Raw genomic sequence first — 461,664 nt, 5'->3', positions numbered from 1 at the left:
AAACTGCATTTATAATCAGCCTGGCCTAAGCCTTTCTTTTTGTCCATTTCTTGCGTGAATAGCAAGATTTGCTAACTTCATGGGTTGCCCGTAATTGGTAGCTCAGGGAAGTAACTCTTCTTAACAAATTGGTATTAAAAATTTATTATAGATTATGCGTGCAAGTACATATAGTACAAGTCTGGGAAATAGCATTTGAGAATCCATTCTGTGAAAACCTGATCTTATTTTTAAAATGTGCTGAATGGCAATATTCTAAAATTCCACAAGATGGAGACGTTACTCCATGAAGGAAACATTTTTCTTCCTTCTCTCTTTTTTTTTTTTTTTGTTTATTTTTTATTTATTTTCAGCATAACAGTACTCATTATTTTTGCACCACACCCAGTGCTCCATGCAATCCGTGCCCTCTGTAATACCCACCACCTGGTACCCCGACCTCCCACCCCCCCGCCCCTTCAAACCCCTCAGATTGTTCTTCAGAGTCCATAGTCTCTCATGGTTCACCTCGTTCTCTTTTATGCTAGTGCCCTGCGTTCGTTCACTCAACCATTTATTGAGCACCTTCTGTGTACCAGCCATCTGGGTAAATGGCAGGAATATGGCATGAAATGGTTTCTGCTCTCAAAGAGAAAAAGAGTAGAGAAGGAGACAGACAAATTAATTAAAAATTTTAAATTGTACTAACGTTCAGGCAAAAATGAACAGTGCTATCAAAGAAGCGGAAGGACTCCTAATTTACATTGTAGTCATGGAAGAACTTCCTGAGATGCTGTATAGCATAGAGGCCAAGAGTGAAATTCAGGAGCCAGCAGTCTAGGTTTGAAGACTTAATAGCTGTGGTTTTGGGCAACTTGCTTAACCTCTTTGGGCTTCCTTTTTTGCATGTATATGATAGGGATAATAATTTTTTTAAAAAACTGGTTATTACGAGTACTAAAAAAGGTCAATGTGTGTAGAGTGCTTAGAAGAGTGCCCTCCACTGGGCGCCTGGGTGGCGCCTTTGGCTTTGGCTCAGGTCATGATCCCAGCGTCCTTGGATAGAGCTTTGCATCAAGCCCCTCATGGGGCTCTCTGCTCAGCAGGGAGCCTGTTTACCCCTCTCTCTGCCTGCCTCTCTGCCTACTTGTGATCTCTGTGTCAAATAAATAAATAAATAAAATCTTAAAAAAAAAAAAAAAAAGAATAGTGCCCTCCACATAATAAAAGAAAGTGATACTTAAACATCCTAATATTGCTTCCATTGTAAATCCAGCGTTTTAAGGGAAAATAATAAACAAACAAAAAAACTCTCACAAATCTCACACTATTTTTATTACGTGAACTATGATCAGATGAGGAAAATAATTAGAAAGGAAATGTAAGGAGAAGTTTATGTCATCCTAGTAAAAAGTCTAGAGAATATTTCCAAATTTCCAGTTTATTTCAAACATTCAACATGTTTCTAACTTAAAAAAAAAAAGAAAGAAAGAAAGAAACTCAGAAAAATTGAGAAAAGAAAGCTACTTTTCAAAATTTTTTAAAAATTTTGTTACACTAACAGGTATTGTAATAATTAATACTAATACACCAGAAGTATTTCCCATCTTTTAATTGTGTCTGAGCTTGTGTTCCTTGGGATTTTACATGTGGTAATTCTTCAAGGTCTGAGTTAAAAATCTTTCAGAGGGGTGTCTGATTGGCACAATTGGTAGAATATGTGACTCTTGATCTCCCAGTCATGAGTTTGAGCTCCATTGTGTTTACTTAAAAGTAAGGGTTTACTTAAAAAATAAATAAAACAAATAAACAAAATCTTCCAGAAGAAAAATACGTGGATGTATTTCCTCCAGTTACCTGAGAGACATACCAATTCTGGGCCAATTTAAACTGAATCTCTGGGTCAAAGTTTTTTAAAAATAGAGAAGTAGTAAAATGACACTAGATAGATTTGGACGAGCTTCCGGCCTTACCATCTCAATCTGCAGATCAGTTATTTCTCTGCTTTACTTAGAGTTCTGCCCTTCTTGGGTTTTAGCTTTGTATTTTTTAGATCTTACCTCTCACCTGTTGGGAGTCCCAGACTTCTATCGCCCAGAATACATAATCCATTAAAATACACACTACACCACCAGGAATCAGCAGACATCACTATGGTAAACTTTGGTTTTAATGCTTCACCTACTCTTTTAGAATGTTTGATTGTTTGATTGACATTTCTGTCCTACAAGGAGTTCTTTGACTTTTACCAGTTTATTTTTTTAAATTTTTACCAGTTTAGTCACGAATGTTTTTTTTTTCCTTTTTTTTTTCCAATTTATTTATTTTCAGAAAAACAGTATTCATTATTTTTTTCACCACACCCAGTGCTCCATGCAAGCTGTGCCCTCTATAATACCCACCACCTGGTACCCCAACCTCCCACCCCCCCACCACTTCAAACCCCTCAGATTGTTTTTCAGAGTCCATAGTCTCTCATGGTTCATCTCCCCTTCCAATTTACCCAAAAGCACATACCCTCCCCAATGTCCATAACCCTACCCCCCTTCTCCCAACCCCCCTCCCCCCAGCAACCCACAGTTTGTTTCGTGAGATTAAGAGTCACTTATGGTTTGTCTCCCTCCCTATCCCATCTTGTTTCATGGATTCTTCTCCTACCCACTTAAGCCCCCATGAATGTTTTAAAAAAAGTATTTGTTGGGCGCCTGGGTGGCTCAGTGGGTTAAGCCGCTGCCTTCGGCTCAGGTCATGATCTTGGGGTCCTGGGATCGAGTCCCGCATCGCGCTCTCTGCTCAGCAGGGAGCCTGCTTCCTTCTCTCTCTCTCTGCCTGCCTCTCCATCTACTTGTGATTTCTCTCTGTCAAATAAATTTTTTAAAAAAAAGTATTTGCTACACATCCCAAATGTTTAGAAATGTGTGTTGCCCTAGAAGTGGTTTCTTATTCAGCCTAATATTGCTAAAAACAAGCAAAGGAAACTCAAATAACAGTAGACATACATTCAAATATGTCATGTGATTATTTTATTAAGTTTGCACAAATAATAGTGATTTTTCTCTTGAAAATGCAGAGGTTGTATAGAAAAATAAAATTTATTCAAACTACCTTTGTGTATTGACTAAAACAAAGTCTAGAACCTACCACACTGAAGAAATTCTGAGCTTCTCACATGAATGGAAGCAATTTGTAAAAAAGGAAAGAACCAGAAAATAATACAAGATCAGAAATGGGATGCAAGTGGTGCTAATTGGAGTTAATGGGCTTAGAAAAAAAGGACATGCTAATTAAGAGGATATTCCACTTGAAGTTCGGTGGTTCTAAATTGAACAAGTGCAGTGGCTGCACCTGAGAATTCCCTGGGGAGCTTTAAACCTACTGTCCTACTCCTAGAGATTCTGATGTAATTGGTCGGGGTGTAATTTGGGGAGCTGCAGACTTTAATTCAGACAGCTTCCATGAGAAAGTCTTAATACGAGGCTTAAATCAACAAGAAACTCTGAAAAATACCTATTTCTCCACAGTGTCCTAAAGAACTAGTAGAAATAGCTTGCTTACAGACCGGGATAGAAGCAAAATTGAAATAACCTGTAAGGTCCAGGTTAAAACATCAGAAAGCCATCTTAAAGGTGATTAAACTGTGAATTCCTGAAAGAGACTAAATTACTAGAATATGTAAATACAAAACCTATAACTTCCAAATTTATATATAGACTGTTCTCCCACTTCTCACATGGCAATAACGTTGATTGCTTGTGGAGTAAATACCAATCAGACACTGTGAGGAAGGGAGATAAGCAGTAAAACTGGGAATCCTAAGGGTATGATTTTTGGAGAAAATCAAGGGCATCTTTCCTGCTTTGGTGTAGGGTAGAGGATGCAGGCCTAGTGAGGTTGAATTTGTGTTCCTGTCTTCTTTTTGCATTTCCCCATTGCCTCTTTCCCTAATTCTCTCTCCTCATTTTCATTTCATTTGCTTTTCTAGTCTTCCCTTTCTGCTTACATTTAATCACTATGAAAATAGCTCTGATGCATAATACATAATGTAAAATTTTATTTTTAATAAACTCGTAATCCTCCATGGAAAGACTTCTTTTATGATAAAGGGGATATTACACTTACCTGTAGTTCTCAGGTTAATAAAATGGCCATTAAAGTGACTCATAGGTGTCCTTAAGTGTAATTTTTATTATATATTATACAATCTTTTCAGCATGAATTTCTAAATAAATATATTTCAGGATTCCATCTCATTCTTTTCTAAGGTAAGACCAATTTACACAGATCACATCTACACTGCACATTTTGATGGTGTGCACAGCCTTGGTTATGTCAATGGCAATCCTAAAGGACAAGGACACATAGATATTCCTCCCTTGTATCACCTCACTGGCAAAGGCAAAGCGAGAGTGTTTCTTTTGGTTCAACAATGTCATGAGTATCTCATCATCTCCCAGACTCCAAACATGATGGAAAATCTCTGGAGGATATGACTTGGTTTGAACCATTTTCGAAGGCAAGAGACACATTGTTGAAGTGTAGGTGTTTTAATCAGTTCAGGCTGCTACAACCAAATACAAAGATAACAGAAGTGGTTTTCTCACAGTTCTGGATACTGAAAGTCCAGGGCCAGAATGCCAGCATGTTTGGCTTCTGATTATAGACCTCTTCTGGGCTGCAGAGTGCTAATTTCTAGTTGTATCCTCACATAGCAGAAAGAGAGAGAGCTTAAGCACTCTGGGGCCCCTTTCATAAGGGCATTAACCCCATTCATGAGCTCTCTATGATCTAATTTCCTCCCAAAAGCCCCCACCTCCAAATACGGTCACATTGAAGTTTAGGATTTCAACATATGGGTTTGTAGGGAACACATTCAGTCCATAAGAGAAGGTAACATGTCCCCTATTCAATATGAAAATTACATGGCTCAGCCCAACACAGCAGGCCAGGCAGCTAATCTAGAGGCAGACGGGTTTGAACTTCAGAGCCACCATTTTCTAGCACTTTGAACTTAGACAAAAGTAACTTTTTACAACCTCAGTTTTTCTTTCCTAAAGTTGAATTCATAAAGATGCCTCTATCACAGCTTGTGGCAAGAATTATATATGTAGTGCTTAGTATCACACTTGGTATTTAAAAAGCATCCAATAATTGATAGATATGATTAATCTTCCTCTGAGGTATATTTAACATAGAAAACCCTAGAATCAATGGGAAGTCTAGCGGTTTGAGACAAAAACAAGTTGCAATATTCAGATTTACTATTATTTTTGATGAGCAAGTTTTCTCAAATCTTGGATAGTTGAATGCTATTCCCTCTCCTTAAAGCACTTTTATCCATTTCTTCTCTTGAAGAGTTTCTACGTACTCTTCAGACGGCTTAAATGACACTTCCTCATTTTCTGACTCTAATAAGACCATGAATTTTGTTTTCCCTGAGATTTTGACAGAGAGATGGATATTTGACAGAGAGATGGAGAGACAGCACAAGCAAGGGGAGCAGCAGGCTCTCCCAGGACCCTGGAATCATGACCTGAGCCGAAGGCAGATGCTTAACCAACTGAGCCACCCAGGTGCCTCGAGGATCCTGAATTTTCTTATTACTCCACTTACTTGAGCATGCTTGAGCATGACTCTGTAATTACCTGTCTTCCACACTAGATGTAAGTTCCGTAGAGTCAGAGATCATTTCTACTACTATTGATTCTGCATATCCTGCAGATGACAATTGAAGACTTCTCAAGCATTCCTTTCCTAAATCTTTACGGCAGGTTTTTGAGAGAGTTAATCATCTTATCTAGTTCTATCAATCGCTGATAGAGAAGTGTTCAAGTCTCCAAATAAAATTGTGGTTTTGTCTATTTTTCTTCTCAGTTCTATCAGTTTTTGCTTCATATATTTGTTGTCTGGTATACACACATTTAAGATGACTAGTTCTTAGGAGATTAACCTTTTTATCTTTATGTAATGTCCTTCTCTGTCCTTGGTGATTTGCTTTGTTCCATAATTTGTCTAATATTAAGATAGGCGCCCCAAATTTCTTTTAGTTAATGTTTGCATTTTATCTTTTATCCTTTTATTTTCAAACTACTTATATAATTACATTTGAAATTACTGTATTGTATTAAATTGTAATATTATACATTCATGTATTATATATAGATATAATCTTTATAACATATAATAATTATAATTAATTACATACTTTATATAATTTCTTAATATATTATTATATTGTATGTTATACATATATCTTATCAAAGTCAACTGATATTGACATTTTGAGTGAATTGTAGAAGCTTTATCTCTTTTATGTTCCTTTACCCTTCTCCATTTATAATATAATAAATATTTTCTCTATATTAACTGAGAACCACACTAAAAAGTATTATAATTTTTCCTTCAAACATCAAACAAAACTCAAGAGGAGAAAGAAATGTATTATGCTTACCTATAAGTTTATCTCTGTTCCTTCTGACTTCTTGGTCTTCCAAAAGTCCCTTTTTTTCACTTCCTTTTGGTTTCAAGAACTTCCTTTAGCCCTTCTTTTAGGGTAGGTCTGCTGGTAACAAATTCTCTTTGTCTTCCTACATCTATAAATGTCTTTAATTCCCCTTCAATAATGTGTCATTTCTCTTTGACTACTTTCAGGATCAAATCTGTCTTTGGTTTTCAGAAGACGGACTATGATATGCTTTGCATGAATTTCTTTGGGTTTAATCCATCTGAGTTTTGGTCAGCTTTTTCAACTTATAGTTTTATGGTTTTTTGTAGATTTTTGCCAAATGCTGGAAATTTTCAGTCATTATTTTTTTTTTTTTAATACTTTTCAGCCTTCCTGCCAACTCTCTTCTTCTGGGACTTGAATGATAGAAATGTCTATCTGATCTTTACTGTCTGACAGGTCCCTAAGGTTCTGTTCATTTCTTCCCAGGCTATTTTTTCTTTGTTGTTGAGATTGCATAGCTTTTATTGTTTAATTTCACTGATTCTTCCTTCTGTCTTCTCCATTTTTCTCTTGGGCCTATCCATCGAGTTTTTATTCTTTTGGTTGTATTTTTGGGGGAGGGGTTCTAAATTTTTCATTTAGTTCTTCTTTATATTTATATTTATATATATTTCATTCAACTAATATTTCATTTAGTTCTTATTTATATTTATTTATATATATTTTTAATCTTCTTATTTCTTTTCTGAAACTATTTTTTTGCATTTGTTTCAAGAGTATATGTAACTGCTTGTTGAAGGATTTTTATGTCAGATGCCTCAAAATTCCTGTCAGATAATTTGACACATGTCATCTCAGTGTTGGCATTTGTTGATTGTCTCACTTAGTATGAGATCTCCCTGGTTCTTGGTAAGACATGATTTTCACTTAAAACTTGGACATTTTGTTTGTTGTGTTATAAGACTCAGGAGTTTATTTAAATTTTGAATTTTAGAAGGCCTCCTCTGACACTGGGGTGGAAGTGGAAGTCCAGGCTTTCCACTCAGCCTCATAGGACACTGGGGGAAGGGGCATGGAAAAGGAAGGGAAAGGACTTATTACAACTGGGTGGGAGTAGACGATTAGGTTCCCCAGTAGGCCTCTGTTAATTCCATCCCGAATGAGGAGTGCTCCATATGTGGCCTCCATTGACATCTGCTGAGAGGGCTTGAAAAAGGATTGCTATTATTGAGAAGTCATGAAAGTCTTCACTCTCTGCTAAGCCTCATCTGATACCACCCAGCAAGGATGGGGAGGAACACCTCATTAACACTCCAGGCTCCCCACTTGGTCTCAACTGACACTGTGTGGAAGGAGAGGTGCTTATTACACCCTACAGGGATGGAAGTCCTTGTCCACTCCAACCTTCTGTGATGCCTCCCAGGTGCAAAGAAGCTGGGGAGGGTATACATTTTTTACAATGTGGCAAAAGTGGAAATCTAGGCTCTTCATTCAGCCTTTGATGGCCAGGGTAAAGGTGGGGTTATAGTTTCTTTGTAGAGAGCATATTGTCTAACTGTCTCGCTTGACTGCCCCTTTCCTCATCCTTCAATAGAGAGCAGGCTTTCGGGGAGGGCATTTTTTTGGTCTGTGCCCATTGGATTTTGGAGTTGTTGGCTTTTCTTGTGTCCAATTTTGGATATATAAAGCAGAGCAAAACAAAACCAGAATTCATAATAGTGAATTCTGGGGGGACCCAGGTCCTTAGCTGGTCTGTCTTATCTCCACCTTAAAGAATCTTCTTATGATTGTTTATACGTAATATTCAAAGCTTAGGTTTTAGTTAGCAGAGAGACTAGGGAAAAATACACCTACTTCATCTTCCCGGAAGTAGAAGCCTGACTACACTCTTAATGATCTTTTTACAAATGGACATGTATAGTGTGTATTGTCATTGTCTTACCTAGCTCCCTTTAATTAGGTAATTTACCCAGTCCCCAGTGACCTGGATAACTCACAGCTGCCTCTTTCTCCAGGAATTGCCCTGGGGCAAAGAGGAGCTGTCCAACTCTGTCCTGTACACCCCCCACAGTGCTTCCTGCCAGGGCCAGAGTTGTGCCAATGTTGCACAATTGTGCTCTAAGGCTCCCACCATGAGAATGCAGCTAGTCTGCAGCTGAGACCACACTCAGGATATTTACATTTTCTGATTTGTCCATCTTTCCTTTTATGGTTAACACTGTTGGAATATTTGCTATCTCCCATCCCTCCTCTCACCTCCCCACAAACTTTAACTCGTTTAATCATCTCTGATTCTTATCTTTTACTCTTTCCATTTTAAAATTTTGTTACTGTGATGTCAAGGTAGGCAGAGCTAATTTCAACTCACTTCAGCTCTGAGCCTCAATGATGTCATCAGAAAAGTGGCAGTAGTGCACCTGCCTCACAGATCAGTGGAGCCTCTGCAAGGACACACACTTACAGACACTGGCATAGTGAAATCTAATGAGAAATCTAATGAGAAGCCATAGACAGTAGCAATTTTTTATCTGCATTTCCAGAGAATAGGTGGGTGGGGCAGGGATGGGTAAACTAGGTGAAGGGGATTAAGAGTACACTTATCAGGAGAAGCACTGAGTAATGTAGAGAATTGTTGAATCACTACACTGTCTACCTGAAACTAATATAGCACCGTATGTTAATTATACTGGAATTAAAAATAAATAAATAAATAAATAATTTTTGAAATTATACATCATTTTCTCTTTGTAAATACTACTTACAAGCCAGCCAGGAATTGTCTGCCCTCCTTTGGTCCATGGACCCTCCATCTTACTAGGAGGGGTAACCAGGTCACCCTTCTTGACCTGGTTCAGTTCAGGGCACATCTCACTCCTTTCAACTACACTCTCCATGTCTTTCCCTTACCTTTCTCTGCCACACTTTGGTTCCTCTTGCCATCGGACTCTATATCCTTTTCTTGCTCTCCTGTGGAACAATGCTCAAATCTTAGGTGAGACACTCTCACAGACCAAGTATGAATTAGAAAGTGGGAAGAGGGTTGAGGGGGATGTGCAGAGAAATAGTGAAAGTTCGTCTTGTAGAATAAAAGTCCACAGGTGGACTGAGAGACTTGGAGAGAAAGAAAGGGAGTCAGAGAACAAATTATTTTAACCAATTTCTACAATGTATGATCCTCTAAGCAAAGAGACAAAATATGTAAAACATAAATTGATAGAATCAAAAGGAGAAACAAAAATATCCACCAATATACTGAGAAACTTTATTACAACTCTCTAAAAAACTGATAGATTAAACAAGCAAAACAATCAGGCTATAAAAGTTCTAAGTAATATAATGAACGACATATAAATGTATACATATATTCTATTTATAATAATATGTATATTTTATGTATGTATTATAATATTTATATTTTATTATAAATATATAATATATATCATATTATATATATGATATGTAATTTAGAATGCAAATAATAAGAAAACACTTGTTTGTTTTAAGTTTTCATTTACATTCTAGTTAACACATAGTGTAATATTTGTTTAAGGAACAGAATTTAGTGACTCGCCACTTACATATAACACCAGTGCTCATCACAAGTGCCTTCCTTAATACCCATCATCCATTTAACCCATCCCACACCCACCTCCCTCCATCAACCCTCAGTTTGTTCTCTATAGTTAAAAGTCTGTTTTATGGCTTGCCTCTCTCTCTGTTTTTTCTCCTATGTTCATCTGTTTTGTTTCTTAAAATCTACATATGAGTGAAATCATATGGTACTTGTCTTTATCTGACTTATTTCACTTAGCACAATACACTCTAGTTCCATCCATGTCATTGCAAATGGCAAGATTTTGTTATTTTTTTTAAAGATTTTATTTATTTATTTGAGAGACAGAGATCACAAGTAGGCAGAGAAGCAGGCAGAGGGAGAGGAGGAAGCAGGCTCCCTGCTGAGCAGAAAGCCTGATGCGGGGCTCTATCCCAGGACCCTGGGATCATGACCTGAGCCGAAGGCAGAGGCTTAAACCGACTGAGCCACCCAGGCGCCCCAAGATTTTGTTATTTTTTTATGGCTGAGTAATATTCGTGTGTGTGTGTGTGTGTGTGTGTGTGTGTGTATCACAACTTCTTTATACATTCATTGGTTGATAGGCATTTGGGATTTTTGAATAATTTGGTTATTGTTGATAATGCTGCTATAAACATTGGGTTGCATGTGTTTCTCCAAATCAGTATTTTTGTATCCTTTGGGTAAGTAACTAGAAGTACACTTTGATTTCAAACATGCATGTAACATGTAAATTTATCATAATTGTCTATAAACTAAAGGAAAAAGTAAGCTCAACAAATACCAAGGAAAACTTATCACACTGACCTTGCTCCCTGACTGTAATGCTATAAAATAAGAAGTAAAGGGGAAAAATCTTTTCTTTCTCCTCCCAAAAAACCTTAATATATTTGGAAAGTAAACCATACTTTTTAAAGTCATTGTTTAAAGGAAAAGCCACAGTGGAAAATACAAGACACTTGTATTTAGAACATTGATCTATGCTGAAAGCAGAATGTGTGGAATGAGGCTAAAGTGATACCCAAGCTAAAGATTTAGCCTTAAATGTATATCATAGAAAAGAAGGAAGGTTCTAAATTTAGATGACCAACCTAAGATTTGGAGAAAGAACAGCAAAATAAGCTCAAAGAAATGAAAAGGAGTCATGGTAGAGGTAAGGAGAAATTAATAAAGCAAAAAAAAAAAAAAAAAGAAAAAAAGAAGAAGAAGTAGAAGAAAAAAGAAAGAAAGAAACAACAGAGATCAACCTATCACAAAATAGTTCTTTGAGGGGCACCTGGGTGGCTCAGTGGGTTAAAGCCTCTGCTTTCGGCTCAGTTCATGATCCCAGGAGGGTCCTGGATCAAGCCCCACATCAGACTCTCTGCTCAGCGGGGAGCCTGCTTCCCCCACTTGTGATCTCGGTCTGTCAAATAAATAAATAAAATATTTTTTAAAAAAACAAAATAGTCTTTGAAAAGAATGATAAAGTAAACAAGATTTTCAAGTAAAAAAAGAGAATAGAAAATAGAAAAAAAAGGAACAATTTAATTAATTAAAAGGGAGAATACTTGCAGAGTTTATTAGTAATAAATATTTTTTCTATTTAAAAAGAAGTTACATTTCAGAGAAGTTCTGGAACTTGCTCAAGTACACACCTTTGAATTCAAACACTGGGCATACATTCTGATCAAAATTCCGCCCGTATTTTTTTTATTAAATTTATTTATTTTTTTAATAAACCTATAATGTATTTTTATCCCCAGGGGTACAGGCCTGTGAATCGCCAGGTTTACATATTTCACAGCACTCATCGTAGCACATACCCTCCCCAATGCCCATATCCCCACCACCCTCTCCCGTCCCCCCTCCCCCCAGAAACCCTCAATCTGTTTTTTGAGATTGAGTCTTTAATGGTTTGTCTGCCTCCCAATCCCGCCTTCTTTCATTTTTTTCTTTCCCTACTCCCCAACCCCCCCCATTGCATCTCCACTTCTTCATATCAGGGAGATCATATGATAGTTGTCTTTCTCTGATTGACTTATTTCACTAAGCATAATACCCTCTAGTTCCATCCACATCGTCGCAAATGGCAAGATTTCATTTCTTTTGATGGCTGCATAGTATTCCATTGTGTATATATACCACATCTTCTTTATCCATTCATCTGTTGATGGACATCTAGGTTCTTTCCATAATTTGGCTATTGCGGACATTGCTGCTATAAACATTCGGGTACACGTGCCCCTTTGGAGCACCACATTTGTGTCTTTAGGATATATACCCAGTAGTGCAATCGCTGGGTGATAGGGTAGCTCTATTTTCAGTTTTTTGAAGAACCTCCACACGGTTTTCCAGAGTGGTTGCACCAGCTTGCATTCCCAACAGTGTAGGAAGATTCCCCTCTCTCCACATCCTCACCAGCATCTGTCATTTCTTGACTTGTTAATTTTAGCCATTCTGACTGGTGTGAGGTGGTATCTCATTGTGGTTTTGATTGGTATTTCCCTGATGCCGATTGATGTGGAGCATTTTTTCATGTGTCTGTTGGCCATCTGGATGTCTTCTTTGCAGAAATGTCTGTTCATTCCACTGGTATTTTTTAAAAAGCCGGAGCAAATAATCCTAAAATTTGTATGGAATCAGAAGAGACCCTGAATTGCTAAGGAAATGTTGAAAAACAAAAATAAAACCGGTGGCATCACGTTACCTGATTTCAAGCTTTACTACAAAGCTGTGATCACCAAGACAGCATGGTACTGGCATAAAAACAGACACATAGACCAGTGGAACAGAGTGGAGAGCTCAGATATGGACCCTCAACTCTGTGGTCAAATAATCTTCAACAAAACAGGAAAAAATATACAGTGGAAAAAAGACAGTCTCTTCAATAAATGGTGCTGGGAAAACTAGACAGCTATATGTAGAAGAATGAAACTCGACCATTCTCTTACACTGTACACAAGGATAAACTCGAAATAGATAAAAGATCTCAATGTGAGACAGGAATCCATCAGAATCCTAGAGGAGAACATAGGCAGTAACCTCTTTGATATCAGCCACAGCAACTTCTTTCAAGATATGTCTCCAAAGGCAAAGGAAACAAAAGCAAAAATGAACTTTTGGGACTTCATCAAAATCAAAAGCTTCTGCACAGCAAAGGAAACAGTCAACAAAACAAAGAGGCAACCCATAGAATGGGAGAAGATATTTGCAAATGACAGCACAGACCAAAGGTTGATATCCAGGATCTATAAAGAGCTCCTCAAACTCAACACACACAAAACAGATAATCATATTTAAAAAATGGGCCAAGACACAATGGAGACACTTCTAAACGAAGACATACAAATGGCTATCAGACACATGAAAAAATGTTCATCATCACTAGCCATCAGGGAGATTCAAATTAAAACCACATTGAGATATCACCTTACACCAGTTAGAATGGCCAAAATTAGCAAGACAGGAAACAACCTGTGTTGGAGAGGATGTGGAGAAAGGGGAACCCTCTTACACTGTTAGTGGGAATGCAAGTTGGTGCAGCCACTTTGGAGAACACTGTGGAGATTCCTCAAGATTTAAAAATAGAGCTTCCCTATGACCCTGCCATTGCACTACTGGGTATTTACCCCAAAGATACAGATGTCGTGAAAAGAAGGGCCATCTGTACCCCAATGTTTATAGCAGCAATGGCCACGGTCGCCAAACTATGGAAAGAACCAAGATGCCCTTCAATGGACAAATGGATAAGGAAGATGTGGTCCATATACACTATGGAGTATCTTGCCTCCATCAGAAAGGATGAATACCCAACTTTTGTAGCAACATGGACAGGATTGGAAGAGATTATGTTGAGTGAAATAAGTCAAGCAGAAAGAGTCAATTACCATACAGTTTCACTTATTTGTGGAGCATAACAAATAACATGGAGGACATGGGGAGATGGAGAGGAGAAGGGAGTTGAGGGAAATCGGAAGGGGAGGTGAACCATGAGAGACTATGGACTCTGAAAAACAACTTGAGGGTCTTGAAGGGGGTGGTGGGAGGTTGGGGGAAAAAGGTGGTGGGTATTAGGGAGGGCACGGATTGCATGGAGCACTGGGTGTGGTGCAAAAACAATGAATACTGTTACGCTCAAAAGGAAAAAAAAAAAAACACTGGGCATCGTTTCATGAGACCATTTGGGATAAAGTGGTAAACTTGTACATACTTAGAATCCTGAGATTTTCTCTAAACAATATCCAAATTTAAATAATAGAGAAGGAAGCTGGTGTTATCTGAAAGATTTTTGGAGGTGGAGCAGTAACCTTGAATAAAAACACTTACACATATCTCCTGGGGACTTTTTGTGGGCTAGATTCTGTGCTTCGTACTTCACTACTATAAGTCCTGCCTTGTTTGTCTTCCACTCTGGCTCTCCACTACAAAGTAGGTTCCAAAAGGACAAAGTCTTGTGTATTTTGTTCATTGACGTACTCCCATTGCCTAGAACAGTGTTTAGCAAGTAGCAGATGCTCTATAAATATTTGTTAAATGAGTGAATGTAGATTACTCTGAGGCAGTTGTTACCCCAGTTTTATCTGAGTCTTAACTAGTTGACATGACTTGTTTAGAATCACTCAACAAGGAGGTGATTGGATCTACTGGAGTCCAGAGATTTTAACTACTATATTCTTCTGCCTCTCTTTGTATATAGAAAGCATTTGGAGAGGCAGTGGGAGTGGCTAAGCCCCTGGGTGTGTACAGGGGCATTGCAGAGGACAAAGTTAGAGATTTTTAGGGCCAGTGATAAAGGGCTTAAATCTTTAGTTGAGACATACAAGGGTGAAACTGACTCAATATTATATACAAAGATTTTAGCCTTTATACCTCTTTGGGTATTATGGTGTCTTCCATTCTGGATCTAAAAAACTGCCTATTTAGTCATCCCTGTTCACCATTCCACACTTGTCTCCATCCAGCAAATAAAATCACTCCCTTACCACAACCAGTGACCTAGTCTTCACCACACCTCGTGTTCAGGAACTTCAATCCAGTCCATTCCCAAAAATCTTAGTGAGACATATCAGTGACCCACTGGCTCTTCCATCTCATCTTTCCTTTGTTCAAGAACCCACAATGGTTCCAGGATTTCAAGACTGACACTTCTGAACATCTCCATTCCTATTTATATTATTTTTCCCACATATATATGTATATATATGTATATATATATATATGCAGGCCTGTAATGAGTGCTAGGCATAAGAAGATGAACAAGACATTATCCCTGCCTTATGAACAATGTTAGTTTGTACGTTGAGAGGAAAGAAAGAGGAGAATAAATTTGAGGTTGGGAGAGACATTCACCCCCCTCATTTCCTGACCTTTTCAGGCATTTTTTTGTTTTGTTTTGTTTTGGTTTGGTTTTTAAAAGATTTTATTTATTTAATACAGAGAGAGAGAGAGATCACAAGTAGGCAGAGAGGCAGGCAGGGAGGGGGGGAAGCAGACTCCCTGCTGAGCAGAGAGTCCAATGTGGGGTTCCATCCCAGGACACTGAGATCATGACCTAAGCTGAAGGCAGAGGCTTACCCCACTGAGCCACCCAGGCACCTCCAGGCATTTTTATATAAAAGATATTGCTCAGTGGTGCATATTGTGATCCCTGCATCTCCTCAATGTGACTCATGGTGATCCAAAGTAATTTCATGGTGATTCCATAGTGATTTATGTTGATGGTCCATGCTAACCCATTACTAGTGACTGTGTGGTGATTCATTGGGATCTATGATGATTCATTGTTATCTGACTGATGATGTTCCATGACAACAATGAAAATATCATCCTCTACCTTTGCATTTTATTCTGGGACAAGTGTAATTTTTAGATTCATGATATCAGCTACATGATGTCATGGTAAAAAGATAATGTGTTGTGGCTATTTTCAATAAGATGAGTAATTCTCATGAGTAATTCTTATGCTTAATTCTGTTTGCTCTGGATGGTAAAGATGGAGATGATATGTACAGATGGCATGTAACTCTTTTGCCTTAGAGGGGTTAGAGAGTGGAAAGTTGGAGTTAGACTGATGAGCAATTAACTTTAAAATAAAACAAAATTTCTCATATTTGATGTTAAAATGAACAAAATGGCTACAAAATTTAATAGGAACTATGATACAAATATTGTAGGAAAACAAAAACACATAGACACACTCTACAGACACAAGCCATTTAGAAAAATCAAATGTTTTTGTGTTTGGAAAGAGGTATATTCACACAGACACACACAAACAAAACAGTTGTATTCCATTACGTGCTAAGAAAGGAAAGTTTAGTGTCATATATATGAGTGCCTATAACAAGGAAATCCATCAGGAAAGGCTTCTGTGATGAGGTATTTGAACTGAAACCTGAAAGATTAGTAGAAATTCATTAGAAGGTATTGGAAGTGAAAAGAACATTCCAGTGTGAGCAAAGGCTCTGGTTTTAAAGCGACCTTGAAGAATTCTAGAAAACTTAAGCAAAGTCAACACGTTGGAGAGTGGTGGGAGAAACTGGCGAAAGATAACATGAGAAGTAGAAAAGGGCCAGATCACGCACAGCTTTACAAGTCCTGGGGCTTGATTTTTATTCTCTGGACATTGGAAAACCACTGTAGAGTGGAAGAAAAACACATTACAGTTTATGTTTTTAAAAGATGGCTCTGGGTCTTATGTGGGGGAAAAAAGAAAGGAATGTAAAGGAGCAAAAGCAGAAGGAAGGAAATGGATTGTATAACTATTGGCATCCTCCATTCAAGAAGTATTGGTGATTTTTGGTAACAGTGAAAATTTTGTAACAGATGAAAATTATGCAACTATGTAGTGCATCTATACTGAAGGCAGATTGCTTATTTAGTCAATGTAGGCTGTAAGAAAAAGAGAAAGGTTGAGAATAATTTTTTTAAAAAATCTGGAACCCTTTAGCATAATTCAGCTGACCACGCCATTTTGATCTTATCATGTCTGCAACGCTGTTACATTTTTTTAAATTTTTATTTATTTATTTATTTGCAAGAGGTGGAGAGGGGAAAAGCGAGAGGGAGAGAGAAACTTAAGCAGAGATTCTGCACAGAGTGGAAGCCCAACTTAGGCTCGATCTCAAGACCCTGAGGTCACGACCTGAATCAAATACCAAGAATCAGATGCTTAACCAACTGAGCTACCCACGTGCCCCTGAGCTGTTACATTTTACATTAACTTGCTTACATTTAAACATTTCTGTGTCTATAAAGTCCAGAAAAATAGCATAAATGAGTAAAGTGCAATGAGTGGGGACCATGAAAATTCCTTATTCTTTTCTTCCTTGGATATTGCAACCAACTGTTAACCCATAATAGCTATTCACATCTTCTGGTACAGTAAAAGTACTCCAAAATTTTACCTAGGCCCACTGTCATCCAAAACACAGAGTGTCGATTATGGTGTGATTAAGAGGGTAGAATGGTATGAGCGATACAGAATGAGAGATGTACTACAGATACTAGACTTTATTGTGTGATATTTTGAAGACTGTTCTTACCTCTGCTTCTCATGGTGGGTTTGAAGTCACTGCAGGTCAGCAGGGCTGGCAGTTGGGAAAGATGTCTGGATGTGGTACAGGGAAAATTGAGGATAAACTGGAACTTGGCCAAGACACAATGGAGCCCATAAGTACAAACAAAAAATCTCATCTGTCTCTTACTGCCTCCTCCTCTTGATGGCAAAACTAGCCAAAAAACTGTATCCATTTTAATCCACCATTGAGACTATATTTCTTTTCATCCTTGCAGTTAAGTATGGCATGTGACTAAGTAAAAACCAATGAGCACTTTGATGTTCATAATGCATCGACATGAGGATTTTTCCCCCTATCTTCTCTTGGGGTTTCTTAGGCTTCCAGAATCTAAGTACTGAATCCATTCTGGAAAATTATTAGATATTATATTTAAAATACTGCTCAATTAAACTTTGTCTCTCTCCTTCAGCTCTCCATTTAGAAGTATATTATACTTTCCCAGACTATTCTCCCTGTATCTTAATCTCTCCTCCCTCCCTCTCTAGGAAAAGGATATTTCCAGCAGCTGGGATGATATAGTAGGGTCTTGGAATTTTCTCTTTCCATAAACTATCCTGTGTCCTTTAAGAAAAATTTTTAGTAAACTGTTTAGACTTGAAAATCTTGAGTTATTCAGTTATTCACGGTCATCTTTAAACACTGATTTAAGGTTTTCCTAAAGTATTCCGTTGTCCCCTAAATTTTGGTTGATGGAAGCCCATCCATCTTTTTCATAAATGAGAGAAAGGAAAAAGATTACATTAATCTCAGCAGTTATTCAACAAATTGTTTGCTTTCTAAGTTACCTTCTCAAAGAGGTCTTTCTTTACCACCCTTTCTAAATTTCATCCACTGCTCAGCAATCTATTTTCCCTTCCTCTGCTTTCCTCTCTTCATAATGCCTATAACTCTCTGAAATTGTTACCTGAAACTGTATTGCCAAACAGACAAAGCACAGGAAAAGGAAGGATTTTACTTGCAACAGGGAAGAACACTGGGGATATTGCCCAAAGCAGTGTGTCTCCTTGAACAACAAAATTGGGGAAGGTTTTGTTGTTGTTGTTGTTATTGTTTTCCCCATCTTTATAAGAGTATTTATTGTTTCATTTAAATTCAATTAACATATATTATTAATTTCAGGGGTAGAGTTCAGTGATTCATCATATAATACCCAGTGCTCATTACATCAAGCGGGCTCCATAATGTCCATCACCCAGTTACCCCATCTCCCAACCCAACTCCCCTCTAGCAACCCTCTGTTTCCTATAGTGAAGTGTCTCATATGGTTTGTTTCCCTCTCTGATTTCATCTTACTTTATTTTCCCTCCCTTCCCCTATGGTCCTCTGTTTTGTTTCTTAAATGCCACATATGAATGAAATCATATGATACTTGTCTGTCTCTGATTCCATTATTTTGCTTAGCATAATACCCTCTAGTTCCATCCATGTCATTGCAAATGGTAAGATTTCAAAGTTTTTTTGATGGCTGATGTAATATTCCATTGTATATATACCACATCTTTTTTAAATCTATTCATCTGTCAATGGACATCTCAGCACTTTCCGTAGTTTGGCTATTGTGTTCATTGTTACTATAAACATTGGGGTGCATGTACCCATTTGAACACTATGTTTCTTTTCTTTTTTTTTTTCCAATTTATTTATTTTCAGAAAAACAGTATTCATTATTTTTTCACCACACCCAGTGCTCCATGCAAGCCGTGCCCTCTATAATACCCACCACCTGGTACCCCAACCTCCCACTCCCCCGCCACTTCAAACCCCTCAGACTGTTTTTCAGAGTCCATAGTCTCTCATGGTTCACCTCCCCTTCCAATTTACCCAAATTCCCTACTCCTCTCTAACGCCCCTTGTCCTCCATGCTATTTGTTATGCTCCACAAATAAGTGAAACCATATGATAATTGACTCTCTCTGCTTGACTTATTTCACTCAGCATAATCTCTTCCAGTCCCATCCATGTTGCTACAAAAGTTGGGTATTCATCCTTTCTGATGGAGGCATAATACTCCATAGTGTATATGGACCACATCTTCCTTACCCATTCATCCATTGAAGGGCATCTTGGTTCTTTCCATAGTTTGGCGACTGTGGTCATTGCTGCTATAAACATTGGGGTACAGATGGCCCTTCTTTTCACGACATCTGTGTCTTTGGGGTAAATACCCAGGTGAACACTATGTTTCTATCTTTTGGATCAATACCTAGTAGTGCGATTGCTGGGTTGTAGGGTAGCCCTATTTTTAGCTTTTTGAGGAAACTTCATACTGCTTTTCAGATCAATACTATCTTGCACTGTACACCACTTTCCAGTGTATACCAGCTTGCATTTCCACAAACAGTGTATGGAGGTTCCCCTTTATCCACCTCCTCACCAATGTTTTTTGTCTCCTAACTTATTAATTTTAGCTATTCTGACTGGTGTGAGGTGGTATCTCATTGTGGTTTTTATTTACATTTTCCTGATGACAAGTGATGTGGGACATTTTTTTCTGTTGCCTTTTTCTGTATGTCTTCTTTGGAGAAATATCTGTTCATGTCTTCTGCCCATTTCTTGACAAGATTATTTGTTTTGGGGGGCGTTTTAAGTTTAAAGTTTTAGCTTTAAGAGTCAAGGTCCTAGTTGATTGAAGTCACAAGGGCCAGCAAGAGTCAGCATCATCAATTCTCAGTCTGCACATAGTCCTGTGTTTGAGTGTTCAAAGGGATTTAAATCCTGCAGAAACAAAAACAACTCAAGAATGTGTGTTAAATTGATCTTTAGGTATTTTTTAAATTGCATGTGGTTAACATACAGTGCAATATTGGCTTCTAGAGTAGAATTCAGTGATTTATCACTTAGAATACCCAGTGCTCATCACAAGTGTTTTCCTTAATACTCATCATTCATTAGCCTACCCCCCACCGACCTCCCTCCATCAACTCTCAGTTTATTCTCTGTTGTTCAGAGTTTCTCACAGCTTTTTTTTCCTCCTTTTTCTCTTTTTCCCCTCCCATATATTTATTTGTTTTCTTTCTTAAATTCCACACAGGAGTGAAATCAAATGGTATTGTTTTTCTGACTTTTTTATTTAGCATAATACACTCTAGCTCCATCCATGTCATTGCAAACGGTAAAATTTCATTTTTTTAAGACTAAGTAATATTCCATTGCAAATACATACCACCTCTTTATCCATTCATCAGTGGAAGGACACTTGGGCTCTATCTTTGTTTTTGAAACAGCACTATTAGTTTTATCATCGATTTACTATCTCTGATATGGTTAGGCTATTTCTCAGCCTAACCAACTCAAAATAACTTGTTTTTGCATTCCTCTTTTTCCCTTAAATCCTTAACTACTGAGTTTTTTGCACTTCTTTGCAATTCTAACACCCCCTAGGAAGTTCGGTAAGAAGTGTGCTTGGGCAAGGAGCGCCTAGGGCACAGATTATGGAAATAGCTGGGGGACTAAAATGACTTCTCCAATCCCCAAATCTTTCTCTTATCTTTCTTTTTCCTAAGACCCCCTAACTCTTTCTGCTTACAAAATGTATTATTTGTTTACATTTTTATAGAACGATCCCCTTACCAGAATGTAAGCTTAATGAGGGCAGGAACTTAGCCATCTTCTCTGTTTATTTCCAGCATTTTGTGCAATGTGTGACACATAGTAGACACTCAAAATATTTGTGGAATAGATGAATGACAAGTATGTCAAGAATTTTGCTGCATTCTGAAATATAGTAATGAAAGAAAGACATGGTCTCCTCTCTTTCATATCTTAATTCATCCCTCCCTCTTCTTTGAAATTTTTCAGTTTTGTTATTTGCTTTGGAAAATAGAGGTTTAGTCTCAGGAAGCCTTTATTGAATGTGCTATATTCTTTGAGAGGTAAATATTAACTGCTCATAGAAAGGACATCAATTGTATCATTTGAGAAGGATTCTTAAACTTTGAATCTCCTGGAGTTTGATATGTTTGATCCTACTCTCTCTTCAGTCTGATTTTCCTTCTTCTTCCTCCCTGGCATGAGGAAGGGAATTACTATGAAGACCTTTAAGAAGGCTCCATCAAGTGAGAAGGGGGTAATCAATCAATTAATAAGAGCTATTATTTATTATTTTATCTGTCTCCTTCCAGACCTACTCTCTTCGTGGGGCATCAAGCGCTCCTCTGAGGTAGCCACTACTTTAATTATTCTGTTTAATTGTTTGGTAACATTAATTGTTTTTTTTTAAAGGTTTGTTATTTAAATTCAATTTAATTAACATATACTATATTATCAGTTTCAGAGGTAGAATTCAGTTATTCATCAGTTGCATACAACTTTAACCTAAGAACCACTCTGAGAGGTAAGCAACTTGCCCCATGGAGCCTAGATGCGTACATTCTGGCCCTTTTCTATATTTTCACTTTCTTTTTCCTTCTTTATCTGCAGCCCCCCCCAACTTATTAATTTTGGGTAATTTTGATTCCTGGAGGAAATGCCAAAATTCTTTTTTACATCTTTGCCTTCTATTATTTCTCTGTGCTTGAACAAGGACCTGTCAAGTAAGACTTGACAGGGAAGAGTCTTAGATCTCTGCCAGCCCAAGAAGAGAAAGAGCAGGAATAAAGCCTTCTTGGGACTGAGGAAGAATGAGCCATTCAGATTTTCCAAAACAGGACCTACTCAGGGGATAAGGTTGTAACCCCAGGTACCAGACAATTTCACATTCTCTCAACACATGCTTTGTGCTTCCACCCCTGCCAACCATTTTCCTCTTGCTAACTTCTGAAACTTCTTACTAACTTGCTAACTTTCTGAAAAAATTTTGCCATGATTCTGTAGGGCATCAGCACCCAGCACATCCTTTTCCCCTCAGTGCTATAGCACAACCCTAAAGTCCTACTTCTACATAGATTGGCCTCTGTCTGCAGTGGAAATATCTGTATTTTTCCTACCTGGCCAAGAAAGGGGGGCAGAGCAAAGGAAGAAGGAGCTGTCTGAGGGCAGAGCTTGGATGGTCCCAGCTCCAGGTCCATTCAAGATAAAGCCCAGAGAGAGCCAGGCAGACTGGAAATGGGAGAGAAGTGGAAAAATAGGAGAAATTTTGAGTGTGGTGTTTGGATAAATTGTGAGATTTCTCTGTACTGTGTTCTTATTAGAACATCTGTCAATTGTTTTCCCTTTTCCTAAATCTTTTCCTTCCTATTGTCCATTGTTTCTTTTTTGTGCTTTACTTAAGGTGTGTTTCTTTTGTCATATGGTGAGTTTCCATCTTCTTTCTTCATTAGGATGCAGAATGTGAATCTTGTCTTTTGTTTCTAGATCTATGGTTAGGCTAAGACCTATGCTCTCTGGGCTAGCTGATGGGAGGGGTGGGAAGGGTCAGGTCAATAATACTATATTACATATTTTAAAAGTTGCTATGAGAGTAAATCTTAAAGTTGTCACCACAAGAACAAAATTGTAACTATTTATGGTGATAGATATTAACTAGATTTAATATGCAATATGTACAAATATCAAATCATTATTTCATAAACCTGAAGCTAATATTATAGGTCAATGATAACTCAATAAAAAATAAATAAATTGGGGAGGGAATTAATGATAGATGGGTGAATAAAAAAATAAGCGGATGAATGAATAAGACTTCCATTTAAGGAAGATGGTGGTGGGGTGGGTAGATTAAACACCACAGAGAAAACAAATTAAGGGTTAATAAAAACATCAGCCAGAGTGATTATATATATATATATAGCTAAACGAGCTGCAGTTCAGAAAGTTAAGGAAGATAACAACAGTTGAAAAACTGTAAAGAATAGAATGAAGTCCAATATAAATCTAATGAAAATTCCCAAAGAGGCTAGTAGAGATAGAGGAAGAAAGACAATATGCAAAGAGATCATTGAAAAAAAAGGGACTAGGCAAAGAGATAATGGCTCAGAACTCTCCATACTTGAAGAAATTTAATGTGTTTAGATTGAAAACTTATAGCAAGACATGGACAATATAAATAAAAACAAATCTTACCTAGGCACTGAGAGGTAAACACATAGACTATGGACAAAGCACAAATCTTTTAAAAGCAACTAGAGAGTAGAGAAAGATCACCTATAAAGGAATAAAAATTTGACTGCCTGTGGACTTCTCAAATAAATGAGTTTAAACTCACCTAACTTATCATGCAGGATTGACGATGATATTTTCAGTCCAAGAACATTTGAAAATGTTTACAATTAATAGACCACCACTAAAAAAATTACTAATGACTGTACTTCAGGAAGAATAAAACTGTGTCCAAGAGAACAATGGAGGATGAAAGAAGCAATGGTGACCAAAGAACATGATAAACATGTGGGTAAATCTGAATAGGTATTTATGACCAAAAATAATGATGACTACTTTCAGGGGCAATAAAAAATTTTTGGCCAAAAATAGCAAAAATAACATGAAAGATTGAAGGTATGGGATTCATTGTCAAAAATCGAAAGAGCATCATATTTGGGAGCCATACAGAGAAACGGATTAATTTTGAATTTTTAAAATCAAGTATGTATGTGAATGAATTAATGGTTACTTTAAGCCTTGCATGTAATTACATACCATTTTAATAAGGGGGGAGGGAAGAAAGTAACCATGTCAACAGAAGGCAGGAAAAATGAAAAAACAAAAACAAAAAAACACAAAGATAAGGAAGCAGAAACCAGTCCAAACATGTTACACAGCATGATCCTATCAAATGTAAGCAGATTTAGTCCACATTAAAATTCTCAGATTCAGATTGCTGTATTAAAGAGATACAACTGTCCCTTTAAACAAGGAAATAAGGAAGTATAAAAGAAAAGAGATGGTGGTATTAAAAGAACCAGGCTCAGGTCATGGCCTCGGGGTCCTGGGATCGAGCCCCACATCAGGCTCTCTGCTCAGCAGGGAGCCTGCTTCCTCCTCCCTCTCTCTCTGCCTGCCTTTCTGCCTACTTGTGATCTCTCTCTGTCAAATAAATAATAAAATCTTTAAAAAAAAATTTTTTTAATAAATAAATAAATAATAAAAGAACCCAGGAGTCAAAGTAGAGAGTTTAAATATAAAAAGAATAATGACTATTTCCAGCAACAGTTATATTAGTCTCTAAGCACACTATTATTGAATGAATAAATGACTAAATAAATGAATGAGAGGTGGACCTTAGAGTTATATGGGTGGTGCAAGGGTCTGATTGTATCAAAAATTACATTTAATTTCATCATGAGGACACACTAAAAAAATTCAGTTTCCAGAGAGAGCATCAAGCCGGCTTGAAAATGGGCTCTCCAAAGGAATTCATGATAGGTAAGCAAGGGAATGGAAGGAAGAACAAACACTAGGATCCAGAATGTGGGGTTTAACTGGTTCAGAAGGATTCAAAAGATCAAAGGAGAAAGATTAAAGGATGCAAATCCCTCAGCCCCATTCCCATTGGAGGGAGATAACAGAGAGAAGGTTGTAAATTGAGAGCAGAAGTCAGATCAGGAGGTCTGATGACCTCATGAAGTCAGTGGGTGAATGTAAGATTCCTGTGACCGAGGGTATCTGCTTTCCCAGGGCTCCCATCCTTTCCTGAGCTAGGCTGGCCTGGCTTTTGCAAATCCTCATGAGAATATCCATCACAACAAGCTCCATCATGACAGCAATTTTGGTGTTTTGTTCACTACAGAATCACCAGACTTAGACAATGACCACTTGTAGGAGACAGGTAATAAATATTTGCTGAGTATATGCAGTGCCCTGCTAGCACATCTTTTTTGTGCTCTCCATAGCCCTGACCTGGGAAAACACCTGAATCCTTTTGAAACATACACTTCTTTGTTTAATACACTAGTTTAAGCTATAGATTCTCTGTGCCTTTCCAGTAACAGTGGGCAGGGGTTTAAACGGTGGATATGGGAGTTGGGAAGACCCGATTCACTCCCAGTTATGCTGCTTTAGCTGGTAAAACTTTAAGACCCTAATTCTCTCCATTTATAAGAAGATGTTAACAATTGTATTTTACCCCCATGTGTTTGTTTAGAATTCAATGAATCACACATATGAAGCACTTAAACTTCGATACACAGAAAGCATCTCCAAATGTTATTACCATTTTTATGACATTATATTGAATAACAGTCTAATGTTATTATTGCATGTTACTGCCTAATTGTATTACTGCATTTACTCTGAGGATTATATTAAAGAACTGATGCTTAGCTAAGTTTAATTTCCCTTCAATTAAATGTCAGTCTTCAGCCCATCCTCTATTATTGCTTTTCAAACATTTAGTGCCAAACTCTTTACATTCTCAAAAATTATTGAGGACTCCAAAGAGCTTTCGTTGCTGTAGGTTATATCTACAGACATTTACCCCTTTAGAAATTAAATTGAGAAATTAAAAAATATTAATTTCAGAATAAAATGATAAGCAAATTACAAGTTATATTTTCCACAAAAAAAAAGTAAGAAGAATGTTATTGTTTTACATTATAGTAACTTTGGCTTAATAGAAGACAGAATTCTCTTCTGCTTTTTTCTCTTTTTTGAAATATAGTTCACATACAATGTTATATTAGTTTTAGGTATACAACATAGTGATTCAACAATTCTATGCATTGCTTATTGCTCCCTGCAATAAGTGTAGTCACCATACAATGTTATTACAATGTAATTGACTATATTCCCTATGCTGTACTTTTCATGTTCATGAAGTTTATACTTCTTAATTTCCTTCACCCTTTTTGCCTATCCCCCCACCCACTTCCCCTCTGGCAACCACCAACTCTCTGATGCTTTTGCATTTACCTTTTATGACATATTGCTTTGTTGAAACTAACTCTATGTACATCATTTTGAAATCTGGCTTTATGCAGTTATGTTAGAAAAGAAAGAAGTATTCTAAAAATCTTGGTAATTATTGTGGATATTCTTCGAAACTACCAGACAATCTCAACAAGTGGTAAGTGGTAAATTTTTTTAAAAAATAGTTACTATGTGATACTTGAAATTGTATCATTGAAGTTTGCATAATCTATCATATTAAAATCCATTGGTCTGCACTGTCATTTGAATGGATCTGTTACCCATGCATGTTTTTGTAACAGCACATACTGTTAATTTGTAAAATATTGGCTTACAAATAATCAGAGTTATGAAGTTCTTCTATTTTATATGTATGTATCTTTTTTTTTTGAAAGAGAGAGAGAGAGAGTAGTGGGGGGGGCAGAACAAGAGGAAGAGGATCTTTCATTTATTATTTTTTTAGTGTTCCAAGATTCATTGTTTATGTACCACACCCAGTGCTCCATACAATATATTCCCTCCTTAATACCCACCCCCAGGTTCAACTAAGCCCCTACTCCATCCCCTCCAAAACCCTCAGAGTCCACAGTCTCTCATGCTTCATCTCCTTCTCTGATTAGGGGAAATCAGAGGGGGAGAGGGAAAGAATCTTAAACAGGCTTGTGCCCACTGCAGAACCCCATGCAGAGCTCCATCTAATGACCTGATCCAGATCAAGAGTCAGACACTTAATGGATTAAACCACCCAGACACCCCAAATATAAGGTTGTTTTTTGTTTGGGGGGAGGGGCAGAAGGAGAGGAAAAAGTCTTAAGCAGGTCTCCATGCCCATTCCTGAGATCACAACCATGTGAGCTGCAGCTCACAAGCCTGAGATCATGACTTGATCTGAAATCAAGAGTCAGATGTTTAACTGACTGAGCCACCCAGGTGGCTTCTTCACCCAGGTGAAGTTCTTTTAAATGTATCCCACTGTACATTTGTGATAAAATGGCAGTTAAAAAGAAAAGTTAATATTTGTTTATTTAATTTATTAATAAATTAATTAAATAAGTAAAATAAAGATTATTTAATAAATTGAATATTTAATATTTAATAAAATCATAATATTATTATATTGTTTGATCTTGGGAACCCCCTGAAAAGATCTCAGGGATGCCCACAAGCCTTCAGAACACACTGGGAACTGTTGCCCTAGGTTATCCAACCTTTCATAGTAACTGCCTCTCTCTTACTCCATCTCTCCCTCCTCCCCTCCTTCCCTCTCTTGTAAACCCTTTCCAAGCAAAAGCAAAATTAATCTGTATTCTCTTCCCACTGACACATCACCTCCTCATAGCCAATTGTTTCCAAAGGTGAAATAAAGGGACAATAAAGCAGGAATGGCAAAATAAATGGGTAAATAAAATCGTAATTGCTTTTTTTTTTTAAGATTTTTTATTTATTTATTTGACAGAGAGTAGAGAGATCACAAGTAGGCAGAGAGGCAGGCAGGGAGAGGGGGTGGGGGGAGAAGCAGGCTCCCTGCTGAGCAGAGAACCCGATGTGGTGCTCGATCCCAGGACCTTGGGATCATGACCTGAGCTGAAGGCAGAGGCTTTAACCCACTGAGCCACTCAGGTGCCCCCGTAATTTGGAGGTTGGGGTACCAGGTGGTGGGTATTATAGAGGGCACGGCTTGCATGGAGCACTGGGTGTTGTGAAAAAATAATGAATAATGTTTTTCTGAAAATAAATAAATTGGAAAAAAAAAAAAGAAAAGAAAAGCACAGAGTACTAAGAAAGAGCTAAGGGAATACCATGAGGATGTTTAGAGAAATCAGCTTCTACATGTTCTTGTTGTTTAAACTGAGAAAAGACAGGCAGTGGGTTATGAGTTGGTGTTAAGTAGGAGATAATGGTGGAGATGAGCAGGTATAAACACCTGGAAACAGGCAGCTCATGACTTACTCAAAGAGTTGGAGGAAACCTAAGGTGTCCAGAACACAGCAAAGAAGAGGGGGGAACTCAGCAGGTACCATTTTCAAGGCCAAGACAAGAATACCAATGGAGACCTACATAACATATATCTAAGTATTTAAAAATTGTAAATTGAACTGTCAAACTGTTAAGTAAAATATGGTCTACTTGCCCACCTTGACAGATATATCTTTCTGGAAGTTGAGATTCAAATTCTGAATTCTTGAGTTCTCTGAAATTCCACAGAACATGGCAGTGGAAGGCGAGCTAGCCCCACCCCCTCCACCCTTATACTCCATCCTGCACCTCTTTCTGCATGTCTAGGTCCAGGCTCTGTTGATACCCCTTGGGCCAAGGATGGGTGCACATTGACAGCATGTTCTCCCCTAAGGGGAATGAATTCAGGGAAGGGGCTGTGCAGGCTCAAGGCCATGTGTTAGAAAATCACATGGTCCTTAGTACATGGAGTTTGATTTAGAAGTGGGCACATATTTTAGATGGTCATGACACTTTTGAATTGCAGACTCTATGCCCAATGGGGGAGCACATACAAAAAAACAAAAGAGAGGCCCATTTAGAGGCTTGCTAAGTCTTATTTACAGAGCAGTAATATCCGCATCATCTGGGAGCTTGTTAGAAATGCAGGATCTGGGGCACCTGGGTGGCTCAGTGGGTTAAGCTGCTGCCTTCGGCTCAGGTCATGATCTCAGGGTCCCGGGATCGAGTCCCGCATCGGGCTCTCTGCTCAGCAGGGAGCCTGCTTCCTCCTCTCTCTCTCTGCCTGCCTCTCTGCCTACTTGTGATCTCTCTCTCTGTCAAATAAATAAATAAAATCTTAAAAAAAAAAAAGAAAGAAAGAAATGCAGGATCTTAAGCCTTACCCCATATCTGTTGAATCAGAATCTGTATTTTAACAAGATCCCTGGGTGATTTGTATGCCTATGAAAGTTTGAGAGGTGCAGAATTCAATGAAGGAACTCAAGACAAGGGCTGTTTTTTGTTTTGTTTTGTTTTGATTTTTTTACCAGAACTACAAGAGGCACTGCCCATTCCTTAAGTCTCCCTAGGCCAGGCCACTGAGGATGTGGGATTTGTTCCACCTGTACTGGGGAGTCGTAGAAGAGTTCTAGCAGTACAGTTACATAGTCTGAACTACTTTTCTAAATAATAGCAATTCCCATTTCTTGAGCATTCCATTGCAACAAGCTTTGTAGTTTACAGATGAACTTTTAGTGACTCTTCACCACAGCCTTATGAGATAGAGGTTATTATTATTTTTCAGTTGGGGAAACAGGCTTAGGCACGTGGAGTCATTTATCTTTAAATTCACAGAGGTAGTATGTGAGTGGGATTGAGCCCAGTGGCCTTCAATATACTGCATCCCAAGAAATGAATGAGCTCATTACTTTCTACTCCCTGATTAACTCTATTCCACAAACTTAACAATGCAGCCCTCTGGTGCCCAGATGAACAGAGGAAGCCCTGTTCCCAGACCTACCCTTTTTATCTACATGAATGATTACAGCACTGACATAGTGCAAGCAAAGTACATACAGCACTGATAGTGCAAGCAAAGTTAATCACCCTTCCTTCCAGCCTGACCCCCTTTCCTGGGGGCCCACAGCAGTCCTTGAAGTAGGGATAGTTCCAACAGCCAAAAGAATCCCAAGTGCTTCTGGCTCAAGCTGAATCCCATTGTCCAGGATGAATTAACTAATAACACACAAAAATAGGATGCATTAATCTGGGTCCTCTAAGAAGCACAGGTCAGGTAGGGTTAAACCTGCGAGGATTTTATTAAGGGAAATGTCTGTGGGATAAAATGGGGAAAGTTGGAAGAGCTGTCAGACCACAACACAAATCTGACCCTAGTGAAGGAGAAGGGAAGACTGGGTAGAAGCATCATAGACCACCCACCATGCAGTATAAATTGAGTAATGTTGTTGGTGAAATCTGAGAAAGCTTTATGTATTGTACCAATGTCATTTTCCTGGTATTGATAGTGTACTGCCATTATGCAAGTGTCACCATTGGGAGAGGTTGGATGAAAGATAAACAGGACTACCTTGTACATGTTTTGGTTGTTATTGTTGTTGTTTGCAACTTCTGTGCTCCTGAAATAATTTCAAAATTAAAAATTAAAAAAAAAACACTAGAAAATATGATAATTTTTTTCTTTCAGTATTTGTATGTATTTCGAATAACTTAAGAAGAGAAAATTAAATTATTATATTTAACCAGATATTTACCATTTCTGTGGCCCCTCCTTCATTCCTGAAGTTCCAATGTTCCCTTTGTACCATTTCCCTTCAGTCTGAAGAACTTCCTTTAACAGGACTACCGGCCAGAGTCTCATATTTCCCTTGATCTGAGAAGGTCCTCATTTTAACCTTGTTCTTTTTTTTTTTTTAAGATTTTATTTATTTATTTTTCAGGGGGAGAGAGAGAGAGAGAACATTCAAGCGCACAATCAGGCAGAGGGAGAAGCAGGCTCCCTGTTGAGCAAGGAAACTGACATAGGACATGATCTCAGGACTCTGGGATCAAGGCCTGAGCCGAAGGCAGACACTTAACTGACTGAGCCACCCAGGCATCCCTAAAATAAATTTTTATGTAAAATATTCAATACTGTGAAGAATACGGCAAAAATTTGAAGTTCTTCTTCAAACTCAAGTCCCATACTCTTCCCTAGAGAGTACTGTTAAACTACAGCACAAAAGTGTTTGAAGGACTTTTCTGTACAGTTTATTGTGTTGTTCAAACCTTTTTCATAATTGCCCCTTCAGAGACATCTGTAGTACAAACACATCTGTAGTACTTTTCTGTGATATACAATGTAGAGGTAGAATCTCCTGGGGTTAACCTCATTTGTAAGAGATTGTCAGCACAAACCCAAGCCCCTTGAAAACATTGTTTCCTGGGGAATGAATTACTTCATCAGTATCCCTTTTCTCATATAGGTTTTCCTTCTCAGATGTCAGCACTCCTGATAAACAGAATGGCCTCCAAAATCCCCAAGCAGACCCTTTCATCAACATGAATGATTCCAGCATGAACTTGATACTACCAGATACAGGTGGTCCCAGTAACTATAATCCTCCTTTGCCCTCCCTCCTCCACAGTTTCTCACTTCACGGGGCCTATAGCTATATTTTACATTTGTTTTAAAACAGCCACCAGCGTGGCTCAGTCCATTAAGCATCTGCCTTAGGCTCAAGTCATGATCTTGAGGTCTTGGGATCTAGCCCTGCATTGGGCTCCCCACTGAACAGGGAGTCTACTTCTCCCTCTCCCTCTATTCCTCCTCAACCCCACTCATGTGCGCTCTCTCTCTCAAATAAATAAATAAAATCTTTAAAATATATGTGTGTGTGTGTGTGTGTGTGTGTAAAATGCAGCCACTCATTGTTATTCTTCTTTTCAAAAACCTATTCAAAAACATCTCCATTGTGTAAGAGAAAGTTATAAATTTCATAATCAAGGTCAAGTGCCTTTAGCTCACACTTGACTAAATTAGGATAGATAATCCAAAAACACAAGATACAGAACAAGTGGGGATGTTTTTCTAGGAGAGGGACCAATGCAGAAAAGGACTGAAAGCCCCCTTTCTAAAACAGAGTATGACTCTGACATCAATTCTTATGGGTGAGAAAAACCATGTCAAGAAATTCTCCAGCCACCAGATGGGCGTCTTACAATTCATTCTCTACCCAAACACAGTCTCACTCAGATTCCACAAATTAAGGGCTCAACCTCACAAGACTGCCCCTACTTCAGATGCCAGTCAAAAGTCCAGGTTGTCACCGCTCCTTTGAACAACTGACTCCAAGTCAGAGGTTCCTATGACTACCTCTTGGAATTCAATTAATTTGCTAGAGTGGTTCCCAGAACTCAGGAAACCAGTTGACTCACAAGATTATTACCACTTAATTACAAAGGATATTAAAGGATACAAATTAATAGCCAGATGACAAGATATATAGGGCAAGGTTCCAAACAAAGGAGCTTCTGTCTGCTTGGAATCTGTATGGGCCTGGCTCAGCATCAGGTTATTGCATCTGGTTCACCAACCTGGAGGCTATCCAAATGTTATACTTTTGGTTTTTATGGACACCTCATTACATAGGCATGATTGATCAAAACATTGCCCATAGGTTATTAATTCAACCTCCAAATCCTCTCCCATCTTCCCAGATCAAGGGTAGGCTGAAACTTCTAACCCTCTAAGCAGGATTGGCTCCAATGTCAAGCACACCTGCCTCCATTTTAGGTGATTTCCAACAGGTACCTTATTAACATAAATTCAATTATGGTTGAAAGGGGCATTTATAAATATCAAGACACCCATTTTACCCTTATGACTGCAGAAATTTCAAGAACTGAGGACAAGAGACCAAATAACTATAACAAAAGATGTTCCCATCACTCTTATCAATTAGGAAATTCCAAGGGCTTGGGGATGTGGGAGCCAGGAACCATGGGCAAAGGCTAAAATATATATTTATTATAAATCACAATATCACACAGGAATATTGTGGTCCACCATTGTGGGCAAATGTGAAAGAAACTCATTTATAGAGTGGTAGTATATTAATATATAGAGACTTCTTTTTCCTAAGTTGTATCTTACTGAATTCTGAAATCTGTATTTGTTGTTTTTTTTTTAAATTTTAAATTTTAAATTTTTTTCTTTTTTTTTTCCCCCAATTTATTTATTTTCAGAAAAACAGTATTCATTATTTTTTCACCACATCCAGTGCTCCATGCAAGCTGTGCCCTCTATAATACCCACCACCTGGTACCCCAACCTCCCACCCTCCCGCCACTTCAAACCCCTCAGATTGTTTTTCAGAGTCCATAGTCTCTCATGGTTCATCTCCCCTTCCAATTTACCCAAAAGCACATACCCTCCCCAATGTCCATAACCCTACCTCCCTTCTCCCAACCCCCCTCCCCCCAGCAACCCACAGTTTGTTTCGTGAGATTAAGAGTCACTTATGGTTTGTCTCCCTCCCTATCCCATCTTGTTTCATGGATTCTTCTCCTACCCACTTAAGCCCCCATGTTGCATCACCACTCCCTCATATCAGGGAGATCATATGATAGTTGTCTTTCTCCGCTTGACTTATTTCGCTAAGCATGATACGCTCTAGTTCCATCCACGATGTTGCAAATGGCAAGATTTCATTTCTTTTGATGGCTGCATAGTATTCCATTGTGTATATATACCACTTCTTCTTTATCCATTCATCTGTTGATGGACATCTAGGTTCTTTCCATAGTTTGGCTATTGTGGACATTGCTGCTATAAACATTCGGGTGCACGTGCCCCTTCGGGTCACTACGTTTGTATCTTTAGGGGAAATACCCAGTAGTGCAATTGCTGGGTCATAGGGCAGTTCTATTTTCAACATTTTGAGGAACCTCCATGCTGTTTTCCAGAGTGGTTGCACCAGCTTGCATTCCCACCAACCAGTGTAGGAGGGTTCCCCTTTCTCCGCATCCTCGCCAGCATCTGTCATTTCCTGACTTGTTGATTTTAGCCATTCTGACTGGTGTGAGGTGATATCTCATTGTGGTTTTGATTTGTATTTCCCTGATGCCGAGTGATATGGAGCACTTTTTCATGTGTCTGTTGGCCATCTGGATGTCTTCTTTGCAGAAATATCTGTTCATGTCCTCTGCCCATTTCTTGATTGGATTATTTGTTCTTTGGGTGTTGAGTTTGCTAAGTTCTTTATAGATTTTGGACACTAGTCCTTTATCTGATATGTTGTTTGCAAATATCTTCTCCCATTCTGTCAGTTGTCTTTTGGTTTTGTTAACTGTTTCCTTTTCTGTGTAAAAGCTTTTGATCTTGATAAAATCCCAATAGTTCATTTTTGCCCTTGCTTCCCTTGCCTTTGGCGATGTTCCTAGGAAGATGTTGCTGTGGCTGAGGTAGAAGAAGTAGCTGCCTGTGTTCTCCTCAAGGATTTTGATGGATTCCTTTCTCACATTGAGGTCCTTCATCCACTTTGAGTCTATTTTTGTGTGTGGTGTAAGGAAATGGTCCAATTTCATTTTTCTTCATGTGGCTGTCCAATTTTCCCAACACCATTTATTGAAGAGGCTGTCTTTTTTCCATTGGACATTCTTTCCTGCTTTGTCAAAGATTAGTTGACCATAGAGTTGAGGGTCTATTTCTGGGCTCTCCATTCTGTTCCATTGATCTATGTGTCTGTGTTTGTGCCAGTACCATGCTTTCTTGATGATGATAGCTTTGTAATAGAGCTTGAAGTCCGGAATTGTGATGCCACCAACTTTGGCTTTCTTTTTCAATATCCCTTTGGCTATTTGAGGTCTTCTCTGGTTCCATATAAATTTTAAAATTGTTTGTTCCATTTCTTTGAAAAAGATGGATGGTACTTTGATAGGAATTGCATTAAATGTGTAGATTGCTTTAGGTAGCATAGACATTTTCACAATATTTATTCTTCCAATCCAGGAGCATGGAACATTTTTCCATTTCTTTGTGTCTTCCTCAATTTCTTTCATGAGTACTTTATAGTTTTCTGAGTATAGATTCTTAGCCTCTTTGGTTAGGTTTATTCCTAGGTATCTTATGGTTTGGGGTGCAATTGTAAATGGGATTGACTCCTTAATTTCTCTTTCTTCTGTCTTGTTGTTGGTGTAGAGAAATGCAACTGATTTCTGTGCATTTATTTTATATCCTGACACTATACTGAATTCCTGTATAAGTTCTAGCAGTTTTGGAGTGGAGTCATTTGGGTTTTCCACATAGAGTATCATATCATCTGCGAAGAGTGATAATTTGACTTCTTCTTTGCCGATTTGGATGCCTTTAATTTCCTTTTGTTGCCTGATTGCTGAGGCTAGGACTTCTGTACTATGTTGAATAGCAGTGGTGATAATGGACATCCCTGCCATGTTCCTGACCTTAGCAGAAAAGCTTTCAGTTTTTCTCCATTGAGAATGATATTTGCAGTGAGTTTTTCATAGATGGCTTTGATAATAATGAGGTATGTGCCCTCTATCCCTACACTTTGAAGGGTTTTGATCAGGAAGGGATGCTGTACTTTGTCAAATGCTTTTTCAGCATCTATTGAGAGTATCATATGGTTCTTGTTCTTTCTTTTATTGATGTGTTGTATCACATTGATTGATTTGTGGATGTTGAACCAACCTTGCAGCCCTGGAATAAATCCCACTTGGTCCTGGTGAATAATCCTTTCAATGTACTGTTGAATCCTATTGGCTAGTATTTTGGTGAGAATTTTTGCAGCTGTGTTCATCAAGGATATTGGTCTATAGCTCTCTTTTTTGATGGGATCCTTGTCTGGTTTGGGGATCAAGGTGATGCTGGCCTCATAAAATGAGTTTGGAAGTTTTCCTTCCATTTCTATTTTTTGGAACAGTTTCAGGAGAATAGGAATTAGTTCTTCTTTAAATGTTTGGTAGAATTCCCCCGGGAAGCCGTCTGGTCCTGGGCTTTTGTTTGTTTGGAGATTTTTAATGACTGTTTCAATCTCCTTACTGGTTATGGGTCTGTTCAGGCTTTCTATTTATTCCTGGTTCAGTTGTGGTAGTTTATATGTTTCTAGGAATGCATCCATTTCTTCCAGATTTTCAAATTTGTTGGTGTAGTTTTGCTCATAGTATGTTCTTATAATAGTTTGTATTTCTTTGGTGTTAGTTGTGATCTCTCCTCTTTCATTCATGATTTTATATATTTGGATACTTTCTCTTTTCTTTTTGATAAGTCTGGCCAGGGGTTTATCAATTTTATTAATTCTTTCAAAGAACCAGCTCCTAGTTTCATTAATTTGTTCTATTGTTTCTTTGGTTTCTATTTCATTGATTTCTGCTCTGATCTTTACGATTTCTCTTCTCCTGCTGGGCTTAGGGTTTCTTTCTTGTTCTTTCTCCAGCTCCTTTAGGTGTAGGGTTAGGTTGTGTACCTGAGACCTTTCTTGTTTCTTGAGAAAGGCCTGTACCGCTGTATATTTTCCTCTCAGGACTGCCTTTGTTGTGTCCCATAGATTTTGAACCATTGTGTTTTCATTATCATTTGTTTCCATGATTTTTTTCAATTCTTCTTTAATTTCCCAGTTGACCCATTCATTCTTTAGAAGGATGCTGTTTAGTCTCCATGTATTTGGGTTCTTTCCAAACTTCCTCTTGTGGTTGAGTTCTAGCTTCAGAGCATTGTGGTCTGAAAATATGCAGGGAATGATCCCAATCTTTTGATACCGGTTGAGTCCTGATTTAGGACTGAGGATGTGATCTATTCTGGAGAATGTTCCATGTGTACTAGAGAAGAATGTGTATTCTGTTGCTTTGGGATGAAATGTTCTGAATATATCTGTGATGTCCACCTGGTCCAGTGTGTCGTTTAAGGCCTTTATTTCCTTGTTGATCTTTTGCTTGGATGATCTGTCCATTTCAGTGAGGGGAGTATTAAAGTCCCCTACTATTATTGTATTATTGTTGATGTGTTTCTTTGATTTTGTTATTAATTGGTTTATGTAGTTGGCTGCTCCTATGTTGGGGGCATAGATATTTAAAATTGTTAGAGCTTCTTGTTGGACAGACCCTTTGAGTATGATATAGTGTCCTTCCTCAGCTCTTATTATAGTCTTTGGCTTAAAATCTAATTGATCTGATATCAGGATTGTCACTCCTGCTTTCTTCTGATGTCCATTAGCATGGTAAATTCTTTTCCACCCCCTCACTTTAAATCTGGAGGTGTCTTCGGGCTTAAAATGAGTTTCTTGTAGGCAACATATAGATGGGTTTTGTTTTTTTATCCATTCTGATATCCTGTGTCTTTTGATTGGGGCATTTAGCCCATTAACATTCAGGGTAACTATTGAGAGATATGAATTTAGTGCCATTGTATTGCCTGCAATGTGACTGTTACTGTATATTGTCTCTGTTCTTTTCTGATCCACCACTTGTAGGCACTCTCTTTGCTTAGAGGATCCCTTTCAATATTTCCTGTAGAGCTGGTTTGTTGTTTGCAAATTCTTTCAGTTTTTGTTTGTCCTGGAAGCTTTTAATCTCTCCTTCTATTTTCAATGATAGCCTAGCTGGATATAGTATTCTTGGCTGCATGTTTTTCTCATTTAGTGCTCTGAATATATTATGCCAGCTCTTTCTGGCCTGCCAGGTCTCTGTGGATAAGTCTGCTGCCAATCTAATATTTTTACCATTGTATGTTACAGACTTCTTTTCCCGGGCTGCTTTCAGGATTTTCTCTTTTTCACTGAGGCTTGTAAATTTTACTATTAGGTGACGGGGTGTGGGCCTATTCTTATTGATTTTGAGGGGCGTTCTCTGAACCTCCTGAGTTTCGATGCTTGTTCCCTTTGCCATGTCGGGGAAATTCTCCCTAATAATTCTCTCCAGTATACCTTCTGCTCCCCTCTCTCTTTCTTCTTCTTCTGGAATCCCAATTATTCTAATGTTGTTTCGTCTTATGGTGTCACTTAACTCTCTAATTCTCCCCTTGTGGTTCAGTAGCTGTTTGTCCCTCTTTTGCTCAGCTTCTTTATTCTCTGTCATTTGGTCTTCTATATCGCTAATTCTTTCTTCTGCTTCATTTATCCTAGCAGTGAGAGCCTCCATTTTTGATTGCACCTCATTAATAGCTTTTTTGATTTCAACTTGGTTAGATTTTAATTCTTTTATTTCTCCAGAAAGTGCTTTTATATCTCCTGAGAGGGTTTCTCTAATATCTTCCATGCCTTTTTCGAGCCTGGCTAGAACCTTGAGAATTGTCATTCTGAACTCTAGATCTGACATATTACCAATGTCTGTATTGATTAGGTCCCTAGCCTTCGGTACTGCCTCTTGTTCTTTTTTTTGCGGTGAATTTTTCTGCCTTGTCATTTTGTCCAGATAGTAGTATATGAAGGAGCAGTAAAATACTAAAAGGGTGGCAACAACCCCAGGAAAATATGCTTTAACCAAATCAGAAGAGATCCCAAATCATGAGGGGGGAGAAAGGGGATAAAAAGAGGTTCAGAAAGAAAGAAAGAAAAAGGAAAAAAAGAAAAGAAAAGAAAAGAATTTTAAAAAGAAAACAAATAAAGAAAAGTATAAAAAAGAAAAAATATATATATTAGATAAACTAGTTAAAAAAAGAAAAGGGTAAAAGTTAAAAAAAATTTTAGCAGAAGAAGAGAAAAAAATGAAAAAGGAAAATAAATTAAATTAACTGCAAGACTAAAAAATCACAGGGAGTAAGCCATGAGTTCCGTGCTTTGCTTTCTCCTCCTCTGGAATTCTGCTGCTCTCCTTGGTATTGAAACTGAACTCCTTGGTAGGTGAACTTGGTCTTGGCTGGATTTCTTGTTGATCTTCTGGTGGAGGGGCCTGTTATAGTGATTCTCAAGTGTCTTTGCCCCAGGCGGAATTGCACTGCCCTTACCAGGGGCCTGGCTGAGTAATCCGCTCGGGTTTGCTTTCAGGAGCTTTTTTTCCCTGAGCACTTTCCGTAGAGTTCTGGAGGACAGGAATATAAATGGCGGCCTCCTGGTCTCCGGCCCAGAGGAGCCGAGAGCCCAGGGCCCCACTCCTTAGTGCGCCCTCAGAGAACAGCGCCCAGTAACTCCCGTCTGCCCGACCTCCGCGCTCCGAGCTCACCGAGCCTGCGACCGGTTCAAGGTAACCCCGAGCTGTGAGCCTACTGTCGCCTCTGTCTCTGTAGCCAGCTTCCTCGTTCTAATACCTATAAGCTCTGCGACACTCAGACACCCCCAATCCTTCTGTGACCCTGCGGGACCTGAGGCCATGCTGACCCCGTGTGGGCTTTGCCGCAGTTTAGCCTCTGGAGCGATGTCCCTCAGTGGAACAGACTTTTAAAAGTCCTGATTTTGTGTTCCGTTGTTCCGCCGCTTGCTGGGAGCCGTCCCCCGGGATCTATCTTCCCGTCGCTTTGGATTCACTTCTCCACCAGTCCTACCTTTCAGAAAATGGTTGTTTTTCTGTTTCTAGAATTGCTGTACTTCTTCTCTTCGATCTGCTGATGGATTTGCAGGTTTTTGCAATCTTTAGATAAGCTATCTAGCTGATCTCCTGCTAGCTGAAGTAGTCTCAGCCTGCTACTTCTCCGCCATCTTGACTCCTCTCCCCTGTATTTGTTTTTATTCAGTAATGTATCCTAAAGATTTTTTTGTATTCATAATATCTACCTTTTAAAAAATATGACTGTACAAAAATTATTTGAGTTTCTATATACAATGAACAATATGAAAAGAAAATTAAGGAAAATAATTCCACTTACAATAGCATCAAAAAGGATAAAATACTAAGGAATAAACTTAACCAAGGAAGCAAAAGACTTGTAAACTAAAAAGTACAAAATGTTGCTGAAAGAGATTAGAGTACATAAAAACATGGAAAGAAATCCTGTGAGCATGGGTTAAAAGGCTTCATATTGTTAAGATATCGATACTACCCAAACAAACCTACAAATTTAATGCAATCCCTATCAAAAGTCCAAGGTATGTTTTGCAGAAATACAAAAATCCATCCTAAAACTCATCTGGACTCTCAAGAGACCATAAATAGCCAATACAATTTTGAAAAAGAACCAAGTTGAAGGACAAAGTCTCAGAATCCCTGATTTCTTTCTTTCTCTTTTTTATCCCAAGTTTTTATTTAAATTCAAGTTAGTTAACATATAGTGTAGTATGGGTTTCAGGAGTAGAATTTTGTGATTCATCACTTACTTATAACACCCAGGGTTCATAACAACAAGTGCTATCCTTAATGCATATCACCCATTTAGTCCATTCCCCCTCCACCTCCCCTCCACCAAACTTCAGTTCATTCGCTATAGTTGAGTCTCCTATGATTTGCCTCCCTATGTTTTTGTCTTACTTTATTTTTCCTTCCCTTCCCCTATGTTCATCTTAAATTTCTTAAATTCCACATAAGAGTGAAATCGTACAGCTTCAAAACAAAATACAATGATCAAAACAGTGTGGTACTGACATAAAGACAGATATACCCCAATAAAAAAGAATAGAAAGCCTAGAAATTTGGTCTCACACGTATATGGTCAGCTGATTTTTGACAAGAATGCCAAGACTACTGACTGGGGAAAGCACAGTCTCTTCGATAAATGATGCTGGGAAAAGTGGATACCCATTTGCAAAAGAATGAATGTGGGACCCTTACCTTACCATATATAAAAATTAACTCAAAATGGATCAAAGATCTATATGTAAGAAGTAAAACTATAATGAAAACTAAATGAAAAACTGTGAACCAAATGACAGAATCAAAGTAAAAGGGCAATCTATGGAATTGGTGAAAATATTTGCAAATCATATCTCTAGTAAGAGGTTAATATCCAGAATATGTAAAGAACTCCTACAACTCAACAACAACAATAGCAACAACAGCAAAATCTGATAATAAAGGAACATTTCTCCAAAAAGATATATTAATGGCCAACAAGCAAATGAAAAGTATTCTCAACATAGCTAATCATTAGGCAAATGCAAATCAAAACCACAAGATACCACCTCATACCAATTAGGATGGCAACTATCAAAAAACAAAGAGAAAATAACAAATGCTGACAAGGATGTGGAGAAATTGGAAACTTTGTATACTGTAGGTGGGAATGTAAAATGGCACAGCCACTATAGGAAACAGTATGATTATATCTCAAAAATTAAAAATAGAATTACCATATGATCCAGAAATTCTACCCAAAAGAATTGAAAATGGGGTTACAAAGAGCTATTTGCACACCCATGTTCATAGCAGAATTATCCACAATAGCCAAAAAGTAGAAGCAACCCAAGTTTCCATCAGTAGATAAGTGGATTTTTTAAAATGTGGTATATACATATAATGAAATATTATTTAGTCTTAGAAAGAAGGAAATTCTGATACATGCTATAACATGGATGAAATGTGAAGACATTATGCTACATGAAATATACCAGTCACAAAAATACAAATGCTATATGATTTCACTTATATGAAGTATATAGAGTAGTCAGATTCATACAAACAGAATATAGAATAATGGCTGTCAAGAACTGGGGGAGGGACAAATGGGGAGTTGTTATCTAATGGTTCCAAGTTTCAGTTTTATAAGATGAAAATAGTCTGGAGATTGGTTTCACCACAGTATGAATGTATTTAACACTCTGTACACTAAAAAATTATTATGATAGGAAATTTTATATTATGTATATTTCACCACAATTTAAAAAATGTAAATGATTGGGTACTATTCAAAGTTATGGATATACAGAAGAATATTTCACCAGTCTTCTATTGATGAAGATTTTTAATTCTTGGTGGTAAATTTCTGGGCTTAATAGTATAAAATATATTAAAATGAAAGCTATTACTAAATTTCTTTTCAAATGTTGTACCACTTTACACTTCCACTAATAATAAATAATGGCATGCATTCCCTCACTTATCAATAAAGCATGACACATAGTTAAAAGTTTTGCCAGTCTTTTTGGAGAAAAATTAATTCATTATTGTGTTAATTTACACATTATGAGTCACTCAGTAAAGTTGAGCATTTGTCACCATTTTAAACATTTTTACTTTTCTTTCTAGACATTATTTTTTCATAAATTTGACCCAAATTTATAAAGGAATTTGTGTTTTTTTTCTCATTATTTTTGAACAACTTTTTTTTTTTTAGAAAGGGAAGATAGCTGGAGAAAGGCAAAGAGGAAGAGAGAGAATCTTAAGCAGGCTCCACATCCAACATGTAGCCCAACTCAGGACTTGATCTCAGAACCCTGAGATCATGACCTCAGCTGAAATCAAGAGTCGGTCGCTTAACCTGCTGAGCCACCCAGGAGGCATTTTTTTTTTAATAGGTATATGAATCCTTCCATATATATTACAACTCTCTCTAGTCTGGTGCAATTTATTTTAACCATTTAAGGTTTTTGTTCTTTTATTATTTCAGTATAAACCTTAAGAAATAAACTTGAATCTGTCTGTAATTGCTTTCAAGTTTCATGAGTTAGAATGTAATTTAATTTCTTGTGGTCAATTGTTCTATTCCTATTGCCTGGAAATGCCATCTTTCCATCTATGTTAGTGTTTTTTCTCTATACTCTATTCTGTTGTCATGCTAAATTGGATTTTTTTGGCATCAATACTGCTTTATTCCATATATTACATATTTAGAGTATGTTAAATGACCATCTAGCCCATTCTGCTTCCTTTTAAAAATAAAAATTAAAAGAAATTTCTCAGATACCTTTAGATAATTTTTTTTTAAGATTTTATTTACTTATTTGACAGAGATCACAACTAGGCAGAGAGGCAGGCATTGAGAGAGAGGGAAGCAGGCTCCCCACAGAGCAGACAGCCCAATACAGGGCTCGATCCCAGGACCCTGAGATCAGGGTCCAAGTCAAAGGCAGAGGACCAACACACTGAGCCACCCAGACATCCCTCTTTAGATATTTCTGTTCTCAATTTTGAAACCATCTTATCAAGTTCCATAAAAATTTTTTTCTTTTTTTCTTTTTAAAGATTTTATTTATTTATTTGACAGAGAGAGAAATCACAAGTACACAGAGAGGCAGGCAGAGAGAGAGAGAGGAGGAAGCAGGCTCCCTGCTAAGCAGAGAGCCCAATGCAGGACTCGATCCCAGAACCCTGGGATCATGACCTAAGTCGAAGGCAGAGGCTTTAACCCACTGAGCCACCCAGGCGCCCCTCCATAAAAATTTCTATTAAGATGTTGATTAGGGGGTGCCTGGGTGGCTCAGTTGGTTAAGGAACCGACTCTCCATTTTGGCTCAGGTCTGTGATCTCAGGATTGTGGGATCCAGCCCATGAGGAGCTCCACACTCAGCAGGGAGTCTGCTTGAAATTTTCTCTCCCTTTCCTCTGCCCCTCCCCCTGCCCCCTAAAATAAATAAATATTAAAAAAGAAAAAAAATATGTTGATTAGGGACCTTTCCTGCGTATGCCCCAAGCCAGCAGTTCTCCACTCACGCTGGCATCCAGTGAGGTATGCCACACACTGGTGCCAATGGAACAGACCTGGGCAGCCATGTTGGCCAGGCTAGGACTGGGGCTGCTGCTTCTGGCACTGCTCCTGCCCACCCAGATTTATTCAAATCAAACAACTGTTGTAACACTTTCAAGTAACTCCTCCCAGAATATCTGGACTGCCCCAAATCCAGCTAATACCACTACCATAGCAACTGGTGGTACTCTTCAGTCAACAGCTAGTCTCTTTGTGATCTCATTCACCCTTCTATATCTCTACTTTTAAGAGACTCAGGACAAGAAACATCTATACTTCCCCATCTTCTAATCCCAATCCAAACGGCATCTAGATATCCAGTGTGATAAGGAAAACACAAGTCTTCACTGAATCTGCTAATTCTACTCCTTATTTTATTGACACAGAAAATGTTGAGGAACCCAAATTCGATTGGTTTGGAGAACATGTGAAGGGTCTACTGTCTAGATGATGAGTGTCTATTAAATCTACCATAGTTTCATGTACACAATTAAGAGACAACATCCAAGATTAGTTAAGACATGATTTCTTTAATTGTGGCTTAAAAAAGTATGGACACATTGGGCCCCTGGGTGGTTCAATCAGTGAAGCATTTGCCTTCAGCTCAGGTCATGATCCCAGGATCCTGGGATGGAGTCCCACATCGGGCTCTCTGCTCAGCGGGGAGTCTGCTTTGCCTTCTCACTCTCCCTCTGTGTTCTCCCTCCTTCTCTCTCAAATAAATAAAAATCTTCCAAAAGAAAAAACCTTTGACATGTAAAATTCTACCTTGAAAATGAGAATAGAGTTCACCTTACCTAGATGTAAAGGATGGGATATAAACAGATTCAGTTTTCATTTGGTTCATTAAATCTTTAAAACCATAAAACAGATAACACAAAAAGCTTCCATGATTCTATTTATACATATATTAGAAGGAACTTCCAGGTGTTACTGTAAATCCTCAGTGTGTTGTTTCAGCAGTCCTAGCTTAATAACCTATGTACTCTAGATAAAATTTTACATTGTTAAGCTATCACTGTTTCTTAGGACTGAAGTCTTTCTTCGGAGGCTTTGGATTTAACATAGCACTTGATTTTTTTATTTTTATTTTTTTATTTTATTTTTAAAAAGATTTTATTTATTTATTTGTGTGAGAGAAAGAGAGGGAGAACACAAGCAGGCAGAGCGGCAGGCAAAGGCAGAGAGAAGCAGGCTCCCCACTGAGCAAGGAGCCCGATGTGGGACTCGATCCCAGGACCCTGGGATAATGACCTGAGCTGAAGGCAGTGGCTTAACCAACTGAGCCACCCAGGTGTCCCTTGGTTTTTTATATAGTAATTGATATGTGCCAGGGCAATGATGGATTGGAATCTATACCAGACTGAAGCATTATGAGTAGATTTTGCTTATATACTTATCACATATTCTTACTCAACTAGAGTGCGAGATTCATTTAGCTAAACTGAGAGTAGAACCACATTGACCTCAGCTAATTTCAAAATGCTCTTTATTTCCACAAATGTTAAATACTTTTCACAGTTTAAAAAACTATCTGTTTTGGGGCACCTATGTGGTTCAGTTGGTTAAGGGTCTGCCTTCAGCTCAGGTCATGAACCCATGGTCCCAAGATCTAGCCCCACATTAGGCTTCCTGCTCAGCTAGAGCCCATTTCTCCCTCTCCTCCCCACTTGTGCTCTCTTACTACCCCTCTCTCTCTCTCTTGCTCAAATAAATAAAATATTTTTAAAGAATAAAAATGAAAAATTGTCTGTTTTGAATGTAAAGTTGACAAATCTTGAAATTAAAAAGGCAAAATACGTATAGGAGTCAAAATTGTAAATAAAATATTTGGGAAGTTAAGACTAGAAGCTTACCTTAAATTCAAAAAATCTTTTATATTCTTTCTGCAAATACTTTAAAAACAAACAAACAAACAAAAACCTGATTCAGAATTGTCATATTTGGACACTTTCTGTTAGTATTTTTAGATAGTTAGAACCCAGTCCTAAGCCTAAAGTGGGCTTGAGTCGGAAAAGTAAATACTTTCACAACTGCCTAGATACATAGAAAGCTTTTTAAAACTAGACATTCTCAGTCTTTTGTTAAACATGGCCATACACTGACGCTTAGATGTTCCAATATTTAATATAGCCACAGTAATCTTGATAACCAAAGTCATTTTTTCCCATCTTTAGGAACCTATACTGGAACAACCATATTCAGCAAATCTCTAGCTACTGTGTGTGTGAATGAACATTCTATTGGATTTTATTCCTGAATGCTATACACCTATTTTGGATTGTATATTGTGTTTGTGTATTTATGCTTGGGTTCATTGTAATTTCTCATGTTTTGGAATTGACTTGCTTTGAACACAAACTGTAAATAAAAAGAAATGGTTGAAAGAACAAAAAAGGATGTTGATTAGGATTAAACTGAAGTTGTACAGTTATTTGGAAGGGGAGATTAACATTTTTCTAGTATTTAGTAATTTATCTCAAGAATATAATATGCTTTCCTTTTTTAATTTCAATTTTTTAATTAAATTTTAGTTAACATACAGTGTAACATTAGTTTCGGAAGTAGAATTTACTGACTCATCACTTATATATAACACCCATCATCCATGGCAACAAGTGCCCTTCTTAATTCCCATCAACCATTTAACTCATCCCTCCGCCCACCCCCCCTCCAGCAAAACCTCAGTATTTTTCTCTATAGTTAAGAGTTTGTTTTCTGGTTTGCCTCTCTCTCTCTTCTTCCCCCTATGTTCATCTGTTTCGCATTCTGTATATTTTCAGGATCTTATATATAGGATCTTTTAAAATGCAATGTTGACATTTCATTTCTTATTTACTTTAAAACACATTTAATGGTTGCATCTTAATCTTATATTCTTCCAGCATACTGAAATGGCTTAAACAATGTTTTTTTTCCAGTGGATTTTTCAAAATGTACTTTTTCTTTTTTACAAATGACACTTTTGTTTTTTGTTATACTACTTATTTTTTATTCATATTTTGTTCCATTTGCTAAGTACAACAGTACAATGTTGCACAGTACCTATGTTAGAGGACATTTTTGCCTTTATTTATTTTAATAGCTATGCTCTTACTGTCTTTTCATAAGTATTTATCCTTTTTGAAGCAGAGCTCTTTCGGTCAACGAAATACCTTCTATTCATACCTTGACCAAAGTTTTATCAGAAATGACTGTTGGAATGCAAGTTGGCGCAGCCACTTTGGAAAATAGTGTGGAGGTTCCTCGAAAAATCAAAATAGAGCTAACCTATGATCCAGCAATTGTACTACTGGGTATTTACCCCAAAGATACAGATGTAGTGAAAAGAAGGGCCATATGCACCCCAGTCTTCATAGTAGCATTGTCCATAATAGCCAAACTCTGGAAAGAGCCCAGATGCCCTTCAACAGACAAATGGATAAAGAAGATGTGGTCCATAGGTACAGTGGACTATTACTCAGCCATAAGAAAGGAAGAATCCCAGTTTTTGCATCAACATGGATGGGACTGGAGGAGATTATGCTAAGTGAAATAAGTCAAGCAGAGAAAGTCAGTTATCATATGGTCTCACTTACTTGCAGAATATAAGGAAGAGCATGGAGGACATTAAGAGAAGGAAGTGAAAAATGAAGGAGGGGAGAAATCGGAGGAGGAGAACAACCATGAGAAACTGTAGACTCTGAGAAACAAATTAAGGGTTTTAGAGGGGAGGCATGTGGGGTGATGGGTTGGCCCAATGACGGGTATTAAGGAGGGCACAGATTGCATGGAACACTGGGTGTTACACGTAAACGGTGAATCTTGGAACACTACACCAAAAACTAATGACGTACTGTACGGTGACTAAAATAACATAATAAAAATAATTTTAAAATATCAACAGCACCATTTACTACTAATAAAAATAAGACTACCAAATCCTTTCAAAAAAAGAAAGAAAAGAAATGACTAATTTTTAAAATTTTCTGTCATGTTTTGATCATGAAAATTTTCTGTTAATGTAGCTGATTATCTTAATAAAATCCTATTCTTTAAAATACAGAAAAGAGGGGCACCTGGGTGGCTCAGTGGGTTAAGCTTCTGCCTTTGGCTCAGGTCATGATCTCAGGGTCCTGGGATGGAGCCCCACATCAGGCTTTCTGCTCAGTGGGGGGCCTGCTTCCCCCTCTCTGCCTGCCTGTCTACTTGTGATCTCTCTGTCAAATAAATAAATAAAATTTTTTTAAAAAATAGAGAAAAGAACAATGAATACTGTAACAAATGCCCATAAGGTCACTGCAAAACAAAACAAAACCAAAAAATCCCCTTTTAACATATTAACACATTTTTCCAGGTGCTTTTTCCAACTTTATGCTCCAAGTAAATCACACAAGAAATATCTCTGTTCACAGATGGCATGATTTTATATATAGAAAATCCTAAGGAATCCATTAAAAAAAACTATTAGAACTAATAAAGAAGCTCAGCAAAGTTTCAGGACACAAGATCAACATGTAAAATTTTTATAATTTTCCATTGCTAGTTGCTCACCTCAAATAAGCTTACCTACATAGACATATATGCATGGAAGAATCTGGGGAAAAGGGAATTCAGTGTTTGTTAACTTCTCTAGAATTCAGTACCTGTTTTCAGGACACAGGTGCATATATTCAAATTACAACATTGGTGAACACTTGGTATGTGCTGGGCACCATTCCTGTGCTTTCCATGTATTAAAGCATTAATGTGTTAGCTTATCAACACATAGTCACAGAGAGTATTATCATTCCCTTTTCACAACTGAGAAAACTGAGGTAGAGAGTAGTTAAGTAACTTGGTCACATACATAGATTAGCAAAGCCAAGATTATGTATTTTCTTTCCTCAAAAGAGAGCTGAAAGAGTTTCTTTGAAGAGGAGGTAAAGAAGAGCACCAGGCTCAGAGCTACAAGAACCGAGTCAGGTGCTTGGGTGGTGCAGTCGGTTAAGCCTGAGACTGTTGGTTTCCACGCAGGTTGCAATGTCAGGGTTCTGAGACCTGGTACCGGTATTGGCTCTGTGCTCAGCAGGGAATCTGCTTGGAAGTCTGTCTCTCCCTCTGCCTGCCCTCCACTCTCTCTCCCTGTCTCTTTTTCTCTCTCTCCCTGTCTCTGAAATAAATAAATCTTAAGAAGGAAAGAAAGAAAGAAAGAAAGAAAAGATAAATAACTGAGTCTTTCCTCTCGCTCCTCCCTTAGCTAGCTGTGTGACTTTGGATGGACAATTTATTTCTCTAAAACTCTGGCTCTTCATCTATTGAAAGAAAAAAAAAAAAGGAAGTTGGACTAAGTGAAAGCTAAGGCTCCCACTAGCTCTTATTCTCTTACACCGGACTTATGTTGTGCCTGATTTCTGATTTACAAACCTTTCCTCTTTCCCAGACACGAGGGGAAAGAAGAGAGCCAGGAGAGGACAGCCACTTACTTGTCATGACAAGAAATAGGAGAAACAGAAACAGGACCGCATGTCGCTTGCACAAGTTGCTGCTTCAGCCAGTGATGGGTTTAGGTGAAAAGCATGGTTATAATTAGAGCGGCCTGAATGCTCCACCAGCCACAGTGAGCACAGCTGGATCTGCTGACTGCACGCACACGAGTCTGAGAGGCCACTCTGGCCTTGAAAATGATCCTTTTTAAATGGATTTTTCCCCCTTCCTCAAGGGAGAGAAAGCCTATTGATATAAAAGCTCACTTCCCTTCCGGCTTCCTCCTGCTAAACGCTGCCCCAATGGAGACCAAGTGTTGATAAATAAGGGGGAAAGAAAAAAAAATCGTAAGCTGAGCCTGGTCACATTGCCCCCTTGTGATATAGTTTTATTTTTAACTTCGAAACACTTGAACTATTTCTGCTGAAGTTTTCTCTGCTTCCCCTGCTTCCTCAACAGAACTCTGTCCTCTGCTGCAGCAGATGCACCCTAGCCACTTCCTGCGATCCCAGCCACACAGTCAAGGGACACAGGTGCAGCAGATGCTGACTCAGCCCGTGCAATCAAGGTAAGCTTTTTAAAGGGGAACAGGTGAACCAAGGGGGCGTTTGGAGTGGTGAACATGGAGATAGAGGCTGGGCTGTGCATCACCTTTTTGCTCTGAGCAAGAAGATGGTTAAGCAAGTTAGTTACCTATGGTGGGGAAAGCGGTTGGCTCTGAGAAAAAGACCCAGCCATATGGAAACTCTTGTTTTAAATCTAAAATGTTGGAGCAGGAAAAAATTACCTGCTTTCAGGCAGCTTACATTCTTTCTTTTACAACCAACAGAATGGGGCTATGTGAGAACTCTAAAGTTACACAGTAGTAATGGGGGCTTGGGGAGGGCAGAGGAGATGGTGAGGAGATAGGTGGAAGGGCTAGAAGCCAGGATTTCTATTTTTTAAACTCCAAATGCTGTGATTTTTCATGGATATACATTGACTGTGTTAACTGCAAGTCATTCTTGCGTGCACACCATTTTATGTACCTTAAATTCCAACCCCTGTGTCACGCTTCTGGTTAACGGGGCACAGTTATATTCATTGCATGCACTGTTTACACTTAGTCTGTAGAGCATAAGATCTGTTTTTCTCTAACAATATTCCCTAAATGCAGTTCTCTCCTTCCCAAATCTCTGGACTCCAAAATTCACCCAGAGAATAGAAGTGCAAATATTTTACAAATTGAAAAACTTACACAGGCTTTTGCATGCAAACCAAAAATTATTATAGGCCTGAAGCTTGTACATCCAGAGGGAAAAAAAGAAAATGATTAATGATACTTGAGGTATTGAAAGCTTTAAAATGTAGGTTATTTCTAGTTTTTAAAATAACTGCATAGTGTTGCATGCACAAATAAATTGTCAGGGATAAGTGAGCAGTATTTATTTTCTTGTTTTCCTCTGGGCCTCGCTTTAATGTTTATAGTTCAGCTAAGGACATCCTAGGAAGTAGCCTATGCAGCAAAAGGGATTCTGTACACTCTGAACTTTGCGGTCTACAGGCTAAAGCCACCAATGCCAAGTAAAAGGAGACCTACCCAGATACCCTAACTCCTGGATTCCTTCCTTCCTGCCTCTATAACCTCCACAGACATATCCCATAACTGTGCTGTGGATGTCTAGGTTATACTTATGCTGGTTTGCTAGGCACAGTGCATTAAATTAACTTCATTTAATTTTGTCAGGGTTTCCATGGCACCAAGGTCTTCAAGGTATATGCTGGGATGCTGTCCTAGTGAGACTGGGGCATGTTGATAAAGGAGAGCCAAGCAGACAGGCTGACTCACAGCTACCCCTAGATAATCTGGCTAATTAGCACTTTCTTGGCCAATACAAAATATTAATTTAAAATACTGATACTAATAACAGAAGCACCATATATGAGAATTAACTAGGATATAATGAAAATGCTGGAATCATTGCCTAGAAGCCCAAGATTATGGACCCAGATGTGGAAATTATCATCAGCCAACTGCTTATATTAAAATCTCGAGCAAAGGGATTGTTTTGGTATTTTACTTTTTGCATTTTCTTTCCTTAGAACTAAATATCATCATAGCAGGGGAACAATTTAACAATATATAATTAAAGTAACTAATTAATTGGCTGGGAAACAGATTAAGAGCTAAAGAATATCTCTGATCTTTAACTTTTGACCTTGTCACTTCCACTGAAGTTAAAGCTCAGGAATAAATAATTATCACCAGGGCCAACCACATGAGGAGGCAAAATAGTTAGTTGCTGACATCATGTGAAGGTTGCTGAAAGGGTCCCTTGCCTAAAAATATCTCCCTGACATCAACCCTGTTTGCCTACTAATTTTAAAATTATAGTAAAGAATGTTAAAGCTATTATCTGTTAATCCCATTCTCTTTTGCTTGTGTCAGTGATTTAAATATATTTGCTATATGCCTTCTCATGACCTTGTTGGCCGGTGACACTCAGGCTCCACCTCTTCCTCATTCTTCCAGGCTCTGCCCTATTTTGCCCTTGGTACCATCTAAGCTGCCCCCCATGCCCTTGGCCACCACCCCTACACAGGTAGTTCTGTGTGGCATGTGGTTTCCAAAGAATTCTCACTATTACATTAAGGTGAGAAGCAAAGGCAAGACACTTTACCTCTCTGCGCCTCAGTTTCTCTTGCAGTAAATGAAGAGGTTAAACTAGACACTTTCCTTTCAAAGGGAGGTCCTTTGACCATCAACTTTGCCTGGAGCATGTTATGGATGGGAAGACTCTCAGACCACACTCCCATTCTGCCCGATTAGAATCTGCATTTTAAAAAGATTGCCCAGGTGATTCCTATATATACGTTGAAGATTCAGGAGCTCCAGAGCAGAGGATCTGTGGTTATGCACCTGATCCAGACTTCTGATTAATGACTGCAAGCGTTTCGAACAAGTACTATAACCTCCTGAAAACAATTCTGGCAGCTGAGTGTCTATTATAAGTTGAACCCGAAGAAGTCTTTTCCATTCAGTTAATGCTCCATTCACCTAATAACATTGAAAACATTTCACTTTCTTCCTTAAAAAAAAAAAAAAAAACAAGCCCCAGGGGGTTGCCTAGGTGGTTCAGTGGGTTAAGGTTTGGAGTCCTGATTTCTACTCAGGTCATGATATCAGGGTCATAGGATTGAGCCCCACGTCCAGGTCCAGCTCATGCTGAGCATGAAGCCTACTTGAGATTCTCTCTCTCCTTCTCCCTCTACCCACCCAACCACACTTGAATTCATGTGCTTTCTCTCTATATATAAAGAAAAAAAAAAAAGCCCCAAGTTAGCATTCATTTGACATCATTACACTTTCCTCCTAAATTTGTTTCAAACTGGTCTCACAGCTCCCTCAAAATGCTTCTTTCTTTAGCGTTCTATTCAGTTTCATTCATTTCAATGCTATTGAATAAACATTCAGTGCTAGGAGCACCTTAGATATACTCACTCTCTCTGTCTCTCAGAAACTATTTTGTACATTCTTTGGGGAGCATTTTTGTTCTCCCTTGATATTCCAGTCAGAGCTCTTTTCCTGCCTGAACACACTCTCCTGGCCGGGTAATTTCTGCTTCATTTATGGCCTTCATCCCTGAGCACACCAGCCCAGCAACTTCCCTTTGGAGGAACTGATTCTGCAGCCCATCACAAAAAAGAAGCCAATTTCAACCGACACCTTCTTTTTTTTTTTCCTCTTAATGAACAGAATAATGTATGTAGGGAAACAATAAAAATGACAAACCTGCACCTAGGGAACAAAGATGCCTCAATCTGCCTCTGTGGCATCTGAAGGATCCTCCAGCCTGGATGCAGTACTATTTGAGTTCCTAGGAGCTGAAGGAATGAATGTGGTGAATACAAGGTGCCCAAGTGGGGTGAGTTCAGGGGGACTCACACTCTTAAAGGAGTAATAATTTTCTTAAATGGGGTTTGAAGATTATTAACCTGGCAGTGGAATATAAGATACATTGGAGTGAGGGAGAACTGGACATGGAAAGGCCAGCCAAAACCTGCATGAGTGATGCAATGGGAAGACAAAAAGACCTGGACGTGGAGGTGACCATGAGAATGACCTTCCTCTTAGGGGAAGGATGAACAACTGAGTGACCCTTTCCCTACTTTATCTCATTTGTCATAATCCTATGGGTTGTTATGAACTGCACTTTATGGATGAATAAATTAGCTCTAGGGAGATTAACTTGTCAAAAATTACATAGCTAACACATGAGAGTGTTCGTTAGTTTACTTTATATTGGGAGAGTCAGATAAGGTCTCTTATGGAGGTAATATATCAGCTGAAATCTGAAGAGCAAGAAGGAGCCCGTAACACAAAAAGGAAGGGGTGAATTTTGGTAGAAAGAACAAGCATAAAGGCCCTACACAGGAATAAGTGACAATGCTGGAGCAAAGTGCTCAAGGGTAAGGTGAGGTAGAGGAGGCCAGCAGTGGACCACATCGGAGGGGACACTCATGCAGGGCCTTGTGGACCAAGATAAGGAGTCAGAGTTTATTCCTTGTGATGGGAATCCACTGGAGATTCTAAGTGGGAATAGTGACCTAGTGTTAAAATTGTTGAACTCTTTCTCAAACTCCACATATGACTGGAATCATAGGGCATTTGTCTTTCTCTGACTGACTTATTTTGCTTAGTGTAATACAATCTAGCTCCATCCACATATTTCATATGGCAGGATTTCATTTTTTGATGACTGAGTAATATTCCATTGTGTATATATATTTATCACATCTTCTTTACCCAATTATAAGTTGATGGACATTTGAGCTCTAAAGGAGAAAAAAAAAAAAGGAGAGAAGGAAACAAGCCGTAAGAGACTCTTAATGTTAGAGAATAAGCCGAGGGTTGATGGTGGGAAGTGGATAGAAGATGGCCTAGATAGATGGGTGATGGGTATTAAAGAGGGCACTTGTTTTGATGAGCACTGGGTGTTGTATATAAATGACGAATCACTGAACTCTACTCCTGAAACCAATATTGCACTGTATGTTAACTAAAAATTTTTTTTTTAAAGTTGTTGAAATCACTCCTTCTTCTGGTGAATATAGATTACGGAGCACCAGATGGGAGGGGTGAGACTAATTATAGTCTTTTGCACCAGAGTGGATAAGGAATGATGGTGCTTGGACCCAGGCAGTGGTGGTAGAGATGGAAAGAAATGGACAGAAGTGCCCAATGCCCTTTGGGGACTTTCCCCAAGGCCTTCCTACCTAACTTATTCCAATGTAGGGCCCTGTGCTAGTTCTTTTGTGATTGGGAGCACAAAATCGACCAGCTTTTAGCTCAGTGGTTCTTAAACTTGAGTTTATGACAGCATCAGTTGGATGTAGTTGTTCTGATTCAATAGCTCTGATTTGGTAGGGCCCAATAATTTATATTTCTAACCAGTTCCTGGGTAATACTGACATTGTGGGTCAGGTTACCACACTTTAAAGGCCATTGTTCTAGCTGACTCTCCTTTTCATATTAACTTACTCCTTTCTGAGTGATCAACACAGCACCACAACCTGCATCAAATGTTCCTCCTTTGCCAGGTTCTTAATTATCCTCTATTTCTGTAAAGAAATATCCATCCTTTAAAGTCATGTACCTGGTCTTTCCATCTATTCATATTCCACTTAAACTGCATCCAGTGCAACCAGTAAAATCTAGATCTATGTAGATTTTTTTAAAATGCTGAAGTCTAAACTATATTATTTTGACTGCTATCTCCTCCATTCAGGGAAGCTTTAAGACATATTTTGGGGAGAGTGTTTTACAGTGTTTTGACCATAGACTTGGTTGAAGTTTATTTTTAAGAGGAGGGGATGTATTGCCTTTTCAGACAGGAAGTAAGAATTTAAAGATGAACATAGGAGCAAAGAAACTAAAGGAGGAAATAGCACCTGGATAAAAATATATGGTTTCAGGCATAGAATTTTGTCAACTTTTTCCACAGTGAAGAATTTCTATAATGTACATGCTTTAATTTAATAGATTTTCCAGTTTAAACTTCAGAATATGTATTATATTATAGATTTTAATCCTAAAAACTTTACTATCATATGGGTACTACCTCCAACGAAAAGCCATGGGACCTGGATACTTTTCATATTTCCTCTATCCAGATGGGGCACAATATGGGATGTGGCCCAGAGGAGAACAAACAAACAAAAAAAATCATCATGGGGATGAAGGTGCTTTCTATTAATTTCCTATGAATGAAGAATATCTAGCTCCTCTATAATCTGGAAATATTATAGATGTATATACCTTTCTGTGCCCAGCTGGAGGAAGAGAAGCTCTCCTCTGAGGGCTCTAGTCACGGGCTTGCTTTCTTCCCAAATCACAGGGATAGACCACATGTCTCTGTGGGTCTCTGAGGGATGCAGCATGATATACCAAAGAGTACAGGGTTTTAAACCAGATAAACTTAGGCATCTTTGTGTTCCATTGTAAATGGAAAGGGTAATACCCAGGTCTCATGGCCATCATGAGGATTAAATGAGATGTTATGTAAAGAACACGGTAGGAACTAAAATCTTACTACTCTTTCTCCCTGACATCCAAAATGTATAAAAATCACTCAATCTAGGACAGTCAGACAAACACTGTGGAGGATAAGGATCCAGTCCTTACACTGAAGTGGAGATTAGGAGAACAAGGCATCCTGTGTCACAAGATAACTGTAATTTGATCATCTTGGAGCAAGACCAAGTGGCTACAACCTAATATGATCAACCAAGTATCTATGTTTGTGTGGGACTAAGAGGTTTCCTGGGATCTGGAACTTTCAGAACTAAAACTAAGAGAGTCCCAGGCAAACCAGAACGATGGCCATACTGCTTACTCAGCAATAATTAGACAATAAAGAATTTGGATTGTCCTTTATCTCAGTGGGAACAAATTCCTGTAGATATACAACAGAAGGTTCAGATATGAGTCTTTATGCCTCCAAAGAGTGGTCTCCACTTACCGTGTCTTTCTGCTCAGCACATGTCCTCTCACAAAGTCACTTATTTGATGTAGCTCCAGAGCCTGGCAGAAGATCTTTAAATAGCATCATTAAAAACAAAACAAACATAAACAGCATCTTTGTTGCCTATGTGCATTGTTTTTCTTTTCTCTTAAAGGAATATTGTCAGATAACTTCGAAGACGTGGAGAGCAACAGGGCTCCACCACAAATGTTTCCAACTTCAATAGCACTGTTCACAAGAACCTTTCTTTGTAATGCTGAAGGATAAGAACTGATTGGTCTTCGAGTTCTTCGCCACTGTCCCTCCAGCCAGACATATCCCTGCAGCTGGGACAGAGTTCTCTCTACACAAACAGAATACACAGAACAAGCTAGACCTGCTTTTCCCTTCCCAGAAACTATCTCAACTTTGTGGCAGAACCAGGCTGGCAAATAAGAAGTTGGACTTTCCTGCTGCTGGTAGCTTCTTTCATGTAGCCGTACTCTATTTGCAACCTAACTCTTCTTTCTCACTTAAAACCCAGTGCAGGGGGATGCCTGGGTGGCTCAGTGGATTAAGGCCTCTGCCTTTGGCTCAGGGCATGATCTCAGGGTCCTGGGATCGAGCCCCAAATTGGGCTCTCTGCTTAGCAGGGAGCCTGCTTCCCCTCTCTCTCTGCCTGCCTGTTTGTGATATCTCTCTCTCTCTCTCTGTGAAATAAATAAATAAATAAAATATTTAAAACAAAACAAAACCAGTAGGGGAGTCTGAATCATCCAGAATCCATCTTTACTCATGAGTGTCTTTTATGCATAGAAAGCAGATGAGCACATTCTCCCAGCCAGGGTACAGGCCCTGCTAATATTGGAACATGTGTTTAATGGCTTTCCTCTCCCCTCTAAGCAAATACCACATTTTGAATGGCAAGTGTCCCATTGCACAACTAAAATGCCACATTTGTTCTGACAAGAGCTCTTTGGGGAACCGCCATGAGCAATGGCATTGTTAGCATTGTTCTTAATCTTGAGGCAGCATTCAAGGTTATTGCTCACCCTTTCCATTACATCAGGACACATGGTCCTGACTCTTCACTCTCTGGTCTCTCCTTCTCTGGCTTTACTTCTCCTTACTGTCCTAGTGGTCATATTTAGCTATGTACTTCATGGCTCAGATGCCTATTCCATGTTCTTCTTTCCCCATTTATGGCTTCCTCTCTCACTTTTAAGTGACTGATTCTCAAATCTGCATCTTCCCATTCTACCCACCTCTTTCCATCCACATGATCTGTCATCACCTTAAGCAAACTTGTATTAAACTTATGGGGCTCATCTCCCCCCTAAAAAACCGATTCCTTCTTCCGACTTCTATTTTTCTCAGAACTAAATGATTCAAAATCTTGGCATTGAATCTGACTCCTCTTTTTTTTTTTGCTATATCCAGCTGGAAACAAAAATTCTGTGATTCCCTTGCGATGCCTGCCCTCGGCCTCATCCTGTATAGCTCCACTACCATCAGTCCAACCCCCGCAGCTTCATTGCATTCTCCACGAAGCAGTTTCTTGCTCTGTCCTTCCATGCCATCACTCCACAGTATTAAATGGTCCTTTACTGAGCACCAAATAATTCCATATGTGTTAGCCTCATATTTATAAATTTTCACAGCAAGTCCTCAGTGGACTTTTCCCCCCACGTGTGATCAATCTGGGATATAGCAGAAGCCTAACTGAATGTTCAGTTTTATGTTAGAAGGTCCAGGAGCTAGACTCCTGCGTCCGAAAGACGTCATCTTTCCCTATCTTATTCCTCCGTCTCAGTCCTGCCCTCACAGCCCTCCCCTCTGCTCAATTCCCTCTCTGGATTTAACACCTTCATTTATCTTTTCCTGGGCCCTGAATCTGCTTGTTGTTCTCACTTGTAACTTCTTACTTGCCTCCTGATTCAAGCTCTTAGGGATATAGGACTATCTGCCACAATCCCTCTTTCACACTCAGTAGTTCCAGTGCGTAAGAATCAGATGGGTAATGTGTTAAGGACGTGAATTCCAGACGTCCCTCATTTAACCCAGAGACGCAGTCAGCCTAGCAGTGCTGTCGGATACAACTTTCTATGCAGATGGAAATGCTCTATGCGTGTTGTCCAATAGAGTAGCTACTAACCATATGTGACACCTGAAACTTGAAAGGTAGCTAGTATGACCAAGAAACTGAATTATTAGTTTTATTCCATTTTTATTAAATTTAAATAGCCATAGTGGCTGCCATTTTTATAGTGCAGATTTATAGATTTAACACACATGACAGCTGATTCTACTGAGCACAGGTGTTTAAGAACTACTTAAATAAGCAGTCCAGGTGATGTTTATTCTCCCTTACTAGCACACTGCAGATAGTCAGCAAATGTTTGTTGAAGGAATGGATGAACAAACGAATACAAGAACAAATCAGAATATGATTTCCTTGAGACATAAGGCTGTCTCTTCTGGAAAAAATAGTTGAGGGGACTTTTCCAAATTGAAAGAGTTTAAGAAGACTTACCAACCAAATGTAATAAATTGGCATTAAATGTATTCTGGCTCAAAAGTTAAATTTTTTTTTAAAATATAAAAGACTCATATGGATTTAGGAAGGACAAGATGGCGGGGAAGTAGGAGGAGGCTCCGTTTCAACCTGTACCCTAAAGTGAGCTGATTACCTACCAAAGAACTCCCATCACCCATGAAATCAGCCTGAGATCAGGATTATACACGTCTGGATCTCTACAGGGGCAGAAGACGCCAGTGGGCAGGTAAAGCAGAGTGGGAACGTCAGACTGATATCGGAAGATAAACAAAAGGGGGAGGGAGCCACCAGAGGCAACCGATTGGAAAGTAATACCCCTAATACAAGAGGGCCCTGCATCTGGGGACCAGCATTAACTTGGAGACTGGTTGAAAGCACTCCAAAAGAGCAAAGGATCGCGGGGGGAATGTTGTGGGAATCGGAGTGGCTAGGGACAGGGGCTTAAGTCCCTGGACCAGGACAGCCTCCCCTGGCACTGAGCCAGAGAGAGTGCATCGGAGAAACCAGGTCTTGGTCCCTGAGCCGCCAGCGCGCCCAAGAACGCATGGGGTCCAGCTCCTGTGAGGGGCTGGGAGCCTCACCAGAGCACCGAGCCGTGATAACAGAGCCTGAGACCCGCATGCTCCTCACCCTCCCCTGAGAGAGGTGCTCGAAGGCCTAGCCTTGTGCTCTCCCACCGAGCCACTGTATCAGAGCCTAAGATGCACTCGCGACCTACACTCTACCCTGAGAGAGGTGCGTGCAAGCCTGGCGCTCTTAGACCCAGAAAGACCAGGCACTCCCAGCCCGGGCCAGCGGGTAAATCTCAGTGTGCAATCGCTGCTTGGAACCTCTCTGGCAGTCTGGAGCTGCCCAGACAGCATCCGCTGCCATGGTTTTGGGTACAAGCAGAAGATCCTGCATCGCCAGGGTCCGCGACTCAGAACCTGCTCTGCCAGTGGCCAAGGGGGAATTTATATGGCCTCTGCAGCACCCACAGGAGAGCAGACTGAGGCTTCTCTCTGAAAAGGAGGTCAGGGTGCAGTTTGCTTTCCTCTAAACCTACAAAAACCATCAAAAGCGGTCAAGGCGAGAGGGAAAAAAAAAAAAAAAAAAGTGAACGTAAAAAACTCCAGAGAACAAAAGCCTGAAAAAATCGGTTTCTTCAGAGCCCACCCCCTTGAGGGGGGCAGGAGGACTTAACTCAGGGAACATCATTGACTGAAAACCCACCTGGCAGGCCCCTCCCCAAGAAAACTAACCAGGAAAGAAAAAAAAAAGACTACAAGAGAACAACCACCACTACTTCATAGGACAATCTTTATTTTTAACTCATTCCCACTGGTTCAATTTTAACTCGTTCCCATTCTGGTTCTTTATTTATTTATTTATTTATTTATTTATTTATTTATTTATATAGATAATTTTTTAACCTATTTACCATCCCAGAGAGATGTCCAGTACATCAAATTCCATAATAACCTTCTAACCTGAACTTTTTGATACATACACCTGTGTTTTTCTTTTCCATTTCTATTTTTAATTTTTTTTTAAATTTTAGTTTAGTTTAGTTTATTCCTTTTTTATTTTTATTTTCTAATATTCATATAGAGTTAAACTTCAAGGTAATCCCCTTTCCCCAATCAATGCTACCCCTATAGGTAAACCAATTTTTAATCCCCCTTTATCTTAGGAAAGTTGAGTCCTTTAACAAAGATATCAAGATACATACAGGAAGAATCAAAACAACCTTCCTCACCCACACTGAGAATTTATAACCACTCTCCCATCTTTTTCTTTCGCCAGTGTTTCTGTTTTTGTGTTTGTCCTGATAGTATATAAATCTTACACTTGGGGTTCTTTTTGACGAGGTTCTTCCTTTATTTGCTTATATATTTATTTTTTCTATGTCATATACTTTTATCAGTCTTTTTGTTTGTCTGGTTTTGTTTGTATACTTCATAAATCTTACCTTGGGGCCCATTTGGGCTGAACCTTCTCTTTTATCTTCCCCACCCCCCTTTTTTTTTCCTGTATCTCTCTCTCTCTTTTTTTCTTTTTCTTTTCTTTTTTCTCTCATTTGGGTGGGGAATCCTGATTGCTCAGAAGCGTTCCAGGGAACACCTTGACTGCACCATGGTCGATACATCCATCTACATCCGTTCAGTCATCTCTCACCAAAATGACTAGGAGGAGGAATGCCCAACAGAAGGAAAATACAGAGGATGGGCCTTCTGCAACAGAGCTAATGGCTATCAACATAGACAATATGTCGGAAAGAAAATTCAGGCTAACAATTATCCAGGCAATAGCTAGGTTGGAGAAAGCCATGGATGACCAAACAGAATTGATTAGGGTAGAACTGAAAGCTACTAGGGATGAGGTTCACAATGCTCTCAATGAGTTCCAATCTAATCTAAATTCTCTCAAAGCTAGGATAACTGAGACAGAGGATAGAATTAGTGATCTGGAGGACAAACAGATAGAGAGAAAGGATCAGGAGGAAGCCTGGAACAAACAGCTTAGAAGCCATGAAAACAGAATCAGAGAAATAAATGATGCCATGAAACGTTCCAATGTCAGAATTATTGGAATCCCTGAAGGGGAGGAGAAAGAAAGAAGTCTAGAAGATATAGTGGAACAAGTTCTTCATGATAATTTTCACAATCTCGCAAATGGAACCAGCGTTCATGTGCTAAAGGCTGAACGGTCTCCACCCAAGATTATAGATTCCAAAAAAACATCAAGGCACCTGATAGTCAAATTGAGGAATCATAATTGTAGATACAATCTCTTGAAAGCTGCTAGGACAAAGAGGCTCCTTACTTAACAGAGGAAAGCCCATCAGAATAACATCAGACCTGTCCACAGAGACCTGGCAAGCCAGAAAGGGCTGGCAAGATATATTCAGGGCACTAAATGAGAAGAACGTGCAGCCAAGAATACTTTATCCAGCAAGACTGACATTCAAAATGGATGGAGAGATAAAGAGTTTCCCAGACTGGCAAGGCTTAAAAGACTATGCAACCACCAAGCTGACACTGCAGAAAATATTAAGGGGGGTTCTATAAAAGAGGAAAAATCCCAAGAATAGCATTGAACAGAAATATAGAGACAATCTACAGAAAGAAAGACTTCAAAGGTAACACGATGTCAATAAAAACGTATCTATCAATAATCACTCTCAATGTGAATGACCTAAACGTGCCCATAAAACGACAGGGCCCATCCATATGTTGTCTACAAGAGACCTATTTTGAACCTAAAGATACACCCAGACTGAAAGTGAAAGGATGGAGAAGCATCTTTCATGCCAATGGGCCTCAAAAGAAGGCTGGGGTAGCGATTCTCATATCAGATAAATTAGATTTTAAACTAAAGACTGTAGTCAGAGATACAGAAGGACACTACATCATTCTTAAAGGGACTATCCACCAAGATGACCTAACAATTGTAAATATCTATACTCACAATATGGGAGCAGCCAATTACATAAGAAAACTGTTAATCAAGATAAAGAGTCATATTGATATGAATACATTAATAATAGGAGATCTTAACACACCCCTCTCAGAAATAGACAGATCATCAAAGCAGAAAATCAATAAAGAAACAAGAGCATTGAATGACACATTGGACCAGATGGACCTCATAGATATATACAGAACATTCCACCCTTAAACAATAGAATACTCATTCTTCTCTAGTGCACATGGAACCTTCTCAAGAATAGACCACCTACTGGGTCACAAATCAGGACTCAACCGATACCAAAAGACTGAGATTATTCCCTGCATATTCTCAGATCACAATGCTTTGAAACTGGAGCTCAATCACAAGGAAAAGTTCCGAAGGAACTCAAACACCTGGAAGCTAAAGGCCACCTTGCTTAAGAATGCTTGGATCAACCAGGAGATCAAAGAAGAACTGAAACAATTCATGGAAACCAATGAGAATGAAGACACTTCGGTCCAAAACCTATGGGATACAGCAAAGGCGGTCCTAAGGGGGAAATATATAGCCATCCAAGCCTCCCTCAAAAAAATTGAAAAATCCAGAACACAGCAGCTGTCTCTACACCTTAAAGAACTGGAGAATCAGCAACAAATCAAACCAACCCCACACATAAGACGGGAAATAATCAAGAATAGAGCAGAGATCAATGAGGTAGAAACCAGAGATATAGAACATATCAATGAAACTAGAAGCTGGTTTTTTGAAAGAATTGAAAAGATCTATAAACCATTGGCCACACTAATCCAAAAGAAAAGAGAGAAAGCCCAAATTCATAAAATTATGAATGAAAAGGGAGAGATCACAACGAACACCAAGGAAGTAGAAACAATCATCAGAAGTTATTACGAACAGTTATATGCCAATAAGCTTAGCAACCTAGATGAAATGGATGCATTCCTGGAAAACTATAAACCCCCAAAATTGAACCAGGAAGAAATTGACAACTTGAATAGACTGATATCTAGTAACGAGATTGAAGCAGTGATCAAAAACCTCCCAAAAAACAAGATCCCAGGACCTGACGGATTCCCTGGGGAATTCTACCAAACTTTCAAAGAAGAAATAATGCCTATTCTCCTGAAGCTCTTTCAAAAAATTGAAGCAGAAGGAAAACTTCCAGACTCTATTTAGCCAGCATTACCCTGATCCCCAAACCAGGCAAAACCCCACCAAAAAGGAGAATTTCAGACCAATATCCCTGATGAATATGGACGGTAAGATTCTCAACAAGATCCTAGCAAACAGGATCCAACAGCACATTAAAAAGATTATCCACCATGACCAGGTGGGATTCATCCCTGGGCTACAAGGATGGTTCAACATTTGCAAATCAATCAGTGTGATAGAACAAATTAATAAGAGAAGAGAGAAGCCTCTCAATTGATGCAGAAAAAGCATTTGACAAAATCCAGCATCCATTCCTGATTAAAATGCTTCAAAGTATAGGGATAGAGGGAACATTCCTGAACTTCATAAAATCTATCTATGAAAGACCCACAGCAAATATCATCCTCAATGGGAAAAAGCTTGCAGCCTTCCTGTTGAGGTCAGGAACACAACAAGGATGCCCACTCTCACCACTCTTGTTCAACATAGTATTACAAGTCCTAAAAATATAAAATACTTTTTGGCATTCTGGGGACAATTTGATAAATTTGAACACAGGTAGCATATTACACAATATTAGGAAATATCTTTTAGTTTTCTTAGGTGAGATAATGTTATTGAGGTTACAAAGGAAAATGTCTTTAATCTTAGGAAATACATGCTGAAATACTTAGGGATGAGGTGTCATTAAAACAGCAACTTATTTTTAAGTGGTTTGACAAAAACTGGGTGCGTGCACGTGTGTGTGTGTATGTTTGTGTGTGTGTGTGTGTGTGTGTGCGTGTGTGTAGAGAGAGGGAGAGAGAGAAAGCAAAAGTGGCAAAATGTTAACTTTTGGATCTAGGTAGAATACCTGGGTATTCATTATATACATTCTTTCACCTTTCTTATGTATTAAAAATTCTTTAGAAAGTTGAAGGAAAAATCATCCACAATGAACGGACAGATTCTAAAGTAAAATAAAATAAAATTTCAAAATACTGCATTTTCTGACTTTTGGGTGCTAACACCAGCTCACCCAGCCACCCCACCCCTCTCCATCCCAGACTGACACAAGGCTGACGTTATGCTACAAATTCCCTAGACCAGGTGTTGCATGCTGGCAAGCTACACAGATCCTATGTAACTTGCGTACATGTTTTTCCTTGGCTCAAATAGAGGGTTTTCTTTAGAAAAATTCAGTTAGTTGCCAACTTGAAAATTCCAAGAATTTCTATGTTGATACATTATATAACAAAAATTTTGCAATATACTTAAATATAAAATACTTATTTCATAATAGCAAACATGCATAGGTGATGTCTATGAGACAAGTACCATTGTAAGAGTTTTAGGTATATAAATCATTTACTCCCCACAACAGCACTATGAGATAAGTATTATTATTGTAATCTGTTTACAGATGAGGAAAATGATGAACAAGGACATTAAGGAACTTTTTCAGTTTTACAACTACTGATTCCTAGTGCTGGGTTAAATCTTGTATAATCTGCCTCCTAACCACTATACTATATGACCACTCACAAAACTCTGCATCTCCAGTTTCTCTGGAAAAATCAGATGATCTGGTAACATATTCCCACATGGAACCAAATGACCAGAGCCAAGGAGCTAGATTCTCCTGAAGGCAGGGCATCTTCTCTTCTGCTTGCTAGAATCCCATCCGGCCCTCTTCTGGGTCCTTGAGGTCTGACCCCTGCTCTAGCCATGGCACACCTAAATTTACCATGTTGAAGGACAGATGGTAGATATATCACAGATACTTGTACACTGCCCCAACCTGGATATCAGGTTGTAGGCATGAAGCTCTAGTGGGAGAGAAAGCTAGAAGGTTAACCTGGGCCAGAAGAGCATGTGGCAATGATAGGATGTATGGATGGGTGGAATGTCAGGATAAGTGTTGATAAACAATGGAGAATATTACAAGAAACAGAAGGCACATATCCCATGGCTGTTAAGATGCCCATCAGAAGGCAGTGTAGGTCAGTGAGAAGAGTGTGAGCTAGCACGGCCCAGGATTCCATCGCTTAGCAGCTCTATCACCTTGGACAAGTTACTTAACTTCTCCAGCTTCCATTTCCTGGACTATAAAGTGGGGCAATGACATTTTATCTCCAGGTGGTGAAAGGATTTAAATAAGAGTATGCAAAGTCTCTATGACTCCTGTTCATATATATAACAAAAATACTTTTCTTACTAATCATTAATATTTTCATGTTTTTCCCTAGATTTACAAAGCAAGAAGAAACTAGGAAGCTATGGTAAGTACCAGGTGATTATTGGATCTTCATCTTTCAAGGGTCCAGATCTGGCTGGCTTCATCTGACCTGTAGCCCAAACAGCTGGCAAATTTGCCCTTATGGTTGATGATATTTATTGACTTTGGGCCAAACCAGAGATGATAGAGCAGAATCTAGAAGAAATTGACATGGAGTAGGGGAAAACCAGGGAGCTGAGAAAGATTTGTGAGCAAAGATTTTTAGTAAAACTTTAAAAATGAAAAGCCCAAATATCCAGCAATACACTAAGTGGCTGACAATTCCTTCCTTCAGCAAACTGAGTACCTATGATGGTCCACGTGCTGGGGATGCAGATGTGAACAAAACTAGACATGGCCCGTGTCTTCCCAGCACTGGATAGATAGCTGGTTAAATGAATGACAGCACACTCACTCTGGAATGTTACACTATCATTAAGAAGACAGTTTGCAAACAATCGATAAAACAGTGTGATCTCATGTTATAATAGAGAGTTACAAAGCAGGGTGCAGAACTGTATTTATAGTATTAACTGGGTCATATAAATCACCCATAATCTATAACTCAAAACAATTATCAACAGTGTAGTCCATTATATTCAGGTTTTTCTTTTTCTATTCTAAACACATCTACTATATTCATAGAATAAACTATTAGAAAATGAAGAAGAGTGTTATTCTTGGGTTGTGGGATTATGAGTGCTTTTTGCTTTTTTCTCTATGATTTTCTAGATTGTCGAAGGTTCCTATAATAAGGATGTATAAAGAGGAAATAAGTCAATTAAAACATAGTCACAGTCATGCATAGGACTTCTCTTCCCCATTTATTTTCTCTTTCTCCTTGCTGTTGGTTTCTCTAGGGCAGGGCACGCAGGCCTCTACCTGGGCAGCACAGGCATTGTGAGAAATGCTTCAACCGTCACTGCCACATTCCTGTGGAGCCTGATGTCTCCTGTCTGGTGATAAACTGTCACCTGTCCTGTGGTGCCACCTTCCACATGTGCAAAGAGGCAGAGCATGAGCTCCTCTGCCCTCTGGAGGAGGTTCCATGCCTCAACTCTGAATATGGCTGTCCGCTTTCCATGTCCCGCCATAAGCTGGCCAAGCACTTACAAGTGTGCCCCGCCAGTGTGGTCTGCTGCTCCATGGAGTGGAATCGCTGGCCGAATGTGGACTCTGAAACAATCCTTCATGAGAACATCATGAAAGAGACCCCCAGTGAGGAGTGTTTGGACACAGCTCTTGCCCTGCAGGACCAGAAGGTCCTTTTTAGATCTTTGAAAATGGTAGAACTTTTCCCAGAAACTAGAGAGCCCACTGAACAGGAGCCTACTATGAATGGTGAAGCTAGCTGGGAGGAAATGGGAGGAGCAGTGGGTGGAGCAGAAGCCAGTTTGGTACCACATGGAGGCCTATCCGCAACTAATGGAGAGATGGTAGAACTGAGTCAAGAAGAACGAGAGGTGTTAGCCAAAACCAAAGAAGGGATGGACCTGGCCAAGTTTGACAAGTGGGAAAATATATTCAGCAAAGAGCATGCAGCCTCTGCTTTAACAAGCTCATCAGTAGGCTGTGAGAGTAAGAGTGGGCACAACCCAGGGAAAGAACAGTTTTCTAGCAACAATAACATGGTAGGAGAGGAGACTTTCAAAGAGAAAAAAGCACAGGATAAACAGAAGCAGCAGGACTTTCATGCAGCCCTGGAAACAACAGGGCTTGCGCCTTGGCAAGATGGTGTTCTGGAAAGACTGAAAACAGCTGTGGATGCAAAGGACTATAATATGTACCTGGTGCACAATGGGAGGATGCTTATTCACTTTGGTCAGATGCCTGCTTGCACGCCTAAGGAGAGAGACTTTGTTTATGGCAACCTTGAGGCTCAGGAAGTGAAGACTGTTTACACCTTCAAAGTTCCTGTGAGCTACTGTGGGAAGCGGGCTCGTGTTGGAGATGCTATGTCGAGTTGTAAGCCAAGTGAACACAAGGCAGTAGACACTTCAGATTTAGGGATCACGGTGGAGGACCTACCCAAATCAGATCTCATTAAGACCACCCTCTTGTGTGCTTTAGAAAGAGAACTTAAAGGTCATGTCATCTCTGAATCCAGGAGCATTGATGGACTGTTCATGGATTTTGCTACACAGACATACAATTTTGAGACAGAACAATTTTCCTCTGGGACAGTGCTGGCTGACCTCCTAACCAATGCCAACCCAGGAGGGCTCCATGTGGAACTCCACAGTGAGTGTGTGACCAGGAGACACAACAAGAGCAGCTCTGCCTTCACTTTCACTTGCAACAAATTCTTCAGGAGGGATGAATTCCCCCTACATTTCAAGAATGTCCACACAGACATTCAATCATGTCTCAATGGCTGGTTCCAGCATCGATGCCCTCTCGCCTACTTGGGGTGTACTTTTATTCAAAACCATTTCCGTCCCCCTGGGCAAAAGGCAAAAGTGATCTATAGTCAGGAGCTTAAGACCTTTGCCATCAAGCCAGAGGTTGCCTCAGAGCTGAGTGAGAGAAAGAAGAACAACCATCTCTCAGGTCATGGAGGAAAAAGCCAGAATTGTCTAACCAGTCTGCCCCTGGAAGTTTTGCAGTACATTGCTGGGTTCTTGGACAGCATCAGCCTGTCCCAGCTTTCCCAGGTGTCTGTGCTGATGAGAAATATCTGTGCTACTTTGTTACAAGAGAGAGGGATGGTCCTCCTGCAGTGGAAGAAGAAGAGGTATTCTCATGGAGGCACCTCCTGGAGAGTCCACAGAGAGGCAAGTAAACCCTCATTCATTCATTCATTCATTCATTAAACAACTATTTAGTAAGAGGAAAATAAGTTTGTCTCAGACGATATTTGAGCCAAATATCATTTCTGTGTGGCAAGCAATGTACTAGGCACTGGCATTGCACTAGGTTCCTGGGAAGAAGACATAATCCTTGAACTCAAGGAGGTCATTCTGATGGAGAAGATAGACCTATAGACATATAAATGACAATACAGATAGTCATACCTGTTTATCTCTGTGTATATGTCCTGGGTAACTTCTGTTTGCTCACGTGATTCGTTCTCCAACCCTGTCCACTATGATCAGTCCCCCAGGAGTGATTTCTACAGACTGCCTCAATCAACAACCTTGCCATCCAGCTTCCAGCTGGGCAAATCTACTGCAAGTGTGTCAGTGGAAATGGAGGGAGAAGACTGAGTTGACAAATCTATTCTTCTGGCTTCCTCCTTGCATGCATCCTCCCTTTTTCCCCTCCATGACACTAGCACTGGCCATGTCCCTCTACTGAAGATGACTATATCAAGTGACTCTCTCCACACAATTACTCATTCTTGGTTCCAATGACCTCCTTTCTTCTTTCCTTTCAGGCCCAGGGTGTTACACTCCAGATTGTTACTAGCCTGGGTACTGCATTATATCTGTGGCTTACCTACACCCTGCCCAGACATTTGCATAGCGTTATTTTTTAAAATTTTCTTCAATTTACCCAATTTAAGTGTGCCATCTGTTTCCTGCCTTGGAGTCTGATACAGTATGCCAACAAATTCTCCACAGTCCCATATCAACTAATTTAAAAAACAACAAACTGTTTTTGCCTTTGTTACAGACATTTTGAAATTCTAAAATAATCTGGTCCACCTGGTTCAAATATCTATTTACTTTCTCAAAAAACTCTGCTATATAAATCAAAGAGTCATTCTCTTTGGAAAAATCTTATTCCTTTTTCCTAATCTTACTGAACTGCATCATAACTTCTATCAGCTTATATCATACAAAAGTGAAACTCCTAATTCATTACTTATGAGATGCCCTTGGCATCTTTCCCATGGTAAATATGTGGTAATATGAACTACAAACTGATGATACCCATTTAGATCAATAATTCCATAATCACACTATAGAATTTCTTCCCAAAATGTGGGTGTGTGCAGAATGGCCCTGGAGAGTTAGAGTTGTTTACACCTATTTTCACTGATTATGTCTAAAACATCTTATATGTTTTCCATTATTTATTCCCTGAGCAATCTTCTTCAAAAAATAATTGTCAGACTCTCCTTCATGTAGCCAGGCCTGCATCCATGTGTTAAACACTGACTGCCACCCATCCACATGTTAGGGATAAACATGAATAAGACTGAGATCCTGCCCTCAGGAACTGTATGGTATAGAACTATCTAATATCTTCCTCTATAAAATCAGATGCAAATAATTTACATATTAGAAATTTCATTATTTTTTGGCTCATGTTTGTTCCCTATTCAGTAATTGCTGACCACTCCTGAATATCATTTGAGACAAACTAATTTTCCTTTAGAAAGGAAAACAGAGAATTTTAGTTGGAGCTCAAGAATGCTTATATTAAAATGCCTTTTTTTTTAAAGTGAAAACAGAAATAGTTCTAAGATCCCTGGAAACACTTTTCTTATATTGGAACAATGATAATAAACTGAGGGTAAAGTGTCAAGTTGAAAGGGTATCAGGTTTTGTCTACCCTGACAGCCGGATTTTAAGATTAGTGACTTTGCCGCCACATCCTAGGTGGAAGGGCAAAAAGGGGTTTTTGTACCAGACACTTGGGTTTCTCCTGAGGTTTCTGTTCTAGTGTGGCTCTTCTTAGTTAGGATACTTTTAGTTTTAAACAACAGAAAACCAACTTAAAACAGCATCAATAATAAAGGGAACTGTCGTCCAAAGGCAATGACTCAGGTAAAGTTTGATCTGGCCACTCAAAAATGCCCCCAAATGACCTATTTACTTTCTATTTCTTACCTCTACTTCCTCTCTTATGGCTCCATTCTAAAACACAGCTCTCCTTTGGTGGTCCCTGGGGGCTGCCAGCAGCTCCTAAGACTGAAGTTCCCCAGCTAAAGTAGAGAGGGGAAAAAGGGAACCCGCTTCTTGATATCTCTAGCAAAAGTCCTAGGGTAGGGCGCCTGGGTGGCTCAGTTGGTTAAGCGACTGCCTTTGACTCAAGTCATGATCCTGGAATCCCGGGATTGAGTCCCACATCAGGCTGCCTGCTCGGCCAGGGAGTCTGCTTCTTCCTCTGACCCTTCCCCTTCTCATGTTCTCTCTCTCTCATTCTCTCTCTCTCAAATAAATAAATAAAATCTTTTAAAAAAAAATAAAAGTCCTAGGGTAGAGTCCAATTGATGCAAATTGTCTTGATTTAAACCATGTGTCTTTGTAGAGCAGATAGCTGTCGCTGTTGGGAGGGGGTGGGTGTGTGTCTACAGCAGAGTGCTGTAGGCATTCCCACATAATTATATGGCTGGCTGGGAAGATAATCAATTGGAAGGGTGATCTAGGAATTGAATATTGACGAAAGAGTTAGCAAATGTCTGCAGCAGCTAAACACTCTCTGGAAGCTAAGAACATGAAGAACAGGAAGGTATGACACTCTTTAAATAAAGCCAGCCTAAGGGTATTGCCCCAGTGTTCACTTTTGAACTTCCTTATTTCCTAACAGATCTGGCAATTCAGCAGCCTCTTCTCCAAAATCAAGAGCTGGGAGTTTAATGAAGTTGCCTCCATGGCTGAACACCTGAAGGCCTGTCCTTTCAACGTTGTAGAGCATAAGACGGACCCAATTCTTTTGACCAGCATGTGTCAGGTCCAGGAGCAGGCCCGAGAGAGCTTAGTTACCACCTTTAGAGACAGACCACGAGGTAGACACACCTGCTAAAGATTCAGATGCCACCATTCTTGGGTTTACTGAAAGTAGGACAGAGTGATTTTGAGGACTTCCTTCTGTAAACTGCGTATGTGCTTACCTAGGTGTGTTGAAGCACGCACTGCCCTAAACCTGAGCAAGTGCACAAGGTCTGAGAATTTCTGAAGCCACGGCTTGTACACTTGCTATAAGGGCCATACTGGTAACTTATTTCCTCCCCCCACCCCTTCCTTTCCCCTATAACAAATCAGTTTGAGGAGAAAATAGGTAACTTAAGGCCATTTGAAAGATGAGCCCAAGTCTTAGGAAATGAGAGAGCAGTGAAATTCCAGAACCAGCATGGGCCTGTGCTTTTGTGGAGAATATTTTAGTTGATGAGCACTTTCAAATTTAGAGGGTAGGCTATGCAGGGGTGGGAGCTGAGATGCATCCCAGGGCACCCAGGGTGAAAGTCACACGGTGTGACAGTTCTGGAGCTGGGGTTATCTTGACAGTTAAGTCCAGGTCTTCTTTTTGTCACTCCACCACCTGTAAGCCCAGGAAGTCCAAGCACAGCACAGCCCAATAAAATGGAGACCTTGGCTGAGCACAGCAGCATCAAGGGCACCGCAGGCCAGAGAATGAGAGGCAGAAATGAGGTCACGGAGTTCACTGTGGAGAATCTTGGCAATATACAGGAGAGCCTTGCAAAATGAGGAAGAGTTCAAAGGAGACATTGTATTAATGGAGAAAATTAGCACTAAAAGCCACAAGCCTACTTTTAAACATGTCAAAAGTGAACTAAGAGTCAAGGTTATTTTCTTCTTAAGATTATATTCTAGGTCTGGATTTGGGATAGCATAGGCACCAGCCTGAGCTAGCTGAGATGACCGCAAGACACTAATAACAATTCCAGTGTCAGGCAAGAGTGCATGCCCAGAGAGACCTCTCCTTTGGCAAAGTCCAGACAAGACCCACTACAGTTCCTGTGGCACCAGACACCCGGTCCCAGACACCACTCAAGTACCTGGTCAGGGGCCATGGGAAGGAACACACCTGAACATAGTAGATCCCTGTAATTGCTCCTGTAATTGATCATGACTCTATTCTATCAGAAATGGGTGATAACATTGGCCTTGGGTAACAGTGAATACTCATGAAAACAAGAGTAAAATACATAATAGAATCTGCCATCCCCTAAAGCAGGGTTTCTCAGAACTACTGACACTTTGAACTGAGTAATTCTTTGTTGTAAGGGACTGTCCTGTGTGTTGTAGGATATTTAGCAGCATCCTTGGCCTCTATTCAATAGATACTTGTAGCACCTGCACTGCTGTAAAAACCAAAAGTGCTTCCGGACATTGCCAAATATCCTCTGGGAGTGAAACCACTCTGGGTTGAAAATCACCCTAAACAATGTTATACCAGTGCCAATAAGTTAGGGTAAGATTTTTGGTACAGTAAAAATTGACATAATGATCTACAGTGGTTGTGATTTTATGTAGCTCTTCTTTATTTACTAGATAAGTTTTAGACAGATGTGACTTTAAGTTGGGAACTAGACGGAGCTGATTGATTGGTGTGCGTTTATGTCCTTAAGTCATGTGCAAAAAACATATCCTTTCAGCTTTCTCCAGATGTAGCAGAAACAGAGCATATTGAACTATTTATCTTGGGTTTCTTTCCCTCTCACCTGAATCGGTGCCATTTTCCCAGCAGTCCTGAAGAAAGTGAGAAAGAGGGGAAAAGGAAGACAGATATTATGGGGAAGCAGAGAACAAAGAATTTCAATAACAAAAAGAAAGAGTCTAGTCAATCTGGATGCTTATTGTTGACTGGGTCTCTCTCTCTCTGAACATGGTACAGAGCTAGTATAGATGAAGTAGAGGACACTTGTGAGAAGAGTCACAAGCAAGTCTGAGCAAGTCTCAGAGTAGAAACCTGCTCATCTTTTCATTATCATGCACCACAACTTACTAGTTGGTAATGTAACTCTGTGTTTCTTAATCCATTTTGCTTGGTTTATATTTCATACTTGTATATAAGTCACCATTTTCTAAAAATACTACTATAGTGTGAGTTATGATTTTATTCAGTGAAGATGAGAACTGAAAACAACTGAACACTGACGTGGAAAAGGGAAAAGTTCTTCAGGTATCAGTTCCATGTGTTTTGAATCTAGCTCCTTCCTATCTGGAGAAAGAAAGCTCCTATAGTCCACTCTGGGTTTCTTCTTTTATTAGACAAAGAGAGAAAGGGGAGCTATTGACCAAGGGAGATGAAAATCAGGGGCTGCTCTTGGGCAGATGAGAATTACAGAGAAAGGAAGAGAGTAGAGTATTTTCCTTTACAACCTGGGTAGGGCAGGTCCCACAGAACAGCCAGAAGACTGCCCGTATGGCTCTGTGGGCTGCACACTTGCAGTTCATCTTTATTTTCCTAGTTGTTGCCTTTGGAGCAATATTGATCAATATCATCAAACACATTTGTTAAGATATTTAATTGAATATGTTGCAGGAAACCAGGATACTACAAGTGTTGACGGGTCTACACAAACAAGCACATTTTATGGTGAGAAGGCAGTGGGAGCAAAAAGGAAGCCTCTTAGAGAGACTGTAGATCAGACAGAAAAATGACTGGATTCATGAGATGAGGCCGTGGTGAGTAGCATGTGCGCCAGAATTACCTGACAGAGGCAAGACAGCTAGACATGGCCTCAGATTAAGAAGAAGCTGAGGGGAGTGAAAAGGAATAGGGATAGGAGATTGGACAGGGTGGTGTCTATGAACAGACCCTTAATGAGTAGCAGCACCAAGAATGTAATCCAGAGTAGAGATCAGCCAGATGTGGAGGGCGAAGTCTGTAGCACTGAAAAAGAAAGGACGTTTCTGTCTTCTAATGAAAGGAAAATTGAAAAGCAATATGGGGCTTGGAGTTCTAACCAGAAAACCACTTTGAGAGTCTGGTCTCTGTGTGATATCAAGTCAAACTGAAGTGAAGAATGAGATTGTGTATATCTTTGAAGACTTGCCTCTGGATGCTGGAAATCCCAATGTCTCTAGAAGCGGAAATAAAAGCTGTTTTGCAATCTGGATGGCTACCTGGGTGAGTCTTGTAAGTTAGGTCTGAAGACAGATTTGTGAATCCCTGGCACACAGGTCATTGTGGAAACAAAGGAGTGTGTATCCTAAAGAAAAACCAAGAACCAGCCTGAGGGACGCAGTGCTCTAGTTATGTGAGGAGCTCACCAACTTTACAAAGTCCTAGAGCAATTCTGGATCTCAACCACTAATCCTAGCTCCCCCTTGATCCCACTGTTTTCTTTATCTTTGCTCCAAATCCCTGTCTTTTATTCTGATTTTGCCCGTGATCTCCTATCATACCTCGCTGAACACAGTGGGCTGGGGCCTCTCATTCTTTATTTTTATTTTATTTTTTTTATTTTTTTTCCCAATTTATTTATTTTCAGAAAAACATTATTCATTATTTTTTCACCACACCCAGTGCTCCATGCAAGCTGTGGCCTCTCATTCTTTCTCAACCCCATCATTTGTTTGGTGATTTGCTTTTTGTCTACCACTAGCTATCCAAATGGATTCACCTCTTTTCTTATCAGCCTTGGCTCTGGACCATATAGAATGTTCTTAAGTTTCCTCTATCTGCCTTCTATTTGGTTATCAGTTTCAGTCAACTAGCTACAAGGGAGCCTGAATGTTCTCTAGTAGAAGCTACTGTCTCTGACCCTAAATCCTCTTAACACCTTATTGGAGTCTGTAGTCCTTTAGCTTTAGTCTTTTTTTATTAGCCAAATCTCCCTTTTCCTCCTTTCAATCCCACAATTTGGGTTTCTTCCTCAAGAGTCATGTCCTAAAAGAATGTAGTCATTATTCCCAGGAAAAAAGTGGAGAGCCTCTTACAACTACTAAAGCCAAAAAAGTTGAACTGCTTTACTGTGTACTCTTTTTGGTCCCCTGGCACCTTATCTTACTGCCATTTTCCAGGCCATTGTGTTTTGGATTGGGTTTAAATACAGTCTAAGGAAAAGGCCCAACCCTTGATATCCAGGGTACAGGGCAGAGAAGAGAACGCCTTATAGATATGCCTGAAAGAGGGAAGAATTGGAGCCATGAGAGTAGAGGCACAGAGGGCTGCATAAAAAGTACTATTTACCTCATCAAAGAAATGAATCATAGTCCCATTTTATTTCTGATTTAAGACTGAACAGAGAGAAGATTTAAAAAAAAAAAATCTCTGCAGAAACAGAGTGGGTTAATAGCACAGCCAGGCAAACCAGGCAATTTAGATGTACCTTCCCATGTAAGCAAACCAGGAGGCTCAGAGCTCACAAACAGAGCAAGGAAGCACTTGGGGTATTGGAGGAAGCATTCATGGGGAAGGAGAAAGGACCACAAGATAAACGTCCATGAGTTCATCTCAGGTAGCAAGGACACTGAGTGGAAGGAGACCCCTTCCTCATGCTGTCTCTGCTGTAACCCCTAGTGGAAAGGGAGAGGAAAGTCTGTCTAAAATATCAGGCAACTCATGACTCTTGCAGCAGGAATGGGGCATGAGTGGAGGCAGAACCATTTTGGCCATGGGAAGTCACAGTGCAGAAGGCAGGGAGGGCCAGTTACTGAAGGAGCTTGACATAGTTTGCAGGAAAGAGTCCAAAGTGGCCATGGCAACGTCCCCGCCACCAGCCCTCGTCCACCATCTCAATGTCAGTGATGATATCATCAGGATCAAAGGAAATCTCGTCACTTCCCTCTGAGGAGGCAATTGATGGAATATTAGTATGGTCAAACAGTAATCCTTCCATTCCTGTGCCCACTATAAACCTCAGGGAGGGAAAGGGTTGTTCTTCTTGATGCCAAGGCTGGTCTTTCACTGACCCCCAGAATCCATCTCCCTCTCTCCTAGTAAGGGCCTCCAGGCATAAGACCCCTGAGTCAACTCCAAACTTACCTCCTTGGTAATCATACAAGGCAATAGCTGAGATCCCTGCTCCAGTCCCAGCTGGATAGCTAGATGATTCTGCATAATGAGAAATATAAACATGGTCTCACCAACATGGAGAAGGAAAACAGGTCCTTCCAGAGAATGGGACAATTCTTCCTCTTGCCCTACCCCAGACTAGACCCAATTCAAGAGCTGTTTCTCCCCCACCACTCACCAGCCAGAGTGGAAGGACAAGATGAATTCTCAATTTCAAGCACATCTTCATAGTCCCCATCTGGTTCACCATCCTGCTCCTGTCTATCCATTTCTCCAACATCTTCATAGTCATTCTCAGGCTCAGGCTCAGGCTCTGCTTCATACACTGGCTCTTCTTCCAGCTGCAGGCCTTCCAGAGTCCTGGGAGGCAAAGCTGGGGGCTCTTCTTCCTGAGAAGAGAGGGTGTGGATCAAAGCAACTTCCACCCACCAGGAGCTGCCTCTCTAAAACCTCCAATGGAGGACTGCTAACTAAGGCTTCCATGTATCACCATCCTACCACTTCTACCCTCTATCCTTACCTCCATCTAATAACCTCTCCCAGAAAACCCAGTCTTTTATCCATTTTCATTCCTTGACCTCCTCCCATACCCACCTACTCAAAACACCTACCAAGAGGTGACAGGAGGAAAATGTAAAGGGAGTGAGGAGAAGGAAATGGAAAACAAGTCTGATTCCTTGAATGATCAGGAAAAATTGAAGCAAAAATACATTTTGGGGAATACCACAGGACCCAACTGTCCTGGTCTGGCCAGGGCTGCTTGACCCCCAGAATGCAAGACTTTCAGTGCTAAGACCAGGATGGTACCAGACAAACCAGGATGGTTGGTCACTTCATATGGCCCGCCTTCCTAGGACACGAGGAGATGGGAAAGGAGCAGACAATCTTCGGGAGTCCACTTACCTCTGGGGGATTCTGCCTCAAGGGCGGGGCAGGCACTGGGTGTTCCTTACTGGTTCTCACAGGCCCAGGCTCTGATGATGGACAGCTCCCTGCTGGAGGCCAGGCCTGGGGAGAATAAAGCATCTCTCTTGTAAGTATCTAAACCTCTCTCTTTCATCTTATATTGACCAGGAACACCTCTTCCTGTCTCTGCCAATCCAAATCAACCACCCCCCAAGGTGGGCTCCAATCTGAAGTGATAGCTCCTTCCTCTTGTTCCTGCAACAATGACCAGCTGCACAGTCAAATATGCAAATCTTGGTTTATGTAAATCTGGGATTTTCCTCCCCTAACATTTTGGTATATATGAGGCCCAATCATTCAGACTGAAATCTTCCTGAAGACACAAAGATTTTAGACTGCCTGACACCAGGGAGGCCTGTGCCTTATTTTCCATCAATGATTTGGACTCCTTAGGCTCACATCTGGGCAAGGAATCCTGGATGTGAATCCCAGAAGGCCAAGCACTCACCTCTGAAGAGATTTTCTTGGGCACCGGCGCTGGCACTTCTGGCTCTCCCACAGTGTCCACTGGCTGCTTAGCGTCATGACTCATCTTTATCAGGGCCTTTCTCTCCTGTTGCTGCCTGGCTATCTGCTGTGCCTTTTCTTCTTCCTCCCGCTTCCTCTTCTCCTCAGCCATAGACTCAAATTTTGCCTTCAACCCACGGGCACCACTAGAAGCTGCAGACACAGGCAAGAAGAATTAGGATTGTCTTGGGTCACAGGTAGGGGTGGGGGTTGGCACTCAAAGGAAGAAAGGGAATTGGTTAAATATCCAAGCAGAGAGCAGATGGAGAGGAACTCATGAGAGGAAAGGTAAAGAGGTACTAATGGGGGAACAAGGGGATTAACAGAAGGAGGATGGAGCCCTGAAGCCCAAATTTCCATGTAGTCAGGCCATGCAATCTCAGACTATTGTCCTTTCTAAGTTATAAACCTTGCTCCCCTAACTACCATCATTTCCTCTCTACATTCCTTAAATCTGTATGCCCTCTGACAACCACCCACCCTCTCTTGCCAAATCCCAAGCTCTTGTCCTTCTGTATTCTTCCCAAATGGCTCCCTATCCCTCCCTCCCTGTGATCTCTGCTTACAGTTCCTTTTCAATGTCACTCTGTCTCTCTATACACTTAACCTGGTTTTTTTTAGGAGTATGAATCTGGAAATATATGGGCAGGTTCAAGTCTATCTCAGCTAGTCTAGGCATGGGAGGAGGTAGTCTAGGCATAAGAAAGAATGAGAAGGGAGAGGTGGTTGAGGAACATAGAGAAAAGAATTGTTAAGACTCACCAGCTTCAATGGGTGTCGTCTTTTTATAAGCTGTGGTTGGAGCCTCCATTTCACTGAAGCCAACAGCGCTCTGCAGGGAGGGGAAGAGTATACATGGTGTGGGGAGGAGAAGGGAATGGTAACGACCCAAAGTCAGTATTGGGGTTTGGGGCCTCTATAGGAGGTATCCCTGACTATTTGATGCTCAGTAGTTAAATAGGGTATTCTGATATTGTTATTTTGTGGCAGAGAGCAGGATAAAGAAGTTCTAAACTGGTGGGCTCAGCTCCCCTTTTTGAAAGGTCAGTGTACCTTGAGTCTCACAACTCTAAGTCCAGTTGCCTAGAATGCAGCAGGGCCCTAGCCAGTGCATGAAGAAGAACTGATGTGAATGGAGTGAAGAGAGATTACAGATTGAATTAAGCAATGCCTAGCAATCAATGAAATTTCAAACATCACCTTGCCCTGAAGTTTATGTGTTTGTCTCTCTCGGACCCCCTCCATTCTCCTTAGTTAAAGCTCAGGCTGCAGAAAACTTGTCCATTAGATGCTGAAGGCAGTCAGTGGGGAGTATAGGAAGACAGCTCAGGACACTTAGCAGTTTAGGGACCTATTCTCAAGACATTGGTGTGCTGGTGCTTTACCTTATCCACTCGGTCCTTCTGGATTCCATACTGACCACCAAAGCCCTTGGCATAATCTACAGGACAAAAGTTTTGAGAGTCATAAGAAGAGTTAAAATGCTAGGAATGTGTAGGTAGAGGAATCATGGGAAGAAAGACCAGAAGACAGGAATGTGGAAAACAGATGGATGAGGAGGTATGAGAATAGAGGACAGACAGAGGCATGGATGGGAAGCAGCAGAAAAGGATTGAGAGAGAATGGACGGGAGGGAGATGTGAAGAGCAAAAGAGAAAAAGAGAGAAGTGACAGAAAAGGAAGGAATATAAAGGAAGAAATGGGGAAAAAACAATAAGGAGAGCCCTTCAGCCATCCCCTATGTGTCCCAGGGAAGAGAGAGACCTCTCTGTCCTTGTGAGGCAGAGTGGCCCATGAGACACATAGTCGTATCACCCACGTGTCATTACCCATCCTGTCTGTCTTTACTCTTCACTCAGTAATTCCTTCTCTTTGGTGTCCTCTGTCCCGCTCCTAATCTTGCTGTTTTCCTCTCTACCTTCCTGGTTTCTCCCCACCCCCTCACATATATATACTTACCCTTTATACCACCACCTCCACTGCACATCTGTACCTCTGTATTCTGGGTCCTCTGTGTCAGCTTTCAGAAAGGAAGGAGAGCTCTATGCTACTGTGTGATCTCCTTCCTCTCCAACTCCAACTCACCTCTCTGAGACTCGTGTTTCTCTGTTTCTCCTTTGTAGTCATATCCCACAGCGGCCTTGTCCCGTTTATCCTTCTCTATCCCATAGCGGCCTCCAAAGCCATGAGAGTAATCTATGGTGGAAAGAATAGTCATGAGAGCCCACTCTCATCCCACAGGAAGGTGTTGTGGAAGAGACAAGTCAGGAGGAATGGGCGCAGAGGGATAGGGGCCTGGGAAGGCAGAGGGCTAGAATCTAGGTGGATTAAAGAGAAAGTATGCTAAGCCATCTTTTGTAAATTTTAATTCAACATTGTTCACTCCTTTCCTCTCCTTTACTTCCAACCCAAGAAGAGGAGACCATTTCAATTTTCTTCCTTCTTCAAGGAAGGGGAAGGTATAGAGAATGTAAGGACAGATTTTTAGGGGGAAAAAGGAAGATACATACAAAATTTATGCTTGTCCCTACTCCCATATAAACACTTAGAAATGTCTGCTAAAATATAACAATCTTTCTTTTTGTTAATAGTGAAGCTCAAGAGACAAGAAAAAAAAAAAATCCTGGCTCCAGAAGTAGAGATGAGGGTAATTACGAGCTGACTCAGAAAACCCAGGGGTGTTTTAAGTCCCAAATTTATTGTCTGTGGATTAGGAAATAGGGTCATGTGCTCTTACACAAGAACAGGGGGCTGGAGAATAAGAAATGGCAGTCTACCCATTCTTATAAAAGAGTTCTAGAAAAATTCTACTCATTTGTGTGGGGAAATGGTGAGGGGGGTTGTAGTTTATTAAGCATTTGGTAGGGGGAGATTTTATCTATGGGACTCAGAAACTCCAGGCCTACCCTGAGTACGTAGAATGCAAATATCCAGTTTTATACCACTTATATTTCACAGGAATTCTAAGCTGAGAAATTAATTCTGATCTAGAAAAATACATACCACAGAAAGAATACGTATCAGAAAGATGGCAGCAATATGAGACAGAGTAGACCTCAATATAAAATGCATTGTAAGAGACAAGAGAGATATAACATAATAAGAGAACAAATCACCATTAATGAGGGATATGTATGCTGATATAACCTATTAACAGAATCACAACTCATGAAACAAAAACTGACAGAAACAGGAAGAGAAATAGACAAATCTGAGATCCTAGATAAAAAATTTTGATACTCCTCTTACATTAATTGATAGAATGTTGAGACAAAAAGAATCTAAAATTATATAAGGTCCAGACAACATTAGCAACTAACAAGACCTAAATGACATTTACAGAACATTATATCCCCAAACTGCAGAATATACTTTTTTTCGTGCACATAGAACATTCACCAAGATAGTCCATATGGTTGGGGCACCTGGATAACTGAGCTGGTTAAGCATCTAACAACTGATTTTAGCTCAGGTCATGATTCTTAGGATCATGATACCAGGCCCTGCAACTGGCTCTGTACTGGGATGGAGCCTACTTACTATACTCTCTCCCTCTCCCTCTGCCCCTTACCCCTGCACTCTCTTGCTGAAATCAATCAATCTTTTAAAAAATCAAAATAAAAAATAGAGAGGCATCCAAATAATGAGAATTTCCAATATACACCATAATGTGTTCTAGAAGAAGGAATAAAAGACAGAAGAGGAGAGGCACTATCCAAAGAAAACACGCCTGAGACTTTCCATAATGGAAGTATTTCTCAGGTTGAAGAGGATAGATAAGTCTCATGTAGGATAAGAGAAATAGATCCAACCCCTAGATATATCCTGACGATATTTGAGAATATCAGAGACAAAAAGAAAGTCTTTCATGAAAAAAAAATAGAACAGAGAGATAAGACATGTTACCTACAAAGGAATGATGGTTAGACGACCTAAGAGTAGTTTAAAAAGAGGACGAAAAAAGTAGCCAAAGAGGATGAAATAATACCTTCGTAATACTTCGTAATAGTGTTCAAAGTGATGAAGGGAAAATAACAATGAAGAATGGAACAAAATGTATTTTTCAGACAAAGTCTGGGAGTTCTTTCGTAGGTTCTCACAGAAAGTATTATCAAAGGATATAGTTTAATAAGAAGGAAACAGAAGAAAGGAGCAAATAATGAGATACAATAAACAGTGATGCTCCAGGAACTTGACAAATATATTGGTCAATTTAAATAAGTATCCACTAAATAATAATAATGATTCATTTTTGTGGGGTTTAAAAACACATGGAGAGGTGTCTGAATGGCTCAGGGTCCTGGGATCAAGCCCCTCATCGGGCTCCCTGCTCAGAAAGGAGCCTCCTCCCTCTCCCTTTGCCCCTCACCCTTACCCGCCCCCAGCTCGTGCTCCACCCCCACCCCCACTCGTGACCCTCCCTTATGCTCCTCCCACCCCTGCTCATCTCCTCACCCCACTTATGCTCTCTCTCTCTCTCCCTCTGTCTTTCTTTCACTCTCAAATAAATAAAATCTTTTAAAATACATAAATAAATAAAACAAACTGTGGAACTACATCGTGAAACTAGAGGGAGTTAATGACAGCTGTTGGGAGGTGAAGTCTGAGCAGAACAGGTAAGTCAGGTTGCTAAGGCTGAAGAGCAGGGTCCTTGCCTTTCTGAGATGCATGCTTCTCCACTTCGCCTTTGTAATCAAAGCCAACTGCTGACTACAGAGAAAACCAGAGTGCATTAGTTAGAACTGGAGCTGACAGTTTTTCCCCTCCCTCACATATTCTTACCCCTAGCTCAGGCCAGAGGCTAGTTTCTAAGAGCTCAGGACTGAGAATGGGGGTTTAACCTAGAAACAGATGAGCACTCTGGCCTGACAGGCTGGTGTAGTGCCAGTGTGCTACAGAGCAATGAACATGGGCTTTGTATGTTCATCAGCTCCAGATTCAAACCCCAACCCCAAACGTCCCTATTTACAGTTGTTTAACTATAGGCATATTCTTTATATTACTTAGCCTCAGTCTCCTCAAATATGAACTAAAAATAGGTAAACCTGCCTCATTAACATCAACTATAAAATGGGAGAAAGATCCCTCCTTGTTTGGGATATTGTGAATACTAAATGGGGCAAGGTGTATAAAGGATTTGCATTGTGTCACTCAGTAAATTAGTGCTTTCTTCCAAACTCTCATGAAACTAAAATGAGGTAAGAGCTAGAAAAGTGCCCTGTAAAGTATAAAGCACATGTAAGTAATATTATCCCATTCCTAATTGATTATACTATGCCTCTTCTCTTTCCCTAAGTGGCAGCAGAAACCCAGAGATGTGTTTTGATGGGACAGAGGCAACTGGGAGATCCTAGCTACTCCAGGACCGGATATGTTGGCCAATACCCAACATCACCACACAGCTGCATTCCCATCTAGCTCAGTACCTATGGGTGTTTAAGCAAGACAAGATTTCACATCTCAAGAGCTCTTAGTATGTATTGTTTCATAATTTACAGGACACTATGATTGTTTAGGTGATTCAGTCTGTGGCTCCTGAGGCAGATGAAAGAAAGAATGATGAGAGATAGGCAATGGCAAAATGGAAGGTTAGAGAACATTCCATGTTCCATACTCTATTACTGCCTTGAAAAATTAACTTCTTTCTTTTTCCTTTTCCTTATAGCAATTTTGAACTTTTCTCCCCAACCCCCTAAAATGTTTGAAGGATTCAGGCCCACCTAATTAACGAGGGCAGGTAAAAAGAAAATCTCAGCTAGCTGTGAAGGAAATGTCCTGTCCATATGCAGCTTCAAGGGAAAAGACACTATTCTGCACCATAAAAACAAACTCAAAGAGTCTGATCTGGGGCACCTGGGTGGTGCTGTTAGTTGGGCAATCTCCTCTTTTTAAAACTACTTTTTTTTGTGCAAAGGAGTCTTTAAAACTGCTGGACGTCAGGGATTTGGTGCTAAATCCTGTGAAAAGTAACCTTTACCTTTTAAAAACATTATAACCCTAGTTATCTGTTTTACTTGATTGTTCACTGCTGTGGTAATAATACTTAAACTAACATCTGTGTTCTCCTGAAAGGCATAAAAAATTACAACGTTTTGATGTTTGAATAAAAAAGAGCTTTGAAATTTCCCTCTTCTTTCTTCATGTGTACAGGTATAATAAAAATCAGTGGTTTGACAGATTCCTTATCTAAATAGTGTTTGAGAATCTTTGTCTCATTTAAATTAACACTATCACCCTAGCATGTGGTGTCCCAAAATGGCACCAAGGAACTTGTTAAGGAAGTTCATGGGAGCTATCCTCATGACAGACCTTCCTGAGTCCATTACCCTGTCTTTCCACAGGAGAAGCATAGACCCACGTTCAACGGTGTGTGAGTACTCTAAGTCTCACATGATTTGAGCTGCATAGCACAGGGAGAGACTTACCTTGTCTGCCCTGTCCTTCTCAACTCCATATTTGCCCCCAAAGCCTTTGGCAGCATCAGTCTGAGAAGAGTGCTTCTCTACCTCAGCAACGTATTCATGGCCCACAGCACTCTAAGAAAAATCAGATGGAATGAGTGAAAGATAAAAATGACCATAAAAAATGAAATTATATCATAAAATACTCTTAACTGTAGCGAACAAACTGAGGGTCGCTGGAGGGGAGGTATGCGGTGGGATGGGGTAACTGGGTGGTGGGCATTAAGGAGGGCATGTGATGTAATGAGCAGCAGTGTTGCATAAAACTGATGAATCCCTACATTCTACCCCAGAAACTAATAACTACACTACATCTGATCTAACTTGAATTTAAACAAAATTCTGGAAAAAAAAGAAAGAAATTGTACAGTCATGCGTTGGGATGTAAGAATACCAGAAATTCTATTCTGGGTCAGTCTCACAACCTCCAGCATTGTATCACACAAGCACTATGTGATACAAGGAGAACAAGTTTACTTTTTCTGGAGGCTCGCACATCCTACGTCTTCTTCAATACTATTAGGAATCCATTCAGGAAACTCCTATAAGATGTACTGGGAACCCCAAAGATAGAGACGAGGTAGACAGAGAGCATTTAAATCAGAAACAGAAAGGAAAGCTAAAAAAAGGAGGGGGATTAATGGGTCAAAATAGAATGGGAACTGACTTAATGCTGCAGCCAATTGCATATTTCACTAAAAGAACCAAATGATTTTGTTCTGAATGCCTGGATGTCCATCAAATTTCAGAGGAGCCAGCGGAGCCCTGATATTTAACAGTGACTGACTCTCCACCAAAGGGGATTGACCGACAATAATGAAAGTAGCCCCAGAGGGCATATAACTTTCCTATTCCCTTCCACTTTTTATTCCAGCTATTGTTTTACTTTCCATTTGGTTTTGAAAACTCTCTCTCTCTCTTCCAATATTTAGATATGGATACTTTAATAATCTGGAACTTGAGTAGTACTTCAAACCAAATAATGGTATCTTGCAGGGTCTCAAGAAATTGAAAATTTTCTCCTTCTTCCTGTATTTCCAAGCTCATGCTAGGATAAACATTATCAATACAGAGACTGATGTAAAACACTGCCCTGTTTGAGGTTCTGGGAACTCACTTTACAGTATTTTTAGGTCTGTATAGGTCAAATTTGCTTGTGAATTTAAGAGTGAATGAATGTTTATCTATTTTAGTTTTTTCCTAGGAATTTTGTGGAGATTATAAGCCTGTGTTGCATTTTACACAATGACAAAACAAAACACTTCTTGAGGGTGAACGAACAGCTTTCACTGGATATATTTTTTTCTCCTTGAAGATAAACGGTTTTTTGTTATAGGCATATATCTCTATCTTTGAGGTTAGAAAAATCAATGGAAACTATGATTTATAATACAATCATTTTTATCATACTTTTATAGTAGCTAATGGTTAAAGGAAAACAATATTCATACTTGAAGGCATCTAATAAACAAATTCACATCAACATTTTTCACATGTACATATTATATAAAGTATAAGGTATAATATATATGCAAAAAGAACACAAAGTACACAGTAAAGAAAATAATAAGAGAAGTTGCAACATCAACATAATATACAAACACTTAAAAGCAAATGATTTAAAACATATTTTTTCCTTCTCCAGTGGTGACCCTGTCTCTTTAGTCTAGGGTTACAGTACCACTGGGCCTACCATGGGCCACCCCTTTTAAATTTTTGAATCCTGTTTTCCACTTCTATCTTTTTAAAAATTTTTTTAAAAGATTTTATTTATTTATTTGACAGACAGAGATCACAAGTAGGCAGAGAGGCAGGCAGAGAGAGAGAGAGGGAAGCAGGCTCCCCACTGAGCAGAGAGCCCGATGCGGGACTCGATCCCAGGACCCTGAGATCATGACCTGAGCCGAAGGCAGCAGCTTAACCCACTGAGCCACTCAGGCGCCCCAACACTGGACTTTTGAACAAGTTTTAAACCATAATACCAATAAAAAAATCAATCTGTCTTTTGTCTTTAAGCAAATACCTTCCTTTCAACTTACCTTGTCCATGCGGTCTCTTTCCACCCCAAATCGACCTCCATATCCATGGGATGCTTTGGGCCCTGATTCCATCTCCTTCTTCTTGAGACTATCATGCTCCTCTGACACTTTGTTCCTCAGCTGGTGGATGCTGGAAGTAACCACATCACAGAGACTCATCTAGCAGAAAAGCCAAAGAATTCTCTTTCCCAGAAAAATAGAAGTCTCGAGGTATGTTGTTCATTTTTAGCAATAATCTGAGCCCCCAAAGTATATCAGTACTTGGTCTGGAAATAAGAGATAAGACCATAGCCTGATTTAAATTCTCCATCAGCCAATAATATTTCCTACAGTCTGTTATTTTGCCCACTAAATAACCTACTGATATGTTCCTCGTTTTTCATGCTCCTGAATATTAGAGGATAGTGACACCAATTATATTCTTGAAACTGGGAAGTTATTTTCCTTCTGACATTAGATATTCTCTCTCAAGAAGCACAAAAATTTTATATACCCTCTTACCACACATTCTTGTCCTGAGAGTCTACCGCAAAGAAATTTAAACATGGCAAGGCTTAATGTCTAACACTATGCACTGAAACACTGTATCTAATAGCAAAATTAAGAAACAATTTATATGGCCAATACTCAGAGAATAGTTAAGTAAATCACAATATTACCTCCCAATGGGATACTAGGAAGTCATTAACAATGATGATTAGGAAAAATGTAGCTTTGGGACATTTATCTGTACGTTAAGTATTTTATGTATATTCTTATAAAAAACGAATACCCTTCACCTTTGTTCCCAAATGTGATAATTCTTAAAGCTAAAATCTAGTAAAACAAACAAAAAGCAGAATCAGATAAATACAGAGAACAAACTGATGGTTGCCAGAGGGGATGTGGGTTGGGGGAAATGGATGAAGGGGAGATGCAGGCTTCCAGTTATGGAATAAGTATGTCACAAGAATAATAGTCACTGGGTGTTATATGCAACTAATGAATTGTTGAACACTACATAAAAAACTAATGATGTACTGCATGTTGCCTAACTGAATACAGTAATAATTAAAAAGGAATAATAGTCACAGCATAAGGAATACCGTCGATGATATTGTAATAGTGATGTAATGCGGGGCGCCTGGGTGGCTCAGTAGGTTGAAGCCTCTGCCTTCAGCTCAGGTCACGATCCCAGGGTCCTGGGATCGAGCCCCGCATCAGGCTCTCTGCTCAGCAGGGAGCCTGCTTCCTCCTCTCTCTCTCACTGGCTGCCTCTCTGCCAACTTGTGATCTCTGTCAAATAAATAAATAAAATCTTTTTTTTAAAAAAAATAAAATCATGTTAAAAAAATAGTGATGTAATGGGACAGATACCAGCTACAATTGGGATGAATGTAGCGTAATGTATAAACTTGTCAAATCACTAAGCTGTATACCTGAAGCTAATTTAACATTATGTATCAACTATACCCAAATGAAAAAAAAGCTAATTAAAACCAATCTGTTCATCTTTTGATGGACATCTGGGCTCTTTCCACATTTGGGGTACTGTGGACATTGCTGCTATAAACATTGGGTTGCATGTGCCCCTCAAATCACTATGTATCCTTTATTTTTTAAAGAGATTTATTTATTTATTTGTTTGTTTGTTTGTTTGTTTGTTTATTTGACAGAGAAAGAGAGAATGCACACAAGAACATGCACACAAACAGGGGGAGCAGCAGGCAGAGGGAGAAGGAGAAGCAGTCTTTCCACAGAGCAGGGAGCCTGATGTGGGGCTCGATCCCAGGACCCTGGAATCATGACCTGAGCTGAAAGCAGATGCTTAACCAACTGAGCCACCCAGGTGCCCCATGTTTGTATCCTTTAGATAAATACAGAGTAGTGCAATTGCTGGGTTGTAGGGTAGTTCTATTTTTAACTTTTTGTATATATATATATATAGACACATACATACGTATATACATACATACATACATACCACATCTTCTTTACCCACTTAAACTGTTGGGGGGAATCTAAACTGGTGCAGCCACTCAGGAAAACAGTATGGAGGTTCCTCAAAAAGGAATATTACTTAGCCATCAAAACTAATGAAATCTTGTCATTTGCAACAACATGGATGGAACTAGAGGGTATTATGCTAAGTGAAATAAGTCAGTCAGAGAAAGACAAATATCCTATGATTTCATTCATATACAGAATTTAAGAAACAAAAGAGATGAACATAGGGGAAGGGAAGGTAAAATAAAATAAGATAAAAACAGAGTGGGAAGAAAACCATAAGAGACTCTTAATTATAGAGAACAAATGGAGGACTGCTGGAGGGGAGGTGGGTTGGGGGAAGGGCCAATTGGTGATGGGCATTAAATAGGGCACTTCATGTGATGAGCACTGGGTATTATATGCAACTGATGAATCACTAAATTCTACCCCTGAAACTAATAATACACTCTGTATTAACTAATTGATTTTAAATAAAAAATTAAAATGAAAAAAGTAACTGTACCAGAAATAAGTAAAATATAACGCCATTATCAGAGACTTAAAAAAAAACTAATTAAATTCACTCTTATCACCTGCACTAAAAAGAGGCATTCTCCTTCTTACTTCACTTTCATCTTCTCATGAGGGTAGAGAGCATCTCTGCGTATCTCTTTGCCCTGAGGATATGAAGTACTAGCTCAGCACTAGCACTAGGATCAATGAGTGACAATCAGGACTGATACTTGGGACACCGATAAGGGGTTCTTAGAAACATTTGGGCAAGAGAATCCTTAATTTAAAAAGTTGACTTCCTGCAGCAAGATATAGAGGTTTAGAGAACTGAGGCCGTGGTGTTACTGGGACTTCACTAGCTTCAGAAAACCAGATATATTGGTCACAGGCAGAACAGCCAATCTACAGCAGAAATTCTCCTCTTTCATGGGAGAATAGATCCATCTGGTGGCCTTGGAGTATAAGCCCACCAAGTCGTTTTAAAAAGCCTTCTCGGCTTTAGTCACAGTTAATTTTAGAAAGCTGGCTTTGAACCAAATGAAATAAGCCAAGTGCTGGAAGAACCATCTGTTCCCGGGCCTGCTCTAAACCCTCTGGCAGCAGTGGAGGCAGAGATCCTGTGTTGCTAGTTCAACAACACTGACACTTTAGAAATGTCTGTGTCAAAAAAGCAGTTGGTTCCAAGAACATGTAAATAGCTGTTATTTCCCAACCAAAATATTCAGATGAAGAATGAAGAAATGGGACTAAGAATTACTTTCAAATGAGGAAAAATGTGCAGTTTTAATGACTCCAAAGATTGCCACGTGGGTCATAACTATATCATAGTTAAGACAAGTTTTTAAAAGGGATTTAAAAATCAGATTTAGGGGCACCTGGGTGGCTCAGTGGGTTAGGCCTCTGCCTTCGACTCAGGTCATGATCTCAGGGTCTTGGGATCCAGCCTGGCATCAGGCTTTCTGCTCAGCAGGGAGCCTGCTTCCCCCCATCTCTGCCTGCCTCCCTGCCTACTTGTGATCCTCTCTCTCTCTGTGTCAAATAAATAAATAACATCTTTATAAAAAAGTAAATAAAAATGAGATTCACGAATTTCCACCTCATAGATGATAGCAAGGCTAGTTAGAGGATCATGCCAATAGATAATACAATTTAAATAAAAATGTTGGGGCCAAAGAAGACCAACTTCATATCAAATTCTGTACAATATAACTGAAGCCACTCTAAATAGGTCTTATATATTGCTCCTTCACTCAGTAAATATTAAATATTAATTAAAGCTTTGACTGTAAGGCACTCCACTATGAAGATAGTGGCCATTGGAAGAGATACAAAAAAGATACAAAAAGTTATAATCCAATGTGCCAAGTGGCATACATAAGAAACTTTTGACACATTAACTCTCAGATGCCTATTTTAAATTTTAAAATACCTTGGAATTGATAAAGCAATGCAGTTTATGGGAACCAAGTGAAATCCAAGATCTTAAAGATGAACTAAGAGAAGGAACCGATCTTTTTGTTCCTGTTACAAAAGTAAAAGCAAAAAGGTGAGTCACACAGACTAAGATTTTATCCACAGATGATATGTTCATAGATGTAGAAAATCCTAAAGGATCTACAAAATCTGCTAATAGAAATACTAAGTACATTTGGCAAATTCATAGGACACAAGGTCACTATCAAAATCAATTTCACTTCTACATACAGGCATAACTCATTTTAGGAGCACTTCACTTTATTGCACTTTGCAGGTATTGTGTTTTTAACAAATTGAAGATTTGTGGCAACACTACATTAAGCACGTCCATTGTACCATTTTCCCAATACCATTTGCTCATTTCTTGTCTCTGTGCCACATTGGGTATTTTGCACAATATTTCAGAGTTTTTCATTATTATTATTATACTTGCTATGGTGATCTGTGATCAGTGATCTCTGATGCTACTATTCTAATTATTCTGGGGCATCACAGACTGCACCCATTTAAGATGGTAAATTTAATTCATAAAGTGTGCTTGCTCTACCAACCAGTCATTTCCCTATCTCTCTTCCTTTTCTCACGGGGACACAACAGTGTTGAAATCAAGCCAATTAATAACCTTACAATGGCCTCTAAGTGTTCAGGTGAAAGGAAGAATCACATGTCTCTCCCTTTAAATCAAAAGCCAGATATGATTAAGCATCGTGAGGAAGGCATGTCAAAAGCCAAGATGGGCCCAAAGCTAGGCCTCTTGTACCAAACAGCCAAGTTGTGAATACAAAGGAAAAGCTTGTAAAGGAAACTAAAAGTCTACTCTGGTGAAAATATGAATGATAAGACAGTGGAACAGCCTTATTGCTAATTTGGAGAAAGTCTGAGTGGTCTGGATAGAAGACCAAACCAACCGCAACATTCACTTAAGCCAAAGCCTAATCCAGAGCAGGGCCCTAACTCTCCTCAATTCTAGGAAGGCTAAGAGAGGTGAGAAAGCTGCAGAAGAAAAGTTGGAAGCTAGCAGAGGTGTGTTCATGAAGTTTAAGGAAAGAAGCCATCTCCATAACATAAAAGTGCAAGGGGAAGCAGCAGGTCCTGATGGAGAAGCTCAAGCAAGTTCTCCCAAAAATCTAGCTCAGATCATTCATCTTTTTTTTTTTTTAAAGATTTTATTTATTTATTTGTCAGAGAAAGAGGGAGAGAGAGCGAGCACAGGCAGACAGAGAGGCAGGCAGAGGCAGAGGGAGAAGCAGGCTCCCTGCCGAGCAAGGAGCCCGATGTGAGACTCCATCCCAGGACGCTGAGATCATGACCTGAGCCGAAGGCAGCTGCTTAACCAACTGAGCCACCCAGGCGTCCCTCAGATCATTCATCTTGGTGGCTACATTAAACAGGAGATTTTCAGTGTGGACAACACAGCCTTCTATTGGCAGAATATGGCATCTAGGACTTTCACAGCTTGAGAGAAGAAGTCAGTGCTTGGCTTCAGAGCTTTAAATGACAAGTTGACTCTCTTGTTAGGAGCTAAGGCAACTGATGATTTTAAGCTGAAGCCAGTGTTCATTTACCATTCTGAAAATCCTAGAACCCATAAGAATTATGCTAAATCAATTCTGCTGTGCTCTCTAAATGGAGCAACAAAGCCCAGATGATAGCATGTCTGTTTACAACATGGTTTATTGAATATTTTAAGTCTGCTGTTGAGACCTACTGCTCAGAAAGAAAGATTCTTTTCAAAATATCACTGCTCATTAACAAAGCACCTGGTCACCCAAGAGTTTTGATGGAGATTACATGATTAATGTCATTTTCATGTCTGCTGACACAACATCAATTCTGCTGCCCATGGATCAAAGAGTAATTTCTTCTTTCAAGTCTTATAAATTAAGAAATATATCTCGTGAGACTATTGCTGCCATAGATAGTGTTTCCACTGTTGGATCTGGGCAAAGTACACTGAAAACCTTCTGGAAAGGGTTAAGAACACTCATAATTCACAGGGAGAGATAAAAATATCAACATTAATAGGAGTTTAGAGGAAGTTGCCTCCAGCCCTCATGGATGATTTTGAGGGGTTCAAGACCCCAGTGGAGAAAGTAAGTGCAGTTGTGGGGGAAATAGCAAGATAACTAGAATTAGAGGTGGAGCCTGAAGATGCAACTGAATGGCTGCAACCTCATGATACAACTTCAGTGGGTGAAGAGTTGCTTCTTATGGACAAGCAAAGAAAATGGTTTCTTGAATTGGAATGTACCCCCAGTGAAGATGCTGTGAAGACTGTTGAAATAACAACAAGGATTTAGAATATTAAATAAACTTACATGATAAAGCAGTGGCAGGTTTTGAGAGGACTGACTCCAGTTTTGAAAGAACCTCTACTGTGGGTAAAATGCTATCAAACAGTGTTGCATGCTACAATGATGACAGGAGTCGATCAATGTAGCAAACTCCCAATTTTGGCAGAAAATTTTGCCACAGAAAAGGCCACAGTGACCCCAACTTTAGCAGCCACTTGATCAGTCAGAAACCACCAACATGAAGGAAGACCCTCCACCAGCAAAAAAAATTATGACTCACAGAATGTTCAGATGATGCTTAGCATTTTTTAGCAATAAAATGTTTTTAAAGTATGTGCTTATTTTTTAAAAAACATAATGCTACTGTACATCAGTAGGCTACAATATAACTTTTATATGCACTGAGAAATTTGAAAAAAAGTTCATTTGACTTGCTTTATTATGATATATACTTTATTGTAAGGATCTGGAACCAAACCTGCAATATCACTGAAGTGATATGTATCGTGATATGTAGTCTTCACTGAATGAAGACTACAGTAGCCATGGACATTTGGAAACAATTAAAAGTTAAAAATAAATACCCCTTATCATCACATGGAATCACGTGAAGTATTTTAGCATCAATTTAACAAAATATGCCCAAGACCTGAACATGGAAAAATATTTCTGAAAAAATTAAAGAAGATTTAAATAAATACATGTTCATGGGTAGGAAAATTCAAGACCATTAAGCTAACAGTTTTCTCTAAAATGATCTACAGATTCAATGCAATTTCAAGTAAAATATGAACAGGACTTTTTAATAGTAATTGACTAGTTTATTCTAAAATGTATGTAGAAATGTAAAGTCCTGGTAGAGTGAAAAGTTATTTTTTTTAAGGAGACAAATTTAGAGGATGATGTGACTTTATAAAGTATCATAAAGCCCCAATAATCAGTGCTGTATGATTCAAGACTGACATATAGATTAAAAAAAAAAAAAGTCTGGAAATAGACCTGTATATATATGGTCAAAGATGCTAGGTAAGTGAATGGAGAAAGAACAATCTTTTTGTGGGGGTGGGGAGAGGCAGAAGGAGAGGGAGAGAGAGAATCTTAAGCAGGCTCCATGCCCAGGATGAGCCCAAAATAAGGCTCTATCTCATGACCTTTAGATCATGACCTGAGCTGAAATCAAGAGTCAGACACTTAACCAACTGAGCACCCAGATGCCCCCAAAGACTGTTCTTTAGAAAGAACAGTCTTTTAATGATGTTGGAACAATAAAATAACCGTGCAAACAAAACAAAACAAAACAAAAAACTCAATCTTTGCCTCACACTGTACACAAAAGCTAATTTGTAAGAGACCATAGATTTAAATGTAAAAGCTAAACTTATAAATCTTTTAGAACAAAATATAAGAGAAAATTTTCATAATTTGAAGGAATAGGCAAAAGTTTCTTAGATATATAAAGTGTTAGTCAAAATATTTTTTCAAAATTAGACTTCATTAGAATTAATACCTTCTGATCTTCAAAAGATGCCATTAATAAAATGAAAAGGTGAGTTTTAAGCTGGAAGAAAATATTTATAAAATACATATCTCAAAAAAGACATATCCAGAATATATAAAGAATCATTAAAGCTCCATAACAATACAAATGATCGACTTTAAAAGTGAGGAAAAGATTTGAACAGACACTTTAGATGAAGATATATGAAGATACACGAATGACATATTGCAAGATGCTCAACAAAATCAGGCATCAGAAAAATACAAATTAAAATCACCACATACCGACAAGAGTGGTAAAAATTAAATATATTAATAATACCAAGTATAGACAAGGATGCAGAGCAATTAAAATCCATTCATTATTGGTAGGAATAAAAAATGGTAAATTCCTTTCAGAAAATAGTTTGGTAATTTCTTAAAAAAATAAATACACACTTATCATATAACTCAGCAATTCTACTCCAAGTTATTTCCCAAGAGAAATAAAAATATATGTCAACAAAAGATTTGGACCCAAATGTTCATGACAGCTTTATTTGTAATAGTTCCAAATTATCAACAATCCAGATGTCCATCAGAAGGGTAATGGATAGGGGCACCTGGGTTGGGTTGAGCCTTGTCCTTGATCTCAGGGTCCTGGGATCAAGCCTGGCATCAGGCTTTCTGCTCAGCAGGGAGCCTGCTTCACCCACTCCCACCCCCACTCTCTGCCTGCCTCTCTGCCTACTTGTGATCTCTGTCAAGTAAATATAGATAAAATCTTAAAAGAAAAAAAAAAAAAGAAGCAGGGCAATGGTTAAATCAAACTATAGTATATCCATACAATGGGAAACTGCTTGACAGTAAAAAGGAACAAAAGAATGTTTATACACAGAGAGGGAGGCAAACCCTCTTTCAAGAGACTCTTAACTCTAGGAAACAAACAGGGATGCTTGAGGGAAGGTGGGTGGGGGGATGGGGTAATTGGTTCATGGGCATTAAGGAAGGCACTTAGACTGAGCACTGGGTGTTGTACGCAACTGATGAATCACTAAATTCTACCCCTGAAACTAATAATATGCTGTATGTTAACTAAATTGAATTTAAATAAAAATCTTTAAAAAAAAAAAAGTGATAATTAAATACCATGGATAGATCTCAAAAAATTATGCTGAGTGAAAGAAGACAGACACAAAAGAATACATTCTGTATTGCTGCATTTATATAAAATTCTGGAACAAGCAAGACTAAGATATAGTGACAAGAAGCAGCTCGGTGTTTACATCCAGACAAGAATGGACATGGGCTATAGTGACTGCAAAGACGCTCATGAGCAAGAGAGAACAACACTGACAGAAAGAAGCTGGAGAAAAGGACTAGAGCCCTTGAAACACTAGGCTGCTTGGAGTTGCCTGGCATAGGACTTCTCTATACAATAAATAAGGAATGGAAACTATTTGAGCTCTTCACTGAGCTATTCATTTGAGCTATTCACTGAATTACCAAGCCACTCCCCAAACTAAATATACTTCAGGCAGTCTTCAAAAAGAAAGATTATGGTGTGGGGGAAGGTAGTGAGATGAGTGAGAACCACAATCACTTCCTTTTCCTGTTCTGAGGGATCTCAACTCGGCAGCTACTGTTCTCTCCAAGTTCCCCCTCCTTTCCAAAGCCCATAGCGATTCCCATTTAACCTTAAAAATTCGCTTAGCCCCCACTAGCCAGAGAGAATCCCTGAATATTAGAGACTTAGTAATGGGAGGTCTTCAAGAGGTCTTTTTGATCCCAGTGAGAAAACTGAGAATCAGAGAGGAAAAGGGCCCTGTCCACTGTCACCTGCTAGGAAATAGCAGGGAGAGGGCTTTTACATCTTGGTAGCATGGGTACATAAATGGGAGGGGAGTGGGTTTTTGTGTAAATGTCTCCACCATTCATGCTATCATAGAAATCCAGTTAGGCTAATAAGGTAACATCCAAGGTCACTACATTTTACAATTCCAAGGGTCAGCAGTTAGGGTAATGGATATACTGAATTGTGTAACTCAACAGTCCATGTAAATACTACTTAGGGAGAAGAAAGACTCATTTTTTTTTTTCACAAGTTTATGCTAGGTTTTTAGAAAGAAAATCTGATTTAAACTGATCTATTTAACAAGAAAGAGAAAGATTATTAAGCTGTTTCAGAGGTGCTAAATACTGCACTAGAAAGTTGATACATGTTAGCCCACTGAATTCTAACCATACTCTGCAGGGTAGCCATTATTATCCCCATTTGATAAACAAATAAACTGAGATTTGGAGACATTTATGTCTAAATTCACATCATTTGTAGCTACTGGGTTATCCATTGAACCTAACTCTAATTTGATAGCCAAACTCGAGTTCTTTCTAAAAGATCATGGCAAAAATTTAAGAGTCCTCCTTAAAATGTTCTGCTTCTACTATGTGTGAGACAGGCACTGGTTGAGGAAATGTACAAGGGGCATTTGTATCCTCCTCTTAACTGTTCTCAGGATACTAGGGCTGAGTAGCCTTTACTCAGGAAAACTCAGGGAAGGATTTTTTTTTTTTTTTCCTTTAATCTATGAGCAAAGGAGCATCAAGGAACTTCCTGCATGGCTGTGCTCCATTTTTTTTTTTTTTTCATCTTTCCAAGTGCTTCCAGAATTGCCTGGTTTATTTAAGAACAATATTCATTATCTTTACATAAGATAAATTGTTATGTCTGGTCAAACAACAATGCATAGTATTGAATATTATCAAATTATATAACACAAGGCAAGTTTTCATAGTGTGTTGTTTGTGTAACGTACACTTTTTAAATCTAGAGGGAAAAGAGGTAATAACAATGTTGTTAGAGTGTGTGTGGGTAGCTAAAATGGAGTTTTAAGTGGTATTAATTTTGCCAATTTGTGTGTGATTATTAAATGGAGTTTTAAGTGGTATTAATTTTGCCAATTTGTGTGTGATTATTAATTTTTGCTTTTTAATTTTTGCTCTTGTTATGCTGTTTATTGTGTCTACCTTGCTACTCATATTTGACATTCTGATACAATCCAAAGCAGACAGCTCTGTTTCGATGATCCTGAACAATGCATGGAGGAAAAGAGGGAAACTTTCAATGTGAATATATAATAGGTACCACAGAAACCCTTGGATATGTTCCTTTTCTCTTATAGTATGAGTGTTGATTTGCTTTTATTTCTGATAAAATATTGGGTTATGATTTTTAAGACCCCTGAACACATTACTAAAATAGTTTTAATCAACAAGTTTTCCAAGTGTCACATTTCTTCATATTACCATTAATGGTTTCCAGCTTCTGTCAAGTAGCCAAATTCAAATTTTTATTTTAAAAATCACCCAGGCCAGGTACAGGACCTAATATTGCCCTCTTCTTACAATATATATTCAGTTATTTATCTTGATGTTTTACTGAATCCTTCTTGGCCCATCTGAAGTCACCTACATTCTAGACACACATTTGTATTTATGAGGCTATACAGTAATACAACCTCAGTATATGAGCTACTTCCTCTCTGAATCCCTTATAATAGACCCACTGGGGAAAATAGCATAGTTGTCAGAAATAAGAGAGAGAAGAGGTTGGGGGGGATAAAAGGAAAGACATGAAACAGAAATACACAATCATAGATAGGGACACACAGGGACAGATTTGAGAAAAAAAAAATGCAAAGACACATAGACATTAACTTCCTCCTCTCCTCTTTATTCCCTCACTTTCCCCTGAGTTTCCAAGTTTCCCTCGAGCTTTTCCCACACCCTTTTCCTGTTCCCCAGTCCTTTTGGCACCTACTTGATATGCTCTGTGCGTCCAGAGCCCTCAATGGTCTTAGCTCCCCACCGTTGCTCCTTCTCAGAGATGTCATTCTGCAAAAGACAGCATTCAGCAATAAGTGATGCCAAGAGATGGGCCACATTGAGAGAGGCTGTGCAGCTGACACACATGCCCTCCAGGTCTCCTACATCTGCTGCCTCCTCTTTACTTTTTGTAAAAGTAAACTCAGGGTCTTTACTTAGGGTCTTTACTCAGACTTCTCCCTATATTTGCTCGACCCTGCCCCCCGCCATGTTAGAATTAAACTGGTGGGCTCTGAAATCTTCCTTTCCGCTCCCTTCAGGTCTGCTAAGACTACTGAATCCCCACAAATTACACAGGTCTAGCTCATATCCTGGCTCACAGGCCAAAGGAGACCCAGGTTAACCTGCACCTCATCTTCACCATAGCTTGTCATACCCCCCTCAATCACAATGTCAAATTCCTCTGCCCTGTCCCCTCCCATTTTCAAATCAACTATCATGCATCTCCCACTCATGACAGCCAAATTGTCCTACCAGTCAGTTCCACAATTAGCACTATTTCAGTCCCAGATTCTAAACCCCCTGAAAGATGACAGAATGGCCCAGATGCCTTTCCCTCATTGCCCCACCTCCACCTTTTATTGATTTTCCAAGCAAGCAAAGCTATTCCCAAACTCACCACAAAGTCAGGGTCTGTATCCCAGTCATCACCCTGGGTCTCCACGGAAACAGATACATCATGCCCTACTACAGACTTCCACATCTGAGGGTGAAAGAGATGGGAATAATTAGGGGAAAAAATCAAGAGGAGAGAAAACAAGAAAGCTGAAGTCAATGATAGAACAGTCCAATGGTTTTGCTATTTTTTTCTTAGAATAAAATAGAACCTGAGGCAAAGCTGATGGAAGTTTTAGGAAAATACTTTTGCTCAGTTACTGGAGTGGGGAGGATGATTTATTCAAGATAAACTAACATGGTCTAGGCCTACAGAGTCTGGAGAGAAGTCATCATGGGTATTGGTAATGATAACTAATGTTAAATGTAGGTAATAGGGCATCTGGGTGGCTCAGTTGGTTGAGCAACTGCCTTTGGCTCAGGTCATGATCCCAGACCTCCAGGATCAAGTACCGCATCGGGCTCCCAGCTCTTTGGGGAATCTGCTTCTCCCTCTGACCTTCTCCTCTTTCATGCACTCTCTCTCTCATTCTCCCTCAAATAAATAAATAAAATCTTTTTTAAAAATGTAGGTAATAAAGGTAATGTTAAATAAGTGCTGGGATCATTCATTCATGTCAGAAGGCTAGCTGGGCAGTGGCTTGAAGTGGCAATCAATGAGAGGTACTAGGGTATCCCTAGAATTATAGCACCATCCCACTCAGTTTTCTTTTCCCTTTTTTTTTTTTTTTTAAGATTTTATTTACCCACTTGACAGAGAGAGAGATCAGAAGTAGGCAAAGAGGCAGGCAGAGAGAGAGGGGGAAGCAGGCTCCCCACTGACCAGAGAGCCCGACATGGGGCTTGATCCCAGGACCCTGAGATCATGACCTGAGCCAAAGGCAGAGGCCTAACCCATTGAGCCACCCAGGTGCCCCCCAACTCAGGTTTCTATACATGACTCCTGTTACAGGTGTGTATTGGTCCAGCTGTGAATAAAGTGAACACCTACACTCCTCTCTACCACCTGCATAATTCTATTGAGAAAAATTCCAACTCCAGTGCAAGTTGCTATCCCATCTCAACTCTAAGAGCACCCACTGAACAGGTGCATGAGGTCAGTAGAGCAGTCAGCTGAAACTCCTACCCTGAATAACTTATAGGGAAGCATTATTTTCTGGGAATGAATCACCTATTCTTTAATTTTTAAAAACAGTTCAATTATATTTCTAAGGAAGATAGCTGGCTCAAAAAATAACATGCAATGAATCCTTTATTTTGAACATTAGAAGTTATTAGATTTTTATTAACTAAGTAAATAATAAAGAAATATTTAGAGAACACTAGTATGAAATGGGAGCCAAATTGTCATTCTACTGTGACATCCCCAGTGTTTCCATTGGCCCTGCCAATTATGCATGAGGAGTGGCAAGTTTCTCTGCATCTGTGGGATCCTGGATCTTTGTGGGAGGATGAAACAATGGACAATGCTTATCTGCTTGGGGGACACTGAGACTTCTTGACACTGACACCACTTACTAGCTGGCAACTCCCCTAGCCATCCTTCCCTGGACTCCTCATTCCACTGGTATCTTTTCCTATGCTCTTCACTGTCTCCTAAATGAGTTCCTCTTAACAACTGCTCCTAGGCCTCCATAGTGCCTCCAATATAGGCCCTCAGAGCCTCCGATTTTCCTTTCCACTTGAAAACTACATATTTCTCCACACTCTGAAAATCCCCTTGGAAACTAGGCCAAGGAAATTGGGGGGGGGTGGTGATTGGTTAAAGAGATGCAAAAAGGATAGTGGAGATAATGGAGAAACAGTGACTGAATCAACTGCACTGTGGGATGAGTCCCTGCCCAAAACAGCTCTGCCTTCCCCTGTGGGGCAACAATTATGGAAGCAAGAGCAGGTAGAGAAGGCCTATAGTCCTCCTGGCTCCTGGGCTGCTTTTTGAGAAAATGACTTCACACAGAAAACTGGAAAGGAGAAGTTTCTGAAATACTCATAATCAAAAAGGAAGCAATGAGGACTGATGGTCCTCTCCTCTTTCCAGCTCTTCCTCTGAAGCCTCAGCCTAACTTACCCAAAAGACCTTTCCTCCTCATGTATTTTTGAAACAAAGGGAAGTTTCTGATACAAAGACTATTTAGTGTCCTTGAGTTTCCCTCCAGAAATAGGAAAGCAAAGGCACTCTTAGAGGTAGAGGACTGGGGAATAACTTGGTGAGGAATGGGGCCCAGGACTGCCGACAATCAAGGGTCTCATCACAAGGCTGCCTGACAGCATCAGTAAAGTACATGGACCTTGAGTCAGGTCACCCCAGCTCTGTTACTAAGTCCCTGTGGAAACAGGGGAAAGGGAATGACCTAGGCTATGTATTTACTTGTCAGGTACCAGGGTAAGCAATTAAAAGTATTAATTTGGCAAATCATTGAACATCTTTGATGTTCAGTTTTCCCCAAAGGAAAATAAATGAAGAGGTTAACCTAGCTAATCTACCCAGTCCTCTTCATTTCTGACATGCTGGGATTATGTAATCCTACAATCACAGAAACTAGCCCTAATCGAGCCGTCATGCCTGCACTGGGCCTCCATCTGCACTGGTGCTCAGACCGGCATACCCTAGCAACTACTTCCTGCTCTGTCACAATGTCTCCTATATGAGTTTTGTCTCTCTGCGAGACCATATGCTCCCCAAGGACAGAGACTTTGTCTTTACCTCCTGTGGTCTTCCTCCCACCCCAGTGCCTAGCAGCAAGAGGCCTTAGCAGGAGGCTGTAGACTGTCAGCAGAAACTAGGGAGTCCTGAATGGCTGCTGAATCCTGTACCCTGGGCTCCGGACCCCCATTTCTGTTTCCAGGACGTTAATTACCCAGACGTTAATTACACACAAACACTCACCCCCAGGCCTCTGGCCATAAGAGCTTAAGAGCCTTTTAGCAATGACTTCATCTCTCACTGAGAACTAAGAGCCAGGTAGGTCCCTCTTAATTCAGCTCTTACCCTGTGCTCCCCAACTTTCTCACTGCTCAGAATACCCACCTCCAGTAGTGCGAGTGTTTGCTCTAAGATCTCAGCCTTTCACGTCGTCACTGGGCTCCCTCTCTGTGCTGCCACTTCAGAGCAAGAGACACTGAGCTGCTGCTTCAGTTCCGTATTCAGGTTTTCTGTCATTTCCTGATACCCTGTCCTCACAGCTACTTCCTGAAGTTTGAGTCAGTTCCTTCTGCTTAGGCATTTAAAAAAAAAAAAAAAAAAAAAAAGGATTAAATGCTTGTGGCCTAGTCTTTTGCAAGGCTCTGAGAGTCACAGGGAAGTTATAAAAAATGCTGCTCTTAGAGTTTATATCTGGCCAAGGAAGCAAAACATTCAACCAGAAAACACAGGAAAGAAGGTGCGGAGGAGCTTTCGTGTCCTGAATAGGTGGGCAGTTATATATTGCATGGTAAAGAAATTTGTGGTAAAAGTAATTTTGTGTGGGGTAATCAAGAAAACCTTAATGGGAAAAGTTATTTTTATGTGGATTTTGAAGGGTAAGATTAAAAAAAAACTCACTTCTACATTACCCATAGCACTTAAAACTGGGATTTGCACAGATAGTCAAATAAACATTTGACCAGTTGAATGATGGAAGAGTATAAGTCACAGGGGAAAGGCAAGACAGAAAATTTTAGATTGTTTAGGGGGTAGTGAGGAATCTGGGTTAACTAGTAGAAAAGATTTAGTTCTAGTTAGCAGAAGCAAGTCTGAAAAAACGAGATAGTATCAGATGTTGGAAGGTCTTTGTGGCATTTTGTATCACTGTTCAAGATTTGCTGCTCCTGCCTTCCCTCTTAAAATTTTATTTTACTTATTTGACAGAGAGAGATCACAAGTAGGCAGAGAGACAGGCAGAGAGAGAGGGAAGCAGGCTCCCTGCTAAGCAGAGAGCCCGATGCGGGGCTCGATCCCAGGACCCCGGGATCATGACCTGAGCCGAAGGCAGAGGATGAACCCACCGAGCCACCCAGGTGTCCCCTGCCTTCCCTCTTAAAAGTCAGACTTGCTCAGGTGACTTATTCTGGCCAATTAAGTGTGAGAAGTGAAATACATCACTTTCCGGTGGAGACTTTAAAACCAGTGCAAGCTTTGCCATGCTCTTGTGCCCCTGTTCTCCAAGGCAAACTGCAATTCTTGAATGGCTCCTCTGGCAGCCTGGGTCACCAATTGAGGATCCCCAGCTGAGAATGACAACACAAATAGACCAAACAGTAATCTTTGCTGGGTTAGCTACTAAAAATTGGGAGTGTTTGTTACTGTATTGGACCTAATCTCTCCTATCCCTGATATGGAATTCTGATCTGATATGTTCAGTTTTAACTTCCAATAGACTCAAGCAGAGACTAGATAAAAGTGGTCTAAGATACAGGGGACATGATCTCTGTATTAGAAATAAGACTTTAGTCACTTCTTAAGGATTCTCTGCCAGTTTGGTGGGGGTGGTGGTAGTTAATTTCCTCATCTCTCCTACTTCATGACCTACTTATTATGGCAGCACCAAAATTTTTTAAGGAAAACTTTATTTTAAGGAACGATCAATTTGTACAGGGGGATAAGACCTTTTTAGAAGACTTAGAATCCTGATTCAGTGTCAAAAATGGGAATAATCGGGGATGACTGGGTGGCTCAGTTGGTTAAGCCACTGCCTTCGGCTCAGGTCACGATCCCGGGGTCCTGAGATCGAGTTCCGCATTGGGCTCCTTGCTTGGCGGAGAGCCTGCTTCTCTGCCTGCTTGTGTGTATTTTCTCTCTCTCTGGCAAATAAAATAAAATCTTTTTTTAAAAAATGGGAATAATCAGACCAGATAGTGTGACCCACCACCTTCCAGATACAATTCTCTACAGAAACCATAGAATTTAATCAGAGATGACATGGAGAAACCCTATGTCTCTTTAGCAAATGTCCCAAGTTCATTTCTAATGAGACAGCGACGTGTACAACAGAAATAGCACAGGCTATGAAGCCAGAAAACCTTAGTGCAATTCACTTACTGTACTTCAATAAAGTAAGTTAGCTCTTCCTAAGCAGCAACTTGATATAAAAATAATAGTAATGCTGATTCTGCTATATACCTTATTAGACTTCCCTCCCTCCACTCCCACTCAGAGGGATCCTTAGGGGCCTAATATTTTCAGTATACACAGATAAACATTCTCTCAGGCCCAGGCACGAACAGTATGAATCTCAGGCCCTAAGGCCCAGTTTGTTTGGCTCATATTAGAATGAATTTCCTCATTCCACTTCATCACCCTGGGGTCTAGGGGCTAAGACTAGAATGACAACATGCAGCCATTAACTAGTGCTGGCCAGGGAGAAGGCAGCCTCAACAGGTACAGTTTACTAACCCTGAACACATTCCTGGCTGCCCCACCCCCCATCCCCCTATCTACTACTTTCCTTCCCCAGCAGGCAAGCACTTGTACACGAGCACCCCTGTATACATCCATTCATACACATGTACACATCACCACAATTTTTGATTCTGAAAATAATTTTATTATTTTACAGTTGTTCAGGAGAGTTCCTGGGTTGCTATGACCAAGAATTTGGTCACCACAGAACAAAGGATCACAGCAGATCAATCAGTCCACCAGTTTTCACTCTTCTTTGGATGGTAAGAGCAGGTAGGGAACACATCATGTGCATAATAAGAAAATAACCAGCAGGAAAGGGTGGGGGAAGGGGAGGCAAGGAACAGGCATAAAAGGAATTCAGTCCTGGCTGCCATTCTCAGGCTTAGATTTAGAAATTTTTTCTTCTCTATATTCACCCTCTACTTTCCTCAGCTCTCTGTTACCACAGAGGGCAGATGACCACAGGCTGAGAAACTGGAATAACTGTCCCCAGTAGCAGAGTACCTGGGTACTACCAGAAGCCAGGCATGGTCATCAGACCAGTCAGATCCCCCCCAGTGGCAGGCAGTGTCTCACCTAGGTCTAGCTCCAAGTATACTGCTTTAGGGCTCACATTCGAGGCACGCCCTGACGACACAGGAATGACAAGAAGCTGATTCCCACTGTCCATAGCCAGTTCTTCCTTTCAATGAAGGGAAAGGCAGGGCCATTTACTACCTCAGTACACATGGGATCAAGGGCATACACGATAGGATCTTATCCTAATAGTCCAGGACCATAGCTCTAACTCCAGTTATGTCTGAACAGCCAGGGAAGGAGAGCTGTCCTACCCTGTGATCTGGGAGCCAAAACACTGGGGAGTTCTTCAGCTCACACCCTATTTTGCAAGGCAAAAAGAGACCTAACCAGCCATTCTATGAGCGACTACTGTTCCCCAGAATTTCGTTTATGGCAGGTCCACCTTCCCTCTGAAGCAAGAGGAAATGCAAGGTAAATGAAGCAAAGAAAGTACCAATGGAAATGATACTGGACCATAGATTATTAGGTTTATTAGAACCACCTTCTAAGCTGAGAGACATTCCTCAGCATTTTTTACAGGACCACAAAAAATCAGGGCCCTGCAAAATCTGAACAAATCCCGGGCTCAGCGACCAACTGTGTGGCCTCCTCAGATTACGCAGAAGTGTTGAGGCCTGGGCAGTAGAAGCAAGCAGACTCGCCGGTCCCTGCAGCTCTACCTTGCGCTCACATCCACCTCTGTCTGTGCAGGCACTTTCTGTGGAGGGCTCGAGAGAGGACCTGTGAGTGGGAAGTCCGTTCCACTACAACTGACAGTTTTGATGTTAGAGGAATTCCAAGTTCGGAGGGGAGAGTTCAAAAAGGTGAGAAGTCAGTTTATAGATGGCCTGTGAAACACAGAATGAGCAGGACGTGAATCATCAGGAAGTAGATGGCGGCTAGCAGGGGCACTCGGGTCCGGGAATGACAGAGTGAACGCAGGACCCGCTTCCATCCAGCACCACTCCGGGTCTGAAAGAAAAATCTGAAAGTCAGAGAGTCTTATCCTACGGAGATATGTCCCTTCTCTCCTCCCAACACTGGAGGAAAGAGGTATCCCGAGAGAAAGTCCCCGCAAGGTCACTTGGCCAGTTCCACTAGGTTCTGCCAACCTTCTATACCTTTCCTCTCTGAGATCCATCAGTGCCTGGACTTTCACCTTCCTTTTCCTTGGCCCCTTGCCCTCACGCAGCCAGCCCTTTGTGACAGTATAGTCTCCTCTCTTTATTTCTCCCCTTCTTACCCTTCGACAAGTGCTGCTCGTAAGATCAATTAGCAGTGCCTGCTCCTGAGTGCCGCAGGAGCCAATGATGGGAGACCGAGCAGAATCCCAGTCATTGTGCTCCAACCTGTGTTGAGAAAGAAAAGAGTCATGGCTTGGTTCACAGCACGAGCAGCTGCTCAGGTGAACCTTTCCCCGTCATCTTGCCATGTGATGTAGCCCAAGAGACCTGCAGCAAAGGCTGCTCCCACAGCTCCTGTCCCCACACAAGCAGGCGCAGGCTGAGTGGTTTCTTTCAGCAGCAGTAAAAGGTGAGGATACCTACTAGGAATGGATACCTAGTACATAAGAGATGCCGGATTGGAATGGATGCCTATTACATAAGAGATGCCGGATTGGAATGGATGCCTATTACATAAGAGATGCCGGATTGGGTGCTGTGCATACATTTAAACCTCAGGTTTGACATTGGTGTTACTATCTTCAAGGTAAGGCTTAACGAGGTGAAATGTCTTGCCTGTGGTGGCGCAGACAGTAAGGTTAGAGCCAGAATTTAAAACCCAGATTTGTCTCTAATCCTCAGGTTCTTTTTTTCCAATATACCAGAGAAACATGCATTAAATTCTTTTTCATTTACTAAAGGCTGGTAGGCAAAGGCATCCAAGAAAGATTTTTGTGGGGTTCTTGGAATTAAACTGAATGGCAGCCTCTACTGTTTTCTTCTTCATTTTTGGCTGATTTAATAGTGGAACTTCTCCACTTAATGAAGCAGCTGCCCTATCCACTCAATGGTTTCTCACAAGAACACAAACTGTATCAAAGGGGCTGCAGGTAACACAGCACATCTGATCAAACATTTGCCTGTAGGGATGTACTTTTTAATTGTGCTAGGGAGGGTGGAACTCTTCACTCCTCCATATAAAGGAAGGGATGTCCATTAGCCTAACACTCCTGGCCTCTCTTTGCAGGTCACAGAGTTTTCTCCTGGAGAGAAAAAACACCTTAATCTGATTTGTGAGTCTGGAAGGAGAAACTGAGAGAACACAGCCTCGTTCCCTCCTGCCAGTTTCCCTTTGAGAGCCAGGCTGACCACACAGTACACCTTCTATGTCTGTTCCTCTGGGTGGTAAGCTTTGGGGGGGTAGCCATGACCAGGGACAGCACATCTGGCATGATGTGGTCAGTATGTCAACTATACGATACCTAGCCTATAGGCTAGGCCAAGGACAAATGAAATGTCTATAAATATTGGTTAGAATATTTGGCTGCTTTTAAATAAGTTCACTAAGTTGCACATACACTGCAGAGTCCATGTGACTGAAGCTCTAACACAAGAACGGCAGTATGGGGCCCAGGTAGGCAGCCTGTGATTGGCTGCCTACATTTGCATTCTGACCAGGGCCAAAGAGGACACCACAGAGGGGCTAAGGCTGGACTAATGTGGCTTGTCTTGACCCCAAACACGCTGCAGCACTCATCTCAAAATGAGAATTAGATCCTAATGACTCTCAAGCATGGTCCCTGTACACGGTGTAATCAGAATGGATCAGAAGCGAACAGAGGCTATCCCCCGCAGCACTTTACCGCCGGATCTGCTCCTCCGCCACGGAAAGGGCAGTCTCAGCAGCCACTCTTTGGTCCCGTTCTTCTTCTAGCAGCTTCCTGAGTTCGTTCATCTCCTGTTTAGTGTTGCACAGCTGCTGCTGGGCTTCCGAAAAACTTCAAACGAAAGGACAAAAACAGCGTCAGTAGACGGCAGGACACAGTTTCTGATACAAGGGATTCCAAGTGTTCATAAGGTTATAAGGCAGAAAAATGTTTAGAAGTTTGTATCAACCCAAAAAATAGAAAAAGGAAAAGATTTTAAAAAGGAACATTTTAAAAGCATAACTGTTGAAATAAGCTGCAGAAAATGCCTTAAGAGATTTTAGGGATTGATGGAATATTTCATTTGAATACCATAGGATTAATGGTGTGTGTGTGTGTGTGTGTGTGTCTGTCTGTCTGTCTGTCTGTGTGCTGGTGCATTGCTTTTGCTTAATATACTCTTCAACTTTACAAATTTATTAAATTGTTACTATTTAATCCTCACATCAATCCTGTAAGGTGATAAGAAGACATATTAAATCCACACACTGGGCTCCAGGTCCATCTAGATGGTGGCCCATTTCTGTACACACAGTGCACATGTCAAGGCTGTGGGCCACTCCCCTACCTTAGCTGTGGCTCCCTCGGTTCTTCAGGATCATTCTTCCTGTGAGCTCCATTCTTTTCCTGGGGAGCTCCTGGAGCAACATCCATATTCAGTGGCCCCTAGGAGAGTAAGTTTAGTCATTCGGTGATGAAAGCACTTAAGAAACTGCGTAGGCAAAATGAGAACACACTGAAGACCTGAGTGAATGAGACACCTCAGAGAGGAACAGTTCCACGTGTCATCCTCTTCAAGTGCAGAGTCAGAAATGAGAATTTTCTGCTCTAGGAGATTAACCTCCAACCTAAAACTCTAGATTAGATTTGGTCCCCAGATTCTCATTTTTTAATCTCTCCTCTTAAAAGCTGAAAGGCTTACCACTTAAAAGCTTAACTGCTTTCTTCTGGCAGAGGCTCATACATTTTCCAGAAGCTGCTGTGATCCTTCCCTTGTTGGATTCCCTCTCCCAAACCACCTCCTCCTTCCCTGGCCTATTCATCTCTACAACAATTCTCACTCCCAGTCTCCTGCTCTACCTCGTCAACAGCCCCGCCTCTTTTGTTTCCCAGGGCCAAATCTTCCTATAGCTTTCTTTTTTTTTTAAAAGATTTTATTTATTTATTTGACAGACAACGCAAGTAGGCAGAGAAGCAGGCAGAGAGAAAGGAGGAAGCAGGCTCCCTGCTGAGCAGAGAGATCTATGCGGGGCCCAGGACTCTGAGATCATAACCTGAGCCGAAGGCAGTGGCTTTAACCCACTGAGCACCCAGGTGCCACTTCCTATAGCTTTCTTATGTCATAAAGCAAAATCCACACTTTTGGAACTCAGAGTTCCAAATGCCTCAGTCACCACTGTTTCCCATTCACTTTTTGATTTCTCTTCCACCATTTCACTGATGTTTTTCCTTCTCATCCCCCTTCACTCTTTGATTTTTCTAGGCCTTATTCCCATCTCAGCAAATGCTCTCCTCTTCTCTCTGACTTTCCTCCATCACACCTAATTAATCAGCCTACAGCACCAGCCTCTTCTGTGCTGCTCTTTTATGTTTTACCATTGCGCTCAATCTCTTAACACCTTCCCCAGCCTCTCGCCAGCTACTTGCTCACCGTTTGAAGCTCCTGGACCTGCTTCTCCAAGACCACGCAGTGATTAAAAAGCTCAGTATAGTGCTGCTGGTTCTCACGAAGACTCTGACTGGTATCGCAGAGCTGAATTGAAAGGGTATTTTTCTCTTCGAGCAGTTGAGAGAACTGAAACAGAGGAAACAAGCAGTGCTTCAGAAGACGCTCCTGAATTTCAAATTTCTAATTGTTTTTAATATAAGACCTTTATTTCAATAATGGTAACACCAGCCTTGTGTGTTCCTTCTAAGTGAGGAAATTCAGAATTTCCAACCAAAAGGGAAAACAATTCTGGAGGAGTAGTAGGAAACTTTATTTGTGGTGCGTAGTACACCGACTGGGAAACCAGAAGACAGAACCCCACAAGCAATCCAAGGGCACAAACTATCCTAGGTATGTAAAAGGAGAAAGCGTGGGTCCAAGATGAAGTTCCTAACAAAGGACTATTATCCTTAGAAGTCTATATGAGACAGACTTGTCACCTAGAAATTCGTACAGCCTTAGTACTGGGCAGACTCTTCAATACTATAGAGTTACAAGTTACCAGGAAAGTAGAAAAAGAAATTGCAGTATGTGGGTGGGGGAAGGGGAAACAGAAGAAACCCTAAATCACCTGTGTATGTGTAAGAAACTACACTGAGTGCAGCACATAGTGTAGACACACACTCTCAGGTGGAAATACTGTAATCACTCAAAACAGGACCTTCCTTTACTACCTGATTAGCATCAGGGTTTGTCACTTCCTGACTAAGCAGCCCAGGCCATCTCTCACCATGTCAAAAACAGAAGATTTTTTTTTATATTGAGTGAAAAATTTACCCATTGTAGCTCCTACCCGTGATTTGAATTCAGTCCTCTAATGACATCACTTGTAGGCAGTCAAGTTTCAAGTTCTAGTTATGATTAACATCTGGCAACATTAACAAACATAGAGATGTCTCTCCAAAGTATCTACTACAGGATTGTATGCGTTATGTGAAGGGGAACTGGTGTAACTGGATGCATGTTCAATCTTTTTGTAAGTATTCTGGGTTAATATTTGTGTAAAAAAGTTGATGTAGATTGCTGGAGGGGAGATGGGTGGGGATGGGGTAACTGGGTGATGGGCATTAAGGAGGGCACTGATGTAATGAACACTGGGTGTTCGATGCAACTAGTGATGAATCTCTAAATTCTACCTCTGAAACAAATAATACACTATATGTTCACTGACTTGAATTAAAAAAATTTTTTTAAAAAGTTGACTCAATGTTCAGAGAGAAGATGATACATTTTTCTGGATACTCTGACTGACTGGGAAGGACATTTGATGTATACAGAAAACTAGAATAAGAAATCCCCATAGGGGGGCACCTGGATGGCTCAGTGGGTTAAGACTTCAGCTTGGGTTGTGATCTCAGGGTCCTGGGATCGAGCCCCGCATCGGACTCTCTGCTCGGCAGAGAGCCTGCTTCCCTCTCTCTCTGCCTGCCTCTCTGCCTACTTGTGATCTCTGTCTGTCAAATGAATAAATAAAATTTTTATAAAAAAAAAAAAAGAAGAAGAAGAAGAAGAAGAAATCCCCATGGGGATACCTGGCTGCTCAGTGAGTTAAGCCTCTGCCTTTGACTCAGGTCATGATCCCAGGGGCCTGGGGCATTGGCTCCCTGCGCAAGGGGGAGTCTGTTTCTCCCTCTCCCTCTGCCCCTCCCTCATGCTCCTGCTCGCTCGCTCGCTCTCTCATTCTCACTGAAGTAAATAAAAATTTTCAAGGAAAAAAAAAAAAGAAATACACATGGGATAACAAAAATATCTGCACAGCCGAATAAAAAATCAGAATGAATAAACTTAACTTCTGAAGAAAAATTGACAAACAAAACAAATGACAAACGAAAAAGAAAGGAGCAGTGACCTGTCCAACATCATGTGGCTAACAGATGACAGACCAGGGGTCAAGCATGGTTCTTGCTTCCAAGTTTAGAGTTCTACCTACTTCGAGACGGCATCCCAACTGAAGCAGGTTATGGGTTTTGGACGGGAGTATGAGCAGTTAGTAACGAAAAGAATATAAATGTTTGAGAAGCAATACTAACCTTAAGACAGGTAGATGACAACTACTGGGTTTTGAGAGAGTAGTATGATCTCCTAACAAACAAAAGTTAATTTTCCTGGCCATCAAATGGTACCAAAAAACCAAAAATAAACCACCCCAAAACAAAAGCAAAAACAATCTCTCAGTATTGAAAAATACAACACTATTTTTCTTTTACAAACCTAGAGGAGAAAGGATAGCTCTGTAAAGCTCACTGGAAGCAAAATCCCCTTAACTGGAGAAATCTAATTGCTTATAAGCCACCCTCATACAAGCCACCTTTTATACTATTTGCATTACCCTGTTTCGGATTAGACAGATCCTAATAGTTTAGGTGTTGGCAAACAATGATCCAGGGTCTGCTACATTTTTTTGGAAACAAGGTTTTATTGGAATATGATTGCTCTATTTGTTTATGCACCGCCTATGGCCGCTTTTGTGACACAACCACAAAGCTGAAAGTAGTAATAGTGGCGGCATAGCCTATAGAACAAAAATATTTACCATTGGGCCTTTAAGGGAGAGTTTGCTGACCTCTGTTCTAGCTCATGAACTGTTGTGCTTCATCATATCTACACTTGAAAACAGAATAGGAGGGACTAACTTAGACTGCATTATATAAATAGTCACTCCTTTTCCGTTTTTAAGTTTTAGGTTACAAGTTTTTAAGTTTGTATTACATACAGACCTCCAACCATGCTGGCAGAAATATATATACACAGTCTGAGCATCCACAGAAAGAATTAGGGCGTGGTTTGGAGAGGAACATTATATGCTAATAGTTCCTCTATAACAATCCCATTCTACAACCCAAGAAGCAATTCTCCTAATTAGCTGGGACCCATTTAGAGTGAGGCTCTAAGCTCATTAGATGATATGCTCCATGAGGGGCTGCTATGTATACTAACATATGGCCAAGCTCACAGAAGGCAAATAACAGTTATTTGCTTGATGAATGAATGAATGAATGGATGACTCTAGTGATAGAGATGCCTAAAGAACTCTTTCACACCCAGAATCACAGTGACCCAAAGTAGTATTCATATACTTTAAATATATATATCTCAAAAAAGCTGTTAAAGAAAACATAACTTTATGACCCAGAACCCAATATATAAATACATAAAACTAAAAGCTTCCCAAAACTAGACTTTTTGCATTACATAATTCCTACATATTTCTAATCTCTTTTATTTTGTTTTGTAAAAACATGACTTGCACTACTTGCAACAGTCCCAAACTAGAAAAACCCCAAAGTCCTTTAACAGCAAAATAGAGAAACTATGGTATATGCCTACAATGCAATATTATATAGCATGAGAATGGAAAATAATCATACTATCTACAAAACCATGGATGAATCTCACAATATAAATGAAGTGATGTAAGACAGAAGATATGATTCCAAGCATCTGTAGTTCTTTTTTTTTTTTTTTAAAGATTTTATTTATTTATCAGAGAGAGAGAGAGGGAGAGCAAGCACAGGCAGACAGAATGGCAGGCAGAGGCAGAGGGAAAAGCAGGCTCCCCACTGAGCAAGGAGCCCAATGTGGGACTCGATCCCAGGATGCCGGGATCATGACCTGAGCCGAAGGCAGCTGCTTAACCAACTGAGCCACCCAGGCGTCCCCAAGCATCTGTAGTTCTAACAGTGTAGTAGTAAACAGAAAAGGACATGAAGGACTTCTGGAGTTCTGGTATGTTCTGATTTTTTTTTTTTTTTTAATATGTTCTGATTCTTGATCTAGGTGCTGTTTATACAGGTGCCTTCACTTTGTGAAAATATGCTATGTATTTATGATTTGTATGCTTTTTATGTTTTACTTCAATAAAACATTTACATTAAAAGATTTTTAGTTTCTACCCACTAAAATGACCTCCTCATCTACTAATAGCCCTAAATCTCAGGTTAAAAGAGATTAATTATTAAAAGACAAATGCCCAGAGTAATTTACAGTGATTTTCAGGAGAGAAAATGTAACAAAGCTAAGATAGGATCTAATTATGGAAAGAATGAGAACTGTACAGAAGCTGCTCTGGGGCCCCTTGAAAACTCCCAGACAATTATCCCAATAAAGGGTCTACAGTTTTATCTGTTCATTTGGATCAACAAACCTATTTTTAAAAATATAAATTTTTCTGCCAAAGTTAATGGTGTTTATCAGCTTCTGATACTTCAATGTCAATTAGCTAATTTTTTTTTTAAAGATTTTATTTATTTATTTGACAGAGAGAAATCACAAGTAGATGGAGAGGCAGGCAGAGAGAGAGAGAGGGAAGCAGGCTCCCTGCTGAGCAGAGAGCCCGATGCGGGACTCGATCCCAGGACCCTGAGATCATGACCTGAGCCGAAGGCAGTGGCTTAACCCACTGAGCCACCCAGGCGCCCTCAATTAGCTAAATTTAACATCTAATACTTTCTACATAAGCTAGGTACCATGCTTTTCCAAATATGTTATCATATTTATCTCAGAATGACCTCTTCCTAATACCTTAGGCAAATTACTTAATACCTCTGGGCCTTAGTTTCCCTATCTGTGATACAGCCTACCTATCTTTACCATTTTTGAATCACAGATCCCTTGGTGAACTGATGAGATCTCATGATGATAAACTTAAAACACACCCCCCCCCATACACACAATTTGTATATAAATTTTTGGACATTCATAGCTTTCCTAATAGCCAATTTTTGTACTCTAGAGCCTAAATGACCTTTTAAATCCCTTCTCATTCTAAAAGAATATTAATATAATGTAATAATATATTATATATACCTATAGATATAATAATATAGTAACATAGCTGGTTCCTCTGAAGAAGGTAGAACTAGGGAGGTGCCACTCGAGAATACTTTGGTCAGAGAGCAACAGGGAGTATTATCATTTGTAAGTGGGTAGGGGAGGAGAGGCAGTGAAGGAAGAAGAGAAGCCAGAGAATGAATGAGGAGAGAGAATAGAGATGTGAGAAGGCATCCAAGAATAATTTTCTTTAATCATGCTTTGGTGAGATTGGCTCTAGGGACGAGATGGCAAAGTGGCTTTTCCATATAGAAATACATCCCAGGGGTATTACACGTAACTGGTGAATTGTTGAACACTACATCTGAAACTAATGTTGTATTAAGTGTTGGCTAATTTAATTTAAATTTTAAAAAAACGTTAATAATAAAAAATTTAAGGGATGCCTGGGTGGCTCAGTTGGTTAAGCATCTGCCTTCACCTCAGGTCTAGATCCCAGGGTCCTGGCATCAAGTCCCCCATTGGGCTCCTTCCTCAACAGGGAGCCTGCTTCTCTCTCTGAGGCAGAGAGAGCTTGTATGCTCTCTCTCTTTCTGACAATTAAATAAAAAATATTTTTAAAAATCTTTAAGATATTTTTTTAAAAAATTAGAAAGAAAAAAGGAAAGGAAAGGAAGGGGAAAAAAAGAAAGACAGACAGACATCCCATCTATCCCACTATGCTTTCTTAGAGTGTGTGGATGGGCATGGCTAGGATTTGGGAAAAAGATGGCTTCTTTAGTTAAAGAACATTAGACACCAGTGAGGAAGCCTACAAACGAAGTGAAATGAAGAACAGACCTCTCACTTCTATCCCTGCTATCTAATCACATCTGAAAAGCTTTCTTCCTCCTTCCTGAGACATTTTGCTGTTGCACACTGGTGAGAAACAAGAGGAAGGTGTTGGGAGGATTTACAGGGAGACACCTTAATATTACTAACAAGGAGTACAATGCTGGGGAACAAGTCTTCCTAAGAGTTGGATTTTCCTTTTTATTCTTACTAAATAGATTTCGTCAAATCATTCCCAAGGATGCTCCAAGGTTGCGGAAAAGGAAATAGCCCTCTGTCCAATGCCTTGGGGTGAGCAACCCAGACTCCCAAGAAAAGCAAATCTTCTGTATCCTGATATATGCTACAGCTACAAATTAGGCTTAATCTGTTTCTACTTACCTCCTGGCTTCTGGTCATGGAAATAAGAAACTGAATTCCAGTCTAGCAGGAAACACTTACCTTGCTGTTTAGTTGCTGAATTCTTAATTCTTTCTGGTGAATTTCCTTTAGGCTGTCATTGAGCTGAGTCCTAAGAAGTTCTGTCTCATAAACTAGGTTTTGTGATCCATCTAGAGATGCTGATGTCTCTGGGGATGCCTGCAAGGGTACAAACACTGATGAAATTCCCTCCTAATGCTGTTCATGCTTAATCCCTTCCCTCCATGAACTCTGTCCACCTCACAGAAGTCAAAAGACAGCTAGCCTAAGTGTGGCAGATAGACATTTGGCTTGCAGGAAGCTGATGCTTCCTGGATGGTGGTTACCTCTGAGTAGCAACCAGCACTGAAATTACCCACCTGTCTTTGGTACTGTACTTTGAGGGCCTCAGTCTGGGAGGAAGGAGATCTCAATTCCCTCATAAGATTCTGCAGATGACTGAGCTGCTGATCTTTATCTGAGATAGCCATAAGGTACTGCTCCTTCATTCTCCTCTCCTGGGTTTCCCAGGAGCTCTTTTCCATCCTACAAAACACATAAAATAATCAAAGGCAAAAAAATACTTGTGATACAGAGATGAATAATTACATATTCAAAACAGTATTATGGGCTGTAGAGATTTAGTAAAAAAAACATATCACCAGAGAAAAATTTTATTATAAATTGAACTGTAGAGCAAGATGATGAAGTTGAACTAATAAGAGGATTTCAACTGGCAGGACTAAAGATGATTTCATGGAAAAGCATTCCGGGTTCTGGGAACATACTAAACAAAAGACACAAAAGTGAATATATAGACAAACAGACATACTGAATTTTGGAATTGTACCAGATAGTATATAAAGTGGATAAGGTAGGAAATAAGGATAAAGTGAGGTTGGATCATGTGGGGTAATGAGTAGCATGCTAAATAAATCTTATTCTGTAAGCAATGGAAAACCACTTTAGTTCTTCAGAAAGGTAGTGCCAGATGCAGACTAACATCATAGTTACGAAAATGCAATGCTACCCAGAGCAACTTACAGTGTTGAAGGAACTGGGTTCAAACAATGGATCTATCATAAACGAGGCATGAGACTCTGAGTAAATCTTTTTTTTTTTTTTTTAAGATTTTATTTATTTATTTGACAGAGAGAGAGGGAGAGAGAGCGAGCACAGGCAGACAGAGAGGCAGGCAGAGGCAGAGGGAGAAGCAGGCTCCCTGCCGAGCAAGGAGCCCGATGTGGGACTCGATCCCAGGACACTGGGATCATGACCTGAGCCGAAGGCAGCTGCTTAACCAACTGAGCCACCCAGGCGTCCCTGAGTAAATCTTCTTAATCTCTCTGAATCTCACTGGTAAAATGGGAATAAACTATTTATTCCTTAGGATTATTCTAAGGATTAAATGAGACACTGTATGTTACACACCAAACACAGAGCCCAACATATCATAATCACCCAAAAAATATGAGCTGCTGATATTTCTATTTGTATTCACCAAATCTGGCCAAGAGGGAGGCTTCTGTTTGACCCCAGCTCATTTTTTTGTAGCACTAGGTAAAACTGTGTCTCTGCCACATTTTTTAGTTCTACTTCTCTCTCCACTCTGTCTAAAAGAACTCATTAGGATTGTAATGAAATTCCTGCAGAATCTCTTCACTTTGAATAGTACCCATGTCTCTATTTTTTCCAACAGTACAAGGTTTTGTTTGAATTGCATCTGATTTGTCTTTCACTCTAGAAATGAGGCAAAACAGTCCCTTCTTTTCTAAATGGCATATACTTGTTATGAAATAACCCTGCTTTGCTAAGTCAGTTGGATTATAGCCAAAACTTTTGTCAAAGAGAGACCAAACTTAGAAACTAAAAAAAAAAAAATTGTATTACAAGTAATTACATGTAATTGTAATTTGTAACGTAAATGTATTATAAAATGTAAATGTATTTACATGTATTACATGTAAAAGGCACAGGATTTTCAACACTTCCTTTGATATTTGTCTGTGAAAAATGAGCGAGAACAATTAGAGTGGAATGCAGAAGAAAGATAGATCATAATTTTCCAAAAAAGCTTCAAGCTGCCATTTTTCTGGAAGGTGGTTAGGGTATGGAAAGAGATGCTCACTGGAAAATAGGGCCTAAGGAACAAAGCTGATTACCTCATAGAATTCAGCCATAAAGGGATATAACTCATTTACTCTGCTTATGTAACACAGTACAGGAACCAGAACAGAATAAGCAAACCAGTATCTAAAGGGGTTAGAGAAAGGTTATGGTATAAATTCAGGCTCTCCTAATAAGTCAACCCTGAGGCTAATAGTCAACCAAAGCTGGAACAAGATGTTCCAGCTTTTACATGTTTGAAAAGTTCATTTCCCCAAAGTAGATCAAGAACAGAAGACTGAGGTCCTGAAGATATTCAGCTAAAGAAACTGGTCCTAAGCCATAAGAGACTTTTTTTTTGAAAAGATTTTATGTGACAGAGAGATCACAAGTCGAGAGAGAGAGAGAGAGAGAGAGAGAGAGGAGGAAGCAGCCTACCCGCCTAGCAGAGAGCCCGATGCGGTACTCCATCCCAGGACCCTGAGATCATAACCTGAGCTGAAGGCAGAGGTTTAACCCACCGAGCCACCCAGGCAGCCCCCATAAGAGACTCTTAATCCCACAAAATAAACTGAGGGTTGTTGGGTTGGGAGAAGATGGTTGGGTTATGAACATCGGGGAAGGTATATGCTATGGTGAGTGCTGTGAAGTGTAAACCTGGAAATTCACAGACCTGTACCCCTAGGGCTAATAATACATTATATGTTAATAAATTTTTTTTAATTTTTAATTTTTTATAAACATATAATATATTTTTATCCCCAGGGGTACAGGTCTGTGAATCTCCAGGTTTACACACGTCACAGAACTCATAAAAATTTTTTTAATTTTAAAAAAAGAACTAAAATATTGACTTTTGGAAACATGAAAGGTTTTGTTTCTATAAAGTCTATTAACCCTTTGCAATGTGTTTATTTCTTGTATAAGAAATCTTGGAATTAAAATTTATTCCATTTGAAAAAAAAAAAAAAGAAACTGGTCTTAAAGTCAGGGAATCAAACCTGTGTCCTCATTTTCTTCTTCCTTCTAAACATGAAGGAAAGTATCTTCCTCTCCATCCCCTTAAAATTTACTTCTACTCAAGATATAATTAATTACTTTTCTTTAAAATTGCTCAAATGTGAAATGAGAGAAAAGCTAATAGAAAGGTAAATAGGGATAGAAGGGAGGTAAAAAAAATCAATAGCTAGAAATCATTTTTTTCTCTTCTCTCTGCCCAGTGATAATGAAATGCCCTTCTCCACAACCCTCCAGTGGTATCAATGGAGCCCATGTATGGAGCTTGGTCATCTAGTCTCACCTAACAGTAATGACGCATTGCTTCCCCCTCAATTGCAGTTGTCAGTGGAGTACAGGTGGGGAGCCTGGACTTCTGCCTCTTCCTGGCAATCTCAAGACACCTCTTCCCCTGCAGCATCAATGAAGGCTGAGTAGGGAGCCCACTGGACTTCACCCACCATCTAGAAGTAAAGTATCAGTGGAAACCTACTAAAGCAGAGGACTTAAGACTTAAGAGTCTTATATAAAATGTTCAGGATACAACTGAAAATCACTCATCATACTAAGAACCAGGGAAGTCATGACTTGATGGAGAAAAGAAAATCTACAGATAACACTGAAATGAAAGAGATGTTGAATTATATGTTACAGAATTATATAAGGATTTTAAAGCAGCCACCACAAAAATGCTTCAACAAGCAATTACTAACACAGTGAAAACAGAGAAAGCTTCACGTTTCTCCAAAGAAGATACGGAGATAGACAACAGACAGATGAAAATATGTTCAGCCCCATAATCTTCAGAGAAATGCAAATCAAAACCCCAATAAGGTATCACCTCACAGCAGTCAGAATCATAAAAGACAAGAAATAGTAAGTGTTGGTGAGGATGTGGAGAAAAAGGATCCTTCAGGCATCATTGCTGGGAATGTAAATTGGTGTTGCCACATGGAAAACAGTATGAAGGTTCCTCAAAAAATTAAAAATAGAATACATACAACCCAGTAATTCCACTACTGGGTATTTTCACAAAGAAAATCAACCACTAATGCAAAAAAGATATATGCATCCTTATGTTCACATTATACAGCATTATTATTCACACATATTCAGCATTATTTATAATAGCCAAGATACAGAAGCAACTTAAGTGTCCATTAGTAGATGAATGGATAAAAAAGATTTGGTGTGCATACACACACATGCACGCACACATATGAAAATACTACTCAACTAAAAAAAGAAATTAAGTTTTGCTGTTCACAACATGGATGGGCCTAGAGGGTATTAAGCTAAGTTAAGTCAGAAAAAGGCAAATACCATATGATTTCACTTATATGTGGAATCTGAAAAACAAAGAACAAATAAACAAAAAAAGAAGTGGACTCATAAATACGTGAACAAACTAGTGATTGCTAGAGGAGAGGGGGGTTGGAGGATGGGGAAAATAGATGAGAGGATTAAGAGGGACAAACTTTCAGTTATAAAATAAATAAATCACAGGAATGAAAAGTTCCCATAGGAAATATACTAAAAAATATTGTAATTACTTTGTATGGTGACAGATGGTAACTATACTTATCATGGTGAGCACTGCATAATGCATACAATTGTTGAATCACTATGTTGTACAGATGAAACTTATGTTACTATTATTCAATTTAAAAAAATAGAGAAAACCTCAGTGAAGAAATAGAAGATATAAAGAACTGGATGGAAATTTTAGAACTGAAAGTGATGCAGAATCAAGAATCAGTGAATTTGAAGACAGAACAACAGAAATTATTGAATCTGCTTAAAGAGAAAAATAATCATTAAACTGGATTTCATTAAAATTAAAAAGACCTTATTGAGAAGAATGAAAAGATAAACTGCAAACTGGGAGAAAATATTTGTAAGCAATCTATCTTACAGAGAACTTATATCTAGAGCATATAAAGAACCCTCAAAACTCAATAGCAAAAAATTAACAACCCAAATAAAAAATAGATAAAACACATGAACAAAAATTTCATCAAAAGGGACATATGGATGCCAAATAAGCAATTAAAAAATGTTCAACATTATTAGCCATTATGCTAATTAAAACCACAATGAGATTACATGACACACCTATTAAAAAATTAAAATATAGTTCCAATATCAAATGCTCACAAGGATATAGCATTTGATATTGAAACTGGATCACTCATATATTGCTGGCAGGAGTATAAAATGGTACAGGCATTCTGGAATACAATTTTACAGTTTCTTGACAACCTAACAGATACTTACCATACAACCTAGCATTTGTACTCCTGGACAACTATCTCAGAGAAACGGAAATTTATGGTCTATACACAAATGTTTATAGCAGCTTTATTAATAATAACAAAATCAGAACTAACACTCATGGGTGAATGGTTAAAGTAGTACATTACACCATGAAACACTGTTCATCAATTAAAAAAAAAAATGAACTACTGATATATGAACAATGTCAATGGACCTCAGGGGAATTTTGATGAGTGAATAAAGGTAATTTCAAAAGGTTACATATTGTAGGATTCTACTTAAAACACTGTAAGTTAACTAAATGGAATTTAAATAAAAATTCAAAAAAATTCTCAAAAATGGCAAAATGATAGAGATGGAGAACAAATTAGTGGTAGTCAGAGTCAGGGACACTAGCATGGGGAATAAGATTATGACTATAAATTAGTATCACAAGGGATATTATTTGTGGAAATGGAGCATTTGTGTATCTTGGCTGTCATGATGATTACATGTATTTACACATATGAAAAAGTACACACACACACACACACACACATACTTGAGTGAAGGTAAAATTGATGAAATCTGAAGAAGGCCTTTGAATTGCACCCATGTAATTTCCTGATCTGGGTATACTATAGTAATGTAAGATGTTAGAATTGGTAGAAACTACATGAAAGGTACACAGGAGCTCTCTGTATTATTTTTGCAACTTCTTATAAAACTATAATTATTTTATAATAAAAAATTAAAAAAAAAAAAAAAACTAAAAGAAAAGGGTCAAAAAGCAGGAATGATCATACCTGAGCTGATGCAGCTCATGCTGCCAGGAGAGATTTTCCTGCCTTAGCTCTTCTTGCATTATCTGAAAATTTTTTGTCTTATCTTGATACTCCTGAAGTCGAGCCTTCAGTGGACGTAATTCAGTGATTTCTTGGTTAATCTGTAAGTACTGTTGCTGCAGATTCTTCAATTCCTTCAGCTTTAACCAAAGGGAAAGTAAAAGGGTGATTCAGCACCTCTCATTTACCAAGCTCTAAGTCATCAACAGCTCCCTACAAAGTCAGTCAGACACCACAACATACTGTCAGCACCTGACAAGTTCATTAACATATATTTGCAACACAAATCTCTAAAACGGTAAACTAAAGAGAGCCACCAAAAGGCTACAGGGTCTGACCATTCCTGCAACTTGTACCCTAGGCCCCTCCTCCCAAGGTCTTAGGTTGACTCTAGATCTAAAGCTCAGACATAGGACAGACTTAAAGGACCTACAGTTTCTTTGTAGGTGTTAACTCCCCAGAACAAGAAATGTAAAGACAACTTGACTTTGTATTTAGCTCTGTGCCCTATTTAGGCTCTTAAACTTTCTCATATGGGTATCAACCTTAATTTAGCTTAGCTGAAGTTGACTATAAAAAGAAGGTAGTGATGCCCAGGTTCAGTGGTTTAAGAGCACTTACTTAGGCTTTGGAGTCCAACATCCTGCCCACATAGGTTGTGTGACCTGGCACATATTCCTTACACCCCTAAGCCTTAATTTCCCATGCCTATAAAATTTCCCTTATCTTAATTTTCCTTACCTCCCTTATGGTACTTAGATTATGAGAACTAAATGAGAAAATTAATGGCGATGGTGGTGATGGTAATAATGATGATGATAATACAATGATGATGGACTTGCCTTTAATCAACAAAATTGGCTATCTACATTCCAGGTGCATCTTCAAATTCTTTATCCCCAGCACTCATTAAAAGCTTGGTAGTAAGAAATACATGTTAGGACATCTGGATTAAAAGGGGGCCTTGAACACACATCTCTTTCACCCACTCTTGGAAACATCATTAAAGCTACAATAAAGGCATCATTTTATAAGCATAAAACACAAGAACAGGAAGAACAAGAGAGGAGTCAGCAGCAACAAAATTAATTTTGGAAGCTGAAAAGCAGATGCATAAGTAGTAACTGACTTAACAGATCTGGGAAAGCCAAATCTTAAGCTGGCAGTAAGGAAAGCCAAGAACCAACAGAACTTACTCTGCAGAATCTTCAAAAGGCTCAGGAATTAACAGCACCAGGTACCTCTGGAGAAGATGGTGATGGGGGTAGGGAGAAGGTGGTAGCTGAAATAAGGAGGATTAGATGAAAGCTGCTTAAAAAACAACTGCATCCCTAAATACTCTCCACAGTTGCACATCTTTTGTTAACTCTGACAACTAGAGTTTTATTCTTTGGAGAAGGCAAAAGTCGTCTCTGGACCATTAGATACCAGGCACAACTGAAGGTAAAGGTACTGCTCTAAAACAATGGTGATCAAGTAAATATATGCCTCCTAAATTCTTGAACCCTTCCCCTACTTAACATGGATAGCGCTGGCACCCAGGCCTTTACCATCCATGCATGAAATGATAAGTCTTCTCTAGAAAATCTAACCAGCCTAAGAGGAACTAAAGATACCAAGACTGGGATTACCCAGAGAAAGCTCAGCAACATCACCCTGCAATCACCAACCTCACAGTTGGTAAGCCCCATTCACAAGATTTTTAGACCCTACCCTTAAACATGAAGAGTAAATCAAGGGTTAACACTCACCAGAGAATGGCTATCACTAAGGCTAGAATGAAAAGAACTAGAACAAAAGTAATTCAGAAGAGCTTAGCAGGGGAAAGAATTTAATATACTTGAAGACTTAAGAGAGACTATTAGAAATCAGAAACACTGTAGCAGAAAAAAATATTTTAAAAAATTTCATTATAAGAAAACATCAAAGAACAAAATTGCCACCACTATTTTTGGAAAGATAAGAAAAAGAAAATAAGAAATCCTTAGAAATTAAGAACATGATAGCAAAAATGAAAACCTCAATATGGGGCTCTAAAGATAAAGGTGAGAAAATCTTCCCAGAGTATAGCCAAAAGACTAGGAAAGATAACAAAATTATACAACCAAACCAGAAGGTCCTAAATCTAAATAACTGGCTTTTCAGGGGGCAGGGTACAACAGAGAAAAAGGATGGGGGAAAATTGGTAAAACATAATTCAAAAGAATCTCCCAAAACTGATGAATATGACTTCTTAGATTCAAAGGACTAAACACAATGATGAATGAAAATAGACCCACATCAAAGTACATTGTCATAAAATTTCAGAATACATAGGACTAAGAACTTCTATACATTTCCAGAAAAATATGAGAGAAAAGGAGACAGAGAGAGAAAAAGAGATAAAGAAACGGATCAGATTTAAAGATTAGGGAACAAAACAGCTCAGACTCCTACACCACAATGTAAACTAAAAGATAACAGACCAAAGTCTTCACAATTTTGAAGGGGAATTATTTTCAGCCTAGAATTCTATACCCAGCCAAACTACCAATCAACTATGAGAGATGAAAAGACATTTTCAAGAAATTTACCTCCCCTGCATCTTTTCTTAGGGAGCTACTAAATGATTTCTTTCAACAAAATGACACAAAACCAAGATGAGGAAGATGTGGAATAGAAGAAACAGGAGATCTCATAGAGGACAGATGTGAAGGGAGCTATCCTTTCACAGGATGAAAACAGTATCCTGGTTCATGTAAGAATAAGAAAGCAACTCCAAATTTTCTTCATAAATACAAAATTGATAGGAATAAACATCTTAAGAGGACATGTGAATAAATGGCAATAAACCTGGAGTTAAATTACATTGATGAATACAAAGAAAACGAAGTAACAACAAAAACAGTATTAACTCTAAGGGGGAAAAAGATGCTGAGGAAAATAAAAATAACATGTCTCAGCTCTCATTTGTAGTCCTAAAAATGTAAACATTGATATAAACATAAATATTAAACTAACCAAAATTTAAATTACATCAGAATGAGGAAGAGACTGTATATTGAGTAGGTGCACATACACTGTGGAAAGGGAGAAAAAAGAGAACTAAACCCCGTTAGCATAAAAGAAAGTCAATAGCTAATGCAAAGAATGAAAACCCAAAATGCATTATAAGCATGATATGTAGACACTGAGAAAACACCAAAACAATAAGAGAGTTCAAAGTAAACTGCCTTGGGAGAAAGAGAAAGAGTTGGAGTACAGGTGTTGTTTGTTTTTCTCATCAAACATGCAGAATTCAGTGACATGCTGAATTTAGTGACATATATATAACTTTATTCTTTAAACAATAGACTTTTTATGCACTAAATGTATTCTTTATTCCCTCCTCTAATCCAGATACTCTAAATGTTAATATTAAAATAGACCAGATCATCAGAAAGCTGCATGTCTGGGACTGCATTTTAACCATCTGTATAAGTATGTTTAGGAAATTATACAAAGTTCTTTTGCTAAGCAGTTACAGCAAGGAACAGCTAAACTATACCCTATAAAACACTTATATTTACTGTAGAGAAGTAAAGGATGTTTTACAACTTCATATAGTCCTCTCTATGGAAACACAGAAGGAATTTCTTGCAGGCCTCAATACTTAATAACTATTCTTACATTAAACAAACAGCTTTTCTTTCTTCCTTTCCCCTAAAATATGGACACTGCAATTCATGTACAGGGCTCTTTAATTCCTCATTTCTGATGGCTGCCAGAAAACTGGGAAAAGAACTGATGACCTATCTTTCTAAAAAGATACTGTGATATCTTCTAGGGACACTAAATTTATTCCTGGTTTAACCTTTTTCTCTATCCTCATTTTCTCTTCCTTCTCAGTTACTTGTATTATATTATCTTGAAATCAACTTCAAGTCATTTTCAGAATGAAATGAGTATACAGGACTTCTAAGAAAGATGGCAGAGTCAGAGGATCCTAAACTCGCCTCATCTGATGAACACAACTAGATAAACCCACACCAATGTAAACAGCCCAGAAAATGACCCAAAGACTGGCAGAACAGACTCTCCACAGCTAAACACAGAGGAGAGACCACATAAAAAAATGGTAGGAAAGGTGGAAGGTAACCACAGTTGGTAACCAAGCTGATCCATGAGACTTCCATGGGAGGGAGGGGCACTACAAACACAGAGAAGGAACTGGAGCAGACTCAATACCAGGCATCCTAGTCACAAGGACCTGCATTGGGAAGACAAACCCCCACAACATTTGGCTTTGAGAACCAGAGGGGATTAATGCCTGGAGTTCTTGCAATCAGTTGGGCTTACCACCTGGAACTTTAAAAATGAGCAGCTTGGCTCTGGGAGAGATGGAGGGCAAGAGGAAACTGAGTCCCTGCCAAAAATAGCAAAAAAACCCGGCCTCGCTGAGATACAGCATAAAAGCAGCATTTTGGAAGATGCCTGGGGTATACATGAAGGAGATTTATTTATTAATCTAAGAATGTGTGTTGGAGGGTCAGGGATCTTTGGGAGACTTCTCCAAGAACAAAGGAGCTGGCAGACACCATTTCCCTCCTACCCCTCAGTCTACATATACAGACACCAGCACAGCACAAACACATTCTACCTGGATTGCTAACAGCACACCTCACCCTTGGGTTCTTCTGTAGACTCACCCCTCCAACCTGGCCTCAGCAGGAATATATCCAAAGTGGTGCCACAGTGTGACACTGTACAAGCAGCCCCCAAAGGGGCCAGTGCCACTCCAAAGTGACTCCTGTACCAGGGAGGGGGGAAGATAACCACACACTAGTTTGACTGAAGCCTTAGCAGTGGTTGGTATCTTGTCTGACTGTAGGCCCCAGCCACCAACAACAGGGGATAACACAGGGAAGAGTACCTTATAGTTCACTGCAACAGCAACTCTGGCAAACACCTGGTCTGACCCAACTCAAGCCCAAGGCAGCCCCTGAGTGGCCCATTAACAACACAGGGACCAAACTCTGCCTAAAACAGGCAAAGGGAGCCACTGCAGATGACTACACTGAAAGCAAACACAGCTCAGCCACAATAGGCGGGTACATACAACACACATGAGACATCTTGGAAGTGTCACGTGCTGGTGAACAACGGACACTGCAGAGCACCACAGGGCATTTTCTTTATAAGGCTGCTACTTGCAATAGCTGACCTGATGTTGCTCACTTTCCTAACATATAGACATGAAACTAAAAAATACACTAGAGGGAATAAATAGTAGAACAGAGAAAAGAGAAGTATAGATCAGTGACCTGAAGGACAGAGTAATGGAAAACAATCAAGCTGAACATGAGAAAGAAAGAAGATTAATAAAGAATGAGAATAGATTAATGGAACTCAGCGACATCTTCAAAAGTAACAACATTTGCATTACATAGATCCCAGAAAAAGAGAGAGTAAAGGGGGCAGAAAATTTACTTGAAGAAATAATGGCTGAAAATTTCCCTAATCTGGGGAAAGATACATAAATCCAGATCCAGGAGGCAAAGAGAGCCCCCAACAGAATCTAGCCAGGGAGGTCCACAACCAAGACACAGAGTAATTAAAATGGCAAAAAAGCAATGATAAAGAATTTTAAAAGCATCAAGAGAAAAGAACACAGTACATATAAGGGAAAAGCCCATAAAGTTATCAGCTGATTTTTCAACAGAAACTTTGCAGGCCATAAGAGAGTGGCATGATATTCAAAGTGCTGAAAGAAAAAACTGTGCAACCAACAACACTCTATTCATCAAGGCTGTCATTCAGAATAGGAGAGATAAAGTTTCCCATACAAACAAAAGTTAAAGAAATACATAATCATTAAACCAGCCTTATAAGAAATATTAAAGGGTATTCTTCAAGTGGAAAGTAAAGACCATAAACAGGAATAAGAAAAGCAGGAAGCATAAAAGCAATAAAATTAAGTATAGCTATAAAAAACCAGTCAAAGTTTTCACAAAATAAAAATATGTAAAGTATGACACTACACCTAAAGAATACAGGGGAGAGGAGTAAATCTTGGTACTTTAAGAATGGGTTCCAACTTAAGCAACAATGAGGGTGCCCAGGTGGCTCAGCTGGTTAACCATCTGTCTTCAGCTCAGGTCATGATCCCAGAGTCCTAGGATTGAACACCATGTGGGGCTCCCTGCTCCACGGGGCGCCTACTTCTCCCTCTCCCTCTGCCTGCTGCTCTCCCTACTTGTCTCTCTCTCTGTCAAATAAATAAAATCTTAAAAAAAAACAAAACAAAACTTAAGCAACAATCAACTTAATACAGACTGTTATATGCACAAGATATTATATATAACCACAAATCAAGAAACTGGTAATAGATATAAAAAAATAAAGAAAAGGAATCCAAGTATATCATTAAAGAAAGCCAGCAACTCATGAGAAAAGAGAGCACGAGAAGAACAGAGAAGATTTACAAAACAACTATAAAACAAGTAATGAAACAGCAATACGTACATACCTATCAATAATTACTTTGAATGTAAATGAACTAAATCCTCCAATCAAAAAATAGGGTGACAGAATGGATAAAAAAGCAAGACCATCTAGATGCTGTCTGCAAGACACTCATTTCAAACCTAAAGACATCCTGGAAAAGATGAACAGAAATGATAATATGTTGGCTAGACTCATCAAAAAAGAGAAAAAGAGAGGGGGGGGGACTCCAAATCAGAAATGAAAGAGGAGAAATAACTGACACAACAGGAATACAAAGATTTTAAGAGAATATTATGAAAAATTATATGTCTACAAATTGGACAACTTAGAAGAAATGGATAAATTCGTAGAAACATGTAACCTACCAAAACTGAAGCAGGAAGACATAGAAAATTTGAACACACTGATAACCAGCAAAGAAATTGAGTCGGTAATCAACAAACTCCCAAAAAACAAGACATCTTCACAAATGAATTCTACCAAACATCTGAAGAAAAGTTAGTCCTGTTCATCTCAAACTACTCCAAAACGTAGAAGTGGAAGGAAAGCTCCCAAAGTCATTGGTTAGCATTACCCTATTCCATAATCAGATAAAAACTCTGCTAAAAAATAGAGAGCTACAGTCAACAAGTCTTGATGAACATAAGATGCAAAAATCCTCAACAAAATATTGCCAAACTAAATCCAACAATACATTTAAAAAATCATTCACCACGATCCAGTAGGATTTACTCCTGGGATGCAGGGTGGTATAATTTTCACAAATGAATCAACATGATACACCACTTTAATAAAAGAAATTATAAGAACCATATGATCTTTTCAATAAATGAAGAAGTATTTGACAAAGTACAGCATCCATTCATGATAAAAGCCCTTAACAAAGTAGGTTTAGAGGGAATATACCTCAACATGATAAGGCCTTATATAAAAACCCACAGCTAACAACATACTCAGTGGGAAAAATTGAGAGCTTTTCCCCTGAGGTCAGGAACCATGCAAGAATTTTCTCTCTCACCACTTTTATTTAACATGGTACTGGAAGTCCTAGCCACAGCATCAGAGAAGAAAAAGAAAAGGCATCGAAACTGGTAAGAAAGAAAACTCAATATTTTGAAAACTGTAAAGACGCCACCAAGAACTGAAAAATGAATTCACTAAGTTCACAGGATACAAAAACCAATAGACAGAAATCTGTTGCATGTCTATATACTTAATGAACCAACGGAAAGAGATATTAATAAAACAATCCCATTTACAGCTACAACCAAAAATGGTAAAATCCTAAGAATAAAATTAACCAAAGAGGTGAAAAACCTGTACTCTGAAATCTATAAAATCTATAAAACACTGGTGACAGAAAAAAACAAAATGGAAAGGTACTACATGCTCATGGATTGGGAGAGCAAATATTATTAAAATGTCAATTTTATAATCAAATACAATCCCTATAAAAATGCCAATAACATTTTTTACAAAATAAAACAAAACAAAAAATCCTAAAATTTGTGTGCAACCACTAAAGACCCCAAACAGCCAAAGCAATCTTGAAAAAGAACAAAACTGGAGGTATCACTATCCCAGAGTTCAAGCTATACTACAAAGCTGTAATAATCAAAACAGTATGGCACTGACATAAAAACATATAGCTCACTGGAATAGAACAGAGAGCCCAGAAACAAACCCACGATTACAGGTCAATTAATATAAGACAAATGAGGCAAGAACATGCAGTGGGAAAAAAAAGTTTCTTCAACAAATAGGAAAGGAATGGGAAACTGGACAGCTACATGCAAAAGAATGAAACTGGACAACTTTTCTTACACCATACGCAAAAATAAGTCCTAAATGGACTTAAGACCTAATTGTGAGACCTGAAACCATAAAAATCCTAGAAGACAACACAGGCAGTAATTTCTTTGACACTGGCCCTGGCAATGTTTTTCTAGATATGTCTCCCAAGTCAAGGGAGACAAAGGCAAAAATAAACCATTGGGACTACATCAAAATAAAAAGCTTCTGAACCGCAAAAGAAACAATCAACAAAAAAAGACAACCTACTGAATGGGAGAACATATTTGTAACTGATATATCCACTAAAGGATTAGTATCTAAAATACACAAAAGGGGCGCCTGGGTGGCTCAGTGTGTTAAAGCCTCTACCTTCGGCTCAGGTAATGATCTCAGGGTCCTGGGATCGAGCCCCACATGAGGCTCTCTGCTCAGCAGGAAGCCTGCTTCCTCCTCTCTCTCTCTGCCTGCCTCTCTGCCTACTTGTCATCTCTGTCAAATAAATAAATAAAATCTTAATAAATAAATAAATAAATAAATACACAAAAAACTTACAAAACTCAACACCAAAAAAAAAAAAAAAACCAATTTAAAAATGGGCAGAAGACATGAACAGACCCTTTTTTCCAAAAAAGACATACAGATGGCCAACAGATACATGAAAAAATACCCAACATTAGTAATCACTGGAAAAACACAAATCAAAACCACAATGAGGTATCACCTCACACCTGTCAGATGGCTAAAATAAAAAACAAGAGAAACAACAAGTGTTGGCAAAGACATGGAGGAAAAGGAACACTTGTGCACTGTTGATGAGAATGCAACTAGATGCAACCGGTGCATCCACTGTGGAAAACAGTATGGAGGGTCCTCAAAAAATTAAAAATAGAGTTACCATGTGATCCAGTAATTCTACTACTGGGTATTAAACCCCAAAATACAAAAACACTAATTAGATATATGCATTCCTATGTTTATAGCAGCATTATTTACAATAGCTAAACTACCGAAGCAACCCAAGTGTCCATTGACAGATGAATGGATAAAGATGTGGAGCACATATACATAATGGAATATTACTGATCCATAAAAAAGAATGAAATCTCACTATTTGCAACAACTTGTATGGGTCTAGAGTGTGTGATACTAAGGGAAATAAGTCAGTCATAGAAAGACAAGTACCATATAATTTTCTTCATAGGTGGAACTTAAGAAACAAAACAAATGATCAAAGAAAAAAAGAGGCAAAAAACCAGACTCTTTATAGAGTACAAAGTGATGGTTACCAGAGGGGAGGTGACTGGGGAATGGGGTAAAAACAGGTGAAGGAGTTTGAGAGTACACTTACCTGATGAGCACTGAGTAATGTATAGAATTCCTGAATCACTATATTGTATACCTGAAACTGTCACACTGTACATTAATTATACTGGAATTTGAAAGCAAATTTTAAAAAAGAACAAAATGTATATAGATAAACGCGGTTCTGGAGATTTGCTTTCTACCCTTTAGATAGAAATTGCCTAAGTACCTATTTGATTATGGGAAAGTCCTAAGGAAGTTCAAACAGATACAAAAACTACAGAATGTTTTCAGAGTTGTTTGTGACACTGTAGTAGACTCCCCAGGGCTAATTCTCTGCACCTGGGACCCTAAGACTTGGAGAAACTTCCCCCTGAATAACTAAGTAAAGAAGAGAATCAAAGTAAGCTAAATCCTTTTCAGATCTCAATCATTTATGGGATGGTCCGGATGGAAAGGAAGTGTAGTGTAGGCAGAGGTGATAAACTGCTGGCCTAAGCTGCATGTTCAAACTGATAGTGGTTGACCTAAGAAAGCTCCCGTATTTACCATACATGTCGCTAGTAATTGAGAGACTATAAACTTCAATGCCCATGACACAGACTGAGAACAAGTTATGTGGAAAAGAGCTGATGGCCAGTTAACAATTTATTCCAAAAGTATGCAGAAGGGCCTCAGCAGACTGTAGTGGACCTCATATGTAGTATCACCAAGTCAGAGTGACAGGCCTTCATGTGATTTATAACCCTGCCTTGGCTTTCATTTACAGCAGATGTTAAGAGCCAATGTTTCCAGAATTCCCCTATATGACAGTTTTACAAAACGGAAAAAAAAAAAAAAATCCCACAGTGTTTTCAGTAACAACAACAATAGAGAATGGTCACCAATGGTTGATTATCTACCACATAATTAATTCCTCCTATGTTAAAATCATAGGAAACACAAACAAGTGTAAGATATGACACTTATACACACAGACATATAGACATATACACATCAGGACAATATGAGACAAATGAAAGTACTAGAGAAGTACAGAAGGTAACAGATATTTAAGAGGTCTGGAAATGTAACCAGAAAGTTTGAGCTCCAGGGCGATGTTTAATAGTGGGAAATATCTTCCCAAAAAAGGAAAATAGAGAGGACATTTTGGTTCAGAGGATGGTAATGTGGAAGTACTAGGTAGGATTACTGCATAATAAGTAGATCAGTTTGGCTGCAATGAAGGGTATGAGTAGGGCAGCAGTAACAAGGAAGGCTGGAAAGAAGGACCTAACCAAATTATAGGGTCTCAAATGCCAGACTAAAAGGTTTGAATCCCAAGCCTATTCTAGAGATAATACAACTTTTAAAGGTTTTTGAGCAGTACAGTAATAAGAAAGCAAAGCTTCAGATTTATTCAGCAATGGTATATAAAAATATACTGGAAAATGACAAATTGGAAGAAGCAGTACCACAACAGTTAAACGTACAGTGTTAAGAACTCATCCTAAATGATGATGGAAAGGAAAAGAGATTATTGAGGCCCATTATGAATAAACTGACAGACCTTGATGATAAATGAAATAAAATCATAGCCAGCTATGAGCCTTACAGAACAGAGGAACATTACTATGGGTTATAGAAATATGTAAGTAAAAATATGCTGACCTGGTTTGAAAATATCCAGCAGACAAAAATGTGGAATGGGGACTAAGAAATAGAAAAGGCTGAGAGATAGCAAGGGTTGAGAGATAAGTTTTGTCCCCAGTGTTTAGAACAGATAAGAAGAGTAAATCAACTGACTAAAGGAAACCTTGTCAATTCAAAATCTAACCTAATAGCTTTTAGGAAAAAGATTTTGACTTTGAAGATAATCGAACCCTAGATAGCTATAAAATACTACATCTTTGAAGTATATACTGTTCTGATGAAAATCTTTTACATTTGCATTCCAAAAGCAACAACAACAACAAAAAAGGGTTAGCTCCCAGGACAAAGTCAGCTGAACTGAAACTATTTTAAGACATAAATAAATACGTATACATTATACTGCTGTCAAAACCGCAGCTGAAAAGAGGGGTTTTACTCATATTACAAAAGTGAAAAAGGTATCTATAAATACTGGATATCAAATGTAATATGAATGAACACATTGCCTACAATGAAAAAGAAAATTAGAACAAGAATTTGTAGTTAGGAGCAATGATCTTTTTTATTGAGGCTGTTCTTAAAAACTAGAATTTTCATATTCTGGACATGGGTCACTTTTTAATGGAATATCCAGCCTTTTGAACCTCATTTTATTTCCTATTTGGCCTAAGTACATGGTCTTAAAAGAGTTAAGAACTGTCATGAAAGTGAAGAGAGTAACCTCACAAAGTAGAACTTGGCCTGGCTTATAGTAATTCCAGTTTTGCTTCTGAATCTTGATACCCCGGAGGTTCTTAGAAAAAAAGACCTGAACTAAGCTACTGGATCCTTCTAAAAGCAAAATTTTAGCATGAGAGATCCTCCTTATCTTTCTCTCAGATTGAAAAAAAGCTGGGTACTGAACTTCTTTTTTTTTTTTTTTGAACTTCTTTAAATTAACTCTTTATATATTTAACTTTTTTGTGACAAATTAGGGTTGAGTTATACATGAGATAAGCTGAGTCCTCTCTATAATTCTACCAGATGACCTAAGGCTAAACTCTTACTGTAAGAAGGCCCTGAATGACCCCTATACCTTAGTTCAATTAAACTGAGACACATTCTGGAAACATTGACAGGTGTGTACAAAATACATAAAACAACCTCCATGTCTTTTAGTCCTTTTATAACGTGGAGAGTTTTGTGCAAAGAAAATCTGTAATTATTTTTAAATGGTACTGGTAGAATTAAAGTAATTTAAATAATATTTGTGTGTCTCTCTAAGACCAAATAAAACCTGTAGGATGTATAATACTGTTCCAGAATGCCCAGATAATATATATATGCAAGAATGTGCTCATCTTTTCCTACAGAAGTGAAAAATTTTTAAAGAAAAGCTCAAAAACTCTCAAATGAAGATCAGAAAGAGAACCAGACACTCACTAGTCGGTCTCTGTCATTTTGGAGTGATGACATAGCTTTCTTTAAACTCTGGACTTCAGCCGGGTTGGTTGCAGGCTGGGCTGCAGACCTCTGCTTCCCCTCCTCTGCCTTGCGGAATTTCTCCAGTTCATTCAACAGGTGATCTCTTTCATTCTGCAGACTGGCCATAGCCTTGGAAAAGGACTGCACTTGGTTGTAAGAATCTTCTAGTTGTGAGGACAAGTGAAGCAGTTGCTCATCTTTGGACAGAAGCTGTTGGTTAAGTTTCTCGAGGTGAGGCAAGCTGTTATCCTCAGTGGAGTTCACAGAAAGGGCAACTTTCGAAACCGGAGCATCTCTTCTCCTGCTTAGGAGCCCCTGTTCTTCTCTCAGCTCTGTCAGCTCCTTCAGACTGGCATCGTATTTCCTTTTCAGTTCATCAAGCTCCTCATTGGCACGATCTCTGCTGTTTTGTAGGGAATTCATAGACCTTCCAAAAGACTGGATTTGTGCTGTGAGATCTTTATTTTCTTTGGTGACTGAGAGTAATTTCTGTTCCATCTCCACCAGATCTCTTGCCAGCTCTGCCACTCTCTCTTCTGCGGTTTCTGTTTCGTTTCGCATTATCCCTGCATCATGATGAAGATGTTTCAATTCTTTCTTCAGTTTATCTTCAATTTCACCCACCTTCTTGGCAGCCTCCTTCTGAACACGAACCAATTCCTCTTCCAGTTCTGTAATTCTCTTCTGAGAGGAGAAAACGATAGTACTTAACCTCTGTACTTCTTCTTCTTTTACTTTTAGTTGGGCCTGAAATATTCCTAAAGTTCCTTCTTCTTGCAAGGCTGTCAATTGTCTCTTTAGTTGGGATACAGACACATTTAAGCTCTCAATCTCTTTAGACAAACCTTGTTTCTCCTCCTCTAGAGCAAGAGAGGACCTTCGCAGATCCTCCTTTGCTTCCTCAGACTCCTTCAGCTTTTCTTCCAATTTGACACATTCACTTTTCAGCTCCTTATTCTGCTGAAGTTGAGCGTCAAGGAGCTGCTTTTGCTGGCAGTCCTTTCTTGATATCACTTGGTTCAGGTCTTCTCTATATTGGATTAGTTCTGCATCTAGTTTGGCATTCTCAGAATTGAGATCATCCATATGACTCCGCAAGCATCGAATTTCTTCTTTAAGCTTGTTATTCTCAGCAGCAGCGTCTTGGATGAGTTGATCTTTTTCCAAGATGACAGAGAGATGTCGCTCTTCCAGCTGCTGGTAGTCACCTACGATGCGGTCTCTGTCATCCTGGAGAGAAGACATGGATTTAACAAAGGAATTCAACTGAGCCTTCTGCTGCAAGTTTTCCTTTTTGATGGCTTTCAGTGCCTCCATAAGCTGGTTGGTTTTGTCAACAGCCTTTTTGTTCTCCTCTTCTAGGACAACATTCTCCTCTTCCTCCTGCAACAACAGGTTTTCCAATTCTTTAATTTCTTTATTATGTTGCTGATGTAGTTCAGCAACAGCTACTTGGACTGCCTGTTCCTTGGCAGAAAGCAAGCTTACAATCTTCTGCTCTTTCATGTTTATTTCTTCATGCAGCCTGCTGGTCAGTTCTCTGGAGGCCTGAAGATCCGTCTCTAGCTGTTCATAACTGAACTTACAATTCTGGATATCAGCCTCTTGCCGCTTTATGATTCCTTCTAAGTTTTCTTTGTTTTCCTTACATTTTTCTAAAGAGTTATTTAAATCAGCTGACTGGTCTCTGAGAATCTTAAGTTCTGATTCCAACTTAACTAATTCATTCTGAGAACTGTGGTATAGTTGTTGAGTCTCTTCTAGCTGGGACAAAAGTTCTTTGTTTTCCCCCTGCAGAGTCTCACAGACCTTCTGTTGAAGCTGAACCTCTGTCTGGGCCTTGGACTCCCAAATCTGCTTGTCATGTTCAAGCCTGGAAAAAAAGAGAGAAGGTCATTAATCACAGATTTCAAGGGAACACTATTTGATGCCTAAGGGACATATACAACATTACTCAGATTTAAAGATGAAGCAGTATTCGTAATTAAAGGTGCTCATCCTTTCAACGAAGAGGTATTAGTTCTACTGGATGTTCTGCATTAAAGATATATTGCACCTAAGGTTATTTAAGTCATAGAACTCCAAAGCCATGTTGCTTATTTTAGTGACATGACTTTGCACACCTTAGAAAGCAGTACTTTCTATTATTTTGCTTTACTTTGCTCCAGAAAAGCTCAGGTCTAGCTCCTTAAAGGAATAATCTTGGTATGACAATGAGGAAACCTGTCTCAAAGCAGAAAAATCCTAAGAAAAGTGGAGGAGTTCCCAGTATGGGGGTCACCATCAGCTCCTGAATTTGAAAAAATGATATAAAATTGAAGTTAGAGGCCAATAACTCTCATGCAGTATGAATTGATGTTGAATATGAGAAAGAGAAAAGAGGACATTATTTATAAGGCTATAACAATCATTTGGCAGTACCGCAGTAAAAATCTAGACAAAGTAGTGGAAATGAAAATGAAAAGAAAGGGAGAAATAAAAGAGCTCTCCCAATAGAAAGATGGGAAGAGAAGCAGACATAGATTTTCCACCTTAATATTAGCCAAAAAAAGAGAGAGTCAGAAGTGAGACAGAATATAGGAAAAATTTCTAGTGAAATTTAAACCAAAATTAGTCCCATAATATTAAAAGGCATAAAAATAGTTTAAATAGAGGCCTTCTTTACCTTCAGTCACATTTAGAAGAGCAAAAAAGTTACACATTTACCTGGAAATATTTATCTTCAATTCCTCCATGTGGATGGACATCTGCCTAAGTTGATCCTTTAGAACACTGCAGTTCTCCTCTTTGAGTCTAATTTCTTCTTCTTTGGTTTGAATAGCATCACTGAATTTCCTCTCCCATTTCTTGGCTTCATCTATCACCCTGTCTCGATCATCCTGAAGGGAAGACATGCTCTTTGTGAAAGCTGCAAGCTGGGCCACGGTACTGTCCAAGTTTTCCTGAAGTTGCTTAACTTCCTTGTCTTTCTTGTTCAAAGTAATCTGAATCTCTCCAAATGTCTCTTCCAAGTGGACTTTTTCTCTACGCAAAGCATCCAGTTTCTCTTGCATGTTCTTCTTCTCTTTCAGGTGTTTCTCTTCTACCTGCTCCAGTCTTCGCTCCAGATCTTCATCCTTTTGTTTCATTTGGCTTTTAACTGATTCTTTGTTTGACTGAAGTTCCTTTTTCAACTTGAGATTGTCTGCTAGGACCCTTGCTGCTTCACTCTGAGTATCATCTAGCAGAACTTTGAAGCTAGCCAATTCTGCTTCTGCCTTCTTGCGGTGTTCGGTGGCCTGAGCCAGATTTTCTTTGGTTATTTCCAAATCTTTTTGAGACTCGGTCTGAACAAATTCTAAGGCCTTAACAGTTCTCTCCAGAGCACTGATTTTCTCTTGATACCTGATGCAGTCCTTCTGCAGCTGCTTTACTTCCTGCTGTTTTTCTTTTAAGAGTTCCTGTAGTTCCTTTGCATGGCTTTTATTGCCAGGTCCCTTCTGAGCACCTTGTATTTTCTCCAAATATTCCTTTCGTATTTCTGATTCCACCTTAGTTTTCTCTTTGACTAACTGCTGCTTTTCTTCTTCCAATTCACTCACACACTTTTTAAGGTTCTGCATTTCAGATTCTAGTAGCTCATTTTTTATTTGGGCGTCTGTAACATCCTGATAGTAATTCCCAATGCTTCCATTAAGTTCTGCTAACTGATTCATAAGCCTTTCTTCCAAATCATCTTTCTCTTCTTCTGCTGTCTCCTTTAGCTTGGTAACTCTGGCAAGTTCTTCTTGTATTTGCTGATTTGATAGGTTTACTTTGGTTACTTCTTCCTGAAGCATTTTTAGTTCGCCGTCCTTCGCTGATATTTGACTCAGTAAAGTACTTCTCTCATTTTCTAAAGTCTGGCTAAATTCCCTTTCTTTCTGCTTCTCTTCCTCTAACTCAGCAATTCTTTCTTTGAGCTGATCAATCTGCTGAAGATAGTTATTAATTTCATCACGTGAGCTGACATTCTCACCTTCATCAGGCTTCTTGGCACTGTTCTCTGACAAAATGGATTCTGAATCTTCCGGCCCAGTGTTCATGTCCCGAGAATCTTGCTCATTAGACTCACCTGGGACAGACTGTGTTGCCCCTTCAGTGATATTCCTTTGGTTATCCTGTTTCTCAGTGGCCTTTAGGCTACCTTTTATGGACACAACACTTTCTACTTGATGCTTTAAATCTTGAACCTCTTCACTTAGAGAGTCCTTCTCAGTCATTAAAGCCTCAAACTCTTTAGAAAGGGTTTTATACTCTGTTTTGACCCTTTCTAGTTCCTCTTTCAAGTTGGAATTGGAAGAAAGAAGTGCCTCCATAACATCATTAGATGCACCTCCTCCAGACTGTACCTCTGCTCTAAGCCGGTCATTCTCTTCTTCCAGTTCTAGGATTTTCTGCTGTTTAGATTTGGCAAACTTTCTCATCTTTTCCTTCATTTCCTCCATTTCCTGTTCAGTTTCCTGCAACTGCTTTTCTGCTTCTTTCTTGTTTGCTTCTGTGCTTCTTAACTTTCCATAAAGTTCTTGTTTCTCCTGCCTCACAGTTTCCACGACATGCTGAATCCTTTCTGCCTCATTACTGACATTCTCATAAGACTGCAGAAGAACTTCATACTCTTTTTGTAACTCTTTGTGTTTCTCTTGCCACTCAGTGCTTTCTGCAATCTTAGAACATTTCAAAGATTCAATTTCCTTCACTAACTTTTCCTTATCTTCAGTAAGATCCTCCAGAGCTAATTTCAAACTTTCACAAGAGCCATTGAGACTTTGATTTTCCATTAAAGATCTGTCCATTTCTGTAATGAGCTTGTCTCTTTCTTCCTGAAGAGCAGCTAACTTTCCTAAGAACATATCTTTTTCTTTATTTTGAGTAGAAACTTGGCTTTCCATGTCTGCCAGAGACTTAGTGAGATGTTCAATGGTATCTCTTGCCAAAGACAACTCCTCTTGGAGACCTTTGTTTTCTTTTAGTGCTTCTTTTCGGGAAATAAGGGCAGCTTGTAGTTTCCTCTGTATTTGTTGCTTTGCTTTACTTTCTTCTCCAGTCTCTTCTGGTTTTTGCTTCATTTCACAAAGTTCCACCTGTAACTGCTTTATCCTCTCATCATGTTCTTTGGCTTGTATTTCCAGCTGGGTGCGCAGAGCCTTGATTAAATCCTCTTGTTCCATTATCTCTGTCTGTACTTTTGTAAGCACCTCCTCTTTCTCATTAAGCTGTCCAGAAAGGTTTCTAACTTCTTCTTCCTTTTTGACTATGAGTTTTTGCAGTTCATCTAGTTCAGGCTGCAATTCTCTTAGATGTTCTAATCCAGCAATTTCTAGCTGACTGCTTTCCAATTTCTGCCTCAGGCTTTCTGCATAGGCTTCAGCTTCAAGGGACACTGTCCTCAGACTTTGGATTTCCAAACTTTGTTTATTTATCTGCTCTTGTAACTGAAATACCTCTTCTGATTTTTTAGTAAGCTCATTTGTTGCAGAACTAACCTTCAATTCCAACTCCTCTTTCTCCACCTCTATTTCTTTCAGCTGGGTCTTAATCTGGGCAACATAATTACTGCTCTGCAGAGCATCTCCATCTCTTGGATGAGAAAGAAAGTCAGACTCTGAAACAAGTTGAGGAGGTTGCTGCTCTGTGGTTTTGAATAAAGGCTCTTTTAAACTTGGAATGGGAGAGCCTGGATCCTGCTTGTCAATACCCAGGAGTCTTCTGTCTATATTTCTTTCTCCAGACTCCTTTACTTGAATCTGGAGTTGTCTCAGCTGGTCTCCAATGTTCTCATTTTCCTTGCTCTGCTCATCGAACTGTTCTTGTAAGCGATTATACTCATCCTTCTGGTGCTTCAGCTCCTCCCTAAGATGTCTTTCTTTCTCCTGTGCCTTTTGTAGAATAGCCTTTCGAGAGGTTAACACTTCCTGTAGCTTCTTTTGAAGTTGTTCCTTTTCTTTTTCTAAGTCCAGTATCTTTTCTTCCAGTTCTGGTTTCCAGTGCTCTCCACTACCTGCACCAGGTGGACTGATCGCCACTGTTTCTTTTACAGGCGCTGCTGAGTCTCCATCACCTACATCCTTGTTACCTGTGGTTAATTTTTGGATAACTGCTTGGTTTTCAATGATTTCTGCTTGCAGCGAATCTATTTGGTTTGTCTTCTCTTGCAAGTTTTGATTCATCTGTTTGATCACAGCCTGTAACTGTTCTTCAGCTGCTACCTTTTCTTCTAAATCCTTCCTTATAAGCTCTAATTCCACCTCTTTCTCAGATATTGTTTGCTTTAAAGAAATTTCTACTTCATGGCACTTAGCAGTCACACATTTTTCTGAGTCTTTTTTGCTTTCTTTATCTTCCTTCCTTTCCCTCTTCTCACGCTCACTGAGTGGGATCTCATTCATAGATTCATCTTTCACTTTGGCCAATTCCTCTTCTAATCTACTGACTTTCTGTAGAAGCTCCTTTCTGTTAATAAGAGCTGCCTGGAGCTTTCTCTTTCTCTGTTCACTTTCTTTCTTCACAAGGTCTAATTCATGCTGAAGCTCTTCTTTACTTAGGAGCCCTACTGGGCTCAGCTCATCATAATTCTGTTTAAGGCCAGAAAGAACTTCTTTATCTTCTTCCACCTGCTCTTTTTTTGCCTCTTCAGCTCTCGATAATAAGTTCAGCTGTTCCTTAAGAGTCTTAATTTCAATCCCAAGAGAAAACTTCTCTTCATTAAGCTGGACCATTTTCTCAGTCATACTAAAGCTAATTTCTGTCACTTGCTGATCCTTCTCCAGGATGGTTTGTTGCAGGGTTTCCACATCTCTTTTTTTCTCCGATAAGAGTTGATCCATTTTTGCTATTTCAAGTTCCTTCTGTGAAAGAGCCTGGGAAAGTTCTTCCATCTTATTTGAGATATCTTTCACACGTTCTACTCCTTCAAGCACTTCATTTTCCTTCTTCTGCAGCTGGCTTTGCAGGCTTTTCACCAGTGTATTCTGCTCAGAAAACTGAAGCTGTATGTCATCCAGTTCATTCTGTAAAACTTCAATCTTCACATCTTTAGATTTAGCTTCTACGCTTAGACTGTGGATCTGTTCAGTAAGCAAATTGTGATGATTCGTCTGACTTTCATAGTCAAGTCTTCTTTGCCTTTCTGCTTCTGCAAGGTTCACTTCCAGTTGTTGTACCTGAGCCCTCAGTTCTGTTACCACACTAAGTTCCTTCACTTGAGAAAGAAGCTGGTCTCTTTCTTCAGACAAAGCAGTGAATGCACTGTTGGTGTTTTCAGCTTTTTTCCTAAACTCTTCAATCAACTGGGTGAGGTTGCTGATTTCCTTAGCTTTCTCATCTAAATTTTCTTCATAGATTTCTTCTGCTTTATGGAAGTTTATCTCAAGCTCCGAAATCTGCCTTTTTAGCCTTTCCAATTCATCCTGGTGACACTGACAAATTCCTTGTACAGCAGAAGGGGGTTTATCAACCTCATCCTGCCTGGTTGATTTTAATTCCATCCCTGTGTCGTTCAAAGATATTTCCTCAGATGTTCTGTTTTGATATTTATTACTCATCTGCTCTTCTTTTTCAACTGTTGGAAGACTGCTTTCTTCACATGGCATTGGGGGAAAATGTTGTCCTGTATCTTCAGGCAGTATTTTCATGCTAACTGTGGGTATTCCTTCACTCTCTGTCTGCTTCATTTCTTTCTGGTCAGGGACCTCAGGGGCCCCCTCAGCTTTTTTTCCCTGGAGCTGCAACTTAAGAAATGCAATCTCTTCTTGAGCTTCTTTCATTTCCAACAATAAAACTGACAATTCTTTATGTTTCTGAGAAAATGTGTTGTCTAGGACATCCTGTCCACTCTCCTGGGCAGAAGGGCTGCTCCTATGGAGCCTGGTAATATCAACCATGTTGATCTATTTTTAAAAAAAGAAAGGAAAAGCCTCAATCAGATAGATGTCTTACAAGAAAAAGTCTACTAAAAACTCATATTTCATGCATTTTTTCAAATCTACAACCTACTAGTCTAAACTTCCTACCATAAAACTGCTAAATCCTTTTAAAATCAGTTTTTCTTTCCCAAATTGGACCTCTGAGAGTACCCTGTCAATCTTATACTGAGGCCAAGCCACAGTCATCAGACCTTATGGTAATTGGGAACTCCTTTTCCAGATATCCCTTACTTGAGAAACTATTTTCTTTGTATTAAAACTCCTACGTGTTTCTTTTAAGAACCACTTAAAAATAAAAGGGAGGCAGGAAATGCATTAAATATTGTTTCATCGCAAACCAAGATGGAAGTTATCATTCTTTTTCCTAAGCTATCTACTGAAATGGAAACTATTAAATAAGATAGCTATTACCAGATAAGTAGATTATCAAACAAGTAGGTTAAGATAAATTACCACTATCAAATAATCAAAAAGGAGTTCTGTAGAGGGTTGGGTATGAAATTACAGACTTGTTTGACAAAATACTATTATTATTACAAAGATAACTGTGTTAGATTGCTCAACCCATATACATTATTTCTATAACTGTCTTCCGGGGAAAGAGAATCAGTTAATCTCCTGGTAAATTTCTTTAGAATTTTACTAAATGAATTTGGGTTCAGTGTACACAATAAAATCTCCATCTTTGCCAATAGCACCATTTTTTTTTCCCAGAAAAAAATTTCAATTTGATATGAGAAAAAAAAAAAAAAAAAACAGCAACCCATAGGATTGTCAAATAATGTAGTGGCCAAGAGTACATTTTCTGCAGCCCAACTGCCTGAATTCACATCTTAGCTCCGCCATCTATTAGCAAAAGCTGGCACACATAAAATATTCAAGGAGTATTTGCTACTATGTTGATAACATTCTCAGCCACTGAACAAAAAACATTCATCATTTTTAAAATTATTTAAGAAAGATTATCATTTTTCATGATCATTATTCTTAATCATTTAAAATTCTTTGCTCTCTGCATTATCTATACTCAAATTTCTGAAGACTAAAACTAAACACACTATTTAAACACATAGAAAAAATTCCTTTATAATTTCTTCAAGTCACATTCCAATTTTATCCATTCCTATATACATTAAAGACCTGATACAGTCAAGGTATCACTCCTGCCAGAAGACTTCAATATAACTCCTTTTTTGTTCTCTCTCTCACCTTAAGTATCCTTATTTCCTCTTTTTGTCATGCCACTTCACTCACTCTCCTCCTTCCCTTGGTCACACCCTCTGCTGCTCCCTAAGATATCTATAAAATTCAATCAACTTTTTGGCTCAAGTGAAAAAAAAAAAAACCAATGTTATCCACAATGAGAGAACAGAGAACCAAAGAACTTTCCCAAAACCAAAAGTAGCTTTTCCCAGCTACTGCCATTACTTTTTCGGCTAATACTTGTCCCCTTTCAGCTGAGCTTACACATTCTATGAATATTTTCTACTCACTTTCTCTTACCCCAAAGGATCATCCTAGGCACAAACACAATTTCTGTGTGTGTGTTCCCCCCCCTTTTCTTTTTCATTGTTCTCTATTTGTTCTCCCTTCTGGTATTCTCTTTTTCTTAAGAGATTACCATCTTTCTTATCTGTTCCTCTTTTTTTGATCTAAGTTATCTTGCTTTCACTAGATACTACTGCTAAGCATCTTAAAAAATTAAGCACCTGCTTGCACAAACAAGATTCATTTTCCTCTGCCAGTATCCATATAATGCTACAACTTTCAAAATTTAGTTTCCTTTTGCCAAGTAGCCCCATCAAAAGATACTGAATATAAGTGTAGTGGTTAATTTTACTGTCAAGTTGGCTAGGGCATACTAAATACTTGGTCAAACATTATTCCTGATGCTTCTGTGAAGATATTTTTTTTAGGTGAGATTAATATTTAAATCAGTGGAGTTTGAGTAGATTACCCCTCCATAATACAATTAGACCTCATCCAATCAGCTGAAGGCTTTAACAACAACAACAAAAAAAAAGACAGAGCACTTCCAGAGGGAATTCTGTCATCAGACTGCCTTCAGACTTGAAACTATCACTCTTCCCTAGGTCCCCAGCCTATTGGCTCACCTACCCTATAGATTTTGGATTTGCCAGCTTCCACAACTATATGAAACAATTCCCTTAAAATAAATCTTTCTCTACATGTATACATACTCCCTATTCTGTCTCTCTGAAGAACTCTAATAATTAAGCAGATGCTATTTATTTATTTATTTATTTATTTTGCAGATACTTCTGTTAAAAAGTTACATTATTCCTCAAGGCCATTTATGACTCTATTATGGACTTCCTGATTGGAAGAATAAAGCTAATTAAACACAATACAGCTAACAATAATCTTAAGTCAACAGAATATTAAAGAGCCACATATTTCTTATAGTAATTTTCAGGCTATTAAAAGCACCAATCTTCAAAAATTCCCTTTTTAATATAACCCGAAATGAACGTATGCCAATTTAGTGGAGGAGAACTAGAGATTTTATCTAATCTCACTGAGAAACTTTTCTGAGATGGGAAAGAATTTGAGATAAATAATAACCCAATTTGAGAAATGGATTAGAAAATTCCAAATAAATGGCTACTGTGCTTGTTACTTTGCTTCAGGACAAATTTTAAAAATCCAAATATTCACAAATAAATGAGACTAAATGGGAAATAATAACCATTATGACTTTTTAAAATAGATCTCACTTTCTAGGTATTGTAATGCTTGGTCAACATTAGAAAACTGCAGAAATGCTTACATTTGAAGCTAACTCCTCTTGATCTAGTTCACATTCTGGTTATTTTAAGAACATATCACTTACCTCACTGACTTCTCTATCTGCCTCTCCACTTCTATTCTGAGCCTCCAAGAAAGTAATCTGAGAAGATAGTTTTTCTGAAAGTCACAAAATAAATATCCTTAGATGATTTATGTAGAGTGTTTGAGAAAACAGAGGCACGATTGTGTGTGAGGTTATTTGAGATACATGAAATAATCAAGAGGAAAGAAATAGAATATTTTGTGAAGATAAAAGATTGATGTGGCAAAGAAGTGGCAAGAGAAGATGAGATATAAGACAGAATAGTGAAAATAACATAGAATGGTTACTTAGTCTGAGTGAGATATAGAAATAGTGAAGGGCTTTAAAGGAGAAGGATGCCAGAGCATGTAAGTAGGAGCTATTTCTGTGGCATAATCTGGGCCTTGTAGGGGAATAAATTTGCCTTGGTTTATCCATAATCCTACTCTTTTCATAATATGCATCTTACATTAGTGGTGTGTGGGTGGCTCAGTTGGTTAACCAGCCAAGTCTCGATTTCAGCTCAGATCATGATGTCAGGGTTCTAGGATTGAGCCCTCATTGGGCTCTGCGCTAAGTGGGGAGTCTGCTTGAGGATCTCTCTCCATCTTCTTTTTCCCTCCCCCTGCTCACACACACTCTTTCCCTCTCTCTAAACTAAATAAATCTTAAAAATATTTATATACACATTTTACATTAATATAGTACTTAAATGTCTTCAATGTTCTTTCACATACATTCATAAAGACAGCAAATTTTAGCACTAGAACAGAGCTATCCAATCTCCTCAGTGACCATCTAAGGAAACAAAGAATGACATGACCTACAGCTAGTTCAGAGAGAGCTAGGCTCATAATCCGGTCTTCCAAGTTCTACCCAATGTTCTATTTTCATGCACATGCACACACATACACACACATAAAGGGGAAGTAGTACCTTGGAGGATAGAAAACTTACTGATAATATGCCCCCAAGAAGTTTATACTCTTTCAGAGAAGCTAAGACAGATATATTAAAGGGAAAAAAGCATATTTTGTATACTACATCTAGTTGTCTTAACATGACTTACATGGGCTCTCAGGAGTTGACCCCACCTATTCTACAACCTCTTCTGCACTGCCCCTTTTTTGTTCACTCTACTCCCAAAATACTGGTCTTTTTTTTTTTTTAATTTTTATTTTTAAAGATTTTTATTTATTTATTGGACAGAGAGAGAGATCACAAGTAGGCAGAGAGGCAGGCAGAGAGAGAGGAGGAAGCAGGCTCCTCGCTGAGCAGAGGGCCCAATGTGGGGCTCGATCCTAGCACCCTGGGATCATGACCTGAGCCGACGGCAGCAGCTTAACCCACTGAGCCACCCAGGCGCCCCCCAAAATACTGGTCTTATTTCTGTCTGCAAACACATCAAGTTTATTCAGACCTCATGGTATCTGCCCTTTTTTCCCTCTGCTTGGAATGCTCTTTGCTTAGCCTGTTCGCATGGCTATTCCCTTTTCATCACAGGTTTCAAGTTAACAGAGAGGCCTACCTTGACGACTCTAAATCTTCTTTCCTCTTCCCCCAGGTATACCTGCACCTATCTATTTTATTTATATCCTAATACTTATCACTCTCTGAAATGTTCTTATTAATATACCTGTTTACGGCCTATCTTCCCCTCTATTATGTTCAGGGCAGTGTCCGTGGCAGATTACTGTGCATAGAATAGATACCATGGAAATCTGCTAAATGAATGAATGACAATTCATGAAACAAATGAATTCAAGACAGTATATAATGTGTTCAGACAGCTCACAAGATTATTTGAAGAGGTACAGTCATAGAAATGGAAGTTTCCATAGAAATAGAAGTACAAAAGGTGAGTTGAATAGAATATGACATATAAAGCAAAAGTAACCTGAGACCAAACACAAAAACTAGTATGAAAAATCTTAACGCCATTGATCCCTGCAGGAAAAAGCAAACTATAATGAGCTACATGACTGACAGGCATTGTCTGCAAAATTGCAAAGTAAACATCATGGATAAGGTCTCAAAGAAATACTTTAAGTGCTGTTGAATAATAAGCTGAATTTGTGGTGGTGTTTATTTATCAGCAATGGTGGGAATGGTCTAATAAAAATATATAATCCATAGTATTTAGAGTTAAATAGAACTGAAAGATAGTTAAGGTGAAATATTGTCTTTAGAGTTTAAGAAATGGTACAAATTCATTTTCACTCATAGAAGATAAAGCACAATAGTCCAGTTTATCAAGGATAAAATAGATTATTAATGCACTATTAACTACTGTTACTAAATGCACTGAGGTTCTTGTGAGGTAAATGATAAATCGAAGGAAGTATTTATTTTTACCAACTATTCACACACAGTCTACCAGAATAAAATGCTAACTTTACTTCAATCCAACAGAACTTTATTTGGCAGCCACTATTTGCCAGGAACTATACTAGTTCTTCGTAAAAAGTAAAGCAGAGATGAAAAAGAAAAAGGGTTCTGACACTTGAAAGGCTTGTACTTTATCTCTGAAGAGCTTATAGAATAAAATATAAACATTAACAGATGATTTTAATACAATGTTAAAGGAATGCAAGAATATTATAGAGGTACAAAAATTTAACCCAACTGACAGGGATCAGGGTCAAATTCCTGAAAAAGATAATATCCTAGTTAAGGCCTGAAAAATGAGTGAGAATTAGCCTGGCTAAAAGCATAGGGTTCTAAGCGTATGAGCATGAGCAAAACCCAAAATGTTTTCTACTTTTGGACTTTTATTTATACCGATCTCTGTTACCTCATCAACAAAATTTATTACTAGGAACGTCCTTTCTTTTTTCATTTTGCCTATTTAAAAATTTGTCATCTTATTAAGGTCCTATTCAAGCCATGCTCTTGAAAAGACTCCTTGACTACTCCAAAATAAATATAATACAGATATCCTACAGCATTTATAGCCCATAATGCAAAATGCTACACTTACATAAATACTGGTATGGTGCTTTAATTGTTTAGTGTCTATTAATCCTATCTTCAATAACTACCAGCTGTGCTAAAATCTTTATTGACATAGAATCAGAAAATCTACATGTTATATACGTGATAAAAGTAGAGGCACATGTGGGTTAAAAACACAGAGAATTATTGTTTTCATTTATACATACCATTCTCAGCTTTCAGCTCTTCCACTTCTATAGAACTAAAGAGCAAAGCTCTCTTTTCATTCTCTAATTCTACCACTTGCTTCGGCAAAAAGCCAATATTCTCCTCAGTGACTGCCTAAATTATAGAAAGACAACAAATTAATGATTCTCAGTGAAAAGCTTCACAGTAATGCTGAGAGAGTCTCTGGCATTTTTGTCTTCTCTAAGTTCTCTACCATGAAAATATATTAAAAATTGCATCTACTTTTCTGCATCTTTGAAGTAATGCTTTTTATCAGAAGACAGAAAATCTTTCATACACACTTCTAGTTCAGTGGCTTTCAAATTTAAAAATGGACCCTGGATTACAAAGAAATCTCAAGTCTGTTGCATAAGAAAAAAGATTTTCAGGTCCATTAAGTAATATTATGAAGTTTAATTAATGGCACTTAATAATAAGGTCACTCTAGTATAGGAGACTAAACATGAAGAGAGACTCCCAAAGAAAAACATGAACAAAAGTTAACATGTAAACTTTAAGAAAAGAAGAAGAGCTGTAACCATTTTTGTTTTTTCCAAGAATAATAAAAATTATCTTGTGCTTCATTTATGCATACATATTAGTTTGGTTTTCCTACAACACATCCTTAGTTGTAGGTCATTTTGTATGTTTTCTTCTCCCAAGAGGATTATTCTATGCAATTCTTCATAAAAGTGTAGAATTTTTGAGCCTTGAGGGTCTTTATAGCTCACTCAGTCCTAAGTCTTCATTTGATGGTTAAAGAAATGACAAGAGATGAGTTTAAGGAATTATGACTTTTATCCTGAAGGAAGTTCTCAGTCTGCAGTACACAGAGCAAGTAAACACTGATAGAAAATCCACAGAATGAGAACTTGGAAAATGAGGAGACAGACTTTGGGAGAACCACAGCTGCCAGACTATGAGAAGCAAAATTAAAGCAAGGAGAAAAAAACTCTAGCAGAGGGAGCCCTAAATTCTATGTGTAAACTTAGCCCAATCTCTGGCTGAAGAATGAACTATACATTTGCAGGGCTGACTCAAAACAGAAGAGTTAAGGCAAAAATAATTGAGTTTTGAATGCTACCCATGACAGGCCAGAGTTTGTGGTTTGAATCCAACTACTAGCTTCCAAAAAGTAATCAGGACTCTTCAGAGTTTTAGAAAGAAGAGAATCTTATGAACAAAACATTCACAATATTCAGGTTATGATACAAAATCACTCATCACACCAAGAAACAAGGAAATATCACCTATTTTCAAGAAAAAACATAATCAACAAACACCAAGCACAAAATGATGCAGACTTTAGAACAAGAAAAAAAGAATTTTAAAGAAGCTATTATAAGTATGCTCAGGACATAAAGGAAAATATACTCATAATGAATGAAAAGATAGGAAATCTTAGTAGTATAAAGAAACTACAAAAGAACAGCTACCCAGAAATTCTAGAACTAAAAAACAGAACACCTGAAATGAAATACTCAGTCAGTAGGCTTAATAGTAGAATCTAATGAAAGAAGAAAGTCTTAGTGAACTTTAAGACAGATCAACAGAAATTATCCAATCTGAAGTTTGAAAAAAAAAAAAAGTGAACAGAGCCTCAGGAACTTGTGAAAAAAATAAAAGGTTCAATATACTTGTAATTGGAGTACCATAGGAGAGCAAGGACATAATGGAGAGAAAAATATTACTTGAAGAAATAATGGCAAAAATTTTCCCCCATATAAGTTTATACATATAAGAAATCCAACAAAAGCTTGGTGAGAAAATTACAAAGAAAACCCCAACTAAGTATGTCACAGACAAAGATAAGGAGAAAAGTCTTAAAATCACGCAAGAAAAAAAATACTTTATAGGGAGGGGAACAATAATTTGAATAATTGGACCAACTGCTGGGAGAAAAATGTAGGCCAGGAAAGAGTAAAACAGAATCTTTAAAGTCCTGAATTCTGGGGGCGCCTGGGTGGCTCAGTGGGTAAAAGCCTCTGCCTTCGGCTCAGGTCATGATCTCAGGTCCTGGGATCGAGCCCCGCATCAGGCTCTCTGCTCCACAGGGATCCTGCTTCCTCCCCTCTCTCTCTGCCTCCCTCTCTGCCTACTTGTGATTTCTCTCTCTCTGTCAAATAAATAAAATCTTAAAAAAAAAAAAAGTCCTGAATTCTGTCCATCCAGAATTATATATCTAGTATAAAATATCATTCAGGAATAAAACCAAAATAAAGACATTTTTAGATAAGAGAAAATGAAGAATTTTTTCACCAATAGACTTTCATTACAAAGATACCACAGGGCATTTTAGAGGCCAAAGGAAAACATTATCAGATAGAAATGTGATTATCAGATAGGAAAGTACATCACAAATAGTAAACATATTGGCAAATATAAAGGTTAACATTTTCCTCTTCAGTTCTTTCAAATACATATGACTGTTTAAAATATAAATGTTAAAATTGTGTTCTGGGACCTCTTTCATTAATATAACATATATAGAACCTACAGCATAAAGAACAGGAAAATGATTTATGATGACAAGGTCTCTACATTTTAGGTGAAATTGTCAAGTAATTACTCTAAGAAGACAGAATAGTTAAAAATGTATATCATACTTCCTAGAACAACCACTTAACAACATTTTTGTAAAAAGATATAAAAATCCAATAGAAGACTTTTGTTTCTGCCAAACAGAATAAAATGGAACAGATTTATCCTCCTACCTGAAACAACCACACACAAAAAAGATAAAATAATGAAACAATAATTTTCAAAATACTAGGGATCAGGCAACTAAGGAGAGTGATCCCTAAGAGGTGGGAAAGAATGAGGTGAGCCTACACCTGACCAAGCTTAATGCATTAGGCCAATTTCCAGGCTGTGACCCAAGAAGTGAGAACTTAGGCAGAGCCTAGCTGAATCCTTGAGTTGAGGAGGGAAATCAAGGTAAGTGAAGTTCAGAAAAGAGCACCAGACAGGAGAGAGCTGCATACAGAAAAAACCCTGGAGGTCTGCAGACGATCCCCAACAAGTATCTGGTAGGGTACAGAGCAGGACATGGATGTGAGGAAATCATACAAGGCTATCAGAACTATACAAAACCGTCTGAAGAGATTAGAAAACAACACTTGGTGCTTGCACAGGACCTGGAGGAGTGCTTATTCCCACAGCCAAATGTAGAAAACAGACTTCGCAAGGTATCAAGTAGTACACTCAGTGAGGTGCCTTATCAAGGAATGACTGACTGAGTACTGATAGAGACCTGCCTAATAAATCAAAGAAGCAAGACCCAAAAGGATCAATTTTTTTTCAAGTAACTTAACCGCATCCCATTAATATTTATGTGAATACAAATATACACAGTACCCACAGCGTATGGCAACCAATCGAAGAGCATTAGGTATGCACAGAGCGAAATATAAGCAACAATGAAGGAATAATCAACTGAAACTGACCCAGGACTGACACAGATGTTAGAATTAAAAGATAAGGACTTTACAGACAAGGAAAGATAAATACTGTATGATTTCACTTTTATGTGGAATCTAAAACACAAAATAAACAAAAAGCAGAAACAGACCCATAAATACGGTGAAAAAAAAAAAAAAGATGGTTGCCAGGGGTGGGGGGAGGGGCAAAATGGGTGAAGGGGAGTGGAAGGTACTGGCTTCCAGTTATGGAATGAGTAAGTTACATAGACGAAAGCAGCAGCTTGGGGAATATAGTAAGGTATTATAATAGCATGTATGGTGAGCTTCGCAAAATGTAAAGAATTGTTGAATCACCATGTTGTACACTTGAAACTAATGTTAACACTGTGTGTCAACTATATTTCAATGAAATATAACTGGGTGGCTCAGTTAGTTAAGCATCTTACTCTTGATCAGCTCTGGTCTTGATGTGAGGGTTGCAACTTCAAGCCTGACATGCCCAGCATGGAGCCTACTTAAAATAAATAAATTAATTAATTAATTTAAAAAGTTTTAACTGCATTCTGTATATGCAAAAAGATCAAATAAAACCACAGAATATATATTTTTAAAGCCCAAGGACACTTCTAGAGAAGAAAATCTCAGTGTTTCAGTTAAATAAAACATGAGATGGGATTAATAACAAATTGGATATTAAGGGAGAAAAGATAAGTGAACCTGAAGACATGAAATAGGAACTAAAATGAAAGAAAAAAAGAATCCAAAACCATTAAAACAGCATCAGTGGGTTCTGGAAAAACTTCAAGTAATCTAATATATGTCTGAATGAAATCCCCAAAGGAGGGGAGAGAATCAGAAGAACTTATTTAACTGGTTTATGGCAGAAAATTTTCCAAACTGATAAAAACTATGAACACAAAGATTTAAAAGGCTCCATGAACTCCAAGCACAAAAAATATGAAGAAAACTACACTAAGGTACAGCCTAAACCAGTTACAAAATCCTAAAAGCCAGGAAAAAAAAAAAAAAAAAGAAGACAAGGATGATAGCAGATTTCTTGTCAAAAGAAAAATGCAAGAAAAAAGACAGTAGGGTAGCAGGCTTGAAGCACTGAAAAAATAAAAAAAAAAGATCAATGTAGAACTCTGTAGTCATCAAAAATATCTTTAACAATGGAGAGAATGGAGAGATAAAGATGTCTTCAGACATATAAGAGCTTTAAGAACTCATCACCAGCAGACCTGCACCATCATGCACATGTACACACAGGCACGAACACATATGCAAGTTAAAGGACATCCTTCAGGCAGAAAGAAAACAATATCAGATGGAAATATGAAACTGTACCAGGGTTCAGCAACTTTTGAGGCCTTCTACATGTTTTTACAAGTAAAGTTTTATTGGAAGGCAGTCACAACAATTTGTTTACCTTTATGTTTGTTCTTGCTCTATAATGGCAGAGTTGAATAGCTCAAAAAAGACTATATTGGCCCCCAAAGCCCAAATATTTTCTATTCAACCTTTTGCAGAAATAGACTGCCAATCCCTGATCTACCCTAAAGAATAAAAAGTACCAGAAATGGTGACTGTATTGACAGTTAAATATTTTACTGTCTTTAAAAAATAATCGAATAAATAACCACTTAAGTAACCATTTATTTGTACATGTTATACTTTTGTATTTTTTGTTTATAATATATATATATGTGAGTAAACAATAATAACATAAATACCAGAAGTGAAGAAATGCAAGGATGTGAGTATAAAGTTCTTATTCATACATGAAGCAGCATAGTATTATTTGAAGGTAAACTATGATACAGACTACAATCCATAATGTGACCACTAGAATAACAAAACAAAGAATTTAGCTAATAACCTGCAAGAAGAGAAAAAAAATCATAACAAACACCCTATTTTTTTAAAAAAAGATAAAACAGTTGGTAAGAAAGAAAACAAAAAGAAAGTGAGAGACTTTTTAAAATTAAATCAATAACGTTCATGTAAATGGTCTGAACACTCCAACTTACAGGGCAGAAACTGACACACTTGGTAAAAAGCAGAATAAAATTCTGTGCTGCACAGAAGCAATGCATTTTAATACAAAAACACAAACAGATTAAAAATAACAGAATGAAAAAAAGATGTATCTTTGACACCAGTAAAAAGAAAAGTCTGGTGCCTGGTTAGATCAGTCAGCTTCTCCCTTTGCCCCTTGCCCTGCCTGTGCTCTCGCTCTCTCACTCTCAAATAAAGAAAATCTTGGGAAAAAAAAAAGTTCAGTAGCTATATTAATATCAAACAAAAGGACATTTCAAAGCAAAGAGTGTCACAAATGTCACCAGGGATATAAAGAGGGTCATTTCATAATGACAAACGGGTCACTTAATTAAGACCTAAAATTCCTAAATGTTTAAGCCATAGTAACAGCTTGAAAATATATGATGTAAAACCTGACAGAACAGGAGAAATAGATAAGTCCACAACTACTGATATTTTAATATTGAGAGAACGAGCAGAAAAATAAGGATGTAGTATACCTGAATAACATTATCAACCAACCTTACACGATTGACATTTATAGAACCCTCCAGCCAGTAACAGCAAAGTATTCATTATTTTCAAGTACACAAGGAACATTTGCCAAAAAAGACAACATTCTGGGCCATAAAAGTCTCAATCAATTCTAAAAGGTTCAAGTCATGTGAAGTATGTTCTGACCACAAAAGAATTAAAATAAAAATTAGTAATAGAAAGAGTTCTGGGCACATCACCCTCAAATATCTGGAAACTAAATAACCCAAGGCAAAGAAGAAATCAAATAGGAAATCAGTATTCTGAACTAAGTGAAAATGAAAACACAACAGAATTTGTGGGATATGCCAAAGAAGATCATAGGGAGAAATTTATAGTACAAAACACCTATGTCAGAAATACGAAAGTTCTCAAACCAGGGGCCTCAGCCTCGACCTTAAGAAGCTAAGGAAAAAAAAAAAAAAAGAAGAAGCTAAGAAAAGGGGAAATCAAATCCAAAGTAAAAAAAAAAAAAAAAAGAAGAAGAAAGGAAACAATAAAGATTAAAGTAGATATCAATAAAATAGAAAACAGAAAACAACAGAGAATCAATGAAACCAAAGCTGGTTTTCTGAGATCGGTAAAGTCAGTAAACCTTTGGGCAGTCTAACCTGTGTAAGAAAAAAACGCAAATTACAAATATCAGGAGTAAAAGAGCTGACATCACCATAGTTCTACAGATATTAAAAGGGATAATAAGGGACTATTGTGGACAGCTTTATTCCTATAAATATGACACTTTAGATAAATGGACAAATTCCCTAAAAGATATAAACACCAAGCTCAGTAAAAAACAACAAAACAAAACAAAACAAAACAACAGATAACCTGAATAACCATATAGCTACAAATGGAATTAGTAAAGAAAAATGTACCCACAAAGATAACTCTAGGACTAGATGGTTTTATTGGTGAATTTCCACAAAGCATTTAAGGAGAAAATAGTACCCAGTCTACACAAAATATTCCCCAAAAAACTGAAGAGAAAGAATACTTCCCAATTCATTCTAAAGACTAGCATTACTCATACGGCAAAACCAGATAAAGAAATTGCAAAAATCTACAACAAACATTCCTCATGCACACAGATGCAAAACTTTAAAACAGAATTTTAACAAATGTAATTCAACAAAATAGAAGGATAATATGTCATTACCAAGTGAGGCTTATCCCTGGAACTCTCATACACTAGTGGTGGGAATGGAAAATGGTACAACCACTTTGCAAACAGTCTGGTAGGATCTTAAAACCTCCCAAAAACCTGTATGATTCAAGCATAGCACTAGCAGATATTTACTGAGAGCAAAGAGAGCATAGGTCCAAACAAATATTTGTAAAAGAATATTCACAGAAGCTTTATTTATGATCGCCAAAAACTGTCAACAATCCAAATAAACTTTGATCCTTACCTTACACCACACACAAAAATTTATGTTAGGTTCAGAGACTTAACTGGGAAAATTAAAAACCATAAAGCTTGTGGAAGGACACAAGAGAAAATTCTTCATGACATGGCATTAAGCAAAGGTTTCATAGTTAGGACACAGAAAAATCGCATCCATAAAAAACTGATAAATAATAGACTTCATCAAAATTACAAAATATCTGCTAATTAAAAGACATCATGAAGAATGTGAGTAGGAGGCAAGCTACAGTGTGGAAGAAAACAGTCACCAAACAGATCTGAAAACAAACTGGCTTTTAGGATATATAAAGAATCCCTACTACTTGATCCTTAAAAGACAAAGAACTTGATTTTTTAAGCAGAGGAATGACTTGAAAAGACACTTCATCAAAAGAAGACATACAAATGGCTAAGAATCTCAAGAAAAAATGTTCAACATCATTTGTCATCAGAGAAATGAAAATTAAAACTATGAGATTCCACCATGTACCCATTAGAATGGCTAAAGTTTTTTAAACTAACAATATCAAATCTTGGAGAAGATGTCGAACAACTAGAATTCTCAGGTATCTTAGGTGGAAATATAAAATAATACAACTTTGGGAAATGATCTGCCAGTTTCTTATAAAACTAAATACATACTCTCTGGGCCAGCAATCCTTCAACTAGTATTTACTGAAAACATGTCCACACAAATACTTGTATAAGAATGCTTATAGCAGCTTAATTCATAATGGCCAAAACATGAAAAAGCCCAGGTATTCATCAACAAGAAATTACAGCACAATCATGCAAAGGAAAATACAGCACATTCACAAAATGGAGTACTTCTCAGCAATATAAAACAGTACATTATGATAAATGCAACAATTTGGATGAAACTCAAAACATGCTCAGTGTTAGAAGCTTTACACAAAAAAGAGCATATATATTGTGTGATTACATTTACATGATGTTGTAAAAAGGCAAAATTAATCCATGGTGAAAAAACAGAACATTGGTCAGCTCTAGAAGGTTAGGATGTGATTGGCTGTGAAAGCGCATGAGGATACTTTGTAGGGCGATAGTGATGTATCTTGACGGGGATTTGGATAACACAGGTATATGCATTTGACAAAACTCAGTGAAAGGTATACTTAATATTTGTACATTTCATGTTTTATAAAATTTACTTCAAAGAAAAAGAACTATTAATAAATATTAAAATTTAGTCAATGATATGCATGCTGAAAAAGGTACCCATGTCTACAACTTGTTGTGAAACACAAAAAAAATAAGATGAATTGATGGACGGATAAATGGATAGATATTGAATAAAGCAAATATAGTAAAATGTTGACAGAATATCTAGATAGTGGGTATACAGATGTTCAGTATCAAATTCTTTCAACTTTTTTTGCAATTACTGAAAACTGTTCTTAAACATTGGAGGAAAAAGTTGTGATTTTGAGAATAGAAGAGATTGGAAAGTCTAGATGCTAGAAACCAGAGAGCAAAAATTTTTTATCAATGCACAGTACTGCCCAGGGACCATGGAACTCTGCAGGTCATAATGTATGTCAGTTTTGTCCATCTTATAAGGGATATGAATAAATCCAGCTATCCTAGCTTGACACTAGCCAATTAAGATCATCAAACAAATCTCTTTGTTCTGATAATCATGCTGAATAAGCAGCCTTCTGGTGATTATAATCTAGCTTCCCATGGAGATTTTTAGAGAAGGAAAAGAGAATATACTGGCCAAACAACAGCTAATTGGCAATTAAAGCTTTTACTGTTAAATAATTAATGGGAGGATTATGATTTCTATAATAGATTTTCAAGTCTGGTTAGACTGAGCTATGTGCATTAAAGTGGATCAAATCTTGGTCTACCAAAAACAAAACTGACTTCTCAGCTGAGAAAACTGATTACAAGATCAAAGACAATGATTTGTTTTCAATACAGAATTTTAAGACCTTAGAATCAGAAAGGCTCCTGAGATCATGGTGCTTGTTATCTATTATTTTTTCTCATTAATCATTGTTGAGACACAAATTAATGTTTTTCATGACTGCTTTCAAATGGAATCAACTCCAAAAAAGCATCTTATCAGGCATAAAAGACATAACATTTTCTGGATTAAAGCAAGCTTATATAACTTTCTGGAATATATTCTCGTTAAAGCACCCAAGTATGATACAGCAGAGATTAACAGACCATACTCATTATTATAAGTATACATTTAATTACCTGTGTATCCTCAGTATCTGGGAGAGAAGTCTGAGATGCTGTTTCATGTTTTTGCAACGTTGGTCTGCTTAGAAATTGGCTAATTTCTTTGGATTTTTGCTGGAGTTGATCTAAGGAAAAGAAAGTTAAATAGAAATGATCTCTGCTGCAAGTCTGAAACTTGGTAAGCTATTACCTTATAGAGATACCACCACATGCTATTCACTCTTAATTAAAACTATGATACCAATGACAACATGTTTTTAACAACAGTTTTTAATGGTTTAAATGCTCTGAAGGACCAAAGGCCATCTCAGTAAACCTCTTCCTTAAAAGGTCAAATAAATGGTCTTAGAATTTTTCACAAAGTCATTTTTCCTTTCCCCCTTGAAAATGCCTTTAGTATTTTTAAATTTTATTTTCTTCACTCTTCAATGAAGCATTATGAATCCCACTAAGATAATATAGCACAACTCTAAACATGTACATAGTCCAGTTAAGAGGACAATGTGCTCATATAATACACTGTTTCCACATAATGTCCCCCAAGGCTTTCTGGTTAATGTTTAGTTCCTCAACAGAGATCTTCAACTTGAGCCTTACTGAAATCTTTCCTTTAAACATTCTATCAGAATTAAATTAAATTAGAGGCATGTATTACTTTATTTTTTTAAATTTATTTATGTATTTGAGAGAGAGACAGACCAAGAGAGAAAGCATGTGCACTCTGGTGGGGGAGGCACAGAGGGAGAAGAGAGAGAAAATCCCAAGCAGATGCCATGATGCCATACTGAGCATGGAGCCCAGTGTGGGACTCAATCCCGCAACCCATGAGATCAGAGCCTGAGTTGAAACCAAGAGTCAGATGCTTAACCAACTGAGCCACCCAGATGCACCTGTATTACTTTTCATTAAACCTTCTTAAAGGATAAAAGTTTTCCTTAAAAAGAGTTTATCACTTATAAGTATTTAGATCCATCTTTAGAAGTAAGGATGACTGGGGGGGACAAGATGGCGGGGTACTAGGAAGAGGCGTCTTTTCAGCTGGTACCCCAAAGTGAGCTGATTACCTACCAAAGAACTCTGATCACCCATGAAATCAGCCTGAGATCAGAATTATACACGTCTGGATCTCTACAGGGGCAGAAGACGCCAGTGAGCAGGTAAAGCGGAATGGGAACAGCGGACTGAGATCGGAAGATAAACAAAAGGGGGAGGGAGCCACCAGAGGCGACCGGTGGGAAAGTAATACCCCGATACGAGCGAGAGTGCCCTGCGTCTGGGGACCAGCATTAACTCGGAGACTGGTTGAAAGCACTCCAAAAGAGCAAAGGATCGCGGGGGCAAACTGTGGGAATCGGGGCGGCTAGGGACAGGGGCTTGAGTCCCCGGTCCCAGACGGCCTCCCCGGCGCGGAGGCAGAGAGAGTGCGGCGGAGAAACCGGCTCCTGGTCCCTAAGCCGCCAGCGTGCCCCAGAGCGCGGGGTTCCGGCTCCTGTGAGGGGATGGGAGCCGGTCTGCAGAACGCGCGCTAGCCCTACCACAAAGCTTGAGATGCGCGTGCACGTCGCTCCAGCTCTCCTGGGTTTCTAAGGCCCTGGGGCGCTTCTTGACCCGGGCCATTGTTTCAAAGTCTAAGCCTCGCGCCCGCGAAACTCTTCCCCGGACAGAGGCGCGCAAAAGCCCAGCCTGCGGCTTACGGACCAGCGCCCCGTTCTCAGTGCCCCAGACGCGCGCCCGACCCACAGCCGCCTCTGAAAAGAGGTGCGCGCAAGCCGGGCACTCCCAGCCCCGGCCAGCGGCAAAATCTCAGTGTGCGATCGCTGCTTGGAACCTCTCTGGCGGTCAGGAGCTCCCAGACAGCCGCCACTGCCTTGGCTTTGGGGACGAGCAAAAGATCCTGCGCCCCCAGGGTCTTTAACTTGGAACCTGCACTGCCAGCATCCAAGGGGGAATTTATTCAGCTTCTGCACCCAGACTGAGGCTTCTGAGACGGAGATCAGGAAGTGTTCCAGGGTGCACCTTGACTGCACCAGAGTTGATACATCCAGCTACATCTGTTCAGTCTTCTCCCACCAAAATGACTAGGAGGAGGAATGCCCAACAGAAGAAAAATACAGAGGATGGACCTTCCGCAACAGAGCTAACGGCTATCAACATAGACAATATGTCGGAAAGAGAATTCAGGCTAACAATTATCCAGGCAATAGCTAGGTTGGAGAAAGCCATGGATGACCAAACAGAATTGATTAGAGCCGAACTGAAAGCGACCAGACAGGATGTTCACAATGTTAGGGCGGAGCTTAAAGCTACCAGGGAGGAGGTCCACAATGCTCTCAATGAGTTCCAATCCAATCTAAACTCTCTCAAAGCTAGGGTAACTGAGACAGAAGATAGAATTAGTGATCTGGAAGACAAACAGATAGAGAGAAAGGATCAGGAGGAAGCCTGGAACAAACAGCTTAGATCCCACGAAAGCAGAATTAGGGAAATAAGTGATGCCATGAAGCGTTCCAACGTCAGAATTATTGGAATTCCTGAAGGGGAGGAGAAAGAAAGAAGTCTAGAAGATGTCGTGGAACAAGTCCTTCATGAAAACTTTCCGAATCTCGCGAATGAAACCAGCGTTCATGTACTAGAGGCTGAACGGTCTCCACCCAAGATTATACACTCCAAAAAAACATCACGACACCTGATAGTCAAATTGAGAAATTATAATTGTAGGTATAATCTCTTGAAAGCCGCCAGGGCAAAGAGGCTCCTTACTTACAGAGGGAAGCCCATCAGAATAACGTCAGACCTGTCCACAGAGACCTGGCAAGCCAGAAGAGGCTGGCAAGATATATTCAGGGCACTAAATGAGAAGAACATGCAGCCAAGAATACTTTATCCAGCAAGACTGACATTCAAAATGGATGGAGAGATAAAGAGTTTCCAAGACCGGCAAGACTTAAAAGACTATGCAACCACCAAGCCGATACTGCAGGAAATATTAAGGGGGGTTCTATAAAAGAGGAAAAATCCCAAGAATAGCATTGAACAGAAATATAGAGACAGTCTACAGAAAGAAAGACTTCAAAGGTAACTCGATGTCAATAAAAACGTATCTATCAATAATCACTCTCAATGTGAATGGCCTCAATGCACCCATAAAACGGCACAGGGTTGCAGATTGGATAAAACGACAGGACCCATCCATATGCTGTCTACAAGAGACCCATTTTGAACCTAAAGATACACGCAGACTGAAAGTGAAGGGGTGGAGAAGCATCTTTCATGCCAATGGGACTCAAAAGAAGGCTGGGGTAGCGATTCTCATATCAGATAAATTAGACTTCAAACTAAAGACTGTAGTCAGAGATACAGAAGGACACTACATAATCCTTAAAGGGACTATCCACCAAGATGATCTAACAATTGTAAATATCTATGCTCCCAATATGGGAGCAGCCAATTACTTAAGAAAACTGTTAATCAAGATAAAGAGTCATATTGATATGAATACACTAATCGTAGGTGATCTTAACACGCCTCTTTCAGAATTAGACAGATCATCGAAGCAGAAAATCAATAAAGAAACAAGAGCATTGAACGACACATTGGACCAGATGGACCTCATAGATATATACAGAACATTCCACCCTAAAACAGCAGAATACTCATTCTTCTCAAGTGCACACGGAACCTTCTCCAGAATAGACCACATACTGGGTCACAAATCAGGACTCAGCCGATACCAAAAGACTGAGATTATTCCCTGCATATTCTCAGATCACAATGCTTTGAAACTGGAGCTCAATCACAAGGAAAAGTTCCGAAGGAACTCAAACACCTGGAAGCTAAAGACCACCTTGCTTAAGAATGCTTGGATCAACCAGGAGATCAAAGAAGAACTGAAACAATTCATGGAAACCAATGAGAATGAAGACACTTCGGTCCAAAACCTATGGGATACAGCAAAGGCGGTCCTAAGGGGAAAATATATAGCCATCCAAGCCTTGCTCAAAAAAATTGAAAAATCCAGAACACACCAGCTGTCTCTACACCTTAAAGAACTGGAGGATCAACAACAAATCAAACCAACTCCACACATAAGAAGGGAAATCATCAAGATTAGAGCTGAGATCAATGAGGGAGAAACCAGAGATACAGTAGAACGTATCAATGAAACTAGAAGCTGGTTTTTTGAAAGAATCAATAAGATCGATAAGCCACTGGCTACACTAATCCAAAAGAAAAGAGAGAAATCCCAAATTCATAAAATTATGAATGAAAGGGGAGAGATCACAACTAACACCAAGGAAGTAGAAACAATCATCAGAAGTTACTACGAACAGTTATATGCCAATAAGCTTAGCAACCTTGATGAAATGGATGCATTCCTGGAAAAATATAAACTACCAAAATTGAACCAGGAAGAAATCGACAACCTGAATAGACCGATATCTAATAACGAGATTGAAGCAGTGATCAAAAATCTCCCAAAAAACAAGAGCCCAGGACCTGACGGATTCCCTGGGGAATTCTACCAAACCTTCCAAGAAGAAATAACACCTATTCTCCTGAAGCTGTTTCAAAAAATTGAAGCAGAAGGAAAACTTCCAGACTCTTTCTATGAAGCCAGCATTACCCTGATCCCCAAACCAGGCAAGGACCATACCAAAAAGGAGAATTTCAGACCAATATCACTGATGAATATGGATGCTAAGATTCTCAACAAGATCCTAGCCAACAGGATCCAACAACACATTAAAAAGATTATCCACCATGATCAGGTGGGATTCATCCCTGGGCTACAAGGATGGTTCAACATTCGTAAATCAATCAATGTGATACAACAAATTAATATGAGAAGAGAGAAGAACCACATGGTCCTCTCAATTGATGCAGAAAAAGCATTTGACAAAATCCAACATCCGTTCCTGATTAAAACGCTTCAAAGTATAGGGATAGAGGGAACATTCCTGAACCTCATCAAATCTATCTATGAAAGACCCACAGCAAATATCATCCTCAATGGGAAAAAGCTTGCAGCCTTCCCGTTGAGATCAGGAACAAGACAAGGATGCCCACTTTCACCACTCTTGTTCAACATAGTATTAGAAGTCCTAGCAACAGCAATCAGACAACAGAGAGAAATAAAAGGTATCCAAATTGGTAATGAAGAAGTCAAACTCTCTCTCTTCGCAGATGACATGATTCTTTATATGGAAAACCCAAAAGACTCCACCCCCAAACTACTAGAACTCATACAGCAATTCAGCAGCGTGGAAGGATACAAAGTCAATGTGCAGAAATCAGTGGCTTTCTTATACACTAACAAGGAAAATACAGAAAGGGAAATTAGAGAATCGATTCCATTTACTATAGCACCAAGAACCATAAGATACCTGGGAATAAACCTAACTAAAGAGGTAAAGGATCTATACTTGAGGAACTATAGAACACTCATGAAAGAAATTGAAGAAGACACAAAAAGATGGAAGACCATTCCATGCTCTTGGATCGGAAGAATAAACATCGTTAAAATGTCTATACTGCCTAGAGCAATCTATACTTTTAATGCCATTCCGATCAAAATTCCACCGGCATTCTTCAAAGAGCTGGAGCAAATAATCCAAAAATTTGTATGGAATCAGAAGAGACCCCGAATCGCTAAGGAAACGTTGAAAAACAAAAATAAAGCTGGCGGCATCACCTTACCTGATTTCAAGCTTTATTACAAAGCTGTGATCACCAAGACAGCATGGTACTGGCATAAAAACAGACACATAGACCAGTGGAACAGAGTAGAGAGCCCTGATATGGACCCTCAACTCTATGGTCAATTAATCTTCGACAAAACAGGAAAAAATATACAGTGGAAAAAAGACAGTCTCTTCAATAAATGGTGCTGGGAAAACTGGACAGCTATATGTAGAAGAATGAAACTCGACCATTCTCTTACACCGTACACAAAGATCAACTCAAAATGGATAAAAGACCTCAACGTGAGACAGGAATCTATCAGAATCTTAGAGGAGAACATAGGCAGTAATCTCTTCGATATCAGCCACAGCAACTTCTTTCAAGATACGTCTCCAAAGGCAAAGGAAACAAAAGCGAAAATAGACTTCTGGGACTTCATCAAAATCAAAAGCTTCTGCACAGCAAAGGAAACAGTCAAAAAAACAAAGAGGCAACCCACGGAATGGGAGAAGATATTTGCAAATGACAGTACAGACAAAAGGTTGATATCCAGGATCTATAATGAACTCCTCAAACTCAACCCACACGAAACAGACAAACACATCAAAAAATGGGCAGAAGATATGAACAGACACTTCTCCAATCAAGAAATACAAATGGCTATCAGACACATGAAAAAATGCTCATCATCATTAGCCCTCAGGGAGATTCAAATTAAAACCACATTGAGATATCACCTTACACCAGTTAGAATGGCCAAAATTAACAAAACAGGAAACAACATGTGTTGGAGAGGATGTGGAGAAAGGGGAACCCTCTTACACTGTTGGTGGGAATGCAAGTTGGTGCAGCCTCTTTGGAGAACAGTGTGGAGATTCCTCAAGAAATTAAAAATAGAGCTTCCCTACGACCCTGCAATTGCACTCCTGGGTATTTACCCCAAAGATACAGATGTCGTGAAAAGAAGGGCCATCTGTACCCCAATGTTTATAGCAGCAATGGCCACAGTCGCCAAACTATGGAAAGAACCAAGATGCCCTTCAACGGATGAATGGATAAGGAAGATGTGGTCCATATACACTATGGAGTATTATGCCTCCATCAGAAAGGACGAATATCCAACTTTTGTAGCAACATGGACGGGACTGGAAGAGATTATGCTGAGTGAAATCAGTCAAGCAGAGAGAGTCAATTATCATATGGTTTCACTCATTTGTGGAGCATAACCAATAGCATGGAGGACAAGGGGCGTTAGAGAGTAGTAGGGAATTTGGGTAAATTGGAAGGGGAGGTGAACCATGAGAGACTATGGACTCTGAAAAACAGTCTGAGGGGTTTGAAGTGGCGGGGGGGTGGGAGGTTGGGGTACCAGGTGGTGGGTATTATAGAGGGCACAGCTTGCATGGAGCACTGGGTGTGGTGAAAAAATAATGAATACTGTTTTTCTGAAAATAAATAAATTGGGAAAAAAAAAAAAAAAAAAAAAAAAAAAAAAAAGTAAGGATGACTCCATTCAATTCAGTCTCTTGACCTATGTACCTAGATCTACCCTGAGTTTTCCAAAAATCAATTCAAATCCTACTCATTTCAGTCACTGACCCCTTCAGATGGAAGTCACTTTTTACATAGCATTCTTTCTAATCTAGGAGACATTATAATTACCATAATGATAATTATAATATTAAGCCAGATTATACCTTCAGCCAGAAAGAGGACAAATGACAATGAGTTCAGAAAAGATGAATTCTTAATTCTTCTACTTATTCAATTGACATGAGCAAATCATGTCATTAACAGATCCCAGAAATTTGTAAATAGGAGCCACTCAGGTGCTAAACAAGAGGACTTGAAAGGCAATCAAATACTGACCTTCCAGTTGTTGAATGGTCTGGGCTGAATGAACTGCCTGTTCACTCTTATCTTGGACAAGCTTTGAATTTTCCTCCTTTAGAGCATCACAAGCAGAGTGTAGTTCTTGCTCAGTCTTTTGAAGACTCAAAATGTGAGAGATCTTCTCTTCCATTTCTGCTTTGTGCTTCTGTTCCAAAGCACTGTACCGAGACTGTAGTTCAGCCTGAGCTTGGCCTGCTTGCTCAAGCTGTTCCAGAAGATGATGCATTTCTTCCTGGAGGTTATGGAAGGATAATTTTCTCTCTGCCACCTCAAGTTGCATCTTTTCCATCAGAATCTTGGACTCTTGTCTTTCTGTTTCCACAGTGCTCCTTAAAGTATTATGCTCAGCTTCCATCTGCTGTAATTGCTGAGAGAGAATCTAAGAAAAAAAGGCAAATCCTCATGAGCCATAAATTCATTCTTTCATAAGCATAGTGAAGTGCCTCTTCTGCGTGAAGCCTGGGGCAAGACATCCAGGACCGAACCTACAATTGCATAAGACCCTGTTTTCACTTCTTCACACTTTTAACAATTTATATTCACACATACTTATTTGTGCCATTATCTCTTACTTCCTATCTCTTCCATTACAAAATAAGTTCAGTAAGGGAAGGGACTTTGTTTTATCATCATTGTTCTCCAGCATCTAGCATAGTATATGTCATACTGAGTACCTGTTGCTCAATAAATAGTGAATGAATGCAGTTCCTGCCCTCATGGAACTCAGAGTTCAGTTGGACAGTCATATTTAACCAGCTAATTATAATTCAAAAATCGTAGAGGCCTTGAGAGAGATACTTACAAGGTATTAGCAGGAGCAGAGAAGAAGGGAAGTTTGCCAAAAGTCACATAGCTATAACTATTTATATAGTAACTATCTAGTAAGAGGCACAATTTGAACCCAACTGTCTGATGACAGCTAAATAAGGGCCTTAGGATCAGGATATAGGTCTTATTAGGATGGGAGATACAGGAAAATGTTTCTATGGAAGAAATTCCTCAAAGACAGTTGAAAATCAAGGATATGACTGCCCTTCTCCAGCAGCATGCAGCACCCAGATGAACAAGCAGAGAATGGGGGCCGTAGTACCAATTCCATGTTAGTACTTGGCTTCTTGGATGTGATGAGACAAAAACACAGGGAATCCAAGGGCTGATAAAAGACTAGTCCAAATGGTCAAATATGAGGCAACAGCAGACGGGAAAAGGAGAGAGGCCAAGAAAGAGCTAACATACCAAAGGAACAAAGGGAAAGGATCAAGGGACCTTAATGAGAATGAAGGTCAAGAAGGACTGAGAAAGGGAATGACAGGATGGGATACAGCCTGGGATGGGATACTTGAGCTTAAGATTTTGGAGTATCAGTGTCTGATCACTTTAGATTTGGGGAATACTGCATGGTGAATTACTTCAGCCAACAGAGAATCAACAAAAACAAACAAGGGATAGTACATAAAGCACAAGAACCAATCAAGATAGTAAAGGAGCAAAATGACAGGAAAGAAAACTCACTAGAGGAGGACAGAATGACATTCTAGAGAAACTAGGACCCTTGACCTAAAAGCACAAAGAAAAACAGTCACAATGAAAGATGTGAAATACAAGCTTTGTCAGGGAAGGAACGATATCTATTTTTCTCATCACTGTATCACCACCACTTAAGCAGAGGATATTTGTTGAAAGGATGAATAAATGGCATCAATGCTCAGAAGACATGATTTTATACATGCTGCCTGGAAACTACAGTGGAAATGGGGGGTGGAAGGCACCTGGGGGGCTCAATCAGACTCTTGTTTTGGCTCAGTTCATGATCTCAGAGGTGTAAGATCAAGCCCCATGTCAAACTCGGCCCTGGGAGTGGAGACTACTTAAGATTCTCTCTATCTCTGGAGGGGGCAAGATGATGGAGAAGTAGGAGACCCCATTTCAACCAGTCCCCTAAAATAAGCTAATTATCTACCAGAACACTCTGGACACCCACGAAAGCAGCCCGAGATGTAGGATTATACACTTCTGGATCTCTACAGGGCAGAAGACACTAGTGGAGAGGTAAAGCAGAGTGGGAATGATTGGACTAATAATATAGGAGGATAAACAGAAGGGGAGGGAGCCACCAGAAGCAACCCATTTGAAAGTAATACCCCAATATAAAAGTGTCCTTTGATGGGGACCAGCACTGACTTAGAGTCTGGTTAAAAGCACTCAAAAAGAGTAGAAGATCTTAAGGGGCTACTGGGGTTATCGGGCAGTACAGGCACAGCCTAAGCCCACAGTCCCAGAACAGCCACCGCCAGCAACCATCCATGCCAGAGAGAGTGCAGCGGAGCCCCCGGGGTTGCAGGGATTGCACCACGCTTCAGCTGGGCACACTCCTGCCCCCACATGAGGGAGTCTGGTGACAGTGCCAGCCTGTGCTCCCTAGAATTTTTGCGCACTCTGCAACCGCGGTCTGACCCACTCCCTGCCAGTGCCCGAGAAAGCTCCAAGCAGGCGCTAGACAGCAGTCTCTAGGACCAGACAATGGTCTGGACTCTCCCAGTCAGGGCTGAAGGAACTCAGTGCAATCTCTGTGGTGGCAGCCTGAGGTCTGGACCCCAGATAGTAGTCCCAGTGAAGGCAGCCACCAGAAGTGGGCTCCCAGGACAAATATCGCTCATGGTTTTAGGGGTACAGGGGTGCAGAGTGGGCGCTTCAGGCAAACCGAGACAGTGTTTGGGGATGTGGTCTGCCTGTGGGAGGCTGCACGACTCAGCAGAGTTTGCAGAGGAGGAGTCTGTGTGTTCTGGACCACCTTCTCTCTGAGACGGAGGTCTAGGTACAGTCTGCTTTCCAACAAACCTCCAAAAAGCCTGCAAAAAGCCGCCAAAGAAAAAAAAACCCTCCAGAGAATAAAAGCCTGAAAAACTGGTTTCCACAGAGCCCAGCCCCTTGACAGGGGGCAGGAGGACTCAACCTAAGCAAGACTGACTGAAAAACAACGAAGCAGTCCCCTACCCCAGAAAGCCAGCCAAAAGAACAAGAGGACAACCACCACAGAGTCACCATAAAACTGTAAAATGCCAATATGGGGGGAAACAATATATTGAGCTCCCAGTATTGCGCCAAAAACCTGTATATTTCACAGAAACAACTTTTATTTTTAATTCGTTCTCATTATTCTTGTTCTTTTTTTAACCTACTTACCATTACAATAGAGGTTCAGTATAACATATACTATAATAACCTTTTAACTTGACCTTTTTTCATACATATACCTCTGTTTTCTTTTTCTGTTCTATTTTTTTTAATATACATATAGATATAAGCTTCAAGGTAATCTTCTTTCCCTAATCAATACTACTCCTATATATAAACCAGTTTTACTCTCCCTTTATCTCTGGAAAATTGAGCCCTTTAACAAAGATATCAAGATACCCTCAGGAGGAATCAAAATAACCTTCCTCGCCCACATTGAGGATTTATAACCACCATGCCATCTTTGTTTTCTGTCAGTATTTCTGTGTATTTGTTTTTGTTCTGGTAGTATATAAATCTGATCCTTGGAGTTCATTTTGTCTGGGTTCTTTTTTTTTTTTTTTTCTTGTCACTTACTTTTCACAGTCTTTTCGTTTGTCCGTTTTTGTTTGTATACCTAATAAATCTTACCTTTGGGGCCCATTCTGGCTGGGCCTTCTTTTCTTTTTTCCTGTCTCTCTCTTTCTCTTTTTTTTCTTTTTTCTTTCTTTTTGGTGATGACTTATGATTGCTCAGAAGCATTCTAGGGTGCATCTTGCCTGGATGACGGCTGATATATTCAGCTACACATCCCCTCAACTACATCTCACCAAAATGACTAGGAGGAGGAACACCCAACAAAAGAAAAATTCAGAGACTGTGCCCTCTTCATTAGAACTACTGGATATGGACATAAACAGTATGTCAGAATGGGAATTTAGGGTCAGAGTTATCAAGGCAATTGCTAGGTTGGAGAAAACTGTTAGTGACAACATGGAATTGCTAAGGGCAGAAGTGAAAGCCACCTGGAGAAGAAGTTAAAAATGGTATCAATGAGGAGGAGGAGTCAAAATGGTGGAGAAATAGCAGGTTAAGACGACATCAGGTAGCAGGAGATCAGCTAGATAGTTATCAAACCACTCTGAACACCTACAAATCCAACAGGAGATCAAAGAGAAGAAGAGCAGCAATTCTAGAAACAGAAAATCGACCACTTTCTGAAAGGTAGGATCGGCGGAGAAGTGAATCCAAAGCAACCGGAAGATAGACTGTGGAAAGAGGGGCCAGCTCCCAGCAAGCAGCAGAGCAACAGAGCACAAAATCAGAACTTTTAAAAGTCTGCTCCACTGAGGGACATCGCTCCAGAGGCTAAGCTGGGGTGAAGCCCATGCAGGGACAGTGCGGCCTCAGGTCCCGTGGGGTCACAGAAGGATTGGGAGTGTCTGAGTGTCACAGAACTCACAGGTATTTAAGCGGGGAAGCCGGCTACAGAGACAAGAGCCGAGGAGTGAACTCTCAAGTCAGGGTTACCTTAAATTGTGATCTGTGGTACAGGCCACTGCTCTATGAGCAGGGACCCCACAAGATTCAGGGAGAGCCCCCCGCCCCCGGAAGAGCAAAGGGATCTGAGGGGTTTGGAGACTCCAGGCGGGGCTGTATGCCAAAGACAGAGATGCTTGGTCACAGGCTGGGTTAGCGGGAAGTGCAGCCGGAGGCCAGGGAGATGGGAGTGATTGAGCACTTTTCTCTGAGGGCTCACTGAGGACTGGGTCCCTGAGCTCTCGGCTCCTCCAGGCCGGAGATTGGGAGGCTGCCATTTTCATTCCCGTCCTCAAGAGCTCTACGGAAAGTGTTCAGGGAACAAAAGCTCCCGAAAGCGAACCCAAGCGGATTACTTAGCCTGGTTCCAAGTTGCAGACCCTGGGGGCGCAGGATCTTTTGCTCGTACCCAACGCCAAGGCAGTGGCGGCTGTCTGGGAGCTCCCGACCGCCAGAGAGGTTCCAAGCAGCGATCGCACACTGAGATTTTGCCGCTGGCCCGGGCTGGGAGTGCCCGGCTTGCGCGCACCTCTTTCAGAGGCGGCTGTGGGTCGGGCGCGCGTCTGGGGCACTGAGAACAGGTCGCTGGTCCATAAGCCCCAGGCTGGGCTTTTGTGCGCCTCTGTCAGGGGAAGAGTTTCGGCGCGCGGCTTAGGCTTTGAAACAATGGCGCGGGTCAAAGAGCGCCGGCCGGGCCTTTGTAATTCAGGGGAGCTTGAGGGATGTGCGCTCGTATCTCAAGCTTTGTGGTAGGGCTAGCGCGCGTTCTGCAGACCGGCGGGGCTCCCATCCCCTCACAGGAACTAGAACCCATGCGTTCTCGGGTGCGCTGGCGGCTTAGGGACCAAGAGCGGTTTCTCCACCGCACTCTCTCTGCCTGGCCTCTGGTAAGGGTGGTGCAATTCCGCCTTGGGCAAAGACATTTGAGAATCACTACAACAGGCCCCTCCCCCAGAAGATCAGCAAGAAATCCAGCCAAGACCAAGTTCACTTACCAAGGAGAACAGCAGAATCCAGAAGAGGAGAAAGGAAAGCATGGAATTCATGGCTTTCTGCCCATGATTCTTTAGCCTTGCAAAGTTAATTAATTTTTCTTATTTTTTTCGTCTGCTAAAATTTTTTTTTAACTTTTACCCTTTCCTCTTTCAAAGTTTTTTAACTAGTTTATCCTAACAATACCTTTCATTAAAAAAAAAAAAACTTTTTTGAAACTTCATTATTATAGTCATATTTTATCCTTCATTTTATCTAACTTTATTTTTTGTATACACATAGGGTTTTTTCTTCCAAAAAATTTTGGGATACAACTTCTTCTAGTAGGTCAAAATATACCCTCTACCTAGCACATGGCTTTGTTCTAGTCTCCAGCCTGAGCAAATTCTCTACATTTTCTTTTTCTTTATTCTCCCAACAAACTTATCTTATCAACATCTTTTTAGAAATTTTTTTAAAAATTTTCATCTTTATAGCCATATTCCATCCCTTCATTGTCTTTACCCTTATATATGTTTTTCATTCTTTAAATTTTGGTAGGAAGATTCTTTTAAGAGACCAAAATACTCCCCAAATTAAATGGGTGACCCTGTTCTATTCACCAATCTAAAAATATATATATATATATATATATATATATATATATACTTTTTTATATTTTTTCTTTTTGAAATTTTTTTTTCTGAACTTCTTTTTACCCCCTTTCTTCCCCCCACAATTTGGGGTCTCTTCTGATTTGGCTAAAGCACATTTTCCTGGGGTCTTTGCCACCCTTTTAGTATTTTATCTGCTCCTTCATATATTCTTACCTGAATAAAATTACAAGGCAGAAAAACTCACCACAAAATAAAGAACAAGAGGCAGTACCGAAGGCTAGGAACCTAATCAATATGGACATTGGTAATATGTCAGATCTAGAGTTCAGAATGACGATTTTAGAGCTGCTAGCTGGGCTCAAAAAAAAGCATGGAAGATATTAGAGAAATACTGTCTAGAGAAAGAAAAGCCCTTTCTGGAGAAATAAAAGAACTAAAATCAAACCAAGCAGAAATCAAAAAACCTATTATTGAGGTGCAAACAAAAATGGAGGCTCTTACTGCTAGGATAAATGAGGCAGAAGAGAGAATTAGTGATATAGAAGACCAAATGACAGAGAATAAAGAAGCTGAGCAAAAGAGAGACAAAAAACTACTGGACCACAAGGGGAGAATTCGAGAGGTAAGTGGTACCATAAGACGAAACAACATTAGAATAATTGGGATTCCAGAAGAAGAAGAAGAGAGGGGGGAGGAGAAGATATATTGGAGAGAATTATTATAGAGAATTTCCGTAATACGGCACAGGGAACCAGCATCAAAATCCAGGAGGCACAGAGAACCCCCTTCCAAATCAATAAGAATAGGTCCACACCCTGTCATCTAATAGTAAAATTTACAAGTCTTAGGGACAAAAAGAAAATCCTGAAAGCAGCCCGGGACAGGAAGTCTGTAACATGCAACAGTAAAAAATATTAGACTGGCAGCAGACTTATCCACAGAGACCTGGCAGGACAGAAAGAACTGACATGATATATTCAGAGCACTAAACAAGAAAAACACACAGCCAAGAATACTATATCCAGCTAGGCTATCACTGAACATACAAGGAGAGATAAAAAGCTTCCAGGACAAACAAAAACTAAAAAAATTTGTAAACACCAAACCAGCTCTATAGGAAATATTGAAAGGGTCCTCTAAGCAAAGAGAGAGCCTAAAAGTAGTAGACCAGAAAGGAACAGAAACAATAGACAGTAACAGTCATCTTAAAGGCAATACAATGGCACTAAATTCATGTCTGTCAATAGTTACCCTGAATGTAAATAGGATAATTGCCACAATCAAAAGACACAGAGTATCAGAATGGATGAAAAAAAAAAAAAGTATCAATATGCTGTCTACAAGAAACCCATTTCAGACCCAAAGACACCTCCAGATTTAAAGTCCATGCTAATGGATATCAAAAGAAAGCTGGGGTGGCAATCCTTATATCAGATCAATTAGATTTTAAGCCAAAGACTATAATAAGAGATGAGGAAGGACACTATATCATACTCAAAGGGTCTGTCCAACAAGAAGATCTAACAATTGTAAATATCTATGACCCTAACATAGGAGCAGCCAACTATATAAACCAATTAATAACAAAATCAAAGAAACACATTGACAATAATACAATAGCAGCACAGGACTTAAACACTCCCCTGGGAACATTCTCCAGAATAGATCACATCCTGGGTCATAAATCAGGTCTCAACCAGTATCAAAAGACTGGGATGATTCTTTGCGTATTTTCAGACAACAATGCTCTGAAGCTAGAACTCAAGAGGAAAGTTGGAAAGAACCAAACTACATGGAACTAAAGAGCATCCTTCTAAAGAATGAATGGGTCAACCAAGAAATTAAGGAAGAATTGAAAAAATTCATGGAAACAACTGATAATGAAAACACAACGGTCCAAAAACTGTGGGACACAGCAAAGGCAGTCCTGAGAGGAAAATATATAGTGGTACAAGCCTTTCTCAAGAAACAAGAAAGGTCTCAAATACACAACCTACCCCTATCCCTAAAGGAGCTGAAGAAAGAACAGCAGAGAAAGCCTAAACCCAGCAGAAGAAGAGAAATAATAAGGATCAGAGCAGAAATCAAGGAAATGGAAACAAACAAACAAAAAACCCCAATAGAACAAATTAACGAAACTAGGAGCTGGTTCTTTGAAAGAATTAATAAGATTGATAAACCCCTGGCCAGACTTATCAAAAAGAAAAGAGAAAGGACCCAAATAAATAAAATCATTAAGGAAAGAGGAGAGATCACAACCAACACCAAAGAAATACAAGAACATATTATAAGCAACTATACGCCAGCAAATTTGACAATCTGGAAGAAATGGAGGCATTCCTAGAGACATATAAACTGAACCAGGAAGAAACAGAAAACCTGAACAGACCCATAACCATTAAGGAGATTGAAGCGGTCATCAAAAATCTCCACAAACAAACAAGAGCCCAGGGCCAGATGGCTTCCCAGGGGAATTCTACCAAACATTTAAAGAAGAATACATACCTATTCTGCTGAACTGTTCAAAAAATAGAAATGGAAGGAAAACTTCCAAACTGATTTTATGAGGCCAGAATTACCTTGATCCCAAAACCAGACAAGGATCCCATCAAAAAAGAGAATTACAGACCAATATCCTTGATGAACACAGATGTGAAAATTCTCACCAAAATACTAGCCAATAGGATCCAACAGTACACTAAAAGGATTATTCACCATGACCAAGTGGGATTTATCCTGGGCTGCAAGTTTGGTTCAACATCCTCAAATCAATCAATGTGATAAAATACATTGATAAAAGAAAGAACAAGAACTATATGATACTCTCAATAGATGCTGAAAAAGCTTTTGATAAAGTACAGCATCCTTTCTTGATCAAAACACTTTATAGTGTAGGGATAAAGAGTACATACCTCAATATCATCAAAGCCATCTATGAAAAACCCACTGTGAATATCATTCTCAACAGAGAAAAACTGAGAGCTTTTCTGCTAAGGTCAGGAACATGGCAGAGATGTCCATTATCACCACTGCTATTCAACATAGTACTAGAAGTCCTAGCCTCAACAGTAAGACAACAAAAAGAAATTAAAGCATCCAAATTGGCAATGAAGAAGTCAAACTCTCACTCTTTGCAGATGCTATGACACTATATGTGGAAAACCCAAAAGACTCCACTCCAAATCTGCCAGAACTTGTACAGGAATTCAGTAAAGTGTCAGAATATAAAATCAATGCACAGAAATCAGTTACATTTCTATACACCACAACAAGACAGAAGAAAAAGAAATTAAGGAGTCAATCCCATTTACAATTGCACCCAAAACCATATGATACCTAAGAATAAACCTAACCAAAGAGGCAAAGAATCTATACTCAGAAAACTATAAAGTACTCATGAAAAAAACTGAGGAAGACACAAAGAAATGGAAAAATGTTCCATGCTCATGGATTGGAAGAGCAAATATTGTGAAAATGTCTATGCTACCTAAAGCAATCTACACGTTTAATGCAATCCCTATCAAAATGCCATCCATTTTTTTCAAAGAAATGGAGCAAATAATCCTAAAATTTATGTGGAACCAGAAAAGACCTCGAATAGCCAGAGGAATAATGAAAAAGAAAGCCAAAGTTGGTGGCATCACAATTCCAGACTTCAAGCTCTATTACAAGCTGTATTCATCAAGTCAGTATGGTACTGGAACAAAAACAGACACATAGCTCAATGGAAAAGAACAGAGAGCCTAGAAATAGACCCTCAACTCTATGGTCAACTAATCTTCGACAAAGCAGGAAAGAATGTCCAAAGGAAAAAAGACAGTCTCTTCAACAAAGGCTGTTGGGAAAATTGGACAGCCACATGCAGAAAAATGAAACTGGCCCATTTCCTTACACCACACATGAACATAGACTCAAAATGGATGAAAGACCTTAATGTGAGAAAGGAACCCACCAAAATCCTTGAGAACACAGGCAGCAACCTCTTCAACCTCAGCCACAACAACTTCTTCCTAGGAACATCGCCGAAGGCAAGGGAAGCAAGGGCAAAAATGAACTATAGGGACCTCAACAAAATCAAGAGCTTTTGCACAGCAAAGGAAACAGTTAACAAAACCAAAAGACAAATGACAGAATGGGAGAAGATATTTGCAAACAACCTATCAGATAAAGGGCTAGTATCCAAAATCTATAGAGAGCTTAGCAAACTCAACACCCAAAGAACAAATAATCCAATCAAGAAATGGGCAGAGGACATGAACAGACATTTCTGCAAAGAAACATCCAGATGGCCAACAGACACATGAAAAAGTGCTCCACATCACTTGGCATCAGGGAAATACAAATCAAAACCACAATGAGATATCACCTCACAGCAGTCACAATGGCTAAAATTAATAAGTCAGGCAATGACAGATGCTGGCAAGGATGAGGAGGAAGGGGAACCCTCCTACACTTTTGGTGAGAATGAAAGCAGGTGCAACCACTCTGGAAAACAGTATGGAGGTTTCTCAAAAAGTTGAAAATAGAGCTACCCTATGACCCAGAAATTGCACTACTGGGTATTTACCCTAAAGATACAAACACAGTGATCCGAAGGGGCACGTGCACCTGAATGTTTATAGCAGCAATGTCCACTATAGCCAAACTATGGAAAGAGCCCGATGCGGGACTTGATCCCAGGACCCTGAGATCATGACCTGAGCCGAAGGCAGCGGCTTAACCCACTGAGCCACCCAGGCACTCAGGACACTACATCATTCTTAAAGAGTCTATCCACCAAGACGATCTAACAACTGTAAATATTTATGTCCCCAATACAGGAGCAGCCCACTACATAAGACAACTGTTAATCAAAATAGTCATATTGATATGAATACATTAATACTAGGGGATCTTAACATACCACTCTCACTAAGAGATCATCCAAGCAGAAAATCAATAAAGGAACAAAAGCACTGAATGACACATTGGACCAGATGGCCTTCATAGATATATACAGAACATTCCACCGTAAAACAACAGAATACTCATTCTTCTCACTTGTACATGGAACTTTCTCCAGAATAGACCACATGCTAGGTCACAAATCAGGGCTCAACCGATATCAAAAGACTGAGATTATTCCCTGTATATTCTCAGACCATAATGCTTTGAAATTGGAATTTAACCACAAGAAGGTTTAAAAGGAATTCAAACTCTTGGAAGGTAAAGACCACCCTGCTTAAGATGGTTTTGATCAACCAGGAAATCAAAGAACTTAATTCCTGGAAACCAATGAGAATGAAGACACTTCAGTCCAAAACCTATGGGATATGGCAAAGGCGGTCCTAAGGGGGAAATACATAGCCATCCAAGCCTCCCTCAAAAAAACTAAAAAATCCAGAACACAACAGCTATCTCTACACCTTCAAGAACTGGAGAACCAACAACAATTTAAGCCAACACCACAAACAAGAGGGAAACTAATCAAGATTAGAGCAGAGATCAATGAGATAGAAATTAGAGATACAGTAGAACATATCAACAAAACTAGAAGCTAATGATCTTTTTGAAAGATCATTAAGATCGATAAACCATTGGCCAAACTAATCCAAAAGAAAAGAGTGAGGACCCAAATTAATAAAATTATGAGTGAAAAGGGAGAGATCACAACTAACACCAAAGAAATGGAAACAATCATCAGAAATTCTCATCAACGGTTATACACCAGTAAGTTAAGTAACCTAGAAGAAATGGGCGCATTCCTGGAAAATGATAAACTTCCAAAACTGAATCAGGAAGAAACTGACAACTGGATTAGACCAATATCTAGTAAATAGAGTGCAGCAGTGATCAAAAACCTGCCAAAACACAAGAGCCCAGGACCTGATGGATTCCCTGGAGAATTATAACAAGCATTCAAAGAAGAAATAATGCCTATTCTCTTGAAGGTGTTTCAAAAAATAGATACAGAAGGAAAACTTCCAGACTCTTTTTATGAAGTCAGCATTACCCTGATCCCAGAAGCAGGCAGTCCCCACCAAAAAGGAGAATTTCAATATCCCTCATATTGAAATATCCAATATCCCAAATAACCAATATCCCTGATAAATATGGATGCCAAGATTCTCGACAAGATCCTAGCAAATAGAATTCAACAGTACATTAAAAAGATTGTCCACCATGACCAGGTGGAATTCATTCCTGGGCTACAAGGATGGTTCAACATTCTCAAATCAATCAATGTGATAGAACAAATCAATAAGAGAAGAGAGAAGAACCACACTGGTCCTCTCAATTGATGCAGAAAAAGCATCTGACAAAATTCAGCATCCATTCCTGATTAAAATGCTTCAAAGTATAGGGATAGAGGGAACATTCCTGAACTTCATAAAATCTATCTATGAAAGACCCAGAGCGAATACCATCCTCAATGGGAAAAAGCTCACAGCCTTCCCGTTAAGATCTGGAACACGACAAGGATGCCCACTCTCACCACTCTTGTTCAACATAGTATTAGAAGTCCTAGCAACAGCAATCAGACAACAAAGAGAAATAAAAGGTATTCAAATTGGTAAAGAAGAAGTCAAACTCTCTCTTCGCAGATGACATGATTCTTTATATGGAAAACCCGAAAGACTCCACCTCCAAACTACTAGAACTCATACAACAATTCAGCAACGTGGCAGGATACAAAGTCAATGTGCAGAAATCAGTGGCTTTCTTATACACTAACAATGAAAATACAGAAAGGGAAATTAGAGAATCGATTCCATTTACTATAACACCAAGAACCATAAGATACCTGGGAATAAACCTAACCAAAGAGGTAAAGGATCTGTACTCGAGAAACTACAGAACACTCATCAAAGAAATTGAAGAAGACACAAAAAGATAGAAGACCATTCCATGCTCTTGGATCAGAAGAATAAACATTGTTAAAATGTCTAGACCGCCTAGAGCAATCTATACTTTTAATGCTATTCCGATCAAAATTCCACTGGTATTTTTCAAAGAGCTGGAGCAAATAATCCAAAAATTTATATGGAATCAAAAAAGACCCCGAATCGCTAAGGAAATGTTGAAAAACAAAAATAAAACTGGGGGCATCATGTTACCTGATTTCAAGCTTTACTACAAAGCTGTGATCACCAAGACAGCATGGTACTGGCATAAAAATAGACACATAGACCAGTGGAACAGAGTAAAGAGCCCAGATATGGACCCTCAACTCTATGGTCAAATAATCTTCAACAAAACAGGAAAAAATATACAGTGGAAAAAAAGGCAGTCTCTTCAATAAATGGTGCTGGGAAAACTGGACAGCTATATGTAGAAGAATGAAACAATTTTCAAACAATCTTAGGGGGCTGAAGGGGCAGGGGGTGGGAGGTTGGGGGAACCAGGTGGTGAGTACTGGAGAGAGCACGTATTGCATGGAGCACTGGGTGTGGTGCAAAAACAATGAATACTGTTACACTGAACACAAATTTAAAAAATTAAAAAAAAAAAAAGACTGTCCACCATGACCAGGTGGGATTCATCCATGGGATATAAGGGTGGCTCAACATTCACAAATCAATCAATGTGATAGAATAAATCAGTAAGAGAAGAGAGAAGAATCACATGGTCCTCTCAATTGACGCAGAAAAAGCATTTGACAAGATACAGCATCTGTTCCGATTAAAACGCTTCAAAGTATAGGGATAGAGGAAACATTCCTCACCTTCATTAAATCTATCTATGAAAAACCCACAGTGAATATATTCTCAATGGGGAAAAGCAGACAGTCTTCCTTTGAGATCAGTAACAAGACAAGGATGTCCACTCTCACCACTGTTGTTCAACATAGTACTAGAAGTCCTAGCAACAGCAATCACACAACAGAAAGAAATAAAAGGTATTCAAATAAGCAAAGAAGAAGTCAAACTCTCTCTCTTTGCAGATGACATGATACTTTATATGAAAAACCTAAAGGACTCCACCCCCAAACTACTAGACCTCATACAACAATTCAGTAATGTGGCAGGATACAAAATCAATGTCCAGAAATCAGTTGCTATCTTATACACTAACAATGAAAATACAGAAAGGGGAATTAGAGAATTGATTCCATTTACTATAGCACCACAAACCATAACATACCTGGGAATAAACTTAACCAAAGAGGTAAAGGATCTGTACTCGAGGAACTACAGAACACTCATGAAAGAAATTGAAAAAGACATAAAAAGATAGAAGAGCATTCCATGCTCATAGATTGGAAGAATAAACATTGTTAAAATGTCTATACTGCCTAGAGCAATCTATACTTTCAATGCCATCTCAATCAAAATTCCACTGGCATTTTTTGAAGAGCTGGAACAAACAATCCTAAAATTTATATGGTACCAGAAGATACCCCGAGTTGCTAAGAAAATGTTGAAAAAGAAAAACCAAACTGGGGGCATCACATTGCCTGATTTCAAGCTTTACTACAAAGCTGTGATCACCAAGACAGCATGGTACTGGCATAAAAATAGACACATAGACCAGTGGAACAGAGTAAAGAGCCCAGATATGGACCCTCAACTCTATGGTCAAATAATCTTTGACAAAGCAGGAAAAAATACACAGTGGAAAAAAGACAGTCTCTTCAATAAATGGTGCTGGGAAAATTGGACAGCTATGTAGAGAAGAATGAAACTCGACCATTCTCTTACACCATACATAAAGATAAATCGAAATGGATAAAAGACCTCAATGTGAGGCAGGAATTTATCAAAATCCTAGAGCAGAACATAGGCAGTAACCTCTTTGACATTGGCCACAGCAACTTCTTTCAAGACATGTCTTCAAAGGCAAAGAAAACAAAAGCAAAAATAAACTTGTGGGACTTCATCAAAATCAAAAGCTTCTGCACAGCAAAGGAAACAGTCAACAAAACAAAGAGGCAACCCACAGAATGGGAGAAGATAATCACAAATAACACTACAGACAAACGGCTGATACACAAGATTTATAAAGAACTCCTCAAACTCAGCACACACAAAACAGATAACCATGTCAAAAAATGGACAGAAGGCATGAACAGACACTTCTCCAAAGAAGACATACAAAGGGTAACATGCACATGAAAAAATGTTCATCATTAGCAATCAGGGAGATTCAAATCAAAACCACATTGAGATACCATCTGACACCAGTTATAATGGCCAAAATTAACAAGACGGTAAACAAGAAGTGTTGGAGGGGATGTGGAGAAAGGGGAACCCTCTTACACTGTTGATGGAAATGCAAGTTGGTGCAGCCGCTTTGGAAAACAGTGTGGAGATTCCTTAAGAAATTAAAAATAGAACTACCCTATGACCCTGCAATTGCACTACTGGGTATTTACCCCAAAGATTCAGATGTAGTGAAAAGAAGGGCCATATGCACCCTAGTGTTCATAGCAGCAATCTCCACACTAGCCATCAGAGAGATTCAAATCAAAACCACATTGAGATACCACCTTACACCAGTAAGAAAGGTAAGTAAGAAAGAGGCCAAAATTAACAAGACAGTAAACAGCAAGTTTTGGGAGAGGATTTGGAGAAAGGGGAACCCTCTTACACCGTTGGTGGGAATGCAAGTTGGGTGCAGCCACTTTGTCTGTCAAATAAATAAATAAAATCTTTTTTAAAAATGAAAAATAGATCTTCCCTATGACCCTACAATTGCATTACTGGGTATTTACCCCAAAGATACAGATGTAGTCAAAGGAAGGGCCATCTGTACCCCAATGTTCATAGCAGCAATGGCCACAGTTGCCAAACCATGGAAAGAACCAAGATGCCCTTCAATGGACAAATGGAAAAAGAAGATATGGTCCATATATACAATGGAGTATTATGCCTCTATCAGAAAGGATGAATACCCAATTTTTGTATCAACATGCACGAGACTGGAAGAGATTAAGCTAAGTGAAATAAATCAAGCAGAGAGAGTCAAATATCATACGGTTTCACTTACTCGTGGAGTATAAGGAATAACACAGAGGACATTGAGAGATGGAGAGGAGAAGTAAGTTGGGAGAAGCAGGAGTGGGAGACAAACAATGAGAGACTGTGGACTCTAACAAACTGAGGGTTTTGGAGGGCGATGGGGTGGGGGGATGGGTGAGCCTGGTGGTGGGTATTAAGGAGGGCACGTATTGCATGGAGCACTGGGCGTGGTGCATAAACAATTAATTTTGTAACACTGAAAAAAAAAAAAAAAAGATTCTCTCTCTTCCCCTCTGCCCTTTCCCAAACCCCCAAAATAAATAAATAAATAAAAACAAGGTGAAAATGAATACTCCACTCCCAAGGCAGGCAGTAAAGATCACAAGGTAGTACCTGGTTTTTCTGTTCAGCAGTAGTCAGCTCCTGTTGCAGCAAGCCCACGACCTGACCACGGCCCAATAAAGCTTCTTCATGCTCTTCAAGCTTCCTCTGCAGCACCTTTAATTTCTGAGAAGGAAATGTCTTAGATACAGTGTGCTACACCAATGAGCACCGTTATCTGTTTACCTTTCAAAAGATTGTGTAGATTTGTGTATTTAAGAGTTCTGAATGTTGAGGATGGCAGATTAAAGAGTGGGACACCAGCATGCCATGCTCCCCATCCAGCATCAAAAAACAGAATCTCCAAAAATGACTTCTCCAGTAGAGTGACAATAGCTAAACTGAGACACAAGCAAGCCCCTGAATTAGGGAGTCTTTTTAACTATTCAAGAAAATGATACAACCACTTTTAAAACCATATAGAGTCAATTTCCTATACCTTAGTAACATAAGTGCATGTATATCTCACTCACCAACGAAAGCATTTTATGCAGGCAAGAACCTTCTCTTCTAGCTTTCATGCATAGGACATGCACTCGATAAATATTTGTTGGATAAATAAATCAATAATACATGTACACATTAATATTCCAGTTCAAAAAGTGTATTCTGAAGGATTACTTAGAATATGGAAGAAGTTTTCACTCAAAAACAATTAAATGGATCAACCATGAAAACCACTAGAGCACTTCTGGTTACCACACTACACTACACACAGAGAAAAATAAATACCTTGGAGTTAGTAGATGATAAAAACAATGAAGCCAATTTCCGAAGTATACTCAATTATTTTTTTAAGAATAATCCATTTAATAAAAGACTTTATGTTTCAAAATCACTACCTTTCATTTAATTTTTTGAAAGTTTAAAACTAGCTTCATTGATTTGAAGCTTTGGATCAGGTGTTTAATGAAGCTACAATTGGCAAACTGAAGAGAAACTGATTTCTGACTACCACATACATTTGCCAATTAAAGCCAGCTTTTGAGTACCAACAACCTGGTTAGAGGCATAAAAGGCAAGGTAAGGACAAGAAAAAATAAATATTAATATGCAACAGATGATAAGAACACCAAAAAGAAGCCAATTAAGGAGCACACTAAGACCAAGTGGAGAGCAGTATGTAAGGGTAGAAAAGTGGCTGTGATCATTTTAAATGTTAACCAAATGACAGTCATTCTACTAAGTTTTAGCAACACACCTGTTGCATCTCTGTTTCCACATCTGCCTGGGTTACTAACTGAAGAAGCTCATCTTCATGAAGACGAACTTGTGTTTCAAAGCGGGCATCTTTCTCTCGGACCACCTGCTGCATGGAACTCAACTAAAGACACACACCAAAGAAACTATACATGTTACACTCCCCGAATATTGCACAAACAAAATTCATACCCTATTCTTCCAAGACGAACACTAAGAACTGATAGGCAATAGATTTTAATCAAATTTTTAATGTCAAGGATGAGAATGCTGGAAGAGAGATAGGTATGCCTGACAGTAACTTCCCAATGTAAGAGAAATCCTATTATCAAACTCAGAAATCAGCCCAAATATAAATTCTGATTAAAAATTATATTTGCATAGTTATTAGAAATGCTTAAATATACAAGAGGTATATTTTTCAAAAGTTCTGCAGAGATTAGAATATTAAAACTACAAAGTGAAGTTAGATTTCTGTGAAGTCCTAGGCACGTTAATAGCACACACATTCAGTGAAATTGACATGCCCTGTAAGGCAAACTTCAAGCTAAAAGATCTTTTATTCAAAATTCTCTACAAGTGGAATAAATCCCATTTGATCGTGGTGAATGATTTTTCTTAATGTATTGTTGGATTCATTTTGGTAGTATTTTACTGAGAATTTCTGCATCCATATTCATCAAGAATGTTAGCTAGTCTTCAAAGAACTGCTTCTACCAAAGAACTTCATGTATTTCCAAATCCACACCACCTCCCCAGACAGCTATTTTCAGCTGTCATTACTTGCTAGTTTCTAGATCATCCTCACTTGTAACTGGCTCTTAACAGAATAAAATGGAAGTAAGTTGACTGTGAGCTATTTAGTACCAGTGTTTTAGTTTAGTTTTGTTTTGAGGATGTGGATGTCTGTAGATGAATGCCTGCTTATTTACTTCCTTAAGATCTGTAATTGAGCATGCTGACCTGATCTTAACTTGCCCATTTTGTATTGGTCCTTCAACTACTGCTAATTTCTCAATTTGTGACATCTTGAATAGCTCTCCTTCTAGGTAGGAAAAAAATCTTCATAATTTTTTTGATTCTCTGTTCAGACATTACTATGAATTTGGAATCCTGTGTTGCAAATGTACAGGCACTGGTGTCCCTCATTAGCCAAATGCATCTCATATCCTTCCCTATAAATGTACCATATTCGTTTTTCTCTCTGTGATTTCGCTCAGACCATTTCCCACAAATGGAATATGTTCAACCATCTTATTGAGATTATTATCTATCCATCACAGTTTTGCCTAAATCCTAAGTTTTCCATATACCTTCCTTGGTTGTCACATTCATGGTAACCTCTTTGACCTCTTAAAATACTTTACATTTGTGTTGATGCTTACTATTCACTTACTCTGAATGGCTTACATTATGATGGACCTGTTAATATATTTATATTCTTGGCTTTCCATGTTATAAGCTGCTCGTAAAAATCACATTTTGTATTTCTCTATCATACATTGTATATAGTTCTTGTACATAAAAAGGATACAATAAAAGCTAATAGATAAAAGTAAGGATTTCAAGATACACTATATAACTGTATACACAGGAGCAGGCCATCCATGGACAGAAAACATCATTAATACCATAAGTTACCAAAAAATGAAAAACACTCAATGGAAAGGACTAACTATCATGCAAAGATACTTCACAGGGAAAAAAGTTTCACAAGTCAAAAACTTTCTCAAAGGAAAAATGCAGAGGTGGGTGATCACAGTGGAAATTTAGAAAAACAGACAGAAGGAGTTGAGAATGCCAGCTCAAACCGTCTGATCCTGGTATCAGAAATAAATATGAGGAATATTACATATTAGTGCCATATAACACTGAATCATGTAACTATAGCACTTTCTATTGTATGCCCACTTAAGTACTCTTCTGATTATAATTTAACCTCCTATTAAGGTTTTACTATAGGGAAAGAATGAACATAATCATTTGTATTTCTTTTGGTTTATCTACCAGTCTCTTTCAAACAATGTGAGTCCATTCCCAAGAGACTGAATTTCTGTGTGCTATTAAAACCAACTTTCAGGCTTGTATAACTAAGAAACAGCCATAAAACAGGCTATGGCAAATTCATCAAGGTAAATGACACTTCTAATTTCTTCTACTATTATACGCTTCTAATTTCTACTACAACATTCTAGCTACTATACTTTTATATACTGAGGTTTTAAAAAATGACTGTCTGAATTGGCTTGTCACCATTAGACTTTCATGATTCTTTATTCTAATGCTCATGAGGTACCTTCCAACCTACCTGAGCCGCTTGCTCTGCCTGCGTCTGACTGAGCTGGGCTTTCAGAGAGCTAATGAGTTCCTCCTTCTCTTGGAGCTGTTGTTTCATCATTAAAAATTCTTCCATCTCTGTTGAACTCTTACCAAACTGGAGACACAGAAGGAAAAAGTATGTATTTAAACAAAAGAATTAGCACTCCTAATTCTTTGACGTCCCTTTCTCAACCGCCCAAAACACCTACCAATATCCTTCTAATTTGCACTTAATACAAAAAAGAACTGCAAAGGGAGGAGTCAAGATGGCGGAGAAGTAGCAGGCTGAGACTACTTCAGCTAGCAGGAGATCAGCTATAGAGCTTATCTAAAGATTGCAAACACCTGCAAATCCATCGGCAGATCGAGGAGAAGAACAGCAATTCTAGAAACAGAAAAACAACCACTTTCTGAAAGGTAGGACTGGCGGAGAAGTGAATCCAAACCGACGGGAAAATAGACCCCGGGGGGAGGGGCCGGCTCCCGGCAAGCGGCGGAGCAACGGAGCACAAAATCAGGACTTTTAAAAGTCTGTTCCGCTGAGGGACATCGCTCCGGAGGCTAAACCGGGGCGAAGCCCACACGGGGTCGGCGTGACCTCAGGTCCCGCGGGGTCACAGAAGGATCGGGGGTGTCTGAGTGTCGCAGAGCTTGCGGATATTGGAACGGGAAAGCCGGCTGCAGAGACAGAGCCGACAGTAAGCTCGCAGCTCGCTGTTGCCTTGAACCGGTCGCAAGCTCGGTGAGCTCAGAGTGCGGCCGGAGGTTAGGCAGACGCGAGTTACTAGGAGCTGTTCGCTGAGGGCGCACAGGGGAGCAGGGCCCTGGGCTCTCCGTTCCTCCGGGCCGGAGACCAGGAGGCCGCCATTTGTATTCCCGTCCTCCGGAACTCTACGGATAGCACTCAGGGAACAAAAGCTCCTGAAAGCAAAGCCGAGCAGATCACTCAGCCCAGCCCCTGGTAAGGGCGGTGTAATTCCGCCTGGGGCAAAGACACTTGAGAATCACTACACCAGGCCCCTCCCCCAGAAGATCAACAAGAAATCCAGGCAAGACCAAGTTCACCTACCAAGGAGTGCAGTTTCAATACCAAGGAGAGAGCAGCAGAATTCCAGAGGAGGAGAAAACAAACCACGGAACTTATGGCTTTCTGCCTGTGATTTTTTAGTCTTGCAGTTAATTTTTTTTTTCTTTTTCATTTTTTTTTCTCTTCTTCTAAAATTTTTTATAATTTTACCCTTTTCTTTTTTAACGTTTTTTAACTAGATTATCTAATATATATATATTTTGCTTTTTTATACTTTTCTTTATTCATTTTCTTTTTTTTTAATTCTTTTTTTTTCTTTCTTTCTTTTTGAACCTCTTTTTATCCCCAAATCAGAAGAGATCCTAATCTCTTCAATCTTTTTTTTTCTTAATTCTTTTTTAAACTCTTGATTGAATTTTTAATTCAATCTCTTTTTTTTAATTCTTTTTTTCTTTTTTTTCTTTTTTTCTTTTTGAACCTCTTTTTATCCCCAAATCAGAAGAGATCCCAATCAAAAGAGATTGGGAGATCCCAATCAAAGGAGATGCCAATCAGAGGAGATCCCTCACCCAATCGAGAGGGGGGAGAAATCCCCCCGCATGATTTGGGATCTCTTCTGATTTGGTTAAAGCATATTTTCCTGGGATTGTTGCCACCCTTTTAGTATTTTACTTGCTACTTCATATACTCTTAGCTGGACAAAATGACAAGGCGGAAAAATTCACAACAAAAAAAAGAACAAGAGGCAGTACCGAAGGCTAGGGACCTAATCAATACAGACATTGGTAATATGTCAGATCTAGAGTTCAAAATGACAATTCTCAAGGTTATAGCCGGGCTTGAAAAAGGCATGGAAGATATTAGAGAAACCCTCTCCAGAGATATAAAAGCCCTTTCTAGAGAAATAAAAGAACTAAAATCTAACCAAATTGAAATCAAAAAAGCTATTAATGAAGTTCAATCAAAAATGGAGGCTCTCACTCCTAGGATAAATGAGGCAGAAGAAAGAATTAGCGATATAGAAGACCAAATGACAGAGAATAAAGAAGCTGAGCAAAAGAGGGACAAACAGCTACTGGACCATGAGGGGAGAATTTGAGAGATAAGTGACACCATAAAACGAAACAACATTAGAATAATTGGGATTCCAGAAGAAGAAGAAAGAGAGAGGGGAGCAGAAGGTATACTAGAGAGAATTATTGGGGAGAATTTCCCCAATATGGCAAAGGGAACGAGCATCAAAATTCAGGAGGTTCAGAGAACGCCCCTCAAAATCAATAAGAATAGGCCCACACCCCGTCACCTAATAGTAAAATTTACAAGCCTTAGTGACAAAGAGAAAATCCTGAAAGCAGCCCGGGAAAAGAAGTCTGTAACATACAACGGTAAAAGTATTAGATTGGCAACTGACTTATCCACAGAGACCTGGCAGGCCAGAAAGAGCTGGCATGATATTTTCAGAGCACTAAACGAGAAAAGCATGCACCCAAGAATACTATATCCAGCTAGGCTATCATTGAAAATAGAAGGAGAGATTAAAAGCTTCCAGGACAAACAAAAACTGAAAGAATTTGCAAACACCAAACCAGCTCTACAGGAAATACTGAAAGGGGTCCTCTAAGCAAAGAGAGAGCCTACAAGTGGTAGATCAGAAAGGAACAGAGACAATATACAGTAACAGTCACCTTACAGGCAATACAATGGCACTAAAATCATATCTCTCAATAGTTACCCTGAATGTTAATGGGCTAAATGCCCCAATCAAAAGACACAGGGTATCAGAATGGATAAAAAAACAAAACCCATCTGTATGTTGCCTCCAAGAAACTCATTTTAAACCCGAAGACACCTGCAGACTTAAAGTGAGGGGGTGGAAAAGAATTTACCATGCTAATGGACATCAGAAAAAAGCAGCAGTGGCAATCCTTATATCAGATCAATTAGATTTTAAGCCAAAGACTATAATAAGAGATGAGGAAGGACACTATATCATACTCAAAGGGTCTGTCCAACAAGAAGATCTAACAATTTTAAATATCTATGCCCCCAACGTGGGCGCAGCAAACTATATAAACCAATTAATAACAAAATCAAAGAAACACATCAACAATAATACAATAATAGTAGGGGACTTTAACACTCCCCTCACTGAAATGGACAGATCATCCAAGCAAAAGATCAACAGGGAAATAAAGGCCTTAAATGATACACTGGATGAGATGGACATCACAGATATATTCAGAACATTTCATCCCAAAGCAACAGAATACACATTCTTCTCTAGTGCACATGGAACATTCTCCAGAATAGATCACATCCTCGGTCCTAAATCAGGACTCAACCGGTATCAAAAGATTGGGATCATTCCCTGCATATTTTCAGACCACAATGCTCTGAAGCTAGAACTCAACCACAAGAGGAAGTTTGGAAAGAACACAAATACATGGAGACTAAACAGCATCCTTCTAAAGAATGAATGGGTCAACCAGGAAATTAAAGAAGAATTGAAAAAAATCATGGAAACAAATGATAATGAAAATACAACGGTTCAAAATCTGTGGGACACAACAAAGGCAGTCCTGAGAGGAAAATAAATAGCGGTACAAGCTTTTCTCAAGAAACAAGAAAGGTCTCAGGTACACAACCTAACCCTACACCTAAAGGAGCTGGAGAAAGAACAAGAAAGAAACCCTAAGCCCAGTAGGAGAAGAGAAATCATAAAGATCAGAGCAGAAATCAATGAAATAGAAACCAAAAAAACAATAGAACAAATCAACCAAACTAGGAGCTGGTTCTTTGAAAGAATTAATAAAATTGATAAACCCCTGGCCAGACTTATCAAAAAGAAAAGAGAAAGGACCCAAATAAATAAAATCATGAATGAAAGAGGAGAGATCACAACTAACACCAAAGAAATACAAACTATTATAAGAACATACTATGAGCAACTCTACGCCAACAAATTTGACAATCTGGAAGAAATGGATGCATTCCTAGAAACATATAAACTACCAAAATTGAACCAGGAAGAAATAGAAAGCCTGAACAGACCCATAACCAGTAAGGAGATTGAAACAGTCATTAAAAATCTCCAAACAAACAAAAGCCCAGGGCCAGATGGCTTCCCGGGGGAATTCTACCAAACATTTAAAGAAGAACTAATTCCTATTCTCCTGAAACTGTTCCAAAAAACAGAAATGGAAGGAAAACTCCCAAACTCATTTTATGAGGCCAGCATCACCTTGATCCCAAAACCAGACAAGGATCCCATCAAAAAAGAGAGCTATAGACCAATATCCTTGATGAACACAGATGCAAAAATTCTCACCAAAATACTAGCCAATAGGATTCAACAGTACATTAAAAGGATTATTCACCACGACCAAGTGGGATTTATCCCAGGGCTGCAAGGTTGGTTCAACATCCGCAAATCAGTCAATGTGATACAACACATCAATAAAAGAAAGAACAAGAACCATATGATACTCTCAATAGATGCTGAAAAAGCATTTGACAAAGTACAGCATCCCTTCCTGATCAAAACCCTTCAAAGTGTAGGGATAGAGGGCACATACCTCAATATCATCAAAGCCATCTATGAAAAACCCACTGCAAATATCATTCTCAATGGAGAAAAACTGAAAGCTTTTCCACTAAGGTCAGGAACACGGCAGGGATGTCCATTATCACCACTGCTATTCAACATAGTACTAGAAGTCCTAGCCTCAGCAATCAGACAACAAAAGGAAATTAAAGGCATCCAAATCGGCAAAGAAGAAGTCAAATTATCACTCTTCGCAGATGATATGATACTCTATGTGGAAAACCCAAAAGACTCCACTCCAAAACTGCTAGAACTTGTACAGGAATTCAGTAAAGTGTCAGGATATAAGATCAATGCACAGAAATCAGTTGCATTTCTCTACACCAACAACAAGACAGAAGAAAGAGAAATTAAGGAGTCAATCCCATTTACAATTGCACCCCAAACCATAAGATACCTAGGAATAAACCTAACCAAAGAGGCTAAGAATCTATACTCAGAAAACTATAAAGTACTCATGAAAGAAATTGAGGAAGACACAAAGAAATGGAAAAATGTTCCATGCTCCTGGATTGGAAGAATAAATATTGTGAAAATGTCTATGCTACCTAAAGCAATCTATACATTTAATGCAATTCCTATCAAAGTACCATCCATCTTTTTCAAAGAAATGGAACAAATAATTTTAAAATTTATATGGAACCAGAAAAGACCTCGAATAGCCAAAGGGATATTGAAAAACAAAGCCAAAGTTGGTGGCATCACAATTCCGGACTTCAAGCTTTATTACAAAGCTGTCATCATCAAGACAGCATGGTACTGGCACAAAAACAGACACATAGACCAATGGAACAGAATAGAGAGCCCAGAAATAGACCCTCAACTCTATGGTCAACTAATCTTCGACAAAGCAGGAAAGAATGTCCAATGGAAAAAAGACAGCCTCTTCAATAAATGGTGTTGGGAAAATTGGACAGCCACGTGCAGAAAAATGAAATTGGACCATTCCCTTACACCACACACAAAAATAGATTCAAAATGGATTAAGGACCTCAATGTGAGAAAGGAATCCATCAAAATCCTTGAGGAGAACACAGGCAGCAACCTCTTCGACCTCAGCCGCAGCAACATCTTCCTAGGAACATCGCCAAAGGCAAGGGAAGCAAGGGCAAAAATGAACTTTTGGGATTTCATCAAGATCAAAAGCTTTTGCACAGCAAAGGAAATAGTTAACAAAACCAAAAGACAACTGACAGAATGGGAGAAGATATTTGCAAACGACATATCAGATAAAGGACTAGTGTCCAAAATCTATAAAGAACTTAACAAACTCAACACCCAAAGAACAAATAATCCGATCAAGAAATGGGCAGAGGACATGAACAGACGTTTCTGCAAAGAAGACATCCAGATGGCCAACAGACACATGAAAAAGTGCTCCATATCACTCGGCATCAGGGAAATACAAATCAAAACCACAATGAGATATCACCTCACACCAGTCAGAATGGCTAAAATCAACAAGTCAGGAAATGACAGATGCTGGCGAGGATGCGGAGAAAGGGGAACCCTCCTACACTGTTGGTGGGAATGCAAGCTGGTGCAACCGCTCTGGAAAACAGCATGGAGGTTCCTCAAAATGTTGAAAATAGAACTGCCCTATGACCCAGCAATTGCACTACTGGGAATTTACCCTAAAGATACAAACGTAGTGATCCAAAGGGGCACGTGCACCCGAATGTTTATAGCAGCAATGTCCACAATAGCCAAACTATGGAAAGAACCTAGATGTCCATCAACAGATGAATGGATCAAGAAGATGTGGTATATATACACAATGGAATACTATGCAGCCATCAAAAGAAACGAAATCTTGCCATTTGCGACAACATGGATGGAACTAGAGCGTATCATGCTTAGCGAAATAAGTCAAGCGGAGAAAGACAACTATCATATGATCTCCCTGATATGAGGAAGTGGTGATGCAACATGAGGGCTTAAGTGTGTAGGAGAACAATCCATGAAACAAGATGGGATAGGGAGGGAGACAAACCATAAGTGACTCTTAATCTCACGAAACAAACTGTGGGTTGCTGGGGGGAGGGGGGTTGGGAGAAGGGGGGTAGGGTTATGGACATTGGGGAGGGTATGTGCTTTTGGGTAAATTGGAAGGGGAGATGAACCATGAGAGACTATGGACTCTGAAAAACAATCTGAGGGGTTTGAAGTGGCGGGGGGGTGGGAGGTTGGGGTACCAGGTGGTGGGTATTATAGAGGGCACATCTTGCATGGAGCACTGGGTGTGGTGAAAAAATAATGAATACTGTTTTTCTGAAAATAAATAAATTGGAAAAAGAAAAAAAAAAAAAAGAACTGCATGTGCTGGGGTTTTTTAAAAGTAATTATCAGAATTCTTTGTCAGAGGAAAACAAAAGCAACAGCAGCTCATTTTCAACTTATCTGAATCCTCACATAGAAACAGTACAACTAAATAGTAAAACCAAAAACCCACGGACAACATTTATAATAAAATTCAGAAGGCTGTCCCCCAAACCCCAAAATAGAAGCAGGTAGAGTAAACCAAAAGGCACAAGACCTGCATGGCATTAGCATCTATGCAAAAGGAAGCAGGCAGCAACAGAGCAACATTACTGGCCAGGAGAACAGGAAAACCCCAAAATAGCCAACAAGTTCTTACTGGAAAACACAGTTGGCCAATCTTAGAACAGCAACTTAAACTGGCAGGGCTTCCCCATTCTCCAATACTGGGTAAATGTAAGGGGTCCAAGTAAGTAGGACTAAAAGGCTAGAGCAACTTAGGTCCTCTGAATTCTCAAAACTGCCTCATCAGGGCTCTCTTCTAAGACATGGACCAGAAATAAGAAGAAACTTCCAGAAGTGAAATAAAAATTATGCAGAATACCCAACTTTTGTAGCAACATGGACAGGACTGGAAGAGATTATGCTGAGTGAAATAAGTCAAGCAGAGAGAGTCAATTATCATATGGTTTCACTTATTTGTGGAGCATAACAAATAGCATGGAGGACAAGGGGTGTTAGAGAGGAGTAGGGAATTTGGGTAAATTGGAAGGGGAGGTGAACCATGAGAGACTATGGACTCTGAAAAACAGTCTGAGGGGTTTGAAGTGGCGGGGGGGGTGGGAGGTTGGGGTACCAGGTGGTGGGTATTATAGAGGGCACGGCTTGCATGGAGCACTGGATGTGGTGAAAAAATAATGAATACTGTTCTTCTGAAAATAAATAAATAAATAATAATTTAAAAAAATTATGCAGAATAGAGATAACAGAAACAGAAGAAAAAGGTCTGTACACATGCTATATAATTCATTATCAAGCCTCCAGAAGGCTTGAAATATGACTAATGCAAATGAGGAGTTTAATTATTAATATTATTTAATTTTAGTTAATTAAACTGTAAATTATTTTCCCATCAAATATAACTGTATTTCACCTTATTGCATAATGTATAGTACTCTTAAATTGTTATACAAGTAACAAGTGTGCATGCTCTTCCTAGTATTACAAGAAACACATTACCTAACTAGTAAGTGTCAGTGGGTTCATTCAGTTTGAAAGATTTTTTCCTACACACTCATGTATCATCGTAATGTATTTATTTGGATATTTCATGCAGACAGCATGAGTCACAGTGGATACTTATGCAGATCTTAAGAAAAATGATGTTTCAGCCCTCGGTTCAGTTATTAGAAAGCTTTTATATACGTCTGGAACAACTTAAGCGTATTAATCTATTTTCTCAACCATACATTTTCTGAAATCTAAACTGAGAAGTATTATTTCCAATGAGAATTTATTATCCAAATTGAGATACAATGTAAAAATACAGACCAAATTTCAGACAGTGCAAAAAAAAACCAAAAATAATCATTTTATTAATCTCAAAATATATTTTGAATATATTGGACTACATGAAATACATTGTTAAAATTAATTTTACCTGTTTCTGCCATAAAATTTTAAATTCTACCTGTGGCTTACATTATATTACTATTGCACAATGTTGGTATAGGCCAAAGTGAAGGAGAGGAGAAAGAAAACCAGGAAATACAGCTGCCAAATATTTGGACACAATACAAAAAGAACAACAAAAGAAAGAGGTCTGTTAAGTAAAGAAAAGCTTTCCTGAACCAAGCCTACTTCCAGAAGTTTAGAAAAATTAATTGCCCACAAAAGTAAGGAATATAAATGGGTCAAGGTCAAATTTCATACAAAGTTACTATAAAAAAAAAAAAAGTTAAGGTGCAAAATAATATACAGATAATAACAGACCAGAGGCATGTTCAAAAAACAAATCAAAACTGTACTCTATCTCAAAATGTATTTAAAAATTTAAGAAAATTGTACAAGACACAGAAAAACAGCATAATCAGAATCAGAAAAATCAGAAATGAGGTGACTGAAATTAGGAAAAATTTGATATATATATGAAAAATTTTTCAGAAAAAGAAGTTTAAGCAAGAAGGAACACAAAAGTAAATAAACACAAAACAGAAAGACCAAGGTGAGGGACAAATAAAGAAGAAACTTTAAAATGACGAAAGAAGGGGCGCCTGGGTGGCTCAGTGGATTAAGCTGCTGCCTTCGGCTCAGGTCATGATCTCAGGGTCCTGGGATCGAGTCCCGCATTGGGCTCTCTGCTCAGCAGGGAGCCTGCTTCCTCCTCTCTCTCTCTCTCTCTGCCTGCCTCTCTGCCTACTTGTGATCTCTCTCTGTCAAATAAATAAATAAAATCTTTAAAAAAAAAAATGACGAAAGAAATAAAAAGGAATTGAGAGTAATTAACAAATACTAAAGATAATCAAAGAAGGAACACACAGATAATAGATGTCCCTAGGTAAGAAAACAGACCAAATACCACAAACTATATAATTTTTTAAAATTAATATATAATGTATTATTAGCCCAGGGGTACAGATCTGTGAATCATCAGGCTTACACATTTCACAGCACTTACCATAGCACATACCCTCCTCAATGTCCATAACCCAGCCACCCTCTCCCTACCCACCTTCCCCAAACCCCCACAACCCTCAGTTTGTTTTGTGAGATTAAGAATCTCTTATGGTTTCTCTCCCTCCTGATCCCATCATGTTTCATTTTTTCTTTCCCTAACAAAAAATTCTTCTGAAATAAAAATATGTGAAACCATGTATTAAAGCGCATACTGGATCTTCACAAACCTCAACCAAGAATGGCAAACACTCAATTACTAGACTTAGGTAGGAAGGAAAGGAAGTTGATCAGAGAAGGAAAGGGAAGAAGAAAGTAAATTGATACATATATAGGTAAATATCCACTGGCCATCTAGAAAAATGTATTTGTCATAGGATAATCCACTGGGTTTTAGCGATTCATCTACTTAATGACTAAGAGGTGACTTAACACCCTTACCTGTGTAGTTTGCTCTGCCTGTGCCTGGGAAAGTTGGACTTGCAAATAGCTAATTAGTTCCTCCTTCTCCTGGAGTTTATGTTTTATCTTTTCTACTTCTGTCTCTTCTTCCGTAGAACTCTTATCATGCTGAAAATGAAGGAGAAAGTCATTTATTTAAAAGAACTATAGGGGTGCCTGGGTGGCTCAGTGGGTTAAAGCCTCTGCCTTCAGCTCAGGTCATGATCTCGGGGTCCTGGGATTGAGCCCTGCATCGGGCTTCTCTATTCAGCAGAGACCCTGCTTCCCTTCCTCTCTCTCTGCCTGTCTCTCTGCCTACTTGTGATCTCTGTCAGATGAATTAAAAAAAAAACCTTTAATAAATAAATATAAATAAATAAATAAATAAATAAATAAAAGAACTATGATTAATACATATTCAATCTTTTGCTATAACTTGCGCCATAACCATTTGATTATAGTTTTATAAATGGGAGCAAGAAATAACACCTGACCTAACAACCAGGAAGGAATCTTAAGAGTCTTCCCATTTTAGTATGGCCAAGTAGCTCCTCTTAGATTCATCCTCCCTCAGATAACAGCTATCAACTCTGGACATGATAGAAAAATAGCTACTTGAAAATTCAAGAGGACAACCAAAATCTAGAAGATACTGGAAGGCAGTCAATACTTGGAAGAAATGACATCAAGTTTCCCTTTTGTATGGTTTTTAGTCTGAGAACTAAACCAGTCAGCACCACACAGGACTAAAACTTAATAGAAAACTTAGTCCCACTGCCTTGAAGAACCAGAGGACACAATTCAGGAAAGCACAGGTGCTGTTAAGTGAGGAGCAAAACATCATACAAGACTCACTAAGAGGAAATCCAAATCTTTCAAGTCTACTGTTTTCCCCAAAAGCTCTTCCTCAGACTGAACCAGACTCTCCCTCCCTACTAAATTCACCACACTCAAATCAATCAATTCTGCTTCTTAGAACTACACAAAATAATTTTATACTTTCTCCTACACCACTGTTGGTCAAGCATCTGAGGATTGCCCTAATCTCTTCAACTATACTTTTCAGAGAATGTGTAGCTCTATAATGGATATACAAGAGTGTAAAGCTGCTATGACTGAAACATAGAAATCATTTGATTCGGCCATCTTACTTAACAAAGGGAAGAAATGAAGCTCTAAGTGTTGATTTGTTTAAGGTCCCAGGCCTTAAAAAAAAAAAAAAAAAAAGCAGAGTATAAAACAGATAATTTAAGAGGAGGAGGGAAGATGGTAGAAGAGTAGAGGACCCTCATTTCATCTGGTCCCTTAACTTCAGCTAGATAGCTATCAAATCATTCTGAACACCTATGAATTCAATCTGAGATCTAAGAAAAGAATGGCTGCAATTCTACAAATAGAAAATCTACCACTTTTTGCGAGGTAGGAGAAGAAGAGAAATGAATGGGTACATACCAGAAGATAAACTGATGGGGAGGGAGTCTCAGGAAGCCAACTACCAGAAAGTGATATAGCAGCAGAGTACAAAATCTCAACTTTTAGAAGTGTGCTCCAGTGAGGGACATCCTGCAGGTAATATGCTCAGATGGCAAAGTGGGACACAATCCTAGATGGGACAGTATGGTCTCAGGATCCTGGTGTCACAGAATGAATGGGCTTTTGTGGGTGCAACAGAGTTCCCAAGCACTGGAGCAGGGAAGCTGACTACAATTAGCAAGCCCCAGAGTGGCCTCTCAGCTTGGTGTTCCCATAAACCGGAACCGTGCCACTGTGGATCAACCACTCTCCCAGCAGGGATGCAGCAAGCAGCAAAACCATTGTGAGACCCTGCTTATTCCCCAGGAAGAAGCAGGACAGGTACAGGCATGATGAGGCAACCGCTCCCTGAGCAGGGGCCCAGAAAAGCAGCCAGCCTGGTCTGACCAGCACCCTCTTCCCTGGGAGGATTGGTGCAGGGGTGTACCACAAGAATCTGTAGTTTGGTGCACACAATAGGGATTGACTGCTTTTCCATGAGGTTGTGCTGAAGAGTGGGGCCCTGATCTTTAGCTCCAGGGCTGGAGATGAGGGTGCCACCATTTTTTATTCACCCTCTAAAGCAGCACAAAGAACCTGAAGGGACCAAAAGCCACATAAAGCAACCCTAAGCAGCTTACACTGAAACCAGCCCCGTGACAAGGGGCAGACATCTGAGAATCAGTACAAAAGGTCCTTCCCCCAGTGGACCAAGAGGAACACTAGGTTAAAACCAAGTTTATGGATCACACAAAACTGAAAAACTCCTGCACTAGGGGAAAACAGTATATAGAACTCAAGGGTTTTCTTCTCACAATTCTTTAATCTTTCAGTTTAAAATTTTCCTTTTCTTTTCTTTTTTCCCTTATAACTAGCTTATTTTATCAACTCTCTTTAAATCTTTTTTTAATTTTCATTTTACATTTACATTTTATGGATCTATTCTTCATTTTTTACCTCCTTTCACTACATTCAATTTTATTTCAGTAAATATATGTTTTTCTTTATTTGCAATTTTGGGATAAAGTTTCTTCTAACAAAGAGTTCAAAATATACCCAGGACCAAGTGTATCATCCTGTTCTGTCTACCTGCTTGATTATAATCTTTTTTCCCATTTTATTTATTTTTTCTTTTTTGGTTTCTAATCTCTTCTGATATGCTTAGTGTATATTTTGCTGGGGTCATCATTGATATTTTTATTTTTTATTTCTTTTTTGTTCTCTTGTTCACCTATTCTTCTCTGGATTAAAAAGACCAGAAGGAAAAACTGTGAGAAAAAAAGAACAAGGGGCAGTAATCACTGCCAGAGGCTTTATAAATATGGATATTGGTAAGATGTTGGAGAGAGAATTCAGAACAATGATTATAAAGATACCAGTTGGGCTTGAAAAAAGCATAGAAGACACCAGAGAATCCCTTTCTGGAGAAATAAAAGAACTAAGATCTAATCAGGTTGAAATAAAAAACAGAATTGATGAGATACAATCAACAATGGAAGCCCTTCTGCCAGGATAAATGAGGCAGAAGAGAGAATAAGTGATATAGAAGGTAAAATTATGGAGAATAAAGAAACCAAGCAAAAGTGAGAAAAACAGTTACTGGACCATGAGGGGAGGATTTGAAAGATAAGAAATATCATAAAGCAAAACAGTATTAGAATTATTGGGATTCTAGAGGGAGAAGGGAGAGCAAGAGGGGCAGAAGGGATACTGGAGCAAATTAGAGCAGCAAACTTCCCTAAACTGGGGAAAGAAATGGGCATCCAAGTCCAGGAGACACAGAGAACCCCCCTCAAAATCAATAAAAATAGGTCAACACCCCAACATATAATAGTGAAACTTGCAAATCTCAGACACAGAAAGAAAATCCTGAAAGCAGCTAAGGGACAAGAGATCTATAACCTACAAGGGTAGAAACATCAGACTGGCAGAAGACCTATCCACAGAGACCTAGAAGGCCAGAAAGGACTGGCATGATATATTCAGGGTGCTAAATGGGAAAAATATGCAGCCAAGAATACTTTCCAGGGCTAGGATGTCATTCAAAATAGAAGGAGATATAAAAAGCTTCCAGGACAAACAGAAACTAAAAGAATTTGTGATCACCAAACCAGCCCTATATGAAATATTACAAGGGATACTTAAAGCAAAGACAGAACCCAAAAGTAACACAGACCAGAAAGGAACAGAGACAATATACAGAAACAGTGATTTTAAAGGTAATACAATGGCACTAAATTCGATCTTTCAACAGTTACTCTGAATGTAAATGTAAATAGTCCAATCAAAAGACACAGGGTATCAAGCTGGATAAAAAAGCAAGACCTATCCATATGCTATCTACAAGAGACTCATTTTAGACCCGAAGACACCTCCAGATTTAAAGTGAGGGGGTAGAAAACCATTTATCATGCTAATGGACATCAAAAGAAAGCTGGAGTAGCAATCCTTATATCAAACTAGATTTTAAACCAAAGACTATAATAAGAGATGAAGAAGGACACTCTTCATAATTAAGGGACTATCCAACTAGAAGACCTAACAATGGTAAATATTTATGCCCCTAACATGGGAGTAGCCAATTAAATGAGCCAATTAATAACAAAACTGAAGAAACAAATCGACAATAATATAGTAATAGTAAGGAACTTTAACAACCCCCTCACTGAAATGGACAAATCATTTAAGCAGAAGGAAATAGGACTTTGATGACCACTGGACCAGATAAGACTTCACAGATATATTCAGAGCATTTCATCCTAAAGCAGCAGAATGCACATTCTTCTCAAGTGTACATGGAACATTCTCCAGAACAGATCACACACTGGGTCACAAATCAGATCTCAGTGAGTACCAAAAGACTGGGATTATACTCTGTATATTTTCAGACCACAATGCTTTGAAACTGGAACTCAATCACAAGAACAACTCTGGAAAGAACTCTAATACATGGAGGCTAATGAGCATCCTACTAAAGAATGAATGGATCAACCAGGAAATTAAGAATTTTTAAAAATTCGGGCGCCTGGGTGGCTCAGTGGGTTAAGCTGCTGCCTTCGGCTCAGGTCATGATCTCAGGGTCCTGGGATCGAGTCCCGCATCGGGCTCTCTGCTCAGCAGGGAGCCTGCTTCCTCCTCTCTCTCTCTCTGCCTGCCTCTCTGCCTACTTGTGATCTCTGTCAAATAAATAAATAAAATCTTTAAAAAAAAAAAAAGAATTTTTAAAAATTCATAGAAACAATTGAAAATGAAAACAACTATTCAAAACCTTTGGGATGCAGCAAAGGCAATCCTAAGAGGGAAGTATACAGCAATACAAGCATTTCTCAAGCAACAAGAAAGTCTCAAATATAAACCTAACCTTATACCTAAAGAAGCTGGAGAAAAAACATCAATTAAAGCCTAAACCCAGCAGGAGAAGAGAACTAATAAAGATTAGATAAGAAATCAATGAAATACAAACTAGAAGAACAGCAGAACAGATCAATGAAACCAGGAGCTGGTTCCTTTTGAAAAAATTAGAAAGACTGATAAACCCCTGGCCAGACTTATAAAAAAGAAAAGAGAAAGGACCCAAATAAATAAAATCATGAATGAAAGAGGATAAAACACAGCCAACATCAGAGAAACACAAACTGTAAGAACATATTATGAGCAACTATATGCCAACAAATTAGGCAATCTGGAAGAAAGAGATGCATTCCTAGAGACATATAAACTACCAAAACTCCCAAAACTGAATGAGGAAAATAACAGAAAACCCGAACAGACCCATAACCAGCAGGAAAGCTAAAACAGTAATCAAAAATTTCCCAAGAGGGGTGCCTGGATGGCTCTGTGGGTTAAAGCCTCTGCCTTCGGCTCAGGTCATGATAAAGCCCCGCATTGGGCTCTCTGCTCAGCCGGGAGCCTGCTTCCTCCTCTCTCTCTTTGCCTGCCTCTCTGCCTATTTGTAATCTCTGTCTGTCAAATAAATAAATAAAATCTTTAAAAAGAAAAAAAAACTTCCCAACAAAGAAGACTCCAGGGCCAGATGGCTTCCCCAGGAAATTCTACCAAACATTTAAAGAACTAATACCTATTCTTCTGAAGCCGCTTCAAAAAACAGAATGGAAGGAAAACTTCAAAGTCATTCTATGAAGCCAGCATTACTTTGATCCAAAAACCAGACAAAGACCCCACCAAAAAGGAGAATTACAGACCAATCTATCTTATGAACATGGATGTAAAAATTCTCACCAAAATACTAGCCAAGGATCCAACAGTATCTTAAAAGGATTATTCACCACAACCAACTGGGATTTATTCCTGGGCTGCAAGGGTAGTCAACATCCACAAATGTGATATACTACATAAATAAAAGCACTAGAACCATATGATTCCCCTCAACAGATGCAGAAAAAGTATTCAACAAAGTACAGGTTCCTTTCTTAAAACTCTTCACAATGTAGGGATAGAGGGAACATACCTCAATATCATAAAAGCCATATATGAGTAGCGCACAGTAAGTATCACTATCAATGGGGAAAAACTGAGAGCTTTTCCCCTGTCAGGAACGCGGCAGGGATGTCCACTATCACCATAGCTATTCAACATAGTACTAGAAGTCCTAGCCTAAGCAATCAGACAACAAAAAGAAATTAAAGCATCTGAATCAGCAAAGAAGTCAAACTCTCACTCTTTGCAGATGATATGATATTCAATGTGGAAAACCCAAAAGATTCCACGCCAAAATTTCTAGAACTCATACAGGAATTCAAAAAAGTGGCAGGATATAAAATCAATACACAGAAATCAGTTGCATTTTGATATACTAACAACAAGACAGAAGAAACAGAAATTAAGAAATTGATCCCACTCACAACTGTAACTAAAACCGTAAGATACCTAGGAATAAACCTAACCAAAAAGGTAAACCAACTGTATTTTAAAAACTACAGAACATTTATGAAAGAAATTGAGGAAGACACAGAGAAATGGAAAATCATTCCATGCTCATGGATTGGAATAATAAATATTGTTAAAATATCTACATTACCCAGAGCAATCTGCACATTCAATGCAATTCTTATCACTATATCATTGACATTCGTTTCACAGAATGAATAATCCGAAAATTTGTATGGAACCAGAAAAGACCCCAAACAGCTAGGGGAATGTTGAAAAAAGAAAACCTGGTGGTATCACAATGTTGGACTTCAAGTTAAATTACAAAGCTGTTATCATTAAGAAAGTACAGTAGTGGCACAAAAACAGACACATAGATCAGTGGAACAGATTGGAGAACCCAGAAATGGACCCTCACCTCCATGGTCAACTAATCGTCGACAAGCAGGGAAGAATATTCAATGGAAAAAGGCCAGTACTTTGAATAAATGGTGCCGGGAAAACTGGACAGCCACATGTAGAAGAATGAAACCAGATGATATTCTTATACCATACACAAAGACAAACTCAAAATAGATTAAAGACCTAGATGTGAGACAGGAATCCATCAAATCCTAGAGAATACAGGTAACAACCTCTTCAACCTTGGCTGCAGCAACTTCTTGCCAAACACGTCTCCAAATGCAAGCAAAACTAAAGCAAAAATGAACTACTGGGACTTAATCAAGTTAAAAGCTTCTGCACAGCAAAGGAAACAGTCACCAAAACTAAAAGGCAATGTATGAAATGGGAAAAGATATTTGCAAATGCCATATCAGATAAAGGGCTAGTACCCAAGATCTACAAAGAACTACCAAACTCAACACCCAAAAAACCAAATAATCCAGTCAAGAAATAAGCAGACAATATGAACCGACATTTCTCCAAAGAAGACATACAAATGGCTAATAGACACATGAAAAAAATGCTCCACATCACTTGGCATCGAGAAACAGAAATCAAAACCATAGTGAAATACTACCTCACACCAGTCAGAACGGCTAAAATTAATAAGTCAGGAAATGACAGATGTTGGCGAGGATGCAGAGAATGGGGAATCCTTCTACACTGTTGGTGGGAATGCAGGATGGTGCAGTCACTCTGGAAAAGAGTATGGAGGTTCCTCAAAAAGTTGAAAACAGAGCTACCCTACGATCCAGCAATTGCACTACTGGGTTTTACCCCAAAGATACAAATGTAGTGATCCAAAGGGGCAACTGCACCCCAATGTTTACAGCAGCAATGTGCACAATGTTCAACTATGGAAAGAACTGAGATGTCCGTTGACAGATGAATGGATAAAGATGTGGTGTATATATATACAATGGAATATTACTCAGCTACCCAAAGAAAAAAGAGAAATCTTGCCATTTGTAGTGATGTGGATGGAACTAGAGAGTACTATGCTAAGCAAAATAACTCAATCAGAGAAAGAAATTATCATAAGATCTCACTGATACATGGAATTTGAGAAACAAGGCAGAGGATGTTGGGGAAAGGAGGCAAAACCGAATGGGAAGTCATGAGAGAGGGAGACAAACCATGGAAGATTCCTTTTTTTTTTTTTTTTTAATAATAAAGATTTTATCTATTTATTTGTCAGAGAGGGAGACAGAGAGAGTGAGCACAGGCAGGGAGAGTGGCAGGCAGAGGGAAAAGCAGTCTCCCCACTGAGCAAGGAGCAACTGATGAATTACTGAACTCTACATCTGAAACTAATGATGTAGAGTATGTTGGCTAATTGAATTTAAATTTAAAAACAAGTTAATAAAATAAAACGAAATAGGTAATTTAAAAATCACAGTAGGGGGACAGTTAGAAGAAACAAAGCAATATAGGGATAGGCTGGTACCACAGCTATAAGAACAAATTACCAGAGGAAAAAACAAGAAGTAAGAAAAGAATCAAGATTAACAAGTTATTTGAGAGGAATGAAAAAGCTTCTAAAATAAGCCTTGAGAAGTTAAATAAAGCTATTGAAGTAGGAAAGTAATGTCTTCTGAGCATTAGACACAGAAAGGAAAGACTAATCAGGGTACCAGGAAAGTAACCAGTTACCCCAGTATTGTGCCTACAGAATCAATTACAACCTTATTTCCCAAGAACTAAAAACACTACTAAGAAGAGTAGTGAATGAGCATTAATGAGGGCCCATGATGTGATGAACACTGGGTGTGACATGCAACTGATGAATTACTATATTCTACATCTGAAACTAATGATATACTGTATTTTGGCTAATTGAATTTAAATTAAAAAAAAAGAATAGTTTGGCGACCGTGGCCATTGTTGCTATAAACATTGGGGTACACATCGCCAAACTGTGGAAAGAACCAAGATGCCCTTCAACGGACGAATGGATAAGGAAGATGTGGTCCATATATATTATGGAGTATTATGCCTCCATCAGAAAGGATGAATACCCAACTTTTGTAGCAACATGGACGGGACTGGAAGAGATTATGCTGAGTAAAATAAGTCAAGCAGAGAGAGTCAATTATCATATGGTTTCACTTATTTGTGAAGCATAACAAATAGCATGGAGGACATGGGGAGATCGAGAGAAGGGACTTGGGGGAAATTGGAAGGGGAGGTGAATCATGAGAGACTATGAACTCTGAAAAACAATCTGAGGGGTTTGAAGTGGCGGGGGGGGGGGGGGGGGGGGGGAGGTCGGGGTACCAGGTGGTGGGTATTATAGAGGGCACAGATTGCATGGAGCACTGGGTGTGGTGCAAAAATAATGAATACTGTCATGCTGAAAATAAATAAAAAATAAATTTTTAAAAAAAGAATACTAGTGAATCAAAGAGCAAAACAAGGTATAATTTTAAAAATAAAAATAAACAGATTTCTTATACAGAGTTAAGTCTAGGCCAACTGCAGTGTGCACATTTGATATGCCAGCCTCCATATATTCTATACAAACTTCAAAAAATTGAAGATTCTTACATAAAATTATGAATGAAAAGGGAGAGATCACAACGAACACCAAGGAAGTAGAAACAATCATCAGAAGTTATTATCAACAGTTATATGCCAATAAGCTAAGAAACCTAGATGAAATTGATACATTCCTGGAAAACTATAAACTCCCAAAATTTAATCAGGAAGAAATTGACAACCTGAATAGACCAATATCTAGTAACATTTTGAAGCGGTGATCAAAAACCTCCCAAAAAACAAGCGCCCAGGACCTGATGGATTCCCTGGGGAATTCTACCAAACTTTCAAAGAAGAAATAACACCTATTCTCCTGAAGCTGTTTCAAAAAATTGAAGCAGAAGGAAAACTTCCTGACTCTTTCTATGATCAGCATTACCCTGATCCCCAAACCAGGCAAAGACCCTACCAAAAAGGAGAATTTCAGACCAATATCACTGATGAATATGGATGCTAAGATTCTCAACAAGATCCTAGCAAACAGGATCCAACAGCACATTTAAAAGATTAGCCACCACGACCAGGTGGGATTCATTCCTGGGCTATAGGGATGGTTCAACATTCACAAATCAATCAATGGGATAGAACAAATTAATAAGAGAAGAGAGAAGAAACACATGGTCCTCTCAATTGATGCAGAAAAAGCATTTGACAAAATCCAGCATCTGTTCCTGATTAAAACGCTTCAAAGTATAGGGATAGAGGGAACATTCCTGAACTTCATCAAATCTATCTATGAAAACCCACAGCAAATATCATCCTCAATGGGAAAAAGCTTGCAGCCTTCCCGTTGAGATCAGGAACACGACAAGGATGCTCACTCTCACCACTCTTGTTCAACATAGTATTAGAAGTCCTAGCAACAGCAATCAGATAACAAAGGGAAATAAAAGGTATCCAAATTGGTAATGAAGAAGTCAAACTCTCTCTCTTTGCAGATGACATGATTCTTTATAGGGAAAACCCAAAAGACTCCACCCCCAAACTACTAGAACTCATACAGCAATTCAGCAACGTGGCAGGATACAAAGTCAAAGTGCAGAAATCAGTGGCTTCCTTATACACTAACAATGAAAATACAGAAAGGGAAATTAGAGAATTGATTTCATTTACTATAGCACCAAGAACCATAAGATACCTAGGAATAAACCTAACCAAAAAGGTAAAGGATCTGTACTCGAGGAACTACAGAACACTCATGAAAGAAATTGAAGAAGACACAAAAAGATGGAAGACCATTCCATGCTCTTGGATCAGAAGAATAAACATTGTTAAAATGTCTGTACTGCCTAGAGCAATCTATACTTTTAATGCTATTCCGATCAAAATTCCACCGGTATTCTTCAAAGAGCTGGAGCAAATTATCCTAAAATTTATATGGAATCAGAAGAGACCCCGAATCGCTAAGGAAATGTTGAAAAACAAAAATAAAACTAGGGGCATCATGTTACCTGATTTCAAGCTTTACTACAAAGCTGTGATCACCAAGACAGCATGGTACTGGCATAAAAACAGACACATACACCAGTGGAACAGAGTAGAGAGCCCAGATATGGACCCTCAACTCTATGGTCAAATAATCTTCAACAAAACAGGAAAAAATATACAGTGGAAAAAAGTCTCTTCAATAAATGGTGCTGGGAAAACTGGACAGCTATATGGAGAAGAATGAAACTTGACCATTCTCTTACACCGTACACAAAGATAAACTCAAAATGGATAAAAGACCTCAATGTGAGACAGGAATCCATCAGAATCCTAGAGGAGAACATAGGCAGTAATCTCTTCGATATCAGCCACAGCAACTCTTTCAAGATATGTCTCCAAAGGCAAAAGAAACAAAAGCGAAGATGAACTTTTGGGACTTCATCAAAATCGAAAGCTTCTGCACAGCAAAGGAAACAGTCAACAAAACAAAGAGGCAACCCACGGAATGGGAGAAGATATTTGCAAATGACAGTACAGACAAAAGGTTGATATCCAGGATCTATAATGAACTCCTCAAACTCAACCCACATGAAACAGACAATCATATCAAAAAATGGGCAGAAGATATGGACAGACACTTCTCCAATAAAGACATACAAATGGCTATCAGACACATGAAAATATGGTCATCATCACTAGCCATCAGGGAGATTCAAATTAAAACTACATTGAGATATCACCTTACACCAGTTAGAATGGCCAAAATTAGCAAGACAGGAAACAACATGTGTTGGAGAGGATGTGGAGAAAGGGGAACCCTCTTACACTATTGGTGGGAATGCAAGTTGGTGCAGCCTCTTTGGAGAACAGTGTGGAGATTCCTCAAGAAATTAAAAATAGAGCTTCCCTATGACCCTGCCATTGCACTCCTGGGTATTTACCCCAAAGATACAGATGTAGTGAAAAGAAGGGCCATCTGTACCCCAATGTTCACAGCAGCAATGGCTACGGTCGCCAAACTGTGGAAAGAACCAAGATGCCCTTCAACGGACGAATGGATAAGGAAGATGTGGTCCATATACACTATGGAGTATTATGCCTCCATTAGAAAGGACGAATACCCAACTTTTGTAGCAACATGGACGGGACTGGAAGAGATTATGCTGAGTAAAATAAGTCAAGCAGAGAGAGTCAATTATCATATGGTTTCACTTATTTGTGGAGCATAACAAAAAGCATGGAGGACATGGGGAGTTAGAGAGAAGGGGGTTGGGGTAAATTGGAAGGGGAGGTGAATCATGAGAGACTATGGACTCTGAAAAACAATCTGAGGGGTTTGACGTGGCGGGGGGATGGGAGGTCGGGGTTCCAGGTGGTGGGTATTATAGAGGGCACGGATTGCATGGAGCACTGGGTGTCGTGAAAAAATAATGATACTGTTATGCTGAAAATAAATAAATGAAAAAAAATTGAAGATTCTTGTTCACCAAATGGCTGACTAAATGTGAATATTTGGGATTTAACTGTACAGGAAACTAATGAAAGTAAGTACTGGGACAATATTTCTCAAAAGGCACCACTTTCAGTACTCCTGTCTCCAACCTCGACCTTAAATTATTTTGCTGGCGGCAGTCATAAACCTAGAAAGCACCCCTTACAACAGGAACCCAAGGCAATCTAGTTGATTCAATTACAGTGGATGAAACTTTAATCCTCTACCATGTGGCTATATGAGGACACAGAATATTCTGTGTCAAGTCACTGGATTAAAGAACTGAAGCTGCAGAAATCTTAACAGACCACATAGTTTAATCTTCTAATCAAAGATGAAATTCCTGCGTAAAGAATATGCCTCTCCTATTCAAATGCCTCACTGCAGCATTTCTTGGTCCCGTTAGCCTTTTTCAATTCTGTGAAAGCCTAGGTCACATTTCATGTCTACATTTTCTGTTGGCCTTGTATTCTGTGTGTGTGTGGCCTAGAGCCCAGCTAGACTGCAAGCTCGATAAGAAAGGACAACATTTAGTGCTGTACTACTTTAGCCTCATAAATTTTTGTGACTTGTGAAGATCTGCTATTCATGGGAGACTTTTCCACTCAGAAAATGTGTAGTATATCCCATTACCATACCTTGGAGACTTGCTCCTCTGACTGAGGTTCTGTAGGCAAAACAGTCCCTCCTTGTGCCTTCATTTCTTCTATGTGTTTATTCAAAGAAGTTAATTTGGCCTTAGCATGAAGTTTTAGTTTTTTTATTTTGTTATCAGCAGCTTTTCTTTCTTCCTGTGAGAGAACAATGACAGTAAATATATAAATGTTTATTCATCATGTACCTAATACATAACAAAAGTATTCTTAGGAGTCATCATTTTACAGTATTAGGGAAATAAGAATCACATTCTCCAATAATCTAAGTGGAAAAAAAAAATCTAAGCAAATAGTGTGTCTATCTTTTAACCAATGCTTGGCAAGAAAAGAGAAAAACCACGGTACCTGTAGAACTTCATCTTTTTGCTGCAATTGAATGTCCTTCTCTCTAATGATTTCTTTTAGCTCCACCACCAACTGCTCAGCATAAGCCAGGCGCTCCAGAACATCCTCTTGTGTTCTATCATTAAATTCCATGTCAGATTCTTGGGGTAATGCCTAGTATTTAGATAAAAAGTTGCCAGCGCATCAGAGAAAGAGTATTAGTGTCCAAAAAAGAGTTTCTTCATTCCAACTTCATCTTATCTTTTGCCCATCTCATTTCCATACTTAAGAAATCTTTCCAACTCTGATCTAATAATACTTATTATCATATCCATTAAAATCATTATTTTGTAAATGTGAAGCATTTCACAGAACAAAACATTATCTCATTTATGTTATTATCCTAATTTTACCAAAGAGAAAAATAAAAGGAAACAAAGATAACAAACTATTAAGTGGAGGAGCCCAAAATTTAAATTTAAGGGAGCAGTTGAATAAAATTATCTTAACCACTAGGCAGTACTGCTTGTCTTTCAGAAAACTAAAGGACTTCTTTTGATTCCTCATGTGGCTATCAAAAAACATAATACAAGCTGTAAGAGAAGTGTTGATAAATTTACAATAGCAAACATATTTTCAAATCTGAAAGGCGCCCCAGTTCTGCCACTTATTATTCAAACCTTTCCCAGGGAACAGGACATATATCTGAGGAGAAGTTAAAACAATTCATCCAGGATTTGATTCCCTTCACTGTGACTCACAGACTACAAAATTACAGGAGAAGGATCATTATAAAGTATCAATACTTTTCTTAATCCTTTCTTCCACCTAGCAAAATGGAGTCTGCTCAAAACCTTCTATCTTAAATTCTTTCCCTCAGAAGAACATGGAATATATGTCTCATCAGTTTAATTCAGAACAGAGCTACTCACAGGGTCTAGGGAAGCCCTCATATTCTCATCAGTGTCCTCTCCTGATAATTCATGCAAAACAACATTTGCTAATCCTGATAATCGGCTCAGCATTTCTGCAAGAAAAAAAAAAAAAACACAGCAATCACTATAATGGATACAGACTTCTCATGCCCTGTAACTATATCATCTATAAGTGAAATAAACTGTATAGGTGATATATATTAGACACAGAAAATAGCATGATGTCTTTAAAAATACATCTGAGTATGTACAGTGTAGTTACATAGTGTTCTTTTTGGTGGCAACTGCACTGCACTTCAATTACCACCAACATTTTCTAAATAAAATAAATAAAATACAGATATGTAATTGTTTAGTGGCAAATAATATCTTTGAAGTTATCTTTAATCCCTTTTCTTTCATCATAACTTCATTTACAAACATCAACTTCTAACATTTCTTCTCCGGCCAGCACGTTATTTTCTCCTACTTTGCCAAAAATTCATGCATATTATGCTGCAAAATTCTTTTTATGCACCCCTCATGAACTCCATTCTTTCAGGAGGGTTTCCTGATAAACTACATGGTTTTGCTAAAATTTAAATATAATATTTAAATATAATATAATAAAATGTTAATATTCAAACAGCATTAAACTCATATATTAGCAGAGAAGGAAAAGGAAAAGGAATTTACATCAGCAACCTATGCTCCTTCTGTATGAAATTAGAAAAAGAAGAGCGAAATAAAACAAATAAAAGCAGATAAAAAAGAAACTAAGGTTAGAGCAGAAACCAATAAAACTGAAAAGAGAAAAACAGAGAAAATCAATAAAACGAAAAGTTGATTCTTAGAGAATGGGTTCAAACTTAAATGACCTAAAACGCAACACAGACAACTACATCAAGGAGAAGTTATATACAAACCTAATGGTAACCTTATATCAAAAAAAAAAAAAAAAAAACCACTAACAAATGTGCAAAGACTAAAGAGAAAGAAATCCAAATGTGTCACTAAAGAAAATCATCAAACCATAACAGAGAAAGACAAGAAAGGAACAGAGAAAAGCTCCAGAAACGACCACACAGGTAATAAAATGGCAATAAATACGTATCAACAATTATTCTGAATGTAAATGGACTAAATGCTCCAACCAAAAGATACAAGGTGATAGACTGATGAAAAAAAAAAATCCATCTATACGCTGCAAATAAGAGACTCACTTCAGACCTAAAGACACAAGCAGATTCAAAGTGAGGGAGTGAAGAAGTACTTATCATGCAAATGGATATCAAAAGAAAGCTAGAGTGGAATAGTTATATCAGATAAATGGGAGTTTAAAACAAATACTGTAGCAGAAGACAATGACTTCTGAATGAATAACTTTGTATAATAATAAAGGAGACAATCCAACAAGAAGACATAACAACTGTAAATATTTATACACCCACCCAGGAGCACCCAAATACATAAAACAATGACAAACATAAAGGAACTAATCCTTAATAACACAGTAATAGCAGGGGACTTTAACAACCCACTTACATCAATGGACAGATCAGCCAAACAGAAAATCAAGAAAGAAACAATGCCTTTAAATGACACACTGGAACTGTGTGTGTGTAAATGGATGATGGGCATAAGGAGGGCAACCTGTATGCTATATGCAAGTGATTAATCACTAAAGTCTAACCCTGAAACTAATACTGCACTATATATTAACTAACTTGAATTTAAATAAAATCTTGAAAGCAAAAAAAATCTTGAGAAGAAACAAACAAACTGGACATTTTTTTTTTTACACCATACAAAAAAATAAATTCAAAGTGAAATAAAGACTTAAATGTGAGACCTGAAACCATAAAAATCCTAGAAGAGACACAGGCAGTAACGTCTTTGACATTGGCCATAGCAACTTGAGAGATATCTCCTGAGACAAGGAAGAATAAGCAAAAATAAACAGTTGGGACTACATCAAAATAAAAATTTCTGCACAGCAAAGGAAACATCAACAAAACTAAATGGCAACTTGCAGAATGGGAAAAGATACTTGCAAATGACATATCCAATAAAGGGTTAATATCCAAAATATATGAAGAACTTACAAAATCCAACACCTAAAAACCAAATAATCCAATTAAAAAATGGGCAGAAGACATGAACAGACATTTCCCCAAAGAAGACATACAAATAGCCAACAGTACATGAAAAGATGTTCATCATTACTTACCATGAGGAAAATGCAAATCAAAACCACAATGAGATCTCAGGTGTCAGAAGAGTTAAAAATCAACAACACAAGAAACAACAGGTGTTGTCAAGGATGTGGAGAAAAAGGAAACTTCTTGCACTATTGGTGGAATACTAACTCATGCAGCCACTCATGGCTCTTTGAGATGCTTCCATTTTCTGTATGGATATTATTTTGCTCTTTTTCTTATAATAACTTTGTATGGAAATTGCGTTACTTTTCGGGTGCTCATTTTTTTTTAAAAGATTTTATTTATTTATTTGACAGAGAACACAAGTAGGCAGAGAGGCAGGCAGAGAGAGAGAGAGAGAGAAGCAGGCTCTGCACTGAGTAGAGAGCCCGATGCGGGGCTCAATCCCAGGGTCCCGGGATGATGACCGGGACTGAAGGCAGAGGCATCAACCTGCTGAGCCACTCAGGCGCCCCAATGTTGCTGAATTTTTAGAAGGAAATTTATTTTGGATAGCTTTGCTTACTTTGCAGAGCTCCCTTTTACATTGTTTTCCAATGTTGGTTCAAAATGTGGCCATTGGATTTCTGAGATTTCCAGGCTCTTTTTCCACTATCCCAACTCTCTTTATCTGGGTCTTCCTTTGTTCTCTGTTGACTCTGTCTTAATGAATTTTTATTCCATCCTCAATAGAGACCCTGTTCTGAAAGAGAACCCTGACTCTTCATTTTTGAGAGTTCATGGGGCCCAGACTCTTTAACCATTTCAGACCTTGCAGGTTCCTTGCATTTAGGTGCTGTTGGAGAAAGGATATACCTCTTTTTCATTTGCTGTTCTTTAATTGGCTCAGCACATTTTCCAGTGAATATCCACTAGTTCCTTTGTGGTTCTCTTGGTATCCTGTCTGTCACTTCTTACAGCTTCTATAGGGGAGCATTATTTTACCTCTGTACCTTTAAGGTTTTTCACTGGGCCTGAGAATTAAATTTACATAGGACAGGTTAACAGGGAAAGCATACAGATTTATTAAGTATAAATTTTAAGTGACACTGGAGCACTCATAAGGATATGAAGACCAAAAGAAGCAGTTAGAGTAGAACACTTATATATTGAGTTGGACAGAGAACTGTAAATTGTGATAATGATACAAGGCAAAGGGGTGGTTACTCATGGAGAAGTGACTAGGAAGATAAGAATTCACAGACAAGATTTGTTTTTACAAATTCCTCTCAGCCTCAAGTCTCCATCTCTGCAGATAAGAACGTTACTTTCCCAGGACATCTTCAATGTGGGGTTTTATATCTTGCTTTCAGGAAGAAAAAGTGGAGGTCAGAGCATCTTTTTATTCCTGCTGTTTTTCAATGACCTTAGCTCAAAATAATCTTTATGTCCAAATGGCATATTTGGGGTGGAACATTCTGCCATCCCCCTTCACTTCCCTCTTCCTTCCATATGGACAGCAACTGACATGCAGATCTTGTGGCTGCTGGTGGTTTGTCTATATCGTGTTTATTTTAGAGTTTGTGGGAAATTTTGCAACATAGTTTTTGGTTTTTTTGTGGAAGTTGTATATGCTGTATATAGGTTTTTGGCTTTGTTATCTGCTTTGTCAGTTTTTATGTGGGAATTCAGGAAGATCCACAATCAGTGCTGTCTCCTACACCCATCTTCTCAGAGTCCCATCAGTTGGTTGATTTTGTGTGTGTGTGTGTGTGTGTGTGTGTGTGTGTGCTTGTTCCTAATGTGGTCTGAAAAATTTGAAGATGAAGTGAATTTGTTTGATAAATTAGGTTCTGCTCTGACTTTCTTTGATTAGTACAAATCTCTGTGCCTAATAAAGACTCTTTAGTTTTAGTGTTCATTTCCTTCATTAATGATTACTATAGAAAATTCAACCTCTAGAGTTGAAAAGAAAGTTTAGTCTATGTAATGGTGGGTTGTGATTTTTTTTTTAAACTATAGTTATGAGTCTCACAGTTTAAGTGAGTGGTTACATATGATCCCATTTACTTAAATGTGAGCCTGTGTTGTCTTCTTAGTAGTTACATATATACTAATACATGGTCCTATGTTGCCCTTTGAGGAGTGGTTTTCTTTCCTGTTTCATACATCTTTCCTAAATGTTATATGCTAGTTAGATTATTCAGGATAACCTGTTATAGAAACAAACTCTCCACTACTTCTTTCTTAGTTAAGGACCATGATTGCCCTAAACATTATTACTACTCAGAGTAGAAGAAAACTTTAGCAGAAATTGGTTTTATTCAGGTACTTATTTTGTGCAAGAGCTCTTGTATTTCTCCCTGCTGAGGCTTTTAAAGACCAAACAACATTTTATCATTAAACATAAAATTTAGCATGATTACCTATAATAGTGCTATGTACAGTATAGTTCTTTTTTTATTTTTCCTATGAAGTATTAATACTTTCACTTTCAAAGAGTTTATGGACTAGCTATTGACATAATCTGAATGAGCGAATAAATAAATAATAAATAAGGGATGTAGGAATTTGTGTGCGTGTGTGTGTGTGTATGTGTATTTACGTTGTCTTTCTTCTTTAATGAGTTTTGTTAGCTTGTATCTTTTAAAGAATTGTCCCATTTCTTCTATGTTGATGAATTTATGGGAATAGAATTAATTTGTAGTGTTATAGTATTTTAGTGTATGTTGTAATATTTTAATGTATATTAGATCTATAGTGATTTTTCCTTTCTCATAATTGGTATTGATAGTTTGTGTCTTCTTTGTTTTTCCTTGATCAGCCTGGCTAGAGCTTTATCAATTTTTTTTGATCTTTTCAAAAAACCACTTAAAATTATTTTAATTCCACTTAGCTAACATGTAGTGTTATATTAGTTTCAGGTGTACAATATAGGGATTAAATAGTTCCTTACATCACCCAGTACTTATCACAACAAGTATACTCCTTAATCCCCATCACCTAGTAACCCATCACCCCGAACCTCAACTCTGGTAACCATAGTTTGTTCTCTATGATTAAGAGTCTATTTCTTTGTATCTCTCTCTTTTTCTCCTCTTTGCTCACCTTTTTCTTAAGTTCTACATGAGTGATTCCATATGGTATTTGTCTTTTCTGACTGACTTATTTCATTTAGCATTGTACTTCCTAGCTCCTATTGTCCTAGTGTCCTATTGAAGTGACACTTCTATTGAAGTGTCCTTCAATCAATAAATGGATGAAAAAGATGTGATATATATATAGATAATATATATATATAAAATGAGATATGTATATCTATACATATATGTATAGATATATATGTATACATATACATGTATATATCTAGATATATAGATCTATAGATATAGATAGATATATGTATAGATATATGTATACATATACATATATGTATATATGTATGTATAGATATATATGTATACATATACATAACATATATGTATACTCTATATGTATATACATATATGTATAGATATACATATCTCATATTTTATATATATTATCTATATATATATATCTCACATCTTTTTCATCCATTTATTGATTGAAGGACACTTGGGCAGCTTTCATATCTTGGCTATTGCAAATAAAAAAAGGAGTACAAATGTATCCATTTGAATTAGTTTTTTTTATCCTTTTGGTAAATACTTAGTAGTGCAGTGGCTGGATTGTAGGGTAGTTCTATTTTTAACTTTTTGAGGAACCTCAAGCAGAGAGAGTCAATGATCATATGGTTTCACTTATTTATGGAGCATAACAAATAGCATGGAGGACAAGGGGAGATGGAGAGGATAAGGGAGTTGAGGGAAATTGGAAGGTTCTCTCATGAACCATGAGAAACTATGGACTCTGAAAAACAATTTGAGGGTTTTGAAGGGGCGGGGGGTGGAAGGTTGGGGGAACCAGGTGGTGGGTATTAGAGAGGGCACGGATTGCATGGAGCACTGGGTGTGGTGCAAAAAAACAATGACTACTGTTACACTGAAAAAAATAAATAAATTAAAAAAAAAAAAAAAGTCCTAGCCAGATCAATTAGGCAAGGAAAAAAATAAAAGGCATCCAAATCAGAAATAAGTAAAATTGTCTCTGTTTGCAAATAACATGATTTTACATGCAGGAAACCCTAAAGACTCCACCAAAAAATTATAACAACTAGAGGTGCCTGGGTGGTTCAGTTCGTTGGGCGTCCAACTCTTGATTTTGGCTCAGGTCATAATCTCAGGAGTGTGGGATCAAGCCCTGCCTCAGGCTCAGCACTCAACATGGAGTTTGCTTGAGTTTCTCTCCATCTGCCCTTCCCCTTGCTTATCCCTTTTCTCTCTCTCTTTCTCTTCAATATATATCTTTTTTTTTCCTTTTTTTTATCAATTTATTTATTTTCAGAAAAACATTATTCATTATTTTTTTTCACCACACCCAGTGCTCCATGCAATCCGTGCCCTCTATAATACCCACCACCTGGTACCCCAACCTCCCACCCCCCCGCCACTTCAAACCCCTCAGATTGTTTTTCAGAGTCCATAGTCTCTCATGGTTCACCTCCCCTTCCAATTTACCCAAATTCCCTTCTCCTCTCTAACGCCCCTTGTCCTCCATGCTATTTGTTATGCTCCACAAATAAGTGAAACCATATGATCACTGACTCTCTCTGCTTGACTTATTTTACTCAGCATAATCTCTTCCAGTTCCGTCCATGCTGCTACAAAAGTTGGGTATTCATCCTTTCTGATGGAGGCATAATACTCCATAGTGTATATGGACCACATCTTCCTTATCCATTCATTCTTTCCATAGTTTGGTGACCGTGGCCATTGCTGCTATAAACATTGGGGTACAGATGGCCCATCTTTTCACTACATCTGTGCCTTTGGGGTAAATACCCAGGAGTGCAATCTTTTTAAAAAATTATTACAACTAATAAATGAATTCAATAAAGTTTCAGAATATAAAATCAATATATAAAAATTATTATGTTCCTTTATACCAACAACAAGCTATCCCTCCCAAATTAAGAAAATAATCCCACTTATCTTCGCAGTTTAAAAAAATAAAGTACTTAGGAATACATTTAACTAAGGAAGTAAAAGATCTATACACTCAAAATTATAACACATTGAAGAAAGGAATTCAGAAAAAACATAAAAATGGAAAGATATTCATAGTCACAGACCTAAAGAACATTATTAAAAATCCATACCACACTCAAAGCAATCTACAGATTCAATGCAATCCCTATCAAAATTCCAATGCCTTTTTTTTTTTCACAAAAATTTTTTTAAAAGTCTAAATCATACGGAACCACAAAAAACCCAGAACGGACAAAGCAATCTCGAGCAAAAGCAAAGCTGGAGGCAACATGCTTTTGGTTTCAAAATATACCAAAGCTAGATGGGTGATGAGTATTAAGGAGGGCACTTGTTATGATGAGCCCTGGGTGTTGTATGTAAGTGATTAATCACTGAATTCTGCTCCAGAAACCAATATTATCCTGTATGTTAACTACCTAAAATTTAAATTTAATAAATTGGGGAAAAATATATACCATAAAGCTATGGTAATCAAAACATTAAGATATTTGCATAAAACAGTCATACAGACTAATGGAACAGTATAAAGAGCCCAGAAATAAATCCATATATTTATAGCCAATTGATCTTCAAAAAAGGTGCCAAGAACACACAATGGGGAAAGGACAGTCCCTTTAATAAACAGTGCTGACAAAACTGGTATCCACGTGCAGAAGAACAAAACTGGACCCTTATCTCACACCACATAAAAAAATCAACTCAAACTGTATTAAAGACTTAAACGCAAGACCTGAAATTATAAAACTAGTAGAAGAAAGCATGGGGGAAAGCTTCTTGACATAATTTCTTGGATACAACCTGAAAAGTACAAACAAAAGCAAAAAAAGACAAATGAGATTGTGTCAAACTAAAAAGCCACACAGCAAAGGAAACAAGACTATAAAGAGGCAACCTACAGAATGGGAGAAAATATTTGCAAACATCTGATAAAGGATTAATATCCAAAATACACAAGAAACTCAACTCAATAGCAAGAAAACCTTATTTTAAAATGGGCAGATGAAATAAAGCTTTGCTTGACCTTCAAAATAAATAAATAAATAAATAAATAAATAAATAAAATGGGCAAAGGAACTGGACAGACATTTCTCCAAAGAAGACATATAAATGGCCAAAATATACATGAAAAAATGCTCAACACCAAAAATCATCAGGGAAATATAAATCAAAACTGCAATATCACATCATACCTGTTAGAATGGCTATTATCAAAAAGACAACAGATAACAAGCATTGGCCAGGATGTAGAGAAAAAAAAGAACCCTTGTACACTGTTGGTGGGAATATAAGTTGATACAGCTATTATAGAAAACAGTCTGGAGGTTCCTCAAAAAATTAAACATAGAACTACCTTATGATCCAGCAATCCCACTTCTGGATATATATCCAAAGGAAAAGAAAGCAGTATCTTAAAGAGATATCTGCAATTTCATGTTCATTGCAGCATTACTTACAATAGCTAAAATATAGAATCACCTAAGTATCCATTGACAGATGAACAGATGAAGAAAATATGTTGCATATACACAATGAAATATCACTCAGCCCTAAAAAAACAATGAAATCCTGTCATTTATGAGAACATGGATGAACCTGGAGGACATTATGCTAAGTGAAATAAATGCCAACTCAGAAAGACAAATACTGCATGATCTCACTTATGCTGGAATCTAAAAAAGTCAAATTTGTAGAAGCAGACAGTAAAATGGTGGTTGCCAGGGAAAAGTGGGTGAGGGAAATAAAAAGATGTTTGTCAAAGTATACAAACTTTCACTTACACAGAAAGAACAAATTCTGGGGATCTGCTGTATAGCACAGTGACTACAGTTAATAACACTGCATTGAATGCCTGAAATTTGCTGAGACAGTACATCTTAAATGTTCTCACCACACACACAAAAGGGCAATTTGCTTGATTGAGGTAATCATTTAACAATGTACATGCAGAGAGAAACATTACATTGTACATCTTAAATATACACATTGTCAATTATACCTGAATAAAGCTCAAAAATAACAATGACAATATCTACTTCCAATATTAAAACATTCTTAACAAAAATTAATAGCTAACTGTAAATTTTATACAACATCTAACAGCGCAGCAGAGCATAAACAGTAGGTATACGATAGATATGTATCAAATTTACTTGCAAACTTTGCTGAACACATGCATGTTTTCCTTGGTTTGAAATAAAACAGAAAAACCCAGAAGTGAAGAGGAAACTCAAGAAGTAACGGAAAGTTTAAAAAATAATTTTGGCAATGAATATGAAACTAAAAAAATTTTTTAAAGTAAAATGAATAATCATAATAAATCATGCCTTAAGAAAAATAGAAAGTGGGGGCACCTTGGTGGCTCAGTCATTAAGCATCTGCCTTTGGCTCAGGTCATGATCCCAGAGTCCTGGGATCAAGTCCCACATTGGGCTCCCTGCTCAGTGAGAAGCCTGCTTCTCCCTCTCCCACTCTCCCTGCTTGTGTTCCCTCTCTCACTGTGTCTCTCTGTCAAATAAATTTTTTTAAAAAATTAAAAGAAAAATAGAAAGTTAAAGAATAATTTTACAGGGGCGCCTGGGTGGCTCGTGGGTTAAGCCTCTGCCTTCAGCTTAGATCATGATCTCGGGGTTCTGGGATCAAGTCCTATATCGAGCTTTCTGCTCAGCGGGGAGCCTGCTTCCCTCTCTCTCTCTCTGCCCGCCTCTCTGCCTACTTGTGATCTCTCTCTGTTAAATAAATTAAAAATCTTTAAAAAAAAAAAAGCTAAAAAATAAAGAATAATTTTACAAATCAAAAAGAAATTACCTGTAAGCTAAACATGCAACTACCTTATGACCCAGCAATTTTATCTCAGAGAGTTCACACAATAACCTATACATTAGTGCCCATAACAGCTTCGGTTTTAAAAACCCAAAATTGTAATCAGCAAAGAAGTCCTTCAACAAGAAAATGATTAAAGATACACAGCAAAGAATACTACACAGCAATAAAAAGGAACAAACTACTGATACATCCACTAATTTAGATATGTCTCCAATTATGTTGAATTTTAAAAAGAGAGCCAATTTTCCAAAAGTTACGTATTATATAGTCCTATTCCTATATAATATTTTTGGAATCACAGAATTTTAGAAATGGAAGACAGATTAGTGATTGCCAGTACTTAGGAAGGGGTTGGAGGTAGGAGGGTAGAAGGCGGCGGCTAAAGTTATAAAAAAGCAACACAAGGGGTCTTTGTGGTGTTGAAATAGATCACTATCTTAACTGTGGTGGTGGATACATGAACCTACACAAGCAATAAAATTGTACAGAACTTACACACACACAAACATGCAGAGACAAATATACAACTAAAACAAGGTACGTACTAATGTTGGTATCCTCATTGTGATATTATTCAACAGTTTTCTAAAACTTTAACCATTAAGGGAAACAAAACAAACTGTACAAGGGATCTCTGTTTTATTTTATTATGACTGCATATGACTCTATGATTATCTCAATTTTTAAAAGGAAAGAGAAAGAAAAAGAAATGTACTACACACAATGTGATGCCCTATAATTTGATCCTGGAATAGTTAATGGAGAAAATATGGAGTTTAGCTATGAATCAACCCTGGTTTCTCAGTTTTGACAAATGCAATTTGCTAATGTAACATGTTAACATTAGGGAATACTGGGTCAGAAGCATACTGAACCCTAAACTATCTTTGCATATTTTCTATAATAAACCTAAAATTATTCCTAATAACTTATTTTTTAAAATTTTTTTAAAGTTAGACCATAAAAAAGGAATCAGGAGAAAGTGGTAAAGATTGATGAGTCAAATTCCCTGAAGAAGAAAAACAAAGTTACAGAAAAACACACACCAAAAAAAAAAAAAAAGCCCTAAAAAATACTTATCTGAAATTTTAAATTCCTAAAGTCTGAAGCTACATATTGAAAAAGCCCACCATGTAGCAGAGAGTAACAACCCAGAATGATCAACAAGACATTCCAGTAAAATGAATGGACTTAAAAATAATCCTTTGTGATTCAGGCCAAAAGATCATGTGTAAAATTTTTTAAAAAGAAAAGAAAAGAAGACCACCCTCAGACTTTTTAATAGCAATGTGTTTTCCAGAAAAAAACTGGAGTTACAGATTTGAGATATTCAAGGAAAGAAAATGTGAGCCAAGGATTTTATTTTCAGCAAAAATGACCTTCAGATATAAAAAACACAGAGAGAATGTTAAAAGCAAGCAAGAAAATTCATGATAAAATTTCCCATGAGCCTTTCCTAAGGCATCTATTAAAGAGAAGGCTTGAGACAACCAAAATGACTAAAAAAAAACATCATTATGGGGTCCCTGGGTGGCTCAGTCAGTTAAGCATCAGTTTTTGGGTCAGGTCATGATTCCAGGTTCCTGGGATACAGCCCTGCACCTGGCTCCCTTCTCAGTGGAAAGTCTGCTTCTCCCTCACCTTCTCGTTCCGTTCATGCTCTCTCGCTCTCATGCTCTCTTTTTCTCTCTTCCAAATAAATAACTTAAAAAAAAATCATCATCATAAAGACTGGTGGTAAGCACTAAATACAGAGTTAATTGTAGAACTAAGACTGAGATGGAGAGAACATAATATTTAATGATTATATGCTCTGACAATACATATGGCTACTGTAAAGAAAAACTGGGAGGAATGTGAATAACATATACAAAAAGAAAAAAAAAACCTTTTAGAACTGTTTGCAATAACCAAAATTAGTGGTGGTATATCGGTACAGTTATTCCTTGGCAACTGTGTATGTGTCATGTGGAATTGAAGTAAATGAGCAACTAACAGGCATAGTAATTCTATCAGATTTTCAGTATGAAAAAAGGAAATACAGGTTGGGGCACCTGGGTGGCTCAGTCGTTAAGCGTCTGCCTTTGGCTCAGGTCATGATGACAGGGTCCTGGGATCTAGCCTCGCATCAGGTTCCTTGCTCAGTAGGAAGCCTGCTTTTCCCTCTCCCACTCCCCCTGCTTGTGTTCCCTCTCTCACTGTCTATCAAATAAATAAATAAAATCCTAAAAAAAAAGGAAATACAGGTATAAAACAGAAGAAATTAAGAACCTCAAGATAAAAGCTGATCTTGAATTTGGATTGAAAGTATCAGTATGAACTTACAAGGTATTTTTACTTTAGTACTTCTATTTTCCTAGCTCTGTCCACCGAAAAGCCTTAAAAATAAGGACAAACTGAGAAGCAATGAACATCTCTAGTGCCAGATTGGCATCTTGCAATGCTATTTCCCATTAAATTTTCTTTTTTCTTAAATAGCAGAGCTTCTTAGAGAAAGAGCTACCAGTTCTGCAGTAGGAAATGTACAAAATGAGCCTGAAACATCTTGTGATACAAAATAGTAAGGAAGCTATCAAAAATTAACTAGAGTCAGATGGGATCAGGAGAGAGACAAACCATAAGAGACTCTTAATCTCACAACACAAACTGGGGGTTGGGGGGTGCAGGTAGAAAGAGGGTGGTGGGGTTATTTACATTGGGGAAGGTATGTGCTATGGTGAGTGCTGTGAAGTAGTAGACCTGGCAATTCACAGACCTGTACCCTTGGGCTAATAATACATTAAATGTTAATTAAAAAAATAAAAAGTTTTTTAAAATATTTTTTAAAAAATTAACTGGAGTCATGTCAAGAGACCTGGACGCCAAACTGGGTTGGTTCTCACAGGCCAAAGGAATAAGTGAGTTTCTAAGAAGAGTAGGAATTGCAATATATTGAAACCCATGAAAAATATTTAATTCAACAAGTTCATAATATTAAACTAGTCACCATCTAAACTAAGTATCTTGAAAACTATCCGAGTCAAGGATTTATCTGGTCTTTTCTATTTGAACTTTACAATTCAGGAACCAAATATAAATAAATGATCCATCTCCATATAAAATTATTCCAGCTAATAAATGGAAACAAAATGGTAGAACTGGAATATTTAGTCTATTATTTTGCATCTCCTTTTGAATCCATGGATGTAGACATTGAGCATCAACAACTGATAATAACAACAAAAAAAATATCTTGAACCTTCTGATAAAAGACTATACCACAACCCATAGTTTTGATGGAGATCAAACCTCAGTCTGGAGAAGCCTCTGGATCCAGATGCTAATTTGCAAGAAATGCAAAGGACATAGGAATATGCTGCATTGCCCCATGAAAGTGAAATTTTCGAAGTGTGGGAAACTCCATAGGTTAAAAAAATCCAAGTTCTTCAACAGAAATTATAGGGAAAAGACTTAATATATAACAAGTTAAAAGGTGGGGGGGGGCAAGATTCACATTTGATGATAAAACTAGAGAGAAACCACAAGGAAATGATTTCTATGAAAAGAAGGAGAACATGGAGGAGTTTCTTGGATGACTAACAAAGTTAGATTTCTTGAGCTCAGAGTTATGACAAGAATGCCTACTTCCTAATAATTCATCAAACTATATACTTTTTAGTGTGTTTTTTTGTACTTGAGTTTTGTTTTATAATAAAAAGGTCTTTTTAAAAAATCAATTAATAGCTAGAGCTGTCCATAAGCGAGTTACTGGACTTAACCCCTGGACTGGTCACAAACCATGACCTATAAATACCTTAATCACTGGCCACTTTCCATAATTTTCACTTCAAATTCTCCAACCAACCTCCATCTCTCCTCTATCATAGCCGTGCTATTTGCACCCACACTTTCTGCTTTAAGGAGTCTGGATCTTACTGCTACTGCTACTACCTTTAGAGCTAAATAGAAAATTACTGAGATTTCAGAAATTGTGACAATGTCTGCAACCATTTTAAAACCATAGGCCCTTTAGAGAAATGTGAAACATATGCACATATGTACACATCCAAGGTGGTATGACCTAAATAAAAACTTTCATATCTCCCCATTAGCCCAGAACATTGTTATGGTTATGTAATTTCAATTGGGAAAGTAATTTTTTTTTCATTTTCCAAACACAATTAAAACCCTGAATGTTTTCTCAAACTAAAACTCCATCTTCCTTTCCCCCGCACCACTGGTATCCACCACTACCATGTGTGAGATTCTCATTCATCCTCCCTAGGAGAGTGTGTCTTCACCAGCATTCTATCAAAAATTACTGCACATGGACATAGGACAACAATAATAGTAATGGTAACAATTACCAAGCAATATGTACCACTTTACATACATTTCTCTATAATACTCACAAAATATACAAGATCAGTATTATCATCATTGCCATTTTAAGATAAGGAAAACTGACAGAGAAATTAATACATTTCAAAAGCTGTCTGCTAAATAAGCATTACTGAGTAAGATAAAAAGCTCTTAGAATCAAAAGTGGGTTACTTTTCTCACATAACAGTTTAAAACCAGTGAGGTAAGTGAGGTAAGATCACTATTAAGATGTACCATTTCAGGTCAAAGTAAAAGGAGTTTCTCATAGAGTGATTCAATAATCCAAGAGGTCCATGAAAAGGTAGGTAGTATAGTGGAAAAAGCACCAAATCAGGAGCCAGGAACTGAGTTTTCAGTTCTGGCTCCAAAAGAAAGAGGCTATACTCTGCTGGGTAAGTTATTTTACAGTTTCCTTATCTTCAAATGAAGAAGACTGACAAGAAGCACTCTAATGAACAGTACTATGACTCCATGATTCAAGAGTTATTTGTATAGCTGTTGACATAAAAGGAATAATATGGAAATGTAATTGGGAAAGGCATCTCAAGCACAGTTAAGTGCTTTAGGTTGTTCAAAGGTAGAGAATTTGAGGGCAAAAGAGACACTATTAGTCATGCTTAAGCGAAATGAAGGAGGATGGATCTCTCCCTCTTTTTAGGCTCACTATAGGGCAGATATGAACAAAAGCATATATAAAAATTAGTAAAGGGAAAAACACTCATGTTCACAGTAAGAAATTTATGTAAGGAATATATGTGACTGTTGGACAAAAAATGCTCTTGCTACTGTTTTATAAAGCACCAGAATCGTGAGTACCAACTTGGGAAAAGGAAAAATAAAGGGCTTCAGGCAATGGCCAACCTCCAATAAAACACTTAGGCAAATAAAACAATCTTTCAAAGTCATTGCTGGCCACACCTTCCACAAATGCTGCCACAGGATCTCAGCACTTGTATGTTGAGGTGGCACCTGGAATTTCATAAGTATTATTTTCTCACAGTCTTCACTTCTTGCTATATATAATTATTCTCAAAATACCCACTTGGCATGGAGCATAATGCCAGGAGCCACAAAAATATGAAAAGAAATATAAGGCATGCCTCTAAGCACAGAGAACTTAGTACAAAGGCTTTGGAAAATAAAGGCATAACTGAAGACAGTGCATGCCTGGGAGCTCATCTATTTGCTTTGGAATTTAAATCACATTTTCCCAAAGAAACAACACAGAAAATGGTGAGCTCTCCAAGCCACTCCTCTAATTTATTTAATGCGTACTTGGTTAAGCCTCAGTAGTTTTTCTAAATTCTCAGTATGATTCTCAATCAGTTTGAGGATCTAAGAGGATATGATATGATGCTAGATAGCAGGGGAAAAGCATATCCAATGTTATGACATAATTTTACAATTACAAAATGAAAAGATAATATTTATTCATTAATAAATTTAGAAGTAAATGGTGGTTAATAATTTATATACACAGCACTACACACTAAGTACTGTTTCAATAGCTTTACATATAAAAACTTAATCTATCTCATTATTTTTTTTTTTCTTTTTTTAAAGATTTTATTTATTTCTTTGACAGAGCGAGATCACAAGCAGGCAGAGAGGCAGGCAGAGAGAGAGGAGGAAGCAGGCTCCCCGCTGAGCAGAGAGCCCCACGCGGGCCTCGATCCCAGGACCCTGAGATCATGACCTGAGCCAAAGGCAGCGGCCTAACCCACTGAGCCACCCAGGCGCCCTCATTACTTTTTTTTATTATTAAAACAAACCCAACAAGGATGTACTATCAATATCTCCTGTTTTAAGCGGAGTAAACTATAACATAAAGGAGATTAATTTGACTAGTCACAAAGCTCCATAAAGCTTCTAGGTCGGAAGAGATAAACAAAAGATATCTATTTTCTCAGTAACCTCATCACCCAACATTATTCACTGGGCTGGCCCCAGTGAATAATGATCACCTAAATAGAGCTGGGGCCATGAGAGCACTCATATACTTACAAATACTTATACTTCTACAAGTACTCTTTTTTGAGCAGTACATAAACTAAAATAAAATGATTCAGAGTGGTATGGCCCAAAGAATCCCACGTTTATACCATAGATACATTCACACAAGGGCACAAGGATATATGTACATGTTTGTGATGTCTAATACTGAATACAACCTGATGTCCATCAATAGGGGACACACTAAATATATTTCCATATTTCTACAGGGAATGCTGCATAGCCTTTTAAAAGAATGAGGTAGGTTAGGGATGTCTGGGTGGCTCACTTGGTTAAGTGCCTGCCTTCGGCTCAAGTCACAATCCCAGGGTCCCAGGATCGAACCCTGCATTCCCCTGCCTGGTTCTCCCTCTGCCTGCTACTCCCCCAGCTTGTGCACGTGCTCTCTTTCTCTCTCCCTCTCTTTCTCCCTGACTAATAAATAAATAAAATCTTTTTCAAAAGTAAATAAAAGGGATGATATTAAAAAAAAGAATGTGGTAGTTTAATACTTATGGATAGAGGAAAATATAGTATTAAGTGGCAAAAGAAAGCTGGAGAACAGTATGTGTATCATGATCCCACTTGTGGGAGGGAAAAAGGAGGAGGATATATGTACTTGAGTATGATCAGAAAGTTTCTTAAGAAGAAACAAGAAATTATCTATAGCGCCTTACTTCAGCAAAGAGAACAGGAAAAAAGGTCAGGAGCTAGAGAAGAAAGAGATTTTTGTTATTATATTTTTTTACTGAATTTCATTTTACCAAAAATACATATTGCTGATTTTTACATGGCTTAATTAAAAATATAGTGTTATTGAGCCTAGCCTCTTTTTTATGTAGTGGTTCCTAACAAAAGACTGGTATGTAATGATCAGTGATGAGATAAGTTCCAAATGATTTATTCCTTATACTTTTTTTAACCAAAAAGTTTATGAATGATTTATTATTTTTATAAATTAGTAAAATCAATATCCCTTTAAGTAATCCATTAATGCAAAGGGGGGGAAAGGAGGGGCCTTTAAGAGTCAAACAGAAGGGAAAAAAATGATCACCTAAAGATCGTTTTTATGGGGACACCTGGGTGGCTCAGTGGGTTAAAGCCTCTGCCTTCGGCTCAGGTCATGATCCCAGGGTCCTGGGATCCAGCCCTGCATCATCGGGCTCTCTGCTCAGCAGGGAGCTTGCTTCCTCCTCTCTCTCTGCCTGCCTCTCTGCCTACTTGTGATCTCTGTCTGGCAAATAAATAAAATCTTTAAAAAAAAAAAAAGATGGTTTTTAGGAGGTTCTATCCCAGAAGAATGGAGGTCCAAAAAAAAAAAAAAAAGGTTCTCCCATCCAGCCTGAAGGTCCTTAGATATGTAAACAACCTTATGTGGTTCCCAAATTGGGTTGGGAGTGTCCTAGAGAGTGGGCAAGAATTTACTTTCCATCCTTTTAAATGTGTTTGTCTTTATGTTTACTGTGCTATGCACACTACTATCCATAATTAAATATAATATATTTGGAATATACTTGCTTAAAAATGTTTTATTGATAGGGTGTGTAAAAATGTTTGTGAACTACTGGATATGGTTAAACAAATGTAATGCAGTGAGAAGGAAAGCATTAGATGTTCACTCCATGGTCAAGGGATGAAAACTAAAAGCTGAGAAACGATCAGTGTATAATATTTGCAACTTTTTAGTTCTCTTCAACTTTTCCTGTATCTATTTTATGACCAAATCCTGCCATTTCCAACCTAACATTTACTGGGTTTGACTAGTCATAGTCATTCTGACCATACAAATTTAATTGTTTCTGGAAAGGCCTCCTAGACTCTCTGTACAGAGTATTCCACTGCCATCTTGCAAAGAACTTTAAGATCCTTTAAAAGCTCGGAAAGCTTCTAACAATCGCCAAAAGTGAAAGTACTTATGCAGTGACTTTAAATATCTCTGTCCCACACTTAAACTGTCCTTTCCCCATAGACCAACTGGAACTCTTTAAATAAGTCAGACAAATATATTCCTCGTTTGTCAGGGGACTCACCCTCCCCTTCCCCCTACACAGCACTCTCGTTAAGCAGATAAATATCAAGTTCTTTTTCCTCCAGAACTTTCTTCAGGGTTCCCTTTCCTCTAACTGCCTGCCCACCTCTGATTCCTGGGATTTTAGTGCTGATGGCATCGCCAAGATCATTCCTCTCCCCGAATCTCACCAGCAATTCATTACCAGGATCGTTTGACATGCACCCTTTTTGTGTTGTAGCTCCACTGTTTCTGTGATCTCCGCCTTCAGGAGCTTTGATTCCTTTGGGTCTCGCCTCTCTTTCCCGACACAAAGTTTGTTTACGGCCTGAACGCAGGGGCCGGGCAGGTTCTCTCCGACGTCAGCTACTGCGTAACTAGGGCGGCCTAAAGAGGCCGCTCACGGAACGAGGCCGAGCGGACAGGACTGACCCGAGAGCCCCTCCGTCGCCCCCGGAGAAGAAACGTCCTGGGTCGGGGGCTGACCGCGCATATGTGCCTCGAGGCCGCGCAGGGAGATCCCGAAGCCCTTCGACGGGGCCAGTTTGCTTGTGAGCAACTAGAAGTAGGCCTGGTAGGTGAGAGGAGGCGTGTGTAGGGCCGGACTCCGGACTGAATCAGGAAGAAGGGCAGGGAAGCGACCCGAGAGTGGCCGCTTCCGCAGCCCCTGCGCAGGGGTGACCGTTAAAAAGACTCAAGGAAGGGAAGAGGTGGGAAGTATCCCTCACTCACCTGGAAGAGGCTGCGGCCGGAGGCACCAGCTGCCCCGTTCCAAATTTAAGCCACGTCAGCTCGGGAATCCGGTCCGCGACACCTACCACCGCCGCGCCCCGTCAAGGGACTCAACCACTCGCAGTTGGGACGGAAGATGGGATTAGGGAATGAACCAATCCCGGCTACCGGCGGAGCGTTACCAGGGAGACCAGGCACGCCTTGTTTGTAACTAACCCATCAACAATGACGGAAACCAATCAACGCCAGGAAATTCTCTGCTTCCTCAAAGAAAGAGCCAATGGTCTCTAAACAGTGGAGGAGGGGCGGAGTCAAACGTGAGCAAGTGTTCCGGAAGAAGATCTGCGGGAGAACCGGAAATGCCGGGAGGGCGGGCTTTCTGCGGGAGGTCAGGTGTTAAGCGGTGTGAAGGGGATGAGTTGCTCCCTCCAGTGCCCTTGCGTTGCTGGTGGTGACTCGCCTAGATTACAGCTTGGGCTTTTGCGGAGCCCCGTACTGCGAGTACCAGGTGTCATAGGATTGTTGAATGAGCTTTGAGAAGGGAGTGGGGATATGGATTTTGCTCTTAGAATCGTAAAATATCAAGAACCCCAAAATAGGTGGTCGAATGTGATTTTTTCATTTTACTGACAAAAAATAAGAACCGGAATAAAGGGAGTCACCCAAAGATAAATGGTGATGTGGAGATTAGAACTCGGACTAGAACCTGGCAGCTTCATGAAAGAGAATCTGAGATGTCTCTAAGGACACGAGTGGGAGAATAGGGAATACTACTAGAAAAGTGCCTCCGAGGGAGTGACGTTTGAGCTGGGACTTAAGCAGAAGATGAGATTTGAGGTCCCAGGTCTGCAATGGGAGTCAGTGAGAAGCTCCAGTAATTGTCACCGAAATCATGCGTGCTCTCCTTAAGGCCTAAGGAAAGAGGGGAAAGCCAGCTCCCTTGACTTCAGGTTCTCTTCACAATAAGACCATTAGTTTGAATTTATTGCTAGCTCACTATATGCATCCTTACGCTAATGTTTACGTAACTCTTTGAGATTCAAACATCAGCTCACTAAGGCCTACCGTGACTACTCACCTTTCATAGCAGTCCTCTGCATGCACTATACCCTTTCTCTGCTTATATTTTCCCTAAGCACTTTGCCATCTTTATTTCATTTATCTTTATTTTCTCTCTCCTCACTAAATTATTCCTTCCACAGAACAGGAATTATTGTCTCTTGATCTCAACTGTATCTCCCTCCAGGTCCCAGAACAGTATGCAGTAGAGCACTCAGTATCTTTGGAATCCTTGAAGTAGTATGATTATCATCATCTTACACTGGACAAAATAAGGCTTGAAACGATTAAGTAATTTGCATAAATTCACATAATGAGGGCCAGAGCCAGGATTTGAAGTTATTAAATGCCGAAGCTGCCGTCCTTCATCAGTACATTGTATTCTCTTATCCCTGATTGTACCCACCCAGGAAAGCCTGGATCAGTGCACCCACCAGTCTTCACGCCTACCCAAATTTGGAATACAGAATGCTGCAGGAGAAAATCTGACATAAGGGAGATGGTTACTTCTACACATTCAGTTTCCAATTTCAATCCATCCTCAGCACACCCCCAAATCTTTGGTGTGTTTTCAGCTTCCTCTCCCAATTTCCACAACAGTTACTCAAACCTTTAACATCCTCTTCACATTCCCAGCAGATGTACTTAATTTTTATCTCAGAGAAAATAGGAACCATACACAAACATTGTCTTTCTCCAAATTCCTTGTTTCCACATTCAGCCTTAGAACAGATCTTCCAGGGCTTTTTTTTAAAAGATTATTTATTTATTCATTTGACAGAGGCCACAAGTAGGCAGAGAGGCAGGCAGAGGCAGAGAGAGAGGGAAGCAGGCTCCCTGCTGAGCAGAGAGCCCGACATGGGGCTCGATCCCAGGACCCAGAGGCTATAACCCACTGAGACACCCAGGCGCCCCCAGATCTTCAGTTTTAACAGAATGAAATTTTCTTACGGGAGAAGAGATTAGAAAATTGTCTGTCTAGTAAGTATGTCTTCTTAAGGCCCTGCCTTTCATACTTGGGTCAGCACAGAGTGGTCATTCAGTGAGAATTACAGTGATCACTAGGCATAGGAAGGAATAATAATGCTGGGTGGAGGTTAATGAGCTGAACTGAGGGCACTGAAGGACTGGAAGTCATTTAGAATGCAATTTAATGTGGGACACCTGGGTGGCTCAGTTGGTTGGACGACTGCCTCCGGCTCAGGGCGTGATCCTGGAGTCCCGGGATCGAGTCCCACATCAGGCTCCCAGCTCCATGGGGAGTCTGCTTTGCTCTCTGACCTTCTCCTCGCTCATGCTCTCTCTCACTGTCTCTCTCTCTCAAATAAATAAATAAAATCTTTAAAAAAAAAAAAAGAATGCAATTTAATGAAAGCAGTGTGGGCCTTGAGAAAGTGATCAAGATTATAAAAGGTAACTAGGAGTTGACCCATCAGGTAAAAGAGAACAGAGCAGTGGAGGCAAATGGAGCAGCATGTGCATGGACTATCTGAAGAAAAACATGAGTAACATGAACAGGTAGACAAGGAGTAGGTCATGAAATGGTGTGTGATATTTTATGGTGAAGGGTTTGGATATTATTCTGAACTCTAGAGCAGTTAGGGACTACAGAAATCACAGAAGCCTATCATCACTCAATTACTTGTCCCTTACAGAGTGACCACTCCTCAATTAAGAGTTCAGTGATAACAATTTGGGGACAGGAAATTTCACATCCTCTCTGATTTACTATTACCCAGTTCCCTCTTGGTCTTCTGTTTTCCACTTTTTTTCCTCCTCATTCTCCCCTTTCCTTATGCCAAATAAAAATGTATCCCAAAACCTTCAGGCAGCCTTATTTATTAATGTATTCTTCGTACCTAAGGTAGTATCTTCAACAGAGTACGTGTTCAATAAATAATTGTTAAATGAATAAATGTTTAAATTCATAAGAATCTGATGTATAAGTATGCCAATAAATCTTAAAATATGAAAGAAATAAAAATTTCTTGAGAAACATAGGATAAATAAATGTATATACAAAAAAAATAAAATTGGGGTACCTGGGTGACTCAGTTTGTTAAGAGTCTCCCTTTGGCTCAGATCATGATCTCAGGGTACTGGGATCAAGCCCCCCTCACCCAGTCAGGCTCCCTGCTCAGTGGGGAGTCTGTTTCTCCCTGGAGTGCACGCACACACACTTTCTCTCTCTCTCTCTCTCTCTCTCCCACACACACACACACACACATACACATAAACAAATTTTTTTAAACAATCCTCTCTGGGGGACAATAATTTTAAAAACATATAAAATCACACAATTATATCAATAGATGAAAAAATTTGACACAAACAGCCCTTCATACCAAAACAAACAAACAAACAAACAAACAAAACAAAACCCTTCAGAAAACTAGGAATAGAAGGGAACTGCCTCAACCTGATAGAGAACATCTACAAAAAACTCACAGCTAATATCATTCTTACTGGTTAAAAAAAAAAAAAAGATGTTTTTCCCCCCTAAGATTGGGAACAAGGCAAGTACATCCTCTATCACCACTCCTATTTAACATTTTACAGGAATTTCTATGTAATGTAAAACAAGATATACAGATTGGGAAGAAGTAAAACTATCTTTGTTTATAGAACATGATTATATATGTAGAAAATCCCCTAATAAACTAAGAAAAAATAAAAAGCAAAAACAACAAAACCCTCACCTGGAGTCCCAGGATCGAGTCCCACATTGGGCTCCCAGCTCCATGGGGAGTCTGCTTCTCCCTCTGACCTTCTCCTCGCTCATGCTCTCTCTCACCTCCTCTCTCTCAAATAAATAAATAAAATCTAAAAAAAAAATAAAAATAAAAAAGAAACTAATTCTAAAGTTTATATGGGAAGAAAAATCTGGAATAACTAACAGAACACAGAATAAAGGAGAAGAAGGTGGAGGACAAAGTTGGGGGACCGGCACTGGCTGACTTCGAGACTTACTATAGATCTATAGTAACCAAGACAGTGTGGTAATGGAGAAAGAATACATCAACAGAACAGGTAAGAGAAACCCAAAATAGACCCATGCAAATACAGTCAACTGAGCTTTGATGGAGGAAAAGCAATTCAGTGATGAAATGTCTTTTCAACAAATGGTACTGGAACAATTAGACACCCATATAAAAAAATGAATATAGACACAGACTTACACCTTTCACAAAAATTAACTCAAATGGACCACAGACTTAAATGTAAAATGTAAAGCTATAAGAATTTTAGAATATAGGACCTTGGATTTGGCAATGACTTTTTAGGTACAACACCAAAAGCATGGACTCTGGGAGGCTGTGTGTGTGTGTGTGTGTGTGTGTGTGTGTTGGGGGGGTGATCTGATAAGTTGGACTTGTTTAAAATGAAAATCTTCTGAAAGGCTCTGCCAAGAGAATGAAAAGACAAACCACAGATTAGGAGGAACACCTATCTGGTAAAGGACTAGTATCCAAAATATACAAATAACTAAGAAAACAATCCAATTAAAAAGTAAACAAAACATCTAAACAGCCACCTCACCAAAGAAGATAAATAGATGGAAAATAAGCCTATAAAAAGATGTTGAACATCATATGTCACTAGGGAATTGCAAATTAAAATAACAATGAGATATCACCACATACTTATTAGACATGCAAAAATTTAGAACACTGACAACATTAAATGCTGGTGAGGATGTGGAGCAGCAGGAGCTCTCATTAATTGTTCATGGGACTGCAAAAATGGTACAGTACTTTGGAGGACAATTTGGCAGTTTCCTTATAAAGCTAAACATAGACTTACCATACTATCCAGCAAACATGCTCCTATGTATTTACTCATATTGGTGAAAACTTACATCTACATAAAAACCTTTACATAAATGTTTATAGAAGCTCTATTTATAATTTCCCAAACCTAGAAATAACAAAGATGTCCTTCAAAGGGTGAGTGGATAAACTGTGGTATATCCACACAATGGAATATCTTTCACTAATTTTTAAAAAATGAGCTATTAAGCCACAAAAAGACATTAGGAAAGTTAAATGTGTATTTCTAAGTGAAAGAAGCCAGTCTTAAAAGGTTATATATTTTATGATCCAACAGTATGACAATCTTAAAAAGGTAAAATTAGAGATAGTAAAAAGATCAGTGGCTGGCCAGGGGTTTGGAGGGGCAGGAAGGAATTAACATGTGGAGCACAGGAGGATTTTTTTTTTAAGATTTTATTTATTTATTTGACAGAGAGAGATCACAAGTAGACAGAGAGGCAGGCAGAGAGAAAGAGAGAGAGAGAAGCAGGCTCCATGCTGAGCAGAGAGCCTGATGTGGGGCTCGATCCCAGGACCCTGGGATCATGACCTGAGCTGAAGGCAGCAGCTTAACCCAGTGAGCCATCCAGGCGCCCCCACAGGAGGATTTTTTAACGGAGTGAAACTATTCTGTATGCTACATCATGGTGGTTACATGACATTCCCATGTCAAAATCGATAGAATTATGTAAGACAAAGAGTGAACTTTAAACTATGAACTTTAGTTAATAATGTATTGATATTTGCTCATCAGCTGCAAAAAAGGTCCCACACTAACGCAAGATGTTAATAAAAAGAGAGATTGCTGGGTGCTGGGAAGATGGGGGTAAGTATATGAAAGCATATATCTGTTCAATTTTTTCTATACACCTAAAATTACTAAAAATAAAGAAGTGTGTGTGTGTGTGTGTGTGTGTACACATATTTTCAAATTTGGCTTTTAAAAAAAGTAGAAAATCCTGACAGCCCATTACCATACAGAAAATATTAAGAAGTTGTTAATTTTTTCTTGAACTAAGTATACTTTTTCAGCCCAGACAGTTTTACAGGGAAACACTTTTGGAATTTTCAATGAATGGATACTTCCCATGCTAGATAATCTACACGGAATATAGAAATGGGATGCTTCCTAGCTAATTTTTAAAAACTAGCATGATTCATATATATACAATGGAATATCACTCAATCATAAAAAAGATGTGATCTCACCATCCGTGACAACATGAATGGACCTAGACAGCATCATGTTAAGTGAAATAAGTCAGAGAAAGATAAATACCATATGAGTTCACTTGTATGTGGAATCTAAAACAAAAGAAATGAACAAACAAAAAGCAGAAACAGACCCACAAATACAGAGGAAAAACTGATCATTGCCAGAGAAGGAGGGATGGAAGGAGGTGGGCAAAATGGAAGGGGAGTAGGAGATACAGGCTTCCAGTTATGGAATGAATAATTCATGGGAATAAAAGGTATAACATAGAGAATATAGTCAATGGCATTATAACAGTGTTGTATGGCAACAGATGGTGGCCAGTAGTAAGTACAGCATGGCATATAGAGTTGTTGAATCACTATGTTGTACACCTGAAACTAATGTAACATTTACGTCCAAGTAAAAACAAAAACAAAACAAACAAACAAAAAAACTAGCAAAATCCACTTAACTAAGGTTTTAAAAAGTCTCTAGTTTAACTATGATTATCTTTGTTATTACTACTTCTCTTTCTCCATATTTATTAGTATAAATAATAGTAATAGTAATAAATAATAGTAGCCAAAGCTACTATTTACAAACACAAAAGTGCTAGAATACAGGCTATTTTCAAGGGAGCTTCCTCGGGTCTTTGAAGAAAAAGAGGGTCAAAACCACAGTGGGCCATCAAGTGCTGGTCCAAAAGAAAGGCCTCTAGAACTAAGAGCCACAGAGCCAGAACAGCCTTTCCAGAGGCCAACATGAGCCAGTGTTTAGAACATTTTCTGCAGTCTCTCCAAGATCTTCTAACTGAGGCTAATTAGCAAGAGAATGTGGCTGAGTACCAGCTGCAGCTGTTTAGGGCAGAGGCACCCAGCAGCCTGCATCAACAGCTGAAACAGCTCCTGATAGATGATGTATGAATCTATCACGAAGCTGGTCTCTCTGAGTTATATTTAAATGCAGCCATCAAATAAAATCCTCATTAATCAGGATTCCCTAAGGGAGAAGTAAAGTCTAAATTATGAGATTTGAATTTTGGATGAAAATATCTGCTTATACTTGTCCTGCAGAGCACGGGGCAACTTTCCTCTACATTAGCAAAAATTGATTACATTCCCCTACATTAGCAAAAACCCCAGAAGGATCCAGAATATACTGAACACCCATACTGAAAACCCAAGAAAAGATAATTCCTCTGAATTTCTTGGCACCCATAGATCAAAAGTCATGGGTGTCTCCTCTGGGAAGTACAGGTATTCCTGCTCATGCTTCTCTCTCTCTCTCTTTTTTTTTTTTTTTCTTAGTAGAACCTGCGTACCTGACGATTGCACCTGTAGCAGATGGGAACTGGTGTCCCATCTATGCTGAGGACAGTGGGATTGTTCCTCTGTGAAATATTTTGGATCTGTTCTGGTATCCCAAGGAGGCCAGTATGATATGACATAGATTTCAGACCATTTGTCTCTATATCTTTGTCAGTAGTCATTCTTCACACAACTTCACACAAATTGATTCCTAGCAACAGATACCAGAGATGGCTCTCTATAGGAATCAGGACTTTTGTTCTGACTTTCCTCCTGGGAATGTTGGCACTCTTGACAAGGCACCAGACCCTGGGGAGAGCTGGCTTTAGGAAAACTGAGAACAGATCTGATGACTTTTGTTTCATCACCTGTACTCCTTAAAACTTGGATTGTTCAGCAATGCTTAATATGTATTTTCTCTTCCTACTCCAGGCTTTGGTCTCCACAGGTCAATCTTGCATATCATCTATCTTTTTTTTTTTTTAAGATTTTATTTATTTATTTGACAGAGATCACAAGCAGGAGAGATGCAGGCAGAGAGAGAGAGGAGGAAGCAGGCTCCCCACTGAAGCAGAGAGCCCAATGCAGGGCTCGATCCCAGGACCCCGGGACCATGACCTGAGCCGAAAGCAGAGGCTTTAACCCACTGAGCCACCCAGGCGCCCCTTATCTATCTTTGAGGATGGAAGAGATTGAGATTTGGGACCTGTTCTATGTGTGGAGCTGCAGGTGCCTCCTTCCTCCTGCTGGATGAGCTCTGAGATGGGGAGTAAGGATGGAAGGTTGAGTCTTGGAAGGGTTATAAGTATAGAATGTGCTGGTGTTCCTCGTTCTAGTCTTCTCAGAGACACCAGAGATGCCTGAGGGATGCAGAAGCTTGCCAGTTTCTTTTCCTACAAAGGTTAACGTCCCAATGTCTATCTTTCAGCTCTAGCTAAACATCTTCAACCAGTCCCAGTTTGCCTAAATGTGGGCAGGAATAAGCAAGAACCCTGCAGGAGCTCTGGCACATGGAAGAGCAGAAGAGATAAAGAGACCAACCATTCTTACCCTGGAGATGGAAAGGTTGTCTCCCAGCCATAGTCTGGCTGGAAGCTGCTCTTTGGATAGCTGAGGAAGGAATCACTATTAAAACTTCCACTGTGTCGGCAGGATCTAGAGATACTAGAGCTATTTGACTCAAAGGCCTGAATAGTCCAGGCTCCTGAAGAATTGATTGAGTATTTTAACTTTAAGAGTATTCCCCCACTGAATCAGCAGACTGGGTACTTCAGGGAATATGTGGTGCCAGGCAGAAAACCTTGAAAGACATGGTAAGCAAAGGGTGGGGAATGGCTCAACGTGGGCTTGTTCTCTCCAAGGTATGAAGTAAGGTATTTTGTGGAGGAGGAGCAGCATTCATGCCACAAGAAGTCAGATAACATTTCTGTATGAATTGTTATTGAGCATTTACAAATATTTGAGGAAGTCATATGGGGGGAAATGGTGACTTTTTTCTCCACCTAGAGCCAAGGGCATGAGGAATCTGAAATCAAGTGTGGAAAATTCCTAGGAGGTATAACCACAAAGCTCTTATTCAACACTCATTCAACAAATATTTACTAAGTACAGACCATGTGCCAGGCAGGAACGGATGTGGCTTATTTTTGATCTAGGATCTAGGAATACATTTCAGGTCTCTAAGCAAGCTTTGTGACGTGGATTTCTCCAGGTCATCAGTTTGAAGAATCTTATCATGTATTTTAGTGGATGTCATTTGGAGAACCCCCCAATGCTATAAAATTTCCTCAGGATACAGCTATACTTAATGAATTATGTTAACACAAAGAGGTCACTGGAACTTGAGTTACATATCAAACTGATATCTCTGATATGTTTCCTAGGTACTTCCAAGGACTCTATCACTAAAACATCACCAAGATTAACAAAATCACCCCTCCGTTGCAGATATAACTAATAAATGTGAAGCTTTTCATATACAGCAATATCATAAGAAAATTTATGGACCTCCTAATTATCTCTAAATTGTCCTAGGTATGTCCTACTCAATAAACTCCCCCTTGATTTTTTAATCAGATTTCTTAACAATTCATGGATTTCATCCATTTACTACTTAACAGTACTAAGCACCCTGTTCAGGAGTGTGTATTCAATCTGGAACCCAAATCAAATTATTAAGAAGTTTTGTATAAATAGCAATTAAGAGCTTCCCTTCTGATCCCTGAAAGAAATGTAGCCCTAGCCTCTGTCTTCTGCCTTATTTCTCTCAGCCCTCAAGATTACCAATCTTCTCATTCACTTTCCTTGCATACATTTTAATTAGGCCAATGGACAAAAGAAATACAGACTGATTAATATGAATGCAGGATTTGGCTGCATAATTTATAGACGCAGTAATAAGACATCTCACAGGACTCCCATGGGGACACAGGTGTTGAGTCTCTGTTCCCTGAGAGACTCTTTTCCATTAAGATATTGACTTCCTCTTTATGCCTGTGTAGAGCTGAGAGTTGCACATTCTAGAGAGAGCTTGCCCAAACTCTCTTCTATGTGTTGTGTGGGCATTCTATGAAACTAACTTACTCATTCTATATTTATTACTTTAGTTTTAATTTAATTTAATTTTTATTAATCTTTCTATTCTGCTTATTGTTTTTTCTTGAGACTGTATTACATGAACACCCAGAGCACTTAACTTGGATCTCCTAATGTGTGCTAAATAAATCTAGACTCAACAAATTGTTACTGAGTGCCTCCTTCATAGTAAGTTGGTTGGATACTTGGTATTTTTATATTCCCTCTACCTAGAATACTGCATTTCTACTCCAACTGGTCAGTTCATTCTTCAGTTCACTTCAAGGGGCTTCTTCTGGTCATCTCGAAGACTAAGTTAGTGATCTCAGGTTCACATCACTCCCTGCAAAATGATCATCCTCATACTTTAAATCATTTACTTGTTTAATGTTATCTCTACACAAGCTCCATTACCAGATACTGTATCTGTCTTTTGCATTTAGCACATCCTCTTTTATATCATAAATGCTTAAAGATATTCATTGAATAAACAGCTGCATCTTAGGGTTAAACATCTGATGTAATAGACATTTAGCCAAATGCTGAGAACTCCATTATTTAACAGTTACTAATTGAGCACTTCAAAGTGCATAATGCATAGTTGAGAGACTAAAAAAAATATACGAGGCATCATTCTATAAGCTCTCAAGAGGGTTTCCATAAAGTGGATGGGCCATTCTCATGCACAGCTGGCTTTTGAATGTCCTCGTTTTTAATGTCCAGCTTCCAAAAGGAGAAAAAGAAAAAATAAGAGGAGGGTAAAAAGGGGTGCCAACCCTTTAAGTCCCCGGTAAGTCACTTCAACCAGAGGGGGAGTGACTTGCAAAAATGGGAGTAAGTACAACAACAATAACCATTCTGTTTTTGTCTGCACCTCTGCAGCAATCATTGACCAAAGCACAGATCACCAGTATTTGGAGGACAGGGTCCTTCTTGCTCACCCTGACTCAGACTAATTGTATGCAACCTGCTCCAGAAACATGTAAAGCCACCTACCAGGGTGCTAGGGTGTCAGGGTGGGGAGCGGAAGTGGAGGGAAAGGCAGCTGCTCCTTGTACTTAGAGCTGAAATTGACTAAAATTTACTGCAATTTATCTTCCAGACCTCCTCTTAGAAGTTAAGAAACTTCCATAGACTCAGGAGTTCCAAGATAGTTACATGACACATATTATGCCAGTGCAATTTTTGTCTAGGTGAGTGGACAGATTCCGGGTGCTTACTACTCCAACATCTTTGAATCTTCGCTATATAATTTATTCTTATGGTACAATTAGTTCATAAGATTCCTGAAAACTTAATAATCAGCTTCGGTAAAAACCAGTAAGAGAAGGCTTCAGCAAACTACTATTTATTTCTCCTGATGTTTACCATATTAGTATTGAAACATAATAAAAAAGAATAAACAATTATTATTAAATATTATTAATATAAATATATCATTAAATAAAATATTAAAATATGTATTTAATGATGCATTTAAAAGTATAATAATAAATTATACTTTTGTTAACATAAAAATATTTTTATGAATATAAGTATGTTTTCCCAGTGAAAGTTTTGAAGAAAAGAGGGGTACTTTTTTACATTTTTGCAAAGCTCTTTAAAATTTGGCTTAAGAGAAGAAATTGGGGGACGCCTGGGTGGCGCAGTTGGTTGGACGACTGCCTTCGGCTCAGGGCGTGATCCTGGAGTCCCGGGATCGAGTCCCACATCGGGCTCCCAGCTCCATGGGGAGTCTGCTTCGCTCTCTGACCTTCTCCTCGCTCGTGCTCTCTCTCACTGTCTCTCTCTCGCAAATAAATAAATAAAATCTTTAAAAAAAAAAAAAAGAGAAGAAATTGGATTCTTATATCTGCTTCTGTATTCAATCTGTTGCGATATGCTGTTTTGTTCAAAGCATTTGAAGAAAATACAGCCTCAAGTCATTAGAAAATAGAGGTACATTTTAAATAGCCTTTCAGAAAATTGTGGATATTCTTCTTTCTATACCAAAACTCAACAAGTAGTAGTTTCTCAACCCTGGCTGCAAATTAGAATCACTTGAAGGGCTTTTAAAAAACGCTGATGGTTGGTACTCACCCTAGGGTAATTAAATTAGAGGTGGGCCACAACAATTGAATTTTTAAAAGCAGCCTAGGTCAGCACTTCTTAAAATTTAATGTAAATATGAATTACCTAAGGATTTTATTCAAATGCAGATTTTAGGTGGGGGGAGTCAATATAGCATTTGATCTTGGATGGAATGGTTGTTACTTTAAATTACTAAGTTTTGGAGTAGTTTGTGATATAGTAATGAATGACATTGAAATTGATAGCTAGATATGGGATACTGCCATGAGAAAAACCAACAATATGTGGCACTAGCTTTGTGACCAGGCAGCAGTGATAGGCTGGAAAAATTGCAAGGAGACTAGAAAACTGGCAACTTATATTATAGTAGTAAAATTATTTATTTAGAAACCTATCACCTTCAAAAATTTGGTAGAGTGAAAATTTATCTGACAAACTTTTGAATTTAGATAAATGAATTCACCTAAATAAGACTTTCAGGAAAAAATATCCTACAAAGTTAGGATATAAGAAAATAATGAACTAAGGAAAGAATATGTCAGTTTATAAGCATAATTTAAAGGGAGTTTAGAGGGGCCAAGACAGGTTTAAAAAACATTTCTCATCTCCCACCTACACTTTTGGTAAAAAATTCTCAAAGTCAAAACCTAGATGATTTATTTACATTTAGCATATTATTGATATAGTTAGGTTTAAATCTATTACTTTGCTAGTTATTTAATGATTCTATTTTAACTGCCCTATCTTGTAAGTTATACCTCTTCTTCTATTGTTCCTGTAGCTGCTTTAGGGTTTGTAGTGCATATACACAACTTATCATAGTCAAACTAAAAATAATATTATCTCTCTTCATGTATAATTTTAAAACCTTAACAATTATATTTCCTTCAACTTTTTTTGGCCTACTACTATCCCACAATTTACTTCCACATAAGTTACAACACAAATACATGTTATGCCCGAGTTTTCACGTCTGAGAGACCACCAAGGAGCTAACACCAATGTAATCACACGAGGGTTTATTTGACAAGCTTAAGCTTGGGCCCAAGTATACCCGATACAGCGGAGTACGGACTTGGACCCAAACTAGATTACAGAGTTTTTAAAGGCAGAGTAGGGGTGGACTCAGCGGTGGATGAGGACAAAGGGGATATTCAGAAGGGCTATCAGGGTGAAGAAGACTGTCAAGATATTGGAGGCCTGGTTATTATCAAGCCAAGGCCGTTTTTCCCTCTAATGAGGCACTAACATGAAGACAGTTGGGAGTTTCCTGGTGGAAATTCCTTGATAGGGATTCCTCCTATCAAGCGTCCTTGTTAGTGAGATTTAGCACTGGGACATTTGTAAACTGAGGGAGACTCCTGTCTTGCAGGATTGTGATTTCTACAAGTTAACTATTTGTTCACATATACTACCGAGGGGAGGGGAGCGGGTAGAGAGGGGGTGCAAGGTGCCAGCTTTTGCTTTGTCAAGATGGCTGTACTTATGTCAGGGCTAGACTCGAGGTGGATACAGCTTTGTTTTTCTTGGCCTCCACACACTGTTACTGGAGTGCCTGGGTTAGCTTTTGATCCTGGGGTCCATGGGATCAAGTCCCAGGTCAGGCTCCCTGCTCAGCCAGAAGTCTGCTTCTCCCTCTGCCCCTCCCCTCCCCACTCTTGCTATTTCTTTCAAATAAAATAAAATAAAATCTTTAAAAAATACATTGTTACTAATTTGACAATTTTACTTTGATTAAAAATAAACATTTTATATTTTACTTTTATTTTTACTATTGTCCTCATTCTTTATTTCTTTGAGATCTAATTTCTATTTTCTATCTTATTCCTTCTGTCTGAAGAACTTCCTTTAGCATTTCTTATAGTATAGGTCCAGTGCCAATGAATATAATCAGCTTTGTTTTTCTGGAAAGAAAAATCTTTACTTTGTCTTCAGTTTTTGAAAGATATTCTTGATGTATATGGAATCCTCAGCTGATAATTTTTTTTCAGCATTCTAAAGATGTTATTCCATTGTATTCTGCCTTACATTATTTTTGATAAGTTTTTGAAAGTCTTAAATTTGTTCCTTGGCACATCATTTTTCTTTCCTCTGTATTTTTTTGTTGTTGTTGTTTTCATGATTTTCTCTTTATTTTTGATTTGAAGCAATGTGAAGTGTGTTTTAAAATTGTTATATAATTTCCTGCTATTTATCCTGCTTGAGTTCTCTGGGATTGGATCTGTAGTTTCATTAATTTGAAAAAAATTCTTGGCCATTTTTACTTCAACTATTTCTGCCTTATTTCTCTTTCTTCTATTCCTGGTACTCTAGTCATCTATGTCATAGTATTTGATATTGTTTCATGTTTCTTGAAGGCTCTCTTCTCTTCCTTCCCCAATCCCTTCTTTATTCTTTTTCTTTTGTCTTCTTGTTTCTGTTTGGAAATTTACTATTGATCCATTGTCAAATTCCTCTTTTCTTTTCTTTTTTTTTTTTTAAAGATTTTATTTATTTGACAGAGAGAGAGAAATCACAAGTAGGCAGAGAGGCAGGCAGAGAGAGAGAGAGGAGGAAGCAGGCTCTCTGTGGAGCAGAGAGCCAGATGTGGGGCTTGATCCCAGGACCCTGGGATCATGACCTGAGCTGAAGGCAGAGGCTTTAACCCACTGAGCCACCCAGGCGCCCCAAATTCCTCTTTTCTTTGCTCAGTTCTGGTCTGCTAATGAACTTCTCAAAGGAATTCTTAACTGCTAATACTGTCCTTTTTCTAACATTTCCACTGATCTTTCTTTTTAAAATCATTTCTAACTCTGTGAATCTCCCCGTCTATGGATATTGTCAACTTTTGAGTTATATCTTTTAACATATTAACAGTAGTTTTTTTTTTTTAAGATTTTATTTACTTATTTGACAGACAGAGATCACAAGTAGGCAGAGAGGTAGGCAGAGAGAGAGGAGGAAGCAGGCTCCCTGCTGAGCAGAGAGCCTGACGTGGGGCTCAATCCCAGGATCCTGGGATCATGACCAGAGCCAAAGACAGAGGCTTTAACCCACTGAGCCATCCAGGCGCCCCTTAACAGTAGTTTTTGAGGTCTTTCTGTGATTTCCAATGTTTAAGTCATCTCTGAATCTTTATCTCTTAAAAAAAGGTTATTTTCTACCCTAGTGTTTTTGTGTGCCCCAATTTTTGATTTAATGTCAGACATGCATAAAATAGAAAAGACTAAGGTAGATACTACTTATGCCTGGATAAGAATACAACTCTTCTTAGATCAGACAGTAAGTGTGGGGATGTTTTATAATGAGGAATTTGCCTCATGTTGTGGGGTGGGGCTTCTAAACCCTTGGAATTTCCTGAGTGATATAAGTATTTTGTTTTCTGTTAGGCCACTGGACCACAAATGAGTTTATGCTAAAGACTCAGAATAGGGGGCAAATCATGTCAGAAAGATCAACTATGTGATTAGAGGGTTGATGCTTTGAGCCACATATCAGCCTGACCTCCCAACCTTTTAGGAGGTGAGGGAGGGCTGGAGATGAATTTCAGTCACCTGGTCAATGATTCAGACAATCACCCTATTTAATGAAACCACAGTAAGAACTCAGAATATTAGACTTCTGAGGAAGATGGTGGAGTAGGAGGACCCTAAACTTGCCTTGTCCCACAAATACAACTAAGTAATACTATTCATATTAATGTAAATAACCCAGAAAATAACCCAAAGACTGGCAGAACAAACTCCACAACTAAATATAGAGAAGAGGCCACATCAAAGTGGGTAGGAAGGGTGGAGATATGGTGAAGAGCTAAACCCAGTGGGTCCACCACAGGAGGAAGGGAACTATGGGTACACAGAAGGTAAAAAACAGACTATCACACAAAGGAGTCTGCGCAAGGAAGAAAATCCTCATAGCATTTGGCTTTAAAAATTAGAAAGGCTGGGCGCCTGGGTGGCTCAGTGGGTTAAGCTGCTGCCTTCGGCTCAGGTCATGATCTCAGGGTCCAGGGATCGAGTCCAGCATCGGGCTCTCTGCTCAGCAGGGAGCCTGCTTCCCTCTCTCTCTCTGCCTACCTCTCCATCTACTTGTGATTTCTCTCTGTCAAATAAATACATAAAATCTTTAAAAAAAAAATTAGAAAGGCTGAATTTCATGAGTTCTTACAACCAGTGAGACATAAAGCCTGGACCGTTAAGAAATCAGCTCCCTTCTGGGAGAGCCCAGAGGGCGATAGGAAGCTGAGTCCCCACCTTTAAAACAGCCCATGGGGATAGCATAGAAACAGCCTTTGAAAAACACTCTGGGGCATATGGGAGATACTTATTGATCTCAGACTTTACTGAGGAACTTAGCCAGGAACAAACCAGCTGGCAGGCACCATTTCCCTCACCCAACTACCCCACCAGTGTAACCACATGGTCACCTGCAGGAACCAGCATTTTTTTTTTTTTTAATCTTCAATATACCACAGACTTAAAATTATTTTTTAATTGCTTTAAAAAAATTGTTTTTGTTTAATGATTTAATTATTTTTTAAATTGCTGTTACCTTGTGTTTAGAGTGGGATCTGGGAAGCTTGAAGGTTTTTCAGTGTTCTAACTCCACCCTCTACTTTTAGCTATCCCTGTATGCCTTTGCCACAGAGGTTTCTCTCCATGCTGGTGATAAACTGCCATTCTTATTACCAAATAATAAACACTTATTATTTGGTGCTAGGCTAGTTTTTGGGACATGGGTATTGTATTGTCTTGATCTAGCCTAAATCTTAAGCAGATTTCTTCTTCCTGTGATTGAAGGTGGGGCTTTGTCAGGATTCCTATTCTTCTATCCCATGGCAGTCATTATCTGTGGTGGTCTTTGGCAGGCAAGTTTCCTCCCCAGCATTAGCAGATATCTGCTTTTTATTGTGTAGGATTTCTGGGACTATGATGATTTCTTGTCAGTCTTTCAGGAGAGGAATTTTGTTTCCATCCCTCCTGTAGCATGTGTCTGTGGCTAGAGTGTTTCCTATTCCATCCTCAGAAACAGACAGTTTTTATTTCTCTTTCTTCCTTAAATGCAGTGTAATTTTCTCTGGGCCTTGAGGTTAAGAGGGCTTACTGCCCTGCTCTAGGGGCCCAAGGCTTTTAAGAGAAGGGTTTGGGAAAGCAGGCAGGCCTTGATCATGTCACCCAGTACCAGCCTATCACATTTGCCAGCACCTCAAATGGTGTCTCTTCAGCCCCGCTACCCTGCTTAACTGATTTCTTATCCAGCTACCTTTGTCTCCTGTGCTCTACTAAAGATGAAATAGCTGAGACATCTGAGTGACTCAGTTGGTTAAGTGGCTGCCTTTGGCTCAGGTCATGATCCCAGGGTCCTGGGATCAAGTCCCACATCGAGTTCCTTACTCAGTGAGGAGCCTGCTTTTTCTTCTTCCTCCACCTGCTGCTCCCTTGCTTATGCTCTCTCTGACAAATAAATAAATAAAATCTTAAAAAAAAAAAAGATTTCATTTCACAGATACTGAGTCCATCTCAATTTACTTGGCTGTTTTGAGGCCTCAACTATGAGACAGGCTGAGGAAAAATTATTTTTGTAGATTATCTGGCATTTTTTTTTAACATGGGAACAACATTTTCATGTAGCTTTCTACATTCTCAGTGAAACCAGAACTTCCATCTGATTATCAGAGATGAATTATAGACATTTCTTTCCCAACTATTAATAATAACTACATTAGGATACTAACTAGAATTTTACTAAACTCAATTTTGAAGGACTGGACATTATACTACTTGGTCTTCCCATCCAGAAATACTGGTACTTTCACTCATTTATTAAAAAAAGTACCCTCCAGGTTCCTTACAGTATTGAGTCCATGACTTGTTAATTGTATTTAACTTAAAATCCACATTGTTACAAACACAAATAAAAGTAGCTTCTGAAAAAAAAAAGCAGCAACTTCTGGTATTAAAACACAATTAAAGATGGAGCACCTGGGTGGCTCACTTGGTTAAGCAGCTGCCTTTGGCTCGAGTCATGATCCCACGGTCCTGGGATTGAGCCCAGAATTGGGCTCCCTGCTCATTAGGAAGCCTATTTCTTCCTCTCCTGCTTCTCCTGCTTGTGTTCCCTCTCTTGCTATCTCTCTCTCTGTCAAATAAATAAATAAAATCTTTAAAAAAAATTAAAGATAAATAGGAAAAATCAGAAAGTATTAGGTTGGAACCAAATAACTATGTAGGTACCTAGGATCATAACAGAAGTTAAACATTGTATTTAGCTTTGAGATTTACAGGAGATAAAACAAAGGGAACCAATGAGTTATATAATTTTCACAGTTAACAGAATTTTATCTGAAGGACTTTTTTCTTGGGCTGAATCCTAGGTTTTTAAAAAAAATGTAGTTCTTTTATAAATAAGAAGATATACAATGAGTTCAACGACTGTTTGATGGGAAATAGTGAAGTACCCTTCTTTTCCTTCTCTCCCCTTAATAAAGGCTCAGAGAACCCTTCTTATATTAGTAGAACAATATGAATTCCAGTAACAAATATGAAAAGTTGAAGTAACCCTGACAAGTTTTTCAAAATAATTGTTGAAAATATTTATTTAGAAAACAACTTTAGTAGGAAAACAGCAAAAACAAAACAAATACCCCATTTCATATAAGCAATAGAATGCCACGCTGAGGTTAGTTCCACAACAAAAGCCACACTAATTTGTATGTGTGGCCAGGAATGGTCATGTAGAAAAAGGAAAAGAGAACTGAAATAGTGGTAGAAGACAACTCTTTGCTTACTGCCTGCAAATCTTATTTGGAGAGGATTCTCTGGAAAACCATGAGTTAGGATAGTTCTAGTCTACTAGTATGCCAGAGGCAGAACCAATATAATCTCCTGTGATAAAGGATTTGTGGCATTTCTCTGGGTAGCTCCCTAAGGGGGTTTGGTTCCACCAATGAATAAAGTTCCTAATTCTATACTAAACTCATCCTTTGGGACATCAATCTCATCTCCTGCTTCTTCCCCAAGCTTCTTCCACCAAGGTGCTTGTATATGCTTCAGGGTGGTGAGATGGACCTGCTTGGCCTTGGCTGCCACAGGCCTGGATCTACTGAGGAAGAGCTCAGGTTCTTTCCCTTCTGCTTCCTTCAGACTTGGTGCCTCTGTAGTGAACAGAAAATAAAAAGGTGAGTAGAAGAGCTCTGTACCATACATGTAGGAAACTATAGAATTGGAACTCTGCTAGAGTAGGCAGGGACAGGGTTTCAACTCTGAATCTATTATCATTGCTAGCTATAGATAGCATTTGACTATTCACAAGTTGTAGGTGTGGCTGGCAGCAAATGTCCACCCCCCCATAATGCTTAAAAGAAAATTTAAAAAGATGTAGGGTTTTTTTCAGATAATTTAAAGAACATGAATTTTTAACATATAGCAGAACCCCACTGCATATATGGGAAGCTCAGTTACAGCCACCTATCTACTGAAAAATACAAAATTTGAAATTACCATTATTTAGTACCATTACTAAATAGAGGACTCTGGCCTTCTCGCCTCCATATATACTAAAAGTGTTTCACAGGTGGACTGAAGCATTGTGGCTTCATGGATGAGATCTCTCCCTGAATGTACCTGTGGTTGTGAGGAGATTAACTTTTGCAAAAATTATAAAATGGCACAGTAACTACTGTCATCATCTACTTCTAAAATATGATCAAAAGATTTTAAGACTACACAACAGAATCGGGCTAGTAGGGCTCAGCATCTTTACTGTTGTCTGAGTTGATACCTATGAAGGACAGCAAGGCTGGGAGAAGCAGTCAAAAGTTTATGAAATCTGCGTTATTTGAAAAGATCATGTGCTGGCATGTTCTGGATCTAGAAATTTCTGAAGACAAGAGATAGGCTAAAAAACCATTAAATGATATTTTCCTTCTGAAGATTTTGGATGTCACAAAATCTTCCACAGGTTGTTCATTTTAGGAAACAAAAATGGAATGAGCACATACTCATTAACTGTTCAATGTTGGTGCTGATCTGAGCCATCAGAGCCTCCCTGTGCTGCTGGGCTCTCTCTTCTAGGGCCCTGCCCATAAGGTAGTGTTGCAGTTGTTCTTGAGCTTGGGAATGGAGCTCTCTGCTGGTCACATCTGACATCTGAGAGCTCTGAAAACAAAGACAAAAAAATTATCACAGAGCATACACACACATATGTTTTGCCCAACTATTTAGTCGAGATCCAAGAATGCTTAGCTGTCTCTCACCCTATCCATTGAATCTCACAATTGATTTCTACGTTGTACTCTTGTGCAAGCATTAAATAGTCTTTTAAAAGCAGATTTACATGAAAATTCAGGGGGTAGTTTCTTCCTGGTATGATCCTACACCTCACTTCCTCACACATTGGAATTCTGGGAGAAGAGTTAAGACTGAGAGATCATAGTGAAAGCTACAAATGGTTCAGTAAAGATACTGGCCTGGAACAGGAGTAACAAGGCCAATCTCTTGTTTCAGAACCCACCTGACAGGCTATGTTACTTTTTATCTCACCCCCACTCCTAAACTTATTTAAACCATAATGTTACGATTGCTTCTGGTTTCAGAGAACAAGGGACAGAATAGCCAAAGGACCACTGTCCTTTGGCCACACAGTTACTTTAATGGGAAATTAATTTAGACAAAAATAAGAAAATTTTAACTCTGAAACTGATAAACCTTCTGACATCACATCTTCTCAAATATTCCATGGCTCTGGTCTGGGATGGAGTCCCATTCCAGGTAACATCTCACTTTTCAGCCACAGAATCTTAAACAGCAGCACCTGAGTATGACTAAAGCAGTACTTCTTTTTTAAACAGGAGAATGCATCAAAATCATAAATAATGCATTTAAAAAAGAGAGAGCTCAAAGACCTAAATGTAAAAGATAAAACTATAAAACTCTTAGAAGAAAAGATAAGAGAAAAGCTTCATGACATTAGGTTTGGCCATTTCTTGAATATGACAATGAAGGCACAGATACAACAAAAGGAAAACAGACAAATTGAAATACATTCAAAATTTAAAAATTCTGTGCATCAAAGGATACTGTGAAAAAAAAAAAAAAGGATACTGTGAATAGAGTAAAAGGATAACACACAATGGGAGAAAATCTTTGCAAATCCCATATCTGAAAAAGATTAATATCCAGAATATATAGATAACTCCTAAAACTCCGTAATCAAAAAACCCAAACAACCTGATTTAAAAAAAAAAGGAACTTTAATAGACATTTCTCCGAAGAAGGTAATATACTATATGTAAACTAAGTTGAATGTAAATTAAAAAAGAAGATACTCAAAAGGCTAATAAAAGATGCTCAAAATCACTAATCATTAGGGAAATACAAATCCATTCACAATGATATAACACTACACAGCCAGCCCTTAGGATGTGAAAATAACAAAAGGCGAGGAGGTGGAAAAATTAGAACCCCTGTGTGCTGCTTGAAGTAAAGTGGTTCAGTGCTTTGGAAAATAGTATGGAGGCTCCTCAAAAAACCGGAAATAGAATTACTATATGATTTAGCAATTCCACTTCTTGGTATATGGCCCCCCAAATTTGAACAGTGACATGAATAGATATTTGTATATCCGTATTCAAGGCAACATTATTCACACAGCCAAAAGGTGGAAGCAACCCAAGTATCCATCAGTAGATGAATGGATAAACAAAATGGTGTATATACTTACAATGGAGTTATTATCCAAACTTAAAAAATTCTAACATACGATGTGGATGAAACTTGAGGACATCAGACTAAATGAAATAAGTCAGTCACAAAAGGATAAATAATGTCTGATTTCACTCATATGAGATACTCAGCATAGTCTAATTTATAAATACAGAAAGGAGAACAGCGGTTTCCTAGAGTTGGTGGGCGGGAAGAATGGGAAATTAGTGGTTAATGGGTATGAATTTCAGTTTTGCAAAGTGAAAAACGTTTTGAAGATGAATGGTGGTGATGGTTGCACACCAATGTAAAATTCCAGGGAACTACACACTTAAAATGATTAAAATAGTAATTTTTATGTTTTATATATTTTACAATTAAAATAAATAAATTCAAAGAACAGAACATGAGGCCACACCAAACTTACTGATTCAGAATTTCTTGATGTACATGTGTGTGGCCTGAGTATGTTATTTTTATAAAAGGGATTAGATTTATAACTCTAACATTTCTAAAGCAATACCATCTTCTCTATAGACCTTAGAAACCAATGATCCATTTGTTGGGAAAAAGGCCCTTCCCCCGACATTTAGGTTAAATAAAAAATTTTAACATATAGCTTTATTGAGGTAAAACTGAAACAGAATAAACTATAATTATCAAAACTGTACAACTTGATAAGCTTTGACCTATGTAAACATTTGTGCAATTACCACAATCAGGATAATGAACATCTACCACCACCAGAAGTCTCACTGCCCTTTTTTTTTTCTCATTTATTTATTTTCAGCATAACAGTATCATTATTTTTTCACCACACCTAGTGCTCCATGCAATCTGTGCCCTCTATAATACCCACCACCTGGTTCCCCGACCTCCCACCCCCGCCCCCGCCACTTCAAACCCCTCAGATTGTTTTTCAGAGTCCATAGTCTCTCATGATTCACCTCCCCTTCCAATTTACCCCAACCCCCTTCTCTCTAACTCCCCATGTCCTCCATGCTTTTTGTTATGCTCCACAAATAAGTGAAACCATATGATAATTGACTCTCTCTGCTTGACTTATTTCACTCAGCATAATCTCTTCCAGTCCCGTCCATGTTGCTACAAAAGTTGGGTACTCGTCCTTTCTGATGAAGGCATAATACTCCATAGTGTATATGGACCACATCTTCCTTATCCATTCACTGCCCTTTTATAATCCTTCAGTCCTCATTCTCCCATCTCCAAACAACCACTGACTTTCTGTTACTCTATAGATTAGTTTATATTCTTATAGTTCATATAAATTAAATAATACAAGTATATATTGCCTGGTTTCTTTCATGTAGCATAATTACCTTGAGATTCATCTATGTTGCTGTGTTTATCAGTGATTCATTCCTTTATATTGTGGGTTAGTATTCCATTGCACGGATATACCACAACTTGTTTATCTATCTTTTGATGGATGCTTGGGTTATTTCTAGTTTTTGGCTATGAGCATTCATGTACAAATGCTTAGATGGTCATGTATTTCTTTTCCTCATGGATAAATACTTAAGACTGGGATAGCTGAAACACATGACAGATATATGCTTAACTTTTTAAGAAGCTGGCGAACTGGGACACCTGGGTGGCTCAGTTGGTTGGACGACTGCCTTCGGCTCAGGTCGTGATCCCGGAGTCCCGGGATCGAGTCCCACATCAGGCTCCCAGCTCCATGGGGAGTCTGCTTCGCTCTCTGACCTTCTCCTTGCTCATGCTCTCTCTCACTGTCTATCTCTCAAATAAATAAATAAATAAAATATTTAAAAAAAAAAAGAAGCTGGCGAACTGTTTCCAAAGGGGCTGCACCATTTTACATTCCCATCAGCAGTATATAAGAGAACTATAGTTCCTCCACACACTTGCTAACCTTTGATATGGCCAACTTTTTAGACATCTTAACAGCTGGAGAAGGTTCTTACTGTGGTTTAAGTTTTTATTTCCTTTATTGACCAATGATGTATCTTTTCACATATTTGCCACATCTTTCGGTGAAGCATCTGTTCAAATCTTTTACTCATTAAAAAAATTGCTTTGCTTTATTTTTTTATTGCTGAGTTTTGAGAATGTGTTCTATATTCTGGATTCTAGTCCTTTACCAGATACATGCTTGGCAAATATATTTTCCCCAATATTTTTTTAAATTGTATTACCATGTCTTTTGAAGTTAAAAATTTTGATGAAATCCAATTTATCAATTTTTCATTTATAGATTATGCTATTGTTATATTTAATTTCTGCCCAAAGGCCATGATGTTTCTCTAATGTTTTCTTCTAAAATTTATAGATTATGCTATTGTTGTATTTTATTTCTGCCCAATCAAAGGTCATGATGTTTCTCTAATGTTTTCTTCTAAAAGTTTTATATAATTTTACATTTGCCATTGAAGTCCATGATCCATTTTAAGTTTTATATATAATGCAATATGGAGATCCCAGTTCATTTTTTTTAACATATGGATATCCAGTTTCTCCACACATTAACTGTGTACCTCTGTCAATAATCAGTTGGCCAGGGGCACCTGAGTGGCTCAGTGGGTTAAGCCACTGCCTTCAGCTCAGGTTATGATCCCAGGGTCCTGGGATCGAGCCCCGCATCGGGCTCTCTGCTCAGCAGGGGGCCTGCTTCCTCCCCTCTCTCTGCCTGCTTGTCATCTCTCTCTGTCAAATAAATAAATAAAAAATCTTAAAAAAAAAAATCAGTTGGCCATGTATGTGGGTTTACATTTGGATTGGATTTTGTTTCACTGATATATTTTTTTTAAATCTTCACATCAGTATCACTGTTTTGCCTACTATAGCTGTATAGCTAATGAAATCAGGTAGTGGTAGCCTTCAATTTTGTTCTTTTTTGTAATCATTTTACCTTTTCTAGGTCCTTTGCATTTCCATACAAATTTTATACTGTGTCAATTTCTACTAAAACAAAACAAAACAGAACAAAAAACAAACTGCTGGGTATTTACCCCAAAGACATAAATGTAGTAATCCAAAGGGGCACCTGCAACCCAATGTTTATAGCGGCAATGTCCACAATAGCTAAACTATGGAAAGAACCCAGATGTCCATCTACAGATGAATGGATAAAGAAGATGTGGTGTATATATACACAACTGAATATTATGCAACGCAAAATAAATCAATCAGAGAAAGACAATTATCATGTGATCTCACTGATATGTGCAATTTGAGAAACAAGGCAGAGGATCATAGGGGAAAAGAGAAAAAGATAAAATAAGACAAAACCAGAAAGGAAGACAAAGAGACTCTTAATCTCAGGAAATGAACTGAAGGTTGTTGGAGTGGAGGAGGGTGGAAGGGGTGGGGGGCTGGGTGATAGACACTGGGGAGGGTATGTGTTGTAGTGAGTGCTGTGTGTTGTGTAAGAGTGATGAACCACAGACCTGTACCCCTGAAATAAGTAATACATTATATGTTAATAATAATAAAAAAAGACAGACAGAAAAAAAAAAAACCTGCTGGGATTTTGATTGTACTGGATGATATCCTGTCTTGTTCCTGATTTTAGGAAAGAAGCATCCAGTCTTTTATCATTATCAGCTGTAGATATTTTTTTGACATGGAGGAAGTTTCCTTCTATTCTTACTTTGCTGAGATTTATTTGCATGTATTTACATGATATTGTTTTTCTTAGTCTGTTGATATGGTGAATTACATTAACTGATTTTCAAAGGTTAAAATAGTTCTGTATCCCTGAGATAAACCCATGATGTATTAACTTTTTAATATATTACTAATTCAACTTACTATAATTTTGTTTAAAATTCTTTCATCTAGGCATGAAAAATATTATTCTGAAATTCTTTGCTTGTCATGTTTCTGGTTATGGTGTCAGAGTAAGGCTGGTCTTATAAAATGAGCTGAGAAGTATTTCCTCTCCTTCAATTTGATAGATTTTATATAAAATTGGCATTATTTCCTCCTTAAATTCACCATAGAAGCAATCTAGTCCTGGAGTTGTTCCTGAGAGAGGTTTTTTTTTTGTTTTGTTTTGTTTTTTTTAAAGATTTTATTTATTTATTTGTCAGAGAGAGAGGGAGAGAGAGCAAGCACAGGCAGAGGCAGAGGGAGAAGCAGGCTCCCCGCCGAGCAAGGAGCCCGACGTGGGACTCGATCCCAGGACGCTGGGATCATGACCTGAGCCGAAGGCAGCTGCCCAACCAACTGAGCCACCCAGGCGTCCCCTGAGAGAGGTTTTTAACAATTTGTTACCTTTGTAGATACGGGGCTATTCATTTTATCTCTTTTTTCTTGGGTAAGCTTAGGTACTTCTATCTTTAAAGGAATTTATTTCATGAGATGTATCAAGTTTATTGGCATATAAAGTTATTATAATATTCCCTTATTATCCATGAACACCTGTAGTGTCTACAAGGAAGTCACCATTCTTATCCCTGACAGTGGTAATTTGTATCTCTTCTTTCTCCTGATTAGTCTGGCTACAGGTTTATCAATTTTATTGATCCTCTTAAATAACTAAGTTTTACTAATTTTTTCTATTGTCTTTATTTCCTATTTTGTTAATTTTACTCTAATCTTTATTATTTCCTTTCTTCTATTTACTTTGGGTTTAGCTTGTTCTTTTACTAATTACTTATCACCTGAGGTCTTTGATTTGAGCCGCCTTTTTTTTTTTTTTTTTTTTCCCAATTTATTTATTTTCAGAAAAACAGTATTCATTATTTTTTCACCACACCCAGTGCTCCATGCAAGCTGTGCCCTCTATAATACCCACCACCTGGTACCCCAACCTCCCACACCCCCGCCACTTCAAACCCCTCAGACTGTTTTTCAGAGTCCATAGTCTCTCATGGTTCACCTCCCCTTCCAATTTACCCAAATTCCCTACTACTCTCTAACGCCCCTTGTCCTCCATGCTATTGGTTATGCTCCACAAATGAGTGAAACCATATGATAATTGACTCTCTCTGCTTGACTGATTTCACTCAGCATAATCTCTTCCAGTCCCGTCCATGTTGCTACAAAAGTTGGATATTCGTCCTTTCTGATGGAGGCATAATACTCCATAGTGTATATGGACCACATCTTCCTTATCCATTCATCCGTTGAAGGGCATCTTGGTTCTTTCCATAGTTTGGCGACTGTGGCCATTGCTGCTATAAACATTGGGGTACAGATGGCCCTTCTTTTCACGACATCTGTATCTTTGGGGTAAATACCCAGGAGTGCAATTGCAGGGTCGTAGGGAAGCTCTATTTTTAATTTCTTGAGGAATCTCCACACTGTTCTCCAAAGAGGCTGCACCAACTTGCATTCCCACCAACAGTGTAAGAGGGTTCCCCTTTCTCCACATCCTCTCCAACACATGTTGTTTCCTGTTTTGTTAATTTTGGCCATTCTAACTGGTGTAAGGTGATATCTCAATGTGGTTTTAATTTGAATCTCCCTGAGGGCTAATGATGATGAACATTTTTTCATGTGTCTGATAGCCATTTGTATTTCTTGATTGGAGAAGTGTCTGTTCATATCTTCTGCCCATTTTTTGATGTGTTTGTCTGTTTCGTGTGTGTTGAGTTTGAGGAGTTCATTATAGATCCTGGATATCAACCTTTTGTCTGTACTGTCATTTGCAAATATCTTCTCCCATTCCGTGGGTTGCCTCTTTGTTTTTTTGACTGTTTCCTTTGCTGTGCAGAAGCTTTTGATTTTGATGAAGTCCCAGAAGTCTATTTTCGCTTTTGTTTCCTTTGCCTTTGGAGACGTATCTTGAAAGAAGTTGCTGTGGCTGATATCGAAGAGATTACTGCCTATGTTCTCCTCTAAGATTCTGATAGATTCCTGTCTCACGTTGAGGTCTTTTATCCATTTTGAGTTGATCTTTGTGTACGGTGTAAGAGAATGGTCGAGTTTCATTCTTCTACATATAGCTGTCCAGTTTTCCCAGCACCATTTATTGAAGAGACTGTCTTTTTTCCACTGTATATTTTTTCCTGTTTTGTCGAAGATTAATTGACCATAGAGTTGAGGGTCCATATCAGGGCTCTCTACTCTGTTCCACTGGTCTATGTGTCTGTTTTTATGCCAGTACCATGCTGTCTTGGTGATCACAGCTTTGTAATAAAGCTTGAAATCAGGTAAGGTGATGCCGCCAGCTTTATTTTTGTTTTTCAACGTTTCCTTAGCGATTCGGGGTCTCTTCTGATTCCATACAAATTTTAGGATTATTTGCTCCAGCTCTTTGAAGAATGCCGGTGGAATTTTGATCGGAATGGCATTAAAAGTATAGATTGCTCTAGGCAGTATAGACATTTTAACGATGTTTATTCTTCCGATCCAAGAGCATGGAATGGTCTTCCATCTTTTTGTGTCTTCTTCAATTTCTTTCATGAGTGTTCTATAGTTCCTCAAGTATAGATCCTTTACCTCTTTAGTTAGGTTTATTCCCAGGTATCTTATGGTTCTTGGTGCTATAGTAAATGGAATCGATTCTCTAATTTCCCTTTCTGTATTTTCCTTGTTAGTGTATAAGAAAGCCACTGATTTCTGCACATTGACTTTGTATCCTGCCACGCTGCTGAATTGCTGTATGAGTTCTAGTAGTTTGGGGGTGGAGTCTTTTGGGTTTTCCATATAAAGAATCATGTCATCTGCGAAGAGAGAGAGTTTGACTTCTTCATTACCAATTTGGATACCTTTTATTTCTCTCTGTTGTCTGATTGCTGTTGCTAGGACTTCTAATACTATGTTGAACAAGAGTGGTGAAAGTGGGCATCCTTGTCTTGTTCCTGATCTCAACGGGAAGGCTGCAAGCTTTTTCCCATTGAGGATGATATTTGCTGTGGGTCTTTCATAGATAGATTTGATGAGGTTCAGGAATGTTCCCTCTATCCCTATACTTTGAAGCGTTTTAATCAGGAACGGATGTTGGATTTTGTCAAATGCTTTTTCTGCATCAATTGAGAGGACCATGTGGTTCTTCTCTCTTCTCCTATTAATTTGTTGTATCACATTGATTGATTTACGAATGTTGAACCATCCTTGTAGCCCAGGGATGAATCCCACCTGATCATGGTGGATAATCTTTTTAATGTGTTGTTGGATCCTGTTGGCTAGGATCTTGTTGAGAATCTTAGCATCCATATTCATCAGTGATATTGGTCTGAAATTCTCCTTTTTGGTATGGTCCTTGCCTGGTTTGGGGATCAGGGTAATGCTGGCTTCATAGAAAGAGTCTGGAAGTTTTCCTTCTGCTTCAATTTTTTGAAACAGCTTCAGGAGAATAGGTGTTATTTCTTCTTGGAAGGTTTGGTAGAATTCCCCAGGGAATCCGTCAGGTCCTGGGCTCTTGTTTTTTGGGAGATTTTTGATCACTGCTTCAATCTCGTTATTAGATATCGGTCTATTCAGGTTGTCGGTTTCTTCCTGGTTCAATTTTGGTAGTTTATATTTTTCCAGGAATGCATCCATTTCATCAAGGTTGCTAAGCTTATTGGCATATAACTGTTCGTAGTAACTTCTGATGATTGTTTCTACTTCCTTGGTGTTAGTTGTGATCTCTCCCCTTTCATTCATAATTTTATGAATTTGGGATTTCTCTCTTTTCTTTTGGATTAGTGTAGCCAGTGGCTTATCGATCTTATTGATTCTTTCAAAAAACCAGCTTCTAGTTTCATTGATACGTTCTACTGTATCTCTGGTTTCTCCCTCATTGATCTCAGCTCTAATCTTGATGATTTCCCTTCTTATGTGTGGAGTTGGTTTGATTTGTTGTTGATCCTCCAGTTCTTTAAGGTGTAGAGACAGCTGGTGTGTTCTGGATTTTTCAATTTTTTTGAGCAAGGCTTGGATGGCTATATATTTTCCCCTTAGGACCGCCTTTGCTGTATCCCATAGGTTTTGGACCGAAGTGTCTTCATTCTCATTGGTTTCCATGAATTGTTTCAGTTCTTCTTTGATCTCCTGGTTGATCCAAGCATTCTTAAGCAAGGTGGTCTTTAGCTTCCAGGTGTTTGAGTTCCTTCGGAACTTTTCCTTGTGATTGAGCTCCAGTTTCAAAGCATTGTGATCTGAGAATATGCAGGGAATAATCTCAGTCTTTTGGTATCGGCTGAGTCCTGATTTGTGACCCAGTATGTGGTCTATTCTGGAGAAGGTTCCGTGTGCACTTGAGAAGAATGAGTATTCTGCTGTTTTAGGGTGGAATGTTCTGTATATATCTATGAGGTCCATCTGGTCCAATGTGTCGTTCAATGCTCTTGTTTCTTTATTGATTTTCTGCTTCGATGATCTGTCTAATTCTGAAAGAGGCGTGTTAAGATCACCTACGATTAGTGTATTCATATCAATATGACTCTTTATCTTGATTAACAGTTTTCTTAAGTAATTGGCTGCTCCCATATTGGGAGCATAGATATTTACAATTGTTAGATCATCTTGGTGGATAGTCCCTTTAAGGATTATGTAGTGTCCTTCTGTATCTCTGACTACAGTCTTTAGTTTGAAGTCTAATTTATCTGATATGAGAATCGCTACCCCAGCCTTCTTTTGAGTCCCATTGGCATGAAAGATGCTTCTCCACCCCTTCACTTTCAGTCTGCGTGTATCTTTAGGTTCAAAATGGGTCTCTTGTAGACAGCATATGGATGGGTCCTGTCGTTTTATCCAATCTGCAACCCTGTGCCGTTTTATGGGTGCATTGAGGCCATTCACATTGAGAGTGATTATTGATAGATACGTTTTTATTGACATCGAGTTACCTTTGAAGTCTTTCTTTCTGTAGACTGTCTCTATATTTCTGTTCAATGCTATTCTTGGGATTTTTCCTCTTTTATAGAACCCCCCTTAATATTTCCTGCAGTATCGGCTTGGTGGTTGCATAGTCTTTTAAGTCTTGCCGGTCTTGGAAACTCTTTATCTCTCCATCCATTTTGAATGTCAGTCTTGCTGGATAAAGTATTCTTGGCTGCATGTTCTTCTCATTTAGTGCCCTGAATATATCTTGCCAGCCTCTTCTGGCTTGCCAGGTCTCTGTGGACAGGTCTGACGTTATTCTGATGGGCTTCCCTCTGTAAGTAAGGAGCCTCTTTGCCCTGGCGGCTTTCAAGAGATTATACCTACAATTATAATTTCTCAATTTGACTATCAGGTGTCGTGATGTTTTTTTGGAGTGTATAATCTTGGGTGGAGACCGTTCAGCCTCTAGTACATGAACGCTGGTTTCATTCGCGAGATTCGGAAAGTTTTCATGAAGGACTTGTTCCACGACATCTTCTAGACTTCTTTCTTTCTCCTCCCCTTCAGGAATTCCAATAATTCTGACGTTGGAACGCTTCATGGCATCACTTATTTCCCTAATTCTGCTTTCGTGGGATCTAAGCTGTTTGTTCCAGGCTTCCTCCTGATCCTTTCTCTCTATCTGTTTGTCTTCCAGATCACTAATTCTATCTTCTGTCTCAGTTACCCTAGCTTTGAGAGAGTTTAGATTGGATTGGAACTCATTGAGAGCATTGTGGACCTCCTCCCTGGTAGCTTTAAGCTCCGCCCTAACATTGTGAACATCCTGTCTGGTCGCTTTCAGTTCGGCTCTAATCAATTCTGTTTGGTCATCCATGGCTTTCTCCAACCTAGCTATTGCCTGGATAATTGTTAGCCTGAATTCTCTTTCCGACATATTGTCTATGTTGATAGCCGTTAGCTCTGTTGCGGAAGGTCCATCCTCTGTATTTTTCTTCTGTTGGGCATTCCTCCTCCTAGTCATTTTGGTGGGAGAAGACTGAACAGATGTAGCTGGATGTATCAACTCTGGTGCAGTCAAGGTGCACCCTGGAACACTTCCTGATCTCCGTCTCAGAAGCCTCAGTCTGGGTGCAGAAGCTGAATAAATTCCCCCTTGGATGCTGGCAGTGCAGGTTCCAAGTTAAAGACCCTGGGGGCGCAGGATCTTTTGCTCGTCCCCAAAGCCAAGGCAGTGGCGGCTGTCTGGGAGCTCCTGACCGCCAGAGAGGTTCCAAGCAGCGATCGCACACTGAGATTTTGCCGCTGGCCGGGGCTGGGAGTGCCCGGCTTGCGCGCACCTCTTTTCAGAGGCGGCTGTGGGTCGGGCGCGCGTCTGGGGCACTGAGAACGGGGCGCTGGTCCGTAAGCCGCAGGCTGGGCTTTTGCGCGCCTCTGTCCGGGGAAGAGTTTCGCGGGCGCGAGGCTTAGACTTTGAAACAATGGCCCGGGTCAAGAAGCGCCCCAGGGCCTTAGAAACCCAGGAGAGCTGGAGCGACGTGCACGCGCATCTCAAGCTTTGTGGTAGGGCTAGCGCGCGTTCTGCAGACCGGCTCCCATCCCCTCACAGGAGCCGGAACCCCGCGCTCTGGGGCACGCTGGCGGCTTAGGGACCAGGAGCCGGTTTCTCCGCCGCACTCTCTCTGCCTCCGCGCCGGGGAGGCCGTCTGGGACCGGGGACTCAAGCCCCTGTCCCTAGCCGCCCCGATTCCCACAGTTTGCCCCCGCGATCCTTTGCTCTTTTGGAGTGCTTTCAACCAGTCTCCGAGTTAATGCTGGTCCCCAGACGCAGGGCACTCTCGCTCGTATCGGGGTATTACTTTCCCACCGGTCGCCTCTGGTGGCTCCCTCCCCCTTTTGTTTATCTTCCGATCTCAGTCCGCTGTTCCCATTCCGCTTTACCTGCTCACTGGCGTCTTCTGCCCCTGTAGAGATCCAGACGTGTATAATTCTGATCTCAGGCTGATTTCATGGGTGATCAGAGTTCTTTGGTAGGTAATCAGCTCACTTTGGGGTACCAGCTGAAAAGACGCCTCTTCCTAGTACCCCGCCATCTTGTCCCCCCCGAGCCGCCTTTTAATATAGATGTTCAGCAACATAAATTTCCCTCCAAATACTGCTTTAGGGAAATCTACAAGTTCTGAAATGTGCTTCTATTCAGTTTGAAATACTTTTTAATTTCTCCTTTTATTTCTTCTTTGATCCTTTAGTTATTTAGAAGTATGTTGTTTAGTTTCCAAATATTTGGGGATGATATATCCAGAGATCTTTCTGTAATTAATTTCAAACTTAACTTCATTACGGTCAGAGAACTTATTTGTACGATATCAGTCTGTTTTTAGTTTATTGACTTGTTTTATAGCACTGAACATGGTCTACCTTGATAAATATTCTGTGTGCACATGAGAAAAATGCTTATTTTGTTGTCATTCCACGAAGAATTCTAAAAATGTCAGTCTGGTCAAGATGTTTAATAGTGTCGTTCAAGTCTACTACATTCTTGTTGCTTTTCTGCCTACTTATTGCATAAGCTGTTGAGAGATGGGTATTGGAATCTCCAACTATAACTGTGTTTTCTCTTTTATCATAATTCTATCAATTGTTGCTTCATGTATTTCATTGTGACAAAATATATATACAATTTGTCCTGTTAACCATTCTTTTTTTTTTTTTAAGTTTTTTTTTTTGTTTTTTTTTTTTTAATTTGTCAGAGAGAGACGGAGAGAGAGCGAGCACAGGCAGACAGAATGGCAGGCAGAGGCAGAGGGAGAAGCAGGCTCCCTGCCGAGCAAGGAGCCCGATGTGCGACTCGATCCCAGGACGCTGGGATCATGACCTGAGCCGAAGGCAGCTGCTTAACCAACTGAGCCACCCAGGCCTCCCCCTGTTAACCATTCTTAAGTGTATGGTTCAGTGACATTAAATACATTCACATTGTGTGCAACCAATACAATGATCATCTCCAAAAATTTTTCATCTTTCCAAACTGAGTTCCATACCATTTAAACACTAACTTCCCATTCTCCCACCCCAAGCTCCTGAAAACCACCATTCTGTTTTCAGTTTCTATTCTAGGTACCTCATCTAAGTAGAATCATACAATATTTGTTCTTTTGTGTCTGGTTTATTTCCCTTAGCATAATGCCTTCGAGGTTCATCCATGTTGTCTTCATGTATTTTAAAGTTCTGTTATTAGGTGCATAAACATTTACGATTCTTATGTCCTTTTGATTGAACTCTTTATCGTTTATCAGAAATTGTTTTCTCTACTTCTGGTAACAGTCTGCTAATAGTGGTCTGACATCTACTTTGATATTAAAATAGTCATTCCAGAATTCTTTTCACTTATGTTTGTACATTTTGTTCTACTCTTTATATTTCTTCATATTTAAAGTGTGCTTCTTGTAGTCAACACATAATCAAGTCTTAACTTTTTTAATTAATCTGACAATCTCTGCTTTTTAATTGGGGGTATTCAGACCACTTACATTTATTATAATTATTGATAATGGTCCTATCAATGGTCATATTTGTTTTTCATTTTCCCCATCACTTTCCTTAGATTTCCTCTTTTCTGCCTTCTCTTTGATTAATCAATTATATTTTATTATTCAATTTCATCTCATTTATAGTTTCATTTCCTGTAACTTTTCTGTTTTTTAATTATATTGGTAGCTTAAGGATTCATAGTACACATTTTTAACTTATCAATCTATTTTCAAGTAGTATCATCTCACTTCATATATAGAAAAAAATGTTTCTATAGTACACATCTAATTTCTCTCCCTCTGGCTTTTATACTATTGTAGCTAAATATGTTACAAACACCATTAAACATTGCTATTATTTTTGTTTCCAACAACAACCAAACTAAAACCAACTATTTTTGAAAATGAAGTTTAGGGGTGCCTGGGTGGCTCAGTGGGTTAAAGCCTCTGCCTTTGGCTCAGGTCATGATCCCGGAGTCCTGGGATCGAGCCCCACATCGGGCTCTCTGCTCAGTGGGAAGCCTGCTTCCCTTCCTCTCTCTCTGCCTGCCTCTCTGCCTACTTACGATCTCTGTCAAATAAATAATAAATAAAATCTTTATTAAAAAAAGAAAATGAAATTTAACTGAAATACAGCCACACGTATTTGTTTACATATTCTCTAACTCTTTAAGCTACAACTACAGAGATGAGTGATTGCAATAAAGGTTATAACATCTACAAAACTGGAAATATTTACTCTCTATATGCATTACAGAACACTTGATGATATTTTGGTTTAAAGAATCAGTTATATTTTATAAAGATTTAAATGATGAGGAAAAACCATATATTTACCCATGTTGTTACCATATCTAGTGTTCTTAATTTGGGACATCCTGTGGCATCATTTTCCTAGTATCATTTTTGAGAAAAATCTTAAATCCTTTAATAAGTTAAAGGATATAATATTTTTGATAGTTTGAATATGCTGGTGACATAGTAGTTCATCATTTGTTTGTCCAAAAAAGTTATTTTGTCTTTGTTTTAAAATAATTTTTCAAGGTAATGCACTCTGCATTGATAGATTTTTTCCTTTCAAAATTTTAAAGATGTCTTCATACCTGCACTGTTCCTCCTGAGAAATTTATTTCTATCTCTGTCTTTACATGATGTTTTTGTTTTTCTATTTTTAATATTTTTACTTTATTACTGATTTGAGGACTCTGATTATCATATGCCTTGGCATAGGGTTTTTTTCATGTGCCTATGCCTTCATTGGACTTGGGGGTAAATTTATAGTTTGGAAAGTTTGGGGGCATTATTTTTTCTCCCCATCTTCTTCAGAAACTCCAATTATTCATTTATTTGGCCACTTGAAATCTCATAGATCACAAATGTTCTTTTCAATTAAAAATTTTTTTTCTCTTTGTGTCTCGTTTTATATAATATATACTACTCTACCTTTGACTGTATTAATATTTTATTCATCAATATCTAATCTGCTACTAATGATCTAGTACATTTTTCATATCAAACACTGAAATTTTCATTTCTGGAAGTTTGATTTGGGTATTTGATTTGATATTTTGATTTGGGTATTTTTGTTATCCTCCACATCCCTACTTAAAACTTGAATATATGAACAATGTCCTTCTCTGTAATTCTAACATTTGTGTAGTCTCCAGATTGGTTTAAGTATCTTCCTCAACATGGATCATGTCTTCCTGCCTCTATATATGCCTGTTAGTCTTTAATTGGCTGCAAGACACAGTAACTTTTACCTTGCTGAGTCTTTTTCTGGGATGTGGTTAAATTACATAATTTTAAAAAGTCTTTTTGGCTCTTACATTTATGATTTGTTTAAGCAGAATGCATCAGTCCACACTACTGACTTTCTACTACTAAGGCAAGACCTTCCTAGGTACTCTTCTGATGCCCTGTGAATTAAGTTTTTCCAGTCTGTGTGATGGGAGCATATGCTATTCTTGGACCTGTGTTGAATACCAGGCATTGTTCCCTCTTATCTTTGAAGATGACTGTTCCCTTGGTTTTAGATAGTTTTCTTATACACATGTGCTAATCAGACTCCTGAAATATATTCAAGGGGAATATTCTGCAGATATCTGGAGTGCTCTTTGTAGATCTTTTCACTCTGTACTCTGTCCTATGAAATCTAGTGCCTTGTTCTCAGATTCTCAGTTCTATATCCTTAGCACAGGGATGCCAAAGGTCTCCTCCTCTTCCCTCCTTCTTGTGCTGTGACCTAGAAAACTCTCTCAGGGCAATAAGTGAGGGCCATCATAGGGAACACTTTGTTCCCTCTCAAGAATTACTAACCTTTTTTGTTTGATGTCCATGGTCTTAAAAGTTGTTGTTTCATATATTTCATCTTTTTTGTTTCCCAGTTGTTTCAGGCAGAAATCCTAAATCCAGCCCCTTTTACTCCATCTTTCCTCTCAGGAATTACTAACTTTCATTGTCTGATTTCCATGGTCTTAAAAACCATAGTTTCATGTATTTTATCTTTTTTTCCCCCAGCTGTTTCAGGCAGGAAGTAAAATTCAGTGTCCGTTACTCCATCTTGGCTAGAGTAGAAGTCAGAACTTTTTTCTAGTCTATCTCTATGTGGTAACCACAGAGGGTCTGATTTAAAAGGGCAGGCTTGTCATCTTTTTCTTCACAGGCTTACATTAGTTTATGGGTTCTTAAATTCAGATTAGCAGAAGGGAAACATAGGAGGCCTTATTCAGGCCTCTTCAATTGGACCTTGTTCAATTCTGCTCTGTGTTCCAGTGCTTATCTATGAGACACATGTTCAGCTATATATAAGGTTTTTTTCTGGGTTTTGGGGGGTTGTTTGTTTGCATAAAGCTCTCTAGTTTTGGGAGCACTGCAAGAATGAAACAGTGATTTATAGGACTACCTAACATTACTCTTAAACTCCAACATTAGTCACCCAGAACCTTCAGATTTTGGAGACAGAGTCAGAGAGAAAGTGTGTATGTGGGGAGGCGGGGCCAGGGAGGAGGCAGAGAGAGAACCCAGAGACAAACAGTAGAAGTACAAGAAAATGGTTGTGAAAAGTACCAAATGGCACTTTTATGAGCGGTTAGTTCAAATGAGGGCAGTAAGAATTCTAAATGGCTGAAATGTATAAACTCCCAACTTTACCCATAAAATTATTGAGGTGTGGAAGTGTGGAAAAAGCATCAAAAGAAAAGTGGAGATAACTGGAAGAAATACAGGTTATTAAAATTAATGACAGGGTGGCGAGTTACGCTAAAAGAGAAAGGAAAATGATCTCCAAAGACATTTAGGAGCATAAGATAAAAAACTCAGAAAGGAGGAGTGCCTGAGTGGTACAGTTGGTTATGCATCTGACTCTTGATTTTGGCTCAGGTCATGAGCTCAGGGTTGTGAGATCAAGCCCATGTAGGGCTCTGCACTCAGCAAGTAATCTGCTTCTCTCCCTCCCCTTCTGCCCACACCCCAATATCCTGCGTGCACTCTATTACACAGGTGAATAAATCTTTAAAAAAAAAAGGACTCAGAAGGGAGAAGCAAATAATACCTGATCTGTAGTACTGTGATCATAGAAAGTAAAAGATACGACATTTCTATTGGGAGAAAGGTGTTAGCAGTTTTACAGTGATAAAATCATAAGAAGCAAATAGTCAAATGTTTTATATTAGCTACTGGGGTTTCACTAATGGTTTCATTAATAGCAGATGTCAATTCCCACATATATATTTCATGTGTTTGGGTATATACACATTAACAATGAATATATACTGATTGGAAGCTATATATACTTGTTATGGAAGCTTCAAAACAGTCAGTAGTTTTACATACTATTGGAAAAAAGCAATGACCATGTCTTGCTGATACACTGTAGGAAATAACCAATTTGAAGCATTCTCCTTCCCTACTGACTATACTATGGCCCATAAAATTATAAAAGATTCCAAATCTTTTAACTCTATGGTAAAGCCACTGTATTACTTTATATCAACAGAAACACACAAACACATGAATATCATGCACTGGAAAAATATAATACTGATATCATGGCACAGAAGCCTACATACCGGATGTCTTCTGAGATAGTCATCCACTTTTTGTTTCAGTTCAACTCTGCGTGCATCAGTGAGATCTTGAAGTCCTTGCCAGGGAGCAAATAGCTTCTTTTTCTTACGACACTTCTCTAGGAATTTAAGAGTCTGGGGCAAAAAGAAGTTTTGTGATTTTTCATTCCTGGCTAACAGAACTATTTTCTTCTACAACATATGGTAGCAACAACATTATAACAGTTGTTAACTCTGAGTGTACATAGGGAGAAGGATGGGACTGTGACAGGAGTGAAGGAGGACAATGACTTTTTAATAATATTCTTTTGTAGTGTTTTAATATTTTACAAGGATATATTCATGTATTGTATATATTCATGTATTGTTTGTATGGAAAGCAAAAAAGAGGAAAAAAATAGGAAGTGAGTTCTTCTCTCAATTCTAGTTCCTTATAAACTGTATGCTTTGGGGCATAGTATAGTAAGCAATAAAGAGAAAAAAACTGGAAATAAGTTCTTGTCTCAATATTCGTCTCTTATAAACTGTGTATGATTTTGATTGAGTCACTTGATCTCCACGGGATGGATTCCTATGTCTAGAGAAAACACAAACCGCAATTCTACTTAGATTAGAAAAATGTGAGGATCCAAGGGACAGTATGTAAGAAAAAGCTTAGTAAATGAGAAGATATTATACAGTTGCAAAGTATGGGAAACTGATGAATGTAGTTTCTGATAGTTCTTCCTCATGTCTTTCAGAAAGAACTAATAAAAGAAGTCTTGAAACAGGCAAGATTTGGAGAAAATTTGAAATTATTCTGCCAATTGTTTTTCACTCTTCTCCCTTCCTTATAATTTTTATTTTCATCAAAGTCCTATTTCACATCACTTTAAGGAAGAGGTTGGAAAATTATGGTACACAACCAAATTCAACCTGCTGCCCATTTTTATATGGCTTGAGTATTAAGAATAATTTTGTACTTTTATATGGTTAAAAAGTTCAAAAAGGAAATGAATATACTGTGACATGTGAAAATTATATGAAATTCAAAATTCAGTGTCTACAAATAACATATTAATGTTTCACACTTATGTATTGCCTAGTTTCCTTTGTGCTACAACCACAGAGCTGAAGAGTTTCAATGGACTACATGGCTCACAAAGTGTAAAATATTTTACTATACAGCGCTTTCCAGAAAAAAATTCATAGATGTAATTCTATTGTTTAAAGTGTCAGTTTTTTGGGGCCCCTGGGTGGCTCAGTCGGTTGAGCGGCTGCCTTCGACTCGGGTCATGATTCCAAGGTCCTGGGATTGAGTCCCACATCGGGCTCCCTGTTCAGCGGAAGCCTGCTTCTCCCTCTCCCACTCCCCCTGCTTATGTTCCCTCTCTTGCTGTCTCTCTCTCTGTCAAATAAATACGTAAAATCTTAAAATTTTTTTTTTAAATAAAATAAGTGTCGGTTTTTTAAGTATTACCAAAAAAACCCCAGAGTTCTCTGCCCCCTCCCTCAAAGACAACAACTTTAACTCTTTCAGGTTTTTCTTTTGATGTTTCTGTCCATCTACTTTTCTGTCATTTTTCAGGTATATGTATTATCTACTGACTTTCTTATATGAAGAAAGTTATACAAGACTCTTTCACTACATGCCCTCCCACATACTTTCTGTATCCCCAAACATCCAATATTATTAAAAATTTAGTTAAATCAATGTTCAGTGTGTCATAATTATGACTATATACAGGCCATTCAATTTTGATTTACAGGATATAGCATATGATTTACATTTCCTTTCTTGCACATTTTTTATTTTCTCTAAGACTGTTGTTTTCCTGTGCTTACTTTTCTATGCACTTATCACTTATTAGGTATCTAAACTATCCTAATGCTTAATACATTAAAATACATCAGGCATTCTATCAAATTTATTTTCTTAGACATACATCTTCTGGAGCATTCTGGCCTGCTCAAATCTGGACTGACTCTTCTTTTTTTTTTTTTTAAGATTTTATTTATTTATTTGACAGAGCTCACAAGTAGGCAGAGAGGCAGGCAGAGCGAGAGAGAGAAGGAAGCAGGCTCCCTGCTGAGCAGAGAGCCCGATGCGGGGCCCGATCCCAGCACCCTGGGATCATGACCTGAGCCGAAGGCAGAGGCTTTAACCCACTGAGCCACCCAGGTGTCCCTGGACTGACTCTTCTTTATGTGTGATGCATAGGTATCATCCTGAGATCCCTATTCACCAGCATTTAGGTGACTACTTTTCATCTTTCCTTTGCATTTTCCTATATTCCACACTGTCCTTTTTTCTTGGGTTACTTTTTCTTTTTAAAGACTTTGTGATGCATGAAAATGTCTTTAGACTGCCCTTACCTTAAACCAATGGTGTGGCTGCATGTAGAATTCTAGTTGGAAATCATTTTCCCTCAAATATGTAACAGCCTTACCCCAATACATTTTAGCTTCCAGTATTGCTACTGAGAAGTATATGTGTCACCAGTGTATTTCATAGTAATGTAAAATAAAATGTGGGTGTGCTTCTATCCTTACATTAAACATTTAGCCAGTCCTTTTAACCTAAAACTCATAACATTCAGTTCTGGGAAATCCTGAATTATTTGATTTCCTCTCAGGTTTTTTTCTGTCCCTGTCTCAAATGTTTGAATGTCCCTTGTCTCAAATAACTGGACTGGTTATCTTTTCTTTTTGCCCTGCTCTCTGGATTTCCCAAACTTTTCCCCCCTCATTCTTTTATTACGTCTTTCATTTTTTTCTTCTGCCAATGTTTATTCTATTTGTTCCCTTTTATATAGCATCTTGGTTTTGTTTCATGCATTATCCTCTCTTAGTTCCGAGGAAATAATAGATTTTGTAAAAAGTTTTCTCATCCCTGCAATGTTTCTATTTCCACCAAGTAGTTTTATTCTGTTTTTTCTGGGCTCAGCTTTTCTCAGATATCCAATGATACTTTGAGCTAATATTTAAAAGTAAGCTCTAAGGTATTTAGAAATCCTGGGCAGGTAGGTAAGGTTTTTCTACAATACTTCAACACAGAACTATTGAACTGAATTGTTTCTTTGAAGTACCCCATTGTGAGTGTACTTGTAACATTCTTCTCAGATTTCTCAAAGAAAATACTCTCAACCTACAGTTTGCAGGAGATAAGCCTAGCTGACAGCACACTGGGACCTATGGGGCCAGAGGGGCGGAATAACAGGGCTGGAGGTCTTCTCACTCAGTTTATAAAATTTCCCTAATACCCCTATTTTAGTATATTACTAGAGACTTCAACTGTGCTTGCATCTTCCTGTTGAGAGACCCTCTCCTTTCCTTGCATTCTTCCCTTTACTTGACTCTTCTTCCTTGCTTCTCTTTCTCTCTCTCCTCTACCTCCTGTTTTTAGCACCACCTTTGGCTTATCATGCTATGCTGGGAACTTCAGAATTAAAGTACCAGAACAGAGGAATCTTTGTCGCTGTATCAAAAAAGCCCACCTGGGCCTTTTCTTCATTCTTTGTCATTTCAGAAGTCTCTAAAATTATATTCCTCTCCCCGTTTTTTATTTTCTTAACTGTTAATGGTTTGTTTTACTAAGTGTTTTTTGTGGTCTATGATGGATATGTATAATAATGCAATAATACTTTTCTGTTATAATCAAGTAGCAAGAATTGCCATCATTCTGGCCCTAGAGACCGGACACCAGCAACAATCACCTTCCCTCCGACCTCAAGAGATGAGAAAGCAAGAGAAGAATATCCTAAAGCATTAAAAGGGAAAATGCAGCCAATTCTTCAAATCTAATTTCAACACTATGCCACTAAAGAGAACTCCAAGTTGTCTATGCTAAGGATGTATAATTTGAAATTAGCAAGTTTACACAGGGTTTTTTTTTCAATTTCTAGCTACATGAGAAAAAAATGCCTCGGCTTTTGCACAAAATAAGGGAAGGAGAAAGGTAAACAACAGTTTTCGTCTTTGTTCCAGTTCCAGTTTCCTGTCAAAAATAGTAAAAACCAGTTCCTTCTCAGGGGCAAGTTCAGTGAAATGATATTCCTACTACTTTCAGTGAAACTAATGAATTATTCCTTTTTTCTTTCTCACCAAGATCAACTGCAGTGCAAAAAAGAAATATAATGGAAGTCACATGTGTAATTTTAAATTTCCTAGTAGCCATATAAAAAAGGCAAAAACAGGTGAAATTAATATTTTGCATATACTGGGTTAGGTAAATATATTAAAACTCAACATATGTAAATACATGTAAATTATTCAACATGTATTCAATGTAAAAATTAATAATAATAAAGTATTCCATACTCCCATATTAAGTCTTCAAAATGTGGTGGGCATTTCACACTTGTAGCACATTTCAATTTCAACTAGCTACACGTCAAGTACTCAAGTAGTCACATACAGTTAGTGGGTACTGTATTGGACACAGTCTATATGCAGGTCTATAGTATGTCTTACAAAATGATGCTTCAAATGTAGCAAAATGTGTCATTTACTGACCACTGATTGCCTTATTCCAATTTTTTCTACTATTTTCATTTTTCTTCCCTCTCTATACTTCATTAATTTTTCTTTCTCTTTTCCCTCTTTGAAAGGAATCTTCTTCTTACCTTTCTATTTTTGGCTAGCTTTGCTTTGACTTCACCATTATTTTTAGCAGTGAGCTGCAAAGACTAAAAACATGGCCTTGACCCATGCCTTTTGGTACTTAAAATGGAGACCCATTTTCCTTTCGGGTAGGAGAGAGAAGAGACAGATGTGACTAATCTTTTTCCTCTTATGCCAAAGAAAAGTGTGAAAGCCAAAATAACTTTATCTTCATGGCCTTAAAATATCCTCCTACAATGACCTCTGTGCTTGTTTAAGGAATGGTGGACAAACAGGGGTATCTCATTTGAGAGTAGAGGACCCTTTCATAAAATTTTGAGCATATCTAAATAGGCAAGGTAGTAATTCCAATCTAAGAAACATAGCCATGAACTCTGAAAAACAACCTGAGGGTTTTGAAGGGGGGGTGTGGGAGGTTGGGGGAACCAGGTGGTGGGTATTAGGGAGGGCACGGATTGAATGGAGCACTGGGTGTGGCACAAAAACAATGAATACTGTTACGCTGAAAAGAAATAAAAAATTTAAAAACAACAACAACAACAAAAAAACAAACGTAGCCATGAGGTAAAGGTATTAGAAAGGACCCAAGGGTTCCTCTAAAAGAAGTATGTCCAACACTGGTATCCATGGGTTAATCCTTAGATGGCCCTGTTTAGCTGAGGGTAAAATGCAGGTATAGCTGTGGCTTGATGATGGTACAGGACTGTTTGTTGCACATATAGACTGACATCACCAGAAAAAGCATAAGGAAGAAGAATGGAGCAGACAAATCTCTTCCTATTTCTGTAGTACTTACTCTATCCTATATTTTGAATGGCTTTTCGTAATCTTCGTAAAATGTTAATCACAGAATTAACAAAGAGACTATTCAAAATCTATCATTGTGAAAAACTGAAATTAATCCAAAGTTCAACAATAAATGACTTAAAATGCTATAGGACCTGAAATCCTAATATGAAAGTTAATAGGTATAAGTGAATAACAGATGGTCATTAAATGAAATTAGTAGCCTTGTGTGCTAAGCTTTTTTTTTTTTTTTTTTTTTAAAGATTTTATTTATTTGTTAGAGAAAGAGAGAGATACAGAGCGCAAGCATAGGCAGACAGAGTGGCAGGCTAGAGGCAGAGGGAGAAGCAGGCTCCCTGCCAAGCAAGGAGTACGATGTGGGACTCGATCCCAGGACACTGGGATCATGACCTGAGCCGAAGGCAGTCGCTCAACCAACTGAGCCACCCAGGCGTCCCTGTGTGCTAAGCTTTTACAAGGCAATAAATATCACTAAATCCTAGAAAAATTATTAAGAACACCACTCTATAATTCAAGAATTATAGTGATCCAGGTACGGGCTTTGCAATTTACAAAGTACTTTCCCATAAATTGGGTCATGACATTTACATAATAACTGAGTAAAAAGGTAGGGTAAACATCCAATCATACAACAAGCACATGATGAGAGCTGATAGCAATAGGTAAGACTAGTTCCTTATCCCTGAAGCAGTCACAGCCCAAGAAAGAAAGAAAAAAAAAATTAACAAATAACACTGTACTATGATAAATGATGTACAGGACTGAGTATCTAAATCAGTTAGTCCGGTGGTAAGGAGGTTCTTTTACAGAGAAAGAAACTAAGGCTCAGAAAACCTAAGTGATTAGACCACAACTTTACAGCAGGTATATACAAGGTCAGGTTTGAATCCATATTTTTGCCTTCTAATCCAGTAATCTTTTTATTACATTAGACTCACTGCTCTCTGAAGTATGACAGCTGCTTTATACTCCGTGAGAGATGGCCTCTGTTGGCGAAAATTTTTCCTTTCCCTGTACCCTCTCCAGTGTTTCTGGATAATCAATGCTGATTTCTCTTCTATTTCCCGATTATATTTTTCCACCTGACCTAAAGAGATGACAGACACTATTACAACATACTCAACTGCTATGCTTTTTCAAGTTCTGGAATCAGGATAATGATAATAACAATAATCTTTTGGTCTTTTTATTTGTTTCTTTAAATACCGTTCATTAATTTCCCCAAGTTTATTATTTTACAATGCTTCTAAGATACCAGAAACAAAAAACTCCAAAAGCTTTCCCAGATTATGCACGTTCTTTGGAGAAAAGATTCATAAAATTTTTGTGGGAAAGGAATGAGAAAGGGTTAAAAATCCAATAGCAAGAGTATTCAGAAAAAAGAATCACAAGCACATGGTTAGGAATTCATACCACCAGAGGGAAAGATAAGATGCATGTATGTTAACTACTATGTACTTCCAAATTTCTCTTATGTCTACAGATGACTACAGGTGACTTTCTTTTTACTTTCTGGGAGGTACTGAATGTGAGAGAGAAAATTCTAGGATGTCTCACAGATGGGAAACTGAGTATATTGCTAGTGCTACTACCTGAGATGGGAAATTAAGGGAGAGGAAATGGGGGGTGGGTGGGTAAGGAATTGGGGGATGCCTGTGGATATCTAAGTAAAGCTATCCAATAGGGAGCTGGCTACAGAGCTGTGCTTTCCAACATAGTAAACACTAACTACAAATGGCTACTTAAATTTAAATAAATTAAAATTAAAAACTCATGTGCTTGTGTGCACTAGCCACATTTCAAGTACTAGCCAGTAGGAACCATATTTGACAGTGCAGATAAAAAACATTTCATTTTGTAAAAAGTGCTGGTTTAGGGGCACCTAGGTGGTTCAGTTGGTTAAGTGTCTGCCTTTGGCTGAGGTCATGATCCCAGGGTCTTGGGAGACAGCCTCCCTGCTCACCAGGCTTCTCCCTCTTCCTCTGCCCCTCCCTTCTACTAGTATGCTAATGTGTACTTTCTCTCTCTCAAATAAATAAATAAAATCTTAAAAAAAAAAAAAAAAAGGAAGTGCTGGTTTAGAGCTTGGGAAGGTGAAGATGCAAACAAGATTTGAGTGTGTTAAGCACTCAGTTGGTAGGTGAAGCTATAGTTATGGATAGGATACCAGAGGAAGAGTAACATGAGAGAGGTCAAGATGGAACCCTGGGAAACATCTATATTTAAGGGAAAAAAAGAGAAATAAGAGGTTAGGTAAGAACACTGAGGATGGGTGATAGGAGGGGAAGGGAAAGAACAAAAAGAAAAATTTTCAAACCATTCAGATTCCTAGACTATAATATTAATTTCAGCTTAGTGTATCAAAAGTAGCAAGAGGTCACAAGGTTTATACTGGGGTATCAGTACAGATCTGATTCCAGAATGTAGCAATATTCTAATTCCTTAAGATCACAGGGATTCTTTATGTTTCTGAAAGCATATATTTCTGTTTCACTAATTTATCTGAAAGATTAGAGAACTAGTGGAAAGACTGCTCATCATCAACTAATAGGCCTTAATAAAAAAAAATAATAACTTTTTTTTTGACTCGAGATTTAATAACATTTACCTGAGAAGGGAGAAACAGGGAAAAGGTCCAAATTAAAAAAAAAAAAAAAAAACCACCATCAGGTAGTGGGAAATCTGGTTCATTAAAATACTTTAAGCATTTTTACACTTTTAAAATTGACATTGCCACTCACCTGGATGAACTATTTCAAGCATACGCAGCCGTAATTCTCGGGACAATCTCATGGCTCTCTGTCTTTGAAGCTGCAACTGTAATCTGCGGTGCTCTTCTTCTTTCTGCTTATTTATCTTTAGTAACATCTTGGTTCGTTTAGATCTGTGATAGAAACATTAAGTACCTTATACACAATTTTTTCATAAATGACATACCCACTCAAGAAGTATATGAAAAGATGTTTAACCTCACTAGTAATTATATACATGTAGACTTGTTACAACAGTAACAAGCTGAAAACAAACTGTATGCCCCACAATGGGGAAATGGATAAATGAATTATTGATTCATTCACTGGACAGGATTCTATGAACCATAAAAAATAAAAATTTCAAAAAATATTTAGCAAACTGGGAAAATACCCAAATCTAATGTAAAGTGACAATAAAATCAGGATATAGAAGATATCCAAAGTGTGTTAAAATATGTATCATGTACATAAAAAAATAAATGGTCAAAAATAATAAAATTTCAACAGTGATTTTTGTTGCATAGAATGATTATGAATAGTTTCTTTCTTCATCATGTCTACCTATTTCTCAGTTATGGACTAATAGCTATTAATTATTTCATAATTAGAACTAATTATGAAAATTTTCATGTGGCCACAAAAATTATTTAACTGGCATTTGTATATTACCTACTCTTATTCAACAAAAATTTCTCCTTAGCCATTTCTTCCTACTTCCTATATTACTATGTAAGGAGATCACAAGTATTAGTCTATAGTGAATATACTCAAAATGCTTTCAGATACCCACAGAAAAAGAAACCAAAAAGGATAAGAAGAAAAGAGAAGAATACATTATTTATTTTAGTTCTATAGACTTAATTTGCTTGTGTCTCACTCAAGAGCATTTGCTCTCAGATTCCTTTACCCAGAATTAAATTGCCAACAAATGAGGAACTTGGCCATATCTTTGCAGATAGGTAGACTTCAAAACGGTACAGTTATAGAAAATATCTTTCTTATCCCATTACAGAAAGGTAGAGAAGACCTCAAAGTGCATGTGTGACAAAAGGAGAAGAGGTTCTAGAGAGGATATAGGGCTAGCCATATAGTTTCTAAGTTTCTCTTCTTCTTCCAAAGAGTTGGAAATGAAGTAAGGGGCCTTTATATTCTCAAAGGCGGCTGATGGAAACCTGCCTCTCCTATAGAACTTTCCCTGCAAAATTCTGGGTTGTATAGAGCACATAGATTAGGATGTTTTAACCTTTACCTACCCACAAAGGGTAAAACAGAACAGTTGCCCTAAAACAAAATCTCCTTTTAAATTACCTAATTGGTTATAGATTATAATGTCTAACATTGCATTATCATTATTTTAAATTAACAATTAATATAAGAAACATAGTAATCATTGAAAGTGTATTGCTAAGACACAATCTGTCAGAAAACTGGGTCTGGGAAAAAATGCAGGCTACAAAATATGGCAAAAATTAAAGGACTATGGAGCATGCAGGCAGAAGTAAAATGCAAACAGAAATACAGTAGAAAAGTGAGATTCAGAGATTGAAATGACTATAAATTATAAATATGTGTGTTTCTGGAGTCACATGCTTTAATTTCATGTTTGAAAACATTTATTAGGAATTAATGTGATTTTGAATTAGAATGTTTCCCCCCCATTTAGGAATATTTTAGTTAGTTACTAGTAGTTAGTATTCTGTAGTTCTAGTTAAAGAGTTTCTTTAATCACTACAAAATTAAAAGAGCATTCATTTAATGGTCTCTTTCTAAGAAAGACTAGGCATTTGACCATCTAGCATCTGTGAACATTTCAGAAAAGGAAATGAGTGATCAGGTGAATCTTTACCATCAAAGAGGGAGTTGACCAAACTATCTACTACCAAGACATCAGAAAGTCTCTAGGAATTCCTTTGTTGGAGAATAATAAGTATGAACTGGGGAAATACCATATGAATTGACTACCAAAAGAGTTGACAGGCTCTATTCATTAACTCAACAAACACTTATCTGAGTGACTGTTGCCTGCTTGGTACTGTGACTCAGGGAAACAGAGAAGAAACATAGCCTGCCCTTCAGAAGCTCAATTTCAAGGAGAAGCTGAAGTGTAACAGAATATGTCACTCTGGCATAAAGATTATTTTGAGCTGGAGGCAAATGAGTATCCAAATGCAGAAAGAGCCTTTCCAGAGCTGTCCTTATTGGACAAGAGCAGAAATGTCTCAGAAATGAAGACTGCCATAAATCTCCCTTCTCAAGGCCATGAAGAAGATGGAAAGTTGGTGCCAAGATGGACCTAGACAAATAACTCACAAATCTCATTAGTTTCCCAAATATATTTACTTTCCATAATTTCCTGACTTTGGAAGTCAAAAATCCTTTTCTTTTTATCTGTCACTTCTTTACAAATGTATTATTCTTTGTTAAGATGCTATGAAAGCCCAAGTTCTATCTAGTCATTTGAGGTACTCATCGTGTGAGGTTTCTTCTGCATCATGTGCACTGCACACATTAATAAACCATTTGTGTTTTGTTAATTGTTTTTCCCCCTTTTTTTGTCAGTCTAATTTCCAGGGAGTGAACCTAAAATATGGTAGAGGGAAAATTTTTTTCTGCCCCTACAAAATGAAACAAGTACAATTAAGACACCAAAATATCAGCCCTATGATAAAGGGAGGTAGTTGTGAGGTTTCCCAAAGGTAATTGGTATAGCTGTTAGACCTTGGTTGGCACATATCAGAAAATAAAGTTTCTGACCATAAAAAAATGATTCAGTAAAAAAGAAACCCCCGAGTGGTGAGAAGATGGGCAAAATGGGTGAAAGGGAGTGGGAAGTACAGACTTCTAGTTATATCATGAGCAAGTAATGGGGAATGAAAGGTGTAGCACAGGGAATACAGTATTGTAATAGCATTACATAGCGACAGTACAGTAGCTATATTTGTGGTGAGCATAGCATAAGTATAAAATCATCGAATCATTATGCTGTATACCTGAAACTAATGTAACCATACTTTGGGTTAAAAAAAAAAAGGCAGCTCAAAAGGCATCTTAAGCATCATAAAAAATAAAAAAAGAAACCCCCAAGAAAGTGCATTAGTAAAGGTGTGACTATACAAGAGTGCCTCTTGCTGGAATTTAAAAAGCTCTGAAGAACCCGGGCCCATAATTATGAGTGGTACTACCCACACCGCACCCCCCCAAAAAAAAACAGGGGAGGGAAAAATTACTCTGAGATAACGACCTGACCACAAAAAGACAGAAATAACCTTTGCAGAAAGCCAAGTTATAAAGGAAACAAGAAAAATTTGCATAAACTATTTCAACTAGAAAAGGTGGTAAAGCCTGAGCAAACTTGAAATTAAAAAAAATAATGAATTAATAAAGAGAACCCAAAGTTAAATCTATACTTCAATCTGCCCTAAAACTTCAAACTCAAAATACTGGAAAAAAACAAACCAATTATAATGTGATATTTAAATAATTTTGGCTTCACAGCTAAAATTTAATGGAAGGGGCACCTGGGTGGCTCAGTGGATTAAAGCCTCTGCCTTTGGCTCAGGGTTGTGGGATGGAGCCCTGCATCTGGGTCTCTGCTCAGCAGGGAGTCTGCTTTCCCCCTCTCTCTCTGCCTACTTGTGATCTCTATCAAATAAATAAATAAAAATATTTTAAAAAATTAATGGAAAATAATTTTAATGGAAATATTTATAACTGGACTGATTTTGTTACATAAAGTAATGGAATTTCTATTTTAAAATAGTGGAACATTAATTAGACTCCATAGATATACTTCTAAGAGGACAAAAATCTATAATCCTGGGATACTTCTAAATACAGATTTTAATATTACAAGACAAAGCAGACTGGCAAATTTGACTAAACATTAAATGTCTGAATCCATGGTACAGGGGTACCTTTAAATGTAAAGATGACAGATAGCTGAGAATGAAAGCAAGTAGAATACATTAAGTAATAAACACTCTACCTTCACCACAGAAGGCAGGGCTATACAAAGAACATCTCAGATTTTTTAAAAGAATAATATACATTGTGACTCTCTAAGTATTCATCATTTCCCAAATTTATTTGACCAAGAAATCCTTTAAAAAATGTTTTAAAATAAATACATTGTAGGATACACAGTGAACTTTGAGCAATGCTGTAATGGATTATAACTGCCTCTCACAAGTACAATTTATTTAACGTATTTATTTGTCTAACTAGATTTGTAAACCCTCAAAGGCAAAAAACTTGCCATATGCATTTTCCCCACTGTCATCTTTTCTAAGTTCCAGGTAATATGCTAAAAAAAAAAAAAACCCAAAACCATTTATATTATTTTAATCTTGGGAGGCACACAGACGATTATCCCCCTTAAATAGATGGGAAATTTAAGGCACAGAGAGGTTAGGCATCTTGTCTCCAGTCATTCAGCCCAAAGTTGGTGAGGGAGGATACAAAATTTAGTCTGTTTGACTCTCCCAATACCCAGCATTGCCTCTGGCATATATTAGGCAATTGAAATATATCTTAAAAACGCTTGTTTTAAAAAACAAAACAAAACAACAAAACTCATGCCCCATATTAATAATCTAACTTCTCTAAAGGAAACTTTCATCAATGACTTAAATCTAAATTTTAGTTTACTATATTAAATTTTTTTAAAAAAGTATTTTATTTATTTATTTGACAGATCACAAGTAGGCAGAGAGGCAGGCAGAGAGAGAGGGAAGCAGGCTCCCCACAGAGCAGAGAGCCTGACTCGGGGCTCGATCCCAGGACCTTGGGATCATGACCTGAGCTGAAGGCAGAGGCATCAACCCACTGAGCCACCCAGGCGCCCCTAAAATATTTTTTTAAAGCTTTATTTATTTATTTGACAGACAGAGATCACAAGTAGGCAGAGAGGCAGGCAGAGAGAAAGGAGGAAGCAGGCTCCCTGCTGAGGAGAGATCCCGACGTGGGGCTCAATCCCAAGGACTCTGGGATCGTGACCTGAGCCAAAGGCAGAGGCTTTAACCCACTGAGCCACCCAGGAGCCCCTTAAAATATTTTTATAACTGAAAAATGCAGCTGCAGTTATTACAGTTATTAAAAGACTAGTTTTAGTTCTCTTAAAAAACTGACTTCTGAAATATGCAAGTTTCACTTTAGTGAACGAAAATTTAGCTTTAAGTTTAAGGCTGCATGAAAAAATCACCTCTGAGATAGCTCTATTTCATCCTAAATGACAAGGAGTTAAGTCATTTATTTGTGTGCATGTGTGTGTATATGTGTGTGTTTTATTCTTTTCATTGCTCTAAGAATCTGGATGGGTCAGTCATATAAAAAATAGGGCAATGTCTTTAGTATTTCATTTTTGGTCCACTTCAAATAAATAAATGACAAACTGTGTTCTATCTATTCTAGTTACCATCAAATATAGCTTTACACAAGGAAATGTGTGGCTTTTGTTTTATATTTTCTCAGTACAGAAGTTTCTATGTCTTATTTAAGTAAAGTTATTAGTAAAACTGGAAAAAAAAAAAAGAGGGGAGAGCACCTGGGTGGTTCAATTGTTAAACGTCTGGGGAGAGATACCTCAGACACAGAGGTTCAAACTCCACATCAGACAACCCTGCCCTAGGACATGCACCTGAAGAAGTGCCCATAATGTCCAGCTTTGAAAATCAGTGGGGCTTAATTCTGGGACAGTAGGTAGGCTATAGGAAATCAAGACTCTGTTCTTAAAAGGTCCCAGGCTCAAACTTAATTGCTCTGAGAACCAGCACAAAAGCAGCATTTTAAAAAGTGCCTCAGCCATATGTAAAGGAAATTTACTGACTGATTTTAGGCTGTGTGCTGGAGGGCCAGGGATCTATAGGGACTTTCTCTGGGAATGGTAGTACTGGTATGCTCCATTTCTGACATTCACTGCATTCAATAGAAGCACTGGCCTGGATCAGCACCCATCTAAATTGGCTGGCAGGGGGAGCTGTAGACAGCCTCACCTACCAGTGTGCCCGCAAGAGTTGTAGCCCAATCATAAAAGGTGAGAGAATGAAACCCATACAGGGAATACCCCTGCAACACCTGGTTCTGGTGACCCGATGAGGACTGTGCTTCTGGGCCCTCTAGAGTGCCGTCTATATAAGGCTACCCTTTCAAGACCAGGAATTGATCGACCTAATACATAGAAGCAAATACAGTAAGTCAGACAAATGAGGATACAGAGGAATATGGCCCAAATGAAAGAACAAGAAAACTCTTTAGAAGAACCATATGAAATGGAGATGAACAATCTAACATATAAAGAAGCCAATGTAATGGTCATAAAAATGCTCACTAAACTTGGCATAAGAATGAATAAACACAGTAAGAACTTCTACAAAGACAAAGAAAATATAAAAAAAAAAACAGAACCAATTAGAGCTAAAGAATACAATAAATGAAATGAAAAATAAACTAGAAGGAAATCAAAGGCAGATTAGGTAATGCAGAAGAACCAATCAGCAATCTGGAAGACTGTGTAGTGGAAATTACCCAAGCTTAATAGCAAAATGAATGAATGAAGAACTTGAAAAAATTAGAATAATTTAAAGGACTTCTGGGACAACATCAAGTGTACTAACATTTGCATATTACGGGTCTCAGAAGGAGTAGGGTCAGAGCAAGGGGTAGAAAACTTATTTGAAGAAATAGTAGCTGAGGGACGCCTGGGTGGCTCAGTGGGTTAAAGTCTCTGCCTTCGGCTCAGGTCATGATCCCAGGGTCCTGGGATGGAGCCCCTTGTCAGGCTCTCTGCTCGGCAGGGAACCTGCTTCCCTTCCTCTCTCTCTGCCTGCCTCTCTGCCTACTTGTAATCTCTGTTTGTCAAATAAATAAATAAAATCTCTAAAAAAAAAAAGAAAAAAGAAAAAAGAAATAATAGCTAAAAATTTCCCTAACCTGAAGAAGGAAACAGACATCCATGCCCAGGAAGCAGAGAAACTCTAAACAAGATTAACCCAAAGAAGTCTGCATCAAGACATATGATAATTAAAAAGTCAAAAATTAAAAAGAGAGAATCTTTTTTTTTTTTTAAAGATTTTATTTTTTTGCTATAGAGAGAGTAAAAGCAGGGGGAGCAGCAGGCAGAGGGAGAGGGAGAAGCAGGCTCCCTGCTGAGCAAGGAGCCCAACGCATGGCTTGATCCCAGAACCCTGGGATCATGACCTGAGCCGAAGGCAGATGCTTAAGAATTAAGCCACCCAGGCACCCCAAGAGAGAATCTTAAAAGCAGCAAGACATAAACTAATTATGTAACAAAGGAACAACTATATGGCTGATTTTTAGCAGAAACTTTGCAGACAAGAAGGGAGTTGTATGATGTACTGAAAGTTCTGAATGGAAAAACCTACACAACCAAGAGTATCCAGTAAGATTACCATTCAGAATAGGAGACATCAGACAAACAAAAGTTAAAGAGTTCATCACCACTAAAAGCAGACTAATAAGAAACATTAAAGGGACTTCTTTAAGCAGTTAAAGGTCATAACTAGGAGAAATTTAGGAAAGAAAAAAATCTCACTGGTAAAAGCAAACATATAATAGTGAAAGAACCATTTATAAAGCTAGTATGGGGGCGCCTGGGTGGCTCAGTGCGTTAAAGCCTCTGCCTTCAGCTCAGGTGATGAACCCAGGGTCCTGGGATCCACCCCTGCATTGGGATCTCTGCTCAGCAGGGAGCCTACTTCCCTTCCTCTCTCTCTGCCTGCCTCTCTGTCTACTTGTAATCTGTCAAATAAATAAATAAAATCTTAAAAAAAAATAAAGCTAGTATGAAGGTTAGAAGACAAAAGCAGGGGTACCTGGGTGGCTCAGTCATTAAGCATCTGCCTTCGGCACAGGTCATGATCCCAGGGTCCTGGGATCGAGCCCTACATCAGGCTCCCCGCTCCATGGGAAGCCTGCTCCTCCCTATCCCACTCCCCCTGCTTGTGTTCTTTCTCTCTCGCTCACTCTCTCTGTCAAATAAATAAATAATCTTAAAAATAAAAAGCAATAAAGTGAACTGTACCTACAATAATTAGTTATGGGGCACACAAAATATGACATCAAAAACAAAAAAAACCCCATGGTGATGGAGAGTGTTTTAGAATGTATTCAAACTCAAGTTGACCATTAACTTAATATAGACCACCATAATTAGAGTGTTATATAGGAACCTCATGGTAACCACAAACCCGAAATCTGTAATAGGTACACAAAAAATAAAAAGACAGCCAACCATAACAGTAAGGAAAGTCATCAAATCACAGAAAAAAGAAAAAATAGAACTACAAAAACAACTAGGAAACAGTGACAAAATGGCAATAAGTACCTACCTGTCATAAATACATGAAATGTAAATGGCCTAAATGCTCAAAAAAAGACAGAGAAAAGAATGGATAAAAAACCAACACCCATCTACATGCTGCCCATGAGACTCACTTCAGACCTAAAGACACACACAAGCTGAAAATAAAGGGATGGAAAAAAGATACTCCATGCAAATGAAGTGAAAAGAAAGGTAGAGTAGCAATACATATATCAAACAAAATAAACTTTATATGAAAGCCCATAATGTGACAAATAAGGGCATTACATAATGATGAAGAAATCAATACGAGAGGATGTAACAGTTGTAAATACATATAAGCACCCAATGTAGAAGCAACTAAATATATAAAGCAAATATATATCCCTAACAAATGTAAAGGGAGTAAATGACAGTAATGCAAGAGCAGGGACATTAATAACCCACTTATGCCAATGAATAGATCATCCAGACAGAAAATCAATAAGGAAAAAGTGAACTTAAACAACACATTAGACCAGAAGGATTTAACCTATATACAGATCATTCCATCCCCAAACAGCAAACTACATATTATTTTCAATTGCACATGGAATATTCTTGAGAATAGCTCACATGTTAGACCACAAAACAAATCTCAATAAATTTAAGACTGAAACCGTATCAAACATCTTTCCAACTACACTGCTAAAAAACTAGAAGTCAATTACAAGAAAAAAAAAACAACAGAAAAAACACAAACCTATGGAGGCTAAACAACATGCTATAAAATAACCAGTTGGTCAACAAAGAAATCAAAGAGTAAATTAAAAATTAACACAAATAAAAATGGAAACAGAACATTCCAAAATCTATGGGATGCAGCAAAAGCAGTTCCAAGAAGAAAGTTTAGAGCAATATAAGCCTACCTCAAAAAATAAGAAAAATGTACAATCATGTAATCTTATACCAGAAGAACTAGAAAAAGAAAAACAAAGCCCACAGTTAATTGAAGAAAATATTCTAAAGACAAGAGCTGAAATAAATAAAAGAGTAAAAAAAATAGAAAAGATCAGTGAAAGTAAAAACTGCTTCTCTGAAAATATAAGCAAAATTAATCAACCTTTAGCCAAATTCATCAAGGAAAAAAAGAGAGACGCCCAAATAAACAAAATTAGAGACGAAAGAGAGGTTAAAACTAACACCACAGAAATACATAGGATTATAAGAGACTACTATGAAAAATTATATGCCAACAAATTGGACAACCTAGAAGAAATGAAATATGCAATTTTACAAGAATGAGTCAGGAAGAAACAAAATCTTAACACACCAATTACTAATAATGATATTGAATGAGTTAGTCAAAAAGCCCCTGACAAACAAAAGTCCAGGATCAGTGGGTTCCCACATGAATTCTACCAAACATTTAAAGAGTTAATACCTACTCTTCTCAAACTACTCTAAAAAATTTAAGAGAAAGGAATACTTCCAAATTCATTCTACAAGGTCAGCATTACTTTGGTATCAAAAACAAAAACACTACAAAAAAAAGAAAATACAGGCCAATAATCCTGATAAAAATAGATGCAAAATTCCTCAAGAGAATACTAGTAAACTGAATTCAACAATACGTTAAAAGAATCATATCCCATGATCAAGTGGGATTTATTCCAGGGATGCAAGGATGGTTCAATATTCACAAATAAAAGCAAATGGCAAAATTCAACAGTCATTTATGGTAAAAACTCTCAATAAAGTATGTATAGGTGGAAGATATCTCAAAATAATACAGGGTATATCTGACAAACCCATAGCTAACATCATATTCAATGGTGAAAAACTGAGAGTTTCTCCTCCATGATCAGGAACAAAACATGGATGTCCACTCTTGCCAGTTTATTCAACATGGTTCTGGAAATCCTAGTCACAGCAATTAAATAAGAAAAAGAAATAAAAGGCATCTAAAATGGAAAGGAAGAAGTAAACTATCACTGTTTCCTCATAATATAATACTATATATAGAAAACCCTGAAGTTTTTTAAATTTAAATTCAATTAGCCAACATATAGTACATCATCAGTTTCAGATGTAATGTTCAATAATTTATCAGTTGCATATAACACCCAGTTAGAAAAGCCTAAAGATTCTACCAAAAAGCTATTAGAATAAATGATTTCAGTAAATTTGGAGGATATAAAATTGATAGAAATCTGTTGGTATTTCTATATACTAATAATGAAGTAGCAGAAAGAGAAATTAAGAAAACAATCCCATTTACAATCAACCAAGAGAATAAAATACAGGAATATACTTAACCAAGGAAGTGAAAGACCTGTACTTTGAAAACTTTGAGACACTGATGAAAGAAATCAAAGATGACACAAATAAGTGAAAAGATATACTGTGCTCATGGATTTGAAGATTTAATATTGTTAAAATATCAAAGTAACCTACAGATTCAATGTAGTCTCAAAGTAACCTACAGATTCAATGTAGTCTCAATCTACATTGGCGTTTTTAATAGAACTAGTACAAATGAATTCTAAAACTTGTATGGAACCACATAAGACTTTGAATAGCCAAACCAATCTTGAGAAAGAACAAAGCTGGAGGTATCACATTCCCAGATTTCAAACTATACTACAAAACTATAATAATCCAAACAGTATGGTGCTGGCTCAAATATATTTAGACCAGTGGAACAGAATATAAAGCCCAGAAATATACCTACATATGTTCAATAATCTATGACAAAGGAGGCAAGAATATACAATGATAGTCTCTTCAACAAATGACGTTGGGAAAATTGGACATGCAAATGAATAAACTGGACCACTTTTTATACACAAAAATAAACTCCAAATGGATTAAAGACCTAAATGTAGGACATGAAACCCCAAAACTCCTAAAACAAAACTGGCAGTTTACTGGCAGTAAACTTAGATATCAGTCTTAGCAAGACTTTTTGGATCTGTCTCCTCAGACATGACAACAAAAGCAAAAATAAACTACCAGGTGTATGTCAAACTAAAAAGCTTTTATACACAGTAATATAATATCCACAAAACAAAAAGGCAAGCTACAGAATAGGAAAAATATCTGCAAATGCTATCTCCCATAAGAGGTTAATATCCAAAATATATAAAGAACTCTTAGAACTCAACACCAAAGATGATCCACAAACAGTTCAATTAAAAAATGGGTAGAGAACCTGAATACACATTTTTCCAAGGAGCATATACAGCTGGCCAACAGACAGATGAAAAAAATGTTCAACATCACTCATCATCAAGGGAAATGCAAATCAAAACCACAATGAGTTACCACCTCACACCTGTCAGAACAGCTAATATAAAAAGACAAGAAATAAAAAACTTTGGCAAGGATGTGAAAAAAAGGCAACCCAAGTGCAATGCCGGTGAAAATGTAATTTGGTGTAGCCACTATGGAAAACAGAGTGGAAGTTCCTAAAATATTAAAAATAGAAATACCTTACAATACAGCAAATCCATTTATGTATATTTATCCAAAGAAAATGAAAATACTAACTCAAAAAGATATATGCACACCATCTCCACTCCAGCATTATTTATAATAGCCAAGATATGGAAGCAACCTAAGTGTCCATCAATAGATGGATAAAGAAGATGTAGTATATAAATAAAATGGAATGTTACTCAGCCGTAAAAAAAGAATGAGATCTTACCATTTGTGGTAACATGGATGGACCTAGAGGGAATTATGCTAAGTGAAATTAAATCAGAGAAAACCAAATGCCATATGATTCTACCTTTACATGGAGAATCTAAAAAACAAAACAAAGGGGGACGTGGGTGGTGCAATTGGTTAAGCTTCTGACTCTTGGTTTTGGTTCAGGTCGTGATCTCACAGTTATGAGATTGAGCCCTGCGTCAGGCTCCACACTCAACATGGAATCTGCTTGACATCTCTCTTCCTCTGCCCCTCCTGCTCATGGTTGCTAGAGGGGAGAGGAGTAGGGGTGTGGATAAAATAGGTGAAAAGAAGTACAAACTTCCAGTTGTGAAATAAGTTAAGTCACAGGATGTAAAGCAAAGCATAGGGGATATAGTAAAAAATACTGTAATATATTTGTGTGCTGACAGTTGATAACTAGACTTATCCTGATGTGATAGTCATTTCACAATGTATATAAATGTTGAATCACTGTTGTACAACTAACACATAATATTGTATGTGAACTATACTTCAATTAAAAAAAGATTAAGAGAAACATATTAGAAAATTGGGGGGGGGAAACATCCTAAGTTTTTACTCTGTAATACTATAATAAGATACAGCTATACTCTGAGATCATGATTCCTTTCACCAAAACTTTTTACCTGAAACTCCTCTGCAAAGTAATCACAGCAGATGGAAGCTTCTTTAATCTCTTTCTAGTTTGGAAACCCTTCCAATAAGCTTGAATCAAGCAAGCTGCTTGATGTAGTTTCTGAAATTAAAGGCCAGAATTAATTTAGAGGCATCTCCATGAAAGTCTTTTTTAGTTTTTAGAAGTCAACAACCTAAAATATCAACTTAAAATAATGCACAAGTATTAATCTCTATCTCTAATAAACTGGGCAAGAGGCAACAATTTCATAGGTCTAGGACAGGTAACGTCTAAGAATATTAAACTTGATCTCCCAAAGGAGATACATTAGGCTCTCAGACAATATCTAAAATGTATTCAAGACAGTTTGATTAGGGGTGCCTGAGTGGCTCAGTGGGTTAAAGATAGTTTGATTAGCTCTGAATTCTCCTTAATATCCCTTCCACTCCTTTTATCAGGATTTTATAGCTCTGCTTATAATGCTTCATCCTCTGTTTGACTTCTCATGCTGGGCCTCACTTATTCAAGCATTCAAGGGGATGAAGAACTCTGAATAGGATGGAAAAAAGGGCTCTAGGGTTAAAAACTTGGGTCTATAAAAACCCCTTCCCCGATCAAACTATGACTGGTCTGAATGTTGAGGGGAGATAAATAAAGAAAGGGGAAGAGACAGCAAATAAAAGATTCAAGAGGCTACCAGTCTCCAGTATTTTCAAACTAAAATGTTTACTGAAATGTTAGCATATATGCAAATTATTTTTATAATTTATTACCTGTTCTTCTACTTCCTGATAAACCGTAGGGGTTAAAAGGGCAATGAGCTGTTCAAGTTCTTGACTGAACTCTGTCCCAGGTTCATATTTATTTAGAAGACTTCTGAGTCCTGAAATGGAGTAACAAAGGTATAATAGTTAATAATAAAATATGATTTGTTATCTCATCAGGTTATAAAGTCTGATTTAGAAACAAATGAATATTACAGCAAAATTAATCACATGATTTTTCTTTTTCCTTTTCTCAAAGTCTTCTAGATTGAGGTTTTTAGGATATTTCTCCGCCCTAAGAGTTTTTATGTGGCCACATGTAGGATCTGAGGCAAAAACCTATTCAGCATCTTTAAATAAAAAAAGATAAGTGGAACCATTTGTGTGTTTTTTTTAAAGATTCTATTTATTCATTTGACAGAGAGATAGAGACAGTGAGAGAGGGAACAGAAGCAGGGGGAGCAGGAGAGGTAGAAGCAGGTTTCCCGCTGAGTAGAGAGCCTGAGGCAGGGCTTGACCCCAGGACCCTGGGATCATGACCTGACCCAAAGGCAGAGGCTCAATGACTGAGCCACCCTGGCACCCCTGGAATCACTGTTTTAAGTCAAAGAGTGGAGATAATTTTTTTCCTGTTTGAAAATAATATCTTAAACTGAAACATTTTTTAAAAGATAATAACATACTGAGCAAATGCCTACACTGTGGAAGCATTTAAACAGGTTATTATTAGTCATTCTTAAAATTATTGCTAAATAAAAGTAATACAGTATTATATGTAATTTGGGGCAAATCAATAGGTACTAAGCAATTATTATAGGAGAAGTGCTACAAATACCGCATTTTCATCACCAAATAAAACACAGTAGTAGTATAAGATATAAAGTATTATTTATAAGCACATTGGAATAATGTATTATAATGTATATATTCAATATAAATAAAGTAAAATGCCCCTGGAGTGTGTAATTGGGAAAGCCACTATATGGATCTGTCCATGTCTTTATACTCTCTTTAAAACTCAAGTTCTCATATTCTGTAAAATATCTTGAAGAAATTGAGTACGTTCTATTGAGAAAAGAAAGGGAGAAGAATTGTTCAGGTGAAATTCCTTTATAATGAAGTCTGTTGGACATTCATATTTCTATAGATGAAATCTAACTATGGAATTTAAAAATATGTATCTGACATAATATCAAATAATTCTATTACTCCCACTTTCTTTCCCTCTCTATTCCTATAACATAACATAATTATAATGTTCAAAGTAATGACTGATACAAGGTAAGTTACTAAATAGGACCTTCCAGGGGCGCCTGGGTGGCTCAGCGGATTAAAACCTCTGCCTTTGGCTCAGGTCATGATCCCAGGGTCCTGGGATCTAGCCCTGCCATTGGGCTCTCTGCTCAGTGGGGAGCCTGCTTCCTCCTCTCTCTCTGCCTGGCCTCTTTGCCTACTTGTGATCTCTGTCAAATAAATAAATAAAATCTTTAAAAAATTTTTTTTAAATTTTAAATTTAAATAAATAAATAAATAAATAAATAGTGCCTTCCAAATCTTCAAGCATGTTTTGAAGGCCCATGTAGTAGTTTGGGTCCTAAATGCATCATAATGTAATGTTCTAATCTTTAAAAATTTCCACATAATGTGGTCTGGTGTTAGTAAGTATACACATTTGATTCTGGAGATGAAGAATCCCCATAACTATTTGACCACTAAATCATGTTCCTTAAATTAATATTACACTGCCTGTTAACAACTGGAATTAAAATAAAAACCTTAAAAAAATTGGAATTTTGTTTTCCATAGAACAGAAATAATGGTTCTAGAAACCATTATTTCTTTTTGAGAATCTACAGGAAATAAAGAATTTATGCACTACCTTTGTAGCAGGCACTTAATCTCAGTAAAATCAAAATTTCCTGATGGGATTCAGTCATCAGCAATAAGAGCTTTGTAGCAGTACTTCTTATGACTGGGCTAGGAGTTGACAAAAGCTTAAAAACGACTTCATCTAAAATTGAATGCAGAGTTTTTCCTTCTATTCGGAGTAGGTCACCACTAACAGACAAAATGAAAAGAAGGAATACACCATTAATGATGGATGCAGAGGTAACATAAAAAATTAAACATAAAAATTCTAGCAACTTGATGCCTAACTGTGCCAGCATGCAAGAAGATAATGCATTTTTTAAAGATACAGCTTAGTTCCAAGGATACATCACATTAAACCAATTACTATTTATTGAATTTCTACTGTGTCTAAGGCACTATGCTAGGTAAAACGGAATACAAAGCAGCTAAATGCCCTATTCTATGAAAAATCTGCAGTCAAATTGCAGAGGAAAGATAAATGTACAAAATGTTAAATAATGATTCAAAAACTTCAACAATAAGAGGAAAATCACAAAACAGTACATGGTCCATTGCTTAATGATGTATGAAGACAAAAATTCCACAGATATTCAATTATCATGGACTTAATATAGAAGGAATTTACCTTTCCTTTGGTATTTTCTTCATTATATTAACAACTAACACCTTGTGTTACCAATGATATGAAAACTTATCTGGAACTTAGAAATAGTCAAAAGAAATCACTGCATGTCTTTTACTCCCCTCCCCTCCCCCAGTAAGGAATATGTAAGCAGAGGTTGGCTTATAGAAAACAAGTAACAATGATTCTTTTCTGAGAGCAATGCAAATAGATTCTCACTCAATAATACACATAGATTTTAGCCAGTAGACAAAGTAACTGTAAAGGTTACTATTTATTGTTTTTTTTAGCTATTAGCAAATTCATTTCTACATTCCTTTGACAAACCACTCTATAAATCTCCCCTCCTCAAATTCTCCTTTGAACCTATATAAACATCTTACTGGTTCCTTCATTAATAGCTGAGCTGAGGGCGCCTGGGTGGCTCAGTGGGTTAAGCCACTGCCTTCGGCTCAGGTCATGATCTCAGGGTCCTGGGATCAAGTCCCGCATCGGGCTCTCTGCTCAGCAGGGAGCCTGCTTCCTTCTCTCTCTCGCTCTGCCTGCCTCTCTGCCTACTTGTGATCTCTCTCTGTCAAATAAATAAATAAATAAATCTTAAAAAAAAAATAGCTGAGCTGAATAAAAATTTTTAGCAACTGATCTACTTTCTGACACTATAAATTAGTTCACATTTTCTAGAACTTTATACAAATGGAATCATACAGTATGTATTTTTTTGCCTGACTTCTTTCACTCAGCACAATTATTTTGATATTCACCTGTACTGTCACATGTTATGAACATGAATGAGTGAATAGTTCATTCCTTTTTTTTTCCTGCTGAGTAGTAGCCTATTGTATGGATATACCATATAGTTCGTTCACCCGTAATGGACATTGGAGTTGTTTCTAGTCATTGGCTATTATAGATAAAACTGCTATTAACATTTGTAGACAAGTCTTTGTATGGACATATGTTTTCATTTTTTTCGAGCAAATACCTAGAAGTGGAATAGATAGATAATATGGTAGATACATGCTTATAAGAAAATGTCAAACTACTTTCCAAAATGATTGTATAATTTTATCACTCCCACTAGCAGCGCTTGATTCCTCCATATTCTTGTCAACACTTGGGTCAATGTATTAAATTTTAGCTGTTTAACAAGCATATAGTGGTGGGTGCCTGGATGGCTCAGTTGGCTGAGTGATTGCCTTTGGCTCAGGTCCTGATCCTGGTGTCCTGGGATGGAGTCCCACATTGGGCTCCCTGCTTGGCAGGGAGTCCGCTTCTCCCGCTGACCTCCCTCCTCTCATGCTCTCTCATTCTCTCTCTCTCTCAAATAAATAAATAAAATCTTAAAAAAACAAAAAAAAAACAAAAAAACCCAACAACAACATTAGGGTGGTATCACCCTAATGACTAGTGTTGCTGAACATCTTTGTGTGTGTGTGTGTGTGTGTGTGTGTGTGTTTTAAGATTTTATGTATTTATTTGTCAGAGAAAGAGAGCATGAGCAGGGGGAGCGGCAGACAGAGGCAGAGGGAGAAGTAGGCTTCCTGCCAAGCAAGAAGCCTGATGTGGGACTTGATCTCGGGACCCTGGAATCATGACCAGAGCTGAAGATAAGACACTTAACTGACAAATCCACCCAGCCATCCCTTTCTGTGTGCTTATTTGCCGCTCATGAAGTTCAAATCTTTTGCTTTTTTTTCACATGAGGCCTTTTTAAAAATTTTTGAGTTTTTTTACATTCCAGATAAAAACACTTGAGCTATATGCTTTCCAAATATTTTCTGCCATTGTGTTTTGTCTTTTTCACTTCTTAAAGTGTCTTTTGAAGAACAGGCTTAAAAATTTTGATGATTAGTCTAACTAATCAATTTCTTCTTTCATGGATTTTACTTTTGGTGTCATATCTAAGAATGTAAGAAAGTTTATACAATCCAAGGTCATAATGGCTTTCTACTATTTTTCTTCAATAAGTTTTATAATTTATATTTTACATTTAAGTCTATTATCCATTTTGAATTAATTTTTTATTGTTAATAAGTATAGATCAACATTCTTTTCTTTAAATATATTTTTAAAAGATTTTATTTATTTATTTGACAGAAATCACAAGTAGGCAGAGAGGCAGGCAGAGAGAGAGAGGGGGAAGCAGGCTCCCTGCCGAACAGAGAGCCAAATGTGGGGCTTGATCCCAGAACCCTAAGATCATGACCTGAGCCGAAGGCAGAGGCTTAACCCACTGAGCCACCCAGGGGCCCCTCTTTTCTTTAAATATTGATAGACAACTGTTACATCATTCTTAAAAAGACTATCCTTGTCCCACTGAATGACCTTTACACATCTTAAAAATCAGTTCTTCATATATGTGCAAGTCTATTTCTGGTTTCTATTCTGCTCTATAGATATATTTGCATATTTTTGCATCAACACCTCATTGTCTTAATTAAAGATTTTATTTATTTATTTGTCAGAGAGAGAGCACACAAGCAAGGGAAAAGACAGGCAGAGGAAGAAACAGACTCCCTGCTGAGCAAGGAGACCAATGCAGGACTCGATCCCAGGACCCTGGGATCATGACCTGAGCCAAAGACAGATGCTTAACGGACTGAGCCACCCAGGCGTCCCTCATTGTCCTAATTATATTGGCTTTATAAAGTCTTAAAATTGGGTAGTGTTAACTCTCCAACTTTTTTCATTTTCAAAGTTAGACTATTTTATATTCTAGGCCCTTTGATTTTCATATGAAATCAGTATGTCAAGTTCTACAGAAATGAGATTTTGAGTGGGACTGTATTTAAAATATTTATCAATTTAGAGAGAACGGAGATCTTAATAATGTACCACTCATCTAGCAACATGGTATATCTTTCCATTTACTTACATATTCTTTAATTCTTTTCAGCAGCATCTTATAGTTTTAAGTGAACAGGTCTTTGCCATCTTTTGTCAGATTTAACCCTACATATTTCATATTTTTATGCTATTTTAAGTTGAATTATCTTAAAATTTCAATTTCTGACATAAAACTTCAATTTATATTTTTATATGGATTTTATATCCTACTAGTCTTGCTATACTCACTTATTAGTTTTAATTAGTTTCCTTGCACATTTTGTTGGTTTTTCTACAGAGATGACAATGTCGTCTCCAAATACAGAGAGCTTTGTTTCTTCCTGTCTTTACAACTTTTCTTTTTCTTCTTGACTGTACAGGCTAGAAACTCCAATGTGATGTTGAACAGAAGTGATTGGAGTGCAGATCCTTGTCTTGTCCATAGTCATATAAGGAAAGCATTTAGCACTTTACCATTAAGTAGGTTTTTCCTAGATGCCTTTCAACAGGCTAATAAAGTTCTATCTTCTACTAGCACTATGCTGAAAGTTTTTCTTTTTGAAAAATCAGGAATCGATAATGGATTTTTCAAATGCTTTTCTGTATCTATTAATATAATATGTTTTCCCCTTTTTGTTTTATTAATATGAATTACATTTCTTGACTTCAGAATGTTATACCAGTCCTGAATTCCTGGGATAAAGGCAACTTATTCAAAATACATTAACTTTTTTAAAAAAAGATTTTATTTACTTATTTGAGGGGGGAAGCATGACCGGAGGGCGGGGGCAGAGGGAGAACAGACTCCTGGCTGAGCAGAGAGTCTGTTGTGAGGCTCAGTTCCAGGCCCCTGGAATCATTACCTGAGTCAAAGTCAGTCGCTTAACTGACTGAGCCACCCAGGCGCTAAAATGTATTAACTTTTTAATATACTGCTAGGTTTTAATATATTATGTCTTTGGTTTGTTATCAAGTAATGCTGACCTCATTATGAGTTGGGAAGTATTCCCTTCTCTTCAATTTTTCTGGAAGAATTTGTTTAGTAGAATTTACCAGTGAAAAAGCTGTCTAATTATGAAGTTTTCTTTGTGGGAAGTGATTTAGCTACAAATTCATTTTCTTCATAGTTATAGGCTATTCAGATGACCTACTGCTGCTGCTGCTGCTTCTTTTTTTTCCTTCTGTTGCTTCTTAAATTTGGTAGTCTGAGTCTTTCAAAGAACTTGTCCATCTTACCTTAACAAGCATAAAGTTGTTCACATTATTTCCTTCTAATATTTTTTAATATCTATTGACTTTATTGTGTTGTCTCCTAATTCCTGACATGGATAGGTTATATTCTCTTCTTTTTACCCCTGATCAATTTTCTGTTACAGATTTTTTAATTTCACTGACTTTCTCAAAGAACCAGCTTAAGGGTTCATTGATTTTCTCTACTGTTTTCACTATTTTACTGATTTCTGTTTTGATCTTTATAAATTTCTTTCTTCTATTTTAATATTTTATTTTATAAGTAATCTCTAACTCCAATATGGGGCTTGAACTCACAACCCTAAGGTCAAGAGCCGCACATACTCCACCAACTGAGCCAGCCAGGTGAGTTTTAAGAGGGAATTTAATTCCCTCTTCTTAGTTTCCTAAAGTGGAAGCTGAGGGTAATGATGTGATACTTTTTGTTTTTTCGAATACAGGTATCCTGTGCTTTTCAAAAGTTTGCATTATACCACTTGACTTCTATGAAATACCTACATTAGTACTTGTTTTTTGCTAATTAAAAGAAATCTGAAAACCACTATCTGTTTTATTTTTTGGAAAATAAAAAAACATGAAATACTAAAAAAACAAAAACAATCTATTATTTTGTAATTTGCCTGTTGTTTGTTTTCTTAGGTAGTAGGGTAAATCCATTTTTATTATTCCACCTCAGTCACAAGTGGAAGTGAAATCTTGATGATTTTAATTCATTACTTTTTAAGATTCATTTCCTTTAAAATCTATTTGGTACCAGTGCAAAAGGCCAAGATTTTATCGCTTCACTTAGATTACTGTAGCAGCTTCCTCTAATTGCCTTGTCTAAGGTTTTGTCCCCCTTAAATTCTTCCTCCACACAGTAACCTGAGTAATGTAAGTAATATAATATACTTATTTTTATCTACTTTAAAAATCTTTTAATGATCCCATTACCTATAGGATAAGATTTAATTTCCTTAAGACAGTATATAAACTTCATGACTTAAGTCTGCAGAACTTTGCAGCCACCTCCACATGCCAAACTTTAAATACCAGCAATGATGAATTGTACTCACTTTTCATCCTCAGCATGTTGTTTCTGATCTCTGTGCATTTGCTTATATTGTTACCTCTGCCCAGAAATACTGCTTTCTCTTCTTCCTCTCTAGCTAATTTTTTAACCTTGAAGTTTCACCTTAGGTGTTACCTTCTTCTGGGAGCATCACCCTTCAGCTTGGGATAGAAGCTCCTTTAACACTTGTGCATACTTTTAACTTAGTATGTTATAATATAATTATGTTCATGGGCTGGTCTCTTCCACTACACTGTAAGCTACTTGAAGGCAAGTTTTATATCTTAATCAACTTTGGGAACCCAATGAGAGACATACCACTTGGCACATAACAGATGCATAATAAATCCATATGGAACTGGAAGAGTCAATTATTACAACTGTGTATACTCTTTTTTCCATTTTAAGCTGGAAAACATTGCCCATTAGTTCTTTTATGCCATTCTGAAGCACCTGGTGTAACAGTAAGTTTGCAATTTGCTAAATAAATATATGATTAAGCATTTTTTATTGTGATCCTAATATTTTTCTTCAGATATTACCATATTTCTTCTCTAAGTCTGAGATTGGTCTAAAATCTTCTTAAGCTCTGAGATACCAATTCAACAATAAACTTCCAGGCTTTGATGGTATTTTATATTCTTTTCTAAAAGACAGTGGTAATAACAGGGTTCTTGAAGTATCTTTTACAAATCATATGTAATTGATGAATTCAGCAAAACTGGAATAAAACTGGTAATGCTTCTGGACTAAAAGTTAAAAATTATAAATACTTTGATAAATACTTTGTAAAACCAAATCACCTGTTGATCTGTAGTATGCTCTGGAGCAGAGTCATGACTGTAGATCCTATTTGAACATTGTCAGTTTGAAGTAAGTGCAAGAAATGATCACTTTGTAGTACTAAAAGAGAAAAAAAATTAAAATTAAAAGATTCTTTGATACAATTGGGGTTCATTTGTCTTTTTAAAACCAGATCAAAGCATGATCATTTCTGCTAACATTCCTGCTTTTGTATACTTTACAATAAAGAAGATTTTTAGATGGGCAGTTTAAGTAACCATAAATAAGTCTTTCCATTTTATGAAAGGTATAAATAGAAAGCATCCAAAAATACTAAGCTAAGACTCTACTGTAGTCTCCCATTGAATAAGAAACAAAATAAAACATATCCTAAATTTGAATCTCTTTCTAGCATTAAATTTCAGTGAATAAAATGAAATTTCCTGTGAAGAAGAGAAAATATGAAGGAATGGAAATGGTACATATGACTGTAAACAGTGGCTTACATCCATAAAATACTGAATTATTTTATACAGTGTACCATGTTTGCTAATATTTTGTCTTAAATAATAATGAAATTATTACTTACAAAACAACACTTGTTTTTACTGGCTTATAATTTTTAGGATCTGAACAGCCAGTTACGAAGACCTGACACTGGATGCTTATTCAAGCTGTTTAACCTCTCAGAACATGTATTTCTTCATCTGTAAAGCTAGAACAGCTCTCTCACAGACTATTGCAGAATGCCCTAGAACAGGGTAGGTTCCCTGTAAATGTCAGTTTCTATTCCCTTCTCCATTAATTGATCAGAATTTTAATTAAAATAGGATCAGGTGGGACGCCTGGGTGGCTCAGTTGGTTAAGCAGCTGCCTTTGGCTCAGGTCGTGATTCCAGCATCCTGGGATTGTGTCCCAGTCCCAGTGTCCTGGGATCGAGTCCCACATTGGACTCCTTGCTCTGCAGGGAGCCTGCTTCTCTCTCTGACTCTTCCTGCCACTCTGTCTGCCTGTGCTCACTCTCGCTCTCTCTCTCTGACAAATAAATAAATAAAATCTTTAAAAAAAAAAAAATAAAGTAGGATCAGGTATGCAGACAAAGCATACCTGTAAATACCATCCAAGTTCCATGAAACTTTACTATTTTCCTTTTTCTCTCCTGAGAGAACATATTTGATTTTTCACATATTAATTACTTTCCTATTTACAGAGTCCAAAATTTAATATTTTACTAAAGATCAATTTTATAACATTTAACAACTTCAAAAAAATCAATTCCACTACTACTAAATATTTCTATGGTTTCTTATTTTCTATTACTTCACTAGTGAAAACATTCTTTTCTATAACTGGGAAAAGTATATTATTTCATTTTTGTCTACTTAAAGATGTTTTATTCGTAACTTTTTTTAACTCTGAATTCACTGAACTCATGTACTAGGTAGTATATATATATCTTTTTTCTATATTAAAAAAGTTATGCTACAATAATTTAATAAACAGTCATTCCATTTTATTTTTACAATGTTTGCTTTATATTATTATAAATAATATATACAAATATAATTTATATAATAATATAAATAAAAACTCAATAAGACTTATACTTGGAGCCCTTATTTTGTTTCTCAAGTGTAGTTGTTTCATTGAGTTTCAAATAGCTATTTGGTCTCCCCCAAAAAACTGATACTTTTGCCCATTTAAACTTTTTATAATGAAAGCTTCAAGCCTACACAAGAGAGAATAATATCATGACTCTGCATGTACCGGTCATTCAATCTTATCAGTGATCAACTTATGGCCAATCTTATGTCACCTAGCCCATTCATTTCTAGCCTCCCATTTTATTCTGAAGCAAATCCAAGATAACAACTTATTTCATTCACAAGTATTTCAATATATATTCCCAAAAGATATGAATTATTTAAAAATATAACCATTATCTAACCTATATAATCATGATTCCTTAATTTTATCACAAATATTCAGTCAGTGCTCCAATTTCCAAATATTATACAAATTTTTAAGTTTGTCTGAATCAAGATCCAAATAAGATCCACCCATTGCACATATTATACATTGTAACTGGTTATCTTCCAAATTTAATCTAAGGATTCCCCCTCTACCATTTTTTCCCCCTTAGGTTTTATTTAGTGACAAAACTATGTCAATTGTCCTTTAAGCTTCCCACAAACTAGTTTTGTTAATTACATCTGTGGGTTGTAATTTAATGTTTCTCTGACCTTCTATAAATTGGTAATTGGAACTGGGGGATCAAAATGATGCAGGTTTGAATTTTTGACATCTACATTTCATATGTGAGGTTATGATGAGCCATTAGGAGGTACTTCTGAAATTTTGACAATGGATGATTAACTCCTAAATTTGTTCATTCATTAATAGTTGTACACTGGTCATATTCTACCTTTCCTTCCTCACCTATTAGCTGGAATACTTCTATAAAGAGAAATTTCTCCTCATTGATACATAAGAAAGGGCCAGATAAATGGATTCTTCATTTACCAGTTTTTGAAATGAATTGGTTCTCTAATGATAATTTTAATAGACTCACTATATTTGATGTGTTTCAATCCTCAGCAGTTATTATCCTATTACTGTTCAAATTTCCCATTTTTGGCTAATAGAAACCTCCTTATTTTGGCTCCTCAGTCCTTTTCACAGAATCCTAATAAACTCTGATTGCATCCTTTTTATCAGACACATGAAAAAATGCTCATCATCATTAGCCCTCAGGGAGATTCAAATTAAAATCACATTGAGATATCACCTTACACCAGTTAGAATGGCCAAAATTAACAAAACAGGAAACAACATGTGTTGGAGAGGATGTGGAGAAAGGGGAACCCTCTTACACTGTTGGTGGGAATGCAAGTTGGTGCAGCCTCTTTGGAGAACAGTGTGGAGATTCCTCAAGAAATTAAAAATAGAGCTTCCCTACGACCCTGCAATTGCACTCCTGGGTATTTACCCCAAAGATACAGATGTCGTGAAAAGAAGGGCCATCTGTACCCCAATGTTTATAGCAGCAATGGCCACAGTCACCAAACTATGGAAAGAACCAAGATGCCCTTCAACGGATGAATGGATAAGGAAGATGTGGTCCATATACACTATGGAGTATTATGCCTCCATCAGAAAGGATGAATACCCAACTTTTGTAGCAACATGGACGGGACTGGAAGAGATTATGCTGAGTGAAATCAGTCAAGCAGAGAGAGTCAATTATCATATGGTTTCACTCAGTTGTGGAGCATAACCAATAGCATGGAGGACAAGGGGCATTAGAGAGGAGTAGGGAATTTGGGTAAATTGGAAGGGGAGGTGAACCATGAGAGACTATGGACTCTGAAAAACAGTCTGAGGGGTTTGAAGTGGCGGGGGGGTGGGAGGTTGGGGTACCAGGTGGTGGGTATTATAGAGGGCACAGCTTGCATGGAGCACTGGGTGTGGTGAAAAAATAATGAATACTGTTTTTCTGAAAATAAATAAATTGGGAAAAAACACAAAAAACACACAAACACACACAAAAAAAATACTTCAGGGTTACCTTGCATATTTTTTACCCCAGACATAAGAGTCAGCCTTTTCTCCAAAAAGTTGATTCTTTTTAGAGAGAAATACTGGAGACCCCAATTTTGTAAATGAATTTCACAACCATTTGGTTTTAATACATTACTGATATTTTAAACCTATAGACTGACCTGAAGAACACTGTCATTTTGTTACAGCTATTATTTAAAAAAAAAAAAAAATGGCTTATTTTAAAAGTTGTATTCAGGTGTTCTCTCTCTTGCTGTCTCTCTTTTTACTAGGTCTTTTACATTATACTATAGTAAAACTAAGTACTTCATGTTTTTGATAAAAGTTGTTTAAATTGGGAACTTTATTTGTTTCATAATGGGGAAACTAAAAGGTAAAGCTTTAAAAGAAAAGGAAGTATCTAAGTATTGAGAGAGAGAGACAGAGACACTGTTCTTTGGGGAATCATCGGACTTGGTTTCTGCATTATCTTCAAATGGATAGAACTCAAATAATGAATCATGGAACACTACATCAAAAACTAATGAGGTACCAGGTGGTGGGTATTAGAGAGGGCACAAATTGCATGGAGCACTGGGTGTGGTGCAAAAATAATGAATACTGTTATGCTGAAAATAAAACAAACAAAAAAACAACACAAAAACCTCCAAAAAACCCAAAAACCTCTAAGAAAACCCCCCAAAACTAATGAGTTGGGGCACCTGGGTGGCTCAGTGGGTTAAGCCTCTGCCTTCAGCTTGGGTCATGATCTCAGGGTCCTGGGATTGAGCCCCGCATTGGGCTCTCTGCTCAGCAGGGAGCCTGCTTCCCCCTCTCTCTCTCTGCCTGCCTCTCCACCTACTTGTGATCTCTTTGTCAAATAAATAAATAAAATCTTTAAAAACAAAGCAAAACAAAACAAAAAACTAATGAGGTACTGTATAGTGACGAACATAATTTAAAAAATGGATATAACTACCCAAAGTATTAGTTATACTAATTGAAGAGGTTGCCTTTAGAAGATGGGAAATGAAGTGAGGCACAAGGACCAGGACTGTGTTCTTAAGAATCCACAGAGAACTGGGGCGCCTGGGTGGCTCAGTGGGTTAAAGCCTCTGCCTTCAGCTCAGGTCATGATCTCAGGGTCCTGGGGTCGAGCCCCATGTCAGGCTCTCTGCTCAGCAGGGAGCCTGATTCCCTCCTCTCTCTGCTGCCTCTCTGCCTACTTGTGATCTCTGTCAAATAAATAAATAAATTCTTTAAAAAAAAAAAAAAAAAAAAAAGAATCCACAGAGAACTATAAAACTATAAACTAAAAGCTATAAAACTAATGCATAGGGTGCCTGGGTGGCTCAGTTGGTTAAAAGTCTGCATTGGACTCAGGTCATGATCTCAGGGTCCTGGGATAAAGCCCAGGGTCAGGCTCCCCAGTTAGTGGGGAGTCTGCTTCTGCCTCTCCCTCTGCCCCTTCCCCCTCTCTTGTGCACACTGTCTCTCAAATAAATAAATAAAATCTTAAAAAAAAAAACAACTAAGGTATATTTATATTTCTCAATGTAAGTGCAGAAATATCCTGTAAAATAACTTTCAAGGTCAGTAAAAATTTCAATATATAAAAGCTTACTCTTAGAATAGACTACGAATTAAGTCATATCTACTCTGTACAGATTTCTCTCACAGTAAGCCTAAAAAACAGGTGTAATCTTTAGAATTTTGAAAAAAATTTCCCTAAATTGTAAAGATTATCATTAATTCTTATCTTGGATTTGCTAAATAGAAAAAGCTAAGAAGAAAATTATATTTAAGCAATTTTCTCTTTAATATTCACATTGTCAATGCTGGCTATTTAAAGCTGGAATTTCCAAATGGGCTTTTATTTTTTTGCATGTGGAGTTATTTCAATGTAGTTTTGTTTAACTGTGGTTATTTGTAAAGTTAATAGATGTATTTATTTTGAGAAAAAAAATCAAGTTGTTAGCAGGTACTTTACAATGACTATCAGTTACCTTAAAAATCTTTCTCTTACCATTGTGGATGAGTTGAACATGGCCTCCCAAGAGCCAGAAGAGAGAATCAGTCACAATTTGGAATGAATGTAGTAATTCATCTTTTTCTTCACCCTTAATACACACACACAAACCCAATTTACTTTTCTGTAATTGCTTTATTTAAAAAAAAAAGAGAAACTTGTCTCTGGGGAGTCAGAGGACCTGGTTCCCAGATCTTAGCTATTCATGATTTTATAGTCTTTAGTTTCTTAATTTATAAAATGTGTGTTATGGTAGAGTAGTAACACAAATTCCCATGTGCCACTTTAATTAACTTGAATTAATTAAATCTAGAAATGTGTAAAATTTATTTAATGCTAACATCCCTCAAAATGCCAATGGAGATGCTGGAAGAATTTGTGAGCTATTACATAGAAAGCCTATACTCTACTACTAAGTTTAATTCCCTACCTACAATATTTTTTTTTCCAATTTCTTTGTGGTATATATTTTATTTTTTTTTATTATTAACATAGAATGTACTGTGTCAAGGGTACAGTTCTGTGATTTACCAGTCTTACACAATACACAGTGCTCACCACAACACATACCCTCCCCAATGTCCATCACCCAGTCACCCCATCCTTCCCACCCCCCCTCTATTCCAGCAACCCTCAGTTTGTTTCCTGAGATTAAATGTCTCTTATGGTTTGTCTCCCTCTCTGGTTTCGCTTTGTTTCATTTTTCCCTCTCTTCCCCTATGATCTTCTGCCTTGTTTCTTATACTGAAACCACTATCTTATCCATATTATCTCATTCAATTTCACTCATAATTTAATTTTTTTTTTTTAGTTGGAAGACACATCTCAGGTTTTCTGTAAGAAATATCTTAAGATCTGGTCTACTTTACTAGCCTAGGCATGAAGTACAAGACTGTGTCTATTCCTTATCTACTTAAAGCACCTCAACTGGAATTTAATATCCCATGATGACTTAGTTATTTCTCTTCATAATTCATGAAAGTTGTGAATCTGCTCAACCTTTAATATAGCAGTAGGCCCAAATGTATATATAGCCAAGAACTACTACAAGATAAAAGAATTTCAGCCTTATAAACTTGTGATTCCTATAGGTCCTATAATCAAATTGAGCTGACATTCACAGAACATTCCACACAACAAACGCAGAGTTCACATTCAAGTATAGAGGCAGTCCTTGCTTTTTGCATGGTACCATGTTAAATGAACTTGAGCATACCAAAATCTTTACATGTTTCTAATATGAATGAGTTTCAATTAAGGTGGCACTGTACAAAGCAAAGACAGCTTATAATGAAACATTCACCAAGATAAAAGGGCCATAAAACAAGTGAGAAAAAATTTCAAAGGATTGAAATGATACAGAGTATGTTATCTGACCACCAAAGAATTAAGGTTGAAACTGGTAACAATAAAACATCAAGAAAATTCATTCAAATGTGGAATTTAAGAAATAGAACAAACGAGCACAGGGGGAAAAAGGAGGAAAACCAAGAAACAGACTCTTTAACTATAGAGAACAAACTGATGGTTACCAGAGGGGAGGTGGGTGGGCAGATGGGCTAAATAGGTGATGGGGATTATGAAATGCACTTGTGATGAGCACCAAGTGCTGTATGAAGTGTACAATCACTAAATTGTAAACCTGAAACTAATATTACACTGCATGCTAACTAGCTGGAATTTAAATAAAAACTTTTAAAAAAATTCTCAAATATTTGGAAATTAAGCAACTTACTTCTAAGTAACTGACAGCTAAAAAAAAAAAAAAAAAAGATAGTACATATAGCATTCAGCATAATCCACCCAAAAAAAGCTTGTTGAATTAAACAAGCCCTATGTTTGGGTTGAAATATTTCAACTGCAGAAGATCTGAAAGATCAGGGGCACCTGGGTGGCTCAGTGGGTTAATCCTCTGCCTTCGGCTCAGGTCTTGATCCCAGGGTCCTGGGACTGAGCCTCACATTTGGCTCCCTGCATAGCAGGGAACCTGCTTCCCCCTCTCTCTCTGCCTACTTGTGACCTTTCTCTCTCTCTCTAAGTCAAATAAATTTTTAAAATCGTAAAAAAATTTTTTTTCAAAAAAAAAAAATGAAGATCTGAAAGATCAAATAGAAAAAGTTCACCTTTAATGTTCTTGCCACGGAAGCTATTAGGAAAGTGCTGGGCCACAGAACAAGACTTTCCTCCACTCTTAATTAAAGTAAAAGTTATGTTTTAGGAAGATGCTATGGAAATAAATATCTATAGGTGCTGCTTAAAGTTAAGAAGCAAGGCAAATCCTTCAAAGTCTTACAGTATGCTTCAGCCAACATTTTAAAATTTCATACCTAGAGATTATTTTTTGTTATAATTTTAAAAATGTTTGAATCCACTACTCTAATTGTACTTTCAGCCAAGTACTGCACATGTGAAAAACAATGTGGAACATCTTCTCAAGAGTTTTGGCTATTAAAACACTAAATAAACACATATACCTTAGCCGCATTGATGAAACATGTTTGCAATCGTCTCCCCAAAACCAGAAAATTTTCTGCAGCTGATGGGAGTAATTCATTGTAAAATTCCTCTGCATCTTCTCCTGGCTCCAAGCCCACACAGCAATGGCTGAAATAAGAGCACAAATCTGTGACTAAATTTGTGTTAATAAAGGAGAGAAAGTCATTTAGAGAAATGAATCCTCCTGAAACTGCTCATAAAGGTCAGTCCCTGGATATAAGATGGGTATACTCAACCCTCAATAATAAAAATTATTTGTGTAGACTACTATTAACAAGAGTCCCTAACCCAAGAATGGTCTCTAATTAGTAAATATTGCTATCAGACACTTTTCAACATAATGTGAAGACACTGATAAACAATAGTGACTACCCGTAAGTATGCTAAAAACTTAACTGGTGAATGAATGCTCAATTTGCGCTTTTTTTTGTACACCAGTCCTAAAGTAATGGCCAAATGCTAACATAGATCTGTTTCTCTTTCTATTTTGGTCGCTAAAGTTAATTATTTAAGAGTGTCTATTTTGATTGTGAACATTAATAAATAAAAATTGTTTTTTGTACATTCACAAACACGGGGATTTCTTAATATTTGGATTCCACCCCAGAGAGCCTTAATATTTTCATGAGCCAAAATATCTAATCAAAACAAAGTCTTTATTTACTTAAGGAAATAATCTTGAAAATTAAAGTATAAGAAAAGAACATTATGTACATTTGTTAATTGTTTTTTCTAACTATACACCTTGAATCTGGCCTTTACGTAGTAACAAATTAGGAAAAGCAGTTTTGAAAGGTAAGATCAGTTAGTAATGCATGTTTTTAGCGACTTAATTGGGAAGTAGCTTAGGCACTGAGAACAACTGGTTTATTTTTTTGCCTTTTTAAAAAATAAATGATTTTGATCTTTTCTCTCAATTTCTAGCATGATGCTTCTGAATTTTATTCACAGAATTTTGGTTACCTAATGAAATACACAATTGAGATAACTAAGTCAATACAGCATGGAACAACTAGTTTCTACATCTGTTCTCCTGTAGTATTTTGCTTTATCTTTCATTTCACACCTCTTTCATTCAACCTTGTATGATAATGTCACATAACTGCCATCTCATCTCTATTCTAAGTTTTTCCAGTGTAGAGTCGGAGCCTTAGTATCTTCATTTCTTCATATATTCTTTAATCAATAAAGAATCTGTTAGGTACTTGAGACTCAGTGGTAAGCAAAAGACACGATTATCATCTTCATAGGACATATGCAGCAAAATTTTAGACAGTGAAATATTCACAAATATAGTTAAAAATAATAATGTATGGTATGAAGGAAAAGTACAACCATACTTACCACAAAGAAAGTTGCCAGTGCTTATTAACCAGATGAGTAAAAAGAAGCAAATGTTATAAATAAGAATCTACTACTACATCCCTCAGGAACAAGTGGACTTATCACTTCACTTTACCTTAATATCTGTGTAAGCTGAGAAATTGTAGTCCAACCTCCCTGGATTCGAGAACAATCTTGACTGAGCACCAAAAGGCAATACTGAATGAGATCATAACAATATATATCTTGTTTGATTTTCTTCAACTCTGAGCTTCCTAAAGGTGTGTTGTTTATTATTTCTAAGGCAAAAGCAAATAGAATATACTTATTTTTGCTCAATAAATCCAAGAGCTTTTTGTATTTTTATAGTTTGAATAACAACTAAAAACACTTTTAAAAAGAAAACAAATCACTGCTTTATCACAAAGTTAAAATTTCTCTGAGCAAGTTAGAAACAAATGCCAAAACTATACCCATGATGGAATTATTCTATTACTTAAACAATGTTAGCCAATCACAAAAAGATTTTCTTACATTTTTTTTTTTTTAACATTTATTTATTTTGGGGGGTGGGAGGAGCAGCGGGAGACAGAAAAAGAGTCTTAAGTATACTCTGGGCTGACTGCAGAACCAAATGCAGGGCTTGATTTCATAACCCTGAGATCATGACCCAAGTTGAAACAAAGAGTCAGATGCTCAGCTGACTGCACCACCCAGGGGCCCCAAGATTTTCTTACCTTTTAACTTCAACAGTATAACAGGGACATTCTGCTCAGGACTTTTTGCAACTTCGGCAGCTAGAGATAAGATCCTTGGGTCTGTACCTGTTGGCTTCATTTCTTATATCACCTATATTTTAACAGAATCAGAAAGATAAATGTTAAACAGCACTAAAACATTTGCTCCCTAAATAATGTCTGAAAAACAGTTTCAATATAAATAAAACTTTAAGTTTGCTTTCTTTGGGAAGTGAAGGGTACATTTTTCAATTTCTTTCTTATAGAGGACTCTGGTTTTTCTAACTAAAATATATCTAAAAGAGCTACAGACTCCTATAATTTACTGTGACAGCTACAGCACATATGATTTATCATGCACTAGATGTCATAAATAGTGCTAGACGCTCCATATTCACTCTTTCTAATCTGCACAGCAATCCTGTAATAGAGATTACTTTATCAAAAAGAAACACTAAGTACAGAAAAGAGCTAACATAGGCCTGAAACAAGATTGGCCCCTGGTTGGTGCCTAGGAACTTGGATTTTGGAAGGGTTTCCATCATTCCCTATTAAGAGTGGCTCACTGTGCCTGAAGTGTTTGTGTAAACAATGTGGCTTATGCAGAATGTCTGCTTTCCTTCCAGAAGTTTGAAATTCTAGTAGTTGGGAGTAGAGGATACCCACATGACCATCTTTCAATAAAGACCTTTGTGACTGAGTCTCTACTGAGGTTCTCTGGTAGACAACGCTTCAAAATGTCAGAATTCATTATAGGAAGAATTAAATGTGTCCTATGTAATACACTGGGAGAGGATTCTTGGAAGTTTGCACCTTCCACAGGATTTTGTTCCTTTTGCCTTTTCTCTTTGTTAATTTTGCTTTGTATCCTTTCACTGTGATAAATCACAGCCACAAATATGACTATATCCTAAGAACTCTGAGCCTTCCCAGTGAATCACTGAATCTAGGGTTGGTCTTGGGGATCCCCAATATACAACTCCGAAACGAAATGTAATTACAAGATAACAAAAGCTTGTTTACAAATAGCATAATAAATAAAATTATCTTAAAATTAAATAAAAAATGCATCCCAATTCATTAAAACTTTACAAAAAAATTTTAAGGCATTCAAAGCTCAAAGATATCATTATTTAATGAAAAGTACAATCTTTACTTATATTTACTTACATGAATTAAGTACAGGGCTAAATACTTTTATATACATCATCTTATTAAATCTTCACAACAGGAGTATGAGGTAGAGCCTGTAATCATCTCATTTTACAGATATGAAAAATAAAGCTTCAAGAAGAAATTTACCATAATTCCACCAGCATATGATGGAGTTGGTATTCAAATCCAGATCAGTCTGACTTCAAAGTCTATGGTTTTAGCTACAATGTTAATTATCTTCCCTTCCATGTAAAACAGTAAAAAACACAAAATGTATTCCCAAATGACACTTCTAACTCACTCACTTTTAGCTATTATTCTTCACCACTGGCACCACTTTATACCCAAGACTTGGATATAATACAAGCTTTAAGTAAAATATAAATCACAAAAAAAATTTTGATAAAATCTTAAAAAAAAATTTCTGAAAATATTTCAAAGAAAGCCCACCACAGCTCCTGGTGTCACTCCTGGTGCATAGTAGACATACAACTTTCCAAGAGAGTAGATACAGTTATCTCACTCTTTCCAGTGGCTGCATTAGGCTATGCTTCCTTTATAAGAGTGCATCAAAATATATTTAAACCACATGGGTGTTCAAATGGGTGTTCCAATTTGTATTTCCACTAGCAACACATGAGGGTGCTCATTTTACTAAGCCTTCCTTATTACAAACTGTTATCTTTTACATTTCTGCTAGATGAAAAATGGCATCATCTTGTTTTAATTTGTATTGCTTTGATTATTAGACAAATTAGGCACATCTCATGTTCCCTGTCTGCTTCTTCTTTTATATATTTTCTATTCATATCCTTCAACAATTTATATATTGGTTTCTTCTGTAGAAGCTTTCAGCTTTTGTTATGGATCTGAACACTTTACCTTTTATATTGGCTGTAAACAATTTCTCATTGTCATTTATTAAATATAGTGTCTCTATCACAATTTTACAATTTCCACATACTCAAGTGTAACAATCTTCTATTATATGACATCTACCTTGGTGACATTCTTAGAAAGGTTCTCCCTACCTTAAAATCTAAAATACAGTCTCTTGATTTTTTCTGGTGTTTTTATGGTTAGTTTTAGTGCTATCTTCATTCACATATCTTTATATTTTCAATACACACTTATTCGTGAATGGTGTATGACAGAAACCTAACTATATTTTTTAAGTTAGATGAGGTTATAGATTTGTAGAAAAGAACAAACGCATACAGCTATCATAAATTTCTGAAGTAATATGTCATGAATGATATAAACAAAGCAATCTGAAATGTCACTTGGGTACATCTTTGAACTCTATTTAATTCATTAATCTAATTTTTTTTTTTTAATTTCAGGGCTGGTACAACCTGGTTCATTTTAATACATGTTTGGTGAAAATTCATACCAGTAGGTTTCATGACAGTAAAACTCATATCACCCTTGGTTGCTGCCTTCTTATCTCTTGATTCACTGTCATTTACCCAGGGGCTAGACCAGTGCCTTAACCTATACCTGGTAGGTAGTTAATAAATAAAAGCTGAAGCAGGGAATAAAAGTACAAACTTTGGGCATTTCAAAACTTACTTTTTTTTTAATTTTTATTCTGTTATGTTAGTCACCATACAGTACATCATTAGTTTTTGACATAGCGTTCATGATTCATTGTATATAACACCCAGTGCTCCATGTTCTACAGGCATTTCAAAACTCACTTTTTTTTTTAATTATGTTGTGTTAGTCACCATACAGTACATCATTAGTTTTTGATGTAGTGTTCCATGATTGTATATAACACCCACTGCTCCATGCAATATGTGCCCCCGCTTAATACCCATCACCAGGTTATCCCATTTCCCCACTCCTCTTTCCTCTGAAACCCTCAGTTTCCAGTAGTCCATAGTCTCTCATGGTTTGTTTCCCTTGCTAATTTCACCACGCCCCTTCATTTTTCCCTTCCTTCTCCTAATTTCCTCCATGCTATTCCTTATGCTCCACAAGTAAGTGAAACCACATAATTGACTTTCTCTTACTTATTTCACTTAGCATAATCCCCTCCAGTTCCATCCATGTCGATGCAAATGGTGGGTATTTATCCTTTCTGATGGCTGAATAATATTCCATTGTATATATGGACATCTTCTTTAGCCATTTGCCTGTGGAAGGGCATCTCGGCTCCTTCCACAGTTTGGCTATTGAGGACATTGCTGCTACAAACATTGGGGGGTGCATATGCCCCTTCTTTTCACCAAAACTGTATCTTTGGGGTAAATATCCTGTAGTGCAATTGCTGCGTCATACAGTAGCTCTACTTTAAACTTTTTGAGGAACCTCCATACTGTTTTCCAAAGTGGCTCTACCAACTTGCATTCCCAGCAAATGTTTAAGAGGGTTCCCCTTTCTCCATATTCTCTCCAACATTTGTTGCTTCCTGCCTTGTAAATTTTTGCCATTCTAACTGGTGTAAGATAGTATCTCAATTTGTTGACTCTCTGCTTTCTTTTTTATTACAATATGTAAACCTCAAATTTCTAAATGAAAGTCTTTTTTAAGTAAAATAGGCTTAAAACACTGTTGTTCCCCTCTAGTTAACATAATACAACACCACTGAAACATTATTATCACCAAACACGTGTGTAGAGCACTATGTTAGATGCATCAGTCATAAGAATTTTATATGGGACAGAGTCCCTATTGTTCATGTTCTGGTTGGGAAAGAAAAAGTATACATGCATGTTTATACACAAGTGTAAAATAAAATACTTAATTATGTAAAATACTTTAAGTGCCAAATAGATGACAGAGATGATAAGAAAACAAACCACAGAGTCAGAGGAGTGGGTTTCTCTCAACCAGTTTTCTTATCTGTAAACAATACAGCAATTCCTACTTTTTAGAATAATTCAAGATTTAGAAAAGAAAGCAGAAACCAAGAGTGGTTCTAAAATATTGCCAGACAGTGGAGTTATACATCAATAATGACAACCATTTGGAGAGATTTTACTATGTGCTGTGAATTGTTTTAAATCCTTTCATGTATTAATTCAATTAATCCTCTCAACAACTCTAAGGAGTAAGCACTATTATCCCCCCCCCCTTTTTAATGAAGAGCATATTTTAGTTTGCATGAAGTCACACTGTAAAGTAGGAAGCTGGGGTTGAAATACAAAAATTCTGGCTCCAGAACCTGAGCATTTAATTACCACACTAAACAATCTTAATACTTATTTAAAAAGCAGAATTTAAACAAGCAGATACAGTAAGGGAGACATATGCATGTCCTTGGCTAAAACAATAAATAGACGAATTTGGCTAAGAAAGCATGGGAGTAGAGTTTGATTACATACTTACCCTGAAAAACAACCACCGGTTGCGACAACCATCTGTAAACTTTTGTTGGATGCTTCTTCTCTAATAAAACACTTCCCTCATCTTTGCCATGAAACTCGTGAACTTTAAACAGGAAAAAAAAAAAAAAGACAATTATTTTTCAATTATTAATGCTATTACCCTTTGCCACAGCAGGAACTTGGGCCTTGATCTTTTGGTAATTTCGTCTTCCTGCCCGTGCCTGTTACTGCCTCCAAGAATCACTGTGAAGGAAATAAATAAAAGAAGGCTACCTAATGCAATCTGGTTGCAACTGATTCGAAATCTGTAATTTCTAACTCCGAATCTTTTCTCCCCTTCCTTCCGGTCCCCTGTCCCAACACCACCAGGAACTTCCCTGGAAAAGATCATAAGGCTATTGCCCAGGTAACGGCGTCGCCTCCAGTGAGGTCCAAGGTCCGAGACTCCGAGGCCGCGAGCTCCTTCGCTCCGGATTCTGGACCCAGCCTCGGCGGTACCAGGCCTTGGGCAAGACACCGGGCCTTGTGCCCCGCTCTCGCTCCTCCCCGGGCCTCAGTTTCTACTACAGATCTCCACAGAAAGGGCGCAAATCCTCCCGCTACGAGCGGCTATGTGCCGGGACGCTTGGCCCCGAACCCCTGTGGCCTTGGCTTCCCGGCACCTCGAGATTCTCTTCTTCCCCAGTCGCCACCTGAGGTGAGTTACCTCATCCTCTCTTCGCGTTCTCCTCCAGGAGCCCCTGCTTCCACCAAGCACCTCAGAAGCGCGGCCTTGTCACGGCGGCGTGCGTCGCAACGCGGGAAAGGGCCTGGAGGCGGGACCAGGATCCTCAGAGCGAGGGGGCGGGGCCTCCCCTCCGGGCAGCCAGTCAGCACGCGAGAGGAGCCCAGGGGGCTGCGCTCGTCAGGCGCGGGGCGGAGTCTGCTGGCTGTCCCGGCCAGGGCAAGTGCAGCTGCTTCAGGATGAGGTGGCAGACGGGAGGCAGCGCAGGTGGCCAAGGCAAAGTCGCAGCCAGAGAAAAATGATGAATGGAGCAGCGGGACTCTCGCACATGGACCGTCGCGAGCGGGTTCTCAAGTTAGGCGAGACTTTTGAGAAGCAGCCGCGCTGCGCCTTCCACACCGTACGCTGTGAGTGAGGACGGTCCCCGGGAGTAAGAGGGAACTCTGGATATGGGGGTGTGGAGGCACAAACCTCTTAGAGTTGTGTTCCCACAGACCCCCTTAGTCTGCTGGAGAATGGCGTGTCCAGCGCTATCCGTTGCTCTGCCTGGAGTCCCAAGGGTTTCGTGGAAGGAGCCGGAGTTGAGCAGGTGTGGGTAAACCCTGGGCAGAGAGATTCGAGTGAGACCAAGAAGCAGAAAGGGAAACTTTGTGGAGGAGACCTACAGGGGTGACTGTGGAGACAGACGTGACTGGTAGATGATGCAGCTATGGACAGGGAAATAGTAAGGTGACAGATGGAAGGGTGCAAAGTACCGAACTATTATTATGCGGAGGAAAGGAATACCTTGAGGCTGGTAGGGAAATATTCCCTCTTTTCTTCACTTTTTCTGTCTCTGGCTGTTTAGAGTTCTTGTTTCATGTGTTCCTGGGTAGATATTCTGAACCGTTCCAGTAATCTGTATCTCTTTTGACCCGTAATTTCGTTCAGACAATGATCAAATACTGACTATCAAAATACTTGAGGATGTGTTACTCATTTTTTTAGAAAGTTATTTACTGCCCTTTGATTTCTCCTTTTGATTTCCTTTGTCCTCTGGAACTAGTTTTGATAAATTACCCTCTGTTATCTTGAGTTAGAAAAAGGAGTTTTTATTTTAATGTTGGATGGTATAGATTCCAGGAAGGAAAATATAGCATACTATGATTTGGTATGTAAAACATTTCGTTCTTTGCATAGTAGCCCTCAGAATTATAGAGCAGAAAGGAAACTAAGATCTTTGAATCATAACCTCTTATTTTTATGTGGCAAAATTGTAAAGTAGGTATTTTTTCACTTCCTTTTCCCTGCCTTGTTCTTCCTGAGTGTCTCACCATTCTACCTTTGTCAGTGCTTAGACTATCAGAGATCTTCATGGTTTTTAATCTGAACTGCTCCATGCTTAAATCAAAATACCCAATTTAAAACTCAACAGACTCTGAAAGTTTATAGTTAAATTATTGACAATCTAATTATAGTAACTCAGGGTAAAAGTATAAAGACCAATAGGTTTAACTCTCCAAGGATATATTTGCATTTTATAAAAGGGTTTTGTTAAGCTAAATTAACATCCAGTTGGTAGAATAAACAGGGTAGATGATTGTTAACAGACGATCTTCAACAGGGTCCTTTTATTTTGTTTTCATTTTTTTCCCCTACAACCCTGAGATCAAGACTTGACTGCCTAACTGACTGAGCCACCCAGGCACCCCATCCTTTGTTTTTTCTGCTTTGCCATATTTGTCATCTAACATTAACCACAGTGAGACAGTTGGTGCGGGCTATGCAGTTTCTCTCTTTCAGTCCCATTTTCCAAAAGTATGATATAGCTTTTACCTTGTTTCTCCATCCCTTTGTTGCAAATAGTATCTCCTCTCTCCTCTTCTTTCTCAGATTTGCAGTAGCCCTTTTTAATAATTTTTCAAATCATAAAGTTTAAGATTATGAAAGTTTATTCATTTGTTTGATTGTTACATTTTCATATAACTTGGGTATATATTCTCTTTTAAGGACATGAATCCTAAATGAAGAGAATATAAAATAGCCTTTGAAAAGCTCCTTGCAAGGGCTTCAGCATGCTGGAATTGTGCCTTTAGAGCTCAAGAATCAGTTGATCTAGCTACAAAAATGAAAAAAAAAACAACAAAAATAGACAAAAGAGCCATAGGAATAACAATCACAATAAACCTGTATGTTTGAATATACTTAGTGCTGTGGAAGACATAAGAAAGGTTTTAGCCTCAGTTTTATTCTTGTTGAAGCGGGCAGAATCTTTCTAGATTTATTTGAACAAAAACAATCATTATCCTTGAGGACAGGTTCATTGACCATATGATCCTCACTCTTAAAGACTCAGAGTAAGGGACGGAAACTATAAAACAGGAAATCTTACTTTCGTTCAGGTGGACCTAATTTATAACAAACACTAGATTGAGTCAGTATAATCTGGGAGAAAATAATATTCTATGTTTATGTACAGGGGTAATTATGCCTATCTAATGTGCTGAGGATTTGTACAAAACTGGACATGAATTCTGGCCTCCACCACCTATGTATGTAATGTAAATTTTGGAACACGCTCTAAACCCTCAGTTTTCTTGTACAAAAATGGTAACAATAATATCTACATTTCAGAGATTTTTTAAGGATTAAATAAAATTGCATAAACAACCTAGCACAGTAGTTGGTGCTTGGTAGAGAATAAAGTAGTCACTATTATTCTTGAAGGGTTATATCCGTGTGTGTATGAGGAATGCCGATGAATATAATTAACTTAGACTTACAAAAGCATTTACCAGGGCCTAGCAATAAAACCTATCAAAAATACAGTCTGGCATGTGGTAGGGAAGACATGGGATGGTCTGTAAATGATAAGCTAAATGTTTAGCAACAGATACTACACTGGGTGGAAGAGTTTGAATAACAGCACACAGTAGAATAACTTTTGAATTTGGGCTCATGCTAATTTTACAATTTATATCTAGATAAGGAACTAGACATTGAAATTCCCAAGTGTATAAATGACACTACTTTTTGCTGACACGAAATGATGAACTGACGGGCAGCGACTGCAGGAAGATCGTCTGAGGCTTCAAGTGGAGTACTCCCCAAAAAGTGATTAAGTTTTGGTGTGAGCAAACATTAGAAAGTACACTAATGAAAATGGGATTAAAATAATATTTACAATGAATGTTCTCTGATCAGTGTTGTATGTTGGAAAGGGTATGGGTTTTGGAGTTAGTTGAATTAGTTCTTATCCCAGGAAGTAAATTTATGATAGTAATCATAATTCTTTTATGGAGATATAGACATTATGTGACACTACAGCTGAAATAGTCAGAAAAGTGATCAGCATTGACTGAAAAAGCATTAAGTTCAAAGTAGAAAATGTTTTTCTACTCTATGTATAATATAAGTAATTGCACTATAAAGAAGAAAATAATAGGGGCACCTGGGTGGCTCAGTTGGTGACGCCTCAGGCTCTTGATTTTGGCTCAGGTCATGATCTCAGAATCATGAAATCAAGCCCGTCATGAAATCAAGAGATTTTTTCTCTCCCTCTACTCCTTCCTCCTCCACCCCTTCCCCTATCCCTCCTCCTGCACCCTCTCACGCTCTCTCTCTAAAATAGATAAATCTTATAAAAAAAAAAAGAAGAAATAACATAGATGAAGGAAATCTACAGAGAATTAAAAAATAGTAAAATTAGTGGTGAGTTTTCCAAACTAAGGAGAACTGAGAGAAAGAATCTGTGTAGTCTGGAATTATAGCAGCTTTGAAAATACATTTGGCATTTGGAAGCATATGGAAAACATGAGATTACTCAACAAATTCTATAATTCTAGGTCTATACTTTGTTCACTTGAAACTCAAAAGTTGTATACTTAAAAAAACTTGTTTAAAGTAAATAAAAGACAATCTCAATATAGAAAGTAATAAAAAGTAAAACTTATTCAAACAGCAAATAATTAGAAATATAAATAGGGGGACACCTGGGTGGCTCCATTGTTAAGCGGATGGATGCCTTTGGCTCAGTTCATGATCCCAGGGTCATAGGATCGAGCCCCACATTGGGCTCCCTGCTCAGAGGGAAGCCTGCTTCTCCCTCTTCCACTCCCCCTGCTTGTGCTCCCTCTCTTGCTGTGTCTCTCTCTGTCAAATAAACAAATAAAATCTTAAAAAAAAAAGAAATATAAATAGGTTCAGAATAGTTTTGATTTATTGTTTATAAGTTCATCCTTATCATTAAGTAAAGCTACAGCTATTTTGAATACATTTCTGTCTCTTGTAGTTGTCCCATAGACATTTAAACTTCAAGGACTTGTGAATCTCTTGAAATTACACAGTACTTGATATGTATGTTCACACATGCATATTTTTTCCTGTGGAGAAGATCTATAGCTGATCTATAATTTTCATCAGATTTCCAAAGGGACTTATGACTATTCCTCACCTCCTAACAACCCCCCCAATACATGCAAAAGTTAAGAACTGAATATAAGTCAAAAAAGCTATATTTTATGAGTGGATGGAGTAGGTGGCTTGAGTTCCTGGCTTGATTTTTTACTGGCTTCATTACTTTAGAGGAGTTCCCTATTGGTAAAATGTGGGTGAGAATCTTCAAAGAGTTGTTGTGAAGATCAAAAGTGATGATATATTGGGGCACCTGGGTGGCTCAGTTGTTAAGTGTCTGCCTCCAGCTCAGGTCATGATCCCAGGATCCTGGGATCAGCGTGGAGCCCCACATCAGGCTCCCGGCTCTGCAGGGGGGTCCCACTTCTCCATCTTCCACTTCCCTTGCTTGTGTTCCCTCTCTTGCTGTCTTCCTCTCTCTCTGTCAAATAAGTAAATAAAATCTTTAAAAAAGTGGTGATATATTATAAAGAAAAAGAATCAGTATTTGAACACTATAACAGAGGTTATAGATTAACAGCCTATTGGCTGAATTTGACAGTAGAGATTCTTTGTTTCACCCACACAGTTGTTGTTTAAACATAAATTTGTTGTAAATGTGTAAATATCAAGATATTTTATACAGAAATCTGATTACCAGCTTCTCTTTCAAAAATTAGAGATAACCTGGCCACACCAAACATGTATTCCTCTTGGCAGCAGCTGATTGTCTTCTTGAGATTGGGTTTATTCATTACGATTCCCCAGTGGTCTGCTTCACTGCCTTGGCTTACCTTTCTGGCCTCTTTTCTAAAGCATTATTTAGCTGTAGTTAAATGCAGTCATATCTCCCAGTATTGTCCTTTGTGTCACTGTCAGAAAAATATGGGCGATCAGAGAACCATGGTTTTGCTCTAAGGTGTCATTTTTGTTTTACCTATATATCACAGAGAATTCTTTTTTGTCAAATATTAAGTTTGGGTGCCCTCTATGAGAACAGAAAAGTACTAGTGAAAAGTACTAAAATGGCAGTATCTACCCGAAAGAAATGAGAGTCTTGAAGTACAGATGACTCTGATCCTCAGGAAACAATTAGAAAACAAGCCTTTTGCACATAATTTAGCTGAAATAAGTTTATGCTTAAAATAAGCTTGGAGGGGGCACCTGGGTGGCTCAGTGGGTTAAGCCGCTGCCTTCGGCTCGGGTCAGGATCTCAGGGTCCTGGGATCGAGTCCCACATCCGGCTCTCTGCTCAGCAGGGAGCCTGCTTCCTCCTCTCTCTCTCTGCCTGCCTCTCTGCCTACTCGTGATTTCTCTCTGTCAAATAAATAAATAAAATCTTTAAAAAAAAATAAGCTTGGAGGTTGTTCAGAGAAGGATAAATATATCAACCAGAGTCAATTATAAAGAGCTCATATGAGCTCTAAAATATTATACATATGAGCTTTAAAATATTAAAATATTTTAAAATATTTAAATATTAAAGACATTATGCTAGGAGCCATATTTCAGGAGGAATTAAAAGTATGAGGTATTATGCTTTAAAATAATTACAGTCCAAAAGGACATGTACAGGAAGAGGTAAATAATGCCACGTCATTTATGTTAGGCTTTGATGAGTGGTATGGTAAATGCTAAGAAGTAGATGCCCCCCCCCCAAAAAGAATATTTTGGAGAGTAAGGAAAGGGCTCCACCCAGCGACTACTTTAGGGAAGAGGAGACTTTGAAATAAGACTCACATTCTTTTTTTTTTTTAAACATCGTAATTTTATTTTATTTTTTTCAGTGTTCCAGTACATGCCCTCCTTAATACCCACCACAAGATTCACATTCTAAGACCAAAAACAGAAAAGCAGATGGGCAAGCTATAGGTACTTTAATAGTTTAGCTTTTTCTTGATTAAAAACTAGTTTGCCCTCAGCAATAATAGAAGGAGATGGCTCTGAAAGATATTATGGAAAAAGACATAGTGATTAGATGTGAGGATGAAGAAGATAGAGGAACATTTACAGGAATACATACACTGGTGAGCAGAACCTTGAAGGAGAGTTAAAATTAGAAGGTTGTGAACACTTTAAGACAAACAAAGGCTTTTACTGGGTACCCCTATAGGCCATGATGATAAATTACTTACATCAAAAATATTTTAGGGGCACCTGGGTGGCTCAGTGGGTTAAAGCCTCTGCCTTCGGCTCTGGTCATGATCCCAGGGTCCTGGGATCGAGCCCTGCATCGGGCTCTCTGCTCAATGAGGAGCCTGCTTCCTCCTCTCTCTCTGCCTGCCTCTCTGCCTACTTGTGATCTGTCTGTCAAATAAATAAATAAAAATCTTAAAAAAAATATTTAAGTGGTATTTACTTCATTTATTCTGTATACATCCTTACAAAATGAAGTTTTCACTTTAAGGTTTCAAATGATATTTACTAGCTCAAATTGCGCTTACCTTCTTTCTCCATAAACGTTGATATCAATAATCAGGGGCACATGGGTGGCTCAGTTGGTTAAGTGTCTGCCTTCGGGTCAGGTCATGATCCCGGGGTCCTGGGATGGAGCCCCATGTGTGGCTCCTCACTCAGTGGGAAGTTTCCTTCTCTCTCTCCCTGCACCTGCCCCCCCTCCTGTGTGTGCGCTCATGTGCGTGCTCTCTCTCCCTCTTTCTCTAGTATGTAAATAAAATCTTAAAAAAAAATAAGGCTGATATCAAAGGTTGTTGATTAACCTCTTATCTTTTTAGTCTACTAAATTTATGGTTCCTTATTCTAGCTTTAGCAAATATGAATTTTATGATCTTGGGCAAGGGACTTAATTTCTCCCACCATCCTCTGCCTTCTCTGTAAGAGGGATATTCACTATTTTAAGAATTTTTGTGAATGTTTGAGATAAAAGTAATTAGGGAAATTTTTAAAATAATATATAAGTAATAGCTGTTACTAATATTTACTTTTGTATCTTTGTTTATTCTCTTGTATTTTCCTGCCTTCTGCTTTCTACTTTTTCTTTATTCCTATGATACTAAAGGCTCAGTTCTGATTTGTTTTCTTAAATATTATTGCCTTTTAATCAATTGACACTAACACTTATTTCTCTAGAACTTCTTTTAAGCACCCAAAACTTAACACCTAAATTATTTTTTAACTTTCTCATTACCTTACTGCTACTAACTACCAAACTTATTTTCAGTCTTTATCCTCAGTGGTACTATTTAAGGATACACTGTAAATCAAATTCTTTCACATTTTCTATGTTGCTTATTTTATTTTTTTATCTGTTTCTTAAAATCTAGAAATAAGCATCAAGGTTTTAAGAGATATTGCATGTATTCAGTTTTTAATAAGGCAGCATAAAGAATAAACCACATTATAAAGAACATTTAGTGTGAATTGTTTATATTCATATGTGCTTAGGGAAGTTAAGAATGGATTTCATTTCTTAGAGTCGTTATAATAATTAAATATGAAGTGTTAAGCAAGATGCCTGGCAGGAAGTAAGGGTTCCATAAATATTAGTGACTATAATTACCATTGGGAAGCAGGACCAGCTTTTGTTTATTGAAAGAAGATAATTTGATAAACACTAGAATATTCTCTTTTCCCAAGATCTACCTATTATAGTTCCCTAAATTCTAATAAATGTTCAGTACTTTGGATTTAAACTTTTTGTCTTTGGCTTCCCTGTTAATATAAAGATCTGTCTCTTAGGTAAGGGTAATTGGGGTAGGCCTTTTAGGGATTGATAATGTTCTGCTTCTTGATCTTGTTGCTGATTACATATGTGTCACTTTGTGAAAATTCGTCAAGCTTATGACTCATGTTCTAGCTTGCATGTATCCTTTAATAAAGAGTTAACCTGGAAAAAATATATGTTACCCAAAGAGTCCTATATCAGAATTATCAGTCATTTATATGAATTCATGTGAATTATTTTTAAGTTGCTCCCATATCTTAGAGTTTTATAAACTTGTTCAGTATATGAAATATCTGAGCACCTTAAATTCCTTCTGAATAATATATTTTAATAACATTTGAATTATGATCTAATTCAAAATGGAAACCCATTTTAAGTTCTTCTGAAGATTTGGTTAAATTTACATATCCTTTAATGGTAGGATTCATGAAAAACTCAAACTGTTAGCTCAATGATTGCTTTTCCTTAAGTTTTCCCTTGAGTATGTGTTTTCCATGTATTCATTAATTATGTATTCAGCTGGGACAGAAGACAAGTGATAACAGACACCCAAGATGGCTTAAGAAAAATTACAGGAGTAAAAGCCTGAAAATTGAAAACATTCTACTGGTACTAGTTTTTAACCAAATTGTGAAAACACTGACGTTATGTATTTTTTAGCAGTAGAACATCTTAGTTTAGTTTATCTTGACTTAAACAGGATTCAGAGGGAGCATGGTTTGAGGAATACTATTTTAGAGTTTAGCTGTTTCTCAGAATTATACATATGGAAATAAAGTAGATTCGATTTTATATGTAATATGAAGACTCTTCTAAAACCATTTTAATTACTGGCTGTTGCAAAGTGACTTATCACTGAAACATGTTCATATTTTTAATATCCAGGTACCCAGCTATTGTTTCATTTTGTAAAAATCCATATCTGTCTCTATTTTTAGATGACTTCAAACCTGCTTCTATTGATACTTCCTGTGAAGGTGAGCTTGAAGTCGGCAAAGGTGAACAGGTGACAATAACTCTGCCCAATATAGAAGTGAGTATTTGTATATATTCAGACTGAAAGTATCTTTTTGCAGGATTTTTACTAAATTCAAATGAAAATAATTGCACAGTTCATGTAGTGGTAGTTGAAGTAATTAACAAATATACCAAAGCAAAAAAAAAAAAAGAAAAACTTCTTTTAAGCCATTTTAGGTAAAGCAATCTGAAAATACTTTTTAAAAATACTTTGATCTATTTAATAAGTTTCAGGAACTATCATTTCAAATGATCTGAAACACTTAGAGGTCTAAACATATACTTATTAAACTAGTATTATGAACCAGATTTTGTACTCTTAACTAGGACTAATAGCATGTTCCCAGCCTTCTTGTCCTAATCTGTTATAGCAGGACACACAGATGTCTAATGGTATATATTAGAGCATGTACAAAATTCTGTGCTAGTACATCTGTTGATTGAAATACTCTGCCTGGTAGAATCTTAAAAGGCTTCACAAGGCAGATGCTGTTTGAGCTGAGCCTTGAAGGACAAGTAGAATTTCATCAGGCAGAAAGGGAGTAGACTATTCTAGGCAGAAGAACAGTATGTAAATGGCTCTAATAGAGAAGTTTGTGGAATAAATGAATTAATGTAGTAAATAAATAAAAGAATTTTGAAAAATGATTGATAGAAGTAGTCTCTGGAAAGATGAATTGGGATCAGACGGTGAAAAATGTATCATCTTCTAATGTAGAATTTAGACTTTATTCCATAGGTATTAGAATACCATTAGAGGTTTCTGAGGAGAGTAGTAACATGATTAGATTTTTGCATTTAGAGTGATTTTAGCAATAGTTTGGGAAATGGGTTAGGAAAAAAAGACACTAGGTCAAGGAGGCTTTAGCCAAAGTTTTGTCCATTTAAAAAATTTCCAGATGTTTCCAAATACTATTTACATAAATAGACAAATTAAGTGTTGCTCCAGTTTTCTCAGCTTTTGAGTTAGAAATGTCTTTGCATTCAACTTCTTTCTTTTTTTCTTTTATACTGACTTGAGCTATTCTCAGAGAACACGAAGACTGTAACTTTATATTTTAACCTACAGAGAAAGCACTGGACTGAGATTTTTTCTCTGTTCTGTTGAATTTTTTAACAAATTATTTTGTGTTAATTCATCGACATTCTTGTTTGCATTTATGAGATGATTTGTTGTGATTGGAGGTAGAGCGAGCAAGCTCTCCATCCTCTAGTCTTCTAGTCTTCTTATTTTTTTTTGTCTTTTTTTTTTCCAATTTATTTATTTTCAGAAAAACAGTATTCATTATTTTTTCACCACACCCAGTGCTCCATGCAAGCCGTGCCCTCTATAATACCCACCACCTGGTACCCCAACCTCCCACCCCCCCCCGCCACTTCAAACCCCTCAGATTGTTTTTCAGAATCCATAGTCTCTCATGGTTCACCTCCCCTTCCAATTTACCCAAATTTCCTTCTCCTCTCTAACGCCCCTTGTCCTCCATGCTATTTGTTATGCTCCACAAATAAGTGAAACCATATGATAATTGACTCTCTCTCTGCTTGACTTATTTCACTAGTCTTCTTATTTTTTATCAGCCAACACTATTTATTGAGACCCCACTGTTATGTCAGACTGTATCAGTTGCTGCCTCTGAAAGAATTCCTAAGGTTAATTAAATTTGTGGAAAGACTTCTCATTTGCTCCCTTACAAACTGAAGGAAATGAACAACCAATTCAGTGTGAGATATGTGGATGAATAAACTTTTGCCTTATTCTGTTATGAAAAGCTGGCATCTCTAAATAGTTTGGAAATTTTGTACCAGTAAGTCAAAGGCCATTTTGCTTTATGATGTTTATTAAAGAAAAACCTAAACTATCCCCTTAATTCTAAAAGTTATTGAAAAACTTTAAGTTGATAACTGGTAGCACTAGCCTGGTCTCAGGTTATAGGGTTACTGATCAGTGATGATTGGTTTGTGGGAAAAAAAAAACTTTAACTTTGCCATGTAGATTTTTTTCCCTCCAATTAACAATCCTTCCATCCCCATTCCTTGCACTGCTTTGCTCTTACAAGCAGATGGGGGTTCTTACATTTATTAATGAAACTTTCTCATTCACACATATCCTTCTTTAAGCAAGAGTTACCATCCACCATGTTTTTGGTTATGATCTCAATTGAGATATCTCTTTAGAGAATGACAAATATAGAGGGAAGTTTTCAAACCTTCACACTGTAAATTTCTAAAAGAGCAAAGAAATAATATGGGAAGAAGTAATACCCCTCACCAGTCCACCAGAGATATATCCAAAAAGAATATGTCTCAATATTTGTGTGCATGTATGTATGCATGAGAAAGAAACGGAGGGCAGAAGGGCCATATTTGCACATAGCTTCTGTGTGGCAACTCCTGTGCTAAGTAGCTATTGGGAACAGCAGAAAACTAGACATGGTCAGTGTCCTGGAAAATATTACCATTTAATGAGAAAGACAGGAAATAACTGATTAAAATATTGAAATGTAAGGACTGTCACAGAGGTATACACAGAATATTACAGAAGTGCAGAAGAAAACTCAGCAGAGGAAGAAGAGATGCCAGGGTTTCCTGTCTTGAAGAAGAGTGGAAGCTACCCAGGTAAAGGAAAGACGGAAGACATTTTAGGCAGAGAAAAGAAAAAGACATGGGTTAAGACAAGGCAACAAAAAAGTCTGTTATGTTTGAAGAACTGCATATAAGCCACTCTGGCTAGATCAGAAGGAGTCCACTAGGAACATAGTGGGATATGGAAAGGCATTTAGGAATCAAATAAAAAAGTGTTTAATGTGTAATGCGAAAGAATTTTAAGTTTATTCTATAGCCCTTTTAGACAGCTGAAATGAAAGAGAATAGTTAAAATTACCACCTGTAGAAAGCAAATATTTTTTTCTGCTGACCATACAGTTCTAGAACAATTGTGAATAAGAGTAGAAATTACATTCTCAAAAACACTTTGTGGTTTTCTTCCCTTAAGAATTTCGTTAAACAAGTAGGAGGTTTAACATTTCTTCAAAGTTCTTAAGTTTATGGAAATGTAATGAATGTTGGTCGGGGCATTTAGATTCTCTATTTTCTCTATGAACTTGCTTTCATCATTTGGGTAAAAATGACTAGAAGCTAGAAGTCATCCTATAAAATGGAACTTTCATTATACTATACTTTCAAGAGAACCTTCAGTTTCTGGCCATTCCTTCATAAGATAGATTTTCTTATTTTCATTCCTCTGGATTTCCTTTGTTAATGCCAAGTAGAAGAACCTAATAAAAATGAAGACTATTAAGCTGATTAATATTGGGCATTTACAAATCTCTCTTCCTTACAAATAATTCTCTATATTTGGCTATTATAAAATTTCAAAATGTTAAATTTTGAGGGGAAAAGACCTAACTATAATGATTTGTCTTTGGTGCTGTCCAAGTGTGACATTCTTTAGTGTTGTCTCTATCTTGAGGAGTACTTTTGTGGGACTCATTGAAATAGTCCACTTCAAACTTCCAAACTACCCTTCCTGTTATGCAGGAAATGCATCTCTAATGGCTGCTTTTGACGTTAGCCCCCAAATGTTGACTTGTGGAAATTCTATATGTCAGATGTGCTACTATCCCACTCTAAGCCACCCTCTTTGGCAATGTCCCTTCCAGGATGAACTGTTTGATTCTGTCCACTGAGTATTTAGCTCAAATGAGAAATTAGCCCACCACATTCTTGGGACCTCAGCTTATTTTAGGACTGGTTCTATTTTAACATCTTATTGTAATTATGTTTTTTAATGAATTGTATCTTTTACCGTATATATTTTTTAATCCTGTTTTTGTGATTTTAATCTTAGTACCTTGTCTAATAGTAATATTGCACCCTTTCTTTTGATTTGCATGTTCATGGAATCTCAGTGTCTTTTTTTTAATTCAGCTGACATTTTGTTTTAAATATATCTTATTAACATAATATTGTTTCTTTTTTTATGAATTTATTTTTGAGAAAGAAAGAAAGAGCACATGAGTAGGGGTAGGGGTAGAAGGGGAAGGAGAGAGAGAATCCCAAGAAGACTCCACACTAAGCATGGAGCATGAAGCGGGGCTCAATTTCACAGTCCTGAGATCATGACCTGAGGTCATGACTTTAGCCAAAACCAAGAGTCAGGTGCTCAACAGACTGAGCCACCCAGGTGTCCTCTTCTGTTTCATTTTTAAACTAAGTTCAACACTTCCTGTTTTTATTAAAAGAATTCTATCCACATTTAGTTCAAAGCTGATGTGCCTGATTTTTTACATCTATCATCTTTGGTATGTTTATTAGTTATTTTAGTTTTCCCCTCGTTTTTTAAATTAGTTTCATTAAGCATCTCTTCTTTCTTTTTCCCTCCTCCTATTTGGGAGTACAATTGTACTTTTCCCTTTCATTACTGATTAATTTCCTGTCCTGGTATTCATAGTCAGGCATGATCAGATTTCCCTGTCAGCAGATGGGGGACAAAACTGAAAGGACAGTAGGGAGGAGAATAGGAACCGAGGTGAGATGATGATTGCATTATGAAGTTGGGTAATAGTAGTAAATATGGAGATGATTGGATGTATTCAGTAATTTTTTTGTTTGTTGGTTCGTTTTTGAGGAGTGGATGAGTTTAATGTTGTAAATATAGAACATTTGGAACAGTGTCTAGTACTCTGTAGATGTTCACATATATTTATACAAGGAAGTCTTTTTAAAAGGTTAATTCTGAGGACACCTGGGTGGTTCATTTGGTTGAGCATCAGACTTTTGATTTTGGCTTAGGTCATGATCTCAGTGTCCTGAGATCCAGTCCCACGCTGGGCTCCATGCTGGACATGAAGCCTGCTTAGGATTCTCTTTCTTCTTCTCCCTTTGCCCCTTCCCCTGCTTGTGTGTGCTCTTGCATGCTATAAATGAATGAATGAATGAATGGCCATTCTTCTGCAAATGCTTCTTATGACTTACAGTAATAAAAAAAAAATCTCAAACCCTCCCCAGAGCCAGCAAGACCCTGCAGGATCTAACACTTATCCATCTGCCCAAGCTCATCTCCTTTCCCACAAGCCCTTTGCTCTCCCTTCATCCTTCTGGCCTCAGATCTTTTGCACTTGCTGTTTCCTTTTCCTGAAGCCCCCCACCCCCAGTTCTGTGGTGGCTGAGTCCTTATCTTTCAGGCTGCCGCTGATTTAAATTTCATTTGCTGAAAATAGTTAATTTAGAGGCAAAGACAGCTCATATGCTTGGGAGTTTCTTGATAATTTAATACTTTAATACTCCTTTCTTGGGGTATAGAATAAAGGAATAGGCAGTAATTAAAGTTTAAGATAGGAATGGTTCTCAATTTAATAAAAAAGCTTTGCTTTTTAAAAACTTGTTCAAAGTGTGGAAGACAGGTATAGAGACTATGAAAACTTTATTTAACTTGTTACTTAGGATCAAAATGTTCAGATTGTTCATATTCAATATCCATTTAGTATTTGTGAAGGTCTTGGTACTTCAGGTGCTAGGAGCAAGAAAAGAAATCATAATCCAGTCCTTTAATGTTCAGTAACTCAACGTGCAATAATGTATTATAATTTTAAGATCTATCCTAAGTAGGAATACAAATATCATAAAGAAGAACATTGCACAAATCTCTTATTAACTGTAATTTGAGTCCTTGAATTGCTGTTTAGGGGTATCCTACTCATTTCTTCCACTATTCCTTGTATTTGCTGTAAATTGATAGTTATATCTAAAAGTTTAATGAGAGATTGTGTGTGTGTGTGTGTGTGTTTAGGCAAGAATACATTATAGGTGATACTGTTTACTTTTTTTTTTTAATTATTATTTATTTATTTATTTTCAGAAAAACAGTATTCATTATTTTTTTTCCAATTTATTTATTTTCAGAAAAACAATATTCATTATTTTTTCACCACACCCAGTGCTCCATGCAAGCTGTGCCCTCTATAATACCCACCACCTGGTACCCCAACCTCCCACCCCCCCGCCACTTCAAACCCCTCAGACTGTTTTTCAGAGTCCATAGTCTCTCATGGTTCATCTCCCCTTCCAATTTACCCAAAAGCACATACCCTCCCCAATGTCCATAACCTTCACCCCTTCTCCCAACCCCCCTCGCCCCAGCAACCCACAGTTTGTTTCGTGAGATTAAGAGTCACTTATGGTTTGTCTCCCTCCCTATCCCATCTTGTTTCATGGATTCTTCTCCTACCCACTTAAGCCCCCATGTTACATCACCACTCCCTCATATCAGGGAGATCATATGATAGTTGTCTTTCTCCGCTTGACTTATTTCGCTAAGCATGATACGCTCTAGTTCCATCCATGTTGTCGCAAATGGCAAGATTTCGTTTCTTTTGATGGCTGCATAGTATTCCATTGTGTATATATACCACATCTTCTTGATCCATTCATCTGTTGATGGACATCTAGGTTCTTTCCATAGTTTGGCTATTGTGGACATTGCTGCTATAAACATTCGGGTGCACGTGCGCCTTTGGATCACTACGTTTGTATCTTTAGGGTAAATTCCCAGTAGTGCAATTGCTGGGTCATAGGGCAGTTCTATTTTCAACATTTTGAGGAACCTCCATGCTGTTTTCCAGAGCGGTTGCACCAGCTTGCATTCCCACCAACAGTGTAGGAGGGTTCCCCTTTCTCCGCATCCTCGCCAGCATCTGTCATTTCCTGACTTGTTGATTTTAGCCATTCTGACTGGTGTGAGGTGATATCTCATTGTGGTTTTGATTTGTATTTCCCTGATGCCGAGTGATATGGAGCACTTTCTCATGTGTCTGTTGGCCATCTGGATGTCTTCTTGGCAGAAACGTCTGTTCATGTCGTCTGCCCATTTCTTTTTTTTTTTTTCCAATTTATTTATTTTCAGAAAAACAGTATTCATTATTTTTTCACCACACCCAGTGCTCCATGCAAGCTGTGCCCTCTATAATACCCACCACCTGGTACCCCAACCTCCCACCCCCCCGCCACTTCAAACCCCTCAGATTGTTTTTCAGAGTCCATAGTCTCTCATGGTTCATCTCCCCTTCCAATTTACCCAAAAGCACATACCCTCCCCAATGTCCATAACCCTACCCCCCTTCTCCCAACCCCCCTCCCCCCAGCAACCCACAGTTTGTTTCGTGAGATTAAGAGTCACTTATGGTTTGTCTCCCTCCCTATCCCATCTTGTTTCATGGATTCTTCTCCTACCCACTTAAGCCCCCATGTTGCATCACCACTTCCTCATATCAGGGAGATCATATGATATTTGTCTTTCTCCGCTTGACTTATTTCGCTAAGCATGATACGCTCTAGTTCCATCCATGTTGTCGCAAATGGCAAGATTTCGTTTCTTTTGATGGCTGCATAGTATTCCATTGTGTATATATACCACATCTTCTTGATCCATTCATCTGATGATGGACATCTAGGTTCTTTCCATAGTTTGGCTATTGTGGACATTGCTGCTATAAACATTCGGGTGCACGTGCCCCTTTGGATCACTACGTTTGTATCTTTAGGGTAAATTCCCAGTAGTGCAATTGCTGGGTCATAGGGCAGTTCTATTTTCAACATTTTGAGGAACCTCCATGCTGTTTTCCAGAGCGGTTGCACCAGCTTGCATTCCCACCAACAGTGTAGGAGGGTTCCCCTTTCTCCGCATCCTCGCCAGCATCTGTCATTTCCTGACTTGTTGATTTTAGCCATTCTGACTGGTGTGAGGTGATATCTCATTGTGGTTTTGATTTGTATTTCCCTGATGCCGAGTGATATGGAGCACTTTTTCATGTGTCTGTTGGCCATCTGGATGTCTTCTTTGCAGAAACGTCTGTTCATGTCCTCTGCCCATTTCTTGATTGGATTATTTGTTCTTTGGGTGTTGAGTTTGTTAAGTTCTTTATAGATTTTGGTCACTAGTCCTTTATCTGATATGTCGTTTGCAAATATCTTCTCCCATTCTGTCAGTTGTCTTTTAGTTTTGTTAACTGTTTCCTTTGCTGTGCAAAAGCTTTTGATTTTGATGAAATCCCAAAAGTTCATTTTTGCCTTTGCTTCCCTTGCCTTTGGCGATGTTCCTAGGAAGATGTTGCTGCGGCTGAGGTCGAAGAGGTTGCTGCCTGTGTTCTCCTCAAGGATTTTGATGGATTCCTTTCTCACATTGAGGTCCTTAATCCATTTTGAATCTATTTTTGTGTGTGGTGTAAGGAAATGGTCCAATTTCATTTTTCTGCACGTGGCTGTCCAATTTTCCCAACACCATTTATTGAAGAGGCTGTCTTTTTTCCATTGGACATTCTTTCCTGCTTTGTCGAAGATTAGTTGACCATAGAGTTGAGGGTCTATTTCTGGGCTCTCTATTCTGTTCCATTGGTCTATGTGTCTGTTTTTGTGCCAGTACCATGCTGTCTTGATGATGACAGCTTTGTAATAAAGCTTGAAGTCCGGAATTGTGATGCCACCAACTTTGGCTTTGTTTTTCAATATCCCTTTGGCTATTCGAGGTCTTTTCTGGTTCCATATAAATTTTAAAATTATTTGTTCCATTTCTTTGAAAAAGATGGATGGTACTTTGATAGGAATTGCATTAAATGTGTAGATTGCTTTAGGCAGCATAGACATTTTCACAATATTTATTCTTCCAATCCAGGAGCATGGAACATTTTTCCATTTCTTTGTGTCTTCCTCAATTTCTTTCATGAGTACTTTATAGTTTTCTGAGTATAGATTCTGTGCCTCTTTGGTTAGGTTTATTCCTAGGTATCTTATGGTTTGGGGTGCAATTGTAAATGGGATTGACTCCTTAATTTCTCTTTCTTCTGTCTTGTTGTTGGTGTAGAGAAATGCAACTGATTTCTGTGCATTGATCTTATATCCTGACACTTTACTGAATTCCTGTACAAGTTCTAGCAGTTTTGGAGTGGAGTCTTTTGGGTTTTCCACATAGAGTATCATATCATCTGCGAAGAGTGATAATTTGACTTCTTCTTTGCCGATTTGGATGCCTTTAATTTCCTTTTGTTGTCTGATTGCTGAGGCTAGGACTTCTAGTACTATGTTGAATAGCAGTGGTGATAATGGACATCCCTGCCGTGTTCCTGACCTTAGTGGAAAAGCTTTCAGTTTTTCTCCATTGAGAATGATATTCGCGGTGGGTTTTTCATAGATGGCTTTGATGATATTGAGGTATGTGCCCTCTATCCCTACACTTTGAAGGGTTTTGATCAGGAAGGGATGCTGTACTTTGTCAAATGCTTTTTCAGCCTCTATTGAGAGTATCATATGGTTCTTGTTCTTTCTTTTATTGATGTGTTGTATCACATTGACTGATTTGCGGATGTTGAACCAACCTTGCAGCCCTGGGATAAATCCCACTTGGTCGTGGTGAATAATCCTTTTAATGTACTGTTGAATCCTATTGGCTAGTATTTTGGTGAGAATTTTTGCATCTGTGTTCATCAATCAAGGATATTGGTCTATAGCTCTCTTTTTTGATGGGATCCTTGTCTGGTTTTGGGATCAAGGTGATGCTGGCCTCATAAAATGAGTTTGGGAGTTTTCCTTCCATTTCTATTTTTTGGAACAGTTTCAGGAGAATAGGAATTAGTTCTTCTTTAAATGTTTGGTAGAATTCCCCCGGGAAGCCATCTGGCCCTGGGCTTTTGTTTGTTTGGAGATTTTTAATGACTGTTTCAATCTCCTTACTGGTTATGGGTCTGTTCAGGCTTTCTATTTCTTCCTGGTTCAATTTTGGTAGTTTATATGTTTCTAGGAATGCATCCATATCTTCCAGATTGTCAAATTTGTTGGCGTAGATTTGCTCATAGTATGTTCTTATAATAGTTTGTATTTCTTTGGTGTTAGTTGTGATCTCTCCTCTTTCATTCATGATTTTATTTATTTGGGTCCTTTCTCTTTTCTTTTTGATAAGTCTGGCCAAGGGTTTATCAATTTTATTAATTCTTTCAAAGAACCAGCTCCTAGTTTGGTTGATTTGTTCTATTGTTTTTTTGGTTTCTATTTCATTGATTTCTGCTCTGATCTTAATGATTTCTCTTCTCCTGCTGGGCTTAGGGTTTCTTTCTTGTTCTTTCTCCAGCTCCTTTAGGTGTAGGGTTAGGTTGTGTACCTGAGACCTTTCTTGTTTCTTGAGAAAAGCTTGTACCGCTATATATTTTCCTCTCAGGACTGCCTTTGTTGTGTCCACAGATTTTGAACCGTTGTATTTTCATTATCATTTGTTTCCATGATTTTTTTCAGTTCTTCTTTAATATCCCAGTTGACCCATTCATTCTTTAGAAGGATGCTGTTTAGTCTCCATGTATTTGTGTTCTTTCCAAACTTCCTCTTGTGGTTGAGTTCTAGCTTCAGAGCATTGTGGTCTGAAAATATGCAGGGAATGATCCCAATCTTTTGATACTGGTTGAGTCCTGATTTAGGACCGAGGATGTGATCTATTCTGGAGAATGTTCCATGTGCACTAGAGAAGAATGTGTATTCTGTTGCTTTGGGATGAAATGTTCTGAATATATCTGTGATGTCCATCTCATCCAGTGTATCATTTAAGGCCTTTATTTCCCTGTTGATCTTTTGCTTGGATGATCCGTCCATTTCAGTGAGGGGAGTGTTAAAGTCCCCTACTATTATTGTATTATTGTTGATGTGTTTCTTTGATTTTGTTATTAATTGGTTTATATAGTTTGCTGCGCCCACGATGGGGGCATAGATATTTAAAATTGTTAGATCTTCTTGTTGGACAGACCCTTTGAGTATGATATAGTGTTCTTCCTCATCTCTTATTATAGTCTTTGGCTTAAAATCTAATTGATCTGCTATAAGGATTGCCACTCCTGCTTTTTTCTGATGTCCATTAGCATGGTAAATTCTTTTCCACCCCCTCACTTTAAGTCTGGAGGTGTCTTCGGGTTTAAAATGAGTTTCTTGGAGGCAACATATAGATGGGTTTTGTTTTTTTATCCATTCTGATACCCTGTGTCTTTTGATTGGGGCATTTAGCCCATTAACATTCAGGGTAACTATTGAGAGATATGATTTTAGTGCCATTGTATTGCCTGTAAGGTGACTGTTACTGTATATTGTCTCTGTTCCTTTCTGATCTACCACTTGTAGGCTCTCTCTTTGCTTAGAGGACCCCTTTCAGTATTTCCTGTAGAGCTGGTTTGGTGTTTGCAAATTCTTTCAGTTTTTGTTTGTCCTGGAAGCTTTTAATCTCTCCTTCTATTTTCAATGATAGCCTAGCTGGATATAGTATTCTTGGCTGCATGTTTTTCTCGTTTATTGCTCTGAAAATGTCATGCCAGCTCTTTCTGGCCTGCCACGTCTCTGTGGATAAGTCAGCTGCCAATCTAATACTTTTACCATTGTATGTTACAGACTTCTTTTCCCGGGCTGCTTTCAGGATTTTCTCTTTGTCACTAAGGCTTGTAAATTTTACTATTAGGTGACGGGGTGTGGGCCTATTCTTATTGATTTTGAGGGGCGTTCTCTGAACCTCCTGAATTTTGATGCTCGTTCCCTTTGCCATATTGGGGAAATTCTCCCCAATAATTCTCTCCAGTATACCTTCTGCTCCCCTCTCTCTTTCTTCTTCTTCTGGAATCCCAATTATTCTAATGTTGTTTCGTTTTATGGTGTCACTTATCTCTCAAATTCTCCCCTCATGGTCCAGTAGCTGTTTGTCCCTCTTTTGCTCAGCTTCTTTATTCTCTGTCATTTGGTCTTCTGTATCAGTAATTCTTTCTTCTGCCTCATTTATCCTAGCAGTGAGAGCCTCCATTTTTGATTGAACTTCATTAATAGCTTTTTTGATTTCAACTTGGTTAGATTTTAGTTCTTTTATTTCTCCAGAAAGGGCTTTTATATCTCTGGAGAGGGTTTCTCTAATATCTTCCATGCCTTTTTCAAGCCCGGCTATAACCTTGAGAATTGTCATTTTGAACTCTAGATCTGACATATTACCAATGTCTGTATTGATTAGGTCCCTAGCCTTCGGTACTGCCTCTTGTTCTTTTTTTTGTTGTGAGTTTTTCCGCCTTGTCTTTTTGTCCAGCTAAGAGTATATGAAGGAGCAAGTAAAATACTAAAAGGGTGGCAACAATCCCAGGAAAATATGCTTTAACCAAATCAGAAGAGATCCCAAATCGTGAGGGGGGATTTCTCCCCTCTCACGATTGAGTGAGGGATCTCCTCTGATTGGGATCTCCTTTGATTGGGATCTCCCAATCTCTTCTGATTGGGATCTCCCAATCTCTTCTGATTGGGATCTCCCAATCTCTTCTGATTGGGATCTCTTCTGATTTGGGGATAAAAAGAGGTTCAAAAAGAAAGAAAGAAAAAAAAAGAAAAAAAGAATTTAAAAAAGAGATTGAATTAAAAATTCAATCAAGAATTTAAAAAAGAAAGAAAAAAAAAGATTGAAGAGATTAAGATCTCTTCTGATTTGGGGATAAAAAGAGGTTCAAAAATAAAGAAAGAAAAATAAGAAAAATAAAGAATTAAAAAAAGAAATTGAATAAAGAAAAGTATAAAAAAGAAAAAAATATATATATATTAGATAATCTAGTTAAAAAACGTTAAAAAAGAAAAGGGTAAAAGTTATAAAAAATTTTAGCAGAAGAAGAGAAAAAAAAATGAAAAAGAAAAAAATTAAATTAACTGCAAGACTAAAAAATCACAGGGAGAAAGCCATGGGTTCCGTGGTTTGTTTTCTCCTCCTCTGGAATTCTGCTGCTCTCTCCTTGGTATTGATACTGCACTCCTTGGTAGGTGAACTTGGTCTTGCCTGGATTTCTTGTTGATCTTCTGGGGGAGGGGCCTGGTGTAGTGATTCTCAAGTGTCTTTGCCCCAGGCGGAATTACACCGCCCTTACCAGGGGCCGGGCTGAGTGATCTGCTCGGCTTTGCTTTCAGGAGCTTTTGTTCCCTGAGCACTTTCCGTAGAGTTCCGGAGGACGGGAATACAAATGGCGGCCTCCTGGTCTCCGGCCCGGAGGAGCCGAGAGCCCGGGGCCCCGCTCCCCTGTGCGCCCTCAGCGAACAGCTCCCAGTAACTCGCGTCTGCCCAACCTCCGGCCGCGCTCCGAGCTCACCGAGCTTGCGGCCGGTTCAAGGCAACTCCGAGCTGCAAGCTCACTGTCGGCTCTGTCTCTGCAGCCGGCTTTCCCGTTCCAATATCCGCAAGCTCTACGACACTCGGACACCCCCGATCCTTCTGTGACCCCGCAGGACCTGAGGTCACGCCGACCTTGTGTGGGCTTCGCCCCGGTTTAGCCTCCGGAGCGATGTCCCTCAGCGGAACAGACTTTTAAAAGTCCTGATTTTGTGCTCCGTTGCTCCACCGCTTGCCGGGAGCCGGCCCCTCCCCCCGGGGTCTATCTTCCCGTCGCTTTGGATTCACTTCTCCGCCAGTCCTACCTTTCAGAAAGTGGTTGTTTTTCTGTTTCTAGAATTGCTGTTCTTCTCCTAGATCTGCCGATGGATTTGCAGGTGTTTGCAATCTTTAGATAAGCTCTCTAGCTGATCTCCTGCTAGCTGAGGTAGTCTCAGCCTGCTACTTCTCCGCCATCTTGACTCCTCCCCAGTATTCATTATTTTTTCACCACACCCAGTGCTCCATGCAAGCCGTGCCCTCTATAATACCCACCACCTGGTACCCCAACCTCCCACCCCCCCGCCACTTCAAACCCCTCAGATTGTTTTTCAGAGTCCATAGTCTCTCATGGTTCACCTCCCCTTCCAATTTACCCAAATTCCCTACTCCTCTCTAACACCCCTTGTCCTCCATGCTATTTGTTATGCTCCACAAATAAGTGAAACCATATGATAGTTGACTCTCTCTGCTTGACTGATTTCACTCAGCATAATCTCTTCCAGTCCCGTCCATGTTGCTACAAAAGTTGGGTATTCATCCTTTCTGATGGAGGCATAATACTCCATAATGTGGTATATGGACCACATCTTCCTTATCCATTCATCCGTTGAAGGGCATCTTGGTTCTTTCCATATTTGGCGACTGTGGCCATTGCTGCTATAAACATTGGGGCACAGATGGCCCTTCTTTTCACGACATCTGTGTCTTTGGGGTAAATACCCAGGAGTGCAATTGCAGAGTCATAGGGAAGCTCTATTTTTAATTTCTTGAGGAATCTCCACACTGTTCTCCAAAGAGACTGCACCAACTTGCATTCCCACCAACAGTGTAAGAGGGTTCCCCTTTCTCCACATCCTCTCCAACACATGTTGTTTCCCGTTTTGTTAATTTTGGCCATTCTAACTGGTGTAAGGTGATATCTCAATGTGGTTTTAATTTGAATCTCCCTGAGGGCTAATGATGATGAGCATTTTTTCATGTGTCTGATAGCCATTTGTATGTCTTGATTGGAGAAGTGTCTGTTCATATCTTCTGCCCATTTTTTGATGTGTTTGTCTGTTTCATGTGGGTTGAGTTTGAGGAGTTCATTATAGATCCTGGATATCAACCTTTTGTCCGTACTGTCATTTGCAAATATCTTCTCCCATTCCGTGGGTTGCCTCTTTGTTTTTTTGACTGTTTCCTTTGATGTGCAGAAGCTTTTGATTTTGATGAAGTCCCAGAAGTTTATTTTCGCTTTTGTTTCCTTTGCCTTTGGAGACGTATCTTGAAAGAAGTTGCTGTGGCTGATATCAAAGAGATTTCTGCCTATGTTCTCCTCTAAGATTCTGATGGATTCCTGTCTCACGTTGAGGTCTTTTATCCATTTTGAGTTGATCTTTGTGTACGGTGTAAGAGAATGGTCGAGTTTCATTCTTCTACATATAGCTGTCCAGTTTTCCCAGCAACATTTACTGAAGAGACTGTCTTTTTTCCACTGTATATTTTTTCCTGTTTTGTCGAAGATTAATTGACCATAGAGTTGAGGGTCCATATCTGGGCTCTCTACTCTGTTCCACTGGTCTATGTGTCTGTTTTTATGCCAGTACCATGCTGTCTTGGTGATCACAGCTTTGTAATAAAGCTTGAAATCAGGTAACGTGATGCCGCCAGCTTTATTTTTGTTTTTCAACATTTCTTTAGCGATTCGGGGTCTCTTCTGATTCCATACAAATTTTAGGATTATTTGCTCCAGCTCTTTGAAGAATGCCGGTGGAATTTTGATCGGAATGGCATTAAAAGTATAGATTGCTCTAAACAGTATAGACATTTTAACAATGTTTATTCTTCCGATCCAAGAGCATGGAATGGTCTTCCATCTATTTGTGTCTTCTTCAATTTCTTTCATGAGTGTTCTGTAGTTCCTCAAGTACAGATCCTTTACCTCTTTAGTTAGGTTTATTCCCAGGTATCTTATAGTTCTTGGTGCTATAGTAAATGGAATCGATTCTCTAATTTCCCTTTCTGTATTTTCATTGTTAGTGTATAAGAAAGCCACTGATTTCTGCACATTGACTTTGTATCCTGCCACGTTGCTGAATTGCTGTATGAGTTCTAGTAGTTTGGGGGTGGAGTCTTTTGGGTTTTCCATATAAAGAATCATGTCATCTGCGAAGAGAGAGAGTTTGACTTCTTCATTACCAATTTGGATACCTTTTATTTCTCTCTGTTGTCTGATTGCTGTTGCTAGGACTTCTAGTACTATGTTGAACAAGAGTGGTGAAAGTGGACATCCTTGTCTTGTTCCTGATCTCAATGGGAAGGCTGCAAGCTTATTCCCATTGAGGATGATATTTGCTGTGGGTCTTTCATAGATAAATTTGATGAGGTTCAGGAATGTTCCCTCTATCCCTATACTTTGAAGCGTTTTAATCAGGAACGGATGCTGGATTTTGTCAAAAGCTTTTTCTGCATCAATTGAGAGGACCATGTGGTTCTTCTCTCTTCTCATATTAATTTGTTGTATCACATTGATTGATTTGCGAATGTTGAACCATCCTTGTAGCCCAGGGATGAATCCCACCTGATCATGGTGAATAATCTTTTTAATGTGCTGTTGGATCCTGTTGGCTAGTATCTTGTTGAGAATCTTAGCATCTATATTCATCAGTGATATTGGTCTGAAATTCTCCTTTTTGGTAGGGTCCTTGCCTGGTTTGGGGATCAGGGTAATGCTGGCTTCATAGAATGAGTCTGGAAGTTTTCCTTCTGCTTCAATTTTTTGAAACAGCTTCAGGAGAATAGGTGTTATTTCTTCTTGGAAGGTTTGGTAGAATTCCCCAGGGAATCCGTCAGGTCCTGGGCTCTTGTTTTTTGGGAGGTTTTTGATCACTGCTTCAATCTCGTTATTAGATATCGGTCTATTCAGGTTGTCGATTTCTTCCTGGTTCAATTTTGGGAGTTTATATTTTTCCAGGAATGCATCCATTTCATCTAGGTTACTAAGCTTATGGCATATAACTGTTCGTAATAACTTCTGATGATTGTTTCTACTTCCTTGGTGTGAGTTGTGATCTCTCTCTTTTCATTTCATAATTTTATGAATTTGGGCTTTCTCTCTTTTCTTTTGGATTAGTGTAGCCAGTGGCTTATCGATCTTATTGATTCTTTCAAAAAACCAGCTTCTAGTTTCATTGATACGTTCTACTGTATCTCTGGTTTCTCCCTCATTGATCTCAGCTCTTAATCTTGATGATTTCCCTTCTTATGTGTGGAGTTGGTTTGATTTGTTGTTGATCCTCCAGTTCTTTAAGGTGTAGAGACAGCTGGTGTGTTCTGGATTTTTCAATTCTTTTGAGCGAGGCTTGGATGGCTATATATTTTCCCCTTAGGACCACCTTTGCTGTATCCCATAGGTTTGTTTTGGACCGAAGTGTCTTCATTCTCATTGGTTTCCATGAATTGTTTCAGTTCTTCTTTGATCTCCTGGTTGATCCAAGCATTCTTAAGCAAGGTGGTCTTTAGCTTCCAGGTGTTTGAGTTCCTTCTGAACTTTTCCTTGTGATTGAGCTCCAGTTTCAAAGCATTGTGATCTGAGAATATGCAGGGAATAATCTCAGTCTTTTGGTATCGGTTGAGTCCTGATTTGTGACCCAGTATGTGGTCTATTCTGGAGAAGGTTCCATGTGCACTTGAGAAGAATGAGTATTCTATTGTTTTAGGGTGGAATGTTCTGTATATATCTATGAGGTCCATCTGGTCCAATGTGTCATTCAATGCTCTTGTTTCTTTATTGATTTTCTGCTTCGATGATCTGTCTAATTCTGAGAGAGGCGTGTTAAGATCTCCTACGATTAGTGTATTCATATCAATATGACTCTTTATCTTGATTAACAGTTTTCTTAAGTAATTGGCTGCTCCCATATTGGGAGCATAGATATTTACAATTGTTAGATCATCTTGGTGGATAGTCCCTTTAAGGATTATGTAGTGTCCTTCTGTATCTCTGACTACCGTCTTTAGTTTGAAGTCTAATTTATCTGATATGAGAATCGCTACCCCAGCCTTCTTTTGAGGCCCATTGGCATGAAAGATGCTCCTCCACCCCTTCACTTTCAGTCTGCGTGTATCTTTAGGTTCAAAATGGGTCTCTTGTAGGCAGCATATGTATGGGTCCTGTCGTTTTATCCAATCTGCAACCCTGTGCCGTTTTATGGGTGCATTTAGGCCATTCACATTGAGAGTGATTATTGATAGATACGTTTTTATTGACATCGAGTTACCTTTGAAGTTTTTCTTTCCGTAAACTGTCTCTATATTTCTGTTCAATGCTATTCTTAGGATTTTTCCTCTTTTATAGAACCCCCCTTAACATTTCCTGCAGTATCGGCTTGGTGGTTGCATAGTCTTTTAAGCCTTGCCGGTCTTGGAAACTCTTTATCTCTCCATCCATTTTGAATGTCAGTCTTGCTGGATAAAGTATTCTTGGCTGCATGTTCTTCTCATTTAGTGCCCTGAATATATCTTGCCAGCGTCTTCTGGCTTGCTAGGTCTCTGTGGACAGGTCTGACGTTATTCTGATGTGCTTCCCTCTGTAAGTAAGGAGCCTCTTTGCCCTGGTGCCTTTCAAGAGATTATACCTACAATTATAATTCCTCAATTTGACTATCAGGTGTCGTGGTGTTTTTTTGGAATGTATAATCTTGGGTGGAGACCGTTCAGCCTCTAGTACATGAACGCTGGTTTCATTCGCGAGATTCGGAAAGTTTTCATGAAGGACTTGTTCCACGATATCTTCTAGACTTCTTTCTTTCTCCTCCCCTTCAGGGATTCCAATAATTCTGACGTTGGAACGCTTCATGGCATCATTTATTTCCCTGATTCTGCTTTCGTGGGATCTAAGCTTTTTGTTCCAGGCTTCCTCCTGATCCTTTCTCTCTATCCGTTTGTCTTCCAGATCACTAATTCTATCTTCTGTCTCAGTTACCCTAGCTTTGAGAGTTTAGATTAGATTGGAACTCATTGAGAGCATTGTGGACCTCCTCCCTGGTAGCTTTAAGCTCCGCCCTAACATTGTGAACATCCTGTCTGGTCGCTTTCAGTTCGGCCCTAATCAATTCTGTTTGGTCATCCATGGCTTTCTCCAACCTAGCTATTGCCTGGATAATTGTTAGCCTGAATTCTCTTTCCGATATATTGTCTATGTTGATAGCCGTTAGCTCTGTTGCAGAAGGTCCATCCTCTGTATTTTTCTTCTGTTGGGCATTCCTCCTCCTAGTCATTTTGGTGGGAGAAGACTGAACAGATGTAGCTGGATGTATCAACTCTGGTGCAGTCAAGGTGCACCCTGGAACACTTCTGAGCAATCAGGATTCCCCACCCAAACGAGAGACAAAAGAAAAGAAAAAGAGGAAAAGAAGAAAAAGAAAAACAAAAAAGAAAAAAGAGAGAGAGAGAGAGAGACAGGAAAGAAAGGGAAGATGAAAGAGAAGGTTCAGCCCAGATGGGCCCCAAGGTAAGATTTATGAAGTAGACAAACAAAGAGATAAAAAGACTGATACAATTATATGGCAAGAGAAAAAAAGAAAAAAATATATATATGCAAATAAAGAAAGAACCTCGTCAAAAAGAACCACAAGTGTAAAATTTATATGCTATCAGGACAAACTCAAAAAACACAGAAACACTGGTGGAAGGAGATGGGAGAGTTCTTATAAATTCTCAGTGTGTGCGAGGAAGGTTGTTTTGATTCTTCCTGGATGTATCTTGATGTCTTTGTTAAAGGACTCAACTTTCCTAAGATAAAGGGGATTAAAAATTGGTTTACCTATAGGGGTAGTAATAATTGGGAAAATGGGATTACTTTGAAGTTAACTCTATATGAATATTAGAGGATAAAAATAAAAAGGAATATACTAGACTAAACTAAACTAAAATTTTTTTTTTAAAAGGAATTCAAAAAATAAAAATGCAAAAGAAAAACATAGGTGTATGTATCAAAATGTTCAGGTTAGAAAAGTATTATGGAATTTGATGTACTGTACAGCTCGCTGTGATGGTAAATAGGTTAAAAAAATTACCTATGTGTAAAAAAATAAAAAAATAAAAAAAATAAAAAAATATGAACCGGAATAGTGGAAACGCATGAAGCTTTCCTATGAAGTAGTGGTGGTTCTCTTGTAGTCCTTTTTTTTTTTTCTTTCTTTCTTTGTTTTCTGGGGGAGGGGCCTGCCACGTGGGTTGTCAGTCAATGATGTTTCCTGAGTTGCGTCCCCCCGCCCCTCTCAAGGGGGTGGGCTCTGGGGAAACTGGTTTTTTTCAGGCTTTTGTTCTCTGGCGGTTTTTTTGCATGTTCACTTTTTTCTCTCTCACCTTGACCGCCTTTGATGGTTTTTGTAGTATTAGAAGAAATCAAACCGCACCCTGATCTGTTTCAGAGAGAAGCCTCAGTCTGGGTGCAGAAGCTGAATAAATTCCCCCTTGGCCGCTGGCATCGCAGGTTCCAAGGTGCAGACCCTGGGGGCGCAGGATCTTTTGCTCGTCCCCAAAGCCAAGGCAGTGGCGGCTGTCTGGGAGCTCCTGACCGCCAGAGAGGTTCCAAGCAGCGATCACACACTGAGATTTTGCCGCCAGCCCGGGCTGGTAGTGCCCAGCTTGCGCGCACCTCTTTTCAGAGGCGGCTGTGGGTCGGGCGCGCGTCTGGGGCACTGAGAACGGGGCGCTGGTCCGTAAGCCGCAGGCTGGGCTTTTGCACGCCTCTGTCCGGGGAAGAGTTTCGTGCGCGCGCGGCTTAGACTTTGAAACAATGGCGCAGGTCAAGAAGCGCCCCCGGGCCTTAGAAACCCAGGAGAGCTGGAGGGACGTGCGCGCACATCTCAAGCTTTGTGGTAGGGCTAGCGCGCGTTCTGCAGACCGGCGCAGCTCCCATCCCCTCACAGGAGCCGGAACCCACGCGCTCTGGGGCGCGCTGGCAGCTTAGGGACCAGGAGCTGGTTTCTCCGCCGCACTCTCTCTGCCTCCGCGCCGGGGAGGCCGTCTGGGACCGGGGACTTAAGCCCCTGTCCCTAGCTGCCCCGATTCCCACAATTTCCCCCCGAGATCCTTTGCTCTTTTGGAGTGCTTTCAACCAGTCTCCAAGTTAATGCCGGTCCCCAGACGCAGGGCACTCTCGCTCGTATTGGGGTATTACTTTCCCACTGGTCGCCTCTGGTGGCTCCCTCCCCCTTTTGTTTATCTTCCGATATCAGTCTGCTGTTCCCATTCCGCTTTACCTGCTCACTGGTGTCTTCTGCCCCTGTAGAGATCCAGACGTGTATAATTCTGATCTCAGGCTGATTTCATGGGTGATCGGAGTTCTTTGGTAGGTAATCAGCTCACTTTGGGGTACCAGCTGAAAAGACGCCTCTTCCTAGTACCCCGCCATCTTGTCCCCCCCCCGATACTGTTTACTTTTATATTGCATCATGAAGTGTATCCAGTTGTCCCAATCTTAATGATGCTAAAATTAATAGTGAGGTTTAGCCTAACAGGTAATCTGCATAGGTAAGCGCCATTTTAAGAAAATATAACATTTGAAAAACTAAGCTTATACAGGAAGAAGAGAATGGATAGGAAATACGATTCAGGGCTTCTGTTCCTTTATCTGTAAAAAGTATGGTTGCATTAAAATTGAATCTCAATTGCCTGTTGTAGACCAATGAAACAAATCTTTAATGACTTAGGGCAAGTACTTCCTCTATTTCCTTTCCTTGGTGATAGCAGGTTTGAGACCTCAGCTTTGTTTCATCTCTGTCTTTTTTACTATGAATCCCTGTTGTCCAACTAATGGACTTAGAAAGTTAGATGACTTGAGGTATAACATAGATTGAGAAACACAGAAGATTTAAAAGGCTCTCCCAACTGAATTTCTATGATAAATTTCAAGTAATGATAATTAACTTTTTAAACAGGGTTCAACTCCACCAGTAACTGTTTTCAAAGGTTCAAAGAAACCTTACTTAAAAGAATGCATTTTAATTATTAACCATGACACTGGAGAATGTCGACTAGAAAAACTCAGCAGTAACATCACTGTAAAAAAAACAAGGTATGTGGTTAATGAAATAAATTACTTTATCAACAAATAAATTGCTAAGGAAATGTCAATGAAAGAAATGATTGGACCAAGTACATTATTATGCAAGGATTATTTCTGCATGATACAGAAATGTTTTAATCTTTTTCCAAGTTTAAATTTGGTAGAGATCCTTAGCCAAAGACTTTTACCCCTTCTTCTATGACATATAAAAGCTTTTTTGTTTCTGAATGTTTTCTGTATATGGAGGTCTACATTTATTTTATTATAAGTGTTTTCATAGAATTGGACTTAAAAGAGCCATTATACACTTTGCAAAATAATTTCATCTTCACTAGTAAAAATTTATTAAGCACCTAGAACATGTAAGGCACTAGGAAAAGAACAATTTCTTATACAAATACTAACCTCAAAATGTCTGCATTTTAACTGGATTAACAGATAATTCTATTTAAAAAGTCAGTAAGAATATAGCCATCTCATATTCTTGTTTGTAAACATGTGGTGCATTATCATGCAATATAAGGGACCTACACTAAAAGCCATAAAAATAGCATAGACAAAAATTGTTCTAGGACTTAAGGGAATGGAGAAGTTATCATTTATTAGAGCATTTAGGGAGTCCTTACTGAGGTCTTGAGAGGTTAAGAATTCGAAGGGATACATGCACCCTGATGTTTATAGCAGCATTATCAACAAATAGCCAAAATATGAAAACAGTCCAAATGTCCACCAGTTGATGAATAGATAAAGAAGATGTGGTATATGTATATACACAATGGAATATTACCCAGCCATAAAAAAGAATGAAATCTTGCCATTTGCAGCGACCTGGATGGAGCTGGAGAGTGTTATGCTAAGTGAAATAGTCAGAGAGAGACAAATAACATATGATTTCATTCATATGTGAAATTTAAGAAACAAAACAATCATAGATGAAAAAAAGAGAGAGGGACAACCAAGAAACATACCCTTAACCATAGAGAACAAACTGATGGTTACCACACAGGAGGTGGGTGGAAGGAAGGATTAAATGGGTGGTGGGAATTAAGGAGGGCACTTGTGATAAGCACTGGATGTTGTGTATAAGTGGTGAATCACTAAATTCTACACCTGTAACTAATATTATACTGTATGTTAACTAACAAGAATTTAAATAAAAACTTTTTAAAAAAAGAAAAAAGATTTGGGACTTCCCCCCCCCAAACATACTTTATGATAAGAATTAATATGGGCGCTTATTAAATATGAGTTCCCAAATCCAACTTCAGATCAAAGAAGGACCCTAGAAAGCTCTATTTTTATTATCCCCTCCCTGCCCCAGTAATTTTTATTAGTAGAAAATATTTAATTGATCAGAGAGAACATGAAGTTGTAGGCAAAGCTTGAAGGCAGGAATATATCTATCTGACTTATTTGGAGCCAGTGAATAAGACCTGTTTGAATAGAGCAGACATTTGTTTCTGTGCCCCGGTATAAGGAGATTGACTTGCTTACATTTTTTTGAAACATTAATCCACGAAACAAGTTGGGTAGAATGAAACAATGTGGTAAACAGAAAAATACATAAACCATGATTTTTGAAAGTAGGAATGAAGAGAATAGCGAGTTTCTAAATACTCTGTGATGGTATAACTGATAGGATTTGGTGACTGGAAATGGAAGATACAGAAGTCAAGCATAACTGTATTATATACTTTTCTCTTAAAAATATTCAAAAGAAAGTGTATGAATCTCCTTTAGTAACATGTCTTAAAGTTGGGAATGAAAAATGTGAAAGTGAATCAATTTTAACAGAAATGATAATTTTAGAATTTAGGGGATATGTTGTATTTGTTATACACTTATGTATAATTTCTGTTTATCTTTGTAATTTGTATACATCTTATTTTTTCAATTTTGAGTAGTAATCTTGTTTTTTTATTTACATTTGTATCCCCCACTGGATCTGTGTATATATCATGCATACAGCAGGGCCCAATAGATAGTTGTTAAATAATGAACTAAACTAATGTTTTAATTTTTGAATGTCATTTTAAGGATATTTAGGGAAAAGAATAAGTGGTTAATTCTAGTAACTTTGTAAGTTGCAGTTGTTAAATTTCTATCATCCTTGTATTGAGCTTTGATATTCTTAATTCCAGAGTTGAAGGGAGTAGTAAAATTCAGTATCGTATAGAACAACAGCAGCAACAAATGCGATATTCATCTAGGACTCCCAATCTTGTGAAACATTCTCCATCTGAAGACAAAATGTCCCCAGCATCTCCCATGGATGATATTGAAAGAGGTAAAATCTAAATGTGTATAATGCCCCTTGTAAGAAGTTATTAAGATTTCAGTCATGGAAACACAAGAGACAAAGAAGGTCATTAGATAATGATAAAGGGATCATTTCATCAAGAGGATATAACGGTTGAAAATGTATATGCATCCATGCATCCAATATTGGAGCACCCTAATAATATTACACATTTATAGATCTGGGAAGAAATAGAGCTAGCAATGCAAAAATAGTAGGGGACTTCAATACCCTCACTTTCAACAATAGATATATCATCAACATATCATTCAACAATAGATATATCATCAAGACATCAAGAAAATCAATAAGAAAATATTGGATTTGAACTAGACTTTAGACCAGATAGACCTAACATATTTGTATAAAACATGCTATCCAATAGCAGCAGAATACACATTCCTCTCAAATATATGCTGAACATTCTCCATGATACAATATATGTTAGGTCACAAAGCAAGTCTTAATGAGTTTAAGGAGACTGAAATCATATTAAGTATCTTTTCCAACCACAATGGTTTGAAATTAGTATCAACAATGGAAGAAAATGGGGAATTCACAATTTTGTGGAAATTAAACAACATGCACCTGAACAACCAATGGGTCGAAGAAGAAATCGGAAGGGAAATTTTAAAGGAAAAGCGAATTAGGGGAAATCGGAGGGGGAGACAAACCATAAGAGACTTTAAGAAACAAACTGAAGGTTTTGGAGGGGAGGGGTGTGGGTGGATGAGTGAGCCTGGTTGTGGGTATTATGGAGGGCACGTATTGCACAGACCACTGAATGTGGTGCATAAACAATGAATCTTAGAACACTGAAAAAATTAAATTTTTAAAAATCTTGAAATATATGAAATGGAAGGGCAATATACCAGAATTTATAGGATACAGCAAAAGCTCTTCAAGAAAGAAATTTATAGGAATAAATGCCTACATTAAGAAAAAATTAAGATCTCAAATAACCTAACTTTATAACCTCAAGGGACTAGAAAAAGAGCAAGCTAACCAAAATTCAGTGTAAGGAAGGAAATAACAAAGATTATTCAGAATTGAAATAAGAGAAATAGACTACAAAAACAATAGAAAAGATGAATGAAGCTGATTTGGTTTTTTAAAAAGATTAACCAGCTTTTAACTAATGAAGAAAAAAAGAGAAATGAGAGACATTATAACTGATACTACAGAAATACATTCACAAGAGACTGAAAGATTATATGCCAACAAGTTGTATAACCTAGAAGAAATGGATAAATTCCTAGAAAGAGACAACCTACCAAGACTGAATCATGAAGAAAGAGAAAATCTGAACAGACCAATAATAAGTAAGGAGATTAAATCAGTAATCAAAAATCTCCTAGCAAAGAAAAGCCCATGTCCATATAGATGGCTTTACTGGTGAAATCTACCAAATGTTTAAAGAAGAATTAATGCCAGATCTTCTCAAGCTATTCCAGCAAAATGAAGAGGAGGAAAAACTTTCAAATTAATCTTACAAAGCCAGTATTACTCTGATACCAAAAGCCAGAGGACACTAAAAAAATTATAGACCAATATCCCAGATGAACGTAGGTGGAAAAGTCCTCAACAAAATACTAGCAAACCAGGTTCAATAGCATGTTAAATGGTTCATACACCATCATCAAATGGGATTTATGCTGGGGATGCAAGGATATTGCAACATATGCAAATCAATAGATGTGATATATCATGTTAACAGAATGATTTTCTCTGAAAATCATATCTCAGTAGATGCAGAAAAAGCACCTGACAAAATTCAACACTTTCACCTTAAAAACTATCAATGAATTAGATAAAGAATAAATATAGATCTACACAATAAAGGCCATATATGAGAAGCCCGCAGGTATCATACTCAACAGCGAAAAGCTGAAAGTTTTCTTCTAAGATCAGGAATAAGACAAGACACTCTCATCTTTATTCATTCATCTAGGGAAAGGTATCTTGGCTCCTTCCACAGTTTGGCTATTGTGGACATTGCTGCTATGAACATTGGGGTATATATGGCCCCCCTTTTTTTTAATCTTTGGGGTAAATACCCAGTGTACAATTGCTTGGTCATAAGGTAGCTCTATTTTTAACTTTATAAGGAACCTCCACATTGTTTTCCAAAGTGGCTGTCCCAACTTGCAGTGAGTGGGGAAAATCACAGGGGGAGACAAACCATGAGAGACTATGGACTCTGGGAATCAAACTCAGGGTTCTGGGGTGGGTGATAGGTTGAGTCCAGTGATGCATATTAAGGAGGGCATGTATTGCATAGAGCACTGGGTGTTATATGTAAACAGTGAACCATGAAACACTACGTCAAAAACTAATGATGTACTGTATGATGACTAACATAACATAATAAAAAAAAAAGAAATCAAAAGGCAAAAAAAAAAAAAGAAAAGAAAAGAAAAGACACTGCATAGTACTAAAATCCTAGCCAGAGCAATTGGGCAAGAAAAAGAAAGAAATCGATCTAAATTGGAAAGAGGAAATAAATTTGTTTCTACAGATGACATGAGCTTATGCCTAAAAAACCCTAAAGACTCCACCAAAAAACTGTTAGAATAAGTGAATTCAGTAAAGTTGCAGGATACAAAATCAATATACAAAAACCAGTTACATTTCCATATACTAACAAACTATCGGAAAGAGAAATAAGTGAAATAACCTACACAGAGAAAGGTAAATATTATTTGATCACATGTGGAAGCAATCTAAAAAAGTTACACTCATAGATAACCATGTAGGAGAGTGGTTGCCAGGGACTGTAGGGGTAGGGAAAAGAGATATTGGTCAAAGGGTAAAAACTTTGAGTTATAAGATGAATAAGTTCTGGGGATCTAATATACACTATGGTGTCTAAATTTTTTTTATTGTGTTATGTTAGTTACCATACAATACATCATTAGTTTTTTCCCCCTGTTTAGAAATCTGTTTTTTTCTTTTGATTTTTTTATTAACATATAATGTAATATTAGCGCCAGGGTACTAGTCTGAATCGCCAGGTTTACACACTTCACAGCACTCACCATAGCACATACCCTCCCCAATGTCCATAACCATCTCCCTGCCCCTCTCCCCCCACAACCCTCAGTTTGTTTTGTGAGATTAAGAGTCTCTTATGGTTTGTCTCCCTCCCAAGCCCATCTTGTTTCATTTATTCTTTTCCTACCCCCAACCCCCCATATTGCCTCTCAACTTCCTCATATCAGGGAGATCATATGATAGCTGTTTTTCTCTAATTGGCTTATTGCGCTAAGCATAATACACTCTAGTTCCATCCACGTGGTCGCAAAAGGCAAGATTTCATTTCTTTTGATGGCTGCATAGTATTCCATTGTATATATATATATATATACCATCTCTTCTTTATCCATTCACCTGTTGATGGACATCTAGGTTCTTTCCATAGTTTGGCTATTGTGGACATTGCCGCTATAAACATTTGGTGCACGTGCCCCTTCAGATCACTACATTTGTATCTTTAGAGTTAATATCCAGTAGTGCGATTGCTGGGTCATAGGGTCACTCTATTTTCATCTTTTTGAGGAACCTCAATGCTGTTTTCCAGAGTGATTGCACCAGCTTGCATTCCCACCAGCAGTGTAGGAGGGTTCCCCATTCTCCACATACATCATTAGTTTTTGATGTAGTGTTTCATTATTCATTGTTTGTATATAACACCCAGTGCTCTATACAATATGTGCCCTCCTTAATACCCACCACCTCTAAATTATTTAAAGATTTTATTTAAATTCTAGTTAGTTAACAGTGTGATATTAGTTTCAGATATACAATTTAGTGATTCAACACTCACCTACAACACCCATTGTTCATCACAACATGTGCATTCCTTAATCCCCATCACCTATTTACCCCATCTCCTGCAGTGTCCCATCCAGCAACCCTCAGTTTGTTTTGTACAGTTAAGTGTATGTTTCTTGGTTTGCCTCTCTTTTTTCCCCCTATGTTCATTTGTTCGTTTCTTAAATTCCACATGAGTGAAATCCTGTGGTATTTGTCTCTCTGACTGACTTATTTCGCTTAGCATAATACTCTCTAGCTCTATCTATGTTGTTACAAATGACAAGATTTCATTCTTTTTTATGGCTGAGTAATATTCCATTGGAGGTATTTATGTGTGTATATATAAAATATATATATATATAAAGTTTATATATATAATGTATATATATACAAATCTCACATATTCTTTATTTATTCATCAGCCCATGGACATTTGGGCTGTTTCCATAATATGTGACTATTAGCCATCTGTCTTCATTGGAAAAATGTCTATTCATGTCTTCTGCCCATTATTTAATCAGATTATTTGTGGGTTTTTGTGTCAAGTTTGATAAGTTTTTTTATATATTTTTTATACCTACCCCTTGTCAGATATGCCATTTGCAAATATCTTCTCCCATTCTGAAGGTTGCCTTTTAGTTTTGTTGTTCTCTTTGCTGTACGGAAGCTCTTTATTTTGATGAAGTCCTAATAGTTTAATTTTGCTTTTGTTTCCTTGCCTCATGAGACATATCTAGTAAGCAGTTACTGTGGCTGATGTCAAAGAGGTTACTACCTGTGTTTTCCTCTTGGATTTTAATGGTTTCATGTCTCACAGTTAGGTCTTTAATCCATTTTACATTTTTTTTCCAATTTATTTATTTTCAGAAAAACAGTATTCATTATTTTTTCACCACACCCAGTGCTCCATGCAAGCCGTGCCCTCTATAATACCCACCACCTGGTACCCCAACCTCCCACTCCCCCGCCACTTCAAACCCCTCAGATTGATTTTCAGAGTCCATAGTCTCTCATGGTTCATTTTACATTTATTTTTGTGTATGGTGTAAGAGAGTGGTCCAGTTTCATCCTTTTGCATGTTGCTGCCCAATTTCCCCACCGCTATTTGTTGAAGAGACTTTTTCCCACTGGATATTCACTCCTGCGTTGTCAAAGTTGTGAGTTCATTTCTGGGTTTTCTATTCTGTTCTATTGATCTATGTGTCTATTTTTATGCCAGTAGTATGGTGTCTAAATTTTCTAAGAGAGCAGATCTTACGAGTTCCCATCACACACACACTCTCTTTCTCTCTCTCACATACATACACACACACACAAATGGAAACTATGAGGTGATGAATATTGTACATCAAAGCATTAAGTTGTACATTTGGTTTTTTTCCTCTTGCCCAAAAAAAGTGTTTTAATAATTATGTCTAAAATTTTCTCACAGAAATCAGTTGATTTTAGTGTTTTTCTTCAGTCAAAGCTAGGACACCAGAGTAAAAACCCCTGGGAGCAGCCAGCCCCCTGTAGGGTCCCAGGTAGGGCCTTGTCAGAAGAGCAGGTTTCAGAAGCTGGGGCTGGAGGCTACTGTCTCCATCCAGTAGATGTCGTATTATTCCAGAGCATGTCATTATTGCCTGAAGTGCTGCTTGTGCAGGCTGTAGATGGCCAGCAGGAGCAAGGCCAGGCTTTGACAGCCACTGTCTATCGTGTTGCATTCCCTGAGCCAGGGCACTCACAGTGTGGTGCTGAAATGGCCCAGACCATTGCAGAGTTCCTGAACTCCAGAATCCCCCAGCTTATTGCTCATTGGCAGCATCACCAGAACTGTTTTGGGTCAAAGTCCTGCTGAAGTGGTGGCAGCAGGCTTCTGTAAGCTGCAGGACTTTGCCCACCATGCTCAACTCTTCACGCTATCCTTGGCCCTAAGGACATGGCACAGGTCTCTACAACCCCTGGTGGTGAGCTCAGTCCCAGAGCCACAGGGCCCTGAGTCAGGATCTGTGGTGTAGCATTCTGGGGCATAGCTCAGCAATGCCCAGGTCACCCAGCTTGTCACCCAGGTCCAGCGCCTGCAGTGAGTCCTTGGAGGTCACAATACCACACAGGTTCTTCCCATTGGCCCATATGAGGCCACAGTTCTCCATCTCAAGCATCTCAAACTTGTGGCAGGTAGAGTCCACCGGGCCATTGTATAGTGCTCAGACGACAGCCTCGCAGATGTCATCGTTGCTCACCATGAACTCCTTGGAATGCTGCTTGGCCTTTGAACACCACAGCTAGGGGCTCAAAACTAGCAGCTATCAGGCTGCAGTACTCTAGCTGAAGGATCTCACAGCAACACTGGGAGTCCAAGAGACCTTTGTGGAACAGCTGCAGGCCTGCATCCACCAACAAATTATCAGTGAAGTGCAGTTTGTGAAGGATGGGCACCAAGTGCTGCACACAGGACAGGACCCCACAGGCAGCCTCCATCAGGCAGCAATTCTGCATCTTGCAGGTGGGGCTCTACAGACCCTGGAACACGAGGTGCATACCAGCATCACCCAGCTCTTTTGGTGCACAGCCTAAGCTCAGTCAGGGAGGGATTGGCCCAGAGAGCACAACTGACATCCTTGCAACACAGCTTTGTGAGACCCCTGTCATCCAGCCTGACCACCTTGAACTGTTGGATCAGAGGCAGGAGCTCTCTCCACTCAGCATCACCCAACTGCTCACACTGAATGTCCAGATTCTTGGTTCAAGGCAAAGTGTTTTCTCAGGCCAAACTGCTTTTTACACTGGGGCTGGGGAGCCCGTCATACACTTTGAATATACAGTTTTGTCAACTATAGGTCAGAACAGCTAGGGAAAAAAAAAGAAATCCATCTGTATGTACTGTTCCCTTATATACATTGGGAGAGTAAGAGGATTTGGAGGGTAGTTTCTGCCAAAATAGATTTTAATTTTTACAGTTTTAATTTTTCACATTCTTTACTTAAATTACAAATAATTAAGTATAATGGTATAAGTGTAGCATTTAGATTTGGCATTGTCTTTTTTTTAATTTAATTTTTTTTCAGTGTTCTAAAATTCATTGTTTATGCATCACACCCAGTGCTCCATGTAATACGTGCCCTCCGTAATAACCACAACCAGGCTTACCCCCCCCACCCTTTTCCCCTCCAAAACCCTCAGTTTGTTTCTCAGAGTCCATAGTCTCTCATGGATTGTCTCCCCCTCCTATTTCCCCCAACTCACTTCTCCTCTCCATCTCCCAGTATCCTCTGTGTTATTCCTTATATTCCTCAAGTGAGTTAGAACATATGACAGTTGACTCTGTCTGCTTGATTTCTTTTGCTGAGTGAAATGCCTGTGCTTTTAATGGTAGAGGAGCTTTTTAAATAAAATGCTTAAAATGCTGTAAATGTTTTTTAATCTCATCTATTCCTCATCAACGGTTTCTTAGAAGCTAACACACTCAAATTTTATGTTACTTATTTAATATTTATGTTTAATATTATTTATTTAACCTATATATTAATTTCTGTTTTATTTTCAGAACTGAAGGCAGAAGCTAGTCTAATGGACCAAATGAGTAGTTGTGATAGCTCATCAGATTCCAAAAATTCATCATCTTCAAGTAGTGAGGATAGTTCCAGTGACTCAGATGATGAACAGTGTACATCCTCTCCTTCTGAGCCAGGGAATTATATCTCAGGACATCCTGCCATGTCTGCCATTGCACATGGCAGGATTTCTGATATGGATGCTGGCCAGAATAGACTTCATGACAATAGTGGCCTTCTGATGAATACTTTAAGTAAGTATATATAAACATGAGTAATTGAAAAAGTAAGAATTCACAGTGGAACCATAGTGATTATGATCTAAAATTTGGGTTAAGAGAAAAAAACTCTTGTTTTATTCATTTGATACTATGATTAACCCTTAACTTTTTGTTGAGTCATTCCTCTTCTTTTCATTCTGTGACGTAATGTCTTATTGGTTTTTCACCCGTCTCTCTAGATACATTTCTCTTTCTCCTTTGCCAATTTAGAATCTTTTATTTAGGCATTAGAAGCTGGAGTTCTCAAGCCTTAATTCTAGGTCTTTTTTTCTTTTTACTCTACATTCTTTCCCTAGATAATCTCCTCCATATTTCTGATGTAATTAGTACCTGTAAATTTGCATCTCTGACCCAGACTCTGAGCTCTGGAAACAGGTAGGTCCAACACCATCTTTTAGTAAGGGCAGCCCAAATTCACCTTATCCAAAACCAGCTCATAATCATTAGCTTACTGTGTTTCCTCTTAGTGAAAGGCAGGATGCATCTAATAATATAATCCAGAAGCCTAATTATATGCAAGGATTTACTTCCACTCCCTTTTTATAGTGTAGTCAGTCCTTCATCAAGTCCTGTTTATTTTACCTCCTTACTATTTTCTCAAATTCATCTACGTCTCTGCATCTCCACTATCACTCTAGCTCCACTTGCTGTTATTCCTTGCTTTTAACTCTGCAGTGACTTTCTAACTGGTTTACCCCTTATCTAGTCAAGCCCTTTTTTGCTCCACTATGTACATTGCTGCCATTTTGATCTTTTCATAATTAAAATATAATTTTTCACCCCTCCTGCTTTAAACTTTTCAATAGCTAGTACAGTTGGCCCTCAAGCAATACATGTTTAAATGGTACATATCCACTTATACATGGATTTTTTTTTCAATAGACTTTTTTTAGTACTACAAATGTATTTTCTTTTCCTTACTATTTTCGTAATGTTATTAAGAACATGTATATGTAATACATATAACATGTAAAATATGTGTTAACTGACTGTTTCTCTTATCAGTAAGGCCTCTCGTCAACAGTAGGTTATTAGTAGTTAAGTTTTTGTGGGGTCAAAGTTTTAGACAAATCTTTTACCATAGAAGGTCTGCTCCCCAAAATCCCCCTCACATTGTTCAAGGGTCATGTGTAATTTTTTTTATGACAGAGACAAAACATCTTACTATAATGGTCTTGCTCTTTCTGTTCTAGCAATGTTTACCTAATTTTTACCATGGTACTCAAACACTTTCACCCACCTCAGAGCCCTTATACACTGCTATTCATTCAGGAAGAAACACTTCCTTCCTTTCATGTAGTTAGCTTTTTCTCCTTTAAATTACAATTCAAGGCATACTTTATCAAGGACACCTTCCTGATAAGGTCAAATCCTCCCTTTTGTAGAACTTCAGAGCAATATCTTGACTCTAGCTCTAGCCAAATAACAGAACTAAAGAAGGAAGGAGCCAAGTCTGCGTGGCAGAGAAAGTGAAACTATGAATTAAATAGGGACCAGGAAAGGTCTTTTGAACTTCTAGTTACTAATGTCGTTAGTGCTAATCTTCCTACCTTAAGAGGTAAAATTGGAGAGTCTGATTTCTTGAATGGCCAAATAATGACAAAAGTTCCCATTCACCAGGAGGATATATAATTACAAATTTATATGCCTATAATTATATATCTTCACCATTTATGTGCATATATATTAAAATGTGTAGCTATATGTGTGTGTGTATAAATATATATATATGAGATAAAAATTGATAGATGAAGGAGTTATTTACAAGTCTCTGTCATAATGGAATATTTAATCCATCCATAACCAAGTAGACAAAATTTAATAAGGGTATAAAAGCCTTGAACTACACAATTAACATACCTATTCTAATAGTAAATATAGAATTCTACAATCCAAAGTGTGAAGCAGACATTCTTTTAAGGCATATATAAAACATTTTAGAAATTTCTTCCTATTGAGAAAAAAGGAAATAAAATTATTTCAAAGAATTCACATTTTATTGATCATATTATAGGATTATAATACAATGCAAACATAAACAACAAAAATTATTTTAAAATACATGCTTGCAATCTTCAAAGCACATGCCTAATAATTTACACGTTTAAAGGAAACTATAAGGAAATTATAAAATATTCACAAGTAAGTAATATCAAAAATAACACCTCAGTAATTTGAGGATGCAACCAAAATGATATTTACAGGGAAATTTATAGTCTCAAAAATGTTCTTTAAAAAAAAATTGAGTGGCACGTAGGTGTCTCAGTCAGTTAAGTGGCTGCCTTTGGCTCAGGTCATGATGCCAGAGTCCTGGGATCGAGCCCTGTGTCGGGCTCCTTGCTTAGCACGGAGTCGGCTTCTCCCCCTCCCTTTTCTTCTGCCTTTCCCTCACCCTTGTTCATGTGCCCCCCCACTTCAAATAAATTAATAAAATCTTAAAAAAAAAGAACACAGTTACAAAATTGCTAAAGAAGACATTAGAAAATTGAATAACCCATGCACTTCAAACAAGATAGCTAAGTCATGACCAAATAAGGGTTATCACAGAAATGTAAGAAATGTTCAATATCTGAATTGTTAGCAATATAATTCACCACATTAAGAGATTATAGGAATGAAGTCATATGATCATTTTAGCAAATCTGATTTTAACAAAACTTAGTATTTATTAGTTTTAAAACTTTTACCAAAGGCCTAATATAGGAAAATTTTTTTTAACTTCATAAAAGTTAATTACAAAAAACAAAACTATTGCTGACATGGTAATTTAGATTCTACATGAATTCCCAAGTTAGGAAGAAGACAACGAAGACTGATACCATGATTTCTATTCACTAATACATTCTATTCTATTCATTCATACATTGTACTGAATGTTCTAACAAAAGCAATAAAACAAGAGATAAGATATAAGAATTGAAAACAAGAAAGAAAATATAATTGTCTACAAAAAAAATTCAGGAGAATCAACAAACTATAGGAATAATAAAATAATTGTAGATGCAAGAATTATATGCAAAAGCCAGTAGTGATTTGTTATACTAGTAGTAACCATTAGGGATTTCTCTTAAAAAGTGGTGAATTTCTTTTTCTGATATATTTTATCCAAATTAAATATTCCTAAAAAGGGAAATAAATCCTCTTACTGTTACAATAATGATCTCATTTTTTAACCTTATCAGACCCAATACCATCTTTTATAAAAGATATTTTAAAGTCCCCTTTAACTATCTTGAAGTGAATTTCATAACTTAGTATCACCTAGGTACATACATCTTTGAAAATAATATAATATTAAGACAAAATTAAAATAACTTATAGTAAAGTAATATGCATTCCACCTTGTAAATATTCAAGCATGGTTATACCAGAGCACAATAAAGCAGCCATATGTTTATGTACTTTAAATAATAAATTTGTTTATTAAAAATTGTTTTATTCGAGTGTAGTTGACACAAAAATGTTACATTTCAACATAGTGATTACGCAAGTTTATGCAATATGCTGTGTTCACCTCAAGTTTAGCTACTGTCTGTCACTATGCAATTATAATATCATTGGCTATATTCTTTATGCTGTACCTAATTTATTCCTGTGACTTGTTCATTCCTCAACTGCAAGCCTGTATCTCCCACTTACCTGCACCCATTTTGCCTGTCCTTGTTTCTCCTTCTCTCTGACAACCATCAGTTCTCTGGATTAATAGGTCTGATTCTGCTTTTTGTTCATTTTTTTTACATTCCACATATAAGTGAAATTGTATGGTTATTGTCTTTCTCAGTCTTCTTTCACTTAGCATAATACCTTCTAGGTTCATCCGTGTCATCACAAATGGAATGATCTCGTCCTTTTTTATGACTGTATAATATTTCATTGTAGATGCATAACACATATTATTTTATCCTTCTGAGTCTCAGGTTGCTTCCATATCTGGGCTATTGTAAATAATGCTATGATAAACATAGGGGTATGTATATCTCTTTGAAATAGGGTTTACATTTTCTTTGAGTGAATACCCAGGGATGGAATTATTGGATCATATAATATTTCTATTTTTAATTTTTTTGAGGAACCTACATACTGTTTTCCACTCGATGCTCCAATTTACATTCCTACCAACAGTGTATAAAGGTTACTTTTCCTTCTCATCCCCACCAACACTTGTTATTTATTGTCTTTCTGATTTTAGCCATTCTGACAGGTGTAAGGTAATATCTCATTTTGGTTTTGATTTGCATTTCCCTGATGATGAGTGATTTTGAGCATCTTTTCATGTGTCTTTTGACCATCTGTATGACTTATTTGGAAAAATGTCTGTTTGGATCTTCTACCCATTTATTATTTTTTTTCTTTCAAGATTTTATTTAAATTCAAGTCAGTTCACATATAGTGTAGTATTAGCTTCAAGGGTATAATTTAGTGATTCATCAGTTGCATATGACACCCAGTGCTCATTACATCAAGTGACCTACTTAATGCCCATCACCCACTTACTCCATTCCCCAACCCACTTTCCCTACAGCAAACTTCAGTTTGTTGTCTATATATAAAGGTCTCTTATGGTTTGCATCCCTGTCTTTATCTTACTTTATTTTTCCTTCTCTTCCCCTATGTTCATCTGTTTTGTTTCTTAAATTCCACATATGAATTAAACCATATGGTATTTGTCTTTTTCTGACTGACTTATTTTGCTTAGCATAATATTCTCTAGCTCCATCCAACTCATTGCAAATGGCAAGATTTTATTCTTTTTGGTGGGTAATATTCTATTGTGTATGTATACCACATCTTCATCCACTCATCATATGCAATATTCTGTGTCTGGACATTGGGGCTCTTTCCATATTTTGGCTATGTGGATAGTTATGCTGTACACATTGGGGTTCATGTGCCTCTTCAAATCACTATTTTTGTATCCTTTGGGTAAATACCTACTAGTGCAATTGCTGGGTTGTATTTTTGACTTTTTGAAGAACCTCCATACTGTTTTCCAGAGTGGCTGCATCAGTTTGTACTCCCACCAACAATGTAAGAGGGTTCTCTTTTCTCCACATCTGTTGTTTCTTGTGTTGTTAACTTTAGCCTTCTGACAGGTGTGAGGTTGTATCTCATTGTGTTTTTAATCTGTATTTCCCTGATGAGTGTTGAGTGTTTTTTCATCAGTTTTTTTTAGCCATTTGTATATCTTCTTTGGAGAAATATCTGTTCATGTCTTCTGCCCATTTCTTAACTGATTTTTTTTTATTTTTGTAATATTCAGTTTTGTAAGTTCTTTATACCATATGTCATTTGCAAATATCTTCTCCCATTCCATACACTGTCTTTCAGTTTTGTTGATTGTTCCCTTTGCTGTGCAGAAGTTTTTTTATCTTAATGAAGTCCCAGTAGTTCATTTTTTATTTTGTTTCCCTTGCCTCCAGACATGTGTCTAGTAAGAAGTTGTTGCAGCTGGGATGAAAGAGGTTGCTGCCTATGTTCTTCTCTAGGATTTTGATGGATTCCTGTCTCACATTTAGGTCTTTAATCCCTTTAGGATTTATTTTTGTGTATGGTTTAAGAAAGTGGTCCAGTTTCATTCTTCTGTGTGTGACTGTCCAATTTTCCCAACACTATTTGAAGAGAATGTCTTTTTTTCCATTGCATATTCTTTCCTGCTTTGTCAAAGATTCATTGACCGTATAGTTGTGGGTCCATTTTTGGATTCTCTGCTCTGTTCCATTGATCTATGTGTCTGTTTTTGTGCCAGTGCCATACTGGTTTTTTTTTTTTTTCTTTTCTTTTCTTTTTTTTTTTTAGCGTAACAGTATTCATTGTTTTTGCACCACACCCAGTGCCATACTGTTTTGATGATTACAGCTTTGTAATACAGTTTCAAGTCAGAAATGTGATGTCTCCCACTTTGCTCTTCTTTTTCTTCCTTTTTTTTTAAATTTAAATTTTGTTAGTTAACATACAGTATAATATTGATCTCAGGAGTAGAATCAGTGATTCATCACTTACATGCAACACTCTGTGCTCATCACATCAAGTGCCCTCTTTAATACCTGTCACCCATCTAGCCCATCCCCCACCCACCTCTCTTCATCAACCCTGTTTGTTCTCTGTCATTAAGAGTCACTTGTGGCTTGTTTAAAGACAAATACTGTATGATCTCAGTCATATGTGGAATTTAAGAAAGAAAACAGATAAACATACAGGAAGGGGGAAAATTAAAAAAGGAGAGAGGGAAACAAGCTATTGTTTTTCAACTTACTTTAGCTATTCAGGATCTTTTTGGGTTCCATACAAATTTTAGAATTGTCTGTTCTAGTTCTGTGAAGAAAAATGCTCGTGTTATTTTGATAGGGATTGTATTGAATATGTAGATTGTTTTGGGAAGTAGAGATATTTTAACAATATTTGTTCTTCCAATCCATGCGTGTGGAATGTTTTTACACTTCTTTGTGTCTTCCTCAGTTTCTTTTGTAGGTGTTCTGTAGTTTTCAGAGTACAGATCTTTTACCTCCTAGGTTAGGTTTATTCCTAGGTATCTTATGGTTTTTGGTGCAATTGTAAATGGGATTGAGTCTTTGATTTCTGTTTCTGCTGCTCCATTATTGGTGTATAGAAATGCACTAGGCTTCTGTGTGTTGATTCTACACCCTGTGACTTTGCTGAATTCCTGTATCAGTTCTAGCAATTTTTGGTGGAGTCTTTTGGGTTTTCTACATAGAGTGTCATGTAGTCTATGAAGAATGAAAGTTTGAATTCTTCCTTGCTGATTCAGATGCCTTTTTTTTCTTTTTGTTTTCTGACTGCTGAGGGTAGGACTTAGGGGAAAAGTCCTGACCTTAGGGGAAAAGCTCTCGGTTTTTCTTCACTGAGCACAATAATAGCTGTGGCTCTTTCATATATGGCCTTTACAATGTTGAGGTGTGTTCCTTCTATCCCTACTTTCTTCAGGATTTTTTTTATTTTTTTTATTTTTTATTTATTTTTAAAGATTTTATTTAGTTATTTGACAGAGATCATAAGTAGGCAGAGAGGCAGGCAGAGAAAAAGAGGGGGAAACAGGCTCCCCGCTGAGCAGAGAGCCCAATGTGGGGCTCGATCCCAGGACCCTGGGATCATGACCTGAGCCGAAGGCAGAGGCTTTAACCCACTGAGCCACCCAGGCGCCCCATCTTCAGGGTTTTTTTTAAAAGATTGTATTTATTTACTTGCCAGAAAGAGAGAGTGATATAGCACAAGCAGGGGGAGAGTCAGGCAGAGGGAGAAGCAGTACCTCCTTGCTGAGCAAGAGGCCTGTTGTGGGACTCAATCCCAGGACCCTGGGATCATGATCTGAGCTGAAGGTAAATGCTTAACCGACTAAGCCACCCAGGCATCCCTTCTTCAGGGTTTTTAATCAAGAGAGGATGATGTATTTTGTCAAATGCTGTTTCTGTATCTATTTGAGAGGATCATATGGTTCTTATGCTTTCTTTTATTAATGTAGTGTATCATGATGATTCATTTACAGATATTGAACCACCCTGCAGCCCAGGAATAAATCCCACTTGGTCATGGTGAATAGTTCTTTTAATGTGCTATTGGATTTGATTAGCTAGTAACTTGAGAATTTTTACATCCATGTTTATCAGAGATATTGGTCTGTAATTCTTCTTTGTAGTGGGGTCTTTGTTTGGTTTTGGAATCAAGATAATGTTGGCCTCATAGAATGAGTTTGGAGGGGCGCCTGGGTGGCTCAGTGGGTTAAGCCGCTGCCTTCGGCTCGGGTCGTGATCTCAGGGTCCTGGGATCGAGTCCCGCATCGGGCTCTCTGCTCAGCAGGGAGCCTGCTTCCTCCTCTCTCTCTCTGCCTGCCTCTCTGCCTACTTGTGATCTCTCTCTGTCAAATAAATAAATAAAATCTTTAAAAAAAAAAAGAATGAGTTTGGAAGTTTTGTTTCCATTTCTATTTTTTGGAATAGTTTAAGAATAAGTATTGATTCTTCAAATGTTTGGCAGAAATCCCCTGGGAAGCTGTCTGGCCCTGGACTCTTATTTGTTGGGAGATTTTGATTACTGATTCAATTTCTTAGCTGGTTATGGGTCTGTTCAAATTTTCTATTTCTTCCTGCTTCAGTTTTGGTAGTTTATATGTTTCTAGGAATTTATCCATTTTTTCCAGATTGCCTAATTTGTTGGCATATAATTGCTCATAATATTCTCATTATAGTTTTTTGTATTTCTTCAGTGTTGGTTGTGATCTCTTTGCCTTCATTAGTGATTTTATTTATTTGGGTCCTTTCTCTTTTTGATAAGTCTGGCTAGGGGGATATCAATTTTGTTAATTCTTTCAAAGAACCAGATCCTAGTCTCATTGACCTCTCCTATATTTTTGGTTTCTATATCATTTATTTCTGCTCTGATCTTCATTATTTCCCTTCTCCTGCTGGATTAAGCTTTATTTGCTGTTCTTTTTCTAACTCCTTTAGGTGTAAGATTAGGTTCTTGAGGAAGGCCTGTATTGTTATGTACTTCCCTTTTATGACTGCCTTTGCTTCATCCCAAAGATTTTATACTCTTGTCTTTTCATTTTCATTTGCTTCCATGTATTTTTTTCAATTCTTCTTTAATTTCCTGGTTAACCCATTCATTTTTTAGTAGGGTGTTCTTTAACCTCCATGTATTTGTGTACTTTCCAAATTTTTTCTTGTGGTTAACTTCAAATTTCGTGGAATTATGGTCTGAAAATTTGAATGGTATGATCTTAATCTTTTTGTACTACTTGAGGCCTGATTTGTGACCCACTATGTAATCTATTCTGGAGAATATACCATGTATACTTGAATGTATATTCTGCTGCTTTAGAATGAGAAGCTCTGAATATAACTTAAGTCCATCTGGTCCAGTGTGTCATTCAAAGCCCAGCTTACATGATCTGTCCATTGCTGTGAGTGGGAAGTTAAAGTCCTGTACCATTATTGTGTTATTATCAATGATTTTCTTTAAGTTTGTTTTAATTGGTTTATATTTTTGGCTGCTTCCAAGTTAGGGGCATAAATATTTACAACTATTAGAGCTTCTTGTTGGCTAGACCCCTTTATTATGATATAGTGTCCTTTTTCATCTCTTACTACAGTCTTTGGTTTAAAATCTAGTTTGTCTGAAATAAGTATGGCTACTCCTGCTTTCTTTTGATGTCCTTTAGCATGATAAATGGTTCTCCATCCCCTCACTTTCAGTCTAGAGGTGTCTTTGGGTCTAAAATGAATCTCTTGTAAGGAGCATTATCAATGGGACTTTTTTTTTTTAAATCAATTCTGCTTCCCTGTATCTTTTGATTGGAGCATTTAGTCCATTTACATTCAGAATAACTATTGAAAGATGAATTTAATACCATTGTATTACCTGTAAAGTTGCTGTTCCCATAGGTTGTTTCTGTTTCTTTCTAGTGTTTATTGCTTTCTGTGTCACTTTCCTGTTCAAAGAGTCCCCTTTAATTTCTTGCAGAGCTGGTTTAGTTTTCACAAACTCCTTTATTTTTTGCTTGTTTTAGAAACTCTTTATCTCTCCTTCTATTCTGAATGACAGTCTTGCTAGACAAAGTATTTCCAGCCTCATATTTTTACCATTTAGTAAGTTGAATATATCATGCCATCCTTTGTAGCCTGCCGGGTGTCTGTGGACAAGTCTGCTGCTAACCTTATGTGTCTACCCTTATAGGCTAAGGACTTTCTCTCCTGAGCTCTTTTCAGAATTCTCTCTTTATCTTTGTATTTTGCAAGTTTCACTATAATATGTCTTGGTGTTGACCTGTTTTTGTTGATTTTTGAGGGAAGTTCTCTGTGCCACTTAGACTAGAATGCCTGTTTCCTTCCCCTAGATTAGTTAAGTGCTCAGCTGTAATTTGTTCAAATAAACTTCTGCCCCCTTTTCCCACTCTTCTTTTTCAGGGACTCGATATTTTTTCAATTTATGGAATCACTGAGTTCCCTAAGTCTTCCTTCATAATCTAATAGTTTTATTTTCCTCCTTTTTCCAGCTTCATTATTTTCTTTAATTTTATCTTCTGTATCACCTATTCATTCCTGTTTCTGCCATCTTCACTGTGATTATATTTAGCCTGTTTTGTATCTCAGTTATAGCATTTTTAATTTCAGCCCGACTAGTCTTAGGTCCTTTTATCTGTGCAGCAAGGGTCTCTTTGGTGTCTTCTATGCTTTTTTCAAGTCCAGCTGGTAATCTTAAAACTGTTGATTTATTAATTTTGGCCATTCTAACTGGTGTAAGGTGATATCTCAATGTGGTTTTAATTTGAATCTCCCTGAGGGCTAATGATGATGAGCATTTTTTCATGTGTCTGATAGCCATTTGTATTTCTTGATTGGAGAAGTGTCTGTTCATATCTTCTGCCCATTTTTTGATGTGTTTGTCTGTTTCATGTGGGTTGAGTTTGAGGAGTTCATTATAGATCCTGGATATCAACCTTTTGTCTGTACTGTCATTTGCAAATATCTTCTCCCATTCCGTGGGTTGCCTCTTTGTTTTTTTGACTGTTTCCTTTGCTGTGCAGAAGCTTTTGATTTTGATGAAGCCCCAGAAGTTTATTTTCGCTTTTGTTTCCTTTGCCTTTGGAGATGTATCTTGAAAGAAGTTGCTGTGGCTGATATCAAAGAGATTTCTGCCTATGTTCTCCTCTAAGATTCTGATGGATTCCTGTCTCACGTTGAGGTCTTTTATCCATTTTGAGTTGATCTTTGTGTACGGTGTAAGAGAATGGTCGAGTTTCATTCTTCTACATATAGCTGTCCAGTTTTCCCAGCAACATTTACTGAAGAGACTGTCTTTTTTCCACTGTATATTTTTTCCTGTTTTGTCGAAGATTAATTGACCATAGAGTTGAGGGTCCATATCTGGGCTCTCTACTCTGTTCCACTGGTCTATGTGTCTGTTTTTATGCCAGTACCATGCTGTCTTGGTGATCACAGCTTTGTAATAAAGCTTGAAATCAGGTAACGTGATGCCGCCAGCTTTATTTTTGTTTTTCAACATTTCTTTAGCGATTCGGGGTCTCTTCTGATTCCATACAAATTTTAGGATTATTTGCTCCAGCTCTTTGAAGAATGCCGGTGGAATTTTGATCGGAATGGCATTAAAAGTATAGATTGCTCTAAACAGTATAGACATTTTAACAATGTTTATTCTTCCGATCCAAGAGCATGGAATGGTCTTCCATCTATTTGTGTCTTCTTCAATTTCTTTCATGAGTGTTCTGTAGTTCCTCAAGTACAGATCCTTTACCTCTTTAGTTAGGTTTATTCCCAGGTATCTTATAGTTCTTGGTGCTATAGTAAATGGAATCGATTCTCTAATTTCCCTTTCTGTATTTTCATTGTTAGTGTATAAGAAAGCCACTGATTTCTGCACATTGACTTTGTATCCTGCCACGTTGCTGAATTGCTGTATGTAATGAATAATGTTTTTCTGAAAATAAATAAATTGGAAAAAAAACCTGTTGATTTAAATTCTTGTTTAGATATATTGCTTATATCTACTTTGAGCAAGTCCCTGGTTGTAGTATCTTCCTGACCTTTCTTTTGGGGAAAATTTCTCTGTCTTGTTATTTTGGCTCAGTTTCTGTCTTTTGTGAGTTATGAAAGCTTGTTATGTTTCCTGTACCTGAGAGTAATGCTATATTAAGAAAGAGCCATACACTGTCCAAGGACTGGCGCTTCAGGAAGTGTTTCTAGTGTATGTTGTGTGCACTCTGCTGTTGCATTTTGGCTGCTCTTTCCCACAGATCAGTCCTCTGCAGGGTTCCTCCTTGCTTGCAGTAGGTAGTCTTTAGACCTTTAACTGGGTGTGCTTTGTTAAAATAAGCCTGGAAAAAAAAGGGGAAAAAAATTAAAAATAAATCCTGATTCAAAAACAAAGAGAGAGAGAGAGAGAGAAAAGGAAAAGCAGCAATGACAACAAAAAACCCCAAAGAGACAAACAGAAGACTATCAGCCTGATTCCAAAGAAAAAGAAAGGGGGGAGAAAAAGAACAAGAAACATAAAAAAGGGAGCCTGATCCAGAAAAAGAGAAAAGGAAATAAAAAGACAAACTAACAGACAAAAGCTATAAGCCTGATTCCAAAGGTGGCGCGGGGGCGGGGGGAGAAAAAAAAATTACAGCCTAGTCCTATTCCCATCAGAACTAAAGATGATGCTTTGAAGCCCTGTATACTCAGTAGACTTGTGCATGCAGAGTGCTGCCTGTGCTGGTCTTCTGGGGGAGAGGCCCACTCTGCCAGCTCAGAGTCAGTCCTGCCCCAGTAAATATGCACTTGGCACGTAGAGGGAAGCAGGATTTGGTGTAAGCAGCTCCTGCTTCTACTGGCTCTGCCCATTTTTTAATGTAATGGTTTGGTTTTTGGTAATGAGTCATAAAAATTCTTTATATATTTTAGATGTTTAGTCCTTATTGAATATATCATTTGCAAGTATCCTCCCCCATTCAGTAGGTTGTTTTTTTGTTTTGTTGATGGGTACAAACTGGGCAAAAGCTTTTTATTTTGATGTAGTCCCAATAGTTTAGTTTTGTTTTTGTTTCTCTTGCTTTAGGAGACGTATCTAGAAAAATGTCACAATAGCTGATGTCAGTGAAGTTACTGCCTATGCTCTTTCCTAGGATTTGTATGGTTTTAAGTCTCACATTTAGGTCTTAATCCATTTTGAGTTTATTTTTGTGTATGATGTTAGACAGTGGTCCAGTTTCATTCTCTTGCATATATTTTCCCAATTTTCTCAGCACCATTTATTATACATTCTTGCCTCTTTTGTTATAGATTAATTGACCATATAAATGTGGTTTTATTTCTGGGCCATCTGTTCTGTCCAGTTGATCTATATGTCTATTTTTGTGCCAGTACCATACCGTTTTGATTACTACAGCTTTGTAGTATAGCTTGAAATCTTTAATGAATCAATTTAGAATTAAGAAAAGCAAGACAACATACCATTTGTAATGTCAACAATTTTTCTATTTAATTTGTTGAAATAGGGATTAGAAAAGCATTGATATCACTAATGTGTTTTCCAAAACAATTTAATAAAGAAAATCTTTGTAAAAGTTCTGGAAAAAACAAAGTATTCTTTCAGTTTACATGATAGTTCCATCCTTGTAAATTTCAGCGAATTTTAAATCTGTGTAAAAGAATTCTTTAGTTTATAAAACTGAAATTAGGTTCCACCTTATGATTACAAACAAGTCTTCCACGTACATGAATATAATACTGGACTTTCAAAAGTTCTGCAGAATGTAACAGACTTCATTATTGTGCAAGACTGGTGCATTCATTGTAAGACATTTGCCATTCCTAAATTCCCTCCCACGAAATGCCACTAGCAATCTGCAAATCATCTGGACAAGCAACACTTCATATAAATTTCTGTAACATCTCTAATGGAACAGTATTTTTCTCATTGAAAACCATTGGCTTAGGAGTCTGTGTGCATTTTCTATGGGTAAACTCTTTTTTCCAAGTCACAATTACCATTTCGATTGGAAATGTGTTTCCTTTACCAGCATGTCGTGTTCACAGGCTAATCTGATACCTTCAAAATCAACCAGACATTTCAACAGCATGGTAATATATGCATATGACCTGTACAACACAAAGTCTATTAACAGAAGTGGAACTTGGAACATTTGGGTTTGACCTAAGAAACTTATTATGACATTGTATCAAGTTGAACATTGTTATGCCATAGAATAGTTGTGTAATAAATGGAAACTTAATCTTTGAAAAGTATAAAATGGTCTTGGGAACCAGATACACAAAAGAAGCTTTAACAAATTTCTTTTTTGAATAATGTAATATTTCTGGAGTTCATGCAGTGGACTGAGCTCTCTTACAACAGCTTATTTATGGCCTAGAAACTACTCCTCTTAAATTGGGTATGAGCTTCAATTTATGCCAGCTTTTTGTTGATTTTGGAGTAGTTTAAAAATATGAGAATGTTTTTACCATTTTAATTTACTATTCAAATGGTATTATCCAGTTCCATGTGTTCAAAGAAACCCCTGCAGTTAGTGACTCCCAAATCTTTATTTCCAGGAGTAACCTCTACCTAGAGTTCCAGGCTTGTATATCCAATTGCCTACAACATATTTATTTGAATATTTACAGTGTATCTCAAATGTGTCATGTTGAAAATCAAACTTGTTTTTTCTTGATTTTTCTCACAACTCTTGTTCCCCTGGCATTTCTTATCTCAGTAAATGATACCACCATCTAGTTGTTTAGATCAGAAACACTTGGGGTCTTTCTTCACTTTTATTTTTCTCTCATGCCTATATCCAGTACTTTTGATAGTCCTGTAAGTTCTGTCTTTATACTATAAACCTAACTGCTTAGCACCACCTCCACCTGAGTCAAAGCCTGTATTATTTATGTGAGAAGCTGCAATACGATTATAGTTTATTATAGTATATATATACCATTATAGTGTGCTCACTGTTTTTTTTTTAATATTTTATTTATTTGACAGTGAGAGACAGCAAGAGAAGGAACACAAGCAGGGGGAGTAGGAGAGGGAGAATAGGCTTCCCATGGAGCTCGGACCCTGATGTGAGGCTGGATCCCAGGACCCAGGGATCATGAACTGAGCCAAAGACAGACGCTTAATGACTGAGCCACCCAGGCGCCCCCATATTCACTGTTAAACAACCTTTCTTTCTTTTTTTTTAATAAGATGTTCTTTTTTTAAAAAAAAATTTATTTTATTTATTTTCAGCATAACAGTATTCATTGCTTTTGCACCACACCTAGTGCTCCATGCAATCCGTGCCCTCTCTAATACCCACCACCTGGTTCCGCCAACCTCCCACCCCCCACCCCTTCAAAACCCTCAGATTGTTTTTCAGAGTCCATAGTCTCTCATGGTTCACCTCCCCTTCCAATTTCCCCCAACTCCCTTCTCCTAACTCCCCTTGTCCTCCATGCTATTTGTTGAACAACATTTCAAGTCAGTTGCTTACTTAAAATTTTCTGATGAATTCCCATTACATTTCAAACAAAATCCAAAGTTTTTATCATAACCTATAAACCAGTCTTCTGGATATCTGGATATCTTTCTGACCTCATTTCCTATCATCTCTTCCTCATTCATTCCACTCTGGCTGCAGGGCCTTCTTGCTGTCAGAAAATACAGCAAGCATGCTTCTGCCTTAGGGCATTTGTATGTGCTGTTCCCTGAGCCTGGAAAGTATCTGCCCTCCATCCACATTAATAGGACTTTCTCTCTACGGTTGGATCTCTATTCAAATGCCACCCTTCAAGGAGGCCTTATCAACTATCCTGTCTAACATAGCACTTCTCACCACTCTTCTCATACCTATCTTCATTTTTCATAGTATTTATCCTTACTTGGCATCATATTATATATTTCTTTGTTTACTCTCTCTCTCCCCACTGGAATTAAGTTCCATTGCTATAAGCACATCATTGAATTATAAACAGAACCAATGATGCTCCACAAATAAGTGAAACATATGATAATTGACTCTCTCTGCTTGACTTATTTCACTCAGCATAATCTCTTCCAGTCCCGTCATGTTGCTACAAAAGTTGGGTATTCTTCCTTTTTGATGGAGGCATAATACTCCATAGTGTATATGGACCAGTTAGAGAGGAGAAGGGAGTTGAGGGAAATTGGAAGGGGAGGTGAACCATGAGAGACTATGGACTTTGAAAAATAATCTGAAGGTTTTGAAGGGGCGGGAGATGGGAGGTTGGGGGAACCAGGTGGTGGGTATTGGAGAGGGCACAGATTGCATGGAGCACTGGGTGTGGTGCAAAAACAATGAATACTGTTATGCTGAAAATAAATTTAATAAATAAATAAATAAACAGAACCAATGATGAGTTACTCATAACATATACTATTTAATATTTTGACTGAATTTTAAGTACAAAATTGTATAACATTTTTATACTCTTCAAAATGATTTAGGCTGATCATCTAAACTAAATTTTTTCTCATTACCTGATGTAATTAAATCAGTGGGAATAACAAGGGAAGGTGGTGTTGGTGTGTGAAAGAAAACTAAAAAAGATGCCAGGTGATAAAACTATGCTAAAGATTGATGGTATATGTTTTCTTTACAAGCAGTATTAATTTTTGGAATCACTAATGATATGACTAAATTATAGGATAAGCAATCTAGTTATTAGTGACAAAATGGTGGCTAAATGGTTCACCCATGGTGTTATATTTTGCATGATATTTATGTTATTCAGAAGTAAATACATTGAATATGAAAATATAAAATACTTATACTACAGTTTTGATTTTCTTTTTTATTTTAGGAAATGATTTGCAGCTGAGTGAATCAGGAAGTGACAGTGATGATTGAAGAAACATTCAGCTATAAATATAAAATTTGTAAGATGTGATATTTATTTTATATTAAGAATAAAGATTCCTAATACTGAAGAAAATGTATCTTAACATTTTATGATAAAAGAAATTTAATTTGGCTGATGTTATATTTTTGACCTTTTTTAAGTACTAGCATTTTCATGTGCTTTCTGTTTATTAGGCTGTACAGATGAGAAAACAGACATTAGGTAACTTGCCCACAGGTTGTTAGTTAACAAGTGGCAGATCAAATGTTCTAGAGTACAAGTTTAATACTCTGTTTTAAAATACTGATGTCTCACAATTGTGAAATGTCAAAGCAATTGATTTATAATAAATGCACATGGTTTTAATTATATCTCTGAGCCTTTTATATCTGATAGTCCTTAAATTTTGGTTGAGAATACTTTAATTCTTGACAAAATTAAGCTATAATTTAGGGTAAAAGTAAAGCTAGATAATCATTTTAATGAAAAAACTGTTCTTGTATATCTTATAATATTTTTGCCATTTTAATATTTTGCTTTTGAGAAAAAATAAGCAATTGATTGTGTTAAGTAGATAATTAATATTTATATCTACAATATTTTTGAATATGGAGAAAATGATAAATATTAGATTAAAGTTGAGAGCCACTGACCAGCAGCAAGTTCTTTTTTCCTTTTTTAAGTTCTCTTTTTCTTTTTAATAAACTGCATTTTCTAAAGCAGTTTTTGGTTCATAGCAAAATTGAGCAGAAATTACAGAAAATTCTCATATACTCCCTATTCCCCTCCTCTCACAACCTCACCCACTATAAACATCTGCACCAGAGTGGTACATTTTTACAACTGATGAATCTTACGTTGACACGTCATCACCTAAAGTCCATATTTGCATTAGAGTTCACTCTTTGTATTATACAATTTGTGGGTTTTGACATATATATAGTGATGTGTATCCACCTCTGTAATATCATACAGAATAGTTTCACAGCCCTGAAAATCCTTTGCTCTGTCTCTTCCATTTATTCCTCCTTCCCCACCCCAACCACTGGCAGCCACTGATCTTTTACTGTCTCCTTGGTTTTGCCTTTTATAGCATGTCATATAGTTAGAATCATACTGTATGCTGCCTTTTCAGACTGAATTCTTTTACTTAAATATGCATTTAAGCTTCCTCCATGTCTTTACATGGCTTCATAGCTCATTCCATTTTGTCACTGAATAGCATTACATTGTCTGGATGTACCAAAGTTTACTTATTCTCTAACCTGCTGAAAGAATTTTGGCTGTTTTCAAGTTTCGGCAGTTGAAGTTCAATAAAAAATTTTGTCATAATTGCCTTTTACCATAGGAATTTCTGTGTGTTTTTTTTAATCTTTAAATTTTGGTTTTACTCTCTCTTACTTTCTTCTCTCTCCCTTCCTCTCTTTGGCCTACCCTCAGCTAATCTATTTTTAACTTCATTTTTATATCTATTTTATTCATCAATCATTATCTGAGAACCACAGCTATGTCATTTATTACTTAACTAAAACAAGCTCAAATATTTAATGTAGCTAATAAAACATGCTTATCATTTTAACATAGTAATACAAATTATAATGTTTTTTACTGAAACTTATTATGCTGAGATTTCTTTGATTAGTGATTACTGTACCAGGAATGAGTACATGGTGGTCTGAGTTGATAATGCCAGCTACATAACATTATATTCTCAAACTATACCTTTTGCAGTCAAAACACCTCCTCCTTTCTCCCCCTTATTATTTCCCCCATAAATGAAACATGTTCTTAAAGACATGTTCTTTTTTATGGTCTGAATACCTAGAGTATCATTCTCTATACCCTTTAAGGATAAATATAAGTGGTTTAGAGAGGAATGAAATAATATTTTCCATGCCTCTGTACCTCCTCATTTGATGTTTTTTCAGACACTGAAATGCAGGGAGCTATGGATGAGACAGATTACCAGACATGAGGTTCTCTGCCAGAATCATCTGATGATCCTGGCATGATGCCAAGCAATTATCTTTTTCCCCAACTTTATTGAAATGTAATTGACATATGACACTGTATAAATTTAAGATGTACAGTGTGATAATTTGATCCACATAATTATTATGAAATGATTACTATAATAAGGTTAGTTGACATAAGCACAATATCATTTTATTTTGCCTGTTCTGAATGGTTTGATGAAAATGAAAATGATATATGCTTGCAAGTGGGAAAAGTAAGTTGGCTACAAAGGAACAAAAATCAATGGGTTTGAATCATTGCATAACACTGCACTAAAGCACTAAAGTTAGGAAAGCTGCATTTGCACAAGGATATGAGTGTGACCTATAGTGTATACGTTAACAGTCATCCATAGTTTGGTAAGAAGACATTCTTAGACATGTCAGAATTAAGGAATTATATCTTTCACATACCATGCCTGTAATAATTACTTCAGTAATTTCCAGTTTAGTAAGAGATGAGTCAAAATTAAGAACTCAAGAATGGAAAAAATATCATAAAAAGTGTGTTCTAGAAAGGTTGATAGCTCTCCTACCCTACCTTCATGAAGGAGTCTCACTCAATTTGTAAGAGTAGGTGACATTCATGCCCTGCAACATTTTACATGGAAGTGACCTCTCAGATGCTGGCCAGTGGAGAAGAGGCAAGAGCTTAGCCCTAACAGCCCGAGGTTGCCATCCTTACTGGGGAGATGACATTTTAACTAAGGCTGTGCATATGCACAGCAGGGATCAGAGATGCCCTCAAGTTATTCATACATTCCTAACTAACTAACCCTGGAGCTATGTGCTTGTGTGCAGGGAGAAAGGGCCTGATAAAAAGTAAAATCTGGGAAGACTTGGAAATAGCCTGAACTCTGAACTCACTCCCCTACACACACAGTTCCATCAGCAAAAGACAAAGCCTTTGTGGTTCAAGGTGTTTAACCATTACCTCTGCCCAGTCTTTGACTGCTCCAAGTAATACATACTGCTTCACTTCCACTTTTAAATCTCACTCAAGTTTTTCTGGCCTAGACCCAACCAGAGAAGATGATTCTTAGAAACAGTTCCTAGCTTAAACCAAGTTGACAATAAAAAACCCTAAAACTGGAAACAACCCAAATGTCCATCAGCAAAAGAATGGGGAAATAAATTGTGTCATATTAGAATAGTGAATGCTACTGAACAACGGGAAAAAGAAATCTTGTTACAGACAACAAAATGATTGAGTCTTACAGACATGGTGTTGAGCAAAAAAAATCAAACACAAGGAATATAAATAGTATTGTTCCATTTATATGAAATTCAAAACAAAACAAATCTGTGGTGATAGAAGTCAGAAAAGTGATTACCTTGGGGGAGGACAGTTTAGGAGACAGAGGGAAGCAGCAAGTATTATTCTCTGAAGAACTTTCAGCACAGAGGTACTAGAAATACATTTTTTAAAAATCTTATCTGGGTGATGGTTATATGTTACACAAATACAAAAAAAATGGAGTTTTACACTTAAGATTTGTGTATATTAAGTTATATTTAATTTTAATAGTCCAAATACAAGGTCAATAGAAAACAATATTTGCAATGCAGACAATGACAGCGTTAATATCAATAATATAGATTTTAGAGAGAGGAGGAAGCATACTCCCTGCTGAGCAGAGGTCCTGATGTGGGGCTCGATACCAGGACCCTGAGATCATGACCTGAGCCGAAGGCAGAAGCTTTAACTGACTGAGCCACCCAGATGCCCCAAAATATTCATATTTTCTACCCATTTTTTAAAATTGTATTATTAGATTTTGTTGTTGAGTTGTATGAGTTCTTTATGTATTTTGGATATTAATTCCTTGTTGGACATATCATTTGCTAATATCTTCCCCACTCACAAGGTTGCTTTTTAATTTCATTGATGGTTTTCTTTGCTGTGCAAATATAATAGATAAACTTTAAGGAAAATCTGGGAATATTGGTGGCCCTAGAACACAGGAACTTAAGTGAAGTTGATAGAACTTTTCTGGCCATTGAAACATGTATCTAAAAGCAAGTGTTTGATATAAAGCTAGGGAATGACCATAAGACCTATTGTCCTACAGGTGTAACAAGAGAATGTTCGACCGGTTTTACATTATATTAAATATGCTATTTTTTCCATTGATATTATATTCTCCTTACCACCCAAATTTGCAATTTGAAATGTTAGCCAATTCTTTTTGTTCATTATATTTTTTTTGGTAGGACATCAAATCCTGTGTATCATTGAATTTTTTATTCTTATTTCTCCCAAATTGAATAAAACAGGATTCCTTTGGAAATCTCTTTAAATACCAAAATAATAATAATAATAATATAGATTTTATAAACTTACAAGAAGGGAAGAAACAACTCACTAAGAAAATGAGCAAAGGAAATAAATAAGCAGTTCTACAAATTATAAAGACATACTTTGTCTTAGCAATCTCACTTCTAGGTATTTATCCATCAGATATATTTGACTTATATACAAAGTTATTATGATAGTGTCATTTATAATAGGAAACTAAACAACCTGGACATGCATCTTTTTGGTACTGATTTTTTGGAGTTATTTATGTAGTCTGGACACAAAGCCTTTGACAGATATATGAATATTTTCTCCCATTCTGTAAGTTGTCTTTTCACTCTTAACATGTATTTTGGTGAACAAAAGTTCTTAATTTTGTATTATTATAAATTTATAATAATTTTATAATCCAAAATCCAATATCCAATGTAGTCCAAAATATCAATTGTTTTTCTTTTATGGTAATCATATTTTATGTCTTATTTGAAAAATCTTAGAATATGTCTGTACAGGGAACATAAAGATGTTTTTCTCTAAAAGCTTTATTTTTAAAAAAACAGATTACAGGGGTGCCTGGGTGGCTCAGTGGCTTAAAGCCTCTGCCTTTGGCTCAGGTCACAATCTCAGGATCCTGGGATCAAGTCCTACATCGGGCTCTCTGCTCAGCAGGGAGCCTGCTTCCTCCTCTCTCTCTCTCTCTGCCTGCCTCTCTGCCTACTTGTGACCTCTGTCTGTCAAATAAGTAACTAAAATCTTAAAAAAAAAAAATTTGCTTGGGGCACCTGGGTGGCTCAGTGGGTTAAAGCCTCTGCTTTCGGCTCAGGTCATGGTCCCAGGGTTCTGGGATCGAGCCCCGCATCGGGTTCTCTGCTCAGCAGGGAGCCTGCTTCCCTTCCTCTCTCTGCCTGCCTCTCTGCCTACTTGTGATCTATCTGTCAAATAAATAAATAAAATATTTTTTAAAAAAATTTGCTTTAAAAAACAGATCACAATCTATATAGAATTATTTTTTACATATGGTATAAGATAAGGGCCAAAATTATTTTTTCCATGTGGATATACAGATGGTGTTTATTTATTGAAAGCACCATTATTTCCCCCACTGCACTACCGAGTCAACTTTGCCATTAATGATACCTCGGCAGTGTGTATGTCTCTAAAGTCTTTTTTTTTTTTTCTAAAGTCTTTTTTGTTCCATTTGTTGCCTATTGTGTTGATTCCACTCTGTTATAACTACAATAATTTTTTTAAAGATTTTATTTATTTATTTGACAGAGATCACAAGTAGGCAGAGAGGTAGGTAGAGAGAGAGAGAGAGGAGGAAGCAGGCTCCCTGCTGAGCAGAGAGCCCAATGTGGGACTCCATCCCAGGATCCTGAGATCATGACCTGAGCCGAAGGCAGAGGCTTAACCCACTGAGCCACCCAGGCGCCCCTAATTACAATATTTTATAATAAGTCTTATACTGAGTAGTCATTCACTATTGTTCTTCAAGATTGCCTTTGCTATTCTTGGCTTATGCATCCCCATATGAATTTTAAAAATCATCTTATCATTTTCTACACTCACAAAACCTACTAGGAGTTTGTATTAAAACAACAGGTTGATTTAGAAGATTTACAACTTTATAATACAAAATTTCTAAATCATGAGCATGGTATGTCTCTTCATTTATTTAGATCTTTAATTACTTTCAATAATATTTTATAGTTTTAATGTTGAAGTCTTGGCTATTTTTTATTAGACTTATTCCTAGGTATTTTTATGCAATTATAGCCGGTATCACTTTTAAAATTCCGTTTTCTTTTTGTTTTTGGTCATATTTAAGTACAACTTATTTTTGCATGCTGATTCCTTTTTTTTTTTTAAGATTGTATATATTTATTTGAGAGAGAGAGCACAAGCGGGTGGAGGGGCAGTGGGAGAAGGAGAAATAGACTCCCCACTGAGCAGGGAGCGCGATACAGGGCTTGATTCCAGGACTCTGGGATCATGACCTGAGCCAAAGGCAGATGCTTAACTGACTGAGCTACCCAGGTGCCCCTTGTGTGCTTATTCTATATTCATATACCTTATTAAACATGTTTTCTTTTAATTTCTTATTTCTCTTCCTCTGACTATATTAGTATCTATCATTTTAGAGCCTTAGTCTCCTTTCTGAATATGAGTGTAAAGTATCAATCTGCTGATACACTCACTGAGGCCATAAATATTTCTTACTCTTATTACTGATATTTTAGATTCTTCCACTTTTATTACCCCTTTTGTCTCTGAAGAGTTTGTGCTCATTTCTGTCCAGGAGTTGCTTTTCTCTTTGATTTCTTCCCTTTTATTCTTCTATCTGATTTCAACTTAGCAAAAATGATAGCATGTAAGAGACATCTTGGTGTATGATAGATCTCTAGAATAGGCCATGTCAGGTTAGAGTTCTAGTTTTTGCTCTGCCCCTTCTGAACTTTGAGCTCTCCTGTAGTATTTTGTAAGCTAGACTAGCAGAGGGATTTCAAACCAGTGCTCCCTAAATTCCTGTCATAAGAATCACTAGAGGAGCTTCTTAAAAACAGAGGTTCTTGGATCCCTACTTAAATCTATTGAATAAGTTATTTTCAAGAAAAAGTCCTGCAAATCTGTGTGTGTATATGTGTATGTACACATGTGTGTGTACATATGCCTACATTCATACATATATGTGTATGTGTATATATATATATATATATGAATTGTTCTGGAATACATAAAAACATATATATGAATTTATATATATATATACATATATATATATATATATATATATATGTGAGTGAATTACCCTATATCACTCTCACCATCAGGGAAGTTTAGTTTACATAGGACAAGATTAAGATTCCCTCCATCTCTGATATTATTTGATTCTATGAATGCTAGCATTATACTGCCATAATCAAAACAAGAATTTCATCTAAAAGAGTACAAATGAACCAATGCCAATACTCTAAAGTTTGGTATTAGGGGTACCTTTGAGTGCAAAGGAATTGGTGCAATGCCTCTACAGGTGCACTGTATCTACAGGTGCTCTGCCAGGTCAAATGGTATTCTAGAAGTATAGGCCAGAGCAGGGGGAACCATTGATATAATTAGATCTTCAAGGCATCTTGAGGTTAATTTGATTAGTAAATCATGACTATTTATTTGTTTTGCATTTAAAGTTATAACCACACTAAGTCAGAAGGAATAATACCTTTGGAAAGAATAACTACAGCTTAATCATTAATGCCACAGTCAAAAATGAAGCTGGACTGTTCTTTGGTTAAAGGTTGGCAGAAGAGAGGGGCGATGAGGAGTGAGAAGACAAGGTCAAAGTCTGAGGTAAAGTTTGTTCTGGTCTTATTCATCAACAAGTTAAGTAGTTTAAGAATTTTTCAAGGCATAAATTTATAGGTTCTCTCGCATATTCTCAAATAAAATAATTCTCCTGTTTTATGATCTTCTTGTTGGTTTAACCCTCATTTTTCTTATAGCTCTCTGGCATTTGTTTTCATTTTTCTTTTCACTGACAACCGGAAAGGCATCATACTCTTGTTCTTCTTTTCTATCAACTTACTGTATTAAATGTATCTATCATCATAATACCCATTTTTATTCCTCCTCTGATAAAGGCTAAATATTATATTCTAGAGTAATTTGGGAGTTCATCGACTAAGTATTAATGAAAATTATGTTTGTGATAGTATCTAGAAAGTAACTAGTTCATGGGTGGCTCCACCAGTTAAGCATTCAACTCTTGATTTTGGCTCAGGTCATGATCTCAGGGTTATGGGATAGAGCCCTGCATAGGGCTCCGTGCTCAGCAGGAAATCTTGAGATTTCCTCTCCCTTGGCCCCTCCACGCCCCACTCATGTGCATGCATACTCTCTCTCTCTCTCTCTCTCTCTCTCTGTCTGTCTCTCTCAATAAATAAAATATTTTTCTAAAAAAGAAAGTAGTTTATAATTTTTGCTCAAATTGAATTTTATTTATCAATTAAATTATGAATTCATCTTGAAGTGATGAAAACACAAGGAATGAATTTAGCAAATAAGAATGATTCTCAAATGTACATCTTCAAACCTTTTTTCTCATTTTCTTTAGCTCCACCTCTTTAACTGTTTATAGACTATTTCTATTTGAACTTTATTATGTTGAAAACCAAAATCAACATCTATTCTATCTTTGCACATTCAATTTTGTGATGACTTTCCCTCTTCGATGCATTTCAATTCTTCTATATTCCTACATTCCCGTCTGCATACCCTCCATTCCTGAATAATGACCATAGGCATTACAGATACAAATCTCCCATCAATCCGCAGTTAAAATTCCAGACTTGCCACTTGCTGGCCACATAACTTTAGACAAATTGCTCAACCTCTTAAGATATTAGTTCCTATAAAATGGGGATTGTGCTAAGAATTAGAATGTAGATAGGTAGATATGAGATATATATATATATATGTATATATATATATATATAAATATGTATGCACTATATATACATTTTTGTTGGCCATAATAGATGTTCAATAAATGGCAGCTCCTGTGACTCTGAAATCAGGATTTTTTCCTGAAATCAGTTTTTAAATCTATACTTGAGGCGTTGTATTCTCAGCTATTTTGTACTCTTCTGTAATTCTCCAACAGTGTCTTGCTCCATCTTGTGATATGTTACTCTTACTTCCTCATGCTTAACCTTTTACTTAATCATTATTCTGACTAGTCTCTGAGACCTAACCCTTTCTTTTCCTATAGCTTTGTGCTTTGCTTTGGGTCAGGCAGCTGCTAAAAGCTGACACAGAGGGTTAAAGCTAGTCCACTCCCAGTGCCCGTTTTTACAGTAGGCTGGCAGCTGTCCCAACTGCCTACCGAAGCCAAATGCTTGAGGAGAGTGAGAGTAAGAAACCAGCTATGAATCCTTTCCAGAAAAATGAGTCCAAGGAAACTCTTTTTTCACCTGTCTCCACTGAAGAGGTACCACCTCGACTTCTCAGCCTTCCAAAGAAACCAACTCCGGTGAGTCCCCAAATTCCAGTCTCCTTCTGACAGGAACAGAATTGCTCTTTTGGTTCTACTTGGCCTCTGGACTGTCAGGCTGAGCTGTATTAGGGTATTAAAAACTATTCTCACTTGGACTTAGAATTAACCTGAAAACCAAATTTAAACAGAAGTTTCCTTTACTTAGGAGAAGAAGCAGCAGGAAGAGGTAGTTAGGAGTTCTTCAGTTGGGTTCCAGGACTTTGCTGTATCTCATTGCATATTCTGAGTTTCTCTGGGGTGAAAAAAGAAGCAATTTGAATATCCAGGGAAACTTGGCAAGCATTCTTGCCTGGAGAACTGTGTGTGATTGTTCTTTCTAAACCAATATAAAAACTCAGCCCTTAGCTCCCCCCTGTATTCAGAATCTTATGCCAGACACCAAGGAAAGTTTTGGAATAGATCCAATCTCTTTTATGATGTGTGCCAGTTTACATTGGAAGACAGGACAGAGAATCAAAGAATAATGATGTTTGTATTACATACTTGTTAAACGCTTCCAAATCTATCATCTCATTAAATCTTTATATCAAAATCTTAAAAGTGGAGAGGGTATAGGAATAATAGCCAATATTTATGGAGTTCTCCCTATGGGCCAAGAGGTGGTAGTTTTCTCATTTCTTTGGAATAAGAGTATTGAACATAAAGACAGGTACAGTGGCATGCCCAGGGTCAGTAGATTAACACAGCCAAAACCAATAGTACATAGCTGGTAAAGTGTATTAACTAAACTCCAGGTTGCATAATTCTCAAGATGTGAGCTGGGAAGGTAAGAAGCTAGTTTATTGTGTCTTTCAAGTAAGTTAATATATTAACATATATTAATATTTAGGAGGGTTCTTCATATCTATCCATATGAGTAAAAAATAAAATCATTAACTTATGACTTTATTTATTTAGTTAATTATAATCTTTTGGTCCTAAACAATTTAAGTCTGTTTAAAAAGATGCATGTATTTCTTATGAAATAAGAGGTGATAAAAATTTCACGATGAGATTTGACTGTCCCAAGTACAGTTATCTCCATCCCCTCTCATGTTAGTTGGGCTATCAAAATAGGTAGGGATTTGAAATAAACATGGCATTCCCTTTATACTGACTGATATGGTACATGTAATAGCATAGTTCTTTTAATGTCTAATAGGATTAACAAGAAAGTGTTATAGAATGTCTTTCACAGGAAGAATGAACATTTAATGTTAGAAGATTTAAGAACTCTCTGCCCAAGTTTAAGGTGATCAATCAGATTCCTTTAGGTTGGGCTCTGAGCCTGGCTCCTGCAGGCTCTGAATGGGAAGCCATCATATTGTCAAGATTCCTCCTGGCTTGATGAATATGGCAGGTGGGGACAAAAGAGGTTAGTTTGAACAGTGCAGCTAAGGAAGTTATTGACCTCTAAATGTAACTGCTTGGGCGTCAAGTGCTCCGCAGTCTAATTCTTTGTTTTCTTCTTAGAAATAAGTATGATTATTCTCCTGCTCAGAACCCCAGGCTTTTCAGTAAAGAGTTGTAGGAAGATAAGGAGGTCCTGGTGCCTGAGATCAAGGAATGTCTGAGTACTTTCATGTTAAATGAATGAGAAGTGAAGTAATATTCCAAATAACTACTATCAGCACTGCAGCTCTTTCACTGTGATAATAGCTGTTTCATGAAGAGTAGGAGCCATTGCTTCACTTTACCTATCACAGTGATTTAAAATAAACATATTTTTCTGTTATAGAACAATCTACTGATTTAAATGGTGGAGGGGGGAAGTTCATGCTTGAACCATTGTCTTTTTGTTTCATAGAAAATCTGTGGCTCCAACTATCCACTGAGCATTGCCTTCATTGTGGTGAATGAATTCTGTGAGCGCTTTTCCTATTATGGCATGAAAGGTAATTTTGTGTCCCAAGATCTTTCTTTTTCTCCACTCATCCTCATATTTGGAGCAACCTGGTCTTCTTTATGCCCTTATTTCTCTTTTCCACACTTTCTGCCTTTATCCAAATTGGTCTTTCCCTTTAGCCAACACTGCCAATAAATACCTCATGGGATTTCACCTAGCAACTCATACAAGCCAAGAAACCAGAACACAGTCTGTAAGAATAAAAGTATGGCAACTTCCATTTTCATATCTGTTTCTCAGGTCTATGAACTACATTGTTGGGAGGGAGAAGGTAGGGACATTGGAAGCACCATATGATCTTTGCAAATGGCTTAAATGCTGCTATGTAAGTGCATGGACTGAAGGGAGTGATATTGCAATTGTACACTAAGCATAGCCCCACACCCACAGTTGCCATGGCTCTTGCTTCTACTACCTGGCAGTCACCCCTCAGTCACTTCACCAATAAGAGAGTTGAAGGTCGAGATCACCTTCAGAGACCAGAGATAAAATGTACTTCTCCATAAATCACTTTAATGCATTTATCTTGTTTTGTTTTCCCTTTTCAACCTCAGCTGTGCTGACCCTGTATTTCCTGTATTTCCTGCACTGGAGCGAGGACACCTCCACATCTATATACCATGCCTTCAGCAGCCTCTGTTATTTCACTCCCATCCTGGGAGCAGCCATTGCTGACTCATGGCTGGGAAAATTCAAGTAAGGAAAATGGGAGATCACATCACCACGTCACAGCCTAATTGTGCTGAGATTTTGTCACTTATAGCCTCTTGGTTATAAGTCAAGAAGATAGTTAGGTCATTCATGACAAATAAGCATCTCTCTAAGACTGACAACACAGAAAGACTATTTCTCTTCATTGTCAGTTTTTCTAATTGTTTACCTTCTTTCTAGTCAGGAATTTTTTTATTTTATTTTCCCTCAATCTAATTTTAATCTTCCATTCTGTAGTTTAAGACCAATTCTTGTTCTGATCTTAGGGACAATAAAGATTGCTACCCAGCTGAAAATTTATAATTTTAGAGACCTCAATGTAGTTATTTCATATACTGTCCATCTCTTCTCTGGCTGAATCATCTTTAGTATATTCTTATGAGTCCCTCTTCTCAACTGTTTTACTGTTTCTTTTCCCTTATCTCTGTGGTTTCCTTCTTAAGAATATAATAAATATTTTCATGAGTTAGACTAATGGTCTATTCAGTTCTGCATCTTTTAAGCCTCTGAAAATAGCAATAAGAGACATTCATGGGATAATGTTTTTGTTGTCTCCTATAACATTATCCTCATAGGTTAGAGATGGATCTTGGCTATCCATCACCAAGTTATTTTCCATAGTCTTATCATCTATGGATTTGTTTTAATTAATATTTCTCAAAGTGCATTTTTTGGAAATTGGTTGATAGGATACAATGAGTGTAATAAAGAAAGATAAAGTTCTCATGGTCCAATAAGTTTGGAAAATGCTAGGTTAAACTAAGTTAAAAAGTTTTTTTTGTTTTTTGTTTTTTTGGGGTTTTTTTACTGCAAGACTTCTTATAGCCTTTAACATGGTAATAAATACTGTACAGTCTCCAAGAAAAGGTTATGGTATGTAGTGATTCCCAAACTTATTTGACCATGGAATATTTTTTCAGGATAATTTGTGGATGTGGTGTTCTAGGGAATCATAAAGTGTTTAATCAGCATTTAATAGATAGCTGCAACCATAGCATGGTAGTAAACACAGTTTCTTGACTTAAGAGAAGGATGGTAGGAAGATGTTTAAGATTTATGTTTGCTGCTTATGTAGTATTGGTCACCAAGTCCCTCCAGATAGGAGGTTGACACTATATGCAAAATAAAAAGTATAAACCATGGTCTTTATTCAATAAATAAATACTGACAGAATAAAAGACTCTCAAACATGACATAGTACTTTCATTTATTTTTTATTATGTTATGTTAGTCACCATACAGTACATCATTAGATTTGAATTACTGTTCCATGATTCATTGTTTGTTTCTAACACCCAGTGCTCCATGCAATACATGCCCTCTTTAATACCCCTCACTGGGCTATTTTTAAAATTACTTCCTCTAAATTTAAAGCACAGATATGGCTTTGCATGATGTCTATAAACATCTACTGAGAGGCTTAACTGCATGTTAGAACACTATTTTTTTATGTCAAGTTGCTTTTACAGAGAGCCAAACATTTTTAGTCATAGTCCCTAGTGTGGTTTTTATGCCCTGTGACCCATGCCTATCAGTTCAGGCTTACAATCACTCTCTTAAATTTGTTTACTGCCAAATATGCTTTTGGATATCATCTCTACACTTCTCCTTACTCTTTCTCTGAGTAGGTCTAGATCATGTCCTTTCTGTCTCCTATCTTTTTTGTCTCATCAGAGCTGAACTTCTTCATGCTAGGTCTCTTTCTCTGCCGTCACTACACATATTCCTTCTCAGTTCCTAAGCTCTAATTAATAATGGCTTTGGTGGTGAAATAAAACCTAAAACTTCTTCCTCTTTTCCACATTAACCTGTATATAGTAAAACTAAAGAAACACTGGGCTCTAAGTAAGACATAGAAATTCTAGACCTAACCCTAATATTGATTAGAATGTCACTTATTTTTTTTCCTTTTTAAGAAAGAGAAAGAGAGAGCAAAAGTGAGCATGAGAGCAAGGAGAGGCAGAAGGAGAAGAGAGAGAGAATCCCTAAGCAGATTCCACATTCAGCATGGACCTGTCAAAGGGATCAATCCCTCAACTCCAATATCATGACCTGAGCCAAAATCAAGAGTCAGACATTCAACCGACCTGGACATTCAGGCACTCCAAGAATGTCACTTTAGGAATGTTCTTTGACCTCTCTGAATTTTACCTTCCTCATTTATAGATGGAAGATTGGTCAAGTCTCTCCAGAAAAGTTCTGTTTCCTATGGCTAGGATTTCAGTGACCCCTTTCCAAATGCAGAATGCCCAAATCTATTTTGACTTCTTTCTCTTTTTGTTAAAGTTTCCTGCCATGAGCTTCCTCTCGTATAGTCTTCATATCCTAGACTAATTCCCTGAGCCTTCTGCCTAAAAGGTTGCTTATTTTCTTTCTAAACCATTTATACTTTTTTCATTCATTTAGTCCAAACAGTCTGATATTGCTCTGATCTCCCTGCACAGACTCTATTATATTACATCAGCTCACACTCCTTTTGTTTTTTCTCTTTAACTATCCAGCAGAGATCATCTCTTTTGGGTTCATAATAGTGGGTCTTTTCAGTCCCTTTTTATTCCCTTTCTACCTATTCTTTTTATTCCAACAAAGAAAACTTCCTCTAGAAGAGGCTACAAGGCCTTTTGAGAAAGCCTGCCCCCTCCCTCTGATGTTAATTGCCGTGGGCAATTAATGCTATGGATTAGTAACCCAATCTCTTATACCTTACTTGCCGTTATGAACCCCCTAAGGTCCCTTCCCTGGAAAGCCACCCTAGAGAGATTAGGCATTTAGAATGAGAAATCCACAACCTGAGATTGCTGGCATCTCTAGCCTCTTTCTGATACCTTCATTTCATTCTTTATATTCCAGCATATAACGCTTTAAAATCACAGATGTAAACTCTATAATTTCCAAGGTTCCTTCTAGTACTAACATTCTACTTATGTACAAAGAGAATGCTGGTATAGTAACGCATATAAGTAATATATTGCATGGTGTGCCATATTTCAGTGTGTAAATCTCTACATACCTTCTTTCTGGAATTCCTCACTGTTCCACTTCCTATTGTCATTCAGATTTCTTGGAAAAAATAACACAACAAGAAGTCCCTACCAACTGCATGATCTTTATCACTGGGCAGTCTATTCATAGTCCCTGAGTCCTTGTTACCCTTGGTAACTTGAACCTGAGGTAACTGTGGTGGGGATTACAATTAACCCAAGTGTTCAAGTGGCCAAGCTGAAACTGAGAGCCCTTTATCTTTCTGTATATGCCAGTGATTGGGTTTAAAGAAAGTTCTTTGTGTTAGCCGTCCCTTTTTTCCTGTTTACCTGGAGTTTTTCTTGACTCCTATTGATTTCTAGAGCCAAAGACATTCTTTGGTAAAAACACCACGGGTCAAAGTATCCTGTTGTCCTGGTTCTCCTAGTTTAAAAAAAAAAAATCACTTGCTGCAGATCCATCCTGTGGATGCTCTGTTTGTATGTACGGTGAGTGAGGGGAAAGGACAGGTCACATATAAGAAAGGAGCTTGAAGGGAAAGTCCATTACCTCTAACACCACAAAGGTAAAGAGTTCATTCACCATTACTATTTCTATGTACATTTCTCAGGCAGTTCTTTCCTGCTCCACTCCTTCCTCCTCCTGTACCATTTATCCTAGCACTGAGAACAGTATGAACTCTGAGACTGTTACTCAAGCTTCTCAATTCTTCTTTTTTAAATTTTTATTTAAATTTTAGTTAGTTGACATAAAATGTAGTATTGGGTTCAGGAGTAGAATTCAGTGATTCATCAATTACATACAACATCCAGTGCTCATCACAAGTACCCTCTTCAATACTCATGACCCCTCTAACCTATTTCCCACCCACATCCCTCCATCAACCCTCAGTTTGTTTTCTTTTTTTTTTCCAACTTATTTATTTTCAGAAAAACAGTATTCATTATTTTTTCACCACACCCAGTGCTCCATGTAAGCCGTGCCCTCTATAATACCCACCACCTGGTACCCCAACCTCCCACCCCCCGCCACTTCAAACCCCTCAGATTGTTTTTCAGAGTCCATAGTCTCTCATGGTTCACCTCCCCTTCCAATTTACCCAAAAGCACATACCCTCCCCAATGTCCATAACCCTATCCCCCTTCTCCCAACCCCCCTCCCCCCAGCAACCCACAGTTTGTTTCGTGAGATCAAGAGTCACTTATGGTTTGTCTCCCTCCCTATCCCATCTTGTTTCATGGATTCTTCTCCTACCCACTTAAGCCCCCATGTTGCATCACCACTTCCTCATATCAGGGAGATCATATGATAATTGTCTTTCTCCACTTGACTTATTTTGCTAAGCATGATACGCTCTAGTTCCATCCATGTTGTCGCAAATGGCAAGATTTCGTTTCTTTTGATGGCTGCATAGTATTCCATTGTGTATATATACCACATCTTCTTTATCCATTTGAGTCTCTTGTGGTTTTTTTCCCTCTCTCCTTTTACCCCCCTCCCATATGTTCATCTGTTTTGTTTCTTAAATTCCACACAGGAGTGAAATCATATGGTATTTGTCTCTCTTTGATTTATTTCGCTTAGCATAATACACTCTCACCCCCATCCAACTCACTGCAAATTACAAGATTTCATTCTTTTTGATGGTTGAGTAATATTCTATTATATAACACATACCACATCTTCTTTTTCTGTACATCAGCTGATGGACATTTGGGTTCTCTCCATAGTTTGGCTATTGTTGATATTGCTAACCCCTTTGAATCTGTATTTTTTTTTATCCTTTGAGTAAATACCTAGTGGTGCAATTGCTGGATCATAGGATCATTCTATTTTTAACTTTTTTAGGAACCTCCATACTGTTCTCCAGAGTAACTGCACCAGTTTTCATTCCCACTAACAGTGTAAGAGGGTTCCCACATCCTCACCAGCACTTGTTGTTGCTTGTGTTGATAATTTTAGCCATTCTGACAGGTGTGAGGTGGTATATCATTGTGGTTTTGATTTGTATTTCCCTAATGATAAGTGATGTTGACCATCTTTTCATATGTCTGGATGTCTTCTTTGGAAAAGTGTCTACTCATGTCTTCTGCCCATTTCTTAACTGTTTATAGACTGACTGATTTAACTCTCTCAACAGGACAATCATCTATCTCTCCTTGGTGTATGTGCTTGGTCATGTGGTCAAGTCCTTGGGTGCCTTACCAATAATAGGGGGACAAATGGTACACACGTGAGTAGAATCATGAAATAAACTGAACCACTGTCCTTCTTTTAGACAGGTAAATGTCTCACACATTCATTACAGGTGATTTTCTATTTCCTTACCAGAGACGTCCCTTTATTTTCTAACCTGTTGTTTTATTACCAAAGTGGTTGAAAAAAAAAAGTGTTTTATCACCAGTTGAACTCTTTCCTATTTTATCTGTCCTCATTTGCTTTTTTGAAACACTTGGAGACTTACAGAATGCCTGACTAGTATCCTTTTCATAAAAACTCATCGTATGCTTGAAGACAATTATTAAAACCTCATGTCCCTCATATTTTCTCACCTATTCACCAACCCATGCATCTGTACTTTGCTAGCATTTAAAAAGGTACATAATATTTCCCTGTAACACATTGTAAAAGTCCTATTCAAAGTTGGATTATTTCCATTTATGTGTGGCTCCATATATTCCAGTTGCTCTGTCCCTCTTAAGTTATTGATGTTTATTTTGCCAGAGGCATTTGGTACATTCTGATAGTTAATTTGGTAAATAGAGAGGATTACAGTTGTTCAAGATATAGATCATATATATTCATGTTTATAATGGGGCTACACAGTATTTATCCAATGAGTTAAGAATTTTCAATTTTAATAAATATTAGATGCCTCCTTGTCAGTGCCCGTCAAAAATGAATGACAATTTTTCTATTAATTATAATGAATTTTGCCATTTTGCTTTCTAGTTAGTAAGGGTATGTGTGATAGGTGGTTGTAAGGTTCTTCTATTGGTTTATCCCTTAAATTAAGACATGATTGAGAAGCAGTGATTTAACTTTGGTCCTTCATTATCTGCTTCTCCCTATTACACACAAAAGGTAAATGGACTATCAGGTACAAAACTTTCCCATGCAATGTATACTTTCTGGCAGAGGCTCAACAGTCATAAGGATTGTTAAGTGTCCCTGGGTTTCTTTGAGGAGTGAAGGAAGATGGAAAGTGCCCACAGAAATGTGAAGAAATATGAAGGGGGGTCTTTGACATTATGCACATTTTTTTCTCCTGATATCTATATCTCATTTCTGCAGTTGTGTTTAGCATCAGTATGGTTAGTATCCTTCCCTCTCCATTACAGAGTCCTATCATTGGTTGGCCTGAGTCTCATAGCTTTGGGGACAGGAGGTATTAAACCCTGTGTGGCAGCTTTTGGTGGAGACCAGTTTGAAGAAAAGCATGTAAGAATCCTGTTATTTCTGTAATTTCAAGAATGTAGAGAAGACATTAAAAATGTACCTGGAAGGTAGCTATTTGCTAAGATTAACGTAATCCACAGGTCTGGAGTTCTGTTCAGTGCTGGGTACTGGTCATTTATAAAGAGAAACATGCAAAGGAAAGTAACAAAGGTGGTGAATGGACTAAAACACATCTTATAAAGAAAGGTTGAAGGAATTGGAGAATTCAGCCTGTATAAGATACAAATTAAAGAGAATATTATAGCTATCTAGATATTGTAAAGCTGTCAGTAATTAAACCAGAACTAGTAGGTGAAAGCTAAAAGAAGTTTTTTGTTCAATGGAAGGAAAAACTTCAAATAGAGTTTGAAGTAGTGAGCTTATCCTCACTTGAGGTGTTTCAAAAGAAACTTGGTAGGTGCTTCGAGAATGAGGGGTGATGAGCAGTGTAGAGATGATTTAAGCATCTCTGGCTGAGATTCTGTGAAAGGGGAAAATGATCATTCAGAATAAAACAGAATGAGATTTTATAGATGAACTTGTCTGGATATCATTCCCTCTTTCATACATACTCTCCCCCTATTAATTGGGGGTGGGGAGCAGTACGAATAAGCTAAAAATGGGCCCATATGAGGAAGCTGTGACAAGTAAGCAAGGAAAAGAGTCTGTTCTTGAGTAGGCGACATTTCTGGCTTCCTCTCCTTTGCTCTCAGTTTTCTTTTTTGCCTGTCTTCATGTATTATTTCCTCATCTGTAGCTATTTCTCATGTTCCTGGTTTTTCTCTCTCTGTTCTTTCTCTGTGCCCTGCTTCTTGTGTTTCTCCTACCCTTCAGGCCATCTGAGTTATTATTTTATATTCTTTATCTGTCTGGGGTACCATAGATCATAATTGCTTGCTGACTTTGGAGAAATACCAACCTTTGGCAGCCTTTGGGATTCTATGCACAATGAACTGTACAAATAGGTGAGTGGAATAGGTTGAAAAGGGGACAAGAGGAGGAAGCAAAGACCCTGTGAATAGTAAATAAGGAAGGACAGATTATGCTGTTGTGTCAGGAAAAGACCTGTGGTGCCAGAATGAGACAAATGAATAAAGCATTAGCAGCTTTATCTTAAAGTTGCTTCATTTGGTAACTGCTCCACAAAGATATCTCAATAATAAGACAAACCCCACTCCAAGTTTCCACCAACCACTTTTAAACCCAAGGTTTCCTTTTCTACTTTCTGGTAGAATTCCCATAAGTGAGCTACCTTACTTAATCCACGTAATCTTACTTAATCCACAGTTTAATCCACTGTTCTGTGTTCTAGTGCTATTTCTACTACACATTCTACAATGTTTACTATTTAACTCAGTCAGTCATTCACTTAATTAATTCAGTCAATAAACATGTGGAGTATAATATATGTCAGGTGCTGTGCTGGGTAGTAGGGATTTCAGAAATGAGTAAGATATGATTTCTGCTCTAAAGGAACTCTTAGCCTGCTGGAAAGAAATAGATATTTAATGCAAAGAAATTAATATTAGAATAAACACGTATAGGGCATAAGCGACTTAGTGTGTAAGATGACCATTTTGCCTAGTAGGGATATAAGAATGTTCAAGATGTTGGTACTGGGGTTTGAAAGATGGGTAAATGTTTGGGTTATTTGTTAAAATATCTAATATTATTTTCAGATATCATGGAGGCGATGTCTGAATCTATTTCTTTGTATGTACCTCCAGCTTAGTCTGAACATAGGGTGGATCCGGAGCTAGGAGGTACATTGCACTGATGATTTGTCCTGTGTTTTGTTTTGTTTCGTTTTGTTTTCAGGCAGAGGAACGGACTAGATACTTCTCTGTCTTCTACCTCTCCATCAATGCAGGAAGCCTGATTTCTACATTTATCACACCCATGCTGAGAGGTTAGTATCTTTTCTGAGGGCCCTTGTCTAAGGGTTTCCTTTGTCCAGTCAAAAACCTTTTCAAGGCTTCCTGATGACCATCCTTTCCTTTTACAAGGACTTAAAAACCGAGACAATTTTTTAATATCTTGATTTGTCTGGCCCAAAAGAAGGATTATGAACTAGGTGTTGGAAGGAAAGAAGATGGCTCTATCTATGATTTTACAAACCTGAGCTTGCAGAATAGAATATCAAACATTAAAGACCCAAGATTCAGGGTTAGTGGTTTTTTGGTGGTTGTTTTTGATTTTGTTTTTAGGAGATGTGCAGTGTTTTGGGGAAGACTGCTATGCATTGGCTTTTGGAGTTCCAGGATTACTTATGGTGATAGCTCTTGGTAAGTGTACTGGGACAGGGGAGATTAATAACCACTGATGCCTGTTACATTAAAAACATCATCTAAGCCATTATTTCAATCCTCACCATAACCCTATTAGGTAAGTGTTATTGTAGGAATTTTCTCTAGACATTGGAGATAAATTAACTGAATGAAATCAGAAACCAAAGGAAGGAAAGAAGGAAGGGGAAGGAAAAGAGTGGGAAAGAAAAGAGAAAAAAGAAACAAGCAAAGAAAAACATACTCAACGTTATACCTTTAAAAAAAGGTAAGTCTAAGACCTTTCCTAGACTGATCCCTCGGCTCCATATGGAAGCAATTAAGTCAGTATCTCTGCAGGATGGGGCCTAGGTATCTATAATTTTTTTAAAATATCTAAGTGATTCTAATGTGTAGTCAAGGCTGAGATCCACTGCTCTACACTAAAATATGTAAGGAAGCAAGGAAGATAATTAATCCTTTCTCTCAAACTAGCTTACTTCATTTGACAGTTATTTATCTGGTAATTGGAAGACATTTTTAATTCTTCTAAAGTAGCATCTAGGTTTAGCTGTTTTGTTGCCCTGCTCTTCAGTGCTCCCAAGGAGTTTTCTCTCAATCAAAGAGAATAAGGGGAGTTGGATAAGTAAGTGGAAACCAATGCAGCTTAGATCAAGTATGTTCTGTTTACCAGTGACAACACAGTAATGGAAGAGGAGAGAGGATGTGTGTGTTGTTTAGTTTTCATAGTTTAAGGGGAAACTTGGACGTGATTGTTCTTAATCATTGACCTGGAAACCTGTTCTCTCTCTGAAACTTTGGGTGACAGCCCCCTGGAACGTATCCAGTTCAAATACATAAAGAACTCAATAGAGGAAGAAAGAAACCAGAGATTCAATGCTCAGTCCTGACTATTTTCTATCAGAAGGTGGTTAATAGTAACAGTCAGATTCTAATTCCAATTCCAAGTTAGTTTATGTGTTATTCCAGGAGAGCTGTGTTAATACATTCCATGTCTCCTTCCATTGAAGCTGAACACTTTTCCAAATATTGTTCTGGTTTTGTACTTATGTAAATTATGAAATTTTGTACTTATGTAAATTATGAAATGTTAAATAAGTGTTAGATGTCATTATTAGTTGCTTCAGTTTTCTGGGTACCAATAAATAATAATACTCTGGCATTTCACAATAATTTAACTTATTTATCTATGTTTTTCATTCATTGATAAACACACATTTATTTAATGAACATTTCATGTGTCAAATCCTGTGCTAGCTATTGGGTCACATTGGTGAATTAGAGAGCCACATAGTAAAAAAACTTACATAGTCCAGCAGGAAAAAAGAGACATAGTAAAAAGGAATTTACAATATCGTATGATCAATGTCACAACTGGGGAAGTACAGAGAAAGCTATGGGAGTACATAGAGGAGATGTCTGACTAAAACAGTGAAGATCAGAAAAGTTTTGCCTAGGTGCGCCTGGGTGGCTCAGTCAGTTAAGTGGCTGCCTTCAGCTTGGGTCATGATCCTGGGGTCCTAGAATGGAGCCCAGCTTAGGTTCCCTGCTCAGTGGGAAGACTGCTTCTCCCTCTTCCTCTGCCTGCCACTCTGCCTACTTGTGCTCTCTCTCTATCTCTCTGTCAAATAAATAAGTAAATCTTTTAAAGAGAGAGAGAGAGAGAGAGAGAGAGAAGTGGTATCTGAGGTGAGATCTAAAGTATTAGCAGCAATTAATCAAAGATGACGGATATATGTAAATCAAGGAGGTGAGACAATAATTATGACATATCTGAAGGCCTTAAAGGAATTCGGGTTGCCCCAGGTATAAATGAGAAAGATAAAAAGCAGAAAATGACAGAAATCAGATAATGAAGGGACTTTTAAGTCATAAACGAATTAGAACTTTAGCTGGAGTAGGGAGCTACAAAAGGATTCTGAACAGAGGGCTGATTGTTAGATTTTTATTTTTCATTGGTATCTCTCTAATGTAGAGAAAGGATGGGTTAAGGGTGAGGCAAGGGTATTATTTATCCTGATTACCGAATTTTTAGCATTCTTTAAAATTTTGTGCTCAGGATGAGTGCCTCACTCAGCTCAGACTAGTCCCAGCCCTTAGAGTTGAAAAAACTTGATATGATTGGATAAGTGATGTGATTGAGAAAATAAGTCAACATTGAATGTAGCATTCTGACTTGAACAACTAGGTAAATAGTGGGCTCATCGTCCTAATGAATTTAGTTTTGGACATGTTACATATTAGATGTCTTTAAAACATCTAATTGGAGTTATCAGACAGTTATTTGGAAATACAGGCTTCAAGCTCAGAATAAATGTTTGGGCTGTAGATAAAGATCTGGAGCTATTAGTATATGGAAAGCAATTAAGCCATGAAAATAGATGAAATAACTAAAATATAATGAAAGTAAAAAGAGGGCTAGAATAGAACCCTGAGGAATACCAGCATTAAAAAGATATGTAAAGAAGGGGGTGCCTGGGTGGCTTAGTCAGTTAAGCATCCAACCCTTGATCTCAGCTCAGGTCTTTATCTCAGGGTCATGAGGTCAGGCCCCATGTTGGGCTCCACGCTGAGCATTGAGCCTACTAAAAAGAAAAGATAGGCAAAGGGGAAAAGCCCACAAACGAGACAAAGAAGGAATGGCCAAATTGGTCGTTCTAAGGGAATTGTTCAGAGTAACAAATGTTACTGAGTCAGAAAGTAAGATCAGGGAGAAAAATGCCCATTGAATAGAGCAATAAGAAGGTCATTGATTCGGAGAATGTCAGTTACGGTAGATTGGTGAAGATTCAAGACTGATTAGAGTAGAATAGGAAGTGACTAAGAGGTGAGAAAGGGAAAATGGTATGTATAGCTGAATGTGACATGGAGTCAAGAGAGGATGGCAGACATGTTTGAATATTACTGGGAAGACTCCAGTAGAGAAAGAGGTTGAAGATGCAAGGAAGAGACAGTATAATCAGTATAAAAGCACAAATGGCAGAATTACCTTTGTGCAGAGGGAGAACATTGCCTTCAGCTAACTGGAGGGAGGAGAGGATAGGTGTGGATACAGGATTTAATAGATTTGGTGTCAGGAAGTTGAGACAATTTCCATTTGACAGCTTCTGTTTTCTTTGTGAAGTAGGGAGCAATATCCTCTACAGCAAGGAAGAACTAGTAGGGAAACCTAAGGTTCCCATTCCTCTTCTTTAGTTGAGTGGCCTTGACATTTAAGGGTGGTCTTATCCAGTTCATCACCTGGCCTTCCTTTTACCACTTCCACTATCCCTTCCACTATTGAGATTTCCAGGTCATTCTTAGTTTTAGGGCCAACATATTTCCTCTCCAAAATCTTCCTCTTGTCTAGATACCTCTTTATCTGCCCACTTGTCTCCCAAGATTGGCATCCTTTCTTTAAACAATTTCTTTTCTGTCAGCAATAAGAAGACTGTGGTAGGTAAAAGGTGCTATTTGGAGAAGTTTTGGAGACACTGAGAGGATGAATAAAGAAAACGTGGTGATGTGAATATGAGTGGAATAGAGAATTTAGAAAGTTAAGGTAAGGAAAAGTAAGAGGATTCAGGCATTCTGATGTGCAAAGATACTGGAAGGTCTTACTTGTCACTGACAAGACATCTTTGGTAGAAGATCTACTCGAGGGACATCTTGCTGGAGTTGGGAAATCCATTAAGGAGGGACGTACATCTGGGATCATACTAAGATAGTCTTCCTGCTGATGTTAGTTAATAAATTTGAAAAAATAATATTTACTATTCTATAATTATAAAAATAATATCAACTAATGCTGGTAATTTAGAAAATAGAAAGAAATATATGAAAATAAAATCTACTTATAATTAGTTGTTGGGATGTCATTAAAGAATATGGGGTAAGGAAAAGAGAATGAGCTCAAGTACAATAATGGTACAGAATAGAATTTTTTGTAGGAATGATGATCAGTGGTTAGAATGTAGAGACCTAGTGGAAAATAATGAAACATAAAATGGGAAGGAGTAGCTTTAGGTGAGCTCCACGGGGCCACATCTTTCTTATATTGTCAGTCTCAATAGTGTCTAGCACAGTGTTTGGTGCAAGAATGAGTGAATGAGATGTTTTATGGTGGTTAAATGGGTAGATTTCTGAGTCAAACAGACTCAGGTCAAAAATGCAATTTCTGGCATTTTCTAGCTATGTGATCTGCACAAATTGCTTAATTTCTTTTATCTTTAATTTCCTCAATAAAATGCAGACAGTAGTACATATTTTTTCAGATGAAATCAGTTAATATATATAAAAGACTTAACACTTTACATATAATAATAAACCTTTAAAGATGGTTAATGATAATAATAATCATCATCAGGATAATATGCATTTGGGAAGGCCTTTCCTGCCAGGAGTTTGGGCTTGTTAGGTAGGTCCTGGTAAGAAGGTTTTAATTTGGCATCAGATAAGAGGAGGAAGATACTAGGGATTGAGAAAGTACTTGCTAGACATTTTAATAATCCAAGGCAGAGGTTGTGAGGCCTTAAACAAGAATTGTAGCAATAGTAAAGTAAAAGAAGGGCAGATGGGAAATACACTGAAGAAAGAGTCTAAATGAAAACTTGGTAAAATATCAGATGTAGAGATGGCGAAGGAAGAGAGAATCCAGAGATGACTTCCCTTTCTGTGATACAGGGAAGTCTCAACAGATTCCTTGTCTTAACAACTGACAACTTTATTCTTCTCTTGGGTCCCATAATTTATATAATTCTGAAAGCTGGGAAGTTTAAGTCAGACCCCTCCCTTTAAAAGATTTGCCTGGGGCGCCTGGGTGGCTCAGTGGGTTGAGCCGCTGCCTTCGGCTCGGGTCATGATCTCAGGGTCCTGGGATCGAGTCCCGCATCGGGCTCTCTGCTCAGCAGGGAACCTGCTTCCTCCTCTCTCTCTGCCTGCCTCTCTGCCTACTTGTGACCTCTCTCTGTCAAAAAAAAAAAAAAAAAAAAAAAGATTTGCCAGACACTCCTACACATCAGCAGTCTGTCCTTAGCATTGACATACTGAATGTGCTGAATGAGAAGCTAAGAACCTTGTTTGTGTATCAACTGCAGTTGTGTTTTCAATGGGAAGCAAAATATACAGAAAACCACCTCCTGAAGGAAACATAGTAACTCAAGTTGCCAAATGTATCTGGGTAAGTCTGACTTGTTTACCTGCCTTTTTCAATCAATGGAAAAAAAATTATATGCTGAGCTTAAAGGCCTTTAAACACAGGTATTTATTTTCCCCAATGACTGCTGTTTTACCTCTGTACCTTTTGGCAAGCTGAGATTAATCCATTTTCCTCTGTACCTCTACTCAACCATTAAGTAAAATAATAATAATAATAGTAATAATAATAATGATGATGTTACCATTTTTTAAATTGGCAAAAATCATCTGAAATGTGTATACATTATATATGTTGCCAACAGGATGTAGGGATAGATAAAATTATATTGGAAATATTCTGAAATTCAATGTCTGATGAAAGCAAAGGGTGGAAGTAAGTCACTTAAAGTATGTATGTCTGAGAAAGGGATAATGAATTGGAATGGTTTCTTTTTGTCTCTCATGTGATATCTATGCTCTGCCCTAGTTTGCTATTTCCAACCGTTTCAACAACCGTTCTGGGGACATTCCAAAGCGACAACACTGGCTGGACTGGGCAGCTGAGAAATACCCTGTAAGTTGGAACTGAGGAAGTATGCTTCCATGGAGATCTTCCTAAGTCCAGACTGATTCCCTCTTGCTGCATTTGGCCTCTCCTCTTACCGTTCTGGCACATTTTTACTGTAAGCAAGACAACCAAAATTAGCAATTCAGCCTGTTCCTTCTTCCCCTTTCTTGCAGAAGCAGCTCATTATGGATGTGAAGGCACTGACCAGGGTACTATTCCTTTATATCCCATTGCCCATGTTCTGGGCTCTTTTGGATCAGCAGGTAAGAATAGTTCTTTTGAAAGCTACCCCTTCTTCCAGTCCCTTTCCTCCCACAAGAAAGAGATTTCTCATAATCACTTCTGTCTGCCCTAGGGCTCACGATGGACCTTGCAAGCCACCAGGATGAATGGGAATTTGGTGAGAAAAGATTTTCCAGAGAAATCTATTCTTTTCTTCATAATACATAAATTTCCTTTTTTAAGGAAAATGATTTCTTTGGGTTTTTTGCCTGAAAACAGACTTAAGATCAGAAGAGAGTTGTCTTTAACATGAAGGTACTGAGTATGCAAAAATTTAAAAAGCTACTCTAGAAATAAAAAACAGAATTTTTTATTACCCAGGGGAGTGCCTGGGTAGCTCAGTTGGTTAAGCCGCTGCCTTCGCTCAGGTCATGATCCCAGAGTCTAGGGATCTAGTCCCGCATCAGGCTCCTTGCTCAGCAGGGAGCCTGCTTCTCTCTCCACCTCTGCCTGCCACTCTGCCTGCTTGTGCTTGTGCTTGCTCTCTCTCTCTCTCTCTGACAAATAAGAAAAATCTTAAAAAAAAAAACCCAGAATATTATTTTTAGATATCAGGAATATAAGGATGGAAAGGTTTCAGTGTGTACAGGTACTGAGAAGATAGTCAATGAAGTGATCCAGTTGTGGGATAGAGGTGGTTTGCTCCCGTCTCAGCCTTCCTGGGGCACAGCAGGCTCAGGTTTGACTGGTGCTGCTGCACATGTAGCCCGGCATCTGGGCTGAGATCATGTGGAGGACTTGGAAGTGCAGTATTTTGTACATAGATAAGGAATAAGAAAGTTGTAAACGTTATTTTCTGTTTTTCTATTTCTATTTTCCATTCTTTGGCCAACTCAAAGTTTCATCTGTGCTCTCAATTGTTCTACTTAATTATTATAATGTTTTTCTACCATCCCCGTGGTAAAGGAGGCAGGAAAGAATGATGCTAGGATTTCATTAACCAGTCTGTTTGGAGTCTGTCAAACTCAAGTTACTTTTTTAAAGTAACTCTCTCTTTTTTAAAAGAATTTATCTATTTACCTGACAGACAGAGATCACAAGTAGGCAGGAGAGGCAGGCAGAGAGAGAGGAGGAAGCAGTCTCCCTGCTGAGCAGAGAGCCCGATGCAGGGCTGGATCCCAGGACCCTGGGACCATGACCTGAACCGAAGGCAGAGGCTTTGACCCACTGAGCTACCCAGGTGCCCCTCCCTTCTCTTATTGCCCAGGATTCACTGTGGTTGTTCTGTTATTGACCCCTCTAGAACAACTCTGGAAACACTATGTGTAAGTGGAAGTTTTCACCCTAACCATGATGTCTTATGCTACACATTACCTCCTACAACTGCAGTGACTGAAATTAACAAACACATACTGACCTATTCTCTCAAGAAAAAGAATATTCTCCCTTAGGCCTACCTGCCTTCAGTAAACATAGCCTGAAACCATTCTCTGTCTGTTTCACCAAATACCCTTAACAGCACCATGTGGCCCTGAACCAATGACCTGGTAGATTTTATCTTTTGTGTCTCACCTGCTAATTAAAATTTTTTCTGTTTTAAGAGAGAGAACACAAGTGGGGGGGGGCGCAGAGGGAAAAGGAGAAAGAGAATCTCAAGCAGGCTGCACCCTCATCGCAGATAATTAACAGTATTTTTTTTTTCAAAGATTTATTTATTTATTTATTTATTTGACAGAGATCACAAGTAGGCAGAGAGGCAGGCAGAGAGAGAGAGAGAGAGAGAGAGGAAAGCAGGCTCTCCACTCAGCAGAGAGCCCGATGCGGGACTTGATCCCAGGACCCTGGGATCATGACCTGAGCCGAAGGCAGTGGCTTAACCCACTGAGCCACCCAGGCGCCCCAATTAACAGTATTTTTGATCTAAGCTTTTCTTGTCTTTTGCCACTGTATAAATGTAATTTGTTACAATGTTTCAGGGTTTTTTTGTGCTTCAGCCAGACCAGATGCAGGTAAGAGATTTCTGTATACTCATAGGGATTTATGGCTTTCCTCATCCATACTTCTATCTGAAGTAATGGGATTACCAAATGTAACTGGACATTTGTTTCCTTATATGCTGAGGAGGGAAAAGGATAAGGATGAAAATACTCTCCTTAAGCCTCACACTTCTCTTTCACATCCTCTTTTAAGTAAGCAGCTCCTGCCCAGCTCCAAGGAGGGTGAATTTTGAGCTCACAGGAGATGTATAAGCATTGGATATTTTTCCCTGTTAAGGTAGTACCTTGGAAATATTGTCCAAGAAAGTATAAGGCATTGTTGTGTGAGTAACAAAGTCAGAATCTCAGTTTACCGGTGACTCCCATTTCTTTTTTTAACCCTTGTTTAATCCCCAAGACTTCCTTCTCTTCTTTTCTCCATGACATTTTCCCTTCAGCTGTGGAACAGGAGAAAATAAGTGAAAATGATAGGGAAGAAATCCTAACTGATTGACAGAAAAACAGTTTCAGAGTGGAACTGATTCTTTATGATGTTCAGAAGCTGAGGTGCTATGCAGGAGAAATCAGAGTCCTTGGTCTTACGGGACTGAGAGATGTGGAATCATTCTGTACTTAGTATGACGAAAGTATGTTTGGATGTTAGGGAGAGTGCACACAAGCAAATGAGAACACATACTTACACTCAAGACAGAAGAACACTTTGTAACTATTCTTTTTACCATGGTATTACAGGTACTAAATCCCCTCCTGGTTCTTATCTTCATCCCATTGTTTGACCTTGTCATTTATCGTCTGGTTTCCAAATGTGGAATTAATTTCTCGTAAGTGTTCATGATGCCTTTATTGCTCAGACTGACTTAATATTTGCTCAGCTTAAAAAAAGATTCAATGTCAGTACTTTATACTTAGTATGATTTGTTTTGGCATATCATTTTTCTGTTTCTGTGTACCTAAGTTAAACTAAATGCCTATTGGTACTGGCGGTTGGGAATTAGATCTAGTTAATTTTCATTAATAGAGAGTCCAAGCCATTCCTGCACACTTAACTGCATGATGTTGAAGCTTCACAGAAAGTCAAAATTGTGTGAGAATAGGCTCCTAAAGCAACTTGTTGCTTTGTTCTTGAATGTTGCCTCTTCTAAGAAGTCTAAATCCTGTGATGATAATTAATCCCTTTAAATCTTTTATTGTCCATATGAAACAAAGCTGGGACCTGGTAAGAGCAGAAATAGGTTGTCCCTAATTACTGCTTTTCTCCCATTCTAAATAGAAGCACCAGATGTCGTATGGAACTGTTGAATCACTATAATGTGATTCAGTATACACCTGAAACTAATATTACACTATGTTAACTAACTGGAATATAAATAAAAACTTAAAAAGAAGTGTTATTTTTTGTAAATTTGACAGAGGAGGATTTCAAGTCTCCTCTATTCCTGATTTAATAGCAATTTCTTTTTGATGATGACATTATAATATTCAAATGGCCTTTTGTCATTTACTCATTAGTTGAGCAGATATTACTGAGTTTAGCACGAATGCCATGCAAATATAACAGCACAAATGAATGCTGAAAGAGTTCCCTGTTTAGTAAGGGAGGTAGAACACATGCAAGGATAATTATTACCCAATGTGAAATATGTTAAGTTCATTAAGAAGGGAAGCAAAGTGCCAGGGAGTTATGGAGAAAAAAGAGAGTCTTTCTTACTGCTAGAGTCAAGAAAGACTTGTGGAGGAAAAGAAAATGGGATAATAATGTATCGTGCTTGGCATATGGTAAATGTCCAATAAATTTGGATGTGTTACTACTATTTTTTGGTATGATGACATAATGGATAGAAAGATCATCATAAACAAAAGTTGAGGTGAGGAAATGGGTTGAATAGAAAACTATTCAGTGTGATGAGTAGAGGAAGAAAGCTGTGTGAAGGGGAGAAGTAGCTGAGACCAAATCAGGAAAGGTCTTTAATGGTAGGCTTAGAGGGTTTCAATTTTAGCCTTTTGAGTCTAAAGTTTCCATGTAATTGTCTATCCCTTCCTTCTGCAGATCGCTTAGGAAAATGGCTGTTGGTATGATCCTAGCAAGCCTGGCATTTGCAGTTGCAGCAGCTGTGGAGATAAAAATTGATGTGAGTTCAATAAATCTTAAGCTCCATGAGGAGTCAAACTGAGTGACTCTTCTGACTTGTTCAGTCCTGATTGCCTGGGACCTAGCACAGAACCTGTTTTTAGACAAGATGCATCATAACTATCTGTGGTAAATGAGTAGATATGGGTAGAAGAGCAATGCAAAACAAGGACCACCTCCCACCTGAGTGATCCAAAGTATACTGTCAAGGAATGCCCAAACACTAATATGCAAGCTTTCTTCTTGTCTGTTTGGAAAGACAGGCTTTTGAATAGTTGGCAGATCAAATAGTCATTATTGGGGAATGACATATGAGGTCACAACTGAGTCAAAAAGCATGGAGTCTGTCATGTAGCATCAGTGCTCGCTGCACTGAGCTGGTGTTTCTCCCCTCCAGACTGCCTTCAGAGTTCTCTAAGCCAAATGCCCTCCAGAGGGAGAAAACTGCATCCTCCTGACTGGACGGACTAGGACATCGGAGGTAGGACTGAGAACTGCCTCCAAGGGTTGTTGGTAATTCTGACCTGTGTTCTCTGTCCTAAGAGAATGACCCCACCGCAGCCCGGTTCCCAAAAGATTTTCCTGCAAGCCTTGAATCTGGCGGATGATGAGGTGAAGGTGACAGTACTGGGAGATGAAAACAATACTGTGTTGGAAGAGTCCATTAAATCCTTTCAGGTAAGATACGGACTTGAATAAATTAGAAACACATTCAGATTATGCAACAAGGTGACTTCTAATGTAGTTAGAAGCATGCACTTGTAGAGGCAAACTATCCCCAGTCTAATTCCTGGTTCTACCATTCCCTAGCTATAAGACCCTGAACAAGTTATTTTATCTCTAAACCTCAGTTTCAGTACCTATAAAATGGCAATAATTTTTATGCCATGAGCTGTTGTAAGGATAAGTATTATCTGTGAAGCACTTAGCATAGTGTCAGGGACATTGTAAGGTCTCAGTAGGTTGTAATTTGTACTGTTATTTCAAACTGCCTCCTAACATCACATCCTCTGGAAGGATTTGGCTCGCTTATTTTCACCATTACTACTGTACATGTTGTGAAATATTTATAGTTTTTAAAGATTTATTTATTTATTTTAGAGAGCAAGAGCATGAGTGGGAGGGGCAGAGGAAGAGAGAGAGAGAATCTCAAGCAGACTCCATGCCAAGTGCAGACCCTGATGTGGGGCTCAATCTCACAACCCTGAGGTCACAACCTGAGCTGAAAGCAAGAATCAGCTGCTTAACCGATTGCACCACCCAGGTGCCTCTGAAATATTTATTTTAAAATATTACTTTTTAATAATGAAATTAATATACATCTATTATTGAAAACTGGAGGGTATATAGAAAGACATAAAAACCACCTATAGTTGCATCACCCAGAGATGATCAATCAGCATATTGGTATACACAAATAAACTAATTTCTAAAAGGTAGTCAAACTCTATAGTACTGAACTTTGATTTTTTTATTAACATTAATATCCTTAGATAATTTGAGAATATGATTTTAATGGACACATGATATTCCATTTTATAGATATATCATAGTTTATTGAAGTATTTCCTTATAGGCGTTTGAGTTTTTATTATTAATATACATAATTCTGGGGTGCCTGGGTGGCTCAGTGGGTTAAGCCTCTGTCTTTAGCTCAGGTCATGATCTTTGGGTCCTAGGATAGAGTCCCGCATTGGGCTCTCTGCTCGGCAGGGAGCCTGCTTCCTCCTCTCTCTCTCTCTGCTTGCCTCTCTGCCTACTTGTGATCTCTCTCTGTCAAATAAATAAATAAAATCTTTTAAAAAAATAATAATGTACATAATTCAACAAAGAACATCCTTACTCGTAAATTCTTATGCATGTCTCTAATTACTCTCATATGGCATATTCCCAAAGATAGAATTACTAGGTTAAAGGGCAAAGTTGAAAGTATTTGATGAGCTCACCCACCCTGGGATGTTATGAGATATTGATGCCTATGATAGGGTAGAAAGTGAATGTGACAGTTTCTTCATTCTACAGAAGATGCCACACTATGCCCAGCTTCACCTGAAGACAAAAAGCCAGGATTTCCACTTCTACCTAAAATATCACAATCTGTCTGTCTACACTAAGCATTCTATGGAGGAGAAGAACTGGTACAGTCTGATCATTCTAGAAGATGGAAAAAACATTTCCAGCATGATGGTAAGTTGAGGAGTAGCTTAGGTTCCAGTTGTTATCGGAGTGTATTTTAACCAGCTCATCAAAGATAAGTCTTACCTAAGATAAGTCTTATGATTAGATTTTCTCATTATCAGTTTCTTGTTGTCAGCTGTAACTGATTTTTACTTTCCTCTATTATAGGTGAAGGTTGAAGAAAACAAAACAACCAATGGGATGACAGCTGTAAGGTTTGGTTGTCAAGGAGACCCAAAGCCCCTCTGTGTTGATTCTTGATCTCTTCTGATCTGTGGGGCTTCAGATAAAGCAGCCTCACATTTTACTTGTCTTGTACATGGATTCTCTCTCCTATAATATCAAGGGCATTGGTCTCAAAGGCATCTTCTAGAACAATAAGAGGCAGATAAGCTTGCTTTCCCATACGGTATTAAAAAAATGACCCTGTATCTGTATGTGCCCCCTGTACTCTGGTGCATACATCCCTTTCTGTTGAATTTTATCCACTTATTTTGCTCTCAGGAAAATAATTAAGTACTTTCATCTCTGTGATCACTGGGAAAAAATTCAGGAGTGAGCAAATAATCCTCTCTTCATGGTTGGTAGTTGAATATCTCTTATTGTTACTGTATTTTTAAAGAAAAGTATAGTTTTATTATAAGCCTGTAGAGGCACCATGGATGGAGTAAAGGTAATACCTTTGGAGTCAAAAGACTTGTTTTTGAATCCAGATAAGCCCAAAAGTCATGTCAGACAACCAATGAAAGTTACAGAAATGGAGTATCCAAGAGGTCACCTGCTCTCTGCAGCAGGAAATCAGGCAGGCATGAAATAGACAGATGCACATGCCTATGTCCATCAAGATTAGGTGGCTGCTGTTGAGACTAGCACTTTAGAGGAGAACTTGTAATGAAATGTCTGAACTTTGCTGAAGGGTGGAACAGTCATAATAATTTCCTTTTGAATATGTTTTATAAAAAGTAAACAACTCAAAATAAGTAAGATGATAGTGAGGATAGGACTTCCCTGGGTGAGAGAACCATAGGAACCTCCAGAAGGGGTAAAAGGAAATTTCTAGATCAGTGCAGGAATCACCATAGACGTTCTAGAGGAAACTGCCCTTCTTACCTGGTGGGTCAGAGATTAGTACAAAAGCTATCAAAATACCAAAACCCATACTGAGGAAACAGTTTAGGAATCCAGGTTCAGGACACTAAAAAGATCATTCTGGAAGGGTTCAGGATTGTCTGCAGATTCCAAAATGAAAACTCAACCTACTAATGCCTGGGAGTCCGAGTTTTGTATAGTCAAATCAGACTTCATTTATAAGAAGATACAGTATCAGTTTTACATAAATATCAGAAAAAAATATGTGTATATATATACACATATGCATATATATATATATATATATATATATATATATATATATATATTCTAGTGCACATATATCCACTAATTTTTCTTAGTGGAGTCTCAACTGATGAATTCCACCATTATAAGAGGGAAAGAAATTGGATGTGCCTAAACTGGATTAATGAGGCAACTCAGACTGCCATAGGTGATCATGATTGTGTCCATCCCAGCTAGAGATGGTGTAAGAGTGTGATAGATGGAAAACTAATACCTCAGGAAAGATAAAGTTAAGGATAACTAAGACTATTGATTATTTCTTACTTGTGAGTTCATTTATTTATCCACCTAATAATATATAATAATATATATAATAATAATATATAACATGGACCTTTTGTCTGCCAAAAACTGATCTAGGCACTGGGAACATAGTGGTAAACAGGTGTCCCTGTTTGTGAGGGTTTGTCTGATGTGTAACAATGTCTCTACCCTTAGGTTTGTTAATACTTTACGTAAAGAGGTCAACATCTCCCTGGGTACAGATATCTCCCTCACTGTTGGTGAAGACTACGGTGTGTCTGCTTACACAACTCTACAAAGTGGAGAGTAAGAGCATTACCCTTGTGAACATTTTATTCTTACCAACAGCTGTTTTTTTAATGATTTCTTTGCATATAGGTGAGGGGATTGGGTATATCTCAGCTAATTTTGAGTATACTCAGGTTCACTGTTTTACACTATTCCACTAATTCATAAGATTTGGAGGAGAAAAATTCACAAGAATTCAGTGAGAAAACTTGGGCCGTGAAATCCACAAAAGGAGATGTTTGTGCTTTCTTTATTTAGGTGCAAAGTTAAAAAAAAAAATACCTGGTAGGAATGAAGAGCTCAGATCAGTGGCTGAAAAACCTGGCACAGAAATATTTCACTCCTAGAGACTTGCCTTCAAAAGAAATGGTGGCTTTTCTGCTTGACTCAGCCTGAGAGATGAGATCAGTCTTTCCCCTGGAGATGGGAGCGCTTTTCTAGGCTGTGGTGTTTGTTCTAACTAAAACTATCCTGTTTCAGATACCCTGCGGTGCATTGTAGAACAGAAGATAAGAACTTTTCACTGAATATGGGTCTACTAGACCCTGGTGCAGCTTATCTGTTTGTTATTATTAATGTAAGTAGCTCAGGGCCACCACCACTCTCTCCTTCCATATAACTGTATCTATATGTCTATGTCTGGATCTGCATTTATCCTGTGATCACATACTTATTTCTAGTGTAAAGTGATAGGTTCTATCATGACTTTAGAAAACCTACTAAGGTCTCTCGAAGGGATGTTACAAGAGATAACATTGGTAGCACGCATCTAATAGAAATACAGAATGATATAATATGTGGCCCTTTGTGTCTGGATTCTTTCATTTGGCATGTTTTTCAGGGTTTATTCATATTGAGACATGTATCAGTGCTTCATTTCTTGTTATTACCAAATAATATTCCACTGTATAGATGTAACACATTTTAATTTGTCAATTCATCAGTTAATGGACATTTGGGTTTTTCCTACCTTTTCACTATTATAAATAATGTTGTTAGGAACATTATGTACAACTTTTTGTGTGGCCATATATTTTCATATCTCTTGGGTATATATCTGGGAGTGGAATTGCTGGGTCACATAGTAGTTCTATGTTTAAACATTTGAGGAGCCACTAGGAACTTTTCCAAAATGAATTCCATTTTACATTTTCACCAATAGTATATGAGGGTTGCAATTTTTCCACATCTTCACCAATACTTGTTTTTCTGGTTTTTTTTTTTATAGCCATCCTAGTAGGCTATCATAGGTATGAAATCGTAGCTCATTGTAGTATTGATATGTATTTTATTAATGGCTACTGTTGTTGAGCATCTTTTCATGAGCTTATTGGAGATTTGCATACCTGCTTTGGAGAAATGTCTATTCAGATCCTTTGTCAAATTTCTAATTGGGGTCTTTATTATTGAGTTGTAAGCATTCTTTATATATTTTAGATATGTCTGTTATCAAATATATGATTTAAAAATATTTCCCTGTTGAATATGTTTTTTAACTTTCTTGACGTTGTCCATTGAAGCACAAGAATTTTTAATTTTTCTGATGTTCAGTATACTCTTTTTCTTTGGTTACTTTATGCTTTTGAAGTCATATCAAAGAAACCATTGCATAATCCAAAGTCATGAGGATTTATGCCTATGTTTTCTTCTTCTTTTTTTTTTTTAAAGATTTTATTCATTTATTTGACAGAGAGATCACAAGTAGGCAGAGAAGCAGGCAGAGAGAGAGGAGGAAGCAGGCTCCCTGCTGAGCAGAGAGCCCAATGAGCTTGATCCCAGGACCCTGAGATCATGATCTGAGCTGATGGCAGAGGCCCAACCCACTGAGCCGTCGAGGCACCCCTGCCTATGTTTTCTTCTAAGAGTTTTATAGTTTTAGCTCTTATATTTAGATCTTTAATCCATTTTGAGTTAATTTTTGCATGTGGCAAGAATTAGGAGGTTAACTTTATTCGTTCTTTGTGAATATTCAGTTGTCCCAGCACAATTTGTTGAAAAGTCTGTTCTTCTCCCATTAAATGGCCTCGGTACTCTTGTCAAAAATCAGTTGACCATAGATGTAAGGGTTTATTTCTAGATTCTCAGTTCTATTCCATTGATCTATATGTTTGTACTTGTGCCAGTACCACACTGTTTTGATTGTTGTGACTTTGTAGAAAATTTTAAAATCAGAAAGTATAGGTCATCCAACTTTATACTTCATTTTCAAGATTGGTTTGGCTATTCTGGCCTGCCCCCCAGGGATTTCCATATAAATTTTTGGATCAGTTTAGAATCAGAAGCTAGCTGGGACTTGGATAGGGATTGCATTTAATCTGTAGGTGATTTTGAGGAATATTGCTATCTTAACAATATTAAGTCTTCTGATCAGTGAACATGAGATCTCTTTCCATTTTTTTAGATCTTCCTTAACATCTAACATTTTCAACAGTGTAGTTTCTAGAGTATAGGTTTTACATTTACTTTGTTAAATTTGTTCATAAGCATTTTACTCTTTATGATGCTATTGGGATTTTTTGGTTGTTTTTGTTTTAGAGAGAGAGAGCAGTGGGAGGGGCATAAGGATATTTTTAAGTATTTATTCTTTGTGATGCTATTGGGGGTTTTGGTTGTTTTGGTTTTAGAGAGAGAGAGAGAACAGTTGGGAGGGGCAGGGAAAGAAAGAGAGAGAGAAAGAATCTTAAACAGGCTCCATGCCCAGCCCAATGCAGAGCCGTGCTTGGGGCTGGATCTCACAACCCTGAGATCATGACCTGAGCCGAAATTGAGAGATGAACACTTAACCAACTGAGCCACCCAGGTGCCCCACGATACTGTTGTTAATGGAGTTATTCTTCTAATTTCAATTTCAGATTGTTCACTGCAAGCGTGTAGAAAAACCAATTGATTTTGTATGTTGATCTTTTATCCTGCAACCTTACTGAATTCATTTATTAGTTTTAATAGTTTTTCTAGTGGATCCCTTAGGGCTTTTTACATACAAGACTATGTCATCTATATAGAGATAGCTTTACTTCTTCCTTTTCAATATGGATGCCTTTTATCTCTTTTTCTTGACTGACTGCCAGGATTTGAAGCTCTAGTATAATGTTGACTAGAAGTAGTGAGAACAGACACTCTCCTGGGGGGAAAGTAATCAGTTTTTTATCATTATGTATGTTAGCTATGGGTTTTTCATAGATACCATTTATTTTTTTTCTTACTTTATTTAAATTCAATTAATTAACATGTAGTATATCATTAGTTTCAGATGTAGAGTTCAATTATTCATCAATTGCATATAACACCCAGTGCTCATTATATCACATGCCCTCCTTAATGCCCATAGTCAGTCAGTAGGTTAAGTTTCCTTCTATTCTTAGCTTGTTGAGGTTTTTGTTTGTTTTTTACCATGAAAAGGGGTTGAGTTTTGTTAAGTGCTTGTTCTATGTCTATTGAGAGACTTATGTGGTTTTTGTCCTTTATCCTATTGATATGGTATGTTACCTTAATTAATGTCCAGATGATAAAACAACCTAGTGATAGTTTTCCAGGGCTGCTGTAACCAGGTTCCAGAAGTAGAGTGGCTTAAATATAGGAGTTTATTGTTTTATAGTCATGAAAGCAAGGAGTCCAAGACCAATGTGTTGGTCCTTCTGAGGGCTGTGAAGAAGAATATTTTCCATGCTTTTCCCTTACTTCTAGTGGTTTTCTGGTAACATTTGGTATTCCTTGATATGTAGAAGAATCACCCCAATCTCTGCGTTCATCTTCATATGGAATTCTTATATGCTTGTCTGAGTCCAATTTTCTTCTTTTTTCACCAAGATACTGGTTATATTGGGTTAGAGCCCACCCTTATGCCCCCATTTAATACAACTAATTATATCTGCAACAACTCTATATCCAAATAAGGTCACATTCTCAGTTAGAACTCAATTAGGGTTAGGACTTCAACATATGAGTTTCTTTTTTCTTTAAATTAATTTATTTTTTTCAGTGTAACAGTATTCATTGTTTTTGCACCACATCCAGTGCTCCATGCAATATGTGCCCTCTCTAATACCCACTACCTTGTTCCCCCAACCTCCCACCCCCTGCCCCTTCAAAACCCTCAGATTGTTTTTCAGAGTCCATAGTCTCTCATGGTTCACCTCCCCTTCCAATTTCCCTCAACTCCCTTCTCCTCTCCATCTTCCCTTGTCCTCCATCCTATTTGTTATGCTCCACAAATAAGTGAAACCATATGATAATTGACTCTCTCTGCTTGACTTATTTCACTCAGCATGATCTCTTCCAGTCCCGTCCATGTTGCTACAAAAGATGGAGGCATAATACTCCATAGTGTATATGGACCACATCTTCCTTATCCATTCGTCTGTTGAAGGGTATCTTGGTTCTTTCCAGTTTGGTGACCGTGGCCATTGCTGCTATAAACATTGGGGTACAGATGGCCCTTCTTTTCACTGCATCTGTATCTTTGGGGTAAATACCCAGTAGTGCAAAAGGTCATAGGGAAGCTCTATTTTTAATTTCTTTTTTTTTTCCTTTTTTTTAATTTATTTTTTTTCCAATTTATTTATTTTCAGAAAAACAGTATTCATTATTTTTTCACCACACCCAGTGCTCCATGCAAGCCGTGCCCTCTATAATACCCACCACCTGGTACCCCAACCTCCCACCCCCCAACCACTTCAAACCCCTCAGACTGTTTTTCAGAGTCCATAGTCTCTCATGGTTCACCTCCCCTTCCAATTTACCCAAATTCCCTACTCCTCTCTAATGCCCCTTGTCCTCCATGCTATTTGTTATGCTCCACAAATAAGTGAAACCATATGATAATTGACTCTCTCTGCTTGACTTATTTCACTCAGCATAATCTCTTCCAGTCCTGTCCATGTTGCTACAAAAGTTGGGTATTCATCCTTTCTGATGGAGCCATAATACTCCATAGTGTATATGGACCACATCTTCCTTATCCATTCGTCCGTTGAAGGGCATCTTGGTTCTTTCCAGTTTGGTGACCGTGGCCATTGCTGCTATAAACATTGGGGTACAGATGGCCCTTCTTTTCACTGCATCTGTATCTTTGGGGTAAATACCCAGTAGTGCAATTGAAGGTCATAGGGAAGCTCTATTTTTAATTTCTTAAGGAATCTCCACACTGTTCTCCAAAGTGGCTGCACGAACCTGCATTCCCACCAACAGTGTAGGAGGGTTCCCCTTTCTCCACATCCTCTCCAACACATGTTGTTTCCTGTCTTGTTAATTTTGGCCATTATAACTGGTTTAAGGTGGTATCTCAATGTGGTTTTAATTTGAATCTCCCTGAAGGCTAGTGATGATGACCATTTTTTCATGTGTCTGATAGTCATTTGTATGTCTTCATTGTAGAAGTGTCTGTTCTTATCTTCTGCCCATTTTTTTTATATGATTGTCTGTTTTGTGTGTGTTGAGTTTGAGGAGTTCTTTATAGATCCTGGATATCAATCTTTTGTCTGTACTGTCATTTGCAAATATCTTCTCCCATTCCGTGGGTTGCCTTTTTGTTTTGTTGACTGTTTCCTTTGCTGTGCAGAAGCTTTTGATCTTGATGAAGTCCCAAAAGTTCATCTTTGCTTTTGTTTCCTTTGCCTTCGGAGACATATCTTGAAAGAAGTTGCTGTGGCTGATATCGAAGAGGTTACCACCTATGTTCTTCTCTAGGGTACTGATGGATTCCTGTCTCACGTTGAGGTCTTTTATCCATTTCGAGTTTATCTTTGTGTACGGTGTAAGAGAATGGTCGAGTTTCATTCTTCTACATATAGCTGTCCAGTTTTCCCAGCATCATTTATTGAAGAGACTGTCTTTTTTCCACTGCATATTTTTTCCTGTTTTGTTGAAGATTATTTGACCATAGAGTTGAGGGTCCATATCTGGGCTCTCTACTCTGTTCCACTGGACTATGTGTCTGTTTTTATGCCAGTACCATGCTGTCTTGGTGATCACAGCTTTGTAATAAAGCTTGAAATCAGGTAACGTGATGCCGCCAGCTTTATTTTTGTTTTTCAACATTTCCTTAGCGATTCGGGGTCTCTTCTGATTCCATACATATTTTAGGATTATTTGCTCCAGCTCTTTGAAGAATGCCGGTGGAATTTTGATCGGAATGGCATTAAAAGTATAGATTGCTCTAGGCAGTATAGACATTTTAACAATGTTTATTCTTCCGATCCAAGAGCATGGAATGGTCTTCCATCTATTTGTGTCTTCTTCAATTTCTTTCATGAGTGTTCTGTAGTTCCTCAAGTACAGATCCTTTACCTCTTTAGTTAGGTTTATTCCCAGGTATCTTATGGTTCTTGGTGCTATAGTAAATGGAATTGATTCTCTAATTTCCCTTTCTGTATTTTCATTATTAGTGTATAAGAAAGCCACTGATTTCTGTACATTGACTTTGTATCCTGCCACGTTGCTGAATTGTTGTATGAGTTCTAGTAGTTTGGGGGTGGAGTCTTTTGGGTTTTCCATATAAAGAATCATGTCATCTGCGAAGAGAGAGAGTTTGACTTCTTCGTTGCCAATTTGGATACATTTTATTTCTCTTTGTTGTCTGATTGCTGTTGCTAGGACTTCTAATATGTTGAACAAGAGTGGTGAGAGTGGGCATCCTTGTCGTGTTCCTGATCTCAACGGGAAGGCTGCAAGCTTTTTCCCATTGAGGATGATATTTGCTGTGGGTCTTTCATAGACAGATTTTATGAAGTTCAGGAATGTTCCCTCTATCCCTATACTTTGAAGCATTTTAATCAGGAATGGATGCTGGATTTTGTCAAATGCTTTTTCTGCTTCAGTTGAGGGACCATGTGGTTCTTCTCTATTCTCTTATTGATTTGTTCTTTCACATTGATTGATTTGCGAATGTTGAACCATCCTTGTAGCCCAGGAATGAATCCCACCTGGTCATGGTGGATAATCTTTTTAATGTGCTGTTGGATCCTGTTTGCTAGGATCTTGTTGAGAATCTTAGCATCCATATTCATCAGGGATATTGGTCTGAAATTCTCCTTTTTGGTAGTGTCTTTGCCTGGTTTGGGGATCAAGGTAATGCTGGCTTCATAGAAAGAGTCTGGAAATTTTCCTTCTGCTTCAATTTTTTGAACAGCTTCAGGAGAATAGGTGTTATTTCTTCTTTGAAAGTTTGGTAGAATTCCCCAGGGAATCCATCAGGTCCTGGACGCCTGTTTTTTGGGAGGTTTTTGATCACTGCTTCAATCTCGTTACCAGTTATTGGTCTATTCAGGTTGTCAGTTTCTTCCTGGTTCAATTTTGGGAGTTTATAGTTTTCCAGGAATGTATCCATTTCATTTGGTTGCTTAGCTTATTGGCATATAACTATTGATAATAACTTCTGATGATTGTTTCTACTTCCTTGGTGTTAGTTTTGATCTCTCCCTTTTCATTCATAATTCTATGAATTTGGGCTTTCTCTCTTTTCTTTTGGATTAGTGTGGCCAATGGTTTATCCATCTTATCGATTCTTTCAAAAAAACAGCTTCTAGTTTCATTGATACATTCTACTGTATCTCTGGTTTCTACCTCATTGATCTCAGCTCTAATCTTGATTATTTCCCTTCTTATGTATGGAGTTGGTTTGATTTGTTGTTGATTCTCCAGTTCTTTAAGATGTAGAGACAGCTGGTGTATTCTGGATTTTTCAATTTTTTTGAGGGAGGCTTGGATGGCCATGTATTTCCTCCTTAGGACTGCCTTTGCTGTATCCCATAGGTTTTGGACCGAAATGTCTTCATTCTCATTGGTTTCCATGAATTCTTCAGTTCTTCTTTGATCTACTGGTTGATCCAAGCATTCTTAATCAAGGTGGTCTTTAGCTTCCAGGTGTTTGAGTTCCTTCTGAACTTTTCCTTGTAATTGAGCTCCAGTTTCAAAGCATTGTGATCTGAGAATGTGCAGGGAATAATCTCAGTCTTTTGGTATCGGTTGAGTCCTGATTTATGACCCAGTATGTGGTCTATTCTTGACAAGGTTCCATGTGCACTTGAGAAGAATGAGTATTCTGTTGTTTTAGGGTGGAATGTTCTGTATATATTTGTGAGGCCTATCTGGTCCAATGTGTCATTCAATGCTCTTGTTTCTTTATTGATTTTCTGCTTCGATGATCTGTCTATTTCTGAGAGAGGCGTGTTAAGATCTCCTACGATTGGTGTATTCATATCAATATGACTCTTTATCTTGATTAACAGTTTTCTTATGTAATTGGCTGCTCCCATATTAGGGACATAGATATTTACAATTGTTAGATCATCTTGGTGGATAGTCTCTTTAAGAATTACGTAGTGTCCTTCTGTATCTCTGACTACAGTCTTTAGTTTAAAATCTAATTTATCTGATATGAGAATCACTACCCTGGCCTTCTTTTGAGGCGCATTGGCATGAAAGATGCTTCTCCATCCCTTCACTTTCAATCTGGGTGTATCTTTAGGTTCAAAATGGGTTTCTTGTAGACAACATATGGATAGGTCCTGTCGTTTTATCCAATCTGCAACCCTGTGCCATTTTATGGGCACATTTAGGCCCGAGAGTGATTATTGATAGATACGTTTTTATTGACATCATGTTACCTTTGAACTCTTTCTTTCTGTAGATTGTCTCTATATTTCTGTTCAATGCTATTCTTAGGATTTTTCCTCTTTTATAGAACCCCCCTTAATATTTCCTGCAGTGTCAGCTTGGTGGTTGCATAGTCTTTTAAGCCTTGCCGGTCTTGAAAACTCTTTATCTCTCCATCCATTTTGAATGTCAGTCTTGCTGGATAAAGTATTCTTGGCTGCATGTTCTTCTCATTTAGTGCCCTGAATATATCTTGCCAGCCCTTTCTGGCTTGCCAGGTCTCTGTGGACAGGTCTGACATTATTCTGATGGGCTTTCCTCTGTAAGTAAGGAGCCTCTTTGTCCTAGTGGCTTTCAAGGGATTATACCTACAGTTATGATTCCTCAGTTTGACTATCAGGTGCCTTGAGGTTTTTTTGGAATGTATAATCTTGGGTGGGGACCATTCAGCCTCTAGTACATGAATGCTGGTTCCATTTACGAGATTGGGAAAATTTTCATGAAGAACTTGTTCCACTACATCTTCTAGATTTCTTTCCTTCTCCTCCCCTTCAGAGATTCCAATAATTCTGATGTTGGAAAGTTTCATGGCATCATTTATTTCCCTGATTCTGTTTTCGTGGTTTCCAAGCTGTTTGTTCCAGGCTTCCTCCTAATCCTTTCTCTATCTGTTTGTCCTCCAGATCACTAATTCTATCTTCTGTCTCAGTTACCCTAGCTTTGAGAGAGTTTAGATTAGATTGGAACTCATTGAGATCATTGTGAAGCTCATCCCTGGTAGCTTTCAGCTCTTCCCTAACATTGAAAACATGATCTCTGGTCAATTTCAGTTCGGCCCTAATCAATTCCGTTTGGTCATCCATGGCTTTCTCCAGCCTAGCTATTGCCTGGATAATTGTTAACCTGAATTCTCTTTCCGACATATTGTCAATGTTGATAGCCATTAGCTCTGTTGTAGAAAGTGGGCTTTCCTCTGTATTTCCTTCTGTTGGGCATTCCTCCTCCTAATCATTTTGGTGAGAGATGGCTAAACGGATGTCATTGGATGTATCGACCATGGTGCAGTCAAGGTGCACCCTGGAACACTTCTGAGCAATCAGGATTCCCCACCCAAATGAGAGAAAAAAGAAAAGGAAAAGAAAAAAGAGAGAGAGAGAGAGACAGGAAAGAAAGGGAAGATAAAAGAGAAGGTTCAGCCCTAATGGGCCCCAAGGTAAGATTTATGAAGTAGATAAACAAAAACAGACAAACAAAAAGACTGATAAAAGTATATGACAAGAGAGAAAAAAAAATATATATATATAAGCAAATAAAGGAAGAACCTCGTCAAAAAGAACCCCAAGTGCAAGATTTATATACTATCAGGACAAACACAAAAACACAGAAATGCTGGTGGAAGAAAAAGATGGGAGAGTGGTTATAAATTCTCAGTGTGGGTGAGGAAGGTTGTTTTGATTCTTCCTGGATGTATCTTGATATGTTTGTTAAAGGACTCAACTTTCCTAAGATAAAGAGGGATTAAAACTGGTTTACCTATAGGGGTAGCATTGATTGGGGAAAGGAGATTACCTTAAAGTTTAACTCTATATGAATATTAGAAAGTAAAAATTAAAAAAGGAATAAACTAGACTAAACTAAACTAAAATTAAAAAAAAAGAAATTAAAAAAATAGAAATGCAAAAGGAAAACACAGGTGTATGTATCAAAAAGTTCAGGTTAGAAGGTTATTATGGAATTTGATGTACTGGACATCTCACTGTGATATAAATAGGTTTAAAAAATTATCTATATAGAAAAAAATGAGCCAGAATAGTGGGAACGAATTAAAAATAAAAGTTGTCCTATGAAGTAGTGGTGGTTGCTCTCTTGTGGTCTTTTTTTTTTTTTCCCCCTTTCCTGGTTGGTTTTCTGGGGGAGGGGCCTGCCACGTGGGTTTTCAGTCAATGATGTTCTCTTAGTTAAGTCCTCCCACCCCCCTCAAGGGGGTGGGCTCTGAGGAAACCGGTTTTTTCAGGCTTTTGTTCTCTGGAGGTTTTTATGTTTGTTCACTTTTGTTTTTCTCTCTGGCCTTGATGGCTTTTGATGGTTTTTGTAGGTTTAGAGGAAAGCAAACTGCACCCTGACCTCCCTCTCAGAGAGAAGCCTCAGTTTGGCTGCAGAGCCCAAATAAATCCCCCCTTGGCCGCTGGCAGAGCAGGACTCAGGATTTTTTGCTTGTACCCAAAACCACGGCAGAGGCGGCTGTCTGGGCACCTCCAGACTGCCAGAGAGGTTCCAAGCAGTGATCGCACACTGAGATTTTCCTGCTGGCCTGGGCTGGGAGTGCCTGGTCTTTCCGGGTCTGAGAGCACCGGGCTGGCACCTGTGCACACCTCTCTCAGGGGAGGGCGTGGGGCACGACTTGGACTCTGATGGCAGGGCAGGGCACTCACATGGCGACTGCAGAAAGGCTGTGCTGTCGTTGACTGGTGAGGCTCCCAGCCCCTCATGGGAGCGGGGCCCCACTGCGCTGGTGGCTCAGGGACCAAGACCTGGTTTCTTCGCCACACTCTCTCTGGCTCTGTGCCAGGGGTGGCTGTCCTAGGTCTGGGGACTTAAGCCCCTGTCCCTAGCACCCTGATTCCCACAATTTCCCCCCGGTGATCCTTTGCTCTTTTTGAGTGCTTTCTACCAGACTCCCGAGTTAATGCTGGTCCCCAGATGCAGGGCACTCTCGTATTGGGATATTACTTTCCAATGGGTTGCCTCTGGTGGCTCCCTCCCCCTTTTGTTTATCTTCCGATATCAGTCCAACTTTCCCACTCCACTTTACCTGCTCACTGGCGTCTTCTGCTCCGGTAGAGATCCAGACGTGTATAATTCTGATCTCAGGCTGATTTCTTGGGTGATCAGAGTTCTTTGGAAGCTAATCAGCTCACTTTAGGGTACAGATTGAAAGGACGCCTCCTCCTACTTCCCCACCATCTTGTCTCAACATATGAGTTTTAAGGGGACACAATGCAACTCATAACACTTGAATTTCTGGTGTAATACCATTAATCATTTGTTCTGTCTTTTGTGTGCTACTCAAGATTGAAGTCTTATATATTGTTTCTGAATGCCTGGATCTAATAATCATTTGGAGTAGAGATCATAACTTGGAGCCCGGGGGCCCAGTTTTTTCCATAGTCCTGTTTTGTTCGACCTGCACACTACTGACAAAAGTAATGATAATCATTAGTAATTGACAATACTTAGAATTCAGGAGATATCACCTAAGAACCTAGATTCTTAACATTTCTTAAAAACAAATTCAGAAGATTTAATAACAAGTATTACCATGTGAGTTGGCTGGGGCTGTACTGACTTTACACTTTAGATAGGGCCTGTGCTATCCACTTCACCACAGCTCCCATCATTCCCACTCGGCCTGCTTCATTTACTTAATTATATGCCTATGGCTATTTGAGTATGTGATCTTGATTTAGAAGCTCAGGTCATGGTCTTCCCTTAGCCTAAGAAAATGCAAACATATGCCTGCGTATTGTTCATAATATCAACTGATAAATCAACTATTTTGAACCCGATGGCCCTATGACACAGAGAATCAAGGACATTTGGATACTATAGACTTTTGATTTCAAGACTTTTGATCTTGATGTTTTAACTGCCGTTTTAATCAGATTATATTTTAGATATTACACCCACTACCTAATATGGTTTCACTTTAAGAAATACATACAATTTTAGAATTTTTATCCAGTTCATAATAAATATTAGTAGACATAACCTATATAAAATAAAACTAACCATAACTAGAAACCTGCATAGTAAAAGTACTTCTAGACAAAGAAATAAAGATTAAATAGTCATGTATATTTGGTAAGATTAGTAACAAAAATATTGACCCTGAAAGAGTTCTTTTTGACTAAAATTCTACAGAAAAACTGCCTTTTTGACATAATTTAAATGTGTAAGATTTGAGTTCAGAAATGATGGCCAGTAAATAGAATTTAAAATAGCAGACAGTATTTGATACAGATTTCTCAAAATTGATCAACAAAATCTTTAATGTAATGTTTACCAAGAAAATAATTCATTTTGATAAAAGTAATTTTAATAAAATAATGGAAAATGTTAAAAACACTTTGTACTTAACATAGAAAACTGGACAAGGAATTAAACTTTTCTTAAGAAAAAGCTTTCTGGGGGTGCCTGGGTAGCTCAGTTGTGAAGCATCTGCCTTCAGCTCAGATCCTGGAATCCAGCCCCACATTGGGCTCCCTGCTCAGCAGGTAGCCTGCTTCTCCCTCTCCCACTCCTGCTTGTACTCCCTCTCTCACTGTGTTTCTTTAGGTCAAATAAATAAAAGAAAAGAAATCTTCAAAAAAAAAAAAAGAATGTGCTTTCTGAAAATTCATTGTGTTTGTATAATTCAGATGCCATTTTATATTTAAAATGTAGGCCAGGATCAGAGTACCTATAGGTCAAAAGGTGGAAATCCAAACAACAATATCAAAATATTCTGCCATTTAGGGACTCTGTCAATAATGGTATTTGACTGACTAAACCCAGGTAAGTGAGCGCAGTGTTACCAAAAGGAATTTCAAAAAACTGAAATTTATAGGATTTGCTGAGTCTCTTAAAGGATGAAAGTACAAAGAGGGGATGGGTATAAGATCATAGAATGCTGTAGATCAGAAATATTTACTTGAGACTGCTGATGAACCCCTTTCTTCTTTTCCTCACTAAGCGTACCAGTCAGGATCCTCAGGCCTGGAAGATGGAAGACATGCCTACCACCAAACTCTCCATTGCATGGCAGCTACCACAGTATGCCCTGGTTACAGCTGGGGAGGTCATGTTCTCTGTCACAGGACTTGAGTTTTCCTATTCTCAGGTAGGTTTTTGCAAGTGAAAAGTGGAGGCAGATATATTGCTTGGAGAAGGATGAATTTTAATCATAATACTGCTTTAAAAAGTATGTGATCCTGGCCAAGACCTCTATATTTTTTTGGCCTTAGATTTCTTATATATGACCCTGAAGAGGGAGTCATCTTGACTTCCAGGATCATAGCAGTGCAGCATAGTAACTGATGCTGTTTGGGATCTAGGAAAGGGTACTTTAAGAATAAGGGCTGCGATTGGAAGGGGAGGTGAACCATGAGAGACTATGGACTCTGAAAAACAGTCTGAGGGGTTTGAAGTGGCGGGGGGGGTGGGAGGTTGGGGTACCAGGTGGTGGGTATTATAGAGGGCACAGCTTGCATGGAGCACTGGGTGTGGTGAAAAAATAATGAATACTGTTTTTCTGAAAATAAATAAATTGGGAAAAAAAATTGAAGAAAAAAAAAAAAAGAATAAGGGCTGCGGAGAGAGTCAATTATCAATTACCATATGGTTTCACTTATTTGTGGAGCATAACAAATAGCAAGGAGGACAAGGGGAGATGGAGAGGAGAAGGGAGTTGAGGGAAATTGGAAGGGGAGGTGAACCATGAGAGACTATGGACTCTGAAAAACAATCTGAGGGTTTTGAAGGGGCGGGGGGTGGGAGGTTGGGGGAACCAGGTGATGGGTATTGGGGAGGGCACGTATTGCATGGAGCACTGGGTGTGGTGCAAAAACAATGAATACTGTTACGCTGAAAAGAAATTTTAAAAAAATAAATAAAATTTTTAAAAAATCTAAAAAAAAAGAATAAGGGCTGCGGATTCAAATTGCCTATGTTCAAATTTTGATTGTACAAATTATCGTGTAAAGCTTGAGCAAGTTAATTATCCCTCTAATGCTATTTTTCTTTATGTGTAAAGTAAGAATACTGATAGAATTTATCTCTTAGGGTATAATGAAGATTATATGAAATAATGAATTGAAGTATTCAATTAAGAGCTCCATCTTCTTATTACTGTTCACATTATTATCACCCCTTAAATCAACATGATAGCTAAAGTTGGAGGAGGAGGAGTTCAAATTTAGAAACTTTAGTGGGAAAAGTTTTCTGGATAGATGCTTGAGTCATAGGGTGGTTTTGGGGAGTTTGTTTACTCACAAACCTGTGTCCTCTTTAGGCTCCCACTAGTATGAAATCTGTACTCCAGGCAGCCTGGTTGTTGACAGTCGCAGTTGGGAATATCATCGTGCTTGTTGTGGCACAGTTCAGTGGCCTGGTACAGGTATGGATCTGATGAAGCAGGAGTTTGTGTTTACCCAAGATTTTCCCTCCAAGTTCCTTTCCTCCATCCCTTTGCCTCCCACATTCTTCACTCAGTGCTGCGTGTAAGATGGTTAAGATATAAACAGACTTTGCCAGGAGAATGGACATGTAAGAGTGGCAATAATGGCTGCCATAGACCATATGAGGAGAGGCCAGTGAATCCATTCTTCTTTTAACAAACCTCTGTCTACATTGGTGACCCTGAGTCAGTTTGTTCCATAGTCCTCATCCTATGAAGATCCGTTTAAAGTTTCTTCATATTCTTCTCTTATATTTATTTCTTCCTGCAGTGGGCTGAATTCATTTTGTTTTCCTGTCTCCTGCTGGTGGTCTGCCTGATCTTCTCCATCATGGGCTACAATTATGTTCCTATAAAGCCAGAGGATTTACAGGAGCCAGCAGATAAGCATATTCCCTATACCCAAAGGAACATGATCAACCTGGAGACCAAGAAGACAAAGCTCTAATGGCTCCCTGGACTCTTCCCAGACCCCATTTCTGGGATTTGGTCTTGGTTTTCACCCATCCTAAGGCATTTTTTTCTCCTACTTGTTAGGGAAGGGAAGTAGCATCCTATCTGAGCAGAGATCCTCCACTTTTCTCTCATGATAGAGGCAGTTTTAGGACTGGATATTCCAGTACATTAAAGAGCAAGTCCCCTGAGACTCTATATCTTCCCATCAGTTACTAAACTCTGTAAACATTGTGTAGTATTCCTGAAGAAGGCCTAGCATCTCTAAATGGCCATTAAAAGCACAAATGTGTAACTGAATTAGTTTCTGGGATTATGTAGAGTTATATGGGAATCCCTTTACTTGCCATTTAGAACCAATGACTCCACATTTTTAGGGATTGATTCAGGGGTAAAATTGCAGAATAACAGAAATGGTATTTCAGGTTTCTTCATAAACAACATAATTGTACTATTCACTAGGACCACAAGAATTGGTATTTATGGTGCAATCTGGTATAGGGCCTGGCCTCTCAGCTATCCAGGTTTGATAAGACCATAGTAAATTTTTCAGTCCAGGTGGTAGGAAATAAATGACATTTTATTAATACACAGAAGAAATACATCTTTCTGATAATTACAGTATTTTATCTACTAACCCAAACCCCCCTTTCTTCATACTAGTAGATCTTTGGAAACCAAATTAAATGTGGTAAGCATAGTTCTGGAAAACAAGAACATGTATAAATTGTAGAAATTCTGTTGAGTCTTCTTTAGTGTACATTTTTCATAGGGACTACAATGTTTCAGCTGGATTATGCTTTTCTAAGGACAGTTATATGGGTACTAATTATAATTTTCCAACCATGCATTTTCAGTGTTGTTGGGTCAGCTTTTTCTTATTATTATATCATTTCTTGTTTATTATAACAGATGTTTAATAACAATATTTTTATGAATCCAACTTCCTTTTTTAATTATTATCCTCTTTAGCCTCAAAGTAGTTGGTCTGTTTTTGATAAGTTTTTCTGTTTTACTTTTACCATAAATTTAATTTCTTTTTCCAAGTTTTTATTTTACTTCCAGTTAGTTAAAATAAAGTGTAATATTAGTTTTATTTTCTCTTTTTGTTTTTGGTAGGCAGAAAATTGGATTCATTCCTGGCTTATGCTCAGTTGAAATGCCAGAAATCCTCTATAGAAGAAGGAATAAAAAGATTTAGAGAGTGGGGTTCCTGGGTGCCTCTGTCAGTTGGTTTCAGCTTAGGTCATGGTCTCAGAGTCATGGGATGGAGCTCAGCCTCAGACTCCCTGGCAGTGAGGAGTCTGCTGGAGATTCTCTCCTTCATTGGCCCCTTCTCCCCTTCTCACTCACATGTTCTCTCTCTCTCTCTCTCTCTGTCTCCCTCTCTGAGGTAAATGAATGAATCTTTAAAAGAAAAAAAAAAGATTTAGGGAGATAAGTATGTTAGAGTGGATCTCTCATGTACTACCAACTCAGCCATCCCAGCCCTAAGGACATGCCAGTCACAATAACATTGAGAAATGCATTAATGAAAGGAGTACCAAGATATCTGAAAAGCACCATAGTGGCTGGCTTCTGTAGGTCAGAGACAAAGGTGGCAAATACTGATATTGAAATGGGTTCTATGATTTCAATAAGGAATATGATATTTCAGGGTGGCAGAGACTAGTAAGAAGCACCAAATTACCAGAAGAACAACTTGGGCTGGTTACTTTAGTAGACAGAAGTGCTGGTGGGACAATCATAATAGTTCGATTCACAGGAATATTTGGAATTAAATAATTGATCATAGGGTCCCTAGTGCTGAAATAGGGAGTTCATCATGTTTACCTAGGCAAAGAAAATCTATGGAGTAAAGGCCCTTTGGTGGGCATTTATATAGGACACAAACATTCTAATCCTCTGAATTCATTCTGAGAGATCCCTTTGCATACCTTTTTCTCCAGACCAACTTGGTATCAACTCTCTAAAGATTTTATTTATTTATTTGAGAGAGATTGAGTGAGAGGTTGAGAGAACACATTGGGGGAGGGTCAGAGGGAGAAGCAGATGCCTTGAAAAGTCCAGGAGGACCCTGGGATCATGACATGAGCAGAAGGCAGACACTTAACCAACTGAGCCACCCAGGCACCCTCAATTCTCATATTGTTCCTTTCATGTCCCTGACTGTGCTGCCAAATCATTAGCTTTCTAGTCATGTATTACTATAGCGCTTCTCCTTAGGCCAGATTTCCTGTGGACTAAATGAGCAATGAGATGTCATGTTTAGGGTTCTGCCCACTGGATGGAATTAACTTTCTTTTTTTGCAGGGTCACAAACTTGGTGGGACTGCATTGACTTCTGCTGCATTGCAGAAGTCATCACCAACTGTCATGCAAAACCCTCTGCAAAATAGACTCAGATTTTTTTGTGGCCATCAAGAGCATTGCATGTGGCTAAAGTCAAGAATGAGAGCAGGATAGCAGTGTAATGGGAATAGACACACCAGGATTAAGAGCTACCAGCTCATCCAATTTACAATTTCTCAAGCCCAGTCCCAAATATACCACATGATAAAGAAGTATTGCTGGAAATGGCTGATTCTATGGGTTGGTAGATAAAACACTCAATTCATGTGAGGCAACAGTGATCCATAGTCAAATGGATTCAGTCTCCACCGTAGCAAGCCAAGAGCTTTTTACTCCAAAACTATGGGCCTTTATGCTGAATCTCTTCTCAGAGCTTCCCCAGAGATCATAACGCATTTGATCATAGATACGTTGCAAGCCACTGGGTTCACTGGTCATAAAGAGGATGACCATATAATCTATCATCCAAACTAGGACAGTCTTGAAAATGAAAGGAGGCCCTAGTCATAAATACACTGGGACAATAGGCATAAATTAAAACTAACCTGAGAGACTATGGACTCTGAAAAACAATCTGAGGGGTTTGAAGTGGCGGGGGGTGGGAGGTTGGGGTACAAGGTGGTGGGTATTATAGAGGGCATGGCTTGCATGGAGCACTGGGTGTGGTGAAAAAATAATGAATACTGTTTTTCTGAAAATAAATAAATTGAAAAAAAAAAAAACTAACCTGAGATGTATATAGTCATTTGGTCATAGCAGCCAAGTGATTAATTTGTTTGCTTTGTATCCTTGATCAGTCAGAGTGCACACTGAAAGGAATTCAGGAAAATTTGCAGAGAACTCTCAATTCTAAAATATCCTGGATTAGTGGAGTAGGTCATTGATTTCAAGGTAAGATATCTTCAAGTATCTAGGCAGAAAAAAAGAAATCGTTCTCAAACATTAGTAGGCATGAGAAACAGCTGGATGGTTTTTTAAAACATTTCTGGACTCTATACCAAAGTTCCTTATTCAGTAGCCATAAAATGGGGTTTGGTAATTTGCATTTTAACAAATACCCATATCATGTTGATGCTACTGACCTGGGACCATATATTAAGAGCCACTGATCTACAGAGAAGAGAAAAAATTTTCCCACAGACTATCTTCAGTCTTTTCCACATCAGAATTCAATACCAAATGATAATGGGGCAACTGCTACAGTATTCTAAAGAAAACATTATATCAAGATGTGGTTGAAATTGTAGGGGCCTGACAGCTTTTATAAACATGAACAAACTCAAGTAAAATTGCCTTTATGAGAATCTCTTGCAAAAGCTATGCGATGATGAAGTCCTGTTAAGAAAAGATGAATAAAAATAACTTGGGAATGGAGAACCTGCATTAAATAAAAAACCAATACTAATTAAGAGAATTATGATTGTAAAATAAATGTTAAAATGATAAAATATACATTTATCTAAACAAACTAATGTATTTCATCTATAAGAAATAAAATATGTAAATTTGAGGTTCTTTTTTTAAAAGATTTTATTTATTTATTAGAAGGAGAGCTCGAGCAGTAGGTAGAGATGGTGAGGAGGGAAGGACTGGCTCGTTTATATCTCTTTTTTTTTATTAACATATAATATATTATTTGCTTCAGGCTTACAGGTCTGTGATTCATCAGTCTTGCACAATTCACAGCACTCACCATAGCACATACCCTCCCCAATGTCCATAACCCAGTCACCCTATCCTTCCCCCTCAGCAACCCTTGGTTTGTTTCCTGTGATTAAGAGTCTCTTATGTCTATTTCATATCTTGATATAGCTGAACTTAAAATGAACTTTGCCTTCCATGAAATTACCCCCAAGAAGCATAACATTTTACTCAACAGAATTGAGACCAGAACTGGTTTTGATTTTTAAGATGCCTTTTTCTTTGTATCCTTTCTGTAGGAGTTGAAAAATAACTTTGAATAAAAATTATATCTTCTTTAGGTTTTTAAAAATAAATATAAGTGGGAACTTTGTTTACTTTGACAACAAAACTAAATCAAGAGGTGAGCAGAGATTACAGGGAATGTGATAGTAGCTAGCATTTGAAACCTGGGGTTTTAAAGCACAATGACTCCCAACTACTCAACATTTTCCTTTGTCTTTTTTCATAATCTGATAGGACTTTCAAAACCTGGGTTTGAAGTGGCGGGGGGGTGGGAGGTTGGGGTACCAGGTGGTGGGTATTATAGAGGGCACGGCTTGCATTGAGCACTGGGTGTGGTGAAAAAATAATGAATACTGTTTTTCTGAAAATAAATAAATTGGAAAAAAAAAAAACCTGGGATTTTAAAGCACAATGATTTCCAACTGCTCGACATTTTCCTTTGTCTTTTTTCAAAATCCAGGAGGGCTCTTTTCAAAAATAAAATCTTTTCAAATGAAATATTTGAAGTTTAACAATTCTTCCAGTTTTGTTTCAATTTCCCTTTTTCTGTTAGAAAAAAAATTTTTTTTTTTTTCTTTAAAGATTTTATTTATTTATTTGTCAGAGAGAGAGGGAGAGAGAGCACGAGCACAGGCAGACAGAGGCAGAGGGAGAAGCAGGCTCCCTGCCGAGCAAGGAGCCCGATGTGGGACTCGATCCCAGGATGCTGGGATCATGACCTGAGCCGAAGGCAGCTGCCCAACCAACTGAGCCACCCAGGCGTCCCGAAAAAAATTTTTTTAAATTAAAATTATCATTCATATGAACACATTTTATAAGGATTTCTATCACTCATTGTATATCAGAAAACACATTTTGTAATGATGTTTGACCTACTATAGTTAAGATTTTTATTAAGATATAGTATATATCATAGAATTCACACATTATAAGCATACAATTTTATGATTTTTAGTAAGTTTACAAAATTGTGCAACCATCACCACAATCCAATTTTAGAACATTTCTGTCACCCCAGAAAGAAACCTCCTGTCCATTTGCAGTCAATTCCTGTTCCAAGCCCAGTCCTAGGCAACCACTAACTTACTTACTGTCTGTACAGATTTGCCTTTTTTGGCATTTCATATAAATAGGAATCATATAATATGTGGTCTTTTGTATCTGACTTCTTTCACTTAACATTTTTGAAGTTCATCCATGTTGTAGTATTCATCAGTGTTTTGTTTTTCTTTATTACTGAATAGAATTCCATTGTATAGCTATATCACATTTTGTTCATCTGTTCACCAGTTGATGGAAATCTGGATTTTTTTCTACTTTTTTTTGTTATTATAAATAAGGCTTCTATGAACATTTATATATATTTTTATGTAGATAAATTCTCTTGGGTAATAATGGAGTGGAATTTCTGGGTTATGTGGTAAATTTATGTCTAATATGCATTTTTAATTGCCAAAAGTCTTTCAAAGCAGCCCCATCATTTCACATTTCCATCAGCAACTATGAAGGTTTCCATTTTCTACATTTATGCTACCACTTACTATTGTCTGTCTCTTTCCTTATTGTCATTCTAGTGGGTATGAAGTGGTGTCTCACTGTGGTTTTAATTTGTAGTGATAGTATTATTATGATAGTAATGATAGTAATATTATTTAGAACGTCTTTTCATGTGCTCATTAACCATTTTTATGTTTTCCTTTGTGAAATCTCTATTCAAACGTTGTCTATTTTTAAAAATTTTGTCATTTGTCTTATTTAGCTGTAAGATTTCTTTATAAATTATGGTTAGAAGTATTTTTATCAAGGATTTGTGAATATATTCTCTAAGTTTGTGGTTTGTATTTCTATTTCCTTAATGGTGTCTTTTTAAGTACAAAACAAATTTTGATGAAGTCCAACTTGTAATTATTTTCTTTTAAGGATTATGCTATTAGTGTCATACTAAGAACTCTTCACTTAATCCAAGGACATAAAGGTTTTCTTCTCTCTTTTTCTCTAAATGTTTTACAGTTTTAACTCTTACATTTAGACTGTTATCCATTTTGAATTAATTATTTACATGTGTATGAGGGTTCTAAATCCATCTTTTTACATGTGGCTATCTAAATGACCTAGCATCATTTGTAGAAAAGACAATCCTTCCCTCACAGAATTGCCTAAAAAGCTTTGTAAAAAATCAATTTACCATAAATGTAAAGATTTATTTCTGGACTCTTAATTCTGTTCCACTGATCAATATGTCTATACTATGTCAGTACCGCACTCTCTTAACTATTATAGCTTTATAGTACATTTTTAAAATTGGAAAGAATAAGTCAGTCCTCCAATTTCATCTTTCAAGATTGTTTTTACTATGCTGGGAACAGGCTTATGTATAGGGACAAACTCCCACTTGTTCATGGTGTATAATTATTTTTGTATATTTAAATATTTGGTAATATTCTGTTAAGGATTTTTACATCTAAGTTCAGGAAGGATGTTTGTTCATAGTTTTCTCTTTTTTTGTAATGACTTGCAATGACTTTGTGCTGTCTTCCTTAAATGAGCAGGGAGTATGTCCTCCTCTTCTGGAAGAAATTGTATAAAGTTAGTGTTAATTATACTTCTAAAGTTGTGCTAGACTTCTCTAGTAAGACTGACTTGTTTTGGAGATTTCATTTCAGAGAGCTTTTAATTAAAAATCCAGTTTCCTGAGGTGGCAGCACTTGTGGTGACTGAGTGGAGCCCAGTGACAGGATGTTGGTGTTGGTAAAAAGAGACCCGCATACCCCGTATTAGTTTGCCAGCTAAAAAAACTGCCGGTGCCAGGAAAGATTCAACATTCTCTGTGCTGGAAACTTTGGACCAAAACCACCTACGACTATCTCAAGACTTTGGCCCGTGATACTCAGATTGTAAGAAGAGACTTTGATGAGAATCTGAATTATCTAGAACAGAAAGTTGTAACTGCTGGGCAGTTCAAAATCGGTTTGCTAGACCTTAACGTGAGACAGGAATCCATCAGAATCCTAGAGGAGAACATAGGCAGTAATCTCTTTGATATATCAGCCACAGCAACTTCTTTCAAGATACATCTCCAAAGGCAAAGGAAACAAAAACGAAAATAAACTTGTGGGACTTCATCAAAATCAAAAGCTTCTGCACAGCAAAGGAAACAGTCAAAAAAACAAAGAGGCAACCCACGGAATGGGAGAAGATATTTGCAAATGACAGTACAGACAAAAGGTTGATATCCAGGATCTATAATGAACTCCTCAAACTCAACACACATGAAACAGGCAAACACATCAAAAAATGGGCAGAAGATATGAACAGACACTTCTCCAATCAAGACATACAAATGGCTATCAGACACATGAAAAAATGCTCATCATCATTAGCCCTCAGGGAGATTCAAATTAAAACCACATTGAGATATCACCTTACACCAGTTAGAATGGCCAAAATTAACAAAACAGGAAACAACATGTGTTGGAGAGGATGTGGAGAAAGGGGAACCCTCTTACACTGTTGGTGGGAATGCAAGTTGGTGCAGCCTCTTTGGAGAACTGTGTGGAGATTCCTCAAGAAATTAAAAATAGAGCTTCCCTATGACCCTGTAATTGCACTCCTGGGTATTTACCCGAAAGATACAGATGTCGTGAAAAGAAGGGCCATCTGTACCCCAATGTTTATAGCAGCAATGGCCATAGTCGCCAAACTATGGAAAGAACCAAGATGCCCTTCAACGGATGAATGGATAAGGAAGATGTGGTCCATATACACTATGGAGTATTATGGCTCCATCAGAAAGGATGAATACCCAACTTTTGTAGCAACATGGACGGGACTGGAAGAGATTATGCTGAGTGAAATAAGTCAAGCAGAGAGAGTCAATTATCATATGGTTTCACTTATTTGTGGAGCATAACAAATAGCATGGAGGACAAGGGGCGTTAGAGAGGAGTAGGGAATTTGGGTAAATTGGAAGGGGAGATGAACCATGAGACACTATGGACTCTGAAAAACAATCTGAGGGGTTTGAAGTGGCGGGGGGGTGGGAGGTTGGGGTACCAGGTGGTAGGTATTATAGAGGGCACGGCTTGCATGGAGCACTGGGTGTGGTGAAAAAATAATGAATAATGTTTTTCTGAAAATAAATAAATTGAGAAAAAAAAAACAAAAACAAAACAAACAAAAAAAATTGGTTTGCTTCATGGGCATATTTTCCATGGGAAAATATGGGCATCAGGTTATTCCATGGGGAGATATGGACATCAAGTCATCCCATGGGAGATATAGCCATCTTACGCCCTGTTACAGAGGTAGTTTGATGTGGACACTCTTATCTCATATGCACAAATTTGAAGCATATGAGCATTAAAAAATTTTTACATTAACCCAGGTTCCTCCATCGGAGCATATAATGTTTTGAAAACAAACATTATTCCTTCATTTGTGTTGAGAGATATCCAGGCTTCTACAGTTGTCACTTACCTATATCAGTAAACCGGACATGATGTGAAAGTAGAACAAATTGAATATAAAAAAATCTTAAAGCCAAAAAAATTCAATTTCCTTAATGGCAATAGAACTTTGGAGATAATTAATTACATCTTAGTTGAATTTTGGCTGTTTGTGGTTCTCAGAGAATTATTTCATTTCTTCTAAGCCACCATACTTATGAGCATAAAGTTATAGGTAGTACTCTCATTATTTATTTATAATTATTGCTTAATAACTATATGATAATTATTTATGTTTATTATTTATTTTATACTTTTGTATTTACTTTATACGGCTGCAGTATCTGGAATGATATTTCCTATTTCATCTTGATTATTGATAGTAAGTATTTTGTTTTTGTCAGTCTTAATGGAGGTTTATCAATTTTATTGATATTTTTGAAGAACAAGCTTCTTGTTTCTTGAGTTATTTGGTAATGTTTTCTATTTGCAGTTTTATTTTCTGTTCTTATATTAGTTCATACCTTTGTTTACTTTGGGTTTGTTTTACTCCTTTCTCTAGTTTATTGAATTAAGAACTTAGATTACAGAAATTGACATCTTTCCCCATTTTAAATGTAAACATTTAGTGTTATAAATTTCCCTCTGAGTACTGATTTAGCTAGATACTACACATTTTGATATGTTGTGTTTTCATTTTTATTTAGTTCTATGTACTTTTAAAATTCTCTTTGAGACTTCCTTTTTGTCCATAATTTAGAAGTGTGTTTGCTTAGTTTCCAAGTGTTTCAAGAGTTTCCTGTTGTCTTTGTTACAGATTTCCAGTTTGGTTCCATTATAGTCAGAGCACACATTTTGTATGATTTCAATTCTTTTACATTTGTTTCTCTTCTATAACCCTTAGTTTGTTTCCTGGTTTGTCCCATGGTTTGTCTCCCTCTCATTTCTTCCCATTCAGTTTTCCTTCCCTTCCCCTATGGTCCTCCAAGCTAGTCCTTCTGTTCCTCATATGACTGAAACCATATGATAATTGTCTTTGCTTGACTTATTTCACTTAGCATAATCCCCTCCAGTTCCATCATATTGATATAAATGGTAGGTATTCATCCTTTCTGATGGCTGAGTAATATTTTTGAGTTTTTCTCTCTGTGTAATGTTTATGGTGGTTGCTGTGGGTGCTAATTATAACGATGTCCCGGTATCAACATTTACCACTTCAGATGAAGTATAGAAACTTCACTTCCATTTAGGCCTCTTTACCTTTCCCACCTTTAAATATCATTGTTTTGAGTATTAGTATTATAATTTTTATTTCAATCTGTTTATAAAACTCATAAGGAAATGTACTATTGTATGGACTCATATTTCTGTTCTTTCTATTGTTTCTTCTTGATTTCCTTCTTTTATCATTTCCTTTCTGCTTGGAGAACTTCAGTCTTTTCACAGTAGGTCTGCTAGTCACAGAATCTTAATTTTCACTCATCTATGAATGTCTTTATTTTCCCTTCATTCCTGAAAAATAGCTTTTCCAGATAGAGAACTGTGGTTAACAGTTCTTTTCTTTCAGCACTGGGTGTGATGAAAAAATAATGAATACTGTTATGCTGAAAATAAATAAATTTAATTTAAAAAAAATAAAAAAATTAAAATGTTGACTTACGATCCCCCCCAAAATAAAATAAAATAAAATTAAAAAACAAAACAAAACACATTCTGCCCTTTCCTTCTTCATGGTTTTACATAACAAATCCACTTAAATTGGTGTTTCCTACAGCAAAAGCCTTGTTTCTCTCTGGCTATTTTCAAGAGTTTTTGTCCTTTTTTAAAAGTTTAATTATGGGGGCGCCTGGGTGGCTCAGTAGGTTGGGCTGCTGCCTTCGGCTTGGGTCATGATCTCAGAGTCCTGGGATCGAGTCCCGCATTGGGCTCTCTGCTCAGCAGGGAGCCTGCTTCCTCCTCTCTCTGTCTGCCTGCCTCTCTGCCTACTTGTGATCTCTCTCTGTCAAATAAATAAATAAAATCTTAAAAAAAAAAAAAGGTTTAATTATGATGTATCTTGTCATGGATCCTTAGGGTTTATCCTATTTGGGTTCATTTAGCTTTTAGGTTCATTCAATCTCTAAGTTGGTGTCTTTCATCAAATACTGGAAGTTCCCAGCCATTATTTCTTCAAATACTCATTCATCCCTACTTTTCTCTTCTATTTCCTGGGACTCCAATGATATTAGATACTCTGTTGTAGTCTTATGGGTCCCTAAGACCCTGTTCATTTTTTCCAGTTTCTTTTCTATGTTCAAATTGAGTGAATTCTGTTGTTCTGTCCTCATGTTCACTGATTGTAGCCTCCCATTTCCACTCTTCTGTTGAGCTCATCTTGTGAGTTTTTAAATTCTGAGCTTTGTATTTTTCAGTTTTATAATTCCCTTTTCTTTTTTGCATAATTATTATTTCTTTTTTGAGATTTTCTATTTCTTAAGAGAATTGTAATTGATCGTTGTAGCATTTTTATAATATCTGCCTTCAAATTCTTATCAGATGATTCCAACATCTGATTCAAATCAGGTTGGCATCAGGTGATTTTGTTTTTCATTCAAGTTGTGATTTTCTTGGTTCTTGGTTTGTATCCTGGTCGTTTTGTCTATTATGTTAGGATACTCTGGGTCCTATTTTAATATTTTATTTTATTTATTTTTTATTTTATTTTATTTATTTTATGTTGAACCTATTAGGTTCAACATACAAGTTGTCACCTACTTTTGCAGGCCATGATTCCAATGGCAGTTTAATGATTTAGAACATTTGTGATGTTATGTTGGTCTATTTGATGTACATGGTGCTGCTAAGGATCACTCTGGTCTCTGTCAGTGCTGTCTGAGGTGACAGACAGAATTTCCCCTGGCTAGGTTGCTAGATATCTCTTGGTGAGGAGTATGTAGAAATCTTTCTCTTGGTGTTCCCCTGCTACCCTAGTTAATCTGGGCCAGGGAGGAGAGTATCAGTTTCATGGAAACAAAGTGGCTTCCAGGCTCAGGCTGTTAGCTGTGACAGGTCCTTTCCTGGTTTTGTAGTCAGCACTACTATCTCTGGGCAGTGGAAGAAAGTCTCTGGCCCATGGGAACAAAGAGCTTTCTTTCTCAGCTGGGTTACTCACTTTATCTGAGCCTCTTACTGGTTCTTCCTACTCACCATAGTACTTCTCCATGGAAGAGTCTCTGGCCTAACAGGGAAGGAGCGTACTTCCCCTGGTCACTTATTTTTGGCAGGGTTCCTAGATGGTCCCCATTGCCCGAGGTTGTCAGAGCGACTCCCACTAAATCCAGTGGGAAGGAATGAGCTATTACCTTCTTTTGCTAGGTGGGAAGTTGGAAATGCCAGCTCTGGGTGTCTCTTTTTTGGTTGGGGGTTCAAGATACCCTGCCTCTGTGTTATGCCTCACACCCTGAGTTCCCAAACCACCTTGCCGCCTTCTTAGCATCCTTTAGAGTTCTCCTTTGCCTGTTTCTCGTGCCATTTCCAGGGTTTATGCTTAGTGGGAAGGAGCAAGGAAAAAGTCTATACCATCTTGTCCAGACCAGAAGACCCTCGCCTACTGAATTTTATGTCTTATCTGTTAAAATTTTTTATTTTTTTTCTGTTTTGCTATTTTAGACCCAGTTACATTATAGACATAAAAAATCTGAAAGTAATCTTTGCCTGATGCACGCATTTAATCTATTTTTCTCTGGATATAATTAATGAGGCTGGGGGGAAAAAACAAATGTGTCAACACAATAGAATCTAAATTGAGAATAAGGCCATATACATAAAGATACTGTTGAGGAGCATGCGCGCGCACGCACACACACACACATACCCCTCCTTTCAGACCATCTCCTTCCAATCTTCTCAAGGAGCATCTCTACATCAAGCACAGATGGATTCATGAAACCAGCAAAGGGATTGGGGAAAATGGGAGGGAGTAGTAGAGCTTACTATAGAGAGGGCATAGTCCTCTCCTCCTGGGGCTCTCTCAATGGCCAGACCTACCTCGATGCATCTGCTTGGAAATCTCAACTCTGCAAGGCTGAGCGGTGCCAGGAGAAAGGCGACTCCAAACTATCCAAGTCCAAGTTGACTCCAAACTATCCAAGAAGAGCCAAGCTGGCTCTTCTCTGAGCTTTAGTAGGGAAGAAAACTCAGTTCAGTCAAGTGTACCAAAGTAAGTGTTAATTTGGGACAGAATCCTTAGGTCAGTATATTTTCTTTCTAATTTACTTGTATATTATGTTGTTCCCAAGAAGAATGTATAGTGATTTAAGTGGATACATAATATGTAAGGATATATAAATTAGATAAAAAAAAAAAAAAAAAAAAAAGGAGGAGGGGGAGGAGAAAATAAGGGATAGAGATAAGTTTGGTGTATAACTGCTTCTTAGTGATCTTCCACACTTGCCTAAATAAGCCATGAGAGTATTTCCTGTTCCATCTCTGACTTGACCCTCAGGAACACTCAGGACTGGGCATGGGGTGTAGCAAGGTGGACTCCTAAAATGGAGGTATGTTATAGAGATAGAGAAAAGTTCCCGTGGAAATTTCCATATTCAATAAATTTCCTGTACCTGAAACATGTTTGATTTCTTCTTAAAGATTCCTGAGTTCTCACTTTGAGAATGGCCATAGTTCTGAGCTCTGTAACCTAGTTGAAGACTTGGACTACTAATTTCCTGAAAGATCACAAACCAGTTAGAGTCCATTACAAGTCAGATACTCTAAATGTGCAGAGTGTGAGCCAAGGCTAACACTACAGTCATTAATTCCTCAAACTCTTGTTTTTAATATTTTTCTATTTTGTTCTCAGAATCTGCAAGATAGAGACTTTCAGTGTCCCTCCCAAGTCAGCTGGAAATCTGGGTGATGTTGATGACATGTGAGAGCTGAGGAGTAGCCAAAGATGTAGCGCTGTGCCAGGTGACTAAATGACCACACTCCTTCCACTATGGGAGCTGTCTCTCTCCTGGGGAATAGAACACAAAAGAATCCAGTCAGCTGGGGAATCTATTGTCTGTGCATACAACATACAAGGTTCACTTGATCCTGGTGCAAATCCTAGGTGAGTTGTGGGATAACATAACTGAACCTAAAAAATACTTCTTGACTCCTCATGAAGCCAGTCTCTTTCCCAGGCTTAGGTTTCTCTTCTTTCATAACTTCCTGGAGCGTTCCTCAAATACCTTTAATGTTTAAAAATTTCTTACAGTCTCATTCACTTTGCCTCCTGATGACTTTAACACCTTCAGATCTCCCTTAGACTGAAAAAAGGACCCTGTCCATTCGTTAGCCCATCTCCCTACCATTTGTTCATGAAGACATGGCCCAGTTCTTCTTTTCCTATTCATATTCTCTTGAACCATTCCTTTTTGGCCCTTTTCTAAAAATTTGAGCTTTATACCTTAGTATTTCTCTCAAGTTATCTCTTTCTGACCAAACTCAGTGACTTTTCTTCAGCTTGATCCTTTGGCTTTTTCAACTTGTTCTATCAGGGCAAGGACAATGTCTATGTTTCTATGTTTCTCATGTTTCTCTAACTATGTATTATTGGGGATCATTCCTAAGTTTTGAATATCTATAGCTATAGTCCATGAATGTGACCTTTCTTATCCTATTTGAAATGGCAAAACAAGGTATCTGTCCCAAAACCTATCGTTAAATGCATTGTATATGTATATACATTCATGTAACTATAAAAAAATTATTTCCATTTTATCAGGAAAATGAGTTTTAGGGAGCGTGGCTTCTAATCAAAATGCAATGGGATGAATATTCTCTGATACAAAGAAAAGCAATGAAATGGGACAAAAGAAACTTGTGCAGGGCTTGCTGAAGAGAAACCTAGACATGATCAAGGAATAGGCATTGTATTAAAAGTAGAGGATTAAGTATACTGAGTAAAAAAATTTTTTTATTAAATCAAGTCAAGAAAAACGAAAAAGAAAAATCTTGGATTCTCTATTGAAAGTTTGATTTTAACTTGGAGAAGAAGGAATGCAGGAGTTTTCTTTTTTATTAGAAGAGGAGAGTATAGGGCAACTTTACTCTCAACCCAGAAATGCCTTGGGAAGCCCTTTTTTGTAGGGCAAGATTAGAAAGAAAGATAATCCATTTGAAGGAGGCCAGGAACACAGGAGCAACCCAGTCTGAAACCACAGGAGTTTAAAACTTGACATTACAGTTTCCTGTATTTCTGAGGATGTAGCTTTTGATGAAGTGAAAAAAACACCAGACCTGAGGTCAGATCTCTGCTGGAATCCTGATTCTGTAGTCAAATGGGAGATTCCTTGACATGGCTCCCATTTTCTCATGGGCACTGTGCAGAGAATAGTTCTCTTACCTTTTTGGATGGAAGCCCTTGTTCCTCAGTATCTACTTGCTAAACATTATCTTTCAGAGAGAAGGTTCCATGTAAGCCAAGAGGTTTTTTGATTAATGCATACTTCCCTGGATATTTAATAAAGTATTTTTAATAAGCATTTTGTTAAAAGTTATGGTGAATCTGTAACTGCTGAAAAACTGATTTAAAAAAATAGTGATACATTTATTAACTCAAGGAGCAACCGCAAGCTTCATTATACATAATCAAAGATTGCCATCTAGTGGCCCAATTGTATTATAAGTTCTGAAGTTAGCAGCAAGCTCCTGAAGGCTTCAGAGGTTAGAAAAGTGTATGGGGGGAGGGGGAGGAGAAAAGTGTATGGGAAGCATCCAGCCCCACCAAGGAGAGCAGCAAAGAGTAAGACTTTGGCCCTGGAGGCTTTTGCTTCACTGAAGGCATTCAAAATTCAGACTATAAACAAAACACTGTGCTCTTCAAACCAATCTTCTAAAGCCAGCCATAGCCCTGGGCCTGTACTCATTCAGAATATGAGTAAACAGTTCAATGTGATAAAGTGATAACTCTTTGGGAGACAAGCTCAGAGAAATCCATAACAATGAAAGCCTTCAAAATGATCCTGAGCAAAATCTTTGCATCTTGTGAGCAACTTTACAATAGAAAATTTGGTTTGCTTGTGGTAGAATTAGTGGTGTGTACATCTTAATGATAAAGGACGCTGTGAGACTTTTAGAAAATGAAGAAGAAATAAAGTTACCAGGAAGAAATATAACAGGAAAACACCACTGCCCGAAATGATTCTTGTTTCTTTCAAATGAGGCTGCATAAAGTTACTGAAAAGGTACAGGCTTGAGAGTCAGCAGGCCACCCATGTTCACATTCTGGCTTCACTGCCTATTCGCTGTGTGACATCGAGCATGATATCCAATATCACTGAGCCTCACACATTGTTGCAAAGATTAAATAAATAAGTTTTGGAAAAGGCTTACCCCAATATCTGGAACATAGCACGTGTTCCTTTCACCCTACTCTCACTTATAAGAAACCACATAATTTCACTTAAAGAGAAGAAAGTTAAGAAAAACTTCAAAGATAGGGTTTGGATTTAGGGCCAAAAACTGCCTTTCAAATTACATTTTTTTTCTGTTAAAATGAAGATAAGAGACAGTCTAGTCACTCTCTGACTAAAGTAGCAGCGGTTATCCTGGCTTTAACTGGTTCCAGGTGTTCTTCCAGGATGTAATTTTCTTATTGATAACATGGAAGAAAGAATTGTATCCACTATAAAAATGAAGACAAGAGTATAAACCTCACAGGATGCTGTGAGGGTTAAATGGAATATGGCATCAATGGCCATAGTTAGGTACCACTTAGTAAGGATACTGCTAAATTTCATTGTTACTGGCCTTTGCCTCTTTCCTGGGACATCTATGAGAACTGTCATTATTTTAGAACTACCTACAGAACTTTGCTACTTTCCTCATGAATTACTCTTTCACCATGGCTCTTATCTAGAAAGGCTAGCACTATAGCTCCCATAAGGTGCCTGTTTCTTTGCACACTCCATGCCTGGGATTGGTTTAAAACTTGCATTTCCAGACATCCTTGGAAGTGTGTGGGAAACTAAAATTCTTCCTGTAATATTCTCTACTCTGAGAACTTCCCTCAGAACCTACTATATATCCATTTATCTCAAAGGAAGCAAAGTTGAAAAGGATTTTGGTTAGATAGAGAAATAGGTTTTCATTTAAGTTGACTCTGAAGGCAGTTCATGAATATTTTTGAGCCATGGAAGCATAATTTTGCAAAGTGACATAAGGGAACACATCGTTTTAGTAAATCAATTATAAAATAAATGTTTTAGGTCACATCTTTAAAAAAAAATGAAGGCCTAAAATGCCTATGATCCCTCTTTGCACCCCTTTTAGGTTAGTAAGCTATGACTGGTACTCACTGGCACCTTACCTATTCCAGAACCCTAAAGTTTTGACTCGTATTTGGGATATAAGTTGTGTTTTATTTGCTTGTTTGTTTAATCAGTTTAAGGATTCTTTCCAGGGGGTCTCACAGGACCTCATCCTCGAATACAAGGCCTTGCACACTGACTTGCTATCCCCTGAAGTGGCACAAACGTCCTCTGTCAGGCTGCATGGTCTAATTTGGGGTATGGAAATAGGGTTGCTAAGTAAAGACAGGCAGCTATGACAGGAAGTAAAGTCTTAGCCACGAAACCTGCATTTAAGTCTTAGCTCCACTACTCAGGGGCGCTGAATTATTCTGGGCCTTGTTTCTTCATCTGTGAAATGGGGGAACCCTGCCTCACGAGACTGTGAGGAGGGCTGGTCTGAGGATGAGAAGGCCCTTTTTAAGCATCAAGCATGGAGCCCTCCTCTGCCCTCTGGATGGCACAGGTCCCTTCTAGCTCGGACAAGAGGTCTCACCACGCCTACAGGGCAAGCTCAAGGACGAGGTACCGGTACCCTCATCAGGGGCAGGCGGGGTGGCCTGTGTCAGCTGTGGCCAAGCCCTGCTCTGCCCATGCCCCACCCGCAGCAAGATGCCCCAGGCTCACCGAGCGCCTCTCCACACTCCCTTTTTTCCTGCCATTCTTGCCTGGCATAACATCCAGTGAGCGGTAGCTGGGTGGCTTCTCCTCAGGCCAGTTAGAGGAGTGTGAGCTGTGGTGGCGGTGGGTTCCCCAGCTCTGGGGGTGCCTCTCCTGCTCATCCTCCTCAGAGCTCCAGGAACTGAGGCCAGAAGGCAAGGGAGGGGAGTAGCTACGGTGTCTGCGCCTCCGGTGCCTCTGTGCATTCTCCCGGGGTCTGGGCCTGTGGGGTCCGTCTGGGTACCGGCTCCGGAGAGGTGGGTGGTCAGGCCGCCAATGGGCCTCCCTTGATGAGGGGCCGTCGCTGAGGCTGTCCCTGTCTGACCAGGGCAAAGGGGACCCGTGCACCCCAGAGCGGTGGTGTCTTCCCCTCCGAAGTCGGTTCAGCTCCCGTGCCTCCAATGCCCAGCGCTTAGGCTCCTGGTCCTGAAGCTCCTGGTGGAAGTCAGAATAGTGGGGCTGCCTTCTCCCCTCCCTTGGATCCCAGGGTCCAGGGGGAATTGGGGTAAGCCATTGCTGGTGGGAGGAGTTGCTGGTCCTCCTTGAGGACGGCAGGTCTCTGATCAGTGGGGGCAGGTGGATGATTCTGCGCTCCACAACCTCAGAGCCCAGAGAGGATAGCATGCTGCAGGCTTGGCCAGATATGGCTTTGAGGTCATGGGGCAGAGGCTGGGCTGGGTTGAGGTTCCGCAGCTCTTTCTCCAAATACTCTAAGACACCATTTGCAATGGGAGTGTGAGCGGTGGTCTGGGTCATTGGCATCGGTGGGAGGCTGGATCGCAGGGACAAATCTGAATAGAAACAAGGATAAGAACATGCAGAACAGCTGGCCCAAAACATACTCCTCAAAACCAGGGCACCAGAATGCCACATTAATCGGCTTGCATCTATCCCGACCCCATCCTCAATCCCAGACACCCGCCATATTGGTCATGAGGGTCCCAATGTAGACCCAGTGCCTACCCTTGCCCTCTGCCCCCTTCCATCCCAAATCTCGGGCAAGGTTTACCTCGCTGCAGCAGCGGGTTCATTGGATAAGATGAAACCTGGGAGCTCCTGTCCGCCCCCCAGTATAGGGGTTTTTCCATCATCTGAGGGCCTAGGGCCTGAGCCTGCTTCAGGTAGCGGTGGCGGGCCAGGGCTGCAGGGGAAAAAGGAGAAATGCAGACCCTCAGCCAGGACAAGTCCCACACCTCCCACTTCACTTCTTTCTACCCAGCAGCCTTGCTAAGAGGCCAGTTTTTAACCTATCTTGTATAGGAGTCAGAGTTAAAGGAGCAGTAACCCATTGGTTATCTGGCAAGGGGCTGGAAATGTACTCCAGGAAAGTATACATATAATATCTGACTTCCCAGTCTTGAAAACATTGTATCGTCCTGCCATTCCCAGGTTCCCCTAAGATGTAGGTAGATACATGGATATGAGCAAGATGTGAAATCCCAGGTCCTGGGCCAACAAGGCCTTCAGCCACAGACCAAATACAGAAGATGCAGACACAAAGGACTTTGAGGGGGCTGTGAGGCCAGGGCTGCCAGGGAACCTCAGGTCTGCCTGCTCAAGGTGGAAAAAGAACAAAAAACCAAAAAAGGATGAAGGTGTTGAGGTCAATGGGCAGAATTACTGGTAAAGGGAAGGACTCTGAAGAACCTTCTAGCTGGTGTTCTAGACCTTGCAGGGAAGAACTAGTGGGAGGGAGGCAAGAGATGCAAAAAGCTGAAGTAGATACCAGTGGATCCTTTCTACTCTTCTCCTTATCTCGGAAAGTGTTGGGTTTTCCCTAAGTGGGAGATACCTCTAAGGGATGCAGTGAAGGTAAAGAAGGGAGCATCTCAGGGCAAAAAAAATCATATAAAAAAGCAGTACAAGGAACCCATAGACCTGTCACTCCAGTACCCCAGGTGCAGCTAGTGTGAAGCACACAGTTCCCTCCACTCTACCCCGTGAGTGCAAATTAAAAACAAAAGCATTAAGTTGGTTTTGTTCATGAATTTCTGTTCTGAGGTAACTGTCTCCCAAGGTCTCTGTCTACCCATGCATGCAGGAAATGTACTTGTGTGTTTCAGGGCAGGAAGTGCCTGCCTCGGGCCCCCGGCTTGACACTTTCACCTCTTCTTGCGTTCCTCAAGCCTCATGGCCACCTCTAAAGCAGGAGGGCTCTGCCTGGGGCTTCCTCTTGGCACAGTAAGAGGGGCAGAAGACAGGCATTCTGGACCCTGCTGCACAGGGTCAGGGATTTTCTGAGGCCAACAGCTGAGTGGCCATCTGGACCCCGTGGCTCCAGTGTGAAACACACTTCCAGCACAAGACGTGGTTGCTGCTGAGCCCTCAAAAATGTCCAGAGCTGCACCCGGGACAGTACATCACAGCCTTGGCTGGAGAAAAGCAGATGCAGACTTGGAGCAGCTCCCCCAGCGGCCACACCTTCAGGTGGCAGCACTCCAGACATTCCATGTGCATAGCACTTTCCTCTCCCTCTTGTTAACCAGTGCCTCCCCCAGCTCCCTTCCTGGGCCACCCTCTGCACACATAATGCCTGGCTTACTACACATGTGCCAGTCATTTTACATAAGCTAACTAATCCTCAGAGCAATGTCTTGTGTGGGAATTAGATGAAGAAGCTGGATGCACAGAGGTTGACTTCCCAATTCAAGGTCCCATAGTTGGTGATAGAGGTGCCTCTCCGATGCCCAAGCCTGTCCTCTTTCTGCCAAATCACTGAATCCCCAGACTCTCCTTTATTTCTGTGATGAAACAAAACACACTTTCCACAGTGGTACCTCCTTGCTTTATTTCTCTCCAAATCAGCTGCACACTTCAAAACCCACTCCAGACTAGTTTCTGCCTCTAAGGCCTAGGGCATCTGACTCTGTTGGGAACAACCCTACCTACTCCTTACCCCTCTAACTGAATCCTGGCCACTTCCTTCTCCTACTCCCCCAATTCCACAGTTCACAAAGAGAAAGTTGGGCTTACACGTTGTTCCCTGAATGACGCTTTTTAACTAACAGGATCCTCTGCACAGACAGACAACTCCATAAAGACCCTTACAGATCTTCCATAAGCTTTCCTGTAAAATTTTCCATACTCCAAAGATTAACCCACCTACTCTCTTCTTAGCTGCCACACCCTTTTTCCCAGGGCCCCACCTTTCCCTGTTGTAATAGAACTTTTGAGTGGAAAACATAGTCTCTGAGCTTCTCCCTGGCCCTCTTGTCCCATGGGGATGTCAGGATTTTCTGCTGTTCACCTTAATGGGGAATCAGGCAATAAAAGAAGAGACATGGAGAAAGTAGCTAAGCCTCAAAAGACTCCTAATTAGTTATCTATGAACCTCAGTGGAGTAAAGTCTGCCTTGATCATGCTAAGGCATTAGTTAAAAATACAGATTCCTAGATCCCACTCCCAGATACTCTCCTTCAGTCTAGTGCAAAGCAAGTGCAAGTTGTTAAAAAGCTCCTTAATGCTACTGCAGGAAGCCCAACTAGAGTTGAGTATTGAGAGTTCTTAACATCCTTTTGAGAACTGTGGTCCTCAGGGTTAAGTTTCCTTAAATACAAGCTTTGAGGGTCAGATGGACTTTAGCATGAATCCCAGCATGTACCAGCTGTGTGGTTTTGAGTAAATTTCCAGAGTCTCTGGTCCCAGGCTCCTCCTCTGTGAGCTAAGGACAGAAACACCTATTTCATAAAGTTGCAGATGTTAAATGAAGCAAAACACGTGACGTGCCTAAACAGATGACAGACAACCAAGAGACAGTGGCTCTCACTGTCATAATAAATTGTTACAACAGGTCCCTTATTTTGCCTTAGACCCCACAGGAAGTAAAAGTACACATTTGGAGACCAGACCACCAAAGGCCTATTTATCTTCATTTCTGAGGAAAACCCAGGGCATATTCTTTAAGACGTCTCTTTTGTGAGAGAAATGACACAGCACATCCCCCTTCTCCAGAGACCAGCACCTCTCCTTCCCTGCAGCCAGCATCACCCATGGTGTCTGAAGCTTTCCATCTGGACTTCCTAGCCCTTCCCAGCCCCTCTTCACTCTTACAGAGCTCACTCTTTACCCTCTTTCAACCCATGATCACACAGTCCTTTCACTTTTTCCCATACTACCAGCCCCCTCTAACTTGACTGGCTAGTCATTTCAGCGACACCATTAGGAGCTTCCTAGAATCCCATGTGCTTGAACTCTTACCATTTCAGCTTTCACTTCCGGCCCCGTGCTGCCAGTGCTGACAGCACAGCCAGGCAACTGACCTCACTCAAACAGCACTCCCCAACATGGCTTCCTTTGACAGATCTATCAAGTCCACTTCCCTCCGTGAGAGCAGTTTAAACATTCCCCTCTTCTCATGTCTTCCCCTCCCCATAAACTCTCAGTTGATGACGTCATCTTATTTGAGAAAGAGGAACCAGCCCTGGGCATGGAACTGAGAGTCCAGGATCTGCCACCAACAAGCTGTGTGTGATTGTGCTGAAGTCTCTCTAGGCCTTACTTCCCTCAGTTGTGAGGGGGATGGGGAGGTGGGTGGCACAGATCAGAGATTCCCAGAGTGCCCTGTGGCCTACCACAGGGTATGTCTAGAGGTTCTGTGGGAAGGATGGCCAGCAACTGATCTAGGATTCAGTTTCAATAACTTTCATCTTTAAGATCTACTGTGGGTCATTTACCAGCACTAAGTGAATTACCAAGGGTTACTAAAATTTGTTGTCATTCTCATTTTTCTCCTCGCTGGTTCTCTATTAACTCATTGGAAAGTGGGACCAGGTTAGGGAGGTGGGCTGTGGTCAGAGAAGGTTAAGAAGCACCAGTGCCATTCTCAAGCTCCCTTCTGCCTCTAGAATTCTGAGTTGCTGAAATCGAGACAGGCTGGTATGAGATCCCTCAGCTTCCCTTATACTTGGATCATCCCTCACATTTTAATGACTCTCTCTCTCTCTCTCTCTCCAGAGGTCAGACTGCCCTATCTTTCCTTTCTAAATGTAGTCCTTTCTCCATATGTCTGATGTCACTCCCACCTGTTCCACCTGCTCAGTGATTGTCTCACTTCATAAAGCTTCAGTTTAGTCATTTCCTACTGGCCTTGGTTCTTTGCCTACAAATATGCTTGGGGTTATCTTAGTCCAACCAACAATCATACACACCTCTTTCCTCATCCAAGACCTCTCCTTAACAACTTCTGCCTCCTCCATGTACTGTCCTCTTGTCATCAAAATTCTCAGGACAGTCTGCCGTAATGACTCACTCTGAAAGCGACCTCATTTGCTCAAGTCCAGCGATCTTTACTTGTGGCTTGCATTTCTTTGTTATCAGTTCTTCTAAATGAACTCTAAAAACTTAGAAGAAACCACTTTCCCACCAGAACCTGTTTATCAGCTTACTGAAACAGTGGATACATTTATCATTTGTGTTGGCCTTGTCCCCAGTCCTGCCTGTTTTTAGTGCCCCACAGACCTAGGGATTCTAAGAAGTCATCTTGGGAGTGATTTTCTCATCTCTTTTTATGTATTACAACTCCAGTGACAGTGACTTCTCCACAGCATCTCTCTCACAGGCTCCTGAAAGGTAAGGAGTTCCACAGCCCAATATTGAGTTCTCTGCTATTTTCCCTCTCTTTAAGGAAGCCATTGGTATCACTGCCAAGCCAATTGTGGTCTCCATGTAGAGGCTGTGGCAGCCTCTACTGTGTGAGATTCAGGCACTCATAAGTCAGGTGAACCTGGATTCAACACCATACTGCCACTGCTACCATTTAGCTGGGACCACTCTGACCTTCAGTCCCCTCATCTATTCAGTAGAGATGATATAGCCTTCTAGGGTTGCGAGGATTCATCTAGGGAAATATATGCGAAGGGCCAATACATGGCAGACATCCAATAAGTCTCTTTTCCTGTAAGACAGCCTGGAACACAGGCCTAAAACCAGACGCAGGCCACTGACCTTCTTGACATTGTGGATTAAGTTTTGTTTCTTTCTTAAGAAGCAATTCCTTATCTTTTCTTTTAAAAAATTCCTGTTCAAATGAACCAGACTGATAAGAGAGATAAAAGTGATTATCTCTTAGTGCTCAGATTAGTCTTTACATTTTCCTGAAATTCTCAAGTTTTCTACAGTGTAATTGTAGAAAAATTACATTAGGGAAAAAGGTTTTAAGGACACAAAACTCCCTCCATTTAAAGCTGTTGAACCCATGCCATCTATTTACTAAGAAAAGAATTTTATAGAATAATTTTTTACAAAAAAGATTGGCATTCCACAGCCACATTTTTTAGGACATGACATAATTCTGTTCTAAAATGTCAAATTTCAGCCAACCAAAAGAAAGAGCACATTAAAAGCAAGATCTTCTGCTCTGTCTCTCCTTCCTTTAAACCTCCTTCCTTCATCTAAAAACAGGTTCTCAAAGTGTGGCCCACAGATCAGCAGCATCACATCACTTGAGAACTTTTTGAGAATACAAATTCTCAGGCCTATCCAAAACCAGTTAAATGAGAAACTCTGGAGGTAGAGCCAGGAACAAAGTTTTACCAAGCCCTAGGTGATTCTTAAGTTTAAGAACCACTGCTTTAGTACTTCTCTCCTCTATCTGTTCTCTTCAAGCCATCTCTAAGGGGTGGCCTCCTCTCTCCCTACTACATTCAAACCACCCACTCCAGCCACTCCCTTTCAAAGCAAGGTGAGTACTAGGAGCAAATACTGAAGCACAGGTTTATCAGGGCCACTGAGGAAATGCCATCAGTAGGCAGAACAACTGGAAGGAGACCTTAGACAGGCTGGGATGGAGACCGGCAGAAATCTTCCCCTTTGGATCTACAACTTCCTGGAGCATCATTTTCTGGGCTGAGGTCAAAGATCTCTGCACCTGTGATGGGAGAAGGGCATGGAGGAGAACCTGGAAGGACCCAAGGTGTTGGCCTGGTGTGTGAGGCTGATGTATTTGAGAAAGCAGTCTGCAGCATCACCCCTCCCATGGCTCGACCATACCCTCTCACCTTCCTCGGGGCAGCAGCAGCGGGCAGGGCAGCAGGGGCAGCGGATGTAGCAGCAGCAATACTGAGGACAGCATTGGCACCAGCACACCCCGACTAGCAGGAGCAGAAGGAGGGCTCCCAGAATGATGAAGATCACTGTCAGCCAGTCTGCAGGGGAGACACCAACAGCAAGCTAAGTAAACATTCCGGTGAGAGCTTCCAGGTCTAATGTTCTAGAGGTCTAATAAATACAGATTTGACCTACAGATTACATTCAATCAAAATACTGGCCAAAAAAAAAAAAAAAGGTTTAGCTGCTGTAAGGGAACTTTGGAGGCTGGCAATCCAACAATAACCTGGGCTTGCTTGCTTCTGTTCTTTTTTCTGCGTGTGAAAGTGTCACAGTGATGGGGTGGCTAAGAGAAAGCTCCAGCAGCACTTACGCAGGACAATGAGCTTCACCTCCTTATCTGGGTCTCCTGATGTGTCCCCGGGAGCCTCAATGGCACAATAATACACTCCATGGTCCCACCACATCACTTCATTAATCACCAGATCTGCTCCTGCAGGAAGGGAGGGAGAAAGTGCCAGGGGTTAAAGGAGAGGGCCTGGGTTTCTGAACTATAGCTTTTAAAGACCCAGCACCATCCTTCCACACTCTAAGAGGGCCCCTCGTAGTGCAGAGGTGCAGGGGTAGGCCTCAAGTCCTTTTATTGAGACCCTCCTCTTTCTCCACACAGTACAATGATGGTACAACTGACAATTCAGTGAGCCCTACCAGGTACCATGAATGGATTTTGGACATCACCTCATTTCATTTCCACCACAGCTCTCTGAGTGGGTGAGGTACACATTATATTGCCTCCAGGGATATAAATTTCTCTCACAGTCATGTAACTTTTGTTCATGGATGTGGCCATCCAGGATAAAGTTACTATTTTCTACCTTCTCTTAAAGGTGGACATGGACACGCAACTCCATTGTGGTGGACAGAATGCAAGCAGAAGTGTCACATGATGGCTTCCAGGAACTCTCCTAAAACAGTTTGGGAACATTTTCTTCCTTCTCTTCTTTTCTTTTACTCTGTTATCTGGAAAGCAAATGTGATGGCTGCAATTTTGGACCATGAGGAAGAAAAAAACTTTCTTGGGGAGCTGGAGCTTGGGCCTATCCCTGAGGTCTTAATGGAACAGAGCCACCACAATAATTTTGGACTATCTACTTCCAAATTTATACATGAGAAGAAATAAACCTCTCTACTGTTTAAGTCACTAATACTTTGGGCTTTGGCTTACTCACAATCAAACTCGATACCATCCTGACACAGTAAGTATGCTTATTAGCTTCATTTCAGGTGAGGAAACCAAGACTTCAGGAGGCTAAGAAACTGGCCTAAGAACAGAGAATTAACGAGTAGCAGAGGTAGGTTCCAATCCATATCTCTGCTGCAACCCTGGTGCTCTTAACTACGAAGTTCTAATGTCCTTTCCAAAGTGTGTGGAGAACTCCACAGCCTGGGTCCCTCACCGGCTGTGAACAGATCCCTCTGGATCTTGGAGGGACAGGTTATGAGATGAAGTTGAATAAGGAAGGATAAAATGTCAATATTTTAAGGGTATGTGACTCAATGTTCAACAAAGGAATTTCAGTTTTCATGAGCACCATGCGTTGGGCTACCTCATTAAGATAGATGAATGGTATGTTCAAGTTTAGTAAACACTACAAATCATCACTGAAGACCTTGTGTGGGTCCAGCTCTATGACAGATCTGCAGAGGAACAAGACTCATTTCCATCCTAAAAGGGCTTACAGTCCAGTCATGCATCAGGGCAGCCTCCATGGTAAAGTGCCAGGGGACATCTTCGAATTCCTTTTAAAAAACCCTTAGCATTATAGACTTGCTCCTGCTTACTTGGCAGTCCCATCTGTAATTCTTCATTATCTGTTCATCAAAAAATATTGATTGAGGAAATGAAACAAAAATGCAAGGTCATGCACCACTGGAGCTTACTTCAACTTCTGTTTCCTCCTCTTTCTACGTCAATCTCTACGATTTTTTTCCTACCCGTGATTTTCCAGACAAACTACCTTTCCCAGAAATAAGCTTACTCCAGACTTGGAAGAATGGTAAAAATGCTTCAGAGGAAATTCTCTCTCAGTGTTACTGTGCATTAAAAATCTGCTCCAATTTTTATTAAAGACATAAAGATTTTTCTAGGGATGTCACAATAATGGAGACATTCAGATATGTTAATATTTTAAATAATCCAAGAACTGACTTGACATGGTCATCTCAAATGACGTATACACAGGCATAAAGTGTCAGAAAACAAGGGCTCCAGGAAATCATGACAACTATGGAGGCAGAAATAAAAACCAAGGGGAAATACTGCTTTCCCACTGGTATAAGGGAGAAGCAGAGTTTGATCCAAAGGTGACTGAGATTAGAGATAGTGGATAGTATTACTCAAAATTAGAAAAAAAATTAGTGGGGACTGTCACCTGTGGGGACTTTCATCCTTCAAAAACTATAAAGGAGACTTGCCAATTAAAGAGACTTTAAGTTTTGGAGTCAGATGAGGGCTAATTCTGCAGGCTCTGGGAAAAAGAGAACCATCCTGAATCTTTAAGAAAGAACCTAGAGACCAGGAAAGGACAGATGTACATAAGGCCAAGAGTTTAAGGGCTGGCTTGGGGAAATCAGGGATTGCAAGTAAAAGAATCAGACTTAAATATTCAGCCAAAGTATTATACATAATTTTGGAAGAAAATGTTAAATTGGCTCCCTTTAAATGATCTTCATTTAAATGGTCATAGAGCATTCACTGATTTCTTCACATTGTTGTTACAGGTACCCTGAGTGACTTGCTTCATGTGTTCTCCCTTCTTTTTTCCCTTTTAACCAGCAAATATTTATTTTACACTGCCTGTGAAGCTCATTGAAACAGGCTCTGAATTCTGCCAATAACCCAATTTGGCAATCCTAGATTTCCAGACAGGAATGTGGGGCACTAGCCCATCCATTCAAAAGTATTCTCCTTGATCATAACTAAAGTTCACTGCACAGTTAATATTTGCTAAGTGTTTTATGCACATCATCTCACTTAATCCTGACAACTCTCCAGGAGATGGATAGTACTACAGCATGTCCCATTTTGTAGAAGCTGAGGTTAAAAAGAATTGAAGGAACTTGCCCAAGTTCACATACCCTGTTAGTGCAGAATGGGGACCCACACCCAGTCTGACTACAGACTGAGGGCTCTAACTACCAGTCCCTGTACTAAGCACAAAGAATAAATATGCTTTACACATAGCTCTTAGATATCACATTTGATATTTACTTCAGTGTACAGAGACAGAGACCAGTATGTCCATCTTTCAGTTGAGGTAACAGGGGCCAGAGAAAATGTCTGTTACAGGTCCATGAACTTAGCAGGTGGAAGCAGGCAGAGATGCGGCCAGGTCTTTGGATTCTAAGGCTAATGTTCTTTCCTCTATCAATGGGCCATGACGGTTTCCAGGCGGCCATCTGCTTGGAAGCCCCTTAGACATGTACGAGAGGAGTGGCCAGAGGGAAACTCAGGGGGCCCGGCGTTCATGCAGGCCCTGAGAGCAGTTTATGGGAGGGAGCAAACAAGCCTGAGCCACACCTCAGCCATGAAAAAGCAAAAGAAACCACCTACTCCCAGACTCTTAGCCAAAGCTGTAGGATATATCATCCAGAGACCAGTTTTTCAGGGGACTGACTTCAGATGGTAGTAACAGCCTTCTATATATCTGGCATTTTCCTCAAACAAACAAACAAACAAAGAAACAAAGCAAACAAAAGAAAGAAAGAAAGAAAGAAAGAAAAGAAAAGAAAAGAAAGAAAAGAGGGAAATCCCCACAATGACTCAGCCAGCCAGGCCCGGTATCTGCACCTCCAGGCAGCCCTAGATGCTGCCGCCTCCCCTGCACTCACGGTTCTGAATGGTGATCTTGCGCTGCCGGTAATCCACGCCCAGCACGGGCTCATTCTGCCCCCGCCGCTGAGCCACGATGCGCACCTCACGCTGGCTGTCATTGCAGTCATTGGATGGGTCCTGGCCCAGGGATAAAGCTGCCTGGTATGCTGAGGAAAGAGGACAGTCAAGTCACACAGTAATGGGGAATTCCCAGGAGGAAAGGAGCCCTTACTGTTCCCTAGAGCAGCAAAGCTTCTCATTTTTATCCTGAGCTCATTTGTCTACTCCTGCTAAACATGAAGATTCTGGTACTGAGGGTCCGGAGTGGAGATCTGAGAGTCTGCATTTCTTATGAACTCTCAGGTGATAAAATGAACCTTTGAGAAGCAAGATCCAGACCCTCTAAAAGGCCATCATTTCCAAATCCTGGCTCCATGCCCCTGTCTCCTATTCCATCTACCTTTGCTTCATTTTTGGTCACCCAGATTCTGTTTCTATGGGGTTCATCTACCTGCCCTTTTAATACATTTGCTGGTGGCAAATGCCTGCTGTCCTGGTCTCTCCTCCCTTCCGACTTTATTTGAAGAGTAAACCCCTAGAAATTATGCCTTGATTCAGAGATGTATGTTTTGGGGACAACTGCCAGATTCTGTGGGTGACTTGTGGGTGACTCGCAGAACATTCAGGTATCAAGATTCATACTTTAAGACATTAGTTAGGGCTAAAAGAGGAAAAGCTGATGGCTCTCCCCTTTTTTCTCACTTCAGGAAGCTCACTTCCTTCCTACAAAGACAGTGTCTACTTGTACTCTCAAAATTTCTACAAGGTTAAATATCCAGGGCTGATGGTCATGATCTGGGTTCCTTTGTTCCTTGAGAGAGGCAGAGGTAGACAGCTAGAAAGAGCTTTGGTTCCAGGGAGGAGAGCTGACATGAGCGGGGTGGCTACTACTGAGAGGTAGGATTGGCTAAGTGTGGGGCGGGGTGGGGGAGGGGAGCGCTGAGAATGTGTTCCCTAGAGGCAGTATGCTCTCACTCACTAGGGGAGTTTCCTCCGCCTGAGGAAGGCTGGCCACAAAAGTGAGTGTGGCAGGGGGAGGGAGGTTCACAGAGGGCCACTCCTTAGGGTCCCAGGGGATGAAGGAGGCTTCTTGTCCACATTCTCAGGTGGTAAGGGGAATGGAGGCAGACTGTGTACTCATCTCAGTGTGTTGGCACTGCCTTTTAAAAACTTAATGTCTGGGATGCCTGGGTGGCTCAGTTGGTTGGACGACTGCCTTCGGCTCAGGTCATGATCCTGGAGTCCCGGGATCGAGTCCCACATCGGGCTCCCAGCTCCACAGGGAGTCTGCTTCTCTCTCTGATCTTCTCCTTGTTCATGCTCTCTTTCACCGTCTCTCTCTCAAATAAATAAATAAAATCTTAAAAAAAAACCAAAAACTTAATGTCTGAGCTGCCCATATCTTTTTAGAACAAGGTAGGGCATAAATCTTAAAATAAAATAGTATGTGACCTCAAATAAGTTACTTCACCTGTCTGGGCTGTTTATTTATCTATAAAAGGAGGGGACTGCATTAAGTGGCCTTTGTGGCTCCCTCTCACAAGGATTTGCCATCCTAAATAATTCCTATGCCCTAATGGCCATGCTTCACAGAGGCACATGGGTAGAAATGTGAGGGACTCACATGCAGAGTAGTAGTCAAAGATGGGGTCCTTGCAAAAGGACTTGAAGCGCCACGTGACCACGACATCCTGGAGCTGGGCAGAGGTAGTGTAGTCACACTTGAGGACGATGGAGGCAAACAGGGTAACATAGCGCTCTGTGTGCTGGACCGTCACCAGCAAGGACAGGCACCCTGCAGCCAAGAGCAGGAGACAATGCTGAAGGCACTCTATGTCTCTGGGAGGTGACCTACTTCTGTTCATGGGGTAATAAAAGCAATGCGAATAAGCAAACACACTGGCTGCCTAGCTGGGAGATGGCAGACAGAGTGGGAGGGAGGCAGAGACCACGCAGACACCTGGGGTAGATGGGGAAGATGAAGAGTGGGCATGAATGACAACAGATCTCTGATCCATTGGTAGTGTCAACACATCCAACAAGAAAGAAACTACATTAAAAGAAGGTCACATAGTACTAGGGTGAGCTCACCAGTACATGTACGTATTTGTTCATGTTACTTTCTTTTAAAATGTTTCCCCACTTCCCCAGGGAAGTTCAACAGTCCTCCAAAGCCTGTCAGGTACCTGCCTTCAGCGTTTCCTGCTGCCTCATCTCCCTTCCAAGCCCACTTTACACTCACAGTGTCAGCCACGCTGAACTGGCTTCATTCCTTGCCATGCCAGGATCACAGTCTTCCCCAAGTCTTCCCACATGTGGACTTCTTGGCTGGAGCACATTCCCAGAACACCAGCCACTGCTTCCTTCCCTTCACGAGGCTAATTCTATGTATTCCTTAGGTCTTCAGCAGCACCCTCACCTCCTCCAGAAACCTTCCCTAACTGCAAATCTGGGAGAAGGGTCTCCTGTGCTTTCCCAAGTGCCTCCTCCCCTCCAGGCAGCACGTTGCACATGCCTTGGTGATGGCCAGTTAACTGCAGGCTCTGAGGAGGCCGGCTGGTTCTGCCTCTGACTTGCTGTGACAGCACAACCTCACACTGTACCTGTCACCTCCATGGCACCCAACAAACATCTATTGAATAAATAAAGGAACGAATGACCAAGAATACATTAACGGTAGACACTGGTAGTACAGGTGATCAACATGAGCATAAAATAAATACAAATGATCAGACTGAGACAAATTTTACTAAGAAAGACTTGAAGTAATTAAGATTTTTTCTTTTCTCTTTTTTCAGACTCCCTCTCCCCAGCCTCTAAGGCTACAAACACACAGCTCCAGGTCTGCCTTGATGAGGAACCTGGAGGCAGGAACCTGGAGGCACAGAAAGTCAGGTGGACTTTGGCACGGTCGGAGGTCCACATATAACACCTTAGGATGTTCCTATGTCAAGATGGTCTCTAGGCCAAGTTAGAGGGGATCTCCTCATGGGAGGCTTAGTGCAGAATAACAGTACTCAAACTTGAGCATGCGCCACCAAGAGGACTTGTAACAGCCCAGATCACTTTCAGGAGGAGTTTCTGATTCAGGAGCACTTGGGTAGGGCCCCAGAACTTATAATTCTAACAAGTTTCCAGGAGATGCTGTTATTAACTGCTCTGGGTACCAAGCTTTGGGAACCACTAGTGTGGACTAAATTAAAAACAAACAGGATTTGGATTCTGATACAATTGGATTCAAATAAAACTCCACTATTTATTTGGACATGGTATAAGCTATTTACTCTGAGTTTGTTTTTTTCCCCCAGCTATGACTGCAGATTAAAATAGTACTAACCTCATCAGGTCTGTGAAAGAATGCAATGAGATAATTCACTTCTGGCAGTTGGCATGGTGCCTGGCCCATACGCTGGTATTAGTGTTAGCGTCTGAGTCTGAGTCTCTTTCCCTCCTTTCTCTTATTATGAAGGCCAAACAGAAAAGGGTTCAAGTGGGGGTTCTCTCCAAGGGAGCCCTCAGGTGGAAAAGCCTCATGTTGACTGAGCTATTCTGACAAATACAAAAATTTATTCCCTATCTTCACCCCTTAAAAAGCAGCTGGGTGGGCCTGGCTCAAAGGCCAGAGCCACACGGCTCTGGATCCTGCCTCACCTTTCGGACACAGCCCTCGTAGGATAGTAAGCTGTGCTTAGGATGCGCATGTGCACCCACTTTTCTCACATCCACAGAGAAAGAAAAGGACAGGTCCTCACCCCCAGGAATGACGCAAACTGTCTCCGGGGCTGGGCTGAAATGAGGAAGTCCTGTAACAGGCATGCTGGAGAGAGGGTCTGCAGAAATACAGGGGAGGCCTGTGGTGAGGGAAGATTTCACAGAAGAAAGAAATACAAGCTGGGCCCTGCCACTCAGGTAGGATTAAGATTACACATGAAAAATGGGAAGAAGGCAGAGAAACTTATGGTTTCAAGACAGAAGAAAAGAGAGAGCAGAAGCCCTTATCAGGAAGGAGCAGTAACTTGGGGAGCCTGGAGGGAACCAACCCCTGGCTTTATGGGAAACAGAGGGATAAATAAGGCAGGGCTGGTGGTAGTGGCTGGGGGTGGGGAGTCTAAATCTCACTGAAGCATCTATTTCTAGTTAATGGGTAATCACTGAAGACTTCTCTGTAGAGTAATAGGGCAAAGGTGGTTTTTAAGGAAAACTGTTGACTTCCTCATCCAGTTATAAAGATCATCATTTTGAAAATGAGCCTTCAGTAGTTTGGGGGGAAAACAGCTGCTGTCTCTACGAGCTGTAAGAGTCCTGGAAATTAGTCCACTCAGAATGGAAGAGCCAGTGACTAGCATCTCAAGCCTAACGTGGGTTGTTTTGTAATCTGCCTTATTATTTTTGCTTCTCCACTCTCCCCATCCGCCTTGGTTTTTTCCCAGAACTGGCCTGAAATAAACCTTGGAGTTTTCACCCAACACAGCTTTAACGGATGAGAAGTCACTAAAGGTAAGCTTTTGAAAACGACGAAGACGGCATTGCTGACACAAGTTTATTTTGCTCGGTAAATAAAAAGATTAGAATAGAGATAAAAACACTAAACGAAATCCTATGTTCACACCGTACTTTCAAATACTGTCTTTTACACACTAAATCTGACCCCCGGAAGGAGACAATCAGGGCCATTTCACACATCACAAATCTGAGACTGGAAAAGATGAGTGGCTTGTCTGTGGTCATTCATTTTCTAAGGAGGTCAGAGTCAAGGTTCCACCCCTGGAATGGGTGGTCTCTCCACTCAGCCCGGTTATTCTCTAAATAAAGGAAAATGTTCGGTACTCATCGGCCTGCAAATAACCGGAATGAAGGGTCAGGCGACAATTGGCAGCAGTCACTCTGATACTGCGACTAACAACCGACATGTTCTTTATCTTGCTGAATGGTAATTCAACATAAATAGCAAGGTATTCAAAGGGCGCTTGTCAACAGTATGTGTGTAGAGGTGGAACATATGGAGGGAGAGCAAGTTTGCGGGGAGTCAGAGAAAGGAGTTGCTCTGGGGCAGCTTTGAAGATCGCTGAATCTGACACTCTGAGGGAGGAGGATGGGGACAAGGGTGATCACCTTCATCACTAGCCCTCCCCCAGCTCCCCTTCCATGAATGCCTTTATTATGGCCAGTACATACCTGCGGGGACACCCTCACCTTTCCCAACATCAGCACAGGCTTTGCCACCTGGGTACTGTTTTTTCATCCTCTCTTTGATTTCATCCCTATGTGAATTTCAAGCCTTGACATACATCAGGTTCCCATGATTTGGGCCATACTGAGCTTATTCACATGTTCTTCTGGGGTCTGCCAGCCCCACAGCAACCAGTTCAGCTCTCAGACCTCTGCCCCTGGCCTTGCACAAGAAGAATGGGGAAGAGTCCCAGGACAAAGGTACCGAGCAACTGGCAACCCTCCCTCCCTTTGTCTCAGCTGTTGCACTGGATCTCAGCACCTACTGTGTGCCCGGTGACATACGCACATAGTTCCTAATTCTCACAAGCTCCCAAGGGGTGGGAACAGACCTGCTGATACACATGGGCAAAGGTTCAGACACTATAATAAGCCAAGCCCTCTCAGCTTCAGGATCTGGTTTTGCTGGAGTTTTGGTTTTGCAGGTTTGGGTAAACCTACTCTCTCCCACGCAGGCAAGCTTGACTTTCAAAGTGGAAGTTTGGTGCTAGACTCAGAAAGCAGGAGGATTTTCCAGATTGGGAGGAGGACAGTCCATCTCAAAGGCAAAAAATCTCTATCCTCCTTGTCCTTTAGCCTTGGACTTCTCGGTAAAACTAACCACATTAGGCATGCACACTACTAGGCAGGTAACATTTTCAAGAAGAGACTAAGAACAGCAGAATCTGAGCCGAAAAGAGAAACAGATTCAGAAAGGTAGATGTCTTTTTTGGATCTGTGCTCTTTAAACTGTTCTCAAATTCTTATATTTTCTTTCTGTTCTTTCTTGAGGTGGGGGGAAGAGCAGAGGGAAAAAGAAAGAGAGAATCATAAGCTCAGGGCTCGATCTCACAACTGTGATATCATGACCTGAACCGAAATCAAGAGTCGGATGCTTGACTGAGCCAACCAGGTGCCCTCTTTCTATTCTTAAATTTCCTTCATATTGTGGCATCTCCTTCCCCTCAGCTAACTGCCATCCGATTTCCTAAATAGCTCTATCATTTTCTTTTCAAAACTTTAATTCTAGAGACTGACTTCCCAAGTTCACATTCTGCCTCCACTTCCCCACCAGCTAAAAGACCTGACAAGTTATTTCCAAACTATCGTTGCCTCTTTACATGCAAAGTATTTCCCTGACAGGGGTGTCTGGGTGGCTCAGTCAGTTAAGCATCTAACTCTTGATTTTGGCTCAGGTCATGATCTCAGGGTCCTGGGATCCAGCCCTGCATTGGGCTCCCCACTCAGCAGGGAGTCTACTTGTCTCACTCTGCCCCTTCTCCCACTCACATACACAAGTGCGTGTGCTCTTTCTTTCTCTCTCTCTAAAATAAACAAATAAATCTTTCAATGTTTATAGCAGCAATGTCCATAATACCCAAAATGTGGAAAGAGTCCAGATGTCCATTGACAGATGAATGGATAAAGAAGATGTGGTATATATACACCATATATATATATATATATATATATATATATATATACCTATATATATAGTGGAATATTACTCAACCATCAAAAGATGAAAATCTTCCATTTGAAATGATGTGGATGGAACTAGAGGATATTATGCTAAATGAAATGAGTCAATTAGAGAATGACAAATACCATATGATTTCACTCACATGTGGAATTGAAGAAACAAAAGAGATGAACATAAGGGAAGGGAAGGAAAAATAAAACAAGGTGAAAACAGAAAGGGAGGCAAACCATAAGAGACACTTAAATATAAGGAACAAACTGAGGGTTGCTGGAGGGGTGGGGGTAACTGAGTGATGGGCATTAAGGAGGGCACTTGATGTAATGAGACCTGGGTTTTACATGCAACTGATGAAACACTAAATTCAGCCCCTGAAACTAGTAATACAGTATATGTTAATTATATTGATTTAAACAAAGCATTTATAAATAAATAAATAGGAAAGAGATAAAAGAAAAAGAAATAAATCTGAAAAAACCCCACAAAACTCCCCTGACAGCATTGTAGAAAGGATTAAATGAGGTAATACATGTCCAGCATTTAGCAAAGAGCCTGGGACATAATAGCTGCTGAACAAACATTAGCTATTATTTGTATCATTAGTACTTATCTTGCCCACCTTAGACACTGACATCAATTGAGAACAGCATGCAAACGGATTTTGGAAAAAAAAAAAAAAAGGATTTTGAAAGAATTAAAATGATACAAATGCAAACTGGCATTAAAAACTTTTAAAGCTGTGTCACTTTGTCCCCTGGCAAACCCATTCAGTTTGTCTGCTCTGAAAGAGGAAGGGAAACCTGTCATTTAAGGGTGGGAAAATAACTTGTCAAAGGAGAACACACGAACAACAGAGTTAAATGCTTTACAATGAAATGCTATGTGTTCCACAACTTGTCAAAGGAGAACACATGAACAACAGAGTTAAATGCTTTACAATGAAATGCTCTGTGTTCCAAACACATACATATCTTTGTATATTTCTTTATTCAGTCTGTCTTCCCTGTGTCATATCAGATTGGGCAGGATGTTTTACAGTTTCTCAAATATTTTGTCCATACAACACAGAAATGTAGGTACAGAGCCTTTTTTTTTTTTGAACTAAGAACTGTTTTCATGGGACTGAATGGCATTTCCCCTCCTTTACATATGAAGGGTCCTGCCAGGAGAGGGGAGGCAGGCAGCAGGGGAGCTCGGTCTTCCCGGGCAAGGGGCGGTGGCCTTGTGCTAACTCCTAAGAGAAGGTCTCATTCTTGAGTGTTTTTCACGGATGCAGGCTCCTATGCTCCACTAAGCAGGTTAACAAAAAGTATACAGGTTTAATCCTATCAGAGTTTATGTCTGAGCAAGCTATCTCCCCAAGTATATTTGCCATCTGTACTTGTTACATTTCCTTAGATAACAGTGCAAATATGAAAGGAATCAAGCAGAGGAGGGAGTGGCCGTGAGAGTGAACCAGAAGGAAGGGATCCAGAGAATCAGGAGAGGAGGAAAGGGAAAAAGAGAAGTGGCCTGGGGCAGGGGAGGAATTATGTCTATGTATTCCATGTTGAACAAAGGTCTGCTGTGTGCTACTCAATAGTGTGAGCTCAGTGTGGTGCTAAGCATGTGAGGTGTTACCCTGGGAAGGAAACAGACAGTCTGAGCACTTGCTACGTTGTTAGCCATGGTATCTGGTACTTTCTTACATAGCATCTCATTTAACCCTTGTAAAACACCCATAAGATAGCCTTATTTTATTACCATCTCATAGATGAGAAAAATCCTCAAGGAGTCTAAGTAACTGGTCTTGGGCCACACAGCTAGTGTTGGCCAGCATGCCTTGTACGTGGTATGCATTAAACATTTGCTGACCGGAAAAACAAATGAATTCATACAAAACAGGTTAAACTGCCTGGGACAAATTTTAAGTGCCCTAAAAGTACAGAAAATAATAAAGTTAGCCATTGGTAGCATGGCCAGACAAAAAAAAAAATAATAAACTGTGTTGTAAGGGAGATGGAGTACCAGAGCGCGCCCACATCACTGGGGAGAAGCCTGCCCTTTGGCCAGAATGAATGAGCCTTGAAATCTAAACAAAGAGGTTTAACCCACTCTTATAAGCTATGGAGATCAGTAGAGGTGCTTGGAGGATTAGAGTGAAGGTGGGACAAGGGAACCCAGGTAGGTAACCTATCATCTGGGGCGAGGCTGGCTAGAATGAGACAGAGACAGTAGCAGGCCTGAAGGCAAGGAGATGCTCAAGATCCTTAAAATAGGCTAGTGTTAGGTTTATCACCTGGAGTAGAAAAGAGGCGGCAGATCCTGGGATTAAGAAACAACACATGGTGATTAATAGCGTTTGGGAAATGAGGAAAGTGTCAAAACTGCTTTCCTCTGACCCCACCTTACCCTAAGATTTAAAGATTGAAAACTATAGAAATAAAGATGAGGGGCACCTGGGTGGCTCAGTCGGTTGAGCATCTGCCTTCCGTTCAGGTCATGATCCCATGGTCCTGGGATGGAGCCTCACATCGGGGTCCCCGCTCAACAGGGAGCCTGCTTCCCCCTCTTCTCCCTGTTACTGCCCTCTCTTGCTATCCCTGTAGTTATCTCTGTCTCTCAAATAAATAAAAAAATCTTAGTACAAAAAAAAAATAGATGAGAGAAAGATGACACATGATCTAAGTCTTCCTACTTCTTAAAACACACCATTTTATTTCTCCCCTAGGGACATAATGTAATACAGCACCGGGCTGAAAGAAACCCAGGCGGAACGTCCATTAATTACGCAGCATCTCATTTCCATAGCATCTTTGTTGGGGCAAGATGTTTAATAAATGCCATTTAGTTAGACATCCAGGAGGCAATCTATTTCTATTTCTGCATACCAGGATGCAATTAAACAAAACAAACTTGCTCCATGGTATGAAACAGAGGAAAGAGCCATAGACTACAATCAAGGATGCCAGGGTTCTGGTCTCAGCTCTCAAAGTAACTGCACTGTGTCAACTAAGGCTTATGATCTTCCTGGACGAATATTTCCTTATCTGCCAAACTGGCCCAGAGAGGAAGACAGAAAGGGACTGGCCATGATTTGTACTTGGGTTCAGCAGAGCCCAAAACTCTGCGGAGGTCCATCAGAGGCCCCATGGAGGTAAGGAAGGAGCCATGTGGGCAGCTCCCATCCACCACCCACACCCCCCTCAGCCTGAGAAGCTCCGCTTTCCTACCCACTATACTGCGGACTGAGGTGTCATTCAGTCCTCAGTGTGATCCCACACTTTACCCCCACCATCGAGGGAAAATTACTAGCCAAGATGCTTTCTAAGAATGTGTCCCTTAGGAGTCAGTGGGCTGATTTCCTGAAGAATGATAACATAAGTTGAGAGCTGCATGAATCTGTAAGTTAACACCTCTCTGTAATCCTAAAAAAAAGAAATTCACAGAAGTCCCAGTGAGACACACCCTTTTAGAATTTGGGCAGAAAAGTAAAATTTTTTTTAAAGATTTATTTATTTATTTATTTGACACATCACAAGTAGGCAGAGAGGCAGGCAGGCAGAGAGAGGCAGGCTCCCCACTAAGCAGAGAGCCCGATGCGGGGCTCGATCCCAGGACCCTGGGATCATGACCTGAGCCGAAGGCAGAGGCTTTAACCCACTGAGCCACCCAGGTGCCCTGGAAAAGTAAATTTTTATTCCAGGAATAAACTTTGAGGCTGGATGGAGGTAACCAGAACCATTGACCAATAGTGCAAAACGCTGCAGGTACTTACTTTGAATTATCTTAGTGTTTTGTTTTAAGGAGCAAGTATCACTTGTGGGCTAGAAGTTTCTTTCTTTCTTTTTTTTTTTTTAAAGATTTTATTTATTTATTTGACAGAGGGAGAAAGATCACAAGTAGGCAGAGAGGCAGGCAGAGAGAGAGAGAGGGAGAAGCAGGCTCCCTGCTGAGCAGAGAGCCCGATGCGGGGCTCAATCCCAGGACCCTGGGATCATGACCTGAGCTGAAGGCAGAGGCTTTAACCCACTGAGCCACCCAGGTGCCCCTAGAAGTTTCTTTTTAAAGAAAAAAAAAAAAAAACTTTGAAGAAGTACAAAAACAAACAAACTAAAACTCTGACAAGTGATCAGTCCACAGCTCAGAGCACAAAACTTCCCAAGACTCCCTGACCTGAGAAGCTTTGTCAGGGCCTCTGGCCACACTGACCAGGTAGCCAGTACCCAAATCTGACATAATTTCTCTAATGGCCCATACTTTACAACTGTAGAAACTTGGACTCCAACCAGAAACTTGGGTTCAATCTTCTTTAGAAACAGGAGAGAACAGGGCAATGGACCAAAGTGAACATACTCTCGGGTTTTCCAAAGTTCATAATGCAATTTGCAGCAGATCTTGGGAAAATCAACTTACTGGACTTTTCTATTGAATGTTAATTTGGGGACTATTTTCTACTAATTTAAATGTTATTAAAATAACATTTTATTTTATTTGTCAGTTTGCTATTCTTTCATCCAGCATAGTAATGGGTTTGTGTGTACATGTAGTTTTGTTTCTGTTTTATAAATCTTATATATGTGCACATGTCACAACATAAACTGTCTTTCTTGGTAAGAACTATAAAAAGAAAACAAGTTTGAGAAGCATTGCTTTGGCAGATACTGGAAGTGAGAGAAGAAACTTGATTTTCAGTTTGATCTTAGAGAATTTTAGGAAGTTTGGTCTAAAAATAGAGGTGGGGGAGGCAGGACCCAGTATTTCCTGAGTGATTATCATGTTGTAGACACTGTGCCTGATCTTAACCCACCCAACATAAGTTGGCCTTATGGGGGTGAGAGGCGGGAGGTGTGAGGGGCTCATCAGGAATTCTACCTGTTTTCTAGATGAAGGGAACTGAAGTAATTTCTCCAGAGTCACAGCTAGTAAGAGGCAGAATCTGAATTCCAACCCAACAGTCGGTCTGACTTGACTATTAACTGCAGTTTCTTAGCTGTAGGGGAAGGACGAGGAGGGGACACTTCAATTGTTTCTTTAAAGTTAGCTCTAAAAAAATCCGCCTTGAGTCTAAATCACGAGTATTATTATTACCATGACTAACATTCATTAAGCCTTCATTTTGTTTCAGTCACTATCTTAAGTGCCTTAAAATCTTCATTTCACTTAACCCTCACAAAAACTTTGAGATAGGTACTATAATCATCCCTGTTTACTGCAGACTTTCAGCAGTTCAGTAACTTGACCAGAGTCACACAAACATTCTGGATGTAAAATCCAAATGCACATTAAATAGCTGAATGCAGGTTTTTGTTTGTTTGTTTTGTTTTGTTTTTTTGGTTTTTTTTTTTTTTTTAGCATGCCCTACACATATTCGGGGAAAATATCTGCTAAAATAGTTATTTCCTCTCAAAGTGCTGGAGTCTGTCAATTTTGCATCTATGATATAAAGGTAAGTTTAAGTGTTTACTTAGGACTTTTTTTGACTTCGGCATTCTCTGGTTCTAAAGTGGGTCATGCAGGTAGGTTTCCAGTTAAAGAATGGCAGGAAACAGGGCAGTCTGTATAGTTTTACCACTTCAGCATCCTGGTATTAACACTACATGGCTGGTTCCTGAACAGTTGGAATTCCACTTTCTGAAGTCCCTGTCCAGGGATGCCTGGGTGGCTCAGTCAGTTAGGTGTCTGCCTTCTGCTCAGGTCATGACCCCAGGATCCTTAGGTGGAGTCCCACATCTGCCTCCCTGCTCAGCAAGGAGCCTGCTTCTCCCTCTGCACACTGCTGTCCCTGTTTGTGCTCTCTCTCTCTCTGACAAATAAATAAATAAAATCTTCTTCTAAAAAAAAAAGTCCCTGTTCATTTAGCAATCTGCTTACTATAAGAATATACCCTTTGGTCATAATCACTGTATTTGAAAAATGTTCAGTGTTCAATATTCTTCATAAAAATCAAAAGCTTTTAGAACATTATGCTGAAGATTTAAGGATTGCGGTTTATATCCTAATAAAATTTTTGTCTGTAAGGCTTCTTTTCTTATTCTTTTGACCTTGATGACTGCTGGCTACAAAGTCCTAATTTTGGGGATGGGGTGCTAAGAGATAGAGGTGGGAGTAGACCTCAATTTTCTTGAAAAGGCAGCTCAAGCAACTTCAGGAATCCCTAGCTGCTGTGGAATTTGAGCTAAACACATATGGCAAAGGAGAAAAGACTAAGAAGCTGGGATGTTTAGGATTTTGCTGTCACAGTCTAAGCGGGTAACTGCTCTGGTAGAATTTCGGCACTCCCGTTTAGGTGAGGTTTAGTCCATTTCCTTGTGTATCATGTGTCCAGCATCTATCCTTGTCAGCTTCAGACAACTGATAGGACACATATCCTGCAGAAACTGGTGTGAGCCAGAAGATCTTAGGAATATTGATTTTCCGATTTTCTCACCCTTTTGCAATTCTCCATCCTTTTTATTCTCAGCATTGAGCTTAAGCTATTGTAGAATCTTGTCTTAATGAGATTTAGTTACATCCGAGTGGTTTTCATGTCCTATAAGCTAAGTATACCTAAGCTGGTAAAAATGAAATTCTGCCCATACCTTCATATCCCATCTTTTCCCTCAGAAAAATACAAGACTTACATTAGTCTGTGAGCAAACTGAGCAGACTTCCCACTGAAGACTTAGAGGTAAGAGGGCAGTTAGTCCTAAAGAGGGGGTGGGGAATGGTAAAATGAAATACAGCAGGGCATTATTTCCAAGGGAACTCCTACCGGTCTGTTTGTAAGGTCACACCTACATCCTAATTGAAAAGGGCTCAAGTCCTGCACAGGCAGTCACTCAGCTGTCCTTTCCTACCTGATTTTACTCCTGCAGATATACACTCCTGTCACATTCCCAAGAGATATACTGAGACATAAAAACCACGCTTTCCAAAGCAGACAGGGTGGGAAGGTTAAGAGAAGGGAGGAGAGGGTGGATGGTTGGGCACCTGATGGGGAGAGAACTGAGCAAGGGATAAAGTTAGGAGAGTAGGTGGGTACAAAGAAAGTAGAAAAATGACACTGAACATCATGAGCAAAGAGACACATGGTTCAGCCCTGTAAAATAGATTCTGAATCATCTCGAACATCCCATGATTCTGAGGACACATTATAACCCCCCAGGAGGGACATCAATGCACTTTGGTCACCATATTGAAATCGTAAAAGCAAGCATCAGATGAAAGGGCAAAGTAATGAGGGATCAAAAGAGTGGTGCTTCCACGTTTATCAACTCAGCTTTCAAGACCAAGAAGTGCCTAAAGACTGCGGCAGGGAAGCCCAGAGGCTCTGGGTTTCTTCCTTGGTTGCACCTGTCTCAGAAGGGCCGGGCTAATGAAAGAGGAAAACAACAGGTTCTCACAGGCAGAAACTCGAGCCAGTTCCCGCACCTCCTGGAGCCTGTGCCAAGAGCTACCAGAGCGCGGCCCAGGCCTCCACTGGCCTGCCTGTGACCAGTTCTGCAAGGCCTGGCAACAATGGCTTCCAGTCTCCCCGGGCCCAGGGTGAGACCCACTTTTTCCCAAGGCTCACCTGCTGGGAGCCAGGTGAAGAGCAGGAGCCAAGGCGCAGGCAGCTCAGGGCCCATGCCGGCCGCTCTCTGGCCCCTGCCAGCTCAGGAGCTCCGGGGGGACACCGCGTCTCTTTGCAACAGCAGCCGCTCCAGGACGAACCACTTCTCCAAGGAATCCCTCCGCTTTCCCCTCTCTCCGCGCGGGGCGGTGGGAAGACCGGCTGCAGTCCTGGAGCAGGTACGGCCCCCGCTCATCCCTACCTGGGCGCGCCGACGGCTCCGCCTCCCGCCCCGCGCACCGCCCTTTCCTGCTCCGCCCCGCTTCCCCCCTTCCCGGAGGACCGTGGCCACCTTTCTTACCTTCCACGGCCGGCTCTCCGGGCTGCCGTGTAATTCGTCCCTCTGGAACCCCGTCTTTCGCCGCACCCCTCCCACCTATAGACATAGACAGGGTTAACATTTTTCCCCAGGGGTTCTTGGGAAATGTTATCCCTAGCAAACTTCTTTCCCTCTTTGTAGAATTACGTGGATATAACTTTCTGAGATGTGTTTCCTACGTTGTATTTCCATACCCTCATAAATGTTTGGAACACTTTTTCCCCACTAAAAACACTCCAATATGAGGTTTGCCCATAATGTCTGCTCGGGTTTTCTAGAAA

At 38.5% G+C, this 461,664-nt stretch overlaps 8 protein-coding genes and 1 pseudogene across 16 annotated transcripts; 4 read left to right on the top strand and 5 right to left on the bottom strand.

Moving 5' to 3' along the window:
* The first annotated feature begins 43,277 nt into the window (after positions 1–43,277).
* Positions 43,278–43,589, top strand: LOC122910126 (signal transducer CD24-like). Its single transcript, XM_044254828.1, has one exon. It carries the CDS (start codon positions 43,278–43,280, stop codon positions 43,587–43,589), a length of 312 nt encoding a protein of 103 aa, XP_044110763.1.
* Positions 43,590–47,079: 3,490 nt separating this feature from the next.
* FBXO40 (F-box protein 40) lies at positions 47,080–70,927 on the top strand. Its single transcript, XM_044254827.1, has 6 exons — positions 47,080–47,086; positions 49,245–49,353; positions 51,298–51,418; positions 52,752–52,871; positions 66,045–67,958; positions 70,663–70,927. Exons 1-6 carry the CDS (start codon positions 47,080–47,082, stop codon positions 70,876–70,878), a joined length of 2,487 nt encoding a protein of 828 aa, XP_044110762.1. The 3' UTR covers positions 70,879–70,927.
* A 4,089-nt stretch (positions 70,928–75,016) lies between these two features.
* HCLS1 (hematopoietic cell-specific Lyn substrate 1) lies at positions 75,017–101,213 on the bottom strand. Its single transcript, XM_044252247.1, has 14 exons — positions 101,069–101,213; positions 98,045–98,128; positions 97,361–97,434; positions 85,814–85,943; positions 83,739–83,849; positions 81,969–82,023; positions 79,399–79,509; positions 78,699–78,754; positions 78,076–78,145; positions 77,255–77,466; positions 76,744–76,848; positions 76,019–76,229; positions 75,811–75,879; positions 75,017–75,612 (listed from the first exon to the last, which is right to left on the bottom strand). The coding sequence occupies exons 2-14, from the start codon at positions 98,126–98,128 to the stop codon at positions 75,476–75,478; spliced, it is 1,425 nt and encodes a 474-aa protein (XP_044108182.1). The 5' UTR covers positions 101,069–101,213; the 3' UTR covers positions 75,017–75,475.
* A 2,326-nt stretch (positions 101,214–103,539) lies between these two features.
* Positions 103,540–228,066, bottom strand: GOLGB1 (golgin B1). Of its 3 annotated transcripts, XM_044252244.1 has the most exons (22): positions 227,896–228,066; positions 208,727–208,821; positions 207,816–207,968; positions 207,453–207,605; positions 194,514–194,642; positions 184,499–184,624; positions 182,192–182,314; positions 181,003–181,116; positions 164,523–164,925; positions 156,987–157,096; positions 147,353–147,467; positions 144,213–144,286; positions 136,122–141,322; positions 133,374–135,288; positions 120,720–120,898; positions 114,936–115,101; positions 114,598–114,735; positions 108,499–108,642; positions 107,416–107,513; positions 106,785–106,919; positions 105,222–105,327; positions 103,540–104,950 (listed from the first exon to the last, which is right to left on the bottom strand). In XM_044252244.1, the coding sequence occupies exons 2-22, from the start codon at positions 208,817–208,819 to the stop codon at positions 104,816–104,818; spliced, it is 9,810 nt and encodes a 3,269-aa protein (XP_044108179.1). In that variant the 5' UTR covers positions 208,820–208,821; positions 227,896–228,066; the 3' UTR covers positions 103,540–104,815. The 3 variants fall into 3 exon arrangements, with proteins under 3 accessions (XP_044108179.1, XP_044108180.1, XP_044108181.1); XM_044252245.1 differs by lacking the exon at positions 182,192–182,314 and having other exon boundaries at positions 227,896–228,047; XM_044252246.1 differs by lacking the exons at positions 181,003–181,116; positions 182,192–182,314; positions 184,499–184,624 and having other exon boundaries at positions 227,896–228,047.
* An 18,402-nt stretch (positions 228,067–246,468) lies between these two features.
* IQCB1 (IQ motif containing B1) lies at positions 246,469–311,308 on the bottom strand. Of its 2 annotated transcripts, XM_044252240.1 has the most exons (15): positions 311,231–311,308; positions 310,526–310,627; positions 306,035–306,146; positions 305,434–305,596; positions 303,953–304,082; positions 301,476–301,569; positions 295,930–296,029; positions 289,384–289,562; positions 287,514–287,623; positions 286,751–286,860; positions 274,079–274,221; positions 272,276–272,424; positions 265,932–266,063; positions 247,891–248,047; positions 246,469–247,044 (listed from the first exon to the last, which is right to left on the bottom strand). In XM_044252240.1, the coding sequence occupies exons 3-15, from the start codon at positions 306,132–306,134 to the stop codon at positions 246,815–246,817; spliced, it is 1,797 nt and encodes a 598-aa protein (XP_044108175.1). In that variant the 5' UTR covers positions 306,135–306,146; positions 310,526–310,627; positions 311,231–311,308; the 3' UTR covers positions 246,469–246,814. The 2 variants fall into 2 exon arrangements, with proteins under 2 accessions (XP_044108175.1, XP_044108176.1); XM_044252241.1 differs by lacking the exons at positions 289,384–289,562; positions 295,930–296,029.
* Positions 311,309–311,449: 141 nt separating this feature from the next.
* On the top strand, positions 311,450–368,438 carry EAF2 (ELL associated factor 2). Its single transcript, XM_044252242.1, has 6 exons — positions 311,450–311,655; positions 320,243–320,337; positions 341,655–341,791; positions 343,924–344,069; positions 351,424–351,684; positions 368,034–368,438. Exons 1-6 carry the CDS (start codon positions 311,547–311,549, stop codon positions 368,078–368,080), a joined length of 795 nt encoding a protein of 264 aa, XP_044108177.1. The 5' UTR covers positions 311,450–311,546; the 3' UTR covers positions 368,081–368,438.
* Positions 349,618–350,684, bottom strand: LOC122908418 (annotated as a pseudogene).
* Positions 368,439–375,684: 7,246 nt separating the features above from the next.
* On the top strand, positions 375,685–419,073 carry SLC15A2 (solute carrier family 15 member 2). 4 transcript variants are annotated; one of them, XM_044252237.1, is made up of 23 exons: positions 375,685–375,731; positions 377,241–377,412; positions 379,223–379,310; positions 379,876–380,017; positions 385,155–385,247; positions 386,356–386,455; positions 388,271–388,361; positions 388,660–388,737; positions 393,813–393,895; positions 394,340–394,426; positions 394,594–394,683; positions 394,776–394,820; positions 396,619–396,651; positions 397,372–397,460; positions 398,687–398,768; positions 399,311–399,445; positions 400,790–400,954; positions 401,114–401,160; positions 402,779–402,889; positions 403,352–403,448; positions 416,196–416,342; positions 417,513–417,617; positions 417,949–419,073. In XM_044252237.1, the coding sequence occupies exons 2-23, from the start codon at positions 377,275–377,277 to the stop codon at positions 418,123–418,125; spliced, it is 2,223 nt and encodes a 740-aa protein (XP_044108172.1). In that variant the 5' UTR covers positions 375,685–375,731; positions 377,241–377,274; the 3' UTR covers positions 418,126–419,073. The 4 variants fall into 4 exon arrangements, with proteins under 4 accessions (XP_044108172.1, XP_044108173.1, XP_044108171.1 ...); XM_044252238.1 differs by having other exon boundaries at positions 377,238–377,412; positions 400,793–400,954; XM_044252236.1 differs by having other exon boundaries at positions 377,238–377,412.
* Positions 419,074–430,541: 11,468 nt separating this feature from the next.
* On the bottom strand, positions 430,542–461,249 carry ILDR1 (immunoglobulin like domain containing receptor 1). 3 transcript variants are annotated; one of them, XM_044252233.1, is made up of 8 exons: positions 461,026–461,249; positions 448,428–448,598; positions 446,761–446,910; positions 443,243–443,362; positions 442,821–442,967; positions 436,835–436,966; positions 435,793–436,616; positions 430,542–431,846 (listed from the first exon to the last, which is right to left on the bottom strand). In XM_044252233.1, the coding sequence occupies exons 1-8, from the start codon at positions 461,078–461,080 to the stop codon at positions 431,805–431,807; spliced, it is 1,641 nt and encodes a 546-aa protein (XP_044108168.1). In that variant the 5' UTR covers positions 461,081–461,249; the 3' UTR covers positions 430,542–431,804. The 3 variants fall into 3 exon arrangements, with proteins under 3 accessions (XP_044108168.1, XP_044108167.1, XP_044108170.1); XM_044252232.1 differs by lacking the exon at positions 430,542–431,846 and having other exon boundaries at positions 432,663–436,616; XM_044252235.1 differs by lacking the exons at positions 430,542–431,846; positions 448,428–448,598 and having other exon boundaries at positions 432,663–436,616.
* Between the last annotated feature and the right edge of the window lie 415 nt (positions 461,250–461,664).

The sequence above is a fragment of the Neovison vison genome, chromosome 6 (genome assembly GCF_020171115.1).
Source record: "Neovison vison isolate M4711 chromosome 6, ASM_NN_V1, whole genome shotgun sequence".
NCBI lineage: Eukaryota > Metazoa > Chordata > Mammalia > Carnivora > Mustelidae > Neogale > Neogale vison.
Note: the sequence above shows the minus strand (reverse complement) of the source record. Positions and strands in the feature narration are given on the sequence as shown.

Coding starts and splice junctions, on each gene's coding strand:
- FBXO40 (XM_044254827.1), top strand. Junction 52,872..66,044: donor AAAAAGACCTGGACGTGGAG/GTGACCATGAGA, acceptor TGGTTTCTCTAG/GGCAGGGCACGCAGGCCTCT. Junction 67,959..70,662: donor CCTGGAGAGTCCACAGAGAG/GCAAGTAAACCC, acceptor ATTTCCTAACAG/ATCTGGCAATTCAGCAGCCT.
- EAF2 (XM_044252242.1), top strand. CDS start 311,547: ATGATGAATGGAGCAGCGGGACTCTCGCACATGGACCGTCGCGAGCGG. Junction 311,656..320,242: donor CGCCTTCCACACCGTACGCT/GTGAGTGAGGAC, acceptor CTCTATTTTTAG/ATGACTTCAAACCTGCTTCT. Junction 341,792..343,923: donor ATCACTGTAAAAAAAACAAG/GTATGTGGTTAA, acceptor TCTTAATTCCAG/AGTTGAAGGGAGTAGTAAAA.
- ILDR1 (XM_044252232.1), bottom strand. CDS start 461,080: ATGGGCCCTGAGCTGCCTGCGCCTTGGCTCCTGCTCTTCACCTGGCTC. Junction 446,911..448,427: donor CTTTGACTACTACTCTGCAT/GTGAGTCCCTCA, acceptor CTCTTTCCTCAG/CATACCAGGCAGCTTTATCC. Junction 436,617..436,834: donor GAACCCGCTGCTGCAGCGAG/GTAAACCTTGCC, acceptor GTTTCTATTCAG/ATTTGTCCCTGCGATCCAGC.
- IQCB1 (XM_044252240.1), bottom strand. CDS start 306,134: ATGAAGCCAACAGGTACAGACCCAAGGATCTTATCTCTAGCTGCCGAA. Junction 287,624..289,383: donor ATTAAGTGCCTGCTACAAAG/GTAGTGCATAAA, acceptor ACTCCATTTCAG/GACTCAGAAGTCTTCTAAAT. Junction 286,861..287,513: donor ATCAGGAAGTAGAAGAACAG/GTAATAAATTAT, acceptor CTTTAATTTCAG/AAACTACATCAAGCAGCTTG.
- HCLS1 (XM_044252247.1), bottom strand. CDS start 98,128: ATGTGGAAGTCTGTAGTAGGGCATGATGTATCTGTTTCCGTGGAGACC. Junction 78,146..78,698: donor AGAAGGACCGAGTGGATAAG/GTAAAGCACCAG, acceptor CCCTCCCTGCAG/AGCGCTGTTGGCTTCAGTGA. Junction 75,613..75,810: donor CTTGTATGATTACCAAGGAG/GTAAGTTTGGAG, acceptor TTGCCTCCTCAG/AGGGAAGTGACGAGATTTCC.
- SLC15A2 (XM_044252237.1), top strand. CDS start 377,275: ATGCTTGAGGAGAGTGAGAGTAAGAAACCAGCTATGAATCCTTTCCAG. Junction 377,413..379,222: donor TTCCAAAGAAACCAACTCCG/GTGAGTCCCCAA, acceptor TTTGTTTCATAG/AAAATCTGTGGCTCCAACTA. Junction 388,362..388,659: donor TATCACACCCATGCTGAGAG/GTTAGTATCTTT, acceptor TTTTGTTTTTAG/GAGATGTGCAGTGTTTTGGG.
- LOC122910126 (XM_044254828.1), top strand. CDS start 43,278: ATGCCCCAAGCCAGCAGTTCTCCACTCACGCTGGCATCCAGTGAGGTA.
- GOLGB1 (XM_044252244.1), bottom strand. CDS start 208,819: ATGCTGAGCCGATTATCAGGATTAGCAAATGTTGTTTTGCATGAATTA. Junction 108,643..114,597: donor TTCAGCAACTAAACAGCAAG/GTAAGTGTTTCC, acceptor CCTCTGTTTCAG/TTCTCTCAACTGCTCGAAGA. Junction 105,328..106,784: donor GCGGAGGAGCAGATCCGGCG/GTAAAGTGCTGC, acceptor TTCTCAACACAG/GTTGGAGCACAATGACTGGG.